The sequence below is a fragment of the Anser brachyrhynchus genome, assembly GCF_964034855.1.
Source record: "Anser brachyrhynchus genome assembly, chromosome: 4".
NCBI classification, from domain to species: Eukaryota; Metazoa; Chordata; class Aves; order Anseriformes; family Anatidae; genus Anser; species Anser brachyrhynchus.
In genome coordinates, this window is record NC_137698.1 from 32,779,308 (window position 1) to 33,322,204 (window position 542,897).

Genomic DNA, 542,897 nt, shown 5'->3' on the forward strand with positions numbered 1-542,897 from the left:
TGGCAGGATGCAAGATGTATGGGCAACTTGTGCTCACGAGCCACTGTGCTAACCTGTTTTCTGTTAACTGTCCTAATCGCTTTTTGAACCCCCTAATACTTCTGGTTTCCATAAGGTAACAGGCATGCATTTCACCATTTAATTACGCACTGTGTGGGAAAAGGCCTTCCTTTCTCTCCGTGGCATTCAAAATGAATTGTTTTGGGTGATGTGTATGTTTGGGAATATTTCTGTGTAACCACAAATGAATTACTAAGACTGATACAAGTGTCAACTTGATTTAAAAGCTAAAACATTAGATCAGCAGTTTATGCACTGTAGACACTAACACTTTAAAGTGTTCTACAGTCAAAAACTTTAAAGAAAGAAGGCAGCTGTGGCTATAGTGCTAAAGGTTTAGTGTCTTTATTTGTGGGAAGCCCATGTTAACTGGCACAAATAACATCCTGATATTGCCAAAAGGGGCCTTTTTAGTGTGTTCTCCTCACCTCCAGATGGCAAACACACAGATGTGTACATCATCTGCAAATTGAATGCAAGCCTGGAAGAGATTCGGTGTTTGTAAAATTTTTAATGTTTTTTACAGCATTTGAGGAAAGGAACTAGGAATTTTACACATCAGTTTGATTTAAGAAACCTTGCAAAAATATCCAGTCTCTGAGAAAATACAGACTGTGGTGGCCAGTCATGGGTTGAGATGCTGAGGCTGCTAGCAGGGCTAACCAGGACCGCAGCTCTTGTCCTATGTGGGGCGTTGAGAGGTGACTTCCTTAGATGCCTGATAAGCGGTTCCTTGGGCATGGGGGAAAATATAACATATGTTCAGGTCAATTGAGAAGTGTAAAATTTATTTATTTCCTTAAAGGAACAGACAAAACCAATAAACCTTACCATACATGCCAAGAATGTATACCCAGACAAGAGAGAGTAAATGTCAGTGGCCAAGAAAACTCCCTGGGCAAGGGACAGAAATGAATGAAGTTCCTCTCAGTGAGTTTACCTTTATTGTGGAAAAATATATTCTCATTTTACATCGGTATTGTCAGTCCTCTGCAGTAGTCCCCAAATTTAGTTCCACTGTTAGAGGGGACAAGAAGTAAACAGACATAGGATGCAGCTAATTTAGTCAGACATGACTCAACAACCTTTTTTTTTTTATCATTAAATATTATGCTCTTCATATTTAGCCTTTTGGGTTTCATGCTACTCATACAATGCATTACACATCACATTTCAGTCAGGAGGCATGATTTTAGCCAGTTTGTCACCAAGTGCTATTTTGGATAGGTAACTACTCATCTCTGTTGTGCTCAACCCAACGCATAGGGGGAAAATGTTAGGAAATAAGATAATGGCTCTTGAAGAAAACTGCACAGCCATTACCTAATCTGTAAAGATGTTTCAGGACAGCAACATCAAAACCTTGATTCCCATGTATAGTTTTTAAACAGAAAACTGAGAGCTAGAGTTCTGTCTCAAAGTCCCTGTGTGACGGCATCAGTATGTATCATCCTTCTGTGTGTCTTGCTTTTGTTGCTTCAGTAGAAATAACACGGTAGTTATTAGCACGTCATTTCTGTTGTAGAGGTATTTGGTTTATCAAGGATGGACTGTTTCCTCTGTTTTTATCCAGAACAAGGCTATTTTCCACCTGAATATTTTCGCACCTGAAGAGTGAGTTTTCTCCAAGGGAATTGGGTTCATACACCTGCAAAGGAGAGGAGCATCGTAAAATGCAAGGTGTGAGTTAATAAATAATATTTTACCAGCCTTATGGGTTCTTTCCTTTACTGATGTTTAAATAAAAATGCTTTATAATCCTTGCTAGGTCTCTGACTTTATTTACTCACCACCATCTGTTTTTTGTCTCTCTTCTGTTTTTCCAGCATTTGCTTCCCATCCCCTTGCTTGTTTATCTTTCAGGGCAGCTCCCTCCCCACCTCTCCCTTGCTCTTCCCAGTGTCCTTTACTCCCTTCGCTTTGCTGAGCTGTATTTCTTTCCCTGCACATTTTATATCCATGGCAGTACTTATTCTGTAGACATTTTTTTCTTATTGTAAGAATGTGGTTGCTACTTTGTGGGTTTGGGCTCATTTAGCTTGTCTCAGCTGATTTTCCGTCTTTCTTTTTGAGCTCTCCTGCAGTCTAGGGGCACAGAGGGACCGACAGAGGCTCATTAGGATGGCACTTTGCAGTCATCCAGCAAGAAGTGCGGTGCTGAGAAACTCTGTGGGAGACACAAAGGCAGGGAGACAAGAAGTTGCTTATCAGGTCAGTTTTGAAAGAAGGAATAAAGTGGGGCCTCTACCCATTTTTCTTGCCTTTGAAAATACCCTGAACTGTCACTCTCATTGCAGTGTCCTTTAGGCACCCTTAGATATGGTCTGGGACATGTACATAGGAGAAATTAAACTGAGAAAGCCAACAAACATTGAAATTAGTCTCCTGGGCATTAAAAGATGGACGCTTTTGACCAATGCTGCAGAAAACAGACTGTAGCCAATTTTCCTCACATCCATCAGTTGCAAAGTTATGTTTTCAAAACAAATGTTAACACAAGAAGATTGATCTGAGCTGCCTGAGGTGATCCACTGCATCTTTTCTATAGTTATCAATTAATAGCAAAAAAGTTATTGTTTGCTGTCTCACAGCCAAGTAAGTAACAAAATTAATTGGCCATATTTAAGATAGCTACTCCCTACTCATGAAAACTTCAGGAAAATCACTTGCAGGAAGAAAATAGGGTTTGAGTGTTATTGAAAATAAATCTAGTTTTTAGACAATGAAAACATTTTATTCTCTAAGTTAAACCAGAATGTATGCAGCCTGTTTCTAATTCACATTGTCCGTGAAATTGAAGCAATGTCTTCATCTTGACTTTCATGCTCATTGTCCCCAGTAAAAATGCTCTACATCAATTGCTCATTATTTGCTGAAGTTGTTTACTGTTAAGTTTGTGTATGATTGCAAATTAAACGAGTGCATTGAAACTCCATCATCTAACACATGGTCACTATTCATTTCTGGCAGGGCCCTCTTTTCATATTGAGTACTGAGAAACAGCCTCAAAAGCGATATTTTTCTTGATATTGAAAAAGTTCCATGTTTCAGATCTTCTATTAGACAGAAACTACAGGAGATAAGCAGAACGTTTTAATAGAAAAAAAAAAAAAGCTATTTTTAAGCTGAAGTAAGAATTAAGTCGGTTTTATGCAAGCAATCAAATATGAACATTAGCGTAACAAGAGGTAAGAAAGTAACGATCTGATCAATGTCAGTATGTACAAATATCCAGCAGAATAGGATTAATTACTTCTATGTCTATTATAGTTAAGTGAATCCCAGGTTATAGAAACATTTTAAAACATAAACAGCCATTTTATGGGTCAAATTTCTGGGATACATACACAAAATAACTTTAGAAAGGATTGTTTTTTGGCAGAGAAGATTTCTGAAGACCTGGCACTGTACAGGCTTCTCATGTGGAGCACCTAAGCAGTACTATACTCGGTGCCATTATTTTTTAATTTTACCCACTTTTGTTCATAAAAATAAAGAAAACAAATTTTTAGAAATCAGCAGATTTATCAAAGGGCAAAAAAATCTTTTATTTGCTACCGCCATTCTTGTCTGATTGATGACTACTTCCTAAGCATCAAGCCATGCAAGCAGAAGAAATCCAGTGTGATCTCTTCAAGGCTGTATTTTCAGCAGCCTGTGAATCAGCCAAGAGATGCTCCTGAGCTTGGGGTGGGAGAGGGCAAAGTGAGACCCACTCCTGGAGCTGCGCTTGGCTGGTGGCACTGGTGGTTCATGTGTCTGGAAGCACCTCCTGAAGCAGAACTACACAGACAGATGATTGCTGTGTGCTGTCAGAGAGCTCACGGGCTGTTTTTCTTTCCTTCACTTCCCACACTTAAAAAAAAAAACCTCATATGGTCTCTTTTTCTCAGGGCCTGATCTTACAGAAGGCTGGGAAGCTGTAGCCTATGGACATCTGTGACAGATCATACAGTAGTAACAGTAAAGGGTGAGGAGCTGCCGTCCTTGAGAAAAGCTCTCCGCCCGTCACACTGCTGTCCCTGATCTCTTTGTATTTCCTGTCCAGTACTGCCACTTTTGGGAAGGTGAAGCAAAGCTGTGCTGGAGCCCAACCAGTATGAAGACAGCTGTCAAATTGTTATTGGGTAAGGACACAAGAAACTGCAGCCTAAAACCAGATGAGAGTATTGCAACTTGGGTGCTGCCGCTGGCTGCAAGCGCAGGAACTCGCTGCTCCTGGTGGCCTGCCAGCAAAACATGGCCATGGCAGTGAGCGGCAGGATTTTGGGAAGGAAAGCTGCAAGTGTCGCAGCTTGCTGGTGTTGAGTCTTCCCGTGACGTGCAGCTGTAAGCATGCAAAATCACACAAGGCAGACATCGGCCACCGGATAGACAAAAGCTGTGAAATCTCCGAATGGTGTGTGACAAGCTGCTAAGGGAGAAAGGGCTGACAGCAAAACAGAGAGAGCAGGGAGTTTTATCTGCCGTGTGGCAGCACTTGGTGATAAAACAGCACTGGGACGTATGTCCCAGAATCTGACTTGTCACCGGCCAAGGAGAAACACTTCGTGGGACAAATGGCAGTATCAACAGAGCATGTACACACAACTTGCCTTCATTTCTGAATGACCCAGGCATGTCAGCGTGAGGTGTTGGCTGACACCGAACCGTGACATCTTCAGGCCTCCATAGGTTTATCTTGGCTTCACATCCTGTGCAGTTTAACCCTTGGGTCTCCTTCTGTCAATTTCTTTTGTAAGACAGTATGACTGAGAGAAATGCACTGGAGAATGAGGCTATTGATTTGTTTTTTACCTAGTTCCAGAGTACAGAGCCTCCCCCAGCTGAGTTAAATGGAAATTGAGATTGCTAAGTAGCCCATGAGGTCAGGCTGTACATGATATATAACTGCTCATAAGTGATAATGAATTTTGTAATAGCACATTTGTCACAGGGACGAGTTTTCTTAAATTCTGCTATTAAGGAAGAAAGTGATGCTTTTTTCACTCTGTAAGGAGAAGGGGAGAGGAGGGAGGGGGAGAGATTGCTAAGCTACTGGTTTTTTTAAGCAAAATGTGTTTTAATGCTTTGCCTCCATTCCCCAGCCCCAGGTCAGGGTTGGCTGTGGTTTGGGGAGGGGAGGAGAAAGGCTCCAGGCAGAAGGATAAAACAAAATATTCCTGTGGTCAATGGTGTGGCTTGTCACCAGCTCCAGGGGAGGTGGGCATGGCTCTTCTGAAGGCTCTGACAGCACCAAAACCAGCTGGGATTGCAGAAAAAAATGCACAGGAGGAAAAGGCTCAACATAAAGAACCTGTTTGTCACGTGGAGAAAGCTCACAGCAGAGCACCAAGCAGTGCCATTGCTATGGAGGGATGCGGAGAGGTCTGGGGGCACATCAGCACCAGGTGACTGTCGCTTTTCCTGGACATTTCCTGCACCCTCACAGTGTGGATGCACAGAGATACCTGCTTCTACAGGGTGGGCAGGAGATCTCCTGCCTGCTCTGAGCAGCAGGAAGGGCAGCACAGCCCATCGTAGGGGCTGTGCTCCCACAGCAAAGCTTTTCCTGAATTGGAAGCAAATTACCTTCAGCTCCACGTGGGGACTTTCCCAAAAGGATGGAATGGCAAAGGGAAAAAATTAAAATGACAACCTTCCCCTTCCAAGGAAAACAGGCTTTCTCCCAACCCCCTAATTAAAATGTGCAGGTTTAATAGGCAAACCAGCAGAAGGCTTAGTCACTGTGACCCAGCTCATGGGAGAGGAGTCCAGCCTTTCAGCTGAGCAGCAGCACAGCATTGGCTTCCTGCGAGGAGAAGCTACTTTTCATCGTTCCCTGGAAAACATCACATGTTTTGATTGGAGGAAATGTAAGCAGTGGCCTGCCATCTCTCATGTGGAGTGCTCCTTGCAAAGAAGGAAAGCTCTGGTGAAATTAAGAGTTGAGGATACCAAGGAGAGCAAGGCTGCGCTCTCAGGGTGGAAGTGGGGCTTAGGTGCCACCCAGACACTCCCCCCTGTCCTGCAACATCAGCTGCACCAAAACCTTTTCCAACCGGCATTTAGGCACCTCCATCCTCCTCAGGCTGTTTTTAGCTAGCTACCTTATGATGACATTTTTCTCCTTATCTAACTTATGCACCCCTGGGTACAGGTCCGTCCCTTTAATCTGGTGCCACATGGACGCCTCCATTCTCTCTGCAACCTTGCCCATGTCCTAACTGAACCATGCCCTCTGCTCCTGCAGACCAAATTTCCATTCAGTCAAGCAAACGTTAACCATACATTATATTTTCAAGTAAACTATTGATGTTGGACACCTAATAGCATATATATAATATATATAAACTAATCGCATATACATTTGTATATATAAAAATATGCACACGCATGTGTACATATACACGTGTGTATGTTTATATGAAGCTAGTAATTTTTTTATAACAGTTATATGTTATAATATGAATTTAATGACATGTTTAAAAAATTGAAGCTTCAAGGTAAGTACATTTACTCCTAAATTCATATAAAAATCAATGAACGCTTCTGGTCAGGGAAAAAAAAGTAAAAAGAATGCATATTTTAACATTTTCTATGCAAATTAGAAATAAAATAGATTTTTTTAAATAGCTTTTCACCTTGAAATTAGTTTGTTCTAAAAGCCTTGAACCATGCAGAACATTTTAGTCAACTTGAAGTAATGCTGAGAAGGGAAGTATTCTGCTCGATGAAACAAGCAAATGCAATTTGAAATTGGGATCAGCCTGAAATCATTTCACTTCCATCTCTCCCAGATTGGCTGGTGAATTGAGGAGGACTAATTGGATGGCTTCTGTTGCCCTTCAGCCCAGGGGTGCAGGAATCCTCCTACCCTGGGTTTTTGACCACAGGAGCCTGTGAATCTCAAAAGAACATTTAAGCACAGGAGTCTGACTCCTAACTACAAAAATAAAAACATACCTTTGTGGAGAGCTAATGAGAAGATAATTTGCAGGCATATTTGTTGGTAGGAAACCACTGCATAAAATGCATGTGTAAGGCAAAACATTGATTAAAATACCACCCAGGTAAATCAGCTTCCTAGGCAATATACGGAGAGCACTGCCATTGAACTGCTCTGAGGCAGCCAGCAAAAATGCTAATGCAGCCTGCCAAATAGCTGGATGTTGCTGATGGAAAAAATTAGCCTCAGTACATTGGCATCTGGAGTCTGTGACTGCCATCCAAAAAGAAAAGGGACTGGTGCTGTGGAATTGGGTAATTGCACTCCAGCCGCCTACCGCAAGTCTGCTGTGGCTTTGTCATTCAAAAAAAATACATATAAATAAATTAAGTGTTTTTAATTAAAAAATGAGGCTTTGAAAGTACAGAAAGTAAGATGCTAGGGGAAGCCATACAATTAACTGGATAAAAGGAATCACAATTTCTGTGTGTGTCTGAGTATAACAAACCCAGACACAGGCACATATGCGTATGTGTGCATGTGCCGTTTTGTGTTTCTGGGTATTTGTTTCTGTGTTAACTCTGTGTCCATTTCACAAAGAATTATACACTCCATTTACTTGAGATTCCAATGTATATTACTTGGGAGAAAAAAAAAAAAAGCAATTTCTCAGTACAGCCCATGTTTTAGCAATTATATTCCTTTCGCTCTTTTTCTTCCTTTTCTGTATTTTGGGGAGGGGGGGCGGATGACTGTCAGATGCGGGTGATCACCCCCTGTTGTAATCCCCAGGGTATGGGTGTAGCTGGAACAGTGGGGCAGCCAGTAAAGATGCATTACCAGTCCTAATTCTGAAAATGTGCTTGTTCATAGGAGAAATTTGTAGGATTCATGATACATTAATGCAAACATTTTGGTTATGTGAACGTTCACAGTTTGCTTTACTGCCGATGCCCAGTGAAATACCCTGAAAAACAATGTGTATGCTTCTGCATGGCATTTTCTTTTCAGAGACTAGTTGCAGGTGTTTAGAAGTCCTTCCCTCCAAAGCAGCAATGACACATACTTCTCAGCTCATGCGCAAAATTTTCAGGAAAGTCCACTTAAGTATTTTGGCATTAAAATAAAAATCACTGCATTTCTTGTACAAGACTGACTAAGGGAAGGTGTAGGTTTAAAACCTCCAGACTAGTGCTCAGAAAGGAATATGCTCATGGCAAAATTAGCTGTTTCTAAGAACTGAAAAGGTTATCAATGGCAGAAAACTGCATTCCATGTGGACATAATATACTGTTTTACCTACTATTCCAAATATCCATGGATCTGATAAAATCTGACCTCTCCTCTCCTGGATCTACTACAGAGGCAGTGAGTAAGCACATTATTGGTCATAGACATCCATGGGACTAATCATATGCTTAAAGTTACAGGACTGCTTAAGTGCTTTGCTGGACGATGGCCTAATGGACCATATGTGCCGCACCAACTACTTATGAGAGGGATCAGCAAGGATGCAACTCAGACTCTTGTGGATTTCTTTTTGGCCCTCAGGGCTATTTGTGCATGTGTGTGTGACTAAATAAACCTCATTTTTTATATACAGAGCACCAAACAGGAGGTGGTCCATACACTGTGGTGGGATGTCCACAGGACGAGACAGGTACTTCTCTGCCTGCCACGGGGCCTTCCCACACCGCAGACTGATGTGCAGGAAGAGGAGAAAAATTAACTAGAGGTAAGTATTGGCTGAAAATATTCATTGTCAAGAGAGGTGTTGTGTTGGTGGACGTGTTCTTCATGGGGGATGATACTGAAGTAAATGTTAATTTTTAGAGAGCGTTCTTGTATGCTTTGTAAGTGGCAGAAAAGAAAACATTAGTGATAACCCTTGGAAAAAGTTCTTAGCCGTTTCTAGAAAACTATTTATCTTAAAAGAAATGAAGCAGAAACAGAATGCATTTGCTGAGAACAAGGTGAAGCAAAGGTTATTTCAGACAACAAAACAAAAACCACATTGACTTAAGTGCAACCCTACACAGAAAAGCACTTAACGCGGGTACTTCAGGTACAGCATATACCTGATTGCTTTTCCAAGTCATAGCCATGATTACAGAATATTTCATTTGCTCTTTGCAGTGTCCTCAGGTCTGGAGATCTTTTTTTCTTCAGAGAGAAATCACTGTAATCAATCAAAAGGCATTAGCATTCCCACCGCTGGGATTATGAATTACATTTCTGTAATAAACATGAATGCCATTTCCCTCATCTCCTGTTCTTTCAAGAGCCCTAAAAGTTTTATTTCAACTTTCAAACTTGCATTGAGGGCTTTGGCTAGGAGCGAGTGCTTCTGGCTCACTTGAGCTAATTTGGCAAATAATTTTAAAACAACTTCTACTTTACGTAGAGTTGCAGAGTTTGACATATTGCTCAGTCAGCTCTTATTTCATGAAGAGTTTGTTTGATTAGGTGCCCAGGTGAAACACAATCGGGGAACCTGGTGAGCTGTAACGCCTCCAAGGGGAGGAGGAAATGAAGTGGCTTTGCTTGCTCCTTAGCAGAGTGTTACAACTCCTCAGCTGCTGTCCAAAGGGATGTTTTAACAGTGCTGCTGCTATATGTTGTAAAAGGCCCTTTTCTGACAACACATATTGGGCCTGCCATAGGGCATTGCCAGGAGTGTTCCTCTATCAGCGGGCTTTGAGCTGGTGTAAGCGCGATAACCTGCCAGGCCTCGAGGCAGGTGTCTGCAGGCAGGAGGACCAGGCTCAGCCCTTACTGACAGGGCTTCCAGGTCCTGGTGCTCCAGGGTAGGTCAGAGCCACCCAAAAGCCACTTTGGTTGGGGTGGGCTTCACGACATCCGTATGATGATAAAGCTGAGCTGGCAGGAGGGGCCCCGGAGGGACTGGGCCTTTCAGGGTCTCAGCTGGGCCTTGCTGGCCAGAGCAGGCCCTTCACTGTATCTCAGCTGAGGCCCAGGCTTGCACTCACAGACAATTTTCCTCTTGTTCCCATGACAGAGCCATGAGCCTGCAGGCTTCATGTGGGTTTTAGGGCATCCAGAAGTATGGAAACAAGTAGTGTTCCCCATGCCCAGCTGCTGCTGGGACTCTTGTACTGCTCCTGCAAGGATGGGGAGCCCCAACATCACTGACAAATTCTGACAATAAAGAATTTACCTTCAGCAAGGAATTCACTGAAAGTATAAGTCATAAGCTGTATGGAAGAAAAAAAAAAAAAAGGAAAAAAAAAAAAAAAGACCGCAAAACAGAGCATTGTTTCCAAGCTCCTAGAGAAGCAAGACATGCTATATCCTGAGGACAGAACAAGAAACCAGACCGAGTTTATATAAAGCTACATGTGGAAACCTCCCCTGGTAACAAAATGAGCAATAAAAATCAAATATCAATGAGAGTCCAAACATTCATCTTTAAAATCACTGAGCAGTAAATTACATATCACAGACCTCTTCAGTCTTCTGGCAAAAGCTGCACAAATGGAAACTGCCGAACGCAAATAAAAAACAATGTATTTGTTTAAATCTGCGGCTAGAGAAAGGCTTCGTACCAGTCACATTTTCTAAACAAAGCACTTTTTTTGCCACCTGAGTTTCAGAATGCCTTTGTCCAGCACTACCTATGAGGCATTTAATCAATCACGGTGGTAAAATGAAGATGGCAAATTCCTTCCTCCCTTGCCCCCAAGTGAAGAGACGGGCACATTTCCTAGGACAATTTGAAAGAATTTGTCAGACATTCTTTACTGAAACCCACAATCTTAAAATAAATCCAAAGGAACTGAGTGGGTTTGGTGTTCATTTTCCATCAGGAGCTTTTATTTTTCTTCACCCGGGGCTGGATTACATCACAGGCACACCAGCAGCAGCCTGCTCAGTGGTGTGGAGAGCAAGTTTGTCCTGTCGCTGTCTTCTCCTCAAGCCAGAGCAGGAGGAAGAGGTGGCTCTGTCTGCACCAGGGCCTTTTTTGTTTCAAATAAGCCAAAACTCAGCAGCTTTCCTCATTATTCTCACAGCACAAGGCAGCAGCAAGCCCAAATGAAGGCAGCAGTTGGAGTAGCTCCTGCTCCGTGTGAGAAGTGCAGAATCTGGCCCTTAAGAAACTGGGCTCTTCTTGTGCAGAGGTTGATGGACTACACGGCTTTGGTGCCATCTTTATCCCTGTCACAACATGTCAGGCCTATGGCCTTGCACTTCACAGGTGCTCTTGTTTTCTCATGTTTTATGTGTTGGTTGATGTAAAGGTCTCCACCACCTGAACTAGGCACTGACAAAAGGCCAATGCCCTTCTGAACAACTATTTACAAGACATCAGAAGGATCTTTGCATAACATATTGTTATTTTTATTGATTGGAAATAAGGCAGTATGTCATCTGATATTTTATGAAGTAATGCACAGATGCTCTTAATATGAGGAGCAGCAGTGGGGTTGCAAGCCTTTACAGTTCTTTTAGCAGTTCTCTTCCCCAGGCTGTTAGAAGGTGACTAGCACAAAAAGCTATATTAATGATTATTTAGGTCTTTCCTCCCCTCCTCTTTTGGTGAGCTGCAGTGAAACCATGTGAAATGACCATTTTTGGTAGCATTTAATTGTGGATGTTTGCACAAGACATTTTAAAGCTTCAGTGATAGATTATGAACCCTTTCTTTTAAACATGCCATTACAATTTCCCATTATATTGTTGCAGTGGACTGAACATAGCAGCAAACCAAATCCTAAATCCATAAAAGCAGTAAATTAAATGTGGCTCCAGTGGTTTTGGAGCTTGACCAACAAGTTATCTTTATTAATGCATTCAGGGAAAAGGTCTCATTTTATTACATTATTTTCTTAATGATAAAGGCAGTAATGGAATCTCAGCAGAACACACCAAAGGAATCTTAGTTTGCTGGCAGTTGGGTCAAATTTTTGTGTGTGTGCTTGGTACAGGGTTCAGACTTGGCAGTGTCCAACTCACTGACTTCTGTCTTGAAAAGCACAGTCTTTTGCTGCTTCTCTGTACTTGCTAGTTGACATTTTCTTGGCTTTAAATGAAATTTTGACACATAAATCCCACATGTCAAATGATATTGTAAAACAAGCATCCAAGTGTCAGCACATAGCCCAATAGTCTAGGGAGTACAGAACAGAATAAGGAACACCTTTATGCGGTCTTTCATCTACATCCAGCCATCTGCAAGTAATTTGAAACCAGTTTCAGATGAAGCTAGGTTGTTTGGCCTGTTAATGCACACAAAGCCAAAGCAGAAGTTTGGAGTCTTCATGGCTTTTATTGACTTGCTAATAAGTAGATAAAGCTTTTATTTTCCAAAACTGTTCTTTTCTCAGATAGCCTATTCCAAAGAAAGCCTAATTGAAATTACAGAAGTCTCTTGCAGAGTGCCACAAATTCCATTTTTAAATAGCCTGCTGATATTGAAAGACTTCATGATGAGCCTTTCACTTGCAAAGCAGGACCAGTTGGTTCCCTACCAATGAGCTGTTTTGTTTGATTTGGGGAGACACTAATGGTACTAGGTTCCTACAAAACAAGAGCGACAAAGGAGTGCGGATTTACGTGATGATGGGCTGGCTCTGAGATTCATGTCTGAAATCCCATAGGAAGTCTCATGTGCCTGCCTGCTGGGGTGGGTACTTTGCCATACTTGGTTCTTTTCTTCGTAGTACCATTGGAAAAACAGAACTGCAGGTGAGCCATGATTTAACAGGAGATTCAAGGCCCCTCAGCTGCAGCAAACTCAGATTCAGCAGAAAGAAGCTGCACATTCAAAACGGTATTTTAAATATGAAACCTCTTAGGAATTTCAGATGACACAGAAACATGGACCTTGAAAAAAAAACCAACACTCACCTGTGTTCCCAAGAGGAGAAATCCTATGCACCTCGATGCACAGCCACTGCCAATGAGACCAGAGAGGTGTGAAAGCAAGCATCAGGACATGCAAAATCCCAACTGAGGTTTGTGGGTTTGTAAATTTACCTGAAATAATAAGTGTAAAGCAGGTGAAGATGTGAAGATCCAGCAGATTAGAAATAACACATGAAGTAAATGCAACTATATACAGCTGTCAATCTGGCAAATATGAAATATAGTTTTTTTATATATGGATATACATATATGTACGTACATATATAATTTTATAAAAAAAATCTACCTGTTTTTAGGAAAGGTCCTATTAGGTCTGACTGAGAAAAGGATTCTTAGTAAACTTAACCTTGAAATACTTTGAAGGGTAATTAATAAAGGGCATTAAATTCCTGCAGGATTTTACTGCACATTATGTGCTGTGAGTGATTTTACTTCACTTGCAGTCATGCTGGGGACAGTGCAATGAGGTTTGGCAGAGGCTGAATGCACAGCTGTGATGATCAGGCAGAGTATGCCCTGAGGATGGGTCCAGGTGTCTTCTGACTGCCCCCACCCCAGGACTTGCCACATGTCTCTTGCTCCCACAGATGGCCTCCACCAAAGCTTGATGAGATCCAGCTACTGCCCTGTGACAACAAGGGTGCGAATGGGACTGCATGCAGCCAGGTAGGTCCAGACTGAGAACAATAATTTGAGACTAAACCCAAAAAGAAACCATTGGAGGCTGGTGAGACAAATCTGCATTTTTTTGGAGAGTGGTTTTGTTGGTTTTAGCTCAGTAAGGCCTTTCAGCTGCATTTGGTGTTTCCATGCTTAGGAAGATGTCAGAAGTGAACAGGACAAATGAACTTAGTCCATGGAGGTAGCTATCCCCTCTTCCCATGTATTTTAAATGGTTATCTGGTCTTCATCAAGGGCCTGAGATTCCTCATGTTGTGCTGATCATTTTTAAAAGCAAAAATCCACTCATGGCAAACATGTAAATGAAAGCAAAACAAATGATGCTGATTTTGACAAGCAAACAATAATGATATGAGGTTGGAGCTGAGGGGAACTCTTGTGAACTACTCACATGGCTAAAGCTTTTAGAGATCTCACTTCTGTTTGGTCTGATTCTTGGCTCTGTTTATTGTGCTGTCTTTTTAACTTCTTGGAGTGACTTGTGACTCAGTGTGTGTGAGAGCAAGAGGGGAATTAGATGTAGCAATCATAGGCAGAGGTGGTTTCATCCTAGTCCTGCAGTCCTAACTTAGCCTTGCACTGATGGCACCAAGCGTTCAACACCTACGACTCCCTTTGATGTCCTCCAGCACCCTTGCAAAGAGGTGAACCAACTCAACCCCCTGCCTGGTTGCTCTGAAGGTAATGCAATCCGTCTCCTTTAGAGAAATTGCTTTTCCAAGTGTGGGGCCAGTCCTACCACCATCCATGAGATGACAGTGTCACTAACATGGGAGGAAACCCCAAGGAGATCCTCTTCTTCAGATCTCAAGTCCTTCTTCATCAAGATATTTGCCACAGTGACATAGACAGGCATTACAGGAGCAGTTAAAGCAAGAGGTGCACACGTTCTTTGAGAGATGCGTACTGGTAAATATGGGGCTACAAATAGCAGCGTGGATATATCAATAAATAAAACACACCTGATTGACATCAGTTGACAAAGACTGGCCTGTTCCCAAACTAATGAATGCTCTTAGCTCCCAAAAGAGTGTGGTGACGTTCAGGCTGCCTGTTGGTTTGGTCTCTCTGGCAAGCCCAGGAGAACAGGTAGGGACTGCTACAACAACACAGGCAGATGGCCTTCAGCCTCCAGAAACATGCCCCATCTCTGTTTAATTTACTACTGTATATATAGCCTGTGAGAACATTGTGTGTTATCCCTGTAGAAATTTGGCTGTTTTCATGTTGGATTAGATACCAAGCATCATTTTTTTATCAGGTGCCTGGCCTTCTTAGGATTTGCCCAGCTATTTTATTTCAGAAACATCTATCATATTTTCAGAAACAAGTATTTAGACAACATAAAGATCAGCTTTGCCTTCTGCATGCCCAGTACAGCCAATATCTCTCCCTGCTACATGCCATATCTCTTTGTTCAACTGTGTAGCATAGCGATACATCACAGAAGACATTTCTATGAGAACTTGTGTAAAAGTATTTCATGAGTTGCTTTCCGTAGCATCTAGTGACTGTTAATATCAAATAATTGGCCAGAAGCATTCTTAATGTCATTCCCCTAAAATCCACACAGTTACTATTAGGGAATATTTTTATTCACAGATACTTATCTCGTGTTTTTTCAATGTTATTTTTTTCATTAATTATGAATTTAAGACTCGCACTTTTAGTATACTTGAAGCTGAGTTTGCTGAATGACAGTCCTGTTACATAATCATGTAGAAAGACCACAGAACCAGGGGTAAGATCTGGAATTTCAGACATGCAGAGTTCAACCTATTTTTGAGGATGACATAATCGCACTGAAAAAATGAATGCGATCCATTTTATAAGCTGATCTCATTCAACAGCTAGCAAATTTGTAAGCCTGCTTTCAGAGATCAATTCCCCTCTTTTCCAGTGAGCGGATATGGAGCTCTTCCAATGCACTTTGTTTCTCCAGTTCACAATGCTACAGCAGAAACTGGGTTTGTTTCATACCTACATGGAGCCAGCAAAGCATACCAACACACTTCAACAGTTTATTGACCTTGGCTGTTAACAACGGCATCACAAAACCAGTGTTGCAAATTACATGTTGTGGAGTTTCAAAATTTTGTTCTTCCACTTTTTTTTTTTCTTAGCAATATTCCTAAGACAAAGGGGAAAGAGCTAACAGTAAGGTATGTTTCTGCAACAACTGTAATTGTGTTAGGCCAAACAACTGACAGTCTTATGGAGTTTAACTAGCTTCACTCATTTTGCAATTAAAAGTTTCATCAATGCAACAGAGAAAATGTGGCATTTGTGGCCTCTTAAGACTTTGATTTGTTTTCATTGCAATGTTGATGTAGTCCAGACAAATAGGAGACTAACACTACTTCAAGGCATAAGCTTCTGTAAGAAATTTTACACTCTATCTGCTTTTCTCCACTCAGGGGTCAGCTGTGCATCATATATATTGGTGAGATACATACGATGGTAAGATACAGAGTGATTTATTTACAAGATTTGATATACTTCCATAGTAGTGAAGAATGTAATAAGCAGCCTGGTGTGCTTCCAAAAATTATTCATCATCAAAGACTTTCCTTAATCAGAAAAAAATGTCCCTAAATTCTGTAGAGTAATAACAGAGAAGTTTTCACATGCTGCCTTCTTGAAGATCACTGAGTTCATCTATATTTTGCTTGTATACATCTACACATAACAGATTTTGGAGAAAATTCCTACCATTTCTAGCTACATACTAGTAGCAGTGTGTAATGAACTACCAGTATGAGCAGATCAGCCACATGCAACATATTCGTTTACCTCACCAGCTAGGTTAATCTGCCTCTACTGCATTCTGGGCAGTTTTCAAAGTCACAATATTTAAAAAATCTTGTGGTTACAATGAGGTTTCCTTTCTTCCTGAGTTGTTTCGCTTACCTCTAAATGTACTTTAAAATGCAGATCAAAATTTAACCCTTGGTCAAGACATATTTGCAACTTTTGAGATATACGTGAGCTTGTATGTGCACAGTGTAATACAGAGATGATGTAAATATTTTTCTTCCAGATTTATACACAAACAGGTGGGAGTGTAAATTGACATGAATTACATTACATTTAAAAGAGGCTTGAGTATTTTGCTCTTTGTCTTGCTTGACAGAAGGACTTTTCCTAGTTTGCTGGCCCATGTCATTCATTATTTTTTTTCTGTTATCCCTTCACATGGGTGCAAAATGTAAAATGGTAGATTTGTACGTCTTGTGAGGCAATGCACACCATGGGCTTTTGCTGATCTGCTGCATCGATGCAAAACACATAGGCTATTCTCAGGAGCTGCATGAAATAATAAAGGAACTTTCTTTAATATCCCCGAAGGCACTGTGCTGAAGAGATATTTTTACTGTTAACACCATGACTAAATAAACCAATAAAATATGAAAAGATAATAGCTGAATTGGAAACATTTGCATATTAACATGATTTCTATTAAGTGCACTGATGCTAGTGACAGAGATTTGGAAACATTCAAAACTTAGTCTTGCATTCAGTCTGCTATCTTTCCTCAAAATTTTCCGTGCTTTCCCCTTCCTCCCACATCTAGTCATTGACCATGGGAATTCTCAATTTTACACAGACAAAGACTCTTTATTGTCTACTCTAACATGGCAAATTTTCTGTCTGCCTGTTGGATTCTAAAATGACCCCTACATTTTTGTAACCAGATTTAGCTTATAAGTTTGAGAAGAATGTGTACAAGAAAAAAGAACATAATAATACAGCTTGGCCAAAAAGTGCTAGGAGACGCTGAACATACTTAGACATTGGCCTGATCTTCATTAACATTATCCATGAGACTGTGGTAGGGAGGACTAAATTTTAGTTCTGAAGTAGGAGAAAAAAAATTAAGAGGCTACAGTAGAATTTGGGCATAATTTCTAAAGCTGTGACTCTGAACAGCCACTTTCACCCACTCCATAGCTTCATCCATAATTTCTCTCCTATTCTTCAGGTATGCAAACCGTGTTTCTAAGAGGCCAGATGTTTTTCCTCCAGGGAAAGTAGCACCAAGAATGCATGGGATTGCTCCCAGGAGACCAAGACTTATACAGCTGGAAAAGGATTTCAAGATCTACTCCTGTACAGTAGAGCAAAATCCATTATACCCATGTCATTCTTGACAAAAGTCTTATTTGGTCCTGGCCATGGGGACCCTACAGACTACTCAACGCGGTGCTGCACTACCTGTCCTATTGGAAGGTCTCCAGAACATCTGTTTTGACCCTTCTTCATGGTAAGTCAAGCCCTCTACACCTTGTCCTATTCCAAGGGATGCAAAGAACAACATATTGCTTAACCTTGCATCATGACGGCCCTTTACGTATTTCGGGATCTTTACTTTGTCCTTTCTTGTTCTTTTCGTCACAAGAGTATCCTGAGCAGCCTCAGTTTGCTTTGCCTTTCCTCTGAGGTCATGTTTCTGAGATCATTCCTGCTGGTCTCTCCTCTGGACTCTCTCTAGTGTTTGTGTATTTTATCCGGTGACTATTAATACAAAATGTGGCGATGTAAAAAGTTGCTTTTGGCGCCTGTGGATGGTCCAAGTTGTGGGGAGATCCGCATGAGCCAGGATTTCTTCACAGCTGTCTGGGCCCTTCTGTCCTCTGTGGAATGCGTGCGGTGAGAAATTGGTACACAAATTGTGCTTGCAGCAACAACGAATGCAGGGAAAGGGAACATATGTGAATGTCCTCTGACAGTTAAACAAGACAGACAGTGAAAGGATGCTTTACAGGGAGAATACTTATGGTAACGTGCTGAGAAAAAATAAACATATTTAATTCTCCTGGCAGCCAATCAACCTTGCAAAAATCTGTTCTCCTCCACTCAGGGAAGGCCTCAGGCAAGGTCAGTGGTACCCAGAAAGCAAAAAATGTTGAGTTTTGGAAAGAGATCACACTGTAGCAAACAGCTCTTGCAGCCCCCCCAGGCTTCTGCTGCTCTTGTGTAGGAGGAAGCCCGTGTTCCTTCCTCTTCCCCTCGGGGACACCACCATGTACCATGTCCTACGGCAAGGCAGGGCCCTGTTGCACTGTGTCCCCTTGGGTTGACAAAGCTGCGGGTGCCGAGGGGGCAACCAAAACGTGCAGTGCCCCAGTGCAAACAGTCAGTGGAGGGGATGCCAGCAGATGGTGCTCCAGCCCATGCTGCCTTGCTCTTAGGTTCACAAAGGTTATGAAAAAAGTTACAGTCTTGTTTTGAAGAGCACCTTGCTTCCTGCTGCCCCCGTTTGGAGCCTAGAGGTCGCGCTGCATGATTTAGGGGATGGAGTCAATCAGTGAGGACAGGCTGAGTTTTGGGTATCAGCTTTTGAACATGTGCAGCCAATGGCTAATGAGCAGTCTGTACAATAAAACCAGACATATAAAGGCTGTGACAAATGTGATGGAAAAACAAACAGTCTGAGGAAAACACAGTGTTCTTGTGGCATTACTGAGGACAGAAAAGGAACAGAATCAATTCTTTAAAAAAAATATACAAGCTCTTGATTTATTTTCCTAACTCAAAGGAGATCTCAGGAAGTCCTGTGTATTTTTTCTTCTCCATTATGCTGTAACAGCTGATAGAAACTGAGATTAAAAATGTTCCACATAAGCAAGAGTGTTGTACAATAAGGAAACATATAATGTAAGTTAGCAGAGTGATGTTATTTCCCCTGTTTTATGTCCAACATAGCTTGATGCTAGCTTTGTGGAAAGAGTGTGGTAATTCTCTAAGCAAATCTGCCTATGCACTGATCCACTGCTCACCAGCGGTTCCTTTAAAGTCAAATAACTCAATTTTTAGAGGCCGTTGGTACAGGAAACAGGAAGAAACTGCAAGTTTAATTCAATTTCTCACTAAAGAAGGGAGCAGTCCTATTTTTAACAGGATAAAGTATATCAGTAATTGCTTGCTCCTTTGTGTTTTTTTTTTTAAACCTCTGAATACTGAAGGCACATCCAGTGCATCTAAATAGCAATGCAGTGTAATTGACGAGGCTTTTTAGCAGGCAAAGGTGACAGATACTGCTCAGAAACTATTTTTACATCTGATCCTTCTCTCTCTGCCATTGCAGGTATTCTACTCTGCTTTATACCTTTTATTCCATCTGGACGGGGTTAATACTGCTTAATCCACTTGGTTGAAACTGAAGAGTAAAATGAGCGAAAAAGGTCTTTTTGACTTGGAGAATTTTGTCTTTTTGACTTGGAGCATTTCAGCCCACATCTTTCGAGATGCTATGTCAGGTCCATACTCTGCATCCTCCCACATCACGCAGAGAGAGGCCATAAGAAAGATCTGATACTGGTCCCAGGGTAGCCAAAAGCTGAAATGAAGCTGCATATCCTATGATGTGTCCCTTTGATTCCAGGGGTATGATCTCTTCCTCCTCAGGCTGCAGCAGGGTGTGGGCTTTTGGAGACAAGTTCTTACCTTGGCTGGTAGCGGAGATCACACACGGCAGTAAGTCTGGAGGCTTGCAGGGCTGGAGTGTGGCAAAGCTTGCTCCCCAGCCACTGGGCATACGATGGGCACTGCAGGCAGCAGCGTGGAGGAGGTGAGGAGCAGGGCAGTGTGCCAAAGCAGGGTCGGGAAGGGGTGGGTGCCAGCCACATCTCCTGGGGCTGCCCCACCGCAAAGCTCTCACCCCAGCGTGGACTCCATCTTTCAGCAGGAGAGCATTAGCTTGTCACCCTCAGCCTCTCTCTTTCCCATGGTTTATTCCACCTCCTGTGCTGTTAGGGACGGGGTTGAAATGAAAAGGGATTCATTCTACATCACACCTTCCTCTCCCCAGTTGTCTCCCTCGCTGCTCTTGCTTATTTATAAAGAGATCAATGCAGGTGACACCTAGAAATTGCTTACACTCCTTAATCTCTAAGGTGTGTTTTAAATGGTGCTGCCCTACTGCTGTAGCTTGGTGATGCTTATTTAACATTTTTCCCCCTTGCCTCTCACACACTTCATTTACAAAAGCTATTATTTCTATCCATACAAAATAGACTGTAGAAACAGGCAATAAAATCTTGTGGAGTATGCCTCCAGATGGAAGGGCAGTAATTTATCATACCTGTAAACTTTCTATCCACATCGGTGCTGTGCAAAGAAATGCTCAGCCAAGGGATGGAACGGCCATCACAATCTGTATGCATGTATTTTGGGCTGTATGAAACACTGCATAAATTGTCAAAAATATTTGATTTGCTTTTCTGATTGTTTCTACTTTTATTCTTTAATTCGAATGGTATTTTTAAAAGTAGTGTTTCAAAACAAAACCATCAAAAGGTTTCAATCAGAAATGAGTGAAAAGAAAATGATCTGAATGTACGTAATTTCCTTCCTCCCATATTCTCTTCTTTGGGTACAAATTACTCAGGAAATCAAGACAAATTTGATACTGGTTCTACCACCTAACAAAATTTTGCTGCACTCTGAAAAAATTTCTCATCGTTTTCCCATGAGCTTCGTGTTTGGCATCAATGCATTTTTCAAAACTGCCTCTGCAACTTTTATTCTTATTTATTATTTGCATTAGCACCTGCGGGGTTAGGGGTCTTTCTGGGGATATACTAAAAATACAGTCTTTGTCTCTGAAACCCCATAATTTTCAACATCTCCAAGGGATTTCAATGCATGAAATAATTCAGTTCTGGTACTCTCTTTGAATTAGCTAGTTAGTTAATTCTTTGAGTGATGTGTGTAAAACATTGGATACTGTGAAAGAGGCAGCAGGCATGACTCCTGAGGAACCACCCCATAATATTTACCAGATTTAGGTCTCCTCATTTTCATAGTATCTCCAGTCTTGAGTAGTCACATGAAAGACAAAATGAATGAGCTATAAGAAATTCACACCATGCAGCATTACTATAAGTAATAAATCTCCTGCAGAAAAGGAATTTGTATAGAAATAATAAAAGTATCGGATGCTAAGAAGAAGTGAAACCAGCTGTGTAATATAAAAGAAAATCTTTATCCTCATCTCACTGGTGAAAACTAATTCAAACAAAATCCATTACATAAATCATACACTTGAAATTATTTACATAAAAACAGATGGAGAGAGTTCCTACTGCGATAATGATGTTTTAGCAAAGTATGTCTTCCACAGATCAACCAGCTTTCTGCAAACAATGGAATTTATTCTGCTTTCGTCAGGGGTGTAAATCTCTCATAGCTTCCCTGACTTCTGTGGAGGCTCAGGTACAAGGCAGGGCAGCGCCTGCTCCCACTGCTGGAGCATCCTGCCGGTTTTGTGGTTACAGCCTGCAGAAACGTCAGGCTGCACAGAAACACAGGTTTTGCCTGCTCCCCGCTTTCGGGGGCTGGTGCAGCACATGCTGTCTGTTTTCACAGCACCATGCATGCTGCTGAGCATTACCCAGCTTTGCTATTAATTAGTCCAGTGTGTTTTTATACATTTTTCCATTTATTATTTTGTTTCCCTGTCCTGCCAGACCAAAGGCTTTTGTGGGCAGACCAGTGGGACCACGTACCCCTTAGATGTTACTTTCTGCCCCTGCCTCTCTCCCTGCCTGCTGCTGTTCCCACCGGCCTGGGGACCTCATCCCATGGTGGCTTGGGAAGCCACTTCCTCCTCTTGGCAGGAGCTTCCCAACACTAGGTCGATGGGGCAAATCTTCCCTGACCCTCCAAAGGGCCCTTGGCACCAACACACAGCACAGGCTAATCAGCTTGTGGACTTACATGTCCTGTGTTCACACTTTTTTTTTTTCATGCTGCCTTTTCCTATCACTCTTTTAACCTGGTAAGAAAAAAAGAAGGGGTTTGTGGGTAACCAGGTTATAATGGAAATCCTATGTTTCTAGTGACTTAGGGAACTGATCAGAAAGTATATCAAATCAAAGAACGGATCACCACGTAACTAAGATGTATTCGATGGGTATTTGAAAAGGCTATATAAGTTAGGACAAACCATGCTGGCAATGGATTTAACAGAATAACATACTTCAGAGTAGCCTGTGTGCTAACGCAGAGTCAAGGTGCTGATACTTCAATGCAGATGACACTGCGTGCTCTTCAGCTTGTGTGTGAGGCTCATTGTGCAGGATTTGAAACTCTCCGGTTCCTCCTGATTACCTTCCTTTAAAAAAAAAAAAAAAAAAAAAGTAATATTGCAATTTACACCTTGGTTCATGGTGGTTCTAACTCTCTGAATGACCCCCTGTCCAACAGAGCCCCCCCAGCTAGCTCCACCACTCCTGCGCTACTTCTTCAACTGCTGTCAAAACTCGCTTCATGTTCGAAACATGCTATTTCTGTCAAAATAACTGCCTTCATTTCTTCCACATGATGGAAATATATGCTGTCCCTTTAAAAATGTATCATAAAAATGAATGTTCGTAAAATATGAGTCAAGTTTCCATATACCTTAATCAAATTCTGGAGGGTCTCTGGGGGACGGCACTTTCACTGCAGCTGTGCAATGTGAAGTTTGTTCCAGTACTGATTGAAAATATTTTTGTGCTTCCTTCATTTTTGCCAGTGAAAACCCCAAGGCACTTTCTGCAGGCTGAAGGCGCCGTTATTTGGGGTGACAGTGATGGGTCACAGGAATGGTGCGGAGAACTAACTAGCAGACTTGAAACCAGCAGAGTCCCCAAACCGATTGTCAGTCTTGAAATCTTCAGAACAAAAAGTGTCTGTCTTTCTCATTCTTGATTTTTATTCCATGTGGGAATAGACAGCACCAGGCTTGCATGAGCTATAGAGGTTGTCTGTAAAAGCAATAATGTGATTGTGTGATTGGGTGTCACAGTTTTTAACATGCTTTTTTTTTTTTTTAATTTTTTTATTTTTAATGAACAGTGTAGTACAGTTTCTTAACTTCCTCAATTTTCCCCCTTTCCTCCCCTGTGTTCCCCAGCATTACTATCACCTGTACTGTCAGGTTAGTATAGGATAGTCATGGCAGTGTACCCATGGTTTTTCCAGTCTGTTTGCTTTCTTCTCACTCTGAATGTCTTCACACAGCCCTACATCTTCCATGAGGAAGCACATTACCTCTTCGCTCTTTCCTGGTGTTCCCAGGGAGCTTTGTCTCTGCTAGCAAGGAATCTTCCTTCCTCTGGGGCCATGAGAGTCTCCTCAGGGCAGCTCTAGCAGGGCATTTTCAGTGGAGGTTCCCTAGTCTTGAAGCTCCATCTCTCAGCGTGTTTTAATTACCAACATGGGAAAGGTGTCCTCATCTGGTGCTTTAGGTGAACAGTTGTACAGGACCTTCAGCTTCAGATAGACTTAAAAAAAAAAATCAAAGCTCAGCCAAAAATTCTGTAATTCAAAAGCAAAACCCATCTCAATCCTCCAAAGGCTCCGACCACGTGCTGTCGTGCCAGTACCTGGTAGCCACCTGGGTGAGGTGGGGGTAGCCCGTGTTTGTTGAGGCTGATGAACCCTGCACCCCGTCTGTTAGTAAAGCTCCTGGGTGCAGGGCTGATCTCAGCAGGGTGAGTGCCATGCATACATACTCTGGACCCATACTGAATGTGGCCCGCCTCCATTCACAGTCACCCTAGGATGCGACTGGTCTGGCATTGTGAAGTCTTGGCACCCAAACCACAGCAATCCATCAATTCCAAAAGGACATTGCTGGTGCCTTTTCAAGGAACTACAGGAATCAGAGATCTGCCAGTGGAAGACAGCTCTTCATTCACAGCATATTTTCCAGTGCATTGTCCAATCCAGTTTTAAGTGATTCAAGAAATTAGGCTTCCCACTACCGTTTCCCTGGGGTGGATATTCCACAGGCTTATAGACCTCACTGTTAGGACATTTTTCTTAATATTCTGCCTAAAATTACCTTTATTTTTTTTGCTGTCTCAGGAAAACTTCTTGGTTGTATGTCACTGTCAAATGAAAGAGAAAGTCAGCATTTTTAGCATCCGGCGCAGCCACTTCCCCAGTACTTGAGCTGATGTTCGTTTTGCTATTCAGAAGATTTGTCAGGCTGCTTCACCATTCCTCTCCAGGCTTGACTGTATTTTTATGAGCTACCAAACCCACCCATTTATTATTACTGGCAACAAGTAAGTTCCATCCATTCTCGAGGACATACGAAATGATCCAGCCCTAGACATTACCTGAGCAAAGGCACTTACTAAATGAACGGAAACCACAGTCAGAATCCCCACGTTTCTCTTCAGCCCACCAGATAGTCACAAAATGAAGAATTTTATAAAAGTGTGCTGCACAACAGTGTCAGACTCTTACTATTGTATTTCAAGGTTGGTGATGATACTGCTTTTTCCTGGTCAAATTTCCAGCCACACAGTTTTATGCTTTGACCCAGAAAACCTCTGCCTGCAGACCCCCATTTGCTCGCTTTCTGGCTTTCTGAAGCATCCTTCCCAGACTTGTGCATTTGGGTCTGTGAGCTTTGCACCCAGAAGCAGTTTTCAGGTGGCAGTGGTGGAGACTGGCTGAAAACACAGCCCACGGTCTCTGTATTAATTGGTGTGCACTTCTCACATACAGTTCATGTCCAGAGTGAATTCTGAATCAAAAGAATGACCACGGAAAAATATTTCATGCCTTGCCTACTTTTTCTGAAGCAAAGAGTGGTAGATATCTTTTTAATAGCTTAATTTTTTGCTCACTAAGGATGGCAAATCTCACCCTTTCAAAACATACTTTTGGTAGAAATCGGGATGGAAATGGAAGTATTGATCTCTGGTTCTTGATGGAAAAGTGCACAGAGACTTCTTGTGAGATTTTTATTTCTTTATAGGCTACGAATGAGGCTTACAAAGATGCTGAAAGCGTGTGAACCATGTATATTCTTCCTATAAAACTAATTATATCCAGGCTCAGAATAAAATCAGCTACTACAAAATGTTGCTGAACAGACCCTTTCCCCACTAACCATTGAACGCTCTGAGCAAAACAGCTGATTTTTCAAACTTTTGAAATGTCTGCTGTGAAAATACTCCAGGTGTCCTCTCAGAAGGTACTCTGACAGAAGAGGGAGAAGAAAAAGAAGAGAGGAAAAAATAGGGCATACTTGTGGCTGAAATTTGGATTTCCCCTGGAGTTCTCTTGGAGTTCTGCTGGCAGCAAAGGATGCCAGGAGTGGAGATGTTTTTCAAGAATCAAATCCAAAGCTTGAAAGGGGTGCTGAAAGGGGAGGGCAAACTGGCCCTTCTGGAGGCATTGCTGAAGGGTTTAAAACTGTTTACACCTCATGTGACACAGCTTTTTTTTCTTTTTTCTTTTTTTTTTTTTTTAAAAAAAAAGGTAGGTTAATTGCTGTAGTGGGGAGTGACATGAAGTACAGCTGTCTGGAGACGCTATTTTACAATTCTCTTTGTATCTCACTACAACTTTCAGTGGTCGTGGGTTGGTTGGTTTGTTTGTTTTTAATGCACAACCCCGTCAGCCTGATGAGTGTCAGTAGGACCTAGTTTTGAGGTTTTGGATGGTTTTATTTTCTAGAGGTATTATTGGTCTACCACTTTTGCAGACCAAGAATAAGGGTTGCATGCTATATGAGGCATAATTCAAGTGATCATTATAAGTGATTTCCCTCCCAGCATGTTGAGAGGGAAAGGTTGTTTCTTTGTGTTAGCAGAGTTGGTCTCCCAGAAGTCACGAATAGAGCTGAGGAGAGGCTTGAGTATGTTCCTTAACACCAAAGTCATACACCTGGGAGCTGTGGGAAACCTACTGGGTCTTCTGGAGAACGGGAAGAGTGGATTCCTCTATGCTGGGTGGACGTCCAAGGAAGGATTGTAGCCATGCATTGCGACCACTCTTGAGGAGGCAGCTGTAGTGCTCTGTTCGATGTTACCAGGCATCTGTAAGCGAGCTAACCATCGGCACTGTGTGTTTGAATGGGGTCCTGATTGCTTGTAGACTTCGTGATTGCTGTTGTGAAAAGCCTTGGCATGCTTACATACTGCCTGTCAGATTTACATGTGTGCCTGCAGACCTATGGGCTGTGCTGAGCTCTCCCAGCAAGGCTGGAATTAATGAAAGGGCATCACTGAATTCAGCGGAGGTAAGCACATGTCAAACCAATGTAAATACTTATCAAATCAGGCCTTGGGTTGCTTTATAAGATGATAGAAATGTTTCAAAACCTCCCTGGTTCTGTAAATCCTGTGCAGGTAAAACTCTGGGATTGGGCTCTCTTTGCTTGCAATTTTGTATGTCTGAGGCACAAAGAATAAGGTCTGGCTCTATGTGATGTACCCAAAGTAATAGCTACAAAAGTAGTAATAGTTAATTTTTGATCCCACCCAGAAGTATGTTCATTTAACTGATAGAGACAACTGATGCCTTATAACTTGACCATCTGCTGTCAACAGACATCTGAGCCTTAGAATTAGGAAAAATAAAAAAAAAAAAAAAAAAGCTTTGCTGATGCTTCATACTTCAGATGGGTTTCATTTCATGTTGCAAAGTTGCCAAGGCCATGGGGAGTGTGGAATGGCTGTAAGATTTAGCATCTTTACACACTTGGAGCAATGTTTGAGGAGAGGAAAGAGTGAGGGGCATAAGCTGGGGACTGGGCTACAGCTGTCTGTTGAGGTCCGAGAAGTGTGTGTGTGCATCATCTGTGAGCTATTAAGCACTCATTGCTTTTGCCATCTAATATCCTTGTTCAGGAATGTACATACTTCAAAATAAATTAGACAGGGATACGGTATCTTGTATCTGTCTTAACTCATCTGTCTCTGCAGAAGGAAATTCCCCACTCCTGGGGTCCAGATCCTCCTGGCTGCCCAGAAGCAGCGACAGCAGCACGTGAAGCCAGCATCCACTATGTGCAGAGGGAGATGACAAGCAGCAAGCACTCGTGTGCACATCAGTGCATGGCTTGCACGGACCCCCTATAGGGTCTGTAAGACCTCCAGCGATCTGGCCTGCTTGCCTGGAAGTTGCCACTGACTTTCAGTGCAGGTGAGGAAGGGGCCTGGGGCACAGCCATCCACGGGTCCCCCAGCGCTGCCCCACAGCAGGGGAAGCCAGCAAAGCATCGCAGCCCCCAGCCAGGGCACCTCAGGGCTGCCCTATCCCACTCCCAGTTAACGCTGATGAGGGATTTCTCAGACATCTACCGGGCTGAAATTATGTTGCTCAGACTAAACATATTAAATGAATTACAGCAAATTAGCCCATGTTCCCTGGTGACTTGAGGCCTGTTAAAAGGCAGTTATGGTAGTTATTAGAGAGTTGCCTTTAGCTACTGCTTTGTTGATTCAATGTTCCTTGCATGCAAAAAAACCCCTCTGATCAGAGGTGGACTCCTCTGTGACAAGCAAGTACTTATTACTGGATGAAAGGGACGAACACACGGCTGCACCACGGACCAGCAGACATGTCCCTGGAGTACCAGGTGAGCTCTTCTGGAGGGGCACTGGAAGCATGGGCGGCTGGTGGGGGTCTCCACAGGACACAGAAGAATCACAGGGTGCTGAAGGAGGCTTTGACGTGGAGGGACCACAGCTGCATTAATACAAGTGGGAGTAAGGCTTTGTAAGCCCTGCTGGAGTGGTTGTGTAAGTCAGTGATCTTCCTCTTGAGCACTCTGGCATCCAAAAATATCCTTCTCACTGGAGAGGAAGCGGGGAAGGGTGAGCTTGGAGAAAACCAACATCTCGGAGCAGTGCTCACCATGGTTTATTATTGCATGTCCTTCAAGGGCTGTGAACATCTACCAGGGTCTGGAAATGCACAGCCGAGTACATGGTCCCAAACCTGACGTTTCCGCATGCTAAACAGGACAAGCCATCAGCAAAATGCCACAGATTTTGAGTCCTATTGTTTACATGCTTTTCCAAAACACTATTTCTTGTGAAATCAGGTTCACCTTGGATTGCTGGAAAATGCACCTTAAGCTGCTCACTCAGTAACTGGAGCCCTGGCGCAGGCTGCCCAGAGAGGCTGTGGAGTGTCCTCCTTGGAGACCTTCAGAAGCCACCTAGACATGTCTTGGGCACCCTGCTCTGGATGGCCCTGCTGGGGTTGGGCCAGATGGACCCAGAGGTCCATATCAACTGTAAACAGTCTGTGACTCTGTAACAGCTAGGTAAGCGACTGCTGGCATTTAACCGTTCGGGTGAAATGAGAACGTGTCTCAGTTCCACTTCCACTGCCAGCAGACCACCTCTCAGGTTGTGCCATCAGTGCTGGTTACAATTGACCAAAGGCTGTTGAGGGTCCTGGTTGCCTTCCTGATCTTGGTCTGTCTCCAGGATAACTGCACAAATTTTACACTACCCTCTGATTTTATGTACTCCCAAGCGCCCTGTGTTTGGCTGGAAATCCTGATGGTCTGGCTCTTCTGGTGGTAACTCTGTGTGTTTCAAGGGTGCGATGTCACAAAAGATGAAAGATGAGCTAATGAGAACAAAATTCGTATCCTTGTCATCTGTGTTTTTTATTTGTCTTCTTGGAAATAAGACACTGTCCTTTCTCCGTGCTTGCTCTTCGCTAATATTAGGCATATGATATGGACTGAATACGTAATTTAATCAAGACTCAGTGTTGCTTGATTAGTGTCATTTGGATCACATTTTGAGGTTATTACCACAAAATGGGCTGGTTTTGATATCTATTAATTTTTTTATGATGATACATGTAATTGTGTTTTTTTTTTTTTCTCTTGTAACTTTAACTAAAGAGAAAGCCTTTTTAATGCAATCATCTAGACAGATTTCCTGAAAAGAAACCTGCAAAGGTAGGTTAATGGAACGTTTCACTACACCTACTAACCCCCCAAAAAATAGCAGTCGTATGTTTCCATTTACAAATATTTAGTGAAAATGCATTATGTGAAATATTTTAGTCAAGCAGTGTAGCTGAGCATTTACCTTCTCATGGTGTGGTGGACCTCAGATGTTTATCGTTTTATTTTTCAGTGTATAGAAATACAGTTGTTAGCGATATAAATTTAGAGCATCACTGAACCAAGACACAGGGATTAAAATAGTTCTCCTGAAGAACAGTGTAATGCTCTAATTGTAAGTGGAAATGGGACTCTGGTCCTAGAAGAAGGGCTCTACAAGTTTGGAAAAGCTGCCTTTGGGCCCTGCATGGGGCTCCTGGGATAAGGAGGACCCGGAAGGTTTCGCTCTGGGCAGCTGGGTTTCTGCTTCATATTATGGTTAATTATACCACGTCCTCATGTGCTCCCTGGGACTCAGACCCCAGGAGTTCAGGTTTCCTCCCCAAACCTCCTATTCCTGGTGCTGCTGCTGAACCCCTGGAGCTCCAAGTTCATTCTGAGAAAATGTTCTGCAGCATCAGGAAGGGTTTGCGGGAAATGAATGTGATCGCTAATGACTCCAGGATTGCATTTCAGCTAAGAACTGTGCGGTTCTATGTCTAGGTTAAGAGCTAATTCAATTTGGGTGGATGTTTGTCCTCAGAACAGCTCACTTCTCCTCAAAATAAGCTCCTCATTCTTCCCTATTCTGAGAAGCTCCATTCAGGTCCCCAGGTCTGGGGGCTGACACAGGAGCATTGTTCAACAGATAACATTTGGCTAATCTGAAATTCCAAAAGAAGGCAAATAGTGAAATAGGTCTGAGCAGAGGTCAGATTTCAGCTTCCTCTGGTGTGTGTATAAAGAGCAGATTCTGTTTCTCACAGTCAGCTAGGATTCTGCTCTGAGCGTGCCACTGGAGTAATTCACAAAATGACAGTGTTTTCCCAAGCCTTCACTCGAATTTATCTTTTGGTGTTTTTTCCCCCCACTTTATTCCTCACATCATTTTATTTCCTATTAAACAAAGTCACAGTGTGGCATAAGCATAATAAACTTTATACCTTACAATCTAAAAAATCAGTGCTATTCCAGCTGAGAGTCTAAGAGTCATAGCATGTGAATGCAGATTATTTTTTTTTCCACTTTATACTTTAAGAGGTTTCCTTTGTGAACCATTTGGGAGCTTTAAGCTGGAAGACTGTCTTACAACCAAACTACATAGATAAACATATGCATTCATGGATATTTCACAAGCCAGAGGCCGTGTCCATCTCTGATGGCTTGGCAGAGAGCACGTCCCTCGTGCAGAGGTCTAATGGTGACAAAATAATGTGTGTTTCTATTGCTGTGCAAGATGGGTTGCAGGCTCAGACACAGTGGGGTTACATACAGCAATGAAAATCCTCTGGGAGGAGGGCTGGAAAAGGCCTCTGGAGGCCCTTTCCCCATCCCAGGCAGGATCACCTGTAACTGATGTGTTTTTGTTCACCTGGCTTTCCTCTAAACTCTCTGGCACTGGGGCCTAAAAAAGTTTCCTGAGCAGTTTATTGCATGACTCTTTACCCTTTCTGTTAAAATACTTTCCTTAGTGAATAGCCTAAGTCGCTGCTGCTGAAGTGACAGCCTGCTCTTTTGTGTCCCACAGAGAAGGGAGTTGATCCCACCCCTCTGGGCAGTGAGCTTTTACAGGCCTCCCCTCTGCCTCCTCTGCTTGGGGTTTCATACCTCTCTGAAATTTTGTTCCTGAAGATTTCACGTGGGTTTTTTTTGGTCAGTATTCAGGACTTCAGACCCCAAGCACTCTGACCAGGAAAGCAGTGCTGCAAAGCAAACCCCTGCTTTCCCACTGCAGCTGCGAGGCTGACATATCCCCATCTCCTAACACTACAGACTGAGCCAAAGAAGTCTCGGGGTGCCAATACCTAGGGAAGGTTTGCAGGTGTCTAGCTGGGTTTCAAGTACACCATGCAACCATGGGTGAGAACTATATCTTTCCAAAATGCAGCGAGAGGATGGGGAGATGCTGAAGTGCAGGAGCAGCAGCGTGGATGGGACCATTTCTGTTGAACTCTGGCTCTTGGTGGAGGGGGGAATGCTGCCTCTCTGTGCCTGCCTCAGCATCTGTCTTGGTGTCTAATGGGGTGTGATGTTATGGAGCCCTAAATGTCTTCTACTCTTCGTTGAAATCCATTTTCTAATCACTCCGGTCTCATGGGATTCAGGCAAGAACCAGTGACAAGAGGGTGGAACAAAAAATATCTCCAATACTCCCCTGGAGAGGTGGTGCTCCTTTGAGGCTCTAAGGGATTAAACTGGAAAATGTTGTGGGTGCAAGCTCTGCAGCTGCTCTGGCAGGAAACCCCAGCAGTGGTTTGCTGTGGGCAGCCCTCTGATCACTGGGGGTCACCAAGGCATTCATCACCATGGCAGGGTCAGTGTCTGGAGGGAGGGAAAATGAAAAGAAGCTCGCCACTCTTAAATATTTTGGGGATGAAAAAGCCACTGATGAAGGCTGCTGAAACCCAGTCTTTTAAACACAGTGATGACCTCGAGTCCCTAGGATTTTAAGCTAATTAAAATAGAACTGGATGGAATTAATATAAATATAGCCTCAAACCAGGCAAAGGAAAAACAAAACCCCATGCAGGCTGATCTGATGAAGATTATGGAATGTAAGTGCCATTCAATTTTCTGGAATACCACATTATTTTTTTATTCTGATGTTAATAGGAAAATATTTTACAGACTCTCTCAATAGGTTATGTTGGATTTCATTCCAGTGTCTCCTTTTGCAATAATGCTAATGGCAAAAGAAATGCACATCAATGTTGTTTTAGCTGCAGTAGAAATGCCAGGGAACTCAGACCTATGCTATGCACTATCACCTCGTCAACTGGTAAATTACTAAATCGAAATTTTATGAAATTACTCAATCAATATTTGTGCAGATGGCTTCCAGGAAAAAGCACTTGTGTCTGTTTAACTCTAGTGCGTAACAGATGGCTACAGACAAGTAATTTCTGTTCAGCCAGGCTCATATTGACATTTTAAGATAGCTTTCTTTAGATGCTTATTAGTTCTTGTAAGCCAGGCACTAAATCGTGCCTTACATATTACAGTTAGAATAAAATTCAGTCATATACAAGGCCTTCAAGCAATGTTATATAGCATGTTACTTGCAGGGAAATTAAGTGCAAATCACCCCTTCAAATTTGTATTTTATTTTAGCTTGTAGCATTTAGTTATTAGAAGTCAGTTATTTGTCTATACTTTCACTGCAATTCTTGAACAAATCGTGGATAAAAGCACTTTGTCTGTTATTACTGACTGACAGATGTGACTCATTCTTCTCTTCTTCTTGCTACTCCAAACACCAGCCTGCCTCTAGGCAGTCCGGGAGGTCTCCAGATCGGCCAGCAAAGAGGAAGCAACCCATGATTCCTCAGACTGGGACTTCCGTTGCTGTCTCAGGTCACAGTGATGGATGCCTCATGAGTGAAAGTGCAAGAAAACCTTTGTGGGGCCACCATCAGCACAGACAGATCCTGCATCTTCTCCAGCCGCAGCAGTTTGCAAGCAAGCCTCCATCTACAGCTCTGCTGCTGCACCCTCAATTTGTGTACCCTGTCCAGGTGTGAACCTCCTCCTCCCCACGTGGCAATGCAGGTAAAGGTGGGAGACTTTCACAAGCCTCCAACCCACACCAATCACTGTTGTCACCTATAGTCCCACTGCACAGAGAGAAGTGAGGTGTGCGATGGGATCCAAATAACATTCCCCGTGTGACTCGAAGCATTTCCACTAGCCTCAGGGTCTGTCCCTTCTCATGCTCAGAAATGAATGTCTCTGCGAGTGTTTATCTCCCATCCTCTCCAGCCTTCCAGGCCAAAATTCTGATTAGCCATGATTGCTAAGACAGAATTTTAGTCTTTTAGTGGCAAAATGTAATTATCTGTTGTTTCACACTTGTTTCTGAAATGTTGTGACCACAAGGGAAAAAAGAGGACAGCACATTTTAGAAATTAGTGACAGTCAGTGAATGTAAATATAATTTCCCAACATATCCCCAAGCACTGCATATCTGACTTCAGTGACTCTTGGACGAGTCCTTAACCTGAATGCATCTTTGTTGGGGTTTGTACGTTAACCGCACACTCTGTAGAGTTTTAATGTGCAAGAATAACATTTCCAGATGCATATTCCACTTTTTGGTATCATCCTGAAAATGGTTATGAAGTGACTTAAACATTCACTTAAAAGTCTTAGCTTTGTGATAAAGAGTTGCTTGTCAGAAAACGCTTATGATATGACTTAGTACAATTAACTGTCCATGGAAGAACTACCATTAAACCCCACAACAGCTGGCATTTCTCACTATCATTGCACCCACCACAGCTGAGACGTTAATGAGCGATGAACAACTTCTCTGCAACATCCCTTCTGTCACTTCTGAGTTATGCTTTTCTTGTGAGGGAGAGGCACACCAAAGTGCTTTTGAAGTATAACTGCCACCTCACAGTAGGGGTGAAGAGCAGTCTCACTGCACTTCTCAGAATGGTAATGCCATTCAGAGGTGTCTGCCATAATCTGGAGTTAGGAGGCTGAGTCCCTGGGGGAGCAGTGGGGCTGGTGTCACAACCAGCACACTTTCGTACGCCAGAGATGCCTTGTGGAAAAAGAAAAAGAAAAAAAAGAAAAAAAAAGTCAGAGTCCAAATATTTTGTTTTGTTTGATGAAAGGATTGTGAAAGAGAAGCTCTCTTGAGCAGCAGATAATTTCACAAGAGTTTCTCATCATCCACAGTGGAAAATGATAACAGTGGAATGCTCAAAATAAGATCAATTTTGTTGACATCTCACACCAGGAAAATTCTTGCAGAATCCTCTAATTATTTCAACATCATGCTAGCACGTTAAACAAACCAAATCCTCATGGAGGTTCATAAACCACATTTCTCCACTGGAGTCCTTGAAGGTACCTCTCTCCTTTAAGGATGAGGCTGACTACAAGAGAACATCCTCCAGTGATGTCCACTTCATCTTCCCTCTCCCCCCTCTCTCCATGTCTGGAAGAGAGCCACAGGATGGGATAAAGACTGAAGTGCAAAGGTTTTATACACATTAATCCAAAATGGAGAACAAATTTAACGTGTGTCTTTGAAGTCATTTTATGTAATTTTATACTTGGATGCTTCATGAGTATATGTAACGCTTTACAGCTAAGCCCCCTAAGATTGCTTTGGCCTTGATGACCTAAGGATACAACTGAGACAAAATTTGCAAGGATGTATTTTTCTAAAATTTAGTTTTCTGTCTCCCCACAAACACTGCCACCTCTGTAGAAATTTTATTAGTCCCTGCTGAGCTCCATTGAGTGCTTCCTCAAGAGCTCTTCCCATCTGCTTTTTCTTACCTAGGCAGCAGACAAGATTCATTAAGCAAATGGGCCCAGCTTTAATGGATTTGATGAAGAGGAACCTTCTATTTTGGATATGGCAATAGCAGCACAAACTATACTGTGAGTACATCACCACTTTCCTTTGCTTAGGGAGCCGGATTCAGAATTTTCTTCCACTTATTTAATCAGGATTTGTCTTTTAAAATAGCATGTTTGTGTCACTAGTCTCTCTTATTTTTAATAGCCCATCTTAGAAGGAGTCTTTGTACACAGAAAAAAGGTCAAAAATATTTAACATGGATGGGGCTTGCAAACTACATGAACTTCAGATTCATTTTCAGATACCCACTGAAAAAAAGGCTTTTATTATACCCCTTGCACAGTTCCATACAAATATTTATACATGGCCCATATTTTAAAAAGCCTTATGCTTGTGCTGAAGAACCTTTCAAAACTAACTGAAGTCGATGCCTCTGGAGAGGTGGCCTGTGTCAGCAGATGCTCAGCTGTATCCCTGCTCAAGCACTTAGGGCACAAGGGGGCTTTGTAGGCTTGTCCCCAGGAGGAGCAGCCCTGCCCCAGAGAGACTGTCTGCTACAAAGCGTCCCAGATTTCTCCATCCAGTGCAGCAGAATAATTGCAACTGGACCATTTTCTGTGCAAGCCGCTTATTTTCCCTCTGAGGCTCCTTTGGCATGTACGTGGTGAGCTTGTGGAGCCAGTGCTTGGCCGCACCAGTGTTTCCCCTGTTTTGGGGCTTGTAGGTGGTTGGAAGGCAATTTCTGAATTTCAGCCCATCAGTGGGCTGCAGAAAAGGAGGAGCAAGCCCATGGGCTGCTTCTAGAACAGCAACACTTAATGCGGGTCAATGACAATTTATGGTCTTTGCTTGCCTTTTATTTTTTTATTTTTTTTTATCAACACTTTGAAAAGGCAGCTGTGGTGTTATTGTCCCATAGAACGTTATTAAAGCCTAGTGGAAGTATTCATTTAGTACTGGCAAGCTGAATATTTCACATAACTGTTACTTTCTCATCATGTAGCATGTTATTAAATGTGTTTTAAAAACCAACTGTGGATCCCATTTTACCAGTGGTATAACACAGATCCTTGCCTGTCCAAGCAAAGCAGCCCACTGCACCAGTCTACTGAGGAGCCATTTATGTGCACAGGGTTCCTGTTGGGCTAACGCTGGCATTTAGACATCAGTGTCCCCCAAGTCCAGGGAATTTCTCAGTTGCCCTTTTTAGAGACTTTTTTTACAGCCTTTTGTGCTAGCAGAGAAGCATTATGGCGCAGCTCAGTGCCAAGGGAAGAGAAGAGCAGAAGGATGGAAGTGACCGCTTCCAGCTCTCCATGCCTCCTCCTAGGGGATTTGGAGGAACCAGCTGCACCACTTCAACCACGCATCTCCAACCCCACATCTCCACATTTTAGGGGTAGATGCTCTGGATTCATTTTCAGCTCAAGCACTGTCAGGTAAAATATTGAGCTTTATCTATTTGAATTGTAGACTCACAGAATAATTTAAGTTGGAAAAGACCCTTAATATTAGCCCAACCTTCAACCTAGCACTACCAAGTCCACCTCTACACCATGTCCCTAAGTGCCACATCGACACATCTCTTAAATAACAGCAGGGATGGTGACTCCACCACGTCCCTGGGCAGTCCATTCCAATGCCTAACCACCCTTTCTGTTCAGAAAGGAAGATCTTCTGCATGAGGAAGATCTCCTGTCCCAGGGGCTTGTTCCAATGCCTGGCTCACGTGGAGTCAGCAGACACACTCTCACCGCACTCACTGCAGGGGATGCCAATGATAGCATTGTTCTCTCTCTACCACAGCCCATTAGGTCATTGGGACTGCAATTCCCAAAACTCCTCACATCAGCAAGAACAAGAGTGTATTTTATTGCCTTGATGAGCAAAGGCGGCCCTTTGGGTTGGGAAATTTGCAGGTGGCTCCACAAAAACAAGACCTTGCGTCTTCACATCAAGCCCTGTACAGCTGGGACCCCATAAACTCCTTCCCCTGAGCAAGTATTAGTGGTGATTCATGCCTGTGGGTATACTGGTAATGTACGTACGGAGGTTTTGCTGAAACTTAAAGGAAGTATGTGCCAAAGAACAAACAACGTATGAGTTGCAATTCACTGGCGGTCATTTTGTGAAAGTTTATAATGAGATAAATGAGGAAAAAAAAGTGTTTCGTTTAATTAATATGGTATAGAGCAGAAAACGTTTTAGGCTGAAAAATGATTGGGTAAGTTGGATGTGTGAAAATGCATGCAGATAAAGGAAAGGTTCGTCTCAGTGCCCTGAACCCCAGCCTGAGGCCCTATTTCTAGGCAGAATCATTTTTCCAAGGCAGAGCAGGCACTGGGATATGTTTCTGCACTGCATTCTGCTAAACAGTCTGTTAACCATCCTGCTAGAAAGGTTGTGCTGTGTGCTGCGCAGAAGAGCACCTGAAACATCTGAATTGGTCTCCCCACCTATTAAATACAAAACTAATCTCAGTAAATCACTACAGAGTCCCCATCCTTCTCCAGGAAATCTGTGGGTGGGGTGGGGGAAATATTCCAGTTTACTCTGTTTTTGCAAACCGGCATCGTAATGATGAGCTACCATCTGCCAGGGCCCCATAGTCCAGCTACCATACCCTGGAAAAGAGTTCCTGAGGAAACATGCCTGTTCCCCTTTAAGTACCATGTAGTGTTGCATACTGCCTGGAGCCTCTTGAAAACTGGACTTTGTGTCCTGCAGGAAATTCCAGTGCAACATTTGGTTTCATCTGCAATTGCAATAAGTTCTCTAAATGTCCATTTCCCACAGAGTGGGGAAATTTCAAGAAAAACATGATAAAAAATGGTCAGAGTGACCGATGACACTGTTACAGTCTGGTCCACAACAGAAGATGGCCCTGATATGGCTTTGCGTGTATCTTCAGATGTATGTGCGGCCGCTGCCTCCGTTGCAGGATCCGCAGTGAGTGGGTAGATGTGGCAGCTGACCGCATTTACAACAAAGCTGCATTTCGGGGCAAGTGCTGGAGGGCACAACGTCTGAGGCTCATCTGGTATGCTCCTGCATTTTTCCCATTTTTGCCACAAAGTGAGTGATGACTTTAATGTTTGTCTTTATAAAGTGAGTAGGAGTTATATTGGCTATACTGTTACTTGGCAGTCTTAATGGCACCACGCTTACAATTAATAAGCAATAACTATCTTGCAGTTCAGCCATAGAATGAAACGGGGAATTTCGGTAGCAGTTACCAAAGAAAACGTTGGCAGTGGGTGCTGTCTTTGGGCTATTTTTGCCTAACCAGACTACTGCGAATAGATTTTTTAAACGGCTCGAGCATATAAGTATTCAAAGCAATGGCAATATATTTTATTAAAAACAGTGCGTTGCTTGGTAGGGCAGAAGGAAATAATGGCTCAAGGGTCTGGGAATGGGAGATGGAACCGTTTACGTCTAAGTCACTCCTTCACATCCAGCCAAGGTCAGCAGTAAACAAGAATCCTATCGTTACCAGCTGGTGGCCCACAGAACGAGAAATAAATTGATAGCCGGTTTCCATTAACGGAGGCAAATATAACAGAAAGAGAACCAGAAGTGGAACTAATTGACACCACTGTTGGCTGTACCTGGGAAGCTGAGGACAGAGCCGTGGTAGAAACCGGACCTCCAGCTCTCGGCACGGCGGGTGGTCCTGGCGGAGCTCAGGTGGCAAAACGTGAGCCACTCTTCATGCTGCCACGGTGCCAAGGCGTCCCACGTCCTGCATGAGCCCAGCAGAGGTGCTGAAACTAGGCACTTCCCCCTGGCAGGGCAAGATCTCCCCTGCCCTGGCCTTCCCAAGGAATTGCACGTGTCCCAACAACACCCGTGCCTGACTGACCTTCAAGGGTATTTCCATAAGCAGCGTCCTCTTCGCCCACCTCCCTTTAATTACACATCCACTTGAAGTAATAAAATTGTAAAGTGTAATGCGTGAGCCCGGACTGAGCTGGCAGCTTTTGTTTATTATTATTTTAATTGTTTGCTTCTTCTGGATTTTCTGGTATAATTAATTTATCTAGCCATAATATTTTAGAAACACAATCAAAAGTCATTTTAATTTGAAGCCAAAAAATACAGACTCATACTATATGAAAGCACAAAAAATGATGACTCTTTTTTTAAACACCACAAGGAGAACGTCAATTTAGCATAATTGCATTAAAGAACAGTCCCCTGAGAGAGAAAAAAAAAAAAAGAGTGAGAAAGGATTTGCCAAAAATAAAAAGACTGCATGGGTCAGTGGTCTCTTGATTACAATGTACACATTACAATATGCATGTGTATATATAAGAACATACATGCTTGTGCATAATCGTATATAAACCAGCATGCTTTAACACTTAGCTCCAAATTTATACTTTACAAAATGATCCTTTCATAGGTATTAAGAGAGCATGAGGTCCAGAACTACAAAAGGAAGTGTGCTGGTTTGTTTTTACTTTTCTCATATGACAGGCCAAATATTGCCTTTCTTGACATTAATATCTGGAAATTTGTTACACAAGTAAGGTAGGGGGAAAAAATTAATAAATGGGACTCATTAAAGGTATTGCCAGAAAAAACTTACTAGATTTGGCCAGGACATTGATTTAATCAACATTTTTTCTTATTGAAAGCAAATGTTCAAGTGCAGTGAATTTGAACTGGCTAACCGGGGAGTTTCAAAAAGCAGAAAATAAATCCGTATAAATCTGCATATATATACCAAATCTTAAATGGAAGCTAGCTCTGTCTGCATATCCTGGAGAAGATCCTGGGGAAAGTAGAAATGAGTAAAATAAGGCAGAATTAAACTTTGATGTCTGCAAAAAGATGCTCTCTGAAGAATGAAATAGCAACTCCCCACTTCTGTTTTTTTGGGCTGTTTTATGGAAGTCTGGCTATGCTGCGTGGATAAAGCTCTTGTGAAATGCTTTTCGCTCTGCTCAACAGGCTTCCCTTCAACAGCTAGAGATGTGTGCTGAGCATCAGTCTATATGGGAACACAAAAAGCTGCTGAAAGATGTTTTGCTGAGAGGGGACCGCTGTGCCTGCCCTTTCTCCTCGGAGAGCTGTGTGTGGAGCTCCTGGTGGCTCCAGCTCCCTCAGATGCCACCTGGAGCATGCAAGTACCTTTGTGCACCTAAATCAGGCCTCATAGGTCTGGGGAGATCTAGCATGCAGTCATCAGCTGGGTGCAGATGCCACCCCTGTCTGTGCCTGCAGGAGGAACCTTCTCCTGGCTTTCTCCACGAGTGTTGGGAGACAGGACCAGTTGACACCATCTTTCATTTGCACACCAGTGCAGGAACGAATAGCAGCATGTAAGATAAGGCAAGCATTCTTGCTCCAGTTCATTTCCTTGCCCTTATATATTCAGCAGCATTTACTCTTCATGCCACATGATGAGTGGCACAACCATGGGTTGAAGCAGATGAAAACACTAAGCAGAAGCTCTGGGAAATGCCACATCTACAAGTAACCCACCGCAAGGCAGCTGTGCAAAGCTAAATGTTTTCCTTACCTCTCTGTGAGTGCAATCTGCACCTTGAGTCAGCTATGCCACAGACAAAGATTTTGTTTTAAGTACAGGAGTCTTAAAAATAGCCTTCACCTCCTGAACCTTTTTCTACAAATGTTCCTCCACTTAGCCACAAGCTGAAGCTAATTTTCACACAACATCTGCTGTAATCAAAACCATCTGTGTGGCTACACATTAAGGACAGAGAATTTATGGCCCACGTTCTTCCCATCCGACACCGGGAAGCTTTTGTGTGCATTGTCTATACATCTGCATTAGCTATATGGCTTTGGGTCCAGACACCCACCCTGTTTCTTTTTCAAAAACACTTTTCTTTTTCTTTTTTTTTTTTTTAAATCAGCAAGGCACACTCATTACCGAGATGCTAAGGAAGGAGCAAGTGATGCCAAGCCAGCTCTAGCAGAGATGCAGACTACTGTGCACAATTAGTTGTTAGGCACTGAAGAGGCCCGTTGCAGCTTTTTGATCATCTGATGTGCTTTAAAAAGGTTCCTCAGCTTGGACCAGATTTCCCTCACTATAGGTAATTAGGAAAGAAAAATAAACGAACGCAGGGCTCCTCTGGCTGCAGAGGAGTACTGTGCTCAACATAACCCCCTCGGCTGTACAAAGCCGGAGGGAGTTGCTAACAGCGCTGACAGTTCAGGGAAGTGATTTATGAAGCTTTTCTTTTGTGAAAAGTTGGCATCTAGACAAACTATACCCCTGCTGCTGCCTGTGTACACCTCTGGCAAGTATAAAATGTGAAAGTATTCTATAAACAGACCATTATGCCCAGCAACTTCTCTTAAAAAACATGATTAGAAACCAAAACAGCTTGATCTGCATTCATTTGATATTTGTATAGGGGATTATGATACGGCAGCAGAATAGCAAGAGACATCTTACCACCTGGTACCACGGAAGATAAGTAAACATTTGTTTACTTAGATAAAAATCTGAAATTCTCCACTGCTGAACATGTATTGCCAAGCTAATCCACTCCATTATACACATTTTTCTTACAGTGTGTTACTTATGTGCAGTTTCTTTGCTGGTCTGCATGCAGCAGTGACCAACCTCAGTCCATGGAGCCCATGCCCTCAGGAGGATCACCCTCACTCCAGGGTGATCTCTGGCTCCAAAACCAGTCTGCAGAGGCTGCTTGTCCAGACATCACCCAGCTGCCTCCTCTGAAAGGCAATGTGGCTCTCTTTTCCCCTATCCATCTCTCTATTGACCACAGAGAGAGCCTGGAGAGAGTTGGCTGTTGGAAATACTCCCTTCCATTTTAGTGTACTCTGCTGCTGCTACAGCTGTTCTTGAGTTTAACTCCAGTTAACTCGAGGGAGCAGCAGCTGTTGGTTTTCATGTGCATTTGTGGGCACCGACCAAGTGCCCAGATGATTTTGGGTATGTGGGGGGGAGAAAGTCCTAGCACATATAGCCACACCAAGCAGTGCCTCACAGGACCAAGCACAGACAAAGGACACCATGCTGTCATCACGGGAACATCACATCAGGTCACAGAAAAATTGTCTTAAGCTTATGTGGTAACTTTCAATCACCATTTTTATTCAGCACCACAGAACAACGCAAAAGTTCCTGCAGTGTTTGTGATCTGATATTACACTGTATTTGTGACACTTTAAAAAGACGGTAATCTATTTTTAAGTAAGAAATTGCTGGGAAGTTTAGTTTAAAACAAAACAAAATGTAAAGAAAAAAACCACAACACCAATACTATATATCTGTATTTAATAGAAGGGATGCAGTTTTCCTTCATAGTCAAAAATAACGTAGTAATAAAGAGTTCTGCATTATCTGAAACCCATTTTCATGTGAGAACAACTGCAGAGGCAGATGAGAAGGAGGAGTGCCATGTTCACCACTAAGCTGTGTCAAGGCTGCTCGTAATTTGGATGAAAAGCAGTAACGAGAGTTTAAGGCAGCTTAAGAATAGGCTAATGTGTTTAACCTACAGATAACTCAATGAAAGCTTTCCAGATCCTGCTGTAATTGTACAATGTGGTTAATCCAGTGCAAGAGACGTCATCTCTGCAGCCTCCTCAGAGGTGTTCCTCTAATCAGTTGAGCTGTTTTCATTAGGGTAAATGGATTGCACCATTGCGATCAGGAATGAATCTACAAATGTTTCTGGTCACGTGAGTTGAATTCCCTGTGGTAAAAGTAATTAAAAAAAAAAAAAAAAAGATAACAATGATCTTGAAGATTCATTAGCATCAAATCCCTCCAACCCTTAAAGAACATGATGTAATATAGCCTTTAAAATATGAGGGGAAAAATTTTCCTCAGCACAAAGGGGGACCGTAAAGAAATACTCTAAAGAAATCTTTGGAGATTTATCTGCGGAGGGCATTGAGAATTTTTTCTTCTTCCATCGCAACGTTTTACTTTCACCAAAATCAGATATGGAGATATGGAGACATGCTCAGCTGGAGAGCTGCAGGAAAAGAAAAATGAGGAATCGAGGTGTGTGTTTTAGATGACATCCACAGTGAGGTACTGTAGTTTCAGTGTGCTGGTTTTGTCAGCTTTGCACCTGTCCTACCTGGGAGGCGGTGCAGACCTGCCCGATCCACACAGGCAAGTTTATTCAAGGCTTAGGAGGTCGCCTCCCTGCCAAAAATCTGGAAAGTTTTTATAATCTACCTATGCCATCACATCAGCTAAATAAACTCTCCTTGCTCTTTCTGGAGTGGTGACTGAATTTATTTGATCTGTTTGGCACCACAGATTAAATACAAAAGTGTGCATTAAAGGAGAAAAATTTTGTTCGGCTATATTTTAGGTGAGATGGTGCAGGGTGAGAGAGAGAGAAAGTCAAATAATCAAGGTGTTACATTAGAAAAAGTAGCCTTTTCCTTGGCACAAAGTAATTGGAAGTAGAGCCAGGAAATTATGATTCTAATACGTACTCTGTCATCTGATTCCCTGTGTGGTCTTGGGCAAGTCCTTTAACCTGCTTGTCTAATTTCTTCAACCTGTAAAATGGGGACAACCAACCACAAAGGAGTTTGATGAGTACTAGCAGATGTTTTCACAGCACATTGAAACACACGTGAGAATCCATGGATGTGCTATTATTACTATTGCACATATATGTGTGTGTGCTATTATCGTTATTACACTTCCCAGGAGTACACCTGATTGAAATGAATTTGAAATTAAGTTTTCATATATAAAATACAAACAACAATCCTCTTTCCACAGTCTACAGTTTTCTTTTATTTATTTTTAATTGAGTTACAAAAATATCCTTACAAAGAATTCTTGCTCTGAAGCTCTCATAGAAATAGCTTGCTGAAATATTTTATCATTAGAAATCTGCTATTTTGACTGGTCCCCCAGGATATGTGGTATGTTTCTGTCTCTCAACTACCTGAGTATGACTTTAAGGATTAAGTTGCTGGAGAAAACTACCAGAAAATTTGAAATTTGTTTAAAATTTGCTCATTCAGGATGAAATTGAGTTTATCCTCCTCAAGGTAGACACTACAGGAAGCTGTGTTATGTCTTTTGGCATTTCTCTCTTCCTTCTGCCAGGTTTGATAAGAAAAGCCACTCCCCAAACGCCTCACAGAAAAGAAGCATGTGAAGACTGTGCACATGGACAGCTAGTATATGAAAAATTCAAACAGGGAGTCAGCAGGAAGATGTGGTAAGAACCTCCTAGCTTTGCTACTTGAATGTTCAGTAGCTTTTACTCCACTGAGATGACACACAGCAGAAAGCATAAATAAAGCAGTTTGGTAACTTGATGTCTATCAAGTATCGTCCTCTGCTCGGTACTTTACTGCTGGTCTGATTTGCAAAGATGTTGACAGTTTCCCAGTCTTCACAGAAATCCACAGGAGCTGAGAAACACTGAGCAGGGATAAAAAGCACCCTTGCCTACGTACCTCCATCTAATAGGGAAACCTAACTCGTGATGCCTCTGTTTGAAATTTCTGCTTTAAATTTGCTTTCAAACATCTGCTATGCTAATTCTAGCGTTAGTACAAATGAACAGACTCAGGGCTTTCTTACTGGCTTGAGACACACTGAAAAGCTCATTTCCAGCAGCCGAGGAAGGGGTTAGGGCTCCTTGCAGTGTGGATGTCAGGGTGTGGCAGTACAAACTCAGGCTAACGGAGCCGATCCCATTCAAACTTCGAGTATTTGCCATCCCCTGGAACAAGTGTTGCATTGGACGTGTTGCACAAGATGCTAGAAGAAAACTGGGACTTCACTGCCACTCTCAAACAAAGAACATATTCATTAGGAAAACCATCTCCTCCGAAGCACTAACCCTGGGTTATGTTTCCTACAGACAGCAAGGGTTTCAAATCGTATCATGTGTTACTCATTTACGTATCACGTTAACTAGTGAAGACAGCAGAAGGCTAATATTACTTCCTACCAGCTCGGGATCTCTCTGCAGCGTATTAGTCACTTCTTCGCTCGGAGGACTTGTGCTGTGCTGTATGGTTGTAGTTAAGGAGCCACCAGACGGTAAAGAGTCAGCACTCTACCTTTTTACACCCAAAGCCCACTCGTTTTTTAAGTAATTGTGTATTTGTGAAAACCTAGCTAAACGAGCAAGAAAGAAGGCTTAATTGAGGAGAGGTACTTGCATGGTACTTGCATGCATCAGTCAAGATGTTCCTGCTGTGGCCCTGTTACAGTGCTGCTTGGCGTGCACAGGGATGGGCCAGAGGTGGACAGAGCTCACAGTGAGATACCCCCAGGGCACAGAACTGTGCACAACCCGTAGGTAAATGCATTTCTCCACTGACCTTGCTAATGCTGCCATGCCTGTACACCTCAGCCTTATACCCACAGGTTGCTTGCTGCAGCTCGATGATCCCTCCTGAGCAAGAAAGAGCCTAACTTTGACTGACTGCTTAACCCCATGACCACTAAAGGAATTTCACTGCCATTTAATAACAGTGGAGCTGCTCAAAGGTCCCTCTGCCCTGTCCTGTGTCAGTGCAACTTAGCATGTGGGAAACAAAGCACTGCTCCAGAGAGCTAGGCCCAGCCACCGCAGAAACCAGTAACAAAATTAAGGAAGGAGGCCTTACAAGGGGACCCACTGATTTCTTTTCCTTCGAGGTCTCTGGAAAGAATTTCACTTATTTCCCTGATGGAAGAGAATTGTCACAAGTAATGGTTTGATCTCTCATGTGGCACAATGTTGGTTTCATTTAAACCACTTAGCAGCCCTGCTTAGGACATCTGTGTAACCATCGCTCCACTGGTGCTCCCAGATCTCCACAGTTCCCATCCTGTTGTGCCAACAAACTGAATGGCCTCTCAGATCCAGAAACAGTGTATTCACAGTGCCTGAAAAACAAGTAATTTCTGTAGCTTGCCAAGTAAACTAGGTTCAAGACCATTGTATTCTAGCAGTGGTTGTAGGGTATACGTCAATGGCTTTTGTTTAATGCAGCTTACTTGGACCATCATGTGGGTGATTGATGCATCAGGAAGTAAGTTTGAGACAGCTGAAGCAGATCCCTGTCTTGGAACCATTCAGATACATGATTAGTCCTGTTTGTTAGAATTTGTGCGTTTCCTTAGGCAGGTAATTTTTTTCAGGATCTTAAGCTAAACCACTACAGAGGGTGAGTTGGTGACTTCACCTGGAGCTCCACGTCACAAGCCATGTGGTGTAGCTGCCTGAATTAGCAAGGAGTGACACAGGTGGACACCCTGGCAAAGTTCTTCAGGGAAGTTTACACAAGCTGTGCCTAAATTACACCTGAGTTAAGACCACTGTTATTAGCCTCTTGTTTTGTCAAGCAAATTATTTCTTTAAAAAATGCTTTTTCTTATAATAATTGGATATCACAATTTTTTGATCATGTCTTTTTTTGATCATGTGTTTTTTTTGTTTTGTTTTGTGTTTTTTTTTTTTCCAACAATAATCTCTTTTCTGTGTTGGGATTTTAAATTAAAACCTTTCGTCTTGTAGTTTTTCCACTTAGCAAGTGGATTATTGCCACTTAAAACAATGAGAAGCAAGCATTATCCCTTGTGTTACAGATTGATTAGAAAAAAAAAAAAAAACACCACAAAAGCAATAGAAGTATGCCATCTTTTGTTTACACATGTGTGCACATCAATGGTTTTCTGGTGTAGGCACATGAGAGGCAGAGCGCTTGGAAGAAATCACCAGCATGATTGATTGCGTTTTCCTGTTCATGGTCATCTGTCTGTGTGACATACACACAGCAGTACATATGGTTATCATAGCACTCCTGACTCTGTGTATTTCACACATATCCATACTAAAATCAAAGCTATAGTTCCTTGTACTTGTTTATTTTGCTGGCATAATATATAGGGAAAGGTGACCCAAAGAAAACATAATGAATAATTCAAGAGAATTCCATTTTCCCTCAAAACTCTGCGAAAACCAGACAAAGTTTTCTGAAGCACAGAAGAGACGGGAGAGCACTGTGGCCACCTGACCTTTTTCCCATGGATGCTGTCTTCTCCATCATCAATCCTTTAACTTCATACCTATTTTTGGAAACCGTTCTCACACTAAATTTCCAAAAGTTGTTTCAACTGGGATAGAATGAATGAAAACTGAATTAGATCCAACATCTTGACTTTTATACTGGTGATATATTTTGAGAAAGGACTATTTAAACCTTTTGTCTTGCAGAGAATGAAGCGCATTGCCGCTGCTACACAACCTGCCCATGAATAACAACTGTCTTCCAAAGCTGCTTTGTTTCTTGCCTCCAGCATTTTTTTTCAGGTTTATATATCTTTTCCCAGTACTGCATAAAGTATTGAAATCACTGTGAGGGATGGTTTTTTGATAATATTTCTGTTCCTATACCGGGAGGAAAAAAAAAAAAAAAAAAAGAAAAGGGGTGGGAAAGAAAATGAGTAAGATTAATCTGGGAATTTTACTGCTTAGTTTTCGGCTTTACACATGGAGTTCTTGTAATTTCCTGAAGTACAACCAAACAAGATTTCTTTTCTATCAGGGCTTTTAGATTTCTTGAAACAGTGGCCTTGTTTTGATACAGGAGCACTCAAACACATATATATTTCTACTACTGATCTTACATCAGTTCATGGACATGTCATTTAGAGAGATCCTCAGTTTCCCAGTGGATTTCATTCAGACTCTGGATAACATAGCACTCCGACAGCATTACGTTCCCCCTGATATTAGAATCTGGTCACTGTCTTCAAAATAGACCTGTCTTTGTTTCTAGTTTTGTGGTTCATTTATCAGAGAACAGAGGATGGAAGATTTCGTGCTCAAGGATCTGTGTGTCCAAATATGTCTATTTTGCCACATTACACATGAAAAGGGAATTGTTCATATCTCCTTTTACATTTTATTTATAATTTAGTTTAAATTAATTTAAAAATAATTTAATTAGAATAATTTAATTTTATTTTTCTATTTATTACTTTTTTAAAAGCTCACTCAAAACTGCTATCAAGAAGCATGCTAGACCAAAACATGTCTCTTGTTTCATATGCAGTATGAAGAATAATAACTATTTTAAGAATAAGACTGATACTTGAACAGAATTCTGTTATACAATACTCCCCTATTGGGGAAAGAAAATAGGACATAACCACAGCCTGGCCACTTACTTTTTCCATTTCTAGTCTCTGCCTGTGTTAGGAACTTAGACAACATTTTGCAGAGAGAACAAAGCGCCAGAGAAGGGAGTAAGAAGAATTTGATGGCTATCTGTCTTTCCAGCTGTGTTTTCTTGTCCGGTAGTCTCCAGCCATTTGTCTCAGCTCTGTCTGGGAGTTCGGTGTCTCCACCCTGCACAAATATTGCTGCTGCGGGTGCATGTTCATAGGTGCAACAGGATGCTCGGTATGATAATAGGGACCTGTCCCACCTCTTTTTCAACATGGTCAGGCCAGAATCTTACCAGAGGCATTTTGGGATGGTTATAAACTTCATATACATACCTTCACTGCACGTGTCCCAATCAGGAGCACCAGCAGCATTGCTTCTCCCAAGCTGTGCAGGCTTTTCTTTGGTTTTCTCTAAAAAAGGGACAAGAGATAATTTTCCCCAGAAAACATGGCTTGAATTCCCAGCCTGACTTTTCCAGATACATAAGTACATGTTTTTCTGTGCTGAAACAACGAATTGTTGGGAGAAGGAAGAAGAACCAGGAGCTTTCACTGAGGGGCTGGGAGAGGAGTCTGTACGGAGCCGTCCCTATCTGCCAGTGGCAGCTTGAAGCTTTGCTGGCACATCAAAATGGAAAGGAGAGCAATCCAAGCTGTGTCTCCCGCTCAGAGTGGATCAACACAAAAATGAGCCCTCCGGCTTCCAGGGGAAGGAAGGACAAAGGGAGCACTGAACCACCTCCCTAACAGGTTGTTGATTTCTGGGGGAAAGCTGTTGTAAAAGCAGAGCTTTGGTCAGAGCAGGGCCAGTCCCACAGCCCTTCCTCCCATTCTTAGACCTCCTTTTTGTCCATGTCCTTTTTCTGTTCCCCTTCCACAATGACTGTAGTGGACATGTTTGCTGGCAAGGGCGTTTGCTAAAGCTGCAAACTGGAAGGGAACATTGCAGACTGAGGAGAGCACAGGGTTTGCTCCCCAAGGCCACAGGAATATGCCACGTGGCTGAACACAACCAAGCAGGTTTGACCAGCAGGCTCTTAGCAAGCTGTTCACCAGCTTTCCGCAGACCACAAACTGCTTGCAGACAGTGAGAGGGGGTGGATTGTCAGTTGGTAATATGAAGCGCACGCATTTCTTGGAAATGCCAAAAGAAAGCACTTGTTTTCCTTCAAAACGTATTTCTGCACTTCGTGCACCTTCTGCTAAGATGTATGGCTGCAAAGAGCCTTCCTCCTCCTTGTGATCTGCAGGAGGGTTAGAAACCACTGTTTTGCTTGCATTAAAGTCTCATCTGCCTCCTCAGGGAGTGCGGAGCAGCCTCACATCCATGTGGCACAGCAGCTCCTGCGCTGCCTGCCCTGCACCAGCCCACGGAGTGGCACCAGGCCGGAGGACGCTCTTCCTGGGTGGTGGCAGGAGGATGCGCTGCCCTCACATGCCGGGGGGCTTGGGGAGCAGGCAGCTCGCATCGAGTCACCCATTCATCTGGACAAATTCCCGTCTACTTGGGAAGCTCACAAGGAAACAAGGGAAAGAAAGGAAATTGCCGGATAAAGCCTTCCACTCAGACGGTTCTCCCAGCCCCAGCCGTAACCTTCTCCCACCCAGAATTTACTGCTGTAACCGAAATGTCCCTGGCAAAGCTGTGGGTATGGTGTGTGAGAGAAAAGTTAGCCCTGTCCTGCAAAGGGGAGGGTGAGCCCGTGGGCCCGCAACAGGGCCTGTATCATGTCTGCAGCGCAGACAAGGCCTGCTTTGAGGCCTCTGTCTTTCAAGACGGTCTGATAGGAAAAAGGTCCCACAGAACCTGTCTTACACCAACCAAGGAAAACACCCATAATTAAATTAAGGCACTTTTTGTTTTTATATCAGTACAATTTATAATGATACCAGTTTGACAGTTTCTAGGCACGGATATAAGCTTCATATTTTTCCTGGATGTAGCACATTGTTTTCTCAGCCAAAAAACCACGCTAGGGAGACACTTGGGCACTGAGCAATGCTCCAGGCCATCTTCCTTGGTAATGAGAAGGGGTGGTATCTGCTCTTAAATTGTATTTCTATCTAATTAAATTCAGCAAGAGTGCCTTCTTTAACCAAAGCCAGTCACATGAAAGAATTTGGACCAGGGAACGCTGATATCTGATACAAAAGTTCACACCAGCTGTAATGCCTTTCCAAGACGATAAAATATCCAACCAAGCCATAAGCTGGACCACTATATTTTGACAGTGTATTTCCTGCACTTGGAGCCTCTGGGTGTAGCGGGGGACATTTTCAGAGCCAGTTCTCACTGGGTGTAGGCAGCATTAGGAGTGTGGATACATGCTGATGTGATATGACACAAAAGTTGATAGCAAGACATGTCTCTGTTGGCACCTGCACATGACCATGACATTACTGCGGGGCAGAACTTGCGGGCAAGGCTCCCCTTGCCTCCTACCTCAATACCATACAGGGCTGTTTCATTCCCACACTTCGCCCAGTAATGTTGAGTGCCGTCTTGTTCTGTCCCTGTGTGAAGCTTGTGGGAGGAAATATAAGAAAGTTTTTTTCTGACAGATGCAAGATGAAATGTGCTCCTCTATGGCATTGTTGTTGTTTTTTCTTGGAGAAGTGGAAATAAAAAACAAAAATCAAGCAATAGTGGGAGCAGTTGTGACTTGCAGAAAAGGCTGTCAGCAAGGAGCCTGGCAACAACGGAGCGAGGGGCTATGACATGGGATTTCAAGGAGATCCGCATCTGCCTTTGGTTTTAGAAGTGTTGTAGAGCCTCAGCAAAAGACTTAAGTTTTTGAAAGTTCAGTTATGATACGCTGATTTAAAACTACTAACCCATTGTACTCATTCTCCCCTACTCCCCGAGAAATTTTTCCTTTAGGATGACCACAGGTACCATGGGTCAAGCTGACATGGGGTGGGTGCCTCCAAGGCTGCCCCTCTCAGGGAGAAGGGGGCCTTCCTCCCAGGTGTGTGGGCAGGGAGATGACCCTTTCTCAGAAACGAGAAACATCCTTTTTGCTGAAAGACAGACACGTGGGTGTCACCCAGTGCCTGCTGCTGCTGCTGCAGTGCTGAGCCTGAGCCCGGACTGGCAGCAGGAATGGCCCTGAATGAAGGCAGAGTTATTGCTGATGTCATTCATAAATTAGCATCTTTGATGTTTAACAAAACTGGACATGCTGTAAATGAAATTAATATGTGTTCAACATGTCATAAAATGCAATCATTGTCAATTAAGGATTATAGCAATAATCCCCAGGGGGGGTGCAGAACAAATGGGATTTGTCTTCAATTTTTAATTTAGGGGCAGATTGCCATGCCCTTGTTCACAGTGAAACAGTGACTAACGTTACAAAAATAATGTGCTCTCATAGCACAAAGGCTCTTTGGAGTGGAGGCCTCACAATCAACCTGGCTGTGACATTTACCAAAAACAGTGTGTTTTTTTTCATGTACTTCTTGGAATATTGGCAACAAGGAAAATGTGCTTGATTTCTGTTCTTACAGAGAACAAGCTGACCCAATCTTGGTTTGTGCTGGTCAGGCTTGATGTTATTGGCTGCAGTGGGAATGAGCCTCTGCCAGGTGTCCCGTCTATATGACCTTAAGAAAAGAAAGGGTGTCAAGGCTTATTTTGAGACAACCAGCCTTCTCATAAAGTAAAACTGGATGATCCCAATAATTGTATTTCATTTAGTTTACAGCCTCCTACACTTGCCTGTTAGAGCATACTGTGATATCCTTTTGCTGTGGGAGTACATTGCACAAAATCTAATTGTTTCTGTCAAGCTGAAAAACTAATAAAAATAACTCAGGTAAAGGTCTTATGTGCAGTGTTTTAATAATCTTATGAACTGACCTGCGCATATTGCTGTTACAATTGTAGGCACTAAAAAGCTAAGGTCAGGCTGAAAAAACTAAGGGCTAGAGATGGAAGGGAGCACTGTCACAGTATTCTTCTTATATTACTTTGTTTTTCATTGACACACTGAAGGCCACTGAGTTACCTTAGAAAACAAACAAACAAACAAACAACAACTCCTAAAAGCAAAGTCCTAATGATCTCAGATGTAGTACATACTGAGCAGAAAACAGAGCATTTGACTTTCCTCTTTCTGTCTCTTGTGCTTTACATGTAGGCACATAGGGTAGGCCTTTGGCTTGAAATTATTTTCTCCTCCCTACACATTGTCTTTAGTGCCTTAGTTAATCCAGGGTTAACACAGAGCTATAATCCTGAGTGGGTTGGAACCCATCGCATTAAGACCCATATCTGAGAGCCTTATAAAAATGTTATATTGCATGTAACCTACTATATTGATCCTAAAAGACTCCCATTTACGGAACTTGAAATTAATTAAAAGGTCAATACACCCTTATTCATATTGTTAGTTGATAAAAATGAGATGTGTGAGGCCCATTCTGAGTCTGTTTTGTCGTTGCTTTTTTCTGTTTTTGTTTTTGTTTTTTAAATTTTTGTTTTGCTTTGCTTTTATTCTGTTTACTAGGGTCATGATGAAATGCATAACTCACCACAACCTTCACATCATTATCAAGGTATTCTTTGGTCCTCTCTAATCAGGATCAAATTTTTAATGAGGAATTTGTACCTATCTGAAGATAAACCCCTTAGCTCTGCATATAATCTTTCTCTGTTTCCAAAGAAATGAACATATAATTCATTTTTTCTGCTTCTTGCAGATAATTTGATACATGGTATTTTAGAACATTTCTTTTGTATTTACATTTTGGCACAAGTACATCATATTGTTACATGGTTCACAGTCTTTCTATCATCGTTGCCAACATCTTTTGGGGAAAATGAAAGAAAAGCTGAGACAAGATATATCAAGCCACAGTCATTTGGCTGCCTAATATTTGCTCCTTTCTTATCGGTTTCCAGTTCTCAATCTTTTCATTTAGTGCTTCTAAATAAACCATTCTTCTTTCTTGTTTGCTAAATAATTTTACAAAAAGAACTTTCTGAGGACATGCATCACACTCCTTCTCTTCAGGTCACACAAGTTAAAATACTCTAAAGAGTCTCTTCAAGCTATGGTTGACAAATGTTTGGTAGATTTCCTTTTTACACTGGATTTGATAATATATTTTTTATTTTTAACGTATTATGAAAAGAAAAATGAGGTGACTTTCACTGGGATTTCTTAGAAACAATAAAAACAGAGTGCTTATAGTGTAACCACTTTGGGATTCTAGACCTTCAAGTGTTGAAGTCTGCTGCCTCTAGAGAGATTCACAAGAAATGAATGCAGTTGCTCTTGTGTATCTATTCCCTCCAAGTGGTCTTACCTATAATTAAAAGGCTGTGCATACTTACATAAAAACAATCAGATTTGAGGGGGAAAAAATGTTTATTTACCCACATGCACTACCCACAGTCTTGCAACAGCCTTTCTGCTCTCAGGGCTTTCACATGTCCAGAAAAGTCTTTACTGAACTGCTTGTGCCAACCTGACTTATTTCACAAGCATCAGCCAGAAAAATAATAGTCATTCAAAAACCCTAAAGAGACTCTCTGCTGTGGCTTGGCTTTTGTACGTTGTTTCTCAGTAACTTCCAGCACAGCATAGCTCGTTTCCTAAGGATCAGTGCACTTCTGCCTGTTCTCCCTGTATTGAACTGTCAAAGCCCATTCCAACTTAGTCTGAAAAATTAAAGGTATGAGGCCTGGAACTTCAGGGGAATAGAAAAAGCCCTGCAGTAAGAGGTGGGATAGAGGGGAAAAGTGGGAGAAGAGGCAGGGAGGGGTTTTCTGCTTGCATCCTACCTCCAAACCAGTGATGCTTCCCTTGAAAAATGGCAAAAAACATTAACTCAGATGTCTCTCTGTGTTATGAAGCCTTTCTGCCTCTGATCTCTGTAGGCGTACAAAAGGTCCAGACCTAGGGAGTAATTCTGGGGCAGCAAACCATAGGGGAAACAATAGACCTTTGCCATCCATCATGTGTGATCAGGGATCTGCTGCTTTGGCCCCTGCTGATCAGGCGGGAGTGCAGCAGCAGGCACTGCCAGCATCAGCGGGCATGAGCTGGCTGCAGGCTTTAAACATATAAGACTAAATTGGACACAAGTCTGAAGATTTTATGCGGGCAAAGCTCCCTTTTGAATCTAGCTGTCTGTGTAGTCTAGTTAAATAGTCCCCTCAGGACCTCATTAGGCATTATTATCTTTTTTCAGTTATTCCAATATTATCTTTTTTTCAGTTATCCTCCCCTGGAGACTAGATGATAATGTTGTTTAGTTCATATAAATTCATTAAAAAAAAGAAAAAAAAACCTTTTTTTATTATTTTGCTTTTTGTTGTTGCTGCTGTTTTTATTTTGTTATATCCCTTTATTTAACAACAGGTTTGGTTCTACCCAGGCTTAATTAAGGTCTTTTTTTTTTATATTTATCTCATACTATTGGCCCCTCATGATTTCATCTGCTCTCTTAACATTTATTTCTCCTACATGATCATTGGCCTAAGAAATTTCCTTCATTTTGTCAGTAAATAAATAAATAAACCATATTTTTGATTGTAAAGAGGATGCTGTGATGAATGAATAGGGAAAACAAGAGACCGAATCTTAAGCATCAAGACACTTAAGAGGAAACCCTGTCCTACAGTTGTTAATGTTATTGTTGTTTCCTATTGCGGTAGAAAATGACAAAAAATTAGGTGTCAAAATATGGATGCTGCTGTTGCAGATGCTCTGGACACTGGTAGGATGGGATGATCTGTTAATCTCGCATCTCAGAGAGATATCTCTTCGCTGCCTGATGAGAACTCTGAGCGCTGCCCCTGGTGACAGATGATGTGATTCCCACCTCCATTAGTGAATCCCTGGGGATTTTAATCTCTCTGATATTACACGATATATCACCAAAACCCTTTGCATGGGTCCAATTCCGTCCACAGTCAGAAGAGCACTTCAGCACAAGCTTGATGCAGAGCATGTACTTGAGACCGCTAAAGTTAATGATGCTTAGGCAGATTTCAAAGTTAACTTTACGTTAAGGGTTTTTCTGCAGTTTCCAAGGGTTTGCCTGGACGAAACTCCATTAAAGGTAGCTGGATTGAACCATGTAGTGTTTTCACTGTAGCAAATTTGTTTGTCTTGAAAACATGCATGGGGAAGCATAAACCTCTGTACTAAATACTGCTAGAAGAATGATTTATACACAGTATTAAAAAAATATTGTTACAAGAGTCTGGATTAGTACAAGCTCTTTAGGGAGACAGCATGCTTTCCTTGGGTTTTGCACAGTGCCTGGCATGCTATGGATGCCAGAGTTAACAAAGTTATTAATAATAATAGGATATTTTTACTGACAGAGTTAATGCCAGTTCTTCCTATCACCCACGTGTCAGACATAAATATAAACCTGAACAAAGTAACTCTTTGTGAGTTAGCAAATTTTTAAAGATGAGACTAGCTCTATTTCATTCTTTTTCCACCCCTTACCCTGTCTCCTTTCAGTCTGAACCCGGTTTTTTCAGACCCCTCTTCTTTGCAGAAGAGCTGTCTGCCTGAGACAAATCAGCCGGCCTAAGTACAAGAGCATCAGCCACTCTATTTCGCTATAGGAATAATGTAAAACAAACCCACGTGTCAACAGAGCCCAAGCTGTTGACAATTAATAGCTCTATAGCTCGCATCTGACATTTTTTCGCAGCGTACATCTCAGACCTTAATTTGTCATAGCCAGGAATGTCTTGGTTCATGTTAACTGCCTGATGTAGTCTTTTCCCATTAGTAAAATAGTAGTAAAAGATTGGTGGTGCACCCAGTCTTGTAAGTGTGTGATTCTGACAGCAAGGCTTGAGGTATTGCAGCTGGTACGGCCTGATGCTGGAAATGCAGCGTTATGAGGTCTGGGGCAGTACACCAAGAAACACGACATGACAGCAAGCTGGCTTGCTGTGAGATGTGAACAACTCCCTTCCCAGCTTTTTGGTCTTATGCTGCAAACTGGTACTGGCACGAATACTGCCTGCCCTAGTCTAGCTCTTGGGAAATGCCCTTGTGGTGGGTGGTGAGGACACCTAGAGTGTATTCTTGGCTTGCTGCCCTGCTGTGCCACCCCAGGCAAGCTGTGCCACTGCCTCACACCGTTAATAAAAGGGTGAGAACAAGAGCTGAGGTACTGCAAGGCAAGGATAAATCCAGAGGTTTTTTTTGTTGGTTTTTTTTTTTTTTAATTAATAAATAAATAAATAAAGCATCCCACCATTCCCACAGCCCCAGCTGGGCTCTTTGTTCACTTTCTGATTTTAGCACATCCAAAGCACATTGCATGTTTTCAAGCTACTTTTTTCCACAGTCACAAGGGCTCGAAACTTGCTCTAAAAAAATAAATAAATATGAAAGCTAGGATTCCAGCCTAATCAAAGCACTCTGGAGGCTGAGACAATAAAAATAACAAGGAAAGTTATGAGAGCTGCTAATGCAGCCAACGTCACAGTTGTGCCCACACCACCTCCAGCTGCCTGAAGAGACAAGCGCTGAGTTTGTCAGGCCCTAAGCTTTCTTGAGAGCCCAGAAACACTCACATGTTTTGAGGAAAACAGGATTATTTTGACATGGGCTGCCAGAAACTAAAAGGTTTATACACGCAAGGAACACTGACTCCTCTATTTACAATAAACGGTCCCAGTGTTTCCCAGCCCAGCTCCTAAGGGCTGTCCAGGGCAAAGGCACAAAGAGGTTTTTTGGAAGACTCCATGTTCTCCGTCTGCCTTCAGGCAGCTGTCCTATATTTTCTTGATGGGACCCTCACAGCTGAAGCAAATGTCCTTGGCCAGAAGTCAGGCATCCTGTGGTACCTCGGGGACCCACCGCTGAAGGTGTAGGCCCATCCATGCCTTCCCCTTCATAGCTCCACCTGCAGCTCCCAGCCCATTGCTTTTCTTCTCCAAATGGCCTGCCTGTGCTCATGGCCAAGCCCTCTCCTGGGGGACGCTGTCCCTTCTGCTCATCAGGGCAGCAGGAAGACAGGTGGTCAGAAGACGAGGAGTGTGATGAAATGGACTCGCACACACAAGTTTGTAGCTGGGGGTGCAAGGTTGGGACCCTTCCACGTGACTGGGCCCTGTTTCACTAGACTCACTCAAACATACAGAGAAACAGCTGCAGAAATCACTATGAAAAGTCTGTACTCATCTTTCAGTACACAACTTTCAACAGGTTGGGCCTGGGAGAGCAAAAGGTGAGGAAAGAAAGGAAAGAGAGGTTGCAGGAGAGTGACGCCTATTTGCACACAGCAGGCTCTGCGCAGCCAGGGTGCAAGCTGTGAGCAACGGGCAGGGTTCCCCCACAAGCGGACTCAGCCCATCACACTTCAGAATCTGCACTGGCTTTAAAAGCCATTTTACAAATAAATATATTAGCATGTGGAAAGTTGTCCTTGATAGAGTGTGTAAAGGGTTTTGGCACAGAAAACATGTGTGACAAAGTGCATTCCAAACCAAAACCCTGAATTAAGTATTTAAGAACATCTTCCAACAGGGAAAAGGGGTGAAGAAAAGAAAGAAAGAAAGAAAGAAAGAAAGAAAGAAAGAAAGAAAGAAAGAAAGAAAGAAAGAAAGAAAGAAAGAAAGAAAGAAAGAAAGAAAGAAAGAAAGAAAGAAAGAAAGAAAGAAAGAAAGAAAGAAAGAAAGAAAGAAAGAAAGAAAGAAAGAAAGAAAGAAAGAAAGAAAGAAAGAAAGAAAGAAAGAAAGAAAGAAAGAAAGAAAGAAAGAAAGAAAGAAAGAAAGAAAGAAAGAAAGAAAGAAAGAAAGAAAGAAAGAAAGAAGGAAAGAAAGAAGGAAAGAAAGAAGGAAAGAAAGAAGGAAAGAAAGAAGGAAAGAAAGAAAGAAAGAAAGAAAGAAAGAAAGAAAGAAAGAAAGAAAGAAAGAAAGAAAGAAAGAAAAAGAAAGAAAGAAAGAAAGAAAGAAAGAAAGAAAGAAAAGAAAGAAAAAGAAAGAAAGAAAGAAAGAAAGAAAGAAAGAAAGAAAGAAAGAAAGAAAAGAAAGAAAAAGAAAGAAAGAAAGAAAGAAAGAAAGAAAGAAAGAAAGAAAGAAAGAAAGAAAGAAAGAAAGAAAGAAAGAAAGAAAGAAGGAAAGAGAAAGAAAGAAAGAAAGAAAGAAAGGAAAGAAAGAAAAGAAAGAAAAGAAAGAAAGAAGGAAAGAAAAGAAAGAAAGAAGGAAAGAAAAGAAAGAAAGAGAAAGAAAAAGAACCGAAGCGGTTGGCAAAAGCACAGATGAATCATGAAACTCTAGGTGGAGCTGCCAAAGTTTCAAAAACACTCTTAGGTACAATTTACTAAACCAACCAAGTAAGAGGTGCTCGTAAATTATGGATGTACACAGATGTTGGTGGACTCCAGAATTAACTCTAAGCCTATTAAAACTTTAAACACTCTATGTGCTTGACTGTCAACAAAGGTTTTAAGTAGTGTGTTGCAGTTTGCAGATCACCAGGGATTCAGACTTTCCCAACTGAACACCATTAGGCTGAGGACTCAAGGGCTGCAACCCACTGTGCTTTAACAGGACGCAAACCTCAACAGGATGGAATGTACCTACAAATCAATCACATAATGGGAAGGTCCAGAGAACGGCTGGATCCATGACATTTCACAGATTTAAGATGGAGAACCCTCTATGAACGGTTAACATGGCATCTGCTGTGTTCTCCAGTGCATCAAGAGTTACTTCAGTATGGCACAGACAGAGGACAACCCCCCTCTCCTGCTTTGTGCATGGAAAAGGATTCATCTTGTAGGACAAAAAATTTAGTCTCCCTGATACTGTGCTGAGAGACCCAATCTTGTGCTCAAGCTGCTTCTGCTCTCATGAAAGCCCAGTTTCACCTGAGGTATCTCCCTTTAGGGAGGGTTTCTGGGGAGGATGAAATTCTTAGAGGACTAACTTATGAAACAGAAGATTTTTATGATGTAAAAGTCATGCTTAGAGCATCAAAAAATGGACTGTCATCTATTCTACTAAACAGATTCCTAGCCTTAAAATTAGGGACCATCTCAGGAGATGTACAACAGGCCAGATCTGCAGTTTTTAGTAGGCACAAGGAGAAAGACTGACTGCTGATTTACATCAGTTGAGCCACTGGCCTCCAGATACAGGAGGGTCTACTGAGGCTTACTCTGTCCCCAGGACAAAAAGAGGAAAATAAATGCAGAGGCAGCATACCCTCTTTAAAGAAGTCCACCCATGCTCTTGGGAAAGGGTGAAGCAGAAATCCTCCTCCCTTGCCAATCTTGGTTTTCAAGCTCTTTTTTTTTATCATCTGAACTTATTAAAACCTTTTATACACTTATAAATTCTTCTGTGGTACATACTATTTTTAAGGCCAAAATAATAAAAGAAGGAGAGTGTTTCTGCCCAGAGTTCCTTAAATATTGAATGCAAATTTCCTGATAAAATCCTGAAGAATCACAACATAGTCTAGTGTACTATAAATTATACTAAATCAAATAAATCAGACTATATTGTCCCTAGCGGCTCCTACATAGTCTTTAAATATATTACCCACTCCTCATCAGTCCATTCCACTCAATAACCAGCTCTGTCTTCAGTCCCCAGGCCCGCTTTAATTTGAACAATATATTAGCCTTCGCAGCATAAAGGAGAAAGAAACCTCAGGAAGAAGGTAGGCCAGCTTACAAATGAATCTCCTGTGGCAGCTTACTCAGACGTGGAGGATGGATCATTATCCCGAGCAGTCTGTGTCCCAAACACAGCCAGGGCAATAAATCCTTCCCCGGATGGCACGCTGGGACCCGGAGCGGTCCCCACCTCCGCCTCCCCTGCTTCTCGGCCCCTCAGCAGCACAAAGGGCTGCAGTGTCTCCTGCTCTGCTCCACGGGCATATTTCATTGCGGCCCTGGGAAGAGCGTAACCAGAAGCGGCTGAGCGGCCTCCAGGGAGAGGCTCTGGATGGGTGGGCTCTGGTGCCGGGTGGACATGGTCCTTCCCACATGGGGAGAGCCAGAGCCTGCACCCAACAACCCCGAACCGCGGGGAAGAAGGACCTGAGCATCACCTCTCCTACGTCATCCCCTGACCGCATTGGTAGGCTGGAAGAGGGGAACATGCAGCAGCCGGGCAAAAACCTGCTCCTCCCCAAGGTGTCTTACAGCTGGGGAGACCAAATCCCCCATGCCCCTTCCCGGCATACAGCTAGCTTATGGCATGTCTGAGATGTGGGGTCACACGCTGAGGGCTCGTGGTGCTGAGCCAAGGCTTCGCTCGGCCATCCCTGGAGGAAAGAGCAAACGGCGCTGCCTCTAGCACTGTAAAACATCTGGTAGGGCTATCAGGAGGGAGACTGCTGAGGATACGGTTTAACAGAGCTGCTGGGATTTTTTTTTATTGCATTTATTTTCACGAATCATAATAAGAAAAAAAAAGTTGGAGTTGGCTCAATTGAGTTAATGCTTTCGGAATTTTATTAATCAACGTCTCAGCATTCATAAAAAAATGACACCTTTTAAAACCAGTGGAGAGGAACATTTCCAAATACTTCCAATCAAAAAAAATAATTTTCAAACTCACATTACATGTATTTTTAAACCAACCCCTCAGGGATAGGGGTGTGAACTCTGAATTATCCCAATTAACTTTAGAGCCAGAGATCAAGGCCAAAAGATGCAAAGTCAGCTCTAAGCTTTCTGAGCAGATTGCTGAGGGTGCTCCAGTGCCAGGAAGGCAGCAGCCGTGCACAGATGAGCTTTCTTCATGCCCTGTGTCCGGGTTTGTCCTCAAGCAGCAGAGCTTCGGTTCAATGCCACAAGGTGCTGGGCATGGCGAAGAATGAAATGGTGCTGCCTGTGACAGCCCCGTCCTGACAAAATAAGATCTGCCTGGTGAGGAGAAAATGGAAACCGAATTATGTTAACGTCCATAAAAAGATGTTTACTGACCAAGCAAATGCATTCCTTTTGTCTGGGCACATGGTTAGCATTCACTAAAGGGCACACAGTTCAGTGCTGAATTAAAACCCCGTATTTCATGCCCAGGGCAGGGCTGAGCATCAATATTTTCACTGTGAGTCTGTGAGTAAGTGAGGGGGCAGCTCATTAAGTGTGCAAGCACCCTAAAATACCCCATGGGTCCTGTCCTCTCTACTTCTAAGTGCCTGATAATACACCATGTCCTGTTATTTGCCTTGGAAATGGAAAAGCCAGTAGAAAAATCTAAATTTGGAGCAGCAAAACTGAAGCAGGGCCATGAAGCAGATTTTTCCAGGGCATACACATAGCCGGTGGGACATTCTTGGGGGGGTAGAGGGAGGAAGCAATATTTAGCTTTTCTACTTGTATTTAAAAAGCTGTTTCTGCAAAATAGAAATTGCCTTCCCCCCTCTCTTTGTCCTAAGTTTAACTTCTACTTTTTTTTTTTTTCCTTTCAGTCTCTCTCTGTCTTTCTCAGCTGACTGCTTTGCTTTGCCCTTGGAGGTTCAACATCCTCCTCATCCCGTGCTCCTGAGCCCTTCCTTCTCCTGCAATATCTGCTCAGCCTCGTTTCCCCAGTCAAGGCCTCTCTGCCTCTCCTGCTGCCTGGGGGAGCAGGGCAGACACATAAGATGATAACAGCAAAATGAATGTGAAGGAAAAGGCTTAGTGGACTGTCCCTAAGTCCTAAGAGTCATGTCATGCAGCTGAAGCATGGAGGCAAAAGAGCAGCTCTAATCTGTTGTGTCAGAGGAGAGCATGGGTCCAATCAGATCATGATGAAAGACCAGCAGTATTTTGGTGGCCAAGATATAGTAATTCTCACGGGAACGTGACCTTTCCAAAGCAGCAAGATAGGACGCAGAGCCGTGTCTTGCAGCAGCACTCAGCAAGGTTACGCCTCCTGGGGTGCAGCAGGGGAGCTGGCTCAGCATGGCTGCACTCTGCTGAGCCACTTCCAGCAGGTCCCACAGAAACCAGATGGCCGTTCAGTGCACTGACCCGTTTCGTCTTGTGAACCCAGACGGTGAAAGAGAGGAGCTGACAGAAGGGAGTGGCTGTCATCAGCCCCACGAGATACAGGAGCTTTTTTCTGACTCTGAATGAAAGAAAAGCATTCAGAAACTAGCAAGGCTCTTCATTCAAACAGATACCATTGAGCACTACTTATGCCACAAAGGTTTATTTAGCTAGAAGACAGTGAGGGGCCAAGAACTAACAAACACAGAATTTGATTGTTTTCAAGGGTACTAAGTTAAACTCAGAATAATGCCCTAAGAATGCTAATTGTTGTGCTGTTCACAAAAGTCCATTGTGAGCAGAAACGTTCATGTAAGCAAATGCTACTGTGTAATGTTTGAGCTTCAGTGTCACAAAAAAAAAGGCCAGTCCAAGAGCCACTTAGCTATCTAGAGCAAAAGGCAAGGTTTTACCACAAGCCTCCATTCTTCGAAACAAGCTTTACTGCGACAAGCAAGACCTGGTGGGGCACTGTCTGCAACAGCAGCCAAGTAGCCCATGATCCCTGAAGGGCCAGGTTTCTGCCAACCCCATTGAGCCAGTTCTTAAATCCACTTCACGAAGGGAACTTCCAGTTGGAGTGAGCGGGAACCTACTCGCATTGCAGCTGGTGCTGTTCAAGTATCTGGGAATAAGGAATTCCATAATTTAAAAAGTTGTTGGACCTTAACCAAATCCCATTGAATCATCTCCCAGATTATTCAGCAGACTGCAATATTTACAGTACATTGTTTTAAGAAAATTATGCAAACTATATGTCTTTGTCAGATAAATTATTCACAGTGAGTAATATGACCCTGCCGTTGTTCATAAATATAGCTCCTGACCCAGTTATTTCTCCTGTTGTCTAACTACTGCTTCGGTTAGCTCAGGCTTTTGAGAAGCTCTAAACTTCAGCAAAAATAACACGGCCATTTCAGTCCACTTAGCTCTGCAGTTCCACGGCTCCTTTACCAGTGAGTCTCAGAGTGCTTTATAAGGAGGATTAGGACTGATATCTTCATTTTACAGATGAGGCAGCAGAGGCATGGCAAAAGGGGACCTCCTATCCAGAGACAAACAGTGGCCAGTGACAGAGGCAGGAGCACAATTCTGGTCAAAAGTGTTTGGTCCTGTACTGAAATCCATAGTTTATTTAAGATGTGGATTTGTCTGTCCCTCTCTTTCCCTTCTAGATACAGCCAATTTAGCAGCACAGAGCCCCAGCATCCGCTCTCAAAGTCAGTCTTGCCTTTCTGTCCATTTTCCGGTATTTGTCTCACCTCTCCAGGTTCCCAGGTCCCTGTCTTCCTCACATTGGTGAACATCTCTGATCAACTGCTGAGCACTGAGAGGCTGAGGCTTGCCTATTTCAGGGCCTAGCTACCAGAAGAGCCACCAAGCAGCATGGCAGACCAAGGTCTCCTCTCGACTCTTTTCTCTAATGCCCACTGGAGCCACAAGATCAGTGCCACAACAAGAAGAGCATGGGATGAGATGCTGACACGTGGTTGAGAGAAGCTTGTAAGGGCAGCCTTCATCTTCTCTGCTTTGTGCATGTTACTTGAGTGAATAACCAGAAAGGTGCCACTGCAGCATTTAATAATCCAGAAGTGCTCATTCCCTAGCTGGCTAAAAAAAAGGTAAGTGTGGGAAGCTAACAGCTATTCCTGTCATTTAGCCAAAAACTTAGTCAGGACTACTTCTCAATGGTATCAACAGTGGCTGAGTGATAGCAGGACCTTTTTATAACAGCACTAAACATTTGCTCCACCGCAGAGTTAGCCCAAGAACAGATGCAGAAACTAACTCATTTTTTCAACCCCAGATTCAATCTCAAGGCCAGCCTCACAGGCAGGCACCCAGGGCACTCGTGGGAGATGAACAGAGCACTCAAGCATCAGCACATGTCGGGGCAACCTGTCCCACTGAAACCCTGAAGCTAGCTTTGCCCCTTTGGCAAATGCCCCTTACATTTCCAGGGCGCTGAGCTGCTGCTGAGCTGTGGGGTTGGGACTGGAGTCCTGGAGGAGGATGCCTGGGGATCCCAGCAGATACCAGGACTGAAGCTGATGAAGCTCTGGCCAACCAGAAATCCCCAGACCCCATCTGAAGAGGTTCAGCTCAAAGGGTTTCTCAGAGCCTGAATCCAGGAGAAACTGCATATGCAGATACCCCTGCTGTGGCATTTAACAGAAACCGAGCAGACAGCTGGCATTTGGAAAAAGCAGCCACATCCATCACAAGCTCGCCTTGGACTGTTCAAGTACTAGACGAGTGCCAGAAGGAGTAACGCTAACATTACGAGGAAAACCACAGGAAACAGGGTGTTAATGGCTAAAACGCAGGTCTTACCAAATGAAGGAAGGAGAAGCAAGGAAACGGAGAGAAAGATGAAGACGCTGTGAGTGCATAGGCTTTGCAGAAGGGAAAAATAAAAATTAAAAAAAAAAAAGAACAAAAAACAGTGAAACCTTAAATAGCCTCATTTACGTACATTATTGAAAGAACGTAATATGGGAAAGCGGAATTTTCCCCTCTGAGGGGAGAAGCCTCTGGGGAGGTGGTGGATGCCAAATGTTTTCCTGTGCTTGATACAAGGCTTTGGCGGGCACTACTGCACAAATGGAGCACACATCTGCGCTCATTTGACAAAGGAGAAGACACCTCTTACTTGTGGGGATTGGAAGTCTGATGGCATTGATGATTTGAATCAATGCATTACATTTTTGATGGTGTAACTGAAGTGTTGATCAGAAGAAAAATAGTATGGCTGTGCAGAAGACTGAAAAACAAACAAACAACGACAACAAAAAGCAGTGTTGGCCTAAAGCTGAACAAATAAAAATACACATTCTGTATAATAGAAATAACATGACTAGGATTAAAATGAACACAGCGAAATGAGTAGAGAGATACCAAGACTAAGCCTAACATCACTCTGGTTACTCCAGCAGAGATGGGTATGAAAGGACAAATATCCCTCAAAACGTAGAACAGGGAAAGTACACTCATGCTTAATCCACCTACTAGACTTGAAAGTGTGTCTGTGCAGATAAGACCATAAGGCGCTGGTCTCACTGAGGGATCTGAGGTAGTTAATCAAAGGATTGGAGAAGTTCGGCCCAGAGGTACCAAGACAGTGAGTAAAAAACTGAGAAGCCCTTGGACTTTTCCTTGATGGTGAGGTCATCCCAAGAGCACTAGCTTATATCTCACAGATGCTAACAAAAGTGTGTCGCAATAGTGAATGAGGTTTTGCCTATGGTATTTGAGTGTCAAAGGTTTCATGTCTTCACCTACTGGTGGCTCGTCATGGCTGGAAAGGACATTTTGCCACCTACTGCCTCTGCTAAAAGAGCTTGACAAACTTGCCCTGGGAACAGGTGACATTTTTTATTCTTAAGAGAGAGCCTTAGCAGGGGACAGCACCACTAAACAAGGGACTCATCTGAGCTCTAGGTGCACCAAGTGTGGCACACTTAATATAAGAGCACAGGTGATCTGGAGTTTTAAACACGTTGCAGTGAAGCCCCAGACACACAGCTGCAGGCCCCTTTTACACCAACGCAATGGGCAGTGATACTGTCAACACAATAAAGCACCTATTGAAAAAGGAGGCAGAGGGATAATCAGATCTGCATTTAGTACTTCTACATTACAGAATACCAAGAGGGGCATATGGTTCGTCAGCTGCAGACATCTTATTGAAAAGAAATGAGAAACTGAGAATGCCTCTGCTATTAGAAAGTGATCACAGAAGCATCAGGGACTTGCTGGTGCATGAAGAAATATTTAGAGAGAAGCCAAGTATAAAACGCAGTGGGGCATCCTGAGAGCTGCTCCCATGTCCTGGAAGTAATGCTGTGTGCCCCTGTCCATGCAGGAAAACATAGGTGGGTCAGCAGGCGTGTGAAACAATCATTCTGTCTGGACATGAGTATAGAAGAACCAGCATCTCATCCAAACCCCAGGCACAAGGGAAGATGAGGAGTGTGACCACAGTATTTCTGACCAGCGAGGACATCCACAGCAGCCTGAATCAGAGCTCCCCACAACACAAACCAGCCAGAAATTAATGTTTTTTCTACTGCCCAGTGCCATGGGGCTGCTCACTGAAGACAGGAGAAGCCATCTAAGGACAAGGCACCACAGAAGTAAATTGGATGATTGTGGTTACTTTGATTAACAAGCAATTTATAAGCATTCCGTATCCTTTCTAATCTCAGTGCTAACCTCAGTGTCATTACTATAATGAAGCTTAGCTGGGAAAGGACAAGGTAGGGAACTGTTCATTTACAAGTCTCTGGCATGACCTAGTTGGACTGACTACTGCTTTACACAATAGCAGGCATTTAAAAGCCAGGCATTGAAAGAAATCAGCCTCTCCCAAACTTCATGGCCTCACAGGCTTTCTGACCAGCACAGGAATGCCAACTGAATTATAGGAAACCTTGCCTGCTGCCAAGTCAGGACTTGTACTTCTAGGGTCCACTTTCTTCTCATCATCCTCCCAAAGGTGGAAGGCAGCAATACATTCAAAAGAGAGATGCCCTTTGAGAATAGATGATGTCCAGAGAGAGCACAGACATTTCCTCGTGCAGATATCCCACCAAATATGCGGATCTCTAAACAATAAAGGACCTGTATCTCCAGATCTGGCCTACCTGGCCTGACCTAATTGAAGGAAGAGTCCATCTTCTTTATGGGAGTCAGTCCATGGAAACCTTTTTTTTGTTACTTGCTGCTACAAAAAAAAAATAATAATAAAATAATAATAATAAAAAAAACTCCTACTAACTTAGCTTTTTTTTGACAGGACAGTTGATGTAAAGATTTCTATCACTGAAGGATGTCTCTGAATTTCCAGTTTCCTACAGACATTTGCTACATCAAAAAGCATCATCAAAAAGCAGTGCTGTGCTGAGACAGGGGTCGTGTGCTCCCATCTGTGTGCACAGTGAGAGGCACAGATGTTAGCCCTTCCCTTTCCCTTCCTCCCCATCTCCCTTCTTCTCCAGTCAGACCCCTCTAGACAAAGCCAGAAGATAATCTGGAGAAAGAAGGATGCATTTTTTCCCCTTTGTTTGGATATAATAGCACATTTCTCTTTTACCCGTTGAAATACAGATCTGTACCACAGGGTCCATGGAGACTCAGAACCAGAAAATACCACCCTGGGATGAGAGCTGATGGTTTGCAACTTGCGTGTGCCCATCTCTGCTGGGCTCCAGTCTCCACTGACGCTCCATGTGCGGGCAGAGGCAGCCAGGCTGCTCTCCAGAAGTGGACAGCAGCTTCATTTCTGCCAGAGATGCCATTAAAAACAATGTTAAAGACAACTTTCTCGTAGCTAGTTTGTGTGTGTATAAAAAGTATAATAAAGCAAATAAAACTCTTGGTGTCCAGCACAAAGTTACTGGATCTCAGACTTGCTGGCATTTGCTTTTGGACTGAAGAGGGAAATATCTGTGTAAAGTTTCCATTGATCTATAAAGCAGAAACATCTGCTGGAAATGCTGTCACAGGCCATCTCTGACTGCAGTCAGCAGGAGGCAAGCCTGTGGTTAATAAGCTTTCTCTCTCCCTTCCACAGTAGATGTCATTGCAATGAGTACGAAGCACAATAAGAAAGTTTACAGGATATGGGCTAACTCAGCCAGAAAATACAAAACACAAACATGGAAAAAAAGCATCATTGAGAAAACTGTCAACAGCTTTCAGATTAGTAATGTGCTCCTGCCAAAGCAACAACAGAACCACTGGACCAGCTACCCCAAACCAGCCCTGGGACTTGTCTCCATCAGAAATGCCATAAGGACCTTTTTTAAGGTTTCTTCTGTGATCCTACATAAAAGCGCTTGCAAGGTGGGATTTAACTGGTAAAAGGCTGTCCAGAGCTCTCTGCCAGTTGTTTTTGTTTTGGTTTGGTTTTTTTGAGGGTTTATTTCAATTTGCAGTGCAGTTTATGCCACATACCCACACTGAGATTATTACTTTCCTCAGTGATGCTAATTGGTACTCCCTCCTCACTCAGCAACCAGCTTCCCGCTGGTACCAGACAAGTGGAAGCTCCACAGGACAGAGGTAAGCCTGGGATCTGCTGCCGGCAGTGATATTGAAGAAGTCAGGCAAAGTTTGCGTTCCCTTGGGTAAAGCTTCTCTCCCTCCAGCTGGCACATCCTCCTGCCCACCGAGGCAAGGCAGGGTGCTCGGCGCAGAGAGGAGGGCTCGTTTTGGAGCAGGACCCCAAGGTAAGCACCCCAGCAAGGTCCCCCCATGGTGCTGCTGGTTACTGCAGCTGTCCTCAGGGCTGCAGGGACCTCCTGAGGCTCTGCCCCCTCCAGCACCCTGATGCTTCTGGTTCATGCCAGCATCTGGGTGAACGTCCAGCACATGCTGCCCGTACAGACACGGCCAGCGCTTTTCTGAGGCGTAGCATCTTTTCCCTCCTCCTGGGGAGCTGAAAGTTAGCTGGTACAGAGAGCAGTGCATTTAATAGCAGGAACAACAAGATTCTTCTTATTATACTGTACTGGTTATAGCATGTCACTCTGTCATCACCCTATCACCGCTCTGCTGTGCACTCCACTTATTCTGACTTTAATGGTGTTATACTTACCAAGGTTATAATTACACATTATAGTGTGGCTTTCCTATGCTTAAAAAGGACTAAACGTACAATTACACAGCTCATAAATACAAGGACATCATACTACTACATAAGTGCACATGCCCACATAAAACCTTTAATTTAGGTCGCAAATAGATTATAGAGATTTTACAAGCATTTCGTTTTGAATGTGGTAATTGTTAGCACCACCTCTTGGTGAAAACCTCAAACTGCACGGGACCGACACCGGCACTGCTCCTCTCTAGGGGTGAGGACTAGACGATGCTTCCTGCAAAGCCAGGCACTAACTGGAAAACCGTAATGAGAAAAAGGGATTTACTGGTTGTTCTCTTGTTGTTCCAATACTTCCAGGTAAATATCTGAACCTATCTGTACCTCTTTAAAATGTTTTAGGATTTAGAAACATTTATTTGCCCGTACGTCAGAGACATAATCAAGTGAAAAAGCATGCGTGCCAGAATCAGTGACCCCTCAAAACTTTAACATTAGTGCTAAAGAGGAAAACAGATGGCAAATACAAATGCCTAGACAACTATCAATACTAAGATTAACTGTCACTGTGACCAAATGTGATCTGAGAGCCTTCCTTTAAAAGCACCCCTCATTTGAATCATAAATATCAATCAGAGGGGATCAGAGAGCAAACTAATCCCATCTCCTATCCCCAGAGGGTTTCTGAGAGCAACACACTGCATTTTGGTGATGTGAAAATTCACTATACAGCTAGGCTCTACCAAGAGGGTCTACCACACATTTAAAGATTTTTAACACTCAGTAGTTCAGTCAAGATAAAAGCATATTCCGTGGTGTCCAATGGTCTTTTTTTTTTAGCCAGTCCCTTGTCTCAGAGGCACTCAGAGCCCCACGTCCTGAAGGAGAGAGCACCAAGAGGATTTCCAGCAAAGGGAAGCCCTTTGCATGTGCCATTTCCGTGAAAAGCATCAGGGCAGGCAAGGTAGAGATACTTGGGCAATATCCTCAAATGACAACCCAAGACACCCTCTGGCTATGCGTCTAACAGCCATGTATTTTATAGGATTTGAACAGTTAAATTTCATTGTGTATCAAGTAACTGCATGTTGTCTAAACATTGAGCTCTGTGTTCACATGCACAGATTCCGCTGATAGCATAGTAAGAGTGACATGACTTACATTCACAGTAAAGACAGAAGAAGGAGAGAGAGAGAGAGAGAGAGAGAGAGAGAGAAAGAATGAAAGAGGGAGGGAAAGGGAAAGGGAAAGGGAAAGGGAAAGGGAAAGGGAAAGGGAAAGGGAAAGGGAAAGGGAAAGGGAAAGGGAAAGGGAAAGGGAAAGGGAAAGGGAAAGGGAAAGGGAAAGGGAAAGGGAAAGGGAAAGGGAAAGGGAAAGGGAAAGGGAAAGGGAAAGGGAAAGGGAAAGGATACTTTATTCCTTTCCATTCATTTCATTTGCAATTTTAATTGTGCAGAGCAGGCAAATAGTTACAAATGAATGACTGATGTTTTTGGAAAGGTATAAAACATGAAAAGTATGCACTTCCTTTAAATCAGCTTTTATATTAAATTACTTACAGCACACTGTTCTCAGAGTAGCTTATTGTGGTGTACAGAGCCCTGTGATCTACCGAGAGGCATGAGTTTCGGGAATGGAAAGAGGTCACTAAAACCTTTTTCTTGTTTCTTTTTCTCACATTTAAGTAACAGAAGAAGGAAGGAGGAGAAGGAAAAGATCTCAGTGCTTGTTAGCTAAGATTTCCTAGTTTTCCTTTGTTTCCTATGTGCATCTCTTGGAATGAAATTCCTTTATCTCTTGTGCTTACATTTTCTACTTGCTTACAGTAGCATCTTAGTTTGCAGGCTCACACAGGCAGAATTAACAATAATATACTTGTATATACTGGCCCATGTAATTCTTAACCGTGGATATGGGTAGCAACATAGATGTGCATAAATAGGTTCAAGTCTTACTTTCCTTACTCATTGACATGTCCAGCTGAAAGTGCTTAAGAGAGGTATATGAAGTGTGCAGGATGTAAATCTGTGACTTGGAGATTTAAGAAAATTTCAGTTCCAAGGGTCAAATGAATTTGTCACATCTTTTGTATAACAGCAGCAGTTTAAGTTAACATTTTCAAGAATGATTTTCAATTCTAAATGTCTGTAAATGAGAGTGAGGCCTGATGTTTTTAAAGGGGTGTGATGATTTCTTAAAACCCAACCCCTTGCTCTGGGCAAGCAGTATCAACTCTCACTTTTGAAAAACGCCACATTTTGGCTATGAAAGCTCTTGGCTTTTGGCTGTCCTATTGGCTGTGAAGTTTCAGCCAAAAGCATTCACACTGACAATTTGCTCACCTTCCTGTGCAGGGTAAATTTCCCAGTCATGGCCCTTCTCTGGTTGCGGTTGTTTAAATGTTCTCGCCTGCTCAGCTGGGACAAAGAATGAAGAGCCTGTGCATGCACAGAGTCACCTGGCTACAGAGGTTGCTCTACACCCTCCTCAAAAAGATTGCAGATGAGTTGATGGAGCAGGAATACAGGAGGGAAAGGGAGGAATTTTAGAGTAATTCTTTGCAACATGAATTAATTCTTTACCAGGGAAAATGATGAGAAAATGTACACGTATTTGAGGACCTTGTGCCCTGGTTAGCTACCATCTGACTGAGCTGAAAATACACAATCAGCATCACACCTACTGTGTCCCTCTGTCAGTCTGAAAGGCCCCTGAGCCTCCATTTTCTGGTGGGACAGACTTCTACGAGAAGAAGGACATCCTAGGGGGATACAGGTGAGCTTCGGTCAACAGAGACCTTGAGACCAGCACCGGTGATGTCTGCTACAGCAGCAATGAAGGGAAGTAGATTAGGCAGTAAAAGCTGATTAATGTCCTCTCAGACTTTTAGAGATTGGAATAGGACAATAAATAGGTAGAAAGCAGTCTTCAGTGTCTGAAGGCAATGGAGAAACAAGAAGAAAGTCCCTGAGGGGAAGCACAGTGATAGCATTTAGAAATGAGACATGGGAAAGAACTGGTTAAAATCAAATAATGAGGGACTGGGTCACTTGAACTCATGGGTGAACGTAAGTGCCAGTGTAAGAGCACAGTAAGAGCTGTAGTAATTTGCAATGTTACAGGACATTCAGAGCACTGTGTTTCTTTCCAGGGGCTCAAAAACTAACTGTTCAATAAGACACAGCAATGGCATTTCTGTATCAGCCAAAAGAAAACAATACAAAAGCGCTGGAGGAAACAGGACCATTAAGCTCATCTCCCAAAGACACAATGCAATACAGTTACTGACAGTGCCTAGAGAGTCACAACGAGTTCAGTTCAGCGCTTCCTAGGCAAAGAGCAGGAGCAGACAGTACCAGGCTGTCAGTGTTACAGAAGAAATAGCCAAACCGCTGAACGGTGTTTACCAGTGATTATAAGGCCTTAGCGAAAATAGACGAGTCAGCATATATTTTGACCTAAATCAACTAAACAAAGTGCTTGAGAGAAGCACCATCCTATCCACAGTGGACGACATCTTTCCAAGATGAATGCCCGAGTTTTTTTCCCCTTTTAGATGCCGCAAATGGTTTTTGGCATATTCTTCTACACCCAGATGGCGCCAAGTTAACTACTTTTATTATGCCTTTTGGATGGTGATCTTTCCGCAGACTTCCTTTTGGCATCACTACTGCACCCAATATATTCCAAAGGAAATGACAAGGCTACTGCAGCACCTGGAAGGGGATAGTTGCTTGTATAGACAAAGTCCTGGGATATTGCCATTAAGAAGAGAAGCATGATAAAAGCCTGTCTAGATTTCGAGAGACACTTGGTATTCAGGTCTAAAATGCAATAAACATGAGGCTACATCAAAAGGAGTTGAACTATTGAGACAGAGTGCATAAAAAAACTAAGCATAAGGACAGAGTGAGAAAAGGTAAATTGGCATAAGAAAGTAATAAATTAATGCAAACTCCTGAATCTATGTCAAAGTGAAATCAATGCTGGGTTATGGATGGCAATAATATATCCTTGGAATGAACTCCTGGAAAATGAAAGTACCTGATATTTGAACATAATACTAGAATATGTTTTCAACAGAAAGGAAGCTCTACCTGAAGCACACCCATGCTCCCTTCCCGTAACCACTCATAGCCACATGTATAACTGTGCTGAAGATTACTGAATTATTGCAACCAGGTCAGACTGGTGGGACTGCTACATACTGCTCCCGGACATTTGCTGATGATATAAATCACTCTCTGCAGACTGAGGAGTGTCTCACTGTAAAAGAAGCATGTAAAAAATGTATAAAAATGCTCTTCCAGAGAGCCATTTAAACTTTTGACTGACCACAAACCGCTTGTACCCCTGACAAATAGGAAAGACTTGGATCATGTGCCAGTGACTTGTCAAGTACTACTTAGGGTTTAATAAGGTACAGTTCACAGACACAGCACTGCACTGTGACTGGCACAGCCCTGGTAGTTGGTGGTACCCTGTCCAGATACCTTGTGAAAGTGATAGATGTATGAATATTGCAAATGGTTGGGGAAATTAAAGCTTTATGAGAAAGGTCTGCAAGCCTTAAAACCAATGTCTGATTCATAATTATAACACATCTGACTGGCTACTACCAAAAATGTTGAGCTGCAATATTTGAGTGTGGGAAGAGTGACTGGCTTAAATACATTAGAAACATACCCAATAATAACTGGACTCTTATTCCAAAGAGAAGCAGCATTTCGGAGTGCAATGGGGCCAATGTTATCCCAGCGAAAATAACCCTATGGTATTTCATTAGGGAGAATTACAAATAAGCCAATATATCCCTTTAGTGGTTTGCTACTGGTAGAAGACATTCTGCTTATTCTAGCTATGCCTACATGTAGCTGCCTGTAAAATACAAGAGCTACCACAATTTCCTGCTAATGGCTGATAAATGTATCCCCCCTCTAAGTTCAGCACACCACGTCCTCACAAGTGACTTCCTGACCCAGTTTCTTGACCAAAGGTACTCTGCTGTGTTATGACAATAGTATTGGAGTGTGCCGTGGGACAACACAATTACTTCCCATTTATTCAGAATTCTCTTGATTGGGGTATTATCCTTAACACAATGACTTCTAAACTGGAACACCCTCACTCAAATGTTTTAAGGCTTAAGCTCTCCAGAATTGCATTGTACATCTTTATCTGACATATTCTCTCCCCCTTCCCTCTCCTGGAATTCTTGCTTTCAGCAACCACATCCCTGTTTTTTTTATTCCTGGAAAAAATTCTCCTTTCTCATGGTGTCTTGCTCGATCATTAATGTTGACATGCCAAAAGCTTCCCACCGAGATCTTGTTGGCTTTTTTGGCATCCCACTTCTCCACATCTGGTATTTTATATAGCTATCCATAATATTATAATTCTTGTGCCAGTAGCTTGTCCTCTTCATATGCAGACCATATCTCTCACAGCTTTTTCCCCAAATCTGTGTCTTCTCTGCTCCATTAGCTCCTCTAGCCCCAAACAACCAAGCTGTCTAAAAGCTCTATGCTTTTCAGAAAACATAAATCATCATCAAGTCCCAAAATATCTGACAACCTTTTACATAACAAAATTCATGACCAGAAGTAATGCACTCACAACCTGTGATTGAAGGCCAATGAAAATGACACAAGAAACTTTACTTTGCCCCATGCTGTTGCCGCTTGACTAGCATCCAGAAACTTGCTAACGACTGATGCCCTCAGAAATAGGAATTGATGCAGTTTGTCAACAAATTACTCGGTATTTAAGATAAAGGGAGTTTATATCTGTAGACCTTAAAGAGATAGTGTACGCTGTTCCCTTTTGAATGGGAGGGAGAGGGAGAGCACAACACACACACGAAAAAAAAAATCACTACATCTCAGATTCTGACCATCCTTTTACCACATCACAAAAGCTCTCCTTGAAAGGCTGATGAAAACTACAAGACAGATAAAAGAAGAGTGATTCTAGTACAAAGGAGCATGATCAAGGGACCAGAATGCTCTTTTACCATATTCACCAATAATATAATAATATGAAATATCTTAATTACAGGAAGGAATTTGGATATGATCATACCCATCTGCACTTACTTGAAAAAAGATAAAAGATATCTTTATTGGATACTTAACAATCACACCCATTCTGCTAAAGTTTTGCTCATAAAAGGTCTCATTTCATTTGTGTCTTTTATCCCTGATTATTTTTTGACCCTGTAATTTCTCTTCAGCCTGCTAAATCTAGGTTGATCCAAAATGCCAGTAGCAACTACTCAAAACTAGTAAACTAGTATTACTTCTACTCTTACCCTACCCACTGTATAATGGTTGTTATATATGATCTCCACTGTCTTACACTTCATAGTTCTTCCTACTTGAAGAATTTATCCACAAGCCTACAACCGTCAGAGTAACAGGTCTACAATTTTTCTTATGTTACAGTGAAAGTGATTTTTTCCTATTGCCAATGTTTAAGCAAAATCAGGTAAATTTTCTGACCAAATGTCACAGTAAAAACAAACCAATAAACAAACAAACAAACAAATCAAACCAAGCAGCTAATTACAATTGGATTATCATTGGGAAAACAACAACAGCAAACAAACAAAAAACCACCAACACAATCAGAAAGAAAAAGATCATCACATTTTTGAAAAATGAGCAGAAAGACTGCTCCCAGCTTTTCCAGGAATTGCTCAACATGAGAGCATGCCAAGCTCTAGAAAGTAAAAGTCTGTCTCCAGGCACGTGTACAGCTACCTTCATTTTAAAAAGCCTGAAGAGTGAAGTGTCCAACTTACACCTGGGCTTTGCTGGAAATCAGGAAATAGGTCTTGTCTTACCTGTGTCTTGAAAGAAGGAAGGCTAAGGACTCTTCTCATGGGTGTAGCTGAGCACCAGAAGAGGTCATCCAGAGAGACTACGGAATCCCCATACTTGGAGATGCTCAAAACTGGACGAAACAAGGCCTTGGGCAACCTCATCTCATTTTGAAGTCAGCTTGGCTTTCAGCCTGGGTTTGGACCAGATGACATTCAGACATCCTTTCCAATCTCTTTTTTTTTTCTTCTATAATTTAATAATTTAATCACTAAATAAAAGAATAAACATTCCACAAATGAAAGGGTTCTGACATCCTTCTTCTGTGATAAACAGCACCTCTGTTTTCACCACATTGAAATAATGACGTAACATCTATTGATCAATTCTCTTTTGCTTACAGAACATGATTTCTACTTTTGCAAAAATGCTGTTCCTATCATTTTATCATCCGTGTGCTATTTGGACGGGTTTTATCACTGGGATTCTGATAAATGCTTGTTTCACCAGAACTTCAAATTAAATCTTACAATAAGTTGTAAGGCTACACCTACCCCTACATCCCCCTGGGTACTGCTTCCCTATTGCACAGGTAGAGAAAGAGGCATAAAGGAAGTCTGCAGAAAGGTCAGCAGATGAACCTTTCCTCCTGAATCTTAGTCTGTTGCTTTAAACACAAATCCACCCTTTGGTTATTGTATATACTCTATGGGCAACATCTTTCAGTATGTTAGGGCTTCCTCTTGTAGATATAACGGCTGATATAAATTACTCAATGGCAAAGACATATTTTCATCCAAACTGCTCCATATTCACGGTGTAATTCATATTTTTCGCAGCATGTTTTTGAAATGCTTACAGCTGTAGGCATTTACTCTGGTTGTTGCTTTATAAAGACTTCCTCCATGAAGGAGAAAGATCTCCTTCATTACAAGCCTCTGGAAGAGCCAATATCTCCAAAATTTCCTGCCTGTTAGTGAGAAGGATGATACTGAAAACATAGACAGCATCAGACATATGCTCATGCCAGAGCCAAAGGACCCACTGTGCAACTGCTTTGCTTCTGGATGCTCAGCACTGGCACATCCCCAGGGCAGAGCTGAACTGCTGTGCCAAGCATCTCACACCTTTCCTGCCTCTCCCTGCTTGCTTTCTGGCTCCCACGGGATGCATCTGGCACCACACAGACCCTGGTGACCTCCACTTATCTGCAGAATTTAAGGTCTTTCTGGTTTTTATGGCTGTCATTATTTTTGTTCGTGTCTTGCAGCCATTGCTAATAGCCTGAGTGCTGCCTTTGCCAGCTGTTGTGCAAGCTATATGTTCTGAAATGTCATCCATTTCAAACAGAGGATACTCTGAAGACACAGATTTTGAGCAAGTACCTAACTGCTTAGTTTTCTACTGGCTTACTGAGGGTTTTTTTGCTAAACTGACCAAATCAGAACAACGAACTGCTGGCCAGACCTTGCTCACTTTCTTCGCTGGTCCCTGTTCATCAGCCAGAGGCTGTCCAACTCCAGTCAGGACAGGACGAAAGAAACCATCCTCTCTTCAAACCATATTACCCCACAAAGGCATGGACATGCATCACACCTCTGAGCGTGTCACACCACTGACTGTTGGTATACTCATGCAGGCAAAAACCCAGTCCTTAAATGCCAGTGCTCAAAACCAGTAATACCTTTGCAGCAGTGGAAGCTGAGTATCCAAATGCTTGCAAGGCAAAGAGGAGCAGCCTACATCCTGACTGACTGTTGTGCTCAAAAAATCTGTCTTGCATGTGTGAGCAGCTGGGACAGGGCATGGTCTGCCTCCGGGGACATCCTCTCTTTGCATTGTTTTCCCTTTTTAAGAGTACAAGTGTTGGGAAGCTGCCTACAACTGTCGCTCAGTGAGATGAAATGAAATATGGTGTTATTAATGAAAGAAAAAAGTGACTTGCACAATAGAGAGATTCAACTAGCCTTCTGGAAAAGGAAGAGCAAAGAAGCATTTCTCCACACATCTCGGAGACATTCTGGGGTGAATATTTAGCTCATATAGCTGTATGGAGCTTGGCAACATGTGCCTAATTTACAGTGGGACAGGCAGAAGGGCCAGCGAGAAGGGATGCTGACAGCCTAGGAATGGAGTGGCAATGTGGTATTTTAACAAAGATGAAAAGTGTCGCTCTACATCTGTAGATGTAGACTTTGTTAATGCCATTGCATTTCTCAGGCCACATAGCTGAACCATCAGTGGGTTTGGCCTTGTCACCTTGGTATAAGCAAAGTCTGATGAAAAGTGAGTAATTTTTAAAAGAAAGCATTTCTGTGGCTTTGATTCTCTGTTTTGTGGTCATTTCCTTGGAAGGAACGTTAGTCATTTTGGGCTTTTGCACTTGCATTGAAAAAAAAAATGAAAGGGGAAAAAAAGTGTGGGAGATACAGAAGGTTTTAGCAATGTCTATGTGAGAGGTGGGGACCCACAGCCAGAGGCTCACCAAGAGGAGCAGGCAGTTTTCCTCCTGTGGAAACCTGGGTTCCAGGCAGGAGCCCTTGGGATGTAGGTCCAGGCTGCGAGCAGCACAGTCTCCAAAACCAAAGACAACATGACCAGTAGCACTTTGGGTGCTGTTTGCATAGCTCTGACCTTAGAGTTTGGCTTCCCTCTGTAATGCCTGTGAGGAGCCAGGTGCCCAAGCATGAGCATCCCAGGAACCAGCAGAAGGGGCAGGAGACAGCAGAAATCAACCAGATGCATGCTTAAGGTCCAGCAAACATCTACACTCTAATGAAAGAAAGCACCTACCTCCACCTGGGATCTGTGTCCATCCATTCCCCTCTTGAAGCCAGTCCATACACCAGTCTCGTACAAACCATTTTTTTCCAGAAGAGTTTACCCCTGAGCGGGCTCCTCATTCCTCAGCCGAAATGGAAACATCCCTGTGGATCCCTGCAGATGCATCTGCCCAGAGGTTAAGGGCTGTGCAGCTCCTTCTTTGCTCCCAGGAATTCACCTTTGAACTTGCTGAAGTCTGTCAAATCTAAGGCATTTCAAGAGCCCTAGCATCTTGGACCCTACGAGCTGTGGAGAGGTTTCCAAAAATATTTTGATTTGCTGGAAATTTTCCAACCAGCTCTAATTGGCAGATGCACAGCTGTGAGTCAAGAAGGTGATAGAAAAATTAGTACAGTCTTGCTTGGTTTGTAATTGCAACTGAGTTTTTTATCTGTCCTAAAAATTCTTGAACAATAAAAAGTTGCCTCTAATCCCTCTCCCCCAAAGGCAGCACAAGCTTTGCAGCTGACTAAGAATGGGATCTGTAACATGTATTATGCCATTTGCCACATTCCAGAAATAATTTTCCTATAGCCTTGAAGCAGAATGAGTGCAGCGCACATAAACAAACAGAAAGCTCTTCAGGGCTTGATCTTTAAAGGTTTACCTCACTGTTCTTCCTGCAAAATTGGTACCTTTGGCACTGGTGCTCCTGCAACAGATCTGAAAACAACTCATATTTAACTTTGTAACTGCTCTAAGTCATTGTTTTGATTCCTGTGTGAGCTTTGGCTGGCTGATCCCTTGGTTTTAAAAAGTCTGCTCAGTTGTATTTTTCTGACAGGTTTGAGGCTTACAACAGAATTGTTTTAAAGGGCATGGTGGCTTCATGGTACTTGGCATTGCCTCATGATAATACAACATCTTTCCACAAGGAGATCAAGAACAGCAGCTTCTGTCCTGAGCATGGTGGCTCTGCTGAGAGAGGTGCCTGAAATACCTAGGGAAGCATAATCTTCTGAAGCAAAGACCACACTCACACATTGCTTCGTTGAAACTGTTGGTGTCGTTGAAGGTTCTTTTCTGGACCACTGCTTCCACCACAGCTGCCAATGATGAATCCCGTAGGCAAAGCAAGCACTGTGCTGCAGGGAGGAGCATCGGTGGCCCTGTGTCCAGAGCCAGGGAAAGGGCAACTCCAGGCTGAAGACCTCAGTCCAAGAGCTAGGTTTCACAATACTCTAAGAGAGATGTCGCCATCTGCAGTGCTGGTTGTTTACTCATTCCATCTGGAGGGCTGGGGGTGCTTTCCCCAGGAAGTAGCTTCACTAAGAGCAGCACTATGAGGGAACGTAGCTGCCACAAATCATTCACAATTATTTACAATTTTTCCTTCATCCTTAAGGAAGAAGGAGACCAAGAAAATCAGTGGAAAGGTCCGAAGAGCTGCCTTTCAGTTGCTTTTCCCAGCTTTCATCTCTGCCTCTGCAACTGCCTCCTGCTTGCTGCCTCACAGATACTTTGATAGCAAGCCACAGAAACCACAGCAGCAAGTACTTCACAGGTCCTGGGGAAACTCTCCAGGGGGAGGGGAAGAAATAGGTACGAAATTGTTACTCATTTTGCTCTCTGTGTTTATTTATTTTGGACCCATTGGACTAGACCGCAACTAAAACTTTATGAACCTAATAAAATTCCCAACATTCTCAGACATGGGTCGTGATGTTTATATATTAGGCAGAATACAAAGGTGTATTTATGAGGAGACTGGAAGTACTTAAGGATGCTTGAGCTCAGGCAAGGCATAAAGCACACATTAGAAATGTTTTCAAAACTTAGTGCAGGTACAACCGAGCTAATAGGCATGCTTCCCACATAGGAACATGAAGATAAACGGCACGACACATCAAAACCAGAAGCGTTTTGGAAACACTGTGCACCGCATCACAGAGCTATGCCTCCCCCTCACAGGTGGTGGTGAACAAGGCAATCTAATTATTTTCCGATAGATGTTATTGACTTATTTATTTGTCTAGTCCCACTGGGGCTAAGACACAAGATACCTCATTTGGATGTTGGTGGTAGTTACAGACACTAATAAATAGAGGAAGGGTACAATAGTAAACATCTCTTTTCCCTTCTGTCCTCATAAAAAATATTACATTCCCTAATTCCATAAGATATACTGTCTGACTGAAGTCAGAGGATAATGGGTCTTGGCGACAGATTAGGCTTTCAATTTTTATAAATATGAAAACGCTAGAGGGAATATACGCCAGGGTTTATTTTTGCCAGGAGCAAATAAACAGTTCTGTCAATACACAGATAATCTGCTTCCCAGCTTCCCCCTTTCTTCTCTTGTCTTTGGCCATCTCCACCCCTAAAAAAAAAAAGGGAAAAAAAAAGAAAGAAAAAGAAAGGTTGTGTGTTCATTCTCCTCCTGTCACGCATGATTTTTTTACTGATTTCAGCATTAACTTTTCTGGATACTTCCTGTCACTGGAAGACCTCTCCCTCCCCACAAGAACAGCATACGTTTTCAATTTAGATTATGTTCCCAGCAGATGTTGCAGGACGTGAAGGCCTTGCTTTCTCTTTCATTAAAAAAGCACTTGTAATACATTTTATTGTCTTGGATGGAAAAAAGGCGTGTATCACAATCTTCAGAAATTGGTTGATGTGATTTCATAATCTTTATCTTAGCAGAACAATGAAAGGTTAACAGAAAAGAATCAAAATCAACGTCTGTGTTGAATGCTTATGTATTCTGATGAGTAGATGTAAGCATCCCTCCAAGGGGTACTATGGCAGGAAAGGTTTAATGTCTTGGGGAGAACTCTTCAACTCTAATGCACAATCATCCTAAGAAAATTCCCATTATTTTCATAATATTTTGCATGACAATTCAGAGCACACGTGGGTGCATTTGATTCTCTACAAGGAGCTCCAGGCTATCTTGTATGCGTACAGTTTTATCTGAAGTAAGACCTGCTAACACAAATCCCCTCCATTCTCAAGACACAGCAACGACGTCCCACATGGACCCCGAGATCTGTGTTGGAGCATAACATCTAAATGCGCTGCTGGGGGAGTACTGTACACATGGTGCTTGCTGCTGGCCAGTGGCCACATAACCCGTGTCTTCCTGGCATCGGAAGGACCTTCTCTGAAGGGCAACCAAGAAGTCAGGGCTTTGAACTTCCCTATGAAAGAGGGTACAAACCAATCAAGCCCCTACTTTCTTAATACCCACCCGTGAGCAAAGCTTGACACGAAAAGAATTAGGCAGGTTACATGAAAAACAAACAAAAAGCCACAGAAATCCCATCAGAAAATAAATATAACAGGAAACAGCATGCTACAGTCTCAAAAAGTGCCCTTTAAAAATCTTTAAACTTATTTGCACTGGGAAATTGCTGTTGGTAGTCCAGAGGATGCTCACAGTGCCTCAAAAGCATCTGTTATTGCCTGATCTCGCAAATACCTACTGCTAGGGATGTCTATGTGCGTGTGTGTGTACTTTACATACACTCATATTTACTTATTCCGTCCTTTGTATCGAAACTAAGAACAAAATGAGGTTATACCCTACGGCAAAACATACACAAACATAATGTGGAATCACCAAAGCTGCCAAAAAAGCCCCGCTGTGGCGAGAAGATCAAGTCTAACAAAACGGACAGCAAACCACAAGTTTCATACAGAAAGCTTGTTTCCAACGCAGTTAGATTTTATCATTCTTGTTTCTTCCTGTATTATGGAAGCAATTGTTTTTTTTACCAAAGCATAGGTATGTCAGAGCCAGAAGCAATGGTCCATCTAAACCTACATTTGCGACTGCAAGTCATACAGACAATTTGATATCTCAGCATCTATTCCCAACCACATAAATCCAGCCAGTGGCTCTCTTTCGTGTTTCCTCATTTTCCATAAATTTGTCTATCTTCCCTTGAGATGATATGTGTTGCTTTTTGCTGCTCACTTTGGCAAATCATTACATAACTTAAAAATCATTTGTGAAATAGAAATTGAGCTTGAATTACAGCTCAGGTTGGTCGTCACCACCTCTGTCTCACTGCATGGCGTGTTGGGTTTCCTGACTGTACACGCTAACTTTCATCTCTGTAACCACTGCAGGTTGTTTCTTAACAGCACCATGCACAGTGCTGCTGGAGATGAGAGCACACTGCCTCTGAATCCTCCCTGCTGCTGAAAACCTGAATCTAGGCAAGCTGTCAAGGTGGCACACCCTACCAAGGGCTTTCACCTGGGCATGAACATCTGAGACCCAGTTCCTTCCTTTGGCTGGTGTTACTCAGGACCAGCAGCAGTGCTCAGCAGCCTCCTGATCACACCTGAAGCCCCCAGGATTGCTCCCCCATGGTTTGCCTTCCTATACATTGATTTTTTTCTCCAACCCGTGAGCTTTCTAGGCAAGGGAAACCCCTCAGGAGACATGCTGAGCCCATCCTGACTCACTCCTCCCCATGCAGTCACAGGGACAAAGGAGATGACAAATCCAAGGGATTGACACTGTCCTTAAGGGATGGGACAGTTGGGTTTCGCCCATGCTCATGGCATTGCTGGACCAAGAGGGCAAAACCAACCTGGGTGCAGCAGAAGCAGCTAAACACAGAGAGGCGGCCACGGGGAGGCAAAAGGTTACACTGAGGATACAGCAGCTCCTCACGGGCAGGACATCTGAACAGAGCATATAAACACTCCACGCTTCCCAACATGGCTTTAAATTAACATAAACCCTTCTGTAACACCGCCAGGGAATGACTGACTGAGAAGTTTATAGGCCAGAGTGTCCAAGAACTCACTCTCTATTGCCCTGTGAACATTTATTAAAAAACATAAAAATGAAATGGAAATGTCCATATTAGGAAGATTTGATGCCCTTGGTGGACACATATCTTTTATTTTCAGGAAAAAATTGCTTTCCTTCCAAGAAGCCTGATGGACTCAGAGATCAGGACTTGCTAAAATCACCCGTAATGCTATTCTACAGGGCTGCTTTTGCTTGCTGTTAAGTGATATTCTGTAGTTCCTCCACTAACTCAGGAGGCTGAGTTTGACTGGCCTGGGTTAAGCCAAAAAGCCGTAAATAGAAATAGAAAACCAGAAAATATTGTAACAGATATTCAAAATCATAAATCTGTAATCAGCAAAGCAGAGAACCTCTGTTAACATCTTCACTTAAAACAACTATTTGTTGAGGCATGCAAATAAAAAGACTTAATGAGACTAATTTAAAAAGTAGCTTTTGCAAGCCCAAGAGTTTTGGATTACTTGTTTAAGTATCCAGATTGCTGAAAGCTGGGCTGCTCTCAAGAATCCCATAACCTTTTGACATTTCTGTGCCGCGCATTTACATCCCTATGAGATGCATGGGTCCTGCCTGGGAAGAAGCAGCCTTTCGAGGCTCTAGTCATGCATTTTCCATGAGCCATCCCCTGGACAATAAGCAGCACTAAACCCAGAATCAGCCACCATGTGTGGAGCCCCACCAGGCTACTGCCAAGCTTGTGGGGACACCCCATGCACGAGATGGGTGGTGCACACCCGAAAAGCACCATGCATCAGGGTGCCCTCACGCAGGGAGAGGGCTGTGTGGAGGAAAGGTGTGGGGACTCAACGTGATGCCCATGGAGATTTGGGAAGTTGGTCCAGCGCTTCCCTCAGTCTTTGCAACCAGCTGGGGAAGTTGACTCAGTCTTGTACCTTGTACCTTGTGCTGTCTCTCTAGGAAACAGCAAAATGCCTGAAAGGGTGGCTGGGATTCACTTCAGCCATGGATTTTTACCTTGGCTTTACACTGCACTTGCAACTGGATCGATGAAATAAATTGACCATAACGATGTCAAAATCTCTGTATACTTTTCTCTGACAAATTCAATTGCTCAGTAAAAATGAATTACAGGAGAAAAGCTTTATCGTGTGCATTGCCTTGTATAAAAAAAAAAAAAAGGAAAAAAAAAGAAAAAAATGTTTTGTCTCATTTTAGATCGTTTCTTAATATTGCCCACAAGGTGTTACCACATTGATTTTTTTTATTATTATTATCATTACTTTCATTTCTAAGCTGCTGCTTCTTTCTGATACTCTTAGGCACACTTTGTGCTCTTGTCCTAGGATACAAGACTTTGCCTTTCTCCTGATCTTTTAGGAAGAGCTGTGCACCTTGGTGGGACTAACAATGAACGTATAGAAACTGTGAATAATTAACCCGTAGATCAACCTCTTCTCACAAGTGCATGACCACGTAAGCTGGTAAACTCAGAAACATGTGCATGGCTCTCAAAGGATAAATATATCTTTCTGTGTGACGTATACTTGACAAACACCCAGCATGTCTGAAAAAAATTGACTTTCTAGATGCCTCCTTACAAACCTAAAAGCTTACCTCTTGACCCCAGTTTTTAAGCTTGATTCAGAGCAAACATTTACCCTGAGAGTAACACAGCCACCAGCACCAGCACAATCTTGGCAGAAAAGTCCATGTTGATACTTATATCACCATAAAATCCACTCATGCTGAGTGAATTAATTACTTACTGAGCTGATAGTTTTGAAGAAAAAGCAAGATAAAAACAACAAAAAAGCCAAACAAATAAGAATCGAAATACAATCACAACGTCTGCTGAAATGTTAAAATAAGAATGGAATAATGTTTGCAGTGTTGAACCTTGGCTTTTGGATGAGTTTGTTGCTATCAGATTTCAAAACACATTGGCGCCTTTAGACTCATACAGGTTTCCTGCAGTGCTTTTCAAAACGCCTGGCAGCCAGTCCCAATAGGCCAGAGCCTCAGAGCAACTCTGCAAACTATTTAGCACCTGAATCCCATTTATTTCCACATAAATGTCTCAGTTCCTCAATCATAATTTGGAAAACTGTACTTCTCTGCCTCTCAGGAATTGTTCAACAGAGTTTTTAAATAAGACTTCTGAAGTCTTTTAGGTATGATGGCAAGGGGAGAGCACGGAGATATCCTGGACAGACCAAAGTGAAATGAGGAATTAAGTGACAGAAATTGCCAGTTACAAGATGAGCTTTGCTTTGGTTCCTGGAGATAGATAGATAGCCAGCCAGATAGATAAAATGTAAAAACACTATTAAAAGCCCCAAATTACAATCCATAATCTGTAAAACTCAGCTAACAGTGTGCATACTGAACCAGACTCAAAGTTATTCTTAATTCATGATGCTGAAATTTTCCATAGTGCCATTTATGGCATTATCAAATTATTTCCATCGTACACTGGAACAGATAAATAGCAAAACTCAGCAATCCATACCAGAAGTTATATATATGGAAATACTGTCTAATTTTTGGAGAAAACACTTTGTACCAGCTCACTGGCTCAAGACAGATGGCCCCATAAACCTCTCAGCGATGTATAAAAGCTAAGGTTGTATTTGAAGGGCTCCAGGGAGCAGATTTCACACACATGACTGAGTGCTGCAGCAGAGGAGCAGAGGCCATTCACCACAAGGTTATGGGACATGAGCTGAATGCCCCATCTCCTGTGCACAACATAGGGTGAGACTGAAGTGAAGAGCAACAGCAAGTGACTCCATCGGTATTTCCTCACCTACAAGGACCCAGGGGTGTTGCTGAAACCATAGCTCAGAGAAGCTGCACACTCCAAGCACTCTGAGCAGAAGCGCCCAAATTTATATACCTAATGGTGTATAGCTATTTATATGCCTCCCTTCTCCATTATTAACTTATGCACTGTGAACATCAGGCTTGACATGACATATACTCATATACTGGCATGTCACAAGGGAAGCCTGTTTGCTTCAGTCGATGTATCCACAACTATTTACTCATATCTTAAGAGACAGACAAGATACACAATGCTAAACAATTATCAATCTTTTCCAGCTTCACAACATTTTGGACCTATCTGTAAACAAGCTATCATCCCCAGTGCTTCGATTCATAAAAGCGTAGCAGAAGGCACAGTATAAATAAATATGGCTACCATATGGTACTTCACTTTTGCCCTTGCGAATCAGGCACAATAAGCACTCTGTCCTCTGTCTGCTTTGGAAAGCCCTTGATTATTTAACAATACCTGGAATGCATTGCTTTTACACATCAAAATTAATCTCACTCCGTGAGACATCACTCTAAATTGGAAAAAAAAAAAAAAAAAAGCACATATATATGTGAGAGGGAGGGAGGGAGGGAGGGATGGAGGGAGAACTTTGCACATGTCAACACATTATTGCAAACAGGGCCACAAGACATATACTGCAGTGTGGGGCTGGGAAGTGTGGACCTGAGGTTTTTGCTAATATTTCACTTGTATAAGAGATTCTTCTGTTTTAATGGAGAGAAAAGTACGTAGCTGGAGCTAGCAACTTGTTTACTCATCAGTTCAGAAATTTCCTAGTGTTGCTATAGATCGGCTACTGCTAGGAAGCAGTAAGGATGCTACTGTTTCCTTTGTTAAATAAATATAAAGCCAGAATGTGCACCCGTCCAGCCGGTGCCTCTGCCCCAGGCTCACCTTGTGCTGGCCCAGTGATGCCCGCAGTGGTCCCTGGGCCCAGAGCCGTGTCCCTGCCGTGCTGCTGGGCTGGGGAGGAAGGAGGAGGCAGCCGCTGGTCTGACTGCAAAAGGACACAGCTGGAGATGGGGATCCGGGACAGAGTATTTCTGGACAAGTAGCCTGCGGGAAGAAGGTGGCATCACAGATGTCTCTGTTTGGAAAATGCCGCTCAGGTTTCCCCAGGCACATTGCTGGGAAAGTCAAATTAAAAATTATCCATGCTATTTAAACTTAGCCCTTGCAGGTAAATCTTTCAGAGAGGGATGGTCCTGAATGCCATTACTGTGCAGCACATTTTTCTCTGACTCGATGAGCAGGGTGGCGGGCACTACTTAATGAGCAGCGACAGCACAGTGTCCTGATCTCCTCTATCAGCAGCACCGCCGGGCTCCAGCCCCTGCGAGAGGAGACATGAGCAGAGGTCTGTGCAGGTGACAGCCCCCACACTCATTAGCTCTTGGCCCTCCAACTCCTGAGCTGCAAGTGATGTGAGCTGTCACCCTCCTGGGCACAAGCTCTCAGGGACAGGGACAGGCTGATTGACAGTCATTTCCCCAGGCATCTGCTGGCAACGGATAAATGCTGAACTCAGAAATCTCACTGTCTGGCAGATCCTCAGGGCAGTTATGGGTTTTTCCTCCTAGTCCTGACTCGACCCACTGATCTTCAGCTCATTTTCATCCCCATCTGCCTCTTCTATCTCCTTGGCCATGCCCCTCATGCCATCCTTCAGATGGGGCCTGGTTCCCAACCCAGCCTGAGCTGGACATCCAACCCACCCTCCACTCTTCTCCCTCTCACTCTCGGTTTCCCTCACCATGTGCTCCTGTTCTCACCTGCCTCTGATTCACCTCCTTGCACAAGTTTCCAGCTCCCACCTAGGCTGGTGGTACTTAGCTCTCCGTCTGTGTGTGGCTGTGGCTGAATACTTCTTGCAGAATGGAGAAAAAACATTAGGAGACGTATTTCTATCAAAGAGATGAGTATAAGAGATATACAGAAACTATGTTTTTCTGTTGCTTTGGTGGCTGTAGTATATACATTCCACGTTTTACCTTTCCAGATATATATTTTTCTCATCTGGGAGGCACCATCTCGTGAAAAAAGGCATATAACCCAATAGAAATTGAGTGTGGGATCTCAAGGATGCACTGGAAGACTTTGTGAGTTCAGAGTCATGAAAGCCATAAATGCTAATACAAGTGGTCCACGAGCACATATTCAAAGTAGAAACAAAAAAGGATTTCCCCACTGTGGCTCATGACTCATTACCTAGCTGTAGCCATGGTAGGCAGAAGAGCATTCTTGCAAGGCTCTATAAGCCCCCTGGGACTGCGGTAACACAGGGGAGTGAAACTGCTTCAGAACAAAACATATTTTAGGAATTAAATAACTTCAGCCCTTGTCCACAGTATAAACATTCTCCTTTTTTTTCTTTTCCTAGTGGTAAGGGTAAAAATGCCAGTAAAATGTAGAAGTCTCTCCAGAGGGTCTACTTTCATGTTGCAAGAAGGCTCACACAGTGTAAAGAGGATGGCTGGAGAGCAGAGAGGCCATTACCAGGGATAAGATAGATCATGCTGGATAGACCATGCCCAGAGAAGTGGCATGGAAGGACCAGAAGAGAGAGAGAAAGTGATGAATGAAAGGGAAGGATGAAAATAACATTGGACTGGTCACATTTTTGAGGGAATGATCATTTTAACCACAGACTGTCAAATAACTGACTAAGCTAGAAACACTTTGATGAACACCCCAAATACAATACATTCCTGAGTGTTACCTTTGACTTCAGACCTCTAAAATCTGGCGTTTTAAGAACATATGCCAAGTATGATAACACATATAGGTAGATTTCCGTCACCCCCCTTAATTGTTGTTGGCCTTTGAAACTCTAATAACAATTACTGAGTGTCTTCTGGACATCTGAGCTGCTAAGTCTCACTTTACTCCGCACCTATAAGCTACATTCTGGGTAAAGTCTCACTGTCTTCTGGGTTGGTGAGGGCCGCCTTTCCTATTAATGTCTCCTATAGACTCCACTTTTTCTCCAGCCATTAATAACAGTGATTGTAAGAACAAAGAACTGGCTTGAATGTCATTCAGAGAGGCTCTCAGCCATGGGAGTTTTCCCCCAGCTCCATTTCAGGCAGCATCAGTGAGGGGTTAAGTATCTCATAGAGAAAGGACCACTATGTAAGCAGGAGTGACTTTTTTTGGATGAAATTGCCAGGATTCCCTAACCTAAAGAGGGTACCACCATTCTTTGTCTTTTTTATTTTTTTTATTTTTTTTAACCTTGAATTTTCTGCATTGCCTGTTTGTTCGCTCTCTGGACACTGCCAGATATACATTTTTAAGCCCTCTTGGCTTTGAGACATCTTCTTTTCTGCCTTAATCAGTAGATACTTTGCTGGATATAATTATAACCGGAAACCCTTATGTGCATGTTAACATAGTTTGAAAATCAACTGAATATCTAGAGTTTGGGAGTTTTGGTTATAACTTACTATCCTCTCAGTGATTAACAGGCTATTCCACATTTGCCCACAATTCCACTAATCTTCTTGTAAATGCCCCTCCACATCCCCAGATTGTTTTGTCTTGCTTAGCTTTAACTCATCATGGCTTTTAACTCCAATTTTTTCCTGCTAGCAGTAACTTAGAGAATGTTCTTGTGTAGCTGCCACCTCTGTTTTCCATTTCCAGAACAGTTCATTTGTTAACCTCAGATTTTTTGAGCAGTCCCTTGTGAAGCCACATTGGCTTTTTTCGTGTTCTTTGCATATTTTTTTTTCTCAGAGGAATTTTAATCTGTTGCACCCTAAATTCTCATTTCTTATTAGAATTCTCCAGCTTGTTTTCACACCCTTGGATTTGAGGTACTTCTTCTCATTGTATCCAGCCCACTAAGACCCTGATTTAGCTAAGCAGTTAAGGATGTGCTTAATTTAAAGAATGTGTATAATCCTATCCCTGTTCAACAGAACACATATATCAACTGCTGCTCCAATGGGACAAAGGCACATGCTGAAATTTACTGTAAATTTGTAAAAATGTCTATTCCTGAAATCTAATCCTCCAGTCCTACTGCAGCACCTTCTGGCTCCTAAACAGTTTATCTCAATTAAACAAAAGATGATTTTGTAATTCTCAGTTGCTTTTATCCTTTCGTTTTCATGGTACTTGTTACCTTCTGACCTTTAAGATCACTGAGTTTTTTACATCCCCTAGAGAGAAGTAACCGCATGTTTTACCATATTGGCATAACAGGCTATCATGTTCTTGCAAAGCAAGAGACTCTTTATACACAGTAAGCAAAATAAAGCTGACTTTCTAGACCTCCAATTTCTGACTGATAGGATTTGCATTTGTGAAGGATCAACTGTGAAGGCTCAAACTTACATGGTTGTAAGGCTTTGTATGGGTGCAGAGAATGCCCAGAGACAATATGCTCCCAGACCAGGCTTTACCTTGTTTCCATAGTTAGGTGACTTTTTACTCTCTTGTAGAAAGTGACACCTACCATGCACGTAGAAACATGTTTCCATGAGATGAAGGAGCAGAGAGAGACCACACATGCCCCAGAGTGGTTGATCATCATTTCCATGCTCTCAGTCACTGCTCCCTGCAGTAATTTGTCCCCTCCTCATTGCAAGAATCAAATGAACTATCCTGAAAGAAAGAAGTTGTGATTCAGTACCATAGTACTGTCCTGGTGACTTTTTGTTTTCACCCCAAGCTTCAAAAACAGTCATATTTGTTCTAGTAGCCAAATGCAAATTGAAAAGAAATGGAAAAGAAGTGACAAGCAAATCTTTTCAGGATTGAGCTTTGTCTTATTAATTAAAGCTGATAAAGTAAGGATAACACTTAAGAATTTTGCACCTTGAGGCAATCAAGGAAGTCTGAGTCCTGACAGTCAATCTGACACAGCACTTACAGCTTCATTCACTGTCTCCTAAGAAATATGTCACTTTGCTTCTTGGCTACACTGTTGACTCAGAGTGTAACATGATTTCCAAGCGAAAAGCAGAACAGAATACAGACCTATTTGATTCCTGGCTTGGTATCTTGTTTTTGGCTTAAACAAAGCTTTGGTTTAAATTATTATTATTATTTTTTTGATGTTGTTGGATTTTGGAGGGAGGGGGTATGTAGTTTTACCTCATTTTTCAGTATTATCTGTTAAACGTATTGTGCAGCTTGATGCTATCACCCACACCCCAACAGCACTTTATCACTTTATCACTTACTCCCTTTCAACCAGGAGAGGAATTTTTCTTGGTGTTAATAGAAGTGCAGTAAAGCACTGCACAGGACCCCTCTGAGAGGAGAAGTACAGAGGGGTTAGTCTAAATTAGAGTTTGGGTGTTTTTTTAAACAAAAATAAAATATTTTATTAACATAGGAAATGATTCAGAAGAATTTGCAGTCTACAAAGCAGGGTAATGTCCTTCAGATGGTACAATTACCCAGACAACTGGAAAAACTTGCAATTGCACAAATAAGGCATAGCACTGAAAAGCTGATAACAATGTAAGAAGTTACAGATAGGTATTGCTCATCTAGGCAAGGGTGAGCGTATTGCAATCAGCAGCCAAACTTGGATAACATGATATGTAACATATTAAATAAAGATGTTTAACGTTTCTTCATAATAAAGTAAAGAAGTCATAAATCACAAAGTACTGAATCCTTTGGGTACCACAATTCTACAAGTTTGAAGACAAAGAAGATATCAAGTTTCATTCTCGTCCTCATTATAATCTCTGCGTAGTAACCCTGAGGTCAGGGAGAGAGGTGAGAGTCTAAGGAGGTAAGCCTTCAATGGGGAAGGAGTGATTTTGTTTTAGACTGCCATGATTTCTTAAAAGAAGATTCTGCTGCCTGAGTAATTTGGAGCATTTTGCCTCAGAGATCTGAAATAACAGTGAAATTGGTAATACATTAAGTAATTCAGGGATCATTTTGTAACTGAGACTGCCCTTTAAATTTATCCACTTTCCCTGTAAAATGTTCCCTTCCAAGAACTAATTACTGAGTCATTCCATTCCTGTGTCATGTAAGTACTGTTTCTTTCCATTTCCAGGGTTTTTTGTGTCTGCATGAACCATTCCTGTTTCTCCACACTAGCACACTTTGGCTACTCACAGAAAGGTAGATGGGACTATTCAAACTGACTGGCCATCTTGCACCAGAGGGGAATTAGCAAACCCTGATAACTGCCTATTTGCTATCATTCACCTAATCATTTCCAAGTACTTTTGAGCCACAAAAGCTTTAAAATGTCTCACGTGGTTGGTATTTTTAACCTTCAGTAAGAGATGCAGGAACAGCTTAGCCACCCTGCCGTAGGTCATACAGGCAGCAACAGAGAGGGGCCCCAAAGAAGCTGATAAGGCTGCAGCGTTCCAGCCACTAGACAACACCACCTCCTTCTGGAAAGAAAAGTCAGCAACATGGTTTTCCAATGCAGGGAAGAAAATAAAATAAAATCACTGCAACTCCTTGAAAACAGTTGTGACACAGCCTTCTTCCCTGAGAACAGGGAAATAAAAAGTGAATTGGGAAATTCACCTTATGAGTCACATGCTATGTATTTCTACATTAAAATGAAAACAACGAGGTGTTCAGAACTTGTTCTAAAAGATAGAAGGACACATGAAGGTTGTGTCCAGGGGCTCAGCTGGCCCAAAGAGCCTGTGTTTGAAGCAAGATCACCGCGACTACGGAGAAATTGGGTAGGCACGTGAACAAGCTTTTGCTGGCCGATCAAGATTGGGTCTGCTTTCTGGTTAGGTTTCACAACCCATGAGGCTGTCTCTGGTACCCAGCCTAGCCAGCGCAGGGAGAGCTGTACTGGAGGGTATGCGTGAGCACCTCATCCATCTGGTCTAGTGCCATAGTGACGGATTTCCGAGAATACAACCTGGAGGCTGCTTTTGAAGTTTCAGACCTATGGGGAGACCAAGTGAGCAGATTGTGTCCAGAACCCAGGACGTATGGAGCTGAGATCATTACAGTGTCATTCCTACCGCGGTGAGCACTGAAAGGAGTCCAGACCGTTATTGCATAAGAGTCAAGCGTTTTCCTGGCAGTGACAGCGAAGAATATGAAAATGTTGAAACTGAATTTATTCTCAGTTTCAACATCATCTCTCAGAAAGAGTCAACCAGCAATGGAATTTCACGGAGGAAAAGCTCCTATAAAACTAATAGCTTTTCACTCTCTCTCTGTCAGCAGATGATTAATTCCTGGTGCTGGAGGTGCATCTGAGTGACTTAGAAGAGCTCTGGAAGTCATGAGGAAGCAAGAGAGGTTTCGACAAGGGCTTAATCATTCTATTCTCAGGACTTGTTCCATCCAAATCTCCACTGAGTAGAAGCCAGCAAGAATTTTTCCTTAATAAAGGCAAAGGAAAACGTCAAGATAATCTTCGTTTGCATCTTGGGATCTCACATGAACAAGAAACTAAAGCAAGACAGATTAAAAATGATTTTTTTTTTTTTTCAAAGTCAGATGCCTGATGTTAAGCACCTAAATATGTTTTCTGAATCTTGTGTGTATACTCCTGGTGCCAGAATAAACTGGCTGCTTGGGGCCTCTGAAACGTATGCCACATAGTCTGACACATTAATTTAGAGTCATGAATTTAATTAGAGTGACCCAAGTTAAAAAACTTTCACTAAACTATTCACCAGTGATTACAGGGGAAGAGAAAGAGAGAAAGAAAAAAAAAAAGAAAAGAAAAAAGAAAAAAAAGAAAGAAAAGAAAGAAAGAAAGGAAGGAAGGAAGGAAGGAAGGAAGGAAAGGAAAGGAAAGGAAAGGAAAGAAAGGAAAGAAAGAAGAGTCCTATTTCTTCAATCTCCCTGTTCCTATGTTCTGAACAAAACAACACCCAAACACAAACCCTCACTTTGAAGCCCCAGCAAACTGTGGCACTTCTGAAAACGCATTCCCCAGCCCCCTTTGCTAACTTGTGGTAGTCGCTGCAAAGTAGCTCTCAATATTTGTGATACTCCTGTATCAAAAATAGTGCAGAATAATGGAGAAAGAAGCAGATATAAAGATATTTCCCGAGCAACCATTTATATCGAGTACCTTCTAAAAGCCCTCTGTGCTAGAGCTGAGAACACAGAGCTGAAAACATACCATACTTTATCACTCTCTTCAGAATTTAAAAAGTATTAAGAATACAATATAGATCCAGCATGTATGGACATAGATTAGAATATTGTAATTTTTTATTCTATTTAAATATTTTTTATCATTTTTTAAACTGCCCTCCAAACATCTGGAAATTTTCTTTAAAAAAAACCAACAGTCTTTTTAGCAAGCGGTAGAAGAGCCAAAGCTTTCTTTCCAATCAAAACATTCTCAAATACTGATTCCATTTTTTCCAAAATTTCATAAATATTTTTGAAAAATCCTCATGATCTTTCTTTCTTTCTTTTTTTCCCCAAATAGAAAAGTTTGGTTTAAACAACACTGCCACTACAGACAGAGAAAGTCCTGCTCCTGAGGGAGATATTCAACAGTCCTCATACACATTAACCATTTTCTATCTTCATTGCCCTTCATTCAGTCCATATGTTTGACTTCTGCAGTGGAAAAAGCAGGTGTCCCTCAGAACAAATTGCCTGAAGCACCTCTGGAGTAGCTCTATCTGACATATGATCTATACATGGAACCTGGTTGACATGCTATGGAAAAAATAGCTTGTGATCACCTAATTAAAGACTGTATAATCACGCAAGCAACCTTCAGTCAGCGCTGGAGGTTATACTAGGATGACTTATCAAAACCATTTGTCTTACTGAGCTTACTTCCTTCACCTTGACCTTTTTGTTGCTATATTTGGTCCCATTTCTGCTGTTCCACCTAGAAGGTCTTCCTATTTTCCCCAGGAAAATATTTCAGTCCTTCCCTCTGCAGACAATGCCTCCCAACTCATTTCATCAGCTCATGCTTTTAGCATGCTGTGACTTCTGATGACAAAGTTATCAATGGGACAACTACACAGGAACGCTTTCCAGATGGCACAGAAGGAATGCCACAGCTTTCTTCCTCCAGCTCAACCCTTGCCCTTTCCGGAGGCAGACCTGTTGCTTCTTCTTTAACCTGTTCCTTACCACTTGACAGTTTGTGTAGAAGTACCCATCTCCCTCAGATTATTTCAGTCTCCCACACAGCTCAGTGGTACTGAAACCCTGCTAGATTAAATCTCTACATTTTACTTCCTCTGAAAATGAATTGTCTTGTCAAAGAAGTATCAGTTAACCTCGGAAAATTCATCTTTGATAAACTCTTGTTTTTTTTATGTGTGTGTTGTGGGTTTTTTTTTAAGTCAATTTTCTACTTGCCTTTCTATCTCTGTTCTCTCTCGGTTTTTTCAAATCCTTACATACTACTGAGGTCACACTAATAAACTGCCCAGATGATTTTTTCCTTACTTCAGTAGAGTGTGTTACAGGCATTATCCCCCAGTCATAAATTGCTACCTTTGAATTAATTAAATATTGAAAATCCTTTCTACCAGACCTGCAATTTCCTGTGACAGATCTCAGACTTATGACATGGACATTAGCCAGCTGCTCTTCCACCACAAACATGCTCATTTGTACTTCTATAGCTACTCCTGTCTACGTTTGTCTCCACAGTCTACCTTATAACATATAGCCTCATCATAAAATGAAAGTAAAGTATTCTTTAGTTTGAGGTCATACTCAGACTACATCAATCCTCATTCCTTTAACTGAGGGAAGAGGGGATGTCTTTTGCCCCAGCTTCTAAACAGACTCAAGAAATATACTCATTTTGGAAATGGTCTTGACAAATGGTCATGCATGTCTTCAAAGGGTTCAGATTGGCTACTGATGGCAATGACCATACCTTACATTGTGCTATGTGGCAGGAAGGCCCTACACACAAATGCTCCAATCTGAAGCTTTTTTCCCCCCCAGAATTGCAGCAGAATAATAATCTAAAAATAACATTTGGTCCAACAGAGAAATTAAAACATTGATTTCAGCTATCAATGTATTTGACATTTTGAGTATTTATGTCAATAAAGACTGACCAGAAACCATTTCAATGACTATCTACCTAACCTGCTGTAGCATCCCCGGAAGAGCTCCGTCTGAGTAGAATAGCCTGGCTTGCTGACATGCCTGGGACTGAACCTGGTGTTTCTGCAGAGCACTTCATCCTCTTCCAGCTCACCTGAAGCAAACTCAGACAGCACTGTGCAAGCGGTATAGCCCAAACCCACCCATCACCTAGCAGACAGGAAAAGCGCACACAGCAAATATAGGAAAAGTAGAGACAATTTAATGATTATTTTATGTTTCTCGTGGAAAAAGCCATAGACAGCTATTCATTAAATCCCCAAAACTGTCTTCCAAATTTTTCTGTTTGAACATGTAAGGAAGATCCTCCCTTCTCTGTCTCAATCTCCTTCCATCTTCACCATGCCAAAACCCCAGATCAAGCTGCATTTAAGCAATATACAAGGAGTAATTTCAATCCACTTAGTATGTGTAACCAAATAGCTCACTACTCAGTATATTCCAAAGTTTGGGAATGCTTGCGAAGCTGCCACATAGCTTTCAGTGCAATGCAGAGCTCTGAACTGCCAAAGAAACTGGAGGTTCTTGCCATTAAATTGAGGTCCAGTGTGTCACAGAGTGCACATTGTTTTGCCTAATTAGAACCTGGAAACAATTTTTTTTTTTTATTTTTATTTTTTGTAGAACTGGTGAGTAACCACCGAGAGACCAGATTCACTTCTCCACATTAGTACTGAAAGAGATTTTGACAGTGGGTTTGGCCCTCTAAGAACCATCTGCCCTATGATACCATCTCCGCTCCTAATTTCCATATATTAAATTTCATTTTAAAACAGCTGAAATGCAGGATGCTTTTTTCCTCACATCACCCCTCTGAGGAAACCATTGCTTTTAGCTTCCATAAGGGTTTTATGAAAGACTGAGAGAGCAAGACGTCCCCATGACAACCTCTGTAACGCTGGTCAAAATGGCATATTTTTAGCCAGTGCCCAGCACATTTTATGTTTAAACTAAACGCTATGTCTGTGAGCCATATACCCATGACAGATGCTTAATTTGGCAGCAACATGACGGTGTTCCCAGGTGCTACACGCTACAGCAGAGCTGGCAGCAGGCTTTTGTGTCAGGGCCTTCTTGGCACAATCACCTCCAAGCGTTCCATCCCTCTAATGATTTTGATTGCCTCTCTCCGCATCTTTTCTAACTTCATGATGTACTTTTGACAAGAGCTACACAGCCTACTTGAGATGCAGCTTCAAGTGGGAATTTGGTCAGAGCGAAAAAGGGATCTGACTTAACAGATTTGTGGAGTAAAGTAGTTGTAAATAAGCATATGCAAATGTGAATGCACTAATACATTTGTCAGAGCTTACTTCTCTCCTGCTGTTGCAAACATTGCAACAGAGCATGTTTTTTTGGATTGGTAAGGTATACCTTCTGATCATGAGCTGTACAATCCTAATGACCAAACAAAACAAACTGGGTCAGTTTAATCCCTTGAGCTCTCCTCGGACAGGCTTCCTGATTACAAACAAAAAGTAGGGCAGCACCTCTTCGCTAGGAAAAAGACAGAGGAGTCATAAACGAGCGTACAGAAGCCATGGGCTAAACTGTCTTATTAAAATGTGTTAAGCCTGGCTAGCATACGTTATCAAGCAGAGCCATCCCCCACTGGCCTCAGACGTCCTGGAAAAGGGATGCCCAGTGGGCTTCTCCTCCCAAGGTGCTCCCCCACCTCCCTCGCCAACACCCCTCTGAGGGTGCAGGCAGTGCTGCAGTACAGGCAGAGGGACAGACCCAGATGGCAGTCGAACACATCAACCCTGTGGTGAGGCAACCTAACTACAACTGCCAAGAGGCAACAACAGGAGAATACCCTAAAAAAAATCTTTTTTTTTTTTTTTTTTCCTTCTGGCATGGGAGTCCATATTTTGTGAAATACTGGTAATTTGCAGGGCAAGCAGACAGGTTTTTTTGGTCAAAAACACAATATTTTTTCAAAAAGCAGGTTTTAGTGAAGAACATTTGACCAGACCTTCTTCCAGTTTCCTGCTCAGAAAAGCCTGTCTCTCCCTCATTGCCCCTGGACTCACATATGCCAGAGACTTGTGACTTGGAGCCACCTCTCACACTGCTTTCTAGCTTTGGTCTTGTCAGCAGAGAGGAACAGAGATATGCAAAGAGAGAGAGTAGACAGAAAATAAGAACCCTTTAAAAAGAAAAAAGAAATAATGAATACACACAGGCAACTTAGAAATGGATTACTACAAAATGATACTGACAGATGTCCTCAGAAATAGCCCATGGTGGGGAACTGGCTAGTCATACAGAGCTGGCTCTCCTTAGTCCCAACTATTGAGCTGTTTTCAAGCTAAAATTGCATGAAATATTTTCCTAACTTTACTTTTCCATGTATATAATAACTATCCACACCACAAGTGTGTTTCACAATTGCAAAGTGGGAAGAGGAGATATACACAAGACACTCTGTATTAAAATGTGATTCATGCTATGAAAAACAAATGAGAGCCCTGGATCTGACCTAGTTGTGAAGTAATTTCAAGTGATAATAAGACACCAATGATGAATTTGTTAAATCTGGAGTACATGTGGAACTCATCTGAAGCCTAGAGCCCCAAAATAAATACACTAATTTCAAAAGTGATGCAATGTGACATTTGGCCCATAAGCAACTTGCAGAGGACAGTCTAGCCTGCAACTATATTTTTTGTAGACATAAGTTTGGGAAATTTTTAATGCATATTAATATTTCTTGTTTACATATTTGTTCAGTGAGACAGCATTCTCTTCCCCAGTTTAGAGACAGCAGAAGTCACACTGCTGGGTATAGTACAGTGTCTACCAGCTCTAGATGATACATACAAACAGTGTATGAGTCTTTTAGCTCAGAAGAAAGACAAAGACAAAAGTCTGGCTTTATGCACATGATAATTATTATGAATCAATCTAGCATTTCTAATATCTAATATCATGTTCAAAAAATGGCTCGGTCCAATCTGTACTATAATTGAGTTGTCAATATGTCCATAACAGGCCTAAAGCAGTTAATCATCTGAAATCTTTTCCAGCACTGCATTTCTATGATTTCATCCCACCAAGTATGTGCTGCCTTGTTCTGAATCAAGCTCCAATGTGCCCAGCATGTCCTTCATAGATTCTGTCTAATCTCTTCTTGAAAGACCTCAGTGACAGCAATTCGGCTACTTCCCAACAAAGCCTGTTCCAAAATATAAGCCTTCTGGATATGTCTACACAGTATCTCTGTTTTCCATCTACTACATATTTTGTATTTATAGTTCTTTGCAGTTCTTTGCAATATTCATTACTTGTTTTTATGGACATGATTTTGCAATAATTTAGCCCATTCTCGTACACTGAGTTCTGCCTATTCACTGAGTAGGGAACTTAGGGCTCTAAGATGGACTTCTTTATTCTGTTCCCAGAGCTAGGAGCATACAAGTCAGGAGCAGAGATGCTGCGCTTTGAAGGACTCTGGTGGACCTGGACATACGTGCTTCTGATCAATGAGGCTCATCTATATATAAAACTTATTTCAGAAGAAAGTAGAGCTTGAACCAAAATTATTCTCTGATAACTCTTTGGCTAGGCAAACCTTTGGTGGCTAAAATAGAATGTCAATTTGCATCAGTTTTCAGAGCAGGAAATCTAGATGCATCCTCCTCATCATCGACAATATAATTTACTGTCAGTCTGCTTGCTGCCAGTTTTGTTTCTAAAAGGTTTTAGCTTTACGTAACTCAAGAACATTCGTCAACTTAAGTCAACAGAAACTTTGTTCTCATTGTACAGCCAGCAGCTGAAATATATGAATATTGCCATGTAATATAGATAATGTCTAAAGTCAAATCATTTTCTATTCCGTAGTTTTTGCTTTGTCTCCACAGCATCACTTCTTTTCTTTCCCATAGCCTAATACTAAAGTGCAAGGTAAGAGTTAAGATGTCCTTTTATGCCAAATGCTGATAATTTGTCAATAAAGGAGGAGGAATACAGATTTACTAAGGAGGCAGATGACAGACTCTAAAGTAGTCTGACAATAAAAGGAGAAGATTCTAAATTTTCAAGGACTTTTTGGAAAGTTATTTTAGATGGCCAATGCAAAGAGAAATCAGGAAGCAGGAGGCATATGTTACATTGCATTCACAGCACAAGGCAACACAACAGCCTAAGGGCAATGAGAAAATTTTTATACTGCTGAAATGGTTCACAAGTCCTCCAGTAAAATATTCCATGTCAGGACAACAGCCTGACTTGTTGGCCTCTGCTGATTCATATTCTTTCAAGTTAATACTGAAGACAAAACAACTGAAAATGAAGTTTTGACATGTACTTAGTTGTAAACCCATGACTGTCTGGCCAAAACCCCATGCAAGTCTTTATAAAAAAAAAAAAAAAACTCATTACCATTACTCCCTTGCATTTACCTTTCTCTCTGAAAATAATATGTTACTGCTGAGACTTAAATTCCAGATAAGCTTCTGGAAGGGTTTTCAGGCTAAATTCACTTTTTTGGATATTCAAATGCACGCTATGTAATGAACATGGGACATAACCTAAAACTCTCAGAAAAAAATAAAATCAATTTAATCTTAATTAACTAACTTATAGCAATCATTTTCTTATGAGCACTTTTAGCAAATGAAAACCTGTCTGAAATAAATGTTTCTATAGATTTCATAAATCAGGAGACATGTTAACTTTAACATCATCTCTGAAGACTTGCCATGCCTGTAATCAGCCATGTTAGTAAAAAAAAAAAAAAAAAAAATCCCTACCCACAGATACTTGATGAGCACAGCTATTATAAATATGTGGTTCCACATTTACAAAGAATATCACACAAGACAATCAAGCATTGTGTTGCTCCGTCACCCCCTGAAAATCTCTCTGTTCTGGAAACATTAATATTTCCTTCCTATAAAGAATGGCTCAAAACAAATTATAATTCCAGTCCATATACTGGTGAAGTTTCAGAACAAACAGATTTAGCACTGAAAGGGCTGTGGAAAGGCAAACAGTATGTTTCACCCTCATCTATATTGAGTCTCTTCTATTGTAATTTAGTATTGTAAAAAAAATTAAAAATTTAAAAATCTGATGTGCAAATTATATTTCCACCCGTACAAAGACCACTTTACTTTGCCAGAAGAATACAAAGAAGACCAGGTAAATGAAAAGCAGCCCAGCATTTATATATGAAGTCTAACTGTCTCCTTTCTTCTTGTCAATAACATGAAGCTTCTGAATAATACCTGAAGACACATTTTTTATAACACAAAGCCCACATGTATGCCTGTCTCTACACAGTTGTTTGCATTTCTATTATTATGACATATACCGGGGTAGGAGTTAACGTCCCACATGCAAACATCAACTTCACATCCTCAGTTACAGTGATGTGTGTTAAAAAACTGGCCTGGGCTCAGTATTACCCCTGCATCTCCACAATCACTACATCAGAACTGCAAGCCTGGTCTCGAGGTGACCGCTCTAAACCACTTCACTGCGTAACATCCCCACAGCTACCAACATACATTTACCAAAGACCCCACCGAGAGGGTGCAAAGAGGCTCACATTAGCTTAAATTTCATAGGCATTTTCTGCAAGATCTGCAGACTCCTCATGAAGTCCAGGAAGCACAGAGTGCCCTGAAGCAGGACAACTACCTAGCAATATGCACTACCCTCCCAATGGGATGGGATTATCCCCTCCGGACACAACCTCTCGTAGGAGGCCCACTGGAGCAGGATTCGAGCTGCCCTGTCCACACTGGGGCTCCTTACAGTGCTGCCTTCTGCCTCACAGGCACAGCCACCACGAGGTGGACAGACTTTGCACGTGTCTAATAAGTCAACGTTATGATGGGAAAAGTTCACCCAATGCCAAGAGCTCCAGCAAAACCGTATAACACTTCATTTGTGTGCTAAAAGCTCAATAGGGATTTAAATGAATTAGATCCTTGTGCACAAGAGAAAGTTAACCCTTGCTGAGGAAATATTTTTTATCAGTAGGGCAGAATTAGATAGGATATATTTCTTGGGATGCAGTTTCATCTGAATGAAAATTAAATGACTGACGTACCCTGTCTCCGAAAGTTTCTTTTTCATAATTTATTTCTTCTCTTTTGTTTTATGAGCACACAGTGCCACCAGGGTCTTCTTTTTCTTCTGGGTAGCAAAACCAAAGATAAATTCTAAAAACAGAAGAAATAAATAATATTTCAGAACACTCAAATTCAAGGCTCTCTCTCTGGTTTCACTTGAAACAAACAAACAAACAAATAATAAATAAATAAGAATAATAATAAACTTGTTACGAAGTACAGTAAAAGTTTGCCAAGTCTCTTTAATGACCCAGAAACTGATTATGATGTACTGAATTTTGCAAGTTAGTAAATCTGCCCACATACACGACCACAAAACAAAGCGCTAGGACTGTTAACAACAGGATTTTTGTTCAAAATTACTTAGGTCCAATGGCAGAGTGATTCCTAGGGAAATTTTTTGGTGGCTAACTGGATGACACCAACAGCATATATATAAATTATTTGTAGACACCACCAGATGCTTCTTCAGTGGAAGATTTCTGCCAGGCATGCCGCAGAGGACTCCGCTGTCACCCCTGGCTCTCAGAAAACTATGGTGAGACCAGAGGGCTGCCATCTCCTCTTACCTCTGTACTCATCAGTGTAATTGTGTATGAAAATAATTGTCCTTTTATGCTCACTTATGGAGCAGAGCAGGACAAAGTCAGGAAAGTTGCTCTCAGACATATCATCCTTGTTTTTCACTAGCACAAGGCATAAGCAGGACCTGACCCAAAGTCATCCCAAGCCAACTGATATCCATCCACTCAGTTCCCTGGGCTTTTGCGTGGGACTAAACACAGAGTAGCACAAAACACAGCACCATTATTTTTCACACACCAGTACACTGACAAGAGGTCACAACTGTTTTAAAGGCACTCTTGCTGTGCCTACCAAAACCAAGGGGTGTTAACCGTAAGATACGACTGAATCTGGAGGGAAACAGGTTGGAAAACAAAAATATATTTGCTACTGAAAATCCATCTTTGCTAACCAAGTTTTTCTTGCTTTCTTATTTAAGTGTTTTGTGTTTCCCTTGTCAGGAAGCACCAGACCTTGGGAACAGACGTGCCCTTGGGTAGACTCATGATTTGTGATGTTATTTCTTCAGCCTCTGCGGGTCTTCTTGACAAATTTCTGTCTGAATTGTATTCCTTTCTGAAAGAAATATGCTTGTAAGTCAGTCAGGGTTTACAAATATCTCACCAAGTCAAGTGAAGTCCAAGTGGGTGAAAGGCAGTTTTATTTTCCTGCTATGAATTTTTCAATCACACCTATTTTTATGTTAGCAGGGGAAACTGCCGTGATTTAATAACTACAAGCCATTTACCAAACATGAACTCAAACAAGTACTTGTAAAGAATAAAAACAAATGCTTCACTCCAAAAGGTATGTTTTCCTTTTAAACATGTCTTCCGTTAGAATAGAAACATAAATTTAACTGATTTTTACATGATTTTTTTTTTTTTTTTAACAAAAAGTTATTCCCTCCCCCCCATCCCAGATGGCTAGATGTTGACTCAGTGCAAGGAACTTGGGAGGTTATACAAACAAGAACCTAGTTTGACAATCCATTATAACTTGGCTAATACCCCTCTGTTGCCAATAACCAAGTCTCTGCTAACACTTTCATTCCTTTCTTTCTTATTTTTGCTGAGTACATTGCGCTCTGGTCAGCTGAATCACCAGAACCTCTTTTCTTTTCTTTCAACAGGGTCCTTTCTTTTAAAGCCTCTTATGGGAAAAATACTTATTTCTCAAATGCAGCACTTGAAGGGGTTTGCTTCTTGCAGGTGAATTTGCAGAAATGTTGATTTTAACAGCAGTGGCAGGCATGGTTTTCCCTCTGCTCTCCCACTTCCAAATGGCAGCGCCATGCAGGGAACCTGTGCCCAGCTGTGGCACCCAGCTCCGCAGGCCTGCCCCCCAGCACTGCTTGATCAAAAATCCCAAACTGCAAGCTGATCTTAACAGAGATGCCAAAGTCCTGAGTCTGCCTCATACATAGTGCCTCAGTCCTAGCAAAAAACCTCCAAACAAAACAATCCTGCTAATTCAGACTTCCTTATAGGCTTCTTTATGGAGACCTGAACTACAACTTTTAAAGCGGCATTGTTTATTTTAAATTATTATTATTTTTGGTTTGCAGGGCGGGGGGCACAGCATCAGCCTGCTGGCTCAGCTTCTCCAGAACCTGAATCCAGGTTCTCCGGGGGGAAGCCTTGGAATCCCATCCAGACACGTGGCAGCACAGCAAAACAGCAGTCCAGGCATTGATTCACAAGCTGCGTGGTCTCGTATGGAGAACACACAGTTCCACACTGGCACCTGCCTGTCAGTCTAGGTGGCTCTGGAGAGGCTTTGGCACAGCTGCCCCATGCAAAGGACAAGTTCCCAGGGTCTGCCACCCCAGGAGCCGCGTCTGCAAAGGAGCCCGCCGGGGCGCTCCAGCCCAGCGAAATCCAGCTTTGTGGTCTGGAAACCTCCAGAACAGGCTCTCTAAACATATGGTGTTATTTTCACGGCACTTGACATTCTTCTAGGATAGTTCAAATGGTACATTCATGTTCCCAAAATTATGTCACTGCTTTCTGCATTTAATGGCTATAGTTAATCATCGCTCACAGCTCTCCCCTGTTCCTCTTTGCCTGCGAGAGCACCACGAGACGCCTCCAGCTGTGCATACTTCACCCAGAGCTGCTTTGCACGCTTTCTGTGCTCCCACTCTCGTGTCGTCCCACAGGGCTTGGGACTCATGAAAAAACAAGCAGTGGTGGGGGCACGCAAGCCCTGCTCCTGCCAGGCAATGCATTTCCCCATGCCGATCTCCAAAGCATGTCGGAGCCGTGCATCTATCAGCATGCCTCGCCTCATGCTGGGCTAAGGTAAGTAAAGCTTGGCAGGTTTGCATTTCCCTGCAGAGCATTGCTACTGCAGGCGGGAGTCCCTCCCAAGCTGATGAATGATGACTTCTCCCAGTTGGGGTCTCTTTGATGGAGCAGAGCAGGACTGAATAAATAAACTCGCCTCCGTGGGAATCAAAACACTTCTGAAGATTTTGTAAGCTGAAGTTGAATACAGGAGCAAGGATAACATTTTGAAGAGATCCTAGATGTCCAAGGGAGAAGCTTTATTTATCAGAGAAGTGGCTTAGGAGCTCTGAAACTTATTCCTACCAAAGCCCTCAGGTATATGGTCTTAAATCGCTTAAACACCTACAGTCCTTGTGGCAGGAGGGGCAACTCCCAAACACACCGGTGGTGCTGGGGACCACACTCCATGGGGCTGTCAGCTGGACAGGATGTGCTCCTAACTGCGTGGGCAGAGCAAGTGCAACTCCTGCTGCAAAATAACCCAAAAAGGACCTACCTTGTGAGGCACCTCTGGCACTGTGGAGGAGAGTGGTCCAGCTTTGGATGGTGGAAGCATCCTAAAGGGTAAAGAAAGCAGTGGTGGAGCCAAGTGGTCAGGGAGCCAGGAGACGTGGAGGGAGCCAGTGGAGAGAGCAGCATCCAATTCAGCAAATCCCTTAAGCATGTGTTTAAGTGCTTTGCTAAATCAGGACCGCAGGGCGTCCACACAGATGGCCCTGGCAGATCTCGGGCTATCTGCTAGCACCCCACGAGGTGAAGAGGGGCAGCTCAGTGCCCTACAGCAACGGGCGGCGGCAGGTGAAGACAGCGTGGGGACACGGGCAGAGCCTGCAGCCTGCTGTAGCAGAGATGGTCTGCATCCAGAGGGCTGGTCCTCAGAGCACTTCACTTCTGTGGGCAGTCACATTGAGTTATTACCGTGCAGTATCTTTTCCCTTTTGCCATGTATTTTTTTTTGTGTGGGTTGTTTTTTTTTTTTTTCCTTCCACCCCCCAAGGTTGTTTATTTCAAATTTCCCATCTCCACTCTCGACGGTGGAAAAGCTGTAGCCTACATGTGTTGTGCAGATCCCTCACCTCCCCCCTCCAAGGGTTTCAACAACAATCGGTTGTTTTCTGTACAGCAAGAGGGATTACAGCCCTGTGGTATCTTTCCACATTCTTTGAAATCTTCCCCTCTCTCGGGGGAAGAATCTGTTTCTGATGTTAATGTGGTGCTACGTGTTTGTAAAGCATTCTGGTCCTGCCTGCTGTCACCACAACAAGATGATAAATTAAGAGTTTAATTTCAGTTTAATTTGCACATGCAGATTAACAAAGGCAGGCGACAGGGCAGGAAAGGACAACAGCAACACTAATATCTCTGCCTCACTCACTTCACTCATGTGTGTCTCTGGGGGCTGTAATTGCTTTGTCCTAGTGTTGATACACAAAAAGCAAGAAAACTGAAGATTTAGTAGAGTCAGTATTATTTTGACCCAGATATTATTGAAGGAGAGAGTTTAGGAAAGACTTCTTGGCAGCAGAGCTAATGCAAATCCTTCCCATTGGCTTTAAGTTTCTCCCCTTCACTCTCAGTGCTACAGAAAGCACCATGTGCTGCCTTTCTGAGGTATGCCCTTAAACCTCATTGATGAAGGGTGGTGGATAAACAGCTACCCCAGCGCTGAGTGGATGGGAGCACAGACGTCAGCAGGCCCTCACAATGTGGGCACGAGCCTTCCCAACAAGCTCTGAAGGAGACAACCCCACCGCTGCTAGAAGCACACTGGTCCCCTGCCCCACAGCCGTTGGGGAGCTGGGAGGACACTACTTCCAGCCATGGTCCTATTCACAGTTTCCACGTGGAGAGCTGGCCTCATGGATCTTCTCAGGCATGACCTTTGTGGAGACACAGGTGGAGGAGAGCCAGGCTGAGGCCTTGTGGTGACTCCTTTTGAAGGCAGCTCCGTGTGTCCACTTGCCCCACAGAGGATACCCAAGTCCCAGGTCTGCTGCAGAGAGGAACAAAAGGGTGTGAGGAGGAGGAGGAAGGGCTCTGACAGCAGAAGGTGCTAGGCAGCCCATAAGACCTTAGGAGACAGGGTTGCCCAAGTCCTCCTCCATGTTTCATCCCCAGAGCGGTGGCTTTGGCTCTTCCCCTTTCCCACCAGCCAAGGCAGTAGGGACGCTCCTCAGCTTGGGGTGGAAGCAAAGCACGGCAGTCAGGTGCTGAGCCGCTGTGTAGGCCCCACACCACACCTCTTAGAAGGAAGAGATATAGTCAGAACATGTTATAAAGAAAATGACCAGAATGGAGACCCCTTGGATCTCGGCATGACAGCTTAAATGGACCGAAGCGTTAAAAATGGAGGAGCCACGTCTTGGCTGCAATGTATAAAAACTGTGCTAGGCATCAGGAACTTTTCAAAGAGTGCTAATTTATAGATGCTTTTCTAAGGAGGACAAGTGAGTATATTACTTTTCTTTTAAAGTGCAGCTGCAACAGCAAACCACACGCACGCTGTAGGTTTTATAACCTTGCTAATTTTCCATAAGTCTTGGGAGCTATTGGTGGTAACTATAAAGTTATTTTGTTTCAATCTAAGAAGAAAAAGAAAATTAAAAACAAAAGGATTTGTTTTCAGAGTACAACTAATGGCTGAACTAAAGAGGTATCAACTGATCTCCACAGAACAGCCAGCAATAGCAGGGAGAATATTGTATATAATTTACTCAGCATTCAATTCAATGAATTGGATTTTTAATCTTATTCCCATCCATATCAATGGGAAAACTGGACACAAAGTGTGCAGGGACAAATGACAACCTAAGGAAATGCCGGATGAATCAGTAACCATTTTGGCTGCATGCAGAAAATCTGTAGCCATCAGAAGAGAGATCCTGGGAGTATTGCACTGGATGAGGTACTCGCATGGAGAAGAATCAACTCCCAGCTCTGCCACACATTTCCTTGCATTGATACTCCCACTTGTAAAACAGGCAGCTACAATATAAGTTCAGTGAGGTGTGCAGGAAACTCAGATACTGCGGTAAGGAGGAGCATGTAGATACCTAGACTGAAATCCTCATCTTCTGTTCCCATCACCACCTAAAGCACCTACCAGTCATTTCATTTTATGCCAGCTCTCAAGGTTTGTAATGATGCTTCTGTCCCATAGGAGAGGAAAACCAAGTCTGGCATGGCATCATGCCAAAATTGCTCAGCATCAGGGTACAGCGTAGAAGACTTAAGTCCATCTTCCGATTTTACCAGCAATAGAGGAAACTTTTGAGTCAAGAAGAGTAGAGCTCTGACTGCAAGTTTGCCTAACTACCTGTGGAAAAGGGGTAGGAGCAGCTTTCTCTGCAACTAAAACATTTGCAGGGGGCATAAAATGAAAATCTACTCAAGTTCTAACCACAGTCCACATTTTTTAACAAAATATTTTAGCCATATCTTAAAATGAGACAAGAGGAGAAGTCTGCACAGAAAGGTTTATATTTAACTTTAACAGACTGAAAACGGAACTGAAGATTTTCTCTCTTCCACTTTTCTGCAATTTTGTTTTTGCTCGATGGTTTCAGAAAAAAAAAAAATCACTGTCAAACCCCTATGGAGGTCCAAAATGCTGCTCATGTTCCAAAATCACCGGGAGAGCTCACATAATAAAATATTTGTTGGAAAGGCACCAGGGCATATTAAGTATAGAGAGGCAGCCTTAACTCTCACTTTCCATACTTTCATGTGCCTGAGTCAGAACCTTAATGTTATTTGAACTATACCCATACTGTGGATTTAACGTAAAGCATTTCTTCACCTATCCAACACCATTTTTTTTTTTAGTCCCACGTGTTATTATCTCATTAGTTGAGTTATTTTAGCTTCACTTAGCATGCAGGTGATATTGCCAATTTGCTACTTAGTCATAAAACTATGTATCCTTTTATTGTCATTGGAGTTTTACAAAATATGTGCTAATACTACCATCCCAAGATATATTTTACTAGCTGAAGAGTATATAATTAAGCATTTCATTACCATAATAAAAATGAAATTGTATGAAGAGAAAATTGTAGAGTTTTGTATGCTATTCTCATTTTGTGTAATGTTATTCTAATTTTCATTTGCTTCTGATTCTATATATAACCTGATTAGCAAACATCACATGAGAGACTTAAAACTAAATGGTCTGGAAACGGGAAAAGGAGTTAAGTAAGTTCATAATGTCACCCAGAGTTCTGCCAAAACAGTTTTTAAACTGTTCCCGACCAAGGTATAAAAATCTGTGGCTAGCTATACTCATCAGCACAAAGGCAGTGATATCATCAGCTTGTTAATATATCTTCCTTTTTAGGGCCACCAGCGGTCAAGAAGAAGATTCAGTGTGTTGGTTTTGTTCCATAAATAGTTATTAGCAGAAGCACCCAGCAGAATGAGGGAAGAACATTAATATCCAGGAACGAGTCCATGTTGCAATGAAACAGCAACAACAGAAACAAAGGCTATACACTGTTTTGTCCTTAAACCAAGCAATCACCCTCTGGCTCACAGAGAAAACACAACCCATTAAATGAGAGTCCTGGTAAAGCTCTTGAGAACCTTCTGCTTTCTGCCCTGTCTTAAAAGACACCAGAATTTCCATCTTTATACATTTCCCTTACTTCTTGTTTAGGGAATACTTTGTGTAAGTATTCCTTGTAAAATGTGTTGATCCTGAGGTATTTCAAATAAATATGCTGGTTTTATTACATGTTAAGATTTGTTAAATTATTATTATTGCTCAGAGCCCAAGAGTTTAGGAGCCCAAGAGTTTCAGGTGAGTTTAGCATGAAAGCTTAGCATACACAAAAAGAAAGTCAGAAACATGCATGATAAAAGTTGAGAATGCTGACTGGAAGCTATATGGTCATTCACTGAATTCACAGAAAACCAATAATCTTGTTAAATTTTACAAATGAAAACTCAGTATTCTTGAGTTAGTCAGTGCGGCTCATGATTCATGTTGGCTAATTCCTGTCTTTCATATCTAACATGGAAAGCTTTATGAACTTTTTTATATTCCCTCCGTCTGAAACAGAGTGCTGCTGTAGCACACATGAAATAGGTTTCCTAGTCTACAGCCTTCACTTTGTATTCAAAAAAATACTAGTTGATAAAAGAGGACAACATAACATCAGGTGAGATGACAAGTAACGAATCGGTTATATTACTTCACAGAGAAGACTTTCTGTGTGCACATTGCTGAATTTTCAATCACAGTTAATTTACTTAATAAGACTGGTGAAATAATACGCAAAAACACATTAGCTCCTTTGACTCTGTATGGGATATACAGACAAATGACTCTTTGCCCCAGCCCCATGAAAAGAGACAGTGAGACTGAGCCATGGTGACTGAATTCAGCAAAGATCCGAGTAAAATTAAGAAGAAAATATCTTGCAGTGTTGGAGTGTAACGGGGGAGGGGGCTTCAAAATAATTCAAAAAGATAGGCCACATATTATTGGTCTTAAAAAATGTCAGTCCGGTCTGCCAACTCAGCTCTGCTGAACAGTAACTGATAAAATAGGGTCTTCAAGTGAACAGCAACTAACTTCTGGAGCTTACTACTGCTCTAGCGCACCTTTCTGTGTGCGTACCATGCACTGGAGTTCGTCTCAAGGAAGCTGCCCACAGCTGTACACAGCACCCCTATTTCCAAACAAGGAAACAAAAAGGACATTTATAGGGCTTTTTTTCTCCTTCAACCAGAGACACATACCTCACAACTAGCACCCCTACGGCTCACAGGAAAACAGTCACAACTAAGTTAATTCTGCTCCCAAACAAGTGCTGTTGCACCACTGCCATCATCTCCAGCTCCAGCAGGTCCATTGCCAAAACCAGATAAAGATCCTGACCCTCACATACCACCTAGGTACAATTTTGTGGAACTGCACATACCAAAATTTAAGAACGATTGTGCAGAAAGCCATACCACATCTTTTCTGAGGAGGAGTCACTGGCGTGTGAATACATAGTAGTACCACTGTGGCATGGACACAAAAATCTATGCATGCCTCCTGTACATGTAAATGAAAACAGTACAGATCCTCGTTGTGAGTCCAGTCCTGCTACCTTTTATGTATATCATCTTCACCCATGCAGAGAAAGTTCAGCAATTACCCCTGAGTGAGCAAAACCATAAGGTTCATATGCATTCCTTAAACCCAATGAGAAACAGTGCTCTGCAGTGGTTACCGCACAAGGACTCAGCTGACTCAAAACCTGTATTTGACTTTCCTGCTGATAGATTGTGTGATCTTGAGTACCCAATTTCTCTGCAGGTTCTGAAAATGGAGGGTATAGGTGCCAACTATACACTGAGATGCATAGGAGCTGAGCATTACAGCTGTTTGTGTGCAGAATACAAACCTTAAACACTGATTTCCATGGCTGTAACCACACTTCCCTGCGAGCGCTGACTTTCATTAGCACGGCATGGAATTATAGTCAGTGTCTGGGTGTGAAAGTCCCATAAGAACCATACATTTCTGTAACTTATAGGCCATGCCAAAAGAGAAGAATTTGTTGGAAGAAGAAGAAGAATCTCTTATAAATGATAATTCTTCATTTCTTCTTACTGTAACTAATATCCAGCATCACTTGCCAGTTATTTCAGAGCACCACATTTCTCAAAATGAAGTTACACCATAAAAGTCTGGTGAGGTGAAGCTCATTAGTGCAAGGTATCCTATACTGCCTGACAGAGAACTAGCTATTAGATCTTGCAACATGCTTTGATTATTTATTTAACTTGACATTAAAGTATTTAATGAATAAGCAAAAACTAAGATGTTGCATAGTATCGTAGCATCAGCTGTCACGTAAATTAGGATTGCTCTGCTCCACAAACACTGCAATCCAGAGCTGAATGTTTCCTCAAGACTAGGTCAGCTGAAGAAATACCTCCTTTAGGAAGAAAGACAGTGGATAATGCTCTCTTTCATCTGCTTCTGCAATTCCAGTCACCTTCTAGCTTACATGGCATGAGAAAGTGCTTTTGAGAAAGCCTGCTGCAATATAAGAAATGAACACTGGGAGTCTTGGAATTGCTTAAAAGTGAAATAAAAATGTAGCTATCAAATTCCTCAAAGCCACAGGCTTCAGCTTAGGGCTGTTCGAAAGCCCACTAAAATTAATATGAATTTACTGATTTGCTTTATGAGCTGCCTTTGATAGCCATTGTATGTGTAATATGAGCATAACAACATTTTGGATTCAATGGGATATACCCCATTTCTCTCACCAGTTCCAGGAGAGCATCAGGGATACTGCGTGATGAATGCACTTCACTTAGCTGCAATTCTATTGTCTCTCCATTTCTGCAGTGGATTGTGCAGCAAAAGCTGGTTTCCATGATGAGGAGAACAATTCAAAATGAGTAGAGAATAAAAGCGAAACAACTGTTATTAAATTCAATGTATATTTATAAGGCTATTGTTTCTATCTAGTCCCTTGAATATTCTGGCTCAGCAGACGCCCCTAACATGTCATCAGTCTGACTTTTCAGCAGTCCAAACAGAGGACATCACCATTAATGTAATTGGGTAATGTCACATATTTGTTCTAGGGCAGTGTACTCTATAGATTTATGATACGACTGTATATTCTACTGGTTTATTACCAAAAAAGACATTAATCACCATGACAGACATGAAGCAGTACTATTCACACCCTCTGTACGGAGACATCAAGTAGACCCATTGCTAATTAGGATGATGACAGCCAGGAATTACGTTTAAAAGCCTCTGTTTATTCCCCACTTCTTAAAACTATTCCTCTGTTCCATCTTTTTCCTTCTTCACAAATCTGGTAGTAAAACATTAGGCAGCCCCTTGTGTGACTCTGCTAAACAGTTCCTTGTTAGCAGACGCATAATAACGATGATAAACGACGGACAAGAAAGCAGGCACGAAGCTATTAGGACCTGGCTGTGCACCCTCCGCATACACGCAGCATTCATCTAGCACTAGCTTGCTTTCCTAAGCCAGGAAAACAAAATGATGCAGAGCAGAAAATGGAAATCATTCATGACGTAATAGTAACCTGTGTGATGCCTTGGAAGTGCTTAAACAGACATTAATATTTTCTTTACAAAAAAGAAAAAAGAAAAAAAAAACAAAAACAAAAACACCAACAACACAACTTTGTGCTATCTTGACATATGAATGTCTGCTTACTTTCTTCAGGCCTTTTCAGAAGACACTAAAACTCTGTATTACTTCACACACCACACGGGCCTTAATGCCTGTCTGAGAAGACGCATCGATGTTGTCCTGCACACAGCGATGCAGCCAGCAGGTTCTGGGGAGGATGGGGCTGAATACTACGACACTTTTTTTTTTTAAGTTCTGTTTTTTAAACCTCTAAAAACAGGCTAAACTTCTGGTGAATTCTTGCTTGTGTAGAAGGAAAATTTAAAAAATGGAAAAGACAAAATAACCCAACCTGCTTCCACGGTGATTTGTCATGGGAACTTAGCATAATCTTGTGTAAGAAACTTGACTAGGAGTGTATAAAGTTACTTTGGATGATTGATATTTGGCTTGCTGAAAGAAGTATGAAGATGACAAGGAACTTGTCACATCCATACCTGAATGCTGGAGACACTGAAACCAAGTTACACCGGAGAGTGAACTGGAGCTGTGAATGCTGAAGAAGAGCAGAAATGAGCAGAGTTACCCTCAAACTTGTGATATCAAGAGGTAATCAGCAAATCCAGAGACATAGTTGAGGTGGACTTATTTCCACGGATAGCCCTTTTCCTGCCTCATTGGCCAGATTAATGAGCTGATAGGTAGTGATGATAAATTTCTTTAAAAGGCTTTATTGGGAAAAAATGGAATGTTAACTTCTTTCCTGTTTTCTGAAGTCTGAGGTTTGTGTGTTCAAGAAGTCCTGCTTTGAATTAATCTTTTATCTGAAGTGGCTGTGGATTTTTTTTTTTTTAGACAAAACATTTTGATAACATGCTTTGAATATGTTTCAATAATCATTTCAGAACAAACTATCACTGACATTTTCAGGAGTTTAAGTGTTGGAGAAGCCCAGCTTTTCCACAAGTATTTTTTTGTTTTGGAAGAAGCCCATTCTGGAACGAAAACATTTATCTTACAAAGTTTTAAGACAGTCATCTGATGATTCTGGGGGTTCATTCTTATTTGAGATGTTGATTCTTTAGTGTAAGAAAGATGTGCTCAAACAGAAGAGCTATCTAATAATAATAATGAGGAGTGTTAGAGGCAATTTGCAGCAGTGATTTTCCTACCAAGAGCCCTTGGTTAAAAGTTCAAAGGAAGAAGTCAGAGCAGAAAAGTCCCCTCTTCGGTCTTTTTGACCAAAGACCATACCTGTATAGAAATTGATGGCTTGTTAATATGCACACTGTATCTTAAAACAAGCATTTTTTTTCTCCTATCTCCTCATGTTGAAATTAGCCTTTTTGATCTGCCTACATTTTGCACCTTTGTTTTGCTTTCTTTCAGTGGCTGGGTAAAAAACAGTTACAACACAGCTGCATCTATTGTTTCCTTTAACCTCCATGTTATTTTTACATGTTAATATTGAATTAACTTCAGGCTGACAAGAAGACATAACAGAAGAAAAAGAATTTTTCTGCCTAAAGTTAACTTAATATACAATTACAACAATATAATGAGAAAGAAACGGTGCTTTACAATGAAAATATTCAAATAGTTAAAATAACAACACACACATTTCTGCATGAAGAAACTAAAACCCTTCACAGGTAATCTTGGACCTAGCCCATGAGTACAGAGCAGATAAGAGAGAATATCCACTGCCAGGACATTAACAACAAGGGAAGTTCAGTTTTAAAAGAGCCACGAAAAGAAAAACATGAATAGCTCTTAATGCTTCTCATAGCAATGAAACAGCCACTTAAATGGAAGATGGAAATTTAAAAAACAAATGAAGTGTAACTTCGATTAAGGATCTGTTTTTCAAAGGCATTCATCCACATTACGCGACTGGTAGACATCAGTCCCTGTAGTGCAACATGTTCATAGTCAAGCTCGGATTTTAGGGAGTACATGATGTTTTGATTGGAAACTGGATATAAGGAGATTCCTTCAAACAATAACCAAAATGAAGACATTGACATGAGGAATTCAGCTGTGGTTTCCCATGCAGCTGAGGCTGTCTAGAAGCTCACTGACCACAGCAGGGCTGCTGCTTTCCTCCTCCCAATTTCTCTGCGGCTACCCCAGCCCCAGCCTTGCCCCGCTGATCCTTCCCTCCACCACCATCACTCACTAGAAGGCAGAAACCAATGCAAGATATCTGCTTTGGGGTTGCTTTTCTCTTTTACCTATACTTAGCCATTTTGGTGAGTGGCAGAGAGTACCAGGGGCAGCACCAGGTGCAAGTGGCATAAAGAAGGTGGGACAGAGATGGTCTCACTGACTACAATGGGTACTTGAATAGTCCCATATTGAAAGGGAGGAACACATTCATCTTTGCCTATCTTTGTTCTACGTTTGTAGGTGTACGTCTATGTACATAACTCTTTCTGGCAGCCAGCCATCTCTTTTGTGGTACATTGTATGCCTTGGTTAGGGAGAAATAAGGCTTACGCCACATTTGTTATAAGAAAAAGTATCACTTAATAACTACTGAGAGTCCCATCAAGCCTCTTATCTTCCACTTGCCCGCAACATCACTTTACTAGAAGAGCTGTTTGGCTCACTCCCCGCTGGCCTGTATGGCCAGGTAAGGCCAACATGAAACAGCAGGAGTTTGGCAGCTTTAATTCAGGTCACAGCAACCCAGCCAAAACCAGAGCCCATCCTTCACTTCACGGAGAATTTCAAGCTATGCAAGGTTAATTACGGACAGCAGAAAGGTGAGAATGAACAGCAGTGGCACCCGTCAAGCTGAAAGCTGTGCTAGATTTATAAACAGGTTCTGTATTCAATTAATGCTCTTGCCTTTGGCGCGCAGAACAAGTTTGCTCAAGAGCAGAAAATACTGCCTAATACAAAGCTGCACACTGCAGTGCTTTATTCATTTTTCTCACATGGAACTGAGGGCCTAATTAGTTACATTAGTGCAGAACTAATAGCACATTTGTTATAATGGCTGTTTCTTTCCTAAATGTTTTACGTAAAGCTCACAAGTTTGATATTACTGTATGCTAAAAAAAAAAATAAAATAGAAAAAAAAGCAAGAATACTCTCTTCCTCTTCTCTGCTCTTGATAAAACTTGGTCTGTTTGGGTTCATTTTTCTGCCTAGATGATAAGCTGGAAAGATTTTCTCTCAGAATAAAAGATACCAGACATACTTATTATTCTATGTGAAGGTGGTCAGGAACAAATTCGTTCTAATCACTGATGTTGTAACATTAGAGTAGCAGTGATTGTACTTCAGTTAGAGATCCCATAGTTATTTGTAGAACAGGGAACATTAAACGAGATAAAAATGTACCCATTGGTTTGAAGAAATTCATAGGTCTAGAGGGAGAAACCCCAGACAATAACACTAAGATGGTGATGTATGTTAATTATATGAGTAATTACATAGTATAGACCCCAATGTTCCAGGTCCACTCTTCCATATTTTTCTTGGTGTGGTATTTATTCCACTGAGACTGTAACTAAATATATCTATATCTAAATATATACATATATACATATATATATATATATATATATCTCACCTCCACCCCTGCTTGCTCTTTCAAATTGTGATATATGAATATTTCCTGCTGATAGGAAAATGCCCATCTGTGGTGGACCTTTCACTGCAGCCCTCAAAACTCCCTGCAGTCACAGAGAGCAGAGATACAATAACCCATACATAGCACATGCCTAGCCCAAAGCTTCCACACAGTCACAGTTACTAATCACAGCCATTGATGCTAACAACAAATTTGTCCAAAGACTTCCAGTAATATGCTGGCGTTGTTACATCAAGCAGGTCATGCAACACTTGACAAATATTAATGCAGATTTCACCAGCCTCTCTTTACATAGGGTTATGAAAACCCAGCAGGGATGAACTGTTTCATGCATAGAGAGAGCTCTTCTAAGCCAAGAAGAGAGTCTACACGCTAGATTTGATTGCTCGACATCCCAAGCCCTTCTTTTAAATCACATTGCTGATGTTATCCAAGTGCACCTGGGGTGCAGAAATTCTCCCCACTCTGTGCCCTGGCATCCCCTTCCCCTGTGGTCAGAGAGTTGGGCTCCAATGCGAACAGGAGCATCACTATGTGGCATGGGAAGATGTGGCATGGGAGGCATGCCTAAAACCTGCTGGACTCAGTGCCACAGGGAAAAGTGACTTACCTGGGCATCACAGGGACATGGCATCAAGAGCTGCCCAGAGGTGCAGAAACCTGAGCAGATCGACAGCACTGAGCAGCCATCTCCAGTCCCCTGGAATTTGGACGTGGAGTACTGACATTAGGTTCTGGGCCTTTAAAATTAATAATTTGGAAAATAAATATACAGATAGGGTTTTTTGTTGTTTTCTTGTTTGTTTTTGATTTTTTTTTTTAATCAAGATACAAATTTTCCTTAGAACAGTTGCTTTGTTCTTTTATTATCTGTACATGAACTATTCAGGGCATTTGTTTAGGAACTGTAAAAATCTGTTTTCTATAAGCAGCTTGGCATTCTGTCTTTATTAGCTACAACAGTTATAGAGAAAATATTGTGCTATCAAAAAGAATCATTATTACTTCAACTTTATCACACCGGGTGATTACAACTGGGATAATTAGAAGCTAATTTGAGAGGAACCAAAGAGAAAGTAGAAGTGGAGCTAGAAGTTCATCAGAGTGTGTCTGTATTTAAATCATCCCTGGCTTTCTTGCTTGCTGTTGAACAGCCCTTTAGAAAAGTTTGCTCCTGATCTTTACTAAAGAGCAAAAATGGGACACTGCACGCTTAGACATGAAAACACCAGCAAGGACCTCATGGGGAATGGGCAATGGGGGACCTTTTTTCAGCCTGATTTTGCATTAGGGACTGTTTGGAGACATATTTTTTCCAGCATGACCTTCTCAGAAAATCCTCCTTGTGGGTTGGTGGTGGTTTTTTTTTCTTTTTTTTTTTTGCCAGAATACCATATAACAGCTCAGTGTGTGAAATAAGCTATTACCAATAAAAGCATTTTTATGGCAGGATAAGGGAAATTTATGCTAGGGCTTTTGCTTGTTTGGCAATGTGGCTGAGAGAAGAACTACAATGGAAAAAACACATTTGCTACACCTGACAAGTATGTGAGGCAGCTCTTGGCTCCCGTCCGCTTCCTCTGATAGCATGTCAGAGGGTTTGGGTCTGTAGGAGCATGGGTGCCCTGTTCAGTGTGGCTGATCTGATCCCTTCCCTTTTGCCTGTCATCTCCCAGAGTCTGCCACCAGCGTGGCATTTTAATCAGACATTTTGGGTCTTCACCCAAACACTGACCAAAACCCTTTGAAAGACAGGATGTCTTTGCTTCCACGCCAAGGAGACCTCAGCAGTTTTGCCTGGTGCACTTCCACAAGGCAGAAACCAGAGACCCTTCCCTTCCAGCCCCAGGAAGCCAACATCTCCAAAAGAAAGCCCTCCTGTGCGTGCCTGCTGTCTGCAGGCATTGCTGGATTTCACCGACTGCTCGACATGCGTAAAGACAAAAGGAGTGAGGGCACGACCAGACACACAAATGCTAGACACTTGGCAACTGCCCCATCTCTGTTTTCTTGCTTCCTGTTTAATAGGTCCTTCAGGGAAGTTTATTGCTGATCTATGCTAGAAAATTACTCATATAATTGAAACGTCAGTGTAATGTTGTTTGCCCAATATAACATTTTCTTCGGGAATTTCTGGATGCAATTATCCCTTGTGACTAATAAAAACAATGGCTTAATTGCAAATATATGGTTAGAAATGTCATTTTATGTGTAAATATAAAATACTTGTTGTCTCAGCCTTTCAGATCAAATGGACTGTCCTTCCTGCAAGTAGCCACAGGAATTCAAGGCACACAAACATGGCAGCAATGACCCTGTCTCTTATTTTTTTTGATAAACAGTAAGCCTCCTCCATCGCCTGCCCCTTGGCTGGTTGCACCCCCCTTTGTAGCCCTCTCCATCAGCTCCTTCTGGGCATCCAGACCTCAAGGCATCTTTAATCCACTGGCAACAAAAGCACGGCACCAGCACAAAGGAGAGGGGTCCGACCACACCTCTGCCCTGCCTCAGTGACCATCCTTCATCTCCCCTCCACACAACGAGGAGGAGGGCCATGGCATGGCCACAGGAGCTGCTCAGCATCTGTCCCCCACTGATGGACAACAACACCTCACAGAAAAAACACCATGTAAATTCTTAGGCCATTTTCAGTTTGTAAATTTGGGGATGAAATCCATTTGATTTTATGTTTTTATGTACACATCCTCCAAATTCTACCTACATAGGGATGTAAAGACAAGAAGGAATCAGAGAGAAAATATTCGCTTTTGAATCCCTATAAAATCCCCATTTGCTCCTTTTTAAATAATTGTATTTTGTTAAAAAGAAGAAAACTGTTTTGCAGTCCCATTTTCTGAGAAATAAGAGCTACTGGCAAAATATGACTGAGGCTTAATAGCATTCAAACTTGATACAATCCGAACAACTTTACTAGTAACCAACCATAAGGCATTAATAATTTCTTTTCAAAATAATTTTAAAAAACTAGCACTCAGACAATGCCAGGAAGTGACGTAAAAATGGATAGGTTGGGTACTCAGCCTTTAGCACTAAACATGATGGTCCTTAGCTCATAAAGTGAACAAATCATGTCCTTCTGTCCCAGACAACATGAAAGAGGATTCAATATGAATAACATAACACTGTGCACATGCATTGAAATGAATTCCCACATTATGTCATCAATAGGCTTATTTTTTTATTATTAATTTAAAGAGTTGGAATATAATCCACTAATATTAAAGATAGGGAAAAAGAAAAAAAAAAGCCAGACCTCGAACTAAAATAAGTGTTTTAAGCTCCTTCCAGTCTGTGAGATCACTGGAGCCTACACCTAAAGTGCAAGGATGTTCTCTCCTTACAACAAGCCAAGGCACCACTGGACTACACTGGAATCAGAAAAAAACCTGGATCCCAGTTCTTGTGCCCACACTTCCAAATGATTCCTCTCTTTACAATAGAGGAAAGCTGTCTCCTAGCTCTGGAGACCACAAAGCCAGAGGAAGCCCAGATTCACCCTGAAACTTTGCAGCTGATGCTTTTCCTTTAATTTATCATGCAGTGAATTCTCTTTGGGTTTTGAATGATTTACTACAAATACAGATTAACTGTACTGAAGCTGAAATCAACGTATTACCATGTATTGAAACAATTTTGGCTTTTCCCTAGTCTTCAGACAACATCACTGCAAGCATTGGCACCAGCCTCAGCATCAGCAGAATGCACATTTCGATATGTATCCTAAATTAAATATGTATGACAGCCTGAGAACCACAATGACAATTACTGCACCTTGGAACGAGGCTTGGAATATTTCGTCTGGCAGAGTTCAAAAGACTTTTCAGCTGGGAGCAGCTGCAGCTCGGTTAGCACAAGAATGGACTGATTGCAATTCATAACTTGTAATATGGATTAATGCAATATTCATGGAAAGCTGCGTGTGCAGAGCTCCATATGCCCAGTGCAGCTCTGAAAGCGCTTTGCTTCAGGAAAGAATCATGTCACCAGAAAGCATTTGCCCTCACTGCTTCCAAGTTAGGAAGGAAGTTATTTTCCTTGCTTAGATGGTACACAGGTTGTGGAGTCTCAGACTCCGTTCAACCCCTACACCAAAAGAAGGCTGGAACAGCCCTGGTGGTCCCTGAGCAGGGTCTGTTGTTCGGCTGCCTCCTTATTTACACCCTGCAAATGACAGACTGCAAAATGCATTGGCTCTATCTTTAATGTCCTCACAGAACCTCTGAGGGTGCAGTCAGGATCAGATCTGGTGTCCATATAGACAACGAGGACCCATGCACAGCCAACAGGGACTGTCAATAGTTAAAAGGCCACCATACATCCAGCACACCCAACAGCATTATATAGTACTAATAAACACTCAGGTGACCGAACATGCCATCGAGCACACTCAGGCAGCCTCGGGCAGAGGAGATGAATGCGAAGAGAGCAGGCAGACTGCAGGGCTCACAGTTTTCTATCAAAGGCTGAACAGACCATTGCAGCCTCCGCTACGCAGTATGCCAGGGAGAGGCCAGCCAAACTCACACACTTAGTTATTTGGCACCAGTTTTCTTGTTGCTCTGATGCTATGGAAGATCTTAAAGTCAAGACTGAACAGTGTATTTGGCAAATCTCACCTGGGGAGGCAAAACATGGAAGACAAAAAGATCTGACGCCAAACCACTCTCCTCATTGGGTTCACATACATTCTTCACATGGCTTTGTTTCAAAGCACATCAGGAAAATATTAAAAACCAGGATTTATCCTAAATCACTGAATGGCTGAGGTGGGAAGGGACCTCTGGAGGCCATCTGGTCCAAACCCCTACTGGACCACCCAGAGCAGGGTGCCCAGGACCATGTCCAGGCAGCTTTTGGAGATCTCCAAGGAGGAGACCCCACAGCCTCTCTGGGCAGTCTGTGCCAGTGCTCCGTCATGCTCAGAGTAAAAATGAACAAATGAAAACAGCCTGGCTCCAACTTCTTTGCACCTTCCCTTCAGGTATTTGTATGCATTGACGAGATTCTCCCCTGAGCCTTCTCTTCTCCCAGCTCTCTCAGCCTCTCCTTACAGAAGAAATGCTCCAGTCCCTCCCTCATCTTTGTTTCCACCTTCGCTGGACTCCTTCCAGTAGCTCCATGCCTCTCTTGTGCTGGGAATCCCAGAACTGGACCCAGCACTCCAGCTGTGACCTCATCAGTGCTGAGTAGAAGGGAAGGATCACCTCCCTCGACCTGCTGGCAGCACTCCTGATGCAGCCCAGAACACTCTTAGCCTTTTTTCCTGCAAGGGCGTACTCACAGCGTTTGTTCAACGTGGTGTCCACCAGGACCCCAGGTCCTTTTCCGGCAAGCTGCTTTCCAGCTGGTTGGCCCCCAGCCTGTACTATTGCATGGGGTTGTACCTCCCCAAGTGCAGGACTTTGCACTTCTTGCTGAAATTCATGAGGTTCCTGGATAAAAGGTGCTTGCTGCACAAAGATGCTGCTGTTGGAATGAGTAACGCTCATTTGCCTGCAAATTTGGATCTTTGTGGTGGGTTTTATGCACAGAAATCATTCTCCTTCCAATGATCTGAAATGCTGCAGCTGCTCTAATACATGAGACATCAATTTAAGGTTTGAAATAAATAATATGCTCCCAAAGAAGAATATGCTTCTGCAGGATGAACTTGCAAAAAAGAGAGTGCAATTACCTGAGTTTGAAGTGAGACAGGATACTGGAGTATGTCATAGGTTATCACCCTCACCCAGGGGAGATCACAATTAATTGTAGCAATTAGAAATGCCTCTGGGAGATAAGCTTCAAGCAGTCAAGACCACCTCCCACTGCTCATCAGCGGCAAGCTGGTCTGCAGCACCTACAGCTCACCCAGTACCTGAGTGTGCCCAACTGGGAATCCCAGCCCCTCCAAGAGACATTGGCCCAAGAAGACCTGAGCAAAGTAGCACAGCGAGAGGAGAAAAGAGTTAATTACAGCAGCAGGGAGACACCTAATGCACTTCCCAGACACATATTCGTGGGAAGACAGTTAAGCAAACCACAGCCTATTTGAAAACATGCCCATAGTTCCCATAGTTTCCTTTCTGTCAAGAGGGTTGTGTTCAGCACACTTTCAAAGCCTGATTACAGGCATTATACCACCCAACTTGCAATCCCTTTTAATGACTTGACTTCCATTAACACTATTGTGGCTGTTATCTTTTCCCTGGGTAGGTTTTACAGGGTGCTTGGTGCACCTTTGCATCTTTCTCTGGTGTCATTTAATCTCTTCTTCCTTTTCTGTTATTTCTGTATTTTCTGATGAAGAGCTAACATACTGGTAGCACCCACTTGGTTCAGATAGGACTGTAATATCACATCCAAATTTCCAATAAAACCATAGCATAGCTCAGAGAAACAGAAGCGTGCTTAAAGCAGCTCGTGCAACTTGCTAGAAATCACCCCAGCTATCACACAGAGGAAGTTATAATTATTGCACGCTGTTATCTGACTTTTGAGAATTTGGAGGAGCGCTGCTAGAAGTGGAACAAAATCAGTGAAAGATCCCCTGCCAATTTCAGAGAGTCACCAGTGTTTGGGGTTGATGTTCCCTTTAAGTTATTTTCCAGAGAGTAAAAGTGGTTTGGGGGGAAAATAAATCTCAAATTCTAGGACTCCTCCTGCTTCTCCTCAGTGTTGAAGTGCTGTGCATTTGCAGCCTTCTTGGAATAGCAAAGCTTCAGCCAATTTTCATGTGGTGCTCCTGAAATCACACTTTGTGATATATGTTCTGCAACATCGCAGGCTGGTAGAGGTTGTGATGACTTGCTAGATCACTTTATTTTGCCCGCTACAATGACTAAATATTTTCCTCGCATCGCGTTCTTTAAGGCATACTGAAATGATCTGGGATCTGGCAGACCTGATTTGAGGGGACAAAATGATCAGACCTGATGCTAAACTGCATTCTGGTTTGTTCACGTTCTCATTCTTCACATGGTGTTGTTTCAAGGCTTTTTTTTTTTTTAAAAAAAAAAAAAAAAAGGATCTCTTGTAGATCCATGGACAAAGAAGTGTTGTCTTGTCTTCTCAGGACTATTCTACAACTACAAGCACCATCTCATGTGGGAATGTTTCACCAATAAATAATCAAGCTTTCTAGAAGGAGGTCAAAGCCACCCTCCACAAAATGGAGGAATATTTAGCAGTAGTGGAAAAAACACTAGAGGCTACTGGGACATAAGGAGTGAGAACATCTGATCCCCTTCTGCAACCACAGAGAGGGGAAAATCTGCGTTTTCCTTAAGTACCTAAGCCCCTATTTGTCTATTACAAAGGAGGATGAAGAGCCTGTCTCTGTGGTACCAACATCCAACTCAGAAAGCAAAAGGTCACCAAAAAGCACCCTCACACGAGGCAAAGACCGACACAGCCTGAAGTGCTCTCTCGCTCTCTCTACCACCCAGAAATTCAGCCAAATGAAAAGCAAAGCCTTCCCTCCAGGAAAACCAAACAAAAGCCATGTGTCTTGAACCCTCATTGTGTCCAGACAGGCACAGGGAGTTTGCCAGAGCAAACAAGCTCCAGAGTCAAAGGATTTCCGCTGAGAGCACTCTGCAACTGGTCCTCCGAGGCCTGGCCCCGCGCTTCCCAGCCAGTTCCCACTGCCGAAGCTGCGGCGAGGAGGCCTCCCATTGCAATGACACATTTGACAGCTTTGCCAAGAGCACTTGGTGAGGTGCCAAAGAATCACTGCACTTTCCTGAAAGCAGCAAACACGCCAGGGAGGAATACTCAAAATGCTCCTTGTAGTAAACCTGGATGGCAAAGCGCCCCTACAGGAAAATACCTAGGGTGTCTCCCAGGGGAGAACGGGGAACTGGCTCTTTCTGGCTTCTCCCACTCCAGAGCTTGCCCACCCATTCTCAGTAATGTTCAAGGCATCTGCCTTGAAGAACAGCCATCTCTCTTTGTGCTCAGGCCCACTTTGAAGACGTTTTCGCACTCTGAATTTAAAGCTAATTAATGCCCTGTGTTTGCCTTGCCTCAATTAGCAGCACTTCAGAGCCCCAGTGCTCAGCACAGGGCTTTCACCAGGTCTCCTCGTTACCCAAGGTAAAGCCCCAGTCCTGGCCCCAGGTGTTCCCACAGCAAGGAGAGCCACAGCCACCAGGCTCTTGCAGCCCACGAGGAAAAGCACCACGAGAAAGCTGGAGCTTTACAGCTTACAGCCACTGGAGCACTTCTCATGGCCTGCAATGAAGGATGCCCTCCAGAGGCAGGATTTTAAGGGAGTTATGGAGCAAAGCAGGACAAACAGCCACACATATACGTGCGGGTGTGTGGAATGAGTGTGTGAAAAGTGTGCTTAGTAAGGTCTCTGCTATAGCTATCTGAGGCATCGCTCTACTTCTTAACTTGTATCTTGCGGGAAGGTTTTAATAGCATGACATAATCTAAGACATGTATTGACTCCATTTTTAAGACAGTTGACTTCTGTCTGGTTTACACAACGCCCTCTGATTTTACACAAAGCATAATGGAAGGCTCTTCTTCCATCACTTTTATGTGCCATATCCTTTCTTTCTGTTTCTTCTTTAAAACACATTGTTTTCTTTATTTAATGCAGGATTGTGCATCCAGAGCCTTGCAGATGGAATGCATAATTGAACATTATATTCCACTCTTGAGAGAGACAACATAAAATTAATATTTGAACCATATTCTTGCTGATCCAGGGGAAGGGAGCAAAATAAAACAAAGAAAAATATTCTAAAGCAATTTGTGGCCTATCTACAGAATACTTTCCAGATATTAGCATAGTAAGAGAAAGACTTAATGTTAATAAAGAGGTTTTTAATTCACAAGTGGTGTTATACTGTGCTGGATTCCTTTGGGTAATTTTGCAGATAAGAAGTCAGCATGAACGACGCTTGGGGGTGATGAGGAGAAAAGACAGAGTGAGAAAAGGCCAGGTTTCAAGCAATTCTTCTTATCCCTGTCCATCCCTCCCACCCTACCTCTCCCCAGAAACCTGGGCAGTGGGGAAATGCGAGCAAGAGACTGCTGGAGCTCAAACCACATTGCAGATGAGACCATAGCGGGGTCAGAGTTTCACAGCATGGAGGTCCTGGCTCTGTGAAAGGCATTTGAAATGCTTAGGACAAAAGATTATGAATTACATTTGATGCTGTACTACTCTAAAGCCAAACAGAGGAGAGAGAGGGGGGAAAAATGTATGAACTATAGTCAAGAGAGAATGAAGGTCAGGGGAAACAGAAAGGGGATGGCCATTACTAATCAGCTACTTCAGTCATTACCATAGGCATGAAACTAAGATATGAATTTGGAGTGAAAAGTGCTTCATATGGGGCTGCTTTGCCCTGGGACATTGGTGTGAACAAAGATATGTCAAGTCATTAAATTTTGAGCTGATGCCAGATAGTCTCAGATTGCAGAGTTTCTATTTGTGTCCAAAGCTGTTTCTAGAAGTAGAAATAATGAATTTGAACTTTATTATAGGAGCGCTGATGCTTGATCTTGATACCTACTGGCATCCAAAACCATCTGAGTTCTGTATAAGTATGTTTTGTGCATTGTTAGGGCTCTATTTTTCATTTTCCCCAGACATTAAGGTTTTTCCTTGGTCAAAATGTTAGGTTCTGGTATTCATGGCTGCAGAAACACACCTCTGAAGGCATACAGTAAGCAAATGGCATTGGTCTGCTATTGTAAACATACAGCTTAAAATGGGGCAAAAATTTGCCCCCCCCCCCCTTTTTTTTTAACCGGGCTGACATCTCTGCACTCCATTAATGGATAAGGAACAAAGAGAAGATGCATTATTTTATCATCAGAAATAGCTAAGGCACACAACCACAACCAGCAATTCTCAGAGTAATTAATACTAGAAAAGGTTTAAGGCAACAGGTACAACTACACCACCACCACCACATCTGCACTTCATATGTTTATTAGTCACCACTTGACATTAAAAGGTCTCATAATTGGCAAGGGTTCATTCCCTCTGATCTCATGACGTTTATAATCGGGAGGGCCACAGACACAACACGACCGATGTCTGCATCTCCCACGCTCGCTTCTGCCTTGCAGAAGGCACGCACCGCGGTGCATAGAGCAGGCGTCCAAAAACGAAGACTGAGCCCCCATCCCATCACGTCCAGGCACAGCAGGACAGGAGGGCATGCAGGTGCCCCAGCGATTTGGCACGTGGACTTGCAGCCCACTGGCAGGGCTGGCCACACGCAGAGCCGCGGCAGGGACGGCGCAGTTGGTCACCGCCACCCTGCAGGGTGCCTCGCTCACCCTGGCTGCCGCTGCCCTGGGAGGAAGCACCCTCTGTTGCAATGCCAGGGAAGTTCTGGCAAAGAACATTTCCAGAGAGCTGCACGTTTGAGGAGGCACTTAAAAGCCCAGACCTCTTTGTTTAAACTCCAATTGAAGACAGACCCATAAGCTCTGTATATTATTTATTAGTTATTGTCTCATTTAATCCCCTTTGGAAAGGCAACAATAGAGGTTTTAGTTATAGTTCTCTCTTTTTTTTTCCCCCCTTTTTTTTTTTTTCCCAAGCTAGTGATGTTATTCCTTCACTCAGAAACACAAAGCAGAGTGTACCATACATTTAGCTACTACCACAGGCGGGTTACGCTGACCCACCGCATCTGTATCTTTCGTGAGTCACGAGTGGTCACCATTAACCAGAGCATCACTTGAGAACTGAGTGTTTTGCCCAAATATCTGGGCTCAATACCTGGATCCTTGCCCTCAAGCAGAAGTGATCTGATCTCCCACGAAAAGCCTGAGCCAAGCCAACTTGAAATTCTCACCTCACGGCCAGCCTATGGGTGAAAACCAGGAGAAGAAAGGAGCAGTTCTCAAAGGAAAGCTAAAACTCATTGCCAACCTAAGCATGGTCCAGTCATGCTCTCACTGAGGAGCACCAAAACTGCCACTGATGTCAGAGATATGCCTGGTTTACCAATGACAGACAGGAGGACACCTCCGATTTTCACTATCATACTTTAAAAAGCAAGATCAAAATGAAACAACAACAACAACAAATGCCACTACTCTCTCATGCTAGATGAAAGCCTATTGAACAAGCAGGAAAATCAGCAGACTTTCACTGTCCCTTCCGCACACTGGAGCAAACTGTCAGATACACGGGCTAGTTTACCCACATCTGCTGACATTTTTGTTTAGAAGAGATATTTGTTTTGAGGGAAGAGGTGAGTAAAAGTCAGACTGCACCCTGAAATCCGATTTTACTCCTTTAATGGTGGGCTTGGGCATCTGGAGTGTGTATGCGCAACAGCCAGCCTTCAGTTCAGCTTGTAAAATCTTTTTGTGGGGGGTAGAGATTTTCCCAGTATTTTTCATGTTAGAATAAATTAACTTAAGTGTGCATGGAAGGTAGGAATACATATGACTGAAATGAAAAGTCACGCTAAAAATAGCACTAAACCAATTGCATTGTTCATAGTGAGGGAAAGGAAACCTGGGGGGAAAAAAGAAATATATTTAACAGCTGTCTCAACATAATGTCAGATTTATTCAAGATTTCTAAAATGGTCTTTGACAAGCCTTGACTCATTGTGTAGGGCTGGAAAGGGTATTGAGGGTGGACTATTTCTTGTGATTTATAAGAGACCACTGTGACTAGTTTGAAAAACCTGCATACAAGTGCAGTAAATTAAAACAGAAGCCTACATAAGACGTGTACCTTACAGACAAAAGGCTTAAAGCATTCTTCAGTCTGAATCACTAGTGCGTGGTTTGCAAAGGGAAATCAGTTTCAACAATTTCTGCTAGCCGAATATGTTTTCTCTGATATTTAGAACCAGTTTCTTCCATTAGCACATTCTGGAAATTATAATCCAAAATCACGCAGCTGTACCAGGCTTTCAAAGGCACTGCACTTGGACTCCATATCAGAAACTGCAGAAGTTTTCAGTGGCTCATTAACACCGGATCACGTAGTTTCATTTACTGAAAAGCTCACATGGCACATACAGCAGCCTCTACATGAGCACAACTTAAAAAGTACTAAAGCTTGCGTGTACAGAGGAGTGGAAAACGAAACCATGTGCATTTGATCAAAGATGGACGTGTTGGCCTTCCCCTTAGCTCCTAGAGATAATTGCACAAATTTTCATATAAAATTCGAACATTACCTAATCCATCAACAGAACCTTGTACAGACTGTACCATAAAGAAAACACTCCAGACATCTCTTCACTGGAAGCAATCGGAAAGCAAAAACCCCGCAGCTAGAGGTGCTCTGCATAAGAAGTGTATTAGTTTCACAGATCGAAGAGAAGTCAGATTGTGATCTTCTTTAAAACCCTGTTTTTCCCTCTCCCTCCAGGCAGATACTTGCTCACATTCCCCTGCAGAGTCCAAGAAATTACTGCGGGGAGGTTCTCACCAGCTCCCACAGCCCTCTCCCAGCCCTGCGAGTAAATCAATACAGGCAGCCCCTTTGACTGCTACCGCAGGTCTGCAGAGGTACGTGATCCTCACCAAGCAGCTTTGGAAAGCCATAATATGCAGCTTCAGAGGCTCTAGAATGGGTTTGGATGGCCAGTATGGCTGGACAAGCAGAAGAGCCACTTCTCCTGGGAAGCAGGAGACAGAACTGATGGAGATGACAGACAGCCCGGTCCTGAAATCCTTAGGAATGAGTCATCATCTAGGGTATGCCAGAACTAGCTAAGGTGCAGTAGGTGCTTTGCTTCCCATTGCATTTTCACACATCAACTTACCTATCAGCTGATTATTTGTGTAACACTCACTTCAAACCACATATTGGAACTCTGGACCCAACAATCTACCATGACAGATACTGCCTTGACTACATAGAGGACCTGCAGCCTCTCTGTCACCATGCAAATTTTGGGACAGTAGACAAGCAGACCTCCCATAAACTTCTACACGTAGTATTAACACCTTTTTTCAGTGATGGGGCTTTATTAGCTGGTGTTTGCGGAGGAACGACCAGGAACAGACTAGCTGATAGTCTTAATGAAGGCCTGAGATCACAGCAGACTGGCAGCTCTTCTTTATGTAACACTGTAGTTAATACATTTTGCATAATACAGTCAGGAAGGTGTAGATGATGACAAAGGACTGGCTCTTCATCATCTCCTTTTACACAGAGTATAACCAAAACACCACATTTTGGCCACTATCTCTGTGATGTGGCTATTACACTAGGAATTAAGTATTTTCTTGAGTGCACCTGCTCCAGTTTGCCTCACACAACTACAGCCTAAAAGATTTCTGTATTAAACCTTGGGCATAAAGGTTCCTGCTCAGTATGACGTATCTATGGCTCCTCCTTTATTCCACAGCAACTATCCAAGATAACATTGCCAAATTGAGGAGTTGACTGTCTATAGCAACTTCCCCCTTCCTTCTGTGTCAGCTAAAATAAAGGAGCCTGATTTTGAATTCACAGACATTCCCATATAAACCTAGCTTCCAGTCAGTGCAGAAGAATTGCTGTAAGATATTATAATCAGATGCAAATATCTTTTATCTGCCAGACATCCTACAGGCTGCTCTGAAATGATGGGCCAGTTATCACAGAGCTGTGCTCTTCCTGGGCTGAATGAGAATGGTTAAGATGAGATCTCACCAATCACTCCAACTCGTATTGCTCATGCAGGGAGAATTGTTATGGAGAAACCCAGGTTTACAGTAACTGAACAGATAGATTCCCAAAATATGGGATGTTCTTGCAATGGAAACACTAATGAATTACAGGAGAAGAACACATGCCACTTAATTAACCTCCTGATTTTCTTTGAATCATTGCAAGGACAAACACACAAGTCTTAAAATAAAAATTAAAAAAGGAAAAAAGGGAAAAAAAATGTAAACAGTAACACAGCTCTGCTCCCTATATTTCACGCAAGCTGTAGAGCTTCCTTCTATGCCAGCACACCTTCCCGCCTCACCATGCAATTCCAGGGCCCAGGATTGCTGCAGGAGACAGAGGGTGCTTGGTAGGAAAGTTGGTTACACTGCTTACAGGCAGATGTCTCTGCACTTTTGCACAAATACATATTTTTCCCCCCTAAATAAAAGAGAAACTATTGTGGAGATGCACTGTGATAAAGATAAGCATTCTTCTTCTCTGGCTGAGTAAAATGGGAAGAAAACAACTTCTGCATTCAACCTGTCCTCTGTGTGTGCATGCACACAATCAGAACACGTATATGCACACACAGAGCACACGCATACACCGATACGTTCACACACAGGGGAACAGTTAAACATAGGAATTATTGCAAGTATATCCATGCACATGCACACAGACAAAACCTTGGCTTTCCAGTAAAGCTTGAGCAATTCAGTGTAATAAAAAAGGGCTCCTCGCAGCAAAGCGCTTAACCAATGGCAGACTGTGTCCAAAGGGTGCCATTACCCCAGGGAGCCGGGGGATTTGGCTGGAGCATGCAGTATGAACAAATGGCCTGAAGATTTGTTAGGGGAAGGACTGGATTCAGCACAGTCAGGGGGCTTCATCTCCTCTGAAACCCTATATATTTCATCCCCAGAGCAGACAAAACTGCAGTGTTTTTCCATACTTTAAAAGTTTTTTTATATATATATATTTTTTTTATTATTTTTTGAGAGGAATCCAATTTCTGAAAATATTTGTGTCCTCCCAGTATTTTGAGAGTCAAATTCTCCTCTTAGGCCCACTGGAGAAGAAGAAAGGAAAAAAAAAAAAAAAAAGGAAAGAAAAAAACACCTAACACGTTTCATTTGAATTTATTTTCATTACTAATTCTGTTCTTGTACTGGCAATGGAAAATTGAAAAACCTAATCAGACACCACTTCAATGTGCTATTCTAGATGCCCACTAGGGATAAATGATGGCTCTGACATTGGCTACCTTCTGGAAATCATCTTTTCACTTTCCCCTAGAACCCATAATTTGAAGTATTTGCAACTCCTCTTGTCTTGAAGCAAATATAATATTTACAGCATGTTTTCTATTCTGGGAGCTCAGAATTCCTCCTTGACTCCAGCTCATACATCACTTCTGTGTCGAACTCTGACCTCATCTCTATTTGCATTCCCTACTCTGATGGAGCAGCTATTTCTGATTACAGACTGGCAAAATAAATCATAGAAAATTGGAATTTCAAGGAAAAAGAACATTTCATGTTTCGTCATGTTGTTGTTATGAGACAGGCAGGCTTTTTTGTGTTTGATTGTTTTATTTTTACCAGGGGATGCTCAGTGCTATGCTTTATGTGCTCTCAGAATACAAGTCTGTGTACTCATGGTGCTCCAAAACCTCAAAAACCACAGTCAATTATAACGCTCAAGAATGGTGACTCTAGATTTCTGAGAACCAGTTTCTCCTAAGGTACTGCTGGCTGGAACTGCCCCGTGCAGCCATCCTCCTTGTGGCCTTAAAAACGCACAGAATCACAGAACGGCTGAGGTGGGGAGGGAGGGACCCCTGGTCCAACCCCCCAACCAAGTGGGACCACCTAGAGCCAGTTGCCCAGGGCCACGTCCAGACAGCTTCTGAACTGAGCATTTGCTTGATATCCCGCTCAACAGGATGAGCGATTCTTGAGCTTAGAGAAGGCGATCCTTGGAAAAATTACCAGCTCTCCTGGACCCCTCTTCTCTCTAGGACTGTCTCCCACCGGGTTCTTCCAAGTAAGGCCCTGAACAGGCCAAAGTCTTCTTTCCTGAAGCCCAGGATTGTGTTCTTGCTATTTGCTTTGTTACCTCCTCAGGATTCTGAACTCCTCCACCTCTGGGTCATCGCAGCCAAAGCTGCCCCTGACCTTCACATCCCTAAACAGCTCTTCTTGTTTGTAAACATGAGGCCCAGCAGAGCATCTCCTCTCACTAACTCCTTCATCAGGTTTTACATTATCATCAAAAACAAAAACAAAACTAGAAGCAGGGCACAAACAATGCAGGAGGCCTTGTCAACCATCCAGTAGACATCAGGGTGGCTGAACTCTCCCACAGGGACCAGGGCTTGTGCATGTGAGGCTCCTTCCAGCCATCTGAGAGCCTCAGCTAATTCTTGTTGATCAGAGGGTCATAGTTAAAAATATTATTTACTTCATACTAACTTATAACCTGTAACATTTCCATAAGTGTTTTTATGTGATGGTTTGTTTGTTTTTTTTTTTACCACAATACAAGAGAAATAGAACATAATGGAAGAATACTTTATCTGTGCATAGTCAAGCCCATTTTCTTTCTTTCAGGTCACTCCATCTGTGGGACTAGCAACTTGTAAAGGACACCCAACAACTAAGAATATACTGTACTGAAATCAGTATAAGAGTATTGACTTATACCTTCAAAATCAGTGCTTGATTTATGGATGCCTGGTTTGAAGATATTTTGAGCTTAAGCTTCCAGCCACCACATGAGGACCACAGTGTGTAAAGTCCCCTTCTTTAGAAGGAATTCATTTGTAAGTACAAAATGGCATCACCCACAATGAACTGCCAACCTATGGAAGAGAGTAAGTTTTGAAAAGTCAGTCCTGATCTGGTGCCCATGGATGGGAAAAAGCTGTTTCTTGTTAATGCCCCAGCCATTCTATCACAAGAAGTCGGTCTCTTTTTTGATTTATGTAAATCTAAACCAAAAAGTAACACACAGCTACATGTTTATATCACCTCCAAGTCAAGTCTGAACAAAAGGGTAATGAAACTGATGAGTATCAAGGAAATAACTGATGCGCTGCCTCTTCTCACCACCTGCAATACCAACAGCATGATATTGCAGCAAGTGACCCAGAATCGAACATATGTTATGGTGTTAATGCTCCTAAAGTAGTTCCTAAAAACAGACCTGTGCAGAGAGATGCATCCACTCCTTCCTTATGAAATATGTACTCCATACACAAAAGCTAAAGTATGATTAAAAATTGTGATTTGTAAGCAGCAGGATGAAAACTTCCCTCATAGGCAGAATATAGAGTGTACTAAAATAGCACAGCTAAGGGTTTTTGTTTTACCTGTGAACATTCGTCCAGCCAAAACAGAGCTTTGCCTAGACTGATAACAGTGCTGAATGTGTCCCCATGCTGGGATAGATAATAAGGTAAGTTCCAGAGCTCAGTACTGCAGGAGACTCAAAGGGCCTTGAGGATAGGTATTAGTGAATTGACTCTAACAATGCCCCTCTGGGGCAAGCAGATTTTCATAAGCCCCTTTAATAGAAAACAAAACAGAGATATGCAATGATTTCTTCAAAATCAGAGATATGCAATGATTTCTTCAAAATCACATTGAATTAAACAAAGTTGAAGACAGAATCCAGATTTTTTCCAGACGTGTCTCCCACGGAGCCACCCTTCAACTTTCACAGAACAAAGCAAGTTAAAGAGGGAGCATATGCATACCCTGCTATAAAGCAGAGAAAAGTAGCTGGGATTTGCCACCATTAAATCAGTGAGATCTCATCTGCTTAATATATGAGGCAACATAAGAAGGGAAACCTCAATTAACTGTTCAATAGTCATTCTCCACAATCACATCGTCAAAGGAAAATCTTCTGATTGATCACAATATAAGTATTCATGGGCATACTGCAGATACAGTTAATAATATTAATAAGTCTTCCATAACTATAAATAGGTCAGAGATGCCAGATGCTTTTCTCCCTTCTTCACAAACTCAAGAGGTCTAGCAAAAATCTGAATTCAGAGACACATCCCAAAAATAACAGCAGGCGTTTCAAATATGTGGATAGCTCCTATGGCTATAGGCACAGCTGCGCTTTGCACAGCATTACAGAATTAAAGCTGTTACCTGCACACATTTAAGTGCACGGCCATTAATGACACAGGCCATCTAGGAAGGATTAAGGATTAGTTATCATTTCAACCCAATGAAAGAAGATCTATATTTCTCTTTTAGACACGTAATTCACAGGAGAATCATGCTTGCCAACACTCTGAAAAAATAATCTTTCAGAATTCTTGCAAACCCACTGTGTTATGATTTCATCTCATGAAATACAACACCTTTACATTAAACCTCATAAAACTAAATCCTGCTGGATCTCTTCCAGGCCCAGAGAATAAACAGCTATATCAGTGATGCCTAGAACAGTAAAATCTGGCCCACTGTCATATGGCATGTTCCCATTTACAGAGGGGAGCAGGTCTGCAAACAGCTAATTCACTTTGCTATTACAAAATCCTCACATATAATGAATTTCTCACATAATTGGTCTAAGGAATACTTCAAGGGAAAAAAAGAATGCTTTGAACACCAAAATGCATATTTATTTCTCCTAGTTGTTTTTTTTTTACCTAGTCCCTGCCTTCCCCCTAATGAAATACGTAGTGCAGCCCCACTCTGGTTTCAGGCGAGCCGAAGTGAGTTCAGTTGTGGCTGGAAGCCTGGGAGATAGCAAAGGGTGGAAATCTGTTGTCAAAACAGTTCAAGAGCACAGATGAGTATGTCCGATGAGATTACTTTTTAAAGCCCAATTATTTTGGCTTCGCAGTCTGAAGAGCTAAATGGATTCCTTTCGGTCTTGCCCGTCCCACCCAGAGCATGAGTAAGGATATTAAAATAACCAGCACAAGTGCACCGGGTGTCACGGCTCCAGTGTAAAAGCCATTCTGGGGAACACACAACCAAATACCGGTCAAATGTTCTCCGTACATAGCACATGGCCAAAGAACAAAAGCAATTTTCTATTTGAATTAGGCTCTTCCCCACTCTCCACATAGAAGTGCGTTTCAATCCCCAAACCTGGGCAGCCCAGACATGGGAACTTCAGCTCCAGATGCAGATACGCACATCTCACACATTCCTGGAGTCTCCCAGATCACTTAGCGGGCTAATTACACCTCAGGCGAACCGCAACGAGATAATCTTCGGGGCCGAAGCACACGCTGCGCAGCGGCCGAGCCAAGGCTAACATTACCCGATACCACGCCTCATCCTAAGATTCCCTTCCTCACTTTTTCCATGTGGGTCGGAGCACGCCAGTTTTTAGTAGCCAAGGCTGGAAAGCGATATTTCTATAGTAAAAGGAGGAGGAAGGGGGGAGAGAAAAAAAAAATAATAATGCAAAAAGCAAAGCAAACTGCCTTGAACCTTCCTGCCCGTGCTCAGGGGCCGGGGGAGGTTAATGGCGCTGTAAAGCACCCGTGGCCTGGCCGGTGACACAAAGCAGAGGGAGGAATCGCTGAGCTGAGGCCCCCGGCGGGCAAGAGCTGCCGAGGAGGGCACAAAGGTTTCCTGGGAACCGTCAGTGGGTCCTTTCTGACGGAGGCAGAAGAGAAACGTCCCTATTAAGCCGGGCAGTGGGATGATGTAACAGCAGGGCAAGGCCGCTGACCCTGCCGCCGGGAATGATTAGGACGGGATGTGGGCCTGGAGCGTGGCTAACAGGGCCTGCATCCCCTGTGTGTGACATCTCCACTATCCGGCGGGAGGCTCGGGGGGCATTGCTGGCCCTTCCCTGCGGTGGGGAAGGCTGATGCCCCAAGGACAGCTCTCCTCGGGTCTGGGGTCATCCCGGCCAGCAAAGGGACTTCTGTCAGAAAACGCTCTGGGGGTGTTGGGCAGGGAGGGTCTCGGTGTGCACTGGTGCTCTGGGCTGGGAGGAAGGATCAGCAGCTGTCTGCACCACAGAGGATGCCCTAACTCAGACTGGCTGGTGACCCAACCCCAGAATCAGCTGCTTTTATTAACCAGACACCCTGAATAGCCATGCAGTACAGTGCCAGCTGAAACCCTCATGACCACAGAGGCATATTGCCCTTAGAGAAAGAAAGGAAAAAAAGAACAAAGCACAGATGGCAGAAATCCAATTTAAAGAGGAACTCCGACCTGACCTAGTATTACCATTCTTATGGTTTTATTCTGATATTTGAAGCATCGTTTTAAATACAACTTGTGCCAAACCAAATTAATACAGATTTGTTTCAGCTTTGTTCACCTTTTTCCAGCGTGGACATTTTCAAGCTCCAAAGTGTAACTATGAAGTAGCTAAGGATATGTATGTGTAAACCAAGGTACCTGTATTTTCAGTGTTTATAGCATTGCTCTAAACAAGGTAATTTCAGCATTTGCTCACAGATGTAAACATTAATTCTAACCTGACCCTAATATACTCTCTGCTGCAACTCCACTTGCAGGGAATATACAAACTGTGTTTGCCCTGAAACCTCACGGGCAAAAAAAAAATATTAAACAAGTAAACCAGAGAATTACATTCTCACTTTTTTCCCCAGACATGAATCTTAGCTCTCCCTAGGGGCATTCAATCAAACCAGCTACACACGGTTTGGGAACATGGTCTGCAAGTTACAGCTTCCCTCAAAACTAGCACGGTTTCAACCAGACCGGAAAACCAAGCATCGACTTGGATCCCAAGGTCAGATCCTCTGGCTAGCTTTAATTCACTGTCAAATTTCAGCCTGCAGCACTTTTATATCACATAAAAACATGAATATCTGAATAAAGGTTTGGAAAAAAAAAACAACTGGCAAATAAGATTTCTGTCTAGTAAAGCTGCTGCTCTAGCATATTGCAATTCCTCAAGAAGGAAATTAAGATAATGAGGTAGGAGAAAAGCACAACACTTGTATCATGTTTGTTTACGAGAAGCACTTGGGAAACACACAGGTCATCAAAGGAAGCTTATACTGAGCAGCCCAGCACTTCCAAATGAGTAAGCAACCCTCATCCCCAGAAATAGGAGATGAAGCAAGCTCAGCTGGCTGGCCACATCAGAAGGCAAATGGGTAAAGCACAGCAAGAAAAGTGTAGTCATGCCATGCCAGTCAAGTCCAGATATTTGTCTGCCTCAGCTCATGAAAAAAAAAAAAAAATTAATTGTGAGGAATCCAGCTCCAGCCATTCTTGTCCCATCTCTAAAAGCTGATCCCAGGCAGCATAAGCATTTGGGAACAGTTTGCAGAATAGCAAAGGGTGGGCACACAGCCTCCCCCATATCTCCCTGATGGAGGCACAACACTCTCCTGGGGCATCCTCTCATTAGTTTTAGTGATAGGAAGCACAGTGCTTGGAAGGCTTTTCTTTTTCCCCAATATCGACTTCATGCCTCCCTTGCTGCACATTTGCTGCACATGAACAACCCCGCTCACTCATGCAGATGTGCCCCTTTGGCCAGGAGCAGGATTTCTACCTCTGCAAGGCCAGGAAAAGCTTTGGGGTGGGACAGCGGTCTCTTCTGCATGCAGAAAAGCCAAGCCACGGTCCCAGGTACTGTGGTTTGTGTTTTAGCTTATGAACTATTTGGGCAGTCATCAGGGCTCAGCACTCTACTGGCTGTAAGTCTGCATTTGGGCAGAGGAAAGAAGAGATATAGATTAGTCACATGGACAACTTAGAGCTAAGAATATTGAAAATAAACCCAACAGAAACAAAATAATAGGTAAAATACATTAAAAATAATAATAATAAATGAATGTACCAGGTGGTTCTAAAACTTACTTCTACCTAAGTTACCTGTATGACTCTGCATGTACTGAGACAGAAAAGATACACGTGGGGAAGAAGAGTGTGTTTAAAATGCATTTCAGATGGCTTTTTCTACAAGCTTCTTCAAGTTTACGTTTGTTTATTAAGTTCAGAAAGGTTTGTCCTCTGCAAGGAGAAGAGTAGAGGAAAGAAGAAATAGGAGATGATGACCAAAAGTCTGAGTGTATTCCTTGCTGGTGACTACCTGCTAAGTGACTGTTGTTGATTTTTCAACAGCTTCTGAACTTTCTGAAAACTACTGATATCTTAAGCCATTTCACCCAAACAGGTCCTGTGTCAGCTTCTTCAGAACTGGCCTTGAACACTTGGATTTATTTTTTTTTTTTAAATATACGGAAACACCAACTTTATAGTCTGCAAATATACTTTAACTACCCATGCATGTGCCTACTGGACTGATGATTTAAATCACTTCGTAATTTAACTACAATTCAACACAGATTAATTTGTTGTTTTCATCATGGTGTCCAACTGATCTAATTGCTTCATTGCTTTATTTTAAATTGGGTTTAATAATATTTTTAATTAGCATAGCTTTAGGCAACAGCCCCTCTTGATTTTACTCATTTAAGAATGTTTTATTACAAGTTATTATTTAAAAAATATTTCTCTGGACAATCAATACGTGCCCAAACCTTGAGGTCATTAAACTAACTGCAAACCTGACCATTTCCCAAAATGGAACTGGTTCTGAAAATGAGTTTCTATGCCTGCCTCACTCCCACACTCATTTGTAGTTGCTTTCTCTGGCAAAGAGATGTCTTTCTCCTCCATGCACCTGCAGCACTACGACAGCCCCCAGCACACGGACCAACGCCAGAGCTCAATATGTGTCCATGGGGCAGGCAGAGATCAGCAAAAAGTCAACCCGCACCTGGCACACGCCACTGAGTTTGAAGATGGGCCTGGTGCTAAAATGCCCGCACACCAGCACCCACGGGTGCTCTCCGAGCAGGGGATGGAGACAAGCACCTGCCTAGCGGGGAGCTGCTCAACCTAGGATGCAGATGACTGAAGGCTGCCTAAGTCCTGACTTGGGGAGTGCAGTTTGGAGCTAGACCCCTTGTGACTGGCAACAACAGCAAAACTCTGCTGGGGACAATAAGGGCAGTATTCCTGCCCCGTGCCACCCTTGCCATGGGGAATTGATGATTTTCCCTTCTTCCCTCCTGCAGCACCCATCCCCTACCTGGAGCCCAAGCCCTTTGGCACACACGCTGTCCCTCCCTCTGTACGACTCACGCAGTGGGGCCCTGCTCTCTGCCAAAGGTGCTAGCTACTGCCAGGCTGCAGGAGGACGGGGGCGGAAAAAAAACGGGAGGATGAAAGGAAAGATATATTACATTATAGCTTTTTAAATATAATACACTAGGAACACCAGGTACCACGCAATTGTTGTCCTCTAGGGCATGGTCTCTGCTATCTTTAATTGTCATCCAGCACTTAGATTATATAGATAATAAAGGGAACGGTAACCACAAACAGACCTTCTGCATGAGTAAAAATGCTCACCATGACAAAAATTGTAGCCAGATATAGATGTACGTCAGATAAATCTGAAGGATCATAACTTGCTAAAGCACTAGCATACAAATAAACCCAGATTTATATACATGTGTGTGTAGTACAGCATCCAAGTACCTTTATTTACCATTTAATATAAGATGAGGAAAGTAGCATGCAACATTATCAAATATTATTCCAATCCTCTGTTTTTTTAATGTTCCTGTGGAAAACATTCCAAATTAGAAAAACTTGCCCAAAGATTTTAAGATAAATGCGAGGAAACTATTGAGGGAATGACCACTAAAATAAAGATAGAAACGCTAGGAAACTTGCCGTGACTTGGTTTTGTTTCCATTTGAAAGCAATCAGCCTCAGCCTGATCCTTACCCTTCGTGACATCAAACCCTGATTAAACGCGGTCTAGAGTTTCAGTCCCCGAGCGTGGCGGTGCTGGAGAGGAGCGGCGGGCAGAAACACGGCGTGCTGAAGATCGATGCCTGGTGTCACCGGGCAAAGAAAAAACTACGTGGTGTGCACAAGCGCCACCACGAGGTTCTTCTTTCATATTCTAAAATATTATTTCCCCCTACAACCCCCTGCACAGCAACCTGTGCCCCTCGGGCACACACCCAGCACCCTGCGGGCGAGCTGCTCGCTTACACCAAGCATTGCCTGCTGCCTCTTCAGGGAGCATTGCACATGGGAAGCAAAACAGGCTAGATTATTATTATTATTTTTTTTTTAGGGTTCGTCTCAGAACAGGGTGTGAGGGGGCAGATGTATCTACGGCACAAGCAGGTTTTGACAATGGAGCTTTGAAATGCTGCGGTAACAGAAAACAAGGCTGCTGCCCAGTCCCGGATCTGGAAAATGTTAAATTCCACCTTATCAGCCACCTAAACAGGCAGCAGGGATCTGCTGCCGACCTGCCTCCCATCAGAACCTGTGCAATCCTATTTCCCTGCCCCCCCAAAACAATTGTGAGATTCAAGTAATAATAATAATAATAATAATCTGATAGTGGGACGCTAGAGACCACTTTTAAAGGTAAGCAGACATTTTCATCAGATTTTTTTTCATCATGGGGAGAAAGCCAGTTTTGTCCTCTCCACTGCCCTTTCATGGGTTGATGAGAACGAGCTAAAAAGCCACAGTTTTTCCACTCCTCTACAACACTACTAACCAAAGGGTAATCGCTCAAGCCCCAAGTTTGTGCTTACAGAGCCACTGAGGTCAGGGTCTCACCAAGCTGCTTGGCTAGGCTACCCCAGCAGCGAGCTGCAGTGGCTCGTGGTGGCTCTGGACACCCCTTGGAGGGGAAAGCAGCACCCAGGTCCTTGGCAAACATGGGTGCTTCTTGCTAGCTAGGGCTTGGCTGCCCTCCGTGGGTGCACATCCACCCTGCTCACCCGTCTTGGTGGGAAGCCAAACTATAGGGAGCCCAGAGATACAAAGGACCACACATACCATATGCAGCCAGGTAAGGCAACAGATTCGGAAAAACATGCAAAGGACAGACTAACAAATTGATAGCATTTACTGCTGTCTGCGTTGAATCAAGTTCTTCTTGACCATTCCTTGCCACACAGGCAAGCACCAATGCATCTCCCCCTGCCCACTGCTCAGCTTCCAGGACAGGCCAGAAGAGGTGTAGCAGATCTGAGCTCACACCAAGGCTTCAGACAGAAAGAAAGTAGCACCATGGCTTCAATGTAGATAGCACAGACCATGCACGCTCCTTAGACAACAGATACACCTCACGGGCACCAAAGACCCAATTCATTTTTGCCACAACCCATCAGAAAATTTTTACTGATTTTTTTTTTTTTTTTTGGGGGGGGGGGGGGGGGGCTGGGGGAAGCCTTGTGCTGGCCCCAGGCTATCCAGTCATTACACGAAGCCTCCACCAGTCCCATCCTCCTTCCACAGGGACCAGGAAAGCAGGAAAACACCTGAGGTACTGTCCTGTTCTGTGGGATCTCAGGAGAGAGCAGCCACCTCTCTGGGGCTCACTTCAGCATCCCTACCTAGTTTCAGTGGCCCCCAATCATGGTCTCCTTTTTCTGGGCAGCTTGTTCTCTCAGCTCGCTCCCAAGATTTAAGGTGATTTAAACACTTCAGGATTAAAGGCTTACATTCCTTTAAGCAGCTAAGGTGGCTTAAACACTTACACCACTTTCAGGGTTTAACACAGCTTAACCACCTATGCCACCTGATGAACTTGCAGGAGCTTAAAAGCTTACACTTAAAACAATAAAAAGGCAGCTTTACCATACCGCTGTGCTTCAGGAGCGATGCCTCTTTTGCTGGCCCCTCTTCCCTCCTCCCTCCCAGTTCAGGCCAGGGGGCTGCAGGGCTTCACCCAGGAGGATGCTGGGGCTGCACCCTGCCCTTACCTGCTGCTGCCAGCAGGACCAGGGCAGGACTGGGCTTGGCAGGCACCGGGCGGGGGTCCCAGGGGAACCTCACCCCACCCTGGGGTGCAGCACCTGGGGTGGAGCAGCTGCTTGGGTTCCTTCCCAATTAAGCATCAAGCTGCGGCTGTTTCTCAGGCAGGGAGAGCCCAGCCTCCTGCTCCTGTGCTTTCCCCTGCAAGGGAGCAGAGCGAGGGCAATAATGATGGCTTGGGTCTGCAGGCTTGGGCTGGTGGTGTTTACGTGATTGTTTCAGATTTATAGCCAATGAGTTCACCAGGGGTGATTAAAAATGGAAATAGCAAGGTCTCGTAAAGCCTTATCTCAAATCAAAGCTTAATCCAGGAAAAGCAATGTGTTTTTTTCTCTTTATTTCCTGTGGATGGGAAACAAACAAGCAAGCAAACATTTCTGGTGAAAATAAAATGAGCAGATTTCTGTGAGAAATGCCTCATCCTCCACCATAGAAAACAGATATTATTATTGTAGTCTAAACAGTCTCTTCAGATCTTGGGTCCTCACTTGCACACTGCACAGCCAGCTGGGTCCGTGCAAAGCAGTGTGCAGGGCTGAAACTGTCTTCTGATCATGCTGAGCTCCAGTTGACGAGCTGTCAATGATGCCAGAAAATGACAGAAGCAGTGAAAAAAGGTGAGAGGGTGAGAGAGAGGGGAAAAAAAAAAGTCCATTTACAGAGACCCGACTCAGGGTAAAAGCAAATGTATTGGTAGGTCTCCTTTTACTGAAGAAGAGTTTGGGGACCAAGGCCAGGAGCTGGAGGTGACATCTCCTGCAAATGGCAACAGATACAAGCTCTGGCAGCACTCAGGACTTCGCAAAATGGGCTTAAATTGGGCACTGTAAGTCATCTGTAGGGCTCAGTGCCGTGGAAGCCAGCTGAGGCCGAGAGCTACAGGTATGTTGTTTAAAGGAACGAACTGAATGCAGACAATAAATGGCAAAAGTATGTGGAGCTGTAGGAAACGGAGTACTTTTAAGCACTTCCACAAGGGATGTTAGATATTCAGGGTATTTATTTTCCAGGTTTGGAACAACTTCAAGTAACAGAGAGGCTGGCCTGCAGGGAGATCACACCCATAAGCACGCCCTGCAGGAAAGCATGCTGAAATCTTCCCCGAAACAGCGTGCACTGGCTTTGGTGTGTGCCAACAGCCAGCCCGGGGCAACGCTGTGGCCACTCAGCACAGCTGCCCCTTGCCTTCCCCGGGGACACCACGGGTCCCATCCCTTTCCTGTGCTGCAAGCAGTGAAAAAAGCAGGCCGGACACTGGATGTACAGGGATTGTGCAATTTACAGAAGTCGCAGCAGGAAGGCTGGCTTCCCATAAAACATCTCTATAAGAAGATCTATTCAGTAGCTGATTAATGAATGTGGCTTACCACAAAATGATACTACACAGGCCTACTCTCTTCAATAATAATCCCATAAATAATTTTACTAAAAATCCCAGAAATACCCAAACTGCGCTGGAGCTGTGCTGTGATCCCAGCGCCTAGTCTGTTGTTCCTCCCTTTTAGGCAAATCAACACCAACATAACTCTTGGAGGGAGCTTCTAGGTGAAGACAGGAGCGAAGGGGCAGGGACGTGCCTGCGGGCGCGGGGCCAGTCCCACGCTCTAGGCCCCAGAAGAACGTGCCAGGTGATGGGATGTCAAAAGCCCTTGGACACTCACACCCAGGGGAAACCTCCTTTTGTGGTGGAGGCCACCCAGGGGCTGTAGCTCCAGGGACCGCCCGGCTCTGCCAGCAGCAGCCCTCTGCTCCTCGCAGCGGGGAGCCGGGGATCGGTGCAGCTTTGGGAGAGGGGTGCTGCGGCGGCGGGGGGGTGCCGAGGTAGCCGGCATCCGAGCACCCCCGGGGGGGCCGGGGAGCTGCTGGCTCGGCCCCAGGTTTGGGGAAGCGGCCCCAGGTTTGGGGAGGCGGCCCCGGCGGCATCACCACGGCTCCGCCGGAGGAGAAGGGACCAAGCGTGGGCACGGCGGGGCGGGGGACAGAGGAGGGTCCGGCGGCTGCAGGGCAGGCTGGAGAACTGCAAAGCTCACCTCGAAGCACCCGGCACCCGAAAGCAGCCCCCCTGCCCGGCCGAGGGGCTCCGGGGGCTTTGGTGGCTCTTTGTTCGCGGGGATCTCTCCCCCCTTTCCCCGTGCGCGCCCGGCACCGTTTCTCGCAAGGATTTCCTGCCAAAAGACAATCCCCCTGAGCAAAAGCAGAGCAAGAAAGTAGTGACCAATCCTTTCTGGATGGCTGTCACCAGGCTCCTCCCAGCCCCCGCTCCCCCTGCCATTTGCATACAAAAAATCCAGCAAACTCCCGTTTGCCCCCGCATCTCGCTCAGAGCCTCCGTCCCCGTCTGCCAGGCAGCAGCCCCGGCCGGGGCCCGCTCGGCACCCCGATACCCGGGCACCCCGACACCCCGGCACCCCAGCACCCCGGTACCCAGCACCCCGAGCAGCCCCGGCAGCGCCCCGCGATGCAGCGCCGCCTCTGCGCCCTGCTCCTGCTGGCCTCCCACTGCCTGGGCTCGGCCGCCGGGCTCTTCCCCTTCGGGGAGCCCGACTTTTCCTACAAGCGCTCCAACTGCAAGCCCATCCCCGCCCCGATGCTGCTGTGCCGGGGCATCGAGTACCAGAGCATGCGGCTGCCCAACCTGCTGGGGCACGAGACGGTGCAGGAGGTGCTGGAGCAGGCCTCCACCTGGATCCCGCTGGTGCAGAAGCAGTGCCACCCCGACACCAGGAAGTTCCTCTGCTCCCTCTTCGCCCCCGTCTGCATCGACGACCTGGACGAGATCATCCAGCCGTGCCACTCGCTCTGCGAGGAGGTGAAAGAGAGCTGCGCCCCGGTGATGTCCGCCTTCGGCTTCCCCTGGCCCGACATGCTGGACTGCAGCCGCTTCCCCAAGGACAACGACCTCTGCATCCCGCTGGCCAGCAGCGACCACATCCTGCCGGTCACCAGGGAAGGTAAGAGCCCCCTGCAGGGGCGGCCCCCTGCCCTCACAGCCCGGAATCACGCTCGGGGGCCCGGGGGAGCCCCCCCAAATTCCCCACAATCAACGCGCTCGACTCCGCGGCGGTGCCCGAGCCCCCAGCCCCCGAGCTGGGGGTGTGGGGCTGAGGCTGGCACCGCTCCGCAGCCCCCAGCCTGTCCCCAAACCAGGGAGCAGCTCTGCCGCCCCGCACTCGAGCTCCCCAAGCCGGTAACGGGGGGAAGGGGGGGGCGTCCTCTTCCCGCAAAGATCGGCGCTCAAGCGCCCGGCTGGGGTGTTTCCCCCCACCACACACCCCCTTTTGGTCTTTCCACGTTTAAACAAAAGTTTGGGTCTAGGTGTGACCCTAAAAGCAGCCCGTGCGCCCCCCTCCAGCGGCTTGCCGCCGAGGTGAGGGGCGGCCAAGTGGAAAGGCAGCGCACGGTGGGAGAAGGCGCGCAGTCTGTCTGTCTGTCCGTCCATCGAGGGATGGAAAAACCGCCAAGGTTTCCCCCAAGGGTTCCCAACGCCACCTGCTGTTCCTTTCTCCCCGAGCCTGACGAGCACTGTCCCTTGCATTTCCAGCACCCAAGGTCTGCGACGCCTGCAAGAACAAAAACGAGGACGATAACGACATCGTGGAAAACCTCTGCAAAAATGACTTTGGTAAGTGGAAGCAGAGCCCCTTGGTTAAAAGTTGAGGGATTAGCAGCAGGTAAAACTCCCAGAGGAGTAAGAGAGAAGTGCCTAAATAAAGGCAGGGCTTTGTCTCGTCTGCAGATGGACCCGTCCGTCCCGTTGCGTCCGACCGTTCCGGTCAGGAAACGCAAAATTGCATCTCTGAATAGAAAGTGGCCCCGTTAGAGTCCTTTTCTGTGTGCTTTTTCGAAGTAGTGCTCTTTTATGTGGATGTTGCAGGCAAGCCAAATAGAAAGTGAAATGAAAAAAAAGGAATCTTTCATCTAGACCATTGCCTGGGGAGAGGTACAGCAAAGCTTCCCTTAGACACATGAGAAAGAGCCGCATGACCAATCTCACCGTGTAGCAAGAAAGAAAGTTTCTCCGCAGATTAAGACTGAAGCTCTATATATCATTTGACAGAGAAGGTAATGCACAGACAATTGGGGATATAAACTTAATGTGAAGATCTGGGGTTAGAAGAGGACAAGAAAGCCCCTTCAACGCAGACAACTGAACAGCATATTATCCACACATTAGCATTTCAAGAGAAAAGGGGAATAGGGAGGGGAATCCTTTTATAAGAGGTCAGTGTTTATACCTGGAGACAGATTTGTACTATAAATATCTGTAATAACTCAAAAGCTTTTCTTAAATACCAAACCAAAAAAAAAAACAAAAACTGGAACCCTGCTTGTGGGACATAATTGCTAAAACAACCAATAGCTTTGACCTGGCAAATTGCACTCAGATAAATCCTCCTAAAGCTAAACATGCCCCACAGATTCTTAAAGAACCTTGTATCCCCCTCCTAGTTATTTCACCAAATCGAATGCAGCTGTTGGACCAATTTGCCCTCCGCTGGATCTATTCTTTCAAAAAAACAATGCATGTGAAATATCATTTCCTTGCAGGTTTGCCTAAAATCCTCTCCAACCTAATAAATTAAGTTTAGAAGTTTTCAGCCACAGCAGAGATCAGGTTTCAGATTAGGTTTAGGTACTCACCTCCCCACCTCCCCTTCATATTCTAGGGTTTCAGGAAGACAGTCCCGTCCCAGGAAAAAAAAAAGAAGAAAAAAAAAAGAGCGCTGCTTAACGTAACAAAGCTGCCCTTTCTGTTTGCAAACACGAGAAAAGCTGGAGAAAATATTAATTTAGAAAGGAAGGAAAAAGAGGGGGGAGGGGGAAGAGGAGAAAAGAAACCCAAAAACCCTCAGTCCTAAGGTTGATTCAAACTGAAATGACTTGCATGCCCTTTGTGGCTTTAGAAATGGAGCCACCTGCTGCCTCTTCTGTCAGCCCTGACAGTTTAATTAGCAATAGAGCACCTCCCTCCCCAGGTCCTCTTTATGTGCACTAATGGGAAAAAAAACTCTCAATCTCTCTCCCTCTCTCCCTCATCCCACTCCCCCCTCCCCTCACTCCATTAGCCTTGAAGATAAAAGTGAAGGAGATTGCCTACATCAATGGGGATACCAAGATCACCCCCGAAACAAAGAGCAAGACCATCTACAAGCTGAATGGGCTGACGGAAAGGGATCTGAGGAAGATCGTGCTCTGGCTCAAAGGTGGCCTCCAGTGTACCTGCGATGAGATGAACGACATCAATGTCCCCTACTTGGTGATGGGGCAAAAGCAAGCTGGGGAACTGGTGATCACCTCGCTGAAGCGGTGGCAGAAAGGGCAGCGGGCTTTTAAGCGGTTCTCCCGCAGCATCCGCAAACTGCAGTGTTAGTGGCTTCGGCTCTGGCCGCCTCCAGCAGCCTCCTCTGTCCCGAGCTCTCCGGGCCTCCCGCACCTTCTTGCTTCGGCTCCTCTGAGCCTCGAGATGCCCTGGGCAGGAGATGCAGCGACCATTCTCTGAGAGGGGAGGGAGCCCTCTGTTTCTGTACATAGGTTAAAGTGTAATAAAATAAAAAAAAAAAAAATCATGACTATTTTTGGGAAGTATTAAAGTATCTCACTTAAAGCTTTTTTTTTTTTTTATGGTTGCAAATGTGACTTTGGTCTGAGGTTTTCCCTCTTCATTTTGGTAATGCTGGTTCATTTATATTGCTGCTTCTCTGTATACATGCATGTCTGTTGTGCAGAAGTAGGAGACGCAGAGAAGACAGCCACGTGTGCAACTGGCCTGTCACAGGGGGTACGACTCTTTCACTGAGGTGAAATGGCTTGCCATCTATATTAACACTATAAAGGTCATGTTACGACTCTTGCATGTGATACATAGGCATCAATAAGAGTATATTAACCATTCTCATGTTTTATTTTCCACAAGTCTGAGCCCTTCTCTCAGAGAAAAAAAAAAATGAACAGGTTCTGGAGCTGGTTCATCTGAATGCAACTTTTTTTCTTATTATTTTGCAAATTAAACCATCTGTAGCCTAACTGTAATATACCTAGTGGTTAACCTGAAAGAGTTGTAAAATATTGCTTTAATTAACCTTGTAAATATTCCAGATAAATGTTATATTCTTGTATATAAACTTTACATCATAGTTTACCCCTTGTCTTGGTCTGTTTTGGAATGAGTTCACTTTAACATTTTTGGGAGAAAGCTGACCAACTGGGCTTTGTCATGGCAAAGCACAATATGCCCTTCCACCCCAAATCACCAACAGAGAAGCACAGTGAAACATCTAGTGCTGCAACCAAAAAAAAAAAAAAAAAACAACATATTGGACCTTATTTCCCTGAAGACCAACCCATGAGACATGGGACTTGAGGTTCAGTTACCTCATCTTAATATATTTCCATTGAGCTCTTCAACATGAAGAGTTTTCTGTGGTTCCTTTGTTTGACTGCCTGCAATTTCATCCCATCTTCTCAGAAGACCCTGATCTTTGCTGAAGAGGAATGACAAGGAGACCATTTGCTTACAAATCAAATCCATTTATCTGTTCCTTACACTTGAAATAGTCATATCGAGGAGTTCAAGAGTAGACTGAAAAATCTCATTTGCTACTAACAATTCACAATAATTTAAATGGTAGGAACAAGGCATGTTTTGTGTGTATGTACACTCACTATTCTTAGAAAATAAAACATCATTTGCACTACCTAATAGTGTAACCAGAGCAATGTCTTTCAGCATGTTGTCCGTGGAAGAGCATTACCTGCTAGAACTTTATTGTATTTACCCTGAAAAAGTCTTGCTTCCCAGTGCTGTCACACATGTAAAATTCCTTTTACCCTCACTGAGAGAATGAGAAGCTCGGTATTTCCAAGAACAATGTTTTACGCTAACTAAAGACTGAATGCAAATCCAACCCTAGATTTTTTAAAAGTAAAATGTCATACTAATTTCATATATTTGGTGTGGTTTTTTTTCACCATTAGAATAAGAAGATAAAATCTAAAGATATACCATGTTAAATTTGTTTTAGAAAACAAGTCTCATTTGCCCTCTTACAATGTCTTCATATAGTCACTACACCCAACACAAACAATGGTAGGACTCTGAACAAGCAAGACAAGATCAGCCCTCACAAATGTCCTCAGAAATAAAGTAACAACAACAATAATAAAAAGACCCATTCCAAAGTGGTTCTTCATTCTTTTATGAAACACTATCTCTATTTAACGGCCAGTGCATTGCTATAACGTCCTTACAACTTTTCTTCTGAATGGACCTGGCTTCTCGGGAAACATATTTGAATCTTTGCACATTAAGGAGTAACAATTTTAATATCTGTACTGTGTTCATCATCATCCAGATGTCACATAGCTCTACGCATCACACTCAGCACATAATAACTGTCACTTAATGGGTCTTGGGTATTTTAGAGGGAACAAGCTCACAGAGAAAGAGGAGCTGTCTGAAGATGAGCCTGCAGAAAATAAGATTGTGCTGCCTGGTAGAGGAAAGCACTTTGAGGAGGCAGCAGTTGCAATGCACACTTTGCGGACCGAAAATGAACAACCAGGACAGCTCCACTCAGCCTGCCTTACTGCCTTACGCTAAGTCCTCCTACAGCAACCATAAAATTATCTTAATTGGGCTGTCCTAGAAGGCAGCAGTACTGATGCTGATGAGGACAGACAGGTCACAAGTTACTCACTCTGGGGTCATACTGAGGCCAAGACTACATAACAGAATTTTGCCAAATGGCTTGGATGTATGAAAAGACATTATCTACGACCAACATCGCTCCATCTTAGAAAAACATTCCCTTTCCTACACCACAAAATAAACACCGCTACACCAGCAAAATCCTGTTCCTGTCAGGACAAATTCAGGAGAACAAGAATACACTAGACCAGCAAACGTTCAATTTCACGAGTATAATCAGTGTCCAGGATTAGGAGCATTCTGCCATGCAGCATACCCCAGCTGATAAAGCCTTCCACGGGAAGCCCTGGACTGACTCACTGGGACTATCTGCCCCCAGGGTGAACTGGCAGTGGTGGGATTACCTTTCAGATAAGCAGGATTTAGGCAAATGTCAGGAGTAATGGAGTCGCGTTTTCCCAGTTAAGTTGCATCACGTTGTTCTAACAGCATCATGGTAAAAGACGGGTAACACTCCCCCTGCCAAGGAGAGGGAGTATCAGGGGTGGTGTTATACAATCCATTTCCAAAGTTGTATAAACCAGACACTGCAAACTGTTCAACCAAATATCAGAATTTCAAAGTCACAGCCTGAGGAAGCTTCATCTCACATATACTGGTAAAGAAACAAACACAGACATTTTTCATATTTTTACCCTTACTCGTATTCACACAACAATAACTGAAAATCTTTGTGTCAGGCAAAGAGTGAACAAAACACAAAACAAAAATTATCTGGACCTGTTACTTCTGATCAGCGTTTGGCACTTATTTTGGAGTTGCTTCATTACCTGGTATGGCATGGTTCAGTTCTAGCAGAAATTTGTTTGCAATTGATGAAAACAGGCAACCCACTGTTGCATTTTTCAGACACTTTTTGTCTTCTTCTAATTAAAAAAACATTGTTAGGCAGCCAATTATGTAGCTCCATTGTATTTGCTTTCATAAAAACTATAAAAGCAGTTGACTACAATGAATTAGTTTAAGAACAATAATAATGATACTTGACATTTATACAGAAGTTTCCATTTAAGTTTCTCAGACTGCCTTCACAAAAATAGGCATTAATATCCCAATTTTGCAGATCAGGAAAATGAGGCACACTGAGGTGAAGTAACTCACTCAAAACCACCCAGCAAGTCCTTTGCAGTCATGAAAAGAAGTGTATTTTTTGATTCCAAGTTTTATGTTCTAATCACTAGACCACAGCAATCAGAATGGTATATAATCAAGGCTGCACTAAGATCATAATTTGAAGTCATAATAGTATTCAAGGCTCCCTCCAACCTCTTCTTTCCCCCCAAGTGTATAAAAAAATGACTGCCTAAATCCGAATTTAAAACCCATGAGCAATGTTGCTTGCAGTCTTTCCCTTTCTTCCTTATTTATCATCCTCTCTATCCTTTAATTACTTCTTAATCTTTTCCTTTCTCCCCCACTTCTCGTTCACTTCAGATACCCACAGAGAAGCCACTCAGCCTCTCTCTCACCCCCTCTCATGCAGACACTTTCTCCCTCAGTATGTTTTATTAAAGGACTCATGCGGCATAACTACGCACAAGCCACAAAAATCCTAATGACCAGCTTAAGACATGAGAAGACCCACGTGGGAAATCCAGCAAGAGACATTTAAATTTAATTAATGATTCCCTGCGAGGACAGGAGGGCGGTTAGATGCCACAAGGACCGCCACAGACACATACCAGTCACTGCAGGCACAGCCACTAGCCTTATTCCGCAACAGGCTTTTAAAGAGTATAGACTGCATAAAGGACATACAGATAAAAGTACACCTTCCCTTGCACAGCCAGGTCTCCCACACCTCAGCCCTGCTGTTATAACACTTGTTGCCCCACCGGGACCATGGTACACCTATCTCAACCCTCTTCCTGATGTCTCACTACCTCTCTGCAGTCATACAAGGCACCAGCCAAGAGCGGAGCCACCATGACCCCACCTCATCGTCCCCCAGTGCCTGCTGGAGCACAAACCACCCCCTTGAAGGTGGCAGGACAGTCCTTTGGTTGCTCCTTCTGCTGCCACCCTCCCCACCCTACCAGCCCTGTGAATCCCTGTGACACGTCTGGTGTTGGCAACACCAGAGGAAGAGCGATGGATTGATTGCTACCAGAGCAGTAGGCGGCCTCCTTCAGGACGGGCAGCCCAAGCTTTTGGTTTTGGAGCCAGAAGCTCTTATTTCTAGGCTTCAGAGATATGCCTCTATGATTTATCTACGAGTTGCCTTCTTATCAGCAAATGTAGATTCAGTACTGCCTGACTGTCTGATGAAACAACCACAGGAATGGATCTTGTTTGCCTCCGGATGAAGAGAAGAGTGCAAGACATTCACATCACAGGAATCCAAGACCTCAAGCTGCCTCACAAACATAAATTAGACCACGCTATATCCCTTCGGGGTAAGTTTAATAGGGTAACATTTTCCAAATGCATCAACCCCCTTCAGGGTAAGCTGTGGGCTCCTAAATCACCTAGATGCCTCGGAAAATATTAGCGTTTCTCCTTCCCCCCCTCCCCCCGAGTTAGAGGCGGTTGGCGGAGGTCAGCCAGCAAGGCTGTCACCCAGCCAGGAGGAACACCTCAGCAATCAGCCAGCCAGCCCATCGTTCTCACGGCCGATCAAAATAACCAACCTACACAGAAAGCTGCACAGCAACGCAGCTGATGGAGCAAACCTCAATTACCGTGCGCACAGAAAAGCTGTCCTGTAAGAAAGACCAGCACAGGTTAGGAGGCATGCTCCGTGTCTTACTGACCAGACACAAGGAAGAACACATATGCTTATTAAAAACCATGATAGGACAATGATATTAATGCAGCTCTTTCAAAACCTAAATGATTCACATCATCATTTTGGAATAATTTTCAAACCACATAGGTGATGCCAAAATCATGGAGTATTTTCTGTTTGGTCACATTTTTTAGGGTTCCATTAGAGTCACAACCAAAACTTGCAACAACTCTTGGGAAAGATCTGAAAAGGTAGCAGAAATGCTCATTTAAGCACAAACGCTTTCAACTTTCCAGGTCTTCGTTTCCAGAGGTTAACCCCTGGCAGTCTTCATTAGACATTAAACTTTCCATATGGAGCCACTATGGAAGGACAATTTAGAGTTTTCCATTGATACCTGCTTTTATCAGGCAAGAGATAACTAATCCGTCCCTGACAGTTTTCCTGCATTGTTAGCTTGCTTCAAATCCCTAGCGCTGTCTAATTGCCTTTTTTTGTTATGTGAATCTCCAGCCATGCACAATAGTGAACCCTGGCTGGTTACACACTGAGACAGGTGCTTTAGTGGCTGTAGAGCTCACATCATTAGGCACACACTGAGCTATTAATCATTTCAGTTTACTCTGAGGCATAAACCTGAATTAAGTTAGGCCACTTTACTAAGCAAAACAATAGCTTAATTGTAATAGGTAAAGCAAAAGAGTTTTGAGAGGCAGAGTTTCAGGAACTAGAGCAACCAAAAAAATCTGCAAGAGAAGAAAACATACTGTAATTTAAGAAGGGGGTGGCGGTGGTATTAATTTGCTTTGAACAAGAGAAGCAAATGATTTTGAAGAGAATCTTATAGCCTCACACAGCCTCTTTGTTTCCTTCAGGTGCTGGACTCTTCAATATAGAAAGATTTTCAATACTCTCACATTCTGTGGTCTGTAACACTGCAATCATCACAGTGATATTCAAGGTGCTTTTTCGCACAATGGGGATTTTTGAAATAGAGCGTGGGTTTTGAAAAGAGTCTACTTAACTGAAGCATAAGCTCTATTTCCAAAGTATTCTTAGATTTTGATTTTAAATTAAGTTAGACCAATGAAAGGACCAAAAATCAATTTTGTTGGAAGCAGTATAAGAAGAGTTATGTGAAATGCTATTAGATGCTTACAGATGTTTATCCATTGCTTGACATATCCACATATATTTAAACACTTGGCTGCATCACATATGTCCTCAAAGAGTTTAGTGTAGTTGGCACCCAGTGATTTTGGAAACAGGATCTAGACTGTTGAAGACATGAGCAAATAGAAGTATCATAATCTGATCCACAAGTGCAAAAAGTTAAAATTATCTTGATCCTTTTGTTCCATCATTTCACTAGAATATATGACATACTGGGAGAGCTGAAACAGGATGTCCTGGCTCCTCCACAGAAGCAGGCTTCAGATATTCATAAGATCAGAATTCCAAAACTAGCCCATGAGAAAATGCTGCACTGAAGTCGTTCCCTTGATCCAGAACTGAGCTTTAGAAGTCTTTCTGGAAGGTTAATATCCTTCTCAACTGTGTACTGTGTCCTCATCATCAAGGAGAGGAGCAAGAAAAGATTTGTTTGAAAAGCTGCTTCCTACAGCACCACACAGCAGGAAATTACATTCACTGATAGGATTTGTTTGGTAACAGCTGCAATTAACTAGCATACAGCAAGAAGAAGGAATATAAAAGTCAGAAATGCTACTATAGTTAATAAAAGGTCTGTTATTTAGTGAGATTTCTCAAAATGGAAGATGGAACAGACACTGCATTTTCTCTCATATGAAACTCCAAAGGATCGGGGGAGACATCAAGAATATGGATTGTAATGCAGCACATCTCCTGTGCTGGTACAACCTAGCTTAGGGTGAAGTTCACCTAACAATAACTACACTTAATGTGCACATACTGTACCTAATTGTGAGCTGCTCCATACAGGCTCCATTTTGCTGCCCTCCTCTCCAGCTGTGTGCTCCAACTACCTTCCTCAGGGCAGATGCAGCAAACACACAATGCAGATTGTGTGTCAGCTCAGCTCTTTTATCCAACCCCAAGTCAGCCCTGAATAAATGCAACTAAATACGGTTCATGGCCAGTTCAGCAGATGAAACCACGCAGTCCCATGGTTGCACCATCAGATGCCGGTAGGTCACACAAAGAGTATCCTAACAGTTGAACTCAACAGGAGGCTCAGACTCAATTTGTTGCTATGACTAGCCTAGCACCAAAAGATGTCAGTAGGCTGGTGAAGGCTGTTGAAGAGCTTGCAGTATCAAGTTTCCATAGCCTATCCCTGCAGCACAGGAAGGGGACCTTCCCCCAGGGATCTGTCCCACAAAGGGGGCACGGAGCAAGGGCTGGGGTGCTGCTCCACCTCTGTGAGCTCCCCCCAAAGGGCAGGAGAGCAGCAGCTTGGACCCCTTCAGATGCCAGTCTACTGATTATCTGTGGGCAGGGCTCAGCATGCTTGTATCTTGGACATGAAGAATACACCTTTTTGGCTTTATGGTAATCTTGATAAGGCTGAGCGCTGAGGCCTGGGCCTGCTGCATTTGCAAACTGGGCTCCTCCTGCTTGCCTGTCTCCCACACTCATTCTATCTTTGATCCTCTCAAGGAGAAAAAGGATCTAGGAGAGCTTGTGGAAAACTTTACATACAGCAGCACTCGAAAAAGAGATAAGAAGAAGGTGTTGGTGAATACCATAATGGCATAATCTACTTCAATGGGAGATTCTCAGCTGGCTGATGTATTCCATTTCTGACACACTACTGAAAGGACAGTGCAGAAACAAAGTTTTAAAAATAATAAATAAATAAATAAATAAATAAATAAATAAGAGGACAAGATTTGCCAGGGAATTTGGTACCAACACACTTTCTAGGTAGACTTTATGAAGTGTGAAATGATGGCCTAGAGCTGGAAATCAGTGGTAAAATCCTACATACGTTAACAGAAGTAGAGTAAGTCCAGTATTGACTATTGAAGAGTCTGACTCTTCGACAGTAACAGAGTTTAATTTCCAAATGTCATGTTACATACAAATTAAGAACATTAACAAATTAGAAGAGGCACACCTGCTCAAAATCCAATGAGAAGAGAAACATTTTGAATAGATCTCTACTGAAGCCACTGTTCTAAAATAGTGTTAATGCCATAGCTGACTAAGTCTGAATAAAACATGTACCTGCACATAAATAAAACAGAAGCTATGCGGAAGAAAAAAGAGCAACCCTGACTGTCACTGCCTCAGCACACAGAGGTGGACAACAGACTGTGGTCAGGATGCAGTCACTGTCACCACATAGCAGCAGGCAAGTGTCTGAGAACAGCAGCGCTGCCTGAGGTTCAGCAAAGTCAGCCTGGTGACATGTGGAGCAGATGCTGAAAGTCTGACAGCTGGAAATGTTGGAAGCGCTTGTCATCAGGAGGTGGCAGGAAGCTTATGTCAGCTGGAAAAGAGCCTGGATGCTTGTTGCTAGGGCAGCGGAGAGGGTTTTGACAGATAAAAGTGTTGGTGAGCAACGACTAGAGATAAGAGTGCAGATCTCTGGGAAGGCAGAGGAGGGCTGGTTCTTCAAATTTATCTTTAGAGATAGGGATACAACAGGTCACGCTGAACCCCCAGTTTGGGACAGGGGCTTGCACAGTCCTTAAGTCATCCACTGCCACCTTAACCCCAGAATGGAATCGTTAGTTTGATGTTTCGTGTTCATTCTCTGTGTTATGGTATGAATACTACAGCTAACAGGGAGGTTGCAGATGGGGGAGAAGAAAATACCTTTGGGAAGAGTCAGATTTGCTGGACTTGACCTTGAGAACCTGTTTGACCAAAAAGTTTGCATATGCTTACGACTGCACCTGACAAAGTGTCCTCTTCTTGTATTCTACTTGCCTCTCAAAGCATTCCAACAACAAAGACAGCAGATACGTCTTTACATCAATTCTATCTGGTCCTGAAAAAAATAGAGGGGGCAAAAATAGAAGTTATTAACTGAGATTTCTAAAATGCAGGAGGGAAACCTGAGGGCTATAAAAAATGCATAGTCTTCAGAAAAAAAGTTAAAAATAAGACCTTGTTGGCAGCTGTTTTTACTCCAGAGCCAGTAAAAATTCTAGAAAACAAAAAATAACTTGTAAAAGACTACTTTCTATTTCTGAACAAGTTTCCCCAAACGTACAATATTGCTCAGAGATTTTCCAGAGCAAAAGTCTCTTGAAAAAATGTTATAAAAGTTATAGCATTGATAGGGGTTTCAGGTAAATTGAAAACCCAAGGTCTGTCTTTGTCAATCTTTGCACTATGAAAAGTTCCTTTAACCAAGCACAGCTTGCTGAACTTCTTTTCATTAAATCATTTATTGGTTTGGATGACACAAATAAATTCGAGAAATTCATGTCATGAATTTCTTTTCCACTTCCAAGGCTGTGGGTTGACATTTCTGAAATGAAAAATTCTGGGTTTGGTAGCAGATTTGCACAATAATCACTGGCATTATCTATACTCATGCATGCTCAAATAGATATGTGGGACAAGATGGCAGACAGTTGTCCAGGCTGTGGGAGGACTGGGTTTAGACCTGTCCTCTCCTCCTTTTGTGCTCTGCGTCCTAGTTTAAATCAAGAGCTCAACCAATAACCAGAGGAATTGCCAGCTCCACACTTTAATGGAGAGTATGCTGGGTGTTTCATTCTTGACCTTTGCTACTGAAGCTTTTCCAAATTGTATGAAATTATAGAAGAAATCAGATAGAGAAAGAATAAGCCTATGGCCTAATGACTAGGTTACTCAACTCGCACAGCAGTGAGAGAGCGTGAAGTAGGGGGGTTAGAAACCACCTCTGATCCTCAGCCTCTCTCTTGACCCTGTAGACGTGTGCCACAGCCCCATGTCAGACTCATAATCAGAGGAAATTCAGCATAAGAAACTTGATCCATGTGTTCTGATTTTGCTTGGTTGATCTGTTGGGGATATTTTTTAACGTAGGCATCCTAGCAAAGAAACAGAGCTCCGTTCCAGCATACTTCCTTTCCAGTGGTAAGACTTTCATTTGAGTGTTAGGTGAAATTAACTAAAATCTTGAAGTGCTTCAGAGTCTTAAATTTAAGTTATTAACATCCCAGGTAAATTGCCTTAGTCACTCAAATAGTGGATAAAACAGGAGAGCTGGGACTACTTCCCTCTCATGTTTATGATCTAATCCTTTGCTTTTATTAAATGTACCTGAAAACCAAATGAAACAGTTTGCCAGGTGTTAAAAAATGTTTCTATAACCCCAAACCAATCCGTGGTGATGTGCTGACAATTCTAAAGAAATGAAGTTTCCATTCAGTCCATAACAATTTTTTTCAGTTCAGCTGCCAAAATACTATAAACCCCGCAACTATTTGCACAGCCCTATAAATTAGGTTTACTAAAGGAAACAATTAGCAAGCCCGTAGCCTACAGGAATTTCAATTGGTGCTGCTACAGTGCATTGTTTAAGTAATTAGAAAATGATTCCAACTATTGTAAGTATTTGCAAAACAAATGCAGAGCACATAGATGCTGTCCTATTAATAATGGGAGCTATAAAAAGATTGAAAAGCTAGTCTGCAGAGGAGGTCACATGCTTATTAATCTAGCTGATATATCCTTTTCATTGTCACTGAACGACAAGATGAAAATAAAATACAAGTGAACAGGAAAATGTGTGCTTCCACTGCTAAATTTGTGAGAAATCAAAATGTACAGATGCGTCACTCCATTTGAGCTTAAACAGGTGAACATCTGAATAAAGACATGAATGTAATAATTAGTGAAGTTAAGGAATCACTGAACTAGAATTCTCTATGAAATACTGAACAGATCTATCAGATCAGCAGCAAGATGTTGTGAAACCAAAATGAGTTTCCAAATGAGTGTCTGTTTCCAAATGTCAGTCATAAATGTTGATCTTAGGAAAACTAATTTAACAGGAAAAGTCAGCAGAGGTGCTCAAACCACAATTTAATATACTCTATAACTCTGAAATGCAATTAATCTGCTTAAGACTGTAATACTTCCAAGTAATAATTTAAATTGCAGCCTTAAAAAAAAATAATAAAAAACTCTGCACCTCAGATTTAGCTATTAAGCTTTAGAGATGGGCCAGCAGCCAGATGTTTATAAACTCTTTTCAGGTTACAATTTAGTTACGGTTACAGGGTTAGACAATGTACTCTCATTTAGTCCTTCAACTGACTAGCTTAACCATTATTTGTCACTACACTAGGCATATGCACCCTGCTGGCTGCTACTGTCCAATGCCAAGTCATCTATTTCCCCGCTACTGCTTGGCTGAGGCTGCCCCATTCATCCCCTAGACAGCCTCCTTTCAGGGGAGCATTACAGGCTCAACAGACCTCTTTGTTGGAGTTCTATTTACACCACCATTTTTTGTTACTCGGATTGTGAAAGGAAACAACAGGAGATGGAGAGGAGACGGACCGCTAACACAGTAGACCAGAAGTCATCGCCCTCAGTTCTTTGAAGTGATATGCAGAGTAAACATGGAAACTACACCGATACGTGAAATAACCTGGTGGTCTAAGTTCGGTTCCCAAGAGACACGTGTATCTATATCCACAAAAAGCCAGCACCATAATCAGCAATAACCGGCAACCTTCCCTGTTACTTACAAAGAACCGCAGTGTAATTATTCACACGGCTCCCATTGATTATAATGGGATTTGGCTGGATAAATCCCCATGTAACTCTTTGAAAATTTGGGAGCTTTGGAGCAGTCTGCTCAGAGGTGCAGAACCAAGCAAGCACTAAGTTGGAATGTGCTCTCTTTTGAATATAGCTAAAATGCAACAGCAAGTGTTGTGAGCATTTGACTCAATTGCTGCTGTCTCAAAGCTGTTATTTGAGGCAGAAATTCACCTCCCTGCAGCTGGACAGCACAAAGACCGTGTGCCTCCCAGACACAGGCACCAGCCCAGTGGCTCAATCGTGCCCATTAAAACACCGGAGCACAAGAAGAACTTTGAAGACTCGTTTAATTCCTTTTGACTAGCAAGGCTCAAGCACACGCACAACTGCTCTGGGGTATGGATGTCAGCGTGTGATCCAGGACGTAAAATGTATGGCAGCAGTCTGTAGGCCCTGCAGTGAATTCGGTTGTCAGGTTTTAGCTCCAGAAGCTGCTTTGCATACGCACCATGCTGCTCAGCAGCTGCCTCTCCATACGCCATGGGCCCGCCTATTCCCTGCTGGTGCTGCAAGGGCTTTTGCAGTCTCACCATTTTGCTCTGGTGATCCATCCCACTGACTTCAGTGGAAGTAGCACTCTGCATTTCAGAGAGCTTTAGCAAGACCAAGGCTTTAGATGCCAAAGTGAAAGGCACAATACGTAGAACTGCAAGCTGAGCAGGCATAAAGGGCTTGGCTTCAGTGAACTCTGCTCCATTCACAGACAGACTTCCTACCCCTACAGGAACTCCACCAAGGATATATGAACATCACTCATTTCTTGCTGCACTCTTACTGGAATACAGCAGTTATCCCCCTGCCATATTATCATCTTTTCACCCTGTCTTCCAGCTTCAGATTCATCTCCAGCCCTCAGCTACTCTACCTCTTTCTGAGCTTCCCTGAAAGGCAGCTCCAAGCTACTTAAGTTGCCAGATTTTAAGTTTGCAAGTATATGGCACTCTGCTCCCACTGGCCATGGTGCCCATCAGCCTTCCTAGAGCCTTCCCACTCTATTCTAGCCTCCGAAGCAGCGATGCTGTAGACAAGATAAACACCACCAGAGGAAAAAGTAATGCTGTTTTCTCTGTAATAATTATTTCTCACTTCTACAGTAGGACCAATGCTAGATACCACTGCCGTGTATCACTGCTGTGACAGTTCCACATGTTGCCTTTACCACAATTGCACTGCAAGTCTTTCAAAACTTTTTATTGGTCCCCAAATTCTGGAGTCCTGGGATTACAAAGGTCTCACTGCTTTCATTTTGTGAAATGCACATTTTTAGACTTACTTTTTTTAGAGAAAAAAAAAATGAAAGAGAAACCTAATTGCTAAAAAATTAAAAGAAACTAAGAAAAATTTTAATGTTATTGTTGAAATTTCCTTTTTATAAATGAGTCACGTCACTGAGAGAAGTAGGGGATCAGCTCTTGAATTTTCATTATTTGAAGTAAAGATGTTTACTGCACTAACTTTTGCAGATATGAGGAGAAACACATTTTCATGTCTTGCTTTACAGCAGATTAACTTACTATTTCTCCCCTGTCTGCTGTGCTTTGCTGATTTTTAAGAGCACCTCCTTCACAAAATAAAAATTTTCCTCTTTTATATGACAGTATCCAGAGGCTGGACATAAAATAGACAATCAACAGAGCACAGCATGTGCATGCATATTTCAGTGCATAGAAATTTGCACTTTTAATTTTAATCAGTGCAAATGACAATTAAAAGCAATAGCCTTTCAACTTCTGCAAGATCACTTTGTTGCATTTTACAGGGTATTTAGAAATACAAAATTTTACTGCCTGTATAGGGGAACAATTTTCAGTGATTCAAGCTTCTAGTGAAACCAGCTGATGTCCATCTTGCTTTATTCTTTGATCATAAATGTTTCCAATATTTTTATATTATTTTACTTTCTTGGTAAATTGCGTGCATCATCAGATATAAAAAAGTATGCTAGTTACTATTATTTTCCTAATGGGTTTTCCTTTCCAGTACGGCATTGTATTGTAGTTATCACATTGAGAATTTGCCAAAGTTATCTGACAGACCTGCTCTGGAGCTTCAGCAGTTCTGACATTCCCACAAAAGTTAAAAGAAGAAAAAAAAAATCCATTATTTTTTGGTTCCCAGGAGTCCCAGAATCCAGCCTAGTCAGCCAGAAAGAGTTGTTTCCTTCTAAGGCCAAAGCAAGTCTTTTAAGCATATCAAGTTTATGAAAACACAGCCGAATCCAGTAAAGCAGTCTTTAGGGGGGAACTCAAAGAATAAAATTTAAAGAGTTCGTTGTGTTCTGTTGAATGGTATGATAAAGCTAACAACCAACAGTGCTGTCCGGTCATCAGGAGACTGAGATTGAAAGGCAGGGCCCCAAATGTTAATTGGACATGTCACGTAAATTGCTATGATTCAGTTTACGTTATCTTACACAGCTGCTTGGCTTTGATTAGATTTCTGTCAAGCACTCTGAGCCTCTTTGCTGATAAATGTTATAAAGGAATAGTATGTGAATATTGAACATGGGCACTATTAGTTCCTGCAGAAACATTCTTCTATTACCTACTCTTATTTCTGGCTGCTTAGCCCCACTTGTTAAAACAAAGAAGAAAGAAGGGGAAAAAGTAGGATGAAAATATATACACATTTTCCTTTGAATATTTCTGCTTTGTCAGAGATAAATGCTTTTTAGACTTCCAACTTTTGCAAAAAGAGATGCCGCTGTTGCATTTTAAAGAGCACTTAGAAATGCAAAGCTACTACCTTTATAATGGAACAATTTTTAGTGACTTAGGTTGACTGTGAAGGTTTCAATGCATATTCTGAGTTAAATGGCCAGTATGGAAACTATACAAGGAAATTACATACTATTACAATATGTAACTCACTGTATTTACATATATAAAATTTATATATATATATGCATGTATGTATGTATGTATGTCCTTACAGGGAAATCAGATACCACCACCTTTTCCAGATAAGGATTTTCCCTCTCACCAGTGGCTGATACTACTTGTACACTTAGTCACTTTTACTTTTACACTTAGTCACATACTAGGGGGTGCACAGCTCTGCAACATACTGAGAAGTTTGTGGCAAATATTGCATAGGTCTCACTGGCAGGATTCAGTTTGGGTATCAACCAGCACTTGCCCCTGGGGTCAAAATCCCAAAGGAATGAAGTGAAAACAATGATGGCAGACTTAGAGACAGAAGTTTTAAACAGAGTAAAGTGACGACACAAGGTCAGAGTCACCAGTATATTGACACTTAGCCCATCCAATATGGCAACACAAGGAGACAAACGCACAATTTTTTGGTTATACTTTATCCTCCAGCAGGGGTGGCAGCCAGCTGTCAAGGACCAATATGTTAAGCTGCCATACCTGCAAGCTCAAACCCAATTTGCTTTGTACAGGTATAGAGCTGGGCCATTGTTGGGTGTCTTCAGGGGATGTCCCATGACCAGACTCAGCCTGCTGCTTCTCTTCACATCAGGGCTGATGTCAACTGCATGTACCACGTATAGACTAGCTAATCATATTTCTCTCCCCATACAACACAGCCATCCTAAAAAACTTCCTGCCACATCACACAAAAAGTGAAGAACCATGTGCAAGCCCCCTGAAACTTTGCATCTTAGAAGAGAAACAACACTTCACTTCACTTGGGACTTGTGTGGATCCATCTCTGTAGGATCCTTGATACCAGACTCAGGAAGGGCCAGGAGACCATAGAAGACCTCCATTTTGGAGTCTCTTGTCTCAGAAAATAATCTAGTACCACCAAACAGCTATACAGTTACTCACATCAACAGCTCAAAGATTTTATTATAAACTTTAAAAAACTGTATTTTAAAAATACACCTGGCACAAGGTCTGGATGAGAGAGAGGTCTTTTTCAGTCCTCACTGCCAAACACACACCAGCCATGGCTGTGACCACAACCAAGGATTGGTAGCTGCCACTGAGGAGGTACCAACCTAGGTACTATTAAAAAACCTTGCCAAAACCCTGGTGCTTGACTTTTGATGGGAAAAGCGTAGGGGAGAAAAATATGTCTACACATATTTTGTTGCATCTATCCCTCTTCCACTGCATTTTTCCTCCCATTCCCTGCTCAGTCTGCCACCACAGCTTTGGAAGGCTTCATGCAGCCAGCCACTTGGGGAGGTCTGATAGGAAGGACAATAAAAGACACATTCTCCTATTTAAAGGTCATCTCATTGGAGATGACCCACAGCAGTGGTCTAGACTGCACAAACACAGCCGAGGGTGAGGGTGGACAGAGCAGGGTGCCCCCTTGTCTCCAGGGCCATCAACTCCCTGGGTGAGAGGGCAGGAAGGAGGCAAATCCTTGTCCTGTCCAGACCTTGGCCAGGGAAGCAGTCTCTTCTGACCAGCAGCTTTGCCAAGCCATCCAAGACCACCCCCCACCGCCTCCATCTTGGGGCTCTGCAGAACCCTGCTGTGCCACCACAAAATGGCCGCTCACCAGCATGGCTGCTGAGGGGTCACAGCAACCCTCCAAGCCACAGCTGAGGGCATGGCCGCTGCCGTGGCCATGGCATGAGTGCTGAAAGCTCAGCAGCAGCAGGGCCAGGGGAAGGAGGAAGAGGAGGAGGGAAGAGGTGGCTGGAGAGGGGCTAGTGCTGTTGTAAGGGTGTGTGAGGGGCTGTGGTGAGGAGTGGCTGACTGCAGCAATGTGTGTACATACACAGTCTATATAGATACAGGTGTGTAAGAGGTGCTATTGGTGTGGGCTGTGTGACAAGTAGCTGCCTCTTCAGCCCTGTCACCTTGCTGGCTGTGAGGGCACACAGGCGTTGGGGGACACCCAGGCACTCACTGCATCTCCACAGGAAGGGAGAAGGACGAACCCAAGTCTCCACACACTGCTGCTGCTTGCCTCCTGGCCCGAGGCACCTCACACCACCAAACTGAAAAGGAGGCGGCCGTCAGAGGGGACCTACGTGGTGCTGAGCCAAGCAAGGGGGACTGCTCCGAAGGCACAGATCTTGTAATGGAGGAGGTTGGGAAAAGCAACATATAAAGGCAAGATCCTCTGCACTTCCAGTAACTTGGATAAAAAGAGGGAGAGGAAAAAAAATTAAAAAGTCCATCTGTCTATTCTTTGTGTGTTTGTGTTATCACAGCGTGTCCCAAGACCTTGAAGCTGTTTGCAAGTGCTAAGTTCAGAAAACATTACAACAAACATCATAGAGCCAGATGTGAGGCATTAAAAATGTTGTAATAATTTCCTCTATAATAAGGAACTGGATTCTCTGTCCTCCCTGTCCTTTTAGTTGCTATCTGGGCCACAAACTTTTAGCTGTCTGTTTCCTGGGGGCCAAATAAAACTTTCAGCTGTCTGCACACCAAAACAGGGCTTCATTGACCTTTCTCAGCTGCCATCACCCACCATAAGCTCCCTTGCCATGCAGCCACCCCCATGGCACGTGCCCAACTTTCACAAACAGGATAATTGCACACTCAGCATTGTTCTGTGTTCAGTGCTCCATGATGCTATGTAGCATTTGCCTGTACCCGTATTTCTCCATGGCCACCTTCAAAATATTACACTGTGCTTCCTCACATACATTGCTTTGTTCTTTGTTCTCCCAACACCTGTGCCACAAACCACAGAACCCAGCATCTCATGGCACTTGCCTTACTCCCTCCTGTCCAGTCCTTCACCCTATGGACCTTTCTAGCCACTCTGCTGACAAGTCTTCACCTGTTGCTCTGGTGTTTCCCTCACTGCACATCCTCACTCATAATACAGACAGCCCTCAACACCAAGCTATTAACACCTGCATTGGGTAGGATGAGAGTGATCAGAGGTTAAAAAGGGAAGTCTGGAATGCAAGGATTTGTTTGGCAGTGCATTATCCAAAATGAAATTAAAAACTTTTTGTACTCTGTAATTTTGTTTTCACGTTTTAGCTGCTACCATATACAAATTCTAACACAGATAAGCTGATACTTGAAGTGCCATTATCAGCGTATTTTGGAAAAATATACCAGTATTTTGTGGATGTTGTTCCACTTTAAGAAGTTGGAAAGAAGTGTGCTAATACAATATGATGAAATACTGGCAAATGGTCTGCTATCTTTGAAATAAATAAATAAAACTAATTTTAAGTCCCAGTATCCTTCCTCTTAAGTGCACCACAGCTCACTACCAAGTTAAGTGTTACTGTGAGCAATGTTGGGAAAAGTGAGATATGAAACATCCTAAGTTTATTTCCAGTTTTATTATGGAGTGACAGCAGAAATCAGATTTGATTAGCAAGATATTAATACTTTTTCAGGGTCTCAGCTACTTGTTATCTGGTAAACAAATAAATAATGCAGTGTAAATTGCAATTCATTTCTAGTCTGAGCTATGTAATGTAATCGTTGCAGTTTAATTCACCTATAATGAGATTAGTTTGCAGATACATGGTCCAGTACGCTTATAAAGGTGCATTAGCATACATATGAACTCCAACAACAAGTTTCAGTTTCACAGTAACTGCTGACTAAGACAAGAATGTCAGAGCCTTTACTTGACTCTACGAAAGTATAAGGAAGACTTCTTTTGCTCCCCCCCAGTTTGCTTTATTCCCTCAATTTGATCCTCATGCTCTTCAAAGATAAGAGATCAGGAGTCACTCGCCTCATAGGTTCTCTCACAGAAAGAGCAGAAGGAGCTGAGGAAGCAGAGTCGTAGCTAGGCATCTAGATATGCTTGAAGTTTCTACTAGGTTCAGCTACATCCTTTGGTGCTTAAGTAGTTCTAAAAATTTACATTTCTCTTCTCCATGTGAATGGTGAGTTGGATTCCCAGTTTCTCCTTCTGACTAGTAGAAAGCGCCACACACTTACATAAGGCAGATTGCAAAAATGTAACATATCCCACAGTACTCAGAGCACCATGCAAATACACATTCCCTATAGTGCTAAGATGTATATGGCAAAAAAAAAAAAACCCACAGCATAGAGTGGCATCTCGATACTTCAAGTTATATATTAACAACAGACATTTCAGCCATAAAGAAAAAGCAAACATTTTTGTAAATGGAAAAAATATATATCCCTCGCTAATTCTGTTGCAGTGATTTTGTCCATGTGTATTGGTTAAGAATGAGAATTCACAGCCACAGTAGGCCTGGAGGGGGCGGTGAAGTCCCCATCTATGGAGGTACTCCTAACTGAACCATATTTGGTCCTGAACAACCTGGTGTCACTCACTCCATTTGGCACTGGAGGTCAGACCAGGTTTCAGCGCAGCTTCGGGGAGAGGGACGGGGGAACTTGAAGACCCCTGGCCTGTGCATCCAAGTGCAGCAGCTGCCAGGACGGAAGGGGTGGTGAGGGTTAAAATGAGGAAACCCATCTGGGTGTTGTTCACCATGAAGTTATAATATTTGTTTTGAATGTCTTTCAGGAAAATGATTTATTATCAACGGAAGAACAATGGAAATAAGTTGATTTACGTACCACTTGCAAACGCTCTATTAGATGAATTGCACATTTATAGCAACACCAGAAGCCTTTGTGTTCACAGAATTATAGTTAATAAAGAATTTTCTTTTGGAAAAGAATTTATGGGAACTATTCATTCTGTCAGTTTAATCAGTTCCTCAGCAAAATAACACAGAACAGCTTTATAGCTGTCGCAGCACAACGTTTCCCTTTAGGTGCAATGAACATACTGCTTCATCTCTTTGCAGGTCCCGTATCAAGAAACGCTCCCTTAACCACCGTCTTAATGCCTGCTCAGGGGGGTGAAAGAGCAGGGGGAGCACGTTATATCCCCGTCCCCCGATTCCCTCCCCTTAGGACACACGTCCCTCCGGCTCGGGAGCGGTGCTGAGCTCGCAGGGCTGTGCCCGGCGCCGTGCCCGTCAGGGGGCACCCCAAGAGCGGCCGAGGGAGGGAGGCAGGGAAGGAGGAGAGGAGGACCGGGTGCAGGGCACGGACGAGCTGCCTCGGGATGCTTAACGTGAGCAGCCCGTCGGCAAAGATGCGGTGCTTCTGTTTTGTGAGTTACAGAGACGTGCTGTGCGCGTATGGCTAAAAATAAATAAATATATAAATGAAAGCCACCACACACAAGCACTGTGTACGCATAGATCTAGTAGCCAGGAGGTGCTGTTGAGTCCTGGAAAGTAGGCCTCGAAAGCCCCAGGTCAGCGGAAAACTAACATCCAGGTGAATTTGAGTCAAACCCAGATGAAGATCAATATCCTCCCTACAGGGACGCAGGGCTCAGGGATGCAGCCTCACTCAGCTTTAGTTATGTCAGGTGTTGATTTGTAGCTCTAAGGCAATCCCCTCCTTCTTTATGGCTTCAGGGAAACTCTCGTTAACCCTAGAAGGAAGATAAATACCAGTTACGATTCTCACTTTATAGGGAAGAAAGTTGAAATGGGGGTTTAAGCCCTCTTCTGAGTTTGCATTTAGCTTGGGCTGGAAGATTTCAAATCTGAGATTATAAAATGTCAGCTTAAAATTCATAGGAACTATGATTTTTTTTTCTGGCTATATTCATATTCTGAGTTAACAGAAAAAAATAAAGACAAGAGACAGCTCTTGCCCATTGATTTTATGTCTGCCCATTAATTTAATCTACATTTCCTTTTCAGGATAACAGCTCCAGTTATAGAGACCAACTGTTCTCATCTAGCTTGTTACCTTACCTCTTCATGTATAAGAACACTAGCATTTCCCTCACTAAGTATCTCTCATACAAAGCCTTACAAAAAAATTTAAACTTTTTAAAATTATGATTACTTTTTAAATAATAGAATGCATATTTTCTTTTCCGTTTGCAACATCAGAAGATGCACGCAAAGTACCATGGCCACAAATCAATGCACAGGGAGATAGTTCTTGTTCTTGTTGCAACCTTGGTTCTGGCCCAGATTTTACTTGTTCCATGGAAGCAAAGACACTGTCAATCATACAGTGCAATTAGCTTGTCAGAAAGACAGCTGTTTTGCAGCTGCATTGCTTTATGGCATCAATTTTTTCTCAGTTTGGAGGCATGACTTACTCTTAAGGGTCTGCATCTAACAAAACAACTGAGCCTCTGTGGGAAGCGGTAAGCCATGATTCCCGCTCAGGTGGAGAATAGCTTCTATACAGTTGTACAAAACAACTTGTATTTTACTGTCTGTATGTGCATACTGATGCTATGGTCAGTCTTTAGGAGGTTAAAGCTTTTCAAGAAAAAACTTTCAATTTTCAAAACAGCAGTCTAATAATGGACCAGGTAGAAAAACAAAGTCACTACCCTTGTCTAACTGATAGTAATGCCACATAAGTTTTACTGTGAGAATCCAAGGCCCCTATTCACCAAGTTATTCATACACATAACATAAATTAGAAAGTTAGTCTCGTGGTTGAGGTGCTAAAACTGGGGCTTATGGTGCTTCAGCTCACTTCCTTTCCCTGCCACAATTTCTCTGCAAACCTGAGAAAGCTAGAATGACATGATTTCCACCCCTGACCTCCCTACTCAATAGCTGAAACAAGTTAGGCACCTCAGAAAGGGCCAGTCCTCGGAAAGCAATGTAGGTTTTAAGCAAGCATTAAAAGAATAAAACAACTGCATAAATGGGGAGCGCACAGATATATGAGACAGGCAGAATTTTAAGCACACAAGCAGTTTCTCAGCATTTCCCCCTTCGTAAACTGATGAGCACCCTAAGCCATCTGTAGGTTGATACTTCTTTTTTCCTGTTAAGAACTTCAGTTGCAGTGACATCAATAACTGTCTTGATCAGTTCTTGATCCCCTGGCAATTGCTCCTCAGACGCTGCAGGATTTTTTAAGATTAGTAGGTTCAAACCCACGTACTTCTGACAGGTTTGTTAAACACAGAAGAATGAAGCCTTGGTACAATTTACAGAAACAGCTTTAGGAAGGGATATAAAAACAGCCTGGTATATGACAGTTTTACTGTTAGTGGAGTTCACAGTGGCATAAAATTCTAGCAGAGAGGTTGTGAAACAGATTCTTCAGCTGCACTTTACAAAGTTAGGTACAGGGGTGAAATGTTAATCATTTTAGGTTCATATCACTAACTCTGCCTTTACAGGGGCACACACACTCCTAACTCTGAGCACATACAGTACAAGCATGTGCAATATGACTTCACTTGATGTTCTCTTTAATTTCTCTTCTAGACCAGCTTTGCTGTATCATTCAACCATTTTATGTTCATGTTAGCATCTCAGACAAATGAGTTTAGAGCTTCTCATGTGTTTCTTTCCTTCCAGTTTTGCCTTATTGATTTTAGCAGGCATTTAGAATAAGGAGCAGAATACTGAAGTGACTGCAATCACGCAAGACAGTCCGTATCACGGTCTTCCATGAGACTGGCACCACGTCAGTGCCACAACACGCCTGCAGTCTAAATGTGCATGCAACGATGAGCAGCCAGGAAGGTCCCTGTCTGCACGTGGGAGTCTAAGCAGGATGCACTCTGCGTTACTTTTCCATTACCTTCCACAGCAGTACTTTCAAGTTAGTTAATATGTACTGTACCCACTTAGCTGTGACAAAAACACCAGTAGCCTGTGCTTGCCTGTCCTATTACTTGTCTAACTTACTCTTCAGCAACTGAAGCTTCATTCCCAACCACTAGCTCACGGGAGCAGTCAGAACTAAAAAGTGACATAACACTTACAGGGGAAAATAAATAAATAAATATACTTTCAAGTGCAGTTTGTCTAATTTAGGAATGCTCCAGTACAACCACAAGTGTTGCAACGCTTCAGTAAGACTTGTGATGGTTTTTGTGTTTTTGCAGTGCGTTTTAGAATAAACAAAGCTGAACATCTGCAACAGAAACACAATGTGGGACTTGAGCTTTAAGTGTAGAGCTGTGTGACAGCAGTGAGGCCTCCTTCAGTAAAAGAGGAAGTGAAGCAGAGCCTCTTACAGTAAAAAATAGTGGCATCAGAAGCTGAAGTTAATTTTGGACTGAATTTTGGCAGTTCTGCTTCACGCTCTGTTGTGAGACTAATATATTCTCACATCTACTACCTTACCCATCTATCTATGAATTTATTTTGTAAGAGAATACTACTGATAGTATGTCTCTGCCAGTAGACAGTTCATTGAATTTACACAACTTAAGTTACCCAAAGGGTGTTTTTCACCTAAGCAACTTGCAGGCTTCTGTATTCAGTTATAGCTGCCCTCATGTTTCATATCTGGATACTTCTTTGTCATTTCTGAACACACCATCGATCTCATTGCATTAGTTTGCTTTCTCTAAAAGCATGTCAGTCAGCAGTGTTAAAATTATGGATTTTTACCTGTGCTGTAACTGCCTAAAATCTTATCTACTGTATTTTGAAGACTAACCAAATATAACAAACATTAAGATACAAAGCTGAATGGCTAGCGAGATTCTTGCACAAGGTAGGTGCAAAAATAAATAGCATATGCTGTTACATGAAAATATAATTACTGATAATGAAGCCTTTTGACTTAGGAGGGGAAGCTGTAAAGGTGGTCACATTTAGTATTTGAACAACTTGGTTAATGCAGACAGGAAATTGTCCATTTGACATTAAAATAAACAACACTAACAAAAATCTACTGCCTCACTAAGTACAGGCAAGTCTAGATTTCTGCAGCACAGCTCTTCCAGGTGGCAGTTATTATGCTTACGTTCATGTGCATATCATTTTTGTTTGATTTGGTGGGAAACATTTAAATAAGTCAAATTTGAAAAACAACCACATGTTTGCTAAAGAGAAAACAGCCCTCAACTTTTGCTTGCTTATGCGTTTCTCTTACTTGCCATTCAGCTTTTGGCCACTCAGTTTATGCTTGTATAGTTCACACACAGGTTATGCACAGCATAACCAAACATTTTCCTGTGTTTGTAACAACATGCTTGCATCTTTAGGATCAAAAAAGAAGGGAAATCAGACAAAGACCTAGAACATGTTATTTTTGATTGGGGGTGTTATTGGTGGTAAAATAAGACTCCTTGTCTCTGAGCAAAAAAGTGCTTTCATTTTGATTTGCTGTCCAAGGACATCAACAAAATGAGTAGCCAGCCTTCCATTCCACATCAAGGCTTGAAAGGCAACAACAGCTGGCAAACCTTTCTGACAAATTCTTTGAGTTAAGGATGGGTGCTTGGTCCCTGCTCCAGATACCCATGCTGTTCACAGACATAGAGCTCGGAGAGAATTGCACAGTTTTGGTAGTAGAAATAAAGCAAAGGATTGCAGTGATTGACTCCCTCCCCTTCAAAGTGTTTTGAAAACATGAAAAAAAGAAAAGTTTGGTTTCTTTTTAAAGGAAAAAGGAAATGAAGGCCAAGGGGAGCATAAAAACAGCCCTAAAAGGAAAGGGCATTCATTAGCTTGCTCAAAAAGAACAAAAAATAAAAAGCAGCAACTACTTACTAGATGCAAGAGAAACAGCAACAGCCTGTAGCTTCCAAAAGAGCCTTATCCAGGCTTATCGAGAATGTAAAATATCTCCTGATGAAAAAAGGCATGCTGGGGAAGGCTCCTATTTCAAAGAGGCAAAAGCAAAAAGTTGCAGCAAAGCAACCAAGGCTCAGCTGTGGATAATTTTGGCAAGAGGGAAGAGATTGCCCCTCACCAGATGGCTAGGTATAAAGTAACATGGATGTAATCCTAGCAGAAAGCAGGGGGAGGGAAATAAGCAAGAGGTTTTGCTAGTAAGACTTGGCCTGGACTAAAATGTTTGTGGACCAGTCTGACAACTGTGCCTTTTTTTTTTTTCTAAAGGATAGCTGACATTTTGGGGTTAACTTCCATAAGATGGGGAAGCAAGTTAGAGAAAAATCATCATTTCTCCATTATTTTTCAGAATTTCATCATCGTTGTTTGAGATTTTTGAAAATAACTATGGAGCCTGTGGTCTACTAATTCACATTGTAAAAACACGATTTTCAATAATTTGCATCTGTGCTCAGATAACGCTCCCATTTCCCCATTTCACTCACAAATTTTGCGTTCCTATAATACACTGAGGTGGAGGCAATTATGTGCTTGCAGCTGTATTATGTGCTCTGGGACGTGGGGTGGCAACCACAAATGCTACTCAGAGAATTATGATCCTTGGAAAACCATTCCTAACCTATCCTAGCCTCTCCTATCCATTTTGCTCAGCATAAGGGCAGGAGTCTAACATATCAAATGGGGAAGGAAGGAAAAGGCTTATTAGTGTTCTGACTTCGTCTTTTCCCAAAGGAAAATTCTGACTATCAGGTACTCAGCTGATTCTTATAATGCAATTTGCATGCTGTTGGAAGCTGTCCACTGATTAAAATTAAATAAATGTGATATATGCGAACAAAATTGTTCTCCCCTGGCATAACAGAAATCTTAAAATATCTGAGGTAGAAAGGCAGATTTGTCATGGTCTCAGAACAGTTTCAAACAACAATGAAAAAAGACATGCTTCTGGTCCTGTAGGTGATTGCCCATTTTACTGATTATATATCTTCTGTCGTGTGGCGATCATGTCGTGAGAACTTACTTGGAACACAGTTCCAAGAAGAAGCAGCATACTTCTGACAGCATTGATTTCTATGCCCCAACAATGAGGCTAAACTTGAAAATAAGGTTGTGCAATTTTCTTGATATGGAAGTCTCTGCCAATTTCGAGTGTGCTATCAAGTATAAGCATATTAATTTAAAACTAAGGAAAACCCAAGCATCTGATTTATTACTGCTCTCATGCATATGTTTCTGAGTATTTGAATATGTCTACATCAAAAGAAACTAGATTTTTAGAAAGCCAGTTAGCTTGTGTTGCCAAGTTAACGAGTTCTGGTGAGGTCAGTCTGTCACAATAAATCTAATTATTACACAGTTATTTTCTTTATGCATGCAGTTTTCCCCATATGCTATAAGATGGGAAGGACAGTGGGATAGTGCTCTTCTGCTGAGTTTGCTTGTGATACACATTCTTCCTTGCTCAGAGTGGGGGTATGTTGCGAGGGAGGCAGAGTACAGATGGACATTTTGCAATTGGTGCTTGTGTGACCTGTTTAATCTGCATAATTAGAAAATGGGAAAGTTGTCTATGACGCTGATGCTGACTTCACTTCTAGGTCTTTTTGAGCTCATTTAAAGTACGGTAATGAGAAAAACATTTTACCTTTGGGCAGCAATCTGATTTGTCAGGAAATTCCTCTTGCTATGATGGGTGGATGAGGAAAATTTGGAATAATATGATCCAGATGTTAAAGCTTCCATTTAGCAGCAATGCATATGTATTATTTTATGGAATTGTCCAGATGGTGACCTTCAAGTATTAACAATAAATCAATACTGGGGTTTTCATCTGTAGGACTAGATCCACATCTTTGTCCTCATCTACATGACAAAATATTCCTGCATTTCAAGTAAAGGATTGTTGTATTTAAAATAACAACATGACAAAGATAAAATTCAATAAGAATTTTTGAAACAATTACGAATTGCAAATAATACGTACCAATTGATCTGCTTTTAGCATCACCTGAGGTTGTGACACCACCTTTACATTAACGAGGGCTCCATTTTGGAGCTAACACTGCAACAAAGGTCTGTTATAGATTTATATTAGAAAGTAGCTAATTTACAGAAGATATATGTCCATACTGTTTTGGGTCTGCCACTGAAATTCTGACTCCACTGCCAGCCTGCAGGGAAAAGAACCCACACCACAGTATGAAAGCCCACTAGAGAGGGATTGTGCTGGACAGTGGCAAGGTAGGTGGCCAACGGGGAGCCTTTGGTGGCTTTGGTGAAGGCCAGGAGAGCTCAGCTCAGCAGTAGGGACTGCTGGCCTGTGGCATGCCAGGAGGGTTGTGTGACACAGAAGGAGCTCTGTCATTTTTCTGGACACGAGCAGCAGAATATGGCCCTGTACTGCCAGTGCTGCAGGGTCAAGAACCGTGTGCCTGTGATGGGGGCCAGTGATGCTATGCAGTCATCTTCTGCAGGTGTTTCTGTTCATTTATTTAAATTCACAGTGTGAAATACCAGTCTTCTCAATAGTTGCATGCTTTATGGGTCAGGGGAGTATTTTGGGGGGGGTTACTCATTTTTCATAGAAGAAAAAAAAAAAAGAATACAGCCCTGCTTCAACTGAAATCTGACAAAATTCTCTTTGGTATCACAAGGAGAAACACACGTTCCTTCAGCATGCTATTTTTTGGGTTAAGAAAAGAGATTTATCTTCCATAGAAATAACATTTTTGTTTGCTTTTAAAAAAATCCCACTGCCCCACACCAAATGACATTTAAAACTATAACCCCTCAGACATTTTACTTTTATTTAAAATGCAGGAGCTAATGCTACAAACACATTCTTGTTTTATCTTTGGCATCATCAGGCTTGGGGAAAAGTCATGGGGAAAACTGACATAACAGGGCTTTTAACTATTTAGTGGGTTTCAAATGCCTGTGTATTGGAAAATAAGTAAATATTTCCTCATGGCAGGCAATTTGAGCAAATATACTTTATTAAGTTTGATATCACCTAGTTTAAAAAAAAAAATCAGTAGTGTGGTCATGTAGCTGAGCTGCATCCCAAATTAATGCAGCTGAGTGTGCCTTTCTCTGACAGTGCATAAGAACATCTCCCAGGCTCAGAGGCCAAACTGTCTGCGCTGATTTTAGAAGTTGCTCCCAGAGCTTTAGCCCTGCAGTCACCACCATATGTAACTTGAGTTAGAAAATAAACTTTAATGGTTGTTTCAGTAGGATTGGTTGTGTCCAAAAGACACTTTAGCTTTTGAGGGTAGAATGTGTGGGTCTGGCAAGTTGTATCTCAGTGTTATAATTGTTTGCTAGACTGGGATTACTAATTATTTATGGGGTGCAAGACAGACTAACGTTGTTATTCTAGGGCCAAAGGCCCTATTGTGTCAGATGCCGTACAAATCACATTTTAGTGTAAATTTTGCCATTTGGCAATCTTTTAGTCAAACCTAATCATGCAAAACGGAGCTGTAGGATGTCATTACTTTGAAATGACTGTCTCAGTTTTGCCCGCAGCTAGTCACACCGCTGCAGGTGTGGGTTGTTCCTCTGCATTTCACCATCAGGCTTTGCTGGTGGAGATTTCTGCCCACGTGGGGAGTTCTCACTTCTTACCAGTTACATCATTTTCAGAGCAACACACAGGCCTCTGTCAGGAAAAACTCCATGGCCTGTTCTTTTTTGGTGGTTTGTCTTTGTGTAGGTTTTTGTGTTACGGTTTTTGTTTGTTTGTTTGTTTTGGGGGGGGTATTTGTATTTATTTATTTATATAATTTTCTCTCAGTTTTGTTAGTTGAAGAAAACCTGTAGATGGAGAAGATCAAATTAGAATTTCGCTGCACCAAGTCTTCACAGATTACAAATAGGGCCATTAGCAGTTGAATTTGAATGCTTCTTACAACTGGAGTATGAATAAATTCTCCTAACTCAGTGTTTATCAAACAGGCCATGCAAATGAAAAAAAAACGTATATATATATATATTAATCAAGAGTTCAAATTAAATCCATCCCATCATGTTTTTTTTTCCTTCTGCAATCTTTTACCAACAGCAGTCATCTCGGGTCTTATTGAGCCTGGAGAGGAATGCATATCAAATACTCTGAATTTATTTCTTAAAGTCTCATCTGACTCTCTAAACAGAGATCTGTATTCTTCCTTCTCCAGTCTTCTGGAGTTATCTCTAACTTAACTCCACTATTTTTCCCCTGTTCTGTCTTATGTCTCCCTCCTTCACAACTCCTGGCTGTTAGTTTTAATTATGTTAGCAATCTGTTCACCGTTACCATTTCTTGTGAAAACAGAAGCAAAACGAGTAGTTCCTGTCTTTATGTTTGTTTGCTTGTTTGTTTGTTTTTTCCCCTGGACTTTTCCCTGTATTAAACATTTTTATTCACATTTCATTAAGGGAGAAATATAGAAGTTTAAAACTTCAATGGATTTACACAAACACTTCAGTACGAGTCACATATTCAATACAACACTTAGCATTTTGTGCCACTCTGCTAAACACACAAGGTCTTAAACTGTCTTTCCTTTCTCTTATCCGTAGGTTGGTCTACACATGGTTCATCCTGATTTATAAACTGAGTTATGCAATTGGAATTGTGGGTTATTTAGCCATAATGTTTACCATGTTTGGATTTAATTTATTCTCTGGGTAAGCATCTTCAGGTAAAATTGGGATTGGCATCTGTTCTGAATTCCTCTTGGATATATATATATATATATATATATTTATATATTTATATATATATTTTATATATATTTTTTTATATTTTTTTTATATATATATATATTTATTTTTTTTGAGTGAAATGGCTCCAGGCTGGTCTTCTCAGCACCTACCGCAATATATGAAATCCTTTTTTATGTTGTACGGCAGCAGGTTCTCTTACTCCTTAATTTTTATTGCCACTTAATTGGTCTGAGGTTTGGTATTTAGTCAGTTTACAATTTGTGTCTGTGATGTGCAAAGAAGAGGGGAAAAACCTGAAACTTCATACAGCCACTGTGTTCACTGACTGAATACCTTAATTTAACTGCTGAGTAAATCCTCAGTCCTTCACTTACGTACCTGAAAAAGATGAGACATAAAAAGAAAACATACAGGATAAAAATAGTTCAGCACACTCACATCAAAAACACATTATAGTTCTTTCTGATAATTGTGCTTTCCCATTCTACCAGGCAATAGTGTTGCTAGGGGGTCTCCTCTTTTTATTTTGACTATTTCCCAAGCCAACACTATATGTGCAGATGGTTCTAGACCCAACCTCTTGATCCAGCAAAAATTTTTGTCTGGGTAGAATGTGATTTTATATTGTGTGTGTGTTTGTCAAGGCTTTCTGCCTGCCTCGCAGCAGCCCAGTCAGAGCTACTGTGCGGGGCTGTGTTTGAGGTGCCGCCTGACCAGAAATTCCAGGCATTCCTCAAGAGCACGTAGATGGACTACATAATGCATCTGCTCGAAGTCCCACACTTCTTGGAAGTATTGGAGATACTTTCTGCACATACATAAATCAGCTGTTCTTTTAAGTGTCAGATTTATTGCCCATACATTGTACAGTTGATTCACCCAAAAGCACATAGCTCTGTTGGAACATTTTCCCGGCAGAGATGTAACAGCCTTGTGTTACCAATACTGCAAGCTTTATTCCACTGAGGTAATTTGTTTAACCACCTAGCTTCCCCCACCAGTACGTTTTAAAAATGCAACCGCAACATTTGCCAGGTCTGTTTTAAAGGTTCTTACCTTGTGCCCTGATACAGCAGAAATGGCAAGCCCTTTTAAATGTTCATTGATAAGGTCTGTTTTTATGAGTAGCCCTGTTTCAGACTCCCAGGACACACAAAATCTCAGATAAATGAGACTAGATGTCAGCATTTTTGCCAACTGTGACTATTATTTGAGGGGAGTGGGGTGGGTGGGGAGGAGGATTGTTAAATACACCTTGTTGCAATTTAGCAAAGATTTTATTCAGAAGGTCATTGTCGTTTTCAGCTGAAGAAACTTAACGTATCTTTTAATGGCATCCTACACTATATTGAGATTTGGCTGGTCTTGTTGCTTCTGCAAACAATGAAATATACTTAATTGTTGTGTATGATAAGACTCTCAACAAACTTGCTTTCTAAGAAAATGTTCTGGCCAGACCTTCTTGTAGCAACCTCTAGTATTTGTGGCTTCAAAAGCAGTTCTTCACCTACTTTCAACATTGTTTGCTATCAAGCATTCAAGCATACTGATGCTTCAAGTATGAGGGTGTTTGTTGCTGAAAAATAAATAAATAAATAAATATTATATAAATAAATAAATAAAGTAAACCTGCAGTTTGAGGAAAGCAGGAGGAATCTCTTGTGCCCCTGGGCTCATGAGAAAAAGGTCTACCAAATACTCTTGCAGTAAACTAAACTCACTTTCCCTTAAGGGGAGCAGTTTTTCTGCCACAGACAAACCATTGAACTCCCTTGTTGATCTCATCATTAGAAGATTAGACTTTGTGAAGTAGTAGCCAGTGAAATATGCCAGTATCTGATCTGGGATTTCAAACAGGCTGGTCCCTATGTACAAGAGACTACAAAATTTCCTTAATTGCCATGGGAAGACAAGTTTCTTCCCCAAAGTCTGTGAAAGACATGTTCTTTCCTTTTTATAGTTTCTTCTTATATAGTTTTTTTCATATAGTTCTTATAGTCTATTTTCCCTTTCTAAATAAGGTGACTATCTTAACACAGTTCTCTTATGTCTCAGTTTCCTGAAATCAAGTAGATTTTGTTGTTGTTTAGCTCTTTATTTTTCTCTGTAAACCTGATCTTGGCATTTTTCCAACATCAGTGGCATACCAACCAGAAATGTGTCCAACATCTGTGTGGTCTGCAGGCAGAAAATATTTGTGGCTATAAATGAAGAAAGAATCATTGAAAATACCTACTATATCATTTCCATGTAATTATGGAACTCTTGTTTTCTCCTCTTTTGTGCTACATTAAAAGTAACAATAACAGCAATAAAAAACAAGGGAAAGAAAAATAAAAAGGAAAAAGCACATTCAGAAACAGCACAGCACAGAAGTAAAAATAGGTCTATGAAATATATTTTGGTTCTGTGACACAAACTGAGTCCATGCAGCTTTTTGATAGACAAACCCATGCAAGAATTGCCATAACCCCACAGTTTTATGCCAAAATCTGCCTTCCAGGTACTTTGTGCACAGCCTATTTGATTGTACCTGGCAGTACATTTGACCACCCCAGACGTGCTGGCCCATCGGCCAGGTCTGCTAACTCAGGATCCTGTACACTGCAGCCGATTTCCTCTGGCTGTGCCTGGGCTGTGCTTGAAGAGTTCCTATAAAGCAGCTGTGGAGCCCTTCTCAAAAGATGGCACATCCATAGGCTGCAGCCTGGCTGAAGAGCCCGTGTCTGATACTCAGGGGTACTAAACAGCTCAGCAATTTGTATTCCAGAAACTAAAAAGGAAGGTACCGCATACGTGCTGGAACACTGTTACTAATCACCCCCTTCTGCAGTTCATAAGCATCTTGGCTTCTTCTGTGCTGGAAAATATGAATACTGGTCTGGATGTTCAGGCCATTGGCTTCAACTTTAAAATATTTCTAAGTATTCTAAATATTTTAAGTCATTTGAAACTGCTGGGTTATAAAACCAGGCAGTATCCATAATCAGCCATTAAAATTATCTGTGGATGGTTTGACTAGGTTTGCAGATGAATATACTGAGTCTTGTTTACATCTGAAAGATTTGTTAACAATACACCTGATACCAGGTTTCATGAATCCTGCATCCGTGGTTGGTGTGCTGCTGGCAAGAAAGAGACTTCCCCATACCACAGTGAGAAAGTTGATTTGAAGAGGATGTTAAGTAACCCATATCCTTTCCCTCACAAGTGTGCTTTTGATTTAGATTTTCTAAACTGTACCCTGATTGCTTGCTAATTCTTGTTTTGATCTGTAGTAGAGGGATGAGATGCCCACATTAAATAAATGGAAAAACAATTATTATTAAGGAGCAATTATATTTAGGGAAGATGATAGTTCTGTTTGGCTTTATCTTATCTAAGACTCCAAGCAAGTTAAAAAAAGAAAAATGCATATATATTTTCCTCCTTGGTCTTAAGACATTCGGAAATCATTTATATAATGAGAGGAACATTTTAAAGAATGTAAATCATAGTTTTAGAAAGACCATGCAGTGGTATTTGCTCTTTAAAGTAGTAACAAGATTGATATAATCCACTTTCAGAACAAGTGATCTTTTTATTTTGCCTCCTCTTAGTAGTTAGTAAACTTCCTTTTTTCTCTAGCAAATGAAATAAGTTGGAGATCTGCTGTTGCATCAGTAGAAACCTGCTTGAGTTGAAGCAAAGTTTGGCTTACTTCTTTGAAGCCTATTTTAAATACGTGTGAGGAGGAAATTCAAATTTAGCCTTTCCCCTAAAATATATATATATATATATATAAATAAAATAAAATAAAGAAGTAAACTAGAAGAGTTAATGTAAACTCAAAGAGATAATACTTTTGCTTTAATTCTGGCCTAGAAAAGCACCAAGATTTATCTATTGATAAATTTAATCTCCAGTTTTCTTAAAAACAAGTTAGGTGGGAAGGCACACCTGTATTGCACGGGCAACTTTTGGACTGGCTCTGCTACCTGATGGCTTGGTAACCAGTAGTTGTAGGTAAAATCAAGACATTAATTACTCCCTGGGTCTATAACAGGACTAAGATTATTAGTGAGAATGCACAGAATTGAATATTTACCTGTGTACAGTAATATGCATAGTATGTTCTTAGTTTTAAAAGACTAGAGAAAGTAGTTGGTTGAACTCTGATGTGCTATGCACACTTTTAGAAGATAGTGCACCTTTTTACACTGCAGCAAGACGGTATAGCATTTTTTTTTATTTCATCATAGAATTAAAAGTTAGAAGATTACGCTAGGACAAAAAAAAAAAACTTATTTTCTTACCATGTATATCCTTTTAAAAAAAAAAAAAAAGGAAACAGTGCCAATATTTAAAGTTTGTTTCATTATCAAATATATTGGTAGTGGCTTCTGGTTGAAATTCTGACTACAGAAAGTAGTGTAGCAAACAAGGAGAATTTTAGGTCTGATAATGGTTTTGTGTACAGCAGATTCTGAAACACAGCACCCAAACAGTTTCATCATTCAGTTAATGTAAGGTAATATAAGATTACCATTAGCTTTTTTCATATTTTTCCCCCACCTCTTTCAAGAACTGCTGTATCGTAACTCCTATGTCTTCCAGTGGCCATTTATAGAAAGCTCTAATAGCAGCAATGTTTATGGTGTGCATGGTGGCCAGATAGACCTCCCTGGCATCTGAGATTTTGGCAAATATTTTGTGCTGCAGAGTTAGCTGGGGATACATATCTGGTGGCAGGGGAGATGCTCCAATTGCTCATGCTGTGAAGGCAGCAGAGGATGCAGATGATATTTCTCTTTTGCTTTTTTATGCCCACAATTGTTCAAGTTTTCAGTTAGTCAGTTACAAACTGACTTAACTTCTAAAAATTGAGCCGCCCCACACACACCTTTTTAAATTAATGTGTGTTCAGAAATAGAACAGGTGCCATTTAGTGACCTTACTGACAAAGTGTTTTCCCCGCTCGATTTCTGAACTGCTGCAGATAATACATCACAAGTAACTTCCTCCTACTTACTCTCCAACAGAGAGGAGCTGTTTTATTTGGAGGGGATTAAGTCCTGTTTGACTTACTGTCATCATGCTCAAAAGGCCCAACTTCCAATAAACAGCTTCTCAAATACAGGAGGAGGGAGTTAGGCTCTCTAATCACCAATTACTTATGTTGCTATTGCTTTTTTTTTTTTTTTTTAATAAACAGATCAAAGTGGATGCATAACTCTTCCTGCTTAGCAGCTGAATGTTTGGCTTCTAAAATACCCTGGCCACACCATAAGGAATTGAAACACAGTTTGTTTATGCAACAATAGCCAGTTCTGCTTAGGAGTCCAAGAAGGTAGTCTTAGAAGCTAATTTCCCCAGCCTTGCTAAAGTAGCTTTTGAACTCAGATTAAATATGGTCAGTATTTTAAAATCTTCACAGTGTCATTAGAAGTGACAAATACAGGTTAGCTTTACTTACATCTTGATATATATAAGAATAAAGCAGAGATTGTATGAAGCCATCTAAGTGAAGGTAAGGTTTAGATACTAAAAATAGAAAATGATACAACTGAAAAAAAAACCACCAACACCTTAGGTAAATGAAAGTGAGAGCAAATATTAAGTACATAGAAGGCAGGTGGCTTTTTGCTTAGATGAACTAGCAAGGTTAGTAATTTTTGTAATGCTTTAAGCCTGTGTTCATGTATGCAAAAATGGATGTAAATAAATTTTTCTTTTTGTGTTACACTGACGGAGTTGCTTTATTGTGTGTGATAGGGAGGAATGTTTGTCCTCAGTCTTCTATCTGGCTAGAAAAGGACAAGAGGACTTCTGCTCTCACTGAAATACTGTCTGCACAGAGAACCTCCTATAACTAACACAAAAGGTAACTAGCTATGAGATGAGAGTTTTGGAGTTTAAAGTCAGATACAAATACTCAGGTGGCTGAACAGAGATTTTGTACACTTAGGATGCCAGAGACTAAAACACAACAATAAAAACATAACATGGACATAATCTATAAGGTCCTCCGATGCTTAAAGGGGGCCTAAAAGAAAGATGGAAGAGACTTTTTACCAGGGTTTATAGTGATGGGACAAGGGGTAATGGCTTTAAACTTAAAAAGGGTAGATTTGGATTAGACATTAGGAATAAATTCTTTACTATGAGGCTAGTGAGGCCCTGGCACAGGCTGCCCAGAGAAGCTGTGGATGCCCCATCCCTGGAGGTGTTCAAGGCCAGGCTGGATGGGGCTTTGGGCAGCCTGGTCTGGTGGGAGGTGTCCTGCCCATGGCAGGGGGTTTGGAATTAGATGGTCTTTAAGGTCCCATCCAACCCAAACGATTTTATGATCTAATCCCAGATACAGCAAAAAATTCTGTATACATTTACATGGGAAGGCTTTTAAGGTCTGCTTCTGTACATACCTGGAAACGTCTGTTGCAAGTGCACTGTACCTAAACGCTGACCTGATCAAGTAGACAGTTCTCCCTCTCATCTGTCAGACAAGCTGTTAGGGTTCATCTAAAACTTCCTGTGTCTGCAGGAAGACTCCTGACTCCTGAGATACCCCTTCCTTCTTCAGTCACAACTGAAGGAAGAGGCTGGTGCCTGTGTCTCCATTTATTCCACTTCTTCAGCAGTTAGAGTCCTTGTCCAGTCATCTTCTTGAAAGAACATGGGCCCTACTGGCAGCAAACAAAACGTTTGAGGTAGGACACTACCCAGCCATTCTGGTTTTGTGGACTACATTTACAGAGAACAGAAATGTGGGAAATGCCCTTTTCATGCTGATGCCAAGGCTGTTGATTAGAGAGAAGAGTATGGTCTTGAATTCAAAGACTATATATATATTAGTAGCCCACACTCTAAGTGAGCACTCACAGAGCTACATTTAAGCAAGTCAGAAGGGTGTTTGGACCCTACTCTAATGCACCTGTTTCCATGCATGGTACAAAGAAACTATACTGAAAACATCCATAAATGCCTTTCACCAAGAAAATTGTCTGCCATAGAACATGTACATTACAGCAGCCAGCACTGCAGTGTGAAGGTGCATTCTTAGATTAAAGTTTACAGCCATGATTCTCAGAAGATTTGGACATTTAACTTACAGAGATTGTGAAATACTGTTGAGAATATGTCCTCTTAACTAGGGGAGCTAGGATGAAAATTGCATGTGATAAACGCAGTAATAAACTGCTGCATAAACTAACCTTTATTGCACTTGATTAGAAGTAGTTTATACAAAAAATACAGAAACACCCTTGGCTAAGCAGGCTCTTTTATACAGCTATTGCAAAGATTAAAGTATACAAACTACATAGCCATGTATCTAAATAACTTTTCATCATCAAATATTTAAATGAAACTGCTTTTCTTAATAACGCTGGTTAAAATGCGTAGAAAATTCATGACTACAGCAACAAAAATAAAACAATTTCACAGCAAGTAACAGAAATCTCAGTAGCTTAAACATTTGTTAGAAAGATATGGGTAGATCATGGACAAAGAGGCAAGGGAAATGAATCCAGCAGATATTTTCCACGTAGTAAGTCTTAAATGCCTCTGTCTAGGATTTTAGAGCTACTTTCAAATTAAACCAAAACATCTCCTGCTGCTCTTCTTCATGAGGCCACTCCAGGTAGGTCTTTGTGTTCATTATCTTCCGCAGTTTGCAGAACCTCTTGGGAATAGCTTGGCTCTGGATGGGCTCCAGGAGGATGAGAATCGCCGCATCGTTGTTCTCGTCAAAGAGGCGGAAGTGCGAGAAGTCCAGCTCGTACTTGCACCACTCGCTCTGCACAAAGTGCTCCGACAGCACAAAGAGCGTTTTGTGGCTCTTCTCGATGGAGTCGATGATGTTATCCACAATCCACTTCCCGGGCACAAAGTCCCGCTTATGGAGGCACAGCCTAAAGGGGGGACACGCCTGCTCCAGCTCCTGCACCATGACGTTTTCCACCCAGTTGGAGTCGTTCTCGCTGTAGGAGACAAAAGCATCGTAGCAGATGTCCTTTGGCGGGGCCCGCTTGGGCTTCCGCTTGGCTTGGAGCCACGCCCACGTCATTCTCATGTACCAGACTGCGTGGTACTTGTACCCAATGGCCACCAGGATGAGGATGACCAGGAAAACCACAGCGCAGATCAAGGACACCACCAGGGACCGGTGACACTCCATCAGTGAGAGCTGCACGGCTCCAACCTGCACCCCTCTCACCGACAGGGGAGAGTCGCAGATGTAGCTTTCTGGCCACCCCACGAGCACCTGGCCTATCCCTGCCTGGTGCTGAATGAAGGAGAGGAATTCACAGGAGCAGATAAAGTTATTGGCGCTGGCATCCAGCAGCTCCATTTTCTTGAAGGACTCCAACTCTTCCTTGGAGAAGCTGTTGAGCTTGTTTCTTCTGATTGACATGGCCACCAAGTTAGGAATGCCTGCCGCATCAGGCAAGGCCTTCAGCTGGTTTTTTGCAAGGTACAGCTCTTTGAGAAATGGCAGATGCAGATTAAATTCCTTCAGGTTGTTTGCACTGATGTCCAACACTTCGAGAGTTGAGGGAATGCAAGCCGTTAATTTGGGAATTTGAGTACTGGAGAGATTCAAATATTTCAAATTTGCTGGCCACTCACACACATCTGGAATCTCACCAAAATTGTTTTGGCTAATGTCTAAAAGAATTAAGTTTCTTAGATGAGACAAGCTTTTAGCTGTCATTTTTAAGTCACTCAGTGAATTCTGACTTAAATTTAAAGTTCGTAGTAAAGGCCAAGCACCTGGACAGGCTGAGTGCTCCAAACTCTGATCTCCAAGCAAATTTGCACTAAGGTCAAGATACTCTAATGACAGAAGTTGTTTTGAAAGCCTGCATGGTACCAAAAAGACCTTGGTATTTTCAACTGTGATTTTGGTAAAGAGAGATAGTAGATCTAGTACAGCCTGAAGATCTGTAAACAAATAAAATTCCTCTATAGATAATTTCTCTATTGTCAGAACTGTCAGAGACTGTGATTGGTTTGCGTGAACTTTTAAATCCCATCGTCCAGTGCCCAAGAGTCTACAGTCTTTCATCTCCACCTCAACTAATTTTGGCATATTTTCTAAAATACTGACAATCCCAGGCACAGTAGCATCTGTGAATAAGACCTGTTTAAAAGAAATTTTCTTTGCAAAAGACAAAGATATAACTCTCAAAAGTTGTATTTCTTCAGGTATATTGAATGCTATTTCTCTAATTTCTAACCAAATGGCAGAGTGCAGAAGGTCCCGAACAATTGCTGAGAACAGATCTACCCTTCTTATGCTTATGATCATGTGATTTATCTTCTTAATTGATTTCAGACTTCCGGGCTCATACAGACTGAGATTGCTGCCCTCGATCCACAGCTGGTTGAGAAGCGTAATGCCCTCAAAGTTTCCTTGCCTTATTGTGGAGAACCGCGGGTTGCCCAGGTGGAGGGAGCTCAAGTTTCTCAGGCTAGAAAAGGGAGAACTTTCCCCCAGGTCGCTATAGCAATTGCCGTGAATGTGGAGATGCTGGAGCGAAAAAAGGGGCTCAAACCACCCTGGGGACAAGTGAGCCAGGCTGTTATTTGACAAGTCCAAGAGCTCCAGTTTCCCCAGGGAGACAAACGAGTCCTCGTCTATGGAGCTGATTTTGTTGGACTGCAGCAGCAGGGTTCTCACGTTCACAGCCTGCTGCAGATCGTGCGCTCGGATGTGCTTTATCCTGTTGCGGGCCAAGTCTAACACCGTGATTTTGTCCGTGAGCCCTGAGGGAATGAAGTCCAAGCCCCTGGAAGAGCAGTTGCAAAACTGTGTGGCATCGCATGAAGGACAGGCCTGCTTCAGGGCTTGTTCCTCAGAGAGACTGACAGCCAAGACCATGTACATGGCCCACACTTGCCAGGTATGTGTAGACATTTTTTTTGCCTAAAATATGAAATAGAGAAAATACCAGATGATTACTTAGTTCTGAAGTAGCTACATTTTGGATAATAGCTATAACATAACCCTTACTGTTCCCTTTAAAGACACTGTGACTATATCAGTTTTTAATGTATTTCAGAGATTACATAGATTAATCAAATAAGGGACACTCTACATACATATTCCACAATCACTTGCTAAATGTTAAGTATATTGAATTCATTTTTTTCTTTTCTCCTAAGGGTTCCAGTTTTGGAATTAGGACTATCAATTATTAGTTGTACACATTTTTGACAGATTTAGCTAAACATCTGAATAATTACAACATTCTTGCTAATATGATCCTTTGCCTGTTTAGAAAATAGTCCCCATATATCCCATCCCACCCCCAATCCTGTCTTAAGTAGTTTTCCTCTGGATCTGTGAATATTACTTTGTATATTCATTTTTTTACTATGAAGAGTCTTGCATATGTGATTCAAATCCTGGTCACATTAAGAAGAGCCTGTGTCTTGTGGGAAATAGAATCACAGAGTATCCTGAGTTGGCAGGGACCCACAAGGATCAGCAAGTCCAGCTCCTGGCTCCACACAGGACCACCCAAAAATCAGACCCTGTGTCTGAGAGCATTGTCCAAATGCTTCTTTGAACTCCGGCAGGCTCAGTGCTGTGACCACTGCCCTGGGGAGCCTGTCCCAGTGCCCAATCACCCTCTCGGTGAAGAAGCTTTTCCTGACATCCAGCCTGACCCTCCCCTGTCCCAGCTCCATGCCGTTCCCTCGGGTCCTGTCGCTGTCCCCAGAGAGCAGAGCTCAGCGCCTGCCCCTCCGCTCCCCTCGTGAGGGAGCTGCAGGCCGCCATGAGGCCTCCCCTCAGTCTGCTCTGCTCTGGGCTGAACAAACCAAGGGACCTCAGCCGCTCCTCATACATCTTCCCCTCTAGTTCCTTTGCCATCTTTGTAGCCCTCCTTTGGATGCTCTTTGATAGTTTTATGTCCTTCTTATACTGTGGCACCCAAAACTGCACACAGTGCTCAAGTTAAGGCCACACCAGTGCAGAGCAGAGCAAGACAATCACTTCCCTTGACCAGCTAGCCATATGGTGCCTGATGCACCCCAGGGTATGATGGTCGGCCTTTTTGGCTGCCAGGGCACACTGTTGACTCATATTCAACTTGACGTCAACCAGAACTCCCAGATCCCTTTCCACAGGGCTGCTCTCCAGCCTCTCGTCCCCCAGTCTGTACATATAGCCAGGGTTGCCCTGTCCCAAGTGCAGAATCCAGCACTTGCTCTTGTTACACTTCATGTGGTTTGTGATTGCCCAGCCCTCTAGTCTGTCTCTCTGCAAGGCCTCTCTACCCTTGAGGGAGTCAATGGCTCCTACGAATTTACTATCATCTGCAAACTTTGGTGTTCATTCAAGTCCTGCTTCCAGTATGTGGATTCAAATCCTGGTCACATCAATAAGAGTCAGCATCTTGTCGAAAATAGTAACGTTCACATTTAATATTTATACCAGCATATGTCTAATCTCACTTCTGGCAATAAGGAGAAGCTGGTTGAATACGTTTCTGTCCCTTTCTTCTGCCTTAGGCTATTCTGGGTGTGCGTGTGCTAGGAGCTGGGAGCTACGTATTTGTCTTGATGTCTTTGTAGGCCATCATTACCATGCTGCGATCAGTCTGACACTTGATACTGAAACTTAAGCTGGGAAAACTGGCCACTGTAAACAACTGACTCTTAGCTCTTCCTTTTTACTGCTACATCTTCCTCCTCTGCTAGGGGCTTTTTCTGCTTTAGGTCTGTGTGGCAGATCTGGCTGGTCAGGCCTAGATGTAAGGAAGATCCAGGGGCTCTTGGAGCTTCCTGCAGCCAGATCCCTTGGCTGGACTAGACCAACTTTTTCTCCATCCTCATAGCCTGTTCTTCATCTTCTAGACCAAAATGATTCAAAAAAATCCACACAGTTGTAAATTGTCTCACTTCTCTTTCCCCTCACATTCATGCCTTTTATAATACTGATTTGAAATGGCTTTTTGTGTTACAGAGCTTGCCATAAAATCCAGCCTGGCCCCCCTTCCAACAGAGACATTAGATCTTCTCTCCCTTTGAGGAGCTGGAAAAATGATTCCTAAAGCCTGGGAGGGCTGTGTTCCTTTTAAAACACTTATTACATATTGAGTTATAAATCTATTTTGTTTATGCTTTCTTGGCAAGGATCAAAGAGCACTTTTAAAGCATGAGACAACATTCCTCAGTGTGTCACAAAACCCCTGGGATGTAGGTATTTTACCAAGGGTGAAAAGAATGAACCAACTCCAAAAAAGACCAGAGAACAGATTCCCAAAGGTCATCATGGGATCTACATCAGGTTAACTGGATTAGATGTACTCACTGAGGGGAATTTTCTCCTTCGGTCATCCCACTGAGACTCTGTGCAGAAGATCTACTGCAGTTTGAATTCATACCCCAGTTTGTTTTACAGTAGCTGACCTACAACAGGAAAATTTAGGCAGACAAGTCCTAGCATTTCTAGTTGCGTTATTTTTAGCCGGAGTTTCTTAAAATCTTTCAAAAGGGGCAGAATTTGAGCATATGGGGAGAGGAGGAAAGGATCTGGACAATTTTTTTCAGTCCTTCCATCTTTTCCCACCTAAAAGACTACAAGCATTTTGACCTCTTCTGCTATTTTCCTTTAATCTCTCTTTTTCTCTGATGTGGAGCTTTGCGTCCTGAAGGACACATTCATCTCCCCAGACTTCAGATGCCCACAGCTGAGGTGGTCATTCACTCCGTCCTCCAAAGTCAATCAAGATAAATAACAACATTTAGGGGCAATTCACGTCATGTCTCTTAGACACCCGCATTAAGATGTGATGCCTCCAAGAGAAATTACACCACCAGCTTAAAATGGTTTAGGTATCTAGATATTTAAGCAGGTGAATCCCACCCAAAGAGTTACAATCTGTAGCCACAGTCACCTGCTATCCAGCTGAGGCTCTTTTACAGGGCTGCTTTGGTCACACGAGGCTGCCTGGATAACACAGTGCTGTAAGCCATAGGAGAAAAGCTGTGGTTAAGATTGGTTTCACAAGCAACACACTGAAGTGGGATTTCTAAAATGAATAGCAAGCCCAAGTTGTTGTCAAACCGCCCACTGTTAGAAAAAGCAAACAGAAACAACCAGGCAACACAGTCCATCAAAATCTATCTATAGGTAGGTTATTTACAGATGAAAAATTGGCAGAACAGAAGGTAACTGGGCTGGTACTAACTACATCAGAAACACCAGCTGAGCCCAACAACTCTCCTCCTTACCAGCAGGAACTGAAGGAATGAACTCAGTTTGGTGGTACAGGAAGAGATTTTTTTCTTTATTGTCACTTCTTATTGTCACTTCCCTGAGCACCTGTTTAAGGTTGTTTTGCTTGTCTGTCACATGGGGCAAATACCTGGGGAAATTCCATTCCTACTCTCATTCATTTTCAGACATTCTTTTCCCCCTCCCATTCCTGTCTAATAATGCAGTTTCCTGACTTCCAGGGTCCTTTCAGGCCTCTCCACATCTGCTCAGAAATACAGCCCCACTCCCTATCATCAACCTATCAAAGAATCACTTGTTCCCCATTTCACTGGACAGAAAAAAATTGCCACATAGAAACTGAAACACAGCTAATATGCAGAAACTTGCACGGATATGGTCGTACTGTAAGGCACAGTGATGAACTAAATTTTCAAAGTGTTTCTAGTTTATGGACAAAGGATCCAAGCCATCAGACATGCTCAGGGTTATCTTTCCTGGTCCAGGCCAGTAGAAGTATATGCACATATTCTTAAAGAAAACAAGTGTCAACAGACCAAGGTTCTATAAGCACTGATAAAGGTGAATTTAACTGCGTGCCAATAGCATGCAAATTGTTTCTGGTTTGGGAAAGAGTACCAAGCTAAAAGAGAGCTACTAACTTCTAGCAGAGCTGCAGTCTGAGGGGTCACTGGTTGGTGAAAGGATCAATCCACAAGTAGATTGGGGAAGTCATTACTTCCCACTTGGTTGTGTGTGGATTACATACATCCTGGGTATTGCTCACCAGCATTTCCTTAAAAGTATATATGCGTATATACATACATACTCACACATGGCTGTGCAACGGGGTTGCGTGACATAAGTAGCTAGCTGATCACACAGCCCCAAGACCATTGCTTACTTAGCTCTTTCCTGGTTGTATTCCTAAAACAAAAGCAGCCCATATTCACACCTAGCCTTCCCTGGGCAGGTGGTAGTGATGTACAAATGGCACAAAACAATGAATGGGACAAAACACACACAGGGCACCCTCCCAAGAGGAAACTGAGATGAAATGACACAGCCTGACCCAACTTGTCTTTTTTTCATGTGCTGCTTTCCTCTGTCGCCCTTTCCTGAAGAACGTTGCTCCCATCAGCATGTCCCGGCTCTCCCAGGGAGCCTTCCCTCTCGCTGCCTGCCTGCCGTGCAGCCCCGCCAGCTGCCTGTGATTGCTCCTGCCAGGAGTCAGAAATCCTTCCCCCTGTCCTGCTCTCCCACAGGAGCCAGACCATGCCCAGCAGCCCCAAGCATCCCGAATCTCCCATGCAGAGGAGGACGACATGGTGGCAGAGATTAGATAGCCCGAGTGCTCCATCCCCACTTCTCACCACAGCATTGCAGCCTCACTCTCTCCCTGCGTCTCCAGCCTCCACCCGCCTGCAGACTTACCTCCATGTAGAAAACATTCCCTGGTGCTCCTGCTCTGGTTCCTGCGTGCCGGTTAACTTATTTCATGTTTCATTTCTCTCTTGGTGATCACTCTTCACTCAGCTATCTCTCGTGCTGCTGTCGCCTTCCCACTTCACTTCTCAACTTGGGCTATGCAAGCAGGGGAATTCCCACCTAGAGGATCTGATTGGCATAAGATCAGTAACGCTGTCGGTCTTCTTTAAATGTGTGAGCCCATAAAATTCTGTGTCTATGGTGAGAGCATACCACATAAAAGTCAAGGTTTTTCTTACCTCTGCCTGACCTTCTCTGAAACGTTTCCCTCCTTACCTCTAGGCATGCAGCCTCCTAATCAATCTTATCTGTGCTTAGTGTTTGCTATCAGATGATTCACTCATCACTTGCCTCGAACTCAGATTTGATTAGCCCTTGAGCTATTCTGATCCAAGAGGGTGAACAGAAAAGTTCCATTGTAGACTTTGGACTAACCCTAGAGATGTCATTGTAACAGGAAAGTAGAACCGAAAGTGGAGTTTGCATGCTAACCCCCAGAAGCTGCAATCTTGTGTATCTATGCATACACATGCACACAGAAGTGTTAATATGTATGTATACATAGGCACATACACAGATATATATATGTGTACACATATGCCTGCAGAGACACACACGTATAAGCAAATTTCCTTATTTTTCAACCACTTACTTGGACTCTCAGTCCATACATCAAAACTTGCATTTCACCACAAAATAATTGCATATATAAAGTTGAATCAAGATTCATCTATACTCTTCTGTGCTTATGCTCCAGCAACACAAGAAAATTGGAGCATGGAAGTGCCGAGTTATACAAACTCACATATAAATTTATCCCTCCAGAGACAATTCAGCTTTCCACAAGCAGCTCTAAACACAAGAAACCCACAATAAATCCAACTGCAGGTACTCAGGGTGGGACCAGCTATCGTAACATAAACATCTATAGCTACCTGCTTGTCACAATTCCCTTTCCAACTGGTGAAGAGCAATGCAGTATATCCAGGACGTATCTCACACTGAAGTACAAAAGATGAATTCCCTCTTACCAGTGTAGACTTTCTGCACTGGTTACAGAGGCAAGTGTGTAGGGGTGCATGGCTCAATGATGAATTAAATGTGCTGTGCAAAATAGAAGAGCAGAAACCAGTCTACAGTACCATCTACCCCACTCATTAGAAGTACATGCTTGCACACCACAAAAAGAAAGCAACTATTTCTATGGGTAGGTAAGGACACGTGGTAACCACAAAGGGGGAAACAAGAATCCCCAGGGAGAAAGAAGACTAAGAAAATTAAAAAACAAACATACATACATTGATTTAAGGCCTCCAAATTTCAAGTTATTGTACAAGGTGCCACAATACGACCTTGACCATTATTGAGCAAAACCCAACCTGTGCATGGTGGTATGGATTCCAGCATGAGTAGCCAGAAAAACAGTCTTATGAACAGAGATGTACATATTCAGTACTGTCTGTTTCATGTTCCATGGCAATGGTAGGGCTTCAGAAAGCATATTTTGATGTAAATTCTCAGTTTTTTTCTCAGAATGTAATTTTAATAGCATTCTATGCATGATGGTGCTGAAAAAAAAATGAAAGAACAACTGACATGGGAGTATTGAAGCACTTGGATTTATTTTCAATTGTAAACTACAAAGGGATTGTCAAGAGCTAATCAGTGATATGGTGACAGGAGGAAAGAGTACAGAAAAACACTGAATTCAGCTAAATGTATTTAGAAAAGTATCTAAAATCAAGCATGACTTCCAAATATCACCATTACTAGCAGGGAAGATCAGAATATAAAATCACTGGAAAGCCTTAAGTGCCTCTTTTTCATTTAATAACATGACTATCCACAGGAAAGCTAGTTTTTGTTAGGCAGAAAAATAAGAAAGATAAATTTCTTAGCAGGAACAAACGCTGACCTATACCCTTTGTGTAAATACACTGAAACAAGAACTAATAAATTGTCCTATGATTTCAAAGCTGCTTTCAAGTTTTCCCAAAATATCTCCTGCTGCTCTTCTTCATGAGGCCACTCCAGGTAGGTCTTTGTGTTCATTATCTTCCGCAGTTTGCAGAACCTCTTGGGAATAGCTTGGCTCTGGATGGGCTCCAGGAGGATGAGAATCGCCGCATCGTTGTTCTCGTCAAAGAGGCGGAAGTGCGAGAAGTCCAGCTCGTACTTGCACCACTCGCTCTGCACAAAGTGCTCCGACAGCACAAAGAGCGTTTTGTGGCTCTTCTCGATGGAGTCGATGATGTTATCCACAATCCACTTCCCGGGCACAAAGTCCCGCTTATGGAGGCACAGCCTAAAGGGGGGACACGCCTGCTCCAGCTCCTGCACCATGACGTTTTCCACCCAGTTGGAGTCGTTCTCGCTGTAGGAGACAAAAGCATCGTAGCAGATGTCCTTTGGCGGGGCTCGCTTGGGCTTCCGCTTGGCTTGGAGCCACGCCCATGTCATTCTCATGTACCAGACTGCGTGGTACTTGTACCCAATGGCCACCAGGATGAGGATGACCAGGAAAACCACAGCGCAGATCAAGGACACCACCAGGGACCGGTGACACTCCATCAGTGAGAGCTGCACGGCTCCAACCTGCACCCCTCTCACCGACAGGGGAGAGTCGCAGATGTAGCTTTCTGGCCACCCCACGAGCACCTGGCCTATCCCTGTCTGGTGCTGAATGAAGGAGAGGAATTCACAGGAGCAGATAAAGTTATTGGCGCTGGCATCCAGCAGCTCCATTTTCTTGAAGGACTCCAACTCTTCCTTGGAGAAGCTGTTGAGCTTGTTTCTTCTGATTGACATGGCCACCAAGTTAGGAATGCCTGCCGCATCAGGCAAGGCCTTCAGCTGGTTTTTTGCAAGGTACAGCTCTTTGAGAAATGGCAGATGCAGATTAAATTCCTTCAGGTTGTTTGCACTGATGTCCAACACTTCGAGAGTTGAGGGAATGCAAGCCGTTAATTTGGGAATTTGAGTACTGGAGAGATTCAAATATTTCAAATTTGCTGGCCACTCACACACATCTGGAATCTCACCAAAATTGTTTTGGCTAATGTCAAGATTATTCAGTTTGGGTAGATTAGTTATATATTTTGCAGTCTGGTTTAGGGATTTTAAAGAATTTTTACTTAGATTTAAAGTTTGCAATGAAGGCCAAGCACCTTTACAGATTGTCTCACTTAAGCGATTATTTACAAGCAAATTATCATGAAAGTCAAGATACAAAAGTGATGAAAAATTTCTTGCAAGTCTGCATGGTACCATGAATACTTTAGAGCTTGCAATGCTGAGTCTTTTCAGTTTACTTATTTGTGACTCCAAACCTTCCAGGTCAAAAAACAGATAAAAATGCAGAATAGTCATATTTGTTACTGATACTGTTTCAACAGAACCTAGTCCACTTCTTTTAATTGCTGTAGTATTCCAATTTCCTTTCCCCTCAAGCACACAATCTATTGCCTCTACCTCTCGCAAAGATGTGATTTCCTTCAATAACACCATTATTTGGCTAGCATATTTATCTGAGAATGAAGCTCTGGTAAAAGTCATTTTTTGTATCATTAAAGGAAGTGTAGAGTTCTGCACCAGTTTTTCATTTTCAATGTCCAATGCTATTTCTCTAATTTCTAACCAAATGGCAGAGTGCAGAAGGTCCCGAACAATTGCTGAGAACAGATCTACCCTTCTTATGCTTATGATCATGTGATTTATCTTCTTAATTGATTTCAGACTTCCGGGCTCATACAGACTGAGATTGCTGCCCTCGATCCACAGCTGGTTGAGAAGCGTAATGCCCTCAAAGTTTCCTTGCCTTATTGTGGAGAACCGCGGGTTGCCCAGGTGGAGGGAGCTCAAGTTTCTCAGGCTAGAAAAGGGAGAACTTTCCCCCAGGTCACTATAGCAATTGCCGTGAATGTGGAGGTGCTGGAGCGAAAAAAGGGGCTCAAACCACCCTGGGGACAAGTGAGCCAGGCTGTTATTTGACAAGTCCAAGAGCTCCAGTTTCCCCAGGGAGACAAACGAGTCCTCGTCTATGGAGCTGATTTTGTTGGACTGCAGCAGCAGGGTTCTCACGTTCACAGCCTGCTGCAGATCGTGCGCTCGGATGTGCTTTATCCTGTTGCGGGCCAAGTCTAACACCGTGATTTTGTCCGTGAGCCCCGAGGGAATGAAGTCCAAGCCCATGGAAGAGCAGTTGCAAGACTGTGTGGCATCGCATGAAGGACAGGCCTGCTTCAGGGCTTGTTCCTCAGAGAGACCGACAGCCAAGACCATGTACATGGCCCACACTTGCCAGGTATGCGTAGCTGTTGATTTTTGTTTTGGTTGGTTGAACATTTTGCTGTAGGAAACAGAAAGGAGAGAAGACAGTATCAATTTTGGGTTTGGACAGCAACTGGCAACAATTAGAATCCTGTGCAGTTTTATTAGCAAGTCCATATTCAAATTTTATCTCGTATGAGATATCATGCAACATCAGTCCTATTTGAGCTGCTGAAGCCTGGAAACATGGCATACTTATCTCTGAGGTACAGCCATATAGTGTCCCAACAGCCATAGAGGATGACTCAAAGTCCTGCCTTCTCATACACCCATCTGCTACAGCTCCTGTCTCCTAAGCCTTCAGCACTATGCCTCCTCTTTGGAATGACGTTACGACTGGATGTTTCAACCTAAGAAGGGGAAGACTGTTAGATACACTCACACCCTTTGAAGCATTAAACCGTCCGTCAAGTACAGCTACCAGGAAGTCAGAAACCAAAAATTAGAACAGGCTTATGACCACCTGGGTGGTACACACTGGCCCTTTCGGCCCTAAGAACAGGCTGCAGCTTCCTACGCTGCAAACATCTGCGGAAGAGACCCTGGGGTCTCCCACAGCGGAGCCTCAGGGCTTCTAAAAAGCAAAGCTGAGTACACTTCTCGCACGCCCTTTTAAACACTCTACAAGCAATTTACATTCTTTATCAGAAAGGCTGAACAAGCTGATACCCAACCCAACAAAACTATCACCCTTTTCTGTAAATCAGTGCTGGGAGTAGATGAGAATTAGACATTACCGTCACCCTATAAACTGAACGTAATTAGAACAATACTGATTTTAATTTACAGAAGGGCTGTGTTTCCTGCCATCGGTGCCAAAGAACATTTCACCGTTGGCTACACCAGCAAATAAGTCACTTATTAAAGCTCACAAGCTGCTCTAAATGGTTTCAGTACTGACAAACAGCATCGCCCAATGCTGAATACACAAAGAGTAAATACTTACCTTGTGTACTGCACATTGCATTTCTCTCTCCGTGTACCGATCTTGTACAGACCAAGTAGTCACCTCATACCTGTAATTGCAACAAGAACTGGAAACCCTTTGGCAGGTATGGAGCTAGAAAATATTTCAGCCTGTGCTCCTCAGACAAAACCTTATTGACAGCTTCCCGATCTCCACTAACTACTCAGGCAATGAAGCATATTGCTGTGCATGCCTGTTCTTTAGTGGCTGCTCTCCTAAGGAAATCACGGCTTCTGAAGAGTTCAAGATTGTCCACCATGCGTGACACTGACCTTCAGGCTCACAGTCTTGCAGTGCTGTACGTTTTTGTACCCTCTGCTCTGCAAGCTGAAATTCAGCAGCAGATCCCTCTCCTTCCGACAGTCAGCTCCCATTGCTCAGAAGGTGATGCAACCATTTAGCGCAAGTCATTCTTTCCCAATCGCTTCCGGAGGCATTAAGTGCAGAAATAGTTTCAAGGCAGAACGACATTCTGCTCTCTACCTCTCTACTTTTGGTATTTATTGCTTGGTATGTGTTGGGGGCTGTTAACTAGACTGAACAATGGAAGATCTCAGCACAGCCAAGATGTTTTGTTGTGTGGGTTCTAGAAATTGTTTAAATGTATATATATTTATTTATAAATAATTTGGAGTCAAGCTGTTTAGTCAAAAAGAATAATGGAGAAACACTCAGCATCATCTCCTTTCCTAGGATGCTGCGGTCATAAGTTATCAACAACTACAAAACGCATAAAATTGGAACAATACTTGGTCTCAGAAAGAAGACATAGCTTGAAAGAAAGTATCCCACTGTAAACATCCAAGACAATTTTGAAAGGGAAGGTTTGATGATATTTATTTTCGCCTGACTGAATGGAAACTCACATCTGGTCAAATGGCCAAGCAGGCTGCCAGTATGAAGGGGTAGGAAGCCTTCTTACCAGCACTGAGAGGGAGATCCATTAAATTCAAGCTCCAAACCTTCTGACAGCAGTTTCTATCTTTTTATACTTTTTTTTCTGAGCACAGAAATTGTCACAGTCTGCTGCCCACTTGCTCCAAGAGGTACCTGCCTGAAAGCAGACAGACACACTGACTGCGGCCACCTGCCCAGCCACACGTCAGGGGCCCAGCAGCATCTGACTGCTCAAGGTTGACAAAGCCCAGGCAGAAGCTCAAGTGCATCTGACAGCATGCTTCGGTCCTGCTACCTTAAAATTAGCATTGCACATAAGGTTAAAAAATTGCCAAAAGTTCCCTAAAGCTGTCTCTTCCCTCTTGCACCTCTCAGCTGGAATAGCTCTTGTTTTTAAACGGGAAACTTTTGGTTTTCAAAACTTTTCAAAATGTTAATTCTGAGTTTGGCATGACTCATTCCTGGGTTTTCGTCATCAAAATTGCAACTCCTCAAGAAAGTTAAAGAAGTTACATTTGTGAAGAGCTTTCAAGATACATGTGAGGCTACTTACTTCATTTAGTGCATAACAAGCACGCTTTCTTGTGTCTTACGGAGTCGCTATCATGCATTCATGGAGACTTTAGGTAGGTGTCAGCTTTTTTTTTCAGAAACACCGTCTCCCAACATTCAGGCTCAGCCTGCTCTTATCACACTTCTAAACTGGAACTTGGGGGGTGATTCGCTTGTTCAGAAAGCATAGGATGATAATACAGACCCAGAGGTTGCATGCAAGAGTATAAAATGAGGCATATGGATGTGGTTTCTGGTTTCTTCCAGAAAGAGAAGACTGGAGAGACTCTGCCCCTCTTCCTTGGGGACCTTTCCCAAAACAGCTTGGTTCAGCAAGCTGCTTAAAAAGCTGAGAAGTCAGGATGGGTGTTCTGCTTGTTTCCATCTGTAGGGGGAAAAAATAATCTACACAACTTCTCTCTTTCTCTCATTCCAGGTCAATTTGTGGGGATTTCTCAGGTTACCTGGAGTCAGGAAGGTCTGACAATTCACAGTGTGGCCAGAAACACTGGAGACTGGGCTCAGAATAACTTCTTTCAAAGTCAAAGTAGGAAAAAAAAAATCCCACTTTTTAAGGCAAGAATAAAATTCATCTCATCTGCTTTTTCTCCAGAGCAATCACATGTTCTGCATTGAACAAAGTTGCATCTGGTGAGTGCTTTCTCTCCTCCTCCCTGTCCGACTTGAAGCTGTGATTATCCTTCCTCTTTTGCAGTGCTTCACAAGGGTGCGTGCCTCCACCGACCAGCACACTACGTTTTTTCCCAGCAGAATGGCACAGAGCTGCAACAAGCCTGTACTCTTGTAACTGCAGCTGTTCCAAGCAGAGACCCCACACTGGTCCTTGTCAGAAGATATGTAGGGCTGAGGGAGAGCTGTGCAGGCCGTTTTTGAAGCTTTAAATGTCACTATGTATCTGACGGCAGCAGATGCAGCACCCATTTCCCTCAGATGGCTATGCCCTGACACACAGCTCCAGCCCTGGGCTCTGCATCACCGCTCCTGCCGGAGGGACAGGCTCCTACCTTACCTTGTCCCACCTCCAGTATTAAACCGCTGCTGCTGGGCAGGGCAGCCACAAATGGAGGGAAGGATGTATTAGATGGGTGTGGACCTAAACAGACATAAAAAAATGTTTATGCTTTTGTGTGGGACAGAACCCTACGAAATTGGTGTGGTGGTCAAACACCATGAACCAAGCAACGGTAGTCCATGGGGGAGCTTGGCCTCGGGACCAGGCTCCAGCTGCCAGAGCCCTGCAGCCCTCTCCTCCTGCCAGCCCTGGTGCTACCCCCCACGGTCATGTCTCTCTCTTTAAGTCATTTCCTCTTCACAGTCCCACGGGAGAGGATCCTGCAGCTGGTCCCCTCCCTTCCTCTCCTTCCTCCTGCATGACAGCATCCACGCTCCAAACTGCTCTCATTTTGCTCTTCCGCTTGGGAGATTGAGAAATGACGAGCAAGCAGCACGGGGTGGGGGGGGGGGGCTCACCAAGGGCAGGCAACTCCCTCCCTCAGCCCCTGCCTTGAAGAAACCACAGAAATAGCAGGGCAGGGAGGGAGTTCATGAATCCACTGGCCAGCAGCAATTTTAGCAGAAATGCCTTGCGAATTTTTACAAGCGGTGCAGAGCTCCTTCCCGATACTCACCCCGGTGACTAGGACGCGCCAGCTTGTCTGCAGCAGCGCAAGCTGGGCTGAACCCGCAGCGCTCTTCTCCTGGCCCCCCCCTCGGAAATGGCTGGTGAGGAAAGGTGGTCAAATCTGTGCCTGCAGTCTCTGGAGCAGGAGGTATGAGGCTTGTGTAATTGGAAGCAGGAGGCTTGGCATCGCTTCACGGTTCTGCAAGCAGAGCCTTGGCATGCACTGCTGGTGCCTATGCTTTAATCTGACTTGCAGCACTTCAGGTATTCATCTTCAAACTAAAAGGAAAAAAAAAAAAAGAGCATTATAATGAAAAATTATGAAAAAGCAATTTTAACTCCATCATGTTCCCTATCAGGCTTACATTGACAGCAGCCGAATCCCCTGGTTAGATCTGCAGATGCAGCTTAAATGTAGAAGAACAGATTCCCCTTACTTTTCTTCTGCAACATCCTCATTTATCTTTTCGCTGTGGCAGAGTGTGAGACAGTGTTGTGTAACTGACTGCACATTCAACAGCCAGCCTTTTGGACTGTCTTTGCCAAGCAAGCAGGTTTGTGATGTTGTTTTGTATTTTTTTTTTGTGTGTGTTTTTTTTTTTCTCCTCCTCTTGCTCATATCCTTTCTGAAAGCTCTCGGTCAGAAATGAAGCTGATTTGCTGCCTTAGCAGAGGAGCAGCTACCAGGGAGGGTTGCAGGCTGTGACACTCATAACACAGAAAGTTCTGTCTTTATGGCATAGCTGCAACAGCGTGACTCAACAGCAGAAACATCTGAATTTCTCCCAAAATAGTCCTGTTGATTTTTTGAATCCCAAGGAACTGCATCAACACAAAGCAACCAACTAAACAACTCAGCACCTTTCTTGCTCTGCATTTTAATAAGTGAGATGAATTTTTTTTTCTGAGATGATTTTTTTTTTCTGAGAGGAATGTTAGGATTTGAAGTTGATACACAGCTGTAAAGCAGTAAATACTACAGCAAGTTTTGACACCCTTCCCTTGCAGAACATCATGACAAATGCATAACAAACCCTGTTATCAGTGTCACACAAATTTGTTACTCCAAAATGAGACAGCTCACCTGGCATGCTGCAGGGAGCAAGGCAAGGTATGAAGCAAATGCCACCAGCCAGGAGACTCCCTCGGTGTGTGTGCAAGTTCATCAGGTTATGTACGACTGCCTCTGAGCACTGCCTGGGACATCCTGCACCCCTCAGAAAGGGGCCTGGTGCCCAGGGAAGATGCAGGGATGGGGACCGCGCTTGCAGGTAAGCGTCCAAGAGCCAAGACATCAGCTTTTCCTACAGGCTAGCTTGGCTGCATTGACCCTTACTTGTATTTCCCGTATCCATAACCCAAGATGCCCACACGTGCTCCACAGGGAGCCTAAACAGCCTGTGGAATGTAGGAGCCCAAAACACAGCCTGAGGGCTGGGCTCCCCCTTAGGTACCCTGCAAGCAACAAGCTGCAACATGGGGGGCAGGAAGGAGAGAGGAATCGCATCTCTTATGCTTGCTGTTGGACAGCTTCTGCTTCATTTCAGCTCACCAGGAGGGAAAATACGCTCTCACAGTCTGCCGGGTGCGAGCCATCACCAGCAGGCTGTCGTTAGGAAGCGAGGGTTTAACATCCCAGCGCTGGAATTTCCCGTGAAGGGGAAAAAAGGCTTCCCTCCACTCCGCAGAAAAGCTTTTTCAAACATGCTGGGCAAAGGGACACGCATGCCGGGAAATGTCACTTTGGGAAATGTCCAACAAACTGTGACCTTGCCTAGTGGAGATGGGTGCATGGACACGTGTTTTGTGCCTGGCTCTGCCTTGATACACCAAAAAAAGTGCCCTTTCTCCCCCCCCCCCCCCCCCCTTTTTTTTTTACGTGGAAGAGAAACATACTTGGGAATGGGACCAAGTCGCCGCAGAAACAGCCAGAGTTTGTTTCCTGCATGGAGATGGAAAACGCTGTGCTGGGATGCAGAGATACATTTTTAACTGCTTGTTACACAAAAATGAAATAAAATAAAATTCTGTTTAACAGTCGGGCAACAACCTGAGCAGGAAATGAATCAGGTCATTATCATATACTATAAAAATATCAAGATGTTTGTATTTTTTCCAAAAGAGACAATGCCAGGATATATTTTGCACAGGTAGCTCAGGCTTCACGTCCAATTGCTGCCTCCCTCTGTCTCCGTTACTATGAAGTATTTCAGATGTGACAGTGCATCTCAGGAAGAGAAAACCAACCCATCCCTTGTTTTCAGCTTTTAAAACCTCAGAAGCTCTTTCTTTGGTGCAGACACTTTTCTTGCTTTATCTGCTGTCAAAGCACCATATTTTTAAAAAATTAGGCAAAATCTAAGCAGCTCTTCCCAAGTTCGTGTGTACTGGAAAAAATGGTATCTTTCACAAGTTTCTTGCAAGGATTAATTCTATTGTGTTCTTTTGCATTTCTATTTTTTTTAACCAACTTTTTTAGGAGCTTGAATAGAGCAAAGTTTTAATCAGCCATGAAAAATAACGTTACTTAAAATGAAAAGCTTGATCGTAAGATGACGTTAATAATTACTTGAAAAGTGTGTGTCAAATCTGATAGAGCCACCAAAACATCTTCAAATAATTAGATATTTCCACTATCTGACCATTCCCTGACTTTCCAGACTTGAATATGAGTGAAAACAGACATCCCGAGCTGATTTTCAAGTACGCACTCAGCTATTTTAATCATTCCTCCTAAACTATCCTCAGATTGCATTTCTTGCTCTTCCCTAAGTGTGAGCGTAGCAATACCAGCCTAGTAATACTGCAGTCAGAACTCACCCTGTAGCTGTGGTTCCTCTTCTGCATTGTGCCTTTTTGCCTTTATCACAGTTTCCACAAAGCAAAAAATACCCTGTGCTAGGAGATCAACCCCCAAAACAAAGTGCTGTCTAATACTGTGAAGTACCCACCTGTAAAACTTTGTCGAATTCAGCTCTAATCGCCAGTTACCTGGACTACTTCCACAGGCTGGGCAGCGGTGGCACGGGCTTGTGAAGGATTGGTCCTATCTCCGCGATGTCCCATTACCCCAGGAGCGATGGTCCAGAAGCACTGCTGACCCTTCAGGCCTTTTAGCAGGACATCAGACCTCTGGCAGAGACCAAAGCCCTGGTGCGACAGGTGATTACAAGCACAGAGTAGAAGAAAACAAAACAACCCCCCCAGCTCTTAACCTGAAATCAAGTAGGCAGCCTGTACAGGTTGCAACAGGGGCCGTAGTGATGCTGAAGACTTCTGCAGGTCTTTAATAAGCATAGGACATATGGTAACACATTCTTTTGGGCAATCTGATCCCTAATTTGCATCTTTTGGATGGAAGAGATATCAAAGGAAGAGGAATCACAGGAATTATAGGCAAAAACGTGGTAAAAACAATCAACCTTCATGACAACAGCTAGAATTATAAAGCAAGGCTAAATTTGTTCAGCGGTAACCATAGGATAACAAAATCTTAAATCCTCTCTACTGTGGGAAAGAGCATCTCTCTCACCTTGTCTCAATGCAGGGGATATTCCTCCAACCCTGAACCCGTGATGAGGTTTGCACCTGCAGGCACAAGAAGAGCTTTGTTTCTTTGGGTCCCAACCTCCAGCACTTAACAACTCTCACCCAGCAGGCTGGCCACCTGGTTGGCTTTCAGCTTAGCACTTACCCAAGTGTCAGCATACAGATTCTTTTTCTATTTATAGAGGTCATGCTACGTTTGTGTTTCTTTCATGTGCTATTATTATGACATCATTTTAAATTAATTTCCTGTCTGTTCCATGATTAATAGTCTCAGCAAATTTCCCCTGGAATCAGTCCTTCAGAGCACCTTATTTCTCTGGGGTTGGTTCCTTGAACTCTTTGTTCCCAGCTCACTTCTAGGATCAAAAGGCCAAGCAAAGCGTATTGAGGTGCAGGATCCTCTGCGGAGAGGATTCCCTCTCGGCCCTCTCTCTGGTGTCTCCACGTCTCCAGCTGCGACAGTGCCTTTGCTGTTTGCACTGCCTTCCAGCTGAATGCTATCTTCTAACAGTCACTAAAAAAAAATCAAAAAAAAAAAAAACCTAAGTGGAAGATGGGATGGATAGGGCAAAGGCTGGCTGGCCTCTTCTCCCCTTGTGTTCATAGTTCTAAACTTCTCTGTAAAATCAGTTTTCCTTACACTTACCAGCACAAAGCACAGCCTTTGAATGACTTTTGTTCACTTTCTGCAGGCTGAGGCTTTGGAAATCCTGTCCCCGGGCCAGGCGGCCCCTCCTCGTTCATGGGGAGCACTGCAAGGAGCTGGAGAGCTGGCCGGCTAGGCAAAAACCTGTGAGCTCGTAATGTCTCAACAAGTAACAGGACAACTTTGCTACCACTGACTCACTGTGGGTAGGTCAGGTCTGCAACTGCTGCAAGGATTAAGGGAGGAGGGAGCGCTTTCACCCGTCCTGGCTCTGTGCAGCTCCTCCTGCAGAAAAAGCCTCCCGGTGGCGAAGAAAACGCTTTGTGCCCTGCTCTGCCTTCTCTTCCCCATAGGAAGTCCCCAGAAGAACCCCCCATCCCCCAGAAAGGCAACTGATCATAAAATAATCCCTTTCCGTTTGCTTTCCGTGACGCTGCTGGCACAAGAATGAATACGAGCGCTGCCAAAATTAACAAGCAGGCATGGCAATCCCTCCTCTTGCTAGAGAGCCTTTCCAGACCTGCCTGAGCTTTCTTCTGGTGGCTGCACACAGAGGCAGGCTTGAGTCAGAGCCTATCTTCAGGAAAGAGGCAAGCAAGCACCTAATCTGACGTGACTAAAGCGCCCGAGGGCAAGGTGCCAGCTTTGCTGGGCGGCTGACCTCTTTGCTCACAATTTTTCATTCGGGTGGTTTGCTTTGGCTAAGCGTCTTTGGTAAACATCGCAAAACACCGAAACCAGGAAATAATAATTATTTTTTTAAAGAAAAAAAAAAAGGAATCAAAATTACTAATAGATATTTCTTTGTCCTTCCAGGAACCAGCCTTACCCAGGCCAGCACACACCATCTGGAGTGGAGCAGGGGCTCCTCGGAGACCTGCAGCATTGCTGGGGTGCCCAGACACCCCACGCCTGGGGATTTCCTGCTCCTCCAATCCTTGCTTTTCCCTGCAACTCTTGGCATGAAAGAGAGCAACTTCGGAGCACCAAAGCTGTGCCTATCACCCCCTGACAGTGCCTTTGCTCTCTGTTTAGATGGTCCCCTTGTGCATTTTGAAGGGGAAGGCAGGTAGTCAAGCTGCTTCATTCTCCCTCCTTTTGGGGTGTGAAGCAAGAAGAAGGGATGAACTGGAGACAAGGAGGTCCCCCAGCTCTCTGTCCCTGCTGGTGGAGACCTGGTGCAGAGCTGAGTCCACACCAACACGCGCATTTAGTCTGGCCTGAGCTTGTCAGGCAGTGGGACAAGGCTGCTCCATCACGCAGAGAGGCTGGCTCTGGAAAGCCACAGTCTTCTGTTTGAGGGGAAGTCACAGATCTGTGGGAGGGAAAAGCCAGCACAAATGCTCCTTTTCCTACAATGAGCAGAAAAAAGAAATGTGGGGCAGACCACCAATGCCTGCTACTGCCTGCTCCCCTCCTGTGGAAGAGGGAAGTTTTTGGAGCCGGAAGGTTCCCCACACCTCTCTAAGTGCTCCTGCAGCTGAGATACTGAAGAAAAGGTGCTGCTTTCCCCTCTTGTGGCTGTTTTCTCACAGGCAAAAAAGCATGATCTGGGAACTGGAGTTAAGCCTTGCAGAAAAGATGGGTAGAGGAGATGGATATGAGGGAGAGCTTAACCACAGGACACAGGCAGGGGTGGCTGGCACCAGCAGCACTGAGGCATCCTGAGCATCCTCAGAGTGGGGAATGCAGAGGAAGCGTACCACCAGCACCAGGTCCAGGGGTTTCATAAGCATGCTCTGTATATGTAACTACTGCCAAAGGTGTGTGTTTCAGGCAAGCCAACTACAAGGTTAGACTCCTTGCAAACAAACAAACACGCACACAATGTACAAAACAGGCAAACAGAAGCCATGTCCTGAAAGGCCGTATTTCAGTGAGATGGATGGAGTTAAGAGTCATTGCGCATGTTGCGGCATTCCCCTGTGATATTGTGGGCTTTGGCCTCGAAAGCAGAGCAACAAGGCTCCATCTGCAGAAAGAGACAGACTTTAAACTAACGTTACGTGTTTGTGGAAAACAGAAGCAGCTGTTTTGCAGACAAACTAATAAAAGTCGGCATCTCTCGTAAGAACAAGATTTAGCTCAACTATAACTCTAAAATATCTGCATTCCAAAATGCTTTGGAAAAACAGCCTCTTCTGCCTTCACAGAATAAGTTGAACAATCAAAAAAACAGTTTTCAAAATAAGTTGTGCAACTGGAAAGCCACTTTCTGAGTTTACTGAAGCTGGTACACAGCATTTCTACCTGCTGCTGGGCAGCTGGGGGTTTGATTGCTTTAGACATGATAAATCCAACCTGTCCAAGAGACTACACTGAGCTCTGAGCCAACTTGTACCAAACTAAGCCAGGCGTCCTGCGGTCTTACTTCTCCCCATCACCTTCTGGAAGTTTAAACAGATATCTGTGATTAAGTGGGTTGCCCTAAACAGACAGGGATGGTGATACAATTAAGATATCTAGGATATCCACGGGTAGATATCTGTAGATCTATACACAGATCTATAGGCTCTCTCTCTTCCTACCATGAAATACATCCTTATTACGCTCTCTCAGACCTCCAACTTTCAGATTGTTCCTCTCTTCTCGTCATATCTTCAGTATGTTTTGAGGCAACACCGAGTCCACAGTAGTAGTAATTAAACAAAAAACAAACAAACAACAAGAAAAAAAAAAAAAAACAGAGCAGTCATTAGGCTTTATTCGCTGCAGGAATAGATGGGGGAATTTGAAATCACCAAGTCAGTCCCATTACTGTACGGATACATTTGGTCTGTCATCTATTAAAATGCATGACTGTATGTGCCTGGCAAGTGCTTCAAAGTTGTTCTTTTGATCTTTACAAAGATAAAACTGTAATATTTTTGTAGGTATATAAGAACATTAGTTACTGGACTAGTTAAAAACCACTTAACTTTTGAAACTGGTGCCATCTGTTTCCTATTTTTATTTATAGAACGAAATACTCAGCCTCGGAGGACTTCTCTAACAAGCCCTCTCTTACAAAATATCAGTGATGTTTTGGCCAAGACAGCTGAGCTCCTGCTCGACGGGTTTGTGGATGGGGCTGGCCATCCAAACAAAGGACTGCAAAAATGAGAAAACAAGGAGAAAGTCAGACAGCAAGCCACCTAAGAGCCTTTCACTCATCCCTCAAGTCAGCTCTTCAGTAAGAACACTACCTTGGTTAGGCTTCAGGCTTCTCTATTATAGCGAACAGCATATGAGATTCTTGCAACCCAACCCAAACCTGCACCTTACTGAGCTTCATGCAAGTCCCTCTCGGGAATGCACACAGGTTTATATTCCACTGAGAAAACCAGTAAGTAGGAATTAACAGATTTGTTATATTGGCACCTCTCCCTTAAGGATTTGGAAATGTTTTTATAAACAATTATTTGCAACAAGTTTTAGTCATTAAACCGACAAATTATCAAAATGTTTCAAATGGAAATAAAGCTTCATTTCTCAGGGATAAAAAAAATAATACCCTTAAACCAACAACCTACCAACCAATGAACGTTCAGGGCATCTCTCAAGGGCATGCAGACACCTTTCCTTAGTGACATTGTGAACTGAGGGCTTGGCACCCCCCTACTAATTGCGACAGCACAGCGACTGCTGCAAGTCGCATGTTGCTGTAGGGTATCAACCTACATCACGAAGTTCAGCTATTACAAAGGAAACCCAGGACCTCACACACAAATACCTCTCAGAAGGCAGAAATCCCTCAGGCTGGGGCAGACAGGAAAGGCTCGTGCCCCCACTAGCTCAGCCTGCCCACCACCATGTCCTTCATTTGCGTCCCAGCTTGCTGTTGCCATCAGGAGCCCAGAAGCCCCAGCCCCAAAGTTGTGGGCATTTCAGGCCACGCAGACACACGATGTTCAAGGCTGCAGCTGCAAGCAAGCTCTGCAAGCTTACAAAGAGGAAGACAGCTATGAGGTAGTGGTGGTAGAAGCGATAGCAACATACTGGGAGAAGGTGACTGAACAATATTTGTGCTCACCAGAGCGATGGTGTGGCAGGGTGCTGGGGAAGTGCCCGAGCTGGGCAACTGGGCCTTGGTTAACCAGAAGATGCCTACAGTCTGCTTTCTTTCAGCCCTGGAAAGAGCATTCATTGCGTGATGAGGATGTACAGACCAGAAAACACTGAAACTCGGCATTCAGAGTCATTTGGAGAGTGCATGACCTCAACGCAGTACTAGCAGTGGGAGCCCAAAGGCAGGTGTAGGCGTAATGTCCTTAGCTGACAAGAAGGGGTGACAGGTACAGCACACCATGGGTCACAGCCCTGAGGAGAGCAGAGAGGAGACAAGGGCTTCCACGCTACAGGATACACAGGGCAGCAATGAGATCATTTTCCATTGGCTCACAAGCGCTGCCATCACCCTGCTTCGCCCCTGCAAGCACAGCCAAGAAGTGAGCAATACGCTCCCACAGCCACATTGTCATCTGAGGAGTGTGATGGAAAGGTTACCGTGTTTTTTGCTGCTTCTGCGGGGTTCCCTTATCAGTTTTGACATCTGGCTTGCATGCGCTGGTGTTTCACGCATGGCACTGCAAAACACCTTGACTTTAACAAGGCCGTGCCGAATGAATGAAGCGAAACCCGCCTCTCACTAAATCAGAACCAGAAACCCCAGCAGGCCCCGTGGGGTGTTGATGGCCTCGCTACAACACCTAACCCGCTGTCCTGCGCGAGAAGAAAGTTATGTTTCTAGTTTCGAGACAGCCCCAACCCAGCACATCCTGCTTCCCCCGGATGCCGCGGAGGCAACCGCCTCCCTTCCACGTAGGCGCTTCTGGAAGCCGTGGCGAGTCCAGCACACAGGCTTCCCACACATCTGTGCTACGGAGGACGTGTGAAAGCGCTGACTTCCCTCCACAAACCATACATTCAGTCAAAATTAAAAACAAACAACCGGCTCCCAACAAACCAAGTGTTTCGCCAGTGCAGTTTGAGAAGCGAGGTCTGGCCGAGCCCGTCACACCACAGGCCAGGTCCGGGGGACGGAGCAGCACTGTCCCAAAATCACCGCACGGGCGCTGGGTTTGCTGAGGAGCCCCTCTGTGGTCGCTCCCCAAGACAAGGCACACCTCAGGAGGTGCACACACACATGTACCACGCTCGGCTATGAGCCAGGCCTGCCTCCTGGTAAAGTGGCTGAAGACAATTAAACAACCAGCTCACGCTGGACAAGCAGCTCAGTCACTGGCTCATCCAGCACTGGTTTGTGGGCCGGGGAGCCCCATGGCTGGGGTCGGCTCAGTCCCTGCTCACCCAGGCCAGCACCAGCCTGCAAGCAGTGCTTGAGTGGTCCCAAACAAAAGCTCCAGAGGCACGTGGCCCAGCAGCACCACCAAGGCTGCCGGCAGCCCGGGGTGCTGCCGCCCTCCACAGCCACCCCAAAATTCAAAAGGGTTTGAGGGGTTGGGCCGCTGCGTTTTAAGTGACCGGAAAGAAATGAAGCAAAGCAGAGGCCGGGGAAAAAGTTAGCCACATGGTGTACAAGGCACAGTGACAAGGGAAGCTTTTTTGTTGGGGAGGCATGGAGAGAGAGACTTCTGCAGCGAAAGCCACCCCAAGGATGAAGGGACGAGCATCAGCAGGGGAGAACCTGGGTCTCTGCCTCTAGTGACGACCACAGCAGTGGGTGCAAGCTCCCAGGACCTCAGTTGCAACACCTCTTTGTAGGGCTGGGACAATAAATCCTCCCCTGTGCTACTCCACATCCCCCAGCTCAAGGAGATGGGGAACGGTGTCAGGCCTCTCGCCCACCAGAGCAGAAACGGGCAACTGCTGCCAGAAATGCTTGGGCCTGCTGGGACACCCACCTCCGCCAGGCCAGGCGAGCGAGCCTGTCCTCCTGCAGCCACGCCGAGTGGGCATAGCTGCTGGTGACGCCAGCTCGGCAGCCCTGGGGACGCTCAGCCCACCAAAGGTGCTGTGAAGAGCACACAGTAAGCCCTGCGCCGAGCCCTGACAAACACAGCAAGGCTGACCCCACAGTGGGATGGGGCAGAGGAAGCAAAGGTGCAACCAGAACGTGACCGTGGTGACGAGGACGTGCCACCCTGCACCTGTCCCACAAATAGCTTACAGCAAAGAAAATATGTGGAAAGGGCAAACAGGGTGACTCAGGGACTAGCACAAGCAACAGGCGTTGCCTGAGACTGGAAGGGAAAAGAGCAAATGCTGGAAAGCAACGCCCCATCCGCCACCGCAAAGACCAGTCTCGCCAGTCCAGGTCCCTCCCTGCAGGAGGTAAGCCCAGTGGGACCAGCCCCACTCGCTGGCAGGGTCGTGGGGAGCACTGCCCGCTCCTCTTCCCTCAGCTCTCCAGCACAACGCTGTGCAGGTCTCACCAACCCTGCAGGAGAAGCTAGGACAGCTGAACAGACACTCACTGTTCTCACAGACCCTATAAACCCTCACAAAATGTGCCGAGAATATTCCCTGGATCCAGGATGGAAACTGGGGACACACCAGGCAGACTTGGCCAAGACGCCCGGCACAAATCAAGTACAGCAATAACTCCGTACCTCCAATTCCCAATGCATGTCCATGAAGCCACAAGGCTGCCTGGAGAGGGAGCAGGTGTGGCTGGGACTTCTCCAAGTCTCTTCTTGGGAAAATGCTGAACATCCCAAGTTTATGTAGCGTTCACACCAGGACAGAAATCCACACTGAAAGCTTGTAACTGCCCATGATTTTCCCCCTCCCTCCCTCCATAACCAAGCACACTAGTGAACTGTGCAAGATACTATTTTATACCACGATTCTTGTTTGTCCCTTTGCAAACTGAAGCATTTCTTCGGTTTACTGAGAACTTTCACAGGAGAGTCTCAGAAAAATGGTAACAGTTTCACAGAGATCGGCAAAACTCAAGACCCTGCTTAAAAAGAATTCCTGGCACAAGGCAATAAACTAGAAATTATTTTGCTCAAGACAATTAGATGTCTTTATAGCTATCCATTCAAGCAGCCTTTCCAGTTTTACTCTAGTAGAATTACAGTAATTTTGGTACAAAGAAATTTGTAGTGGAATTAATTATTTCATCTTCTCTTTTACTGTAGGGGGAAGATGATTTTTAATTGAGCCCAAATCCACTTGTATGCTGTGGATTGCTCATTAAGCTATAGATGTCTCCTGATGGCAGCAATTATTCCTGGTAACCTTAATGAGCTTGTTACATTCCTTTGTTATTGTTATGAAAAGTTATATGAGATACTTTGCCTAATACTACCCAGCTCCTGGGGGAATTACTTCTTGATCTGTTCTGGTTTGATTAAAGAGAATGATTGTTTTCTTTCTCAGCAGTATTTCTCAAGTTGTTTGTGGCTCATTGCCCTTGTCTGTTGCTGGCACTTTAACCACTCTAACAGAGTTTTTCATAGAGTTCTTTTCCAAACATTTCTAATTTTTGTTGTTCTCCCTGAACTCTCCAGTGTCTTTGCTGGGATTATTGTGTTTGTTCTCTCTCTCAGCAATTTATTCAGCCTGGAACACAACACATTGCTTAGAACAAGAACTCGGTGCTGATCAGAACTCTGTGGGGTTTTTTTTTTGTTGGTGTTACAGTTTGTTGCAAATCTAAGAAAAGCATCTCCTTGTACTGGTGCTTGAGGGAAAAAAGCTTCGCTTCAGTGCAGGGAACATACAGATACCATTACAGCGATGGATTTAACAGAACAAATTGGGTATGCTAACCAAGGGCAGCTTTGAGCATCCTCTGTTCTTTCCAGTGCCTTTGCACCTCCAAAATTCAATGGACACACAGTAAAACGAACAATATTATCCAGGGAATAAAGAACTTCATTGCATTTCAAACCAAATGATCAATTGTTTTTTTTTCCCCCATGTTTATTGTGTATGCACTCCCAGTCTATTCCTCCTGAAGTCTCCTGCCATGGACAACAGGTGCACAGAAAGCATGTCAGTGGTTATGCCTACTTCTCATGGCTTTGCACTGGTTTCAGGAGCAAAGTTCGTATGAACATGTGAACTTTCCTTCAGAATCACAAGCAATTACCATTAAACTCCACAGTCACAGAATCCCATCCTGCAAGACACATCATGGAAGGCGGCCAAAGACTCTTGGCGCTACGTCCTGATAAAGCCATTAAAACACCACGGTTTTGAAAGCATTCAGCGACGATCTCATTTTTCTGACACTGAAACCAAAGAAAGGCTTAGAAGCACCCTCCACGTGAGCAGCTAAAGCAGTAGCTTCCAAATAACCCACCCAATCACCCCCTCTGAACTAATGCTAATACACTCTATTTGCTGTGCTTTAATGTATCTTTCAACAAAAGTTCTGCAGGAACTGTTGATTTATTGAAATGAACTTTTTATGGAAAGAGGTCTTGAAATACCTCCTCAGAAACATCCTAGGATGGCATTTCTGACCAAAATGAGCATGTCAGAGGAGCTGGTCCAATAGCTCAGCAACACGATGCGACTGGCAGAGCCAGAACTGTGTGGGCTCTCAGGTTGCTGAGTAGCCTTGCATGCATTGCATCAGCTATTGCACAGTGCCTTTGCTGCTCTGCCTTCAAATAAAAACAAAGCTGAGCGCTTCAGCATTTTGTTGTCTAACAGTTCTTGTCTTCCTGTCAGGCTGAGTTCAAAGGGCGAGAGGAAAACAGGTGAAACAGCAAAGAGTAAGGAATTTGCTGAAGTTTGCAAACTCCTCAGAACAGTGACTGGACCTTGGTGGTCTCACCTCCCACACAGAGCAGGACTGTCACTGCCACTAGAGCAGGCAGCGCTACAAACACCCCCGAGCACGGAGATGCGCCCACCCCTTAGGACAACCCATCCTCATGCAGCACCCTCCCAGGGAAGCCGCTCCTCCTCCTGCTCCACCTGAGCCTCCCAAGCTGCAATCCGTCTGTGACTGCTGCTGCTTGCTGCCAAGCCTGCAGCCACCGCAGAGGTTCTGCTTCTGTCCTCTTCGTAACTCTCCTTCAAGCAGCAGGGAGAGGCTTCTGCTGGATGCCCCTTTGGTCTCTTTCTCCACTTAACAAGCCCTCTTGCAGAAGACATGCCACAATTCCCTTGCTGTCCCCTTTCTTTGACACCTGAAGAGTGAAGACACCCAGACATGGTCTGCAATACCAGAACAAAAAGCTCTATGGGGATGGGCAGTAGAGACAGCTAGCATTCAGCCCCGAACAGGGTCACAGCCCTTCCTTGGTTGCCTTTCCCACTCCAAAGATTTGGTCCCATAATATTAATTAACACAATGCTGTTCTGTTTTGGAGAGTGGTGTGAACTCGCTCTCAAAGCAACATTTGTTCCAATTCAAGAACTAGCATTTTAAACAAGGGCAATTAAGTGCACTGAAAATGCTATTGCAACGTGAAGGCTACAAATCCAAACACAAGATATCGGGAGTCACTGGCAAGAAAAGCTCCTGGAAGAAGTGCCCACTCACCCACACTGCACAAGTGTAATATCATCCGACTGATAGTCTGCATTTTGAAGCCAGATAAGCAAGCCACAGTTCATCCTTTTTTTTTTGCGCCACAAATTTACACCCACAAAGAACTATGTCAGCAGTAAGAGTGGCACCACATGGAAAATACCTGATCTGCATCAACAAGTAGGTTCCTAGCGTTAGTTTGGCACAGACGCAATTATTTACAGGTATAATTATGCAGCTACAAATGCTAAAACACACCTAGTTTATACCACAAAATGCAAACTCCAGAAGAAACATGTGCAGTACGTGGTCACGGATACTTCTAAGAACCTAACACTTTTTTTCTTGAAAAAATTTGGGTTTTAAATTTATAGCCTTCACCTGACAATAACAGTGTCCTGAATGTTTTGCTTCTCAAAATGCACTGAATGCTCAGACTTCAGTAAAAAAAATTTATTTTCAATATAAAAGTGCCAAAATATCCACCAACATTGTAATCTATTCAACAACCAACTTACTCTAGTAATCAAAATTGCAAGCATCTTTATTCACATTTTCAAATCAAATTCCTTTCACACATTTCCACAGTAACCCGAGTCCCTTGAAAGTGGGAAATTTGCATTTCGGTTGGCTGCTGTAGTCCATATGTCCAAGTTCATGTAGGCACGGAACGGGTTAAACCTCGGATAGTATTCCTGCTTACACATAACTGCCTGGTTCTCAACATGGGTCGAGTGCTGGGTTGTGGCACTGACAGGACAGCAGCTTTCATAAACATCGCTCTGAGGTGCCCAGATGGAACCAAAAAGTCCAGACATTGGAGACAAGCTTCGGGTGCTCGAGAGGTAGGGCTGTAGAGCAAGATAAAATCATCATGGGAAACTGCAAAATGGTCTGTTTGCCAAAGAATGCATGGAAATGTACTAAATGGGAGGAATCGGCACTTAGGCAGAGAACTTGGAAAACACACAAGTAGAAAATTACCCAAATTTGCAAAGCAATATGGTTGCCCAAAAGATTACAGCAGCATTAGTGTGCATATGGAAAGGCACTTCATGAAATGAATCCGCATGAGCTCCTCTCTACATGGCACCAATATCACTGTAACAGGAATACAATACTCAGTTCTGGCTGGGTTGTTAAGAAATTTAAGGAATAAATGGATGTCACGTGAAGAGCACCATGCATGGTTTCGGGAGTTAAAATTAAAAGGACAACTAAATTAAAGGGTTGAAGTATGTGTCAGTACTGAAAGATTATGCACACCAGAAGCAAAGAGGGATATTCAGCATGGAAAAGAGAATATAACTGGGAGCTGGGGAATTCAGTTAGAAAAAATTTCGAAAGCTTATAAAGAACCTCCTGGAGAGCAAGATGTGTTAGCCTGTGAGGAAGTCTCTTGGAGAAGGTCATGGAAGTCTTGGGACTTTTAAATCTGAATGAAACACTGAAAAGTATTGTGGGGGAAAAGCTCAACAGGGAAATGAACTGAATTATCTAATGTATTTTCCAATCTCTACCTTCTGTATTTCCTGGCATTCTTGAATAAAATATGGCATAAAGCTACATTTAATTCAGGAAACAGAATTCTACCAGTTTTGCCACTTTTTAAATACAGTTGAATTTTCGTTTTTGCAGTTAGAAATATTTCTTGCTTTATTCGGTTAGTTTTCTTCAAAACAAACATACTGTGAGTACAATTTTTTGTTCTAATATGTAAGATTTTTGAAATATGAGCAGAAGAGAAGGTGGTTGCAATTAAAGACCACCTTGAACTGAAGTCAGCCATACATTGCACTATGGGATGACATAAGCATGGCTAGTCCAGAGCATAACAGGTCAAAGTCAGCATTCAGAAATCTGCACAAATCCAGCTTAAATCACTTGGATTTCCTAGCAAAAAAAAGACTGTCAAAGTCACTGAGAGCAGCTGTCCATTCAGCCCCACCATTTTCAAATCTCTCTGGGTTTTGCTGTCAGCACTTTTTGTATTTTATCCTCATCTGGAAAGGTTGATTTTGATAGGGAAAAGTCTCAGTAGACTACATAAGTCCAAAATGTTTTTCCATATGTAAGATGATTTGCATCAATTTTTAGGCAAAAAAAAGATCTATCTTGCCATTTAATAGACAAAGCTGAGTAACAACCCTGACCAACAACTGGGAAGAAGCCATGCTACCGACACCAGCACCAAACGCATACATCAGGCTACTTAAAGGAATCACGAGGAACATGCAAGCGATAGGTAAGGCAAAGACGGGCATGGACTGGAAAGGTTTTTGAAGAGGTGCACACAAAGGCAGCCTGGCAGTGACAATACTCACTGTGGAGTTGACATAACTGGCGGGCTCCCAGGCAGGCGGCATGTTGGGAGGCGCATTCCAGGTGGAGGGGCAGCTCTGGTCAATGAAGGCTGTGTTCTGCACTGCGGCCGTACCCGGGAAGCCACTGGGGTAGTTCATATTTTCTACAGTTTATAAAACGAGGAAGACAAAATAAGGCTTTTGCAATGTAAACACTGCTAACGTTTCTGTGGAGGAATGTTGAATCTTCTTGGAGCGAGACATGCTGGAACCAACCTAAGCTTTTGGTGACTTAAGGCAGCTTCCAGGCAATGCAGCAGCGAAGCGTAACAACTTCTGTTAACAAGGCTACCATTTTGTACCAGGCACCCACTAACAAATTGCTATCAGGAGGACGGGGTAAAGAGTAGGCAATCTCTTTAATGGAGAAAGGAGTCTTTATTAGCTGCAGAACGTGCATGGCAGAGCACTACCCTGGCTTCACTGCCAACATGCCTCAGCTCTAAGCACCCGAGGGAACACCGTGCTGCCTGTGATACTGTAGCTTGACTTTTAATTATTGCTTAGGTAATGCTAAAGAATTTTAGGTTCTTGCCAGTGTGCGTCCCAAGCCAAGAAACTCTAGCCTGGAAAGGTAATTGGTCACAAGAGGCCTTCTGTTTCACACACTGGAAGGCAGAAGCCTGCCAGAAGAGAAACAAAGAAAATTGTGCAAAAAGAATTGTGTAATATTGCGGTCACAAGCATTTCTCTCTATTCTGTCTCAGAGCAAGTACTGTATGCTGGATTTTCAGGCTTAAGTCTATACAAAGTGTTCTCATCTACCACACGCAGATTGTGATTTTTTTCTATAGAACACCCGGTCAGCTGGAAAGTGCAAAGTTTGGTCAAGCAATGAATGTCCAGATGCTTATAGCCAAACTCCGCTTTTTTGTTTTAAAGAAGAAAGTGAGAGAGAAAAATATGCTCAGTGATAACTTGAGTTTTATTTCATCTCACCTTCTGGGAAAGCACCGTATTCGTTCATCTCTAATGGACAATACATGTTGGAAAATTGGCTGTCACAAGTTGCGTTCCAGTCAATGAAGCTGTCCCAAGAAAAAGGAAAAATTTGCTGTTAGAAGCAGTTTGCAGAACTTCTGAAAATTATTTAGACATACTTATTTACTGTAAAGCTATTGGGTGTAAAATGCCTGTAACTCATGATTAGGCTTTTCACATTCCACTTGCCATACAAATCCTGCCACTAACCGCTCTCTGCCAGTACGTAATCAGAGCGATTATCTCGCTGATCTCTTTTTCACCCCCTGGGAGGATGAACAATTTGTAATGACAGCTACCAGAGTTCTGCAACACCTAGTGGGGCTCAACTTCTTCCTCCATAAAAAGAAAGTAATTCTATTTCTTTTCGACAGCCACATCAGTAGTAGATAGAAAGTGAAATGATTTGAAATAAGAGAAAATGTAATGCATTCTCTAGCATTTCTATGAATAGCACTCAATATGGGCATTTCTCCTGTCCCCACCACAAGCATGAGAGCCCTGTTTGGCAATGTTTCCTAAACTACACATGCTTAGTGAAGGGATTATACATATTTTCATTAAAATAATTCAAGTATTTCAAGAAGATTTTCAAGAGCAATTCTTAAAGATCTGACTTAAGAGAGCCAGACAAACTGCTGGCCATTATTCCAAATCATCAGGACTGCAGTTTGTTGACACACCAGTTTACAGTTGAGGTTAGCAGCCTGGTTAGAAACACAAGATCGTCACTTGGGGATTTCTGTGTTACCACTCTGTCATTTCGGATGACAGGACATGACCTGAAGAACTGACAGCACTGCACTGCCAGAGTATTTCTTCTCCCTAGTTTGTCGTGAATTTTGCATTAGTAAAATTTACAGTGCAGAAAGTCTCAAGTACAAGAAGGACTCGAGTTCACTGCTGTTGGGAGATCTACTCAAATCTATACAGAGCCTGACCAAATAGCCCAACCAACTTTTTTTCATATACCATCTTCACACTGGGCTATTTTATTTTATTTAACAATGTCTGTTTATGCCATATAACATGAGTACTACTTCATAACACTCCCTCTGATATACAGAAACCATGTGTTTAACAAGAGGAAAGCAAACCTAAAAGGCAGGCCCTCTGCCTGGTCATGCAAAAGAACTGGAAGAAATTAAAAATTTTTCAGCAAGTATTTGATTAAATTTGAAAAGAAGTTCTGGAATATCTACACACGAATAGGAACACCAGTGAATTTGTCTGAGCAAAATTAATCATGATGTACTAATGGAGAAGTATAAAAAACAGGAGATAGTTAAAATCAACTTTGTGCTGTTGCTTCTATCATCTGCCTTACAAATATTATAAAGTAGGCTTAAGTGCAGTGGTCTGTATCACAGAAACCTGAACAAAATGTTAGCCATACTGTTGACATGAGACATAACTTGCCTGTTGTGGACCGAGGGCGTTTCTTGGATCATGCACGGTATATTATTCTCAAGGTTGTAGTTTAGGCTGTTTGTCAGGCAGACTGGCTGGGCAGGCCACAAGTCTCCTGCTGGGTAAAGACCTAAACAGGGGAACGAGAATGAAATGGAAAACAAGAAGGAAGCTTGCACAAGCTCTGAGAATCAAATGTCATTTGTGATATTCAGATCTAGGCAAAAGAGAATCCAGAGATGCCAATGAACCTACTTATGTAAAAAAGGCCAATCTTTAAACAAATCTCAAAATTTCTATTTGTTAAAAAAAAAAATAGAAGAAAGGACCTGAATCAAGAATTTGAAATTCCACAAAACAGGGCAAGAAACTCCTATGGACAATTCTCAAGCCACTGATCATTGGTGACAACACAGCACCCTTCCTCATGGCAGGACAGGCTGGCGGACATGATCCCCACCAGCCTCTCCTTCACCCCCACCCTTCATTCGGTAATCAGGTCTGAAGTCCAGCCACAGAAATGCAGCACGAACAGTCACGTTTTTAATGCATGGACAGTGCTGCCAGAGCTATCCATGAGCGAATACTAGGTGAACTTGCTATGGCTGCATTTAGCCTGTAGAGCAGATATTCACCCTGGTACTGTCTACAGTCTGAACACCTAACTGCCCAAAGACACGTTGCTCCTATCAACTACGAAAACATAGCTGGATAAAGGAAAAAGATCCAAATTAGCAGTCTTTATAAGACAATGGTTGCAAAGTTAGCTCAATTTCATTATTTCACATGATAGCAATTCGTAATATCTACCACAGAAGCTTAAACAGCCTTTGTAACTTGCCAGACACGTTAATCCTACAGCAAAAGGCACAGCTGCAGGCAGGCAGCTCTGCTGCTTAAAGAGCTGCGAGTTTAAACAGTTTTCAAACTCCACCTCACCATATAGAGCCTTTTGCTGTTACGAACTCCAGTGAACAAGTCAGTATTGAATAAAAATAAAACAGAAACAATAAAAACTCAAAGAGTTTTAAAAGCCTGATCCAGTCTTCTTCATTATTCCTTTCAAAAAGGGCAAGTCCTTACTGTGGACATTTGGAGAGAAAAATGGTCAAATTTGCTTTGATGCTGAACTTCATTTTAACGTAAGGATCAGTGTTATCTCCCAACCACGGTACTTTTAGACATAAATCTATGTAAAGCAAGAGAAGAAAAAACAAAGAATACCTAAAACATAAGCTGAAAGCTAAATGCTGTCTTAACACAGAAGATTCAAAAGAACATCAAAGCTGTAAGACTGTTTGCTAACTTTGATCTTAACTTGCTTAGAAGTCATTCAAATTCTAACAACATCTCTATGAATTTTGTGTTTACATGCGTTATTAGCAACATCATTGAAACTGCTTGACAAATATTGTGTAAAGCCAGCCTAAGTTGTTAACTAAGTAACTGACCTTTATTCTTGTCAGGATCTGCAGCTATGTCAGTGAAATTGGGACATAAGGTTTCAGGATACTGGGGAATGCTGTTCATGTCTCTGCTAAATGAAAAGAAAATTTCATTTCTTAAATCAAGGCACTCATGTTTCATAATTCAAAGTATTTCACAGGAAAGATACAAAGATGTAAAAAAATATTCTAGTGAATATCACAGTTGCTATTGCTTTCCCAGTTTCTTTCCTGATTTTCCTTAAATTACCACTGAGCAATTTTTCAAAATTAAAAGCCAACCACTAATTACAAACGCAAAACAAATACATCTTAATTATCCCACTTTTATTATTCAAGTATCAACCTATTGCAAATTAATTCAACACCTCTCCTCTTGAAATTGGAAACAAAGCTATATTCCATTAAGATGAGTAGGATCTCACATGATGTTTCAATGCTCCCAACAACTTTCAGACAAGTATACTTTTATGTGCATGAAGACACAGACACATATGAAGACCAATTTCGTATTCATTGAATGCCAAAGAAACTGGTTAATATGAGTGGAAAGAGCATTTTTAAGAACCAGAACCCCAGAGGAAAAGGATTAAATTATTTCTGCTAGTGAAAACAGACAATCATGAATGAGAAGTGAAGTGAGGATTCATAGTAATAAAAACCGTAGCTGCTATCTCTACAACAGCAAAGAAGTAGAAAGGAATGAGGGGTAGGGGGAAATCAATTTTCATGCTGTATATCCTAGAACATTAATTTCATTAAAAGAATAACATCAACTTGAAAGTCTCACTTCTACTTTTTTTTAAAACGATTATTACTTTAATAAAACTAAGTGCCAAAGGAAATGCAGTAAGTTGCTAAGATCTGGAATAAATTAGAGGGGAAAAAATCACTTCCTTTTCTCCCCAATTTCATTTTACATTTGGAAGTATTTATCATATTACCCCAGCACAATCCATTTTCTGTCACAATTGTACAGATCTTCTCACATACTGAACATGATTCTTCTTTTTCAACTAGAAAGTCCAATTAGAGGATCACAAAATATCGTAAGACAACAGATAGGTATGATTTATCAAAATGAGACAAGTTTTCAAGTTGGTGGAGTTTCTTTAATGTCTTACAGGTGTAGATTCAAATTTATTTATTTTTTTACCTGGTATTGCAGATGTTATGAGACAGATTTAAAGTGATAGGAGTTTCAGATGGAAAATCATTTTGTGAAATATTCTCTCCTAAAGAAAAGAATGACTGTGAAAAATCAAAGATCCTAAAAAAAAGAAGTATGCACAGAATATTCATTCGCACAGATGGACTCAATGGTTTTAACCAATTTTTCTTTCAGACTGGAGTATCATTAGCTGCAAAGTGTGCTATTTCCCCATGGTCTTAAACGTATTTTGTGACTTATAAGTGATTACCACAATTTTAATGGAGAGATTCCTTGTTACTATCAAATTCATTTTGTATCTGAAATGACTTTTAAGAGGCAATACTATTTGAAAGTAAAGTCATGTGCCCACAAATCATTATCCATTACATCACAGGTTCAGACCCATCAAATAGAAACTTCATAACGTCAAGTTTTGAAATTTTATACACACACACACAAATATACATATAAATGTATGCTCATTTTTAAGATTATTCAAAATAACTTCTTTCAGGTACTCAAAGCGATTTTTACTTGTGCCACTTCAGCACTTTAAATTTACTTCTATCACTACAGCAATCTGGCTAGTAATGGCAGTGACAGAATCTTGGGCGTTCAACTACGTAAATGGTATTCAGGCATTCAAAAAGATGCAGTGATGAACCACAGTTGCCACTTCTCACACCCCTGAAGTGCCTTCACTTCTACCCTGAAGTAGCTCAGGCCTCCTGGCTACTTCTACTTCAAATACGCCTATCCAATCCCAGCACCCTGAGATCCATTCTTAACTGCTTTCACACATTTCTCATTTGTGAACTTTCTTAAATAGCTCCAACAAGAAGATTGTATTTTTATGAGATTAATGTGATGTAACAAAGTCAAAGACTTAAATTGCTTTGACTAGTGACTCTCAGTTCCACGGAAACCGATTGGGCAGCTCCTCAGCGCAGAGGACACCTCCTCTGTATCGTTCTAACACTCTCTGTAGCCTGGACAGTTCATCCTCATCTCCACAAAACTTGTGGTACTTCCCTCCCCCAATACCAAGCATCTGTCCTACTGTTTCTGAGAGGTACTTTCCCCTATAAAAGGCAAGTTACATACTCCATGCCGTGGCAGCCCTTTCCATTCAGAAGGAAGACAAACTCTCCCCACTATTGTGCAGAGGTGATATTTGCAGAACTTACTGGATGGAAGAAAATGCCTGGCAGTAATCATGGGCTTTTTATCTCCGTCAGAACTGCTGGTACTGCTCCAGCTACCCCAGCTCCCACGACTGGCACGAACACTTCCTGATGAACTTCCACAATCTGAGCTTGAATCAGAACAGAATTTCTCCAAACACTTCTTTTTAGACCGTTGATAAAAGCTTTCTAAAGAAGTTTTGTTAAAAAAAAAAGTCTTTCAGTTAAAGTGAAAAGTTACTGAGAAGGGAACTTACATTATTCTTCTAAATTTCCTGATAGCAGGACAGAAAACAGTATCTACTGACAGCCTCACCAAGATAAACACGCCAGGCCCTACAACACAAGGAGCTTATGACCTGAATGACATCCCCAGTACAACGAACACAAGTCAGGGCACAGCACAGTTACAGGCAATAGTTATGAAATAGGAAGCAATACTGCTCATTGAAATACACGGCTATTATTTTCAACAGGAAACATTCTGACTCTGGGAACATGCACACTAAAAGCAATGACAGTAGTAATAAGCAATGAATCTGTAAGTGATAGATTCTCCTTCCTTAGCATCTCGTCAGGGAGGCAATCTTACAGGCCTTACAATCTTACACCTCCTTCGGCCTGCTTATTCTAGAGGTAGCCTCAGCATTAAAGCTGCTTCAGTTAGTACCAGCAGAACCTGGACACACAAGCCAACTGTCAGTCCTTCACCCAGGAACAATCTGTTATGCCTTCAGACTGACATCTGCTGATTTGTGCCGAGAACCACCCCGTGAAGGAAGCACACGGAGCCCTTCAGAAACGAGCACGTATTATCACTGCCAGCACTGGTCCCCCTGCCAGCCCTGCCATCTCGGTGTCAGGGTTTGAAGCCAAGAGGGGCAAAAAGGTCTTAGGAAAGGAAAACAATCCTATTGCCACAAAAATATCTTACATTTCTTCAGTTTGACAATTAAGATTGCATACCTGTTTCTCCCTGTATAGACAAGCTCCCAGATTTCTGGTCTGCTTTGCAATTTTCCCCATCACCCTGAGGACACCAGGCTCTTATTCCAATATTTGCTCTCAGATCCGGTCTTTCATATTCATTGCACATATGCTTCAACTCACTCTGCTCAGGGACCCTAATACAACCACACCCAAAGAAACACATTTGCACGTCACATTTCAGTCACACTTGTTCAGGTATTAAACACTTTAACTCAAAACGCTACCAAGTCAGAATGCAGGGCAAGGAAAAGGCCGCGGACTTTTATTCCCCACCTTTACAGAAACTTTAAAAAAACCCCATCTGTTAAGGCTTTCCCAAAATGCTATATCCCATCATACGGACTGCTACTTCTCAGCGGGAGGAGCAAGACTGCGTGCGTATGTTTAACTCCGTTCTCTAATGCACTTGCAGAAGGCATTCATACGTTACAGTAATAAACACAGTCTAGCACCGTATGGAGATCTAGGTTCACAGGAAAAATGTGCCCTACATCTATTTCATTGGCATAATTATAACCAGAATAATCTGGTTGTAAGATCTGAAGTAATCTCAAGGTTTTGCTAGTAAAATTGAAATATCTGGATCCAATCAGAGTATTAAGGGAGAAGGAATAAAATCCAGCTGTCAAGTTTCTACAGGAAGGATATGGCTACATCTTAACTCAGAAAGGAGCAACTACTGAATCAGTTGAAGGAACAGAAAATTTCAGTAATTCCAGTTTTATCCGTCCTACCTGCAAATGTCTGCGTGCTGCAAAGAATTACACATAAGCAGACTTCCCGCAATGAATATTAATTGGGTTATAATGGGTTATAACAACCTTTTCAGATTTTGCAATCTCCTCGTTAAGCCCACTGACCTCAACAGGACCACGCACAATAAAAATGAAGTCAGTGAAGGCTTTGTAGGACTGTGACCTTAATTCAAAGGACTGTGGGAGGAAGAGAGGGATTTTCTCCTAATAAGCTTTTCTGTTCTAGCACTAATTTACTATTTGTATTTTTAACAACACTCAAAATAGCTTAAAATTATAAAAATACGAAAAAACATTTAATATAGTAGTTTACAGTTGACTTCAGAAATGCATTTAAATGAACCTCAGGGAAAAAAAAAAAGCAACTTCCCAAGGCGATCTCAAAATACTTTTGAGCTTAGTGCTGTTCTAACTTGTTAATGCTTATCTATGAAGCCCCAGTGATATTACACATCTGCTTCCCTGAGGTAGATAAATTTTAATCATTATGGCAAAAATGAAAGTAACTTTATCTCGTCTTCCTCTTTCAAAACTACCAGAAGACAATATCCCCTAAGCTAGTCAATACAGCAAATGATTTTCCTGACAGTGGAATAGTTTTAACAATTTGGTCTTCCTCTTTTCACTGAAAAGAAAACACGACTGGATCTTACCCACACAACACAATAACGGAAAGCAAGTTAACCATCCAAACCTCAGAGACAGCAAATTCCAGACCGTAGCAAAGAGCAACCACTGCTACGCAGAATGGGGTGCGTCTATATACATACAGATTTACAAATGGATAAATATTTCTTTTGCTGGCGATATTTAGTAGTGCACATTCTTAACAATAAGCCAGGACTACAGAGTGTTTATTTAACAAGATAAAACAATCTGCCTAATGTACTATGCAAAACTCAGCAAAAGCCTGTGGAAACGTTACAGCAGCTCTGGATTTCTTCATGACTTGGTGAGGCAATACATACCTTGTAGATATATTAACATTCTTTTTCTTATTCTTTCTAGATGTTCTATTTCTATTCCAATTTATGTTTGATACATTCCCTTCCTTCTTCTCCTGAGGTTTCTTCTTCCTAAATGCATCTTCTTGCTGAAGGTTTAAAAAAGAAAAAAAGCTGAGAATACATACTGAGGTAACTTCATTTTATACAGTAAAATGAACTCTTATCAGATTTTCTTGCTAAATTTCACTGGACAAAACAACTCAACCCCAATTGTATAGTTACTATATGATTTACTGTCTCTCCACAGCACTTCCTCTTTCCAACACCATCCACTTGATCAGTCTTTCCAAGACTCTGTCCTTCAAGACACCAAGAGATGATGAGAGAGAAATTTTTGAATTCCCAATGTTAGTATTTCACCCCTCACACCATCTAGCCCTGACTTCCAGGGGAAAAAAAAACATACAGGGAGAAAAAGGAAGGCAGTCAATAAAATCCCCAATGTGCTAAAAACAAAAAACATCTGCCAAATTTATGATCAGTTTGTGTGCAAGTTCAGCAGCAATAAATCCTCCCTTTCCTCAGCAGCTGGGGGGGGCATTCATTTGAATTACATCTGAGGAAATTATGGGGTAACTTAACCAACAAAGAACAGTGACTAAGAAATTCAGGAAACAAAAACTGAGCACCATCAGCCACACACAAAAAGGAGTCTGTAACAATTCCTAAAACAAGACTGTACCCCATCTTTTCTCATACATATTCCTCGAGCACTGTATGGAAATCATCATTACACTTTGTCGTCATGCAACTCCTTTCCAGTAGACAGAACACACACAAACCGAATTCTTGGATTCTTATTATTAATTCTTAATTACCAGATGAAATTCTTTAAGCGTTTTACACTGCCCGTAACACATGCAATGCATTGTGTTTATTATGTGCTCCAAAATCAAGGATGCAGAACGATCCTTCTCAGCAGCTTCACAATCTGTTATAGGGCTTCTGCCTGCTCTGTTCTTAAATGCAAATTTCTTACACAACGTCCTATATTTGGAGATCGGGTCTGTGAAGGAAGGGAAATACACCCGTCTAGACCACTTCCTCTCTAGGATTTGCTCCCACATCATTGTCATGGCTAACAACTGGCATTAGATTCCAGCTCTTCTGTGCCTGCTCTGGTAAGGAAGAAAATGGCTGTGATCCAGCCAATATCACAATATAAGGGCTATTTTAATTTTTACCCCAGCTCATCATTCTATACATCATTAGTATGCATGGGATGTGGGACAGCACAACTGCATACTTCCTCATTCATCTGATTTACAGTGTTTTAGACGTGTGTCTCTGTGACTGTACGTAACAGTCCCCACATATACATGAGAATAAGTAACAAGGAGATTATTTTAAATTTAAAAAACAGAAAGATTGCAATACGAACCTCAGAAGAAGTAATCTCCTCTTTTGCACAGCACAGAGTCTCTTCCTTAGGTCCCTTATTAATCTTTTTCTCGGTGGAAGGCTTTAGGTTGATCTGCTTTTTTAAGGTCTCACAGTTTTCTGTTTCATTCCTGAGAGGCACTTGCTGATTATTCCCTACAATTAAAAAGTAACACAAGTTTGCTTGGGAAGTGAATGGGCTCCCAGTCATAACCACATTACTTTCAACCTTCACTTTGGCCTACCTCTTTAAAAAAACCAAACATACGAACAAAAGCAGCAAACTAAAACACATGACTTGGGTTGTTTTCCAAAACACTATGGGACTAACATCTAGGCTGATGATGCTGAAAATTCCAAAATCAATAGCTAATGCTGTGTAAGCATTCTGACAGCAGCTGCAAAAAGTACCTCTGTACCAATTCATGCTCATGGGCACACTACTCTTACACACATAAACTACCCCATCCTTACTCATCTCATCCAAATTTGAGCTACTCCGGTCCCAGCCACGGGCTTTGGAGGGTAGAACTGGAAGCCAGAGAACTTTGGGCTTAAAAACAAACAGAAAAACCCTGCAAACTTGTGCAGAAAACTTCTGAAAAAAGGGTAGAAAGTCATCCTTTCTTTAGGATGGGTGCAGCACTAGAAGTTTCTTTTCTTGAGGGGCATATGAGGAAGTACTCTTGCATAACAAAAGCAAAGAGATGAAGAAAAAATGAGGAGGCCATTCTCAACAGCTGGCTGAGCTGCCCAGCTGAGCCACAATCTTCTGCTGGGATCCTTTTTAGGCTTCATTTATCCTACCAAAGGAAATAATCAAAACCCCAACAGTGCAAAAATATAAATACAACTGCCAACAGACCCTTCAGCAGATTACCTTTAGTGCTTTACCACTGAATACAAAGTATCTGTCAGTACTCTTTAAATGATCTCTCAAGGTGGAATTTGTGCTAATGAAAACAATTCTAGTACCTCCTAACTGGTTTATGTATGAACATGGTATCTGCAGTCTGTACTCCAAGTTACCTTGCTATGTACATAAATACAGGTAAGATGTAATTATGGATTTTTTTTCCATTTGATTTTTTAATTCAAAGCAAAGAAGGAATAATTTTTTGCAGTTTAGGAATGTATGAAGCATCTCAAAGAACTCTGTAAGTAAGAATAAAATTGCCCTGTCTCCACTCCTGAAACAGCACACTGGTACCTGTCGTATCTAACAGGTAAGGACACAAAGGGTAAGCAACCAGTGCAGGCCAACAGAGATGCACTACAGCAGGGCCCCAAATCCCTGTGTTACATACAGTTCATTCACTAAATAAACTGCCATAGACCAGAGACACCATAGCTTCAGCAAATGCCAGTCTTCAGCATGTAACTACTTTGCTGAGCTCCTAAGTAAAACCAAAATTGCAGAAGAAACATCTTCCTAACCTACTTTCCCCCCAAAGTACTCTTGAGATTTTCTTAAAATTTTTAGCTGTGAAGCTATGAGGTAAGATTTCGCAGGCAGGTTAGTTCCACTATTAAAAAAAAAAAAACAGTTCTCCAATTAACGACAGCATGATAATTGGCAGATTCCTGCAAAATACAAAAATATCAGAACACGTTTGCTCTTTTAGGTGTTGTTATCATAGGAATTCTGAATACTTGGTATCAATGGTGCCTGGTGATTCTAAAAACAAGGTGTCAGATTGTCAGTGGACCTGAAACTAACAAACTAGGATGCTTCTGTATACTTGAGAGGGGAAATTTCCATCTTTTAAGCAGATCTATGACAATGATTTTAACCATTAAAATACCACTGTACAGCCTTGAAATCTGTAAACCAAGGCCAACTTATGATTTATGAAACAACTTCTACAGCAAGCCATTTGCTTAGAAGAGATGAAGAGATATATCACAGTGATACATAGGTAATATCACATCTTGTCTCACACAAAAGAAATTCCTGACCACAACGAAGTCAAGGCTACTTCACTCAATTTCACCTGATAGAAATTAAAAATAAAAAAGATACCATTATTTTTCCTAGAAATTTCTTGCAGTTCTGGCTGTTGCAGAGGTGAACGTCTTGACAAGTGACTTTCAGGTAGCTTCTTAGACATCTTCACAGGACAGAACTCCTGTTCTTTGAGCTCAACTAGATTTTCTGAAGCTTTAAGGTTAGTTTCCTTAGGAAACATACATGTTTGAATATCTTCCTTCAGATCACACTCTGAAGAAGTATTTTTAATGAGAACTGTATTTTTCAGTGCAGTTTCTTCTTTACCCAGAAAGTTTTCTGGAAGAGTTAAATTCTTGTTAACGTTTATGCCATTTGCATATTTTAGAGTTACCCAGTTCTCACTGACAATATCAGTGCAAATGTCCTCTTTTGGTGCTGAGATTTGGTTCTCTGCAATCTGATTTTGCTTCTCATCAGTAGCTGTAATGGCATTGCCAGCTGCTGTGTTTGGCTTTTGCTTACTGTAGTAAACTGAACATTTGTGTTTCTTCTGAGAGTGGCTGTAGGTCGCAGGACTTCTCTTGGCTGCATTTTGACTTCGGCTGGACGAAGTGCCTACAGACAGGAAGCCCTTCCCTTTGCCTTTATCTGACGAACTATAGGAATCCATAAATGTCTTACAGCTTCCCCTGGAAAAAAAATAAAGACAAACTGAGTTGCCTTTTTGTTTTTTAAACATCTATGAGGCTGTCGTAAGTTGTTTTATGGGATATTTTTGTAATGAAATGAAGGGGGGCATATTCACAAGCTGAGATTTTGTTAGGTCTTCAACGTATCATACCAGCTAAGCACATTCTGATTTCAGTAGGAGTTGAGAAAGACTAAGTATGTGCTTAGACTTCAAATACACTTACTTGCTTGAACAAATGCCTAACTGACCAACCAAGAGGTCAGGTTTGAGGGCCATTAACATCATTTGCCATTCTTAGCTTTCTAAGGCTGCTGAGTATGGTGTATCCATTAATTTTATCACACAACTTCTATCCTGTGTACTACTGACAACATACAAAATGAATAAACCCTTGAGTTCTTCCACTTCTCTTCTGAAGAGATAAATACATGGTGCAACACTGAAGCTCTCTGAAGGAGGTTGCTTTGAACAAGACCTCTTCTAAACAAGTCCACAGCAATGTCAAAGTACCAACAGACAGAAAGCACTGCTCCATATTAAACAGGTGAAAAAATGCAAATCAAAAGAAGAGGAAATTGTTTTTACTTGTAGGAATCAGAGCTGATTACGTCAACAGAGTTGCTGTTCTGCTGTGATGAAGAACTAGGATTTGGCCTCTGTCTTGATTTCATAAACTCGGCTAGAATATATTGGGCTTGCTGGAAGGCTATCAGAATCACACCGAGCAGGGACAAACTGTCAAAGAAAAACAACAAACATTGGTGTCTACAATTTTCAGGAATGTTCAATGGAAGTTACAAAGCTTGTAAGAAGATGCATTTTTCAAATATTTTGTTAGTAATTTTAAGGAAAACAGCAGATAGGAAAACACAAAATAAGGAACAGTTCTAATGGTCCCCCTCCCCTTTTTTATTAAACATCATAGCTCCTGCTAGTTGTAGTCTGGCAAAAAATAACTCAGCCTTGAGCTTCATAAAGAAAAAGCTAAAAGAAAAAAAATCCTAGAAAAGAAAACTAACACTTGGTTTAAAAATCAGTTAGAAAGAAATCTCACTCAACACAATGACAACATATCACAGCATGACACATCTACTGAGTACATGATAGTTATATCACTATTTTGTTATTTATTTACAATTGTCTCTTCTGCTACCTAGAGAAAATGCTGACATAAAATGCCATCATTCTTCTGAGATAAAACTGAAGCTGCAAAACGCCTTCTCTTTCTCTCTAGCACATTAATTACACCAAACATTAATCAATCAGAATGAAAAGCTCTGTAATTCATCAAGTCACCTTCTCATATAGAATAAATTTTGTCAGCTGGGAAACAGAATGAAAAACTCCTGATTTTTCAAATGCTTGTAGTATCCTTCTGTTGCATCTAGAGCCATGTTACATGGTTACTCTTACTGTTCAATTGTGCTCTGTTTTCAGCGTCAAAACAACAATGCAAGCAGAACAAGTGCGCATCATGATCTCAATTATGCATGCACTGGCACGTATATGGATCACCACGACATTTGTGTTCACTCCTTGCTAGTCCTGATAGCAGGAATTCAGGGTTCAGTGCGTTGAAAACATCAGAAATCATTTGCCACAAACAGCATTCAACTCACACTCACAGTATGAAAGGTTAATAAGAAAGACAAAAAAATATTAGTAAGAGCAGAACCCTTAACTGTTGTACAAAGGTACAGGCCTCCTAAAACAGTTTACCATGTATGAGCAATGAGTTAGCTAACGTAAGTGTCCTGGTTCCAGTTAGGACAGAGTTAAGTAGCTCATAGTAGCTGGTAGGGTGCTATGTTTTGGATTAGGATGAGAAGAGCGCTGATAACATGCTGATGTTTTAATTGTTGCAGAGCAGTGTTTACACCAGGCCAAGGACTTTTCGGCTTCTCGCTCTGTCCTGCCAGCGAGCAGGCTGGGGGTGCAGCAGGAGCTGGGAGGGGACAGACCCAGGACAGCTGACCCAAACTGGCCAAAGGGGTATTCCATACCATCTGACGTCATGCTAAACAATATATAGGGGTGGCTGGCCGGGGTGGGGGGCCGGCTGCTCGGGAATAGGCTGGGCATCGGTCAGCGGGTGGTGAGCAATTGCATTGTGCATCACTTGTTTTCTTACACATTATTATTGTTAATACTATTACCATTATCACTATTATTATTATTATTGTTATTATTATTTTCCTGTCTTAATAAACTGTCTTTATCTCAACTCACAGGCTTCACTTTCCCGTTTCTCTCCCCCATCCCAGAGAGGGAGGGGGGAGGGTGAGCGAACGGCTGTGTGGTGTTTAGCTGCCAGCCGGGTTAAACCACAACAGTAAGACAACTTTTTCTGGGGTAGCATCTTTATCAGTGTTCCTAACAAGAGCCAACAAAAAGAGTGAGATTTTTTTTTAATACATTAAAGAAGGAAGCAAAAGGAAAAGCAGGTCCTTACTCAGGTGTCTGAAATCTCATAAATGTTAGTTTTCCAGAAATACTTTAAGATAAGCCATCAGTCCACTCCATTCTACTGATGACATTCAGGGACGAACAGGTTCCACATGCATCTCTATGGGTGGGGAAGTAAATCTTCTAGCAAGAGGGGTAGCCACTGGCTCTTCCTGTGGGAATACCTAACCTGTCTTCTTTCCAAGCCTAACATGGGAGTTTATCAGCAGGAGGAGCATGAAATGCTTGTCAATTCTACCACAGGCTACTGGATCACACAAGCTCCTGCAGACAGCTGGCAGTACTCCCAAAAGACTTAGATGCAGTAGAGATTTAGGCCCTATCATCACATCTACCACAAGCCAGAAGTGCATGCTGATCTCTCACCGGTGGGTCTCTTTCAACCTAGCCCAGAAGCTCTGAGCACGTTACCTTACAAAGAGGACAGTGAGCCGCCAGAAAGACTCCTCCCAACTGGGTCCTGGCACCACATCTGCACACAGCGGTAACAAATGGTGAGGAAGAGTCACGTTGAGGGTGAAGTGGAACTCCAGATCCGCAGCAGTCACCAGGGTTAGCTCCCGGATTACCCACGAAGATGTAAAATCAGGAGTGAATCTGTCAGGAAAGTAGACAGAGTTGGTGCTATTTTTCCCATTCGCTAGGCTGAATTTCATTTTCTGAACTCATATTAATACAAAAAAAGCATACAGCATGACTTTTGATTTAATAGTACGGAAAAAGACAATGAAATAAGTGATCACTATCTGCTTAAGACTACGCAGGTGCATTAGCACCTGTTTAAGAGGTTAAGACTTTGAGGTCATCCTCAAGCAGTAAGATGTGTGTACACATACACACAACACATTATTGTAACTCATTTTCCTTATTTCAAAGAGGTGCAACAAGATCAACTCGTGTTAACTGAAAGATGCTTATAAAAAGTATAGTTTTCAAGCATAAAGCCAATATTACTTTGGAAAGGGTCAGATTCTAAGATAAGTCTAGAACGAGGCTAAAAAGACAGGGAAAAGCAGAAGAAAACATCAGATTTGGCTCTTCCATTCATTTCCCTTGCCCATTCCGTTATTCTATTTGACTGCCACGTGTGCTGCTAGAAGGTGTGACTTGCCTTTCCAATCAGGAGAGGTGATACTCGTTGTGTTCATAATCACAGTTACTGTAATGTTAACTCTCCTTATGTCCAAATCATGGCTAACTCAACAGGATTTTTTAAAAAAAATCTGATTTAGACATATGTGTAATGTTAGGTAAACATGACTAGATGGCAATCGGGCTACTTGGAACAAAGGAAAGCAGAACAAAGAATGAGAACAGCCGGTGACAGAACACTCCTTATTTATTTTGACTAGTCTTTTGCTTTCATTTATTCTTTCATAAGGCACAGATAAAAGCATGCATATTGCTTTTTAAAAATAACGGGCTATTATAAAGAAACGTTATTATACAATCGATTTAATAGTATTACCCTTACTGAAAAGCATATTGAAGCTTATTTTCAAAGCTCACCAAATTTTGTGTGCGTGTGTGTTACTGGAGTGTCTGTTACTGCAACTAATTATCTCAAATTTCCACTTAAGTTAACTTGTCATCAAATTTGTCAGTGCTTACACAATGCTGATCTCCCGTGATGAGTTCTGAGCCAGGAAGAATTCCTGACAGTCTAACACTTCAAATCCATATCCTTGGCAACTGTAACCATTGATTTTCATTGATGAAATTGTTATAGGGAGAGGCCCAATATTCTCTACTTTGAAGTTCTTTGTGATGGACAAAATTTGCTTGCTGTCTTTCAGTTCTTAAAAGGAAAAAAAAAAACAATTATTTTAGTGCTTAAAAAGACTCTCATGTTTAGAAAGAAATAGCTGCTTTTAATTTCAAATCAATTAAATATTCAGAAGCAACCAAAAATTTACTACAGACTATTTTGCAGCAGTGTATTTCCAGAACTTGCAACTATTATCAGCCAGTATTTTGAGACATCAGAACCTACACCTCTTACTACCAAATTCTTTAGTTTCTTTACTTCGATATCCTGTTTACTTAACGTTATTGCATGATATCATTACCACTACGGAGTAATGCAGCCAGCTACAAAATCAGAGACCTGTTTCTTCTTACTCACGTCGTCTGCAGTCCATTAGTGTAGCTTCTGGCACCTTGAATCTAAGAGATCCTCCTGTACCTGGCAGTCTTCCCCCTACTTTAAGTAATTCTCTGGCTCCATAGCCTTCTACGTTGACCACATCCAGAACAGTCAAGTTGTTTCTGCCACAAAATAAAAATCAAACCATCAGCCATTAAAACACAAATGAAGTTTGCAACATCGTGGCTTTGCTATCTAGGTGCCAAACCAACACAACAGTGTGTCATTAACAGAATCACTGGCCACATCTGGAAAGGCTTCCCCTAAATACAGGCAGGATCACCCAAGAACCATTCACCACTGCATTTCCCACAATGAAAGAGCTAGTTTTGTTACCATTGCCACTGGATAATAGTGCTACCTGGTAAAAGCAGTTGTTCCTTCCATAAACACTCTTCTCCAGAGATAACCAGTTATAAATTTGACTCACTGGATTCTTAAATCCTATCACTATGAAGTTAAGTTTAAAATAGCAAAGCCACCCAGCAGGAAAAGGCTGTTGATCTGCTGACTGAAGAAGTGCCTTGGTCATACATACAGTATATATTCATACGCATTTTCTAACCCACTGATCCACGCCACAAGGAAAAAAAAAATCTGAAGAAGTTCCAGATTTAATGACCTAGGTAGGCATAAAGTACAAATAACCTTCAAGCAACTTTTATTAAACCAGAGGTGTTCTGACTTGCAAATTTTGACTATTTGACTTTGCTCCAAGATTTGGCAAATTCATTTTCACATTTAGTTGGTTGCTTCTCACAACTGAAACCTGGCTTACCTGATTAAAATAAGTGAAGCTACTCTTTTGTAGTCAACTGGTGTAAAGATTACAGCAACTTTTCTGGTTTCCAGTGGTTGTAAATTTAACCGAAGCAGCTCAGAACTGCATTTCTTGTTGATAAGATCCTCTTGATGTGCATTCTGTTAAACAAAAATGCACTTATTTACTCACAGAAAATGTGTGTTTAAAGATCTTAATAAAAGAAAGCACTACATCTTTTCTTAGCACCACGTAAGATATTTTTGGCAAGGTGCAATAACTCCTAATTAACTTGTTACACTAAAGTCTTTCAATCTGACAACATAAAACATCAGATAACGTTGTTTATTTGAGCAAGTGTTCATATTACTGCACTTATTATTATGAGGAATGTATTACTTCATTTTTTAAAACAGATTTTATTTGTTCAGATGGAAAAGAAATTACACTGTGTCCTTCATATTCAAGAAATGCTGAAACACTTCACCACACAACTAGAACTGACAGTACACTGATTGCACGGGGAAATGTGGCAACCATTATACCATCAGCGTAAGACTTGCAACTTGATTTAAGTGAGAAAGGGACTGCTGGCAAATATGTTGATCGTTTTGAGTCACTGGAAACAAGCCAAATTGAACTCCCTACCATATTAACTGAAGACCACCACTACCAGAAGCTGTGAGAGTCTGGAAATTATGTAAAATATATATACTTCTTAAAAATTTCAATACTGCTGTTTATATTTTCCCCCCAATTAACATAAAAAAAAGACAAAGAGAAAGAAAACAATCCTAAAAGTTTCTCTATCAGAACTGGGGGGTCTCCTCTTAGAAAATCATGATTGGACACCCATAGCAGTCAAAACAACCAGAAACATCACAAAGCGGGCTCTTTCTTGGTTATTTTTAAGTTCACAGCTGTTGTCCTAGTGTTTTTTCTGATCTTTTTCTAGCCCAAAATGTTTTTATTCTTAGTCTATTTTATGAAAAAAAAGAACATACAAAAAAGTTTCAGAACCTTCCCTCAACAGTTAACATTCATTAAAAGCAAAACACGTATGGATTTGCAAACTTCACTGGGTCACTCTCTACAAAGATGCACATGCACAAATGTGAGACTAACTACTCACTACACATGTATATAAAGTGACTAGAAAAATGACATTCAAAAATGTAAATATTAACAACTAGCAATTTGGCCAACAACAAGCCAAGGTCGGTCTCATATACAGATATACTGAACGCCTACGTAACCATAGATGCTCCCATAGCTCTTCAAGTCTCTACATGAAATACAGGCAATACACACACCGGTGTAAAGATCCACCACTATTTTACAACAACTCTTCACTGTTGACAAAAAACAAAGGTCAGCTTTGATAAGTTTAGCAAATATATTCTTTTGTTTTTATAAAGTACCAATCTTTCAATAGGATCTTAAAAAGTGTTTGTAGAAACATGTACAGAGCATTAAGGATGAAGCTGCAGCATGTACAAATAGCAAAGAAAATGTCAATTCCAGGCTTTCATGCAAACTAGAAATGTAAGAATGAACTCTGCTGGTACCCTGGACAGTACTCTGATTGTCAGACTGTGCCAACATCCCTGGTAGCACATCTTCTCTCTTTCTATTATCCACAACAGAACACCTGAGGGTATAATCACAGCTCAGCACTGGCATATGGCACAATTAAGTGTCATCACACTCATGTTAAAAATGAGGTAATGGAAACCACAGACAGCTGTGACATTCCAACCTGAATCTGGGAGTTGCAGTGAAACTGAGGTGAAGTGTAGAAATCCATCTTTCTCCTTCTTTGAACTATTGTCCAACATTTCCTTCTACTGAAAATATTATCTGTTAACTTCTGAGGTCACCAACAAAAGGCTTACACCTCGTGGTCAACATAGGGCTAAACCGAAGTCCCAAAATAGAAAGCAAACCGTAGCCTTTTCGACACACACACAAGCATGCACACACACTCTACAGTTGTTTTCAATTTAGAAAACAACAAACTCTGGAAAGAAATTAACTGCAAAAATACAAGCTTGACAGAGAATCAAGAAAACACAGTTACACTGTTTTAAATAGTACTTAGTAAAAACTCAGATGTAATGTAGCTAAAGAAGAATTTTTCTAGTGTGTCAGATTGCTTCCTCTATCAAAGTTAAACATCTTACCCTGTGAGAACATTCATCCATGAGCCTGAACTCAGTGGTGGTGAAATTAATAGCTTGGACATTTACGCCAAACCTAAATAAACCAGAACAAAAAAAAAATAAGCATTGCAAACCTAGTCTGTCAGAACTATACTGACTTATTTTTACATAGTGGCATTTATCATCATAGAATCATACGATATCCCGGGTTGGAAGGGACCCACAAGGATCATCGAGTCCAACTCCCGGCACCACACAGGTCAACCCAAAAATTCAGACCATGCGACTAAGAATATTTTCACAATTGCACTTTGGCAGATGTGAAATACTGGGGAAATGCAGATCTGCATTTTAACAAAATACACTACAAATCAGTTTTATGTGGATTCCATGCGTTTGGAAAACAGAAAAATGCCTAGGCATTTCAGATCTCTCAGTATACAGTATTGCAAAAGATAACAATCAAGAAATATTTCTAAGGTGTATATAAAGAGAGATGTCCCACAGCTTTTTCTGAAACATAGCTGTTAAGAAACAATCATTATCAAGTCTCAATAATTTACTCGCATGTCCCTCTTTCTGCTCACAATTTCTTTGGGACAAATTCATATTTTCTTCCACAAACTTTGCGAATCAAAATCCCTTACAGAAACTGATTATCTATCTGAAAGCAAATTTTAAACCTATGATACTTAAGGCATTAAGAATGGAGAGAAGAAAACCAATATGTAAAATTTAGGTCCTAGAGGATTAGTGGACCTCCACCCACTGAATTAGAAATTCACTTGTCACAATTTTTTACAACATTATCTTGAAAAAAAAAAACAGTTAATGAACATGACTGCTGGTAAACCTAGATGATCTGCAGAAACATAAGTGTGAAAATAAGGAGAAAATGTAATTTCAAACCACTAGAAAGAGTCTACATGGAAATGGTATTTTGTATGCAAACACATGTAGTTACTAATGTGCCTATCTCTATATATACACATATACACACGCGCGTCAAGAAATAATGTTAAGGAAGCAGCTATACAGGGACTGGTACCCCAAATAAGCAAGGTACACTTAAGCATGTGAGTAGTTCCACAGACTCCAAGCAAGCCAATAATTACTACCAACTGCACACGTATTGCAGTTTTTCAAAGTTAAACATGACAGTCAGGGCTTATTTTGGTGAACTCCATGTCCCTTTATAATCTCCATCTAACTCTATCTAGATTTCTCATTAGATCTTCTCATTTGTAACACAGGAAGTTCAAAACGTTTAAATATTTGTTTAGCTGCCCCTGAATGTTTATGGTGGGGTTCCTGGCTCTAGACCTGCTGCATTTTTCTTCCCAGCTCCTATTTCCTCTTCTTAGAGACAGGGTTTTTACCTAAGAAAAAGCTAAGGAAAAAAAATAAAAAACTTTTTTCTTAAATTAGGTTCAGTTACCTTCCTCCTCACAGACTGCGGCCTACAGACTGGGTATTTCCCAACCAGCTTTGCTGGGAGCAGCACATCCCCACTTGTGTGAGTTGTTCCCCACAACTGCATAGCCTGCACAAGATTGCACTAGGCCTCAGATCTTAAAAGATGACATAGTTTGTGGCTGGTATACATAAACTTGCTGAAAATATGTTCAGAGTGTTTTTTATCATAGATCAGGTGCATTACACAGTCAGGTGCCACACAGAGAGCTGCTCTGAACATGACGATCTTCCAAAACAGAGCAGAACATTGCCCCCACTTAAGTTACGCTTTGAGAAAGTAAAACAAACAATAAGCAGCAATCATAAGGCATAGCAAACAACTTTTTAAAGGGAAAACAATATTCTGAGACAGTTATACTAATTACCATTTGCTGAGCAGACTCACTGAAGCTTGGGGATCAGGGTAGTAAGAGAGCGGCACAAGCTGCAATGCAACTGGAAAGGATGACGGGTTTCTTAGTACAAAATACTTCACCTAAATAGTTCAGAGGGGAAAAGAAAAGTTAAACTACATACTTGATAATACGTCAGCATTGGTAATATGAGCTGCATTTTCAAGGAAATTCAGCCTGGCTTCATCAGTCTTAATTCAATATAATCACGTGCATACAAAACTGCATGGAACAGTAGGACATCATCACAATGCCGTCATTTGCAAAAACAGCTAAGAGTGTATGACGAGTGATTTTGTATGTGCAAAAGCATAGACCTCACCCCCCTCAAAACAATCCTTTCATTTGTATTTTGATTTGCACAGACAAACTAAGCTCTTCCTCAAAAGAAGGTCAGTTAGTACTAAGGTGCCACCCTTTCATACAGAAGTTTGAGTCCAAGTAGGTTACATACATTACTATAATGACGATCAAATGGCATAAATGGAATATCAAGGTAATTCACATGTGCATATGAGAAGCATCTCTGTATGACTGGTCTGGCACAGACTAGGTTAGTACCAACCAAAATCTGACAAACGAAGAAGTAACTGTCAGCATGGTTGCAAGACACATTGCAATGCTGATGCCTCAGTTTTCTATCTTCAACATTTCATATGCTTCTGTTATGTAAGGCTGTGGCAGAAGGAAGGCTATCCTGTATGCAGAATTCATCATTAATGACAGCACATTCTATCCCAAGTCCCTCGTTCAATTATTTTACCGCAAGCATGTAGCTTAGACCACAATGCGAGGAAAGTTTTAATAACCATGAATAGTTGTTAGTTAATACCTACACTGCTTTACTCCTCTCCTTGTACTAAAAATACTACAATTTGATAGCTAGAGAATTTATCAAAGAGCCAAAGGGATAAAACAAATTTGGTGTCTTGTATTAGACTTGTATGAAGGTTTCAAAATACCAATCTAGAAGCAGTATGAAAACATCACCAAATATTAACTGCAGACTCTGTTCTTTAAAGAAGCTAAACATTTATCAATTCAGAAGAAGTGTAAGAAAACCATCTTTACCATACTACTTTTAACTGCTGTGGCACTGAAGTTGAGTGTAAGGCCAGGCTCTGCAGTTAACCGTGGCAAGAAAAAGGCGAGGGACTCCTCTTCAGGCTTCTTCTGGTGAATAAAGCGAGCTGATCCTAAAATACTTCTCCTGCTTTATTGGCAAAAAACACAAAGATTTTTCTCTTTTTTTTTTTTTTTAAATCAAAGAACAAAAGATAATGATTTGCCAGGACCAATCATACCAACTAATCCTTCCTTGAAAACGTTCTTCACAACACAAAACCCACAAACGTGATCTAGTCATAGAGAGTAATTCAATCTCCCACTTTTCCACCTGCAACAGTGACTAGTTTTTGCAGCCCTACTTCTCTATTCTGGAAACTGGGTGGTATCACTGATGCACTGTCTCTCCAATTGCTCAGGCACAGTGACTGCTTCCCTCCCCGCATCCCCAGTACATAGCATCCATTAGGTCAGGGACTAAAAACCTTGAAAGCTATTTAGAGCTTCTGATCCTAAAAAGACTGCTATGGGACCTGTTGACAAAGGATTTGTGCAGCTCCATAACTGATCTGTTAAAATATGCTTTGACTGCTTTCAAACTGGGTAGCTGTGGTGGGGGCTCAGTCAAAACATTATTTACATTCTAAAATTCAAGCATCTGAAATGTTTACTTATCGCTGGCAGTGCCTTGAAATTGAAGTTAGAAGTGTTTGGGATGCTCTGAAATTCCAGATGCTTCAAGATAACTAACTTACATGCAGCTAGGTCAAAAATGTTTGTTCTAATTAAGAATATTTCAGAATAAAAATATTCCCCCTTACAACATTGTACTGGCTTGAATTAAGAACCTCAACAGATTCTGTACAGACCTGCAGGCTTCCCCACGTCTTATTTTTTGCCATCTTTCATAAAGTTCACTTGCAAGCTCAGAATCCACATCCCAGGCAGAATGGTCCAGAGAGAGACTCTTCTGCCAAAGCAGATTTACTGAAACGATAACAGATTTTTCATATTTTAAAGAGGCAACATTTGCTCCTTCCATCAATCTACTTCTTAATGTGAGCAATCAGTATCTGCAAAGGGTCTCAACACAAGAAGTAAGGCAAACCAATTTTTTCCTTCTAAGCAAGCATGTGTGAAGGTACACATACTAAGCAAATCAGATGGGAGCAATAAAGACATACATCCTCAAAACTGCAGTAATTCTACGTGCAAACAGCAATATGGGAATTGCATAGATTTCATATGCTCTGGTAAGTCCTTTTTTACTGTTGCTGTTTCTCAAGGATGCTATTGAGAAATCATTAAATTATCAATAGACTTTACACAGAACTTTCCACTGGTATCAATCAAGTATCAAGATCTCTTCTCTGTGCAGCAGTACAAAATTGTAATATTATAGCACAGCAGGCAGCAAAACAAATCTCCATTTTGCAGAAACGGTGCTTCCATTTCACCTTCTCTTTTCCAGGTCCTGACTATTTTCTCAAATTCTACATAAGCTAAATTTCTGGGCTTTACATCAGTCCAAAGATTAAAATCGTTTTTAGAAAGTTAGACTCATGCTGCTTCAAACAGTTTCACACAGCAGAATGAAGTTAAATAAGCAAATTTCTTTTTAAAGAAAACAAAACCAGCTTATTTTGAAAATACAAAATGCAACTTATTGTATTATCCTTAGAGTTTAAAGTAATCGAGACTAATGACGACTTGAACAATCCAGCTACAGGTTGTTCAGGCCAGTATTTTCAGACTTTTCTATTTAAGAAGGACTAGTATCCTAAATTATGAAGTAGAATATCTACATATAAAGATCTGATTATGTTATTATGTATGTTATTAGAATGGAAAGTAAGCAAGCAGTAAGCATTTACTTACATCAGCAATACTCTTTTATAAGGTTTTAAAATATCTCTTGCTTTTAAGATATTTACCTAAATGTGCCTATGTATTAATCATGCTTCAAGCCCTGTGTTTCTGTGTCACCTCAAATCTCCTTTTTATCTTTGACTGACTACTATTGCCTTCTTCGTATCTTCATACAGAAACATACTTTAAGAAAGCATCATCTTGAAAACGCATTCAGGAGAACACAAATATTTAAAGCCTATGGTACCCAGCTGTCTAGTGAAATTCATTCTTAAGCAGAGATTTTTTATTTTTGTTATTATTTAAAAAACACTATTCTGAATAAGCCTTCATCAAATTATACATTCTTCAGGCAGTATTGTGTACATATAGTACATACATACGTACATATATATACATACATACATCTAACATTGTGTTTCTGTAAATGCTAGCTAGGTACTTAAAACAGCTCCTAGCATTACAGAATCTAGACAAATCCCTCAGTTCCAGGAAGAATGACACCACTTTGTTTTACATGACACAGCTTTCAGTGCTGTTTTATAAGCCTGATAAATTGTCTTTTGCAGAAACCTATGAAATTATTGCTGTGAGAAACAGATAGAGAGAACAAGTTCAAATAAACTCTGGCTAAAGGTCTGATATCGGTCAACGTGTTTTTGTCCAAAACTACGTTACAAGACAGAACAACAGTTTAGCAAGTGATACCAAATTAGAGGTCTGAAATACTGCACATTATACTCAGTACGAAGCCATTTATATCAGTAATGGTCTCAGAAAAGTATGTGTTTTTAAAAGACAAAATTAAATAGTTGTATTAACAATCTCAATATTCTCATTACAAGTCCCGTTACATAGATTTTTCTACAATACTGTCATTAGACGCCTAAAAAAGCCAAGACAAGCCTACCTGAATCAGATTTTCCCAAGTAGGACTGAATATCACAATGGGCAATAGCTTCAAAATGAAGATCTCCTTGCTGGAAAAACAAAAAACCCAACCATTTTCCATGTGATAAAACAACAGGAAAAATTCGAGTTTTTCAGTGCATAATATGGGCAAGTCAAGGAAGAGAACTAAGGTTGCCTAGAGATCCGTAATTCCATCACTGTTTAACTCTGAGTGCTTAACTTTTCAAGTTAAATAATGGCCTGGTATTGAGCATTTTTCAGGACTAAGGGACAAATTTCTGACCAAAAAAGGAAGCTGCTGCAGTTTGGTCGGCAGTACATAATAATCATTCAGCGCAACTTAATACAATACCTTGGACACAGTTGAATATATCTGCAGAGGTATTTCAAACATCACTCCCACATTGGTGGCCAAACAAATACTAGAAAGTACATTTGTTACAGTGTCTTTCATACTGAGTTTCAAAGAAAATACATTCCAGCAGCCTGGAGGTAGAGTCAAAGGTTCAGCAAAGTTCAGAATCTAGAAAGAATCAAATGACACCTGAATTAAATCTGGAACGGCATATTTAGTGCAAGCTGTACCTTGAAGAACATAAACTTTCCGTTTCTTTGTGGTTTTGCTGTTATTACACACACGTATGTGCCCGTAACTGATCCATAGTATGCATATATAAGTCTCCTATCTAAATATATGAATGGCCAACTAGATGCTTACATCATGTGCTTATTCATAAAACTGAATTGCCTGGTTTGAATCAAGCCAGTGTACAAGTAAATTATTGGCTTCGTATTCCAAACTTCAAAGCTCATCTATGTACTGAAGACTTCCATTAGAGCCTATGAACAAACACTCAGTCCTATAGAGCACAAACAACACACACAACAATTCTGAGAACTGAGCAATGGTCTATAATTTGATGCATCTGTAGCTGCAACTGAAATGAGAAAAACAGTTGCTAATGAAATAATATAAAAACAAGCCAGACGGTAAATAACGCCTACAGAGAGCCCAAGCTTTTCAGTGCCTAAGTTACAGGTGCACAGCTACCTTTATTTTTAACTGATTTCAATCAGCACTGAGAACAAAGTCCATGAAAGAATCTGTTTTTATGTCAGCAGAGCAAATCCCTAAATCAAGGACAAGACACTGTATGAAGCCGAAATAAAACTTACTTTTAAAATGTTATTTGTTTCTCTAGCTATGTAGACTTCGTTCAGTTCAATGCTGAAGTCAAAGTTGTTTGTAAACCATATGGACCAAAATCCTGAAGTATTATGGTGTGGTTCTATATGAAACATTGCTGCAGAAGGACTGACATCAAAATACCTATACGTAAAAACAGAATAAAAAATAAATACAACTGTAATTGCCTTTGAGCATGCACGAGCAGTCCACAGATAACTGTAGTGTTCTAGTACAATGAGTCTCCTAAGGTTTTAAGGAGAAAGTAAATTAATTTCCTTTAAAATACTTACATATAATACCAGAGTAAAACTTGACAAGAACAATGTAGAAGAGGTAGGCAGGTAATCATTCCACCCTCCTGCTATGTCACAGTATACTGCTTACTGCTTTGTGATAAGGTAGGTTGGATGAAATTGGCAAAAGAAAACTGAAGAAATGTTTGTGATTTTTCTACCACTACCCTGCTTCTGAATTGGAGGAGCAAGGATGGTGGAAATTTTATCACATCCTCCAAGCAATGCTTATATGATGTAAACTGTGTATGTTTTTACTGACTCCTGGAAGTCTTACTGTATAAAATACAGGATTATTACTTGAAATGTCAAGGGTCTGTTTTGGCAAGTGACACAAGAACAGGAAGAAGCCTCTTCCCTGTCCTTAGAACTGCTCCATGACAAAGCAATCTAACTTTGTTTCTTTGAGTAGGTTGCAATATTCTTACAGTATCAATGAATGTTAACTAACAAAAATCCACCATTAACATACCCTTCCATCACAGGACAAGAAAGACAGGCTTTTAGTGTTGTAGTGCCTTCCAATAGGTTATTCTTCTTGTCATCAGAGTAAGGACTTTCACTGTCACAGGATGCAGCTGGATAAGAACAGACATACAGAAGAATACATCATCAACCGGAAGAACAAAAGCAATGATTTCCATGTGAGGATTCCAAAGAACGCTACCAAGGGGAACATTCGCTGTTCCACTTCTCACACAGGTGAACGAAGAAAGCATCTATTGCTAGTGTCCTAATTTTCAGAGGTTTGAAACCTTGATTTAAGAAGAATTTATGAATGCTAAACATTTTAATAATACACACCACACACAACAAGGCTGCTGAGAGCAACCTGACCAATTTCAACCATGTCATCAACATGGCATTCTTATTTAACAGAACATGCTGCCTCCTTTCAATAAAAGGAAGCGTTCTGAAAAGAAAAAAAACACCACTTAACATAGTTCCTTTCTTTCTCCTTACTTGCCTTTGTGAGGAAAAACAAGTGCCCATGTCATTATGAAAGCAGCCTGTTTCAGAAACATTTAAGTCTATGCACTGCAGTCTAGTGGACAGAACAAGAAACAAGCTGGAGTCAGCAATGCCTAAATTTCAATCTTTGCTTTTCCACAAACATGCCTGGTCTCGGGCAAGCCTCTTCAATGATCTTGCCAAGAAATGTCATAGAAAATGACCACCCAAGCACAATAGCCTTTTAGAAAATATATTGGAAACAGAAAAATAACCACAAATTATAAAAGGATGTTGAAAAAGCATATTCAATAATTATGCTTATTTTAAAATCAGCTAACAATTTCAGTATATGTTTTCTTCTTTTTGTAAAATATATAGCTTAGAGCCTTAGATCAGCGTAAAAAGAAGCATATATACACAAAAATGATGGAAATAATTAACAGAAAGAATTCATCCTCCTCTTCAAAAAATTCCTAAGTTTTTTTTTTTCCTGAGATTTTTCAAGATCTGTCTGCTGAAAAAAGCTACCATTGTATAGATGATTAGACAGGGTTTGATTATATTAAGTATATGCATGCTGTACCTTTACAAGAAATAGAAGCAACTTTTGTAAAGTTAGTAGATGATGAAGATAGCAGTACTGGTTCAAACTCCACAGGTGATTTGCCATTTTGAGACAACTGTCGTATTTCCTGCATGAAGACAAAACAAGATGATGCTTGTAGCACTACCATCATTATTATTGTAGCTCTCATATTAGCGTATCTTCTTGTCAAATTTGCAAGCCAATATCTGCAATTTTCTCACAACTTCTAAACAAGCCCATGGATTTTTATTCAAAGATAGCAGCTCCTACATCTTAAAAAAAATCCATTGCTGGAAGTACAATTCTAAAAGATATATTAAGATGTCTGGGTACAATGTAGAAATACAGACATGTAACATTTGCCACCAGCAAAATCCCATCTACAATTAGAGAGTAAGCCAGTGGGTTAATTAATTCCCTAATCAGATTCAACAGCCTAAAATATGGCTTCCTATAAGCCCATAGTTACCTGTATATGCACATGGCTGTTCCCAGAATGCAAGATGTACATATCTACCGTGGAATCACCTGTTCAAAAGAATGAACGTCAAGGTAAGCTCACCAAGGACTGAAGCACCCTTGCTAAGCCAGACACTCATATTAGCAGCAATCATAATTTAAATTTAAAAAGCTTTCTGCACAATAGCTGCCCTCGTAAAAATGAAGAGATATGTGCATCTGAGGCCGAAAAACCTCTCAGACCACTTTATAAAGGTGCAGAAATGCACTTAAGCTTTTTGGCCTTAAGTACGAAGGCAAGCATCAAGATATCTTCCTTTATTATCTCCTAAATCCAGGATGGAATAACTCCTCTTTCCTACAGGCAGGGAGACAAGAGGCTCAGCTGAAGGAAAGACGGGTGGCTGATGTTGCTATGAATTTTTAAGGGGCCAAAGCATCAGTAGCACATGATAATCCAGTTAAACACAAAAAAAAAAAAAAAAAAAAAAAAAAAAAAACAGCCTGTGTAAGCACACAGCTATAGAAGAGCCTGGGTCACCCGCTCTGAACCACAGGCATTCTCAGGAGACAACGCAAAGCTAGATTTGGTGCCTCACACCTTTGGGGCTTAATCACCAGGTATTGTAGTAATTTTCTAAGCTTAGCAACAAGAAATGGATATAAGCCAGCTTTCACCTGTAGGTAAGGTGTATTCGATTACTACCCTTTGTCCCTGCTGAAGCTACACTCCCAGTCACTGGATGCTACAAAGATCTGGAGGACCAAAAGAAGAGCCACAGGACAGACCAGACACGGCTAGTACACCAGGGTGGTCATAACACTTCAGTGAAGGAAGGAGACCTGAGTTCTTGCTCTTGCTTGTACCTGAAGTAAGTAAGTAGAGGCTAACAGTGCATCTTTCTCCCAGTTTACCAGGTAGAATTTCTGTGAATGAGTGTGCTTCGCTCAGCTGCCTGAGGGCAAGACTACAGATGCCACCTTCCCAAAGAGGGTTCAAGATGTTGATGGAGATGCTCCATATTCCCACAGCTGTGAGATTTAAAGCGCACACTCATCTACTACCTTTCCAGCTGGCAAGTTCCCCTGTGCAGACCCTGCCTACTTGCTTGTCCCACTCTAACGCGTGTTGAGCGAAGAGACTAAAACAGCATCGCATTCCATTTTGTTACACCTTCCCCTCAAGACTGTGTCTCTCGTTTAATTACACAAATGGAAGGCAAGCAAGCAAACACTGCTGTTTTGACATGGTACAGAACTGGTACTGATGGAGCAAGACGTGGAACTTCCCACTGACAACAAGTCCAAAGGGATTATATGATCAACCTCTAATCCAATGAGCATTCATAACTGCATTACATTTAGTAGAGAACAGCCTTAAAAACATACCTCCAGCACTTTACCCATCAAAACTGTCAACAGCAAACACCCTTGAAATGACAGATGTGAACAATTCTCTGCCAGCACCAGAATAAATGTACATCCACAATTCAACATCAAGTATCAGCATCCCATGGGCAGGGAAAATAGGTTTACAGTGGGTATTTCAGTTTCAGTTGTGTAAATATCACATCACAGGACAGGCATGGGGGAATGGCACATAGTGTTTTGTGACCAGACCTTTACCTGAACTTCTCAGAAGATAAGACGATCACACACTTTTGATTAGCATTAAAAATTGCTATTTTAATCTGGACTCTTAGGAAGTCCTTCCTTCTTCAAAAAGTATAACTGGCAGAAATGCCTAAAAAACCTAACCAAACAGACCGCAAAGCTCTATAAATAATTTAAAACCCCTTGGATTTATAAGATTTGTTCACCCAATAAACGTAGCATAAAGAAACTGTAAGGAATTGATTGTTTTGCCTGTGGCATTTTAGCTTAGAAGAACAAATGATGCACACATCTGTATTACCTCATTACCCCACCTTCCACAATATCCACTATTCCAAGTAGTGTACAAACCATTCTGCCTTCACAGTCTTATTATGACTAATTTAATTGCTGGGAAACTAGGCACAGAGTTGTAGAAATCAAAGGACTACGATATCTTTTCATACCATTTAAGCAGATACGTTAGCACAGGGAAAATAGCAATGAAGCAGACTTAGCAATTGTTACCTTTATAAAGAGGACTGCACTTAGAACAGCTCTGCCCTAAGCAATTGGCTGACAAGCTGTATTTAACTGTTTTTCCTTATTTGCAAAAACTTCAGTGTGTCGCTGAAATTGATTCAATTTAGCACATCAAATTATAATATATGTATAACACCAACTTCTATTACAATTAACAATGATATTTAGGACTTACCTGAGGTCTTCGTTTTTTCCATTGCTACATAAACTACAAAAAGATTCTCCAGTAAGTATTGTCTGTGCTCCACAAAATCTTGTTGGGCATTTTCCATTCTTACCGTTAAGCTCATTTCTAGCAGCATTGGGTCATCGGACATAAAACAGCAACTCTGGAGCGAGACAAGGGGATACAGTGTGTGTGTGGTGGGGGAGGAAATGGAAAAAAATAAATACAGTAAGGCATATTGAGAAGTTAATCAAAGGCATTATCTAACAGACAAGGTCTTCAGCACGCAAGTGCTGATAAACAGGAGTAATTAGGACCTCTGCTAAAATTCTCAGCAGAAACCAAAGACAGTGCAGATACAGACAGCACAGCAAAAACAAAGACGAAAAACAACTAAAAAGGACACTGAACCTTGAAAGAATGCAAATTTATAAACTGTCTTAGTCAGTCTCACCTCAGGGACTGCAAAACAGTTTCCTTTGTTAAATCCTCTGCCTTCAATAAAATGTGCCATAAACAGACTGATGCATGTGTCTTAATGGTAGGAAGACAGTTCATGTTCACTGGTCTGTTTATAGTTAATTTTTCCAAATCCTGTGTTTTTTGTCTCCATTTCTCACTGAAGTAATTTTAAAAAAACAAACATACATGTACAATTCTTAATAGAAAACACTGTCGTCTGGCTAGAATACTTCAGATAAATACAAATAGGATCTTATTTCCTTTCTAAGTAGTGGCTGCTGTTAAGACAGCTGAGTCTTAGCAACTACAAAGACACAGACACCATCTCGCAAAAAATTAAATGCAACAAGCAAAACAAAACTAGACAATCAACAATGAGTAACGAATTTGTCTTGCATCACACGTTGAAGGTCACTAAACTCAGACTTTGCTGCTTTACCACAAGGACTACTTTGGAGGTAGAAGACTTCCACACCTGACACAAGAAGTGCTCTAGTGAAGGGGCAGCAAACATCTTCAGTTAACCTGAAGTGCCACAATGAGGTGTAAGGGGAAGGGAAGCGTTTGTGGATGTCGGTTCCCTCCCACCGCATCAAAGAAACCCTCAGTGCTTGCAATAGCTACCAGAAGCACAGAGGATGCTGCTGTAGAGACTCAAGCATAGGGGTGATGTGCCTTTGGGAAGCTTGTATCAGAGAGTGGGCAGCTATACTACATGTGATCTTAAACTTCCAGGTACATCTCAAGCCTAGCCTTGTTTACCATGCAATGCAAGAGTCAAACATGGAAATAAAACAGTACAGGATCACTATGACCTGTAACGTACAGAAAAATAGCTATGGAGTTTTGACCCAGTCATACTTAATGAAAGAAAGGTGCTGCAGACCACAGCTCTAACCTATAGATCTGATCCAACAAAATACCTGATCAAGTGCCATCATCACTGTGAACCATTATTTATTTACTGCGTAAACTCTTTTGAAGACAAAGGGGAAGACGATATTCTGCTGGCACTGCCCAGGAATAGGAAATCTAGTGCCTTAAGTGCTTGCTCAGCACTTTGGAAGGGGCTTTTCTGCAAAAGGATTCGCCCCTCCTCAGCTCTGCTGAACATCAAAGCCTCTTGGAAACAGAACTCAGGCAGTACGGACTTAAGACTCTCATTTCATTGTTCTTTTGCCAGTATGAACCAAAAATTTGGGAAAACGTTTCTGGAGAAAGAAAATTCCAAGAATCTAAACTAATACTAATATATTGCTCTAATACTTTATTTAAATAATATAACATGCATTACAATGCATAGCTGGTTAGGCATTTTGTAGGAAGGGAAGGGCATTTTCTTTTACCATCTCACCTTCTCCTAATGGTAATAGTGCGGTGTGTGTAACATTTCATTTATACCATAAGGTACGGTTTTATAGAATCATAGTTAAAAATCACATATCTTCTTTAAACTGAGACATCTGAAACTGCATTGTTGCTAAAGCTTGTAAAACTCTGGGACGTGTCCCTCTAAACATGAACTGTAAGACAACTTAAGTAGGCATCACACGATAATAAAACATACCTTAATTTGCTGATATGCATCATTAGGTAAACTGCATTCAAGGTGAACACGTAAGAGACTGGCATTCATAGTTTCTGCCTGTAAGAAAGGAAAGTGAAGAAAATGTCAAGCAGATTGCTTCAAAAGATGTTATCATAAAAATCTGATTCACACACCACAGTTTATAAAGATAATAAGACTGTCTCCACACATGCATGACACAGCAAGGTAAGAAAAATGTAAAAAAATAATATGTATTCTGTACAGTAGGTCAGCAAACTCCAGTTCTCAAGAAATGAACTCCATTATTACCTACTTATCAAACTATTATTATACACGATTACTAAATATTTGTACAGCAGCAACACAAGAAATCCTTATAAACTTTCATAAGACAATAAACTGTACCCAACACAGCCTTTTTGTTTAATACAAAAGCTTCTTTTCTTATTTTCTGTACATTTTCTCTGTCGGCTGTATACTGAAATACAGTTGCTAAGCCAAGAACGTAATGCCTCTTGGATATGGTCTTATACGTAGGTTTCATGCCAAAACGGACAGACAGAAAATGCTTGCTTCACCTTTTTATTGATTGGAAAGGGAAAAGCAGTGATTGTGCCAGCTTGTAAAGCACTCATAAATCTAATGGGGCAACAGCACCAACAAAGCCAAGCATAGTTCATGAAAGCTACTTGGGAATCTGAACTGCCAACTTCACTGCACATACTGCTTAACCAGTATATGTTAATTCTAGATAATAATTATGAGAGTTCTGTCACTCTACTTGTAACTTAATTACAGCAAAATTACCTGAAGACTTTGAGACTGATGTGGAACCCCACTCAGTTTGTCTTTTGATACACAACTAAATCTGAATGAGGTGTCTGCAGGTTCGAGTTCCTGAAGGTGTCAATGCAACTTCTTTTAAAGAATTTAAATAATTTGATGCTGAGAGGCAGAACTGAATAAAAGGTTTTAAAGTATCCAACAGCCTACTTCGTATCTCCATGGGACAGACAGAAGGGAGCGGGGTGCATCTGAACAGAGAGATTTATCATATTTCATTTATATGATGGGGTATGGTTTTAGAAAAGCACAGCCCAAAGGAAGCCAATTCAAAATCTGCAGTCTTAGTTCAAGTGGATTTCATACCGAAATGACTTAGGCTTCACACAAGGGGGCGATCCAACCTCTGCAAAGGTTATTAGCAGCACCAAAACACAGGCACACGCCTCCAGCACAGCTCGCTGGAGGTGTACAAACCCCAACCAGCTCTTTTCTTCCTGCAAACTTTGTTGTCCTCATCAGTTTTGAGAGCAGTAAAAACCATTTGGCTCCAAAACATGCACCACTTACCAACGTCTCACAGCCACAATTGCTAATGGAGTTTTAACAAGGCAGTCAGAGATGAACAGCAACTTTTGGGATTGCTTTTTTGATCAAATAAACCTCGTTACTTAAAATCCCTTCTCAGTGGTTTTAGAAAAACCACTGTAATTTCCATGGCGATAAACAATGAGGTGTTAAACACTTATTCAATGCCATGGCAGACCCCTACCCCCATAAAAATTGAGTTAAATCATGTTTTTCCAAAGTTTTATTTGAACTTCTCTTCTTGACCTGTAATAGGCCTACACAACAATTTGCTATTACCTTAAAGACCGAAGCTGCTAATACAACGCACAGTGGGAAAAACATTATTGGGGTGTATTCAGTGTTGACCTGTTCTCTATTGCAATTCTTTATTTCTCTTTGTAAAGGTTATCTTCAGAAAAGGAAAAGGGTTTTCATTTATCTAAGCCAGACAATACACACACAACTACTGTGCCTACTGTCTCAAAACACTGGTAGCATGACTGCGTTAACCGTAAGGACAAATAAAGAATCTGGGAAGAAGATGTCAAGCTGAGTTTCCCAGACAACAAGCCCATGACCATGTTCGCTCTTCCAAGGGTGGAAGCATTTCATTTACACTGCCAGCAACACTGCATAGGAATCAGCAGAGTGATGAATTTTGCAGTGCATGTTCACACCAGAGGCAAATTCAAAAGGAGAGGCAAATTACAATGGGAAAAGTTAGAAAAAGCACTGCATAACAAACACAACCACTGCCGCTCCTTCAGTCACCAGAAAGTTAGATGGTGGCTCTGTTTCTTATTAGATATGCATACATACCTACTTGCACACACACACAGCACCCACAAACCCTGCAGGAACTGTATGGACAACTCTGATGGAAGCCACTCAGACGAAATTCTGGCCAATTTTGGTACGTTCTTCAATTAAAAACCAGAGAGGGACAGATGCCTCTTTAGAAAACTAAATAAATTCAACCATCTGATGTGCCAGGAGTGCCATTCTGCTAGAGAAGGTCTAGGATGCTCATTGGGGGACAGAACAGTTGGCAATTACTCAGGAAATAATTCACCCATCACAAGAGACAGCGCATCAACAGGCCTGCTGGCACAGGCCACCTCAACAACCACCACAAAACTGCAGAACTGAGGCCACTTTTAGGGGAAGGATTCCTCATTCTGCCCCAGATACCCCGTCAGTCAGACACGGCTCTACACAAGATCTTCAGAGATATTCTTGCATTAATCTCAGGACTTGTAGAGTTCAAACCACTTCCTGGAGTCTGACCGTATTATAATTTGAAACAAACAAACAAACACAGAACGAGCTTCCCCTTCTTTCTGAACATTGATACATTAGTTTCCTTCCAGGACAGTCCCTGGTCCTGAAGAGCCATTCCTCTGTTATAAGTGAAGAACTGTTAATAAGCTGTTCTTGTAACAATGATTCAGCAGAGTTTCATCAGTTTTCTGCAGGCAGTTATCAGGTTGGCACACCAAGAAAACTCTTACTATCCCACCACAGTCCCTCTCCACACCCTAACAACACACTGCATAAATTTGCTTCTGTCATCTTCTGTTCACCTGCACAAAACATAACTTAAGGAGTCTTGGGAAGCCAGGAAAGCGATGCCTGTGTCTCCTGTGGTAAGACATCCCTCCCTGCAGCTCTCTCCTCCACTGACATTTCCAACCTGTCTGTATAGCATTCTGAACACGAGGCACTGATGTAGCTGCCTGCTAAGTGCCATGCAAATATTAAACAATGCCCCACAACAGGCAACTGGAGCAGAGGCTGTATCCAGAAGCTGGATAAACAAAAATGACCTACATGTGCTCCGCCATCTGCCATGGCTTAGTGGTAACTAGTTGCTGCTGAATGGCCATGTGGACACACTATGAATTCAGCGTTGGATACAGCTCCCTTCCTCCCAGCTCCTGAGCCAGAAATACCAGGATCCAGGACCATAGCCAGAGCATGCTGATTATGAACCCTCCACAAGCTGAAACTTTGAAAAAAGCAGCAGAAAGATGGTGAAATTCAACAGCAGAAACAGCAACTTTGTCTTTCTTTTTCATCCTTATTAATCACAAGAGCTTCTGGTTAAAAATATGGGGGAATGACAAAAAAGCCTGGGTACCTTCGCTGACTTAAGAGCAATTAAAATCCACAAACTCAGCGCAGCATGGAAGCTCGTTTTCCCCCAAAAGAGGGGAAACTTAATCCATATCCCTATGCACAATTCTGACCACTCATCTTCAAAAGAAGTTGTTAATAACTGGAAAAGCTGCAGAAAGGCATTGTCAGCTTGGTTAAGAAATGGCCAACCTATCACAGGAAAGGATACTAAAGAGCTTGGATTGCTCAGCTTGGCAAAAAGAAAGCTGAAAGATGTGATACCACCTACAAATCATTCTGGGTTTAAGCATCAGAAGCATGAGGAGTTTCCTAAACTGACTGTGCATCATAACAAACAAACAGAAACTGGCAACACAGAAATATTCAGACTGGAAGTCAGATGTAGGTTTTGACTGCAGAGGAGCAAGAACAGGTGTTTGAGTTACGATGACAATACATCCAGCAGTCGTGGGAAGCCTTTTTACTCATCATCACTGGATTACATGAAGATGTTACCTTTCCAGCCTTGACAATGATGGATGATGCCACTTTCAGTATTAGCGAGCAGCTTAAACACAACCATCTTTAAAAGAAGAGCTAGTAGATAGGGGGGGGAAAGACAAGCCATGGAGCCCTCACTGACCCTTCTCACAGGTTTCCAAGCAGTATCAGTAGACTTTAGAGGCAAGGGTATCTTTAGCATATCCAAGTGAGGCTTATGCTACCCTGAACTTACATTAGTATTTTACTTCAGTTAAAAACAAACTTGAGAAGTAAGTAAATGAGTGATTAGGTAGGTATGGGTGGTTTGTTTTGAATGTTTTTTTCACTAAAAAACTCCATTGTTTAGTATTTGTGTGTCCTTATGTTTGCATGTGTGTAGTCACTCAAACGTCATAGACCTCTTCCTCACATAGCTTCTAAGCCTATAATATAAACTGGAGAAGAAGGAATCATACCAACTTTTTGGGAACCAGATCAGACCATTAGTGGGGTAAACTGGAAGAGACACTTCTGGAGCAGACAGCTATCTTTAAAGCAGTGAGAAGGGATCTAAACTTGAACCACAAGCTCCACTTCAGTCCTTAGATCTCACCTACCGCCTTCAACAGCTGAGGAGACTGTACCATTGGTGCAGCGCTTGTGTCCAGATTAATAACATACAGTGAACTGAAGAATAATTCCCCAGTTGTTGCCAGGCATGGAAAAATTACACCCAGAGCTAGGAGAACTGAGTCAACACCCTCTCACATCTCATGTACTGAGACAAGAAGGGTGCCAGGTGGTACCATCCTCCACTGCCAAACCACCTCAAGCTCATACTCCAGAGAAATAAAGCAGAGGAAAATGTTCCTCACCATACAGTAATGAAGACGTCAAACACTCCCCACAACTTGTCCAACTCAGGCATTCAGATAGAACTGAATGAACAGCAGAGTCTACTTTCAAACCTCACGTGGTACCTGACGACAATCCAACAAGCCAGTTGAGAAGATGCAGAGCAACATGTCATGAATAGCATCTTCCCTCCCTCCACCACAAATTACTAAACCTAAAGATTTTTGGTTCCTTCACAATTGTCTGCCTACACACACCCACAAGTGTACATACTTGTATGTATACAGGAAAGACTGTTACTGGGGAAAAGAAGGAAAGACAAGGAAATTGTGAGATATCTTTGGGGAGAGGTAAGACTGATCTAACATACAGACAGCGGACTTAAAAATGAGATCTAAGGTGAGAATTTCTCTCAGGTAGAACAATCACAAGGCAGCATCATGAACGCAATCAGTGCAGGTTATATTTAGATACAAGATTATGAAAAAAATATGAAGGAAATCCGAAAGATCAATTTTCCAGTTATACATACTTGAGCTGTGTAGTACCGCTCAAGTGAATCACAGCTCTGAATTGGCATAGGGAACAGGTCTGAAATAGAATGGGGGGAAAAAACAAACCAAAAAAACTCACAGCCCCTCTAAACCACTACCCCCCCAACCCTATAAGTGGATTTATTTATTTTCAAAACATATCAATTCTCCACTCTGGTTCAGAGCAAGGGCACACAGATGGCACAACTGAGAGGACAGCACAGAAGCAACACTCAAGAACAAGTGAAAGTAGCTTTACGGCCAAAGGCTTTTGTCTCAATAGAGCCAGAACACCAGCTCATCACAATACCCCTGTATCTTGTAACCCCTCTCCCACACTCACTGGTACTTGGATTTTCTGTTAACATTACTTGTATCCCAACAACCTGAAGACAAAAATCTTTTATGTCTAAGTAGATCAGTGTTTCACTACTGTTTGAAATATATACTGTACCAGTGTTTGCGATGCCTGGATGTTTTGAATATGTGGAAGCAGTAAATAGGCATTTGCTAGCTGCATTCTAGGTTCCTCTGGAGTAGATGTCAGAGTTCCCACTCCAAAAACCTTTTGTTAAAAAATAAAGTCATTATATCAACATACAGTATTTCACTTATCAGAGTAACATAGAAAATTATTTTACTAACAAGAATCCCAAGGAACAGACTGGTTTTTAAAATTACTTTCTTTTAAAAATAATATATATATTAAAACAAGTTCCACTGAGCAAAGTAAATATACACACAAGTGGCATGTTAGCATCTTCACTCATTCACTATTACAAAACAAAAATGCTTATCAGCAGAGTATCAGGTTCTCTCAATTACAATACAAGCAATTACAATACAAGTATCTGGATATACAAAATATTTGGAAACTGGCAATAATCCGTATTTTAACCATGATAGCTAAGCTAGTTATCAGACTTTTTTTTGATGCAAGTAAACAGGAGGCATTATCTTTCAAACTGTCTTCACAAATGATGGAATAAAGCAGAACTGTTTTTCAAAAACTACATGCAATACTTACACATACCATGTAGTCTTTGTTGTCAACAGACTACTAAGTAAAACAGGAGGCTAATAACCACATACAGTTTTACGGTCACCATTTGGCTGTGCGGTAATCTCTGGAAAACTATGTTTCTAGCCTGAAGGCATACTGAAATCAATGGCTTTGACGTCAAAATTAAGTAAAATATTTTTTGATCACTTTGGTTTTTAAAGCCTGCAATTTTCAGAGCACTCAAAATTTGCAAGTGTTTTTTTTACCACATTAATATTCCACTCTGCCAAGATTAGTTTAAAGACAATGAGATGCAAGATAACCTCTGATGATTTTATTCTTTCCTCTCAAGAAAAACCCACTGGGGTTTTTCACTTACTTGTATGAAAATAAATCTTTAAAACAGAAGAAAAAGCATGTTTAAAATTAATAGAATAACACAGTGTTCACTACAGACCCTCAGGCATTGGATAGAAAACATCCAATCAAAGGGAGTATTGGGAATTTTTATTTATTTTTTAAATGGAGACATTTACAAAGTACATTTTACTGTAACGGTGGGACTCCTCCATTTGGGAGGATCTTCCATACGTACTTCTCGCATAAACACATTAGAAACAAACACATTTCACGGCTTTTGAGCTCTCTAGAGCACTGTAGCTGTGTATCAGTCACTACACAGTTATGCCCAATTTTGAAGCTCTTAAACCTAATGAAGGCTGAAATCATGGACAGTCACTTCCTCTGTTACAGATGCCTGGTGAAACTGTCAGTAAATAACAGTATGCTACCGATTTTAGGAGCAGTCCAACAGAAGACAAACTGATTTTCTGGTGACACTGACAACTGCTTCCCTGCAACTTGTTCACAAAAGGCCCTGGTTGAGCTGACCGGGTAACAAAAAAACAAGGGGTCAGGAGTGAATGCAAAGAGGGGATAGATGCAAAAAAGGTCAAACACTCTATAATGCCGTGTTCCCCTATCTTTGATGAAAAGTTCCCACAAAATTTGGCATTACCCCTAGTATGTGCTAGACAATGGCAATATTTGTATTCCAAAACGTGTATTTCAATGAAGTTATCTATGCTTCATTTCAAGGAGGTCTGTTTTCCAGCACAGCATCAAAGTATGAGAATAAAGGAGCTGGATAGTTGATTAAAGCTGACATTGTTTTTAAGTCACTACATTCAAGTTTAGCATTTTTCTTCTACAACTTAGTAAAAGTGAAGAACTTGAAACGTGTAACATCCCTTATAAAAATCAAATAACTTAAGACTCGCTTGAATTCTCTAGATAATCAGACAATAGATGGCTTCAACGCAAAGCCTGTAACTTCCACTTTCACATTATAAGGACCTAAAGCTCTTGCGTGTGCTACATCCCCAATGTATTTATATAAAATGCTGCAGGGTAGTTGATGACCACCTCGAATATTTCCTACATATGTTTTTCATGACAAACAAATTCCAGCACAGTGCATTCTAGACAACAATATTATATGGAGCCAACCAGTACTGACAGGACCATGATCTGCTATGTAGAAACAAACACACACTTTTTTTTTTTTTTTTAACTACCACAAGTAGTCCCACTAACAGTAGCTATTTTAACAGTATATGAGTATGAGGGATCATGAGATCAGCAACATCTGGTAATAGGGATGAACTGTAAAATGTTACTCCACTTGACTTGTATCAGGAATTCAATGAACATTAAGTTCGAAATACATGAATAGCACTTTTTAAAAACACAAATCCAAAACTCAAACCAAAAATAAGCAAAGTTACCTGATATGAAAGTACTCCATGAGATGAGGTATTTATAAATAATGAGCTTTCAATATTGCCTTCTTCTGTCGGCAGAAAAAGCACTCTGAATGAAATTTTTCCCATCGCTGGAATCACCTACAGAGACCACAAAGAAGCTTGCTTGCTCAGTGCAGTTAATCACAACACCCACCATTCACCCACAGACATTTCCATGTATACTTCTGTATCCACAGATCCCACTAGCAGAAACTCATCCCTACAAAATTTCACCTGTCCGTAACTCCCTCTCATCTCTTGCAATGTAAGAAGAAGAACTGAGAGCACTCAGCAACTTGCTGTATTATGGCTGGAATTCCTCAGCTAGCTCAGGCCTCATCAATGTTCTTTTTTGCACAAGAAGTTCATCGTACAGCACTAACAGCCTCTGCATCCTTTAAAACTCTTCCCCGCACATAGATACTTACCACAAAGCAAGTCAATCACCTCTGTGACACATAGCTAAATGAGTCAAAGCCGAACTAGGGCAAAACAATTCTAACCAAATAGGCCTGTCTAACCAAGAGAGCAATAAAGTTTGTTTGCACAGTAATATCCATTCAGGCATGGTGGGGAGAGAAAAAAAAAACACCAGACAAAAGCATAATAAAATGCTTTGCACATCAGCAGAGGGTAAAATCTGGGCTTCATCAAACTCAGATCCCAATGACTCATTCCTAACATGTGTTATATTGTTATACATCATAAAAAAAATCTGAGTTAAAATAATGGTCTTAGATCCTATGGCAATTATGCTCTAAATTGCAATACAAAAATGCATAAAACATTTCACTGTATTTTTTTTTTTGGTTGAATATGCAAGACCATTGAAAAGACTGAAAATTCAAGGCTGTAAACACCCACACGCCTGCGGATGACTGCATAATGCTGCATATAACAGAATGAGATCTAAACAGCCAATTTAACACTGAAAAATTCTCTTCTTTCTGAGTTACTGTAAAACACATTTCCTACTGTAGGTTTTGGATGTCTTCTCCATTACCAATCTAAGTAAAAATGAGCAAAAAGTGCTAGCAAAAACAGAAAGAAGTTGGAGGTCCTAAGGAAAAGCACGAAGAGAAAACACAGAATGAAAACTTTAGGCCAAAGGAAGCATGAAGGCTTGGCACTTGGCCATTACATAGTTTCCAAAAGTACATCAACACTCACCCGGCTATGAACAGGAGACACATGAAACTGTCTAGTAGCTGTAAACACTGAATTCACCACAACTTCTCTATCTCTACTAGGGTTGTATGCATGCAGCATTTTAGCTCTGGGTAACCCCAGTAATCTAAAGCGGGGAAAAAAAAGAGAAAGAAATTATTCACTTTATAATAATAGGCAATGTACAAAAAGCATCCAAACAAATCACACCAGAACATGTCGATATGAAACAGTTTCCCAGATACGATTATTCTTTGGAAACATACCAAACAAATTTTGCCCTTTAACATACAAATAAATAACACTGCAATGCAAGAGGTGCACCTAGCCAAAGCTCACTTGGGTCACTCGTAGTTTGTTTTCTTTTTAAATGCAACCCTTACTAGGCACAACGCTTTCAATAAGAAAGTTCAAATAACCGAAGTCTTGTTTTGTTTTGTCAGCTAAAACAATGATCTCTTAAGGCTTGTGAGTTAGCTAATATATCTTAAAAACAGCAGCTTACATATACATCTTCTGAAACATTCCTTTAACTCACAAGGGTACAGTGTTTCTGTTCTGGTTATTGACGGAAGACAGATCATGATTTTAAAATGTTGATTTTTTTGTGTTTTTTTTTCTTAGAAGAAAATTAAAAATCTCAAGTAATCTACCAGTATGTTTTGCCTCAGGTTTTCTCCATTTTACTTTTGAAAGCTAAAGGAAGCAACAAGCTCTTCCCCCTCTAGAAAGGCAACTTTTCAAGAAAGGAACAACCAGCATGAGGAACTGATTTGACACACATGCAGAATCACCTGAGAAGGCCCTTCTGTTCAGTGTCTACCCAGAATGCGTTACAGTTCCCTGTTCCTTTTTCCTCCATTCTAAAACTACATTAATTTTCATTTACCAAGTGCCTCAAGGTACAAAACAATTCCAACTCCGTGGCAGTTACTTACTATTTCTCTTTTTTTCAGAGAATAGAACGATCTCAGCTAATGATCTTCACCCAAACGTAGCCCAGCAGAGCTGTTCCTCCCCACTTAATTATTAATTGAGGTAGCAATAATGCAAGACACTTACTGCATTCCAAAATGCAGGACTGAAGGGTGAAAATGTAAGGCCTTCCCATGTGGAGGCATCTTTGCTGAGAAGCTGAAAAAAGAGGAAAAGACAACAATTAATATTTAGTGCATGTGATACTATACATAGCAGGGAAAGAAGACATTACAGACTATAGTTCCTTGTATTCCCAAACATGCTATTTCCAAACCTTTTCATACATTCCTCTCTCTGCCTTGAGAATGACCTTTTAAGAAGGTTTCTGTACAATACCACGCGTTGGAAAGCCCATGCTAATAAAAGCACAGCTTGGTAAGTATTTCACTCTAGATGCAATGCTGTCTTGAACAACCTCCCTTCCTTGAACATATCCCCTCAGTCATACTGATACACCTGTTTACAAGGGTGTGTAGGGAGCCGTGGAGAAGTCATTTAAGAGAGTCCCGAGGAATGAAAATTATGTCAGCACGGAGCAGATCCCCCGTCTAGTCTACCTGGCGTTCAGACAAGCACTTGTACTAGCAGAGCTGAGAGATGCACAGGTAGAAAAGCAAATAGCAGCTTGTGAAAAACTGACATCAAAGGAAGTGCTTGCCTAGCTGGCTTTAATACAAAAGCCAACTCATTCCTTGTAAGTAGAAGAGAATAAGAAAGAGCGTGGAAGCATACACATCATCATCTTTCCTTTGCCCTAGGAACATTTACAATGAAGTTCCCATCGGTTCTAGCACATTTTTAGCTTATTTCAACATGAGCCGAGATGCCCTTAACGTAGACAGAAATCCCAGGGCATCTTCACCACTTTCTCAATTAAAACGTGTTCTCCACAAGCCTAAACAGCCGTAGTGGTGAAAAACATGCCCAGCACTTGATCGTTACAGCTACATACCCAGTGCGCCATGCTGTTAAAAACCTCCCCAGAAGCAGTCTGCAGCTTCCATAGCCTCAACCAGGCTCGTCACTGCTGGGTGATGCTAATAAGCATCCTAGCAAGGGCAAGTCTGAGACGGGAGGGAAGGATTGTGGTCTCATTTGTTATCCAGCTGCTTTGCATAACATGCGGTAGTGCAGTTAATTGGTTCCCAATTTAAAAATGCAGTCCTGTAACATTACACCTTTTATATATTAAAGCACCTACATAATTCTGTTGTTATAGTCCAAACCAATACAGCCATCGTAATTTATTACCAATCAGGGAAAGTTAGGTTTATTACTATGAAAACCCACAACTTTTCTGAAAACATTTCTCAGAGGAGGGAGTCAACTCCCTTGCCGCTTTAGCAGGAGAAATGGGATACATCCAGGTAGTGCCTCTGGGGAGTTGCTGGAAAATAACGTAACAGCAAATGATGCAGAACTATGAAGTCCAAGTGAATGACTGAGTCTCCTTCCAACCACCCCCAGCCAGCTCCTGTCCCGCTCCCACAGCATCTAGCACCTTCCAGGCCTCCAAAAGTCATCCTCAGGAACATACCCAGAAGGAAAGTCTGAGCACTGTTGTAAACATAAATAAATCAAAATTGCCACTAAAATAAAAGCCCCAGACATTTGAGGGAAGGCACGTTTCTTAAGGGTACTTAAATATATATTTATATGCATATATATACACCAAAATAAAAGTTAAGCCATACAGCGTATGTATATAGTATCACCTTGAACCCCCTCATTGCTTTTCTTAGGTTTTTAGCACCCTGCAGGTACTGCTGAAATATCTTTTCCCACCTGAAAAACCTCTGCTAAGAAGGACAAGAAGCTGAGTACTCCCCTGTGCCAATTTGTGTCATCAGCAGCAGCTCTCTAAGACTTACTAATTTGTCTTCTGGGGAATTCAGGCAGCAACAGCTTTTCTCCTCTTGATCCCAACTCTGCAACAGGCACCCGGTGCTTTGGGGATGCAGTAGACCGCATTTCACCGAGTTAGGGAGAACAAGGACGTGACATAGCAGTGGTTCTTCAAAATGCATTAGGTTGCTGTTCAGCCAACAACCACAGCCAACCCTCTAGCCACAATACAGGAAAAGCCCCATGAGAGCAGCAGCAGGGATCCCAGCGCTGGCACCCCATTCATTCTGGAGAAGGCAGCCTGGACCTGGGAGGTCCAGCTAACAAACTCTGCAGGCTCTGAACTGGCTTCTGCACATCACCATGGAGGTCATCTCTTTCACAAAAGCTGGGAGCAGTACTGGACCCAGCTCACTCCTAACACACAGTGGCCCTGCAGGGAACAGCTCAGCTCCGAGCGGACGAGCACTCTTCTCGCAGAAGAGAGCCATCCCTACACGGAGCTACCAAGCATCTCCACACACTGCTCCCCAGCAGCTCCGGGGATGGGACCCTGGCTGCAAGACACCCAGCTTCTGCTCTGCACCCCACAAGAGCTGCTCAAGTGCTCCAAGCCCCAGCCTGGCCCCGAAAGCAGAACAGCCACATTCCTGCGGCGCTGTGCTCATAACCCTGCCCAGTGGCCAGCTCCAGGGCGTCTGCAGCGCTTATCAGCAGCTGGAAGCGGTCCCAAAACGTAACTCGAGAGCCGAGTTTATTCGACGGCAGGACTCACAGAAAGAGAAACCTACCGTTTTCCAGTTCTGATTTTTTTTATTTTCCTCCCCAAGGGAGAGGACAACAAGCTGGAATAGGAGGAATGGGCAGGGGGCCACTCTACCCTCCACACCCAAGCCACCAGTATGCATTTTGAAGCCCACCGCTGTGAAGAGAAAGGGACAGGTCCATCAACATCAGAAGTGTGGTTCTCCAACGTGTTAGTGGTCTCTCAAAGCCAGCTGGAGGCTGGCACAACACCCTTCTGCATCCCTGCCTTTCCAACACAATGCAGCACATCCAGACCTCTGCAGGGGAACTCGCACAGAAGTTAAGTTTCAAAGACAATTTATTGAGATACTTAGAAGTTGAAGTCACTTTTAAAATAGAACATTTAAAGAACCTCATCTCACAAATGGATTCACCTCAAGTTATGCCAAAGAAGCTCTCTTTTGGCTGCAGACTACATGCCCAAAAAAGTACACGGGACATTTCACGAGAATGTTACAGCCCTGGGAAAGACCCACAAATATCAGCCTAAGAATGGAAGTCTTGAAACAACAAATGTGGAGAAACAGTCCTCTTTGCAGAGGAGAAAGCCTGGTTTCCATCTCCTCCATTGCCATCTCCAAGCAGCCAGCATCACACTGAGCAGTCTGTCTAGCAAAGCTCAGCTCCACGCTCCACTTCGGGGCATCTCTCAGTTTTTTTCAGGCTCACCACCTGAACACCAACTTCCAGGTGATACATTTTGACAGAACGGGCCAATTCTAAAATTTCAGGGGATGTTTTTAAGTACAAGTGAACAGAACTGGAAAGAAACAGGAGGAAAATGAAGGAGGGGAAGGGAATTTCTGGCAACTGCCTTGGCACCTGAGCAGTTTCAGCTAGGTTTGTACTCATCTTTGTATCAAAGTAGTTCAGTTTCCTCCATCACCACTAACAATTCAATATCCTTCCTCTTTCTCTGGCTAGCCCAACCTCACCATACATACTGAAAATGCCGACACGCTGAAGCACTGATCTCCAAAGGAAAGAAGAGGAAGAGCTGAAGGGATGGGGAGGTGGGCAAGGGACCAGCACGGTCACCCAGAGCACACAGGGCAAACGGAAAGAGGCAGGCACTCTCCTCAGCGGAAGGAGAGGGTGGGCCCGAGAGGTGCACCTCTTTCTTCATAGCAGTATTACTCACACTTCACAGGCCAAAAACAGAAGAAAAGTGCTTACCCCCTAAAAATGCAAACAAAAGCCCAAACCTACTCTGAACAAGTTGTTTCTTTTTAGAAAACTTAAACTGAGTCAATCCTTCTGACTACATATACGTATATATAAAACAACCCAGCAATCCGCCGAATAAACAGCAGCTAACCAGAAGTGCAGAGAATTATACCCCAATGTCTCATTTTCTACCATCAGCTCCTCCAAACCTTCCTTGTACCCTTATTTCTTTGATTACTTCAGATTACCTTAGGATCCATATTATCTGATGATTCATATAGCAACATCTGTAGATGGAAGAATCGTAACCATTACTTGGTGAACTTTCCCCATCCTTCCTTTTTGTGCCCTTTGTTGACAGCATATGGAGAAAAAACAAAGGAGGGAGGGCACTTCATTGTTTTTTCCTTTGTGGTTTTCCTGGGAGCAGCAGGCAAAAAGGGACTGGATTTTTAACATGCAAGAGGTCCTTTTAAGTGACTCTGCTTAGGTAGAATTATGCTGTTTTTTACTGATAAAAATAAAATCCGACTTTTTATGTTTGGCATTTTGGCACTTTGTATGTTCAATGTATGAATACTAATGAACCCACAGAATGAGGCTTTGAGATACAAAAGCATATGCATACTGTATAGGAAAGCACAATTTTTATATGTAAACTGAAAAAGAAATTAAATTCAAAAATCTCATTCACTGACTAATTTTAGATTCATTCCTCCAGAATACACCTGATAAACAGAAAAACTAAGAGGAGATTGACACATACTGAAACAACTGAACCCAAACACTTTCAATAGTGCTGACTACAGCTGATGCAAAGAGATTGTGTCGACAAATGAATAAAACTGTTAAGGGAGAATTGACACAGATATAGAAACTGATCCCAGCAGCAGCTGAACCAAAGTCTTCTGCAGACTGGATGCAAAGCTTTTGTTTGTCATGTCACCTAGCCCCTCTTTTCTCTTTTACATTTACCATCAAGACAACTCAAAAAAAAAAAAAAAACCACCAGCAACTGGAACATTTCTAACTATGGGTTTGTTTTTTTTTTTGCAGCCACCAAACTCAACATCTTTCCTAATGGCAGAAAGAACCACCAGAAAACCCATCTGCCCTGCTACAACCCTACCAGGCTCACAGGCAATGTCCTCTGCAGGCTGCGGCACCTGGAGCAGCGCTGCTCCTGCCTGGCTCCCCACGTTCCCACCACCATGTGGGACCTCCAGTGCTCTTCTCAGCACCCAGAAAATCATGGGTTATTTATTTATTTATTTATTTATTTTAAGAAAAAAATGCCTAGCAGGTGAAAGAACAAACATGAGTTTTAAGCACTGAGAACCTAGAAGGCGAAATAGCCTCCGCTATTCTTAGTGCTGCATTGTTTAGGGAAGAGGGGGAGGACTGACTCACTGCTTCTGAATGCTTGGGGACAGGCAATTTGTCGTCAGGATTCATTTATATATACTTTACAAGAGCGCTGTGCTGTCTCTGGAAGAAGGGTGGTGGTCTTGTTGTTCTCTGAGCTACCCCACGTACGTCAGGAACTGGCCCCCAGAGCGCGGAAGGCAGGAAGGGACAAAATGGCATCACCCATCAAAAAACACTGCGTGCAGGCCTGCTATTTTGCCTATCTTGGCTAAAAATAGGAAAGGGGAGCTAAACCAAAATAAATCAGTGGGATGGACAAGACAACTTCTCTCCAAAAACAAACTCCATGATTTACAGCCACGAGTCATGACTTAAGGGGGCAGACAGGTCAAACAACCTTTTTTTTATTATTTTTTTTTTTTAAAGTTGGCAAAACAGCACAGAGCCAAAAGTTGCAATGTGGTTTATTTTAAAAGGTACTGAGGTAAAAGAGGTAGGTAAGCCTAGTGAAACGTGTAAGACACCAGCTGTTAATCGCTACTTCCAAGCGGCCTCTGTGTGCGGCCTCCTCTCCTCCAGCCTCCGGTTCCCACCACCATTCATGGTCCTTCTGGGTAACCTTCGCTCACCTCACCGCTCGGTGTCCCCTTCCTGTGAAATTCTGCAATAATGTTTACATAAGCTCTTAGCAGAACAGTTAGCTAAGCCAGCACTGCTTTATTTTCACTTATTACAAAACCACAACTGCATCAAATTCATAAAGATCAAGTTCATAGGATTTGACGGTAAAGCGCTTACGAAGTCTCATTTCTCAACAGGATACGAATATAAGGATACAGATAAATCTGTTTTTTCTCCCTGTCCTCACACCCAAACAGACTCCTTGAAAAACGTCCAAAAAAGTTAAATGCAGACCATGATAAAAATCAGAATAATACCCATGAAGAATTTTAACAGAGAAGATGAGCAGTTAGACATGAAATCTTATAATGAATATCTTGGTGAAAAGAAAAGGCTTTCTTCTCCAGATATCTGTGCGGTTTATATTTTAGCAGCAGCAGCACAATAAAGCGTGTTTAACAACAGAATGGAATTATTCTCTCCCATAAATCAATTCTCAACTTAAGAAATAAATGAAATCTGTACTAAATTAAGAAATGAGTTTACAATGACTTCAGTTCATTTGAAATTGTTTTCTGAAACCTCTTCTTTCAAAATCCTTCAGCCACCCAGATTTCAAGCAACAACCAAAGCTCTCTAGAGGTGGTCCAGAGGGAGCTTGTATCTTTTAGGCATCTTGGACAGTTGCTTCAACAACTAAATAAGAGCAGAGATTCTGGAAAAGGCAAAGTGGTGCTGCCGAGAGCATCAGCAACACTTCAGAGCTGCCTCATTAAGCCTGGCTTCCCAGTTGCTTTTAAAAACAAAGAGCACAAAATCCTAAAAGCCCCAAGCTCAGCTCACTGAGACCACCACATAGGTTCCTGCACAACGTGGGTCACTCTGGCATGTAGTCAGCAAATCAAGCATGAACATCAGGTATTCAGGCACCTGTGGGGCCTAAATTGAACCTGAGACTACTTGTGGACACACACAAAAAAAGATGTCTTGTTTCAGCCAGGCCAAGAACTATCTGAAGTTATTTGCTTTGGATGAGCAGACTGGGCCCACTCGTTCAAAACGCACATCAAACACTTTCCTCTGAAGCATCTCCGTCACCGCCAGCAAAGCCCGAGTATCCCGGCAGGCAGAAGACCTACCTTCATGCTCCTTTTTTCTTCTTACAATGAAATAATTGCTTGTTCATTTTGCAATACTTCAGAAAGCGATCTCTAAGTACCTAAGAGGACGGTAACTGCTCTGAAATAAAGCCTTTAATTTACCTTTTTTCCACATTTTCTTAAGTTCTTAACAAAACAACAGAAAAAAAAGAGTCACTTGCCTAATGAAACAAAAACTTAAGCTCCCTTAGAAGCCTGGGCATTCTTGACGTTTTATCCTGAATTACCAGGTCCTGGAATTCAGGGGTTATGAGAAAATGTTATATTTCAGTTCCGTTTAAAGAATGCTTCTAGCCCATGAGTATGTGAAATAAAAACACAATTCCCAAAGGCACAAAGCAGTTCATATGTGTTGGTTTTTTTTAAACCTCAGAGTTTTTCAGCCAAATTCACTCTCCCTCTCCCCCCGAGCGATTTGCTTACCCTGCAGTTGCCATATCCTCCAAAAATTTAAAACTGCCTGCACAACCCTGGTTTGTTCTTCAGAACCTGACACTAAGATCACAAATCATTTCTAAGATGCTAACTTGTGTCCATCTGACTTGATGAAGAAGTATTAAGGAAGACAAACCTGAAAGCCCTGGTCTACACTTTAGAGGTGTAAATAAATGTCTTTTTGAAGAGCGCTGACCACTCGCAACCCAAAACTGTTTCAACAGGAGCTACAAGACTCCGTGCCTCTGAAAAATCATGGACTATCCAAGCTCCTACCTAGAGCCTCTAAACTGAAAAAGAAACATTTTAAAGCCAAGATGTGTTGCTCACAGTCTTTTTCAGACATCTGAAAACACAACTCAAGAGAGAAAGAGTACACAGAAATACCTAGCAAAAAGAGAAGGCTTGTACAATGCCAGCACAGCACCTTCTCAGGCTAAAAGCCGAGCCACTCTAGCTGCAAGTCTTGCACTGGAAATACCGTGAAATTTAAATGGCTGCTCCCTACCCAGTTTTCAAAGCATTTCACTGGAAGTAAACAAACTTCACAGCACACCCCTGTGAAGGAGGCAGAACAAAAAATTCTCAAAAAAGGCAAAAGGTCAACCACATACTCACCTACCTTGTACCTAAGGGCAGCATATTTCTTCCCGCACACTTCTGCACACCAGGTAGGCTAAATATCAAATTCTGTCCTTGCAACACTGAAACCATGGCAGATTTCAGTGGCAAGTACTGCTTCTAAGCATCATCCTGTACGAACGTAATTAGGAATCTAATGAAGACAGAGAATCAAGAGAAAGCAAGTACTGATTCTATCACACTTGCCTTAATTAAATTAATTCCCTTTAAAATAACAATGGACTCATTTTCTCTTCCTGCAGAGCATGTCTATGAGGGGAGAAAAGATGCTGAAATTCAAAAATGAAAATTAAGGAGGGACCATGAACAGTACAGAAGGACGAGATCCCAGTCCAGCCTTTGAATGCATCAACTACAATTCCAATTTTACTGAATAAAATAAAAATTCTTTTTATCAAGCACATAATCTCACTCAAAAATCTCCCTAGGTGCAACAGCAAAGGGCCAATTTCTGTCAATTCAGCAGCAACACCACTTAAAGCGTTTCACTTTCATGTGTAAGAGCACTGCAGTATTTACCCCATGTAGCAGCACATCTCTCTCTGGTCTTGAGAGAATGGGGGAGGTTATTGACAGGAAACACAATGGGGCTGCAAAGCTCAGAGTAATAGGAAGTTACATTCTTGTTAAATATCATTGCACTCAACCATTTCCTTTTTCTATTTACAGCTGCAGCCAAAAATTTCCATCTTGACAGAAACCATTTCAAGTTAGAATAGTTCAGCAAAATGCATGAAAGAGCTCTGTGGTATCTGATAAGCTTGACCCGCTTAGTATTTAAGAGTGATAATCTTCCTACAGTAGCCGTCTCTTGCTGTTTCTTTGTTAATTTGAGCTTTTTAGTTTCTTCCTATAATGAATGAGCACAAGCCTTTAAGACAGCTAAGATTTGCACGGTAGATCTTAAGGCCCATAAGAAGTTTTTACACCGCATCTGGTAAGCACTAAAAATCCCCTCCCCTTTTTTCTCCCCATAAAGCAGAAAAAGAACATTAGCTAAAAAGGGAAACTAAGCAAATACAAGCATGCTCAGACCTAAGATTTAAGAAATAAACATAATTTTTAAAAAATCTGGGTTTGATTTATTGCCTTTGGTCTGGACAATGCAACTGATACCACCTGCCCCTGAAAAGAAGCCATGGAAAAGTCAGCAAGCTCAGATGCCATATAAAGCTGCAAAATCCAGCTTTGACACCGAAGTGGAAAACATCAGCCTGGACTGCATGTCTCCTATCATTTGTGAATTACAGCCCAAATCTTTAAACAAAAGCATAAACTTTAAGCATAGTATCTCCCCTCTGACATCCAATGCTATTCCTTGTTTAAACCAGCACATGAAGATGCACGATCATGGGCTCAGTATGGAAAACTGTGCAAGGTATCTACAAAGAATTTTACCAGATAGCTTCAGATGCTATTACTGTGGAAAAAAACAAACACTACACCATTTAGATAGATTAGGCAGCAAATGTTTACAAACTCCTAGGACACTGGACAGTCCTTGCAGAACACAAATACAGGCACCTCTTTCAAAACCCTTTCACCAAGCTTTTGCTGGAGTAACACACCAAGCCCAGCTCTCTCTGCACTATACCAATTTCAGTTTCATAAGGGAAAAGTTATAGCTGCTACTGATTGCCTGGCTTATTAAAATCTTAATTTTTTCTTCCAGCAGAGGACACTTCATGCAAGACTTCCTCAGGCATGTGCAAGCTATCCAGAATTTAAAAAACATACACTAGTTCTCTAGGAACATCTAATTTTTTGTTTCACTGAATAGCATTTTCACAAGTTGTATTATATGACTGTGGAAATACAATTTAAAAGAGAAAGAAATGAAAAGAACAAGGCTACACTATCCTTGAAGGTACTTTAAGCACGGTGCCGCAGAGTGAAATTGCGATTACACAATCCTCCTCCACTCACAGCAGGCTCCAGCAGCAGCTGAAAATGCCGCTGCTCCCCCCCCCCCAGGGGTCACTACAAAACCTCACTGAGGAGGAAAGTAAAAGATAAGCATGAGCCAGTAACCAGACCGCAACATGGAAAAAGTAGCTTCATCCCAAAATCACCACCTCTCCATCTCCCAGAGCATCATTCTGTTCTTCACTCCTCCCAGCTGGGATGCGTTATATCCTCTTTGCTTCCCTCTCCTTCTTCTGATGTCACTTGACAAAGGTTTTTGTTCTGGTGCAGCAACCTACTGGATTCTACGCCATCTGACTGAAGCACTGCATGATATTATTTATCATGCTTGATATGTATTTTCTCCAGCAACACTGATTTTCTTCTCATGAAGTACCTTTTAAAATTTCAATAGTGAAAAAAAATTGCAGACTATTTTTAATGTTCATTCATATTTTATTAACTGACTGCACTATGCAATTTCATCTTCATCCCTATGCTTCAACGCTCCAGTCATCTATACCTACCATCAAATTAAAAGCTTCTGCTTTCCAGCTCCCCATATAAGACTCCGGTTACACTTCCAAGTACATACACCCCCTTCTGCGGACAGAAAAAGGGGGAATCCTCCACAGCATCAGATCATTTCCACATTTTGACCTAAAGCAAATAAACCACTGCAGCGGCAGGGCACCATGCAGACAGCCTGCAGAATTTCCCTAGATGCAACCTTTTGAAATACCCAGCTTGCTGGTCTGTCTTATGTCACTCAGCACTCGCGGTCATGGCATATAAAATGGAAAGACAGTTGCGTGATTTAGTGCTATTAATAAAAGGAAGCACTCTCAACAGTGTATTTGTGACCTACTCCTGAGTACTAATAAATATTTATACTTTATTAGATTACGTTGTTAAAAAATTTAAAAACACACAATATGAAAATACATACAACAGAAAATCCAAATTAGCCCAAAAAAGGTCATTACTAGGATCAGTAATTACAATGCTTATTGCAGAAATTATCAGGTCCTTACAAAACATCTGGGATGCGCTGAAGTCAATGCACAGCACGTACTTTGAGCCAGCTTCTTCTGATGTATAAAATGCTGCAACACACTACTAAGAAGGAAAGCAGAACTATACGAAATACACCCTGTTTCACAGGTTTATTAATGAAACATCTACCACCAAAAATCTCAGCTATGTTACAGCTGGCACATCAACCTCTGGAGCTCTGATGTCCAGCAATGGGCACCTTGAGCCTTTAAGCTAACATTTGCTCCCTTCGGTACGATAGCTGGTAGGGGAGGGAAGAGGAGAAAAGTGAGCTGGGAAAAAAAAACAGCAGGAAGTCAGCTTTTGGTATTTTGTATCAGTTCAAAAAATATATATTGCAATCAAGTACTATATTAAGACCTCACCCCCCAGATTCTAGTATTTCCTCCTTTATTTCAAAGCCAAGAAGCTAACCAGAGTTCACAGAGTTCAAATGTCAACCCATTGCTTTTAACTCCTTATGGTCAGCAAAAAGAAAGGGAAAAGGAGCAAGCCTCATAAAGCACAGCATTTTTTTTTTTGTCTCTAAGGACAAAGAATCAGTAAAGCTATTCTTAGCGTCTTAACGATCCTCAAAAACAGAAATTTGCTTCAACTGGAAGAAAGGATGTGCTTCACTGCTGCGTGCTCCACAAATCAATCTATTTAATATGGAGCTTCTCAAGCTTCCTACGTCAGGAAAAGCTGCTACTGACAGACCATGGATTTCCCCGCGGCCTGAAGATGTATTTAACATGCTTGGCTGTGCTCTTCTCACTGCTCCTTTCTCTGCAAGGTAACAGGGATGTGAACAGCCCTGTCCCAGCTGGGAACCCACACCTGAGCGAATGCCCACTGCAGGCAGCAGGACTCGATGCAGATGGGGGGGCGGCAGCAGCGGGCCGAGAAGTCCAAGGAACCCATAGCATTTGACCCGTTATTATGACCACATCGAGAAGAGAACGAAAGCAAACACGTTCAACCTTTAACAGGCTTCTTCCTGTCACTCAGCAGTGATACTTCACGCTAAAAAAAGTTCAGTTTTGTTCATAACTCATCCACCAAAACGCAGCCCGCCACCTCGATGACCAGAAAGCACTCATGATTTACAAAAAGGGGGAGGAAAAAACAATCTGTGCAAGACTGAAAGCGTGGGGATGGTGGTGGGGGGTGGTGGTGTTTGTTTTAAAGTGGCTACAAGCATCTGCAGTATCAGGCATGTTATCCCAGCAACGCTGGGACTACTCACAAAGGGCAGAAATGCCTCCTTTACAAAAGAAGAGTTTAAATGCTCCAGAAAGTAGGTCACCAATAGGCCAAAGAAATACCTAAGCAGGCAGCAGGCACCTCATGGGTCGCAGGCAGCAGGCTTGCAGCAAAGGACTTGAATAAAAGAGCACACCAAGACAGAAATGGGACAATAGCTATTGAAGAAAGGCAGTTAATAGCAACAAAGCACGTAAAGCACGGGTCAAGGAGTCGGTCAAGTACAGGCCCTTCAGCTCCCCACCCTCCTCCAGTTGCCAGGAATCAAGATTTAGACACAAAACAGCGATGCACATGGCACACAGCACTAGCCGGCAAGCAGGCACAAAACCAGAAAGCGCTCATTAAAGCCACAAAATGAAAAGGAGCTGCAAAACATGGTCTACAGTATTACATGACTACTCATTTCCTAAGGGCACCGCAATGCTTTTCATTGTTCCAATCCCATAAAAAAAAAAAAAACAGGAATTACTTATTTATGCTTATAGGGTTAACACATTCATTATCTCTGTGTTTAGGTCTTTACCTTGGTGGTATGTTTATTGCAGAGACCTTAATTGTAAAATGCCACACCACAACTTCAGTCAGTGAGACAATGCAATTCAACATAAAATACATCTGTAGACACAACATAAGAGGTGACCTATGATGTCGCTGGGGAGGTCCAACTTGCCCACTGCCTCGTACCTCGTGTAGTAACCTATGTGGAGGGTGCACACAGCAGGGAAGTTGCACGCTTTTTACTGCCAGAGGGGAGACTCAATTCAGTTTTGTATGGACTCGGTCTCATCGTATGTGAACGGCGGTGGTTACACAAGGTACAAACAGTTATGAATCAGTCACTCCCTCTTTTTTTTTTTCCATTTTACTTCCCCTTTGCTGTTGTCTACCTTTCCTTTAATCGTTAGATTGCTATCTGCTGTTGTCGTGCCTTATCAGTTTTGTCTATCACTTCAGATAAGCTAACTTCTTTCCCCTTCCTACCAGTATTCTCATTCACTAGACATTTTTTCACTAAGTTTCTTTTTTCTTTTCTTGGTGTTTTTGTTATTTTTGTTGTTCTGTTCTGTTTTTGCAGGGTCTTTTTCCCCTCCACAACCTTCACCATCGTTTCTTCTGTCACAATGCTCTTCACTCCTGCCTCTCTGACAATCACACCCCAAAATCCTTCCCCCGCTGCCGAACTGCAGCCCAGGCAGGCTCATCATCACATCTGAGCAGCTTCCACAGGTGCACTAAGCAGGACATCTCACCAGCACCACGTGCGATCTGCTCGTGGCCCAGCCCTTCCTGGGCTGTGCAGCCGTGCGTGGATGGCAGCCTCCTGTTTCCGTACAGTTCTGCCTGAGCGAGCATGCTGCTCCAAGCCTCGGCTGGAGGATGCAGGTCGAGGAGCTTCTGCAGAAAGAAGGAGCCAAGTGGGCAGGACAGGCTCGCTGGGCCAGTCAGAAATGCTGAGGGTTTGGAAAAACTGCTGTATCCTCACCTGGCTTCTTGTCCTGTCCTGCAATGGGAAACCACCACGCAGGACAGCGGCAGGCAGGAAAGCTCCACCAGGATGGGAACGCTCCCTCACCTCGGGCTCCGAAATTGGGAAACCTGTCCCTCCCACCTCCCTCCGCAGGCATGGGATAAACAGGCATCTCCACATGCACCTCAAAGAAGCTGAATTAAACCCTTCCCCCCCACACGCAACACAAGGAGCCAGAGGAGACCAGCCTTCCACCACCTCAAGCTCTGTCCCAAAGTGACTCTCCAACAGTCACCCCGGTCGGTGCCCAAAGCAGGCATTTCGCCACCAGTGAGATCACGTACCCATGGTGCGGACGGGTCCTGCCTCTTCCTCGGTGTCAGCTCCAGGTCATGTGGGGGGTGAACCTTGCCTGGCTCTTGCATTGTTTTGAAATGTATACATTTTTTTTTTTTATCCTGACTGGTGCAACCTGGTCACCTTAACGCCCTCTACGCTGACCTGCTCTCAAGCAGCAGATGGGCAATGCCACAACAGCACTGTAATCGTATGGGACACCACACTATAATCAGTAGCAGCAATGCCATGGTGTCTTAGGGCCTCTGTACACAGCAGATTTCCCCGTCAGCCACTACTTTGCTGTCATCTCCTTGCAGCCCCACAGGCTGTGGCACCAGCTCCCCTCCCAGCAAAACCCTGGAGAGGGACAGAGCTGCTGCACCCCTGGGTGTGCACCTCCTGGGGCATTCACGACACCAAGCAGTACTTACTAACACCAGTAGCACCGCTACTCCAAAACACTGGGGATTTGTGGCAGTGCAGGAGGCAAGCTGCTAAGGCCCCGCTCCAGCCACTACTGCTTCAGGCCGAGGGGCTGGGGCCGATGCCCAGCTGCACCTACACTGTCCCGGCCCGGCTCCCACGGGAGCCAGCAGTCACTGGCCCATAGCTTCAGCTGGGCCCTGATTTCACACTGGGTAAAAACACAAACTTTTTACATTTCAGACGTTTGTAATACATAGTCTTTGTTGGTCTGCTCTACTTTTCAAGTAGAGCAAACGGCTTCACATGCCAATTTCTGCATTAATCCCAGAAAAGACAAGCCAGCCCTTCAGAACAACATCTAACGTCCACAACTCCGAAGTTTCACCAAAGTACATCTTCACAGTCTAAGCGCTGCCTCAGCAGCAACACTCAGGCAAGTATAATTACTTTAAACTTTAGAAGTAGTGCTTTTATCTTCTACCAAACATAACGATTTTTTAATGAATTACAGCAATTTATCCTTGAATAAAACTGTTGTATCACGTCAAATAATTGCCTGACAAAACCCGACCAGTTTTGCCTTTTATCCTGCAGCTCTCTCAGGCTTCAGCCCCACCGTGCAATGACAGCTGATAACACCACAGCGTATGCGAGGATGGCTTCCAAACCGAGCGAGGCGTGCATGCAGGCCCCACCTGTCTGTAGGACGCCCTGTCTGAAACAGATGAGGGATTAACAGCTTCTGCAAGGAAGTCGTCGAGGACGTGGTGCACCTCGTTGCTCTGAGTATAGCGAGCTGGACACAGAACAGACAGAAGGTCCGAGCCTTAAAAAGCGCGCGCAAGCACACTGTCGGTTGGTTGGGGAAACTGCACCTTTTATCCAAGAGCGCCACGGCTATGGAGTTAAAACAGTGTCATACGTAGGAACCTCAAGACCTTGGACATCACACAGAGGATCCTCCTCACAAATAATACAAAAACAAGAGCACATCTGTTTTTTCTCTCTCTTCAGTGCTAAACACATCACACTGAGACCATTGGCTCGGAGTCAAGGAAGTCTCCACAGCTGCTCTTTGTTCCAGGGGTATTCCCGACGGCAAAGCAACACGCCGCTCAGGCAAACGTGGACCTACGTCTCAAATGCCTAGGGACCGCATTCAAGCCCATACACTTGCGTGCATACAGCCTAAATTTTGCTTTGATACTTGACTGCCAAACCTGTTTTCATTCTCACTAGTACAAAGCAAACACCTACAGCTCTAAGACTGCATGGAGTTGCTTGATCCCACCAAACCCTTGTACTGCCTGTGGAGGAACTCTCCAGAAGTGCTCACCGGGGCAGGAGGCACCAGCAGAAGGAATATGCCGGGTGGCAAAATTATGGTTTAATTTTGAGAACCCAAAGTTGCAGAAACAATTGAAGCAGCTTCACAAGGAAGGTCGAGACCTCAATGCACCAACAAACTTTAAAGACATCAGGCACTAACATTTGGATCCGCTGCCTGCCAAACACTGTCAGCTCTGAAAGAATCCTGCAGGAGTTGACAGCAGATGTTCCAAGTGGCTCAAAACTGGTCCATAAAGCTACAGCAAGTCTAAGGCTCTTTATTAAAAAGAACTCCACTTCAAACCCTCTTGCAAGGGGGAGAAGACCCCCAGTAAATCGGGGGGGGGGGGGGGGGGGGGGAACTGCAGTGTGAAAACATGACAGCATTCAGAGCACGTAGAGCGGAATAAAGAGCAGTAAAATAAGACTTAACTTTCCACTAGATTACATATCAGCATTCACGCATGACTTAAAAAAAGCTGGGAAAGTCCCACTCAGAAGATAAATATACATGTGCTACCAACAAGGCAGATAATAGCAGAGACTCAGATAAGCAGAATATGAACTGCTCACTTATTACTTCGTTTTATCCACTTCGTAAAGCTGAGACTGCCTATCCATTTTAATTCAAAGACTTCAAATTAACTTATTTTCATCATTGATGAGATATGTGACAAAGGGATTAACCTTCAGTCTCTCAAAGAAAATAACCAGGTGCCAGAGAGAAATATTAAAACAATGGACAGCTACATATATATATATATATATATATAAAATAAATACATAAATAAAGCTTTATTATATACAGAAGAAATACTAAGAATGTATGTCAGATCAATATTAACTTAAGGTCACTTTTTATTCTTTACATATACCATTTGGGTTTCTGAAAGTCTTCCCAAGCAGAGTGAAGTTGGTGAAATTATCATTCCATCGACATACAAGCCTGTCCAAAGTCCAGATCAGCTTCAAATTTTAGGAATGCAAATGAACTGAGGTCATGCATAAAGAAGGCTCAGCTACATGACTATAAGTGTCATCATCTGCCACCATCCCATCACCTGAAAGAACAGTTTCTAAACAAGCTAGGCTTACAAAGTAGGGCTGTTTTCTGCATTTCTTATGTTTCCTGAAGCAGCAATGCTGTTGTGAACAAGTATTTAACATAACTTTTTCCTTCTCACAAAGTTCAACCTCTAACCAAAACACAAGAAAATCATGAACCAGGGGAAAGACACCCTGAGCTTTCAACGGCACTGAATGTTTTGCATTATTTTCACTTTCTCCCTTCTACGTCCAAGCCCTTACAGCTTCTTCATGTGTCTTCACAAAGTTTTACAGTAAAAGTCAGCTTTTATCAGGCAGTAACAAAACCCATTATTTTGCACTTCTAATTTATTAATTTTGATGTCTGTGGATTTCAGGTATATGGGTGGGTTAGATAGGAAACGGCTAACTACTGGTTCACTGGGTACTGCAGCAGATATCTTGTACTAGACAGGGAGCTATCAGAAGCCAAGAGGTTCACAAAAAAAAAAGAAGAGGGCTGTCTCACCATCCTCTTGGAGAGTACTGCTCTATTTTGAATTCTCAGCACAAAACTTCAAGGCGATAGGTTCTGATTGAGAAATTATTGTGTTTAAAGCTTATATAAAGCCCATTTGTTCTACAGAAAACAAGGTCTGTAGACTATACAAAAAAAATGATTTGGCCTCATCTACTCTCATTTCCATTGCACCTTCCTAAACTTACCAGGACTAAAAAAATGCAGCGTAACTTATACATCGCTTTGGGGACAGGAAGAGAGAGAGAGAGAGAAGAGGTGACCATTGACACAGCCTGGTTTTGCTCTCCAGCTTCCGTATCTCAGGCAGCAGGCTGGACATACCCAAACAGCAAGCCCCTCAGAGGACAAGACAGGCACCTAAACTAATCACGCTGCCCCACACGCTTCTCCTTGGCTTACCTGATGAAAGCACGCTCTTGTACATATGTAAAGCAAGTATTTGCAGTGAGTACTCAGAGTTCTGCAAAAGCACCAACACATATCACCACCACATGCAAATACCGTATCTGATAGACTTGTCCTGCCCCTGACAGGGACAGTACTGCTTTGTCCCATCAGGAAGGGGGGAGCTGGCCGTTCCTCAACAACCACCACAACAAAAGAAGTCTCTGCCCTAAGCAGCTGCCAAAGAAAGTGGATCAAAACTCATGTTAAGACAATACAACTGAAATGGTTCAGAACTCAGGCCTGAATCCTGAATTTATAACCAAGACTGAACTGAAAGCGGTAGTGATAATGTATCTGTTTTCATTTCCTGTCCATGTTTTTACCTACATTAGTGTGGCAAACACCAAAATGACCAAAAAGGCTCCTTCATCCGATTGCTTCCAAGTCACCACCTGGACTCACAGCCAGGGTGGGAACTCTGCTTTCCCAGGGCACATTTCCTATTCAAATTGAAATACGTCAATGTTACAAACTGGGCTGTATCAACCTCTGATTCTCTAGGAAGATGGGAGGAAGGTAACAGCACTGCCCATTAACACTTCACCGCACTGCTTCGGAGACACTTCAGGTAACCCCATATGCAACTTACTGAAATCAAGCCAACGTGCTGGCACTGATGATTCACGAGTGGATTGTTTGTAAATTCCCAAAAGCCACCAAGCTGCTTTATTTTTTCTACTCTGTAATGATTTGCCAAATTTCTAATGGCAGGAAAACTACGACTCCAAATGCTTACAGGGTGTCAATTTTCAGATTGCTGACAATGGTCTATTATTCCAGATGTCCATCTTTTAACTGCATAATGGTAAGATTAAAATTACTGAGAATTATGCCCTCTTAAGGAGAACTAAACAGCAGCTCTTAGGGAAGCAAAACTTATTTAGTAATAATAAATTTATAGATATAAAGCTAAACCTTTTGCGGCCCACTGCCCACAAATCAGAAGGATTATCTTGAGATTAACACTCATGTGAAGTTCATTATTAGTGTATTAAAATGTAAAAGCAGAAGGATAAGAAGAGAGCTCCTACTCCAAACTACGTGTATTACAGAAGTAGCATGCATGGGTGAAGGTGACACCGAGATTACGATTGAGACAATGACAAACGTGCCACAGCAGCTGTTTGCTTTCGCTATTTTTTTCCCTCTCTCTAAACACACAGTGCCCTTACATCCCCTTCTCCAAAAGCAGGCAGGTTAAGCTGGTCGAGAAGGACGTCTGGGTACCAGGCTGACCCGCAGAGCACTCGCAAAGATGGTGCATTTGGGGCGCACTCTTGTCCCAGCGTACAGGCTACGCGTACTTTAGCAAAAGCCTTAAAAAAATTAAAACCACCCGTCCAGGCAGCAGGAAGAAAGAGGAAGACAGGACAGAGGAGACTGCAGAAGGAAGCCACAAGGTCAGGTCCATAGCCTGGATGAGGAATGGGCTTGCCAAAAAACCCATTCTCCTTGGGAGGAGTGCGGTGGTGATGCTAACCCCCGGAGGAGCGCAGCCTCCACACGCAGCTCTGGTTCAAAGGTCCAGCACAGCCAGAGGAAGAGCCCAACGAAGGAGCGTCGTGCACATTTGCAGCTGACACTACTGCAGAAAGAACAGCCCCCAGCAGCCCCCGCACCATACGCACCCTTCTGCCATGGCTGCAAAGGAAAGCGGAGAACAATCCCAGGCTGATGTTAACCTTGCAAAAACTAAGACAAAGAAGCGCTTTGAATCCAGAGTCGTCTTGTGATCCAACGTGTAGAGCTGCATAAGGTAGGGGATAGTACAGGGACAACAGAGAGGGCAAGACAGACTCTTTCTTTTGCTGTGCAGGCTTGAAAATACAACCATTTCAGGCATGGCCTGGACAGGAACTAAGAGAGCAAAGAAATGCTGTCATAGTAAGATATGCAAAAGATCTGTGGAAAAGCCAGAAAGCCAGAAAGTGGGAAGAGAAAATGAGGAAGAAATTAAGAGAATGAGAGAAAGAAAGAAAGAGATGGGTCATCACAATGTGAAACCCGGTTCATTTCTCTGTTTCAAATGGGTCATTACAGGCGAGAAAGTTTCCTCCAGCAGCACAAATACAGCTTCTTCAGAAACACTGATCTCTGTGCAAACAATAACCTCACAGCCCCAGCTGGGAGGAGACCATCACTGCCAGAGCAGAAATGGGGGTAGGGACAGCCTGCATGGCTTTTCAAAGCAGCACAAACCATGAAGTGTTATGCAAGTGTTAATCCTCAATTGCTAGACCAAGACTGACTTCATTTCTCAAAGTCAATTTGCCACCCGTAGATGGGGAAGTCCCCTCTAGGTCAGTGTACAACCTAATGTATAGATCAAGCTGTCACTGTCCTGATGATGGGCATCTTTCAGGCCAGGAGGACTCACAACAGCGGGCTCAAATTCATACCCCACCAGTTGTTTTTGTTTTAAATTCAAACAGACAGTGTATGCTTGAGATGTATGGCGGTGTATTGTGGCAGTGTATCAAAGACAAATTGAACCTGGTGATGCATCACCTTTAAAATACTCCAGTGAGGGTCAAATAGGACCCGTGCCACAGACAGGAGTTTGACAAATCTTTGCACGATGCAGTAGGAGTGCCTCATCTGCCACTAGCTCCAGCTCCGAAGCAGCCGTAGCATCAGCTCCTCAGCCTGGTCTGAAACAGTGCAGCTGGCCCGGCTGCTGTTCTCATCTCAGAAATGGTTGAAAGTGACTCTGAAGTAAATAAATAAACGGGTAGCTGACTCATTTGCTAGCACACAGCACTGGCATGCAATAAAGTGGGGGAAAAAAACAGGTCTTTTACTCCCTGTGTCAGCAGACAAGCAACACAATTGCAAAAGGACCGGTATTTTGGAAGAAGCAATGCACATAAGGAGCACAGCTGTCCCTAACAGCACGTAATGCAAAGTTCATCAAGGCAAAGTTCATCAGTGAATGAATTACAACACATAAATCAGAGATAAAAAGATTAAAGAAACAAGAGTTCAGTATGCCACCCTGGCCATGCCTGGCAGAAGCCTAACAGAGCAGGAATAATGCTGATAGCTCCTTCCAAAACAATTTGTTTCTTCGTCTACAAGAGATCCCTTAACTTTGTCAACCTTCCAACAATTTTCTCTAGTAAGCCTTTCTTATTCTAGCTTCAAGTGATCCTCTTCAGTCCCTACAGGGAACCCAAACATTAGAGGTAGGTGCATACATCTCATTCCTACTCCCTGACTTCTATGCTCATTTCTTTATGCATCCAATAAAACTTAAAAAATGACAGTCCCTTGGTGATTTGTTGAAGTTGTAAGATACAACCTCAATGATGTATCAATTAAACACAAAAGTTAGCCCATATCAAAGTATTTTGGTGCAATTCAGTGAGAACACTGCATACTGTACAAGTGTGTTATTTTATGCCATAGCAACTAAAAAGCCTTTTCCCAAGAAGAAATGTAGCTTTATACATGTAAATATATACAGACATGTATATGAATAGACACACACATATACATGTATATACACATGCACAGATGCCTCATTCTTTCTAAAAAGTCCAAAATAATTTAAAACTTAATGAAAGCAATTCTCAGTATTACGAGTTAGGACCAAGCATATATGCAAGGAAAAGTCTTCAACTAATTTTTCAAATACTTTGGGTGGGGGAAGGGGTAAATTTAATGGCAATTACATGATTAGTGGTACTCAGTACAAGCTTAGGTTGAAAACACTGCTTTCGGATGGTTCCTTTTGAACGGTTTAGTATCATACACTGACATTCCCAAATGACTTTTCGGCTTTTCCTTTTGAAACAATTTCTCAATGGATACTCATTTTAATAAAAAGTTTAAAAAGCAAATGCCACACAAAACAATGTTTTGTTTACACTTGGACATTTGAATCAAATCTTTTTTTTTCCCCATCTTCAGTAAGAAAAAGTAGAAGAGAAGAAAACAGGTTGATCCTAAACTATTTTTCAATCTTTCTTTTCCCGAGTCAGCCACCACCAAAGCTAATTATCTGGCTCGCAAGCTTAATACCAGCCCCATGCCATTACTTTCCAAGAACTGGACTGTCATATTATGGCACTAAGATCACAGGCTTTTTTGAAGGATGAGTCACTCACATAAGTTTTTGGCTTTCCAAAGTGACTTAACAGACAGCCCTTAGTGCCAGACTCATCTGTACCTCTTGACTGCAGAAGGGATGAAGTTGTGGCCAGTGAGAAATTGCCACATATGAACTTGTAGGGTGAAGCTAGGCTAATTCCTGCAGAAAAAATTATCACTACATCTCTTAAGTATCTGCAGGAGTGTTGACCACCTGAGTAATTTTGCAGTTTGTGCACCATGTCTGCATTGCTGTTTCACAGTAAACCCCGCACTTCCCAAATGTTAGTTCAAACCTTTTCAGATCACCAACTTTATTCCTCCTCGGTGATGTTAAACATTTCGCTGATCAACGCCAGGAAAAGGCAGCATGTCCTATCTTTACCTTCCAATGTTTCCTCCATGTCTGAGGCACTGTTCCACAGACAGCAAAAAATTTGGGATGAGGAACAATCCCACTGTGCAATCAAGAGAGGTGAAAGAGCCAGGCACCAGCTGTGACTCCAGCGGCTGGAGCATCCCAGCAGCAGGAACCCACCTGAGACCGGTACCCCCAGTGAGCAGCTGCAGTCCACTGGTCAAATTCTTGGAGATCAAAGTCAAGCACCAATGCATGACTTAACTCACTGGATCACGCTTGTAATTCTCCTATTATTTGATACCTATCTACTGAAAGCAAAACATGCTTCAGGTAAAGGCTGCAGGATGTCCTCTCACTGATTATATACCATACTCTTATTGTCTCTCTCTCTCCTTTCTCACAGACTATTAATACATGCCACATTCACAGTACACAACAGTATTTGCTCCATGTGTTTTACTGAGTGCAACCTGGTACAACTGTTATTTAACACATCAGCTTGGAATCTGGTTTCTCAAAGCCCCCCACTTGAAGTCCTCAAAACCACATATTAACAATGTCATACGTACCAAAACTCCTTTTTGCTTTTGATAGTCCAATGTAGTTCTTTAAAGCAGAAAGCTAAAGCTTATTCTGCTGCTTTAGCAAAAGCACAGTAAAGTAATAAGCTTAAATCTTCAAAATTTAACTTCCAGCTGTGACAAGTGAATATTCACCAGCATGAAGGAAAAAAAAAAAAAAAAGACTTTTCAGTCAACACCTGTCATTGACTTTCTTCTAACACCCTGAACCAAGTTATTTTTCTGGAGAGCATCTTTTCACTGACCACGTGCAAATGCAAGAAACAATTTTTAAGGAAACGTGAAGCTTTTTTAACAGGCTAGTCCAAATAAGCATGACTAAACATGTTAAAGACTGTGGCCTGAAGCAGTACATCCAGCAAGTATCTACGAACCATCATTTCTTATTTTAGAGTCTGATCCAGAGAGACAGAAAGCAGAGGAAAGCAACCTGTGGTAGCAGACAAGCAATCAGAAAGGCAAGAATTGCAGACTGGAAATTAAGGAGTTGCAAATTACCCTTTTTTCACTCAAGGCAACAGGAAACCTATGGATCTCCATATCAACCACTTCCCATTCACCTCTGAACCAGCTCTTTACAAAAAATGGTATTTTGGCAATGCCTTGTCACTTTCACGCAAACTTCTCTATTTAATCAAGTTCACCCTAAGACAGAAATGATGAGACAACATCCATCCCTCCAGAGCACTCACCCAAAAACAAGAGCAAAAGACCACCACCCCACATGGAAGATCCTGTGCTGCACATGCAATACACAGGAAGCCAGTTAACAGACCGTTAATGCTTTAGTATTTTTTAAAGTAGGTTAACAAGCTCCCAAGAGAGCCCATTAACTTAGAATTAAAATTGAATAAAACAATGTTTTGGGAAGAGACTTTCTCCTTTATGCCCCAAGACGCTGAACTCTCTCTGCTTTCTTTGGCTCTGGGGAAAATTTTGATTTCTCTGTCTCCATTAACGTTTGTTCACACCACTGCTCTAACGTTCTTTGCTTCTGGTGCTCAAGGGGCTCCACATCAAGCCTCAGTATCTTCAGCTGATTTCCCTAGGGCATGCTGGCAGACAACGAGATGGAGATAATGCAACCTCTCAGGTTCTGCTGCTATAGGAAAAGGAAATCCCCATGATTTCAGCACACATAAAACAAGGGAATGAAAGCTCATCTGGAAAGAAGCTCTTACCCTTCTAACAGATCTTTGCTACATACAGCCTACACTCTAACATTCCTTCGATACACACAGATCAGTGTTTACGTACTACAGCAAACTACAACAGCTTAAAAGATGCACAGAAATCAGTGTGTGTTTAGGCAAGCTTCCTGAAGCATCTGAGTCTATGACAATAGAAGGATGTTTCCATCCGTGTAACAGTGAGCCTTGGAAGCTTTACTTTCAGAAAACAAGTTCACTAATGGAAATGAGTAATTACTAGAAAATCTTTAAGCACCTGTAGGACAAAAAGAAACCAAACCACTTTTTCCTATCTGAGGATCAAGAACTATTTATCTCTCAACTGTATTTTTATTGCCATATTAGCCAATCACTCCATCCACCTCCTGAGAGAGAGAGGCAGGTGAAGGGGTTATTTTCCCTAAAACACATCTCTTGCTACTAACAAAAGTCTCAGTAACCACCTTAAGCACAGCATTTGAGACTGTTGTCTTCTAACTATGTCTCAAGAAAGAGAGCATGCTTCGGCACGCAGTGAAAATTTTGCACCAAAACCATAGTAATCCCCAGCTGAAAGACAGAAGGTTCTGTATTTGCGCAGAGAAAATGCCAGCTTTCAACAGTTTACCCCCTCCCAATCCTCTTCTCAAAGAGGAGAGAAAAAAGATTTTTGTTCTCCGCACAGATATGAATCAGAGGATGTAGGTAAGCACAAACTGTCAGTGACACCTGTTAGAGGCAGCAGTAACGCTGCCATCCTGTTTCTACACCACCTTTGTCATTTCCATGTAGATGAGGCACAAGAGCCCTACGCTGATGCTGGGTCCAGGAGAGAGGGTTCCTGAGGGGGCAGTGAAAGGGAGAAAAAAAGCTCTGAAGAAGTATTGCAGCGCAGGACCAGCAGATCAAAACCATCCCCTTTCTACTCCCATGCTTACCCCTGCTGCCAACTCCCAGCAATGCTTGCGTTTTTAACAGATCTACTCACTCTCAAACCCTAGCTAAGGGCAAAGACATGAGATAAATGAGAAAAGCATTTCAGGCAAACTACAGCCGTCAGAACATGGTGGTGTTACACGTGTTTATTTTAAGTCTTGTGATCTTTGTGACTGGCATGGCATGGAAAGCTGTACCCACATTAACACATACCAAAGGAAGGAAGTGTTTCACTGGTAGATGTCCAAGCATTTTAATCTAGACACTTAGAGGAAACAAAATGTGTGTTCAAAATATAAAATCTGCAGCGCTATTTACCCAACCCTCCAAAACAGAGGAGGCCTGGTGTTAAGGAAAGAGCAGAGTTGAAGGCTACGTTTAACAGCTTTATTACTTATCTGATTTTAAAAAAATAAAAAATAAAGCAAGCTATTTATTGTTCCACAGCAACACATTAATAAGTCTTTGGCTTTAAATCTTCCTTATCCCCACAGTACACATTAACACTCCAAGACTACTTACGTTTGCAAGTTTTGGAACTGAAAATCATCTTCTTGTTTAAAGAAACAACTTACAAAATATAAAGCAGAACTGATGAACACAGTATTTTTTCTGTGTAAAAGCGATGAAAAGTAAACGCAGTTTAGAGATGGAATAAAGAGAAACAGATGCAAGAGGGCATTTAGGTCTTGCATATGCTGTACACTGTTTTTTGGCTCTGCTAACAAATTAATATTAACATCAGTTGAGAAACTAGTAAGTCACACGTATTGAAAATGTATTTAATACACAGCAGAAAAACATCATTTTTAGTAATCTGCCCAATTACACTTCAATATTTCCTAAAGTAAAAAAAGAAAAAAAAACCTTCAATACTCATTTCCATTTAAGTTTTGCTTACCTCTGCTCTTGTGGATGTTCCTCCACATCCTCCTCAGAATCAGCCTAACAAAGAAAGAAAATACCACGTAAGGATCTCAGAATTGCAACAGCATGCACTGGACATATGCACCATTTCTAACCCCTCTGAAGTTCGACTCTATTCTAACTTGTCTGGAAAAAAAAAAAAATCAAAAATCTAAAATTCCTCCAGCGATTCCTTTGTGGTCCAAGTAAGGTGGATGTTGGCCATCCCACTTGCGGTTACAGCTCGTTTTGCCAAATAAATGGTGTCTTATCATGGCTATTCCATTATTTTTTCAAACGTTGATTTAACAGACTTATTTTCCATTTATACCAATGCATCTAAGATTCTGTTCATACATACAATTTCAATCTGAAAACATCAATTGCCCTCAAGCTACAGGAAGGCTGATTATTTCCACCTTCAAATTACGTGCCCTGTGTAAGTAAATGTCATTCACCAGTATCTGAGCAAGCATGATGTGTAAAACCTTGAAATTCAGGTCACACGGTAACGCCAAAAGCAAAGGCAAGGCAGCAAGTTCTAACTAAGGCAGCAAGATCCCAAACCCAGATCTTACCAACAATCAGCAAAACGTACAAAAATCGTGCAGAGCTTAAGCTTACAGCACAGCAGCTCAGCTCAATTGTTGGACAAAGGTAATTTTCGAGCCGTGCAGGAAACAAACCATGGCAGCTTGCAGCTGACCACTAAACACTTTGAAGTGTCTAAAGAAATGAACTCAAGCGTTGGTTCAACGAGCTCCCTGCAGGAAATCCATTTAAAACAAGCAGGTAGCCGTGTTCTGGACCGGCTGAAATTTCCAGGAGAGCTGTAGGTATAATTCAAAGCGGAGCATGTTACAGCAGCCCAATCTGCTCTGATGTAATGAGGCACAACTTCGGGGCGATTAACATTTTCGAGATGAGGTCACGGTTCTCCTGCCAAGCACAGCTGGTAAGCTTTCCCAGCCACTGCAGAAGCAGGTGATGGTTCCACAAGACACCAGATAAGACTGTAGCAATGAAAAGGTAGGAAAAAAAATAAAAAGAAAACTTTAAAATTAAGAGAGAAAACCCTCCACCACTCCTCCCACACATTTTCCATTTAACTGCATCACTCACAGGCCACAAGACACTAGCTTTCACCAGCTTTTGTTTTCTCTACACAATGGGGGAAAAAAAAAAAATCACTTCGTCGTCTAGGTCCATCGCGTGGTTCTGCAGCACGGGCCCACCTGGAGGTCCTGTGGCCAGTGTTCATGGAGGCCTGGCAACCTCCTCCAAAGACCAAGCAGGCAAAGGTTTGCTAGACCCTACCTGAAAGGCACAACACAAAAGCACCACCCATTTTCCAGTTTCTCCAAGCTCGTGCCACATTTCCAGGACCTTGGTACCATAACACACAAAATCAGAGGACTCCTCATCCACCTCTCCCAGGAACAGCTTTTCTGCCACACAGACTGGCAATCTATCCTCATTTTAAATGGCTTAACTCTTCCTTTAAATGGTTTAACATCTGCCAGGCATTAGAAACCTGGGACTGTCATTACAGTGTTCACTCTTAACACTCATTATCTTTGCATTGACTACTTCTCTTCTTCATGTTTTGTTAAGCAATGACGAAGAAAAACGTTCCCAATCTATGGTGCGGCCACAGCATGAAAATTCAACTGTGCAAGAAAAAAAAATATATAAATAAAACCATGCTTGACTTAGGAGCACGCATGAAGAGCTCCATTTCCAGCGTTCTCCAACCTTCTTCCCTCCTCTGTATATGTCACGTATACGTCATGCTACACACAGACTGAGGATTTAAAAAAGAAAAAGAAGGCAAAGCCAGCAAGCTTTATCCAGCTACAATTTTGCCATACAAGTACTACGAGGGGCTAGAAGGAAACAGCTCCTGAGGCCGAAACGCAGGCCACAGCAGCCTATCCATGACAGGAAAGAAAAAAAAAAATCCCCTTTCTCCAAACCTCATCCTGAATACAGGCAGGCGCTTATCTTGTGCCCTGAAAGAGCCTCCCTCATGTCACACAAGGCATGAGAGCCTGGTCTGACAGTTTCTGCATAATCTGCATGGCCAGCCAGTCTCAAAGTCATATCAGCACCATCCAGAAGCTCAACTGGGAGGCTGGAAGAAGCCTTTTAACAGCCCAAAGAGGAACATAATCCCACCCTAAGTCTGTCTCGGGCTTTCACACAATTTGTGTGCCTTCAGACAAGCCCTGCTTTGAAGTAGGTGACTCCGTATATTCAATTTGTGCATGGCTGATAGGATATGCCTCTCTTAATGACATACTGCAGTGCCACATATCTCAGATACATATGCAAGATCAAGGTCTTCATCAGCTTTCGCAACTGGCAGACTAATTAACCTTATTAGCCCCTGAGCAGCACTGAAGAACAGGAACTGAAGACAAGTCTCTACTACACGGGCCAAAAGGAAAAGAAAAAAATATGTATCTTTCAGACCTAGACAGAATCTTTACGGGGAAAGCCCACACAGCTCCGTATTTGCCCCTTGCCTGTAACTGACTATAATACAGCAAATATTGTGGCACCTTCCTTTTTCTCCAAAATTCAATACCTGAAACATTATCACAATAATCTGAAATAAGCAGTCACTGTAACTTCCTACATGCCTGCAAAGAAATTCAAATGTACTCAAGGCGTTCCTCTAATGAAACATCTTGCTCATGTCCTACACACAACATGCATAGACAGAAGAAAACCCATTACATCAGATAGACACAAACAGACACGAGGAAAAAAAAAAGGTTGGTACATACTACCTTTGATGCCTTGCTGTCATTTTCAATCGTAAGACCTCAAATTTAGCCTTCATTATTTCACTTTAAAATTAAATTGAAGGGGCTAAAAGGAAAGCATTGAATGTCCTCCTCCATATATACCTAATTGGCTTGGCCCTGCCTTTAGATTCTCAGAGTAATTACCACAGCAGTCTCCGATGGAGATAATCACACTACATCAGTTCCCCAGTACCTCTTTTAAGTGGTGTCCATCATAAATAGCAGATGGCATTTGTGTCTCTCCTTTCATTTTTTTGTGGCTGTGGATACAGAAGGCCAGATCCCCTTACCATGCTTCTCCTTGAGTTCTTTTCTCTCCTCTTTAGAGGAAAAAAAAAAAACAACAAAAAACACACGTAACTAACTCCACTGCAGTTTTGCACTAAGTTTGACTGTGTATATTTGGAGCTTTTTCAGCCTTTCATGGTGAAGGGCTTGAGTGTCAAGTCCTACCCAAAGAGCTCTTCTCCTGAGCATTTCAGTTAAATAAGTATTAACAGGTTACATACAACCAAACCCACAAAATAATAAAGAGTTTGAATAAAAAACACAACTGCTTTAATCAAGGCTCTCCCAATTGGTATCTTCCACGTCAAAATCCTACTGGCTTTCCATTCATCTCCCAACCGTCAAGGCTGGCAAGACTTCATATTCTTCAGCATCAGTGACAAGTACCAGGAAGCAAAACAAAAATCCAGCCACCCTGGAGATGTTTCGTGTCATGATACTATAAAAAGGAGGTGGAGGAAGAGGAGGAGAACACAGGAGCTCTGCGGCCACACTACCTTTACAAAGAAAGAGGAACTCGGCCCTAAGGGAACACTGACACCACCTCGGGCTGGAAAACTGAGCCCATTTCAAAGCAAAAAGGAAGAAATACTAACGCTGGAGGAAGACGGATGGAAGCACGCTATCCTCCCCGAGTTCAGGGGCCCACGAACCCCCTCACAGCCCGCGACGCCCGGCCACCCTTCAGGCTTGGCCATGGGCCAGCAGCCGCAGGTGAGCCACCACCCCCTGCAGCCGGGGCGTTTTCAGAGGGAGCCAAAAGCAAGAGAAACGCTCCCAAGGAGAGGGGAAGAAAAAAAAGGCGTGAAGCTACACACAGGAGGGAAGTTGGGAGGGCGCCTGCAAACAATGAGAGGGAAGCAAGAGGAAACAGAAGGTAGAGTGACGAGGGTGGAGGCGTGTAGGCCGCCAGCGGCTCCGCTCCAGCGGGCGCATTCGCAGAGCGCACGCAGACACAGCGATGCTACGAGAGGCCTGTGGAACGACTACAAAGATTAAAACACCTCCCCCTTCCTTGTAACACGATTTCTTTATTCCGCTTGTGATCTTGAAAACAAAAGCAGGCACAGGCAACTTGGCAGCTGACTGGGCGACTGGCCGATCTAATTCCCATTCTCAAATGCTGCATGCAGCAAGAAATGCTCAAAATTGCTATGTCACAGACAGTTGATGATGCATGGAAAATAAGATAATAGTGCAAAGCCACTACAGAAAGGGAAAAGCATCATTCAGACAGTGCTGGTAGCCTGCCAAAGCCAGGCAAAAGGACTGGACAGACAGGACAAGCTCATCTCTACCCCGTTCAGAGCTCGCAACACGCGGGCAGGGTACAGGTACATTGGGAGAGTGGCACGCATGGCTCCTTCCTGGGATTCTTCCTTTCTGCATGGGAGGTCCTTGCTGTTGTGCTGCACTCCTTCCTGTCCGTCTGTCCTTCCTTTCCTCTCTCCTCAACAGAAGAGGAAGAAGGCGATCAAGAAACCAGGATGCTTCCCATGCCCAACGCCTTCCCCTGGGCCCATCTTTAAACAGATGGATGAATCTACTCGTGAGTATTCCCTGTCAAACAACATTTCTTACCCACTCAAGAGCCAGGAAGTTATTCATCCTACTAGATCCTTACCATCACATCACCACTGTTCTGGTCCAGTGACGCTGGCAATAACCGCCTGGGTGTCTACCTGGGAAAGCCTGCTCTCGCAAGGAAGAGAACATGGACAACCTCCTTACAGCAGCAAGTCAGATCCTTTTCTTTTTGTGGAGTGTGGCCACCAGCAAGCAGCAAATCTCTTGTGAGTTTAACCATCCCTCCAACACAGGAAGGGAAGTCAAATGTTAACAGGTGAAGAGGTTTTCTGAATCTCAAGAGCTAATGCTAACACCCCTGCCAAGCTCCTCACCAACCCATAAGGCAGCAGGGCGACAACGCTGAATTGTTTTCACTAGCTCAGACATAGCATAATAGGTACGTACCAAAGGTGATCGAAACAGGGCAACGCTTGGTCCCTCAGGAGCTCAGAGAAAAGCTACAAATAGCAATAGCAGGCCAGCGGCATTGCTCCTCATTAGAGGAGGAGTCAGTCCATCACTAAGGAGATGGCCCATCAACACATCCACAGGCACACAGAGAAGTCTCCTTTCCTCTTCCTGCTAACTGGAAAGGCAGCTTCAAATGGGTCATCCAGCCACAAGCCTGAAAAGAGCTAAGTAAAGCCAAAGCCCACAAGGGAATAGAAATTTGAGCACCAGGGCTGGGCCTGGAACCACACTTGGGTTTTAAAACCTGACTGCAGAACCTGTTTCTGCTTGAGCAGTGTCCTACGACGCAGATGCTGCTTGCACCTCCAAGCTCCAAAGAGAAAGCTATGTAAAGCAGTCTTTGCACCACCAGTGCTCACAGACACTGGTTCATCTGTCTCTTAAAGTCAACGTTTTACTTCAGCGAGCCCATCGTGATTTCTTCTCACTCTGTTGCAACTGAAATTAGGTCTGTTTTCTTCCCTGCATACCCAGTGCTGCATCTACAGAAACGAAAGAACAGGCTCATCCTTTTCGCTGCTGCAAGGGTTCAGCAGGACCATGCACTAAAGGACAACAAGTTCCAGGGCCATTCACGACTGGTTTTGCTGCAGCCACACCAGAGCTCGTTTTTTGAGGATGCTCAAGAACAAAGTGTTTTCCAAGAGGACCTAATCTTCTTGGGAAGTAAACATTACGTAATCACCTCTCTGCTATGAGAAGCAACTATAAACAACTGCATTACGTGGTCCTACATCTAATGCATCTTAATGTCTTCAAGGTAAAGGCTAACAAGCAAGAGGCAGACTTCACTGAGCACCTCTGGCCACGGAGACTCTGCACCTTCCGCCAGCTGTTACCGTATCTACACTTCTGAATAGCACCAGGCAAATTCAGAACAGCATAACAGATAAAAAAAAAAGGGGGGGGGGAGGGGAGGGAGAATATGAAATGTACAACAGAAAATGCTTCCATAATACCAGAACAGAGAAAGCTGGGCCCCAGGAAGCAGCGTCAATCGGCAGCTAGCTGCGGTGAGGAATAACACTTGTGCTGTTTTCCCCCCACATCAGTGGATAATCGGTGGTCGAGCACTGAACGCAGAAGGGCGTAATGGCTCGGGAGAAAGGAATTGCTCTGCTTTCCCTCTCGCACAAGACGGCGTCCCTAAGGACTGATTCTCCCCAGTTATAAGCCTGGTGCCTTGAAGTCTAGGAAGGCACAGCTCGACATATGGCAGAGTCCGTCACTGCAAGTTAAATGACTGCCTCGAATGCCATAAACTCCAGGCCACCGCTGCCAGCACTCCTCCTCCTGCACAGGCTCCGCCGCGTATTTTTACCGTTCCAGCTCCTCTCCCCATGCAGATTTCTGCAGTTTTTGCCACCGCTCGACAAAACGAGCTAAACAAAACCAAAATGCACCACGACGGGGGGAGTGACATCATAAATGATGTGTCATTTGAGGGGGGGGGGAAAAATAAAAATGGCTTCACCTGAGCGGTGCTGCGAAATATAAATATATGCATATTTACTGCGTGCGCATTTGGCGTTTGCCACGCAAAGGCGCAGGCAGGCAAGCAGGCACGCTCGGCCTTTAAAAAATAAAGGGAAAAAGAATAAAATAAAAAAAAAAAGGAAAGCGGAGGAAATAAAACTAATAAAGCTGCCCCCCCCCCCGGGTGCAGGGGCGGAAGGCGTGCAGGGGAAGCAGCCCCCATGAACATGGACGCCGCCTGACAGCACGGCCCCCCACCCCCGGCCCAACACCCCGACCCCATAAGCCCCCCCCCGCCCCCAAAAGCGCCCCCCGGCCCCCCTCACCTGCGCGGGCAGCAGGAGCTCGCCCTCCTCGGCCTGCCACAGCTCCACCACGCCGGGGATGGGCTCGATGGCTGCGGGCAGAGAGAGAAACCGCACATGTACCCACCGCCGGGGGGCACGGGGGCAGCGGGGGGGGCGCGGGGCCAGCCGCGGCCGCCCGCCTTTGTGTCCCCGGGCTGCCACCGCGGCAGCGCCCCGGGGACGGGGGCGGCGGCCCCGCTCTCCCCCCCCGCAGCAGCAGCAGCAGCGACAACAGCGGCGGCGCCCCCCCGGGCCGTCCCCGGCGCTCACCTTGCCCCTGCGCCTCCCCGGGTCGGAAGCAGGGCAGCAGGACGTGGAAGACGCCCAGCAGGAGGTTCATGGCCGCGGCCGCGCGGCAGTGCCCGCCGTGCTGCGGGTAGCGCAGCCCCGCCATGCCGAGCCGCGCCGCGCCGTGCTGCGGCTGGGCGGGGGCGGGGGGCGGCGCCGCGCCGGGCAGGGCTCGCCCATCGCCGCAGAGGCCGCGCCCCCTTCCCCGGCCCTGTGCCGGGCTGGCGTGAGGCGGCGCCGCCATCTTGGCCCCCCGCGTTTTGGGGGCACCGGCAGCTTCCATCGCGGCCCCAGGGGCACCGGCAGCCTCCATCCCGGCCCCAAGGGCACCGGCAGCCTCTGTCCCAGCCTCCCGGTCAACGACCGGCAGCCACTGCCGGGGCTTGTTGGTGAGGCACCGCTCACGTCCCCTGGGCGCTAGCTGGGCTGGCGGCCCGTCCATCGTCAGCTTGCGGCTCCTGGCAGCCCGTTCGGTGCCACAATTGACCAAAATCGCGCTCCTGTTTCTGAACAGAGTTGCTGCCGGCTCCCCCTGCCTCCCCACCCAGCCTCATTAAATACGGGCAGGGGACCCGCACGCTCACCTGCCCTAGTCTTGCAATTTCCCCCCCTTGTGCATTTTTCATAGGAGGCTGCCCAGCGAAACACATCTGTACAATCACACAGAGGACTCAATCAATACAGGACAACCAGGACAACACTGAGTTATTTCCATAGTAGAGCCCATAAATGATTGAGACAAAAAAAAAAAAAAGCTTTACTTTTTATGGCTAGGCAAACCATTCAAAAAGAGGCACTTCCTCCGACATCTCAGATAAGCAAATTCCAAACTTCCCTGAGTATCCAAAAAAAAAAAAAAAAGCAGCAAGGATAGCTAACTTTCTTTTTATTTATTTTAAAAAGCAGTGTTACTGTTGCAGTATCCACCACATGCTAGGTAATTCAAAAAATATGCTGACACGCTCTGTCCTCTCCTTGCCCTGCTCTGCCTACATTTTTTAGCACATACAGTGCATCCACTTGAAAGCGTGGTGGATCCTTGCACACAGCAGGATTTGCAGTCTCCTGCGGGACCCGCCGCGTTACAATAGCGTTCAAAGCTTTATAAGCTTCATTTAGTTTCAGAAAGCCTGTCGGAGCATTGTCTGTGCTTAAAGAGGCATTTAAAACTAAAGCGAAGCTTTGAAAGCTTCAGAGACAATGACGCTGGGCTGCCAAAGCCCACGAGCTCAGGACACGTTTTGAAGAGATGGCATCATGTAGCAAGCATTGCATGCCGGGCTCTGAGCCCTGCAGTACCGAGGCAGGAGGGAGCAGTGAACAGAAAATGTGGACTGCATGCTGAGTTTATGCAGCTACGGGTCTGTGCAAAGTGTCCTTAATTCTGAATTGTTCCTGCCCTTGAGACCAGCACACATACATATTTATTCTCTGGGTCTGTAATGATTTCCAAGCCATTGCTATGTACATTTCTGTGTTGTAAAGGGTAACAGACGACAAGCCCCGGAGCGTGCATGATAGAAACTGCCCACGGTGCAGCAGCCGTGCCAGGGGAGCTGCTGAAACCTGAGGATTTGTCCGGCTTTGAATCCTCCTCAGCCCTGTGACGCTGGGTTTGTATGGGTGCCATTCACACCCCCTGCGAAGAGGGCTTGCCATCCGTGTAACCGTGCCGACCATAGCTCGAGCCAAGAGGAAAACATTCCTCCAAAACCAAACGGTAGCCAGTCCTCAGCCTGCGGTGGCACCAAGTCCATGCACATGGGTTTGGAAATAAGTAAGTGCCTCCCCGCTGCACGCCGAGTCCTGTCACTAAAAGCAGAGTGCCCTCACAAGGAGGCCCATCACCGCCAGCAGGCTGCCTTCGCTTCCCCCGGATCACCGTTCTTCCTCAGGGCTCAGCTGCAGGCAAAACGCTCGATGGAGCAGAAAAGGAGACAGCGCGAACCACGGCGGAGTTGCCATGTGGTTTAATTTTCAGCTTCAGATGGTTTTAATACGGGCGAAATGCATTTCTACTTAATGTCAGCCCAGCTGGACTATTTTTCACTGCGACCAAAAATTAATAAAATAAACCAGTTGGGGAAAAATAAGGGGCATGGGAAGCATTAGTCCAAAGTGTTAAACCCTGATAGAGGCATATATATATATATATATATCCTGCAGCAGTTAATGCTGCAGGATATAGGGGAAAAGTCTGGCTGTCCAGGATGCCAGCAGTGCCATGTAGGTGCACTTGACGGAGGAAGATACGCTGATCACGTGGAAATACACAGCACGAAACCAAGAATAATTTCAAAATGCATTCAAATTGGAAAGACTACTGTTAAAAAGACTACTGTGATACAGAAAAACTATTCTGAAGCTCTTGTATGAAATGCTGAGGTACTGCTATCCCAGGCATGACACTGGAGAACAGCACCGCCAGACTTCTGTGTAAGTGTGAGAAGGATTTGCCCAAGCTGGCCCCGCAAGCCAGGATGCCACGTTCGTGGGTCCCAGACGTGCTCCTGTTAAGGAGCCAAACGTGTTCATTTCTTCATGGTGTAACAGAGGAGAAACTGCAAAGCTGCAAGCTGCAGTTATGCGACTGAGCAACTGCTGCGATGAAAAGGTGCCGCTGTGCAAAGCTGCAACCCCCCAGCGTAGGCAGCAGGCTGGGTTTCACTTCCACTTGAAACTGAGGGGGGAATTTAGGAATCTTTGAAAAACACCGTAAGGAGCCAGGTTTGTGAAGTACCAGGGATTTTTCATGCCACAGGCTTGAGACCGGCTCTATTCGCACACACCAGACAGAGCCCCCGCAGCCAGCCCTGCTGGTTTGATATCATTTTCTTTTTCCAGGAGTCTTCACCAGAACTCTTGCAGCATGGTGGGGTTGCAGGGAGGTCCAAGCCACCCAAAGGAACACCAAAAGAGCAGCTTTTTTCTCTTATTCCTACAGCAGTCTAATTAAGACATCTTAATCACCTTTCAGATGTTACATAGAGAAGCGCTCTAGAAAAATCAGACAGTTTGGACACTTTGAAGATCTTATTTCCCAGAAAGCAATTTTAGACTTGGCAGTGGTTTTTCAAAGAACATCTGCAATTCCCTGCAGCCTTAAGTGCTGTCATTTTCTTCTGAAAATGCCACTGTCACTTACACAGCATCCTTCCAAATAATTGCATGGAATTGCAGTTGCGTACGGGAATTGTCCAGCGGCAGCAGCTGGGCAGGAGGTGCTGCAGGCCAGCGCACAGCCCAGCTCCTATCGGCTGCAGCGGCCTCCTGCCTCATTCTCCACACACCGTGCTGGAAATTTGCTCTGCAGCATGCCCGATGGCCATGCAGGGCTGCTTTTCCAAACAAAAAAAACCTCTGAAAACACTGCATCCAGCCTAGGAAATACGTGGTGGTTACTCTAATATATTACGTGTTTATACCCAAAATCTGTTTAGGTTCCAACAAGAAATTAGAAGGTCTCTAACGTATAAAATTTCCTTTAGAACCTGCCAAAACGGCCATCTGTCAGTTGTGCAAATGCAGAAGGACTGGGGCTTTCTTTAGGATACTGAAGCCCATCATACAAATAATAATAGGTCGAATTTCAGTGCAAAACTGTTCGCTTTTTAACATTCAACATTGCAGCTTTGCATGTGGCTTTCTAAAGCATTATTCCTTATGCACACTTGCACTTACATGTTTTCTTATTTTTTGGCTCACTGGAGCAAGCAGTCAGCTTTTCCCTCATTCCTGAGGGATATCAGGTTACAACGAATGTTGTTCTGCTCTTATACACTTACCCAGTGGCATATTAAAAATGCATATTTTTCCATTTGATTTTCTCCTTACCAGAGCTGGGTTTAATGCCACTTTTCTTCTCCCACTTGCTAGGTACTGTTTACAAGCCATGAGCTTACTCCCAGCTATAAAAGCACAGGCAACAACGCAAACCCTGTTTCACCCCAGCTAGGGATACAGTCCCTGCAAGTCACCGAAGCGCCAGCTCATTTTTAACGAAGGAAATTTACAGCATATCCCTAAGGCTAAAGCATTTTTTCAGCAAGTTTGTTTCACAGGAGGTCAGCCGAAGACCAGCTCTGGGGGGCATCAGGGACCCCCTTGCTTGGGTTTGTTCCAGCTCTGAGATGCGTTCTTACAATCGAGCAGCAAGCTTGAGGAAAAAAGAAAAACCCACCAGAAATATGGTGCGCTTAAAGCTGCGTGCCGAGTTCTGCGGCGTGGTGAGCTTCCATCTGCCTGTTCCTTGGCTGCCACTGCAATGGCTCAGTTCAGCAGTTTCATCTAAATCCTAGAAGAAATAAAAATCAGCACGACATCCAGTGGGGTAAGCTTGGCTCCCCTCAAGCATCCTCCTGTGCTACTCCTTGAATGCCTCAAGGCCCTTCATTTGACCTGAGCAGAAGGCCAAACGGTGCATAGCCGGCATCTCCCCACACCTCTCCTTCCTGCCCCCGTGGAGCAGAGGGCTGTTTCCCCCAGCCCCGGCCCTCAGGCCAACACACCTCATGCCCGCCTTGATTTCCCAATCTGAACTGCACCCACGAGCTCCTCTCACAGAAGCTGCCTGCTGATTTTGAACAAATTCTGCCCAGGAGAAAGAGTGCACACGTGGAAGCCACTGATAGTCCTGTTCTCAGTCTCCAAACACTCCAGCTCCAGGAACAAGTTGGCAGGTTTGTTTGGCTTACTGTCCTGTACAAGTGTGCACTCATCAGTGTAATAAAAAGAAAAATATTACTGACCTTTTCTTTTCTTCTCTTTTCTTTTCTTCTCTTCTCTTTTCTTTTCTTTTCTTTTCTTTTCTTTTCTTTTCTTTTCTTTTCTTTTCTTTTTTGTTTGTTTGCAATCAGGTTAAATACATTGAATCATTAAGTGGAATTGATGCTAATAATATTCTCTTACAGATGTGCTAGACACTGCTAGTATAGAACACTTAAGCAGCGATTTATCACTATTGTAATTCCCTGAAATACAAAGAGGAGGGTTGTAACTGCTCTTTTTCCAGGAGAAAATGATGAAAGTCTCAGCCGGAAAATATATTTGTGACTTAGTAATTGCTGTGCATGAAGAGCATGAACTAGAGGACTAGACAGAAAAGGCCAGTAAATCATATGGATGTAAAAGCACGTTAGCACTCAGGCTAGAAGCACTCTTTAAAGGAATTATATTGTCTGATGGCACAATATTTTATTTTCTCTTTACTGAGCATATAAAGAAGTAGATCATTGCTCAGTGCAATTGTGAATCGGCACCTCACTATGTGGATTTATCTACGGCCATATAATTGTGCATGATCACAATTACATGCCTTTAAGTAATGATCTCACCAACACAAAATATATGACACCAAAAAGTCAACAGAATCATAGGAGAACATGTTCTAAAATTATTTATACATTTATATTCTAATACGATGTATAATAGCTGGGAGAGAAGACGATATTTCTAACAGGTCTTTTTGTGTGTGTGCGTGAAAGTAACCAGCAGTGAAAATAAGGGAACCATGTATTCCACGATCCATAGTCCTAGAAGCCAGAGGTAGAAAGTTGGCGCACACATACTCTAACTTTTAATCTAAGGTTACATCTAGGTTTTATGCCATCTTGTGCATCCTCAGCCGAAGAGCTAGGTTATCTATCCTTGCTTCATACAGATATAAGCACATCAGGGCTATCTGTTTGGAAAAAAAAATCAGAAGAGACTTTATTTCGCATGACCAACACATGCAAAGAAAACAGAGGATGCTTGATGTGACTTGCTCAGGAAAAGGAGAACATCTAAACCTAATGGTAAATGTTACCATCCCAAAACAAACAAAGCAAAATGAACTAAACTTGAAACTTGGTTTGTTTCAATATCTATTTTAAGTAGTTGAAGGTAATACATCTGTGCTTCAAAAGCACTGAAAGGTGAAGATGATTCTCAAACTGTAGAGGGATGAGATTTCTGTCAATTCCAAGAATACTTACTCAGAAATCTGCTTTCCTGCCCATCTTTCTTAAGATTCTTCATCCTATCAAAGTATCTGGGCTCTGCAAGCAAGTAGTAAGCAAAATGGCTTTCTTCTAGACTGCGTATTCCTCCTGTACCCAGAACTGGGCTCAATGGCTCCTGCAGCCATTGACAACAGAGAGCTGAGGTGAATAAAAAATTCACAAAGTCACTCTTACTGATTTAAATTCATCCAGCACTCTGGGGAAGTGGCCTAAGACTAATTCAGAAAGGTTTCTACGCTGCCAGAGATTTCAGCAGACCTGAAGACAGGCAGGTCCACCAGCAAGGTGCACGGCCCAAGCAGGATCCCAGTGCGAATGCTGAGCACACCCAGCGGCCTTCCGAGGAGCCAGGAAGGAACACGTTGGAACATCCCAGACCTTCTGCAAAGTTGTGTTTTTCAGGTCAAAATGAGACACAAGTGTAGCAGCTTTACCCAAGAGGTCAGACGGAGGAGAGCAGAGACATGTCAAGGAGTCACACAGCACCTGAGTGGGATTTTACCCCTGAAGCAAAAAGCACTGACTTCAATTTGGAGAGCAGGACGGAGTGGAAGAGGGACATCACGGGAAGGGTGGTGAACCCCAGGATAAAACTGGTGGAAGAGAGTAGAGGAAACAGTCCTGGTTCCCCCAGAAGTAGGTAAGTTTCAAATGAAAAGGGAGGTTTACTTGGCTAAGCATAGGATTGCTAAAGGAAATTATTTTCATCCTTTTCACCGACAAAAAGATTTTTCCAGTAACAGCATTACCATGGAAACTGATTTTAAGAATAACAAGAAGGCATTTATCACAGAAACCTTATTTTAGAGAAGAGCAAACCAGTAGCATCTCATTCCCTAAGCAGACTGATGACTTGGTCTGACAGCCCGAAGAACTACAATAGTCCATTTCAAAGTGGCATGGAGCAGCAACACCAAATGGACCTGTAGCAGCAACCTATTGCTGTGTCTGCATGCCCTCCAAAACTACGGGTGGACAACTCAAAAGGAGGTTTCTCCCAGGCCACAGCTGCTGCCAGGCGGCCTGGCTGCACACCAGGCCTGTGAGCAAGCCGAGCACCGCTCTGCCACAGCTCAATTAGCCTGCCATTTTCTCTCATTCTCTTTTACTATGACTGAAAATTCACTGTGGCTGAACAAAAGGGCACGCTTGGCAGGCTGAAGCTAGCTAACGATATACTTTTACGGTCACATTTTCCTGTTTCACTTCCTCTCTCTGCCACAGGGATGAGGGAGGCCGAGAGGTACAGGCTGTCCCAAGGACAACCATGAGGCCTGCTGCACGCAGGCCCACAGCGATGGTCATCGCAAGCGTGAAGCCACTGGCACCTAAAGTTTTCACTCCTGTTACACAGAAATGCAAGCAAATAAAAGCAACTTATATACATCGTCCCCAGGTTTCCTGTCCTGGGAGTAGCCATGTGAGGCTGCGAGTGATAACGCTCATATCCTCTGTGAGTAAAAAGTCTGTTTTACACTGATCTGGGATTCGAGCACCAGTTAGAGATAAGAAAAGGCATTTCTAGGGTCTCTCTCCTACACATAACGTTAAAATGCTGACTTCGGGTAGAAGTCAGCAGAGCTTTTTTCGCCCCCTCATTTTAGTCTTCAGCTCTGTTTTGTCTTTGCTTTCTATTTTTATTGCTTCTCCTAGAGCTTTGAAGGCTGTGGGATGAGAGGCTGGATATGTGGACAACCCGTATTTCAGACCTGTATGTGAATCTTTATTTCAGATTCCGTTTTATATCATGCTTTCTCAGAAGAATGAGGACATATGGCCTATGCATGTTTTTTCCTAAGTTTAGACAATCTTCTTATCATTTAGGCATTCAATGATAAGGAGAGGGCTCTTACACTTTCCCTTAAAAATAAATAAAAATAGACAGCCTCAAAGCTGTAATACCAAATTTTAATAGAACATTTTGATTTGAAACTTTGATTTTGAATTGCTTAACTCTTTTCATTTTTACCTCTTCCAATGTAAGGACAGAACAGTAAACCAGTATTGCTATAACACCTTTAATTGAAGGGACTTGCCTTTCACCAGATTAAATTGTTGATTTGTAGTTCCTGGTATCACTTTTTTTCTGTATTGTTTCTTATGTATCCTTCTCACACAGATACAATATTAATGACGATGGAATAACAAACAGGTCTGCTACAGATCCTTGACTTTTGTTATTTTATTTACTAACCTCAAGAATTGACTGGCTTTTTAAGAACATTGAAATGTATATTCCCTAGAACATATTTTAGGATGAAAAAAAGCCTACAGAGGAATATAGTTTATTATGATGATTAATTGATGTCCGTGCAAAAAAAAAAAAAAAAAAGCATTTTTGCCACTGGGATTATGGTTTTATCAAGTACAGCAGGTAAAAAAAAAAATAAAAATAAAATCTGACTCAATAGCCAACTAAATTTTCTGTAAAATTGAAAACAAGATATGGAAATCTGACTTTTATCTTCCTTCAAAAATCCTCCAGATTGCTAGAATCAGCCAGAGGCATTATTTTGCATGGCTAGTAATGGTAATCTGAGAAAACATGATGCAATTGCCTTCTTTCCTGTTCCCCCCCCCCCCCCCCTTTTTTTTTCTTAAATGGACAGAAGGAGAAAAAAATTTTTCCCCACTGTAGGCTCTAGAAAAGAAATAACACTTTCTGCACCTCAGCATAAAAATTTTGTCTTCAGAGCCCTGCAGACGTTCAGCCTAAAGGCAGCTGTGAGGGACAAAGCAGCCCAGTTGCAGGCGAATCCCTGCAGGATCCTGATAAAGCATGCAGGCGGTAACTCAGGCCATTTTCACTTCTAAAACACCTCCTTCCTCTATTGGCTTTCTTTAGGGGCTACCATTTTTAACAGCATCCCTTTTGCACTTCATCACCAGCACAGTCCAGTTTCACCGCCTGACCTGACAAAGGTGCTCCTCAGACTGGAGGATTTGCTTTAGAGCTGGTTGCTAATATGCCACTAAGATTTTTAGAAACTAAAGGCTAGATTTTTCTTTAAATGAAGTCTCTCATGTGGAAAGGTTCTTCTTTTCTCAGAATGACTTGGGTTTTCAGCAAAAAAAATGGAGACAGGAAATTGCCCAGCAGGTTTGGGTTGAAAGCTGTTCGTTATAAACATTTGACCAGGAATGATTTTTTTCCAAAAGGAAAATGTTTTTGACTAGGTTGGGCGAAGAAGTAATGACTGATAGCTGAACTATCCACAGGGTGAAGATTGTTTTGGTATTTGTGAGGCACTGTAATGCTTCTGAAGTGATCCTGAAAGGTTCAGAAGTAGTTGTGGTGGTGTTCACAGATGTTTCTGCCCTCTACTCTTCTTGAGACACAGCTTTCTGCAAATACAGCTTAAAGAGGCAAGTCTAACTTGCACCTGTCTGCTTTCCTGTGTGGCTGTGCAGGGGGAAGGTGTGTGTGCTGACATGAATGTTAGCAAGAGGAGTACGACAGCCATCTGTACAGACTGCAGCGCCTTGCTCGTCCAGCCTACGTCGTTTCTGTAAGCACATTTGAAAGGGAAATGATAGTGGAGGAATGGAAGAGTAAAAGCAAAAGGAACATGGAAAAAGGACGCTGAAGAGTAAGGCTGCTGCTGCTGCAAAGGTAAATCCCTGGAGCAGATGAATGCTTACACAAATGTTGTATCTCATCAGCAGCTAACTGCAAACTGAAGAACCCAGCCACCTGCACGACACTGAGTGCTAACCTAGGACCCGGCTCTTCAGGCCACCAGACATGCATACTTCTGGGGCATACCGATTTCCTAGAGCAGGCAAGTCATCCATTGCTATCTCAGTAAAACCTCCTGCAAACTTACAGCACCACGGAAGCCCAGCCCAATAACCACAGCTCCATGAGCAGCAGAAGTAATGAAGTCTGGCTGCCAAGAGACCGGTTTCCTAGATCCCCGTTCCTTCCCCCAAAACGATGTACATACCATGTCCAACCTCATCCCTGGCAGCACTGCTAGACCCTCACCATGAACTCAGTCAGCACCAGGCACCAAAAGCTTCTAGGTCTTTTACAGCTATCACCGACATTTCTCTTTCTTCCTTCCACCTCTGACATGCTCTGTCCCTTCACAAGTCCCTGAACTAGCGGGTGGGAAAGGGAAAGCCTCTATTTATCAGGGGGCCGGCCAAGCAGAACAGATAAACTGCAAGCTCGCACTGCAGCCCCTCCAACTGTATTTGGCCGAAATCCAGTGCAAAGTTTAAGAACGCTGTAGGGAAAAGAAAGAGAAATGACAGCAGATGTAATCATACAGACCTCACCTCTGCAAGAAACAAGGTAAAGACAAGTACCAGCCAGATCATCCAGCTGCTGGGAACATTTCGGGTGACAGGAGGGCTCTGCTTGAAGGAGCTCTTGCATCCAGCACCTCAGTCACCACAACAGGTCGGGTTTCTTTTCCCATTGCTCTTTGGGAAAGTTTCACTTCCAGCTTTGCTGCTTAGTCACAGCATCACCATGCCGTTTGCCTCACAGCCTGGACTTTCCCGTCTAAAACACATAGGTTACTGCACTCCAAGCTTAAGAAAGCAAAAGTAATGACATTTCAGAGGGCGCATTAATGAAAGATTTAGCAGCTGAATTACGTCAGAGCCCAGACCCTTTTGGCTGCTGACATTTTCACACTGTGCAAGCTCCACAAGAGGAGCTCTAGGGTTCATGCGTGGTGGTGTACAGAGCATGCACATGGCTAGTTAAAAGAAAGCTGAAGAACAGTTTTTTTTTCAGGGCAGGTATCAGCAAGCTTTCTTTATACAGGTGAGATTTGCAGGTAGAGTGGGTGCAAACAAATATTTTATCCTGGGTCTAGGTTTGCCTCACTGTGGCTAATCAGCACCAATCCCAAACAGTAGGTTTACCCTTCACTTCAGGCTATTACTGTATCAATAAATTTATCGTGATAATACTTTGAAAAAGCTGAACCTGATAGTCCTCCTGTAAGAGCTGTGGACTGCTAGAAACGACTGCCTTTGATTTGCACACTTTGCGCATTAGTAGCTGTTTCAGTTATAAGCCTGAATTTTAGTAAGGGCCTGACCTTCTGACTTAGCTGTAACAGTTGAAAATATCTACCTTACATGGGCAGAAAACCTACAAGGCAGGAAAAAAAAAGAGGAAGACATAAATAATATAGCAGTGACATAACCACAAGAGTGACAGCAGAATTGAGCATTTTAAAACCACCACTTTCATTTTAGACTCTTTAGAAATATCCCAGATTCTATGCAATGAAAACTCCGAAGAAACAAACCAGGGCACAAGATTAGATTGATTGTTTACATTTTTTTATAATAGGCTAATAGCAAAAAGCATCTCAGAAGAATAATCATTTTAATTGTTGGTAACTTTTAACTCATCAGAAAACAATTCTGTTTCTCTAAAAAATCCAAGTGAACTCACATAACTCCACATAATGTAATCACACATGGCTCCATATTGTGGGATTCAGAAGCCTGTAGCATATCATTTTATGAAGAAAAGCTTCTAAAAGTGATGCAGCAACGTGTCTTGGAATATTCAAGTCATAAAAATTATCTATTTGTCTCAGAAAGGAACTCCATTTGCTTTTCCCACTGAGAGTCACCTGCATGAAAAATGTAGAATCGTGAGAAAGGTAACATAAAGTAAGTCATTTACGCTAGGGGAATAAGCATCAGTTTCTGATAACGTAACTCTTCTTCACTGCCTCTTTTTTGCCGAGAAATTTGTCTTGGTTGTTCCAAAATGGTATTCTTACAGGAAGAGATACATTCTTACCTACATGCTTACTAACCAGCACCAGAAGTAGAAGACAGGAGAATGACTGCACTTCTGCATTAGGTTCTGTACCTGCAAAACAAAAACTCTACAAAAACATATTTCTAAAAATTCCTTGTGCTTCTACTAAAGTTTTGCGTCCAAAGCATGAGAGCTGCATTTGATGTTTTAGAAGTATTGTTCATGCTGGCTGTCTGCAGCATCTCTAAGCAAGTCTACCTCAATCACATTTATTTGTTATCCATTATATTTGTTATTATATTCAGTAGCTTTATTGCAGTCCACAGTGCTTTCACCCTACAGACAGGAAGCCACAATATTGCAGCTAAACTTACATAGCTGGTCATCTTCATTTCCTTCTTGAATTTGGAAAGCAGCCAAAACAGTAAAACTCTTTAAGAAACCCTTTTTCCTGCAATGCAAGCCAGCTGTTCCAGGTACCATAGGAAGTCTTTGTGCACCAGCAGCTCCAGACCATAAGTTACTTGAGACTCCTTGGTGAACAGAAGCTCATCCACGTAGGAGTAATTCTATAAGGTCAGCACCATCAAAGAGTTCATGTGCTCAGCATTCCTTAACACAAGTAAGCTTTTTGGGTCATCACCACCTTGTGTGTGGCAGATCTGTGCTCTCAAAGGCAGGTGCGCACACTGATATATTAGTAATAAAATCCTTCCAAATGCAGAGAAGGAAATGTCTCCGTTGCAACAGTGTTGTAAGCACAGTGACATTTTACTACGTGCCAGGCATCACACACATTTTCCTTAGGCAAGAGATACCTTACCACGCTACCTCTATATGAGAAAAGTTTTCCACTCGGTATCTTCCCAATAACTTTATAGAAATGAGATGACAATAGCCAGGGGCACACCTGAAATCCTTAGATTTAAACATACACTGAAATGGAAGCTTCTTAACTCGAAAAATGACAGGAGACAAGCTTCTGAGCATAGCTCTCGCTAAATGTCACCTTCTCAGCAATACTCTCATCAGTGGTTACATAAAAGGCAGACGCTATCTAGTGATACATGCATCTACCTTGCAGCAGGCATACCTGCCTTCTGAAAGGTGTAGCTTATATCCTTCAGAGTTGCACAGCAGAAATGTGATCTCACAATCCATAGCTTCAGGAGGTGCAAGCCCAGTCTGTACTCTCAAACCTTCTTTTTGTAGCCATGCAATGATGAGAGCTAGAAACCGGAAGCAAATATGAACTGAAGTACTTGTCAAAGTTCACCAAACAAAAACGAGACAAACTGAAACTTGATATTATTTTGGTGGGCTGCTTTTTTAATTTAAAATTGAAAAAAGACTGTAAACACAAATAGCCCTACTGTGCTCAGTTTTGAACAGCAAATTGAATTGGTCTCTTACATCCCAGTTTAACATCCAAAATCTTGTTGCACTGTGGTATGAATGGATGCACAGATTCTCTTACCTTCCTCTTCTACTCAGTAAAGATCTTGACCAGAGAAGCTTTCTCAGCATGACTGTTGTCTAGTCCGGTACATTTACAGGAGAAGACTTAACTCTGATGAACTAGTCTTTTCCAACAACAAACAAAAGTTTGTCGTTAAATTCCCAAACAGCTTTAGCAACACAATAAAGAACAACTTGAAATCAAACCTCATCCTTTCAATTCACATTGCTACTGTCTCAGTGCTTGTCATTGATGGGTTATGCCTCTTGTATTTCATTTTCCAGATGAGGAAAAAATTACTCTATTCCACATGGCCCCAGTATTTTCCATTCCATTTCATCCTGTTTAAACATAAATCTCTCAGTCTTCTAGCTCTTAGTACTTACAGCTCTCAGTTAAGCAAAAAAAACAGTCTCAGGACTTCGTGATAATTATCCTCAATAACCTCCCTCTATTCTTAGTCTGTTTCACATGAGTAACCAAGTGATTTATTGTCCAGAGAACAGGAGCAGAAAAATGAAATGCAACAAACATTTTTAGAATTTTATTAACGTTAACAAAAGCTGCAAATTAAAGGGCAATCAGTCATTTTGGTGAGGATTCAAGCACACATTTAAACATCAGCTGAGCAATATTTAACAAACTATGTACAATTGTGTCAGCCATCGACTGCCGAACAACTAATCGATGTAATCAAAATCTTCTGGAATTCCAAAACTTTTATCAATTCTGCTCTCTTCAAATCCAAATTTACGCTTGGCCCAGGACTTTATTGCAAAGATGTTATCTGTAAACAGGATGGAAAACATACGGTTTTGAATGTTTAAGAAAGCATGACTTGTGGTTTTTCATACACCAAATCCATATGCACCAGCTCTACATAGAAGAAAAAGGTACATGGTCGAGAACATCACTATTAAGTAGATTTGGAACAGAAAATGGGAGCCTTTCGTTAATGACATTTTTACTAAATATTAAGTAAAACATGTCATCTCTTCTGGAGGTTACCTTGGTCTTTTCTTGTGCTTCTCCTATAAAAGGATTGAAAGCTACAGTTATAGTATAAGTTTGCCATACAGTGATGAGAGAAGTGTGAATATAAGTATTCTATAGGTCCCTCTTCAACTAATCACCTGATGTGTGATTGTCCACAACTGCAAAAATCAGATTCAAGTTAACCATAAGGTCCTTCCTAGTCCTTCATGTGCTTGAAACTCACTATTTGCTACCAAGCATAAAATGTAGTATTCATTTAAGTATTCTCTACGTTTGCACAACATGAAAATGTTCTTTGTTCTTTTTCTTTTAAGCATCAGACATTTGGTTTTAAAATGGTCTTTTAACTATATATATGCTATATATATATATATACACATATACACACTACAACCTCTAACCTAATTCTGCAATTAAACAGCAAAGTACCTTCTGCAGGCTGAGGCATAGTTCCCTCACTTCTCTAAACATCTTGATAACAACAGTCTGTCATCAACAATAGAAAGCCCTGACAACTGTACCCCCCCAAGTTATTTTCAAAATACGTAACTTTGTTTCTTCATAAGCAGTAAACAACCCAATGAAAATGAAGATAGAAAGTAGTAATAGCCAAAAGACTATAACTACTATAGACTGCTGCACTTGGCATAACAGATAATAGCGAGCAGTCCAGCAGTAATAGATGAACTCTAAACAAAAAATTACAAACTGTATTCCAAATAATTAAAGAAAAAAGTATGGACGTACATATTGCTTGCTCTGCAAAATGGAAATATGAAGCAACATAGCTAAGCTAAGCAACAGCAGAAAATTGAGTTAAACTTCCATACAAATGTTACCGCAGTAAATTTCTATAAAACTGCAGCATTTCTCCTGCACATCAAAGCTGATGAATTAGGTTAAGAAATCCCTGCCTTATATTAGCATCCATCATATGGTAGCAGCAATAAGGTTCCACAAAGCATTCTACTCTTCATAAACAGATGAAAATTCAGAGAAGAAGAATTAAACTTTTTGGATACCTGGAATTATTACAGTGCCAAACTAAACACTGCCGTTTCTGGTCTCTTTCTATTAAAGTTTTCCTCATCTTAAGAGATTTCAACTCAACCAAAAAAATGAGCTGTGGGTTTTAACATGGTGTGCAAGACAGCACCAGAAGAACAGATCTATTAAGTGACATTAAGTACATCCAGTAATTAAACTGAGGAAATTTATTCTTTTTTGAACCATGATTTATACAAAAAATATATTTCCGTATGCTTTTTAAAAGTGAGAGCTATCCTGCATCATGTCCTAATAAAATTTAAAATTCTTATCATCACGTAGGTCTTTTACTCAAATTGCTCTAGCGTGAAGCTGTGCTAGGCGAGATAAATGCATACACACCAGTCCATCTGTTGGCTGCCTCCTTGGCTACTTTGTTTGTTTGGCCTGAAACAGATGAAAACAAAAAAGAAAAAAAAAGCGTAAATCAGAGTGAAATCATACAATAGTTTCAAGATAAGGAGATTACATTTTTATTGATGCCATTTCTAGGGAACCACAGATTATAAAGAAGTTATTCTATTGCTTCCAAAGCCTTTTTCTGTTTTACAGTTTTAATGTTCCATCAAGCATGAAGCTAAATTAAAGAGAATCAGGAGCAAAGGAGCGTAAAAGACACTATATGAACAATTGTGAGTTTTCGAAGTGAATTTTAAAATAAAATAATCCTAGTTTGGTTTGCCTGGGGACTTAATTGTCTGTATCCAGATTGGAACTAGATACATGGCCTGAAGGTACTAGAGGTAAATGAGACTGAAAATATTTTATAATCCTCTCTGCATGTAAACTATCTGTCACATAGGTATGTACTACTCTATACAGATAAGGAAACTGACAAGAGTAACGGTCTATCACAGGAATCTGCAAACATATCACGTAGCTCTGGAAAGTCCCCTGAGCTTTGAGAACCCCCTCGATGAAAGGAAGGCAAAATAATGCTCCTGGTTATTAGACTCGGCTTCCCTCACTTACCACAACTCCAGATTTAAATACCTAATAGTAAATTGCCATTACTACAAATGGCTTTTATATAGCTTCCATGAGGCAAAACTGTATTAAGAAGAAAATCCTCTTAGATCACCTTGCTCCCAGTAAAAAAAGTACTGAATCAAATCAACAGGTTGGTTTGTAACGTGGGAATTTATCAGAATCATTACGCCTACACATAACTCAGTTATTCCCAGTCAGTCTTGTTAGTACTTGCATGATAATATTCATTTGAATGGTCAGCATGAAATTTGTCTCCAGGGGTACTGAGAAGTGAATATATGATCAGGTATCCATTGTTATAAAGATTATACTTCAGGCAAAGTTAAATTACCTTGAAAAATCATCTGTTAGCACGCAAGAAAGTAAGCACTCATTATTCTACCCTTCGGTATACCTCAGTAAGCGATGTGGAAAATGTTTAAATGACAGTAAAACACAGTTTCAATAACTGCAGCTTCTGAAGATGGTATACAATTAGAAAGCTTGGACATACCATAAAGAAAAAGTAAGAAAGACGGGCAGAAAAGGGAGTGGGTGGGAAGATGGCATTTTGGATCATTTGCATACATCAGAAATTCAAGTTATTCCTTGCTGAACAGATATACTCCTTGTTTTCTTTGCTGACTTCTTGTTGCCACCTCCACTTTTTCAGTTCCACGAATGGCAGCACTGACATCACACTGGCAGCCAAGGACATTTTGAACTGTACTTTACCTGATGCTATACAGAGCAAGTTTGCAGAGTAAGGGCTTTTGCTGGTCAAGACTTTAAATGTGTTAGCAATGATACTTAACTCAGCATTTTTTTTTTTTTTTTTTTTTTTTAATGCTAGAGTACAACCGTAAAGTTGCATTTGACTCCAAGTCAAAGTTTGAGTGGCAAAAACTAGGATGGTATCAAACTCCCTGGATCCAGAGCTGCAAGGTAACAATACCCAAGGTCGGGATGCGGCGACCGCCTCCATGGCGCCTGCTAGGGCTCTGCAGAAAGCTCTGCTTTGCTGGAAGCAGCTAAGCAGCCGATTCCTCTGCTTCTGCATCACACAGCAGCTCTAAGCTCCTGCAGCTTTCAGCACACGGCCCTGTGCATAAAGCACAGTGGCTGTATTGGTACAGAGGATTTGAAAAATAGCAGCAGCATGGTGCTTCATCATCCTTCAAACACTGCTTATGCATGTTAAAATACACAGACGCAATTGTGTTTAAAATGTGACTTTTACCTCTGACAAAACAGGCTGAGGTGACCTACAGGTGCAGGTGGGGCAACAGTGTGGCTAGAATGGTGGTGGCTGCCTGTAACAGAGCTGTGGCAAGAAATAACATCATGGTAGCAAGGGCAAGAAGCTATGCGGGGAAGCCCACAGCGGGCAGCACCTTCAATGACTAAAATAGCAGGAAATAACAAAAGCAACAACAAAAGCAAGCAGAGAGTGAAAGTATACAAACAAAATGGTGAAAGATTTTAACCACGTCATTCTTGCCATGCACCACCTGGGACTGATCACAGACTGACAGCAAAGTGTCATGCTGCAAGTGTGGAAAGATGACAAGTGGAGGCAGAACTTCAGGATGAGGAAGGTGACATTCAAACAATCTGGCTGAATATCAAAGAAAAGGCTGCCCCAGTCCTCTGGAAGCTGGGAACACACATCCCCCACATTACTCTACTGACAGCGAGCTCAGAGCTGGGGAAACAAGAGCCACTTGTTTCCTCAGGCACAAGACATTTCCAGAAAATGCATCCACTAGAGGTTGGGACAATTCTTGTTGCTTGTGATTTCCCATTTACACTGGCTGGCATGCAAGAGCATCACACAGAGGCAGATGTGGGTTTATTCTGCCATGCCTAAAGTTGCTTAAGCCAACAGCCATATTGTATCAGCAGCAATGCCAGCTATTTTGGCAAGTTACAATGCAGCCACGTGTTCCTCTTGTCCAGCCTGACCAAGCTGATGCAAACAAGACAGCTTGCACCGCCTCTTGTCCTCAAGCGAGACTGGTGCTGCCACTGCTGCAGGATGGCACTGCACTCTGCTTAACCACTAATTCCTTCGCTTACTTTCCCTTTACATTTCTTTTTTTAATCTAGGGTGGGGGAAAACACACCTCATCCATCTCCAAAAACCGCCGTATCATTCACCATAGCTATGGGCTGGGTGAGCATTTAGCTATGTGAAGTCAAGACTAAAATGCCTTGGGACGTGGTTCAATTCTTGCCTATGATTCCAGTGCAGAACCTCGTCTGCCTGAAAGAGAAAGGAGGAACAGCTACTGGCAGTCATGGACCCGCATCACCCAAAGACACCAGCTGCATCTGCGTTACCGCCAGCATCTTCCAGAGGCCCCACACCTCCATCACAAGAACTGAGAGGCACAAAGGAATCTGCACCTGGACTACTTCATGGAAACCTCTTGTAGTTGCTTGTTGGGACTTTCAGTGGTTGCATCATCTACACACGTGTGTGCACAAAGGGTGAGGGAGCGGAGGAGGAGCAGAACAGACATCCCCACCACCTACCTCACGTGCTGATGCAAGTCAAAGCCGTGCTGCTTTGGACTGCCTGTTCTCTAGCTCCACAGGATCATACAGCCATCGGCCTCCCACACAGCGGAGGAAGTATGTATTCACTTCAGTTCCTGTGACAACTCATCAATCGACTTGCCTGCTCCCTGCCTGCAGGACTCAAGGCGTTTGCTCGGCTGAGGCACGCACCTGTGTCCTGGGCTGACCAGTTTCAGGCACTCTCAGCATTTTCTAAGCTGGTAAATGGAAGCTTGCATTCTCTCTCCTGAACTGAACGAAAGCAACCACTGCACACACAGCGGTGCAAGACCAAGAGGGAGCACAGCTTGCATGGCTTTTTAGCCTAAATGATTCAATGACTCTATGCTTGCAACACTAGACTGTTATGTTAGCAAGACGCACCTGGAAATATGCCTTAAATAGTGAGAGGCTATGGGTCAAAGAGTTAGTACTAACTAGTCCTTCTAGTATTCTCTTCTTCCCTCAACCCCATGAATCTCTAGAAACCTGCAGGGAATTCAGGAGGCCCAGATTCTGGGAACTGAATCATATTCCTAAGCAGTTTCCTTACCATATGGACAAGCCTCTGAATCCCCTTAAAGGAAAGCAAAGATAGGGAAAGGAAGGCCTGAATGTCTAAAGAGAAAGTGAAGGAGGGCTGGAAACACTCTTTAAGGCAGGCAAGTGACAACCAGATGGTGACCACAGGGATAAAGGAGCAGACCGGGAGACTGCCCTGAAGAAAAGGCACGTGGAACAGCAGCAGGAGGTCCAGCAAAAGACTCCTGAGGCAAATGGACAGCACCCGACCTGGAGTGACGTCCAGCGGCACAAAACGTTAGTGCAGCAATGTGTCTAAACAAATCTGAGCTGGCAGCATGTACTGGCTCAGAAGCAGCGTGGTCAGGCCATGCTGGTTTTGATTCAGCTCTGGAAGCCACTCTCTGCATACTGCAGAACCACAGCCTCCTCTTTCCTCTCGTCCCTGCTCCTGCCCCCACATTCACCCACTTTTTCCCTGGAGGGGATGGTGGTGGGAATTGAAGGTCCTACTTGTGTTCCAAAGTGAAATGGCCACTTGAGGTTTTTAAAAACCCCAAATATTTCCACAGGCAGGGAAAACCACTACATGCCTCGTCTACACAATATGCTCCAGGAGACTAGGTTACTCCTTCTGTCAGACTTCTGATACTTCCATGGCTAAAACACAGTTACAATAACAACCACATTATAAATATTTCCAAACTTACTTTCAGGTTCTTCCCAAAAGCTTTTTTAAGTCCTGCATCTATCACTAAAGTAACACTATGGAAGCAGTCACTGAAGAGTATTCAAAAATCAGACTGTAAAGGTAACATATTTCAGCTCCAACAGCTGTAGTGAAAAAGCTCTCAGCACAGCCCCATCCAGCTCACAACCACCTATAGACCTGGAAAAGAAGAAAGACATGTAGCCTTCTTTTCTCTTCGTCTTTGCTTCTACTCTGACATGTTCAAGATAACTTTAGAGATTATTGAAAGCAATGCTTTTATGCGTAAACAAAGTTTCCAGGACCACCCAGGAACCCCAATGTCGACAGAACAAAAGCTATCTATATTTATAAAACTAACACAAGTTGGTGGCAGTTTGACCTACCAGAACTAATGCCACAAGGGAACTGTGTGGATTTCCCACCTGGAAGATGCCTGACTGCAGAGAGGGCTAGCACCCTTTCAAGGAGACAGCCACCCATCAACCTGTGGGACTGTTAAGCAGATACATGCTGAAGTCTGAGGTTGTATTTTGCATGTGGCTGAGGGAGTAATTTCAGTGTGAATTGCAATTCCTGTGAATGAAATGCAGAGAACAGCTGCAACTGTTCACACAGGCCAGTGAGGATTATTAGCCCGAAGATTGCCAGTCTCTCTCATGAAACTGGCCAGGGCAAACAAGTTACATTATGGGGATTTGAATTCCAGTAATAACTCTGCATCCACTCACACCAAGTTTAAATATGAAAAACTGCAACAACCAGAAGAAAAGTATATGAACGCGAAATCTCCAATGACTGATTATTCATCGCAGTCTACAGTTATTCATTCTCATGCTCTCGGGCCACTCTCACTTTCCAGAAACGTTGTTTACCTTGCTATCACACTGGAACAGATTTATGTTTCTCTGCCCCTTGGAGAAGCATCTTTTTAACATCCCGTGATGCACAATTGCAAAAACCTTTCCCATAAAAGAAAATGTCTCATGCAAATAAAGATCCCATCTCTAAAGCCCAGGGTAGAATGTGAACACAGAAATTCACAGAAACATCGAATTGCTTGGGTTGGAAGGGACCTTAAAGATGATGGAGTGCCAACCCCCTGCCATGGGCAGGGACACGTCCCACTAAACCAGGCTGCCCAAAGCCCCATCCAGCCTGGCCTCAAACAACCCCAAGACTATGGGCAACCTGTTCCAGTGCCTTGCCACTGCTGAGTAAAGAATTACAAACCTGTCATCTACCGAGTACAAAAGCTAATTACCTAGCAACTCGTACTGACACATCCATCCACAAACCAACACCAGAGCCCCTGATCGCACAATGAGGTGATCAAGTGGCTTCTTTAAACGCCTGAAGTTAAGCAACCTTGAGAGGAAGTAGCTCACAACACTGTCTATAGGGTAACTCAAAACATAGCAAGAGTGGTTTTAGAAGAAAGTTTTGTAGCCAAGCGTTAGGCAGAGATCCTTGTTTAATGCTATATGCAATTTTCACCTTCCCCCATGCTTTCCAAAGAAGAGTTTCCGCCTATAAGGAGAATAAAGTGCTGTTCTTTAGAAGAATGAGAGCACATCAGAATTTTGTCAGCTTCTTTGAATCCAAAATAACACATCATTCTTCCCCCATACTTCAGCATGCCACATAATACTTATCCCCATGATATTAAGCAACAAATCACAAGGCTTCAGAATTCATAACAACTGAATTCAAGTCAATGAAAAGATATGACTTCTCATTTAAACAACATCACAAATTCAATAGAACTATTTATACTGACATATTACTAAATAATATTGAGGAGTATCTCTTTTTTAACACATAGACTCTGGAAAAAAAATCAGAACTACAGGAAAACAACTGTCGATTATTATGATTCCTACCTATGGATCTACAATTATTTTTAAAAGCATGGAACACAACACAATAAGCCACTTGTGATGGAAAAGCATTCAAGGAATTTTAACACATGAATGAATTAAATTAACATTCCTGTTTCAACAGCTGTATGTACAGATATATATATATATATGCTTGAAAATATATCTGAGCACATGCATAAGATAGCACCACTCATTTACACGGTGAGACGCACCAGTGCACAGAAAGCTACCAATATGCTGATCCACATCTATGAGAATATGCTTTTAAAGGGTCTGCAATCTTTGTTGGAAAAAAGTGTCAAGCCTCATCAGCAAGAACTCCCTCTGTCCTATATGAAAAGGTCACACTGTCAAATTTCATCAGTAAGTACACAGCGTCTCTTTGAAAAACGTCCAACAGAATTTGTCAGAATCGCTACCAAAAGATTCCTCTATACGAAATAGATGTTCTTGTGCTGAAGCTTACTGTATTCACGTACCCACAGAAAAAGCCCACTTACCTTTTAAGTATGCTACCTGAAAGCCTGTGCTGAAATCCTAGTTGCATAACTAAAATGCATCTATTCTTACCCAATTAACAGAGCAGAAGTACTGTTCTTACACAAGGGAAACAAGCACACCAGCCTTCTGATTCAGGGCTCCTTTTCCTCTCTTCACTTACTGGTTGAGCTGTGCTGCAGAACTGCAATTCACACAAAGGCCCATCCCAGAGCGCTTGGCTTTTTGTCACTGCTGCACACCTCCTGTGTCACAAGAGTTGTAGAGAAATGTCTGCAGGGTGTCTCAGGAGGGCCTCTACTCTCTGCACACATGACTTTACACATGTCCAGCCTTACCTATGCCATTTCAGAGCTGTTTGTAGCCTGTTTTGAAGTCTTCCAGTGTTAGAGCTTTTACGACCTCCTCAGGCAATCTACTTCTGTGCTTGATCATTGCTACCATTAGAATAGTTTTTCATCCTTCTTTTTCCTGCCATTTAAAGCTATTTACTTATTGCTCAGTTCCCCATGAACCTGAGCAATGGGCTATTCATTTCCTTTTCTGAAGCAGAAATATGTTTTTTCTTTCAAGCCCCTTTTTTTAATATTTTCCCCTATAATGTGGTTGCTAGACCTCCAGTCTTTTTGCTGTACTCTGAATTCCCTCCAGTTAGTCATACATTTTAAAGTAAGATATCCAAAACTGAACACAGTGTTCCAGCTGAAGTCTCACTAATGCCAACATGAGTAGAAAGATTATTTCATATATCTTATTGCTGGCTACACTTCTGTTTCTGTATCATTGTAAGGTGATTTTGCTTCACAATATGAATATCTTACACTCAACCTGTAAATCTGTATCCTGACATCTGTATATATCCTGTATATTTACTGTAATCCTGACATCTTTTTCAAGCCCACCCCCCCCTTAGTCAATCGCTCCAGATTGTGTGTAACACAATATCCTCAAATGCATGCATGCATGTCCTTGCACTTGGCCACTACTGAATTTTATTCAGTGTTTCTCTGACTATCTTGGGAATTTGTCACGTTCACGCTGTCCTGGTCTCATATCATCTGCTAATGTAACAAAAGCTTATCTTCTGTTCTATTATCCAGCTCATTAATATAAATACTGAGCAGACACAACAGACCCTATTAGAAGTTCTCTGAATGAACCTCAGATTCTGATGCTGAATTACTAGTGAGTAAACCTTGAGTGTAATAACAAATTAGTCTGAGATTCACACTACTGCAGTTTCATCAAGACTGTTTCCTTTCTTTTCTTATAACATCATGCAAAACAGCAAAGCAAAATTTCTCCCATGCTACAACGGTCTCTTGGACTAGCAAAGATAAAATCTGTATTCTTCTATGTATTCCCAAATTGTTTCTTTTCCATTTTTTCCTATTTTTTTCCTAGTTTTTCCACTGAAATTAGTTCACAAAATGCTCGAACGAGAAAGAGAAAAAGAAACAGAAATACTCTCAAATACACCACCAATAGTATAATTAATTTTACACTGACACAATCTGCCTTGCAAAATGGCTGCAGTTAAATAGCACTGAATGAGGAACCTATGTGAGGAATATACACTCCTAATATGCAGTCCCAATCAAGATAATTCCATAATGAAAACATACTGTACCGTACAAAAACACGAGAGATTTTCCAACATGTGGGATTCGCAACACTTTTTTTTTCCTTTAAGCAAGGACATTTGACTTTGCACTGAAGACAACAATTTAAAAATCAAAAATACCTTTCCTGACTTCATTTCACCAACAGAAGCCTTGAAAAGGTATAAGTATTTATTTGCAATTCCTTTGAATATCATCATAAGTTTATCAAAACAGACTAAACGGTACCATATAAAACTAACCTCAAACATCGAACACTGGGAGACAAGCAAAATAATCTCTCCACAAAAGCTTGTTTGGTTTCTTATGAATGACCTATAGATTACTTCCATTTGAAGCTCTTTTCATGGTTTTAAAACACAGGCAAATGGATTGCTGCCAATCCATTTCTAAATCAATGAAGATCATAAATGTAGTGACAAGCAGCCATTTTCTACATCACAAATTTTATCAAGTGTCTACCATACTTAAGCAGCTTAACAAATTTTGCCATCAAGATTTACTACCTCAGACATTAAAATCATTCCCATATATTTCACCTGTCTGCCCCTCACACAACATTTTTTTTCTGCCATTCCCATACAAACAAAAAAAGAAAGAAAACAAAGAGAAAGAACAAAAATAAACCTTGTGAGCTTTCTAATTTAATTTCTGGAGCATGGAACTTGCCAGAGTAGCCACTTTATTTAAGCAGGGTGTTATACATCCTAGCTAAAGATTTGATCTTCCAACTGCCTCTTTTCTGAGTCTCTAAGTAAAACTCCACTGACAAAACAATTTAAAATTTTGTTTTGCTTGTTTTTTTTTTTTGGTTGTTTTGTTTTGTTGTTTTGTGGGGTTTTTGGTTTGGTTTGTTGTTTTTTCTTGGTTGATTGGATGTTTTATTTTGGCCTAGCCAGCTAAGCTGCAGCTCCATTTTAAAGCAAGTCAGCAGAAGTTCAAGCTCTGCAAGAATAATAATCTTGCTAGAATGTGTTTGAGGTATAAAAACATAAATATGCCTGTGTATGTACATCTAGGACATTTTTTTCACGGCAGAGTAACCTCAGCTGGAGTCCAAACTTTAGGTCAAATGCAGAGTATCCAGAGCTACTCTGAAAACATGGAGATTTAGGGCTTTTTGCTGAAAGCCAGATGGCCCTTCTGCACTTCAGTTTCCCAGATTCAGTGAAAAGCCCCACATGTCATTTCAAGCTTTGCACCTTTGAAATACACGTGCAGATGCATCTTACGCTTCAGCAGTCTGTCCTGGTGGTCCCACGCTCGTAATTCATAGAACCATAGAACGGTTTGTGTTGGAAGGGGCCTTAAAGGTTATCTAAATCCAACCCCACTGCCATAGGCAGGGATGCCACCCACTAGATCAGGTTGGCCAAGGCCCCAGATTCTTCCTGGCTGTTATATTCTCCTTTCCTTCTAAGTGCCAGTAGCTGCTCATTTACCTACTCCAGATCCTCTGTTATTTAGTCCTTCCCAAACCAATTTTCTACACTGTTCAACTCACTGTGAGTTCAGGAAGATGCCCTTAGAAAAATTTTTACCTGATGTGCTCCTAGCTGATCAGAGGATCCCGGATTGCTCTTCAGGACATTTACCATGAGAATGACAATTCTGGGAAACGCCTGACAAATTACCATATGTATGAAAGCCTTCTGAAGAAGCAGGCATAAGCATTCATCAGGCTGACTGGTCAGTGGAAAAGGTTTCAAAGACCTCACGAGACTCTACCACAGGACAAGGATGTGTGTATACACCATCGGTTCCTAACTCAAACTGACAAGTCTAACTCACTTGCTGTTACCACTGGCAAACTTCAGCACAGGAACGAAGGACCAAGGTGGGAACTTTTTAATCTACTTCTGTCGGGAAGGTTCTTAAAGAAGCACTTTACAGCCTCCAGCAATCCCAACCAGATTCTGCTGTGCAACTGGTTGCTCTGTCAAAGGAACAGCACTTCCAATACCTCAACTGCAGACTCCTTTAATTTTCAAGAGATAAAGACAAGTTGAAGGGATGAAGATAAAGGAGCAGAAGTACTGCGGAAACTTGCAATGCCTTCTTGCTTGCGATGACTGCTTGAGGAGCTTTGAGCATTCATGATCAAATATACATTTGCAATTCCACTCATTAGTACCTTGTTCCTTTTTTAACTTTACTTAGCAGTTAAGGTCTATTTTTATTGGTACTGTGTATAATTATGATCACACAGAAGTACTTTTATCATTTTTAGAAGAAAATAAAGAATAAAGATATCTTTAGTCTTGGTAAAGAGTTTTGCTCTGTCGTTTAATGTAGCTCTAGAGTGGGTAATTTAGTTTTTCAGCTTTCCAACTGAACAGGATAGGGAGTGGGGGAAGTATTTAAAAAAATCTTAGCTTGATGCAGTTAGTGGAGTAAATGCGGTCGTACATTACTGGTACATATCTATATGCATTCTTGTACTCCATGAAGGAAGAAAAAGAAAAAAAGGAAGAAGGGGGAAAGGGGTCTTTTAGGGTTTGTTTTTATTGGTAGCAGATAGCTGCCAGATAGGTATAAAATCAGGCATTGTCTATTTCCTGTAATATCCTCATCCAGATCTTCAGGAGATGAATGCATTGAATATGCAATTCTACAAAAATTGAGACTAAGTAATAAATATATATATATATAGGGGGGAGGGGGGACTGATTTTAAATCTATTATTTTTCTACACGCTTTTAAGTGTATGGTTCACTCCAAATAAAGCTCAATTTAACCCTCTAAGGCTAACATAAGTGTGGGTGGAGACTCTAACTTCAACAGAATGACTAATTTCTAATTGCAGGCTCTTTGTTAATGGTATTGACGCATAAACCATAAAAAGCACAGCTTGTCTCTCAGATGCCAGGTGCATATTTCAGGGTCAGTGGCTAGAAAACATCTTCTTAATTGAAAACTGAACATATTGGATCTAGAGGTGATTGAAAAAACACTCTCTCTAAAGGCTTGATCCTATTGACCTTGGTGGGATCTAGACCATGATTAAAATTATTTGGAGATGTTCACTTTTCTACATGAATCATTGTAAATAATTGGTGTTTTGGAGAATTTTGAGTAAAACTGATGCAAATAATTTTAAAGCCTCTCCATTAGTCTTTTCTTCATTTTCTTCACTACTGTTATCCCTCTGGGAACAGGGGTTTTAATAATAAGAACCCCCTAAAAGAATCTAGTACTTGATATTAAGTTTTTGTAATGTCAAATACATCTGTATGCATAACATGTTTTCAAAACAATCTGAATGCAACAATTACAAAATAATACCTGTGTGTATCAACAATGAAAATCCAAAACAAAAAAAAAAACTAAAAAAAAACTAAAAAAAACCCTAAAACCACTCACCCCACAAATCTGATTTTTTCCATGTCTAAGCAAATCAGAATTAGAAACTTTTGAAGCATCTACAAAGTTTGCTGTCAACAATGAAAAAAAAAGCACTTTCAAAGTAAGTAAAGCATGATATCTTTTGGTATTCAGTAAACTCTGGCTGTTTTCCCAACATTTATTTTTATACAGCCATATAAGCATTAGTTTTAGAAAATAATCTAGACCTCAACTGGACTGATAGTGGTGCCTCTGCAATTACACTTTTGAAGATTCAAGAGGATAACTATGTGGATATTTGTGGTTTGAAATGCAGTCCATTTCAATCCACTGATGCCCCTTGCTACAAGATAAAAATAAACAAAGAGAGAAGTTTGACATCAGAAATGATGCATTACGTGTGCTGTACTTGGTGGTTTGATGCTTTGTGAGAATACAGTTTGTCCAAACACTTTTTTAAAGTTAAAAGCATTTGTTTAGACCCAACTATGTTTTAACACAGTATAAATTAACATTCCTTTCATCAAAGTAGAAGAATTTTTAAATTCTAGAAATGTTTTTCATAGTACAGTGAATACTGAAAATGTTTGTCTGTTTCTGCTTGGAAACTGGTTGACAACTAAGAGCAAAATCAGTATCATTTATATACTTCAGCTGCCAGACAAACCTCTCTATGAAATTAATTGTCAGATCATTATATATATTTTTTTAAGCTCCCTAACCTCTCTCTGGTGGGCAGAAAGAATTAAACTTGTGCAGCAGGTTAATATTGATGTTACATGGAGCTTTCTTTGTCAGCCTTATACAAATTTAGATAAATAATGAACTACTGACAGCTTGCATTCTCCATGCCTCTGTTCTCTACCATCGGCTTTAGGGAATCTACCAGCATCACATTTGTACACATCCGATCTGTATACATACATGTTTGCCATATAGTCCCTCTGTTGGAGGAATAGGAAAACTCTTCTCCACAATGTCTGCTTCCCCATGAGAATATCCTCTAGCCTACAAAAATCTGCCTCTAGGTTAAGAAATGGCTCAGTCCTGTGCCAACTCAAGCAGTATTACAAGTTCAACACAGAAAAATAAAATCCCAGAATTTCCGTTTTTACTGCCGATGACTGTTGTCAGTTTTATTGCCTGTAATGTTGAGGAAAGATCTATAGCTCAATCCTAAATTACACTAGGTGACTTAAACGACATTTCCAAGGGGCAAACACAAGCTCCCAGCAATGAACTACAACAGTCATTAAAAAAAAATCCCTGTATTTTTGCAGATTTAGATATATTTTTACAATACCCTACCTGTAAAATGGAACTACCCATGCATCCACAAGGCCAGACTATTATGTAGCTTCCTCTAGTGGCCAGTCCCTAAACCATGTTTCTGCTGCCATTTACTGTAGTTGTTTAAACACAAACATGTTCAAACGCTGTAAACTTAGGAAGGCATTAAAGTTTATACTTTAGCTCTCCAACACAAAAGCCAAGGAAATTAAGGTAAAACATAAAACAAACCATTTGCTATTTATATTGAAAGGACAAGTGGTAAAGTCAGCAAAAAACAGAGTTATTATTTAGTTCTCTAGTTTGCTCCCTGGTGAATTCTAGTATATTTAGTTACATCATCAAGCATGACTTTCTCATCCCAAGACTTAGGAAGCAAAACAGATGTTCAGCTTTCACAGTCTTCAGATATTTACTACAAATCATCCAAATTCCATTTTGACCTTGGAATTGATGTGCATGTACACGTGCTGGTGTGTGTTTTAATGAGGCTTGTTGTTGTCATATGTAAACCTAACACACACCACTAGGTTTGCTTCTGCAATACTTTTTATGAGGGAAAGAGCAATTAAAAAGGCACAGGAAAGCATTCACCAAATTAGAAGGCCACTGAAATCAGAAGACAATTTGACATACCCCTACAATACCACACGAAAATCAAGGCTGCTCTGTGATACGGGATAGGAAGTTACAAGTGTGAAATTTTATACTAAATATCGGAAAAATTTCCTTAGAGGTTAAAGCCATTCAAGGAAGGAAAGAGAAAACCCAAATGTAGAACATGACAACAGCCCATTACAAAACGTATTATACTCAACAATCCAACTCTTAAAAAGTGCATTATGTAACCTAACAGCCATTTCTGATTTCTGACTTAAAATGAAAATAAATTAATTTAGATTTAGGAATCCACTCATTGATCCAACTGAAAATAATCACAAGGATTAAGTTACTGAAATTGTATAGCTAGTGGAAAAACATGCATCACTCGTGCAATTTGAAAATGCTTTAAAAATCTCTGAACAAATAACTTTGATTATAAGGTTGTTCAGGGAAACAGCAGTGGTAACTTTTATGTCTAGATGAATACCTTCAATTGCCTGAAATTCTTTACATCTTCTCACACTAAAAACTATAACTTCCTGCATCTTTTTTTGCCTTTGCACTTCCCCTCACTCTGAGAGAAGTCTCATCCCCATCCCCCACCCATTATTACCATTATTATTTAAATTCTGTGAAATTCCATTCGACTTTGACAAAGACATTAATTCCCCCAAACTGACATTTAGTCATTTATACACTGCTAGCAAATTTAGACAGTGCAATAATGACTGATAAAACATATAAGAAAGCATCAACTTTTTAATTGAAGGTCAGGGACAAATTATTTTCAGAACACTGCTGTACTTTCCCCTGGGTAGCCCTACCAGGTTCATGTCACAAGCTCCCTTAAACGCTCATCCCTCCATTGCAGAAGCTCATGTGGACCTTACACACACTTCAAAGAAGAGAAGGACGTGCCTGGAGTGATTAACGATTACATTTCTTCCTCTCTTTTCAGATATTAGTCCTCATGTCGCCAGCTAATGCAGTTGTGTTGTGCCATTCAAGCTGTGATTTGTTCCCTTGTGCCTAGTATTTAGGAACGTGCTCATGGCAACTGCTTCAAAAGAGAGGCTCTTCAACACCTTCAGTGCAATGCTTACTATAAGGATATCTCAGCACTTTCAATACCTGGCACTACGAATCCTCTGCTGTTGGTATCTGTCTAAACTTACTCATTTCCACAGCTGGAACGTGTCTGTTATTTCTCCTCAGGAGAGCACACAGCAAAGGATTTACAGTACTGTAACCTCAGGTCTCAAGTTTGCTTATTCCCTTTCATACCATTGCATCCTTGGGGAAAGATAATGCAGCTGATGAAAAACGTCACAGCCCCTCTAAAGAAAGAATATCTGTCCAATTCGAGGGTGTGCTGCCAATTGTTTATGTTCCTGGCTTTCTCTCAGCACATTTCTAAAGCTGGACTTTAAGAATAAGGAGGAGGAAGAATAAGGAAAGCAAGATTCAGTCATGTATCTTCCCCAAAAAAGGTCTGTGCTGGTTTCTCATCACTCTGTAATGGCATTTTGACGTAGAGCAATTGAATATGCAGTGGTGTTTGGGTAGCAACCTAAGAGCCTAATAAATAAAACATGAAAGTAGAGAAAATTCAATAAAATTTCATGCATGCTTTTCATTTTTCATGTTAAGGATCAGAATATTAAGTATATTTCTCTGCTCAATTCTGTACTATTACAGTCAATCATTATTCCTTGTATTCTATTTGAATTAGAAACTTCAACCAAACCCCACAATTTCAGAGAGTACAAACATTAAGTCAACAGTGTAAAGACATACTTAAGTATAAATACAAATTAAGTGTCTCTAATGAAATGCTTATGTTTTAAATAGAAAAGACAAAGGAAATAGAGTAGTATCTTATTGTGTCAGTATGGGATTGAAGGTAAATGGGAGCCAGTGAATACTTGCCCCACGCATGTTAAGATTCAGTTACAGAATTATTATGGCACCAGAAAGAACGGTCCTAGCATTAATTATAATTATCAGAATTATTTCAATTTTAGGATTGTTTGTTAACAGCTCAGTTGTTGGCAGAGTAAATATCAACTAAAAAAATCACCCTATATAGCATGACAGAACACAAAAAGAAAAGGTCAGTGTACCTGTGTTGTATTGCTTACAGATTAAAAAACAGCTATTCATTGGCTTATCTCTGCACACCAGCTTTTAAGCTAAAAAAAAGTGCAGACATTTTCCATGAAGAAGTTCACTTTAAACAATATTGACTTACGCATTTCTTCAACAACGTCTGGATCACATTCTCTATATTTGTCTATTTCTGCCTTTAGCTGCTCTTTTTTCTGCCGAAGGGCAGCAAGTTCCTCTGTCAGTGTTGCACGTTCTGCCTGAGGATTCAGAGCATGTTGGGAGATATAAAAAAAGAATAAAAATCAAATTATTGCAGAGAACGTTTTTCAAAAAAAAAAAATAAATTTAAAAGCTGTTTTCACTAGTGCTTTCCATCAAGGAACCAACTGAGCATTTTATGCACACACAAGACTCCTAGTAACACTCAATTTTCTTCCTTCCAGTTTGTATTCAGTATCAATAAGGTTAAAATGGATAAGCAACAGAAAAAAGTCCTACAGTCTTTGAGCTCTGAGTGGTTTAACAAACTCAGGTTAAAGAACATTTAAGATCACTGGTCTTGTCATTAAAGACAGCACTTCCACATATCAGGATATTATGTATGAATGCCATGACAATGTATTTTTCTTCTTCTTTGTTCCACACTGTTCAACAGTAGTAGTCTCAAAAATAAGTTCAAATATTTATGACATGATAGTCTTTCCTGGGAGAGTATACACTATATACTTCAAATATTCTATTGATCAATAATATCTGCAGACACCTGACTTAGCATGAGCACTCCCATAGCCAACTCAGCACATATTTTGAATTCAGCCTGTACTTACAGTCAACCTCTGGACATGGCTTAAGACTGGGATATTCAAAGAACTCATGCCAGGGCACCAGGCAGCCTCAGACAGGCAGGTAACACAAGTTTGTCACTGGATAAAAACCTGACAGTTTGTAATCTCCAGAGCAGCCTGGCAGTCTGAAACATTTTTGAACTTCCACATTCGCAGAGCTTCTGCCGGGATTCAGCCCATTCTGAAAATGCAGAATGGAAATCAAAGGCTTCCAGACACTGGGATATGGAGGCCAGCTGCTCAGACATACATCGTGATCTAGATTTCTCAGGACTTTTTCCGGATATTTAATCTGGAACCGAGGTGTTGGAAGCATCAGGCAAAACAGGACTTCCAGGACCAATCACTTCCTGTGACTAGGGCAGGCCACATGGTGGAGAAGCCCAAGCCTCTAAGTCCATCTGGAAACCTGACAAGCACAGCTGTATGAGAAACCTGCCTGTGTTTCACTGATTATGGTCAAGCTCAGAGTGTTTCTGCAAAACATTCTGGATTCTAAGATATGGCTCTTTCCTACAGAACTCCATCCCATATGAAAACTTCTGTCCGTCCCTGTTTATGCATTTACATATCGGAGGTTTAAACCAGTTTACACTGAGCATCTCAAAACAAATCAGGAGCTAGAATACCATAAGAATTTTTTCTAACATACTACTTTGTATGTATGTTAGATACGAAGCCTAAATATTATTTTACAATGTATTTTAAACAGCTTCAGCATGCAAAGAGCATCAAGCTTAAATGAATTCTCAGAATAATTTAGAAATCTAGATTACAAGTAAGATTAAAAAAAAAAAATAAAAGATCCCCAACACCTAAGTTTGCGGCTACTAGATTTGGCAGTTCAGCAACCGTTGGCAACTTTGGCACATAATTGTGGGTAGTTCAAGTTTAACGATATCTTTCAATCTGAAAAAAGACGGAAAACTACCAGACTTCAAGCAGTCTCATTTTCTCAGCCTTGGATCACCAGCTTTCAATATTTTCCTCAATAGTACATGACCAACTAAGGAAGAATTTAACATTTAGGAACATCTGATTTTTTTTCTCCCTTACTCATCTTCAGTACTTCAAAATCTTAATGGATTTCCAACAACTCATACTATTTGCAAACTGGAAATACTTGTATCCCTGTTCCCTAATAGTATCACCTCAACTCCCAAACCAACTTACAGTATCTTCACGTCCAATTTTTGATTTCTCAATGCTTCTCTGTAGAGCCTCTTTTTTCTGACTGCTTTCAGCAAGCTGATAAAGGAAATAAAGAACAAAATCAACCTATTTCAGTGACATATATTTAGCATATTTATAAAATTGTGTATATAGAGAAAAATATTTAAATAAATAGAATATACACTTCAAGTACATACATTTATATATATATTTATAACACATGTAATAAAAATAAAATCAAAATAAATACAAAAACACACAGATATAAGTCTAGGGCTCTGACACACAGAAAGCAATTACAGGAAGCAAATTTTTTACTCCCACGCCACATAATCTTGTTACGTGCTGCATGTTCAGCATGGGACCAAAATCCTGTTTCATACTGTAGCCTGGGATCTCTATGCAAAGGCCTCCACGACATGGAGGCTTTGGACTAGATGATTTCTTTTCATCCATTTCCAGCTCTTTAATCTCTCCCATAGCCACTCCCTTATTCCCTAAACGGGGTGACAATAGCTGCAGCAAATCCACCTGCTCAGCTGCTGATACCAGCCTTCCCCAACTTTGCTATGCCATTGGCACTGCCCCAATCCTTTTTGCATACTGGTGAATAGAAATCTCCGTAGCTCTAAGGCATGTAAAACCATGGCCCCTTTTCCTATGACTAGACTTGGCTATGGCTAGAGGGTTGCCTTCCTTCCCAAGCGAGGCACGGGCACCTTTCAGAGGAGGCCCCATCTCCCAAGGCTGGTACAGCGCTCCCTGCACGGTCCTGTCACTCCAGGACACACCACTTATCGAGAGATCTCTCTCAATTAACCTGCTGCCCATCCTGCACCACGTCCAACCAGTTTCGTTGGAAGTTTTCCAAGGACAATTTGGAAGCTGAGCTGGACGCGTGACTCACCCGCTGCTCCTCGGGGACACAGTACTCAGCATTAGCCAGAGCTTCTTGAAATACCACGCAAGATGAAGGAGAATGCAAAAAGAAGTTCTAACAAATATATAGTTTTGAAACCAATTCTTTAATTTGAACTCCCTCTCTCTCACACACAAAAGGGAAACATTGGGTTTCTTCGTAAGAACTAACTCTTCAGCTTAACTTTGAGATGTTCTGTGTATCAGTCACGAAGAAAGCTGGTATACCAGATTAATTGCAAGGAAGATGGAGGTGGCTGTGAGATCCCATGTTTCATTCTTTAAAGAGAAGAAAAAAAAAAACCTCATTCCAATGGTACTGCCTTCCTCCCAAACTCTCACGAGGCCTCCACTTCTATATCCCCTTTCTCACTGAGGATCGCGGTTAGTGGAAGGGCATTCCCAGACATTTCCTGCTATATCCCTAGCCTTAAAATTTAATCATATTTACATTCTCATGCAACTGAAATGCCAAGAGCATGTTAGTCTTTACATGAAAAAGCATTTCTGCAGCATAGTTCTCTCTGGGTGGACTACATATAATCACCTTGCTTGCAAGGATCCAACCTGTTCGTACAACACAAACAGAGCTGGTTTGGAGCTATAGCCACTGCTCAATTTCTATTTTAACTCGTGTTCAGTACATTTTCAGAAATACATATCATATGTAAATGCATGAAAAATATGATGCAGAGCTTATTGTCAAGTCTTAGGCATCAGACATAAAGGTAAAAAGAAACTCCATACTGGTGATCTCTACGGATTAGGTCCCAGACCAAATGCAGTTCACTTGGTTTGGGGAGGGGTCTGTGTGGGGTGTTTCTTTTGTATCTCAATTTTTCAAAACTGCTTCCTCTTTCTGGATAAGTATCTGTTCATGCATGTGTGAGAACATGAATGGCACTGCATATATGATTTGGGGAAAAATATATCCAGCTGTTCATTCATTGCACTCACTGAAAGTAACCACATAGGTGGTGTGGGTTTCAGTATGTGGCTTGAAGTACACCAACATCTTAATACTCTTTCTGGGGTTTCCACAAAATTCATATAAAATTAAATGTGTTAGTCCCCACATTAAGTCTTACTAGGCAGAAGTACACAGTTCAGCACAGGACAAGCAATTAGGTGTAGTTTGCACTTTATGAAGCTCAAGGAAGAAAAATACCAAGACACACATCATTCAGCATCTCTGAACAAAGAATTTGTCTGGAACTAAACTCACAGAGGAAGCAGAAATGCCAAAGAGCTTATCTAGGTCTATATAAGTGCATGTGCAAAGAAAAAGACAATGCTCTCTGGAACACGAAAGCCATAAAGTTAATTCCTCTGATTTCATATTCATAAGGTTCTTTAGAAACGTATCTGCGTTCTCTCAGATGGAAGCACAAGAAAACTTTTCAGAGAGATGCAATAAAGTAATAAAAGCTCATTTCCAGCTTGGAAGCATGTCCCTCAGTATGGCATCTCACTATTTTCTTGGTCCTCCATCTTCCAGAACATTTAATTACGAAAGAGGCAGTAATGATAAGCACTGAGATGTATGGAAATTTCTTTGCCAGGACTAAATTCTGACCTACATAATGTGCAAGGTTACCACGCTGCAAGACTACAAGATCTTCCTCTGCCTAAAAGCAATGATAATTTTTATACAATTTTATTGAAGATTTCTGCTTTCTTCTCTCATGGATTTTAATATCTTGTGGGATTTATATATAACATTATATATATATATATATAACATATATACATATATATATGTTGTTTTCACTATCAAGAATTCTAGAAGTTCTCTTTTTACAAAAAATGAAACCCCTGGTCTTTATGGATTATTTAGAAGTCATAGTGGGTGTTCCTATGACAATAAAAGATAAGGGAAGGAACTGCAGAATGAGAAGAGAGATTGAAAAAAACCAAACATAGGATGAGAATGCAAAGGGCGAAGAACAGATGGCCAGGGTCTGTGTGAGGAATCTGTGAGGATGGGAGAAACAGGAAGGCTTGGATAAAAAGGCAAGAACACAGCTGAAAATAGCTGCACATGAAAGAATGAAAGACAGTTAACAAGGATAAAGGAGTCAGATGGAGGAAGGATGAAGACAGATGATAAAATACTTAAGTGACAGGTAAGGGCAAATGGTATATGACAGGTTACAGGGCATTAAATGGAAAAAAAAAGCAGAATTTGCAAATGTTGTGTACGTATGTTAGCAGAGGATCACATCTGGACAAATAAAGCAACTCACCTTCCCACTCACCAGCTGTAGAAAGGTCTGATTGTAAAGGAGCACAGTAGCAGATGGAAGATTTCAATCCTTGGCGTAGTCATGAGACGTTTTTCAAGTGAACTGACAAATAATTTCTCAAGGAACATTAACCACCCTGAGAGAAGTCTTACTCCTGCCAATAGCTACGGGATTGATCTGGAGGAAAAGCTACTTATTACCTCCCCTCTACATGTGTCAGGTCTGACACAAGAACAACCTTCTGCCACAAGTGTAACTCATCAGATGTGGAAAATAAGTGCAGAAAGATTTTCTGCTGTACTGTAAAGTGTCATGTCTCCAGCCTGCCTGTTCAAAAAGACCTCCTCAGAACCAGTACACGATTAAGCAAGATATAAGAAAGCAGAAAAAACTGTCATCTCACAGAAAGCTGTTTAAACAAGTGTGTGGGGGAACAACACTAAATGATTAAAGCAAAAAGTCAAGGGGAAAAAAAACTCCACAAGAGTATTTTCAGTGTTTGCAAAACATGGTGGGAACCTGCAAGAAGGCAGATAAATGAGGTAATTAACATCTATAATAGAGGAGAGTTGGGAAGCCATTCCTTTAATTTTACAGGCCTCTGTGGTCAATTGACTGACCACTGGCCTAGCCCTGACACTAATTCAATCCCAAGTCCCCCAGAAGGATGCTCGTTCTTGCTTTGCAAGGGACTCATAGCATTCAGCTATACATTTGTGCAGCAGTTCGCACATGTTAAGTGCTACATGCTGATGATAACCATCACTCCCGTCACAGGCCTGGGGGTCTGGTTTGTGTCAAGGGATACAGATTAGATGTGCACAGCCAATTTATAATACATTATGCACGCACCGTTACTAGGGTTGCACTGTGGCAAGTCAATGATGTACATTTGGAAGAGGAACGTTTAACCCTGACACACAACAGCAGCAGGTTTCAATCCTCTTTCTCCTCAAAATTTGCCTGAAATGGCTCTAGCTCTACACTATTGGTATTTTGTTCTCCAGCAAATGTTTTTGTTGGTCATATTCCTTCTGGTTTCTCATTTCTCAACCACTGCAACCACCGGTGTCCCACCAAGCATGTAGCTTGTCTTCCTAGCGTTTTAAAGCATCTACAAACCTGGTGTCAGCCATGCAAACGCAGGCCCTCGTATGTACACGGGATGTGGATCAAACCAAGGTCTCGCACGCTAACCACCGAGAGTGTTCACAGATGTTATCCCACTGTCATTATGGTCTTAAAGAGAAATATCAGATGCTTAGTTTTCTCATGGCCAAAATACTCAACCCAAAATGATATTAAAAAAATTACTGCTATTGTGTGCGCCACTCAACTGTGGCACTACAGAAGAATTCAAGACATCCATATTTTAATTGTTCATAACTTTGCTAAACTATTTACTTGAGTTTTGAAGTTCTCTGTGCTTTGTTTCAGGCCAGAGGCAAGCGCTGTTTGCTTTTAGCTTACAGAAAAGCGATTTGAGAGTTTCAGGGTGACATTTGCAGCAGAGCAGCATATTTCTGTCCTATGTTAAATCTAATTCACCACTGAAAAAAGTAAGTGGAATTGACAGAAGGCATGGAGAGAAAGTACTTCAAAGCATTCCTCTAGATTTTAAAGAAAGATTAAAAAAAAAGACTGATAGCGCAGAGAGAGTAAAAATGCAAAGATTAACAGCCAAAGAACAATCTGAAAATATTGAAAACAGACGCCTTGTGTTACAAGAAAGGCACAGCACTCCATTAAAAGCAACCACTCAGCAATTGCTGTTGACCAAAACAATAAAACTTAAAAAATAGAAAGGCACACTGACGTGCAGAATTGTTTTCTGAAGTACTGCACAAAATAAACATACAACTACTTTTTACATCAATTCTTGCCAGGGCCTCCAAATGCAGAGAAGTAAACGTCAGGCGCGCCGATCACACTACTAGCACGCTCACAGTGGAGCAGAGAGAGTATCCACCATGACCTGCAGCACTGTTGCTCCTGCCCTGCTCCCAGGCCGCAGGCACACCGCTGTTGAAATGCCATTTTGCACATACCCCATGCAGTCACCAGAGTGAAGATGGGGCAGGCCCCAGGTCCGCTGGGTCTTGAATCAGGGATGTTATGCACTTCTAGTGAAGCATTCACAGAAAGTATACACTTGCTACACAAATACAACTAAATGACTTTTTTCTTCATTTTTTTTAATATGATTATGAAAGGAAGAGAAAAGGAACATGTAATGTCTTACCCCAGGTCATTACAAGTCACTTGAGCAATATGAAGTAGGGAACTATGTTTGCTGGGACTTGGAGCATATGAGAAGCACCTGGGAGACAACAATAGTTAAAGAAATACAGGCAAGAGCAAGCACAGAGATGAAAGTAACAAAGAATATTTAATCCAGAAATCAAAGAATAGACAGTAAGATTTTTACAGGAAGAGAACACCATAAAAGAGATTAGCAGCAGATTTTAGAAAAAAATGAGGTGAATCACAGCCCACCATATTTCTGTACTTAAATATTTATTTTTTTCTTAAACACTGAATTATTGGTATACTGGAGAAACGTTCAATACGAGAACTTTCTTCTCTTTATGCATGCTACAAGTTTCACCATAAAAGACTACCTCAACTTTAATGCAACTTCTGCAAGAATCAGTTCAAAAACTTACTGAAGATTGGGAATAAATACAACTTTCTGGAGAAAAAGGAGACCCAAAACCCCAGGAGAAGTTATATTTGCCATTCAAAATGAAAGGCTGGTGCACCGATTCTTATAAGTGAATAATATTTTTTCTAAAATATTATGCTATTATTTCTGCAAGTTATATCTTTTAAAATAATTAACATATAGGTAATCAGCGAGTATTTTTCTAAACTTCGGATTATAACTTATGTCAGTGATATAAGAAACTCAAGCTAAGTGAAGTTTTTTGGGGGAACCTAACTGAACAAATATCTGACTCCATATAAAATTGTCTGATGAAGCACTATTAAGATCCTAAAAATAAATAAATAAAAACTCTAAAGTTAGGTCTCAGCGCTCATAAGCGGTATTTATATGTTTTGCACTAGTATTGATGTGGGTAATACTGATGTACTCATCCCTCCCACAAACATAATCCATTTTGTGTTCCAAGATTAAATTTAGGCCTATAATCCTGATTTATTTGGCATGCTAATAAAAACTGATATATCCCATGGTAAATAAGGTATGGCTGTGTTCTCAGAAGGTACTGTACAGTATAAGATCAGTCCTGCCTGTAATTGCTTTTGGATAAAGAAAATTGAACGGGCCCCATACATGGAAGAAACTAATGACAAATTCTGCCTCCATTGGAACCTTCACCCGTACACGTACAAATCTTACATTGCTAATTGCAGTCCTTTTAAAGATCATTTATATACAGTAAACCACTGTACACTTAAAAGTGTTTTTTAATTCAGTTATTTTCTATCCATTTAGATAGAAAATCCATTTAGATTTGCCTTAAATGTTAAGTTACAGTTTACTCAGAGAAGATGTCTTGCCACGAGCTTATGGTTTTTGCATTATCCATTTGCAACACCATTTTGTAAGTACTGGTTATGCAACGAAAACAAAACAAAAAAAAAGCACTCCAGGCCAACCCCTTTAATACACAAAAGTGAAAGACAGTTGTGCAGGCTGAATGAAAGAACTGAATTTCGCTGGCTGCTTTCAGAGCTGGCATAATTGGAATGAGCTGAGGGGCAGATGGCTGTCCGCTCAGATACAGATACCAAGTATGCCAAATCAACCTGGGGAAAAAAAAAAAAAAAGAATAAGGAGAAATGCCTCAGTCTTCAACCCTGCCTCACAAATGCAAGCAATCTAATAAGATATGCTGAAAGAACCAAAAGGCACCCAACAAGACTGACAGAAACAGAGAAAACGTTAATAATCTGGACATGAAGGATGCTTGTAACTGTGCCTTAGTGTATTTACTAAACCAAAAAGTCCAAAGTGATAGTTAGCACGTCTGTTCAAAGGAGACAAAACACTGAAAAATATTTTTCCTTAGAAAGTGTAAGAAAAGAAAAAAGTTTATTTTTTCCCCAAAAGGCTTTTAAAAATTGCTATCCTAACCAGCTGACAATGCCTTCAGGGACTAAGCACAGAGAGTCCTGAGTCAAAACACAATATCCATCTGATACTCCCTGAGCTCAAGTCCTGCCTTAAAGATTACAAGATAAAATTCAAAACTTTATTCCGGAAACTTTAAAAAAGCTGAAATTCTACTTCAAGATATCAACAGTAAAATAAAAAGCCTCTGTAAAATACATAATCAAATATGAGAGTTTTGACAGCACTCTTGCATATTCACTTTTTATTCCAATTTCACAGCTTTTAAGCATTGCTCAAACAGATAACCAAGTCATCTCAAATTCCAGATACAACGAATGGTCTTTGATGGAAATACATGTTCAACAACAATTAGCTGCATGACTATGACAGGAAACTTTTCCCCTAGTCTCCCTGCTTCAAACTGACTTCACACATTTAGTCTTAAACTCTAGTGAATAAGTTGTTTTTATTTCATTCCCTCCAGAAGACAAAAATGTTATGAAGTGAAATTTAAAATATAAGTGCATGATAAGATTTTTATTTCTGCATGCGTGCTCATTTTCTGAATTAAAATATGCTATATTAATCAAATGACAAGATTTGAAGGTGAAAGTCTAAGTTCAAATTAAGTAAGATTACAACTCACCATCTCCATCAAACCCAGCTTTGAAAGGCAGTACTGCATCTGCTTTATCCCCAGGGTGGATGCTCCTGGCCTTACAGCAGAGGCAAACTTACACGCTTGCCGCACAGCACACAACATCTAAGCCCTTAAACTTTCTCAAGATGCTGGGTTTCAGCTAATGTGCTGAGCTGTCACTCATGATATGCATGGCACAGGGGTGCATCTGTGCCAGATTTGACAAGGCTTTTGGAAAGAGTGCTCTGTGTTTACTCCCAATTTCTTTGCATTTCAGATCAACAGTTCCACCGCAATGTCGAGATCAGGAATATATTTGAGCCAGCAGCTAGTGTGCAAGCCTCTTCAAATAGGAAAAGTAAACCATGTGAAGACATAACCTGAAAAAATCCAGTTTCACAGAACACACAGTCAAAAAAATACTAGTATTTTTTACTCCATTATAGCTGAATGAATATGTAACATACACTACCAGGACACAGTAACAAGACATCCCTCTTAATAGAGTAGGATTCCTCCTTTAAGCCTACTTTATAGTCTTTACAGGTACTACAGAGCCAGCTCAGAAAAAAAAAAAAGCTCTTAAATCATGCCAGTTTTAGCTTATGCTCACCAAGGAGGCAGGAAGGGAAAACCTACACTGCACAGTTGCCATCAATCTAGTTATATATTAACAGCTAGTAAAAGGAAAAGCATGAAATTCTGCTAATGAACACCAAATTATGAGGTTGCTTAATTCTAACAGAAGCCTCCAGAGCACCATATTTTTAGAAGTCTGCCATGACAGCAGTAACTAAGCATACCCTCCAGGGCTTTGTAGCATGCCATTAAACATAATCCAGAAGGCTCTAATGAGTTACAGCATTAGAAGAGTATTCTCTGCTAGACATTTTAGGACTTACTAAATTCAGAATCATTTCAAGGCATCAACATTTTGTAAAATGCAAGATGCAAATAGGTAAGAAAAAACCTAAACTGCTTCAAAGAAAAATGTATTAGCATCTTCCAGGAGACTGATTCAGGGAAGAAGCTTTGCATTATGCTCATTCATCTGCTGATCCTGTAATCAACACATTATCTGTTTAGATGACGCAGATTCTCAGGCACTTGCTTTTAGGATACTTCTTACTGCTACAACGCCCACTGAATGGTATGAAGAAGCAAGATAGACACCATACCAGCTCCACAGCTGTACATTTCTTTATGTATCTAGTCCTTTATTTCAAAGGAAATGTATAGGTCTGTGAAAGCCTGAAGGCTGAAAATAGGGAAAAATCACTAATTGCCTCTGTTGGGAGAATCATCACTACCCAGAAAAAAATAGAAGAAAAAAAAAGGCAAGCCAGAAGGGAATGGAACCACCCAGATGCCTGGGACTGACGATTGTCAAAATGGCCAGGCCAATTCAAAAAGAAAAATAAAGAAATAGATAAGTAGAATCCTAAATTAGTTGTCCTCAAATACAAGAGGAAAAAGGAAAGCCCAGCATGGATATGGAAAGACTACCATAACTGCTTAATCAACACATTGGGATCCTGCATATATTTTATTAAGGGCATTAAAGAGAGAACTCTTCAACAATTACTTTTATTTTTCCCGGAAAGGGACAAATTACTATGCTTTCCACAACTTAATAAAACAAAATTATATGCACACATATAAGAGAAAAACGTCTAAATGAATCATTCCTAACATAACTTGCACACATTAGTTGCAAAACTGCTGATGTAAATCTCTGGTTTTAAAGGACAATTCTTCAGTATGCTATTCTAACATTCATAAAAATCATACTGAAAGTACAGACTTATGCTTTTCCAGAAGGTATTTCAGCAAACTTTAATATAACGATAGAGCATAAGACAATTTATTCATGCAAGTCCCTTATGTTCAATAAATGAAAAAAGTATTTTTAAAAACCATACTGAATTATTCTGTTACTACAGCTATTCAAGTAAGTATAACATGACAATCTGATAAACAAAATGAACAGCCCTACGAAGAGCATCGGGCCACGGATCCCAGAGGTGTTGCACATTTATGTCTAGGGAGACCCTACATTCAAAGCCGCTGACAGAGACTGAAAACTGAACAAGAGATCCAAGGAGCTCTGCTGAAGGCTGATATGGCATGTACTGAGGATACCACTGAGAAGCGATGCAAATAGCTTTCTTCAGAGCCCTAGCTCCGACAGGCCGAGCAAAAACGCCAGCCATGGTACGCGGGGCCTGGTTGTCAGTAGTGTGACCTGAGCTGGTGCTCAGGTCCTTCCCCCTCACGGGGCGCCCGCCATGTCCGCCGGGGCGTTACCTCAGTTCAGCACCAAGGCCTTGAAGCCAGCCGGCTCTGAGCACCTGTACCTACATGAAGCCAGGGATCAGCCTCAGCACTGTGTGGAGGCACACTGACATCCTCGTCTGTCGGTTGGTCAAGGAGGAGGCTGCTCAGACCGAAACAAGGCAGACAGCAGAGGTTTCTTTTGCTTCAGCCAGTGGCCTCAGGCAGTCGCTATCAAGCAAACCTTCCATGCAGTAACCCAGTCACAGTGTTTGAAGAGGAAAAATGTATCTGGCTAAAAAGGATAGATATAAACCAAACTATCTGGTGGTTAAAACCCAAAATTTTCTGTGTGCATTCTGAACAAATAAGGTTCTCTCCTTTTAGCTAAGTTGTCAAACATATTCCAAGAGGCCTCAAGCCAGATTACTCACCAATATGATTATTTTTTTCCATTAACTATTTTCAAACAATGTGCATTCCTAACAAAAGCACTTCCTAATATAGCATTCCCCGAGCATTTTTTAAATGCATTAAATCCCCTCTTTTCATATTTCAATGTTCCTATATACAAACAATTTAGTACATGTGAAGTCACTCTATTTCAACATGTTCATTCCTGAAGAACTTTTTTTTTTTTTTAAACTAACTGCCAAAAGTGAGTTAGGATATACTGACTTCTAAATTCTTCCCCAGGCTCAATAAATGAGTCATGGGAAGTGAAAATCCCTCCTCTTACCAACCCTAGGGCAGGGATTTGAGGAATGAAACATCAACTAATCTCTTCCATCTTAACTAACACTTGCCCAATGCAACATTTAGTGGGAGGAAAAAGAAAAATTGCCAGAAACTCTCCCCAAGTCTCTGTTGATCATGTGTATCTTGAACCGAGGTCATGGACCAGCACAGAAAGTCCATCCAATACTCTCCTCTGAAAAGATTTTCATAAATCTTTGTTGCAGTAAAAGGTGTTACCATCCTAGTCTCTGTCTCAGAAAAAACAGTGGCAATACCAGAATGCTGTTAAATTTGCCCTTGCAAAGCCTAAGAACGCAGAAGAACCCACAAGAAAGCAACATTATGAAAAATAAAGTAAATTGCAATGATTGGAAATAACACGGTGAAACGAACTGTTTTGAACTGAAGAGAGAAATGAACCATCGTAAAACCAGACTGGGGAAAGGAAGTAAACTTCTTGTTTCCCCAAACTACTAAATTATGGTATTTCTAGTCCTGTCAATAGTTAACACTAACAACAGAAAGACCTCTGTTGAAGAACTTGGTCCCTCAAGCCCAGCAGTGTAAGTGCTAAACCTGTCCTGGGCAGCTCAAGTAGAGAACCCCTCGGTCACTTTGTCAATTGTAGACAACGTGCTGGAGAGATGGGACGCTCCTTACAGCTTCTGAGGGTTGTGGTTCGCAGCATGGTCCACCCTCAGGTGAAAAAGACCTCAGTGTTAGCAGTTACTTTAATTAATACTTAACTCAAGCCACTATAAAGCAAAATACAAGCAGAAATTAATTCACCTTAACTGAAACAGACAATACAATTACAAAGGTTTTACAAAACACATAGATACTGAAAGAAGAATTGAAAGAAAATCTAAGCTGAATCTCTTTATACTAAGGTTATATCAGAAAGGTCTCTCTTTGCCTCACTCACTGATATGCTGTTTCCTTCCCAGTAAAACTGTTGTTAGGGCTTTGCTGCATATGTGCCTTCTCATCTTCAGCAGGTAATGAATCCTTCGCAGTCATATCCATTCGGTAAGCAATACGTCCGGCAGAACAACACACAAACCCAACATGCAGCATGTATGCAACATATTACCAACTCTCAACTGAGATGGAACGTGACTGTGAGTAACATGCCAGAGTTACTCATCTCCAATCTCCTCATTTTATGCATGCTATGAAATCAGCAAAAGGCAGAAGAATCCTCAACAGAAGATGATCTTCCTGCTTACACTGCACAGGTCACATTCCTTGTTAGCTTAATAAAACCCCTGAGCTTCCAGTATTGCTAAGCCAAGAAAAAACAACTCATTTTGTCAAAACATAATTGAACATAAGTAATTCAAAACTTCAGAAACTGACTGCCAGGAGAATATTGATAAAGAATAAAACTGCATCCTTTCACCTATTTTTACAGAAGGAAAAGAACCAACCCCCTGAGTAAAGCTTCCACAGTTCTTTCAACAGAGGTAGAGTTCCATTAAAAATTTCTCCACTTACAAGCCTTGTTTAAACAATACTTCTCAATCCACACCCTTGCTCTGGTTTCACCATCTCATAGCTGTACTGATGCCATAATAAACCAGACCTGCAAAACAATCTGATTTAACCAGAATGCAGATTCCACTGTCTTTTTCAATGGTTCAATTCACAACTGCATAAAGCATAACTGAGAGGTGAAGAACAAGCATCTGGCGGAAGGCATAAACCTTTAAGAGCAGCCGTGCCAATGCACAGCAAATCAATCCAAAATCCATAGGGACCTACCAAGCAATTCTTACTCTGTGAGCTATTGAAGGAAAAAAAAATGCAGCAGAAGCTACACAAAGCAAAGGTATTAGTGGTAATTGCTTTTCAGAAAAACAGGAAGAAGCCCAAAGAGTAACTCTGGTTTAGAGAGCAGCACTAAGATCGTAACCCTAATGAAATTAGCACAGGATTTGCCATCTATGTCCCGTTCAGGCATTTGCAGCCCTCTCCAAACACATGCCCCAGAAAAGCATGCTGAAAAACAAGGAAAAAAGAGCTATGCCAACAGAAACAACTTTAATTCAATCATTGTTTTTAAATGCCATATCTCTGCACAAGGAGATCACACCAAAGACGTAACAAATCCTTCCTGGAAAGAAAAACAAAACATAACAAAACCAAGGATATACACAACAACCATGAGGTGTAACTTTAAACACCCAGGCAAACATGGCATACTCTTTGTTAGGAGCAGTGAGTCAGACCTCTCTGCTACTGTCTCTATGTTGGGGTGTGGCTCAATAATCACTAAAAAAGTGAACCAAAAATTTTGTTTCAAGACTCCCCACAATCACATATTCTGTCACATGCAGTAAGCCATGAGCTTTAGCTTTGCTAAATCATTATAAAATACCAATGTCTGCAGTCCAAAGGTGCTGTAGCAGGCCTTACTAGTCAAACATAGGCCCGGGCTCCACAAATTAACAGGAGAATTTGCATTACGGAGGAGCTTGTTCTGTTCCTCCACATTATTTTCAAATGTCTCGGTTCAGCATGTGGGATCACCCCTTTCCCTCAAGTATTTACCCATGCCCTCGGCAAACAAAGATACTGCTTCTAGGTTTAAAGCCTTAACTGTAGGTGAACTAGAGTGCTGGATTTTTAAGCTTCTGCTTTAAGTAAAGCGCTCCAGTTCCAGCTTGTAACTGCTGAAGAAAGAGACCAACTGATGCAGTTAAACAAGTGATCTGGATGAGAGGCAGAAAGAAAACACATCTCACAGCACGCCACAAGCTGTGCATGGGAATGATCAAAGACAGGCAACGTGCAGCAGAAACGGTACAACAGCTTACTCCTTCCCTCTGCTTTACATGTTCTGACAGGACGTTTTGTGATACTTGGTGACTGGATTTAGAAACCCTTCAGAAAACGTGTGTGTCTTCACATAGAGAATAATACAAACACTAAATACAGCCGAGTTAAGCCCACAGACAGTATCTTTTATCATCTTGTAAAAATGGTCTGAGAGCTATTCATTTGAAAGTGCCACCCTTCCACTGCGTCAACAGGGAAAGGTTTGGCTACCAAAAATTGTTTCCCCTGAAATGCTGAAACGTTTCCATTCTCATCAAAAAAGCAAGGTAATAAATAAAAGTATTTTTAAGGACTTATAACATGTTTTAAAGAGAATTCAGGAAGCCTGTATATTAAAAGTAGGACTTGGTTTGCAAATAGAGTCTGGTAACAAAACATCTTCTTTCAACTGCAACAGTTTTAGTATTATGAAACTGTTTATATCAGCATAGTTTATTTTTAAACAGAAATAACCACAAAATAACATTACACTAACTGCGTGACTATTATAATACCATAATAATAGATGGTATTATACTTAATAATGTAATAGTACATTTAAAGCAGCACAACGTGTTCGTAGACAACCCCTGGATACTTGCAGTGGAACACATTATGCACACTCTGCAAGGCATTCAAAGGAAGGTATGCACCACAGTATGCTAGAGGCCTTCTTGATCAATTATCTTGAAAATTCACGAAGGGACTGGGCCCAAGGGCAAAGACAAATGCCAATTCCATCACTCAGCTACTTGGCTACAGTATGTCACATGGCCAAAACCAGAAAGAATCCCTGAGCAAACCATTTGCATTCAACAGGACGGTAGCACTACGGTGTTTGGTGAACAAGTACACACAGATTTATATCCATGACGCTAACAGATCATCTGAGATGTTGAGAAAGGTGCCCAACATAGAGCAAGTCAGTGGCAGAACCTGAAATGAAAGAGCGAATAATTCTGATGACCCAAACAGTACCACAGCAGCTATCTCAACCAGCACTCTTCAACTCATCTAAAGCACCTGCCTGGAAGGCTGTCACCACACAGTTCCAGTTAGTGATGATCAGGAGTGCAGCCTTCCACAGTGCTTCCTCCTTACTGCTGCAGACCCCTGAAGGCAACACCAGCTCATGAAAGTAACACAGATTTGGGAATATGGTAAAAGGAGCCAAAAGTTCTGACAAGTCTCATTCTTAACCTTGAAAACTGGAGTAGATGCACCAGGCATGTGACAGAGTATGGGTACTCCCCTCCCGCTGCCAGATCCACACAAGCAGACACACAAAACACCTTGGGATGCCAGTCCAGAGCATCCAGGCCAGTAATTAAACAGCCCTTTCCCCAGGGCAAGTGGAAATGACCTTAGGTTGGTTAAAAGAGAGCAGTGGAATGGACTCTTTCAGTTTAATCGTGAAAGATTTACGAACAGTGACAGCATCGCCAGGGACAGCTGACAAGGTTACCTCTCAGCTGTTCATACTACACTGTGTGTAAAGAAGGAACTTCAGCTACTAAACAACTGCATTGATCAGACTTTTTACTTTATCTTGGTGAAAAGACTTTAGATTCACAAAATACTTTTTCAATTCATGATGGGGAAAAAAGCATGTTTTTATACATTTAATTTGCAGCACTAACGAAATAGCTGAAGTTGACATACGATAGCAATGATGACACCAGAGCTATGCCTGAAGGAAAGTGTGTGTAAAAATTTCCAGATGCTACAAATAATTTTCCATTAATTCAGCTGATTCTTTGATGAATGAACATAATGCTAAATAAGCACGGGAAAAGCTGGCGGGGTTGTTGTGCAGACAATAAAGACCATAAAGACCAGTTTATTGAACTTGTTATCATTTACTCCAGTTGCAAACACACTGATGAATAGCTGCTTTCCCGCTCCAATTAAGAGAAGCAAGAAAGACACTTCCTAAAAACTAGCAAAGGCAGATCAAAAGAACAGCAGTGTTGCAACAAAAGATGCCTTGCTCTTCTGCAGGAGATCACAAGAGCGAGCAATTTGTTCTTCTCTCCTAATAAAAGTGCAGTACTGGATTATAAAAGCGCACACTAATTAAGCTATCAATAAGAACAGATGTGAACAAACAGCGGCCCTAAGTAGAAACCACTGCCACATTTACTTGGGATATCCATTTCAGACCTCTCCTGGCTTTTAGAACATTACCACATGATGGCCTACGCTATATAAGACACATAAAAGCATACGTTGCCTAATTATTTAAAGGAAGTCCTTAAATGATGTTTTGCATCACAAATAACATGTTTTCAGCAGCAAGTGGCAAAAAGTCTTCTCAAGCTCCAGCAAAATTGGCTTCCAAGACCTTTCTGGCAGTGCTATCAAGATAATGAGAAAGAATATCCTATCATGCCTGCCAAATGATTCCCACAGGAAACCAGGGGTATGTGTGTGGGTGGGCATGTGCATGAGAGCGAGTGAGATGAGCAAGAGGATATAAGAATAAATTCTGGTTACCAAGTACTTGCCTTAAAACCGATTTACCTGAGACTGCAGTTCTTCTAACTTACGCTTCCTAGCATGAAGAGCTTTACTTGGAAAAGCCCAAAAATAGTTGGAAGTTCCAATTCTGTCAGTGTCCACCATGCCATCATCAACTAAGCTTTGCAGAATCTCTTTCACTGACATTGAAGCTAATAAAAACAAAAATACCACATTAGAACTGCATGGCACCTCCACAGAACCACGGAGAATTATTAATATAGTTAGATACCATCTACAGTCATCTGTATGAATAATTTACTGTAATGTCAGCTAGCTGGAAGGTTCCAAGAGGACACCATGCTTGATGCTTCACTTCAAAGAATGAATCCCTTTGAAATCAGCGGTTTCAACATGAAGGCTGCTATTCAGTACAGTCTGCTACCAGATGTTTGTAAACCGCTCACAGCTATCACAGAATATACATACTTATTACAGTACAATAGCGTAACAAACGCATGAGGGGGCATTTGAAAAGTTGTCTTGCAATCTTAATTATAACACGGATTAACTTATAATTTCTTGATTAGGACCGTGATTACATCTCACTTTGCAATGCTTACCACAGCATTAAACAGCAGCAGAGGCACTAAACCCACCTGCATACAAGCTCATGAGCGACAGATTTTACATTTGATTTTATTCAGTTCCAATACAGAAAGTCGTTGTAACATTATATATGTGCAGGAATTGTTGATTTTGTAGCAAACATGGGACACAAACCACCGCTTTAAGAATTATTCCATTTCAGCAAAGGGAAGTAGCTTTCATCATCCACAAGTGCTGCAAATACAAACACCTTCAAGCTAATTCCTAGTTTCCAGTGTCTGACTTGCAGTATCAGGTCTAGCGGGGACCCCGATAAGAAACACCCCATCTTTTGGAAGCTAAATGCTGAATGCCAGCATAGGCAGTAGAGGGGCGTCTCCATGGACTAAGGGTTTTTCTTTTCAGAGGAACGGGGACTTGAGCTTAGTGACTAAATGCCTCCACATTCAGAGGCAAGATGAATTTGGACTCCTCAAAGGTATTAATGGTGTTAGAGACTCTGTATTTTTAAATATGAGATTCCAATGCTTATACTTACTGTTTTGGATCCTCTTCCTGCAAACTGCAACTAAATATACAATAGTTCTTTTGACAGACCAATCAAGACAGCATTACATTTCTATGAACGTCTCTGCTAGCTGCTGACATAATGTGAATATGGCAAAGCAATGTTTTTCAGTGTGTCTGCACTTCTCCCAACAACCATCTTTAGCCATTACTCTCACAGTGCCACACAGATAACACTAATCAAGGGCAGCAGCACCCACACAAACACCACTCTCCTTCCCCCTTTTACCAGTGAACACAAAAGAAAGCAGAATGAGGACTATATAAAACAACTCAACAGCATAAAAAAAAAGTCATCTGGGATCTAACTGAAAACCAACAATCTCATCAGGAATGCTTTCACTGAAAAGACAAACCCCTTCCCTTTACAGCTCTCTAGCCATTTTGGGAGGAGGGTGGTGGTGAGAGTGAAATTCACCAGAACATTGACCGTGTACAACTGGACTGGCATTTTAAGGTATTTGTGACATTACAGACAGAGATTTAAATTGTCTGCTCTCTGCCTGAGTACACATAACGATTTCATAGAATGAAAGCCACTGGATGCTGGGTGTCTCAGAACCTGTGAAAAATCCCATTCCATTTAGTGGTTAACTTGCAGGTAGCTGTGGCATGTCACTAATGTCTAATTTTGGCACTATCATCCAATTTGAGTGATGCAAACATTAGCAAACCATGATAGGAAAATTCTGTTGATGTTACTTCAGCAGCCCTGCCATTGACCACCGTCTGCCTTTCCAGATATTTTTCCCATTACTATTAAAATCACAAGCCTATAACCAGAACCAGGAAAACATACACTATTTGACCTGTCCCAAAAATAATTTATGGCTCAAGAGAAAAAACTTTTGTAAATACTTACTAATCCCTTTTTCTTTTGGAGCAATCTTCTCTATATCCTTCAACTGGAACACATCTTTCTGTGCAAAACATAAAAGATACTTCAGCTCCAAATGACAGCACCATCTAAGCCTGTATGGTTTTTACACTAAATCAATGCCAATAAAAGCAAGTAGGAAATAAACTGAATGTTTATGTTTTGCTAGGGAAATATGATGTATATCCCTCAATAGAATTACAGCATTTTGAGAAATTTAAAAAAAAAAAAAGAGTACTGCTGTCTCTAGAGTAACAAAGAAAAGAACGAGACTTTTTTTCTTTGTCACCAAAAAGTCACCAAACTTTGCCTAAATTAGAGTGAAAATCCCTTTGAGGGCACAGAGTCAGGGTTAGACTGTCTGCACCAGATGCACTGCACTGCTCAAGTACTGAAAGGTCACAGTAACTGTTTTAATAGCATCATGCTGTACATATCCCACCAGTATACCCGTACGTCTGATTTTTGGATCTCCAGGTTTCTTCTCCCCACCGACCTTTCAGGCCTGCTCTGATCTCTTGTAACACTGAGATTTCTCCCACCTCTCAAACTCAGTGAGATCCTTCTTAATCACTCACTGTTGCTCTTATGGTAACATACTCAACATGAGAAGATTTGGCCCCAAGAAAGGGGAGCACATCGAGCATTTAACAACACCTGCGCATCTTTATGCCTTGGCTCCATCAGGAGACCAGCCAGCTGATCCAAAGTTACACAGATCCAGCCCTGTCCCAGCAATTTATACAAGAACGACATAGGGCATCAACGAAAAGCACAGAAACATACACACAGTTCATCTACAATTAACCTCCTTTTAAGGCCTGTCTTCCCACTGGGTGTAAATACAGGACGATTGTAAGCAAGTGACTTACTGTTTCAAAAAAGATCTCCATCATGCGAGCTCTCTTCTCCTCAAAACTCAGCCCTTTTTTCTTTGACTAGACCAGGAAAAAAAAAAAAAAAAAACATGTTCTGCTATCTGCATAAATAACATTTGCTCAGAATTCCTACCTATGTACCTCTAAGTTATATTTGCCATCGTTTTAAATACCTTACCGCTAACCCTGAGCTTTCACAAAGAATCACTACACCAAGCTGACCCACCTGCAATATATTAAACTGTTGGAGCTGTACTGTAAGTTAGGAGGCCACCTCTCATGCGATCTAATCAAGCTCAAGCCTCAAGGTTTCCTGGCGTAGCCAAACAGTTTGTTATTTTGTTTGAATGTGATTAAATGTGTATTTATGCCAATTCTCAGTAACTTTCCCAAATGTTTAATAGCTCTTAAAAAGATAAGAATGATTGTCTCTTGCTTTTTGTGTTTATAATATAAATATAATATTTAACCTTGCGTCACGTAGACACTAATGTGAAAGGTGATAAAAGTGCATTTTCACATACTAGGTCTTCAAATTTCCCACTCAGCTTTCTAATTTCAAGGTCACGGTTTTAAAGCTGTCTTTCTTTCTTTTCTCTGTAGCTGTGTGACCAAGCTGTAAAGAACACGGACTGAAGTAGAAGCAAAGGGCAGAAACATTAGGATATAATAATGTTAGGATATAGTCTCCCACAGACGGGCAGGATTTTCTTTCACTAACTGCATTTTCTATATTTTTAAAAAGCATTATTAATGCTTCCCCAAGCCTCCCCTCCACCCGGCCGCCCACGGCCGCCCTCCGGCAGGCAGCGGCCGTTACCCGCCGCAACGGCCCCTGCCCGCCCCGCGCCCCTCAGCGTCCCCCACCCCGCTAACGGCACCGCGGGGGCGAGGAGGAGGAGGAGGAGGAGGAGGAGGAGGAGGAGGAGGAGGAGGAGGAGGGCGGCCCCGCCACTTACCATGGCCGCCTCCGGACTGTGTTTGATTTGGGCGCCAGCGCCAGGGCAAGGGCCGCCGGGAAGCCGCCTGCGCAGCGCGCAGCGCCGCCTGCCGACCGGACCCGGCCGCCCGCGGGCAGCCGCCGCCGCCGGCTCCTGTCAGCGGCGCCGCCCGGGGCTGGATGAAATCGCGGGGGGGGGGAGGAAAAAAAAAAAGTAAAATTACATCCTGGTTTCTGCACCTTGTGGAGTCAGCCGAGAAACAGAGCCTCGCGTTTGAGTAAAGCAGTTGCCTTACAACAAATCCACCTCTATTTCAATACCACGAAGCAGTTTATTACTTACCTCAATTATTTAAAATACCACATTTGTTCGTTAACTTATTATTTTTTTTAATCTGAAATCATATGCCCTGGTAGGCAGGTGAAACAGATTTCGTCCCTGGCTAGCTGTCAGTTACACCGGGTGCACGTTACAAAGCCTACTGAGATGTAGGGGCCATGATGAAGTTCCTCACATGGTGTTGCCCAGGCTTTACCAACAAATTACATTCACCCTTCCCGTACTTCTCAATGCACATCCATTTTATATTTTGTGTGGAAAGAGCAATCTTCTTGACAGATATAATTGCCGTATCTTTGATATACTTTGTATTGCTGAAATGTATTCACTTCCACAATAAAGAGCCTAAAAAATACTTAAAAGCACACCACCACTGGCTCCCACCTTGTTTTTGAGTCTCTGTCTACAGCCATGGGTTTGAAAACCTGCAGGATATGTGCTGTGTGCCTCTGGGTAGCGACACCCCCAAGATGAGGCGTTGTGGCCTTTGCGCTATGCAGCCCCACATACACACTGTATCTTCTTTCTTCTCCCAGGCCCAACAGCAAACATAAAATACAGCCACACTAACAATGGCCTACAACTACCCCTATCGCACACATAGCCTGGTGAGGGAGGATGTGGGGAAACAAAACCCCTCTCGACATACGGATGCAAAGGTCTTGGGTGCATCTGGTGTTGCTGAAGCAGTTGTTCGTCGCAATGACTGTTCTAACAACGTTAATTACTTACAGTTCATTGTAATTATTAGTTGTGCTGTAATTACCTTCCTTCGGCTGTAGCAGTCTTGAGAAATTGCTCAGCATGGTAACAGCAAGGGGTTCCTATCTACCGTACTAATTGTAGAGTTTAAGTTCAGGCAAATAAAAACATGCCAGCTGAAATGTTCAGGTAGTCCCATAAATATCTTTCAGCGCTTTTATGAAGTGCCCCCTTTCCTGAAACCTGAAGCTCTCTTCCACACAGACCTAGCAATGGTTTCGTTTTTCATTGTGTGCGCCAGTGTACTGCTAAAAATGAAATGCAAGTTAGAAAGGACATTATTAATATGAAGTGTAATATTTATACAAAATACAAAGCTCCTTGTTTTCTTATTCTTCCTTGTGCATCACATTTTCAGCTTGTTAACCTGCTGTAAAATCTGACGACACTCCTCCTCACCTGTTTTGAGGGCTCTTGCTCTGTCTGGGTGCTTCTCCGTTCCTCTGGCCAGCCCTCAAAGGGTTCCCTTCCTGGGGCTCCCAGCAGCAGCTGCTTCCCTCCTGTCTCTGTGCCCTTCTCTCCCCCAGGACACTGGCCCCTTCCTGCTCCTTCACAGCCGGAAACGAAACCCAGCTCCGCTCCTCTCAAAAGGTTGCTGCGGCACTTGCAATCAAACCTGTTGCAGCGTGGATTTTCTCTAAGCAACACGTGCGAGGAGCAGAGTGGGTGTCGGAGCTAAAAATGCCGCAGGGAGATGAGGAGGAGAACAAGGGGAGGGTGTTCCAGAGGGGCACGCACTCTGAATTGGTTTGGGGCACAGGCCTCGGTGTCTTCTAATTAAAGCTAACTTGTTTGAAAAAAGACCAGCTGGAAGAGGTCCCAAACAGAAAGTACACAGGAATATCTCCTGCTCTGTCCAGTGACGATTGTTTTTCATTACCGAATAGAGTGTGAAAGAACCACTCTTAAAATACAGAAAGGTCTGGCATTTTTATGGGCTTCGGAATGTTTAAATGTGAATGTTTAAATATAAAATGACAATGGATGGAAATGCTGTGGAAGGCTGGCACATAACTGTGCTTTTCTATTAGAAATTTGTTCTCATTTCTGTGTGATTTTCTCAAGTTCTAACAGTCTGGGCTGAAATTTTCTATGCTCAGTGTCTGAGGGAGATGTCTAAGCACCAGCTGCAACAGCTTTGCAGTTCCTGAGATCTGAGGCGGAGAAAAAGACCATTGCTTTGTCAGTGTTAAAATATGCTTACATGAGAGACAGATCTTGTACTCCTTCATTTTGCTCTTAAAATTCTGTAATTGAATTACATTCATAAATTCTGTTTGAAAAGGCATTACAGTGGGATTGGAAGGCAGGAAGGTTAAGTAGGAGAACAAAAATTTTCTGTTCTACTTTGGTTTTGTTCCTTTTGGATATGTGCACTATAGGGACGTCTTCACATGAGCTAATTTTTTCAACAGAAGGAAGGAATTCAAGTTGACTAGCAGATGAATTCATTTCCAGAAAATTAATAGCAAACCTTCTGAGTCCTGTGGGCTACCTTCCACAACATCCGTATGACTGACACCAGAAGATGCTGCGGTGGAGCTGGAGGCTGGAAGACAAGGGGAGCCCTGGGAGCTGCTTGCCCATCGGTGATTATACCAACTCCTCTGAGGGCCCAGCAGGCTGCAGTGGGATGTGGCAGGGCATCAGGAGGTAACGCGACCCACGAGTAACCCACACAGGGCAGTGTCTACAGCATCTGCTGCCTCATTTCATGCTCAAGCAAGTGTTTGGGCTCCCAGCCTGCGAACAGGCATTCTCCCTGCAAACATCTGACCCGGTGGGAGATGCTAGCTGGCCCTGCACCAGTGATCACTGCTGCCACAGCTTTGCTAGCAGACCTCTGAAGTAACCACTTACCAACTCGCTGAAATGAGTAGCTTAACTACTAGTTTTTTGGTAATGGGGCATTTCACATTCATCTGACAGACGGGAGGGTCAGGAAGCTTCAACTGGAGGTAGCGATGAGCAGCAGACAGTGGGTCTCTCTTCCACTAGCACAGCTGGTGCCTGGGGAGAGCATCTGTCCATAGAAATTACATCGACTGTTCCAGTTCAGGGAGTTATTTTTGTCTGGTACAAATTAGGGAGCATTCACATGAACTGTCAGCAAAACTATGGGGATAGTTAACTGGGGAGCAGTGCAGCTGCATGTGAAAGAGAATTTTAGCCTAAGGACCAATGAAACAGTTTTGATCGTGTAATTATTTATAAGTGGTTAGCAGTCCTAAAGAGAGAGATTTTGGATATCTCAACATGGGCACCCAGAATATATGTAGCCTTTTAAACTATTTTGGCCTTGCTTTCCCTGACATTGTTTCTCATTTGTGCAAACAGGATTCCATATTCCTGTTCACAGGACTTCTAAAAGATCATGTGCTCATCTCTGCACAGAACTCAAGTAAGCACCACAGCAAGGCCAGAGAGGCAGTTGGCCATTTACTGCAGAAATTTCCTGGTAAAGAGCAGCATTCTCCAACGAAAATGTTAATTTTGATCACTGAACTTTTGATTACTGAACTGGAACATGGAGGACAAGGAAGCCCAGTTCTCCACCTGCTTCCCAAGAGGATCTAAGTTCCTCTTTCACTCTTTCTTTTTTTTAGATAAAAGCTAAAGCCCTTTGAAGTAATTACAGTTTTCTTGGCTTGTGACCTATGGTATCAGAGTTTCCTTTTCAAAAAAAAATTACCCATCTTGCTACATTATGGAGATATTTTTAGGGACAATGAGCACTAAACACATGAAAAATAAAATCTCAACGAGAATAACAGAGGAAACAAGCTTTATTTTTATTATTTGAAATTTTTGTGCGTGGTAAAGATACACATTTGACTCTGATTTTCCTACATTTCCAAGACAGAGTAATTTTTTATTTTTATTGTCGGCTAAAGCATCAATAATACCGTGGCACACAGGAAGCTAAAACTACACACACACACACACACACACACAAACACTTTGATGCGCATCTTTCATCCTCGACCTTAAGGAGACAAAGTTTGTGTTTAGCCTCATGGGGATTTAAAAACAAAACAAAACAAAACAACAACAAAAAACAAACACCACCAACAAAAAAAAAATCATCATGAGTTTCAACAGAGTGCAAGACTTACATAAGACTTACATGTACACAAAACATATGAAATGGACTTACAAAGGTGGAATGTACAAAAAGCTTTACAAAAAAAAATCAAGAGAAAAGACAGACTCTTGGAACCGGAAAGCTGCAGCGTATCAACTGGTAGAGATTTCTAACGGGGGTACTGCTGTACACTATGCAGCTTAGGGAACATTCCCATGTCATAAAGCCAAAGCAAAATTGTCCGGGTTAAGGCCGTGTTGCTCACAAACATCAACTGAAGTGCTGTACATTCATCGGAAATAACGCAACCAGTTAGGAACCTTCCTACTGCGGAGCACGGACACCTTTCGCGCACTCTCCACAAACAGACCCAAACAATCACTGCTCACAGTTCTTCAAGAAAAGTCTCAGTGTACACCATGGTTTCATAACTAGCTGTCACCCACAGCTGGAAGTCATTTCTTTATAACAAACACAACATATTGGGCACTTATAGTTCTCATTATGGCAACACTAGATCCTTAATTATAAAAAATAGTGACATAAAATTGAAAACCCTCTAGCTTTTACAGAACAGAAGAGCATTTACTAATAAATAACTCTCCGTCTACATTAGACAAATGCTTTGCCTTAAGCCATTTTCCTTTTCCTATTCAGCTACGTTGCTGCTGTTTTAAGCTAGGTAAAAATCCCCTACTATTTGTAGTGGATCTATCTGAACAGATCCTCTTATTCTGTTCACAAAATAATGAAAATACAGTTGGCTAGTTTGTCCTAAAATACTCCAAATTACACAAGATCTGATGACCTTTTGCGATTACTTTTGAGTTGAAGATTAGTTAAACGAAGCACATACTTTCACCATTCATGCTGCGCTGCTAGTCAATTAGCATTCCAGGGAAGTCAAGGGAACATTTGGTTATACCTGAAATCTGGCAGCAGAATGCCTATAAAGCCTTTAATAAATGCTAACAACTCAGTAAATCAAGTAGTGCAATTTTGATGTTCGCTTAATTGAATGAGAAAACAATCTGCCAGGTTTTTTAGAACAGAATTTCTGCTTTGGTTGTTCTTTGTAAGGTTAGTAAGCCAAGCATTTCAGCTAAGTTGACTTGAAAAGCACACTGCAAAAGCAACGTGTTCCTCAGTTTTCCTGTGCCAGGGAGATAAGGTCAGCCTTTGGAAGGAAATAGCCTATGCCACTGAATTTGAAACTGTAATTTGTAGCATTTGCTATCTATCAGAAGGCAATCCAAATCAGTGCCATTTTTCAAGTGCCCTAAGTGCTGTTCTAGTGATGTCCAAAATATCAATAAGATGGAAAACCCAAACCACTATTCAATCTTAAGAAAAAACCCACATCACCCCTAATACTCTTAGCTCGGTAGCAAGGGGGTTGTGTGCAGAATTCCATGTTTCATCAGGATGCAAAGGGTTGACATAGGCTATGTAAAATCCTGGTGAGCAGGACAGTGTCAAATGAACTGAAAATCTCCAAGTAAAGCAGATGCATGGAACAGTAGAGTCCTAACTATATGTTTTGATATATGGGTTAGGGTCTGATTTCTGTGGTTCGTTCTCAGAGTTCCTGGCAATGGAGGATTTGGCAATGTTTCTTTAGAGAAACCCACGCAAGTTTAGTAAAATGTTATTATGAAAATTCAAATTTCGAACTAGATTCAGTCAGTAGTATCCATAACTAACAGCAACAGTACATTTTTCGTGTTTTTCGTTTTCCTCTCAAAGAACCAGAACTCTTTTTTTTTTTTTGTTAAGCAATATAGTTAAAACTTTATGTACCTTTGTTCATTGATAATTAGCCATCTAAGGGTATTCCAATGTTAGAAATTGTCAAAAGGCTGCTTTTAAGGACACTTAGAAGAAAATTATTTGATCATCATAAAATTTGATATATAACTTTGTTAAATTTTGATAGGACAGTTTATTGTATAATAGCTATGGTAAATATAATCTTAGGAATTTTAGGACAAACTCAGTTCAAGCAGAGGCTATTTTTTTCTTTTGGTTATAACAGACTTGATTTTAACATTTCAAAAATGTTACCACCAGTTTCTTAGCTGCATTATATAGTCCAAAGCTTATGCCTTATCACAAATATTTATTCGAATGAAATAAGGAAACTTATCGTTGCACGAGAGTTTGTAAATTGATTCTATGCGCAAAAAAAAATAAACAAGGGAAAGAGAAGAAACAGTAATTAAAAGAAATAGACAACACTACATTTAAGAATTCGTGGGTCTGCATTTTTACAAGTCAAACGTATCTTTATGAAAAACCATTCTTTTTTTTCTCAAATTGATTGAAACAACTTTAACCTTTTAGAAATAAGACAAATACCTGTAACAAGTCATTTAACAAAGGTTTCTTTCAATTTTGCAAATATGCTTAAAACATTCCCCTGTTCCTGACCCAATGCCCTTTTGTTTCAAGGCCCTAAAAATTAGAAGAGAAAAATGCTACTTGCCAAACTATTTTAGGCATTGGCAGCACGCTCACCAGCTCCTCGAACGAGGTTTAAGAGTGAGCACCACTGTTTCTATATTAGGCTATGGTAGCAATTCATCTTGTGACCATTGGATTTAGAATTAAGAGTAAAGCCAATGCTCCTTTAAAAAGGACAAGTACACACTTAAAAATAATAATTCAAAAAAAAACTTTAAAAACAGAACCAAGTCATGTGATTGTAAGCATTTCCAATTAAGATAATACTTCAACAAAGAACACAGTAGAAAGATCTGGCAGGAAGGAGGAGGGACATTTTTCAGAGTACTGCCATTGTCAAATGGCATACATATGTTCCAGTTTGCTGAAATAACATACATTTACTTTTTAAATTGTTTTCTGTCAGTCAGCCATACATACATACACACAAACAAATCAGAACAAATCTCACAGTCCTTATTTTATCCTCTAACAAAATTCCCTTTGATGAAGGACTTCAGGAATTGGTTCAAATTCATTCTTATTTGTAATGCGTTTTTTCCTCATGTAAAAAGAAATAGCTTTGGTAACCCTTGGCTTTCCTATACAACCTCTGTTTACCACAGTTCCTTTGGTTGTATAATGTAGGTCCTCCATAGGGGTACCTTCTCTGGCTTTCTGTCCTGTGTGATGCTGCATTTCTTTTATTTGTTAATACAATGAGTTGCCTTAAGGAAACATGGCAATGAACACATACGAAAGAGTGGCACACATGAGGTTAATTGAGTTGACATTGTAATAACCCTGATCCTAATGAACTAGTTTGGTGTCAAAAGGTCTGTCGTTATACAGAAATTCAGCTCTCACTAATGTATCACTACAATTAAGCTTTTCCAGAGCTTTTGAAATGTCAGCTCTCTGCAAAGTCCTTCCAGCACATTGAGCAAGAGGAAGAGTGAAGAACAAGCACATGAAACAATCCTTCATTAATTCCACAGGAGCTGGGAATTTGCATTGATTCTCATAGTGCTAAATGTTGAGCTGTGTTAGGTCTGACAGTTAGAACTAGACTGATTTTGTGTGACTTAACTTTATACTAAAAGGACCTACTTGTTATAGATAGTAAGACTGAAGAATGTTAAAAGTGTAATACCTACCATGATAATGAGATCTAGAAGATTCCCAGGATCACCTTTGGGTGAAATAATGCATAACAATGACACTTTTTCAAATTTGGAAGCTCTGAACAGGAGCTACCTTTCGCAGTCTTCAAATAGCTTTGGGGATTTTTCCCCAAACTTTTCTCATTTTTGCCTAACTACTTAATTCCAGTTCCGTAAATTGCAGTTTGTGTTTAATATCACATTGTCTCTATGAATTCAGTTAAAGAGGATTCTGTGTATTAACCCTTACAACAAAAAGTTGAGTGAGGAACGTAAGAGGTGCAAGTTCTATGTAAACAAGGTTAAGTTTGGAAATTAACATGAGAAGTCCATAAGAGACTCCTTCATAATTAAAAATGAACTCAAAGTAGGAGACATCCTGCCTTGGATCTCTGGGACCAGTCTTCGCTTACGGGTGGACGATTATCCATCTCCAGAGCTCATTGTTACTGTAAGTATCGATAGACCTTGAAGCAGTGATTTCCAGAGTCTGCAACTACAACGTGGCCATCTGAAGTAAGGGACAGACCTTGGGGGCCATAAAGTGGGTCAGCAGAGGTGTTAATGTAGGATAAAAACGATCCGCTTCCATCAAAGACCTTTGGGGTGATAAAGCACATAAGAAAAGTTATGAATAAAAAAGAAAACTAGCAGACAAAAATCTGCTTTCAGTTACACCACTATTCTTAGTTTTCAAACTGTTGGCATACATACATACACTAGAATAAATATGGGCAGAATCTGATCTGTTATTCTCATAATATGCAAGTTTATAAACAAATATATTTCCTTATTAAAAAGAACTAATTAAGGCTACCAGGATCTTTGGCAAGAATTAAACATGCAACAAAGTAATAATAAAAAAAGCATCTCGGCGGTTCCTTGCTCTAAAAATAACCAGCTAGAATAAATCAAACTCAATCAGGAACTCAACCAACACCTTGTTTTCCTAACAAATCTTACTGTTGTGGCTAGCATGAATCTTAGGTTCCCACACAGAGAAAACCAGGAATTTGTTTACACTGTTGACAGTGCTTCCTGAGAACAACTCATGAGCAGCTCCCTTATTTTCATATTCAGTGAAACTAATGTCTACATTTAGTTATTTCTTAGATATTCTTAGATATTCTTTGGCAAATAGGAAAGAATTTTGTGATTAGTACTTGAATGATAAAAAGAGTGCAACATAAAAGAATATTTTTCCAACATTTTAAAAAGATGATAAAAGTCTGCTTTATTTGCCTCAGGATCTATACAGACCATTTGCTTTTTTTGTATTTTCCACCATGTCTCCAATCTTCTGTTACGATGATTATTATAAATTACTATAATCTCAGTAAAGCTTGTAAGTCTTAACTCATCAAATATCTTTTTGGGAACTACTTGGAGACAAGAGCCTTGGTCTAAGTAACCATCAGACTTGCCAGCAGTCACGCTGGGAAGTCCATGGTCTGACACTACCATTTCTAAAAGTGGTACACTACCACTTCAGACCAGCAATGAGGCATAGAAAAGGCTGTGTCAGAAACCACATCACTTCCAGGGCTGCTGTCCTGCTTCTTGGGAATTCTGAAGACTTTAGTGACCAGAGTTATTGATCCATTAGTTTTCCTAATTGAGCACCTTTGAAATACACAAATCTCTACCTGTATTCGGCTGTTTCCCCAATCTGCTACAATAATATTTCCATTAGAGTCTACAGCTACTCCAGTTGGTGCATTAAACTGTCCATTTCCTTCTCCGTTTGATCCAAACTTCAGTATGAATTCGCCCTCTTGGTTAAATACCTGTATATGTTTAAAAAAAAAAAAAAAAAGAAAAAGAAAAAAGAATGGCATCACATCAAATATTACTAATCTACTACTACCAGTTCACTTATTAACAAAATTGGGAATTGAAGAATTCCAAGCAATATTCCCTGCCTCCAGTACTCACTCTCCCTCTCTCTCCCTCCCCACCCTTTCTCAGCATGGACATTTATAGTTCTCCTATTTTTCTCTTATTTTAGAAATATTTAGCAGAGTGATCTATTTGCATTGCAAGGAAACGCAAGAAAGATTGTAGCAAGGGTTGCTTACATCTGCATTTTCAAAGACCTGGTAAGTTTGCATTTCATTTTGTTCACATGCTTCAAACCATGAAAATTTGAGTTGAGACTATGAGGTGAAATCAGACAATGATTAAAGAACAAAGAACTCACTGACAATACCAGCACCAGCCTACATCCTGAAAACAAGCTAAGCAAAATAAGAAGCATTCCCATAGTTAAAAAAGCCAAAATATTTAGAAAGTGAGATTCAGGATGTTTCATTTACGTAATATCATAACCATCTCCATTTATTTTCACCCATCTTGGACCCAGACCCAGCTGTGCCACAAGGTCCAGCAGTGTCCTTAGGGACCAGCTGTGGCCCAAACAAGAAAATGCAAGGAGCTGACAAGTGCCGAACACACACCGAGGTGCTAAGAAGGTGGGAGATGAGAGGAAATCATCCTCTTCTCCAACACCCACAATGGACAGAAAGAAAGCCTTTGGGGGTGGAAATTAATGAAGCACCAGGGTGATGCCTCAGATGATGAAAAACAGTAGAAAAAAAGTCAACTAATAAGAAAAAAGCAGGCAAACATAATTTGCTCCCTGCCTGGGTTAAAATGGCGTGGTCAGTGACAGAACGAGAGAGAAGCCTATATTGAGGAGGATTTTCCATAGAAGATGCCTGAAACGAGGAAAAAGCTTGAAGGTTAGTGGCAAAGGGAAGATAACTCTTTGCAGAGTGAGGATGTATAATTCAAGACACTGGTGGCAGGAAGGGGATTTGGGAGCCATAAGAATGAAAATTATTTTTTTTACAAATGTATTTACTATTTAAAACAAAGTTTACTCTCTGCTCTTTTCCTCACCATCTAACAAAAGATTATGCATGATTCAGTTTATAAATAACTCTCCAAAGTGTCAACAATTATCTGCATTGATTTAGAGAACACTACAAAAATAAGAATCTTTTCCAGTTAGTACCAAATTGCAACAAATAACATTTTTATCCCCTTGAGTCACACCAGACACAGACAGGACGCTCTGTTCTCATTAGCGACGCAATTCATTTTAATTCACTAAGATGCCTCATTTCTTACATCTCTTCACTTGCTTTTGTTCATTTTAGTTGGCCCTCGTTGTTAACTCTCTCCAGGCATTCTTGTTACCACAGTAAGCCCTGCTGGTGGAGAGGTAATTTATGGAGCCACAGGCCTCCCGCTGCTAAATCACGTAAACACTCTGCGACAGGGCGCCTGCCACAGTCTTGGCTTCATTGTCGTAATCCAAACCACGAGTCGCTATTTCTTCTCTGATTCCAAGAGCATACAAAAGCAAGATCACTGTTCAAATGCTAGGTGATTCAGCACCACTATGGACATCAAGGTGTATGTGCTCAGTAGCAGGCAGACAGAAATTCCATACTCCACGTAAACATACACAATTTATCATTTTAGTTACACTGATGAACTGGACTGAGGCTGCATCTGTGCAGAGTGCAGAAAGTGACTGAAACGGTTTGTCATGTCCTGAAAACAAACACAGGGGACTAATTTCTGAAATGGCCTATAACTCCTTAACATAAATTTTCCATCACATGACATCTCAACATTCATCCTTGTTCTGGTTTATTTTTGGGACAAACAAATACACCACCCTATCTTACCATGACAGTTTAACAGGCCATGAGTCGGGGCTTCCCATGGGTGTAAACACTAGTGGGCAGTTCTGCCCTGTGCAGGATGTACTGGATGAAAATTGACGTATTACGAACTTGTTAAGACTATCACAGTATAAATGCATGCATAATAATAAAGTTTATAAATATGGAATTAAAGGCTGTCAGGTATCTTCACTTTGATATACATATATTCTACTAGAAAAGTGGGAAGATTTTACTGAGCTATTCAAAAGTAGTTATCAGTTACCTAAAATACCAAAGAACAATAAATAACTGGCTTGGCAGACAGCTAATCAAAAATAACCACAGTGATATAATTTATCTCAGGTGTAACTTACGTTTAAGCAATTGAATTAGAGAACATGACAGTGAAAACAAAGACAACTGATTATATCTCCATTAAGGAATGTACTGCATGCAAAGGTCTTCAAATGTGCAGTCCTCTCATCAGGCTTCATAGCGAGCATGATCTCTTTGTTTTTAACAATATTTTCCCCAGGAAAGTATCATGATATAATAAAAGGCTTTCCAAACTGCTATTAATTCACAGTACCTTGACAGAATGGTTATGAAAATCTGTAACGATAATTTCATTGTTGCTGTTTACAGCTGCAAAATGAGGACCTGCAATACAGAAGAAGAAAAAATAATATCACTAAAATAATTTTTCAAATAAATACATCAAAATATCACTATGATTTCTGAATAACAAACTGTCAAATAGGACAATCCATTTCAAATTACTCATATTTGAAAGAGTAAATCAAATTACTCAATTTGAAAGAACAAATGAAACATGAAATTCCATTTCATGTTTAAAAAAGCTCAGCATGCCTTTTTGTAAACAAATCATTTATTCTTCAACCATTTGTCAGCTAGTGCTATCATATCAGTAAGCACTGTTTGTTCCTTCCTCTTCCTCTATATATGGATGTCTACATAGATATTAATACGCTTATTAAGACGGTGCAGTGCTTAGGGATAAAGTTGTATATATAAAATGAAAATACTACTCAAAAAGTACGGTTTTAAATGAAATCTTCTATCCTTTGTTCGCTCACTTCTTACAAGCTCTCAAGGAAGAAAGTTTTAGGATAAATACAAAAGTTAACTAGAATAATATTGCCAGGGAAAAACTACATTTTTGTTTTCCTGTTTATTGATCTATATGCGCAAACTTACATAAGAAATGATAACTTGAAAACAGAAAAGCACCTGAATCAAGTGACACTTGGCTGTGTTACAGACAAAGCTTTCATAAATTATAGTTTTACTTTTGCCATGAGACATTGAAAGAGATCTCAAGTAAGATGAGAGCAGTTATATCATTTAAGCTATTTCTCTCTTGTGCTATGAGCTTGTCAAAACATCAGACCAGCCTATAACTACTTATTCTAAGTGACCAAACACCTGCAAAATGACCTGCATATATAATTTGGTGTCTTCGTTTCAAATTTTGAAAGAAACGCTATTCATTCAAAATATATATCAGTTTTGCTGTTTTTCTTTAAACCTAATTGCATGTTCTAATTGAGAGACACCATGTGCAAGTAGTCAGTTGAATATATAAGTGGCAATTTCCCCAGACTGGCATTTGCCATTTGCATAACTGTGTCTTCCTGATCTCAATCTAACACTGTTCCATTATGCCCATTTTCTAATGGGAAGATACTACTTAGGGCACGGGTTAAGGTGTATCTGATCACGGGAAATACAAAGCATGATGTCTGAGTTGATTATCATGAACGGCTTAGTGTGGGCATTGCAAAGCATTTATAAAACGCTAGTTAAGATCAGTTGTTCTCGGGTCAGTGATCTGAAATGCTTCCGGGCACAGAAAGGTAGATAAAACAGCCCAGTTACAGCTACGTTTGCGGAACAGATGTTGCAGTCTTCTCAGCCAGTTAAACAAATGGTGAAGTGAACAGGAGCTGTGTGTTTAGTAGAACCTTTCCCCTGCTCAGGAAAAAAATGAGTAGGATATAGCTTCTTCAACATGCTCAAACATCATGCAAATGTGAGCAGAAGAGGCAAGAAAAGGGGATTTACATATTACCATCAAGTGTACCTGCAAACTGCTTGTCACCATTTCCTCGGCTGCCGAACCTGGTGACTATTTTCCCATTTGGCTGGAAGATGAACACGCAGCAAGCTTTATTGTCCACCACAATGATGTGCCCATTACGATCCACAGAAACGCCTTTAGGGCCCATGAGCTTTCCAGACCCAATTTTGGCCTAAAAGGGAAAACACAAAACAGGAAAATACATTAACATGATAGAAGTAAGTTAGTACTGTTCAAAGATGTCCTGTATTACAGACACACAGTAGCATAGAGAGAAATTTTTGTCGTCAAAATTTTGCCAGAAGAAAGTGATTGCTTTTTCAACTGATTTTGTGTACTTCATTATATTTTCAGCCAAACAGAAAGATTGTTTTCTATATGTTCTTTCTGGAGTGGAAGATCTGCTACCTCATTAATCTCCATGTCGTCTTCCACCAGATCTACCTGGGACTGCTTAGACACTTAAAGTGTCAGCTGAAACCTGCAAAGGAGGTGCTGCCAAACTGCAAATGAAGTAATTTCTGAAACACTAAAGAAATCAGAGTTTGGTCCTATCTCAGGTGAAATAAAATTATTTCCATCACTTTAAATAGGACTTGTTGTCTACCAAAAACATCTGCCAGGAACAGGAAGGGAACTGTATACAATATTGTACCAATGGAAAAAAAAATATATATATATCCTTCAGTGGAGATAATGTGGATCTCACAGTGAGTTATTTAGACAAGGTAGAGAGCTCTCAAATCAGAACATGTTAGAAGGTTGTTTAGTAGGTGTATAAACACTGGAATGGGCAACTTATATAACTTGTTATATATTCATAGCATACATATGTATGTTTTTATATACGCCATTATAATAGATATTACAATATAATTATACATACATATATATGAAAATACTTCTTTAAGTAGGCTAGACATATACAAGGGGAATTAACACAGCTGATTGCAATTGCCTTTTATTGGGTTTTGTGCATTACAACAGACTAATGGCAGGTCAGATTGTAGCTTAGCCTTCCTATTCTCTTCTATTATTATTCCTCTTCCTTTTTTTAAACGTGGAGAGGCAACTGTTGAGCTCAGCCTTGTGTTCTGCGTTTGGTCAGACCTGCTTTCTATTATTGTCACCAATTACAGCTCATCCTCAGAGCAAGGAGCTGTGGGAAGCTCCAAGCTGCACCTCCGCAGCCCGGAATATTCCGGATTGTCCTGTTAGCACAGTGAGGAAGATGGGCTGTTAGCACACTGGGAAGACGAGCTTGTAACGGACATGACTCACGGAAATCAATACATTACTAGAAGTCTCTCAGTTGCTACTGTGCTGAGTATGGTATAGATGTGCAGAACAGAGGTAGCAACCAGATGATTTTCCTCCGCCTGCAGATGGCTCCTGACTGAAAGCTGTAGGTACCTACACCAGAACTAGTGAATGTCAGATACCTCTTCCAGACCCCAGGAAAAGCCAACAGAAGCTACAGCCAGCACCTCTTCTTCCAGGAGAAGCACACAGGCAGCCACCACTGGCCTAGACATATGCATTGACTGCCTCTCAAAAAGCAGGGTGAAGCTCATGGGGACTAAGTAGGGGATCTACAGAGTGGGTGGCTCTAGGCAACAGCATCCCACCTAGCCCAGGGCAAGCAGAAATTGAGGCAAAGCCTTCACAGAACCCTTGAGCTACCCAGATGTATGCCCAAGAAATGCTATGATCACTTCCCAAACCATTTCACATTTTTCACCATTCTTCTTCTTTATTTTTCCCCAGGCAGATTCTAGAAGCTGGTTTGAACTGCATACAATCAGTCGAGTTTTGACCTTTCCATTAAAAAAAAAAAAAAAAAAAAAAGGTTATAAAAACACCACTACATTGTTTGGAGTTTTTGTTTTTGGAATGCAGAAACTTGCTTTCTGGTTTGGGAGGGGCAGGGGGGAGACAGGCAGCTTAAATGATGGGCAGATTTGGAAGCAGTTTCCCAGATTGGCTCCAAAAGTCTAGGCTCCTGCTGGCCTTTTTACTGTTCTGGACAGGCAATCCTGGCTGTGTTGAAATTATGGATCCCACAGCTTCCAGACCCTGTAGTAATTTGTCAGAGATATCCTATAAACATAATTTCCTGTTTCCAACTGAATTTAAATGAAATAGATAGGAATAGATTCATATTCTTTAGGAAAAGACCATTTTTCACTACATTGTCTTTGCAGAAGGGACAGATCACCACTTAGAACAAGTGATGCATCTGCCTTCTGTGTCCATCTTCCTGCCCTGCTGCAAGTGGTGAGGAGTTTTCCCCTCTGCTCAGCACTGGTGAGGCCACACTTGGAGTACTGAGTCCAGTTCTGGGCCCCCCCAGTACAAGAGAGGTGTGGACATATTAGAAAGAGTTCAGCTTAGGGCCACCGAGATGATCAAGGGACTGGAGCATCTCTCATGTGAGGAGAGGCTGGGAGAGCTGGGACTGTTCAGCCAGGAGAAGAGGAGGCTCAGGGGGGCTCTCCTCCATGTGTACCCATACCTGAAGGGAGGGTGCAGAGAGGACAGAGCCAGACTCTTCTCAGTGGTGCCCAGGGACAGGGCAAGAGGCACTGGGCACACACTGTTACACAGGAGGTTCCCTCTGAACATCAGGAAGCACACCTGTGCGGGTGATGGAGCACTGGCACAGGCTGCCCAGAGAGGCTGTGGGGTCTTCTCCTTGGAGATCTTCAGAAGTCACTTGGACATGGTCCTGGGCACCCTGCTCTGGGTGGCCCTGCTGGAGCAGGGGTATGGAGCAGGTGGACCCAGAGGGCCCTTCCTACCTTAATCATCCTGTGATTCTGTGAGTGGCTGAAGCTCTCTTAGTCCATGACTGTCAAGGCATGACAGATTACAGGGCATGGAGAAGATTCATTGCCTAACTCATTTTGCTCAGTTCCCAGATGGTTTTAAAGCAAACAACCACATTAGTATCTGAAGAAGCCCAGCTGTCCTTAGGAAACCCCATGTTCCTACTCTACCGTGCATTCTCATGGGTGGGGTTGCAGGTAGAAGTAGGAGCCATCCCAAAATAAAGAAATCTAGATTCCCTGAAGCTGTCTAGTATGAAGTCAAAAGCATTACTACACAACCTCGTTCAGTCTCAAATAAAAAAAACCTCAGGGAATAAATCTTGCAGCTTAAAAGACTACGCTTAGCTAGCATGCAATGATCATGTGTCTGGTTTATGTTCAGATACATATGCTCTTAGAAATTGCTCAATATTTAGACAAAAAACACCTACTTAAATCATGCTAAAACATCCCCAGGAAAAACTATTAAAAATGACTGTGATCACCAAGGGAAAGACATGAACACACCTACAAAATGCATTCAGGTTTGCATAACAACAAAGCAACAACATAAACCAAATGCAAATCAGTAGATTTATTTCCTCTGGGGTGATTAAATTATATTCCCTTCTTTCTTCTGGGATGCCTGGGTGTTTGTCTGCCTGTGCATTGCACCACCTTCTTACCATCTTTCTATGATTCCTATGGAAAAATGACTCAGACTCATGAGTACAGTGTCTTCCTGACCATATGAATACATAAGAAATAATTAAAAAAAAAAAATGAATAAATCACATACTACAATAACGGGCACTCAGTGCTGAGAAAAGGAATAAAAATCACTATGCTTAGGCCAGGATTTAAAATACAATTTGCAGGCAGCAATAAATTATGTCCAGCTAGAGCCTGAAGTTCTTTATACTAAGAATCTCTGTTTCCAGTTTAGATCAAAATACACTAATGACACATTACTGGGTCTGGCTGAACATATGCTTTGTGTATTTTTATTTCAGAAGGTTTCTTAGAATTATAGGTTTGATTATTTAAAACAGAGTATTATGAAACCTAGTCACTCCTGTTAAGTTTATGAATGGAAGTATTTTCAGACTTCTCTGCCATTAGAAATGAATAAAGTATAATGAATCATATGAATCCTTAATACAAATACTGTGTTTAATTGAATTCAGTCAAGGACATTATGTCCCTTATTTTATAGGCACTTATGAATTTAGATTGGTTTTCAAATATGTGTTTATAAAGCCACTCTACTAGAATGGAAAATATTCTACTCCGGGATATTCATAGAGGTTTTTTTAAAAAAGAGAGCTAGGCTATATAAAAAAATGAGCTAGACTATATATATTATATATATATATATAGTATATATATAATATATATATATACACACTATATATAAATATACAGACTTTTCCACTGTAGTAGTAGGTGTGTTGGGGCTTTAAGTTCATTTCCACCAATCTTGTTACTGTCAGAAAGGTTCATGATTGTTCATGACCGTCAGGAATTAATTTAGAGACTTAAAATACACCTCTTCCTGTTCCAGAACTTCCCTAACATGGAGATGCATCATCACCACACATTGCAACTTCACACAATAAATGGATTTATCATTCACTTGACTGTCTTAATTGAACCATGACCACATGCCATACTCCACAGAACTTTTCCTACCTAAACTTGCAGCCAGCTTCAAGCAGCTCCCTTCTTAGTCCCTCTAATGAGACAAGAAGAAATAAAAGTCTGACAGACAAAGTGTTTCCTTCCATCTTTTCCCACCCATCTTAACATGATGTCTTAACTTGATTTACAGCCATGGTTGGCTGACAACAGGCTGTCTTAGATGTGACCCTTCAAGACTGGAAAGAAAGAAAGCTTCTCCTCAGAGGACCACGAATCCTTCTTGTGGCCCTAGCCTCCAGTTCCTTCACTAGGTGTGAACACCACCCCTGACACAGAGGCCGATTCTGCTGCTTCAGCATGTGTTCTCTCTTAGCCTAGCAATTAAGACATCTTCTATAACAATTTTCTTAGGCAATTTGAAAGTAATTTATGGAGGAAGCCAGCATTGTTACCCAGTTTTTATACATGAGCAAAATAAAGCACTAGAAAATGAAATGAAAGATCAGTAGTCACCTCTGAGACCCATAACATAGCCAGAAACAAAAGCCCCAGTTTCTAAGACCCTATCAGATGCTTTATTGTTCAAAGGATAATGTAGCCTTTCATTTTAGGAGACTCATGTTTTGGTGTAACTTTAGCTTAGGGTTTGCCAGGCTCTGCATTATGCCAGCTTCCCAGCCTTGAGAAAACGGAGCGCTGTCTGTGCTGCCACCAGCGACTGAGGAAGGTGTCACTTCTCTGCCTGGCAGGGCCCGCTGGGGTGAGTCAGCCCGGTTCTCAAATCAGGGAGGTGCCTGGGCCTGGCTCCAGGAGAAATCCGCCTCCTGGCTCACACCTCTATTAAATGCTGCTAAGCTAAAGGAGAGTAAATACAGAAAGAACAGATTAAGCACAACACAGGCCCCTGATAACGCTGAGTTAACAGCTAGCAGACCACCTGTATCACAGATGATGCACAGTGTCTTGCAGGCACAATCCTTACAGGTGAAACACTGTTAGCCCTTTGTCTATCTGTGTATCTTTGCCAGCATTGCCCAGTTTAATCTCACGGAGCCCCCTTAAGAATACCATTGCCAACACCTAAGAATTCACGCAGCTCTTCCCGGATTCCCACAGGCTAGACCTGGTATATCTGTGTCCTGTGCTTCAACTGTACGACTATGCCTTCCATCCATATATAACATGCTTCCACAAATAATCCTGTATTTTTCTCTCACAAATATATTTTGTTGCATGAAATCTAAAAGTAGTATTGTATATTGTTAATGTTTCATCTCTCATTTAATCAGCCTAGTCCCAGGAACTACGAAGTCCAATGCACTCACTAGTATTACCCACACAAACATTGCCGACTTCATGGAGCTTGTGCAGTCCAGCAGAAACATTAACTAAAAATGAAGCCAGGCTCTGTGTCAGAGGAACTACCTTAATTCATTTTTTTCAATACTTTTCTCGCTGCTGATAGAGTACAGTATGTAGGATCATGGCTCCTCCAGAGCCACGTCTTTTTCCTCCACAGCTGACACCATCCAAAATGCTGGATTTACAGCCTGTCTGCAGAAGGAAGGAAAATGAACCCTCCACCCTCCGTTTCCAGATCAAGCCAGCTCACATTAAAGATGTTAATAATTATTTATACCACACTTAAGTTACTCAGAGTATTTGGATTCTTAAATAACTACATCTTTATTTCCTTCTGGTATCTTCATTTCATTCAGGGGCTTCAGCCAAAGTGTTCCTGTGTACATTTTGGAAACTACTCAAGGAAGATCATGTATTCTCTGCAAATGCAAATATTTTTAACAGTTGCATTACATATTAGTACTGTTTTATTTTAGCTTGGAGTCTACATAGGATCTGGATACTTTTAAAAGCATACAGATGTCTGTTTCTCAGAAGGGGGTCACTGAGGACCCTGCAAGCAAAACTAGCTATTTGCTATAACATTTGTCACTTTGCAAAGACTAATAAAGGAAGGCCATTTCTTGGCAGCCACATGAACATATCAGGACCCGAGCTTTTTGGTCACTAGGCTGCCAGAAAATGCCAAACAGGTAATTTATCTCCAATACAAGGCTCTAGAACTAAGTAACTGTGGTAGAAATTTCCCTGCAGGTTTTTTATCTCACCAAACAGTGTGCTGCTAATCTCTGCCATAGATGGCTATTTCTAGCATGCATTGCCAGACTTTGTAACATGCATTCAGAGAACAGCACCAAATGGAGGCAACCTTTAATTCTCTCTGGAATTGCAACTGACTCCCAAACAAGAAAAATACTGCAGGTTTGCAAGCGTTAGTGTAGTACAGTAGCTGTCTTTTTATTTTACTCCTATAAGAATCACTAGAGCTGCTATGAAAATAAGTACACTCTTCTCAGAACTTCTCATTTCTGAAGCCTAAGACATTATTTCCTGCAGTTTTCCCGTTGCACATCACCCCAGACAAAATACTCCTAACCATGCTATAGCACTGGAACAACCTCCTGGGTTGCCTTTCCTTCCATTTATTACCAGCAGGACCATACGTGAATTATGCACTTGATTTGTTGATACATATGGAGTGAACAGGGGAAGTCACCATCAGTCTGCTACCTTATGTTTCCCTTCCATATGTCACTGAAGACTTCCCATAAGTTTTTATGTCTGTCTTGTGTATGTATACATATATACACACGCCTTTTTATATAATCAAAATACTAATGATATGATGTTATTAAGCTAGTCCAACTACACTTGATTACATTAGCTATTCTCAACTGTGAGTTGCAGAAAGGCATCCAAGTACCCGGTGTGTAGAACTGTAGAATGAAATGTATCATCTCTATCTGATATTACGTTGGCATCACAGCTGTGACCTCTTCCTATTTATTATACAACGTGGCTGTTTCTACATTACAACAATGGAATTTGGACTAAGTTACAAACTATGTAGTTTCTTCACACACACAAAAATAAAAAAAAAAAATTGCATTCCTTTGTAATAAGGAAAAAGCTCAGCAGAGCTCACGTGGTAACTCATACCTTAAATTTTCCATCTGATGAGAATATGCTAACCCATTTGTTATCATAATCTGCAATAATGATGTCACCACTGGGATGCACAGCCACTCCTGTTGGCCGTTGCAACTGGCCAGGAGACCTTCCTCTTATGCCAAAGCGACTTTTGAACTGGCCATCGTTGGAAAATATCTGTAACAGAAAACATTTATTTTAAAACTAAGTCAGCATAAGAACATCACCTATTTCTTGAAGCTTACATTTTAGCAAGTCTGAACACTATAGTAAGGAAAAAGTTAGGAACGTGAAGCACTTTATAGAATCTATATTTGAAAGCAATATGCCTAATTTAAGAAGAGGCCTCCACCTGGACCCTGATTTCATAATAAAGAATTTCTCAGCACTTACATTGCACTGTTTCTTCAGAGATATCAAAGTAATTTAAAAACATTAGTGAATTATACGTCACAATGTCCCTCTCAGGTAGTTAGAAAGAAGTGGTGTTATTCCCATAACACAAATGAGGAAAACGAGCGTCTCAGCCACAGTCAAACACTTAGACATTAGAAGAGAGAGGAACAGAAGCTGAAAGAGAATTTCATTATGTAATCATTTAACTTCAGAATAAGTACTGAGCCACTTTCTGAGAGATGTGTTAGCTACTTAAAAATCAGTCCACTGCTTGCGACCCTGAGCCAGGTAGACACTGAAGTTCTTCTGAAGTGGCTGCAAATTACCAAGTGTGAGGGTACTGATGAATATTCGACGCTGTCTCTTTGAAGAGGCCTGAAAACAAGTTGTTACTGAATGTGGCTTTCTGGTTCTGATATACTAAGAACGAGCCACTAACTTCTGCCTTGTTCATTGCTACCACATGGGCAGCCTGAAGAGTGATGACAAATTGTAAATGGTTTAAAAGGCACACACACACACAAAAAAAGAAAAAAAAGAAAAAGAAAAAAAAGCGTGGCAGGCAAAATAGAAAGCACAGCTTGATTTTCACACAGGTTACAGTAGCCACGAAACCACAGGTGTCAGGGATGCTAGCACAAAAGATTTCATCATCATACCAGACAGAAAAATCCATTAAGCAGACTAAATGTCATTTTAAAATGACATTTACGCATTTTTTTTTGTATTTGTGCTCACTTAGGAAATGATACTTGTGGCACCTTGTCCTATATTTATTTTGAAACACAGGGTGATAAATTTACAATGTAAAATCCCATTTACAAAAGGGCATTTTTTCCAGACTATTGCACTGTTTGCTTTCTTCATTCAATGCCAAACATAATAAGGAAGGAATATACTCTGATATGCATATTAGATACAGTGCAGATATGAAAAAGATAGCTGCAGGTCAAGAAGATGGGATGATAGTGGATGAGTTAGATTTCTCTGAATTTACATGTCCTTGAATAGTACAAAATCTGTCTTTCCTGGAATACAAATAAGGCAAAGGTAGGGGGGAGAAACAGAAGAATACTGAAAGTGGCATATCCTCATACCTGCACACACTGGTTGTTACTGTCTGCTATTAATATTTTTCCATTTGTAGATGCAGCTACACCTTGAAGATTTGTAAATTCCCCTTTGTTTCTTCCTTTGGTGCCTAAAATTGAACACAAAGCACATAACAAATCAGGTTAGACAGGACTAATCAGTTAGGCCTTAAATGCCAATACGTGCATTTATTACATCCTTGATGTATGGATGCCTACATTGAAGAGTTCTTATCACTGGTACAACTTCAAAGAACCATCTCAGTAACAGATCCCAGTTAGTTACAAGAAGAGATTGTCCTTACTCTTATCAAAGGAATTATCTCTGGCTTTCGTGGATTAAGGTATCTTCACAATTTGCCTCTTGCGAGAGGTTACAAGTAAAATATTTTTCACGTGTTTGACTTTTTTTTTAAAATATAGATTTTTATTCATCTGAGAAGGCAATGAAAGAGGCAGTACTGGGGGAGCAGTACTAGGGGAGCATACAGATAGTCTAAGATAAGAACCTGGATGGATGACAGGTGTTTAGTACAATTAGCTACATCTCCTCAGTCAAGTTACAAAGTCAAGGAAAAAAACATACCGGTGATTTCTTTGGATGGGGCCTTTTCAAAACAGGGAAGTTTGCCATTCACTCATACAGTTTTCATTCACAGGATGTAAAAGTTCCCTTAGTTAGGAAACTGTGATGAAGAACTATTTTTGAATGACTGGGACTTGTGGACCAATGAAGACCAACACCTTGAGACCAAATCTTTCTGCAAAGACCTTTGATAGTCCTTATGAAGCAACACACACACACACAGGTCCCATTTTTATCCAGGACAAATGCAATAGTGATGTACACAGAACTGTCTTTTCCCCAGAGGGTCTAATGGGATAAGGAGCTATAAAAAGTCAGGTTTTCACAAAAGTTCATTAAGTTTAGGTGCCTCATTACGTAGATGCTTGTTCTGAGACATTCAGAGGAGAGTCACAAAGCAAACCGGTGTCTTTAAAAGGTCAGCACTGAAGTGTCTGGTCCAAACTACACCTGGAGCACAGTAACAGTATCCAAATTCCTACTGTGTTTGTAAAGAAGGCTCAGGGGTCTTAGACAAGCTGGAATTATAGTTATGATCTTGAACCGCAAGGTTATTCATAATGAATGAATGAATTTCAAAACAAAAAGATTCTATAAGCTGTTCTTTCTGAGACTTGGATGCAGAGCTATTTTTCCCTGGTATTTTTACAAGCATTCACTGGCTGCCTATCAGACATTAATTGGTTTCAACTGAAGAACTTGTATTTTACTGTAGTCAGTCCAAATATCCCGGAGCTCAATGATTAAAACTGTTCTGACTGTGACCCCCAACAGAAGGCATCCATATTAGCTCTAATTTGTATTTAGCTTTCATTAGGGATGTGCACACTCTTAAAACCCGTTCCTTCAGCTGTGGTGATGGATGTGGGATGCATATTTCCTGTCACTGGCTAACAAGCAACATTTAACTCCTTGTTACCTGGTGCTGAGAACAAGTCCCTTTGTTCCAAGCCTTGTTTTCTTGATCTCTGTGGGCTTACATCTTCTCAACAAGGCAAATGCTCCTCGGTTTTTGTAGTCCAAGAGGAAACTACGTGTTAAGGGAATAGTGAGTTACGCACCAATTATGTTGCCCACACTTGAGCCATTTCTCTGTATTCTTTTACTGAGCACTGCCTGAGGGATGCCAGCAGTATTTTTTTTCCACCATATGTTAATGTTAAGTTTCCTTTTTGCCTTTTAGCCAAAGAGAGTGGATGAAAAGTAAGAAGTGTTCCTTTTAATACTGAGAGAAGAGGCAAAACATTTGTTAGAAAAGAGGAGGTGCAAGCTAGAGCATCTGGAACCAACTAGCACAACCATTATGGAATGTATGCGCTTTCCCCTTAGAAAAATGTTCATTTTTAAAGATAAATGAGATCTACATAAAGAGTTACTCAGAGTTTTCTTCACATATGCATCAAAGGGGGGCGGTGGGGGTTGGGGAGGGAGGTGGGGGGGAGGAAAAGAAAAAGAAAAAGAAAAAGAAAAGAAATTACCCAGGAATGCCATAGTAACATTTCACAGTAAGTTTTAGAAACCGTATTTTCCTAGCACAGTGTGCAGATGAAATCCAGCTCCATGCAGCATTCTTGTGAATAGCACTTAGCAGTTATTAAACCCAGGACACAGGTCCTAATTTGCACACAGGCTCCTCTACAGTCTCCTCTGCAACAGGACAAATTTCTCTGAAGAGCTCAGCTGAGGTTAGTGAAACACACACCTTATTTCTTAAATTATGTTCAGGAAGAAAACAGATAACTTTGAACAATTCACTATGCCAGCAAAGATGTGAAGCCAAGCGCAGGCAGTGGCAGCAGCTCAGTTGAGAGGAAAGCTTGTAGTAGTGCATGTCCACACTCTGGGAAAGCAGGATCCTGCAGCCACGTCCGTAATACCAAAGGATGACAGCTCCTCCCCGTTAAGTAGATTCCTGCCTTACAAACACCTGCCTGTGAGAGAAACTTCAGCAAATCTTTTACTGTGAGGTATCACCCCTCTATACGAAGGCAACCAATGCTTTGTCTTCTGTTCTCCAGGCAGTCAGTCAGTCAGCCAGCCTGACCGACCCCAGCCCAGGGCTGGGGCTAAACGATGGTTTGCGGATCCTTGTTGCAGGGTTTCCCACACAGCCTGGTTTGGAGATAAAAACCTGCATCTTTCATATTTCTCATTGACCAGCCTTGCCTCCATGCTGGCTCCGAGCTACTGAGGGGCACAACGGAAGAAAAAGACATTTTGCTGCGATTTCTGTAGCAGATGTTTGGGATTGGGAGAGGAGAGCAGAGTTTTCAAAGGGCGGTCTGAAGAGAGCCATTAGGAATCAGATCCATGGAACAGCTCCTTTCAAACCATCGTTGTATACAGTTCTCTAAATAAACAATCAGATTGGATTTAGCCCTATCTAATTTCTGCTGGTGTTATTCAGTGTACCCTGCACAAACCAATTAATTTAGTTTGAAGATATGCTTTCAACAAGTGAGTATCCATTTTTCAGCTCAAGACAATACAGCACACCCAGAATGCTGCAAAACTTCGCTCTCTTATTCTTGCACAGTACAGGCCAGGTTGAATCTCACAAAAACGAAGAAAAAAACCTAGAAACGTATTAAAATCACAGGGGTTGTTAAAAATTACATCACGTACCTAAGTCTGCTGTGTAAGTGCTGGGCATCTGGACAAACCTGCTGAACAATGTTCATTTTTGATACTCATAAAAATAGAAGTGTTTTTTTTTTGCTAAGTTTCTCTGACATGAATAATAACCTCCGTGCTTGCTAACCTAGACTGACCAGCTTCCTAAAACAGAAGAAAAACACATACCACTCCCCCCAGCAGAAAGGGAATGTATTCAAAGAGACAAAAACCCTGCAGAAAGCTTAGAGATTAAAGGGGAGACTGAGGATGCAGTACCAATAGCATGTTGTTTAACTACCATTTCTTTCCTGCCTACAACACTGAATACTTCTTCGGGGACTGTTCTCTACGTGGTATTGAAAAAAACAAAAAAAATGAAAAAAAAAGATAAAACTGAACAGCATGGAAAGCACAGACAAATATGAAGGAATTGCTTTCTTGTTCCTTTGTTCCTTAGCTTCATTTCTTTTTTTCTCAGAGGGCCAAAAAATATTTAGTCAAACCCTACACATTATTAGGATATGCCTCTCCTGTAATAGATACAACTGAAACACAAGAGGCCCTGTAGCAAAATTGTACTAAATCAGACTTAATAAACTACATACTTACTGTAGAATAAACATCAGTGTTACTAATCCAAGTTACCTAAGTTTTAAAGCCACTCTGTTGCACGAAGGCACACAGTGTTTGTAACCTGTAAAGAGGAATTCAGTAGGAACTCTGGCAGACACACATACTGTTAGTAGTGGAGTTTGAGCTAATTTATACTCACTTGCTTAATGCAACATCTGCCCCTAAAAGCTTGGCAAAGAGCTCTGCCAAGCCTTGCTCGTGCGACAGAGCCCCACCGCAGCTAGGTGTACACCTAAGGGGTAGATGCACCGCATGTTCTCAGCCACAGTTCCCTGCTGGGACAGCAGCAAGACCCCAGACAACAGCAGGCAAACCAGCTCTCTGTCATTACAGGTCATTACCTCAGTCTGTGACATCAGAGTTCTTCAGCCCCGGTCCAATACAGGTATGGCTGCAAATCTACACAGCGTAGGTCTGGCCAAATTTCACACTGGCAATCACAAGCCTATAAAGAGTTGATGACTGGCCTCAGAGGGATTTGAGCTCATAAACTGGAAAATGAAATTCTATTTCCCCATTACAAGGCTTTCCTATTTCTACAGAAGTCTAAATTCTGCATAGGAAACATATCCTACTACTTCTTAATTGGTTTGTTCCTAGTTTCTAAAATGGAGAGTGGAAAACAACTGATGAAAGCGTGTCAGGGGCCTGTGCGCTCCACGTGTCATATTTCTGTGCTGCAAGAACAGCTACACCTGCACGTCCCTTCCTTCCCCAGTGCCCTTAGCCAGGCTGTAACGTGGATAGGGGTGGACCTCCTGCAAAGGTTGGGACGGGATGGTGGAATGCATGGAGCAGGTGCTGCTTGCTGTGGGGGAGCTGGGATTCCTCTGAGCCATGCATACAAGGGGGCTAATCAGTTAGGAAAATAAGACATATTTTCAGGATGTCCACGCAGAGAACCCACTTTTATTTTTGTAATTGCTTAAGAAGAATATATCTGTCGGCAGCCCTGTTTCTTTCAAATTGGACAATCCAATACAGAATGTCAGGCTGAGGCCTTCAGAGAAAATTAAAGAATAAATACCAGACTAAGAACATGTCCCCTAGAAAATTTAAACATTTCCCTAAAACCAACTCTCTGCTCCCCATTTATTATTTGTCAAATGTAAATCTAACCCTTCTGCTCCCCCTAAGCCTGCTTTGAAACTGTACTCTTTATCAGGCTACCAGCTATTATTACACGGGCCTTCTTCACGACCTCTTATGGGGTAAATTCACAATAAGGCTCCTATTTGCTTTCAGCACTGATAACAGCCCAGATGATGACATCCACACCTAGTAAGGAAGCTGACAGAAAGCACTGTTAAAGGCTTATTTTCTGTCCTTTTTTTTTTTTTTTTTTTTAAGCGGAGTGATTTACACCCATTAAACTTACCAGCTAAACTTAGCCGCTCAGTTACATGGTTGAAGAGAGAACTAAACACAGTCTGAGGAAAAGGAAAATTGAACTTTCTAGCAGAGAGCCAACTCTCCATCTGGCTGTGTCTGATGCCAAGTCCAAGCACAAAGAAACGAAGAGAAAAAGAGAAAAAGCAGTTGAAGTGGGAAATGGCACCACTACTGCCAAATACCATCAAAGAACCCAGTCATGAAAAGTGCCAGAAAAAAAAAAAAAAAAGTACCAAGGCATACAGCCCAGCATGGCAAAGCTGGGGTACAAGACAGGGCCCTGGGCAGAGGAGGAGCTATCTGATGCCACCCATGGCTCTTAACCCTCCTTTGGGGGACCTGGGAGAGGTTTACAGGGAAGGTGGAAGTGGCTGACACTTCCCTCACCTCCACATTCCTCCACTCAGCATGGGTTTAAGGCACAAAAGCTGGGTAACAAACGAGCCTTTCCTCTCACATTAATGCTTCCTACCACTTGCAGCAGTAGTGAAAACCATCGTAGAACAATTATGTTCTGGATATCACAAACACATTTTTGTTTGCATTTGCACAAACTAAGTACATGCCACAGAGATGGATTTTTGTAAAACTATGCATTTGCTTGTTTATTTTCATTCCTGTAGCAAGTTTAGCAGGCTGTAACATCTAAAACATGATAACTGCATGGACGCGCTCTTACAGCTCATGCCTGCTTTAAAAAAAAAAAAAGTTGAGGTTATAAATTATTGAGAGAGAAGAAGAGGAAGCAAGAAATACTCTGCTCTTTTAAATAATGAATTACATAACTGTATGAATGTGCAGTCAATAGCGTGACCCTAAAGTGTCTAGATAGAACCACATGCCTTTTTAAAAGCCATGAATATGACGGAATTGGCAAAGGATGCAATGCCCAATTCCCCATGAATGAAAGCACTTACCTGCACTAATGTTGTATTAATGCTATTTCTTAATACTCGCACAAGAACTATCTCTTGCTAGGAGCTGACTGATTTATTTGTGCATACAAGTCCATATATCAGCATATATACAAGGGCATGCTCCATATACTCGGATGCCCATAGGAATATTACAGTATAATTCTCCAACACAGCTGTACGAGCCTCTGGCAGCCCAGCTACAGGCTTTATCTTGCCCAGTTTACAACAAAAATCCATATTTGGCCAGGGCTATCAGAGCTCAAAATAAAAATACACAGTTGTGTTGGAAAGCAGCAATAAACTTTATTTTGCATGACTTCATCAACAAATGAACCGAAATTCAACTTTTCCGAGTGCATTGAAACTGGAACTGGACAAAATCTTAAATCCCTGAAGGCTATCCCTGTGAAAACGTCAGAAGCTTTACCTGTGTTTATTAATTGCACATATGTTGGAATAGTGTAAAAAGCTAGAGCATCGCAGCTGCAAATACTTAAGAGACTTCTCAGATGAAGTATGCGTAACCCCACAGGGACATCCCTATGCAGGATCATTCTGAGAAATCAGTGGTTGAGAACGGAACGTGGAATGGGATGAAGCATTACCCTCAGTTCTGTTTTTTAATAAAACAGCAATCCATGTATCCCAAATGTGGAAACTCCCGAGGGGTTTCATCAAGCTAAAGCTCTAGAACTAGAGCTATGCATTTCTCTTTTTTCGTTTGTTTCTTGTTTTTTGGGGGGAGGTGGGGACACAGAGCAAGGAAGACAGGAAACGGAGAGGAGGAAAAACTCCGAAATAAAGCGCACAAGCATTTCATCACAACAACAAAAAAAGGGCACTGCACTTTTCAAACAACATTCAAGACTGCTTTAGAGTTTATGGTGTATTGGAGAGAACAGTTTGGACAAAAGGAAAAAAAACTACAGCCATACTACTGTTTGGTAGTTAGGTTAGAAAATGGTCACTAGAAACAAAGGATACAGAGGTGGAAATTGTAATCTGAAATCCTGTTAGTCCATACTGAAAGGTTTATAACAAGAATATTAAAAGTTTCAAAATAATTTCAGGACATTTTTTCTTAAGTATTTACTATTAAACGCATGTATTTTTCTATTTGACTCTAAGAGGAATTTTGAAAGGTGGGTCAACCTTGTCTCCATTTAGATCGACAATTTCCACAAACAGACGAATTAACGCTTGATGTACGTGCTTAGTGCTGTGTGAAGGGTCAGCCACAATGGCCCCCTGCCATTCCCAGGCATGCAGTGCCTGTGCAGGCTTTTCTGTCCTGCTCCCGTCTACTACAGACCTAGGGAGATCTTTTCAACCTGAACCTGCCCATCTAGCCCCTTCTCTGTCTAGCATAAAACATGCCACAACCACTCCCAGAAGAGTTCAGAGAGATGCTTTCTTTCAGACAAGGTCTGAATCACCATAAAACTTAGCCTTACTAACAGTAAAATGGGCATCATTGACTCTGTAAAAATGCTTGGAGTTGTTATATATAGGGGGTTGTTTATCTTACAAGGAAATGCACTGGCCATCTGGGAAAGGCAGGACATTTTATGAGTTGCTTCATCCAAAGTTTGCACTGTACTGTCCTACCAGCAAGCAAAGTGTGCGTGCTGAATGCATTTTCTGATATAAAACTTAGGTTATTGCACAGACTGTCTATCATAGTAAAGATTCCTAAAGAAATACTGACAGAGAAGAAATCAGATGGACAGGGCAGGCTGACTGACAAGTGGTATCCAGATAAGTTTTCAACAGAACTCCTGAAAATCCCTCCAGGATTAACCATCATCCGTTCTCTACTACAAGAAGGAAAGCTACCTTGCTGACTAGTGGTCAAACCTGCTATACCTACTGCTGAAATCCTGACTTGCACCTATCAAGAGTTAACTTTGTTGTCTTCTTTAGTTGTACAAAGTGAAAAGTTTTTGTTTTTTTTTATCATACAAAGCCATTTTACAGCCATTTTCAATTATGAATTGTTAGAGCTTTAAAATAGATTGCATCAAAAGACCTAAAAGAAAATCACAATTGCACATAGATGTCGTATTTTTACCAAGCATTAGAAACACGCAAATTTAGAGATAATATTACACCATCTAAAGCACCAAACATGTTTAGATTGGGGAAGGGGGGAGGGGACGGGGGGGGGGACATGACAACACAAATAAGGGAAATCCTAATTTTGTCCAATGCTGACATAAAGAAATAACTACATTTGTCCCAGATTTTAGCATGTATAGATCCTAGTTAATTAATTAAACTTCAATGTAATCATTTAAGAGAGCGAGTCCTCCAACTTTGCTTCTTGCCATGCAACTTTTTAAAGAAGTTATTTAATCTAAATCTGCAGCATTAACCTTATTATATTGCCACTTTATGATGCCCAACAGAATACAGGAGAGGTGGTAAAAAAAAATTTATCCTAAATCAAAAACATGCATTTCTTAACCCAAATTCCAATTAAATATTTGCAAATAAAATTTCTGAAGCATGTGCTTTTAAGTTTTATATATGAACAATAACCAAGAGGCCTAAAGGTACTATCAGGTTGCTCTACTTACGGTTTTAACCTTAAAATAATTTAACTTCTAGAATTTTTCATCCAGTTTCACTGAACTATTTTTAATAATATCAGTAGTTAGCACAAGTCACGTACCTACTCTGAAGATCAAATCATCTTCAATGGGATTCTCTTTTCTTTTTCCAGTACTGTACATGCTCGCAGGTCTTTTCACAGCTTTTTGCTTCACGTGACCACTGCCAGGAGATTTAACGCGCCTCTTAACCCCTTCAGTGGTAGGGGACACATCTGCTGACCTGACCACTTTAAGTTTAAATGGGCTGCCCTTGATATGTTGATCATAAAGTCTCAGTGACAAAGTGAAGTCCCCTTCTTTCTGAACAGTATACAAAAATTCGTAAGTGCCGTTTTTATTGTCAAGTATTTCCCCGTCTGCTACACTCCCGTCAGGCGTGCTCAGTTCAGCAGTGAGGTAAGCGTTCCCGGATTTACAGAGCTCCCCATCTTTGTCCTTCGTTGTGATGGTAACAGACATGGGCTGTCCGATCACGGTCTGCCTCAACCCCTCACCTGTGGCGACTGTTTCAGAGGCAACAGCATTGGTGGTTAAAATGGTACCCAGATTGTGAATGGACTTCTTCAGGCCCTCCGTTTCCACTATGAAGTCCAACTGGTCGTTTTCACGGGGCTGCAGCGGGAAGTCCCGCTCGGCCAGCTCGTTCAGCTTGTCGCTCATCTGCTTCTTCACCAGCAGCACTTCGGTTTCAGTGCCGTGGTTGAGGGCTTGGGCCGTAAAGTTGCTGCAGCTTTTAATGCTCTCTTGTCCTTCCAGCAAGGTATCCAGCTGCGTTTGGAGGACCTGTGTGCATTGCCAAACACCAGATTAGCATCACATTGCAAGATCTGTGCTAGCGAGATGCTGCATGCTTTCTGCCTGAAGGCGTTTGTAGGAACACAATTTATAGTGCTTCACTTTACAGTTTATTTTACAGTTTCCTTTTAGAAAATGTACTGTACTGATTCCCTGCACGTTCTTGGAATACCACACTGTGACACAAAAAACGTATGCCATTTTGGGTCTCTAGGGCTTCAAAGATCCACTGTCACTGGCTTGAGTTATTGCCTTTACCTGCCTTTATTTTTCTTTTTATTAATATTTTTTAAATATAAAAAATGTAGAATTTTAAGCACCTTTCCATCTAATTCTCAATTACAGTTAATGAGATAGTTACTGGGAAGCAAGTTGTCTGCACAGAGAGAGAGAGAGAGATTTTAAGAATCACCAGGCCCATGAATAAGGAAGGCTGCAAGGAATTTGTAAAATGATTTCTGCAGGGCCAGAGGAAACTTTGTGTTACTCCTTCCTCTGTGGGGATGGACAAGAAGGAATCTACATCCATCCTGACGAAAAGTATGATTCTTGTTGTAAATAACTGAAGAAAGTAAAAGTCCCCCCAGCAAAAGTTGGAAAGATGATTCCCCATTGTCAGCAGTCAGTAGAGCAAAACGTAAAGGATGGACTGAGGATACTGGAAAGAGTTGGGCTGCGTAGCCTGAAATTTTGGTGGGCAGCAATTAGCTACTCTATATTTAAGACTGAAAAGGAGCTTTATTATAGGCTCAGTTCCGGCCCTTAGTCTGAAATCCTTAAAACAGTATTGACCTCAAAATTGTTAAGTGTGGGCTGGGAACAAGGCTAACATTTTTTTAAACCAGTTTTGCAATGAATTAGAAAAAAGATCCCTGAATTATAACAACCTAACAGAGAAATTCATGGGAGTCTGGAAAACACAAACAAACACAAACATTCCAGCTATCCCGCACAATCTCCACTGACAAAATCCTCAAACCAAAGGACCCAGTCACACATGTGGTACGTTTTTCCTACAGAAAAGAACTAGGGCACAGGCATTATAGTGGATCAGAGAGGTTATTTTGTTGACTGTCACTGTAAAATTAGTATTTTTGAAACATTTTAGTTGATTTTAAATTAAACTTAGAGACTCTGTGTCTATTACTATGAGATACTCTTCTCGTGCTGAAAAACACTACGTAATGATACTAAGGGCATTTTTTTTCTGATTTTTATGTAGCTATCTCTTTCTCTCCACCCACGGGGGTGGGGGGGTGGGGGTGGACACCACAAAACTGTTAACTGTTATCTGTTTAGATGCCTAGAGAGGCATCTAAAAACCTCTCAGGATTCAGTAATGGGCATTTCTGATCTGCCATGCCTTTATTCCAGGCCATAAACAGTTAAACAGGCAGCATAGCTAGTAAAGTCCCGGGATGACAAAAACCCGTACACTCAGGATAAACCACAGACTGTGGAGGAAGACAATTTGCAGCTATATTTTAAAACCGTTATACTCTCAATGTCGCTTTCTTTCATTATAGACATGGAAAATATTAAGTCCTACCATAATTAGCATTTCAGATGTGTTTAGAGCATTTTACATGAGGCCTCTCTCAGTCCACTGGACAACCAAAGCTGACCGGCTAAGTTTCTTTTAGTGAAGAGTAGCTCTTCCATTTTTTTAATTTTATTTTTGCAAGGTCAGAATGATGAAATATTTGGGTTTGAATTATTTTGCAGGCTTACTGTTCAGTCCAAAACAAAATTTGTTTCTGATCACTCTTGCTATACAAACAGGAAATACCTCTTTTATTGCTTATATGCAGCTTCATAAACTTTGGTTCTCTAAATCCTAAAACAGTTGAACATGCCCCTTTAAAAAACAGTAAGATAATTTAACATCATATTCCATCTTGTGTGAACTTCATACACAAACTGAATATATATTCTTGCTAAGAAAATACAGTTTTGGGACATCCTGGATATGTTTAGATGAACAGAATTCAGAATCTGAATTAATTATTAATCACCTATTACCTATTAATCCTAATTAATTACCTGTTAATCCTCAATCCACGACTTCTAGGACAAAATATGTTACCAGGCATTTGAAAGGAAAACAGTGCTTTAAAGCAAAATACTAAGCCTTGCTCAATTCTTCAGCAGAAAGTGTTTGGCCTGTATCTTCATGAGAAGGCTCATGGGATTGCAGCCCAAGGATTTCAGACTTTAGTTTGGTATTCGCTTATTGGCATCTGTACATGAAACATGTGGGCTTTAAGCAGATACCTACTCATTGTGCTGGCTGTTTTAGATCTCCTCACACCACATGCATGGGGCTAGCTACCCATACAGGGTCTGGATTCCATTTTCGAGAGTGTGCACCCACAAGCAAGGCTGTGAAGTACTTGATCTCAGGAAGACAAAGTTCTCCTCTGGATCTCAGACACAATTTGTCAAAGTGGCGTCCTGCATCATTTGTAAAAACTGGCTGTTAAATTAATAGCTTTTCATTGAAACAAAACATGCATCTTACTTTGTGTTTAAGGCCATAATTCACTTCCAGTTCCATAAGCAGCACACTCTTTCGCACATTTAAAGTCTTCTGGAGTTCATCAAAAGTGGAATGAATGTCATCTACAATGCTAGCCTTTTGGTTGGTTAACTGGTGTATGATTTCAGATATAAAATGAAGTGCTGAGTCGATCTCTGGAAGCCTGAGGGAGGGATTAAATTACAAAGATTGCTGTTTCAAAAGTTATTAAACATTGGCCCTTGCCCTGACATTTTTTGATGAAACAATCTCATCACCAGGCTGTCTTTAAACTCGGTCATTTCCCAGAAGTAAGTTCATTCTTTTTATAACCACATAATGGTTTGGGTCTGATAAAACAAGGCTAAGCCAGGGCCCTCCCTTGTGGAAATCCATTACACTTCAGGCTGTTCCAACAGGGAGGCATTGGATTCTCTGTCCTTTATGCAGATGTATCTACTAGAGAAGAGGGAATTGGATGTACCCCACATTTTTTTTTTAAGCTTTCCTGCCAGAGTAAAGTTTGTACTAGTCTAAGCATACAGTATTACTTATTTATTATTAAATTCATGGCTGGCTAATACTTCTCTCCTTAACATTTTATGCTCCTTCTGTGGAAGACACTTGTATTTCCAACAGCTTCTGTTTTGCAAAACACAAATAGGTATCTTTTGCTCTTTTCTTTAATCCCTCATTGCATCACTCTCAATGGCTTTTTTTCCCTTATACTATCCTCATATTTTCCCTCATATCATCCCCTATTTTGCAGGTAAAGGTCCATGGCACAAACACATTAAAACATCTACCCAGGGTAGCACAGGAAGCCAGTGATAAAACTGAAAAATAATCCATGGAGACTCCATACCGTTTGTTGACAGCGTCCAGCTGGACTTGGAGGGAAGCCTTGTGCTGCTCCACCACATCCTTGAGTGGCACTGTGGGATGTTCTGCATGTTCTCCCTCTGTACACTCCCGGCACATGGCTGTCTCGCAGGACTGGCAGTAGAATTCCATCACCTGAAAAAGTGCACAACTCTAGATTCAGACACAGCAGCAGTACCATCATTACAGTTCAACATGAAACAAAGACACCAACAATATACCGCTTAACGGTTGTCTGTTATTGTTACATATTTCCTACTAAATGCATTTTATTCTATCAGGAAGCATCAGAACCGCAAGCTGGCAAATTCAACGATGGACCTCAATGCTAGCCCTAACATCATCTTTATACTGTGCAATAGTAAACTTTGGTGTCTCTCTACTACTCCATGAAACAACTCAAAAAAAAAAATCAGGGCATTCCGGTCCCCTCACTAACTTAATCCTTTGTCTCCCTTAAGGGGCTGCCACAGAAAGTGCAAGCTTAGGTTGTTTTTCTTAGCAGGGCCACTTGTGCAACACAAACTCAACCGAGATCACCAAACGCCATGTTTATTTGATACAGAAAAAACACCCTCAATGAACAAATGTGCTGCAGGGAAAAAGCTCTATATCCCACTACTAATCCCTTAAAACCATCAAAACGCCAAATCTGAGACTATAATAAGAGTGCTGATCTACACTTAAAAGAGCAGAAGATTGTTTCAACCTGTTAAATACCCAGTAAAATGCTGTCTGTTGATTAAAAAATAAGGCCTTTATTGTGTAACAAATACCCCCAAATCTGAATATATTCATGATGGTAAAGAAAAGTGCTGTGTGCAAAATCATATGATAGTCAAAATAATGCACACACACGCAAATTCAGCATGAGACATTCTTTTACAGCTTGAAAGTTCTTGAGCACAATTTTAGGCTTATTACTGAGTATATAAGGAAGCTCACAGTATATGCTTCAAAGCAAACTATTGGCAGATTTCTTGCACTCAGAACATAGCTCAGAATCTTGAATAACTCGGTTGATGCTTTTGGCACTCAGACCTCACACAAAGGAGCGTGCTGGAGATGTAGGTTGACATGAGGTGGTTGTGTGGGTAGAGTAGAACCAGCTGTTTTCAGGTGAGCAGAGGGACCTGTAACAGCTCCAAAGTAGCTGGCTGTTCCAAGTCTTGAGAATGAGGAGGGAGAAGTAAGAACTGCAATTTCCATGTGGCTATTAGCATTAATAGGGATTTCCCTGTGATAAGCTCCTTTCCTTCTTATCTCAATTCACAAGACATGAGATTCACACGCAGTGAGGGTTCAGTCATTTGCTGGCCATTTGTGTAAGCCACTTTAGAAACAAAGTAAAAGCTGCCCCCAGATTAACTGGGTAAGGAAAGAACATGTAGATCTGCTCCAGTAAGTCTGAACTTAGACAGTAGTGGATCCTCTGAGGCCTGGCAGTTACTTTGGTGGGCTCTGAGATGTGGGGCAGTTTCACAAACATAGAGGAAATCAGTTAAACAGAGTTTAGGATTCAATTATTAACAAAGGCTTCAAAAATTTGCAACCAGAACCAACCAAAATGAACAACATTTTATTAGGAAACTATAAGCCTTTTTATATAGTCATAAAAGTTCACTTATTTTGAATCAGTGTCAAAAGTTCATCTTTCTGTCTCTTCATAATTTAATGCTCATGTTCCAGAGATTTTAACAAGCTTTTTACTTGTTCTATATTTTTTATCTTTGGGTACAGTGATAGAATAATTTAATATTTCTGCTTCCTATTGAATACTTCATAACAATATCATCATATTTACAACAATATATACAAGAGAAAGCATCTCTTTGGCAAATTAAATTTTAGCCTAATTGACTTTCTTCCTCTTTATTCAAGTGCCAGAGAAACATATAAGCCAAAACGGTAATAGCAAGCAGACCATAAAGAGCTAATGTATATGTCTGCATAGAAATTGTCTTCTTTGCCTCAGTTGCATTCAAAATGTGTCAAGTGAAAGAGCTTTCATTTCCCATGAAAATCTTTGGATTGTGCCATAGCTGAAGAAGAAAGAAAAGCTAATATTAACACAATTCAGGCCTCAAGTGCTTGCATAAGCTGATTTCCTAAGATTTTATCTAGCACTTCCTAATCATCTAAGATTCCACATATTTCATTTTTTCTTAATTTCTAAGTAGAGGCAGACATGTACTACTGGCTTTTCCTCTCTCCCCTGCATTCCCAACATGAGCATCACATTTTGTAACATTCCCAGAAAACTTTTCATGATTCAGGTTTATTTCCCAAAGCATCTCGGAAAAAAAAAAAATTGCCTAAAACCCTTTTTTCCAAATGTCCTCTTGTGCAGGATATACTGTGGCATCCAACATTGCCTTCTGCTATGTTTCCACTGAAGTCACAAAATCAGGCAATGAAAATAGTCATACCAGCTGTAATGAAATGTGAGTTAATACCCACTGGTTCTGAAATCCCACCCACTGACTCTTCCTTAAACCAGACCAGGACATTTCAGCACAGTGATCTAATTAGAGATCCACACATACCTCCACCATTGTAATTTAACTGAATTTACAGATTATTTTTTTTTCCATTTGCATAATCAGGTCTACACATACTCCTAAAACAGATTTCACAAAGCCAAAGCACATGGATTCCAGCCCTCAGGTCTCAAGAAAAAAAGCTCAGCAACAATAAGCCTCATTTATCCGAAACTACATCCGAATAATCATATTGTTCATCCTCTGCTTTCTATTTCTTTGAATTAAAACACCAGTCCAGAGAAAAGGAAGAGTTTGCTCTTTGCCAGCCCTCTTCCCCGTCTCTCACCCATGCTCAGTTCCTCTGTCCCAGAGCTAGTGTGTACCTTAGATTTGTATGTTTGGGCTTTTAGAAGAACACAAGTTTGGATTACCTGAGCAACCCTCCCAGACTACGTGGCAAAACTTAGAAACAAACTCCTGTTCTCCCAAGTCTTAGCTTTTGCCTACCAATGCAGTAAACCCGAAAGCTTTAAGCAAATTTAAAATAAAAGTTTACAAAACTGTCATGACTTAAACAACATACTTACATACAAGTAAACCAGTTAAATCCCTTGTATTAAGTCAAATATGATTATATCAGAGTCAGACTACTGCTTCCTAACTGTATTAAGTGTTTCTGGTGAGGGAGAACAATATTTTGCCAGCAGTGATCTCAGTTCATTAGTGCTAATACTCATTAAAGGTTAAGTTCTGACATTCTGAATTTTTCATTTAGCCTCAATGACACACTGAATATTGCAGAGTACAGAAAAAATAGATTACAGTTTAATGGGATACACAGGTGAGACAGTGGGAAGTACAGAAGTGAGGAGAAAAAAGGGTTTAAAAGATATTTTATGAAGCCATTTCATCAGAACATCAAGGATAGATGCTTTCTTATTTTTCTAAGAGAAGCACATAGGCTGTAAGCAAAAGTTGCACAAGTTCAGGAAATGTTTTTCTAAACACAATCTTTTACCTGTCAAGTTCCCAAGCTATTCTATGATCTTTCAAGAAAAACCTAGTCAGAGATGAGACATGGTCTTTTGTTTCAAGTGTTTAATGTAGTATTGGGTGCATTCTCTTGTTGCAGTCTACAGGCAGAAAATAAACTGCACTTGTAAAATCGAGGATCCTAGGCTCTAAGCTGGCTTTCACTTCAAATTCAGGAAAGAAAAAAATCCATATTATATAGTAATGGACCTACAGTTACACATCGTTTCCTGTCCAGGCTATACCTAGCCCCTAAATGATTGTAAACCAACATTTCCAAACTAGCATGCTTATGCCCAACAGAGTTACAGGAGTTTAGCAGCTGAGAATAAAGCCAATCTTATTTTCATGTGCAGATAAAAGATTAGAACCTTCTCTGAGGTTCAAAAGTTCCATACCATGTGTGTCCTTTCACAAGGACATTTTTGTGCTCTGTGTTTGGTGAATGAGGAAGCATTAGTTTATAGTTCCAGCACAGGAAATCTCTTACGTTAAGATACTACAAGCTGAGCTTCATTTTTCATAAGCACGCACACAACAAAGATGCCACAACAGAGGATGAGAGGATGTGTGCAGAAGAAATAGGATATACACAAACGTATGGAAAATATGAGCGGTGGCAACAAGACCAACTGGAAAGGAAAGCACTTAACCTACAGGGCCTGAGGAAAGCTAAGGTAGAAGCAGACAGGAAAGTCAATAAGAAAAAAACAGCAGTTTCTATCTGATTTTAATCATAGAGTTTTAAATCCAGCATCACTGGAGAGGCTGAAAAAGCTTGTTTAAACAGAAACTTGTTTCCAAGCTAATACAAAGAAAATCTGGAAATATTTAAATCAAATAAACTCGGTGCAAATTTTTCCCTCGAGAGTAAAAATACAATGGATCTGATGATACATATGATTATACCCAAGCCAATATATACAAGTTAACGAGGAGAGGATTCAGTGCAGAATGACTGCCTGTTCTTTGCAGGCCTCCTCCTCCAGCTACCACCTCAGCCCCCCTCGCTCACTCCATTATTGCTCCTTGCCGCGCAGTGCCCTGCCGTGCTGTGTACCCATGAAGCCAGCAACAGCCCATTTCCTCAGGCAGGCCCACGGTGCCTGGCACCCTGCCCTGCACACCCTGTCCTTTGGCCAGGCCTGCCCAGCCAGCTTTGGTCAGTTCTCCCCCAAACTTACCTCAGTTCCCCCCATTATGGTGATTAACGTGCACTTTACCTTTTAATTTCCTAGTTCACAAAGCTTTAAACTGGTGTTATCTTCAGCCTCTCCCCCACCCCCCCAGTTATTTACAGGAACAAGAAGATATTCCCATCACACCCTACTCAGCATCTGAAAAGGCAAGCTATGTTTCAAGGCAAGACAACTAAGTTTATTTTAGAGGACTTACAAACACGTCTTTCCACAGAAAGGAATTTTCAGAAAACTGTAAGGTGGCCCAACTTTAACTGTAGGCAAGACAGTTTTTTCTACATACACCCAAAGAGTCATCAGTTGATAATGTAAATTGCAAAACAAGTAACATCTTCATTTTGACTTTTTTTTCTGCATTTCACAATGAAATATGAAATGGCTCCTATCACAATTCCTATAACAGAAAAGAACCGTGATTCATGTTAAGGAGATCCAACAAAATGTAAATAAAAAAAAAAACAGGAATACATTAATGAGTAACCACTACACACGTACAGGTATAGCACACACTAAAAAAGTTACGTAAGTTACTCATTAATCAGATTGTAAAGCAAATCAATTCTACAAGTCAACCTAATTGCAGCAGGTTAGTAAAAGAGAGCGAACTGAGCTGTTTCTCTGTAAGAGCAATGAATACCTATCAACCGAATTACTCCTATACAACCCATATACCTAAACTGAGCATTGAATAAAACAGTTCACAGAAAGTTGTCTTAAAATACTGGCATACATTTCTTGGCTTGCACAGAAGTTTACAACACTACACGGCTCAACTTTTCAATATGGTCTACTTACACGCTTGCATAAGCCTGGCTTTGAGACAGAAGCTGATTTGCCTACCATGAAACCACACAGGTTATTGTTGAAAATGCTGTGAGCTGCGGAGTTGGAGTTGTTCTTGTAATAATATTGGAATACTTACTCACTTTGAGGGTACTTGCCAGTGAACACACTGATACCATTTGAGGGTGTATGTGAGAGGATGCTGGACAAAAAGAGTAGGTGGGGGGGGGAAAAAAAAAAAGAAAAACAAAGCAGCCTCCGAGGACTGATACACAGGATGCACAAAGCAGTGCAGATAAACAGAAGCTCTCTGTTTTAAGCCTGTGCTGACCCAGCACATCCTGAGTTAGGATGGCCTTTCACTTGGCGCTATGTTAACACGCTCACATAGCTTTTGGGACTGCTTCAGATCTCTCAGGGTCAGTATGCAGGTCAGTTATGCTCATAAGGTACCTGCCTCATACTGCCTAAACAAGCCCACAGGTTCTCACAGCAATATTTGAGCCTACAAGTAAGACAGCTATGGAAAGCCGTCCGCAAGAGCCAAAGGCACAAGGTCCAGGGCTTGCAGGGGAGCAATTTTGACCAAATGTAGTAAAAGGAGGAACCATCCAAGAGAGTTGTTAAGATGAAATAATGTTACTTTAAGATGCTCATCTGAATGCATTTGAGTATTGCTGGTTTTAAGAAGTCACTTGTCTTTGCTGACCTAATATAAAAATCAAAGAAATCGTGTCATACCAATTCCCCCACTATCTATTTAAAATAACCTGTCCATGACAAACCAGACTGGTCAGTACACATCAGTACCTGTGCATATCACAGGAGTTCATCTCACTTACATTTCCATCATGATTGGGGCAGGAGAGCGGTTTGCCCGCAGCTACAGCGGTGACAGTCTCCAAGATGGAGGACTCTTCAATGCTGTTGTCTGGCGTTCGTTGCAGGACATCCATCAGGTTGGTAATAAAGAAGTTGTTCTGGAGTGCAGAAACCCCTTTCTCTGGCAGAATGGAGGTCTGGCGGCACACGGGGCAAGAAAGGGTTAAGCTATGGGCTGGAATGTAATTCTGTAAGCACCTATGGGGAAGGGAGGTGGAGGGGGAGAAAGAGAGGGAAAGTATCACCAAAGAGGGAAAAAAAAACTCCCTTCATTTAAGAACTGGTTTGAAATAGCACTACCCCTACTTACAGGAGAAAAGGTAAATCATATTCCAGGCTTCAGAAGTGAAGTATTAGGGGGATTTTTTTTTCCCCTGCCACATCAAAAAATGTTCAAAAAGCTGACATCACTTTAAGAGTTATGTGCCTCTCTTTGAGCCGTTCATGCTGAGTTGATCTATTCCTTGAGACATCTACCGCATCCTGCTCTTAGGATAGTAAAAATGATAAACTACCCGATAAAGTTTGACAGACATGAAGTTATTGCGTTAAGCCTATGTCTTTAACCGAGTAACCGATGGTTGACCTTTGTCTTTCCAATAGAATCTCCTTTATTAACTTGTATCTCTGGGTTTACTGTTTCAGACCTAAAACCTGGTCCCAATGAAACCAATGGAAATTTTTCCATTTATTTCAATTAGGAAAGTTATTTGGCAGTTAGCCAAAATCAACACAGCTCACTCCGCTTTGTTCTTACTACATAGAGAAGCATATCCTAAGTTATCATAGTTTATGTTAAGACAAGTTTTGGGGGGATTTGTGTGTTTTATTTTTCGTTTTGTTTTGTTTGCTTGTTTTAGAGACTAAATTTCGCAGAACACCGATCCAACACAAAACTTCTGTGATCAACAATATGCAGCAGTTAGTGCTACTTCTGGCCTTGAAATCCAAGTTAACAACTGCTGAGCATGCAACATTTGACTGCAATTCAATATAGCCCTGCAAAGACAGGAAGCTTTGCAGAATGCAGTTCTTCAGGAGTCTGAAAGGCGAGCAGTGCTACACCAAGTTGTTCATGTGATGCCAATCAAGAAGGGTGACCTTGCACAGCTGTGTGTCTCTCATCCACTTCCAAGCACTTTGCTTGCACCACTCTTCATCCTCCCTTGGCAGCCCTCCTCCTGACCCCCCAGTAAGGGCTCTGTGAAAGGAGAGCTTAGGTTTTGTTCATCAGCTGTACACTGGAGGAGTTCTTCCAACCTCTCTCCATAACCAGATCAGTGTAAGAGGATTACAGTGAAAACCAAAAGCAGACTTTAGGATTTACACATGAACTGAAGTCAAGAAACTTAAGACACAATGGTGAAAATCTTGACTTCACTGACTTCAGTGAGAGTTTCACTGCTGAATTCAGTAAAGTCAGAGTTTCCTACTCCTTTAGGAAAGACCATTTCATCTGGCACACTCAGAGATTCATAATTTTTCTTGTACCCTGTAAAATTAAATATGCGCATCACAGTTCTAAGAAAGAGGTGGAAATCTCCTGAACTGCATTCACACAAAGTGTCATTTATTATTATTCTCCTGCCATTCAGTATATAACCTGAAGAGTTGCATCCCATCATCAGATCAAGACTTCTAATAAAAAATTCTCCAGCTAACTTTTTTTTTTGCAGATGCTGTATTCTTGCCACTGTTTGAATGGATAATACAACATTAAAGTATCCCTAGGTATATATATATTTAATTCAGATGAGTACAGTAGAAGGCCAATTGCTGGGTTTTCTCCATCTCTTTTCAGAGAGTTTTTCTACTTCAGTCAACCAAGCTGCAGAATAATGAGGACTCTTAATCACCGGTTATTAATAATGTATATATTGTGCTAACCCTTGGACATTAAAGGATGGGATAATTATTTCACTACTTAGTAAACCAACAAAGAAAGGTTTTTATTGTTTCTAATTAAAGACTAATCAGCATAAATTTGAGGCTATTAATTTGAGGTCCAAATTCTGACTGTGACCTTATGCATTGGTGTAACTCTATTCATTACTTCCATGAAATGTATTTCTTATTTACTTTTGCATAAAGGGAATGTATTCCAAATATTCTGTAGCTGTCCCTTCTGCCTGCTCACCACATATAATAGTTTTTACCTCCCTACTTCTCCAGCTTTCCCAAACGTCATTGTCCCTTAACATGACCTTTACAAGTAAAGAGAAAAGTCAGTGTCCCATAAAGGACGCAGGCTTCTGTGCTCGTTCCAAGACAAATGTCAAGTTACAAGCACAAAGAAAGGACTTACCTTTCACAAAAAGTGTGCAGACAGGGAAGTACTTTGGGGTTCTTGTAACGGTCCAGGCATATGCTGCAAATCAGAAACTGCTTGTCAATCTGACGGACCACAGGACTTGGGATGTTAGAGCCTTCACTGGCCATCCTAGACCACTGACATATGGATCCTGTTCCCTTCTACCCTGCACACTGCTGGAGTTGGGTGGGAGGAGAAAAGAAAAAAAAAGAAAAAAAAAGGAAAAAAGGCTTATAAACTACAAGAAATAACAAAATCAACAACCAATTCACTCATATTTCATCCTGATACAGGAATTCATATTTCCATATAAAGCAAAACCAATGGAGAATTAAACTTCTAAAATGTCTTATCAGTGATGAGAGACTGGGAAACAGTCTACACCACCATACATAACACCTCTGTGTGAGCACGCATTCTGGAAAGGCATGTTGCCTCTGAAATACAACAGTTACAGGGCTGTTTGGTTTTAAAGACATCCACGATAAAAATGTCCTTGTGCCAGTAGGCTAAGCCGCTTCTAATAATCATTGAATTTCTTACGGCTGGAGCACCACTGGCAAAATGCTTAAACTGGAACTACACCAGCCAAATGATTGTGTCACAGAGTTTAAGAATGGTTCAACCTCACGTTTCTTCCCCTTATCAGTGCTGATGGTGCTAAAGATATGGTAGGCTTGGATTTCAGGAACTCCCGTGAAGGAACCTCCAGTGCCAGCCAGCCCCTGGGAAGAGAGTGCTCAAATTCTGTATCAGCAGCAGAGGTGGGGTAGGTGAGGTGGAAATTCTCACAGTAACAGAGACTGAGCAAAGAAGAGCCACCTGATAGCTGCTGAGAGTCAGCAAAGGTAGGGCTGAGGGATACAGGAAGCGCATCCAGACAATGAATGCAAGCAAAATGGCATTCCAGGCAGGAAGAGTAATCACTGAAATGTCTCCATAACACTGGCATAAAAGGCATGAAATAAAAGGGAAAGAAAAAAAAATAATTTGCAGAAAGAGAAAACGGGAGGAAAGGGAAGGGAGCAACCTCAGGAAAAAGTTAACTGCTGGTTAAAATAGGTTAGGAAAACCTGAAAAGCAGAGGCCTTGGCAGGGTGGCCAGCACAACTCCTCTCCCCCAGCGTTTCTAGAAGGCTGGAGCACTGGGAGGTGCAGGCTCCCTCCCCGAGGAGCCGACTGCAGCCGCTGTCATAGCCCTGAGGTCTGCCAGGCCTTCTGCCTCCACGGAGGAGCAGGGGCTCCTTCTCTGTGTGAGCAGCCAGCCCAGCTGGGTGCTTCCACCACAGGTACACTCCTGAGGTGGTTCCTTCTTCCTTAAATACTTTCTGCCCCAGTTTGTAGTCATCCAGACAGCTCGATATTTGGCTTACAGGCAGTTGAGGCTTTCCAAGACAGAAGCAAGAGACCCCCTGCCACGGGTGCTGATCGTGCTCCTTCAAAGGTCACTCAGTTCCACAATGACTTCTGCGGCCCATGGCATTTTACCAGCAGCGACACATCCTGATCTTCCTGAGCTGTGTATTTAGCTGTGCAGGTATGGCTGGCTTGCTACGCCAGACAAGTGGCTACCTCTAGGATAATGACAGTGCCTATGGAACGGGGTGCACTGACCCCCCTGGGGGTTCGCCGCCTCTGCTAACAAGTACAGCAGCAGAAACTTATTCACAGTTAAAATCCCCAAAAGCAGTAACTGACATGCAACTTGAGGCACAACGTTTACGATGGGCCCTTTTGTTCCCTTTTTCCCCACTAGAAAGGGGAATCTGTAAGGTTAAAAATTGTTATAATATCCATGCAATGTTTGCTCGTGATCCAAAAACGTGTGATTTCAGAATTGATCATTTGTTTCACTTTCTTCCATTTCTTTCCCCACCTTAAAATAAAATGTCAATATTACACAAACGCAAACTAAGTGAGCCTATTTAAACGCCATAAATCACGTACAGTAAATGTTGGGGGATCAGTTATGAACCCACATCACTTTTTAAAAGCTAGAGTTAAAAAATGGCTTTACAAGAGGTGGAACAAAAATATTCAGCTTTCACAAATGGGAGTAGAAGGAGCAGGCTATCCAACATGCATTAACACATTTGTGCATTCGTCTTTATAACATGCTGCTCTTCAGCTGTGTGTCTCAAAAGACAATTTATTTCACCATCGATGCAGCTACTCTCCCAACCCGAAAATTAGGGGGGTGGAAACCCAAACAAAACAGGGAAGATAATCAGAAGCAGGAAGACATCTTATCAAAAGCACAGTTTCCAAACTGGACACCAATACGTTATGAAGAGTGCAACTTTTTTTTTTGTTATAGACTAAGCATAGACCATTTTTATTTAAAAATGTACTTAAGATAAAAAGAATAGGTCTCTAATAATGCTGCCTGCCATTTAATAGAAGAAAGCTCTCTAGCAACCAAACATGATTTACTGTAATTTTTTTTTCAGCCATTAAGAACAGCTACACCAGCAAATGGTGTTTATGCACGGACAACTCATGTTGCCTGAAAAATTCCATGTACATTTCATCTGATCCTCATCCTCATTTTCTGAACTCCCCCTGTCTCATTGCAAAATCAGGTGATTCTTAGCATTTCATACATAGGTCTCATGCCAGCTGCTTTAACTTTCAAATGCTCACACTTTCAGCTTTGTCAGTCAAAGGAAGGATTAATGAGAGATCAGAAATAAGTGCTTTTAATATTTGTTGTTTTGTCTGTAGCACAGCAGGCCATGATTATCATTTATTTCCTGTGCTCACATAAATCAGGCTTAAAACGTGCACCTGAAAACAGAATTTCACCAGCACAGTTCAAGCTGTGGCCACTACATGGTACATTAAATTCTTATACAAATTATTCATGTTAAAAGTTTGTCGAGTATGTTATTTCCAGGATTGGGCATCTGATTCTGCAGCCTCCTTGAGCCAACTTCACCTTTGATGTAATTTTGCTAAATGTGATATAGCTATGGAAATGACTATTTTGACTCGATGAAAGCAACTGTGTGACCAAAGACTATTCGAGGAAAAGTTGCAAATTTTAGATGATCCCTTTGAATTTGGCCAAAGACAGCATTTATTCTGATTTACTGCAGTGCTATCAGCAGTTCCTCAAAACCAGCAAGGTAAGTTTCAGACGTATTGGCAGCGGGAGATTGTGCAAAGTAAGACTTTTTTTTTTTTTTTTTAACAGAAAACCCATCCTTTTAATAGCAGCATCTTCTGAACTTGGGAACTGCTAGGGTTCTTTTCAGAGGTTCATTTTTGTCTCATAATCTAATAAAGAGCAGCTGAAGCACAACCTTTGAAAATAAGCCTGAGAATCGCCGAATCACTTCTCCATGTATTTACACTTTATAATTTAAACAAGCAAAGCTAAAGGTTTTTGAAACACTGCACCAAACAAGACCTAAAACCCCACCCATTTATCTCTAAGAGGCACACACAGAGCGGAAGCCCGGGTCAGGTTTGCCAAATTAAGTGCAAAAAAAGGTTAGGAAATGTACACCCTTTGTCACCCATTTGAGGCTTAAGGATCGTTGTATTTCCAGCCATCCCCAAAATGACATTCTTTTTCCTTCTACTTGGAGATACGACTATTGATTTGAATTCAAGATACACTGTACAGCAAAGAAAGGAGGAAACAATGGCTCTCTAAGCTAGTGTAAAGCCTTGCCCTGCTACACATGCATGCCTCCAGGAACCAAAGTCAGGGTGTGGCCTCACCCGTATGAAAAAGAACTTCCCCTAATATTAGAAAAGGGGGAAAAATGTTAGGGTACAGCAAATAACAGTTCCAGAAGAGTTGTTTCAGACAAATAGTCACGCAATAGAGAAGTGTACCCTTTCTACAAGTCTGTAACTTATCTCTTCAACCGTTACCAAATTCTCTGTTAGTTTCCATGGCCCAGCTGAGAAAGAGCCAGTGGGAAAACTTGCAACTGTCCGTTTCCCAGGATTTATTCCTAAAAGAGCAGAATTCCCTCTTGCTGAGATGCTGCTATCACCGAACTCCACCCAGCCAGGAATGCAACTAGCCTGAAAGTACAGCCTGGGGAGAACAAATTGCATGCAGCTTGTTCATCCTCTTCTTATCAATGGCATTCACAACCCGAGGGTCTATTCATGTATGATGAATGACTAGGTTTCCAATGGCAACGTTTGCAAAGGAACGGTTAGGCCTTGAGAGCGGTAAGAAAGGGTGGGGAACCTCAACAATGTTGCTCCAAAGACTGGGGGAGCTGGGCTTTAAAACTCCTTAAAACAGACATGCCATCTGTCCACGCTTTTTGGGAATAAAGGACAGATTCGAGACATTTACAGCAGCAGCCCCGAAATCAGCCGATACAGAACACAGCAAGTACATCAATAATCATCACCGCCACACAGCCCGCTTGGGTAGAAGGCTTGATAAGCTACATTTGCATTCCTTTCTCTCCCACTCTTGCAATCAGTTTGGTGCCTTGTTGTTTAAAACACAGCAACCCTCTTCATTCTTACAGCATGCAGAAGCATAATGAACAATCGGGGCCAAAACAGCAGCCACCAGGAATAACACTGAGCAAAACTCGAGCATTTTCGACCTACCCATCTTTGTAGAAAAATAGCTTAATCAGTGCAGTGCTGAGGACCAAATCCTTGCAGGGATGGAGCTGCAGTTCCGCAGTAATCCAAACGAACAAAACATCATCTGTCAATATTTCAATCCTCACGCATAAAACCGGTTAAGGATGCCTATCGGAGCACGGTCACCATTAGAGGTACAGGGTATTTTGTGCTCCAAGGAGTGATGCTCCATTCCACGAAGAGGACAGGTGGAAAGAAAAATGGAAGAACGAGAGGAGGCCCAGTGAAGTAGTCATGAATTTTTTTTTTTTCCCCCCCGGGTCATTTACAAGTGGGAGACCCCTTCAGGATGCAAACCAATCAATCTTTATTTAGCACATCTTTTTCTCACTCAGCCCGTGTAGAAAGACTGCAGCAAAGCGTGCAGGGCATTGTGGGATAGGGATGCAGCAGAGAGCTGCAAGGAGATTCGCTGGGTTATTTTTTTTTCCCTCCCTACTCAGCGATCAGCTGTTCAGAGGCTCCGCGCAGGGCCATTGAATTTGGGCACCAGAATGTTATTACAGGATTAGCGGGCGGAGACAGCCACCACTGTGCAGCTGGCATGTCAATGCAGCCCAGAAATACATATGCAAATATTACTCGCAAATCGGAAAAGGGATTTGAGTCCCCGGGGGAGAGCCGCTATTGCGCAACGTCGGTTATCGGGGCGGCCGCCGCAGATGAAACGAAAGCACTTTCATTTAGAAAGGGAGATAAAGCTTAGTGCTCAGTGATTGCATTAGGATTTGTCCAGGATTCAGAGTATTTCTCGGTGCGGTTCTCCCCTGCTCCAGCTTCCAGCACCGACAAAAGACCCCACAAACGCCCTTTGTCCCTCCAGATGTTTAAAGCAGCACCAAGGAACCTCTCCCGAGAGCTGTGCCACTGACACACAAACCAGCAGCGGCTTCTTGCACTGCAAAGCCACGGGTTTAACCTGACTCAAGTCAGCTCGAACAATCACGGCTGCAATTCGTAACCTCACATTCAAGGACCAAGAGAATCAGAGCCAGCAGTCTGCTGAACTTCTGCACAAGCATTAACATGAAGTTGGATTCCCTCAGTGAATCTAATAACTTATTTAAACTAACTAACTAACTAACTCACAGATCAATTCAGATTTTACCAGGCTGTTACCAAAGGAAATAAAGTTGGTGTCAGTGGTATTTCTCAGCTATGCAGAGTAAGTTGCTAAAAAGATGCTTGTGAATACACAGACCCTACTGAAGCTAAGCAACATAGAATTAGCTTTGTCCTCCAGTATAACAGCTGGTGGGTTTTGCAGACAAGGTAGCATTTGCATCTCTAAATACAGTGAATCTTTTCTTTTGAAAAAACAAAACAAAACGACAACAAAAAACCTCAAATCATATGCAAGTATTTCAGCTCACTGAGGCTAACAAAGCTTCCCACAAATAAAAGGACACAAAAGCTCGTTTGCATTAGGAATAAAAACTGTTGGTTTTAAATACTGTCTGTGCTACTTGGACTTAATTAGAAGAGGTAGGGTTAGTTTAGACCTCACAGCTGAAAAAGTTGTCCTACGCTCTTTAAACAGTTTCCAAAATATACTTATTCCATTCTTGGGCTGACCAGGTAAACAGTGTTAATAACCATTATCATGACTGAAATTTAATCTAAATTCCTGTTAAAAACATAGAATCTCTACCCATCATTTATTTTCCACTTGGCAATCACTAAACCAGATTGGTTTTATACATCGTGCAGATCCAGCCTGGTTTCCCTGGGTAATGCCCACAGGGCAAAAGCATGTTGTAATCCAGTTTATAACCTGAAATGAAACATCAGGCAGCATGCGTGCGTGTGTTAGGATTTTGGGTGCTCATGCCAAAATGCTGCTCCTCTGATTCCCTCGACATGTGCCGAACTCTGTCAAAGAGAACAAAGTCTGTTTCATTTTAGCTCCACACTCAGCAGGTCAGAAGAAGCAGGGATCTGCACGGCAAAATTCACAGTTTAAGAAAAGGCCAGAGTTTCAGGCATATTTTTGGAGGGGTGGGGGTGGGGTTCTGCTATTCTTTCTTTGGGTTCTTGCTTTTCTTTTTCAGCTGTGTAGAGAACTCCATTACAAAGAACAAGCAAAATTTTTAACTCCCACAGCTAGGAGATGCAAGGTCTTTTGTTTTTGCCACTTGAACAAAGGCACATTTAAAACAAAAATCAGGACTGAAAACTCTGGAGCGCGCTCCCAGACCTGAGGTGGAAGACTCAGACAGAAGCACACAGGCATCGCTTAGCTGCTTGCTTCTCCTTGCTCGTTTCCAGCATCGAGTTTACATACACTAAAACAGAACGACAAGTATCGCTCAAATTACTATGTCCACTTACAGTCAGTAGCAAGGACTACAAACCCCTCGACTCAGAACCGCTCCCGTAACATACCTCATGGCCAAAGGAGACCGCAGGAGTCCCAGCTACAGCCACTCTCACAGGGAACTACAACTCCAAATGAGAGATTGCTTCAAAATGCAGTTCTCATGTAATTAACTCCAAGAAGCTGCCTTCTGACAATGATCTTATATTCTGGAAATGATTCTGCTTCTTAAACAAAACAAAGCAGTGGTACTGTGGCAAGGAAGATGAGACAACCGAAAAATGAGACAACAGAAAATCTCATTTCCCTTGAGATTCTGGTTCTTGCATGTTTAATGTTGACACATGGGTTCCTTCTCCCTTGTGAAGAGGAAATGGATTTGTAGCTCAGTGAGCAATCTTGCACTTTACCCCATACCAGTTATTACCAGCCCGTTTCAACCAGGTTTATTGAATGTCTGTTTTGAGTTGGGGGAAGGGCATGGTGGTTGTTGTTATTTATTTTTCTTTTTAGAAAAAGAACAAAAAACACAACTGTTCTACAGAAGTTTGCTGCACCCATCGGAAGTAAGTTCTGTGGAAAATATATAGCACATGCCATCTTTACAGCACCACAGAAAGGACTGGTCTAGCCTCTGCTATCATCCCCTGTAATTGTCACGTTTTTCAAATAATTTATTCTTCTCCTTTTTCTAACACAACCTGAATTAGCATTTTGAGGGAGCTCATAAAAGGTAAGTTACCAAAAAACAACAACAACAAAACAAAACCAAAAAAAAAAAAACCAAACCCACAATCAAAACCAACCCCAAACCTGTAGCTAATTTACAGACCATAGCTGGATATTGCTACATCCTTCCCCTAATATTAAATAAGTCATTCAAACACTGCAGGTTAAGATTAATGGCCTGCAATGAAGTCTCTGCCATAAATTGACTGAAGGGAGAGTAATCTAACTCAGCCTGCCCTACAGAAGATTTTAAGGTCAGCAGAAAAAAAAAAAATTATTGGGTTAGCCCTAACTAAATGGCTAAATAATACAGTCGCAGGAAATAAGACTGTCTGGAAAATAAGAGGTGGGAGCGACCAGAAATCAATTCCCCAAAGCCATGATGCTGGGAATGAGGGAACACAAACACAGGACAGGATGGGCTGTCCCAGCCACCCCCTGGCTCCACACTGTTAATTTGACCCTGGCACCAGGAAATCAGGTGGGGTGAAACAACCAGGCTCTGTCATTGTGGGACCGTGCCCACGCCAGGAATCACGGGCCTTTAGTCATCTGGACGGGATGGCGGTGGTGGAGCGCCTTTACCTTTCGCCGCTGTAACAAGTGCAACCTGCAGCCCGACCCGACGTGCTCCAGCAGCCCAGGCAGTAGCTCAGGCTGGCAGGGAAAAGCCAGGGCTTCCTGCCACTGCAGCCCTGCTGGCAGCCACAACACGTCTGCCCCGAAAGGAGCTCTGTCAGGTGCTGGCTCCTCTCCCCGTGCCACAGCCTGGAGCCACGATCACCTGCCCATCTTGTGATCCAGTGGGGCAGATGCTCTTCCCCTAAGCTTGTGACCCTACACATGGCTTGTCACACCCGGAGGAGGCAAGGAACTTGAAAGGTTTGCCTAGGATGTAACGCTGGGCTACTGAGACCTTCACAGCCCCTGCAGCGCCCATCCTCCTCCGCCTTTGCCACCTTATTCTGTTTCTTTCTACCTCCTGCTTACACCTAGCTCTGCTTGCCGAGGCTGCGGCTTTTGCAGCACGCCTGCAGCAGGCAGGCAGCTGAGAGCAGTGGCAGGGACAGCCTGGCCTCCCCGCTCCACCAGAGCAAGCCTGGCTGATGTGGCGGCTCTCCCTGTCTCTGGCACTGATGTTGCAAGACAGGCAGCACCGAGCACAAGCTGCTTTTCTCCTGTGTGTCAGTCTTTCACCTTTTGGGCATTCTCCATTAAGGTGGCAGGGCCAGGCACTGCAGCCACCAGAAAGCAGCTCCATATCCTGACATCTCTTCTGCACGGCAATGGGATCACCCTCAGTTCGACTGCCAGATGTCAAGGTCGTGAATTAGGTTTCTTTTACAGGCTCTCAGCTGCTGAAGACAGAATAACAAGGATAGAAGCCACCACTATAAATGAAGGCTAAATAGTTTTACTTGCTTAATGTTTTTTTCTCCCTTCCTTTCCTCAGTTTGTAATCAAAGCCTATAACAACATGTGTACCTGAAATAAAGTGGGTGGGCCTCTTAAGACACCAACATACTTGTGCTTTATACTCCAAGTTGGAGAGGAGGAAAGGGTTACAGCTGACATCTAACCCCCCCTTTCCTTTTCTCTCCCCATCCCCACAACCTCTGCCTCCCTCTGCAGTAACCCTGTGCAAAGCAGGACCTTTTGGTGGTCCTGCTTCCTTCCCTACAGACCCATGTTCCTACAGTCTCGCCCTCGGATGAAGGGGAGCCTTTCTGCTGGCTGCCCTGCACACACCAAGGGGTAAGGCTGGCAGGTTAGAGCTCATATTATCACACAGTAATCACACACCTGAGATGTAATACTTACTTTAAGGCTATTTGTCTGTCTGAGGTTTTCAGGACCTCATTTCAGGACCATAGCCCTTTCCATGTTTAATAAAACATCATTTTCTCAGGTGAGCTATTTTAAAGAAAAAAATCCACAGTGAGGCAGATCCAAATAATTATTTTATGGGCTAGATGTTGTGCAGGCCTAAGTAAAAGGATTTTAAATTCTACACTTGCCATCCAAAGCTGCTAGTCAGAGCATCCATGCAAAAATAAAAAAACTACTCTGATTAATTACCAAGTGCCATTAACATAACCCTCACACTTATACATTTTTGACTCTCTAGGCCTATCTATTTTATTAACACTAACAGATCTCTGTTCAGCCTTTTTAGGTACATGAGCTCAAAAAAAAAAAAAAAAAAGCTGAGCTGGCAAATAATTAAAACTGTGCCTCAAATCACTGCAGCTTCCATAAACAGCTGCTCTGAAATGCTACTTGAAATAAAAGTGCTCCACGGAGACTCCACATTAATCACTGCTAAACCCTCCAGGCACAGGACATCAGGTAGTACAAAAAGCAGGAGGCTGAGCAGGAATCTGTTTAGGAAGAGGTTCCTGGCCTTTTCTACATAGTGTTAGATATAAGGTACATTAAAAAATGCTCTAGGCACTTTCTTTAGAGCTGCTAAGCAATGGCAAGAAAAGTAAAAGGTAGATGCAAATGCTTGGTCCTGAGCTGTGCGGTGAAGGTTGAACTGCTCAGAGATCATCCCCTCTACTCCCTCCTGAAACACTGGACATGCCCCATGCTGCATCTCTGCTTGATCTTACAGTTCTGCAGCTCTCCCTTTAGGAGAGGTGACAGCCTTGAGTTTAATCATATATTCCCCACTGACCTCTCCTCTGCTTATGTTTCCATTTACTTCACTTGGATTTTGTTGAATTAGCACAAAGTTCAAAACAGCAAGGGACAAGACAGCACCCAGCTATTACCACATGCCATGCAACTTCTATGCAAAATTAACCTAGAAACTGCCAGCCCTTTAGGCTTCTTTCTTCTTTTCTTTTTTTTTGTTTTCAACCTTCAAAACCCCACTTCTCAACAGAAACAGCATAAGAAAAATAAACTGGGAGAAAAAATACAGACGTTTCACAGCAAGAAAAGGCAGACAGTGTAAGCATTAAAAAAAAGCAAACAACACAGGCACAGGAAAGCACAGGAATTCATGTCTCCATAGCACATGGTCTGTGTACATAGGGTGCCTGAGCAGGTGGGATTTCTGCCAAAAACACATATGGGAGAGAGACTGGGAAGGACAGGAGGAAGAAGAGACCCTCCCCAGCCCGTGAGCATGCGGAATTCAGGTTCACATAACCTGCAGCACTTGCACTGTTTAAAGGATGAAATACTGCTTGCTGCTCCTCTGTATTTACCTGAGCTTTTGTACAGTATCCACCTCATTTTCTCGCTCGGAGCCAACAGCGATGTTACCTTCTATGTCTGCTGCCTTCTTCTGAACTGAAATGCCTTTCAAACACACAGATGTATGTCTAAGCATCTATATATCATCCTTGGTCTCAGAGAAGACCTCAACCAAGCATTAAGTGGCAGGCAGAGGGGTTTGCCCAGGCAGGCTCTTTACGCTGGCAATAACGCGACACTGAACTTTCACAGCAAGTAGGTAAACACATAGCCGCATACGGCAGGTACTCTGGCACCAGAAACAGTGAGACAGTGTCAGAATAACCTTGGCAAGAGCAACTCTGTGGGTTATAACAATAGTTGTACGCACAGGAGTTAAACCGACCAAAAACCAATAACACAAAGCCATCTGCAGCTCTTGTGGGGAGCTCCAAGTGCACATGGCCGGAGCCCGTTGGCTGCAACGCTGTCTTCTCCTTCTCCACACTCACAGGGTCACTCCATTTGACTTAGCATTATTCAGCTCCAGCACTTCGGAGCTTGGGAACACCCACTGGCTGCACTTCACCGAGTAAACACGCCTCTCCAGTCCTCAGCAAGGACACTCGCTCGCTGATTGCACTCCTATTTAAAGAACTGTTGTTGTGGGAAAAAGCCGAAACCTTTCTGCAGCACAGAAGATGTGTTCCCCACGTTTTGTGCCTTATCTGCAGAAACGCACCAGTTCCCGAAGTGCATTTCCACAGCAGGGTTTCACTGCAGCCACAGTAAGAGGGGGCCACCTGACAGGCCCCCCGTGGCCCTGAGCAGGCCGGGCCTCCAGGCAGTCCTCGTGGTCCTTCCTCAGGGCCTGCCAAGCAGCTACACTGCCTCAGCATGGCCTTTCCTCAGGCCTTTTCCACGAGGTACAAGTTTTTAGAGCAGATACAAGCTGCAAGGAGGAGCAGCAGGAAGAGGTGCCCACCTTTATCCTTCTCCAAGAATAACTCTCCTAAGCTTTCCCTTGGACGTCTATTACAGGTTCCCATGTGCTAGCAAACACACAGGGCTATGTACACGCTATGAAATAAGTTTTCATAGAAAGCTTTTAGTTTGGATGAGGGCTATTTTTGTAACGAAAGAGGTGCAAGATATAAAGATTTGTATTTTATATATTCATTCTTTATAAAGACTGAATCTTTTGCGGTCAGAGAACGGGATTAGATCTTGCCAGATTCTTCTTTCTGCAAGTTCTGTGAAGCGATGTAAGAGCTGCCTGAGAATTTAGCAGCAGTCCTTGTGATGAATGTGACAAGACAAAACATGCTGTTCTTGATACAGGTTATATGCAGTATCATCGAAACGACAACACCTGTTAGAAAAGTATGTGAAGTAACCAGCTGTAGGCACTGCTGGTAAAAGGAATTGAGAAATCCTAGTGGAAAACCAGTTACAGATACAACATACATGCTCTGCACTATTTCGGGTGCTGAACAACTTCTCTGTCTCAGTTAGCACAGTCAGGGGCTGTTAGGACACATTTCAGACAAATGCTTCTGGAATGCTGATGAACCTGTAACTCTGAGTTAAATTTTATTCACAATTTATATCTACTGCCTTTTAATCTTTCTTTTTAATGGCCACAGATGAGAAACCCCTTTTGAGACTATCAGCCATGTCCTGGACATTTCATTCTGTGAGCTATGAAACTCATTGCCCCAGGATGCTACAGCTGTTAATAATTTACGGGCATTCCAGGACAGAATGACAAATTCATGGAGGGTAAACTGACTCAAGATTTTTAAATATAAAGACACCACCTCCACCAGAAGCAGAGCTGGAAGCACAAATCACTGAAGATGAAAGAGCATTCAGGGGCATACTATTATATGTCTGATCTATTCTTATGCTTTTCTGTAGGCACCCACTATCAGCCACCATCCAGATTATAAGGCTGAGCTAGATTTACTTTTGTTTTGACCCAGTCTCACCTTCAAAATACTCAGTATAGACATCATAGGAGCTGTCATAGTAGCCACTCCCTTTTTGCATAGTTAATGGACAATAATGGCACTACAGGGCTGTTTTTATTACTTAGCAGAGCTATTTAGGGACGTCAGGTGAAATGAATCCATCAGACTGCTGCCTTAATACACAACCTGTTGTATGAAGAATGCCACTGAGAGCCACAGAGCGTCTTTAGCATGTACACTCACTTCTACATCATATGAACAAGACACACAACAATGGAGTCTGACTGGTCATCACTCTGAGCAGGGAACCTTTTCTTAGTGAATACAATATTAACCTACCATTTCTCCACATCCCCCTTCCTTTTCCAACATAGTTTATCCTTCAGGGAAGAAAAAAAAAAAAAAAAGAAGACTTCTAGTGATATTTCCTTAAGACTGATGTGTTTACCTTGCTTCTCTGCAGAGGTACTCTCCATTTTTCTAAATGTAATGCCATAGAGCTTGGGGAAAATAGGCCCTTACTGATGTCCTTAAAGACCATCTAATTCCACCCCCCCTGCCATGGGCAGGGACACCTCCCACCAGACCAGGTTGCCCAAAGCCCCATCCAGCCTGGCCTTGAGCACCTCCAGGGATGGGGCATCCACAGCTTCTCTGGGCAACCCGTGACAGTGCCTCGCCAACACCACAGTAAATTTCTTCCTAATATCTAATCTAAATCTACTCTCTTTTAGTTTAAAGCCATTACCCCTTGTCCTATCACTGCATTCCCTGACAGAATCCCTCTCCAGCTTTCCTGTAGGCCCCCTTTAGGTACTGGAAGGCTGCAATAAAGTCTTCCCAGAGCCTTCTCTTCTCCAGGCTGAACAACCCCAACTCCCTCAGCCTGTCTTCACAGGAGAGGTGCTCCAGCCCTCTGATCATCCTCACGGCTCTCCTCTGGACTCATTCTAATTTGTCCATGTCCTTCTTGTGCTGGGGGCCCCAGAGCTGAACGCAGCGCTCCAGGTAGGGTCTCACAAGAGCAGAGCAAAGGGGGAGAATCACCTCCCTCACCCTGCTGGCCACACTGCTTTTAATGCAGCCCAGGATACGGTTGGCTTTCTGGGCTGCAAGTGCATATTGCTGGCTCGTGTTGAGCTTCTCATCAATCAACACCCCCAAATCCTCCTCAGGACTGCTCTCAAGCCATTCTCCACTCATCCTGTATTTGTGCTTGGGAGCGCCCCAACCCAGATGCAGGACCTTGCACTTGGCCTTGTTGAACCTCATGAGGTTCGCACAGGCCCACCTCTCGAGCCTGTCCAGGCCCCTCTGCATAGCATCCCTTCCCTCCTGCGTGTCAGCCACACCATACAGCTTGGCGTCATCGGCAAACTTGCTGAGCTCAACATATTGTTGGGATCTTTTCAAGAGTATTTTCCAAGTTCAGCAAAATCTTCTGAGTGCAATCTTTTTTTTTTTTTTTTTTTGTAAGTAATTACGTCAAGTGCATTAGTTCAATATTCCATCACTGCTTTGGAGGGTTTATTGATCTGCACAAGCTGTAGGAGTGTCTTCATATCAGTCAAAAGTTCAACATAATATAACCACTGCTCTTTCCTTGCTAAATCAACTCATAAGCACTACACAAAGCACACTGCAAGATACCACACACCTTCAAATTAAAAAATAACCCAGTTCAACTAAGCTTGGGCATAGGAGTCAGGCACAATGTAAATCTTTGCAGAGACTAAAATTTACACTTTTCCTTTAAGCCATCATTCCATGTGACAGTTTTTCAAACGACAAATTCAATGAAAGGACATCATTAAGCCTAGCATTCAATACTGATTAAAAATAAATAAACAGAAAAAGAGGGAATTGTCACTCTACATTTCGAGAATGGGAGTGGGGGAAGTCAAGAACAGAAGCTCATAGTAACACAGAGCAAATAGTTTTACATGACAAAAAAAAACCACACAACACAAACCAACAACAGAAAGTCACCCAGAAATAAACTGATCATACACATGTTTAGACAGACTAATAATACTAAAACAAATAAATCCATGCTGGATTAGGAACCGGCAGATTGCTGAACATTCATCTCATGCATTTAAAAACTGTCCAGAGGCAACTGCATCTACTCCAGTCGTTGTATCTCTTCTGCAGAGGGCATCCACCCTGACTTAAGAGTGGAAGATCCGCCTACTTAATTACTACTAACATCCATCCAAGACTGCAAATATTCAGAAGGTTTCAAAGTGAGAGAGAATTAATAATGCTTTTACGCATGAGCAAAATGCTGACCATAACAAGCCAAGTTGTCCAGTCCTTTCAGGGGAACTTTCAGGTTATAGGTGATTACATGTCATCTACAGCCGTTTGTCTTCTCCTAGGGTCAGGGTATATTCTTAAAGTTAAAACAGACTAGATCTAGTATCTAACAGTAAAGTGTTATGGTTTACAAACAAACTGCTGCCAGAACAGCTATGGTAGCAGTCCAGCTATACAGGATATATTTTGATGCTTATGTCAAGCAGATCACCATGTAACATAAGAGGTGCCAGAATACATGCTGTTAACATTTTTCACATGTCTATGATTAACCTCCTTCTTAATTTAGCTATGCCTTTTTTAACCTTACTGCAACAAACTAGCAGCAAGGTGGATGGAGCCAGACCACATCTACCTGCCACAGTAGCTGTTCACTGCCTCAAGTAGTATATTACAATTGCTATTTCAATTCTTCCTTTTGAATGGGATTTGCTTTTGAGCTCTTACCTAACGTCCAGCTGGCAAGTGGTAAAGCTGCCTGGTAGCCAACAGACTTCTCAACTGACTAGATCCTTGGCTTTCCCCATACAGTACATTAGAACGGCATGTTATGTTATTTATTTCACTTCATACTAGTCCAGTTTCAAACTGAACTACTACTTCCACCTTTTAAAATAAGCAATGCCCAATCCAAATATAGTAAAACACCCCAAATATTAGAAGGAATGACAAGCAATGCCAGGATAAGTCTACAGATTCTGTGACTGAAAATATCCAGAGAGTTTATTGTAGAAAACAGTAGACAAATGTCTTTAATATTGCAATCTATACAATAAATATTTAATTATTTCAACCACAGAAATAAAATTTGGTCTTTATAGAAATAAAACAAATCAGAAAGGTTGATAAGAAATGTCACCTACATCTCTCCAAAGATCAAGATGAGTTCTGCTCCTAGGGTGGTGTGCTTAATTCCAGTTGATCAAAAAGCAAGGGAAAGGTTCACACAATTTCTCACAAAACAAGATTTTTTTTCCAAACTGCATTAGCTCAATATCTGCAACCAAGAAGCTCCTCCCATTACAGGCACATGTCAACATAAACCTTACAACACGCCAACAGACTGTCTACAATACAGTAATGTCATGTAACAAATACAAGAGCAAGCTCAATTCTAACAGAAGAAGCATGTCATAAGAAATACCCATCAAAAACAGAGGCACAAAGAGGTGAAGTCTATTTTTATGACTGATAAGCCATGATCTTTTCCCTTCAGTATTTTAGTAACCTCCAAACAATGATTGTTTCCTTTCCAACTTTTATTCCCTTCAATAAGTACTGGTTTTGTTTTGGAGTCTTCCCTCCTTTTTTTTTTTTTTTTTTTTTTTTTAATAGCAGCTCATGTCACACACTTCCACATGGTCAGGTTTTTTGTTTGTTTTGTTTTTTCTTAAACCACAACCTGCAGTCTCTGGAAATAGCATATCTGATTTTGGTTCAAGGTGTCAGCCAAGCATAGGATCAGCAGTTGTGGATTTTATTCTGACAGTCATGGGATTTCTTCAATATGGTCCCTGAAGCCTGACTAAAAAAAGCAAGTTCATATATGTTATCCTGCAAAGTATGGATGGGCAGGTGTCTAGGAGAAAGTTTTCAGGGCTCCACAAATTAAAAAATAAAAATAAAAAATAAAAAAGGAAGAAAAGTTGAAAAACATTGTCTTTGAGTTTTCAAACCATTTGTAGATTCTTAAGAATTAATGGATTTTTATAATACTGCACTGTCCATACACAATATTTCAATTTGTAGTGTTCTTCTCTTCTATAGCACAGTTCTATCAAGGATCATTCTTTATAAACTGAATTATTTGGAGTAAAGATATGTTTGCTGCTGTATATAAACAAATAGTTCAAACCAGCTACACCTGTACCCTCGGGCATGTTTTATTTTGATGAGACAACATGCTTGCCAACTGATCAAATCCATTTCATTTACACTTGGCCCAAGAATCTCTCCTACCTTACCATACATCATGCCTTTGTTTTTGTATAAATACTTGATGTGTCTAGACACAATCTTACACATTTCTGCAAAGCTATGCAGAAATATTTTATGCAGATCGTTAAATTTCAGCTTTACTATAGTAATGTACAACACTTTGTTCTCTGAATTAGAACACCCAAACCTTTTCAGTTCATTTAATTCCCCAATTTTCCTCAAAGGAACCAGGAGCCTCACTGTGTTTATATAAGCTGTTCAAATCCTAGTTTTGTTATGAATTAATTAAATTCCATTATCAGGCAAAGACAGGCCCAACATGTTTTTGAGATGGCTTCAAGCAGCAATTATCTGGGATTTTCCAGTAAACAACCTGACCTTCAAGCTGGGATTGCCAGAGAAAAATACTATCATGGGCTTAGGAAATCCCCCAGCTGCACTGCCATCTTCGTCCAGGTAAGATCTGAAATTCCAACCACTGTGCATACTGCTGGACATAACAAAATTCAGACAGCACTCATGCTGTCAGGACATGGACACTGCTTATCTCATACCTAGCCTCAAAGCCAAGATTCCACTGAATTCATGCACAGAAAACAACTTCCACAAAAAAAAAAAAAAAATTAAGACCTGCATTTCCCCCTCTCCCCTGCCCTTAAAAAAAAGGCATTAAACATAGACTTCTAGTTTTTATTCTGTATCTGGCATGATACATTTGCTGTCTCCCTTTTAAAATTGCATACAAAAAACCAGAATTTTTTTCCCAGTTGGCTGAAATAGATGTTTCCATCTAGAATTTGTTCTGTCATAAAATCCACTGCATGTTTCCTTCTGGCCCTCAAGCAGCATGCATTAGTGATGCTCCTTGGAGTAACAAAGAGATTCTGTTTAACCTTCCCTCTCAGGAAAATCTTGGTGTATCTCACAAAAAATGACGAAGCCCTCACTAACGAAAACACCAAGCTGTTCTTTATAGCCAAACTGCGGGCTCTGCAGGACCAGATCAGAGATGTGAGTTTGTTCACAAGTTTGTCAGATGCTTTGCTGAGAAGTTTAAGGAAACCTTTGGCTTATCATAAACAATTTTGGACAAGGGTAAATAAAGCACAAAAGCCTCGTTTCATTTGTCAACAGCCAATAGAACAACCCCCCAAAAAAACCTCTCTGGAAACAGGGACTAACCTCAGCTTTCTGCTTTCTTTGTTTTCTAGCAAGACGTTGCAGTCTCAAGATCAGGTACAGTAGCTTCCTGGTACCTTCTCTCTATAACCGCTCCAGGCTTTAGATTTCATGAGTCCATCTTCCAGAAAGTCATGAAGCTAGCTTTAAAATAAACAAGTTTATATAGATTTTTACAAACCAAGCCTTTTAATACACTTTTCAAACCCTAACATTTACATTCCTAAACTTATTCCAAACATTTTACATTGCCTAGAAGCTCTCATGAGCATCACTGGTCAATTTCTGCTCAGTTCTTGCACAAGTGGAAATGTGGAACTTTAAGAAAGAAAATTTCTGATGGTTATATCACAATAGTTGGCCACAGAGCTGTTATCCAGGTAATAAATCCATTGCCCTCAAAGACAAACAATCTGAGGCTGGAACAGACGGTGGCTTTTCTTATACCATGTCCTTACCTAATAAATACTTACTTAGTCACTGTACTTTCACCACATTTTTCTTATATACATAAAAATGGACATTTATGTAATTGTTCTGGCTTGACGAATATTTGACTTCAGGGTGATTATTGTCTTATTCCTGGTATATTACCTGATACATTATATTTCCTTGTTCTTACTTAACCCTATCAATCTGCCTGACAGTCTGCCTAGAATGCTTTTTGAAAACAGTAAAATAAACCAAAAAAAGTGCTGGGGGGTGGGGTGCATGCTTAGCAGGGGAGCTATGCATCAGGTATTGGCTCAGGTTAATCTTCACAAAAGCAGAACAACAGAATATGGTGACATTAATGCCAACTGCCAACTTCAAAAAACCTGACACCTGTGAGAAGCAAAAGTCTCCCTCCTAATAATACCTTGACATTGCCCTCTCAGATTTACAGAGATTTATTTTGCTTTGAATAAACATCACTGTGCCTTTCCTCGGCAAACTGCTTGGCTTTGTTTCAGTTATTGCTTTTAAATATTAAAGAGCAGGAGGCATTTGTTTCCCCGTCACATCCTGTCCTGTTTACACAGCATCACACAATCAATCCCCTTTGAAACGCTTGCTCTTACAGCAAGCTCGACGCGCACAGTTCAATCAAAACGTATCCTATTGTCTCGTGCCAGCCACAAACGGATTTCTGCACAAGCACTGAAAAGGTTTAAAGGTTTTGACAGCCACCTAAAGCTGAGCTGGCACGACTGTCAGAGAAAGGTGCTGTCAAACTGCTCGGACTCCGCCGCTGCCACCCTGACTTTAGGAACAGAAACGAAGACAAAGCCGTCGCTCTCGCACACAGCTCAGCTCCTGGCAGGAGCTCGCCCGCTGCTCAGCCACTACTCTCCCAAAACGCTCGAGAGCTGAAAAAAGCAGGAGGATAGTTAGAGACGAGTGTGAAAGGATAACTTACATTGTTTAGAGAGACAGTGGGAAAGGACTGCTGCGGTTTCTTCGTTATTTTACAATGCTGTTGGCAGAGCAGACAACCATAGAAGTTCACCTAAAGAAATCTCTCTTTAATTCTCTCTCTCTCCCAGTTCATTTACTCTAGAGCCTCTCAGCCTGACGAGATCCAACAGTCAAAATTTTATCCCCTCGTATTTCCGAATGATATGGCCGTCTCTCCTTGGACACATACCAGTGATGCAGTAAAAATAGACAAAAGGGGGGGAGGGAAGAAGCAATCTAGCTTGAGCCTGAATCTTCTTAACTCAGTGTTTTCTGTAAAAGCTGCTCTCATGTCAGGAGCTCGCATCCCTACGCTAACTTGCAGAGCACGGAGTCATCCATCTGGTTTTCATAAACTGCAAATTACGAGCAAACCGGGGAATACACACAGCCCAGCTTTAGCTGAACTCCCCGAGCACCAGCCTTACAAGTAACCTGAGGTACAAAGGCTTTGAAAATAAACAGGCAGCCCCACGCCAGTCTGCTTGCACTCTTGCGTGCGTGCGGCTGGCTGCCTTGCTGCCCCCCCCCCCCCCCCCCCAGCAGCCCCCAGCCCCAGAGAGCACCCCACGGCTCAGGGAGGTGGCAGACACTTTTCTTCCGCCCCCAGGGGAACAAAGCAAGCTTGCAGCCCTCCCTCCCAGCACAAACAGCCTCTCCGGAAAGGGAATTTAAAAAAAAAAAAAGTGCATTACTTAGTTCAACAGTTGAGCAACTCAGTTAGAACAACCTGGTTTTTATAAACAGGGAAGTGAATGCTGATCCACTTACACCCTTTAAATGCTTCCAGGTGGGAAGCAAACCCACTGGGGTCTTGGTTGTTTTCTTTTTTTTTGATTTGCTCTTTCTTCCTCTACTAAGGCAACTCACAATCAACGGGCAGTTGCTCGATAGAGAGCCTCTGGGGTGATCCTGTCCATAATTACAATGAGCACTTTACAAAAAGTATCACAAATAAAATTTCTAAAAGCACCCAGTGAAAGTCCCTGACTTGAAGCTCCTAAGTCACTTTCACACCCTAGTTTCAGCTATTTAAAGATCTACTGCCCTGATTACATTCAGATGCAAGAGGCCTGAGTGCTCACCTACATTTCTAGGTAGCTCGAGGTTTTGAGTCGGTACAAAACTACATGGTTTTTCCAACAAAAAATTGCAAAAACAAATTTCCTCTTGTTTACAGAAGATGAAGTTTTGCTGTTGCTTGAAGCAAAAAATTGTTGTTATCTGTGTTATTTACTTCAAAATATCAAGTTTGATTTAGTCTTCAGTTTTGCCAGCAAACTTTTGCAAGCTTTTCTGCTGGGAATAAGCTTACTCTGTTTGGACGCTGAGAATCTGTAAATGAGGCAGCTTTCACTAAAGCATGAATCAGTGCAGTGAGTCATTAACAAAATAAAAACACCATTGTAAACAGTCTGCCTGAAAATCCTGAGCCTTGTCACTTGCTCCATTTTTCATCTTTGCATGATTATGATCCTCCACTTGGATTCAGGATTGATATGACTGGATTGTTATTTAAAAAAAAAAAAGATTCTAATTAATATAGAAGTGTATTTTTGCCTGTGCTATCACAGTTCCTTCCAACAGTTGTAGAAGCCATTGAATAATTTCGATCAAATCCAGTAGAAGGCTAGGGCTCTCTAAGGTATTACATTCCTACAGCTTTTGTGAAAACAGGCAGCCCTCCAGAAGAGTGAAATACAATCTAGTGATCCAATGTAAAGGGCTACACATGAGCTCAGTCATATTATTAGACACCAGAGCACCCCACACAAACAAGAGGTACATGAGAACGGATTTCATGCGTCCTACTACTTGACTGCTACCACAGTTGTACATCTTTGGCCTGCATTCTAGCATTTTTGCTTTTGTTCTGCTCCCCCAAGAAGGTTAACAGCAAAACACTTAAAATGCACAGACATCAGCAGAAGCAAACATAGCTTTTTGATATGGCAGTAAACAGGGTTGGTTAACAGTTGAGTTATTATTTTCTTAGTAAACACTTGGGGTCAATTGACTACATATTACTTTTATCAGGACTGATATTTTCCATGAAATCAAAGGACTTGATCCTGGTAGAGCAGAGTTCAGATCTAGGGTCAGAAATTGTTTCACAAGGGTACAGCAGAATAGCCCTCGTGTGGCTTTCTGGACAGGCTCTCTTCCCCTCTGTATTGATATAGTACAGGACAAGTTGAACGAGCATTACCTTTGGAATAAGAAATCATTTTTTGGGAACACATGGTGGTAAAGTGACGAGTAGGTGGAAATTACCACTTTCAGTTTGTGATGTTGGTGCAGACAATATTTTTTTGCCCTGAGGAGCAAAGGCATTACTTACACTGATCTCTCAGGTACCCTTCAATTTATTTGTTCTCAGAAAAATACTGCAGTCCATTTACATCAAGGGTGTTTTCACAAATAACTGCTATGTAAAAAAATAAATAAAATTCAAGATTCAGAAATAGAGGACTTATTTTAAATGATCTTTCATTTTCCAGGCTCTGGGGATCACTCTTATTCTTCAACTGTTTCCCCTTCCTTTCCTGTTCTTCATTTCCTCCTTAGTATCACCCATGTGAGTAGAAGCATCCTGCTGCCCACAGATATCTCCTGCCCCGAAGCAGGCTGGCTGCGTGTCCCCTCACTGCAGCATCCACTGCTTTCCCCTGCATATTGCTAAGACATCATTTGATACCCAGTTTCTCACACACCATCTCCATGAATTTCGAGGCAGACAAGGATCACATTCCTATCTAGCACAGGGATGTTAGTTTTCTTGAGAAACTGAGATAGAAGACATTCATCTGTTTGCTGACGAGAGAAAAGTTTACTGTAGAAAGCTTTATATAGGAATGACTGCAACAAAGACCAGATCAGTTAAGGAAAACAATCCGCTAAGAACAATTTTCTTTCTCAGAAAAACGGCAGCTTCCATTAGGGATGTTTTAAAATGCCAGCTACAAAATAACCTTGTTATTTTCCATGTAAATAGAAAACAACCCTGACTTCTCACCAAGATCAACTATATCAGCAGTATTAGCAGGACAAGGACGAGGAGAAGGATGCAGCTTAGATCTTGATAATACTTATTATATGCAGCTTTGTATTTAGATTCTTGGAATGTTCTTTTTTAACTGCATTGTATCTTTGTTAAAGCAAAGAAAATTGCCCCTCCTCAGTCAGTGACAGGTTTTGATGCACAGTAGGTGGCAGAAATTCTCTCTCTTGGATTGGATTCTGCTCCCATTGAGCCTAGTGTGGTTTTGTTGGAACTTCTATATTGTAAAGGTATAGATGGAAGCAATTTATTTTCTATCCTGTTGTTTTGCAGTTTAAATACTGAGAAAGTGATAGGTGAAAGGTCTGGGTTTGTTGGAGAATGCACCTCGACATTTAATTTGAACCTATGAAATTGCAAAATGATGGAAGCTCAGGATGGCAGATTAACAAACCAGGGATGCACCACAGCTACGTGTTCACCATTCATTCTCAGAGTAGACTACTTGGTATAGGATTTTAAATACATTTATGTAGATTTCAGGTTGGTCATAGGTCAAGTCCTATATGAATCTTCTGATGCAAACAAGCTGTCACGCTTTGTACAGACTGAAAAACCACAAGTAGGATAAAAAGACAAATCGACCCTTAGAGGAGGAGTTCAAGGTGAAGCTTCAGTTCTCTTACTGTTGATGAAATATAATAATGTAGATTTTGGCAAAAAAATGACCCATTTTTTTTAAAGAAGAATTAGTTGTGATTTAAAACATTTAAAGCCAGCACATGGAATATCTCGGATCTGGGTTCAGATGCTGAGCTTGTATTCATTACTGTGAATTTACTCTCTTACTGTATATTTCATTTTTTTTAGTATTTCAGATTGTTGTCCAGTGACTTAAGTTTGGCAAAAGTCTGTCCCCCTTCAAGTTACTGATGATCTGAAGAGATAATATACCGTGATAATCCTTTGCAGTCTGCTCCTACTGTTAGATCAGGATTGGGCTGCTTCAGTGCTGTTGGTATTTTGCTTTATAATGCAGTAACACTCCTTTTCCACAGAAAGCAAATACACAGCTCAGACAAATATATTACATTATAACCTTGATGCCATAGCTGGAGTAGCCCCAAGGCTGCTGATATTTTCACTACAGCCTGCAGTAGCCCCTGGCTCTCCCCAGTAAAAAGGGAGAACAAGCATAGCACTAAGCCACTTTTTCACATCAACTCTCACTAACATCTGTGACTGCAGGGATCTAGGCTTGCCTGGGGCACATAATCTGATTCTGAGAGCTCTGGTGACAGAGACGTTCAGCCTTGTCCCTTCTAAGTGAGCTGCTATGGTGAGCCCTTCTTTCCCACTCTGAAGCCCACAGTGCAGGAACTAATGGCTGGATACTCCTTTGTCTTCTTCAAGTTCACAAATAAGCCAGCAAAGAGCATGCAATGTATTTCTGCCAGGGGCGTTCATAAAGGTCAAAGATTGGAAGGATGTGATTCCTAAAGACAAACATTAAGCTGTTTTCAAAGGTTCCTGTCTCCCTTCCCCACACCCCAGCTGCACACTCCTATTTCTCACCTTGCACCGTGGCAATTTTTTATTACTCTGGCTGTGGCCATTTTTGGACCCCTAGTGAATGGATACAGTTCATCGCCTGGCAGAAAATGAACCCACAGCAAAATGCATCAACTTTCTGCAAGGCGAGTGAGATGAATTAGCTCACAGGTCTGGTGAGTGCCATGGGTGATGCAGAGATTGAGCATTATGGACCAGAGCAGGGGAAGAATGAAGACTGTGAGCCACTTTCTCAAGCTGCTCATGAAAATATACCACGACACAGGCAGGTAAGCACCACACTGCTTCTGCCTGCTGAAGCTCAAAGTCCCACTTCCATGGCAATCATGGCCCTTAAATTCTGGCATACACCAGGCCCACAGCTCTACTCTGTACTGCCCTGAATCATACATAGTTTGCTATCCTCAAAAATTAACCACCAGTCCAGGCTCCTATTAAATCATGTTGTCTCAGTATTACTGTTTTTCAGGAACTTTCATTCACCTAAGCATGTTTTCTTTCAAAAGCAAGCGTCCAGGAAACACTGATATAATACATTTTCATATGGCTACATTCATGAGAAGTTCAGAACCAAAAGTAATGTGTCCAAACCCTCCTTTAAAAAAAAATGTTGTTCATCCAAGAATCAGAAGTGTTACCATGTGACCAGTAATAAAAAGAAAAGAGCACATGGATAACCACAGCAAGCAGTTGAAAAGCCCTTGTGAGACTGAAGTTGGTTCACAAGATACGTGTTGAATACTGGGCAGTTTGTTTGTCAAAATAAACAGGAAGGGCTACATTTTCTAAAAAATGTACCAAGCTTAAATATTTATTGGCTTAGTCTTTCTCTAACCTTGCCTGGAGCCATCCATTCTTATAGCATAAAGGGCCAGTATATGCTTGGTTTACCCTACTTTTTTGCCCTCAAGTACAAGGAGAAAGGAAAAAGAAAGTATGTTGAGACTTTTGCACTGAGGAACCTGGAAATCGGGGGGAGAAGAAACAGCCTGTTTGTGACTGCAAACACGGGACTGTAGTGGGAAAGACTACAAAAAGTGGGTAGGAGGAGAATATGTCAGAGGGCGGAGGGCTTTGGGGAAGCTTTTAAGGGTTGTGAGGCAAGCAGAACAAGCATCTTAAATGGTATGGAACAAAGACATTAAGGAGGACAGCTGGGAAGAAGTTAGCTCTTCTGGCAGAAAGCTGGAGAGGTTGTGAACTGTGCAGTTGAGGTATGGGGGTATGTGCTGTAGGGAGTGAGGAGGTAAATGTTTTGCACTGGCATGAGCTGGAGGCTGGGACAAAGGGTGAGGGGCCTTAGGCTAGGAGACACCAAAAACCAGAGTGAAAGCCTGAGGGGCTCCTGGCTGTGCAGGGCTTTGGGCCAGATGCAAATACAAGGAATCTCTACTGAGGATACCCAAATTTAGGTTTTGAGCACGTATACAAGAATGTTTCCCCTGCTCTTCCTACCTACATGATCATCTCTTCCCACTCCTATATCCTCTTTTTTTGCTGTCAGAGCCACAGAAGTTCTAGCTCTATTCCCATCTGTGCATTGAAGTGTAACAGCATTACATTTTCCATAGCTACCGGGAACCAAGAAAACGTTTTGATGTAACACTGGCTCCCAAAATGTGTACAAGAGTCAAGTGTAGATTTCAAAGTGACAAAGAAGAATGGATATCAAGAGAAAATGATGGGGAAAATGCGGGAAAGGAGGAAGATTTCTTTAGATAGTGGGTCTCAAGAAGGCCACGTCTGAAAACTGTTATATGCTGAAAGTTCAGCCACTGCAATGCTGGAGTTAATATTGACCACATCAAATGCCTATCAACTTGCTTTTACACATTCAAAAAACTAATTGAAAAGAAGACCAAAGTTACTGCTCTAAAATTAAGCGTCCCAATCAGAAGAAAAAGTTAAACAACGCATTCCAAAATAGATTGTAATTCTCACGGTCCATTTTCAGCCCCTGAGTAACCAGTCCTGCTGCTGCCATTAGCAGAAGTTTTGCCAGAATAAGACCTGCAGAATTCTATGCCAGTATATTACTACAACAAACATTAACATCTGTCTTACAGCAGATTAGGGCATTATACTTAGGGAGCATGAGGTAAAAATGCCCGCTGGAGACACCGTGTAATGAGAAAGAAGTCAGGAAGAACATGAGCCCCAGTATGAATTGATTATGTGAGGTAAACTACAGCACTAGCCTTGAAGCTTAATGGGTACTATGCTTCTTGGTTTCACATGCTGTGAAGCAGCAGTGGTAAGAGGAAAAGCCTGATGACAGAAGGTATTTTTTTTAGACAGCACCAACCAGGACAGAACACAGCAAGCTGCCCACTCAATTAAGGCCTTTTTATGCTGTAAGCTTAAATTGCTGCTTTCTCAGACCTTTAACCTAGCTACGCAGGCAAAAAGGAAGGAAACTAAAAAATTTTAAAGCTCCTTTGTGGATGAAAGATCAGTGGCATCTATAACATTTCCCGACTACCTGAGCACATACTGGGACATAGCTTACTTTCTGGGCCCAAGAGACTTAAGGTAGAGAGAGGAATCTGGGTGGGCCACCTGGAGGCAGCAATTAATTTTATACCATTTCTGTACGTATCCTAAAAGAAGGTGGTTAGCCAGACTGTGCCTTGCCTACGCTATCAAACCAATGCAGCAATGCAGATAGCCCAGTTCTGTAAGCCAGTGATTCCTGTAAGAAGAAAGCTTAGGGCTTGCTTGTGGAGGCCAAGGGAGCATCTTCCCAGCATGGGAACAGAGCACAGCTGGTACAAGTACCATGTGTTGCTGATTCCTGTTTCCTTCAGCATTCCAGGCCAGTTGAAAGGCCAGGTGTACAGGACAGTAGGGAGAGAAATCAAAAAGACCAGTGGATTCTGGTAAACACAGATTTAAGGCAGCACAGGTCTGAAGGCCACTTAGCCACTGCAGTTCCCTCCACCACAGGCAAGGAAGGTCCCTGTTCTTTCTGCCTTGACCTGTCTTTCCCACTATATCGCAGGCAAAACATTCTACAGGACTGTCTCTGTAGCAAATTCTTGATTGAGAAACTTCTGCCATTGTTTTGGGGTGAATTTTGCATATATACCCTGCTTTACAATCCTTTTCTTTCCTAGATACAGTGCTTTCACTGAGTAACGCCATCAAAATAAAACCCTGACAGCAGGTGGAGACCCTATGCTTTTGATATCCAAGTAAGATCTGAGTGCTAAAACCCTCCTAGTTTTTTCTTTTTTTAATTGAAAAGGCTACATGTTTACCACAGTTTTCATTTTTTAGAATGAAGCAGTACGTTGCACTTTACTAGGAGCAACATCCCTTACCTAGAAAAGGATCTCTCATACCTAGGAAAATGGACCTAAAACAAAAAATACAGTTAAAGATTTTAAAAGCTTTCCCAAGTGTGGGTGAAGGTTGAGGATATTAGCATGGAGAATATTAGTCAGAGGGCCCAGACTTAAGAGAGAGGACAACCATATCCAGGGAGGCTGAGGAGGGGTTGTTTGCAAACCTCAGTCTCTATCCCCATGGAGACCTGAGTGCTGATCGTGAGGAGTTTTACAAGGAAATCTACCCACACCTGACAGCAGGCTCCCACAGCTTCTTTCACGCACTCTGATGTTTTTTCTGTTACCTGACAATTCAGTTTTCTGTTCAGACTCAAACAGCTGATGTCTCTCTCTCTTATCACAGCCTTAGCTGATAAATGTCAAGCAGATAGGACACATCAACAGAGCACCTGCTAATAAGCTGAATCCCTGAGAGGAACAGTGCCCTCAAAGCCTCTTGTTTTCACTAAGAATTTGAATGCTCAGTGTCATAAATTACAGCTCCAGTAACACAAAACTCTTATTAATCTAGATAACCGTTCTTTCCCAAGAGATGGATCAATTTTGGGAGCTCAGCTGACATTGTCAAGGACAAGGGGGAAATCTAGTAGATCAGATTCAACTTTACAGTCTTCGTAATCCAGTAAATATATTTGGCAATTTTTAGTAACAGGTCAGGGTTTTGGTCAACCCAGAATTAATTCCCTCTATTAACTGCCATATTACTGAACAATAACGTGAGTGCAGCTATATTGCACATGTGCCGGCGGAACATGCCAGCCACAGGGAAATGTTGGCAAGGGATCCCACAGTCAACACGCAGTACACCTACAGAGACAGAGGAAGAAAATGAATTGCCCTAAAAACACAGCCCTGGGAAGCAGATCTTAGTTCTATTTCCAACTTTCTTGCAGACTTCATTTCCCCCTTTCGTAGATTGAGGACGATATGCTAATCTGCTTCCTCGGTTATCTGAAAGCTGAGTTAATGAGTATTAGTAAATCATTTTGTTTCCACACACTGCCTATCATCTCAGAATCAGAAAGTACAATTATAGTATATGCTGTTCACAGTAGTCAGTTTCTTTTTTTTTTTTTTAATGAAGGATGTTGATTCAGTGCCCTGTTTTAGCAACCCCTGTGAATACATCTTGAAAATTATCTCTCTGGGAGGAAGACAAATCAATTTTAATCTGCTGCCTGTTTACTCTGATGTAAATCAAACAGGCACAGTCTGCCTCTACAGAGTAAGCCATGTTGTGCTGAGCTCGTGATGCACAAGGGAGTTCTTTCTTTAGACGGGAGACAGACATTGTGGTAAGCATATTGATTATTCCTGTGTACGGTGAAAGCACAGCAAAAACTCTTAGGTGTGCATTTATGCCTGATGTGTATCCCATTTTGCTTTCATTTTTACTTAAGTACTGAAATCCAGGTCTCTTAATCTATAGACAAAAAAACAATTTCATTTTCATCTTTATTTCTCAAGGCTTAGTATCTATCTACTACTTAGAGAGAGTAACTGAGAACCTCCAGTCTGTGTTCATAGGCTGACACAGAAGCAGCCTATTTCTGTAACTAGCTTTTATTCACACTATTTATTGCTTTAGAGGAGGTTCAGTCTCAGAACTGAACTGTTCTTTTTAGTGTTTTAACAATAAACCTCAATTTCTGTGAGCATCAAGACCCCTCTAGTTAGAATGTACTAAGTGCAATAGCCGCCCACAGTTTGGCCAGTTTTATTTGCAGGTTCCTCTCTAGATATCTCTTAACCACTGTTTCACACAGATAATATTGCTTGATTAACCCTCTGCAACTCAAGACTTATTAAATGAAGCAGTCCTTAGAAGCACTATGGGGAGTATGAGCATTAAGCCAAGGGTCTACAACTGCATTAGGGCTGTCTGCAGAAGCAATGCACTACCCCAGAACGCAAGCAGCAGGGCAGACACGGGGCACAATTAGGTCTCATCAGGTCTCTCAAGATTTAAATTTTTTGGCATGACTCAAAGCTAACCAGGATCTGAGTGAAACTTCAACATAAGATTAGTTCTGTGACTTTAAAAATAGATACAGTGAATATGCTTATTTACAGTAACAGCTTCTCCCCCCCAGGTACTCTGAACTCCAAGCCCGAGCTGAAATTTCTGCAGATCCAAGCACTTCTGGTTCAGGCGGCAGCTGAAGTACCACACTGGAGAAAGGACCATCCTGCCATCCTGGCACTACTGAAGTGCTGTCGTGGTGCCATATGGGACATTTCCAGCTATTTCAGAAGAAGGAAGCACTAAAAATATTGTTGCAGCCTCATCTGCTTGAGGCTTCCCACTCAGTTTTGAGCTCAGAGCAGTTTGGACAAGCAGCCAATCTGCTTGGCCAATCCGAAACCTGGGAGATATACACTGACATCCATAGAAATTATCATTAGCATTATCCAACATAATTTTGTAAAATAAATGAAAGGAAGAAAAAGATATAACATACTTGAGTGGCCTCAGCAATATGCTGCTGAGTGATAGATACTTTGCTCTATGGTCATAGCAAAGTCACTTAATCTGTCATATCTCTATTTTCTTCATTTATAAAATGTGAATGAAAGATGAGCTCATCAGCTACCACATGAAATCTAGACAGACTGGACAAAACTTCAGTGGCAGAGTGGGTCTGAGATTCTGCATGGTATCCAGCTGATAGGATCATTATGATTTTCTTTGTAGGTGGAAAGGGTGAAAGAATCTGAAAAGTCCATCAATATTTGCAATGCAGGATTAAATTTAAAAATACTGCCCAAACAGACTATTGTATTTAAAATTCTGAACATCAAAAATAATATTAAAGACAAAAAAAAAAGTAAAGCTCAACCCATCTCTGCAGTCTTTTGCTCTGTGGAACTGTGAACTTTTCCTAATAGCAGCCAGCAAAGAGGACTGAAATCTCTGAACATGACTTTGTTTTTCCTATGGCTAGGTATATATCTTAGAATATGACAGCACCTATCAGCATTTTAGGAAGCATTCATTTAACAGTACCCCATATCTAGCCACTTCACACAATGCCATTCATGACATTGCAAAAACTGTTACGCTTTGAAACACAACTGAATGATAAGTATGGAAATGCAGCTAAAAAGAACTAGATACTGATTAATTATTTACCTATTTATTTATTTAATTTTAAAAATGCAAGCTTAAATGGGTTGTGTCCCCATTAACTTCTGCCCTCCCAGGAAGGTCTCATTTGAGACTGAAAGAGTGTAATCCTAGTAGTCATGACACTGCATACAAAGTAGCTGCCTTTTTACATCAGACAGAGGAAAACATTCTAACAGCCACCTCTGTAAATGGCAGTGCCTACCTGCCTTGCTAAAACATGTCCTTAACCTTAGGAGAAAGGCCACGATGAGCCAGAAGGCTACTTACTGCTGTTCCATAGAGTCCGTGCAGGAGTACGAGAGGCTGAAACTCACTCTGGCTCCGATCAGAGGACCCGGCTCCCTGCAGCATTCAGACAGTTGGTCCCAGCATGGCCATCAGGCGGCTGCGTTGAAGGGTGGCCTTGCACAAACACAAACAGCTTGTCAGCACAAGCCAAAGAGGCGGGCCGGCCCTGCCGGCCACAATGCGAGCCAATGATTAGCTGCTCCGCGTTCTGGGTGTTCGAGATATTGTGTTTCATTCTTCAGTAGGGGCTGACTGGGAAGGACTAGTGCTTGACAGTTTACTGCTGGGCAGTAAAATGCTTAAGGCGGAAGGAAAAAGAATCAATAAGCCACTTCGGGAAGAACACATACTTGCTGCGATTGCTCTTAGAAAACCCACAGGCATCCCCAATGTATTGTTCCTTTCAGGTCAATCAAACAAACGCTGTAAACTGAGTCCAGTCCATATTTGCTATAGAGAAGTTTCACTTGCAAAGTCTCTGATTTTTCTTCTCTCCACTCTTTTTCACATTCTCATCCTTCCTAACATGTTTCATTTGCTGATACTGTGGTTTCTCACTTGTCAGTCACAAGCATCTTACCCTGCCCCTCTGGCCCTGACCTCCCAGCCTTTACCGATCCTCTTCATTGCTTCTCTTCACCTCCATCATCACTGCTTGTTCTTTTGGTCATCTTCCTCCCTACGGGGCAGAGTCACAACCCCAGCACCCTCAAGGTGAGGTTTTGTGAGACAATCAAGCTAATCTAGCAACATAATGCTGGTCAAAGTGGAGATGCTGAGCCTCCCTTCTGTTCACCCTCCCACCCCCCCATCCTTCCACGAAAAAGCAACATAGCACAGAGGCAAATACATCTAGGTCAGTTTAGTGAATCTAACAGAGAGACAGAAGAGCTGCTTCATGAAGCGAGTACTCCCTAAAATTTCTCTTTCTGATCTTGCCTTAGCCGTCTACGCTCACACCTGTTTCTCCAAGTTCTTATCTCCTTTGTTGTTTGAATTGAACTGTTCCTATTTAATTGAATATCCTGCTTACAGCTGCTGATCCCGTTTCATCCCTGCTCTGTCCTACTTTTTTTGCCTCTAGTTTGCCTGTGAGGCCTGTCTGCTGCTGAAATCAATCTCATCAAGTCTCTTATACCAACTCCCTAGATGAATATCATGCTTTGTACTCCAGTCTGTCTGAGCAATTTCTCTGCTTTGGAAATAATTAAAATGCTTCTTAAATGCCATGCCATCTTTTTGGCTTTCGCAGTTTTTTCTCTGACCTTTCTAATTCATTCTTCTCTCAGCATCTTCCTCACTTGCTCCCAAGGCATCCTACTTGTTATATTTCATACAGCTTTTACTGTTTGCTGGTGCATGCTCCTGTTCCACTTTTGTAATTGCGCATTTATATTTTTCAGCCTTCTGCTTCTTTCTGTTCCTGTATGTTACCCGGTCTTTTAGGAATACTGCATTAAATGCCTTGACAGTTCCTAATTCTCAGATCCTTTTCTGGGAGCAAATTACAGCAGGCTGATCACACTCCATTCATTACTGTCTTTACAGTCTTGGCACAAGCCATTTCCCGCCCCCCTGCTCTGGTAAAGGAGCTGAGCCCCCTGCAAAAGCAGATGCTGAAGATAGCACCTCGTTCGGGTGGGCAGGCATATCGCAGCGCTCAGGCTCCTGCTGACAGGCTGCGCGTGAGTTCTGGCACACTTCGCTGCATCACAACGTGCCTGGGTCACGTTTGCAAGTTTTTCTTCACAGGGAGGCATACTAGGCACGTTTCTCAGTGATATCTGAGATTCTAGTGCAACCGCACGGCTCCATCAGCTGCCATCCAAGCATATAATGTACAGTGCCTATACCTTTATCCAGGTCTGCTGCCTAGTCAACTCTAAGCTAGCCACATGGACAATATTTTATTAGAGATCTCTTCTTTAATGTTTTAAATATTGAAATTTCCTGTATGATCACAGTATTTGATTACTTCAGTCATTTTGATTACTGAGCCTGGATCTCATTCCCAATGCACCTGCATTGTTCTCCCCAGAAAATTCAGCATCTGAGGTCATCTTTTCTTTCATAGCCCAGCCACACTGCCTACATATCTCCATGCAAGCCAAGCTTTCTTGTCCTGAGCTTCAAGACCTTTTCAGAGTTTCTCCTTTCTTACTGATCCACTCCCACAGCTCTCTTCACCACAAGGCCTGTCTTTTCAGCCTTCTCTCTTCCTACAAAGCCCTTTTCTTTCCACCTTGTCCTCTATGCAGAGAATGCCCTGCTTGATCAAATCACAGTATCTATTTCCCTTTCTTTTCTACAGCCCACACATCACAAAACATTGAAATAATATATCAGAATGAGTCTCAGGAGCAATAAGTAGGCTGCAAGTAACTTCAGAAAGAGAGATGTTCCATACACATATATAAATTTTATATGCTCGAATTTTTCTATCAACCATATGCCATATTTAATGCACCTTATGCTGATAGATTTTTAATGGAGAGGATAGGTATCAAAAGCCCTTGATGGATATGGATCAAGTGCTCAAACACTGTACATGAGATTGTGAAAAGACTGCTATGAAAAGACTGTTTGTAGATACACAAGAGAAAGAAAGCTAGCTATTGCATCTCCGATTCCCATGGCAATTTATTTAAGATGCTAATTCAGTGTAGCCACAAATAAAGAAACAAAAGAGAGAACAAGAATGAGCTGATTTAGTGGACTATATTGAAAAGGCAGACTTTAGACAAAGTCACTCTGGGTATAACTCCTGTGACTCCACTCACAGAATTATACCAAGGATGAAGCTATCTCTTTGTCCTTAAGCCTTGTATGATGCAGGAGAATTGTCACCAGCACTGCCAACGTTGCAGACACAAGTGCCAGCTAATGTGAGGACAGCCAAGTTCATTTAACAGCTCATTTTTACCAAAGGGGCCATCCAGCCCCTCTCCTCACCATGATTGCCAGCTGCACAGGCCTGCCCCCTCCCTCACACGTGCTCAAGGAGCCGTATGATGGCTCACGGAGCCAATTCCACTTGCTGGGTATGTTTTTCAGCCAGGTTAATGATCTGACTCATCTCCCTGTCATGTCAAACAGCGCAAGAGGCAGCAAAGGAAAGCAGTGATCACATGTGGCTGGAAGCAGGACAGGTAAAGAGGCGGAGACAGGATCTGTCTTCTTTTTTTATAATCAGAAAGTTGGCTGTCATCCCCAGAAACCCCCATCCCTTCTGGGGTGGGACCTAAAACTATGAGCTCCCAAACCACACCACTCTTCAGCACAAGATCCCAAAAACACCTATGACCCCCCTCCCCCGCTTGATTTCCAGCAAGCACTATAATGTTTTAATAAAATGTTTTCAAACTGAAAGTGCAGTACTATATTCATTAAATGCAGGTTTCTGAAAACAGTAATAATTTGGTTTACTGGGGAAAAAAATGGATAGTGGAAAGATTCTGATGGGAAAAAAAAAAAAAAGGAGGGAACATTTAAGTATTCTGCATCTGGTAACAGAAAGCATTTGGAATATCAATCACCACAACTTAACTTTGCCCACTCCCTAGGTTGCAGGCTCCTCCATGGGGTAACATTTTGAGTCTGTCTTCTTCCCTACTTCCATCCATGCACCCGGCTTTATACCATTTATTCTTTGCTCGGTAAAACTGCTTTTCTCCCTTTCCCTTTTTGTGGCCTCAGCCTATATTCAGCCTGCACTTTCTTCTCAAAACACAATCCCAGCTGCATGCCGTTTTGCCTGTCACCCTCACCCCTTAGGAGGCCAACATGGAGCTCCAGACCCCCTGATGCTCAGCCTGACCAATTCGTATCTGTGCCTCCACTAGGAGTAGTCCTCTCCTGCTTCCCCAGCAGTAGCCACAGACACTGCAGAAGGGAGTTGAGTAGGAAGATTTTTGTCATGTTTTACTGGCCTGGTTTCAATTCGAAAGTGGGTCACAAGTTGTTCCCAGAAAGCACACAAGCTCAAGTAACAAAAGACTTTGGATGGTGACAGAAGTGAAACTCTGTACGTGAATTGTTCAGCTTTTCTTTTAAAAAGGAAAAGAAATCGTGGAAATGGCAAGGGGAAGAGATCATGTGCAGATGTAGCACACTAACACATGAGGCTGCAATCAATGGGAACTTGGGCTTAGTACCAGCTCAGACCATGTGCATTTTGAACTTTGAGCTCTTGGACCATTTCCTAATTAGAGAGCAAGGGGCACACTGTGGAACTATTTAACCCTTTTGTGGTGCCTCACAAGGTCAAGCAAATGCCAGAAAAGACACTGGGGATATGTCTAGCCCCTGGAGGCCACATCTGACTACAGGAAACATCCCTGTGCTCCAAATGATTTAGTGAAACAACAGCTGTCAGCACATCACTGTTCATGGCTCGCTACACAGAAAGATGAGGCCTGCAACTCCTCCTTCCTGCACCGCTGAAGGCTTGCTGGGATGTCCTCTATTCTGCCAGCTCCCCATCAGTAATGCCACACCAGGGATCAGATCAAAGCTGAGATACCCACCTGGAACTTAATAGTGGAAATAATGCCAAATTGCACACAGAGACTTGTTTCTCCACAGCACAGGAGTGGAAAAGCAGCACACTACTATAAAACTGTAAGCAAAAATACAAATAGCATTTATCACAGTAGAAACTGTGTTGAAAGAAATAAGGTTACATAGCTGATGTACATCAACAGCTGTGATAATTCCTGTTCTATCCGATTATCACTGATGTTCTAGTTAGATGTGGACTAGTGATTTAATCTTTTATACTCCCCTGTAAAATATCAATATTATGTCTCATCTATTTTGCAGAACTACTGTGTGGATACATTTACAGCACCTTGAAGCTCTCATTGAAGAAATTCTGGACACGCAGATTCTTATTGCTTTCATTATTGATTTAGGACAGACATCTTTCCAGAACCAATAAATACAGGATAACTAGTATGGTAGGATTTTATTTCCAACAGGAGTTTGCTGGATAATTTAATGCTTCTAATTTTGACCTTCTCTGGTTGATCAGGGTGCCAATTAAATACTGTTAGAGAACGTCAGTGCATGGAGAATGAAAACGAATAGGCCAGAAATTTTTCTTCATCCAGTTCAACTGATGTGGTCTTTCTGTAAGTTTTGTTTCAACTTTCCTGACACCTCTAAGGTCACTCATTCCAAACATAATACAAATATACTAATAACTAGAGAAGCACCTCCAGAAATACATGTGCTGTGGATAATGATTAACCTTGGAGTCACAGAGCACTGTAAATCTTCAGGCTTATATTCCCTCTGTGCAAGTTCTCTCCCTGTTTTCACTGGGTTCCTTGTCCTGGTAAGAGGTGGTTCACAGAGCTTGGAGGAGACGTTTCAAGTATAAACTACTCTTTGCATATGCTCTATCTTACTTGCAGACTAAGTTCCTCAGTTTCCCATCTCACCAGAGACTTTTTGAGCCTTAAGGTTTGGCTAGACTTCACTGCGTCAAGAGTAGCAAAAAATACCAAACCTAGCTCTAAGCTGTCTAGCTGTCTGCTATATATGCTGCCAAAATACTAGAAAGCTCTGTCTAGCAGCAAAGCAAAGTAGCCTGTGCTGGACGCTATGTTGCCCTAAACAGATTTCTCCAATACCCCAGCTGGCTGTAAGCTACTTTGATCTATGCTGTACTACATTATAGTCACTCCTCTGTTAAATTCTCTAAATGAATCTAGACACTATTTAAATTCCACTGGTGTTCAGGGGTGATTCATCTGCTTCTAGTGGGATTTTTCAAACAATGCCAAAACACCCCTTAGCTATGATTAGCTTTGGAGTTCACAAATATACTCCAGAAGGACAAATGTTTTGCTTTTGGAACAGACCTACATTCAGTGTCAGGTACTTCCAAAGAGAGCCACTAACACCAGTAGTATATACATCCACCCTCATTTCAAACAACACAAAATGATTCACCTCCCAGGAATGCTTTTCCAGATAACAGTATAAATATTTCAAGCAGTATATTTGGAACAGAAAAACTGATATGAAAAAACATGCCATCTCCCATTTTAGGTACGGCCTTTGTAACGCGGGCTTGTTCTTCACACTTCTCTGGGTTGAGATGTCCCTGGTCACACAGATGAACTCAGGGAAAATATTCAAAAGAACTCTTTGTGAAGACCTTGCTGTTAAGCAACAAATAGATATGAATAATTAGAAGACTGCCTTCAAGATAGCAGTGGCTCCTGCTCCCATCATAAAACCTATTTATCTTGAACTTAGACATAAATATCGCACTCACTTGTTTGGCACAGGACCAAACCTCTGCAAACAAGAGCAAAGGATGCTCAGAGAAGGGGAGGTGTTTACCCATCAGAGGAAAAATGCTCAATTAGCAATGCAGTGACCTTGTTTCAAAGAAAGCACTTTAATACATGCCTTCCTTTCAAGCATATGAGAACTCCTGCTGATTTCACTCTCACATCAATGAGGTCAGCCATGGATTTAGCCAGGAACTAAAAGGAATTAACTCTCCTCACACACACACACTCTGAATAACGGCCAGAGTGCTCTGCACCTCACAGTGCAGATGAGGCTCGTCCCCTTCATCCCTTCCCACTCCCAATAAAGATCAGCAGCTTACCTCTTCTTGAATGAGGCTACCCAGCTGTTTTATGTTGGCTGTCTACATATTGAATCTGGGTGAGGGGGATACCAAGAAAATGCTACACCCAGTTTATTTCTGCATCCCCTTTTCTATCTAGCAAACCTAGAGACAGAGCACGTTAGTTACTTAGCACATGGAAACACTTAAATAATTCAAACAGTTGAAATGAAACTGTAGAGGCACAAAAAAGGTCAGAATCATTCACTTGAATGAACAAATGCTTTTAAAGATAGTTTTAAAAGATGGTAGTGCGTACTTACAGAAGCCTGAAAGCAAGCAAACACAACAGTCTAAGTGTTCAGCATCCTCATATAACTGGGTCACATAAAAGGGAACTTTTGATGACTTCCAGGCGTTCTCAAGTCAGGCTCCTTGTGGTCACCCAGTTCCCTATAAAAACAGGGCCATGCTAGTCTGCAAGCAAACCTCTGTTATACAAGGTGTTCTGAACAGCAGGAGAGGGGAAGGGCTTAATATCAGAAGACATTACAAACTTCAGCCATGAAGAACTCGGTTAAAACATAACAAGCAGCACATGGTTAAAGCTGTCATGTGATCAGGACCAAACTGCCCCCATGCCTGGAGTTAAGTCATATCATTTTATAGCAGCCTAAGAAAAGTGAACTGGGGGTCAAAATACTCCCAGAGCTTTCTTCTGTCAATCACACACACAAGAACCAGGATAAAAATGTATAAAAGACAATGCTAGCAGACTGAGCATACTAAGATTGTTAAAGGCAATGTTAAAGGCAAGAATAACAAACAAGTCTATAGACGAATGGATAACTGCAGAGTGAAAGCAGCAATGCCATCACAAATTCCTAAATGGTTGATAAAACTCAAGCAAAACTACTAAATTAATGCACACCAGGAGAATGTAGCCCCATTTGGTATAGTCTTACTGTTTTGACAAGAAATGAGATTCATGGAATGATGAAATGCTCCAGAAATATATATTTTGTTAGAGATCTGCAAGCATTTAAAACATTCTCCATAAGAAAATGGTTGTATGAGAGTGTATTTTGACACAGCAACTGTAAGTTATGGAGGAAAATCCACATAAGAACATACTTATAACCAATATGAAATACAAAGAACATGCCTGAAAATTAAACATACTTAATTTTTTATTCAGTGTGATTCTAAAATCAACTAGGTAGCTTTTTATTTGTCAACAATAGTGTCTAGATATGTCCAGGTAGATTGCTTGCTAATGTTACATTGGGGCAGAAACAAAGTGTTTGAAATACTAGCCAGCCAACTAAGAAAACTGGTGATATCGTGTATTCTATCTTAAGCAAATAAGTAAAGAAAAATGTACATGCAAAAGCAATTCCAATGCTATCTACATTAGTAAAGGCTCTCTGAAGATATGCAGAATGAGAAAAAAAAATAAACTATCTATAACTTAGATCCAGCAACACTATGATGTTTTTTACAGTAATAGGAAATCAGTTCCCCCTCAATCTTTTTTTTTTTTTTTAACTGCCACTAAAATAATATTTTTTTTAAAGTGTTTCTTTCAGCATTTGGTCTTAGTGCACATCTTGCTCTAAAAGTACTGAATATATTGCCTCATTCCTTGAGCAAGGACTCCCTGATTTCTGTTAAAACAGTCACAGCTGCCTGACTACAGCCCAGTGCCCTACCAGGGCCTTTGTGTTGACCTTGTCTGTGGCATGGATTAAATTATAGCTTGCACACTGCAGTCTATTTGCATGCAAGGAACAAAATGTGTTGTGAGGCAATACTGCACAGTACCCAGAGTCTGGATGAACAGCAGGCCTTGAGAATTTCTGTGTATTCACTTGTGCTTCTCTGCATGTTTGTCGAGATCAGCCATGTGGCATGTTTAAAAGAGGCTTCTTGCTTAGAACTGATTGTTTGCTCTTGGTTGCTTTCTGACTCAAGCTGAAAGAGATCTCGCAGAAAGAGGCATTGATAATTGCTAAAATTAAGCAATTGTTTGAATTAATGGACTTACTTTAAAGCTATATTTCTTGGCCATTTTAAAGACAGGTTAAAGACATCAAAAAAGCACAAGTCAGCCAGAAAAAAACAGGAGACTGTTAACATGTAAACATAAAAATAATAAAAAAAAAATCAGGTAATCATTTTGTTCCAAAAAAGAAAGACAAACATCAAATGTTTTGTGAAGTCCTCTAGAGATGTCAATACTGAAGTAAAATTTACATAAAAGGTTGCACCAGATATAGCCTTATATACAAGCCTTGCAACCGAGGAAGATACGACACAAGACACGCTGAACCCAGTTACACAGAAGAGGGCAGATTACATTTGCAAGACTCTGAAGGAAACTCTTTGATATGAGGAGAAGTATTCCCATGGGGGGCTCTCTCAGAAGGTAGTAACTTTACATATTACTGTACACAGATTTCCCAGCATGAAATAGTTTTTTTTGTTTTTTTTCTTGCATGTTGTACTAACACTATTTCCTTACTGTCAGGTCTGTTTCTTCCCCATTTAGAGCTATGTTAGGCATCTCAGGACCTCACTCGCGGTGGACAAGATGTGAGCTGCTGGCTCTCTCCTCTGCAGGTGAGCAGTATTCAAAGGTCTTGGTCCAGAGGGAATCTGCGCAGTGAATGAAGTCAAATGAATGGAAAAAAGACTCCTCTGTCACTGTATTTCTCTGAGTTGGCTCTTAGTGGGATCATACGTTTTCTATAGCAAATAAAATGGCCAACAATTGTTAGCAGCAACAATTAAGCCATTCATTGTGCCTTTCGGAAAACGATGGATGGAGTTTCTTGTACCAACCACATCCCAGCTGCACTCTTTATCAATTCCTCCTTCATAAAAAGTTGTGCTATTTGAGCATCTGCTCTGAATCAGTAGATAAACAAACTACTATGGACTTCTTTGTACACACATCCATTCACAGACAGTCCTGTAAAGAGATGACACCCCACTGACCCAGAGAATTACAGTGTGACAGACACCCCTGCAACAACTTTTAATCTCCACACCTGATTGAAGCAATCAGTTGAAGAGCTCTCTCGAGTTCTCCTTACTAATAGCAAATACCTTTATTTGGATAGCTCACCACAAGCACAGCTGACAACACAGTGATGTTGTGCCACTTCTTGCTCTGGCCATACTCAAACTTTCCTCAGCAACAGATAGAGGGGAAGTATATTTAAAGGAAAAGGCTTTTCAGAAGATAGGGTCAAATTAGTAGGGGGTCTCTGCTGCTGAAAGATCTAAACAACCTTTTCCCAGTTCCATAAATCAGGGTTGCTTAACACCCACTCCAATTTCTCCAAGGGCTAGCCAGCTGAGGATCAAGGAGCTTCACAGAGCTTTCTTCTTTTAGCCCTCCACAGGACGTACAATCAGGTGAGATCCCCTATGCGTCTGACTGCCCTCATATCTTCAAAGCAAGCAATGAAAAAAAACTTTTGTGCTTTCTTCAGAAAACTTAAGGACAGACCTGTTGTTTAAAAAACATCACCTGAAAACAATGATGTGACCTTTCGTTGCCCCAAGAGGGTAAACTGATAATTCCCAAAATGTAAGAATAACAGCGTTTTCCATTGTGGTCCTCCCTTGCCTACACTGTCTGACATGGAACAAGAAATTAACATTTCTGGAAAAAAGGAATTAGCTGCAATTACTTCAGTGCATGAAGAACCAAGGTCAGAATCAAAGCAAACCATCACGAGTCTCCTAGTAATTACCATGAGAATAATGACTTTTCTCATCAATAATTATTGATTTCTAGGTCTTTGTTGTCCATACTATGGTGTTTATTATTAGCACCATACAAAGCCATCCATGTTATAAGCCCCGCTGTTAACTCTCAGCATGCTCTTAAAAACAAAATAAGCTGAACAAGTTCATTGTTTTGCATCTTAAATTGCACAGCCATCATTTTGTAAATAAAAGGGTACTTTGGCCATCCTACTGGGTGGAACAGTATGATGGTTGGAAGCCCCTTCAGGGTAAAATTTTGCCATGAGAATATTCAGTATTGAGTTACGTTCACCTGTAGGATGGCTACATCTTGGCTCAAGGTTAATATGCGTATTGCCCTAGGAACTCCAGCATATTAAAATAATTTGGGTGTTAGATGATTTAATTCTTTAATCAGTTTTCAGACTCATTGGTTCGTTTTTACATAGGACTTAACTAATGCCTCAGCATAAACTAATGGCTAATTTAAAATCCGTTCGAGGGCTACACATACTATAAGAAAGTTGTAACAGCCTATGGATTCAGATATGTCAGCAGGAAAGAACTCAGTGTCAAAGGAGTCAATACCAACCTCCTCTTTTAAAAACAAAACAAAACCTAGCCCTGGTACACAGGAGGAATTATTTTTCTACACTCTGCTGAGGCAGAACCAGAGCTATATTTTAATGAACTTATTTCCATCCAGCAAAGAATGGAAGCAGGTTTGTAACAATGCAGAGAAAGCTCACTTTTAGTCTATAGACCCTCTCGGTTCTTAAGAAAGGCCCCTTGATTGAATTCCCACTGAATCAGGAAAAAAACACCTCAGACCAGTGAGTATTTAACTTTTTGGAATGTCTTTGTAAAGGCAACTAAAAAGAGCTGAAGCCTTTAAAAATTAAGACTAATCATCTTTCTAAATGGCAAACAAGCTGCAGTGATGTGGTTATTTCTCATCTACCATCTTTAAAATCAGGTCATTACTTTTAGTAATGCTTTGAAATATGTGAATGATAGGACAGGATTTCAGAAACTTCTTAACAGTAATCCACACCACTCCTGGGGATAAATTATTTTGCCTTTGACATTCTAGCTTATCCCTTTGGGAATCATAGTATTGTTTCAAAAAAAAAAAAAAAAAAAAAAAGGCACCTGTCCTAATACTCCTGAACTAATGAGTTCTGCAAAATCCTTTCAAAGTACTAGCAAACCAGACTGATAAGATACTACTTTATCCATTCAGATCAAACTAGATAATTGCATGCTTGCAAATAATCTTTCAGAATTGTTTTATTCATTGTTCCCTGCATTCAAGGAAAAAAAAAAAAAAGACATTTGATGAGTACAATAACCTTTCACGTTCAGCAGCTTCCATTCGTTTAGATTCCTGTAACTGCTTTATGGAAGGAACAACAGTACCACTGTCAGAATATATTTAAATTTTGGCCCATACTAATGCCCACTGTTAGCTTTGTGTACGTTTATGATAACACAGTTATATAACATAGTAATATAGTTATACAAGTTGCAGTGTCAATACAGAAGAAGATATTATTGCAAAGCATAGTTTCAACCTGAAATAAATTAAAAAAAAAAAAATCAAATTCAAGGTACTGAAGTTTTCCAACTGCGGTTTGACCCTCTGGGATTCTTTAGAATTTTCAGTCCTGCATATACAACTAGGTTCATGCCCTCATACTAAAAATGGCAACTAGAAATCATATGCACAATATAAATGTCCAGAAAGAATTACACAATTTTGCTCAGTTATGTCAGTTAGATTGCTCAGTTAAGCTGTAGCTTGCATTCATGTGCTACAGACTTGCTTCATGAAGGATGATCTGAAGATTGTACAAACTGAATAAATGAAATACCTTCTCAGTGGAATAGCATATTATCATATGGGTATTTCTGACTTATTTCAGATGGCAGATTCAGTTCTAGTTTATGGGTATAAAAAACACTGCCTACCTTACACCATACCCTTCAAACAAACATAGCAGAAAAGGTGATGTTAACAGATGTGTGACTTATCCTGGAATCTACTTGTAAAATGGGCGAGGAGCAGAAAGACAGGAAAAATTGGCTTTATAGAAAACACAGATATTATGAACCCCACTGTTCACAGTACATGATCCGTGATGAGTCAATGACCATCTGACGGCCAAGTGTCATGTTGCTGCTGTTTCATTGCAATAATTAACATTGAAATTTAGATCCTGTAAGTAACTGCAGGTAAACATGCTTCACTAAACTTAATAATGAATATTATTGCCCTAGTAATTAAGGTTATCGTCAACATTATTAACTTAGTAATTACTAAAGTCAATAATAAAATAGCGTCTTAATGATTTTAAGGGGAATCTTCATCATTGGTCTACAACTACTTGAAATTGTAGTCATGCTTTGGTCAGTGGAGTTAATTTCAATTAATAACTTCATTAACTTCATAGCTAAACTCTAACAGCCTAAGGGAGATATTCCATGTGAATCAGTATGACAGCTTTGAAACAAGGTCACAGTAAGTATACATTTTCTTATTTTAATTACATGCAATTTTAAGTCATATCTAGGCAAAACTCTGGCATCCTCATGACCAATTCAGTTTCAGCATATTACTGACATCTGTATTCTGACTTCAGATAAAAAGACAAACATGAAAACTGGTTGTATAAGATTTGACATCTGGATCACATATAGTTAAAATATTTGCTTCTTCTTTCTCTCATGGCTAAGCTTTCGCTTTATTTTTACAATAGCTTGTAAGTAATCTAAGTCCAAGGATTACCTTCTGTTTCTATACAGTACCTAGCTCAGTGATATTCCAATAAGAGTGTTCCTGGATGATACAGAAATAACAGAGTAATAATCTAATATGCAGAATAAAGTGAAAATGCCATTGCTGTGATCAGAACTTCATATCAGGTGTAATGACTGATAACGTTTAACGAATTGATATGACACTGGATGGGTTTTTAGGAAACAAACAAGCCCTGTATAATTGGATTAAAAACAAATTATAACTGAATGAACATACCCAATTACTTTCCTCAGATTTCTTCTTCACGCAAAGTCCACGGAAGAACAGCAGCATCTTTTTTTTTTTTAATCTGTCCTTTGACATTATCATGGATGACTAAATAGACTGTAACTACATGTGACTTGCTGTTTGAAAATCAAAATCCAAAATTCATCGTAGGTAGCTTTGTTGTGATTGGTTACATTAACCAGTACATCAATTTCCTTTTTATTCCTCAGCTAGATAAGCATAATGCTCTCCTTCCAGGCAGATTTCTAAGTCTTGGTAAATCACAAATCATGGAAGTGCTTGTGGAAAAGCAGATAGAAATTAGAAGACAGGTGGGAGGGAGAAACAGAAAAGAGGGAGGAAATACATTTAAGGAAATTTGTCCTTACCTACCTCATGTGCTTCATAATTCTTCGTGTAGGGAATTAGGAAACAGGAGTGATCATAATAATGACTGGAAAGAAAATCTCTGGTCATTGACTGCTTTGCAGGGGTTACCTGTGTTGGCAGTGCACCCTGTGTTTTGCATAGAGAACGCTGAAAATTCTCTTCAACTGTGGCCAGTTGCAAACTGGCCAGACAAGACTGGCCTGATACAGTCGCTGGATTAACCTTTCTTATTCTCCAAGTGAGGTCAACCAAAAGGTGAACAGGATAGTTGGTTAGTTTCCAACCACACATACTGCTTTCCTACAGGCCAAGGTAAAGGATTGGGTAGTTTCTCACCTCCCACACCTCCCTGAAATACGCAGGGGGGATGACACACCTACAATGCTGGCAATCAGCATCACTGATCTGGTTCTGTGCTGTTTACCAGGGGTAAAGGTATCTCCAAGAGGCTGACACACCAGAAAGCATGGGAATGGTCAGACTTCACTGCTTTCAAAGAAAGCTACAAAGCATCAGTGTACATAATTACAAATGAGGTTTCAGCTCAGGGCTGCAGCATCAAGAACTGCAGGGGATTGTTTAACATTCAGTGAGCATATGCCTAAAAGTCAATGCACACACTTTCAGCATTTCAGCATCCAGCTGCATGCACATCAATGAACACTGCTTAGGCTTCATCAAGATCAATTTACATCGTGGATGAGATCTGGGAGAAAAACTGGTATATGATTCGAAGTGCAGAGTGTAAAAAGGCTGCTTTTCTGATATCTGTCAGGAAGATGCCAGAGCAGATTTAAAAAAAAACACCTGAGATTTTTCATCCATGTCTCAAATCTGAAATGATTCAGGACACACATAAATTATTTCTCTACATTTTATAGACTTAGGCAGGGGCTTTCCATATTTAATCCAGGCAAGCAGTGGATTAACTGCCTTCAGCCGAAAGCCTGCCAGCTGACACCCCTTCCCTGCACACATGGCATTTGATGTCTGCCATTTTAACATTTTGACATTTTTGTGAGAGACATTGTCCTAAAAGGTCACCACTTGTCTCAGCAGTTGGCTTGCTGCCACTCAAGCTTGGGAAGATTAGCTCCACGGCTGTTATCAAAAATGACCGTTTTCAAAGCTGTTTCTGGGAAGCTATTAATTTCTAACTGTGTATGGGGAGGGTGGGAGTAGGGTACGCGTTGAGGACAACAGGAAGAGAAGCTCCAAAATCACCTTTCAGTTCCTACAACGAAGACAGGCATTTCTATGTATACACCTGTAAGATGAAGCTGAAATACTGCAAAAACAGCTTCTAAACAACAAATGGACCAAGCATATAACCTGTATTATAACAGCATTATAGAGACAGTAATACTGTGAATATGTTTAGTTCTCTCCTTGCACCAAACAATGCAACATACTCTCTCCCTAGTCACTTAACGGCAGTCACACCTGTTAACTGTTATCATGACTTTTTCACAAGGTTCATAAAAAGCTTACAGTATCAAAGCAGTCCCTAAGAAACAACAAGTCCTGTAAATAAAGCAAGAAACATGACATGGCATCTCAGACAAACTGGCTATAGCCTGCATTTCTCATGCAATTACCTGACATTTATACTTCTCACTGATTGCTGTTTCCAATAAGCAGATTTTGTTCACGGCATAATATGAATTCACTAGCCATAAACTCAATAGGACAATGGTATGACAGAAGCTTTGATCTAGAAAGGAAGCTAAAAAACAGGATGCTGTTTCTTCAGTGCTAAAAGATCAAAAAAACACTCAACAAATACCAATTCTCTTCTTTACAGTATTACCGTGACACCAAAAAACCTGCAACTCCTCTACTTCCCAACAACCTTACCATCCTGCCTTCATGCAACATAGCAGATAAAGATCCTCTTCACGTACAAATAGAGTGAGATTGGTGAAAAACATGCATCGCTCACCGTGCTACGTTCATTGTTCTTATCAGGCCAGATGCAGACTTACTGGTGCCCCTTATGATGACTATTTGCGCTTCCGATAATAAGGTACTGCTGAGTTTCTTAATGAGAAGTCCAGTTCTGCATTTTTGGATTTTCAAAGAAAAGATTCGAGGTGAAAAATACCACGGCAGATTTCTCTCCTACGTGTTCACAAGCAGCCTATTAATACTGAGGTATCATTCCCACTGCGTATCTAATATTATCTAACAGAAAACCATCTATCTAGAAGCACCCCCTGCATTTGCTTGGGTTCTTCCCTCGGAGACAAAGCGGCAAGCAGATATCCCCAAAATCAACAAACACAACTGCAAACTATTTGTTCTGGAAAGCTTTCATGCATCCCATTCCCTCAGTAGCTCTTCCACTGAAAGCTGAAACAACACTGCATAGAAGCATTCCCTGTCAGGATGTTTTCAGCTTTCATCTCTCTGCTTTTTCAAGCAGAACACCAAGGTAGAAACCCTAATTAGCAATCTGAAAGCAGCACACAGGCAAGGAATACTTACATTTGCAACTGTATTTGCAATATTTGCACACTGATCCAACGACTGGCGATTACAAAGAGGAGAAGGAGCTTTTTAGGCTGCCTTTCAAGCCTCGTAGCAGTGAAAAGAAGGCAGTTATCTGAAAGCTACTCATTTTCTATATGCTGTGCTCTACTTGCTTTCCATGTGCATACAACACAGCTGCCAGATTTAATAACCATGTCAGCCTGCTTTCCCCATAAAGCAGCAGAGAGATGACAGGATGAAGATGAAGTAGCCAGCGTGTTAATCTGTAGCTATGGCCACACTAAGCCTTGAATGAATGTCATGGTTTTATTTCCCTTGAAGAAAAAAAATAAAACAGATCAACACTATTTGTGAAGAAATGTGCCAAAGGATTTCAGAAATGCGAATCCATACTTGCTTTCAGTGACATTAAAGCATATTAAAAGAAATGGCTCCTTTTTTCCTCACTTAACAAATCCTAGGAACTGATGTTGCAAAAAGGAATTAACTCCTGATCTTTCATCATACATTTTTCCTATCATCAGATGCTGGTACCCAAAAACAACAAAACCATTAACTGACAAATTAGTCGAGATAGCTGACTCCTCTCCAGAAGGAATTATTTCCAAATCTGCTTTTGCTGACTTCTTTCAGAAAAACGGAATTAATAAAAGGGGGAAAGTTCTCATTTACCATTTAAATCCTCCCATGCACTGTGGTTCCCAGAGCACTGGACTCTCTTATCAGATGTGGTCAGTTCACTGCCAAGGTGGAGCATTTCCGGACCTCCATCTGCAAAACCAGTTCCAGGTGAGGGAGGGATGGGCAGAGTTTACATGCCAAGAGAAGGTGCCAGACATACAGGCAAAAACTACAGACTAAAAATAAACCCAGAAATGAATTTGCAGCAATGTGGGGATGCTGCAGAGATCGTATGACAGCTGTGTGCGTCTCTTTCTCTCTCATTTATATTCCCTTCACTTCCCTTGGAGGCACCTGTCTCAGCAGGGAGTGGTTTCTGTGGAAACTACGGACAGTCGGTTTTCCCCTCAGAGAAACTGTTCCTATGGCAACCTTACATAATGCATATGGCCTAGATTCTTTTTAATAACAAGGTAACACTGAAATTCTCATTATAAAATTAGTGCTGATTAGTTTTGGGGGCAAGAAATATAGTTATCTAAAAAGTGTATCAGAAATACGAAATATACAAATGATATTACAAATTAAATGAGAATGTAGTGGGCACTGTCACAGCACCACTCACAAAGACAAAATAATTTCTAAATTCCAGTAAACGAGGTCTATTATTGTGCATTTGTGGGAAGCAAGGAGAAAGGGAGGCATTTAGTTGACATTATGGCTCAATGTAGCAATCAATACTGCACATTAAAGTGTAGAGTTGTTTTCTTTTCTGTTTATTTATTCTTCCAGCAACAGGGATCTCACTACATCTACTACATTCAGAACTGAAATATCAGCTTCAAAGTCGCTCATTAGACATTATGAGACTGTGCTACATTAAAACTCGAGGAAGTGCCTGGAAGGAGCTGTACGAGTCAGTGAGGCATAGTGTGCAGTGAAGCAGAAAGAGAGAAAGCAAATTGCTGTTTACATGGCTTTCCTCTCAGCTGGGAGGAGACGAACCTGTCCACAGCCATCACAGGGAGGACAGATTATCCGATCGCATTTGGGAGATGGGAAGATGAGGGCCCTGGTAATGGGGCTGTGCAGGCTTCTAATTCAGCAGCTGAAGACTTGCCTGGGTTGGGAATGACATGAAACAGTGGTCATGTAACAGATGTTTAGTGACCCCTGTGAAGCAGGTAGGTGATGTCTCCCCTCCAGCCACACCTGCGGATAGCCCTTTTAGTGTTAAGAAAAACCACAAATCATATGATTAGGAAATCAGAGCTATAGATTTACACAAAATGAGAGATCTCAGTTTGAAGAATCTTGTTGGGGAAACATGAGCAAAAGCCTATCTTTGAGGTATCAGGGTTGTGACTCAGTGGATCACAATCTCTCCTTACCTGTCAATCTAGCAACTTTTATTAGCATAAAATGCACTAATATACATGGGGATTGATTTTTCTCCTCTATGCCTACTCAGAAGATGAACAAGAGAGAGCACACAGCCTACAGAGTATTTCCCCAAAATTTAAGTAAGGTCCTCCTGCACTGCACTGTACAAAGGGAGACAAAATGTCCCAGATGGGATAAGGCAGGAAGGAAGCATTGATTCAAACCCCACAGCTTTGTCTTGTGTAGTTGAGACAACCCATGCTGCCTGAAGGCAAGGTGTTGATTGGGATGTTGCTTCTCCAAGCAGGTGTTCAAGAACCAAGAGCAAGATTTCACTAAAAAGCCGCTGGTGACACAAGCAACTGGGACATGCATAAGACAAGTGCATGCAAAGGGATTTCCCTGACTGGGAAAAGTTTGACTTTTAAACTAAAGAAGAAAACTGCTCCATGGATTGCATTGAATACCCAAACTGACTTACACAATATACACCTACTTTGACAATCGTACTGACAGATTGGCTGGTATTTTTCTTTTCTTCTTCCAAAACTCAAGCGTTCTATGAAGATGTGAAAGTATTAAACATTATTTCTCTTTTACGGAGAAAAACAAAGGAAGTTTGATGCATCGTGTTAATTTCAAATGGATTTGACAAAGTTCACCACCACCAGGACATTCTCTGCACCTTATGTGACTGTGATATTGGATAAATCATAAAAGCTTCATATACAGTCAAATATTACACAGGAGTCAGGCTTCTCTGACATTTGATCTTTGAACCTCTGATCTCACGTTCTATCCACAGGACACAACCACCAGTGTATTACAAACAACCTTTTTCCTTGCAAAACTAAAAAAAAAAAAAGGAAATTAGAAAACATTTTCATCACCCTTCCAAATTAATCCTATGTACAAAATCACATAATAATTAGACAATGTCTAATGAAACACATATTTAGTGCCCTAGGAAAGAAAATATACTCAAAAGAAAAGCAATAAAATTGAAAATACTCTGTGAGCAAATTAGAAAGAGCTAAACTGTCCCTTAAATTCACGTCATTGTGACATTTTGCTATGTAAAACCTTGAACTTCTAAGAATACGTTGCACAAAGACAGCAAGAGGGGCAAATTGAGAAATTAATATTATAACTAAAGAGGGTAAAGAAATGAAGAAAAAAAAAAGCAAACATCTTACATAGAATGAGAAAACTCAACTAATTCTCATAGCTGTACCAATTCTCCCATCACAGAATAATAACCAATTGTTATTATTGGTTACGTGGCTTCTAGACCAAGTTAAATAATAACTGGTCAGCTCAGCACAAAGGCAGCATGAACTTGGATCCAACACCATTTACCTATGCAAATAAACAATTCATAGACACCTGCTGCTTCCTCATGCATAGGATGGGGTATTTGGGCATCAAGCTCAGAAACAGGCATCTCACTACTACCAGTGTACTCCCAGTAAGTTAACCTAAGAAGGAACATTGCAGCACTTATTTCTTTCTCTAAATTCTTTCTTTAGCTACCTGAGGATCTCAAACTGCACAGATTTCTGATCACACTAAGTGACCTGGCTGAGATACTGCTGAGAAGGCAGTTAGACTAACAAAAGAAAGATTTACATTCACAGCAGGACGCAGGCACGCAGAGATGCAGCTGTAACTTGTGAACTTGCTGTTAGTTTCCTTCCAGCACAGAGTTAGCTCACTCTGGGACTACAAACTTCTCTTGACAGCTCTGTATCTGCAATAATTGTCTCTTCGCAAAGAGACTCAGAAAACATGTAATTGAGCTGTTACAACATGGACGCTGTTTGGCACACGTCACTGAACATGATAGCAATCCTACAGCCTAACACACAGCTGAGAAACGCAGACTTTCAGTGGTCATCTAAAATGGTATCTACCCATTCCAGCAGTATTTATTATGTTTCCAACATCTCTTCCCATCTCATTACATCAAGCTTACGAAAACCTATATTAGTAACTCAATATTATATATGGCCTTCCTCAAAGGTAGAGAGAAGTGTCAACAGAAACCTTTGTACAATATTACATTACTTATTCCAAAGAAATTTTTAGTCCACACATCACCTTAATTAACTCCATGCTAGGCTTTTAAATAGACAAACTACTTAAACAGTCAATACCCTGGTATTATATCAGGTTTGTATTGCTTTTGATACAGCAGTCTCTTTCCTCCTATGGAAATCATCTCCTGTATTACAGAGAAAAGGTCCTTCTTTCTATCTACTTCGATTGGCATGATTTGGATGGGGGGGAAAAAATCTTAGCAATAAATAAAGGGGGAGACAGGTTTACAAAGAGACACAGGCAGGGCTGCCAGATCCTAACTGCAAGGTGCCTTACAGGTGGCAGATTTCCAGGAATGACACCCACAAAAGCCAGCACACTAGCACAGAGCTGCCTAACATAACTAATGGGAAAAGCCAAGAAAGAGACCTTACACTCTCTCCATGAACTTGGTATCCTCATCTGGGTTGCAGGAAAATGCCCATCTCCAACTGGGATTCATACACAGCCACTACCTGGAATTAACTGCCTACCTGTACCCTTTCTCACAAAAGTTGACTGACAAAGAGATGGGACGCAATCACAATACTCGAAGATGAGAGAATGTGGATGAGAGAATGTGTCTCAACTCTACTAGCACCCAGATGAAAGTTTAACCAACATTCCCTTTCTTTAACGATATATTTTAGGTTATTCTAAGGTAGGAATCTTCCTGAAACAGCTGTCCAGCTACTAGTAAATAATGAAAGGAGTGAAGGAGGGAACAAAGACCACCATGTAACCTAGTAGTCAGGCTGTTGGTTAAGGCACTAACCTGGCAAGTCCAGTCTCTGCTTCAGTTATTGGATGCTCATCAGGAGTAGTACCAGGTTTCTGGGTCCCTGACAGCAGGAGCTGTTTTGCTGGGGTTCAACAGGTGTTTTCGGAGCTCTGTCAGACAAACTGCTTTCAGAGAGGACAGGCACAGAGTGTCTTCTGTGACGGCCCTGACGTGTCTAGGTATGAGAGAGATGCCCAGTTTCTGCTGTTTAGCATCTCCAGACACCTGGGTTACGTGGCAGGTTTTGAAGACCTACATTTCTGCCGGAAGTGTTTAAGGTGGCTATTAGGTACTTGAGGCCATGTCTACAATGTGGGAACAGGGGCACCTGAGCTGGCAGGGATCTGCACACCGACTCATAGCCTCAATGCTGGGGAGCTCAGTGCAGAAACTGAGACAATCCGGCCCTGTGCATGGTCACCAACAAGCTATAGTGCTGTGCACAAAGCTGCACTCTACTGTGGGACTTTTCCAGACCAGCGGTTCCTGAACCCTAGTCTACCCCAGAGAGTGGGCAGGCCCTACCTCTGACCTCAGTCCCTGCTTGGATTTTGCCTGAGTTCAGCCAAGGAAACGGTCATTATGGGGATTAAAACTAATCTGATTTCATCTAGCCTAGAACACACAGGAAACAGATCAAAGGTGGATTTCTGCCTGGGTTTCTCATGGATTTCAGTTTCAGTTAATGCTCCCAGCTGCAGGCCTGCCTATTTCTTCCCCTGTTTTAGAAGCAGAAATCATTGCCAAGGCTCCGGCAACCAGGCCAGAAAATAGTGACAAACAGTGTAAGCTGATCTGGCAGGCTTCATTAAGGGCAGATTAAACACTGACAGTCCCCAAGGTTTTTGTGATATGATTGCATGACATGGCCAATGAACTACTCACTCCCTAGGGTGAGATGCAGAGATGATGTTCAACTGCCTGGAGAGTGGAACATAGACTGCTCTGTAAAATTACATGTTATAACGATGTAACATGCGAGGTGCCATCTCTAAACAAGGTTCTTCACCTCAGACAAATCCTGTGAATTGCTAAACAGAAGTCTGTTTATTCCTAAGGGGGCTGAATGATGTAGAAAAATCAAGAGACCTACAAAAGGTTGAAGTGGGAACTTAACAGTTCAGCCCTGAACTCAGGATGCTTTATCTTTTTTCCTATACAAAGGTACAGTTCCCATCATTCTGGATCTTTTTTTTTTATTCCCCAAGAAATATTTGAGAACGGTCCCCCATTTACAGGGTCAAATATTATTATATCAGAATGTCAATAACTAGGGTTCTCAGAGTTCTCTGTGCTTGTGGAGATGTTGTATTGGACCTAAAACTGCTTCCTAGATCTACTATCTACTTGTAACCTGATGATTCTCCTTGCTTTACAGAGTGATAGATCCACAAGTTTCTAATCACAGACTGTAGGATAAAATTTCCCTTTTCAATCCAAAATACTTCAAATGCTTCCAAGTTTTCCCTTATATCACTAGACCAAATTAAAAGTTCCAATCCAAAATGCTGCCACTTAACATTGTTTTACTTGACTCTTTCTGGACCCATTCTATCCAAATAAAATACATATGGAATCAAATGCATTCACACAAATTTTTAAAAGGCTCCACAACATCAAAAGAAGAATTTTAGCCATTGATTGTGATCTTATTTGTACACACAGAACAGATACAGTAGAAAGAATCTGGGTCTATACAGCTATAGCAGAGGAGGCTACATTAAGGTAACAACAAACGGAAGAGTAAAATTTGCCATTTACACTATGAAGTTTTAGAGTTCTAGTGGTGTAGAAGTGAAGGTGAAAGCTTTATCCACACCTCAGTACTTTATCCAGAAATGCAGGAAAAACAGATACATAAGAGTTAACATTATAATCAAAAAGTGGGAAACAATCCTGCAAACTTCCATAGAACAGTGTTCTGAATTCAGTCAAAAAAATGTGTTTCCTTCTGGTTTGCATCTATCAGCATAAGTTCAGAAGAGGAAAAAGGGCTGTTGAAGTTGTCACATACCCAGAGAGTAATGCATCCAAAAAGCAGAGCACAACTTCTTAGCTGTCTCACAGTTTTCGAGTTGCTCATATGATTCTTTTCCAATGCTGCAGGTTCTGTCTTTAACAGCTATTCATAATTTCAAACACATCTGGATGTGTTTTAATGAGGTTATCTCTACCAAAAGCCTCTTGAACACAGCACACGCAGCATCCTGTCTGCAGGATGCCTTTATCATTAGATTTTTTGGTTTTCTTACTGCTACTACAAGACAGCAGGTGGAACTGAGGTATTGGTATACATAGGGGAATATATATATCTGTAAAAAGGAAGTCAAACAGTTATTTGGAAAACAAATGAGCCATTGGTGTCACAATTTGGTCTTTTCCTTGTCCACCTTCCCCATTCTCCCTGCATTTTAGTACCTCTAACTACAAAACACAGGGATTATGCAATGCTATCACCATAACCAGCACTCATGATCGAGATCTCCACTTAGCCCTTTCAGCCCAGGGAGCTAAAAAAAAAAAATAATTAAAAAAAAGTAAATTACCTTTAGCTCTTCTGCTTCATCAAGTCAGCATGGAGACACTTTGTTGCTTGCTGTGCCCATTTGTTCCCTAGTAGTTCTGACCTGAAATGGATGCCTTTACACTCCAGGGACATCCAAAGGCAGCTTTCCACAAACTGCACTGCTTACTTGGAACGTCTTTATGTTTGTTAAATACAAGGAAATAAGTTGAAACACACAAACCAAAATTACCCTCTGGGAAAATTATATTCCAATGTGACTAACACATTCAGCTATTTAAACCTCTTTATGGCTTTACCTCAAATTTAAAATGAATTGAGTAGCTTTCTGGGTGTGTGGGGTTCCAAGTGGAATGGAAATGATGAAAGCACTTATTCAAAACACTGGTTAGTAACCTTTTCCAGAACTCCAGTCCAAATCAGCTATTTGAGAGGATCACTTATAATTTATGAAGCACACACTATGTCATGCCTGTGAAAATGAATTCCTAGAGAGAACTAGAATGCTGCAGAAATCACAGCAGATTCAGATGAAGATTGTTGGAAGAGGGAGGAAAAAGCTGCAGTGATGTGTTAGCAGTATCATTTCTCTCCCTTAGATTTTGCAGTAGTTTTCTATATACAGAGAGTTCCTTGATTTCTGGAAGTGAGCACTGGCTTGGTGAGAAAGAATCAAAAGTGAGTCTCTTCCTGCTATCATTTTCCAGATTGATTTAGACAGATCTCAGATAATCCCAGCGCTTGGAACTAACCCTTTAACTCTAGGAGGTGCAGACTCCCTCCTGCTCCCAGGCTGAGACCAAAATCACAGAATAAAAAACAACGCATGGTTTTACAGAATAATGCTCTCATACCCATCACGGCTTTTTCAGCAGTATATCTCATTGTTCCCTTCAATCTGAAGCCTGAGAAGTGAGAAGATACCACTACTTGCTTTGCCTCCTCTGAATACAGCCCTGCTGCAATAGATGACATCCATAAGGAAATCCTAGGTAGAAAAAATGTGTTAATGGGTGGCTTTAAATCACACCTTTGATCCTGAAAGCAAGAAAATTTGGACAAAGCTCTGTGCTCACTGTTTTCTATTGGGTATTTCTATGCTGAGCCTAAAAGCTCTTTACTGACCCCACAGGGTGCCTAATTCTCCTGCACAGGCTTAGCCTGTTAGAACTAAGCACAATCTTTACAGGCACTGCAGTGCAGAACTGGGATTCTTCAAGTAGATACTGAGCATCTAAAAGCATTGCACCTGTAATTTAGGATCTCAAGTTATTAGTCTTATTTCTAAGCCAATTCACAATAGCATCTCAGGGTGTGCAGAGGTACTCCATATGATTCAAGGACACAAGCGTTCAACCACCATTCTTGCACTCACAGAGTACAGCCATGTTCCTGCTTTCTCAGCTCAGATGCAGTATCATAGGCATTTAAGTAATTCTGTGCTAGGAACATCAGATCCTAAATGATTCTACCTTGCTGAAGAACATCATGCATCCTTTGTGTGAAATAAGTCTTCCAGGTACTGCTACAATCAGCAGTATACTCAAGCAAGTAATTGCTTTAACGGGACTCACTATAGAGAAAATGAGATTTAAATCTCATTGTTGACTAGAGAGTAAAACAGATAAATAGTTCCTTTTCTTTAGCATCAGCATCTTATTTGGTTTTATTCCCACAAAACAAACGAAATTGCAAGAGCCCACAGATCTCAATTAACAGCCTGTCTTGAATCTGTTTGGGCAGTTAATGCATAGTGATTTCTCTCCCTTTTTATTTAAGGAAACTCTAGCACTGTTTTCCACAAAAGCATCATTTTTTTCCAATGAACAACTTGCACCACACCATAAAATAATTTGATATTAACATTATACTAGTCAGTAGTTAGTATTAGTAGTTAATTAAACTCGCTACTTTAATTACATCAGTTGCTGCTTTTAGACTTTATTGAAAGCACCAGAGACAGCGAGGACACTTTCATTTCATACTCTCTCAGTTCCCTAAACCCTTCATTAAAGCCTTTACTACACATGTCCATGCTGGACAACTCCAAAACTGTGCTAGAGCCAATGAAATCTGGCTATCATGACCACATTCAGAATTACTAACTAACAGAGAAGATCAAGGTCATAACCACTGCCTGCCAAACAACTCGTTGTTGCGATCCCAACTATGGATTTTCACCCTTCTTTTGTTGCCAAAGCCCTTTCTATAGATGCAAACAATGGATGCGTAGCAATTGCTCTCTGTTGCTGGGCTGCTTGGAATAGAAATTGTACTACCATCTTTTGACTGTAAGGAGAACTACACCTTTAAAGCGTCTCCCTTCTGTATTAAGTCACGGCATTAAGTAACCTTCTTTAATTCAGTGAATGAAACAAAAATCCATTTAAATATGGAGACACAAGATGTCCAGTGTAGTCAATGAGCTGAGTCTTTTACAAAAAGCAATTTGATTTGAACATACCCATAAGAAGTCCTGTAATTTTGGACAATTACATTATACTCAAGAAAAAAAAAACATAAGTGTGTCAGCTACAATACTGTACTCCATATGTTTTACTTCAATACATTTACTTCTTATGTCTTACCAAATTGTTTGGAAGCAGCTCCACTGTCACAGCTCCACGTCTCCTCTATCATTTCCAGTCTGTACAACTGCAATAGTGCTCAGTTCTCAGGCAAATCAGTACAGATCAAAGCTGGTATTGACTACAGACTCCTTAATTTTCAGTGAGCAGTTTATATCTAGATCAGTTCATAAGTGATGGACGGTACCACTTTCTGAAATGCATAGTAATCTATACAAAATTCAGTTCTTTGGGAGGTGTCATACAGAATTATAGGTAAATGGCCTTGTTAGAAGTCTTAGCGCCAAGGATTCTTCTACTTTCATGCCTAGATGAAGGTCTGCAACAAGCCAAAAACACGTTGGAAAAACTCATAACAGGTCTTCTGAGGTTGGTTATCCTACACTATGCTCATACACAAAATAATGGTATTTTGAAACCATGCTAACACACAAAACTGACATTTTTAGGCAATTGCAGATGAATTTCAAGTATTCACAAAAGACAAATTCCAAAGCATTACAGACAGGCACATATATCTAAACCCCAAAGTAACATGTAAAAACGTACACCATCCATACGATATTAAGAACCATTTTGGGGGGTGGAGCATTTAATAACATTTTTCTGCATGCCAAGAAAGGTTCTGCTGGATATCTGACAACAGAAACACTGTTTGAGTACGCCATGATCTGGCAACAGCATTCTTGCCAATCCCTGAAAAGAAACCACTGGCATTTAGGGTGTGCATTATGGCATGTGTGGTTTAGTAGTACTTCACCACTTTATAAATTCAGGAAAAAATCTTGGTTTCATTGAAGTTAATTTGCTACAGGCCTCAGTGGAGCTAGGCTTTCATCCACAATATCTGAGAACTGGGTCTATAGTCTGGAGAAAGATAATGTTAAAAAAAAGGGTTTTTTTCCCACTACAAACAGAAAAAAAATAATATAAACAATGACTAATTGGTAAAGTTCAAGTTTTTTCTTAAGACTCTTTTCCCTATCAGTTATACTTTGCTGTATACAGTTTTTAAGAAGCTCTCAATTTATATATGTACATATGCAAAGAAATTGGAAAACAGCATATGTATACAGACAGGCTAAAGATTGGTATTATCTTTCATTTTCTTCTCCCATTAGCATAGTTCCACTAACTTGCAGTTCCTCTGGTGTAACTGAAATTATATATGATGATAGAGAAGAGTAAGCCATTAATTCAAATAATTTTAGTGCTCACCTGTAATATTAAGCAAGCTATTACAAAGGAACAATCAACAGCCTTCACAGCCACATTTAATTTTGACCTCTCATCTACATACTCTCTGTAAAGGTCCATCACATACCATAGCACTACGGTAGCCAGCCCCTTCACACTGGACACAACCAGTGCATGGGTTTAACTTTTATACCAGCTGGATGGACAGAACACCTGACTGCTGAGTAAATAAACAAATTCATGTTTTATCAGAAGAGCTTTCTATAGTCCCTACTCCTTAGCAGCAATGAAAGCAATGTCCCAACTCCCTTGACTATGTACAACCTACTTTTATCCTGGGTATGTCTAAATAGAGCAATAACTCTTTTTCTGGTATTAATAACAGTGCTTCTGTTTTTATACACAGCACCTAAAATTTGATCACAAAAGTGAATTCTCTCCATCCCTTTTTGTCTACTGGTTCAGAAAATAACTTGTGATGGTGTCTCTCAAGGCCTGGGGATCTCTGTTCTCAAATCCAGTGTCTCTCCAAAGACACTGATTATTGGCATGACGAGCCTCTAGAACTGGTAGTGCACTGAACTTCTGCTCTTTTACATGTCTGTACCCAGTATTCGCAGTGTTTGTTTATAATATGCTTTTATGAAAAGCTATGTTACTGAGGTTTGAGCATCATCAATCAGCTGAAAGAATGTTCATCTTGCATTGGACTAATGGTTCGCTTGTAGTCAAGCAAAGCAACTAGCCTGTATGGTCTCTGGGAAGGAGATGACTCTCTCTAGCTAACACCTGACATACACCAGCATTTCTACAGTAAGGTGAGCTGTCACTAGTCCCGTATGAGGAATATTAAAACTGACCGCTAAGAAACCGATGAGATAAAAGAAAACACGAAGAGAAAGAAAGAGGGAATGCCTGAATTTGAACAGAATTCCAAGAAGAGTTTAAGTAGCTATCACATATAAATAAGCCCTAAACATTGTCTTCAGTGATATTTAAATCCAGAGCAGTGCTTTTTTGTTTATGAACTGGATCCCAACCACAAAGAACCAAAATACTCTGACTGCTTACTAGCTGAAACTAAGCTAAAATAGGTAGACATAAAGGGTTGCCTTTATTTCTTTTGGCTTGCCTCTGCACCTACTAATTCCGTTGTCTATATTTGGCTTACTAAATAAATTATTCCTCTACTTTTATCTTATAGGGGATTTTAGGTTAGCTGGCAATAAATAAAACGTTTTGCTGTGGTGGGTGTGGATGATCATTAAGACATGGGGATTGGAGCACTTTTCAGGGTGCAAATGCCCCATCATAAGTTGTCATACAGAATAAAGAAAAAGTGAGAAGAGCCTCCTTTTTCTAAGCTGTTTTGGCTGGCTGGGAAGCTGGCAGTGCAGAGTGTCACTGTGGATGAAAAGTCATCACCACTGATTAACATCAGCTGGAGATATCCCAACATGCATGGTAACTATGGAGAAAACACCAGGACCTTGGTTATCACCCAGACACCTTCAGTGATTCACATCACACTACTCCATCTAGGCCAGGCAGCACAAAGTGAGACCCTGATACGTACACATATATTCCTAAACCCCATCAGAACAGAAAAGTGGTACTGAAAGCTTCTGCTTCTTGCCCACCAATAAGGCACTGACAAGAGATCCTTCTATCTCTGAAAAAGCAGTCATCGACCACAAGTCCAGTATATGACAAGATTGCAATGCAAGCAGCAGTTTCCTTTGCTTCCCTTCTTTAGGGAGCATTATTAGCTTCTTTATCATCACTATTCTTTCCTGACACAAACATCCAAACAAAAAAGCAAAGATCTGAAAGGTTATACATGGGATTCATGTGCTGTAGTTATTCATGCACTCTGTATCATATTTGAATAGAGAAGCCTTTTCTAACAGTTTTGGACTTTCCATTTACAGTACTGAAAATAAATGTTTGTAGTGACATTCCAAGTGCTCAGCAGAATGGGGATTCTTTCCTATTTCACAGGGAAGTAAGAATTAGACCCCTACTGAAAAGACGAATCCAAACAAAATAAAAACCATTTGCATAGAAGACTGATCCAAAGAATGGCATTGTTCACTGCATGGGCAATGCAATATTTCATGATTTTTCATTTTCACAGAAATTATTTCCATGTGCTCGATTGCAGGCTACAAGCAAATTCTGAGATTTCTCTGCATGCCACAGCATGAAACTGATGATCTACATTTGATCCTAAATGCCTGGCAGGTCTAAGTTTTGATATGCCTTTGTCTCTTACCCCATTTTTCTTCAAAACCATGAGCTTCTTTCTGAAACGTGATAAAACTTAAAACTGTTTGCTTTGTGCACATGTTTTCAAGCTTTTATTCTATACCAAAATTACCTGGAAAACAAGATGACAGCGCAAGAAAAAAACTACAGAGATATTTAAAAAAATCAGGGTTGGCAGCATATTCTGGAAAATGCCAAAGGGTTTGTGGAATAAATCCCATTTGGAAATTTTTGAGATAAAAGAATCCAGCTGTTTTCAAACACCAAATGCACCACTAAGAAGTCTCTAAAATTGCAGAAATGTATTAAATCAACAAAACATATCATCCTCCCACACAAAACAAGAACAACAGCAACAAAAGAACCACAAAACATTCCTATTTAGATAGACTTCAGTGCTAGCTGAAGTATGTCTCTTCCAGGCAGTTTGTCAAAAAATATACACTACAAAGCACATAGGGGTGAGGGATTTTATGATGCTTCAGGCTATCACAAAGCTGAGCAGAGAGATGAAAGCATTCATGCTGCTAAGGGACCTAGAATAAGGAACCAGGTCGAGCCATACGATGATTGGTACCCTTTGCAAAAGCTTTTCTATCAAACCCATTAGAGTATTTCAATGACTGTATCGCTGAACATGAGTTCCTGCTTTAGGGCTTAATTCAACGTTCACTGAAGTCAGTTGTGACTTTTTACTACCTTTAAAAGGTCTTTGGACCAAATGTTAAAAGAATAAAACCCATCTATTTCTGTATCTTTTCTTTTGCTGTGCCTAACAAAAGAAGTTAAAAAAAAAACAAAACTCATGGTATATAATCTATTCAACTCCTTCATGACACGCAGAGCATGAAAATGTATACATGTAAAGCATACTTCTAGGAAAAACTGGAACTTGGAAGTATTTATGACACGAGCTAGCTCCTTCATTGCAATGGTAGAAAATACTCGAAGTCTGCAAAAATGGCAAGAATACTGCTCTTCTAATTCTAAAGAGATTCTGTATTTTCAGGCTGTCATTTCTTGTCATTGTTCCTTCAAAAGGGTACTTTGTTTCAAAGGTTTCTAGCTCTGCTCCTCACAAACAGTCCCTTGGCAGAAGTTAATACCCTGCACAATCCAACTGGTTGTGTGACTGCACTCCAAAACAAAGCTGCAAAGTGAATTGGCCCTACTGAAAGTCAACATATTTTATTTCATTTTTAAATGGACAATTTACCAGTTCTAGGTTTGAAGCCAGACACAGTGGCACAAGTGAGGGTAGGTAGCTTCCAGTAAATACAGAGAAATGAGCCACTGGAAGCTACTAACAGAATACTACCCTGGAATAACAGCCTGGATGTCCAAAAATCCAGCCAACATTCCTTATAGAAAGAGTTCTTCCTGTAGATAAATAACACTGAAAGGTAGCAATTTCATTAACTATGATGCAACGTGAGAAGTTCTATTCAAAGTTCCTTATATCTCTCCTTATCTTCTGATAATACCACAGGATCATTTACATGGAGTTTTGAAACTCACATTTCACGATGATAATTTCCATCTGGTCTTTAAAAAGACAAAAATAAAATGTAAGTAAAGAGCTGTTCAGTAACTTTGCAGTATGAAAAATAAACAAACTTTACCATTTCTAAATACACTCACACAAAGAACATAAAGATATTTGTGCTGAAATGGCTGGAGACAGAAGGCACAAATTTGGCAGGCAAGATGACTAAATAAGGAATGCATCCGCATTTTCCAATTAAAATCACTTTCGCTTTGACTGATCTGCTCAAAAACACCCTTTTTGTCCTTTATCAAGTGTTTTCCCTCAGCTTGAAAGGAAGCAGCAAAGGAACATCATGCTGTGCTTGTGTACAATTAACTTCACCAAGCAATGAAACATTCAGAGAAGAAACAGCAGCCCTTTCTGTGATATGTAGATTTTTACACTGTGCTTACACAGTGCTGAACATCCAGCATGATAAAAGCATTCCAGCTTCTAAGATCTGTGGATTTATTTTATTCTATTTAAATGTTACTTCGCTATAGTCTCTGTAACACACCTGAAGGAATTACAAAAGCTGTAACGCCACAGAAAATTATTTTCTATTCAGTTTTCTATCAGTGTAGACATTTGGGCTTTTATTCACAAGGGATGCCTATGTATCCTTATGGATCATGATTATGTGAGAGGCTGTTCATGATTATGTGAGGGGCACCTTGCTACAGAGGGTCTGCCAATTTTTTTTTTTGACATATTACCTCAGCCCTTTGAATTCAGATGTCTGAAGAGCTCCAAAGTGGTCTACATGAGAGTTCATCTTATTCCTTCTGATGCACATGACATATCTCTTTCGAGCACCGTGCTTGGCCTTTAATCTGCCAGCAACTGCTTTGTTAGAGTCTTGTTTTTATCAGCTCATTATATCCCCCTTGCTCAAACAATGTTACACAGATTCAACATCAAACTGACATGAAGCACCTTGCCGTAACTGTACCTTTGATGTTTTTGGTTTTGTCCTTGGTTTTGTGCTCCCCTCCACCACCCTGCTCTAGATTTCTTTAGGTAATAATGAGCTTGACTTTTGATGCTCTAGTCTTTGAAGTACTGAACTTTTGCATGCAAATGGCCAGGTTTCACTGCAGAAAAAATAAGACTTTGTATTTTTTGATGATTGTTTGGAATGAATCTATTCAACATGTCCATATAAGGCTGACTAAAGAGGTGCATTACTTTTACATCAGATAAATCTCCCACAGACAATTTTTTATGCTTCCTGGAATTTTAAGTGCCAGTGTTGGAGTTGGCTGAATGTTATTTGCCAGCTGACACTAATTTTGCTCTTCTCTAATTCACAACCACTCACAAATATTTCTCACTTTTGAGGAACACGTTTTGTCCCCGTATGGTTTCGCCAAACTCTTTGGTGGCCCATTTTGCAGATGTCAGTTGCTCGTGAAAAAAACAGCTATTGACTATGTGTATGCTTTTCATCCATTGCCTTTTTTGATGAGTGGGTGGCTGAAATTTTCATGGAAAATAACAGCAAGCAAGAGAATGCATTTCCATGACAAATCTTTTGGGATTTGCAATATCTCCATGACTGTTCTACCATTGTAGAAATATTGAAGACTGACTAACAGTATAGCCACCCTAGTCTTCAAGAATGTTGGTTTAGAATGATTTGTTACTGTATTTACAAGATTTTTCTTTTTCCCTATATTGCCAGCCTCAACCACTATTTCCCTCAGCAACGGTGGCTAAAAAGACAGCAGCAGTTTCATGCTAATGGCCAGAAGGAAAAATATTGAGCAATAGACTCAATTCTTCCACCTGCAGCTTATATGCAGTGAAGAGGCTGCATCATATTCTTTTTAGATGAGAGTATCATAATCCACGACTTGAGGTATCTCCAGTTTGGCCTATAGCAAACATCCATACTCCTCTTGCTTGCCCTTCTGAGCAAGCTATGACAGCACATTAGCCGCTACTGTGAAGTTCCTGCTGGGTTCCCATCCAGTGAAACTACAAACATTTTAAGCTCTTGTTCCTAACCTAAGAAAAGCACTTTTAATTATTGGGACCTGGCTATAAAGAACAACCCCCCTCCACTGCCACAAAAAACAGGCCTTGAGGATACTGAAACTATTATCAGCTTATCAAGAAAAACTCCCAAGAGCCTAAGGGCTGAACATTTTTAGCTGGCAGACTTGAAATTTAGAACATAATATCAGGAGGGAATGGCCTGAATTTAAATATACCCAGGAAGATACTTCTGACCCAACTCTCCTCATATCGCACACATTCCTGTAAGGATGAGTGCAGAACACAAAATAGCGCTCACAAAAGGACAACGGAAGTTCTAAAAACACACCGGAATAAGCACAAAGAACTAAGCACTGTGGTGGGTAGTGTGCTATCAAAAAGGAGGGGCTTGAACCTGGGATCAAGAGAGAAGCCTTGGACCTGAGTGCATCAGACATCTGGTACAGCTTCGCAAACATTTATCTGAAACCACTAAGGATCTGTAGGCCTCCACTACATAGAGGGTGAACATGATTTATCAGAACTAGAGACAACTGACAGTACAGGTTGGTCAGGAGCTACAAATCCTAACTTATGTTAACACAAAGTGGAGCTTGCCACCCTTACTCCAGCCCGAGAGCTACAGCCGTGCGCTCCCAGTCTGGTCAGGTTGTCCACAGACAAACAGAGGCATATGCGTAATATGCGTAGTCCCCTTACTTATAGCACCTACGTCATTCACAGCAGGATGGGTGCCTGGCTACAACGAAGCGTTGGGTAAGGTTACAGGTCTCAGGCCCCATCAAGAGTATGTGTTAAAACTGGGTTTAGTGGTAGGAGTCTCACAGTACGAACATTTGTTACTATCAAGCTCAAGACAACGCAACTATTCAGTGACTTTTATTCACTTACTTTAAAAGGATTTAAAAGAGTGGCTGATAGGAACTAGCTGTACTTCACTACTGAAGACAACTGAGAAATAAGACACCCTTTATTTTTGTCCAAAATGCCTTCAAGTGCCTTAATTTTTTTTTTGTTTGGTTGGTTTTTTTCCCCTCTCCAGGGCTGAGCTGCTGAGAAGTCCGAATATTAGAGGTAGTGGTGACCCCTGAAAAATCCTGTCAGCACAGCAGACATTAAGCATTTCTGAAAATGTTATCAGAGCACAGAAAGGCAGTAGTAGAGTCAAACACTGTAAATCTCAATGTTTCTCTTTCTGAGCAAGTGTAAATGTGACCAAACGAGTCAAGATAGACCATGTAGCTTCTTTGTTCAAGTAAATTAGCAACAATAATTTGTATGTGGAAAACTTCTGAGTAAAAAGGCATATGTTGGCATGACAATAAATTAAAAAGCTATTGCGTAGAAATACAACAAGAATAACAACACCAGGGCAGTTAAGAGGGCAGTACTCCAGATTGTCACATGTGGTTTGTCAGAAACACAAACAAATAACACTTTCTCTGTCTTAGTTGAACTTGCAACATTGACCCTCAAAGCTAATAATAAAATTTTCCAAAGAATAAGACAAATAGAAGTTGCTTTGTTGTACTCTTGTTTTTCTAACTTCTTAGGAATATCTTAAGCCTAGAAAAAAAATATCATTTTTGGTAAATAGATTTTATTTCACTTGCATTCTTGGTTACCTTGAGAACATTCTTTTAAACAACTTTATTTTTTCTCTCTGTTTCCTTTTCTTTTTATAGGTTTCAAAATTAAAATTTAAAAACAAGGTAATTGGGGAAAGTGGATGATGGCTTTCTGCTTTCAAGAACAGGATTGTAAGAGGGGATCCAAAAATGAACACATACTGAGAAGATCAAGAACTCAGAATCTAACAGATGAATTTACCCCACTGGCACATATGTAGGCTGCTCTGCATAAATCAAATGCATTATAGAGTTTGGGATAAGATACTCAAAGGAAAAGTTACTTTAAAAAAAGTAAAATACACACAGCTTACTAAAGTCATGAAGGACTAGAATGCAGCTTTTCAGCTTTTATTTTTAACAATACTAAGTTACATTTCAAGTCTTGTTGCAAACAAATATATTTTTAGAATCAATTACACAAAGAGGTTTGAGCTACCTGAAGATTAATATTTTGGTCTCAAAGGACATTTAACTGAAAACATCTATTATTCTACAGGAAATGTAATTTTTTCTGCTAGAGACAGAGGAAAACATTTCAAAAGGACTGCTTTTATGACCTTCACTGTCCTGGAGGATGAAGTGATCATTCATCCAACTGTATTCTTGCTTTTGCCAGCAAAAATTACACTGCCCTGATTAGGTTTTCCATTTAAATGAATGAAGTCTTTCAGGAGCTCAGGTTTTTCAGGTTTCCCTCAATAGTCAGCCCTGCTAAAATGGGGCATTTCCTTTTAGTGCATAGTTTCCTACCAGCAGCCAGGACTAGCGAGAGACACAGCTGTGTCAAGAGGTGGAAAAGCAGAAACAACTACAGAGAACATTAAATGTGATTATTAGTTTTCTTTGTTTTTAATAAATTTTAACATCATTCCTACCTCTGTACTGTAAAGTTCAATCCTGGCACATCTGCACTATGGTCCTGCAGCTGACCACCACTGATCTAAATTTGAAATAAGAGCAGCTACTGAACATTACTCAGACATGTGCAGGTCACACCAAGCCTTGTGTTACTTCAGCCACAGGTCACAAGAAATACATTCACCCTGGCTTAAGCCATCAGAGGCATCTCTCCTCTCTGATGTGATGCAGGAGTATCCATACCGAGGAAGCTAGGTCTGCTAAAAATTCAAGTCCTTAGGTGGTAGGTTAAGGGGGTCATTCAGCATACTATACAGTGGTGACAATGAAAGTGAGACCTTTTGCAGAAAAGGTGTTTGAAAAAATAGTACTTGAAATTTCAGTGATTTTTCTGCCCAGGAAAAGAAAATGCAAGTATTTTAGCGTAATACTTAATCAACAACGCTCAAAAGAACAAGAGTTAAAGTTAATTCTAAGCGTATGTACTTTGCATTTTATTTGAAAACCTACTTTTTTCTTCTTCCAAAGAGCTCCCTTTCCCTTGCTGCCAGGGCTTGTGTTTTGCCTCAGGCTTGTCATAATCCTCAATTCTTTACAGTTTTGCATTTTTCTGCTCTAAGGCCTTTCTTCTGTCAGCTCAGAAAGACCTTTAATTTCATGTTCTTTTTTCTGCTCTTTTTCCTCTCAGGCCCTCTCTCTTCTATACTCATATTTACTGCATGTGACCATGTTTTACATTTTCTAACTACTACTTTCCTAGGGTTTCTTTAATCCAGTGTATCACATTTTACAAGAAATATGTCCATGTTGCTTACTTCTCTCCCTCAGGCACCCTTCCCCACCTTTCATATGGTTGACTAGCCATTTCTTCTCTTTCTTTCAGTCTATTTTCTCTTCAGTCTTACATCACCTTCCTCTGCTGCTATCACTATCAAATAGTAAATTGTTTCTGTGGGCAGTGGGGCAGCACTTATTTATTTTAAGTTAGCATCTATTCAGGACAGGGGCTGTTGCTGCCCTCCCCTAGTGAGGACTGACTAACATTAAGGCCCAAGAATTGTTGCCTCAAAGATTTTTGAGACAAAGAAAATACCAGTGTGGATGCAACCTGCTCTTGGGAGTTCTAAGAAATTGGGGACTGAAACATTCCACCAATACTAATCTTGCACTGATCTTTAAAACAAATGCAGTTAAAGATTTCCATTCTGACTGATGCAGCCTGGGTCACTACATTTTTTTTTATTTGCTTCAAAAGCCTAACCTCAGCCCTGTAAGGCGTCACCAACTATGGCTTAAAGCAGTATGATAGCAGTCATATGCAGACTAGTTTGTAACCAGGCAAGGGAGCAGCAGGTGCAAAATCAGGCATTTCTGTCACTTGGCAGAGCAAAGCTGTCAGGTCAGTACTCCTAAGAGTTGAATGAGAAAAACTGGAAAATCAACTTCTGCAGATAGAGCTAAAAAATGTTATTGGGACATAAGATACCCATTAGTCACAGAGAACTTCAAGAACTCAAATGTGCCATTAATAAAAATGTAACTACTATCCCCAAACAAACATACATATGTATTTTATTTGGCAGGTACGCATACATTTTCCTTTACCCACGATGATCCAAATAAATCAGTGTGCAAGCACACATTAGAAGGGACATTCTCTCAAGAGCACGGAAGGAGGTTTTCAACCTCTGACTTGCCAGGCCATGGCACATGCAAGGGGCAGAGTCACAATTAGCTTGGAGCTGCTGGTCTCAGCTCAGTTGGGCAAGAGAAGAAAAGGAGATAATATCAAGCACTGGCAGTGCAGCTCTTTAGACAACAGTAGCAAATAACTTAAGTTCTTAAAAGCCAGTTCTGGAGCTGGCTATAATATTAATATTTGGTCCTAATGAGATGGACTGAGCTTTCTCCAGCACAGTTGTATGCAAAGTTGTTTTTCTGGGCTGAGGCTGCTGCCCTGGTCTAATTATTGTAACAATTCCATATTCCCCTGATTATTAACAATAGTGCACTTATTAACAATTATTAACAACAAGTGCAATTAACTTGGGTTTGTGGTTTTGCAGAGAAGACTGCTATTAGAACAAAATCGAGCTAGTTATTGGTAGCAGTAGTGCTTGCATTACTTCAGCACCTCTGAAACCTAGTCACGGCTCAGGATTCTGGTGTCCTGAGGCTGTGCTGAGGAGGATGAAGACAAGTAATGAGTACTCATCGTACGTCACAAGATGGAAGCATTGCATCTTTCTCCACATTAGCAGTATGGCTCAGCATTTCACATTTGGTTCTTTGTGGACACCTGATATCCTGTTGCCCACTAAATATTGGCCTTGGGGCCTACCCACAGTGACAAAATATGACATCTATTCAGATACGAAACCACCTTCCTCAGAGTGGGGTCTGTTGTGGGGAAAGGGGAGTAACTATTGTAGGTACTTACATGGTTCCCATAAGAACAATACTGAAACACCTGACTGTCCCTCATGGACTCTTCATTGTGATGTCCCTGTGCAGAGATGAAGCCTAGGATCTGAGAGACCTTCAGATCGAATCATCTTTCCCAAGGTGACAGAAAACCCTGTGGTAAAGCAGAAAATGAATTCAGATTTTCCTAGTAACCTCAGGGCTTACAGCCCTTTGTTCTCTGAAAAACTTTTCCTCACATCACAGTAGCTTGACATGCTTATGAGAAGTTAAGATGCAAGAGTTCAGACAACATATGTAATTTTTACATGTTAAAAAGGCCATTGCAAGGTAATTGTATCTTTTTTTTGGTAACTTTTTTGTTTTAAAATATGCTAAGTAGTTTTAGGCTTTTGAGGGAAAAAATATCAAAGCCCCTGAACACCACAAAGTTTTATAGCTTTAGTGCAGGACTGGAAACCATCAATGTAAAGTCCTAAGGCCCTTCCATTATCTTAATCATGTTTCATCTAAAATAGTTACACCATTTCCCAAGCAGCTGCTATGTAATCATAATTGTACTTGCACCGCTTTTCCTCCATGTGTTTTATAAAGTGAGCAAAATTTTATTAACCACATTTGAGGAGAAGCTCTCCCTACACATACGTTTTTCCATTCAACCCAAATAATTTCTCCTCCTACTTCTCGATTCTATCCTCAAACTTCTAACCTCTTATTTGTTCAGCCCCACTGGTGTTTACTCACTTTCCCCACCCACATTCCCCTCCATCATTTTTGTTTGCAGTCTCTAGAAAATAGAAACTTTATAAATTAAAATTTAGGTGAAGACCTCATTCCGTGATTCAAGGAAATAATAGTTCTGAATGAAACAGTTTGATGCCTTATTTTGAAAGAAACACAAGAGTCATGATTTTAATGCTAGCCCATTTATCCATCTAACAGTTCACTCCAAAATATAACTGTGCTGATTCTCTTAGAAAGTAGTACTCCATGAAAGTAATGTGGTTACATATTCATTGGGGAGCACCCAGAAAAGCCGCTACCACAATTATGTATCATTGGTTGTGCATTCAAGATTAAGCTAAAACACTGTTTAAACCTTTTGGATTACATTCTGTTATCTTTGTCTATATACTAAGAAGATTTCAAATCTGCATGCCATCCCTTAAATCTAACAATAGATTAGCATAAAAATATGTAAGGTTATAACTCAAATATATAACAGATACATTAATGTGAATCTGCTATGCAGTAGAACATAATGAAATTGCAAGTATGTAACTTACTATACAAAATTTCAGTGTATTTATATTGTAGGTTTCATAGAATCATAGAAAGTTTCTAACCCAATTATTTTTAAAAATCTACTCACTAAAAGAAAGACGAGATTACTTAGATGTAATCTTACCCTTCCCCCCCCCCCCCCAATAAACAAAAAACAAAGTAGTTATAAGGTAAAGCCAGGAGTCCTTGCTGCCATTTCAACAGTGAACACTGCAAAGCCAGAAAGTGTTTTAATATTTTGTATACCCCACATCCAACTTTAAGCAGCTGTCCTTTGAAACCGTAGACAAGGAGAGCTCAGAGCATGAATTCTCTCATCAGTTTGTGATCTGTCTCCAGTGCCATTTCTCTGCTTTTAGACCAAGAGGAACAGGCAGTTTTACAGACAATATTCAGCTACAGACAAGAGGTAGGTAAGTTCATTTTTTCTTGTTAGTAAAACAAATGAGCATGTGAAGAACTTACCTTTTCCTCATTTTCCTGATTCCACCTGCTTCACAGTCTTCAGCTTTACAAAACTTCCCCAGCCTGTGTGACCCCACATGAAAGTGTTGAGTGATTCATTGTGGCAAACTTCCTCCTGTTCAGACTCAGTTTATGAGGCCAGGCTGGCTGAGGTGGATAACAAACAAGAAAACAGAAAAAAAAAAATAACAAGTGGAAGCATCCTCAGGAGAAACTACAACCATTTTAAGAAACAGTTGGTCTGATTAAGGCACTCTGTTCTTTCACCATGTCAGCCAGTTAGTTTACTGACTATTGACTTTGGCTGTAGGTCACTAGGGTGCTAATGCCAGGCAAAGCAAAAGGCATCTTGTCCTTTGATAGGATTTAAGGGTAATCTTAGGAAGGAAGAGTGAGAACACTTATTAGCATTTGGGGGTGTGATTGTTAATCCAGCAGTGGTGCATGGCTGATATATTAACTGTTTCACTCACAGAAACAAATGGAAGAAGGTCCTGCCAAGAATCTGCCTTTCATTGACTGAGACACCACAAAGTCTGTATCCCATTCTTAAATCAAAGCCATGGTAAATGCTGAGCCTGTGTGTTTCACAATGAGGGATTAATTCTTTCTTAATGCATAATCCTACCTGCCTACAGAGGAGACACTGCTGTAGAGAATTTTTAAAAGCCTAAAGAAATATACCTAGTGTTTTATACAATACATACAGAGAGAGATACAGAGGGAGAAATATTTCTGCATGCATTTTTCTCCTATTTAATCAACATCATCAGTAGCTAAACTAGGTCAGGTCTAAAGTAAGCCAGTAATGCTTTCTCCACGTCTTCCCCTTTATCATCAAATCCTAATTCCATGTGTGGCACTACTGCAGGAGCAGCCAAACTGCATGCTATACGTTGCTCCTCTTCAAAGCACTGTAGTCCTGTTGAGTATTGCAGTCTCTCGCACAAGAAAACATTCTTTGCCCCAGCAGGTTTACAATTCAGCCATTTACCATACTGAAGTATCTGCATCAGCAGCTCAGGCAAAAATATCTTTCATTTGCAGCATTCTTTAGACTCCTGTCATACACACCTATTTACGTGTTGCAATGATACATCCAGGAAAACAGACTTGCTGACCTACAGTCAGCCCAGCACAAGGATCAGAGAAATGTGTAGCGCTGATGAGACTATCCCTGCTGCAGTCATCCATATGAAGAACATGAGGAACATCTTCCACAGAATTCAGCAGCAGGTTTTTCCCCATGTCCTAGGGACAGAAAAAGAAAAAAAAAAGAAAAGAAAAAAAACAGCCTATTTTATTAGTGAATAAAATATATCACAAGCTTGCCTAATATACTCACTGAGTGGGCACAAAGGTTTTGAAGTTATTCCTTCCTGCAACAGCTATCAGATAACAGAGTAACTGGAAAGATATGATCCACAACAACATTGAGTTAGAAGTCACATCCACATGCAAAGTTTTATTTAACCCTTTGGTTTGACTGCAAGCAGTCCTGACAACTTGTTGGCTTGTTGCCAGCTTCAGGTGGAGGTTGCAAGTCATTTTTTTAAACTCCCATTGCATAGGCAGCGTACCTCTCTAAATTGAAAAAATTGCTCTCTTGCACTCTGAAGTCTCCAGCAGCTTAACATCCTCCAAACTCGATCTGCCAGAAATAACACTAAACAACAAGAAGGGCATTAAGGGAAGGCTCTGATGGCTCTTTTGAATTTGTTCTGGGATTCCCAACCCAGAACACATCATCTTGTTTAGGTGGGCTCTGCTCTTCTCCTGGTGAAGAAGTTGAACATAAACCAGTGGTGTGCCCTTGGAGCAAAGAAGGCCAATGGTATTCTGAGCTGCATTAGGAGGAGCATTGCCAGCAAGTTGAGGGAGGTGATCCTTCTCCACTGCTTAGCATTGGTGAGGCCACACCTTGGACTGTCCATTTCTGGGCACGTGTTAGAGTCTGGTGAAAGGCTGTGACGATGATAAAAGGAGTGCAGCATCTCAGAAAGGCTGAGAGAGGTGGGACTGTTCTGCCTAGAGAAGAGAAAGCTCCAGGGGAATCTCATCAATGTGTACAAATTCTTTAAGGGAGGGTGCACAGGAGACAGATCCAGGCTCTTTTCAGCGGTGTCCCGTGACAGGACAAGAGGCCAGGGCACAAGCACTAACATTTCGAAAAAAAATCTGTGAAGGCAACAGACACAGGTTGCACAAAGGCATTGTGTAGTCTCCCTCCTCATAGATATTCAGAGTCTGTCTGGACACAGTCCTGAGCAACCTGCCCTAAGTAGCCCTGCCTGAACACAAGGGTTAGACAAGATGACCTCTAGGGGTCCCTTCCTACCTAAACCATTCTGTAATTCTGGTCTCTGCCCTGAAGGGCCACATGTGCAATGCCTAACTTTAATGGACTCTGGTCCTTTATCAGGCATAACATTGACCCTAATAAGCTGAATTCTTAAGTCTCCCTTTCATAATTCTTCTCAAGTCTGAGTAACCCACTGGTATTATCCCAAATGAGATCTACTCCCTGTTAGGGCCGATAACAACACTGCTTTTGGAAAAAGAGCTATTAACATTTGCATCATGTCTTTATGGCAGTAGGATTTTTCCTATTTGACTTATAAATTTGATTGTTAATTAGTCCATATGCCAGATATCTTGTAAAAACAAGCCAAGACATAGTTCTTGGTTCAAGCAATCTGCATTCTTTAACAAGTGGGAAACATAAGCAGGCAATAAACAAAATAAAAGAAACAGAAAAGATAAAGAGGGTAACACTGCCTATAAAAAGGCCAAAAGTTACCTATGCACATAGTCTGATCCATGCAGACAGAACTACCTGCCTGTGCAAATCCTGCAACAGTGAAGCTTCATTGCTGAGCCTTCTGCCACATTTTTCTCTAACTTCTGCCTTTGAATTTAACAGAACATGTTACAAACACCAAAAGGCAACCCACTGTTTTTCACACAGAAGACAAGCTCCATTCAGTAGTCCATTCCCTAGATAATCTGAGCAGCCACATTTGGCCAAAAACTAAGCAGAGCTGGCCACACCCCACCAGCTGTGCAATGTAAAAAAAAAAACAGCATGCTATTATGAGGGACCTGCAAAGACACATCACTTACAAGCAATCATAAAAAAGCTAAAGATTAAGATCCTTCAACCTTCTCATCTCTAGGACATTCAAGCCCCCGAAGATTTGAGTCAAAAGTTACCAACTGCAGGCAAGGAAAAAAGCATTTGCACACTGCTGCTTTTCCAGCAAGTCCTCTCACACGTGCCATGTACAGTTTCTTTACTGATTAAGAGTCTCAATCTCTCTGCATCGTTTCTTGTTTTGGCTTGTACTGTGTAATATATTTTGCTTCATCTTCACAACTGATCTCAGTGACCTTTTCAGACAGATTTAGACCTGTCGTCTGATAATTTATGAATCCTGTAACCTGATCTGGGTGTCAAAACATTTACTTGATTAATATATTGGCTAAAGGACCTTTAAAAACAGTAGAGAAGGGACAAAATGCTACAAGATGGCCATGTCATGAAAATCTTCTGGGGGTGATGGCATAACATTGAGAAATTTTCCATCCACCTTTAAGCAACTTCACAAACTTGCTCTCACCAAGGAAGGGAAAGGCCTGGAAACAAAGAGCTATAAGATAACTTAGCGGAGGAACGTACAAGACCAGGGCACATTTCAGGTGGTCCACTCAGTGTGAGAGTCTGGCCTACCCCAGTCTCTGTGACAGGAAGCCCATAGGGTAGCAGGTTAAACCACGTGAAAAAAAATGTATCCTAACAGTTTGGCTTCCCACAATGTTTATAGCCTCCAAACCCCTTTATAATCACAGATTATTTTCTTCAGTACAATGTTATATGTCAAGAATTACAGTGATTTAGTAGGTAAGACACCTACCTTGCGGAAATGCACTGTAGTTAAATTTAATAGTTGCTTAATTTTCTTCTCCAGCACAGATAGTATCTCAGACTTTTTCTTTACTTAGCTAGTACGTATTCAGCACCTGACTACTTTAAAACACTGAGACCTTATCAGCTGTCTCTCACTAGTATTGTAGAAATACAGTATCCTCTTTTCTTCCCTGCTACTTTTTCCCACATTGACAGAAAGTAAAACAGTCTTTTACTCTATTACGTTATTTAAATGCTCCATATCAATTGTTCCTTGACAATTTTCACTGTCTTCAGAGGAGAAAAGCCATAAACATCCCTTAGCTGTAATGAGTAATACTTGAAAGCACATGCTGACTACTCTTATCTTTAGAGACCCAAGTCCCTCACAGTGCTGCCAGGATTCTCAAGCACAGGCTCAAAACATCAAATTAATCAACATGAACGTGGTAATTGCTCAGCACCAAAACTTTTGAATGAACATTTAAATAGTGTATCTCAGGATTTATGTCATTTATTGCACAATGATTTTTTATTCCTCTGTCAGTCCACTCAGATTTGTCCACGTTACTTCCTACAAACGAAATGTAGAAAAAAAAATGGCCCAGTTCATTTTAATTGAATACTGTACCACCCAAGAATTGCAGCTGGGTAATTTGCAGTTTATTCTTAGGTCTGAAACCAGCTTACACTGACAGGAAAAGAAATTGAGAAGGTTATCTCCCACTGACCTGTCAGCTTCTTCCTCACAAGAGCACTGCAGCTTCAGGGTTGAGCAATCTTCAGACATAAATCTTAACAGCTCTGTAAACATCTGCACGATGGTTCATCAATTACACTTCCATGCTTTCTGTCACTACTGAAGTTTGGGGAGAAATTCCTCAGCAGATCCATTTGTTTGTTTTACTGCAAAATTACTTTTCTGGAAAAAAAAAAAAAGTTTGCCTTTTTTCTTGGTACACACCTAGAAAGAGAATGAGGAAACATTGCCAGGTTGTTAACCTAGCAATTACCTAACCAGAGACATTTTTCTCCATTTTCAGTGGATTTTTTTTTTTTTTTTTTAATTTCATTAGCTCCCTAAGACAACTTTCAGGTTTGTTGTCATTCAGTGCTTTGAAGCTGTAGCACAAAGCAAGGCAGGGCAAAGATATCAGTCACCTTAGAATGAATTGCTTCTGCAACCAGCCTAGGCCAGTACCCAGAAATACCCCAGGATCACTTTTCTTAGCATCTAGATATACGTCATGTCACAGGGACAAGCCTTACATATTTTCAAAGTGCAGATTTTAGTCTCACTGTTGCCTCAACTCTGTCCATGTAAACAACAAATTATTTCCACTAGCACTGAAGAACAACTGAATTCACTGAGATTCATTCACACAAATCACTTGTCAGCCCTTTCAGACAAAACCTTTTCCCCTGCTTCTCTACAGCGGGTAGCTTCACACTATCCTGACCTGTGACAAGGGCTTCGAGGCAGAAGAGAAAGACAAAGAAAGAAATAGATGTGTGTGTAGAGAGATCCATCTGCAAGTCAGGAAGGAAAGAAATCGTATGAAAAGAACCCGTGGCCTAGAGTTGGTTCTCACATTCTTATTTACCGAATGTTACAGCCTTGACCTATAATCCACATCCTTCTATTCCTCCTCTTCCTCTTACATCCATGAAGAATTGCTATCCTTTGTTTTACTTGGAGGGAGAGTCGTGAGTGTGCAAAACCAGATCTTTGTCTGTAAAGTGCTTTATCCATGTGTGGCAGTATTATATAGACAGCTTTTCATGACTGCATTTTTCTGTGGGCGCAGGATTCCTCTCCCCAAGCAACATTGCGCACTAACACTCTATCATGATAGAGCACTTTGAGATCCTGGACTGAAAACAAGTGTGACATACCACTCCATTCAGCCTGAAGTACAAGAGAACATCTTCTCTCATCTTAATGAAACTGATCTACTTTTAGAATTTTCCAGGCTCTTAAAAGGTAACTCAAAACCTCTGATCACAATGTTTTGTTTTTTTTGTTTGTTTGTTTGTCTTAAAGTTACCACAGTATCCCAGAAAGTAAAATACACACACACAAAAAAACACCTGCAAATAAGCTGTCATACCAAAATTAACCATTTCTTTTACACCTGAGGGGCCAAATGCTGCTCCACGAGGCAACCCAGGCAAACAATAAAAATCAGTGAGTTTGGCCCACAGCACGTTTTCCTCTGCAACAAGGCATCTAAAGGTCATGCTCACAAAGATGTGAGCATTTAATTTATGGCACAAGTGAACAAACAAGACAAGCACAAGAGAGTAGATAAAAGAACATAAAGAGAATAAAGTTTTGTGAGAATCTAAGCAAAACCCAGGTAAGATGATTAACAGGGAAGGGAGTTCTGCTTTGGCGGGGGGTTGGACTCAATGATCTCTTGAGGTCCCTTCCAACCCCTACAGTTCTGCATGATTCTTTTCTTAAGAAGGGCTATTTCTCATTTCAAATAAGAAATTGTAAGATTTCTTGCTGATTTATAATGTTTTGAGATCGAAAAGCAAATGAAGATGCTTGCAATGGAGAGGGGCAATGTTTCCTATCCTGTTTCACAAACGCCATTCAAGAAAGGAAAGAAATTGTGCTCAAATCTATCCTTTGCCGCACATCGTATTTGCTGACTGGCAAATACATATTAACTGAGTGAAAAGGTTTAGGGATTTGACATCCATCTGTGAGGAGAAAGCTCATCATCCGCATTCCTTGCAGCTGCTGATACTCAGCCAACACACTCCTACTCTGATGTCAGTGGTCTAAATGAGGGCCGGACTCTGAGAGCTTAATCCCAGGAAATCTCTGCTGAATTATTAGCTGAGGCTGACTTCCACAACAACTGCACACTGCTGCTCACGCTCAGAGAAGATTCCCTAGCTTCCGATTCCGGCAGGGAGGATTCTGCAGCCATTAAAACCCTGGTCCAAAGTCCATGCTTACTTTAAAGACAGATTTGTTCACACACATTCACCACCAGCATGAGCCCTCAGCGGAAGGAACAGAATTACCCTGTCCCTCAAGTGATTAGAACTGGGTTATGTCCATAATAATTATTAGCTGCAGCAAAATGCTATCTTCGCACTGAAGGAAGGTATTCAAAATATTAAAAAAACTCCTTCAACAGTACTTCATCTTCCCTTCTACTGGCTGGGAAGCTAGTCTGTTCAGCTTTCAGTCTCTTGTGGATATCATCATTTATATATAAATGGAAAACTTGTTCATGACTCATCTGCCTGTATTACCAAGTGGATTTTTTAGTCCAATAGCCAGACGTCCATTATGCTGGCTGCTAAATGATTTACACTGATTGAGTATGCACTGTGTGCAGCTCTTGCAAATTTTATATGCTGGCTGTACAGAGGATGAATACTTGCTGATTATGCTCCAAATAGCAATGAACCCAATTACCTAAGCCACTAACTCCCAGTAAGGAAGCCAGAAATACAGCTGTTGCTTCACTACCTTAAAGAAACATTTACTGTTTGTAACCCAAACTACTGCAAATTGAAATAAATGAGAGATTTACATTAGTGAAGAACTGCCCTATGAGTTGAAATCACCTCTTTTAATAATTGCTGTTAATTTCTTGCGCTCCAGATGTTCTATTCCAGAGCACGGCCTCACCCCAGACCCAGGAAAGTGAACAAGAGTCCAGGTACTTCACAAATCTGAGTGACATGGAGCCACAAAGATGAGAAGTCTGGACAAAAAAAAAAGATAAATTTGAGGATTGAAACATAAGGATATTTCTGGTTCTGAACTATCTTGTGGTAAAAAAACGAATCCCATCATACACAGAACAAGTTGTATTGCAAGGAATAGGTCCTAGTAACTGCAGAGGAATCATTTGAAAAAAAGATTTTGTCTGAAAGTAATGCATAGAGGTCACCTAGACCAAACACCTTTTCCACACAGTGCTAACTTCACATTAGATATTGAGATCCTGGGCCTTGTCTACCTGATCTTCAATACAGACTGACATACCATATCTTTGGCACTGGTTCCAGTGCTCTGACATCCTCACAGGTAAGATTTTTTTTTTTTCACATCCTACAGGAAGTTCCCTTGTTGCACCATATCACTGCTGCCACGCATCCCTTCATTGTGCACCTTTTGTGTTTGAGCATGCCAGCTTTACACCGGGGTGCCCGAGAAGAGCCATCACCACAGGCTGCACATCCGAGTGAACCTGTACAGATGCAAGACCAAAGGGACATCACCACTGCAGGAAGCAGCTGCAGTTCTACAGGTTGAGGGCAGCTAGAAATTTGGCCAAGAGCCTCACTTAGCATGCTCACATTGCATTTCAGGGCTCTGATGCGCATTTAATTGTCTGACATCACCGCACAACTCTACATCCACAACGCTGCTGAGTCTGTGCTTAGTGGAAGGTCTTAAAGCTAGGACTGGAATAACTGGAAAATCAGAACAGGGTGAAGAACAAGCTTGTTCTTTTAAATTCACAAGGCACCTGTCATACAAAACACTTCTTCCTTTCATGAACAGCAGAGGAAGTCTCACACTATATCACAGAATTAAATAGAAAATGCAAAAATGACCAGTGTGATTGAAATCATACCCTTCTCCTCTCGTTCACAGAGCACATTCTGAAGACTGCTGGTTAACTGATTTCCCATTCCAGTCAATAATGAAATTTCTGCCCACAAATTTTAACTGCTGTTCTGGACTCTGAGGTATATCCAAAAGTTCATTTGTCATTAAAAACTACGAGGGGTAAGGCACTCCCTCAAGCACAACACAGAGGTGCACAACTCAGGAGACTCAACGTAGATCTAAGTTTAGCAATGCAATTGATCCAATAAACAAAGGCATAAAATGTCTCTTTTTTTTTTAAATAAATTTTCACACATGAGAATCGTTTGTCTTCCAAAACTCTAAGCATTTTTAGATATTCATGGACAAGGCTTAACCATATCTTGGAACTTAAGATAGCTTCCTGCACCTGCCTGTGAGGTTTGGGAACAGCAAACAGAGCATATCACCAGAATACAAATTCCCCAGTTAGAAAAAGGCACTGTACATCAGATCCAACTGCACAGAATAAGGCAAAGCAGAAAGAAATTAATTACAAATCTCCTTTCCATAAATGCAATTTGTGGATTCAGTCCTTTCTCTCTGGAAAGACAGATAAGGTACCTCAGAGGATGATTCTGGAGGCCAGTTTATTTGCTTACTCTCTCCTGCTCTGCATCTTTCAGACTACTCTGTACAGTAGCTAGAAGGGAGGATATGAACAGATGGCTGTTTGCACTGATAACTGTGTCTGCTCCTAGTCAGATTAACTGGTTAAATCCCAGTTAAAGATTACAGCCAGGTAAAATGATACAGACAGTGCTTCAGTCACTCTTCACAGTCCAAGTAAAAAGATTAAGATGCATTCCTAAGAACAACAAAAAAAATTCAGTACATGTTAGGGGTTGTGCAAAACACATTGCTAGAGCATACAGTATTTGTCCTTCTAAAATACAGTTTTAAAGGGTGTAAAATTTACAGGAACATGAAGGTCAAATGGAAGTTTAGAGGCATAAGGCACTCATGAGAGTCAAATGGACATTTACAGACAGAAGGCATGCACAAGGATCAACAAACCCTAGGATATTTGACAGAATAGTATCAGTGTCATGATTACGTTTTGCTTATCGAGGCTTTTGGCATCAAGCTATGCATGAGACATAGGGGCTGCAGCAGTATCCAATTTCATACCTCTTCTGATCATCCTGAGAAGAGATTCCCCTTCAGAAAAACGGGGAACATGCCAGAAGACTGAAGCATTGTGCTGATACTCACTAAAAAGGACAATGCATTGACCTCAGTAATTATTACCCTCAGTGCACGGCAAGATAATGACAAATCCATGCAATGCAATCAATAAAGAATGAAAGGATGGGAACATAAGCAGGGATGGTCTACTCAATTACATAGAAAACAGACACTGGCTCACAAACCTGATTGCATTCTCTGAGACCACAGAATTGATTACTAATAGCAATTGCGAAAATATAGCGGCTTCAGCAGAGTACTTGACATAGTGCTGTATGTCACACTACTTAAAATGGCAGCTCTTATCCTACATCAATGAAAGCACAATAAATGGACTAAAAATTCATTAACTGGCAGAGATTACAAAAATACGTGACCAGGTGTAGAAGTTTCTAGTGGAGTTCTGCAGGGTTTCATTCTGGGTACATAGCCCATAAAGGTGTTTCTTTCCCCCCCAGATGAAACAAATGTTTGTTTGTTATGCATACACTTATATGTTTATCGTATTGAGATTAACGAAGGGTAAAACAAACTTGGTCATCAATAAATTGAGTTTAGCAATGCACACTTCTCAAGAAAACACAATAAACATAAGAATAGCAAGTACAAGCCTCGCATACAAGCTGAGTGCATATTCTAGGAAACAAAGAACTTGAGAAGAATTTGGATTTAGGCAAAATTAAGAGAGTGCAGACATTTCTGCTGAATGCAACCTGAGTGAGTACAATCCCTGAGTTTACACCGTGTTGCAGCACAGGGGAGGGGAGCTGCATTGGAAAATTAGCTTGTTTCTCCAGGCTTTGGTTAAGAACTAGGGAAGAAGCAAAAAAAGCCATAAAGAAGAGCTCAGAGCTCAGCAAAATGTTTTGTTGTGCAAGCTACCAAAAGAAAAACAAACAGATTATATGATTACATTACACAAATCCTTTGTAAGGAGAAAACAGTGATTTTTTTTTCCCCAGAGTTGTTTAATACAACAGAGAAACACACAGATGTAAAACACCAATGGTTCAAGCCAAGCAAATTCATCTGTGACATGCGACAGTTATAATCTGAAAGGTGAGCAACCAGAAGAGCAAAGTACCTGGGGGAAGATTTTTCATCTTTGCTTGCTGTTTCCAAATGAAGACCGGAAAGTCTTCATGGAGAACAGAAGACTTAGTCTGACTCTTCAGATCAAGAGGAAAAACAAATTTGAAACTCTGTCTAAAGTACCAGCTTTCATCCTGCTGGCCCACAGTTTACTTCAGAGGCCCTGTGATCCTTCTCACTATGCTGATAGCTAAGTCTTTTATGATTCACCTGCACTCAGCTAAGATTCATCTTCTTCCACGACAAATTCTCAGGTTTCTTTACACATGCTCCACATACCTTTAAGAGGACTAATGAATAGGCATGACCATTTTAATATGCGTAATGAACAAAAAAGCAACATTTTCAAACTGTTATCTAAAAACCTGTTGAAATACACATCGCCCACATCCACATGCCAGGCTCTGAATGGCTGTAATGCATTCCAAACACAGACTTAGCTGCTCTCAATCCTGACCTCATCTCTTCTTCTGCTACTAAAAGATGCACAGCTTGCTCCAGGCCAATACATATGTTCCACACCCCTGCCTCTAAAAGTTACTGAAACAGCCGACAACTTTTTTTTTTCTTGATGTGAACAGAAATCTCAAGATCACACTAAAATAAACCACTTATTTTTATTAGATCACATCCTCCCCTGTAACTTCGACATTACTTCTGTCTCAGTGGGGGAGAAAGCCTTCAGGAAAACACCCTACAAGTCCTTCATCCACAGACTGCTTGCTGTCTGCAAAGCAACTAGTGCACCTTTAGAGACACACACCAGAACATTGCTCTCTCACTTCTTTGCAGAAATACCCCCTCCTCCCCCGCGATCTTCTCCCTGCACGACATAGATGCAGGATTAAGTTGCCATTCTCGGATGCAACCTTAAAAATCTGTTATTTCTGGCGTTATTATCAGTTATTTCTGGTGTCACGCAGCAGGGACACCAGTTAAACCCCCACAGGACGGCAACGGCGCTGCCAGGCGGCAGGGAAATGGCGCCCGCCTCCCCTCACCCCCGCAGCACGGCGGCCGCTGGAGGCCTCTGGTGCCACCCAGCGGACACCTCGCACCGCCGCCGGCCCCGGCGGCCCTCCGGGGGACACCGTGACTGGGGAGAAGGGTGGTGGCCATGTAAAAGGGGGTGAGACCCCACGTCTCCTCCCAGAGACCGCGAGGAAGGGAGGATGGTGGTTTCTTGTCAGAGCCGGCTCCCCAGTGAAACAGGGCGTCCTTTGTAGGGCAACTGTTTTCAATTTAGAGGAAGCAGGAACTCCCTAAAAAAAGAATGATGTTTGATTTTGGGGGGGGGGGGGGGGGTATTTGTAGCCCAAGAGCAAGGCCCCACAAGCAGCCACCCACACCCTTTGTTAATTAAACCCAGGCCAGGCTCTCCCCTGCCATTAACAAACAAGACAGAGAAGCAGTGCTCAGGTGCTCTCCAAAAAGCTCAGTCAATGCCATCTGCCACCACCAAGTGTTGTGAAACGGCCTCTTCGCTTGGCTTCTTGCGACCTTTCTCATTAACGAGGCTTCTCATTAACACCAGCCCCAGGTGCAAGTAACACTGTGCTCCATCCCAGCGGAGCCCTGCTGTACCGCCCCGCACTGCGCGGGCTGGAGGTCGTTCCTGGCTTCCATGGGCCTATACTGACCAGGAACAAATAATGATATATATGCACGGTGCACGTTTTACAGAGTTTTGGAGTTTACTGGTGGTTTTGTGTTTGTTTTGTTTTGACACAAGAAAAGCTACTTGTATTTATGCTGTTTGTGCAGGATGCAAGTTCCAAAGTTTGCCTGTTGCAAAGCATAAACTCAATTTCCACAGATGCTCCTCTTCTGTCAAATCCATCCACAGAGTGAAAATTCATTTAGGGCAAATGTTTTTAGATCTAGCGCCCAACCCAACTTTGACCAAAAAAAAAAAGACAAAGGCAGCCCCTCCTCTGCCCCCAGCTGTGAGGTCTAGGCCTGCAAATTTGCTACATAATTTAAAAAAATGCAATTTTATTCCAAGAATTGCTGCCAAAGCTTAGTGGTAGGACCACACTGAAGTGGGTGCAACAAAGAGATATAATAATCTCTTCAGATGTCCTTGGATGCATTACCTCCTCCAACCACTTAACTGATATAATGAGCTAAATGAAGGCATATGGGCTTCATATCACAGAGCTGCTGTCTATAATAGGTGAACTAATACAATTTCTAATGTAATGTCTCAAACACTTATCTTGACTCTCAACATCTGCAGGAACTAAGCTATAAAATCTAATTGTAGCTAATATGTAGACTTCAAACTTTGTCTGAACTAACTCTGGTTTTCTCTCTTTTCCGTCCAAGAAGCACACACCTTCCCCCATCTCTTCCTGGAGTATCCTCAGTCCCCATGCTGCTTCCCCACCTGTACCACCAGCAGTCCAAACCCTTCCTTCCTCTCCATGTTTTTTTCCACCACTGTATACTTCTATCTTCTTTGCTACAGGCTCTCTTTGGCGTAGCTTTGTTTATGTCTTGTTTTGATAGCAATGAACAGATCATTATCCACAGGGAAGACAGCAACACAGTGTTTCCCAGTTATTTTGTTTCATACAGCCTGTAATTTTTATGATAACAGGGTTATTTTTTGGTTGTTTGCAAAGTGATCTGATAATCTAATTGTATTCTCGATTTCCTCAGACCTTCTCAAAGACGTTTGTTTTTTTATAGTCTTCTTTCCAAATCCTGAAAGTGGCTTTTTTCTTACCATTGCCGTTTAGTACTTGTCTTTCAAACTTTGCAAGCTTCTGTAAAGAGGAACACATACGCATGTTCCAGAACAGCCTGCCCTTCTCCATCTGAAGGGCACCACCACCTGTGGTATCTAACAAGCATTTTTAATAAGCTATTTTTCTATTACTTTGTTGCACCAATGATGCATTGCCACAGACTGCTAGCAAAGGAGCTGTTTATCAGGTCTCTGCCTTGGAAATCGCTGTCAATGGGCACAGATGCCTTGTACCCACACAAAACCTTTCTTGGTGGGCTGTGTGGGTGGACCCAGGCCTGCATTCCTGCAAATACTTGTGGGTACAACCTAGTTACATCCTTACATTTAAGTATTGTCTTAAGATAACACTTCAGATAAGCTTACATTTAAGATGAATATTGTCTCAGTTTTACACCTCTCAAAGTGAATGGACCATCTTGTCATTTCTGCCTGTTCAGTGCTTGCCAATTTGGTGTCACAGGCTACCAGAAGGTCTGCCAGATACTCTGTCAGTACAAACAAGTGCTAACAAGTATTAAATTGACATATGGAAGCACCACTGTAAGGTTTTCTCTTGAGGTAGGACACAAAATAGATTATGTCCTACATACATAAGAAAAGAGCTCGAAAGTGTTCTGTTTTTTTTTTTTTGATGTTATTACTTTGGGGAAAACATGGGTGGGTCTGAGTCATATAAATGTCTGATTTTTAGAGTTGCTAAGCCTGTATAATCCCCCCCAGTAGGTCTGCAAGTCTATCCACAAGAGGGGCAGTAGCACTGTATTCCAGCACTGAACTTGTCCTTCCAGATGCTGTTTTAGAGATGGAGATCAGGACATTGATTTTGCTTAATACATCACTGACAGTGCCATTTTAACAGCAAAATCCTCCATCCACACTCTTTTAAGGAATGAGGAGCCAGAGCCTGTCAGGTGGATTAGCCATATGTCAGCTCCACAGTGCACACCACAGCAGAGCCATGGTTAATCTCAAACCTTGATCGCAAGCCAAAGGGAACAATTATATAACTTAGAAATCTGAAAGGTGCATAGAACAAAAACAAACAAGAAGGAACAATCACCCTTACTTACACATATGCACATTTTACTACAACTATTAGGCAATCAAGATTGTCATATAATTGGCTTTTTTTTAAATTACAAAAATGATGGAAGGGTAGCAGTAATTAAAAAGCGCAGGCAAGACGTTGAAAGATGATAAATTACACAAAGGCAAAGTGCAAATGAAGCAAAACCTTTACAAGTATTTATTCGCTTCTTCAGGATTTAGAGAATTCATGGATTCATTGTTTGTCTGTTCCCGACTGCTGTGGAGAAGCCAGTGTCAAACTGGTCAGAGGAACATGTAGCCCTTGGAGGGAACAGAGTCACCAGACCAGAGGATTACTTTTGAAAAACGGTATCTAGCCCCAGAAAAGATGCAAGCCGTAGGAGTGGGGCTCTTCACCGGGACAGATTGCACGGGCAAGTTCTGTGGCACACGCCTGAACTGTCACGAACATCCAAAGCAAACTTTTGAAAACTGATGAAAGGAGAAAAAGGTCCACTAGCATTATTCCTCCCACATGGTTAAAGGAGATGATCATGCAATTAATTCAGCTTATTTAGTAGGACAGTGCCTAGGGCCCCTCAAGGTGGGGCCTTATTATGCTAGGCACGTAAAAACAGAACAAGTCTCTGCCCCAAAAAGGCTTACACTCTCCCCGTACAAGGTCAGAGAGAAGGATAAAGGAGAAGCCGAGTGAACTAGCCGTGGAAGTGAAGATATTGCTCTGTAAAACATGCTAGGAATTATTCTAAGAGAAAACTGTCCACTTAGGTAGTTTGAAATGCCAGCCTTTCTGCACTGCCTCAGAGCAATGCTCCAGAGATCTGCTACAGAAATAGAAGTTGGTGTCACACTGCACAGGAAGGTCACCAGCCTGTAGTAAACTCCTCAGGCCTACCTGACAACAGTGGCTGTTTTTCCACAGAATAACTCACAGGAATCCAGGAAGCTAATGGTAACCTGACTGCTCCAAGGATCATGGTAGCAAGTCTCCAAACCTGGCATGCAGTTTAATATCAGATATCTAGACATACACTCTCATACATATTATCTGCTGAGATATTATTTGCAGCACATGGGTTGCAACCAACTTATTCATATTTGCAGCATCCTTGGGTTTTCTTTTCCTTTTTTTTTTTTTTGGTTGGTTGGTTGGTTTTTGTTTTCCAAAGATATCCCAGGTTGCACAACTCTCTAGCACTTTACTTATACATTTCTTAATCTACTGTGGATATGTGACACTGCTCATCGCTGGCAGGAGTAAATTCTTTCTACTAAGTAGTGCTAGTAATAATAACTGTTGCTATTCTTCTGTATCTTCAAAGCACTGAACAAAATAACTATCTAAGCTACGCAGAAAGTTCTTCTAGCAGCATTTCACATTTAACAAAACTATCCGTTTGCTTTGTGCCCAAGCTCTTAAGATACCGCAGCGAAGGTGCGATGGTAAACTATAGCAGAGAGATGTCAGGCCTCCACTTCAGCACGTCTATGCATACACAGCCCCGTAAGTTAGATTCATGAGTTGTCCAGATGAAGTCATGGATAGTGGTCACTATAACTGTGGTTGTTTTTTTGGTTTGGTTGTTTGTTGCTTTTTTTTTTCCACGTACGATGATAATTTCAGTGAGAATAACCCTTAGTTTGGATTAAAGGACCAGAAGGAAACAACCCAAGCAAAACACTAGTGAGAGGGCAACACATACAATTTTGTCTGTCTGGCCTGTTCTGAGCTGGAGACAAAATGGCTGGTATTCTTTCTTGCCAACTTAGACATTAACAGGAGGCAGTGAAGCCAAAGGATTGCGTGCTGGCCTCGAATGCAGAAAACCTGCGTTCTGCAAGCTGCCGGCTGAGTGACATAAGGCATACTTACTTCCACATGCCTCTCTTTCCTTTCCCACCCATTGCTACTTTTGTAGATCATGAACTCATCTGGATAGGAGCTGGCTTTTTTATTCTGTCTGTGCACAACAGAGCCCTGATCTCAGTTGGGCCTCTAGGCACCAGGTTAATATGTATAATAATAGCGTGGTACAAAAAAACAAAGGCATAACAGTTTCATGACAGAACGCATCTCAGATGAGTTAATGTGTGCAAAGCACTTTGAAGTTGAAAGGTACTGCAGCATGTGAAAGCTGAGCAGTACTTTCCTATGGATTTGTTGATCTTGAAGACTCGAGAAACCACTCAAAACATGCCTCTACGCAGCGAGATGCAGAATGCGAATCCCTGCTATACGCTCTGATCTCCAGATTGAGTACTATGTCCAAGAAATTCCTACTCGAGGATGTCATTAATAAAGTCCATGTCACTATAAGCAAATATCCTTACTTTTCGCACCTCTCTATATTAAAAACGAGCATCCCTGGGGAAAAAAATGCAAATAGGCTTTTCACAATCCTGCTGATTTTGGCATTATCTCTTCTCCATTGCTTTGAGTCACTCTTGCTTTCTGGTTCTCCTATGTAAGTTGCCATGGGAAATACAAAAATTCAAAGAAAAAGAGTTACAACCTGCCAACAGGTTGACATGAATCTTATCCATTCTGGATCCTGGAGTTGAACTGACATTGCAAGGCTCACTGAAGACAAACAGATCCCCAGCCATGAATAAAGAGCATTTTGTGAGTACATCCAGGCTTCTTGGCTGGGTCCTTTCACAGGCCTGAGGTGAAACCCAGCCTAAGCACTCTGTGGATTGATTGCAGACCCCAAATGCTACCTAGGTTCGTGCTTGCTTGAGTTGTGTTCACACTTAACTGCTTCACACTACCGTTTACTGTATTTCAGGAACACCGAGCAGCCTAGCTCAGGTTTAAGGACCTGCCTCATGAAGGACAGGGTCCACAGGGTCTGGTAGCTCATGTTCTGACCGAGACAAGATGCAGTAACTGAGCAAAACATCCCCCTGAAATAAAGCACAATGGTTACAGGAGAACAAGGGGGCTGCACAGAGCAGCTTTGTGCCTAACTTTGGCCTTTCTGAATTGTTTCAACAGTTCTGCACATTTCTGTGTACACATAATACACAGTAATCTGCACCAATATGCCCACTTACACATGCATCCATCCAAAAGGAGCAAAGCTATAATTAAATAAGCCTGACGGACGCCCACAATCCCCACTAGCACCCACCCCCGGCCACTGACGTCTCTCCAAAGGCGATGCCACTAGGTGGAGCCAAGCATCCCAGTTACTCCCTGGCCATGTGCACAGCTGCAGCATCAGCTGCGTTGCCTAAACCACAGGTTTAAACACGTTTCTTGCTTACCGGGCAGTAATGTTGTTTCCCTGGCCAGTTGATACAGGGACAAGCTGTGGCGAATTGTCATTAAGAGATTGCAAAACCCTACTCCCCAGCCGCGCTGATTCACCCTTAGCGGAGGGTGATGTCAGTCCGGGCAGATTTAGCAGCCAGAAATGAGTTTGGGAAATGAAAGGAGGGGCTTCTGCTTATAGGGTGGAAGAGCCTCCTCTGTAATAGCTGCTTCTGGTTATCTAGGGAACAAGGGAGTCTGGCAGCTCTTGGCCCTTGAGTGAAACGCTTCTGCTTATTGACAGCCTCCCAAGAGCTGGCAGATACATGAGGAGCTTCTCCATGCCCCGTAGTTGCCCCTCCAAACCTTGTGGCAGTCAAAGGAGGACATACCTGGCTTTCAGAAGGTCCAGTGATTGCAAATTGGACAAGAAGCTGCCTGTTTTCTTTGGTGAGGGGTACAGCAATGGAGAGAAATACAGGGAAAATGCAGAAAATACAGGGAGTAAAATAAAACCTCAGCCTCATGGTCCACACAGAGCAGAAAGTTCAGGAAAATGATCAAAATGCGGGTAGCAAAATGGCTGTCACTGTACTGTTACATGGGTGGTGATGACAAGAGGCTGAAAACTGGTGCTGTGCAAACACACAGTCCTGGAACTCCCCACCAGGAAAAGGAAACAGTGCCAGGTCTTGTTCACCCAGACCTTTTGCACTGATTTGTCTCCATCTCTTTGGAGGCCAGCAGAGCTAAGTGTGCTCAGCTGCCCACAACAGAAGGGATTATGCCACCATAAAGGTGGTGAAAACCATCCAGTTTATTTTGTAAATCAGTTTACATTCAACCATGTCCATATCTAAACATGGTGTGGGAAAATCTGTTTATAAAGACACTGTAAGCAGAGGGCAGAGGAGACAAACAAATGTGGAAATGAAAGGGGGAAAGGTTAAAAAAAAAAAAGTCATTAGCAAATCAACTAATTGCAACATCTAGAAAATCATTAGGATGCAGATTGTCAGGCTAAATTTGAATTGCATTTATCAGCAAATATCATGGACTGTGGCAAGCAGGGAACAATGTAAATACAACTACAGCTTGAAATTTATAACACTATATAGATTCTTTGTTGAAATGGGAATGGGGATTAGCTAAATCTGCACTACAATGAGAGCTGTATATGTGGGTCCAATATAAACTTCAGAGAAGCTAATGTGAAAACAGAATCAGATCTTAAACTTTACAGTGCACTTACAAAAACTCTGTGTTCATCAGAAAAGAAAAATCTTTAGTACATCATTAGATAAATCTTAAAATACCCTTTTTCTGCCCAAGTCTAAATGTATTATCCAAAATAAGCCTGTATTCATACTTACCTTTTCAAGTGGATGTATCTACAGAGACACCATTTATCATCTCTCACTTTCTTTATTCCATGTGTGTCTCACAGTGTGGTGATGTCAGGTTTTGATCATTACAAAATGAATGTTTTCTGTATCCCAGCCCTTTCAGTGGCAAATACCTAGAGGCAATCACCCTTAACACGTGTTAACGGTACATTATGCAAAGTGGGTCGTACAATCACGGGTTTGTACAAGAGCAGCCAAGTGGCCCAACTGCTGGAGGACCTCTTCTCTTAAGGCAAAAATACTAAGATGCTTTGCAGTCAAGGCGAGTTAAAGCCTGCAGGAAGGGGTGTGGTAGGCTCACAAAAGTGTGTCGATGGTCAAGGTGTGTCCCCGGTGAGTCATTAGTGTCACATTGCATAGCCTCCTGGGACAGGTGACATTTGGTAGCCACATTGCTAAACAGAAGTATTGGTAAGCCTTGCTACTTGTGGGCTCTGGAGCATGACGTGACCATCCTGGGCCTTGCAGGCACATCAAGGAGCACAGCTGGGTTCATTCACAGGGCTGTTATCACCTGGGATACAGTTATCACCTGAGAAGAGTTGGGCCCTCTGTGCCATTCTCTGGTGAACAATTCTGGGGAGATTTTGGTAAATTTCAACAGTCCGCTCACATAATACCCCACTGTAATGAACAGAAATAGCTTTTTTAAATGTAACTTATGATTAACTTTATCCTCAAAAAGCAAATTATTATTTACTATAGTTTAAATTTGATGTTGGGAAGCTGGGGAAAAAAAAATAAATACATAAAAATAAAAACTTTTTTTTTTCTATGTTCCTGAGCTTTAGACAAACTTAAGCAACACCCTTAGCCAAAGGTAATTCAGCTTTTGGCTTCAGCTGTGCTACCCAGCTGAGGCAGATTGAAGCCCTTTGGTGGCACCACCATAGTAAGGCCTTCTGGCCTGTCCTTTGAAGTGCACCGAGGTGCTCCATGTCCCGGATCCTGCCTCGCACCGCTGCCTGTACCACCAAGGCAGCTTGCCTGCGGGCCTGCCGAGACTCGCCTGCCACCCATCGCGCTTGAACGCCAGCCTCTGCTCTGGGCCGAGGCCCAGCTCCCGCGGGCACCCCGCGAGAGGAAGAGCTCGGGTACCCTCCTGCAAGCCCAGCCTGACACCTCTGTGAGACACAGGCAGCACCGAGGCCAATATGCCCCATGCAGGCATCCCACAGAGCTGGTCTGAGAGAGCACTAGTCACAAGGATGAGCAGCCGTGGCCTGAGGGGTCTGTGAGCTCTGCCTGTGAGAAGCCCCACAAGCAGCACACCAAGGCCTCTCGCTCAGTGAGGCCGCTGCCTCCAGCCACAGGCCCACAGCGGGGCACAGGGCACATGCCCTGGTGGCAGCAAGCTGGATGAGGGGCACCTCTCTGCCAGTGTGCTGAAAAAGTCACCCGGGTGAAACGCCAAATTGTGGCGGGGGTTCGCTCTGGCTCCCAGTCTGCGAGTGGCTGTGAGAAGTGTTAGCCTGGGCACAGCAGGACCCCTTGCTTCTGTGTCTGCTGGAAACAAAGTGCTGTGCATTGGGCTTTTTCCTTGGCTGTCAAACCCCAAAGTCACATTTTCAGCCAGCTCAAACAGATACTTTAGCATCCAGCCAGGAAAAATGTAAGGCAATATTTACATATCTCTGTGTGTGCATGCCTGTTGACACTGTTCGCCACCGTTCCAGTGTTAAACACAGTGGTGCCATGTTTCCTCCCTTCCCCTCTGCCTTGTTACTACCAGGATTGGCTTCTGCACTTACAAAGCAGCTTTGTGTCCTCCCAGGACATAAGAGAGGCTGTTCTAAAGTCCGGCATCTGCCATTTATTGTTTACAGCAAAAGCTGCAGCTTTGAGCCAAGATCAATGCAGTTGCTTGAAGTGTTGGAGAATGTGCTCAATTATCACCAACCTTCCTGTCATTTGTTTGTATTCCTCTGCCGTGCGCTCTGGCTGCAGGCCACAAGCTCCAGCAAAGCCTCCAGAGCCGGACAGCAAAGGCAGACATGAAAGGAGCAACCACACACCCAGTTAAGCCGAGAAGCTAAAATTAAAGCTGGTTGGAGCGGTGTGAAACGCCCTGCAGGCAGCAGGAGGATGTCTTTCTCCTAGGACCCTTTGCAGGGCAGCAATGAAAGCCCAAGCATAACAACTGATGGGGGGACTTGCCGCTACCTCTTGCTGACCTGCCTTGGCAAGCAAAAGCTGTGTTTGCTTTGCCAAAATGAACCCTGCACCTCTTGACGGTGACGTGCCCAGCAGGTGGGAAGTCTCCTGGCTGGAAATCTCCCAGGGTGTCTGCGTGGCCACATCCAAAGACCCCAAACTGAGATGAGAGGCGTGCAGCGGTAGATGCTGCAGTGTGATATGCCGCTGCCAGAGGTCACACACCCTGACACAAACCATTCCCACCATCACTCGTAAGAAGGCAGGGGAGCTGCAGGTACGGTTGTGGCTAATGGGAATAAGATCAGCCTAGATAGCGTGTTCACGGAACAATTCGATTGTTCAGCATCACTCATACAGGAAACCAAACAAGCCCTTGTACAAACAGAGCCAGTTCTCCCTGCGAGCTCCTCGAGGCAGCTCCCGGTGCCCCCCAGCACAGGGACCCCCCAGGCCTGGGGGGCGGCAGGGAGGGAGCAGTGCCCTGCCTGCTGGTACCCCTGGTGCCCCCGCTGAGCCTGCCCCTGCCAAAATGTGGGCGGGGGGGCACAGCCCCACACAGCTGCGAGGCAGTCGGGATGGGAACACAAATTAAAGCCACCCATTTATGTAAACTACCTCCAAGTACCAAATGCAAAAACAGACGCTTAGAAGCAGAACTGCAATACCAGTTTCAGTCAGGACCCACTGGCGTGCAAGATGAATTATATACATGCAGAATTTCAAAGAGGATTAATTAGGACAGGCTGAGTTCTGCCCACATCTTAATGACCTGAATAGATTATCCTCTCCCTCCTCGCTGCCTTGAGCTATCTGACTGGGGATTGTAACTGCAGATTTTCGCTTCGCTTCACACCGTAAAACACAGCATCAGATCCGTGCACAGGGCAGGGGGCTGGTGATGCGCTGCTGCGTCTGAGGAGCTCCCATCGCCCTGCTGGGGGTGGGTTGTTTGCAGAGACAAACTGTGGAACAGCAAGGGGGAACAGGCTGCCCAAAATGAGTGTTTCTCCAGTGCTTCTCAAGCATCATTACAGGAAAAAAAAAAAAGAGTGAGAGAGAGAGAGATAGAGAATAAATGGAGGAAAAACACAATGAAGGAAGGATTATGACAGCAACCGAATGGAGAGTTTCAACAAAATAAATCAAAAGATGAACAAGAGGCACAAGATGCCCCTGCACCTTGCAGTATTTGCTTACAAGAAGTGTTCCCAGTTCTGCCAAATAAGCTTTTGCTATCCCATGGTGGACGGACAGCACACAGCCTCCCATCCAGCCTGCACAGGGCTTGTCTGCAAGGCTCACACTGCTCTTCCCACTCCTGCACAGACCGGGCGCTCTCCTGTCCTTCCTGAGCATGGGTAAATAATCCCACGCCTGCACACCTTGGGGCGAGTACATTTTTCATGGGTGAATACAGATTTTCCAAGTGATCGAGATAGGCTAACTGGGAGTGGGAGACTTGATTATATAGCAGAGCTCATGAATTTCTATGGAGGCCAGGAATGCTGTGTCACAGGTGTCACCTGTGCTGTCACCTCTGCTATCTTCCAGGACCGATTTCCAAAGGTAATTTTTTCAGTTGCAATAAACAGCCTTGGAGTAGCTCTGGAGGAGCTACTTGTCCAGAAAAAGAAAAAAAAAATAAATTCCTTTCTTGGTAAGAAACTGTGCCTGTTTGGTGAACCTTAATGAGCAGAGCCACAGTAGTTTGTATCTATTTATTTTCTGTAGATCACATCCATTGACTGTTCCCTTATTGGGACAGGCAGCCAGGCAGCATCCCTACAAGCCTAACCCAATGTGAGCATCACTTCAACTCCAGTGCAGTGCAGAAAAGGTGACCTGGCACAATCCACACCCCACAGCTCTCTCTGCCAGGCAAAAAAAAACACCACTGTTTGGGTTCTCATGACATTTATTTTATACCCTTTTATCCTACAGCTCTGGCTGTGTTCTTTAATGTAATAAACAAATCACAGGTCTTGCTTTACATATCGCCTCACATGAAATCTCTTTCCGGCACTTTGTCTAGAAAGTGCCTAGCAGACCACTGCATTAAATAAAAATGAAGTCAAGCTTGGAGCTCCCCTACCCAGAGCCCTAGGGTTTACAGAGCCTTCTTTGTGCAGTTTCTATTTCTGTCTGATTAAGCTATCTAATTCTCAAAGATTAAGCTATCTAAACTGACTGAGCACTGAAGCATTTAAAATGTAAATGCACTGAGCTTTAATCACAGCCTGCACACTACCTCCCTCTCTCTCTCCTGCATATACGTGGGGGCTATTTCCTGGCCACTTCTGGGCATTGCACCTGCACCTGGTGGCACTTGCACATCCCACAGTTAACCAGAGCACTGCTGCTGTGTAAACTGCTGGTAAAGTGCCTTGGGGATCACCCATCCGGCAGAAGAGAGGCCTAGGTGGAGGCAAGCTCCTCGCAGGCTGTGTGGCAGTGCTGTGGACCTTGGGGACATGGGCAGGTCACTGCACATGTGGTCAGCGCTTCCCCAAAGCGATGCAGAAGTCATGTCACCCCCAGGTGTCACCTGGAGGGTGAAGGACAAGGTGTCCAGGTGTGAGGACGCGAGGCTGAGGGTGCAGCTAGGGCAGCAGACGTGGTCCCGTCCCACCTCTCTATCCTGCTGCCCCCATGACCTGGCACAATTCATGGCACCCACACCAGTGGCTTCCTTGTTGGCTCGGCCTGCCCTTGGTCAGGCAAAACCATTGTCAGCAAGAGGTCGGAGAGGAGGAGGAAGGCAAAAACACGGCTCCCCTATCCAAGGCCAACTTATGCTCCTGCAGAAACACACCTCAGAGAAGCAAGAGTTGCAAAATCCTCCTCTTCTCCCTCCCAGTAACACGCTGTGAGAATGAGAGGTCCCTTGATTTCTTTTTACATTTGTTCTCTACACAGGTAACATTGCAAATCTGCATGGGGAGCCCTGGGAGGAGAAGACACGCTGCGGCCATCCTGCGGCTCTGGTTGCAGGGGAGAGTGGCTTCCTGAGCCACAGGCAGCATCTGCAACATCAGCTTTACCAGGCCTCCACAGGCTGCTGTCACATTAATTTGCCTAATTGCTTTTGAACCAATGTACAGTTTGGGCACCTGAAGCATCCCGTGGCAATGAGTTCCACCAATTAATTACGTCCGCCTGAAAAAAAAAAAGACGACTTCCTCCATGCCTTAAAAAAAATATCTGCCCAATGATTTCATTTAACATCCATTAAGCCTTATGAGCAAACGGCTCCCGTTCCTCCTGCTACTCAGCAGGCCGGGGACTGCTGCCATAGCCCCGAGCCTGAACCTTTCCAGGCTGAAGCTGACAGACGGGGTCTCCTCCCATGGAGGCAGCGTTGCATGCTGTTCCTGTCATAGGCCTCCCTGCCTGTCCCCCTGCCAAGCACGGGTGCTGTGCACCCACCATCCCATTCGGTGGGAGCTGAGGGCCCTGGGCACCCTTTGAAAATCCCTGTTCGGTGCCTTGGGTCGGGCACCAAGGCTGCTCCCAGTGACACCCACGTTGAGCCTTTGTTTACCGGCGCCGCTGCCTCTGAGCCGGCAAACAGTAGGTGGCTGCCCTAGCTCCTGTGGCTGGGATCAGGGGGAGAATAGAGGCAACGTGTTGGTTGGGCAGTTAGAAGCGTTACAGCAATTAGCCTCTTACGGGCATTCGCAGTAGGAGCGCTGCAGATAGGAAAAGACATGACCTCAGCCCGGATCAAGCAGGCAAAGCCAGCCGCGGCGGGGACTTCTCCCAGAAGACAAACAGGCGAGCTGCAGCCCTGCCAGGCCCAGCGTGCCGGTGAGCCCGGCCTTCACCGCTGGCCTTTTTCTGGCTCGGCCTGTAACCCGCCCTTCTTTAAGCACTGTTGTTTTTCCCTTAAGCGCCACAGCCGTTGCCTTCGCGACGCGGCTCCGTGTACCGAAAACACACGTGCTGGCACCGCACCGCGCCGAAGCCTTGCGGCTGGGTGGCTCCTGACAGCGCCGAGCTGACGGTGACGGCCCCTGTCCCAGGCAGGTGAACCAGGCAAGTGCCAGCAGGGATGTGCCCATAGCAAACCCCGACTCATCTGCTGGGGCAGGGACTTTTCCTGTGGCTGCCAGCATGAATCACAGCCCGAGCCTCCCGTTTTTTGGCTGAAAGCATTCACAGAAATCGCCGCTGCTCCTTCTCTCACATTGCTCTGCAAAAGCTGAGTAAAACAATGCAGTTGTTGGCTTTGCAGGAGTCAGGCAGCTCTTCTGTTAAGCAGAGGATTTTGATCGTGCCCTGTTATTTCATCTCTTTAGAATATTCACCAGACAAAGTAATTTTCCTGTCTCTGAGCAGCACTAAGCTGTCAGGCTCCTTTTCTCTGAGCAAAAAGCAGTGCAGCATCTTCCCCCTACACAAGTGCTTTTTTTGGGCAAGAGAAAAAAGAAGATGAAAAGAGAAGAAAAGGAAAAAACAAAAACCCAACATCTCCCTCCTCACGCTGGTCAGTTAAAAGCACACAGTTTTCCAGAGGTGGCAAGAAGAAGGAAATCGTGGCTGTTCACATAAAACCCCAGCACCCAGGAACTGCTCGTAGTGCCCAGGAGAGTCAGCCCCACCTGGTAGCATAGTATCGAGAGGTTCATTTAGCTGCTGGAAATAAAATCCCACCCTGCAAATACCTCCCCATTGGGAATTAAGCAGCACTGGGGCTAAAACTGGACCTCAGATAAGATGGTGGGGGGTGAAGGATGGGGGCAGAGCGAGAAGGGATTACCCAGGGCCCTCCCTCGTAGGCAGCACAGACACTGCCCGTGTTGTTTCTTTAATTGCAGAAACAATGTGCTCTTTCACAGGCTGCAGGTGGCTCGGGGCATGGCAGAAAAGGGACATTATGGCTTTCCACCACAGCCTGCTTGAAAGGTTTGGAGCCCTATGCACAAAAAAGCCTTTGCTGAGGGTATGGCTGCTGCATCAAGTATCAATGAAAGCTGCATATCTGCTGCTATGAATCTGATCGCCACAGAAAATGAATGGAAAGCATTAAGAGCAGCAAACACTATTTCAAGCTGTGATGAACAGCATCCAATTCATCAGTGAATAGCAACCCCGGGTCAGCGAAATAATAGCTTTGTTTGAAAGAAGCGTGGAAGTGCCTCGAGCAGTCCGCAGGAGCAGATGTGCAAAAGAAGGAGCCAGAAACACGAGCACTTCTGAGATCTAGCGAAGGGCCAGCCTGGAGCAAGGCGGTCTGGCTGGCCGGGTGTGCAGAGGATACCTGGGCTGAATGCCCCAGGTGAGCTGGGTGATGGGGCCATTCACTCATTCACAGCACCCCTCAGGTGATGGGGCCGTTCGGTTCGCTCATTCACAGCACCCCCTCATTGTCCCATCCCGCTCCCAGCTGCTGCTGGGCTCCCCCTGCCCCAGGTGCCTCTGCCCGACCTCCAGGCCAGATGCTGCCTGCAGGGTGGTGACAGCAAGACAGCTCTGATAAGGTCTGATGGCTCTGTACTTAGGGGAAATCCTCTTGGCTCTTGCCCAAGGCAAGGAAGACTCAGAGGCCTGACTTCCCAAAGGATGCATCCGGATCAAAGCCTGCTCCCCAGCCACCACCGCAGAGGCATCACCTCCAGCCATAACAGGAGGTTATAAAAACAAGGTCTCTCCCTGACACATCCCAGGCTGCAAGGAGGAACCAGCTCCCAGGACCTGGCTGCTAGTGTGCTGAAGGCTCACAGAAATGCTGCTGGACCATAGGGACGTGCCCCAGCTGTGAGAGGCAGGGCAGCGGGCACTGCTCAGCTCTGCGCCGTTCTTGCTTTAGCTACAGGAGCCCGGCATGGGTCTGGGGATGCCTCCATCTGCTCCCACTGTTGCAGTCCCACAGACTTAAAATCCAGAGCACCACGAGGCTCAGGGCCAGCTTCTCAGTGCAGAAGATGCCCAAGAGTTGAGCTGTGACAGTTTATGTTGCTTTGATAATTTATATCCCATTTTATAGCTGTTGATGTTACAACTCCTTCGACATGAAAGATGGCAAGGCCCCCGTCTTCAGCTTGCAGTCTAGTACAGACAGGTAAACGTAACAAGTAGAAACATTAAACTTTAGGTAGGGAGTGGGGACAGGTTGAGGGAGTATGTACAGAAATTATCTTTGGCACATCAAAGAGCTGGAAAAAGTCCATCAGAGGAACCTTTAGGCTATTTATGTATTTCAGGTAGCAAGATAAAATCATGAATAATGAGTTCCTGCAGCCTCTTTGCAGAACCAGCACTGAAGCAATGCTTACAGAGGCACTTCTCTGCTCACCTATGTCCTTCACACAGGGTACAAGGAATCCTCCATGGGTTTGCCTCGCTGACTTTTAACCAGTGAAGAGAGAAGAAATAGCAAGCAGCACAAGCACGCCCTCCCCACAAAGGTTTGGCGCCTGTCCATGACTTCCAGATCACAAGGTGCATCTCCCCAGCACCATCCTCAGCATCTTTCTTCTCATCTTCTTCTTCCTGTTTTTCACCATTTCTCCATTCTTTCAGACTGCTTATTTCGAACTTTAGTCCTCAGAGCTCCCAAACCTTAGCCCTGTTCCCCCTCACCATACCCAACCCACACCATCTCCAGCGAAACCCCGCAGAGCAAGGCAAGCTGTACGCCAAGGAAAGGAACAACCAGACCCAGCTGCAACACAGCCAGTGCTCGCCTCAGCTCCTGCAATCAGAGAGTGAGCACATGCTGAGGGGACGTGTGTGGATCACTCCCTCCAAGGCATTTCTGCACTGCTTCTCTGGCCAGGGGATGAAGGCCTGAGACCCATCCCTGACAGGCTTTGGAAATCCTCTGTTGCAAAACCCAGGATTTCAGCAGGAAGAAAGCAACCTGGACAACTTGCTTGGGCTACGCCACTGGGCTGTAGGAGGCTCAAGCTTGTGGGGGCCGGAGACAGCTCCAGTGCAGACCTGGGGATGTTTCCCAGCTTAATTTAATTATCTCATTTGTGAGGGCTCCCTCCTAAATAAAAATTGAGCAGACTGACATAGGGTATGAACTGTTTCCAATACAATGCAAAAATATATCACCCCAAAGACAAACATACGTGGCAGCACAGTTTGCTGTTTCACCGCCAAACAGACCAAGGTAAAAATACAAGTTGATCAAATCACAAAGATATCCTGCGTTTACAGAGGCTATGTATGCTTTCCACCAGGCTGGAGGAGCTACTGCAAGTGCAAACCTCAGTAGCCAGGATGTGGAGTTATGTAGAACTGATGCAGAAAAAAAAAGCAGCCCCTTCCACTCCCACTGCACCAGCCCAAGCTATACTGTAAAGAACCAGGTTAAAAATAAAATAAAAAAAAAAACCAACAATCCAGCTGAAAAATAAGCTGGTGAAAAGCATTATTTCTTAGCCAGACAACAGACAAATTGTGCAGTCTATTTCATCCTCCAGCAGCCCGGCATCTGTGGGCTGTACCAAGCCAAAGGCCGCTCAGCCCCCCGTTCCCAGTCCGCCCCTGGGCAACTGTGACTGCGTTGCGACTCCTCTGCTGGAGGCAAACCATTGCAAGAGATTGCAGTCATTTTTTTTTTTTTTTTTTCCTGCTGTTGTTTCTCTTGCTGTTTCAGCCTGTTCACTAGTTGCAGCATCTCTTGTGGTTCCTGGCAGACTGAGGAGCTTGGTGGCATTCGGCTGGAGACGTCTCTCCTCAGACGCCTTGTGCTGCTTCTCTGCACCCTGCCTGCGGGACAGGCACCCAAACCGGGGAGAATCACGCAGCCTGATGGCAAACCCCACCACCACACAGCTGAGACAGTGAAGAGGCTGGCCAGCTACTGGCACACATGGCTCTGAGAGACCGCCTTCAGCTGCCTGACAAACTGAGACAACTTTCAAGGGCCTTCTGCCCTCCTCGGGCCACTCCCCCTCCACCATTGGGGCCGGAGACCTGCTGCCCCTCACAGGTCAGGCAGGCCAGGGCCCACCTCCTCACCCAGGGCCCCCTTGTTTCGTGTCTGCTCTGACACCCCAGCGGACTGCGGGGGGAAGGCAGAGACTGATCTCCAGGACCTCCAGGTGGGAGAAAGCATGGTCTCGTTCAACCCCTGCAACAAGCAGCCACTTAGATATACTGCCGGCCTGCAGGCTTCAAGACACAGAGTAGGCCACAGTATATCACACGAGGAGTTACAAGAGGCTTTCAGTTCACCAAATGGCCCTTTTCCCACCAATTCAGCATGGACCTAAATCCACAGAGCACTGTGGGCTGCACAGCTCTGAGCAAGGGGCCAGCATCTTGGCCTGCCGGGCACAGTGCCCAGCGTTGTGCTCAGGGCCATCCCCTTGCCTTCCGGACTCCTCCGATATAAAATCCAAATAGTAACTCAATCCTGACAGCGGCAGCGTGCAGCAAAAGGGCCGCATGAGTGAGCCGAGTGACCGATCATCTCAAGGCAAAGTAAACAATCAGGGAGAAAAAAAAGCGTGCAAGTGGGTTGGCTTAATCCATGCCAAGAGAAAAGGATGTTTGTTGCACAAATAAAGTGAGTGGGAGCAAGACTTTCCTGCCTGACTGGTGGAAAGGTCCATAAATCAAGACTGGAACTCCTTGCCACGTATATGAATCAATTAAAGCACTCGATGAATCATTTATTTTCAACAGAGACAATCAGCAGCAATGGTTTGATGTTCAATTGATTTCTCATTTGTCTTGCTTCCCTGAGTAATGACAAACAGCTCACCGCTTACACGGTGCATGTCTCAGCCTGACTTCTGGAGCAGCTTCTGCCGCAAGGCATCAGCCGGGCACCTGTTCCTGCCTGCTGGCACTTCACGCCTCGCGGGCACTGCTCTGCAAGGCCCTTGGCTCCACTCGTCTCACTGATCCCACACCATGTTACGTTCTCCTTGGGCCTGTTTTCCTTTCTTTCTTTGACGAATTAAATACGTAAGAAATACTCATTCCCACTGCTTGGCATGAGAGTCAGATTCCTGGCTAGAGAGCATCAGTGTCCTACTTCTGAACAGCTCAAAGTCTATAGAACAGACACAGGCTGCCCACAGAGGCTGTGGGATCTCCCTCTTTGGAGATCTTCAGAAGCCGCCTGGATGTGGTCCTGGGCACCCTGCTCTGCGTGGCCCTTCTGGAGCAGGGGTTGGAGCAGATGGACCCAGAGGGCCCTGCCCACCTCAGCCATTTTGTTTGCCACAGAAGCAGCAGAGATCTGCATGCAGTAGATGATTATGTGCCATAAACATACATTGCATTGCATTCATCCAGATAGCCTTGTAAAACACTTTATATGGCCCTCTAATTTGTAGTTGTGGATGCCTCGTGATATATTTCACTAGTTATAATTGGGAGCATACCAAAACGAAGTCCTCAGTTTGGGTGCTCGGCTTCACTTAAGTGGTGGTCATTAAGACATCAAATCAACATTGTGGATGGATTCCTGTAGCCAAATAGTTAATTTAGGGTGTGCAACTTACACAGACCCAAATATCTGTCCTGAAAAAGGAAGGCTCAGCCCTTGCTGCTGGTTGCTGCTAGCTGATATGAGGCGCCACTGGGATGGGGCCAAGGTGTGCATTAGCATAATCCTATTATGAAAAGTAAACTGATAAAAGACAGGTGGAAAAAACGGACACGCCGAGCTTTTTCATTCATGAAAACAAGGTGCCCATGGTGCTCAGTGCACAAGGTTGAGCGTTGATCTGGGGGCATGGGAGCCGAGTACCCTGGGAGTGACTGAGACCCTCAGTGTGCTCCTGGCCTCCGGAAAAGGAGGCCCTGAGCTGCACCGCCTCTTCTGGAGGCTGAGTACCAACGCACCAGCACCTGGCTGCACAAGCAGCTGCCCAGGCTCAGGGGCAACAGGCAAAATCCAGGTGTCAGTGAACAAAGGTCCAAGCTCTTCAGGCTGTACTATGGTGAATTTTATGGACAGACAAGCCATACTATGCTGCTGGCTGCCTACAGTCCCCTCAGGATCATCCCCTCCCTTTTCCCTTCCCATCACCCCTCCGGAGAGCAGGGCACCCGACAGGCACCTTCACCTTCGCAAATGAGCTGGCATTCGTCAGCCCTCAGGGCTGAGCAGTGTTTGAAGCTGCCTTTGTGCTCTAACGCTGCCCAATAACCCCGACTGGGCAAAATCTATTGCCTAACATGCTGACCAACAGATCTTGCTTCTTTCTCCTTCACAATATAGCTCTCCCGAGTCATTTTTGGCCATATTTGTACATAAGCTGGGCACAAGAGTACTATAGGGTAATAAACAAGTAGTTTACACTGCTCTCAGAGCATTTCCAAATGCCTTTGCTTTTCAACCACTTCACTGGAGAACCTCTCAAAAATCCTCTTCCATTTATAGCCAGGATTCAAAGACTGGAGCTCCATTGCCCACAGCCCTCCTGCCTGGCTCTCCCACATCCTCACTCCGGCAGATCAGTAGGAAAACATTTGCATCCCCAGGATTGCCCAATGCCCAACAGCTCGGGAAGCTGTTGAGGCACCTCTCTCAGAGCAAGCCTTGCGTCACCTCCTGCTGCGTTTGGGCAGCGGTGCGGTCATGACTCAAGGCAGCGTGCGCAGAGGCTGAGGAAAGTCCTTTCAAGCAGCTCCGGATTCACCTATGGGGAGCGAGCGCACCCAGAGTTCACCCCGCCTGAATTCAGCGCTAGCTGCCTGATGTCACCGCGATTACAGCTCACTTCCTTAAAATCCTGCAAGCCAGGACACAGCAGGCGCTCGCAGGGGCTGTGCAAAGCGTGCCCGCAGTGTGCCGTACCCGGCTGGTGACACGCTCCAGTGCACGCGCACACCCGCACAGCAGCTGCTCCGGAAAAGGCGAGGAACTGCTCCTCTGGGGTTCCTGAGCTTCCCAGCTCAGGCAGAGCATCCTGCACAGTCTCAGTGATACTTTGCCCCCTTTTATCAGTTCGTCACTTTTACCGTTTGAATGATGGGGCTGCCCCGGGATGGGCAAACATTAGGGCCAGAGCGGGAAGCTGAAAGGAAGGAGGAAAATTCACCAGGCCAGCTTTCGCAAGTAATGCAAATCTAGGGCTTGGTACCTCTGGGCCAACATTCAATGCCACTGAGAGCTACCACACTCAGCTTAGATTTCCCTGAGGCTTTTCTGAGGCTCAGCAGCTTGGGCCTGAGAAGAAAACATTAACGGCTCTGAGCGGTGGTGGAGGTGGTGAAGGGCCTGATGGTCTTTGGGGAGGCAGTCCCATTCAGGGCTGGTTTCTTCAGCCCCATCAACGCTCAGCCCAACAGCTTCATTATCTAACTCATGCTTTAAAATGTGGTAAGCCACCACTACACACGTAGCAGAATCAAGGAGGGGAAAGCAGCAAACCCACTGACCTCCTGCAGCAAAAGGCCTTGGTTTGGAGATATGGCACCTCCAAACCTCGCAGGTCCCTGGGATGAGGCTTCCTCCTCTTTCTTCGGAAGCCTGAGCTCTGGCTGCCCACCCCCACACGACAGGGACAAGGAGCTGCTTTGAGATGCTTCACTGTCACAGACAGTTCCAGCTTCAGCAAAATCCACCCCACCAGCCTTTCTTGCCAAAACGTAGGCTGATTTTTAATTTCTGAAAGGCTTACACAATTTCAAGACAATATTAAAAAAAAAAAAAAAAAAAAAACACTTTACCAATTTTCTGCACTTGTCTTGATTTTAAAAGACAACACATCTTAAATAACTAGCACTTCTCCTGGGCTCTGCAATTTGAGATTTGTCTTTGGAAGAGGAGAACAGGGTTTTTATTGCTTACACTTGAAACTGGAACAACACACGTGATGCCTGCTCAGAATTGGGCAAGCTCTCTGAAATAATGACACACTGCATGGAAAGGTGTAACTCATGCCTTGATTTTTCAGAAGAGGCAAAAGCACTTGATTGCAGCTGGAGTTAAACTCAAGCGAATCCTTCAGCTGGGTTCAGCCAGTTGCTTTGAATCAGTATTATGGTTACTTGGGTCCATGGGCGGCTGGGTACGGTGTGCAATAATTACACCATGGGACTTGCTGTCAGCGATCACTCAGTGCTTGGAGAACCACGACAGTAAACAAAAGGAAGAGATGCCCAAAGAAATTCTTGAAACTGACTCCTCCATGGACCATGCACCGCATCTTTCCTCTTGGTGTCACAGCTTTTGCTCTGAAAGCCACCTCGAATGACTTGTACGCCCCTTGCCATCTCCTCCTCATGTCCTGTAGGAAGCATTTTGCCCTGATGGTCCCATAATGCTGAATAACGTTCCCAGTTGAGTCATCTGTGAGCTCTTTCCTGGGATGTAGCTCCTAAACTGGGGCTCCACATGACCTGGCCCCCCTCAGCAGGTGGTGACATCAACCTGATATCCCCCTTCTGGTGGCCCAGGAAGTGCTGCAAGTCTCCTCAGGCTGCGGTGAGTCACGGCAAAGCTGCCAGAGGTGGCTTTGGTGGAGCACGGCACCCGTGACTCACCCCGCACTGGATCAACACCCGCGTCCCAGGCCCAAAGCAGCCGTTTCGGAGCCCTCCTCCCTCCGCCCCACTCCTGCTCCAAGGAGCGCAACTGCTCCGGTTGCCATAGCACGGGGCTCTGCAATAACATCAATAAGGAAAATGACCCGGGATGAGGCCATCTGTTTTATAGTCCCTCTGAGGCACCGCAGCGAAGGTGTTGCGCTCGATTGATTTGTGTCTCACTTCTGGGGCACCCAACGCAGCAAGCAGGGACACGTGCTCAATTAAGGAAGAAGGTTTAGGGGGGAAAGAGAAGTCCCCTCTGTCTAAAAGGCAGCCTTAACTGCCTTTTAGAGAGAGAATAGAATAGAGAAAACAGTCAACATGGACACAAAAAGGTCAACAGAGAAGCAGCATTTAATCTGCACACACATCAGAGTAGCTCCAGGCTCCTTGCTAGCTTTAGCTTAGGGCAAGGAAGAAAGGATACCCGGGAGAAGAGTCTTAGAGCTCCCTTTTTAAAGGACACCAGTAAATAATCATTAGATGTTATCACTGCCTCCTTAATTACAGAATGCTCCCACATGGGAGGGGAAGAGGCTTACTGAAAAATGCCTATTCCTAGCTCAGGGTCAAGCAGGAAAGGGGAAGAGAGCTGCAGGAGGCAACAAAGGGGTAAGCAGATAGGGTTTGTCAGCGCAGACATCATCCCCACCAGAGAGATGGAAAGGGTGAGCACACAGCTCTGCCAGAGGACAGCCCTGGTGATACCAGAAACTTTCAGGCCCCGTAACTGGCCACGTAGTAGATGCCTAGTTAAAAAACAAACTCTATTGTCAGGCACACTTTCACTCTGACAGAGGAAACTTTGGCCACCGAGAGCAGCCTGGGAAGCCATGGCAATAAAGACAGGCCAACCTCCAGGAGCTCCCTGCGCACCACAGCATGCTGCTGCCGGACAGGCCTTTAAGCAGCGGCTGTGGGTCTCTCCCTGGGCCACAAGGACACCAGCACGAGCAGCAAGGCCTCCTCCCACGCCAAAGGCCGCCGTGCCCCTAGGAACAAGGCCGGTGCTGGTCTCCCCGGCCCCTGTGCCATCCTGGCAGCAGGCTGGGGCCTCCTGGGGCCTCCTCTGCCAGCCGCTTCACCGCCCGGCCTGTGTGGGTCTTCGCTGTGGGGAATCACAGCTCCTTCCCTGCAAAGGCTTCCTCCGAGAAGCAGAGATCTGATAATAAGAGCCTGCCAGTTTGGCACACGGTGTTGTAACAGATCGAGTAACCAGCAATTAGACACTCCACCCCGATTAATGCGTGCTAGAAATACTATGACGGTTTTAAACAGAAAGCTTGATTATCTGTTCGAACTATTTACTGAAGGTTGGGGTGAACTCTCTGTTATTTAAAATGTTGTATATTAAGGCTGGACGTTTTATTCAGAGATATTTACTGTAGTTTAAATGAGATTTATTAAGAGAAGCATTCTAATGAAACAGGAGGTTAGCCTCGATCATACAATGACCCTCTGTGATTAGTCACACACCTGCTTTGCCAGTTCATGCTGAATTTTGAAGCGATGCATTCTCACAAATTTCTGTTTCATAGTCTTTATAATACTGTTGGGTGATTTTGCAATGACAAAATGTCTCCTGCTGTATTTCCACATGCCCTTCTCCCACGGGTTGCTTATGCTGTGTTTCATGCTCTTTCAGACACCTTTGTGCAGGCTGGGGACACAACAGCCCCCAGGAGGCTGGGACGGGCCTGGTGGCCTTGTTCCTCCACTTGCTGCTCTGACGAAGAGCAGCCCAAGATTGCAGGGGTATTTCTGCCCACAGAAAGCTCCTACTGCTAACACCCCACTCGTGGCCAGTCATCCCTGTCACTGTGCCGTGTCTTCATCTGGAAGCTCACCTGTAAAATTGTCTGGTTTTGGCTGGATATGTTGTTTAGTGGGACCAAGTGGTCAGGAAGCATTGTTTAAGCTCCTGCACAGGAGGAAGACAGGAGTTAAGATTTGGCTTGAGCATTCATCTCTTCACTGTAGCCATCTCCTTGCTGTCTTACTCCATCTGAGGTCCATTTGGGGCACAAGCTCTGATCTTGCACCCCCTCCACTGCTGCATGAACGGGTCTCACATCTTGGAGCAGTTGCTAAAGCACCAGCAGGAGCTGCCACACGATCCAGCCCACGCTCCATCCAGTTGAGCTGCAAGTCTCTGGCAACAGATTGCATCAAACCCTCCAGAGGAGCACAGATATTTTCCTGCAATGAGAAATATTAGCTGGATTTCTAGGCTTACCAGTTAGCTTCACACACAAAATATAAGCGTTTGTATTACTTGGGATGAACATAGTGGTTCTATCCTAAGCGTGGGTGTGCTGATTTCATTAGAAAAGCCACGCTGCAAGCAAAGTTATGCATCTGAAGTGTCACATTTATCATGAGACTTGCTGCTTAGCTGTATCCTTATAAACAGACATCCTATCCCGGAGGAGACAAGGTAGTCATTGGGAACATTTATTGTATCTTACCAAGCTGTTTGGCTGGTAAGCCCTTTAAGAGCAGGCTAAGCAAACACCTGCCAGGAATGGTTTAGCTATAGCTAATATTGCCGTGGGGCAGGGGGACAGACTCTTTCCTTCCTTCCATTTCCCTTAGACCCATGATGGCACTGTCGTCAGCTGCCCACGTGAGCCTGCCCTCAGGTGAGCAGCACTGGACTGATGTGCGGTGTGGTTACCAAATATCTCTCCCATCTGCTCCTCTCTCTTCATCCAAACTGCAAACATCCACCCTTTCCCACAAGCCTCTGCAACTTCCAGTGTTTTTTCCATTGATTTGTCTTTAGTTGCATACTTATTTCTTTCTTGCACTCAATAGGTTCCCTTCTGCTTCCAGGGTTTTCCTCCAATTCCTTTCCCGACTCCTGCCTTTACTTGCTCTAGCAACTTCACATCACCATCAGCCACCGAAGGCAGACTAGCATTAACGGTTGCAATATACTCCTTGGACAAGGTGGCAAACATTTTTCAAGCCTTAGCCTATGGAAGACCAGCTTAGTGGTTTCCCACCATGAACACCCTTGTTTCAGCAACACTATTGTCATGAGACCCACATGCCCCCCTCTTTTAACCACCCTGTTCTAAAAGCAACACCCTGAGGTCCTCAGCAAAGTGACACAAGTGTGAAATTTGTCCTTTTTTTGAGCAGGTGGCTGGGCAACCTCCAGAAGTGCCTTTGAAGCTAAGCTATTCAATGGTGTAGACCTTAATCTCTTGGGAGGAAAGACTGTCTTAGACAGGATTCTTTTTTTTTTTTTAATAGCAAAAACATGTTTAAGTACTCACAGCAATGAGCAGTGCATACACTACATAAATACACTATGCATACACTTAAAGTGCGCTCCATTTCTTGCAGCGATTAGTCACTTCCACCAGAAGGAAGGCTGAGTACATATTCTCTAAGAGGCACCTCTGGGCTTCTGAGAGCAATCTGCTGTTGTCGAAAGGTCTTGGTCCTTACTGTATGAGAGGAAAAATCTGCTGCAGTCTTAACCCATACCATGAAAAGCTGCGTGCCAGTTTGAGAACAATAATGCAATTATTTTGCTCGGATGCGCAGGGAAATGGCACCAAACTGGCTGCACAAACCTATTTTGCTTCTGGTACCAAGATTATGGGTGGGGTGAGGAATCACTTAGCCTTAGCTTTTTAAGCTGAGCTGTTGACATTCTCTCATTATAGCTTTCCGGATTTGAACCACAAAGCTAAATCACCCACACCTTTATTTGAACAGAATTCCACCTCTGCAAAAGGAACCCGTGTGCTCCTCTCCTCTATGCCCCTTCCTGCCCCCCGTAGGCTGCTCGACATGATGGGGAGCGATGTTAGCCCAGAAGAGATGGGAAGATGAATTCTGACTATTCCCCTGCTTGGTGACAGCCACCTCCAGCAGCTACCCGCTCGCCCAGACAAGGCGAGAGCTAGAAAAATCTAAACGTAAACCCTAAAAACGGAGCCCATTTTTGTTGCTCTATTCCCACATCTCACTGGAAGCTGGCAGGGAAAAGTCTCAGCTTGCAGGTTTTGCAGACAGATGTCTGGGGAAAGGCTAGCCTGGGCAGAAAGGAAAGGAAGTGAAGGAGCAGAACAGCCACTGAAGAGTCGAGAAACAGAGAGAAAGCAGGATGGAGTGAGCAGAAGAGCACAGAAACGCTGGGGCGTGGAAGGGAGATAAAGAAAGGAGATGAGTTATTAGTGGAAGCTGGAAAAATTAATAGAGGAGGATGGAAAACTGTAATAGAAGAAATAGGAGTGGGAGGAAACAGTCATGGGATGTAAAGGGGCAAATACAGCTGTAAAAGGGTGGGGAAAAATCAAAACCACATTTACACCCATTTTTCATCCTAAAATGCGAGATTAGAAATTTGCATAGGGAATACGCCTGAATCAGTTTAAATGCTGCATGAGAAACAGCAGAAACAAAAACGTGAGGCTTGCAACGTGTCGTATGTTCAGCACCAGAGCTGAAGTGACTCCAGCAGCACTCACTCAAGTGTTTTCTGCAGTGATTGGAGTCAGGCACAGGGGATTCCTCGTTTCTCCTGGAGACTGCTTTGTAGCTGGATTAGCCAGAAACAGCAGACACCCGGGGAAGTGTGAGGATGCTAATGATACAGAGAAAAGGATCCACATGCTTTCTGAAAACTTGTCTCCAGCTGTGCCTGTCCATTTGTAATCATCACATTTTCCCTCATACACGTTTCCCTATTTCCACAGGCAGCACAGTGAGTACCGGACCTCAGTAATTCAGTAAAAAAAAAAAAAAACGTATTCATCTTAGAAACAAACTCAATTCCTTCCCAAAGCTTGTTCTGGACCACCAAAAAGATGCAAAAGCTTCCTTTTTTGAAGAAATTATTGAAAGTGCACTGGACAGTCCATTCACTTTTTTTCCCTGAACCCATAGAAAAGGATCAGGAGTAACCACCAGCAAGAACACCACAGATGCGGATGCTGGTTTTGCACCCATTGACCCTCCTTTACTGCTGAAGGTAGCTTTTTTCACTTGTAACGGCAAAGAAATGGAAGGGTAATGGTAAATAAAGTTGATCGTAAATTATTATTTAGAAGTGGAATCAAAGATTTCCTAGCCAGCTCCTTTTGGTTGCCCAAATAAACATTGTTTTTGTTCAGGCATTTCAGGATAAAGAGGAAATAGGAACTTCGGTGATCTGAGGCTAGACAGAGATTTGCGTTTACGCCTGTTTTGCTGCTCCATCACTGCAGATGTTGAAAATAGCTGGTGCCCCTGTACAGCAGAGAGTTACTTGAAGCTACCCGCTCTATGTGATGGTCAAAGTCCTATTGTGAAAAATGAAAAAAAAAAAAAAAAAAAAGGTAGAGTTCATCTCTCCCCTCCATTTGGCCCAAGAGGAGGCATCAAAGTCTGTTGTTCCCCTTCTCTCCTCAAATAAATAAGGATGGAAGAGGGTAAAAAAGGAGCTATTGTTCAGACATGATCAAAAGCAGGAGACACATCACTGTTCAAAGGGAGTCTGTCCTGCAACTCTGCTTCAGATGGGGTGAATGTTCTCAGAAACGCTTGAAACTCTCCCCCCTCCTTCCAGACAAGGCCACCCTTGTGGAGCATGTGCTCGGTCCCTACAAACCTGAACACCACCGCTGAATTCAGTGTCTTAAAGTGGCCTCCATGCTCCCCACTGGTTCAGCGCATAAAGAAAAGACATCAGCGATTGGAGGTTAGTGATTTTTTTGTCTGGTTTTAAAATCAGAGCAAGTTGCTGGCTGGGACAGCGCGCGTTCTGCAGTCTCAGCCTTCTGCCTGAAAAGACACAGAAGCCAACTGCACGGCAAGGACCCGCGCAGTGTTGGCTGGAGCAACTTTGTCCGAGTGCAGGTAGTTGATGCTGGTGGTGGTGATCACACTCTGGGAAGAGAAACGCGCTTTGTTGCCACAAGAACCCTTCTCACATTCTTTGCCTCGGTGTCACTTTCTTTACAGTCGCAAGGCTATTTGCTTGGACGCCAGCTTTAACAGCACGCAAGATTTCCAGAATGCATCTTTCAGCCAGGAGAACGAGACAGATTTTTATTGGCTTACGAGCAATAAAAAAGTAATGTATTTCTGGCTATTTAGATAGTGACGTGGCTAAAACAAACTCCTTTGTTTTCAGCAGCTGCTAACAATACCTGTAGGGAGCTGTTCCCAAGGCAGTTATCTCTGGCACTGGCAGCAGGAGGATGTAAACAGCATGTATCAAGTTAATGGAAAACGTTGAGCAGCCAGCTCTGAAAGGAACTGTGTTTAGCCGGGCCTCTCTCGCGGGGATTGCCTCCTCACGTGGAGCAGCAGGAGCGGCTTTCCGAGGGCAGGTCTTCCCGGGCGCGGACAGCCCCGGCTCCGCTGCAGCGGCGTAGCCCCGTGGGCGCACATGGAGCTGGAGGCAGCGAGCCGCGCAGAGGATGAGGTTACCGTCACCGTGTCCGGGCTCGGGGTCAGCGCTGAGCTAACACGCTGCGCACTCGCTCCCATCCCGGAGCTGGCTCGTGTCTGGCTAGGTCAGAGCCAACGCGTGAGCGTCTGCATCCGTCCACACAGACGTAGCCTAAGATGAGAGAGATAGCGGTGGGTTATTTTGAATGACATAGTCCGGACTTGTACGCTGTGGGAGGCGTGATGGGAACTCTTTCTGTCTTCCCTGATAATTTAATGAGCTGTTGTAATGAGGGATGCACTGAGCCCCTCATTTGTATGCAGTTCCCACATGAGATGTGAATATTAAATTCCTTTAAGTATGAATCAGCACCTCGCTCCTACTCCCACAGCTCCTTCCCCTATCTCTCAATCTCTACCAGCTCCGCAGCCCCAGATTCCCCCTCGGTCCCCCGGGCTCCCCCACTTCACTGTCACCTCAGCAGCCATCAAAGGAGACAGATGCGCCTCTGATCGCGATCACAAGCGTCAGCCGTTCGGCAGAACAAAGCTGGAGAAAAGGTCTCGTGTCTTTCTTCAAAACCGACTGCAACCCGGCTACCCCCGTGGCCTCTTTCTTTGGGAAAATTTCATGACATGGGAAATTAAACCTACAGGGCAACGCTGTCTCTGACAGCTGGTAGTTTAAGTAATGAATTGGTAATTACGAACCCTTTTGAAATAAAAATGAAGTTTAAAAAAACAAACTTTTGAGACACACCTTTTGATGGTGAAGGGCTTTCCCACGTAGATTCCATCAGCAGCCATCACTCAGCGCTGGCAGACAGCAGGTGCTTGCCACTCCGCACGGGGAGAGACGCACTCACCAAACGAGAAAAGTCAGGGGCTAAACAAGTTTGCAAATAGCAGCAATTCCAGTCCAAAAATCATTTCCATAGCAGAGGGGAGGAAGTGCTCCCTGAGGACAAGGAGGCTGGCTGGCTTTCATTTTTTCCGACCCACAGATGTTCTTTTTTTTTTTTTTTTTAAGCAGCAAAGCAGGAAAAATTATGGGAGAATAGGATGGAATGTGAAAATTCAGAATTGCAGTGTAGAAATCACCACCTGCTCCTGCAAAACAGGCTACTCTTTATTTCCAAAGCCCTGGGAGCTGTAAACCAGGATTTCTCAATAAAGTGTGCTAAACTAAAAGGCATGAAGATAGTGACAGATCCAGACTTGTTAGTGCCATGAACATTTGTCTTGGCCACATCATGCAATGTATACACAAAGTGCTGCATCTACCATCTAATACCTTCCACGCTATACCCAGACATGTGCAGAAAGCCCTGCCTCAGGAACATTCAGAAACTAAAGACAAATTGCATGTCTTAGTACAAAAACAAACCCGGCATTTTAAAAGCCAGAATTTCTGCTGTGAAGCCCATCCTTTTGGGATTTTCCCACAGTCACCTACACTCAGATTCCAGTTGCCGGAGACCTCCAGGACCAAAGCCAAAAGTGTAACAGGAAAGAGAAGCATAAAGCTCATGCCCAGTAAATGGGAACTTTATTAAACTACCAAGTTACTCCGAAATGTATAAATGTTCCATTAAATACATTGTTTTCTTTTACACAGATTTATAGAAACTTATTTACATATTCCAAACACATTTAAATTATTTTTTCAAGCTTACTACCAATAAAAGTTGTGTTTTTTTTTTTAATAAAGGAAAAGAGTTAATCATCTGCTTTTGCAGATGTGCATACATACACACAGATACAAATAAGGAAAAGGGAGATTTTTTTTTCTTTTAAATCTAACCCACAAGGGAGGCAGCATCCAAAAAGCTTATAGGGTTTCGAGCAAAAATTCACCCTGACCAAAAAGTGGGCTATATAAATTCTCCCTGTGGGACAGACTCAAACAAGAAGCCCTGTGTAATACTTCATGGTGTTTGGGTATGATGTCTGCAGTAAGATTTGCTGGTATAAAGGAAGCACTAAGGGCCCCTTGCCAAATTCAAAGTACAAAGGTAGCTGTCCCTGATACTATCCCATGAGAAGCATGTGAGCAATCCAGCGGCCCATTCTCATTCCAGCACCAAGGGATAGAGCAGACAAGCAGATCTACCATTAGTAAGTCAATGCCACTTGTCTGAAGAGATTTTCCTTTTATTTTATTCTTAAATGAGGCTTCATTTGTAAGCAAGTAAAAAGGCAACTCTTTAAGTAAGATGCTTAGGAGAACAGTGATCAGTTTCCTCACCTACATACATTTCCCTTAGGAAGATGCATAGCACGCTGAACAAGTTTTCCCTCATTCTCTGTACCTTAGACTGGTAAGATGTTAAAATTTGTATCTGCAGGAAAAAAGAGCTGTTTTTATTTTGTAAAAAGCTCATCAAATACTAGTTTAAGTCATCCTTTGGAGTCTTTAAACATTAAAAACCACATTTGAAGCAACCAAGGAAGTCTACAAAAACATTGTCATGCGTAAGCTCTGTGTTTCATGCTAAATATTCATGTTGACAAGGAGAGGAGGAGGAGGAGGAGGCAGGGAAACTGATGGCTCAATCAGAGCCATTGCAACATTCAAGTAATTTGGTAGTAGATAAACCAGTGGAAACATGGAATAGTACGAAAGTGCTCGGCACTACAACGCAGCCTTCAAGACTTGAACTGCAAACATCCTTGATATGTATCATAAATATATGGCACTTCTGTATGACCCAAAGCTGGCAAGTTTGCTTGTGACTAAAACAAGTCAGATGAGGAGTAGTCATCATCCCAATGGTTACTGATGGCCCTTCCAACAGGCACAGCCTCCGGCTGTGCTACTCGGTGCAGCACCGGCCGTATCTACTTGTGCATGCAAGACAACGCTGCCACATTCTTGGAGAATAAGCCTCCTGGCCAGCAGAAAGTTTTCTCCAGACACACGTACACATTCATAAAACATGCTAGAAATTCTTCAGTGAGGTTAAAGACAGCCACAAACAGAAAATATCCCATTTTACTATTTTTTGGCCAGCAGTTCCCAGTCTGTCCAATTGCCAGCAATGGACTTTGCAACAGGCAAAAAAGAGTTCCTGAATCCGAGGCAGTAGAAGCAACGAAAAGCACAATCACCCACGTTCATTTTCAGTACTGTTCCACAGGATTCACTTTAACATCAAATAAGGAACCGACCAGCACAAACGCTTGAGTCTTAGGAATAACCTTATGTACATAAAAACTGGCCTTTATCCATGTTTTCTGTCACAACGCGTTTCATCTTGTAGTTTAACTGCTTTAAAATTTTTGGCTTTTGGTGACCTTCTATATGATAAATACTCAAAGACTTGCTGTTACACTCTTATTCCATCACAGTAGCTTCAAATACATTCAAATTCGTAAAAAAGGATTTAGACCAGAACACGAGTAGTTGCCCTTTTCCAGTGGTGTGCGGTACTTTAAGAGCACATGATGTTGCTTATCAGCAATGTTACCGTTTTAAGGAATTCCACGACGCAGACATCCAGTGCTTGAACAAGTGTTCACATTCCAAGATTCACAAAACCTCTCCCTTACTTCAGTAACGGCTTTAGTATTTTACCTATTGTGGTCCGGTTTGCATCTTTCAGTTTAAGAGAGGACTTTTCCTCCGTTCCCTGCTCCTTTGCTGAAGGCTCCACTTTTGTGCTGACAGTGTCTCCCTGGAGGAGGCTTCTCCCAACCACTCTGGCACTATTTGCTCTCTTTAAAGTACTGCCTCCATTCTCCTTTGGACTCATCTCATCAGAGGTTGCTGCTGGCTTCGCTTTAGGCAGCCTCTGGGACACAGACCTTGTGATAGTTGGAGGTCTGGATGAGCTGGATAGATCCACTTTTGCACGCTTTGAAGAAGAAGCCACTGTATTCCTTGCGAAGCTTGGGACAGTGGATGGTGTTTTGGGAACACTGACTGGGACAACTTTGGTGTCATCTGCAGGGGTCTGTGGTTTTACGCTGGAGCGACAGATCTTTATCTCATCTGTCTTCGATTTTACAGTACTCCTAATAGGTTTAGAGATGGGCTTCTTGAGAGCGACTCTGTCCCTCTCAAAATGAGCACTGCTTGAGGTCACAGTGCCCCTCTGTAACTTTGGCTCTTCTACTGACATGCTGTGCCTGTAAGGACTTCTCGGCAGCGTGTCGGTTGTGCCTCGGACAGAGCTGCGACGAGACAGACGACTCTCCACTGCGCTAGTTTCACGAGGTGCCGGCTTGGCTTCGGGCTTTTTCACACTGCTTGGTGCTTTGTTAGACCGAGAAATAGGCACCACTTTCCTCATACTTTCGTTCTCAGAGGCATTCAAAGTTCTTACAGGTCTGGAAGAAGCTGTGTGGCTTGGGCGAGTGCCACTGGATTTGGAGGAACTTGGAGATCTATCCTTTAGAGAGTTTCTCTTTGGTCCTACTGCGTCTTTATTTTTTACGGACTTTTCTTTAGAAAGCATGTGCTTGCTGTTGGCATCATCCTTATCATTTGTGGAAGTGTGAGGAGACAGATTCTTGGCAGACGCAGTATTCAGGTTCGAGAAGAGCGTTCTAGACCTGTACTGAGCACCACTCACAGAAGAGCGTGCTTTGCCAGCCTCACTTCTTACTTCGTTGCCTACTGATTTAAAATCATTTCCCTCTTCAGAGTCCAGCGTCAAAGAACAGTCAGTCGTAGTATCCGACACATAGAACATTGGCCCATCTTCCCTACTTCCAGAAACACTTGTATCCATAGACATGGGGCTGCTGCTGCTGGGCTCTGAAGCTTCACTCTTGCAACCCACTGTCTTGGCTTTATGGTCATGAGCCTCTCTGGAGCTCCTGCAAGCTGGAGGCAAGTCATCATCAGCAGTGCTAAGGGAATGCAAGCTTAGATCATCTAGAGTCTCCAAGTCTGTCCCACCGACATCCTCTAAGTATATTAGAGGCGTATCTTCTGCAGGCTTTGCTCCTTGAATATCAAACTTACGTAATCCTTTAACAAGTTCGTGCTCCTCAATTGCAAGGGCCAGAGCGTTTATATCAGCGGACTCCTCACAGGAGGCGTTAGAAGTGTGCATGTTGTAGTTGGTGCTTCTCGGTGGGTAACGGGCACCAGGACCGGCTGAGACACCGAAGTGACTGGACTGTGCTGGGGGCAACTGCAGGAGGTCACCGCTTTTCACTTTGGTTTCGGACTGCTGGTGCAAGTGCAAGGTATTTAAGTTGAGATCTCTAGTTTCTTTGGATTCAGTCCAGGCCACGTTGGGTCTTGCTTGTCGGGTGTTTGTACGGGGAAGGCTGTTAAACTTGTTTGGATCCTCATCTTTTGAGATTTCCAGGAAACTCTGCAGCTCCCTGTCTGCAGTAATCCCCAGAGAAAGTCGAGAGCGTCTAGAATTGGGGTTTCTGTACGAAGGGCTTTGAGGTCTTTGCTGCAAGAAGGGAAGAAACTCTTCAAGTCCTTTTTTGGCCAACATTTCCACATCATTTTCACTGCTGCTCCGTCCAAAGCTCCCAAGCTCTCCAGCTGCCCAGGATCGACGCTTCTCCTCCAGCTCCTTTCGCCTTTGCAGATGATGAAGTTCCTGAATCTCTCGTTCCCTGTTTTCCTGATGAAGAAATGCATAAATCCATGTTACAGAGGACAGTGTCCTATACATGAGAACAAGTTACCTTGCTTTATCTTTCCCTTTATTTCTTCCTATCAAAGTTAGTTCCTTCTGCCATCACCCTCCCTCCACCCCCAATACATACAACCCACATGAATTCACTGGGGCAATCACAGTCTGCAACCATTAATCATATGGGCAGCAGTTCCCTGCATAACTAATGCTGTAGGCACATTGGTCTGGTCAGCCTAAGAAAAAAAACGCGCAAGTTCCCGCACAGCATAAGAACGTGACCTATCAAACCCAAGCAGATGTCAAGTGCATTCAAAGAGTCCCTGCTATATAAGGAGAGCTTGAAATCTGCTCACAGTATGTTTAGAGTTGGCAGTTTTATCTGGTGAGTAAACTTCCACCTGAGCATTACGTATTTTACGACAAACTCGTCTGATGAGCACAGTCAACGTGTTCCTTCCACTGTCCCATATTACAACAATTGCAATTGGAGCAGCAAGTGGAGTTTCTATAGGGTGCTACTTACCTCCAACTTGAGCATAACAGATAGGAAATTTTATGAAAAGACATTACCTACTTCCATATGAAAGCAAATGAAAAAGTTTACACAATGCCTCATTATCATTACTTTGACATCAACTGATACCACTCAAGGACCATTAATAAATGCCTCATTCCAGATTTGGATCTCTTGTTCACTTCAAAATTTGATAACTACTGCTCAGAAGTCGTCCAGGGCAGGCTGGAGATTTTGCTAATGAAGCTACTGGGTTCTGGTTTAGAAAGCAGCAGTTTGTGTTTGAAAGACAACACAGGAACACCTTTCTGCTATAAAATCACTGTCAGTGGATTATTATGAACGTCAACATTTTAACTGTCACCTCTACACTTCAGATTTAATCTAGGTGCAACTTCAGTTGACCTTTCCAGGTTATTTTCTGAAATGGAGAACCTGGTTTTCTAGAGCCAGTACAGCTGTAGCAAAAGAAAGAAGAGAAAGGGCTAGTCTTGACAGAGGATTCAAAAATTACATAATTTTCCAGCATGTTGTTAAGTCTGCCCTCAGCAAGCCTGTATGACACACTGTTTAAAAAAACACACCTCTATTTGTCTGAAGCACTGTCTAGTTTGATTTTCCCATTGTTGTGACAACAGAGGAGCTGCACAACTATAAACAGTTGCCTGAAAGCTTTCAGTAAACAAAAGCCTAATGCTGAAACTCCTTTTGATGAATGGGTTGATCTACACCTCTTAAAGTGGATTTGAGGTGGCACTGGGCTGTGAAAGATAAGATGCATTAGAGACCTCAGAAACCCAAACAGCTAAGAAAGGAAAAAGAAAAAACTTGCTTTTCAGGAAGAATGTCTGTGACAGGGAGCTTTCTTTCACAGGCATGGAATTACAGAATTAATTCTTGCCTAATGCTAAAGCTTAACTTTAAATATCCCATTGTAAAGGGAAATAGTTAAAAATAGTTGTAGATACTACTTTCGTCTTCCATACTAGACACAGAACATTTTAACCTCACCCAAAACATGCTTCTGGAGATTTTATTCACATGAAAAATCTATTTTAAGCACATAGAGTCATGTTCCAAAATTGCAAAAAAAAAGTTTTAACATTGGAAATATGTGCATTTGGCTATCATGTGTAAGCCATCTTTTTACACTGCTAGCTGTGCTGTCCACATGTTACATTGAGCAGAACTGCAGTCTCTATTCTAAATTGTTCCATTAATTTTGTAGGGACATAGGTAATCCACATGAAATACCTAGTAAGTAAATCTTTCCAATAGTCACAAATAAAAGTCTAATTTGTCATTATTTTGAGTGTGACTACTTACTACAGAGAGACGAAGGGAGATCCCCATGGGATCTTGAAGTAATAGCTATTCATCAACGACTTGTAATGTGTGATTATGAATTAAATCCCCAACCCCAAATAATTGAACACATCCTTCGTGAATGCACAAAGTCATCTCTCACTGAAATGTCTGCAACAGTTACCACCGTTTATATCTGTATAATATTCACATGCATAACTACATGCTGCCTTGGGTGGTAAACGGTAGGTAAGCTAATGGGACAACGAGCATGTTAACTGAACATCCTCTTAGCTTGCTATAATCAAGAACGTTCGTCTCTCTCTTCTAAACTAAGGCTTTTATGCAAAGTGCTGTCAAATGCAGATCGCGTAAGGCAGAAAAAATAAATTTCTGGATCCATCTAATTAATGCTATTTATAAAGTCCTAAAAATTATTTGTAATGACAGGCAGACTTTTCTCAACCAAAATTGTAACCAGTGCTGATACTGCTCCTTGCCTATGCTCATCTTCGCATACTTTAATTATTTGGGACCAATTCACGGTATGCCGTTAGTTAAATACCATATAGCAATTATCAACCTTCTCACCAAAGGAGGAGGAAGAAGCCCACCTACAAGCAGACCTACAGGCTACCCTGACATAACATCTCAATGGTCTGGTCAGCCAGAGCAGAAGGCGCAGAACAGGATGAGAGCTGATGACTTGACAGTAGGACTGCATACTGAGCTGGGCAGGTTGACCATTTCCATGGCATTTTGCTGTAGCCATTCTGGCAAATATACCAAATACCACCAGATATGAAGTGTCCCTTAGGCAGAAAACACATAACTTAATCCATGTGAGCCAGCATTTATTTCAAACAAGTGAGAATCTCGTTCAGCGGTTAACAGCCTTACTGCAAGTTTAACGGTGCTTACCTTAACAGCCTTGTTGAATCTAATGCAGAAGTCCCTAAATATCTGGAAACATTCATCCAACTTCATAGTTTCTTTGTCCTCACAGAAAAAGTCAATGAGAGCGTTTCCTTCCTTTTGCAATTCTCGTTTCTGGTGTTCAAGCTCTTTTAGATGTCTCACAGCAAACTGTAGCAAAAAACACAGTGGCATGAACTAGATAGAAAAATTGAAGTCCCAACGGGTGATGTAAATATTAGGAATTTAAGAAAATCACTTTCCATCCTAGAAGCACTTTCAGAGCCCTGGAAATTAAGACTTTGAGGGAAAACTCCTACTAACTAAAAGAGGTTTCTTGTCATTTCTGCAAAGTGAGTAAGGAAGGTCAAGGAAAATGCATCAATCAAAATGTAAATTCTAGTGACTAGGATACAAACCAGGCAAAAGTTCAAAAGCCCAAAAGCCCCTCAACTGACATAGAACTTTAATTCTCAGTTGAGTAAAACCAAAGAATGTACTAGGACACTGGTGGACCACTTTGGAGCCCCCACAAAGCTCTACATGCCTTATTTTCCCATTTTCCCTGCAACTTTCAACTCAATTGAAATGGGATAGTTCTTTCTCCACACTTTTCTCAAAAAATGCACGAATGTGGATATACATCATACAATCCGCTGCTTCCTGAGCTGACCTTAGACCACCACCACAACAAAAAGCCTTTCATGCCAGACAGGTAAGGAAATACTATAAATATATTTTAAGACATCCAGAAAACATCCCTCTGAAGTAGTTCTTTGAGTCAGAAGTGTAGAGCTATACAGACAGGGTTGGAGTAGATTGTTGGAAAAAAATCAGGAGGAAGACGGTAAGCCTGTAGTTAGACTTTGAGCAGCAGAACTACTTAAAAGAATTTCAGGAGTTGCTCCTCTGTCTCCCCTGTCTGTATCACCAGCCATTCACTCCCAACCTTGCACGGTCCCACATCTGAGAACACATCTGACTCAAAGTAATGTGGGGAGAAAGTTAATTTCCAGACAAATCTGTTCTGACACTGTCTACATCATGATCACCTAAATACTTCTTCTACTGCAGCACTGGAGTGTGAATAGCCAGCTGGAGGCACTGGTGACCATTAAGACAACCCCACCTGCCAGAAAGCTACTTGCCAAATGATGCCAGTAGGGTAGGAACAAATCTGACTTGTTAACGTTCAGAAAAAAAAAAGAAAAAAAGCTGGATAGAAGATAAACTGGACAACTGACAAGAGCATACATAGAAAATTACTTCCTCCCACATATTTCAGTAATTTATTCATGAGGATGAGATAATGAAAGCTGACTTTCAATCAGCTTGGTTATCATCTGAAATTTAAAAACAAAAACCGGAAGTGTTTGTGTAAGGTACGTATTTGTAAAATTATTTTTTTCCCAACATTTTTTTGGAATGTGGCCTAAACAAGGTTGTAGTGTTACGTAAAACCATCTATTAAATGAAAAAAAAATCCCAAACATGTCAGAACAGAACATTAAAGAGTCTTAAAGGACAGCTATTTCAATCTTAACCCGCCTCTTTCTTCATCAGCTTCACATCTCCTGTAAAACTACAGGACTATTAACTACACTTGCAAGTTGAAAATCAGGGTGGGTTAAGTTCCAGTTCCAACGCCTGCTTTTTCACTTTTAATAACTATCTATAGCATGAAACAGAAAAAACATTTAACTGAAGTATAATACATATTTCTCCAGGCATCACCCGGAAAATACCAAGAACTTTGCTTCAAAGCTAAGCGCTCTGCTTCAAAGTTAAGTGCTATACACATTTATGCCTATGAAGTCACTGCGATAGGAAAAAAGAAAAGGAGAGCCTACCAAGAAGTAATGGCATGGCTTAGAATAATACACTCTGTGTGAAGGGCAAATTGGTACAGAAATCAGCCCCTTAGCATGCAAGCTGCTAACAATATCTCTCCAGTCACCTAACAATCAGGATTAATATGCATAGCACAGCCTCAGCAAAAACTGGCATGATCCAATATAACGTCACAGCTGCCCGAAGTGCAGTATCTGCGTGTTAAGTACAAAACCAGAGATCAGTCCCAATTGTCTTACATTTTAACTACAGATCTCCAATAGTCATTTCACAGGCATCAAACACGCTTGCCTAACACGCCTCAGCCAATGCACACTCAACATCCCTGCTGGTAAAAATACAGTCTTTCCAACACTCTTGACAAACAGCATATATCTGGAACACCTTCGTACAACCGACAGGGTAGACATATTAAAACAATGCTTCTGTTTATTAACTTGTCCACAAAAATTACATTGAGCTGAGGAATGCTACTGCATTCAGGTGACAGTAACACATTAACACAGATATCCTACAAACCTGCAGAAAGCTTTCCATCTGGTAAAAGAGTTTCGGGTCTCGTCGAATGCTGTCTTTAACAGATCTTGCTTTGAAAGACAGTGACTGAAGCTCTGCTTCTAAATTATCAATGGATAACCTAAAAAAAAAAACGCATGCACAGAGAGTACTTATCAGTGAGAAAGAGTTGCCCCTAGGTTAGCCACAATACGCATCAAAAATGGATGTTTAAGATGAGGTGCAACCTGGCTTTTAAACAAGACCTGCCTGTTCAGGAACTCTTTCCAGAGTATAAATCGAAAGTTAGGAGAGAGATAAGCACACTTCTTCTTATTTGCAACCTGAAAAGATTCCCATGGGGTGTGGTTTCACAATTAACTCGAGCCAGTCCTACCCAGCCTTACCACCTGAAAGTGCAATGCCACCCTGCCCGAGCGCTCCTTTTTTTCTCCCTGCGGCCTGTGCTAGCACTCATCTTCTAGATGGCCAGCCATATCTGGGAACTGAAAATTAATCCAAGGAAAGGCCAAGGCAATTTGCTTCCAGATGGATCATTTCCTTGGTCCATCTGATTACGTTACTGTTTAAGTGCCAAAGCTGGCACAAAAGGGGGTCAGAAGGGATTGTCAGCCAGGACTGCCCATTTTGGCAACAGCATGAGGCATCATGAAATTGCACGTTATGTTCTTCTAAGTTGTCACAGCAATGCAGCCCACACAGTCTCGACCCAGCAGTCGTAACATTTCATCCTTCATGAACATCCTTCACCACATACCAGCAGCAGAGCTGCTCCTGTTTTTAGGCAAAAATAACTCAACAAATGTAAGACCACAGGAAAGAGCTCTCATGTGATGTAATCTAAATCTTATCCTGGGAGAGGCATTTTCCATATGATGAGAGCTTCCACCCAGATCCCTCAGTCACTTTGAGGGTAAACACCTCTATACCCATGACATTTCCTTCACAGGGAAATTGAGCTCTGTCTGGAGTTAAAGCACCAATATTTCCAAAACGGTAAAAATTAACAACTGCACATATGCTCCTAACTACCCTTAATTCACCAGCAGAGAGACTTCAAAACAGTAAGGCTGAAGATTTGTGGCAGACTGACTGAAGTACACATGGCAGAACATGGTGACAGCATGTATAAATGAATATAATGTGTGTTGCGTTTTCTCTGCTTACTTCATCTCCAAAGGTTAGCTCCCTGCTCTGGGAAGATCATAGGTGTTTTTGCAAATGAGAAAAGGCGTACATGATACAGGCTATATTTTTCTGCCTGTGAAAGAGGAGGATGAAGGACTACAAGGAAAGAAGGTGAGATAATAAAAAATAAAGTACATAATGGCAGTTGTTTTAACATGCTCTAATTGGAAGGATTTATGAGCAACTTGTACATGACAGTTGTCTCTAATAATGATCTTCCTCACGCCCAATGGTAAGACATGTATTTCATTTTGTTTCATTTTCCTGTAGAGTGCATTCCATGAATAGATTTCAGCAAGAGTTACAGCAGAAGATTTTCAGCATTAACAAATGTGATCAAAGAACCGAAAGGCTAGAAAAATATCACCAATTTTCAGATTCTGCCTGTTCCCCAGTAGTTTGCCAGGGGGCTTGGATGCCGAGGGAAGCTACATTCCCCAGCAGGCCACGAGGCAGACTGCCAAGAAGCTGTGTGGGTTGGATGGCAGAGAGCCACACAGGTGGTCCATCAAAAATTTTCTGATTAACTCCATGGCCACTCCTTTCTTCAGAAGATTTCAGAGTCCTTTACAGACATGACTTAATTCTGCATCAGATATAAGAGCTTGGATCCATTTTACAGCTGGGAAAATAATGTAAATAGATTGCCCAAAGCTCAAGGAGTAAGGAAGTAGCAAAACTGGGAGTAGAGCTCCAGGATCACTAGCTTCCAGGTTTGTGCTTTAAATCGCAACATCTCACAAAAGCAAGTAGAGTTATCAAGGTATGAATCAGGTACAGTTTAAAAGTGTGCAGCTAGAGATGTTGAGATGAAAACACAGAGCCCCAAATCCTTCAGATTTTCCACCTGACAGAAATGGAGAAGCAAACCAAATATCAAAACACATCCAATAGAAGCCATGGCCAGCACTTATATCTGGAACCACGCTTGGAAGAGTACTGAAGCCTGCTCAGAGGCAGTTGAAAACTGGTTTAAAGGAAAACAGTAACGTGCTTTAGCATGATCTCTTAAAAGTAGCATCCATGCGCATGTTATTTGACAGAGACAAAACTACAAAACACCTCTGGAGACCGCGTCATAAAAAACCTTATACCTGAAGGCACATTGCAGGCATATTTCTGCTAGCAAATGGAAATGAAGCCCTCAAAGCTATAGTAAACATTTGTAAAGATCTCAGTTTTTGTGCCAAGATTTCTCTGAATGAGCCTCATTGCTCCACAAATAAAAAAGTTCCAAGTCACAGTCTAACCCTAAGTTTTCGGTTTTCTTTTGGCTTACCTGGCGGCATCATGAACATCCCTAATTTTTTCTGAAAAGTTGAGAAGAGCAGCATCTTTCTTTTGGGCTTCCTGAAGCAAACAGAACAAAACCAAAACACACACAACCCATTAACATTCCATTACCATGCCAAAGTACCTAAGTCCAACAGTTCTAAAGCCTCTGGGAGGGCATTTAAAGTTTTGTCTCCTGCACTGTTTTCCTTCCTGTGCAATCCTAACACAACTGAGCAGAGGACGCCACTTAAAAGAAAGGCAGGGATGAGAACTAGAAACATTAAACAACAGCTTCCATTTCGCAGTCCACAGCAATAGCTGCTTCTGCCAGTGAACACTAGTCACATTAATAGGGAATGCTAGGGAAAGAACAATTTACTGATTCCTATTGTCTGAGCAGATACAATGTCTCCTGCACAAACATCAATTAATACCCCATTGTTTGCTGACTAGAAATCTGTTAAGCCAGTTTGTACACAGATAACCAAAGGCACATATGGAAGCATTTAAATTCTCTCCCTTCTAAAATCAAGAAGTTTGAAAGGAAGGAAAAATAACTAAAAAAAAAAAAAGTCTGCTGCAGTTTTAAAAATACTTGTCAGTCACCAAAGGTGGAAAAACCAAACAAACAAAAATCAGAAACATGTTGATGAAAAGATTCAGTAGGATGATTAAAAGGGTACTTATCAAAAGAAGTCACTTCTACATTATAAGAATTCAGGAAAGTAAGAGAAAAGCTACAGTGAGAAAGTTAGATGAAGGTAAGCTCCTACATGAGATTAAAAAATCAAGCTTTCCATGGATTTCTGAATAGGGAGACCAGAGATAGAAAAAATAGTGAACTTTGTGTAAGAAGGAGAAAAGAAGAAGATCAAAGCCTTAAACAAGCCACTTTTTCTGAGACACACGGCTCCTTCTATTGTCTATCATCTATGGCTTTAGATTTGCATCAGTTACTTATACCAACAAAATAGCCTTTATATACCAGAGCAACAAAATGCAGCAGGCTCATCCCAGGTTTGTTTGCTTTTGTGTCCGCCAGCTTGAGCAGTGACGACAGTTTAAATCCAACAGCATTGCCAGCATAACCTCCCTAAAAAGAAGGAAACAGCTGAGGTGTGTGGCATAAATGGACTGCAATACTAACAATGAAGTTTGGTCAATCAGCCATCCTCATTTTAGATGTCACTTACCGCATTCATAATATTCCCAGCCTGGAGGACCAAGTGCAATATGGAATGCAGCTCCTCACAAGTCATTAACTCTGTAAGGAACAGAAAATTGCTGTCTAATAATTGTTTACAAATACACGCACACTTACCAAACTGCTCTTCACATCAAGCTTTTAAAGATGGTGATTTTTATTTTAACAGGAAACTACAGTAAATTCAAAGGTCCTGGGAAAAAAAAGGTCCTATATAATTCAAAGTCACAAGCACAGTTGGCAAACCTCAACTATATGTTCAGACTTCAGCTTTGCAAGTGTAGTATTTCCAAGGCAACCCCCAGTAGCTCACAAAACATTTGGGGCCTAATCCTGCAATGTGCAAAGCATCTTATGCAAGTATCCTCACAACCTACTAAATTCAGTCTGAGGCAAATGTTCTGCACCTCGCAGGATCCATTGCCATCTGTCAGGATTGGATTTTTGAACAATTACTCTTTTTGGGGAGACTTAGGCATCAGGCCTGAGAAGACATCAGACAATGTTTTAATTTTCCATTCTTATCTCATTATGAATCACTATTTTATTTCTATATGATCACCAACTCAGAGTGGCATTTGTTTTACTTCAGTGACATCAAAGATGATTAGCACAAAGTTATATTCACTGTGAAGCAAAGAGTCAAATGGAATAAAACTGCCACTTAAAGCTTTTCCATCACGGAAGCTTTCCTTGTACACATGCCCTTTTTGCAAAATGCACAGTAGTGTTCTGAGTTCATACACCTCTTCACCCACCCCACACATGAACAGAAAACAACACTTGTTTAAAAGTCACTGAGCATAGCACCTTAGAAATAAAGACAGGAATTCAAGATTGCTAAGAGTTAATAGATTAGTATTACACAAATGGCACAGTAAACCGAGTAACTGCAAATTCACAAATCACCTCTAAGGCAAGAAAATCAATGTGAGCTGTTTTTTAATGTAAGGTACTAATAAAAGGTGGAATCCTTTTGATTGCAGTATAAATACTTTTAAAAATTATTTTGCTTCAAAGTTCACATTCTGAAATTTACCCCACATTTAACTGCTCAACACAATGCACTAATCTATCATTTTGGAAACAGACAGCCTTTGTATCTTTGGATTTCAGTATTAGCAGGATAAAGTCATATAACGAATTAAGCAGTCTGTGATCTAACAAGCTATAGGTGAGGAAGTAAGGGGGAAGAAAGAGGAGAGAATACAAAAGAGAATACTGGATTTCATAAGGCCAAGGAGAGAAAGCAACATCTAAAGATTTTGCATACTAAGAGCCTGCTTAGCGTCACTGTGAGATACATCCATTTGCAGGCGAGATGAGAATCCATCAAGCTATTTAGACCATCCTAAGCCTTAGTGGTTATCAGCGTTAGGATTTAAGTAAATATTCTCGCAGCTTAATTACAAGGAAAGAAACAGAGTAGATGGGTATAGAAAAGTAGACAGAATTCCTAAACAACTTCAGGCTATCAACAAGCCCTCAAGTGAAAAGACCAAATGGAGAGGAGCGGATGACACAACTGGACTGAAGACAGGGAAGCTCAGTCTGATTTGCATGGCTGACCTGGTGCAGGATCTGGAGACTAAGGTGTCTCCTCTGGAGGGAAAGAATTCATCAGAAAGGTCCTGGGTGAAGGACATGAAGGACAATAGGGCGCGGCTGCTTTTATACATAACATATTCCCCTCACCTATGTCTGTTGCTCAAAACAAAGAACAATGATTTCAAAGAGCTCCCAATAAAAGGCCAAACTCAAACCTCAGCTTAAGGTAAGGGACATTTTCCTGAGTCAGGAAGGACCAGTTCAATCCCCACAGTTGGGAAGAACACACCAGACTTTTCTCCCTTTCCCTTCACTAAAAATGACTATCCTAAGCGCTGGTGCTCATATTTGAATATTTTGACTACTGTGCCTTTTTATCCCACAAGAAGCAGTCTAGACAGTGCTCCAGTAGTCTGTCAGAAAATTTACCAACATGAAGTAGGACTTTCATACTGAGAAACAGGACAAATAGGTACTCAAGGCATTTGAAAATGTCAGCATTAATGTTAAACGAAACTAGGAACTCAGTTATTTTCCCACAGAGCAGAAGATACCAGATTAGCTTTAGAATAACCAGTCGTAGTATTTCAAAGCTTGTGAAATGTAGAGAACATGAATTCAGCAACAAGGGAAGACAAAGGAATAACAATAGAATTATGTCTCCATAGTAAAGATTTTAGCCCATCAGTACTGCCACCTCAAAAGGCAACTGCACATAGGGAAATCTGGAAACTAGACAGTGATTTCCTCCATGGATCTCTGAAAGTGAGCAAAAAAGTTTAACAGTGGGATTCAATCACAGCAACAGTGATACATGAAAGAGTGAACTGTATTCAAATGACAAGGATTTGTCCTAATTTGATCATGAACACCTTTGCTTGCGTCAGCTTAGGATACACTGTTTGTAGGCTTTCATGAACTCATTGGTAGTGTGTCCAAGTCTCCAGATTTTTGATTTTGGAAGCAAAGATTCACCAGACACACCCTGATGGCATTTGTCAGAGGGGAGTTAGCTTCCTTTTAATAGTGAAGGTACCTGAAATTCAAGCTCTGGTCTTCATAAAGCAGACTAATTAACATGCTAACAAAAACAAGAGTATTATACATGTCCCAACATGCTTAATTACCTTTTGTTGCCCGTCTTATAATTTTCATGTCATCCTGCAGAGAAGCACAGGAGGGTGAGAACTCCCTCTCTAACACCATGGCTTCAATCCTAAGAGCGTAACTGGAGCAGACAAACAAACAGGTTTAGAACTGACAGCCAAAGAGAACCATCATGAACAGAATAAACCTACTATCTCCTTACTTTGGCACCTGGATTAGTAAATACATGAAGGAATCAGCTTGAGACAGTTTTGATACATCTCCATCAAAGGCTTTTAATTTCTTTACCTAGAAAAGAGAAAAAAACACTAGCAAAGAATTTTATTGAAGATCAAGATTAACTTGATTCTGAAAGGAAACACCCTGAAAAACAGTAAATTTAACAGGAGTTAAAGAGTTCACTTAGTGGCTAAACAGCTTTACAGTCCAAGATCTTGTAATCTGGGCACATCCCAACCAGAAAAAAATAAAACCAGTAACATCACTCTTCTCCCCAAACCCTAGCTACAAAATCCAATGGAAAAAACATGGTACCATCAATCTGTACCTCCTCAACTCCCCGTTCCCAACTACTCCCTTACACATGTTCAGTCGGTGTTTAAAAAAAAAAAATTGGCCTCATAATAATGTTTAGGACAACACTGTTCCAGTTTCCCCATGAGAATCAGTTCTTCTCTTTCTCACTGGTCCATTTGCCATTCTCCAGCTAAATTTTTGTTCTGCCAGGAAACAGCTGCTTAAGTGATGATCTGAAAAATGATCCTCAACTCTTCAACTACGAAACGCACTTGGGCATAACCTAAAGTATTGGGTGTAGTTTAAAGTTAACTGTGTTCAGCATTTTCAGCGTAAGACTGCCTAAGTCTCTGGCACAATGCAGCTAAAATCTGCGTGTTTTTTTTTTTTTCCAGATACTTGCTTCAATTGTTTCCTCTAAAACTCTCTTAAGGGGTAAAACCTAATGCTCTTGAGTTTATTTTTTTTTCATTCATATGAAATAGTTTAAAGATAAATGCAAGGTTGCATTTTGAAGTTATTTGTGGTCAGTATTTTGAGACAGCGTTTACGTGTAAAGGAACTATCGCTGCATTCATTTTGTCAATCTTCCTTCCCAGCTCCACCAAAATCCATATATTTGCATGATCTGCAAGCCACTGATCTGCCCACATACTTAGTATATGTTTATACAGAAGAAGTGGAAAATACATGCACATATACTTAAGTATAACTGGAATTTCTTCCACATTTCCCAACACAGCAATTGTGTCCAAAAGCAGAGCTCACTCACAATTATGCTATTTCTTCATTCAACCAACAAGTTCATATCCAGTATCAGTTGTACATTTCCACTCATTTACACACTACCCATCAGCCTTCCTTTTTATGACATTACACTTAAGGCCCATTCATAACCACACTCACACAGCTGCTTTTCAGTTTTAGGAAGCTTGTTAAGATATCCTGGAAAGAGAGACACTCCATCAGGGCATCAACAGTTTTCAGGCTGCCAGGATTTAGCAAGATATCCATGAGTTCTGTTGTGTTTTTTTTTTTCTTTTACGTTGTTGCTGTTTGTGGCTTTTTTTTTTATTTCACATTGTAAAAAAAAAAGAGTAATACTGATTTATAGTGAAAGACAACACAAGTTATGATAAATCAGGGATTTAAAATAAATTCTGCACTAGCAGAATAAAAGGATTTTTAAATCGCTTTGTTCCGCTTTATTCCTATTCTTTCTTTTCCATACCATAAAATACAGAAGTGTTGAGAGCACATTAGCAAAGAGAAAACAAAAATTGGAAATTAAACCCAGAATAACAAAACTTCCTTTTCAAATTTCAAACCAACAACAAAACAAACCAATAAAAAAAAACTTATGACAGAAAGAGAATTCCAATCAAAAAAGCAATTTTTATTCAGGCTACCTAACGCAATTTCCTAACCTGCCATTTAACTCACAATATTGAGACAAAAGCTCCTTCTAAAGATAAATTGCATACCATTTATTTGAGGCCTGAGAAAACTCCTAATTTACAGAGTCATTCAAGAAGTCTGCCAACAAAAAACAGGAAAGACCAGACTTGACATTCCTGATATTTCTAAGGTGTTAAAACAAGCTAGAAAAAAAACCCAAATAAACACTTTTTTTCCCCTACATTATGAAGTGGGGGGTGGGAGATAGTAAATATTTCAGACAGACTTTGCAGGTGGTTCTTTAACCTTCCCAAAACATAGCGGTCTACTTTCTAAACAACAAAACCTGCAAAATCTCCAACTTCATTTTAGTATATTGCAAATACCAGTTTGGCTATAAAGGACACAGGCATTCAGATTTTTTGGGGGGGGGGGGGGACACAACAAAAAAAAAAAAACAAAAGAAGCACACCACTGCCACCCACAAATCACCAAGATGAAGATCACGTAACCACAGGCATTTAAAGAAAGATGCAATTTTAAAATTTAAATGCACAAAAAGTAGAAAGAAAAAAGCCTGAGATACTCACACAAATATTAACTTATGCTGCCTGTACTACATTTAAATGCAGTGCTGTAAGTAGAATCAATGTTACCTATGTGGAGTGTTAATGTGAACTTTGCTTCCCCGAGAGTCGAACGTTTCTAAACCTTTTTTGGACGCTGGATGAAATCCACTTTCTCCCACCCTGTACCGGGAAAAATGCCTGAAGTGGCACAAGGGTGTCAAAACCCCAGAATTCACCCAGAGGAATTTTCCTGTACAAGCAAAACAGAAGACATTCACCTGGCTGCCTTCTGATGGATAAGATGGGTTGTGAATGTCACAATGCAAAAATTTGGGGCAGTTGCCAGCCCAAAAGAGAGTCTGTGTAATGATCCTTAAAATAAAGATGTGCTCACAGCCTGGTTACGCTTTTTCCATCCCACATCAGCCATCTTAAACACCACTGTCTTTGCCCTACATGTCCAAAACTACCTTTATAAGGAATAACAAAGAATCTTCCCTGACAAGCCCCAAACCCAAGCAAGGTAGAGGATAGTGACCCACTCCACCAAAACACAAACATGGAAGAGTTACGAGGTCCCTTTTGTCCTAGAATTCTGCACCGCATAGCCTGGTTTTCTTTATGTGTTTAAGTTTTCCAGACAGGAGACTGAATCCCATGTTAACTCTGTCTTAAAACTAGAAATACTCTGGGGAATGGCTAAGGACAACACCTCAACGAAGTTACAACAACACTTGGTTGTGCATTCCCTCTTTATTACACAATTCACGATTGAAACAGTCCCTTTCTCCCATCACGAAGCAGAAATAAAAGTTACTTATTTGACACTCCCTATAAACTGAACTAACAGCTTCTATACACCAAAGCTCAAAAGTTTTGGATGGCTGCCCCTACATGTTCCAGGGCTACTCAAAAGCCCATGGGAGAGGCCTCTTCTCTCTACAGCCACGTTGCCTAAGTCTTGCTAACGAGAACCAACAACCTCCAGCGCTCCTACAAGTGGGAGTCCAACCAAAACACCAAACGCAGCCAGGAATTGCAAAGAAACTATGGGCATTGACAACAATGGTTGCTATTAATCATGTGAGAAGATACAATAGATAGGTTTATAATTAGTCTGAGAACACAAAAGAGCTTAAAAAAAAAAGTGGTTTATTTTAAAATCACAATGAATAACTCAAACATTTCCAGCCTTGACCTCCTCTCTCCAAGCATAACAAAATCTTTTCCACAACAGCATGTAACAAGATACAGCAGCGTAATGCATACATGCAAGACAGCACAATTGTATTGTATGCTCAGTTCTGTATTACTCAAATTGGGCACAGAGTTACTAATTTAATTTTTTCATCATATTTGTATATGGAATATGCATTTGCACTGTCCATGCATGCCCATGCACACTACATCAGATTTTAGATACTGGAGGTTCTCACATAAATAATTTGCTTCAGTTATGAAACACAGAAAGCCTGATCTTTTATTTGATTTGTGAACACTTGGACTAAATATGACTATTGTAAATATCATTCCTCACAGATAGGAGAGCTACTGCATTCCTGCCACTCAGGTTCTCAGACATTTCTAGGCTACCAGCAGTACTTATTAACAAGTACTGGGATTTTACTGGGGCATAGAACAGATATGCTGCACTCCTAAATAGAAATCCAGGATCTCTGAAGAAGAGTATACATCAGTACACCACTCATCCTCATATATGCCTCTAAGTGCTTTGCCACGTGCCAATCAACTAAGTCAAATATTCCCCGTATTACAAATAAATAAGTAAAGCCAGGTGCAACAGTCCTGAGGAGTAAACATTTCTCTGTTGTTTGTGTGTGTGGTGGGCTTTTTGTTTGTTTGTTTTTAAATATTTCCATAACATTGCAAACACACAGGGCACTAGAGAACAACACAACTGAAAACCACCAAAACCCTAAAATGGATCACAATGAAGTCAAATCACGAGGGCGTATGGGAAAGCATTTAATGTATTAGGTGGTGAGATACCATGGGGCACATGCTTGGTAGTGGCAAACCTCTATCAGCTAATGGTAAACAGAAAAGGAGAAAAACCTGTAGCTAACGTAAGGGGTGAAAAAAAGGAAGCAGAAGATGAAAACCATCAGCTATACAGAGCGCTGACTGAAGGAAGGAGGGGACAGTTACTATACAAACATGGTTTGAAAAGGGTAGAGCTGATAGACAGAAACAATTCCAGTAAAGCAGGTGACAGATGACTAGGGTTTTAAAACAGTATAAGAGCAAAGGACGGGCTTGAGAGATTGTGAAGGAAGACACTGTGTTGATAACCTGGGCGTGCATGTGTGTGGGTGAGCTGATTAGTAGTATGATATGCTCTCTTCTGTATATATTTAAAAAACAAATTCTAGCTATTCTAGCTCATTAAAAACTGGACTCTCACAACTTCTACCAGTCGGGGCCTGCTGAACAGCGCGACGATGTGCACATACAAGCAGTTAAAAGCTTCCCTGCTTTGGACAGGAATAACAAGTAAGTAACAGTTGTCAGCTGTTTTAACAGGATGCAGTTAAGAAACTTAGCTAGGAATCTGTTCAGAAGTGATGTATCAGAGAAGGCCATTGCTTCAGTCACAACAAAGGCTCCTTGGAAATCAACATGAGCTGCAAGAGGGGTTAAGCAAAGGAGGTTGCAAATAGGCATCTCTTCCTCTTACAGAACTGCTAATCACTGTAAGGCTCAAACAGCAGGACTTATAATAAGGCTTACACAGTCAGAAAACCTATCTTACCTGTTAACGTATTTAGAAATGTTTATACCTTCTCCTGTTTCTTTTTTTTTTTTTTAAATCCACTCTACTACGGCTACTCTGGTGCCACTCACAGCCCTGAACTGTTGAGTGAAACACTGCAGCAAGCTCTAGGTTTGCCAGTTTCAAGAACTTGTCAAGTTTTTCAAATTAAACATTTGAGAATACCTAAACATTTTCAGTGTGACAAGAAGCCTTCACAGCAGTGCCAATATTTCAACAATGGTCTTATTCAGATTGAAAAAAAAACCACCCAGCAGAGAGACGGTACTTGCCATTTACACACAACAATCCCAACAGCTTTCATAGCTGGAAGAAAAGCTAGAAAATTACTAGTACTGACACCTATTTCTGCACGTAAAGAGTTGACACAATACAGTAATGCAAAAAGAATAATCCTAAAGACAGCAGATGGTAAACCTATTTGTTAGCCTGAGTATTTAGCTTCCATTCCCAAAAAGCTGTTCCATCTCAAAGACTCTGGAATGCCTGTCTCAGATGTCCGAGATAATATGGACTGAAACGGTGTAAAATGTGTCGCATACGTCAAAGCAGTGACTAGGAGAATGTTGAGGTAATGTGACTATATATCATAACACCTCTAGATAAGATTAGAGTATAAAGCCAGTGTTTATCCACACCAGATAAACTGTAAAGGTTGTTGGTCATAATGAAGGAGTGAGGCGGTCCAGAGTTGCCCTTCCTACAGCTGCAACCAGGAATGGTGTTCCTCCCACCCTGCTTTCATTTTGACGGACTAAAGGTTTATGGTACCATATAAAAGAAAGAAGAAGACATCTCCAAACACGCAGCTATCAGGGTGGAGTATACGCCTGGCACGGGGTGCTTGGACCTCATTCCAACCTGCAAGACAACTGTGCTACTGGGAAATGTGACTGCAAATAGCTGAGCTGCCGAAATGAAGGACAGACAAAGGGGAACTGCAAAAGGACAGCCAAGACAGAACACGTAACTGAACAACGACTAACTTTTTAGGAGCTAACCACCTAGGTCTCTTCTCAGGGTAATTCTCAACCCCTACAACAACAAAGCTGGTCTTTAAAAGGATGGGAAGTGTCCAAGGGTAATCCCAGGGATACCTTGCTGAGAACAGGCACAACATTCTGCAGGGACATGACAGCAGTAGGACAACATGATGACACCTTGCCAAAGCTATGTCACGTGCTATGACCACTAGATCAAAAAGCAATTAGGGACTATTAAACCAAATAGGGAACACCAGAAGAAATAGCACCCGTTCATCTGATATCTCTAGTGACTTCAGATTATTTGTATGTTTGTATGGTTCTGATGCCTTCCCCTTAGTAAACCATGAATCTGTATTCCAGGAGGCAAGTATTCAGACTAGGAGGCAGACGATAAACTAACAAAAAAGAACAGGACATACAAAGAGAACAATGAACACACATTTAGAAAAAAAAAAGCGCTGAGAAAGACAAACAACAAAAGCTCTAAGGTTCCTAAAGAAATGGATTTTCTTTACTGCACTAATATTCTAGGAGCTACAAGTAGCAAACGAGTTATTGGACTTGCTCACTCTTTGAGCACTTGAAGAATGAGGACGTGAAGGCACCGAAACACTTTTCCATTACAGCAGCACCAACACACACACTCAACATATTCTCCCCGTCCCACCCCAGCTATAGCTGTGGTACTGTACAGAGCTTCCCATTCCCAGGAAGCAGTGAAAGCTCCAAGAAATGAAACAATTACAGGGAGAATGACAATGGGGAAAGGAGGTCTTTCCTTTTCCTGACCATGAGTACAGAGATCTCTGAAGCATGGAATTCATTAAATAAAATACAAGTATTTTCACACGGACAACAAGCTTCTTCCCTGCCTTCCCTTGGGAACAGGAACAAATCTAACATGTGATGTCCCATAATTTCTAATACTGCTCTACATCACAAAATCTCTTCCGTTAATTTCTGGAACAGTTCCTTAAAAGCACTTCTTAAGTGTTCTGGCCCCACTATCTTGATGGGTAGGCCTGTTGTCAAATCACCAAGCTGGAAATAAACAAACCTCTCAACCCTTGAGCAGCACCAACTGGATCTATCTACAACGTGGCTAGCTGAGTACTGAGGACCATCTCCTGTGGGTTCAGAAACCACACGTTGCCTACCAATAGTTAGCACGAGGATGCATTTTGACTACCGTCATGCTCCAAAAGACAAAATTCAGCAATGCACATTAGACTTCTAGTCGAATTACAACATTTATATCACATAGCAGTATGCCCTTTGAAACATTTTCAACTTGTGTTAAAATAAAAACCAAGATCTAAACCAGAAAGAGGAAAAAAAGACAAAAAACTTTTCTTTCACCTTACTGTACTCAAATACATAGTTACCTACGAGTCACTTAAACTCCACTGCTTTCTCTGCCTGACCAGAGAGATAAATCCCAGAAAGTTAAATTCTGTTTAAATACAGGAATTTGCACTGAAATTCAAAAAAGGGGGAAGGGGAAACACTTTGAGCCCCCAGAACTATTTTCACCACTTTTTTTCATATTACATTTAAACTTGCTGATATCCTCTAACTCTAAAAAACTTGCTGATATCCTCTAAACTCTAAAAAAAAATTAACAACATTTTTTTTTTTTAAACAAGATTCCCCGTAAAAGAAGCTCAATTTAGGGTTCAATAGTCAACAGAAAAATAATGTGTGTTTTGCTAGTGACTGGATCTGAGATTTGCTGCTGCACAGAGGAAACAGAGTGCTTGGACGGTATGACCTTGAAGTGGTAAAGCATGTGAGGTGAAGTTGATCTCTATGTGGACGTTAACTAGCAATTTCCTGAGTTTCAGCCATCACCTTGATGTGAAACACTCAAGCAATTCCAATGGTAATTCTGTCAAGTTTGTGGTATACATTTCTCTCAAGTATGTGCTAATGGGTCAGTACAAATACAAGAGCAGACAGGGAACTGTGCATCATTAAGCAGGGCTCCAGGTCAGTTGATGAAACTTCACCTCCTAAATCATCTGATTGGACTTGAAGGGTGGGACCAGGAAGGGAGAAAGCAGCACTTGCACGTAGGTCATATCATGGGCAGAGAGATGGAGCAGAAGGTGCTGCTGGCGATTCTGTGCCCTCTGTGAGGTCTCCTTTGGAGAACTGAACAATGTTAGCAAGTTCTATGGGTGCTGCACAGAGGAGCAGCCTTTCTGCCCTCATTGGAACCTAATGACCTGGGACAAGGGGCAAGCAGATCCCAGATGCACCACGAAGGCAGCAAACCATAAGGGGTAAGAGAGTACTAGAGGACTGCCGATACTCAGCTCGCAGGCACTGCAACAGGGAAGTATGAGGCAGGTGCCAAAGAAGTGAAACAATTTGTTTGCATTAGGATATACTTTGATTCAGAGTTTCCTGACCCGCAGTGCAGAGTTCTCTGCACTGCACACAGGACAGTTCCTTTCCTTGGTAGCACGTTTATGGGATAAAAGCTCATAAGGGACATCAGAGATCAAAAATACCTTAGCAGTACTTTCTTTAAAAAGCACATTTAAGGTAGGTGAAGTTACCTGATGTGAAGGGAACGACTATGCTGCAATCTCAATACCACACGTAAAATGAAGATTAAACCTTTGCACTCAGGGGTTTCCTATCCTCTGACCTAAGGATGGTTCTGGATCCCCACCACCACCCCCTTTTTTTATTTTTTTTTTTGACAGCCCTTCATGTTGGGATCCCAGACAGTAGAACTCTGCAGAAAAATAAGCGGCATGTAAAACCATTATTTACCTCCTCTGCTTCTGGTAACAACTTAAGAAATTCATTCAGCAATTCAGAACCATAGGGCTCACTTCTTCCATGATAAATATCTTCAATGATGGATTCAGCAGACCTTGAAAAAACAATTGAACATACACATTTCTAATACTTGTAGGCTGAATAGTTACAGAAATTGAAAAAAACATCACGCTTGTGTTACCCAAAGGAATTATAATGAGGTTATCTGTATCTGTGTCTACAGCAACGTTATTCTAACATTAGTTTGAGTGATGCCTTTAACTAAAAGGTAATATTAGGAGTGAATACAGATAGCATTGAAACAGTTTACTCAAAAACAAACAAACAAAACCCCACCTCAGCTTTCTATTAATTCTTTCTAACGAAGGGGGGCCAATGAAAAGCAGATCTCATGCAGTATTACATGAGATATAAGGGCTTCCTTGAACTGCACCTGAAAACTCACTTCAACTAACAGCAGCAAAATCTGAATGTTTGGGGATAAGTCATAATGGCTGTCAAAACTAAGCATTAGTAAACAGATTATGAAGTGTAGTTACTTATGACAAGCTTGTATAGAACCGCAAATTCCATCAGAACAGAGCACAATATACCATACATTTGATGACAAATGAAAATCATTAGGAATTGCATACATCTGTAGCTTGCACTAGCAGCACAGAAAAATCAAATCTTACTTTTTGAATTGTTTGAGAAATATCCCAATGTTCATACTCCGTTTTGCATCCAAAATGGAAACCTGAGAGAGAGAACAAGAGAGATTAATCTACTAATACGTAAGAGAATAGCACATAACGCAGGTATCATTCCTTAAGCTGCTACAAACAGTTGTATGCACTTGCCACCAAATCACAAGCAAAATAAATAATTTCCAATCAAAGAACTAGTTTTCACCAGGGAAATACACACACCACCCACAACATCTTTTCTCAAGCAAATTGTAAAAACACAGCAACATTTATAGAAGGAAGGAATAAAGTTCTATTTCATTACAAAATGAAAACATTCTTCTTGCTTATTTCGTAACACTGTATCTATAAAATGTTGCTTAAGTAATAGGTTGTGCTGAGTCTGAAGTCCCCACTGCTAGTTAGCAACACACTTCAAAATCCGTGTATTTCAGAGGTTACGCAGCAACTATGAAGACGAGCTTTCTATAAGCAGAGGTCAATATGCAATACTGATTTCATTCACATGAACTAACAGCCACGCTGATCAAATGGAAAGATAAGCCAGCCAATCTTGAATCAAAACCTGAGACAGATGATTTTCAAATCTCTTTCCTTTGTCTAGAATGAAAACAGAAACCCATAATAAAACAACAGTCTCCCCCTCGCACTGTACTTTAAAGATGATTTGCTAAATCATCTTACGTGTACAATTCTGGAGATTAAGCAGAGAAAAAGTTTTAAAAAGATTAAGCAGAGTTTAATTTTTCCCTAGCTTAATTTTAATTAGAAGTGTTAGTTCTTTTCATGCTACTTTTTTCTGACTGCAATGACATACAACTGCAAACCTGAGATGTTAGCCACAGTTCTAGAGAATCTTGTCCTTAAGGTTAAAGTTTTACCATAGCTATTTTGGTGGCAACAGCTAGAAAAGTCATGAGGTATACAAAGACAAGAGAATTGCTTCATGTTAACAGTGCCACAATAAATCAGCTCAGTACACACAGATGTTCAGGACTGCTGTTGGACTCACATGATGTTTGAGGTTTTGGCAAGTGGAAGTCTTGACCTCTGTGACAGCATAAGAATTAGAAGTATATATATATAAATAAAAAGTCGGCATTGTCAAGAGATAGCCTGCAGTCAGCTGGTGATAGGGAAAATACAGGTATGGTTAATGTGCTACCCGCAGCATACTACTGCATACACATAGAAGACAGCCTCTTCATCTGCTGAAAAAAAGTGAATCAGATTCTGAAGTTTTCCAAAATCTGGGAATCTCCTCTCTCCTGAAACCAGTAAAGACCAAGAAACACAGGAAATATCAGAGTATTAGGTTTAATTAGATGACTGCTAGCCTGAAACCCTTCAGTTTTAGCATATGCAAAGATAAGAGGCCAGGCCATGGTTTATTCTCCTTATCTTAGGAGTTGAGAGGCCCCAACAGATCATTAAGGGAAAGCCCCTTAACATAGGACAGGTTCAGCTATCTTTTCTCCTGCACTATCTAATCTGTTTTCAAATGCAGGGACCTCTCACTGACCTCTCACACTGCAGCTCCAGTCCCTAATTGCTCCGGTCACTGCGAATTCTCTGATCTCTCTCTACCGGTTCAAGTCAAGTAAGTTCTGCCATCGTGACTTTAGCTTTTGGGTTGTCTGGGGTTTTTTAAGCGTATTCATAGTTAATCTCCAGTACACCTCATTTTTAGTCACAGTTGATAACTATTAAAATAAGACTGGCCATCTCCTGGGTAAACTTTTGGCTTCCGTGGCACAATTCAGATGTACATTACAACGTCAAATAAAACTAGAGAATTTTTTTAATGTTTGCCCCTGAAGAAAAACAAGGGATGATAACATATAAAGCTGCATTTCTCTTATCAGCATGACATAAAACAAATGTCATAGCTGTTCTTCTTTTACGTACAGGGACCTTACATGGTTTTCACTCTGACTGTATTCTAGTTTTTCCCCCTTTCTTGTTCAAGCACACAATCAAAACGCATGACTCAGTTTTTGGTCATTCCTTGCCCGGTGTCATTTTTAAGATTATCAACAGCATTTGAAAAAGCTGTCATTACTTAACTACCTTCATGGAGTTTCCAGACAAGAGTGTGAGGAGGAGAAAAGGGGAATCTGGCAGATATTCCATAAACACACGTTCCTACTCTCTGCACAAAAGTACGGTACCTTCCACCTCACATTCAGTAGTACCCTGTTGCATATCGGATTTAGAAAGAGCCTTAACATCTATTCCCAGTGTCTACTCCTCTTCCCCACTGAGCTTTCATTCAGTTTTGTCCTTGCAGAAAGCTATCTGTATATGATTTCCTTCCAGGCACTTGCTTTTTACCCTTCAAGCACTACCCCAGCTTTTCATAAAGTCTGCTCCCCTCATCTATTCACGCACACCTTCAGTACCGCTGCCAGCGCAGCACGTTCCAGATCTCTGCCACCTACAAAGACACTAAAATGCTGTGTACCAGTGACATTCGTTGACTGCTTGACTCGGGAAGCAAAGAACTGAAAACAGGCCCTCCCCGCTCACTGGGATCTTCTATACCAAAGAAAATCTCTTACGGTTCCTTATTATTTACTTTAGGTGCATTCAGGAGAGCTTTCTCCACTCTCATCTTCAACTCTCCTGCCAGAGAACACTATTAAACTTCTGTTTACCTCGCTGTGGAAATATTACGACCCGCTCAAATGCCTTGCACCATCTCAGCACTTGCTTGCCAGCAAACGCAAACGTCCCTGCCTCACACACCTGCCACCTCCCCTTCATAAACAGTTCGATCCCTTATGGAAGGACAGCTGGCCCACTCCTGAACCCACTAGTCATCACCATCATCTGCAAGCTGGTGGTGTACTTCTGAGATCTACAGCAGGAGCAGACCCTGGAGGGTAAGAACAGTATCGGCTAACCAATATTAATCTACCACTGAAACATTCCCTGTTTGAGATGCAGCTGTGTTAAGAGAAGGGGAAATTTGCTTGCATACCATGGTGAAGTTGTGATGATGGTAAGAGGAAATCTGCTCCTGATGGTAAGAGGAAATCTGACACAAATATTCATCAACAGGAAAGATGCAGAGGAGCGTTTTGGGAGACACAAACGGCCTCATCTCAGCCCCAAATTTGTAGTCACTGTGGAAATGCAGCAGGAGTTTCTTGCCGTGAGATTGTCAGTGAGGAACAGGAACATGACAAAGTGAGCTTATGACAGACGAGTGAAAACAAAACATTACATGGATTTCCTGGACGAGAATAACGGGTTTTCACACAGCGGGATATAGTTCACGAATTTCAGCAAGCACGGACAGTCTGGTGGCATGGGCTCGGTGTTGGAGATTAGGAAGGATACAGACAACATCCTGCTTCAGTTTCCAGTTCACTTTACAACATGCTGAACACCATGACTGAACTTATCATTCTGGGCTCTGTTCTCTGAGTCACACGCAGTGCCTGAGGAAAGGTGCACTTCTGCTGCCCGAGTGAGCCCGGCAGCCTTCCGCCACCCAGAAGGGACGCCCCCCTCCATCTCACCCTCCCGCCACGCTCCTCGCCCGCTCCCTCCCCGAGGCTGGCACTGGTGCTCATCTCATTGCTTTTTTGCTGGGTCTGTTCCCTGCTGGATTAACAGGTTGAATCAGCTCTCAAGAAGGTGGAATGAGCATTAGAGCTAGCATAGGCAAAAGAGACAGAGGGCACAGCCAGGAGGAGGGGAAGAGACGTATCCTGTTTGCCCCTTCCATCTTCCTTCTCCCTTCACAAAGCCCTCGCACAGGCTCTGCAATTGCCTGGACCCTTTTGCAAGCCATCAAACTCCCTAAAATAACAGAAGACCACTCCCCATGATGCCGGTGCACACATGAGGGGAAGGGGGGACGGTAGCAGAAGAGGAAGCCAGGCCAGCTCCCTCAGCAGGCGACAAACCCTCCTGCCTCCTCCAGCACCAGGTAGGCCACAGCCTGCGAGCGCCCGCTGCGCCGCACCGCCTCCAAAGGACAGGGAAAGTAATTTGCAGCCGGTGTGTAAACTTTGCTCTACACCCCCTGTTTTTAAGAGACTCAAATTACGCGAAACCGTAGCGGCAAATTAAGCTCTTAGTTAAGGAAACATGTTAATTAATCTCCTAAGGGTTTGGTGAGGGCTTGTTTATGAAAAGGAAGGCATTTGCTGTAGGAGTGAGACTCAAACCTCAAGAGACTTCAGTTATAATAACGATGTTTAGTGTTGAGCCTCCAGAATGGGGATTCAATAACCTGAGCTGGGTATCTAAATTGCGTGGATATAGCACTGCAGAGCGAGGAATTAAAAGTGCATGCAGTTCTGTAAGCTCCTACAAGACAAAACTTTTTGCCAACTGGCTCGTGATTTCATAATCGCTCTCTGCAGCAGGCACGACGCCCATCTCCACCAGTCTCTGGGGAGTGCCCTCAACACCGGCTGCAGTCAGTCTTCAGAGCTCCTGCTGACATTACACCACTGTGCGGAGGGGAGCACCTGAGCCACAAGAGCAGTCTGTGTCCACGCACAGGGACGTCACTTTGGACAGATGCTGTTTTCTTCAGATTTGGATCTAAGCGACTCTTGAATTTAGGCACTTGAAACTACCGTGACAATTCACTGTTGACACACTACGGCAACTAGACTAATTCCGCCACGTGAATTCAGAAGACACAGAAGCCACGACACAGCCAGAACAGAACCGCAGCTCCCTCAGCCCTACCCCAACGCTGTCTCCGCAAGGTCACAGGGATGCCACGTGCCTGTCTGCTGCAGCAAACCGAGGACAGTCGCCGTAACACTGAGGTGAGCAGCAGCTGCCAGCACTGATGACAGAAAGCACAAACACTGCCCGTGCCTCCGACCTCCATACCTTGCTGAATGATGCCTACAGTAACGCTGAGCACGTGAGCTGTTGCGTACCCGTGCTTCCGCACTTCCAGTGACACACAGCTCGGCAGCATTATCTCCTTCCCTCCTTACTAAGCAGCCAGTACCGCAAAGCCCATTAACACACGAGAATTGCTCACCGCTCTCTGACACGCTCTTGCAGCGTGCTTGACAAGGGAGTTGAACGGTTTGGCACTGAAACAGCATGATAAGCACACAGAGGCAGGTCCTGGTCCCTCACTGCCTGCCACCTGCAGAGGCAGTGGATGGGCACTGACGTGCAGAGGACTATGGTATCAGCTCTGGATGCGTGCAGAAGAACATTAATTGTAAGAGAGTGAGAGTTTGTTTCCAAAGGACTGAACCCTCATTTTTCAGACCCATATTTTTAATCTCTAAAGTTGCTCCCCAAGATGCCGCAAGTCTCAAGCTGTACATTTGGAGCACACTGGGGTTTTCCCTGCCCCAACTGCCGTACACTAGGGGCCATATTCAGTTTATGAAATTTATCATCAAGTTTGCTACGTCTAATTCTTCAACACATGGCACTCCTCGAAGGGAGCAGGTGCTTCTTAGGAAACACGCGAGGAAGGAGCTGTGTACATCCACATGCAGCACAGGAAGTCCACTCACTGCAATCCTGATTCAAAGATGCACATAGCCTGAAAACAGCGCAGAGGTTAATCACTACCTCTGATGACGGCCTCAATTACTTCTTTCCGATGTCAGGGCTTCAGAGCCTGCAGTACTCATACCTGTTTTAAACCCCTTATTTTAGACTATGTACAACACAAACGCTATCGGCGCATCAGTTTGTTCTTGCTGATATTTTATTTTGATGTCTTCCAACTTCTGTAAGACACCATCAACTTTGAGTCCCTATTTTTTCACTAAAAACTGACACATAATCACATCTGTTAACCCTGTGCCCTCTGTGTTTTGTTTACAAGCTAACATGTAAACACACACAGCTGTGATTAAATCTGCACTTCTACCCCCCAATTACTTCACAGAAAGATCACTTGAGACAATTCAGCTCAGGCTTCAAAAAGAGGCTACCTCTAAGTCAGGATTCAAGAACTAGAAAAGTTAGTTCTCAGTTCACTGGAGAGTGCACCTGGAAGGGTTTGGAATATACCTCTCAGCACCAGAACAGAAATCTGTAACAAGCTTCTGTTTGAGTTGAAAAGTCAAGCAGGTTATTTCTATGTCCAGAAAAGGCATGGTAGATGCAAAAAAAAAAAAAGTGTTCACTAGCAACATGTATGGAAATTGAAACTTCAAAGTTATCTCAATTAAATAACAAATTCCCTTAACCAATGCATTGTATTTTATTGCCTCGTTGTCATTCCGGTACTTCCCTTCTTGACGTCTCATGGACATCGGAAGTACATACATAACATGTCACCCCTTGTGATAGGACTCTCCTCCCTAGTACACATTTGCATTTTGATTGTGCAATGGACACAGTGGAAGAGCTGAAGATAAAAACTACAATACACTTAACCTTCACACTAAAAACTCAATGGCTACCCAATAAAAGTAAATACAGGTGCCTTCAGTTCCCTTCACTTTTATTTATTTTAAGAGGTGATCAGATCACAGCATGCTCTTACCCAGGTAAAATCATAAAACACTGTTAGCTCTTTGAAAAACAGATTTGTGCCACCAAGAACAAAGAGTTTATCCTTCCTGTTGTTCCCCTCCCATTCAAATCAAGACAAATTTATAGTTAGAATGAACCATGACAGAGGCAGAGGTAAACAAAGGCCAGACAGGATTCATACCAATTCCCGCAGCATTGTGGAAAAGAAAGATTGAACTTCGGTTCTTACCTCCTCTTTAGTCTCCTTAAACGAAGACTTTAAAGACCGACTTCTGGTGTCCTGGGGCTTGGTTTCGTCCTGCTGCCCAAAAAGCTCCTCGATCGTCTTTGTGTCGATCTGATACTGCGGTCTCGCCGCGATCGTCCAGATGTTGGTTTTGCCACGGACCTGCTCCTCGGGGATGGTTTTCCAGAAGAAGCTCCGCATCCGCTTCTTTCTGCTGTGGCTGTCATGCCCGTTGGTCAGCGGCGGAGGCAGGGGGGGGTTCGGTCCCGGCAGCGGTGGGGGCGGCGGCGGCGGCGGCGGCAGCCCCGGGGGCAGCGGCGGGGCAGGGGGTGCCCCCGCCAGGGGACATGGCGCAGGGGGCGGCGGTGCCGCAGCAGGCGAGGGGAGGTGCGATGCCGCCGCCGGGTCCTCGCTCATCAATCCCGTCGCGACCGAGATAGCCCCATTTTCTTTGTCATTGACCAAGGAGAGACAATTCATAACATGCATTTTACGGCCCCTCCGAAGAGGAGAGCGTCACTGCCTATGGTCTGCCTGAAGCATGGAACAGCGCGGCAGCAGCGGCGTGCGTCGCGCCCGTTCAAGCTCTAGTCTTCCAGCAGCAGCGGGGCACGAGGGGACTGCGCCATCTTCGCAACCTACAACGAAGGGCAGCGGGGAGACTCGGGTCAGAGAGACTGGGCATTGGGCTGAAAAGACACCAGAATTAACACACAACAGCGATCAAGAAGGAAAATTTAGGTAATCAACTATCTTTCCCAGGGCAATTGTGTAAAATCTGCCCATGCAATATCTCAAATATTTGTGGGGACTTAGACTTCGAGAATACATATAAAAACAAGAATCTCTCCTAAATCACACACAGCAGATACCAAACCTATCTATTACTCTCAGCTCGGTGCAATTTTGTAAGAGAAGGTATGTATCCCAAATTATTAAGCCAAATAATCTTCAACTCTTTTGCCCAGGGAAGTGGTTGAGTCACCACCCCTGGAGGTGCTGGAGAAACGCGCAGATGTAGGACTCAGCAGCACGGTTTAGCGGTGGACTTGCCAGCACTAGGCTGAAGGTCGGACCAGGTGATCTCAGAGGCCTCTTCCAACCTGAACGATTCTATGACTCCTGATTTTACATTTTTTTTAGGTGATTATGCAACACAGTTAGAAAATCTGACTGCTAACTACTACTCCTGTGGTAGGGGATTAACGGCATCAAATAGACCCCGTTTGAATCCTTTGGTGTGAATCCAAGCTGCGTTAAAATAACGAATGACGTGTGCGACAATTGAACAGTCTGCCCTAACGTCCTGCTTTTTTGCCTTCCTATGATATGACCGTCCATAAGGGAAGCACATCGCACAGCCCCTCAGCTCCCTGTGTTCGTGGAGCATCCACCTGCAGTATTTGCATTTTGCCATCACACGTCAGGCTACGCTGCCTGCCAAAACGCACTAAGAGAAGACAGACTGCAGTTTGATTAAGCTGTCCCTTCTAATTTACTTCAGTATCCAGGTTGCCACAGCAAGTTGGCCAACAAGCAGAGAGAGAAAGGAGAGAGGAACCCACAGGAACAGTAGCCTACACATCCTAAGCACTCAGCACACGGAGCTTTACGTAGTTAGGAAAGCTTTTCTATCTGTCCAGGTTACCTCACGAGGTAGCTTAACAGGAATCATAACAGTTTTGAGCAAGCTCTTGTATACTGCCACCTATGAAAAGCAGATACTGACGTTGATGGTAAACCTTCAAGAATGACTTCTGTAAAAAGCACGATTTTGACAAGCCACGCCTATTGGCTTTACTTTCCTTGTATTTCTCAGATAAGATAACTTAAGATATCTCAGGTATAGACTAATGAAGAATTCTATGGCTTTATGAAAACACGCATGTTATCTCAAAACCATTTGGGGAATTCACGAAAACCAAAAACAAACAAACAAACAAACCTCCAACCAACCAAAAACAAAAAAAAAGATACCGCACAAGAAAAATTTATGTAGAATAAAGACAGCCACTGAGAAAAAATCAGTTACAGGAAAACTCAAGCTGAAGCAATGCACTGGCACAAGAACAGCATCAAATCAAAAGTTTGGCACGGATTTAGCCGTACGTCTGTTCTGCAGGGTTCACATAGAGCTAATAGCAATCCAGATCGATTTGACATTGTATAATTGTGATGAAAAACCTTTGCTATTTTTGCCAGAGATCCATCATTAGAGTGTTCATGAACAAACAGATCCAAGTACAGAAAGAAGCCTTAGGGCAAATTCTCTCTTGCTCCGTAAGGACTCAGCTACTCACGACTTCTCTGAAGTCAATGGAAATTGACACAAAATGATCCACTTCACCTTGTCTTCTCAAAAACTTGCACAGGTAGCAATGACCTCCCCTTTCTTGCTTCAGATCTTCTGGTCTTACACCTCACGTTACTGAGGTGCTTGTGAGAATAGAACATGCTTATAAAAGCTTGTGTGAGGTTTAAACCATAGGAATGATGGAAAGTATTTTAATGGCAGGGTAAAGAGGGGAAGAGCTACAAAGAAAGTAGATCAGGATAAAGGGTTTCAAATTCAAATTAGCATTAATACCCAGTTGCTATTACAGAGCGCTATGTTCATTCCTCTCCTCCCGAGTTCATGATCATAGATGCACAGAGGCATGAAAAAGCAGGTGCAAGGCGGTGGAAAGAAATTAACCACTCAAAGCAATTAACCGTTGCATTAATTTAAAGAAATACTCAACTTGGAAAAAAAACAACTTGACTCCCTACCATTTACTTAAGAATGAAATATGTATTAGCCAGCCTTCCACCAACACAAAGCAGTTTTCGGCAGTTATTATTTTCTAACTCGGGTTCCCACAGATTTAAAAAAAAATAAATGAGAGAGAGAAAAAGAAAAAAGAGACAGTCAGACAGACTGACCTACCGTGCCCCTGGGCAAGGCGTATGAACCTTATTTTGAAACTTCCAACAAATCTGGGTGCTTTAGGAAAACTGGGATGAAATCCTAAGGAAGCCAAGGCGGCGGCGATGAATCACCGGAGTCCCAGCGCTCACACACACACACGGACAGACAGACAGACAGACAGACGGTGGGAAGGACCGATCTTAGAGCTGGGCGCTGCTGAGTTAGCCAGGGACACTCCTAGTGAAAGGAGTGGGGAATGCAAGAGGAGGAAAACATCCCAACCTAGATGGAAAGGGCAGGCAAGAGGAGGAAAAACTGTTCTCCGGCCATCGTGCTGCTTGAGCCGAGACAAGTGTCGGCCAGGAGCAGGCGAGGGGAGGCGCGGGCGCTTAGGAAAAGGGCACCAAGGGAAGGCACAGCACAAGATGCCTGCCTTCAGCTTTGCCCCCGGACAGGTATTTGGGACGCAGGTGGCGGGGGTCACCTGCTGCGGAGAGGGCGGCGGCCTGCAGTTACGGGCTGGTCAAAAGCCCCTCTGATTTTGTGTGCCTGGCGTCGGGATCAGGCCGTGTGCTGCTGCCAGGTGCCCGGGCAGGGCGGCGAGGGGAGCCGGGCGCCCTGCCCGTGGCAGGACGAGCTCCCAGCCGTGCCAGCGGCAGCCGTCCCACGGCCGGGCATCCTCCGAGGCGTTAAGGGGAAGAAGACAGGGACCCGGGACCGACCATTTCTGATGCCTCGACTGCGCCTCACTGCTGCGTGCCCGTTCCCCGGAGCAGCCCGAGGAGCAAAAAAAGGAGCCGGCGGTGACCGAGCCGCTGCTCCTCGCCCATTGTCTCACACAAGCGGGGAGCCAGTGCCCGGGATCGCGGCCGGGAGCCGACCTGTCCCCCTGTTCCTGCCCGCCCCCCTCCCCCCCCGCACGGACGGACGGGCGGGCGGACAGACAGACGGACGGACCCGCCGCCCCCTCCCCATCCCTGGGCACGGCGCAGCCCCGCGTCGTCCTCCCCCCGCTCCCCCCGCTCACCTCCGCCCCGGCGGCAGCGGGCGGCGCGGCTCGCAGCAGGCCCGGGCGCGGGTCCCGGCGCGGGTCCCAGTGGCGGTGCCGCCGCCGCCGCCTCCTCGCATCGCGCCGCGGCTCAGCCGGGCCGGGCCGCCCGCGGCCGGGGGCGGGGCTGCGCGCAGGCGCGGGGCGGGCGGGGCCCGGCAGGTGGCAGCGGGGGCGGCCCCGCGCAGGCACCGGGCTGAGGGGGGCTGCGGGGTCCCGCCGGCCGCCCCCCGCCGGCGCTGCGAAATGCGGTTCTGAGAGACCCAAAGGCGTCACGTTTCGGAAATAAAGCTGTTTGCCCCCCAAAACTCACGTACACGAAGTGGCAGAGCTCAGGCCTGGAGCGACTGAGAAGGTCACACGGCAGGGTCCATGATATGCCATGGCACTAGCGGGTCACGTACACTATGGAAGCAGAGGAGGGAAAGGGCTGCTAGTAAGAGGCCCAGCTACCATCATCTAGCCCCTCACAGCAGGGGCAGGAGGAGGGAACCAGAAACAGTCCCTTCACAATTCCCAGACACAAAACCCAGTCCTACCCTCACTAAGGTTACCCCATCCCACTTACTGGTCCGGCCAGGCAGCCCATTCAATTCACTTCATTTTTAAAACTATCAGAACAAAAGAAAAATGTAAGGAATGTGATCTTAGCACTCTGTCACTGAAGCCTTAAATCCGTTGAGTGGAACCAGTTCGGCTGCAGCGAAGGCAACTCATACCACACCACGCATCTCGACTTGGCAGGGCCAGCAGCAGCTGGAGAGGACAGGCTCAGATCCGAGCCAGCACGGACATTCCTCGAGAGTGCAAGGTCACCACTCAGGGCATCGGCAAGGAAGGGCAGCGCTGCTTGGACTGTAGCTGCTTGTGTTGGAACCAAAGAGACTTGTTTTCACTGCTGCCAGTCATGAGTGCAAATACTCACTCTACAAGACTAAAAGCACAAGCCAAACGAGACTTGCATAATGTCATATTAAAAAAAAAAAAATGAACTGGGTAGCAAAGGACCTGGGAGCCTGTCCAGATGTGAAGATAAATTCTTAACTTGTCCTCATCCTGTGAGATTTATTCCAGAGCTTTTCTAAAGCACCATGTCAGCAAATTAAGTTTAAATTTTCAGCTGTTTTTACCCCCCCAACAGTGTAAACACTCGGCATACAAAGATTTTGCCCACGTGGCTAAAATTCAGAGTCACAATCAACTGAAAACAGGTCTTCACAGTAGGAAGTATTAAGCAACTTTAATAACAGGTAGACCGAGCAGCCCCACCTATAATAAGCACCAAATGCACCTCCCTAGAACAGATAGCATTTAGATGGGTTGGCATACTCTGAAAATAAATCCCAATGTATTTTAAGATTTCTAGTTAAATGGAATACTCAAGACAGTCTCCAAGATGACTAATTTTAACACATTGCCCTTTTTTTTTTTTTAAGAGGGGAAAAATTATTTTGGAAGATCTGCACTTCTTTGGAAGCAGAACAAGCTTCTAATGCTTTAGGTTGAATATGAATTTAATGATTAAACCAATCTAATTGTAAGAATAGAATTTATATCACTTGAACAAATGGCATAGTTACCCTTGTTGCAAGCCCCCAACTCTACAGTGTTTGGAGTGGCAAGAGAGAAAGTTTATTGCAACACTTCAGACACATTAAAACCAAGTCCTATTTGGTTTCAAAATTAAGGACTATGATAGTTAACCTCTTGAAACAAAACCCTGCAATTATTAACCACTATCATATAAAACTACCATGATGCATACGCATATGAAAGGCAAATCAAGACTGAACAAGTAACACTAATTTTTAGCCTTATTTAACTCTGAAGTGCTTGAATTTACAGCCTTCAATACTCTTGAAAAGGTAGCAAGGTGTATAATTATTATTTTAATTAGCACAGTCGGACACACCATTTGTTAAGTACCATTAACTAGGAACACACCGCTGATAGCTGAACTGTTCCCAAATAAGCCAATGCATTTATGCTGGCATAAACAGTAATAACAGGACAAACCTAAACTAAACATTTGTTTCAGGCTGATTCTGCTCTGTATCTTATCTCAGCACTTAGTTAAGAAATGTTATCGCACATCCATAGTAGTACCCATCTAAATTCTACCACCCAATGATGCTCTTAATCTCTTTTTCTGCTCCACCTGGAAGATCAAGTATTTTCATTCCTCTAAGAGCTATCTTGAAAACGGGTTCTCACAAAGAGAAGAGGCAGAATGTATTTGCTCAGGAAGTGTTTTTCAGTAATTAAAAAAGTTGACTACACATTTTGCTGAGTGGCTGTACAGTGTAAGTACTTAATAGAAATATACTATTTCAAAGTAGTACAATAGTAGGCAACACAGAATTGTTGCTGCTCCTATCTCTTTCTTAATTTTTTTGAAAGGCACCTCAGGTGTAATAGCAATGCTTTTGGTTCCTCAGTAATAGGAAACCAAATATTCACAACCCATTGACTGCATTTTTATGTCCAAGGCCATTGCTTTGCAAGGTTCATACGCTTCTCTGGATTTCCATACTGGGATACTGATGAAGTAGCAACACACCATATTTTTTTTTTTTATTTCCACAGCTTCTCTACCAGTTCAAGGTATTCTTCTCCCAGGCAGGCACAAGCTATCCTACTTGCCATTTTTAAGCTACAGGGTAAAGTACTTCCTTACTTCACTTCAAACTCCTGCCATAACAACAAAAATGGGTCAAAGATCCACAAACAATGTCAAGTAACAAGAACAACACAGAGAAATGTAAACACAGCAAGTCACCTCTGTGCATCTCAAAAAAAAAAATTCAATTTGACAAAGCTGAGCTCCCAGCAGCTGGATCAATTTGGGCTAGGGGTGATCACAAAATATGAAGATAAACAACATGAAAAAGCCAGTGACTAGCACAACCTCTACATCAAGCATGCAGCATGGAAAAGATAACCAGACCAAAAAAGATAATTGCAGAGGAGGAATGCTGAATAATTATGATATTCTTGTTGTAACACCACAATAAGGAACAAGAGCAGATAAGCAGAGAAGACAAACTGAACATGCCTCCACTTCAGTTCAAAACAGAAAAGCTGAGAGGAATGGTTAGCTTTTCTTTTAATTACTTTGATCATTTTTTGAAGCAGAGACTGATAGAGATAAGGTTGTTGGGAGGACGTGTTAAAAAGATTGAAATCAAGCTGCTGCTTTAATGATACCAGTGTATTACTGTACTCTGCTTGCACAGACCTCTCTTCAAATATTACTACAGATACACTTGGTAACCAGAGAAGGCTTTGTAAGGGCTTGGTAAAGCAAGAAGTATGCCAAAGAGCATTTTACTTACACATTAGAGTAGAAGAGCTGCTGTAGAATTCATACAAAATAACAGAAGCCACAAGTTGCAAACAAGCCAGGAGCATAAGAAACTTACAGTATGGTCACTGAGAAAAACAGCTCTCTGGGTCCCTGTTTGGTAAGTCAGCTACCACAACATGTCTGAAGTGCTGTTAACTACTTGAAATCCTTCTTCTTAATGAACCTCACGCAACACTAAAAGCACTAATGCAGTAACTTGTAACAGAAAATTTTACATGGACAAGACTCTAGTAGATGGGGGTATGATGCCCCCTCCCTTGCCAAAATAGAAAACCACCACCACTGTGAAGCAACTGTCCATCTAGATGAGTGGCAGCATTAGAAGCTATAAGTATAGCTCTTTTTTCTTTCAAATAAGTATTAGAAAAACAACCATAATTATTTCCAACTGGAAACTGCCACATATGATTTCC

The 542,897-nt window shown here is 42.1% G+C and overlaps 8 protein-coding genes and 4 long non-coding RNA genes across 59 annotated transcripts; 3 read left to right on the forward strand and 9 right to left on the reverse strand.

The window, feature by feature from the left end:
• Window positions 1–570: 570 nt before the first annotated feature.
• LOC308194001 (uncharacterized protein) lies at window positions 571–144,090 on the reverse strand. 8 transcript variants are annotated; one of them, XM_080589269.1, is made up of 9 exons: window positions 143,952–144,090; window positions 141,870–142,497; window positions 105,207–106,703; window positions 101,834–101,945; window positions 87,474–90,312; window positions 86,596–86,757; window positions 48,233–48,310; window positions 12,857–12,985; window positions 571–1,708 (listed from the first exon to the last, which is right to left on the reverse strand). In XM_080589269.1, the coding sequence occupies exons 5-9, from the start codon at window positions 87,715–87,717 to the stop codon at window positions 1,701–1,703; spliced, it is 621 nt and encodes a 206-aa protein (XP_080445395.1). In that variant the 5' UTR covers window positions 87,718–90,312; window positions 101,834–101,945; window positions 105,207–106,703; window positions 141,870–142,497; window positions 143,952–144,090; the 3' UTR covers window positions 571–1,700. The 8 variants fall into 8 exon arrangements, 1 of the variants encoding a protein (XP_080445395.1); XR_013950164.1 differs by lacking the exons at window positions 571–1,708; window positions 12,857–12,985; window positions 48,233–48,310; window positions 86,596–86,757 and adding exons at window positions 42,305–42,443; window positions 43,204–43,269 and having other exon boundaries at window positions 90,164–90,312; XR_013950165.1 differs by lacking the exons at window positions 571–1,708; window positions 12,857–12,985; window positions 48,233–48,310 and adding exons at window positions 42,305–42,443; window positions 43,204–43,269 and having other exon boundaries at window positions 75,328–90,312.
• On the forward strand, window positions 12,823–47,267 carry LOC308194002. 3 transcript variants are annotated; one of them, XR_013950171.1, is made up of 9 exons: window positions 12,823–12,963; window positions 13,462–13,540; window positions 15,973–16,015; window positions 17,538–17,819; window positions 26,157–28,619; window positions 29,246–29,270; window positions 32,678–32,966; window positions 34,717–42,757; window positions 43,832–47,267. It is a non-coding gene; the product is annotated as an uncharacterized lncRNA (long non-coding RNA). The 3 variants fall into 3 exon arrangements; XR_013950172.1 differs by lacking the exon at window positions 43,832–47,267 and having other exon boundaries at window positions 26,157–27,490; window positions 27,828–28,619; window positions 34,717–42,485; XR_013950173.1 differs by lacking the exon at window positions 43,832–47,267 and having other exon boundaries at window positions 27,271–28,619; window positions 34,717–42,485.
• A 137-nt stretch (window positions 144,091–144,227) lies between the features above and the next one.
• SFRP2 (secreted frizzled related protein 2) lies at window positions 144,228–148,231 on the forward strand. Its single transcript, XM_080589266.1, has 3 exons — window positions 144,228–144,872; window positions 145,463–145,543; window positions 146,988–148,231. Exons 1-3 carry the CDS (start codon window positions 144,380–144,382, stop codon window positions 147,290–147,292), a joined length of 879 nt encoding a protein of 292 aa, XP_080445392.1. The 5' UTR covers window positions 144,228–144,379; the 3' UTR covers window positions 147,293–148,231.
• A 17,065-nt stretch (window positions 148,232–165,296) lies between these two features.
• Window positions 165,297–172,424, reverse strand: LOC308194959. 2 transcript variants are annotated; one of them, XR_013951102.1, is made up of 3 exons: window positions 172,092–172,424; window positions 171,523–171,631; window positions 165,297–167,459 (listed from the first exon to the last, which is right to left on the reverse strand). It is a non-coding gene; the product is annotated as an uncharacterized lncRNA (long non-coding RNA). The 2 variants fall into 2 exon arrangements; XR_013951103.1 differs by lacking the exon at window positions 172,092–172,424 and having other exon boundaries at window positions 171,523–171,714.
• Window positions 172,425–183,485: 11,061 nt separating this feature from the next.
• LOC308194372 (toll-like receptor 2 type-2) lies at window positions 183,486–191,456 on the reverse strand. Of its 5 annotated transcripts, XM_080590258.1 has the most exons (5): window positions 191,257–191,456; window positions 190,964–191,146; window positions 189,210–189,277; window positions 188,624–188,721; window positions 183,486–186,229 (listed from the first exon to the last, which is right to left on the reverse strand). In XM_080590258.1, the coding sequence occupies exon 5, from the start codon at window positions 186,218–186,220 to the stop codon at window positions 183,869–183,871; it is 2,352 nt and encodes a 783-aa protein (XP_080446384.1). In that variant the 5' UTR covers window positions 186,221–186,229; window positions 188,624–188,721; window positions 189,210–189,277; window positions 190,964–191,146; window positions 191,257–191,456; the 3' UTR covers window positions 183,486–183,868. The 5 variants fall into 5 exon arrangements, with proteins under 5 accessions (XP_080446384.1, XP_080446383.1, XP_080446380.1 ...); XM_080590257.1 differs by lacking the exon at window positions 188,624–188,721; XM_080590254.1 differs by lacking the exons at window positions 188,624–188,721; window positions 189,210–189,277.
• A 1,158-nt stretch (window positions 191,457–192,614) lies between these two features.
• Window positions 192,615–200,186, reverse strand: LOC308194371 (toll-like receptor 2 type-1). Of its 9 annotated transcripts, XM_080590248.1 has the most exons (5): window positions 199,770–200,185; window positions 199,412–199,683; window positions 196,293–196,362; window positions 195,542–195,696; window positions 192,615–195,365 (listed from the first exon to the last, which is right to left on the reverse strand). In XM_080590248.1, exon 5 carries the CDS (start codon window positions 195,359–195,361, stop codon window positions 192,980–192,982), a length of 2,382 nt encoding a protein of 793 aa, XP_080446374.1. In that variant the 5' UTR covers window positions 195,362–195,365; window positions 195,542–195,696; window positions 196,293–196,362; window positions 199,412–199,683; window positions 199,770–200,185; the 3' UTR covers window positions 192,615–192,979. The 9 variants fall into 9 exon arrangements, with proteins under 9 accessions (XP_080446374.1, XP_080446372.1, XP_080446375.1 ...); XM_080590246.1 differs by having other exon boundaries at window positions 192,615–195,696; window positions 199,842–200,186; XM_080590249.1 differs by lacking the exon at window positions 195,542–195,696 and having other exon boundaries at window positions 199,770–200,186.
• Window positions 200,187–213,473: 13,287 nt separating this feature from the next.
• Window positions 213,474–292,959, reverse strand: TMEM131L (transmembrane 131 like). 4 transcript variants are annotated; one of them, XM_080590242.1, is made up of 35 exons: window positions 292,792–292,959; window positions 292,501–292,571; window positions 285,553–285,596; window positions 259,767–259,838; window positions 258,708–258,831; window positions 257,520–257,636; window positions 255,184–255,294; window positions 249,406–249,483; window positions 247,386–247,539; window positions 245,085–245,143; window positions 244,613–244,721; window positions 243,548–243,653; window positions 242,770–242,923; window positions 241,946–242,116; window positions 241,592–241,661; window positions 239,682–239,799; window positions 238,819–238,957; window positions 237,721–237,830; window positions 235,901–235,973; window positions 233,736–233,878; window positions 232,937–233,079; window positions 232,423–232,609; window positions 231,223–231,408; window positions 228,931–229,080; window positions 227,727–228,343; window positions 225,705–225,859; window positions 224,285–224,409; window positions 222,538–222,695; window positions 221,575–221,760; window positions 220,391–220,469; window positions 219,241–219,326; window positions 217,799–217,919; window positions 216,338–216,426; window positions 215,360–215,502; window positions 213,474–213,886 (listed from the first exon to the last, which is right to left on the reverse strand). In XM_080590242.1, the coding sequence occupies exons 1-35, from the start codon at window positions 292,913–292,915 to the stop codon at window positions 213,608–213,610; spliced, it is 4,851 nt and encodes a 1,616-aa protein (XP_080446368.1). In that variant the 5' UTR covers window positions 292,916–292,959; the 3' UTR covers window positions 213,474–213,607. The 4 variants fall into 4 exon arrangements, with proteins under 4 accessions (XP_080446368.1, XP_080446369.1, XP_080446367.1 ...); XM_080590243.1 differs by having other exon boundaries at window positions 219,241–219,323; window positions 238,819–238,960; XM_080590241.1 differs by having other exon boundaries at window positions 238,819–238,960.
• A 13,580-nt stretch (window positions 292,960–306,539) lies between these two features.
• On the reverse strand, window positions 306,540–347,872 carry MND1 (meiotic nuclear divisions 1). 2 transcript variants are annotated; one of them, XM_080591931.1, is made up of 9 exons: window positions 347,733–347,872; window positions 346,251–346,407; window positions 345,286–345,351; window positions 344,399–344,456; window positions 342,424–342,572; window positions 326,184–326,258; window positions 324,308–324,422; window positions 308,396–308,440; window positions 306,540–306,797 (listed from the first exon to the last, which is right to left on the reverse strand). In XM_080591931.1, the coding sequence occupies exons 2-9, from the start codon at window positions 346,251–346,253 to the stop codon at window positions 306,691–306,693; spliced, it is 618 nt and encodes a 205-aa protein (XP_080448057.1). In that variant the 5' UTR covers window positions 346,254–346,407; window positions 347,733–347,872; the 3' UTR covers window positions 306,540–306,690. The 2 variants fall into 2 exon arrangements, with proteins under 2 accessions (XP_080448057.1, XP_080448058.1); XM_080591932.1 differs by lacking the exons at window positions 346,251–346,407; window positions 347,733–347,872 and adding an exon at window positions 345,762–345,822.
• Window positions 347,873–347,888: 16 nt separating this feature from the next.
• Window positions 347,889–350,553, forward strand: LOC308195089. The gene is made up of 2 exons (XR_013951258.1): window positions 347,889–347,995; window positions 348,749–350,553. It is a non-coding gene; the product is annotated as an uncharacterized lncRNA (long non-coding RNA).
• On the reverse strand, window positions 350,102–466,163 carry TRIM2 (tripartite motif containing 2). 20 transcript variants are annotated; one of them, XM_080591928.1, is made up of 15 exons: window positions 465,973–466,163; window positions 462,409–462,585; window positions 461,335–461,481; window positions 459,602–459,739; window positions 390,390–390,571; window positions 388,045–388,282; window positions 381,689–381,840; window positions 380,827–381,007; window positions 377,570–378,293; window positions 368,758–368,861; window positions 367,274–367,441; window positions 359,793–359,973; window positions 358,290–358,360; window positions 355,670–355,810; window positions 350,102–354,622 (listed from the first exon to the last, which is right to left on the reverse strand). In XM_080591928.1, exons 5-15 carry the CDS (start codon window positions 390,521–390,523, stop codon window positions 354,470–354,472), a joined length of 2,247 nt encoding a protein of 748 aa, XP_080448054.1. In that variant the 5' UTR covers window positions 390,524–390,571; window positions 459,602–459,739; window positions 461,335–461,481; window positions 462,409–462,585; window positions 465,973–466,163; the 3' UTR covers window positions 350,102–354,469. The 20 variants fall into 20 exon arrangements, with proteins under 20 accessions (XP_080448054.1, XP_080448052.1, XP_080448048.1 ...); XM_080591926.1 differs by lacking the exons at window positions 459,602–459,739; window positions 461,335–461,481; window positions 462,409–462,585; window positions 465,973–466,163 and adding exons at window positions 408,669–408,805; window positions 421,423–421,709; XM_080591922.1 differs by lacking the exons at window positions 459,602–459,739; window positions 461,335–461,481; window positions 462,409–462,585; window positions 465,973–466,163 and adding exons at window positions 408,669–408,809; window positions 421,423–421,709.
• Window positions 466,164–475,587: 9,424 nt separating this feature from the next.
• On the reverse strand, window positions 475,588–485,092 carry LOC308195087. The gene is made up of 2 exons (XR_013951256.1): window positions 479,224–485,092; window positions 475,588–478,860 (listed from the first exon to the last, which is right to left on the reverse strand). It is a non-coding gene; the product is annotated as an uncharacterized lncRNA (long non-coding RNA).
• A 13,427-nt stretch (window positions 485,093–498,519) lies between these two features.
• On the reverse strand, window positions 498,520–539,236 carry FHDC1 (FH2 domain containing 1). 3 transcript variants are annotated; one of them, XM_080590759.1, is made up of 13 exons: window positions 539,097–539,236; window positions 535,165–535,799; window positions 528,438–528,499; window positions 527,752–527,854; window positions 518,907–518,992; window positions 518,725–518,825; window positions 516,039–516,109; window positions 515,831–515,938; window positions 514,850–514,920; window positions 512,386–512,503; window positions 510,022–510,186; window positions 502,433–507,266; window positions 498,520–501,844 (listed from the first exon to the last, which is right to left on the reverse strand). In XM_080590759.1, exons 2-12 carry the CDS (start codon window positions 535,648–535,650, stop codon window positions 505,221–505,223), a joined length of 3,417 nt encoding a protein of 1,138 aa, XP_080446885.1. In that variant the 5' UTR covers window positions 535,651–535,799; window positions 539,097–539,236; the 3' UTR covers window positions 498,520–501,844; window positions 502,433–505,220. The 3 variants fall into 3 exon arrangements, with proteins under 3 accessions (XP_080446885.1, XP_080446887.1, XP_080446886.1); XM_080590761.1 differs by lacking the exon at window positions 539,097–539,236 and adding an exon at window positions 538,554–539,016; XM_080590760.1 differs by lacking the exon at window positions 539,097–539,236 and adding an exon at window positions 538,088–538,533.
• Window positions 539,237–542,897: the final 3,661 nt, after the last annotated feature.

What these genes read in the sequence shown, in the direction of transcription:
- LOC308194001 (XM_080589269.1), bottom strand. Translation starts at nt 87,717, where the DNA reads ATGAGAAAAATATATATCTGGAAAGGTAAAACGTGGAATGTATATACT. An exon ending in CATCACTGGGCCAGCACAAG is followed by an intron (nt 48,311 to 86,595) that starts GTGAGCCTGGGG and finishes TCCCTTTTTTAG; the next exon opens with AGAAAACCAAAGAAAAGCCT. An exon ending in TTGGGACACGTGCAGTGAAG is followed by an intron (nt 12,986 to 48,232) that starts GTATGTATATGA and finishes TTATTATTTCAG; the next exon opens with GTAAATTTACAAACCCACAA.
- SFRP2 (XM_080589266.1), top strand. Translation starts at nt 144,380, where the DNA reads ATGCAGCGCCGCCTCTGCGCCCTGCTCCTGCTGGCCTCCCACTGCCTG. An exon ending in CCTGCCGGTCACCAGGGAAG is followed by an intron (nt 144,873 to 145,462) that starts GTAAGAGCCCCC and finishes TTGCATTTCCAG; the next exon opens with CACCCAAGGTCTGCGACGCC. An exon ending in CCTCTGCAAAAATGACTTTG is followed by an intron (nt 145,544 to 146,987) that starts GTAAGTGGAAGC and finishes TCACTCCATTAG; the next exon opens with CCTTGAAGATAAAAGTGAAG.
- LOC308194371 (XM_080590246.1), bottom strand. Translation starts at nt 195,463, where the DNA reads ATGGACTTGCTAATAAAACTGCACAGGATTCTAATTGTTGCCAGTTGC.
- TMEM131L (XM_080590241.1), bottom strand. Translation starts at nt 292,915, where the DNA reads ATGGCGGGGCTGCGCTACCCGCAGCACGGCGGGCACTGCCGCGCGGCC. An exon ending in ATGGAGTACTTTCATATCAG is followed by an intron (nt 255,295 to 257,519) that starts GTAACTTTGCTT and finishes TTTTAACAAAAG; the next exon opens with GTTTTTGGAGTGGGAACTCT. An exon ending in TCTTGTCCTGTGATGGAAGG is followed by an intron (nt 242,924 to 243,547) that starts GTATGTTAATGG and finishes TTTTACGTATAG; the next exon opens with GTATTTTGATGTCAGTCCTT.
- MND1 (XM_080591931.1), bottom strand. An exon ending in TGGAGATCTTTTTTGAAACA is followed by an intron (nt 344,457 to 345,285) that starts GTAAGTCACTTG and finishes TGTTTTGCACAG; the next exon opens with AAAGATGTGTTCCAGTTGAA. An exon ending in AAATTGGACGTGAAGATACT is followed by an intron (nt 324,423 to 326,183) that starts GTAAGTTGGTTT and finishes CTGAATCCTCAG; the next exon opens with GCAGAACGTGCAACACTGAC.
- TRIM2 (XM_080591928.1), bottom strand. Translation starts at nt 390,523, where the DNA reads ATGGCCAGTGAAGGCTCTAACATCCCAAGTCCTGTGGTCCGTCAGATT. An exon ending in CATCAGATGGAAAATTTAAG is followed by an intron (nt 359,974 to 367,273) that starts GTATGAGTTACC and finishes TTTCCCTTTTAG; the next exon opens with GCCAAAATTGGGTCTGGAAA. An exon ending in TTCATAACCATTCTGTCAAG is followed by an intron (nt 355,811 to 358,289) that starts GTACTGTGAATT and finishes AAACATATACAG; the next exon opens with GTATTTAACCAAGAGGGCGA.
- FHDC1 (XM_080590759.1), bottom strand. Translation starts at nt 535,650, where the DNA reads ATGCATGTTATGAATTGTCTCTCCTTGGTCAATGACAAAGAAAATGGG. An exon ending in TATAAGACGGGCAACAAAAG is followed by an intron (nt 516,110 to 518,724) that starts GTAATTAAGCAT and finishes TGTTCCTTACAG; the next exon opens with AGTTAATGACTTGTGAGGAG. An exon ending in GATGTTCATGATGCCGCCAG is followed by an intron (nt 512,504 to 514,849) that starts GTAAGCCAAAAG and finishes TTTTTTTTTTAG; the next exon opens with GTTATCCATTGATAATTTAG.